Source organism: Epargyreus clarus, unplaced genomic scaffold (assembly GCF_041222505.1).
Source record: "Epargyreus clarus isolate Ecla_fem2 unplaced genomic scaffold, WU_Ecla_fem_2.2 ptg000012l, whole genome shotgun sequence".
Taxonomy (NCBI): Eukaryota; Metazoa; Arthropoda; class Insecta; order Lepidoptera; family Hesperiidae; genus Epargyreus; species Epargyreus clarus.
Window position 1 is genome coordinate 6673679 of NW_027332220.1, and position 576716 is coordinate 7250394.

Consider the following 576716-nt stretch of genomic DNA (forward strand, 5'->3'; position numbering starts at 1 on the left):
CAATTTTAAAATCTCTCGGAATTTTAAATTTACAGGAATATTGATATAAATCTTTTTATTATTAATTTTGTATTTACTTGTACGTAGGAATTCAAACTATAGGTAACACACCTCATTCAACTCTCATTATATTTTCAATGTACAAAAGCTTTCAAATACATAAAGGGATTATTAGAAGTTTCAAAAAAATATTATACACAAAAACAAAATTACTTGCATTTTTTCAATGCAAAGGCAGTTTTGGAGCCATGTTTTGTAGTATTTTTTGCATTTTTCTACAATGCATTTTAATATAAAATCCTTAGAAAAAAATATTTAGCCATGATAATGAGATCAATTCGATTATAAAATTGACATAGTACACAACATAATGAGACATAGTTACATTTGATAATAACATAATTATTAACAAACTGAAGTGACAACTGATAATAAAGTAATAAAAAAATCATAGCACCCATTTTAATTTCCCTAATTTTCAGATTTGTAAAACAAAAAGGAATCTTTTTTTGTCTTTTTTACACAATGACATAAAAAATGGTTTTAAATTCCCATTACTTACATAAAATACACCAGGAAGTAAAAAATAATGTAAATAACAGTAACATGATTGAAAGTTAACAGTTATAGGCATATGATATTTTACCCTACACACAAACATTCCAAAATTTCCAGCATAGCTCTGAAGTCTTCCATGAAAAGCGCTGTGCAAATGTTATCTTAGCAACAGATATCGGAATTTCTAAATTCTAGACGCAATGTAACTCATAATAATAATTAAAGGTAGTGTTTTCCAACGGCTTGAGTTACAATTCTTAAGTGTGATGTCAAAAACGTTAAAATGTTTAGTCTAATCGAACTCTTACTTAGTAACGTTGGTCGTCTTACATGGACTCCAAATTTTATCAATCCAAAACAATTAATTCGGATAGAATATGACAACCATAGATTAGTAAAGTTTACTCACTCCTAACAAGAAAATGTACCCAGTTTTGAGAATTGAAATAGTTGCGTAAAAAAGTTTTGCCACATCTCCGTGCTAAAATGTCCCTAAATTATTTGAAACAATTATTTATTTATTACGTAAATTACGCAGTATTAGTTATTTATTCGTAATTTTTCTCTAAAAATGTTTTTATTTGTCAAGAATTCAAAAAAAGAACTTACTAAATTAAGCCGTTTGTGGCTTCATTCAATTTCAAGGCGGCGAAGTATCTTTACTATGAATGTATGATGACAACAGACCTTTTAATTTGATCACACCTTAAATATATCAACCAGGCTTATCAATAACAATGGCACAATTTGATTTGTGCGCCAAGTTCATAGCTACATCCAACCAGATTTCTGGTATAAAACGTGTTATCTACACTAGTGGCGTATGATGGCAAGACTGGAAATGCCACGGGCCGCGGCCTGACGGGACCCCCGACACGAGAGGCTCCTAACTCAAAAGTGACAAAAAATGTGTAGAGATCAGCGAAAAATAAATTCCTTAGTAATGTTTTTAGGCATGTACATGAAAAAAAGATCGCCAGGATCAAACAATCACTAAAGTACATATTCGTTAGCGAAAATTTCTTAGGGCTCCGTGCAATGAATTTGCCACGGGCCTCATATGTTATAGATACGCCACTGTCCTACACAAGCGTCTAGCTTCTTCAGACCACATTTCAAAGGCCAGGTCCAGTCCAATCCAGTCCCATTTAAAATGTAAATAGGCTATGGCAAAACAGTTATAACATTTTGCTATTTAGTAATTGTCAAGTTTAAGTTTAATAAAAAACGGAAATTTAATATTATCGTCAAATTTCAACTAATGGAGGAACATAAACAGGAAAATCAAACCATTAAACCTTTTTATCCGTTATTTGTCAAAAATATACGAGTTATATTTTTAATTACTTTTAACGAGCATCCTGAAATTGTATATAATGATCATGTTCTAATTTAACTTATAATAATAAATACCCATTAACAATATTACCTTTGATATAATTCACTCATTTTACCCATTTATTGCTCATGCTGTTACGAATCTACTACTTGTAAGATTTTGTATTCAAATTAAATAAATTCAATGAAAAGCGGTTCATGTGTAAATAAATGGAAGGAATTTATAAATGTATTTTTTTTATAGTTTAACCTAACGAATAGGCAGACGTGCTGCCTGATGGAAAGTAGTCAACGCCGCCTATGGACATTTGCAACACCAGAGGAGTCGCCAATGCATCGCCGGCTTTGTATGAGAGCTCTTTTTGCACCTTTTCTGAAGAGCCCCATGTCATAGCGCTCCGGGAATACCTCAGGAGGAAACTCATTCCACATCTTACACGTCCGCGGCAAGGACGTCCGTGCAAACCGAACCGTGGAGGACCGCCACGAGTCCAGATGGTGTGGATGGAACTTCATCCTTCGGCGAACAACCTAAATATAACCTAAATGCTTTCTGAAATACTCAAATTTCAAAATTAGGAATGATCTAAATATTAATACTTAATTGAAAAGGAATTTTGTTAATTTTATAACTTATATAATCATAATAATTTACTTATTGAAGTTTTTGTCGTGAATTTCTACAGCTCGACAAGAGATGTCGCGACCAGTATTCTGAATCACGCTATCGAAGTTTCCTAAACATCTTGAACATATATCAGCGCCGAATTGAGACTAATACGGTATGGTCACTATCCAAGTGATCTCTAGCTTGGTCAGATATCTCCCTTTACCAAACAATACGTATTAATATACAATTGCATACAAGAATATTTTAAAACATAGATTGGACTAGACGCACCTTTAATTAAATCATACAATGATTAACACTTTTAATTTCTATCATAACCATTCTTTATTTCTATCATTTAATTTATTCATCTCTTATCAATTACCAATGATGTATCAATTTGTACTTTTGGGCTAGTAACTATACTGATTTGACTTGAGGAAATAAGAATAAAATTATTAGTGTCATTTTTTAGTTACAAATTGCATTGCGTGGGTGAATGAATGCATGTAAAATGGAATGAATCAATCATCAACTTCAAGCTCCAACTCAATGTCTGCAAGATTGATTTTCCGGAGGGTATTAATGACTATATACCTAGAAAACATTACATACAAATGTCTGAACCATACCATCTGCGATTTATGTCGTTTCATACCCCGTGCGACACGGCGACTTTCCGTCCATCGGAGGAAATATCTGAAAGTGTTGTTTCTATATTAGAGAATAACAAATAGACAACAGGTATGTAACAAGTGCCCAGGTATGTAACAGTGGACATCTATAATCAACCTCAGATATGGTAAGCATCTTATTTGGCACAATGCTTTGCTACTCCTTCAACATAAGGTGGTAGAACCCTTTGTGGTTCGACTCCGGCGGCACCACCACCACACCTATTTCTACATTATTATAATAACAGCAGTGTTAGGCGCTGCTGTGTTCCGGTTTGAAGGGTGTGGTAAGGGAGACAGACTTCCGAGGCGTTCCAGCTTAGTCCTCAGGGGTAGCGGCGCATCTGTGGCTGACTTCAGGTAGGAATATCTAATCCTATCTGGGGTGGATTACAGATGTCCATGGGCGGCAGTAGCCACTTACCATCAGGTGGACTGCATGCTTGTCTGCTACTCTTATATTATAAAAAAAATACACTTTAAACCAGAATACTTAGACCAGACTTAGGCCTTTTATAAACTACTTACTGTTACATAGCTAAAAAAGTGTGGCAGGGGCGCGTCTGGGGTCAAACTAAGCAAGGTTTGCTACTGACAATGTTTATTTACAAATTCATTCAGTCACTGGGCTTTAAATTTAAAAGACTACAGTTAAAGTTGTAAAGTGTAATTCACATTACCATACATACCTTTTAGATGATAGTACAAAACTAAGTGGTAGGTCCAAAAATCCGAAATATTTTCTTAATATATTTACAGAGTCCAATGTGTACACCGCACATTCTGGAATATTTAAAAATATGATTGTTCCATTATTTACACAATAAGTATAACTATATGAATAAAGTTGTCAAGAAAATGGAACCACATTGAAAATGATTGGTTTTGGGTAAATTAAGTTTACAGTTTGAGTCTTATAAAAAGCTGAATCTTTTTATTTTTTGAGGAATGACACAAGGCCAAGACGATAAAGGTGGGAACACACTAGCACACGTAACACACACTTAGTGCTCGTACACAAAACTGCGATGCGACGTCGCATCGTAAAAATCTGCGAGCTCCCTCGACGCATCGCAAGAACTTGCGAATTAATTCGCATCGCACATTCCTGCGATCTTTCGTCACACTTGTTGATACCATTTTTAGTTCGTTCTGGGACAGCGTGTGGGGAAGACGTACAGACCTGTATTTGTTGGGTGGGAAGAAGTATACTTTAATGTAAAAAAATTACAAACTATGTCGTTGACTTTTTTATATTACTGATTGAGGAGCGCCCTGTTCTTTGGGAAAGTAAATATAAAATAAATTATATATGAATTAGATAAATGGATGAACCCAAAATTTTCTTTGTTACTATTTCCTGTATCTCTTAAGCATTAACAAAAGTGCACACTTCTTTTTACGATCTATGTCACGACCTAATTTTCAAAATACGTTTCGTACGGTTAACGGTTGTCAAAAGAATGGTCACCCTGGGAGACGCTTCGCCGCACGATATCGCATCGCAGCAATTCGTGTCCCAATTTTCTGCGTTGCGCATTCGCATCGCGTCGCATCGCAGTTTTGTGTAAGAGCCCTTAATGTTGATGTCCACCCTGGATATTACCAGCACACAGTGACACAGCACACACACAATTTCTTATTTAACAGCAGTGCAAGTGTATAATTGTGTGCTATGGTTTTGAAACATCACAAGTGAGGTGACAACTTGCTCTACACCTTGTTTTACTAACATATGCACCACACAAGAGACAATTTCAAAACTGAATCAACTGGAAGCAATACGATAAAGGTGCCAGGAATAAAAATTACCATAAAAAATGTTTCTAATTATACCAGATTTCTTTTGATTGTAAATTTTAATGTGACACTTACTTTTAGGCATGATCTTCTCGACAAACATGTAAGCCACTGCATAGAATACGGCGGAATGATTAGGATGTGACGACACACCTCCCCTATCGAATGTGACTAGGGTGTCTATGTCATAAGCTTCCAGTGTATGGTGTATGAGCTTTGCTATGACGGGCGCCGGCCAATGTGCCTTAGGGTTGTCTTGCAGTCTGGTATCCATGACCAGGCAAATGTTTCTGTCGGGCACTCCGAGCTCATGGCATGCATCCCATAGCTCTTGACGACGGACATTGCCTTTACCTTCAAAATTACCTGCAAAAAACATATGAGATTTAAAGTAAAATAGTTATAGTTTAAAAACTGAAAACCATGCTAAAATCGCACAAGGAAAATTGTTAATCCTGATTCCTGACTATCCTAATGAGGTGAATAGGATAAAATTATTTAAATCGTGTATTGTCATCGGTTCTTGATAATTTTCAAAATTTGAAATTAATCATACCATTCAAAGTGGGTAAAAATCGAGTTCAAAGATTCCGTTACATACATACATACAGGTCAAGCTAATAAAAGTGTGGTAAAAAGAATTACTAGGAAGAAATTAAATTCATGTGAGGTCCATTACAACATTTCAATAGTTCTTGAATAGGAATTTATACATGGAAGAAAAACTGTTAAAAGCTTTATACCCTTTCTATAACTTATCCACACTATACCAACCACATTTAATATTTAAAAAAGCAAATGATAAAATGTTATTGTAAAGTCATTTTATTATAAACGGATATTAAATATTTAACTACATGAATAGACATAAAAATAAAATTAAAATGTGCACAAAATGCCACGATATTAGAAAAACAATTAAAATAGTTAAATTAGATACGTACCATTAGATAAACATAATATATACACTTCAGCGCCTTGTTCGCAAAGTCTGAAGATAGTGGGCCCGAAAAACATGCACTCATCGTCCGGGTGAGCTATCACCAGCAGGACTCTCTTAGCACCCAGCGACCCGCGGGTCCTCGTCGGCAGCTTCCGAGCATACCGCCGGTACACCACACAACACACACACAAATAACCAACCACCCACAAACATATGTACAAAACAAAGTTCCGCAAATACAACAAAATCTCCGCCACGAATTTCAAGTAATAATTATAAATAAATTCAAAGTTGTGTGACGAGTCGCCAAATAACATATTTTCTGACTAGAAAGTAGGTATATTTTGCGTGGAACGGGTACTGAGTATTTCATCTGAGCGATCGCTGGTCAATTATTTACACGCTATACATTTCCAATTCAATTAAATTGGGCTAATAAATATTTTTGTTTAACTTGAAACAGACATTTTAGTAACATTTTATTAGTGACGTTTTAATAAGCAGTGTTGCTGTTACACCCGATCCCGCTCGACTTCACTTAAAAAAATAAGTTAAATATTATACTTTATCTGTGAGTTCCACAGATTTCACATAGCATAGAATATCGAAATACTAGTCTGTAGTAATTGTTAGCAGTCTGTATCTTTATCCCTCCCTTTGTTTGTCAGTATGTCAAACTGTCAGTATATTTACTGTCATACAGAGTAAACTGTCATTTCATCGTAAATTTTTCTCCAGTTTTCTGTTTTGGTGTTGTGCGGGGATTTTTTCCATTATATATTTTTAATTTGATATTTTGATTAAGTACAAAAGTGCCTCGAGAGATTATTTACCTGTACATCGAAGTTTAGCAGTATTTGTAACATTTTAAAATCTTACACAATTCGTATCTTTGTGTTTGTATCGAACGTTAATTGGCGCTGTAAGGATGATTCAACCGGATTACCCTTCAGCGATGGGCCTGCTGGCCCATTTGAATTCCGATGAACTTAAAGAAATGCTTAATGATGACACGAAATTTGATACGATTCTGAAAGATGTGAATCAGGTGTGTATTTATTTTTCTTTGTTATCTATTGTTGTAGAACATGTTTAATTACTATAATTGTAACATAAGGATTCATTGTATGGTGTGAAAGTTATCGCATATATAAAATGCAGTTTGCAGGATATGTTGATCCTAGGTATTAAGTATTTTCTGTGATTTATTTTATATGCGTTATTCTTTACTGTATGATTTTTTAAATATTTATACATTTTGCACCATACAAGTACTGTCATACGAGGTAAATCTTTCTAGGCATTCTTTTTAAATAAAATTAAACATTATTATTAATGTTGATATAAAATTAAACAAAGTGTACTCATTAGTGTAAGGAAAAAAATAAAAATAAAAATACCTAAATTTGGCTAGGTACATTACAAATAGTTACAGATGCCCCTGGATGTGACCACAGTGACCACTTATCACCAGGGATGGCAACATTATTTGAATGGTCTAATAAAAAATTTATTTGGCAGGTCAAAGATTGGGAAACGGAGAAAGATATGATCATAGCACGTAACAGGTCATTGGCAGAGCTGAATCTGAGCATGGAGCCAGAACTGGAGGGGCTGAAGGCACAGGTGCAGGAGAAGTCGGAGAGTGGGGAGCAATTGTGCACTCGCATACAGGAGTTACTAGAGGAGTACAGTAAGCATGTCTCCATCCATTGTGTATTATTTCATCCAAATGCTGATGTAGATATAACTCGTAATGTAATATAACTAATCATGCTTAGTGGATCTTTACTTAGAATCTTGAATTCTGGACGAATTGCCAACCAGTAACCAGTCTTAATTGAGCACAGATGAGTTAAGTTAAGAATCTCAACCATTCTTCAATTTTTTAAAACACATGTATAAGTTGTCACTGACGTTATTAGAATTTTGATATTTGAATTGAGAAAGTAATTTCAATAATTAGTAATGGGATTCCAGCTATGAATAAAATCATACTATTTGTTTTTTAATAAACTTTTCATAGTTATTTTAGAGGTTAAGCAAATGAAACTCTTTCTACAATATCTGGAAGTACATATGTGCTTAGTATATTGAAGTATATTATATCAAAGCTTTATTCAATTTCAGAGACCAAATCAGCTGGAATCTCACCTGACACAACGCACGCGCTACTCCAGACTGCTGCAGCGGAAACAGAAGAGCAATCAGAGAATATAGCTCAAGATTTTCTGTCGGGCAAGATTGATGTAGACAAGTTTCTCGAAGACTTCGAATCAATCCGCAAGAAAATGCACTTGCGCAAGTTTAAAGCAGAGAAAATGGGTGAGCTATTGAGAAGTGGTAATCAGGGTCCCTACGGAAATGGTTTCACAAAGCCTTACTTACCATACCCTAGCTATGGACCACCCCAAGGAGTACCTAACGTTCCGTACCCCATCGGACCTTTAAATATGCCAATGCCCGGAATGTACGGTAACCACTTTTGATTCCCAAAAATATATAGCATAAAATTTTTTTTTGTCAAATTTGCTCTAATAGTAGAAAATGAATTTATGCTAGAACAAAGTAAATGGTGAAACCAATAGCTGTTATAACATTAACACAATTTAAAACAGATAGATTAAAAATAATATAACATACGTCTACAAATGTTGTTGCAACTACTTTGTGGAACACTGCTTGTGATGAAGAATGAAGTACAGCTTCCAATTTTCGAAGCTAGAGCGTCATCAGTTATGTGCCATGCGTGTGGTAAATTTAAAGTCAAGTAATATCAATGTGATATATGAATTATTTTGTCGAACATAGATGGTAATAATAAATACAAAATACATATGTTAACTACACAAGCTTTGAGCTGCTGATAATAGTTGTCGCTATTAACAGATAGGTTGATATCTATAGCAAAGGCGTCATGACTGTTTTTGAACTAAAATTAATATAATTTATCTATATACAACATTTTCACATATTAAGTTAGTGTAGTCAATACACTGAGTCAAAATGTAATTTATCTATGTACAACATTTTCACATATTAAGTTAGTGCACTGTAGTCAAAAGGAATGATTTAAGTGCAAAAAGTCTAAAAGGATGACATTCTTTGTGCCTAATTTTTTAACCAATCCCATATTTAACATTGAAAATGTAAATTGTAACTCGTAACAGTTTTATAACATACAATATGGAATTTAATGCTGCCAGAGAAATGGAAAGAAAGATGAGTAAACAATCCAAATTCTACATTGTATTTAAAAAGATCCTGTTATATTCAAAGGATAGTGTATAAATGTAAAATCTATAAAAAATATGCACCTAGGAATGAATGATGCAGATGAATGATGGTTATAACAAATGTATGTCCAATGACTTTTTATGAAAAATGTATAAGTAAATCAATGTTATATATTAATGTTACAGAATCTTTTGATTTTCTGCCAAATGTCACCAGCAAGTTTGCGTTTTATCGCAGTAGCATCACTTGTGTTTTTGCCTATAGAGTGCTGTAAGGAGAATTAAAAGTAATAAAATCCTTCATAGTTTGACTGCCACGACACCACCACTCATTCATTCAGCCTATTAACACACAGTTCTTGTTTGAGGTAAGGTGAAGGATCTTGATTTTTACAATCTAAACCAGAAATGAAAAACTTTATCCTCAGAGCAGCTATGTCTTTGATTGACCTCAGGTGCGATTCTATTTGAAGTTGATCTTGGAAGGCTATGACCGTTATAATCAAGAGAATGGATTGTTCATTGAAATTTTGCAAAAAAAGGCATTCTAACTTTTCCCTTAAAGGTAGTGACACAACTTTGGATAAGGTAAGTTAGAGTAATCACAGATTTATAATTAAAACCATAAATGAAATTGCAGACCGTATATTTTTGGTAATTGATAATTGGTAACATTAAATTTTCAAAGCAATTAAAAAATATAATCAAATTAGCTGATATTACCCCAACTTATTTTTACAAAATGTATTATATTTGGCCTCGTAATATATAGTTGTATAAAAACGATATCAATGTCGTAAATATATGTCAATTTTATTGTTCTAATGTGTTATATGCAATGTTATATGTATATGTTTTCATATCGATTTTTTTCATATATTTCGCCATTTGAAGTGGATTATATTTTCAATCCCATTTGGATTAATTTTAATAGTAAAACTCAATTGTCAAATTTTAGGGTAAACTCTATTATTTAATCCTTTTGTAATTAAAAAAATGAAATAAAAAGTAATACTGCTACAATTCTTAGAAAAATAACCGTGTCAGTGTATCGAGATGTAACGTAACGTAGGAAAAAGGAAGGTTTAGTTCGCGTAAAACTGCTAGTCCGCTCTGAATATAGAAATAAATCTCGTCGCCATAGCAAGTTGTATGACTACACCTGCTCGCAACAACTTCAGAGCGGACTAGCAGTTTGGCGCGGACTATAGGTATACATTGCAAATATTTGTCGGTGTCTTAAAAGCTAATATCAATGTAAGAACTATTGCCCAATAAATTCCATGAATGAAACGAGATATATAATTCAATTGTGATCGAATCATGGCAAGTTTTACATTAATTAGCATTGGTAGAACCGACTATGACGTCATAAGTATTTCAACTGTCCGCTTGATGTTGGTGCTTGTAGATAAAATGTGATTTACGTAAAAAATAAAAGAACCTTAATAATATAAATGTAAATCGTAGATTTAAATCGATAGGGCCTCTGATTTAAAATTATGATATCATAAGCTGAATTGAAGGTGGTAGACTTTCTTGGTTCGACTCCGTAAGTACCGCCACCATAATTATTTCTGCCTAATATAGCAATACTGCATTCACCAGTGTTTTGGTTTGAAAGAAAGAAAGTGAGTAAGGGATACTTGCAGATATTGCTTTGCTACGAATATGTCGTTTGGTTCGACTCCGGCGGCACCACCGCCACACCTATTTCTGCCTAATAACAGCAGTGTTAGGCGCTGCTGTGTTCCGGTTTGAAGTGTGTGGTAAGGGAGACATACTTTTCCGAGGCGTTCCAGCTTAGTCCTCAGAGGTAGCGGCGCACCTGTAGCCGACCTCAGGTAGGAATATCTTATCCTGTCTGGCGTTGATTACAGATGTCCATGGGCGGCTGTAGCCACTTACCATCAGGTGGACTGCATGCTCGTCTGCTACTCCTATATTATAAAAAAAACTGGCCGACTTCAGGTAGGACGGCAAGCCTATCAATTTAAATATATGATAAAAATGTCTCTAGAAATATTGTAAACTATACTTAGACATTTTATGGAATAGATAGTGACATTGGATTGAAAACACATGAGCCTTGTCTAATAACAAAAAGGCTAAGTCAGTTCTATGATAATGTAAGTAGGTATCTACAATGTACATTGAATTGAATTTTTAGACTATCTGCAGTTGTAAGGTTATAGATAATTCATACATAAATGTTATTTATCATTCAAATAATATTTCTTTTAAGTAAATAAACGTATATCGTCATTTTTAACAACTATTGTTTTATTTAGTACTCCAGTATAATTATGGAGTAGGTATCATTTCCAAACAATTTTGTTATGCCTTCGTCTTTGGGTTAAGGAAAGACATATGAGTATAGCTCGCGTAAAACTGCTAGTCCGCTCTGAATATAGAAATGAATCGCATCGCCATAGCAAATTCTATGACTACACCTGCTCGTGACTACTTCAGAGTGGACTAGCAGTTTGGCGATAACCATACTAAATTTCAACTCATTTGGTCCGGTAGTTTCAGGACAAAGTGGCTGTGACAGACGGACGGACACACGCACGAGTAAGATTATAAGGGTCCCGTTTTACGATTTTTCGTACGGAACCCTAAAAAATATGATTTTAGTTGGAACATAAAAAGAGATGTGAGATTAACATAAAAAATCAGCTTCCAACAAAAATATAATATATTCATTGAACATAATTTATCTATCCTACTACAGTACTATGTTATATACATTTTTACAATGCCTTCTAAAGTGATACTACCAAGTGAATATAATATCTGGCCTAAATATTGTGAATATTTACTACAGTTAAAAAAATAATAATTTAGAAATGAATTATGTATGTAGAATTTTCAAATTCAATATTTTAAGATTTCTTTTGTGCTGATTTAGCTGTCAAATATTATCACTATGTTGTTACATTCCACTAAGCAATTTGGATATTTAACACTTTTATCGGCGTATTAACAGAGGGGTTTAGGGGTCCACACAAAATTCAAAAAGAGGGCTTTTCTTTGCCGGCATACAGACTAACACCTTAACATTACTCTTGAACTATTCCCCTGTACCTTCCCGCGAAGTGGGTGAACCTTCGCTACGCCGCGGCTTTGACCCCTCCCCCCTAACGAGCTACAAAGCTGTAGCCACGCCCATAAGCACTTAGGGAATGTAGCATAAAGCTTTTAGATTTAGATCCTTATATTTCTGGAATTATTTATAATCTATTGTACAATAAATAAGTTGTATGGGACAACTTTAATGTGCTTGAAGCTACATACTAAATTCAACATCACATTTTGGTATCTCACCATTGTTTTTATTCAATATTTGTATTAATGTAACATTAATAATGAATTTAGGCTACATAAAACAAAACTATATTTTTAATAAATAATGATTCACATGTATAATTGTTTCACAAGCCTATAATATTTTATATCACGGCGTGCGTAAATTGACGTTTTACGCACGCTTCGCGTGCGCAAAACCCCCATTTCCGACCCCGTAATATAAAATTTTATACAACACGCGGACGAAAAATGTTTTTCTGACTCGTGTGATTGCAGTCCTCGCCTGCGGCTCGGCCTGCAAACTCACACTTGTCAGAAAAAAATTTTTCGTCCTCGTATTGTAATGTACTAATGTTTAAAAGTCTAAAGTCAACTTTTCGTTTATGAGAACTGTCAATTTGCTATTCTAGATGAGTTAAAACCAGAAATTTCTATAAATTTCAACTTGTCTTTACATTCTTTGTATGTGAGGCTGACTGGGGGTTTTCCTTCTTCGTAGTGTCCGTATCATATTCACTTTTACCATATGATGCAAGTGCTATAAAGCAGAAACATATAAATGCTGATATGTAAATTATAAATTCTTGTTGAACCGAATCTCTATGATCCATCTCTTTCATCCTTTTGTGTCTTATGAACTCCTTGTCACTTTTTGATTTTCTGAGTAATTCTCCATAGTGATTTTTTGCCCTGAAAATCCAAAATACAATATTATCACGTAATTCATTTTAAAGGTGGTGGAACCCTCTGTAGTTAGTCTTTGGCGGCATCACCGCCCGCATAAAACAGTAAGCAGCAAAAATGTATCTTTCAGTTTCTGTCTAAGTCTGTAGTTTTAGCCTACCGAAGATCAAAATGAGACAATTTCTGCTTACTAAAAATCTTTGGTATTCAAAATGGCATAGAGTGGTTATTAATAACCCACATTGCACCAATCAATATTATAAACTGACCGCCTCTAATTAGGTGCAATTAAAGATACATTGATAATTTCTTGCCACTAATCGATTATTGACAGCCTTTTGCATACAAGTATTAAAAATTATTATAAAATGACAAACCATTCATCAAAATCATATATAGGAGTTCGTCCATCCATGGTGGGTACAACATTCCGATGTGCACGAGACTTGTAGAACCTAAGCGTGGGATCCGTTGGTTCGGGATCTGGTCTGTATTCACCCCCCATTCGAGTTTTGCTCTCACTGCCTACTAGAAGACCTAAAAAAATAAAAAGAAGTTTTACAGGTGTAGTTGTGTTATTAAACTGTTTGTGGTTCTTATAGCAGCAGAGTTAAGTGTAGTTCAGATTCAAAAGATATGGTAACGGAAACAGTTATTCCAGGCATTCCGACTTAGTTCTCAGGGGTAGTAGTAGCATTGTAATGCATTTTGTGTTATCACGTAGGAATCCAATTTTATCTACGGTTGGTGACAGATGTCTGTGAGTGGCAGTAGCCACTTATCAGATGCATGGTAATTTGGTACTTCAATATTATAAAGGAAATCTTGAAGGAGGTCACTTAATATGCTTCAACTTAGACTGTTTATTTTTAGCTCAATGAGCAGTAGCCTGCAAGATACTGATACAAGAACTGCAAACATAGTTCACACACATGTCTCATAATATATAGGATTTAATATTTTCAACAGAAATGTTCCAATGATAACTTCCATATCCCAGTTTGAGGATATGGTCATGTTATGATGTTACTGTTATATTAATATAAATAAAATCTGTATATAGTTGTTAAAGTAACAATATGTTGCAAAACTTTATTTGGACAATGAATGACACTCACTATCTAATTATATTATGTAGTATGCATGTTAAACTTATATAATCATCTTTGTCATACCTCTGTCATACATCTTTTTTAATTGGACATTTCCTAGCACTTCGTACGCCTCCTTTATAGCTCGGAACTTTTTAGCTGATTCTTCATCCTACAAATAAAAAAAAAAAAAAAAATATCAACTTCGATAAATATGTGAAATTATGAGAACAATTCAACAATGTATTAATTTCTAGTTACCAGGAAATGATTTTATATGTCACATTTTGTAGAATGACTATTAAAGCAAGTTAAAAACGTACGCTCGACTTGTCAGGATGGTATAACTTGGATAATTTATAGTATGCGCTCTTTATATCGGCTTGCGTTGCTTTCGGAGTCACCCCGAGGACGTCGTAATGGCTCGCGCAGATCTTCGGCGTCGTACCAAATGTACGCACCATTCCGGACAACCTTGATTTTGTACGATTTAACATCTCATTGAAAATGATCATCATAACTTTTGTGTTGAATTTGTAATGGCACTAAAAATAGAGCTTCATTAGTCGAATAAACCTAACTCGTAAACTAATTATTATACTAGCTAGAATTTAAATTACAATTTATCCTAAAATTTATTTTTACTACTAATATTACATGTTACATTACATGTTTTTAATTCATTTCGCATTGGAAAAGAAAAGTCAAAAAAGAAAGACATTGACAGTTAAAGATAGGATGACAGTTGACGTAAAGTTCAAAAGTTCCACTTAACTATCAAGCCTATTTCGAGAATGTGACCTATCATTAAATCGAATATGCTATTGAAAAGGTTTTATATATTCGCGATAAAAATACATTCGTTTGTTTCTTTGGAAGTGTAGAAACACTTAATAACTTAAACAATAGTTATTACAAAAATGTATGATAACATACACACTCAGAGCCTAAAAAATGTTAGTCTATGGAAACGTCTATATTTATAAATATTATTAACCAGAAATTAAATGTTTAGTTCAATAATAATATTTATACTTAGCAAAAATATTGAAAAAAGTTCTAAATAGATATAATTTTATTGATCTTTCAATAAATGATTTGGATTTTTATAATCTGTAATGTAATATATATATTTAGCATATATTAGTATATTGTCTGTGCACAGATTGTTGCGGTCGTTGTACCGGATAAACTACTACTTCTTCTGCTATCTCTGTCTTGTTCGTAAAGATTGAGCGAGGTTTCCAAATGAGTGTTATGTATGTGTGAGAACGTAAGTCAAATTCTTCAACAGAACCGTCACATAAATACCAAACGGGTGAAGAATTTTTAACTTTACTGGATTTTATTAGTCATCTTTGGAAACTTCTCATTCGGGTCATCTTAATTTAACTTTTTAGTCACCGTTCATTTAGTTTTCGTGAAGTTTGAAAGAAATTGTAAGTATTCGTTGTTTAATTATAGTGGAATACTTGGTACAAAGACGAGTTCTTTGCCAGGTGTGCCATTATATTTTACTCATTATGGTTTATCCTTGAGTAGACCGAGTTTGGTGTGTTGAAAACTCTGACCATATAAGGAATTCTTTATATTAAGTGATAGTGACTTGTATGTAACGTGTGCCCTACATAATTGTGAGTTTTGAAAATAGAATATAACTTATTCGTGGTGAGTCATCGTAAAATAAACGATTCTTATTTATCGCTGTAGTGCTCGTACGTGGAATAATTTGTACGATCGTAATTCGTTTTTAATTAACAGTCAGGTGATTAGTTATCTATTTTGTGTGTCTTCATTTACTGTAATATACTCTTTGTTGAATCGAAATAAGTGTATGACTAATTGGTAACTAAGTATTGTGGTTGTAAGCTGATAGAACTTTAAAATTCAATTGCGGTATGACCACCACACCTATTTGTATCAATATCTTTGTTGCACAACTGTGACTGACCTCAGGTAGGACTTTCATTCTATTTGGGGTCCAATAAGAAATACACCTTGTATTTCTTAAATATAAGTGTTTTACTATCACTGTATGGAGGGTGTGGTTCAACATACTTAACAGACGTTTTGACATAGCCCACAGGGGTCGCAACACACCTGTTTAAAAGTATGGCTACTGTTTTATTTGTAGTTATTTGGACATATTCATCGACATAATGGGTGGCAGTAACCGCTCAAAATCAGTTGGGGTGCATTTTATATTAAAAAAAAAAACAAGTGTATTGGACAATAAATAATTTAAAAGATTAAACATGCACACATAAAAGGTTTCTTGTGCTGCTTCTTTTGTAACAAAATACTTTCCAAGAAGGATGTAGATTGTTGATGTTACTAAACAGTTCTATGTGAATAAATTTTGAATAAGTGAGATTTGATTTTGGAGTAAGACTTTTCACTTTTCATACTACTTACAAATTCTGAAGTTCTAGTGATTAAAGCAAATAAATATTTTATTTAAGAATGCTCTTGTAATTGCACCATTGTATTTTAACATCTTGTATTGTATTGTTTCAGACCATGTCTTCCCGCAAAACCGCAGGCCGCCGCGGCACCAACAAGAAGCGTGCCCAGCGCGCCACCTCCAATGTGTTTGCTATGTTCGACCAGGCCCAGATAGCCGAGTTCAAGGAGGCCTTCAACATGATTGACCAGAACCGAGATGGCTTTGTGGACAAAGATGATCTCCACGACATGTTGGCATCCCTGGGTAAGTAGCAATAACAAGATAAAAAATGTTCAACAAGCTAATTCTAATCAAAAAGATAAGCCAATCCCAAAAGCGAATAATTGTTCTTACCACAAACATGCAAGATTTGTGATTAACTTCCTCATGAGGTATTCTCGGACTGCTATAATATGGGGCTCTTAAAAAAAGGTACAAAAAGAGCTCTCATCCATAACTGGCGATGCATTGGTGACTGCTATGGTATTGCAGATGTCCATAAGGGATGGTGACTTATTTCTATCAGGCCATCAGGTAGCCTGTCTCATCTCACCTCATTGTTTACATATATGTAACTATAATAAAAATATATTATGAGAAAAATGTCCATAATCTGACATTCATTATTTTGTTTTTTAGTCTATCAATGTGTCGTTTTTCAAAGATTTTATAAATCATTGGTCTATTTTATGGCCATATGGCGGGCAACATCTGGCACTGGCACTGTTAGTGTACAACCAGTCAATCATGGCCTGATCTTTTTTACATACATACACGTGTGACTGACACACAGTGACACATATTCAGTCATATATGATTTCAAAATTGTCAATTATTTAACCATAGACAGACATAGATGTTTATCTTCATAAATTTCTATTCATTTGAATCCTGTATTTCTATTTAATATGACCTAATGGATATCTATTTCTAGACTTTTAAAGAAATTTATAAGAATCTTGTATATTACTGTTTTTCATCCCTTTATACAATAGCAGCTTTTATCCAAGGCTTCGCTCAGGATCAAAAGTCAAAGGTGACATTTGTTTTTATCTATAAAAAATACCCCATGTCCCTTTGTGGACCCCTGGGAATGTGTATATTAAATTAATTAACAATCAGTTTTGTAACTAAGGTGTGAAACATGCAAACAAACAAACAAACACATTTTCCCACTCTAATCATATTAGTTAGGACGTTATAATTGTACACGGACAATCTTAAAGCAATTATTTCCTTTGTAAACAGGTAAGAATCCAACTGAAGATTATCTGGAGGGCATGATGAATGAGGCCCCGGGTCCTATCAACTTTACTATGTTCTTGACTCTGTTTGGTGAGAGACTGCAAGGCACAGATCCGGAAGATGTTATCAAGAATGCATTTGGGTAAGTGCCTCGTAAATTAATCATTTGTACTATTATATGGCTACTATATGGTATAATTGTTTGTGATTGTGTACCACCAAGTGCAAGGTATCATTGTCATGTTTATTTCAGCCTTTTAACATCAAGTTATAAATGCTGTATTTCGGTTTGATGTGGTGAATAAGTTAATAATGATTGAGTTCCATAGTCCTTAATGATAGCAATACATATGTAACTGACTTCAGGTAACAGTAGTCTGATTCTATTTGGAGTTGACAGATGTTCATGGGCTTCAGTTGCCATTTACATAATATTTGGTTATTATTATAGTAGAGAACAAAAGATGCCTTCTGATTGTCTGCTTATCAACTGACCCATATCCTTCGTAATAGAACAGTTCTCTATTTTATTGTTATAAAACTGTGCGATGATTGCGCGTTCGGAAATTTTGTAACAGGAAGCATTGATGGATGATATCTTTAAATTTCGTATTTGTCTTAAAAAATCCACCCGTCTCCAATCAGATGCTTCGACGAAGAGAACACAGGCGTGATCGCGGAGGAGCGCCTACGCGAGCTGCTCACCACGATGGGCGATCGCTTCACGGACGACGACGTCGACGAAATGCTTCGCGAGGCTCCCATCCGCGACGGGATCTTCGACTATGTCGAGTTCACGCGCATCTTGAAGCACGGCGCCAAGGACAAGGACGAGCAGTAGACCGACGAAGTATTCGCAAAGATGTTATAATGTCAGATGTGTGACAGAAATATGGTGGATTTGTTTTCGGTTTTTCCCAAATTCAGCATTCTACACATTTATAATATCTTTGTAGCTAGTTGAGTGATGTACGAAGTTGTTGATTGAGTACAATTTGTTAAGCTCATCAAATAAAATTGAATGATTGAGTGAACAACACAGTAAGTAAAGGAAACATAAGACGTACCTAAATGGTATTATTTTCTGTGTAAGTGCTTGATCATTAGTATTATACACATCAATATACATGATTTATATTGACGATGCATATTGAGACTTTATTTACATAAAAATAAAGGTTAATATTGGATCTTAATTATATGAGACCTGTAAGTTTTGAGGGAGAATTTCTTTATTTGATGGGAAAACAAAATCTGTTATTAAAATTTTATTTTCTACGGAATGAACAGTAATGAAATACGGATTTGAAAACAAATATATGAAACATGAAATTTACTTCAAGTACATTCACTCAACTTGCTTATTGTAACGCCATTTATATGATTATGTAGTTTTATATATCATTATATGCCAAACTAATACATGTGTATAAGATTAATCTTTAGTTGTTAAGTTAGTATGTTATGGATTTCAATATATATAATCTCGAACTACACCGAGGTGCTAAATATAGATGTAAGAATATTTGCATTTTAATTTAATGAACATGCATTTCATTGAAACATACTATTCCACTTGAGACTGTCATCTGAATAAGCCTAATTTAAATTTTATGTAACATACCCGGTTGAAATTTCTGAGTGTTTTTGAATCTTTGTATACATATTGGTGTAATCACGTCGAAACTTGAATTACTAGGTAATATAAGTTCTTACTTCTATCTTTTTACACAAAAATATAATAGTGTTTCAATATAATTCATTGTTACGGCCAGATAAATCCACACGCAAGTTTAATACGAGTAAAATATTTTTCAGAACCACTCATTTTTGACTACTTACTGAAATTGTAGTCGATAATATTATTATGTAAAATGTCTTAGTAAAAAGTGAAATACATTAAATAAAAACTAATAAAGTATAATTTGTAATATTTTTTCTTTCGTATTTTGCGACGCAGTTGTCAGAAACTTATTCAAAGTTCCTCAATTCTATTACGTGTCACAGATATTTCAACTGGGTAACATGGTATGATCGTATGATTTAAATGAAAATCTTAATTTATGTTTAAATTATTATAACCATTCCCAAAATTGCGTGTTGAAAGGTTACAAAATTGTTTGATTTATGAAATGTCTTTTAAAATGTGTTTTGTTTTGTTTTTAGTTATGAATTAGTGTAGGGGCCACGTATTACTTATTATTTTAGCACTACTAATCACATTTATCATTTGTTTATTTATGTAACAATCATAATTATTATGTATTTATCCAAATAAAAATGTTTTAAAAAGTTATTTGCTTTTACTTTTTTAGATGCCTATAAGCCTTTTGATGTTAAATGGTCTTTGTTATATGGCATATGAACAAAATTTTAAGCGAAAATTGTATAGGAAAATATGATTTCTGCCGTATAACAGCAGTGTTATGTGCTGCTATGTTCTGGTTTGAAGGGTGTGGTAAGGGAGACATACTTTTCTGAGGCGAATACCTAACCCTATCTGGGATTGATTACAGATGTCCATGGGCAGCAGTAGCCACTTACCATCAGGTGGACTGCATGCTCGTCTGGTACCTCTATATTACAAAAAAAATGATTGTGCCCGTCATGGCTTCATATAAATAAATACTGCATTTTGGATGAATGCTACGCTCCATGTTAAAATGTAACCTGTCACACAGGGTTTCTTTCCTGTCGTGCAGTTTTCGCACGCACTCTAGATACATTTTTTATTATAAGTGCTAGTGCCACAGGCATGCGGTTCGTAGTTGATCAATTCACGCGTGCGAGCATACACAACGTGGCAGGAAAACTCCCAAGTATTAATATTCCGTTTTCATTTACAATGTAAACCTGTGGTCCGCGGACCCCTGGGGGTTGGTAACCACAGATTGGGAAACGCGGATTTACATAGTTGTAGAAACAATAAAACACAAATCGTTACGCACGCAGTTTAGTCACACGCACTTAAAAATGCGGTTTATAAAAAAGTAACAGGTACATGTACAATGACTTCAGAAATAATTTTGGGAAGTAATTTGTTGAAAGTTAATTAAAAATGTAATTATGAGACTGTGTTGAAAGATAGATGGCAAGATAACAACATGTCCAATTATTTTTAGCTTTAAAATGCGGCCATGTAAAAATGTCGTAAGTCACCACATAAATGTATTTAAAAAGAAAACCTAACTACTGATAGATCTGTTGACCTGTTTTCTTCTTAGGTGCTACCAGTGGCGGATTTACCAATAGGCTGAGTAGGCTTCAGCCTAGGGCGGCATATTTTTTGGGGCGGCATGTTTTATATTTTTGTGGCGGCAAATTTGGGGACCCAATCGTTCTTGCCTTAAACGTGCCATGTCACGAGCGGGCGTGAGGAGCAAAAAAAAAAGACAATTGTAGAAGCAGGGGCGGCAAAAACTGTACAGCCTACACCTTATTTTTTTTTAAATCAGCCACTGGGTGCTACTAACTATTTGTTACTTCAACTAACAGCGATTTATTACTAACAGCTGTAAGCTGCGCAGACCTTGTATTTGGTTCATTGATGTTATTTGATTGTTGTTACACAATAAAATAATTAAAATATAGTTCAAAAAACTAAAAAACACGCTTTTATGATAAAATCAACTAAATCAGCTTTCGGTATTCTATTTCATTCTTTCATACATGCAGGGTAAAATAAGGATGTATGTTGATCTCTTGCTACTGAAAAACGGAGTTACTCACTAACATAAAGCGTGTAATAAAATAGTTGTGACGTCATTAGTGTTATATATTTTTATAACCAATAGTTAAATGTTTACTAAGTAATTAAATTAGTAGGAAATAAAGACGTACGAACTAGGAAGGAATACGTTTACGTACTAAACGTTTCATAAATAATAAAAATCTTGCTCGCAAACTATTCAATAATATAATTAATAAGTTAAATACGTGTAATCATTTTTGGGTGCTTTAGTCGATATGGTTTCTAAGATGACCAATCTTTCTTGATAAAATCTGCGCCTCGCTCTGCCACCATCATAATAGCCCCCTGTGGATTGCCAGTAGGCGCTGTCGGCATTGATGAGGCGTCGATTACACGTAGATCTGTAAATTAAGCAGGTATAATGTACAGGTACCTATCATAATAAAAAAAAGGCTTTAAAATAATATTTAAATATTATTTGCAATATTCAATTTAAAATTCTACTTCACAAGTTTCATCTTTGGGCGTACCGTAAGAGCGCAGTAACGTAACGGAAATTACAGATTGCATGTGATCAGTAATTATTTTAGTGAGATACCGAATCGTCGTAAAATTTAAAATACATATTTCCTCATAGTGATTAAATGCCCCATCAATTCGTTCGATAAAAACTGAACTTTTCGGAGTTCCGAAACTACTAGAAAAATAAAAGCGTATTAAAAAATTGAGGAAATCGTTTACCTATATCTAAAAGCTTAGCTTATTATGTTAGGTGGTGTAGTCTTTACTTTCTGGTCAACAAGCAATATAATTATACTTGTACAGTTGTATTTTTCCTAAGTTGAAGTCACCATCTGTCATTTAGCGAAGCCACTTGAGAAATTCTCGATATGCTAGGATCACGGCTGTAAAAATTAAAAAAACACTTACTGTTAACGCCGTAGACTCTCAGCTGTGGGTCTAGGACGAGTCCGATGGCGGCGGTGCCGAGCTGGTGGTTCTGCGGGTCGGTGTGCTCGCGCGCCATGCACTGCAGCCACGCGTCCGACCACGCTGAGCTGGTGTCGCACTTAGCCGTCGATGACGGGTCCAGCTTCACTCCATACTTGTTTTTCATTACCTAGAGAACCCAATGGGATGATTTTTGTACGTTACATTTAGATTATTTGTTAGGATACATTATCAACATCTCGGAACAATAAAAACTTTCTTGTTCCGTGAGCGACACATTACCGTTCCACTACTGTGCACGGGTAGGAGACCCTCAGAATGAAAATGATTAGATACCATAGTCCACCGTGCTGGCAAAGAATGTTCTTACAATGTTTCCTTCAACGTTAAATGAAGTGATAATTAATTTGTACTAAGTCCATAACCTTTGAAAATCTGAGGAGGGACGCTGTAGGAGATACCTTGATGCCTTTATTTTCTTGTTGTCGATTTGAGAATGCCTTGTTGTTGTTGATTCGAGAATGCTCTTTAATGTGTTAGCAATATATTCAAATTATTTAATTATAGTATTGTTTTAATTAATTATTTTGTGTCATACTCATGATGTGTTATTTTTACAATAATAATTGCCCATTTATATAATCATTGGCTGTATGGGTTATATGCATTAGCATAAAACAAGAAAAAGAACGCGCTTGGCGCGAGATTTGTATTTTACGCGGGAATGATAAAAAAGTTGTAAATTGGATCAAGAAAATAGTTTGTGTTATTAATTGGAATGATGGATTGTTGATTTATGTACATTCAATACTTACATCGGTGTCAAAGATCCCTTGCAGATATCTAGCAGCATCCTTAATCATGACCATGTCATCAGGATGGTCAAAATAATTCGGGTAAAATAGAGGAGGGTCGAATGGATTGGCAGAGTTCAAGGTAAGATAGCCGACGCTTCGAGGGAGAAGGGCTACTCCGTTTGCCCTGAAAATAGGGATTACATATATCTATATCTAACATTAGATATTTACATTCCTTTTGCAATCGTGATCAACATAAATAGGTACTTTAAATGAAAATAAAAATAACAAAAACGCTGAAAAAATAATCAAGGTTTCAAATTATATTATTAAACTAGATAACGATAATTGTGCTATAATTAATAATTTTATTAACCTTCAAACCAGGGTTTTATATAATAAATTATTCATGTGTTTATGACTCCGTCTTGACGTCATGCATAAAATAGAATTTCAAAATAATGACTTAGATATAGGTACTCGTATTTATTTTAACTTTGTTTAAATTTAACCCTTACCTGCGGCTTCGCTTGTGTTCAGAGGTTTTAACTATCCCTTGGGAACGTACATTTTTCGGGATAAAGTATACGCTATGTCCTTTTCTGAACCCTGGGCAACGTGTGTACAAACTATGTACTTAGTTAAGGCTTGCAAGTGCAACAAACAAACTCCCTTTTAGCCCTTTTTCAGTTGCTACGGCAGACTTACCATTCTTGCCATATGTTACCGATCTAACAGAATAATGACTTACGATATAGTTCTTCCGCTGGCAGAATTGTTGCCAATTTTTTCCCCAACTTGTCCAGTCTCGGAGCATTCAGCATAAAACCCGTTGAAGAAGAACTGCAGGTCTGTCTGGTTGCGCTCTCTATCGGCTAAACTCGAGTACAGGAGACCGGTGACCTGAGCACATCGATATCAGCTCATTATATTTATGTATAGCATCTTAATATGTAATTAAAAATACCAAATCATATCATAAATCTTCTAGAACAAAAAATATTATTTTAAATAAATGGTGAGTAAAAAAGTATGACTAAGTAATTATTTAAACGAACAAAATATATCTGATTTAAATAGGTTTAGCTCGACTTGACTAAGTATATTTATTTTAACAGAAAATTAAAAGGACTGCACTGCGTAATAAGTCATACAAGGTATTTTCTTGTTGCAATATACCTGTAGAAAACATTTTCTATTTAAAGTTGATAAAGTACATTTATGTCGAAAAAAAGTAATTTAGTTTGTATCAAGGGCCTTTTTCCTGTCACGAGAGTGGTTATGCCCGCACGCGCGTGTAATAAAAATTCAGATTTATTTTTCTACCCCCTTGATCACCTACAATATCATTGTTTCCACATACTCACATAATAATATAATGTTTCTCACTTAATAAATGGCTACATTTATAATACATATAATATGTTTTCAATTGTTACTTAGTAACTAAGTGATGTGTATTGTAATGTATTTGCACTACCATAATTTACATGCGAATAATGTGAATGGCGATATAATAGGTAAGTCTGATATGTAGGTAATATGCATTTCCTGTTTGTTAATAAGAATGAAATATAACATCTGCTCGACATTGCATCTTATTAAATACTCGTAAGTTACGATGGCTTTCGGATACAATTTTTTTACGAAAATGTCAAAAGAACAATAAGTATTTAAAAGTTGCAATTTTATTACATAATTACGATCACAACACAATGTGTAGAATTGAGTGTTCCCTGTGATATTTATGTGAAAGTTCCTTCCAAAGAAGTAGAATAGTTGGAAAATATATTAGATAAAGGTGTATCTAGTAAAAGCGGGCCTGATAGCGGCTGCCAGGGGGTCATATTTGAGGGGGTGCATTTTACTGAACCAGATAAGAAAAATAAACTTTTATGAATCAGCAAATATAAATAACAGATAACTAAATTATTTCTAGGAAACCTTGGAGGGCGCAATCTTTAAATCTTGGCAGGATCCAGTATTATAGTTACGATGCTGTCCAGGGGCTTGAGGTCATTAGAACAGATCAGTCGCAGCATATTCATCCTTTAATAATATGGAACAAACCTGTGTAATACCAGTTGAACTCATAGGTCCATCTCTCGTCAGCAAATACTGAGTCAGGGCGCTCCAATCTAACACCCTTGTGTTGTCCACCGCCGTCATGATAAAGCTTAACGTAATACCATAATGGTTCCGTAAATTCTGACCAACGGGCAAATCTTTGACCACGGGGATACCAAAATTTTGTAAAGTCTGGTTCGGTCCTATTCCAGATAGCATCAGTATTTGAGGACTGTTTAAGGCTCCAGCGGATAGAATAACCTGCAATGATATTTGGATATTTATTATGTTATATTTCTGTTTCATCCAATAGATGGCCGCAAAATACTGAAATGATCCAGTCTATTATTCAAGGCACAAGTACTTTTAACTGCACCTCTTTTTCTCCACTAAGAGGTCGCCATCAGATGAAGGATTTGGAGTCCCCGAGGACTAAAGCCAGAAAGGGTGTTTAGTGAGTGGGCATCCCTTAAGGATGTTCCATACTACCACGCAACCGTCGCGGCGTTGGTGTGAGTGCATGTGCATTCACCCCCTCCCTGTTTGCAGGGTAGCCCTTTTATTGTCTGGGCGCAAAAAGAAAACTTTTAACTTTTAATAGACATCAGAGTTATCCAAGTGATTATTATTACTTTCTCAAACGGCGCAGTGATATTATTAGCAAAACGAAAACTGCGGGCATGCATTGTGTATGCATTAATATACACAATTTAATATATATATGTACATTTGCATAATACTCAATGTCGTGTCAAAACTACTGACACACGCTTGGTTTGAATAGGGAACCGTGACTCTCAGATGTTCCCACTCAATAAAGAAACGTGGGTACACGAGTCGGAAATAGGGCTCATTTAAGTACATGGACAATCGTAGAGCGTGACAGACAAGTGCCTTAGCAGACAAAAAAACAAGACTTGCCTGTCAAGATATTTTACAGAAAAATATGTTTTTGTGCGCCATGGCCCTCGTTCAAGCGCTCATTTTTGTACTGTTAATTTCCGCAAAATTACAATTTTAGAAAAAAAAACGTTGAAATACCTCTTTAGAAGCGTAAACAGTATTCAGCAGCCCTGATTTGTTGTAGAACTGTACACCGATGGCTCGAGTCTCGCCGTCAACCGTGCTCGTCAAAACCTTGCTGACGTGAGCGTTGAGAGTGACATGCAGATTGGATTTCTGTGACAAATATGCTCTCGCTGTTGTGTAACGTTGTCCATCTCTAAAATATACACCTTGATAATAAACCTCTACTGGTTAAAAACCATTTAACTTAGTACTCAAACCTGATAGAATAATTTGTATCAACTATGTTAAGTACAAATTATATATACAAAAAATAGAACTTTGAAAATAACGCACAAACTGAGTAACAAATCGATTAAAAAGTAACACGTAAAAATAATTCCATTACATTATTTTGGATATCGGAGAAATAATCAACATTTTACACGGTGCAAGGAAAAAACTTGAGTAGACATGTGTTTAACAATTTCAGTTATTTTTAAGTCTTCAAATTATCAATATGATCAAAAGTATCATAAGTCGCAGTTAGTCAGCTGTATTTCCTCATTCTGAGAGGGAACACAACGCAAAGGGACAGTTATAGGTCCAATTTTTTTTTTATAATATTGGAGTAGCAGACGAGCATGTAGTCTACCTGATGGCAAACGGCTATGCCCGCCCATGGACATTTGCGATCAACCCCCAGATAAGATTAGTTTCCTTCCTAAGGTCGCTTGCAAATGCGCCGCTACCCCCTGAAGACTATGCTGCAACGCCTCGGAAAATTATGTCTCCTTTACCCTTTAATTTACTTCAATTACACAGCAGCGTTCTGCTGTTATTAGGCAGAAATAGGTGTGGCGGTTGGGCCGCCGGAGTCGAACAACAGAGGCTTCTACCTTCAGTAATAAAGTTTATGATGACTGACAAGTACTCACAAATTAAACGTTTGTGCGATGTTAAATCCGTCAGAAGTTGCGGGGTTAGTCATATCCTGAATAACGGGTAGACCTGCTTCATTGATTGCATCAAACAGATCGTATACAAATGGTGGTTGGTGGTTGAACTGCAAGTGGTCAAATTGATATGTTTAGAGTAGTAATAAACCGTTAATGAAATTTTGAAACAATGTCTCAAGGTGTACTCTTTATATTCTTGCTACAAAGAATCTGCTGATCATCTCATGTAATATTAAGTAAGTCAGATAAAGCATGTAGGTAATTCTTCATACTTAGCTAAGGTATTTAACGTCGGTGCCCGACTTTTGGTTGTTTTTTTTTACAATTTAACGCTTTTAAACTTGCCTTTGCTAGTTAAAATACAACATCTTGAAACCTTTAATGAAAATGCTGAAAATCGTAGAAACTGGTGTCGGTATCGGAGTGTACTTATTAATCATATAATTAAACCTTAATCTCCCATTCTAAATAAAGAAAAACGAGATTACTATTGCAAACCAAAATATTTCATTAGTTTAAAAAACCGCACCCGTTTAACTGGCAATGGTCCTTGATCTGAATGGTAACTGCCATTAACAACGGTACCAATTTCCTTGTTGCCTTCCGTCATATCAAAGTACGGTAGATTCTCTTCCCAGGACCAGCCCTCAGCGCCTGCATTCACCCAATCTTCATAATCAGCCTTATGGCCGCGATGATACATCATACCATTCAGTAGAGCTGTTCCACCTATAGATATGAATACAAAATAAAAATTCTTTATTGTACATCAAATAAAAAATATAAGTAACAAAATAACTGATACATAATTTTAGGTACCATAGGCGACTTTATTACAAAAAGTAGCAATTTTGGATATACGAGAAAAAAAGACATACAAAACGATATTTATATTGAATTGCGATATAAATACCTATGCATCAAGAGTGGAAGAGAAAGTACTTGGTGGAAAAGGACAAAACTTAGAAAAGTCAAGATGGGAACAAATAAAAAAAATGTGGATAAATACAGCAACCTACAGTATTAGGTTAGGTTAGGTTAGAGAAGTCTTTTTGGTTTCAAAAGTTGTTACCAAGTGCTTTTCCTCTTGGCCACTGGCATCCTTGTCCCTCTTGGTCCAGGCAGTAGTTGGCAGGCACTGTGCGATACTTCCAGTCAACGTCCTGTTGCGACCAGAAATTACGGTAGAATGATGGTGGCCGAACTCCAATAGGTTCTGGACCGCCCGCTTCTAGCAGCAAGACCTAGATGATAGGACAAGAAAATTGACTACTTGACACATTTATCTTTTTTGAAACCCCCTCTAACAATTTTAATGAATTTCGCTGATTTTGGACCAAAACCAAGAAATGCACTGTAAATATTGAAAATGTTATGTGTTATAATAGACGTTGGTTTGTCATATTTGTTTATGTATTTATGCAAGCTTTTATTGTTATACGAAATTGTTATTATATTTTTGATGTTAGTAAGAAAGTCACCTTATTGTTACCATCTTCACTCAATCGACCAGCCACAATCGAGCCCGCAGTACCTGCGCCGACTACAATGAAGTCGTACTGCTCGTCAACACTTGAAACAGGTTCGATCCTCTTGCAAGGGGTCGAGATAGAGCAACGCCCTTTCAGGAAGCCCTCCAGGAGAGCCATGAACAATATCACACCGCTGCATACTGGCGTGTTCACTAGCGACGCTCCTTCATCTACTAACGGACAGCTACAAGCCTAGAAAATCAATCTATCTATGTTTTGTCTGACAAAGATAATAATTTGACAATTTTAGAAGGCAAATTTTCAAGGCAAGATTTTCAAATTTGAGCGTAAGTGTATCAAGAGCAAAACGTAAGCGTATCCAAAATTAACATAAAACAAATTATTTACAATTCAAAAACAGTAAAAAATAGAACCATGTAGACGAACTTAGAATCACAATTGGTTTCCGCTATTACTATGTTTCATTAGTACATAAGTAAGTAAAATAATAAGTACGCTAGCTAGTGTACGATATCATAGTACTTAGAATAATTATAATAATTCACATACTTATGAATGTAGAGTTCTTACCTCTGGTGACAAAATCATGTTTTGGCCAGATTACTCTAGAAAAGAGAAAATATTATTGATATGATAATATTTTTGGTGTGATATCTAAAGTTTGTCATCTATGACTAAGAGTTTTATTTAAATTTCTTATGTACTCGTAGGTACCTACATACTATGGAAAATCCATTATAAGAACACTGAAACACTGATAAATTTATACTTAAACAAATAACTTGAATAATTCTGAGTCAGATTTTTTTTTATATAGTCGTAGTCACTGTAGCCCAGCCTGCCTGTAGACAGCTGTAACCCACTTCATGTAGGCCAAGGGCTGTACCTGAAGTCGATCACAGATGATATTGCTACATCTGAACACTACATGGTCTCCAATTTAAGATCTCTCTTGAAAACAGCTAAACTTATTTGTACAATTCTCTTCACTTCTGCGGATATCTTGAACAACGCGGTGTGATTCGTTAAATCGTTACATTTTACGAGTATAATTAAAAAGATGTTTACTAACGTTATTTTCTATTCCGACCTACCTTGAGTGAAAGCCTCAATTGATTTAAAGGCAAATGTAGTATATTATACACTTATATATTATTCATATTATAATTTCAAAGTAATCTGCAATACTATGTCCTATTGATATTGATAACATTAGATCATGCAAATGAAACGATGAATAAACGTTAATGAAAGGACTTATAGTCTTCCTTGTAAGTTATAGACTAGCTTTTACCCGGGACTTGCGCCCGTGCTTATTAATTAAATCGATCGGTTTATTAAATCGATCTATCCTAGTTTTGCCTACTACATTGGAAAAATTGATTATCCAATAACACAAATAAAACTCAGAATAACATTTAAACCACAATATAATTAAATATATTATTTATAATTTTAAATTATTATAAATAATTATTATTTAAAATAATAATAAAATATTATGTGATATGGATTTAATATAACGATATTTTTTTATTATTAGGAGTAGCAGACGAGCATACAGTTCACCTGATGGTAAGTGGCTACTGCCGCCCGCTGCTGCTAGTGGTAAAAACAGAGCGCTAAAAAGAATGAAACAAGAAAATATTATTCTTTAACATTATTATGTACGAAATATGCAGTATTTATCATTGAATAATTAGATGACTTACATACCTACCTACATTTCAATTTAATGAACACAGTGATGTTTACAGGACAACCGAGGTCCGAGGACATTGTTTATTGACACAATAGGCAAGTCAATAATAATATTTAAATAGGAAACCACCAAATTAACATAATTATAAATAATAAAAACAAATTTTGCTCAACAAACTTTATTAGGGAATCATTATCTAACAGTTGCATCGGCATAAAATAATGTACCTATGTAGGGGAAGGTTGCTTTAGTCGTACCACCGCCTAAATCTTACCACAGCAATATCTAGTCTCCTATGTACAAAAAGCGATCTCTGGTGCTTCAAATGTATGCTAGTTAGTTGTGCGACTAAACAAAAATAACAGGGCACCATGTCAGCACCACTTATTTAAAAATATTAAAAAAAAAACAAGTCTTTTCACATACACACAAGTATTTTCAAGTTCATTCGTAAGCAATTTCAAGGAAAGTGCAATTTTTAAGTTAATTTTTGTGATTATTTTATATTTTGACATATTCTACTATTAATTTTGTCACTTAAAATGGTAAAAAAATTAAAGGTTATGTCAGTAATATTATTTTCAAAGTTTGATGTGTTGTTGCTTAAGTCGTACCAATAAGGAATTCGACGTATCTTGTACCGCTTAGACATTGTTAGACATTATTCACATTTTTGTCTTTGAGCTAAACATTTTACATTTTCTCAAAATAATACTATGTTGCAAGCAGGAGGTTAGGAATAAAGAAAAGCTTTATTGAAACTTAGAAATGTGAAATTGGGATTTGATATGTTATCATCGTTAATACGAAGCTTGAATATTAACGATATCGCATTTTTATATTAGTACTTTAAAATAATAAGTCACTCATTTGATTACTACAGTTCAAACATAGATGCAGTGGGGATGTCAAGTGGGGATGATATCATGGCGACGCTCGAGTTAACAGAGAGCGACATTCTGGTCGGAGACTTCAGCAAGAACAGTTTAATAACGGGAATAGTTATAATACCTCTAATCACTAGTGTGTACCTACTTACGTGTAATTGTAATATCGTTACTCTGTACCGTATATGTGACAATATTTATACATGACTACCTTCAAGAAGACTTCGATCACAGATATACAAGTATGAAGTAAATACATGCATCCGCAAATTTCGGCACCCGTTCAATCAATCCCGATCAAAATAAAATGTAAGCGGTTTACAAATGATTTTGAAATCTTTTAAAGTTATCGCACAAAAAGGAAAACACCAAATGGGTGTAATAACCAGTGTATTTCTTTATGTACGACTTAGGGTCCGTTCACACAGACCGGCTCGGAGGGCATCGGTCCGCATATTTCTTTTCGCACAAACCGGATAGTGTACGCTTGGAATTGACGGGAGTGATGCTGCCAACTACTTCACATAGACCGGCTGGTAAAGACCTGAAAGCGGATGCACTCGCAATCGGAGCCGATCGGATGCGTGAGGGAGAATGAGCACTCAGTCAAGAGCCGGTCGGCTCCTCTTATTATTTCACACGAAGCGCGTTCAAGCATTCTTAGTGACAATAGAAGTGCACATGCAAAAATAAACCTTAATACAATTAGGTACTCAAAACTGTGTTTCCAACGTGATAAAAACCTGCTCTCCTCTCCGAGCCGGTCTGTGTGAACGGACCCTTAGGCGCCTGGTCGCCTAAGTCGTACTACTTATAGGTGGTAGTGGAAGGTACTTGTTGGAAAAAATATTTTTTATTTGTTTTAAATTCTATATGATACTTTAATAACTAAAGATTAAATTTACGCACAAGATTTTGCTTATTTTAAATTACACAAAATATTGCAGCATTTTTCCCTTAAGGGGTACGACTTACCCAACCTTACCCTACCAACTTATAAGAAATAACCATTACTATAACAACTTACTTATACCTATTTAATTTTGCATACGCATGTAGGTTGAAGGTGGTAGAACCCTTTGTGGTTCGACTCCGGCGGCACCACCGCCACACCTATTTTTGCCTAATAACAGCAGTTTTGAAGGGTGTGGTAAGGGAGACATACTTTTCCGAGGCGTTCCAGCTTAGTCCTCAGGGGTAGCGGCGCATCTGTGGCCGACCTCAGGTAGGAATATCTAATCCTATCTGGGGTTGATTACAGATGTCCATGGGCGGTAGGAGCCACATACCATCAGGTGGACTGCATGCTCGTCTGCTACTCTTATATTATAGAAAAAAAAAAAGGTGGTAGAAATATTAATACTACTGCCACAACTATTTCTGCCGTATAGCTGTGTTCTATTTTGAAGGGTGTGGTACGGGAGGCATACTTTTCCGAGGCGTTCCAGCTTAGTCCTCAGGGGTAGAGAACGTGATTCAGAATTTTGTCGCGCCATCTCTTATTGTTAATTAGAAATATTTAATGGTATCTTTTTCAAATCAATTACCCTTAGGTCAATTCAAGTCCAATATAAATATATTGTATTAAATTGTGGATTATTGTTAACATTTACAAAAACATATACAGTAAATAATTATGTCTAGGATATTCTCGCCACAGACAGCATGAAATAATAATTATACATTTTCTTATTAGTATTTTAATAAAATTTAATAAAGTATTTTAATACGTAAAACATTTAAGAAGATGAAGGTATTATAATCGGTCTCAATAAAAATCCACTGTTTATATTACTATATATTATACAGTTACAAATATGTAAATATAATAAAAAAATAAAGAAAAAAAAACAAAAGCTTAGTAATAAGGTAAATGCGAAATCTTCGTGTCTAAAAAGATTATAAAATGTAGGGTATGACATAATTTTTTTGTGGTATATTTATGCCAAAGTGTTATCGCGCCCTTCTTTGGCACTTTATGCTGACCGACCGTGGGCTGTCGTTTGTCGTTTGATTTACGTACGAACGTCTGTTAATAATAAAATCAACCTATCTTATTATTCCTTACCTAAGATTAGAATTTGAAAATTTCCAGCCTGCAGAAATATTACATAAATTATTTATTTATTAATAATGAGCCATGTACGTGTAGGATATATTGTCTAATCAATAATGCAAATACACGTGTGAAAAGTTGCTCAACGGTTGTTTAGTATTTAAACTCGTATATTTAACTAGATTTGGTAGAATCGACCGATGTGAGATATTTCTAATAAAATAAAACATCTACCACTAATCCGTTTATTAAACAACAAATTGGACGTTCGAGCAGCAGCGGCGTAAGAAACTACTGAGTAGCTTCGTCAACGAAATAGTAGCCTATGGAAGTATCGTTCACGAAGAAGTTGGCAATGGTCGGTCAGGCTTACTTTCAGTAATATTTGATATAGTTATTAAAATATATAAAAGCATTCATGACCAGTCTTTCTTTATAAAATCTGCGCCGCGCTCTGCCACCATCATAATAGCTCCCTGCGGATTGCCTGTGGGTACCCTTGGCATTGACGAGGCGTCGATAACGCGTAGATCTGTAAGTTAAATAAGTATAGTAGGTATTATAAGGATCTTCCATCCATCAGCCCTTTAAGGTTCACTGCTAGACTTGGACCTAATTGTCACCTCTTAGTCGGTAACGTGCATTTAATTCAGCGGTTTTTCGCATTCTTCTTAAAAAACTTACTAACACAATTTTTGACCACATGAAATCGTGGACATCATTTCTAAACAAATACAGGTCTGTGGTCTAATATACCGCACATGCAGATGATAATTTTATTTTGAATGAAATTTTCGGGTCCGCAAACGCGTCATACATTAGAAAAAATACTTCCAATTCTAAATTGTAATAATTTTACATATCAAGGATACAGTAGAGAAAGAATTTTAAGTCAAAATATGGACTGTGAATATATAAGGTGGTATCATATTTTCTAATAAGCAAGAAAAAGTTAGAGATCCTGGTAGAGGTTTTGTATTACTCAAAATCACTTTTTTTATTCAGTATAAAAGTTATTCAAAAACAAAATACGGCGATAAATTTTGCGCCACCCTGTATATAGTTAAAACATTTCGTGTAATGTAGTAGTTTGAGTTTGATGCAATTTCAAACACGTAGACACTGACAGACATAAAATCTTACTTTTGATCCCGTAGACTCTGAGCTGAGGGTCTACGACGAGTCCGATGGCGGCGGTGCCGAGCTGGTGGTTCTGCGGGTCGGTGTGCTCGCGCGCCATGCACTGCAGCCACGCGTCCGACCACGCTGAGCTGGTGTCGCACTTCGCCGTCGATGACGGGTCCAGCCGAACGCCGTATTTATTCTTCATTATCTGCGAATTGGTGCAATAACGGTGTAATTTACTACCTTCTTTTTGGTTTACGTTTAGAGGAAATTAAATTAGAGGAAATTAACCTTTGTAGATTATTTATTCGATCGGTGGTTATATTTTAGCAAGGGATTGTTTTTTACACCTACGAGAATAGAAGGTCAAAAGAGTCTGGAAAAAACGTAAAAGTTTCTAACTCGTCCAAAATTTGGATTTTTTTCTATCTGTATTGTAGGGCTCCCTGGTGATAGACCTGGCGCGCTTAAAATCTGACCCTGTCAATGTTATACACATTAAAAGAAATAAGAAATAAAAGAAGGAAGAATAACCATTAACCCAAACGGTCTTTTCTATACTCTAAGATGCATTTCTGATCGGTCCAAAGTTATCCGTTACAATACCGTCATCAAATAAGAAATCACAGTGCGATGAAAGGAACACTCAAATTAAATTCATTTTTAATATCTTTCACTGAATACTTACATCTGTATCAAAGATTTGTTGAAGATATCTAGCAGCTTCCTTCACCATTTTCATATCATCAGGGTGGTCAAAATAATTGGGGTAAAATAGAGGAGGGTCGAAAGGATTGGCAGAGTGCAAGGTGAGATAGCCGACGCTTTTAGGTAGAAGGGCTATCCCGTTCGCACTGGAAACAAAGGTTATAAATTTACATTTTGCTTGGGGTCCGCTGCACCCTGCGCGATTACCTAGTACTTAAAAGTTATTTAATATTTAATTCGCTATTATTATTACTTAGCTGTTGTATTTGTGGAATATATTGTTTTAATGTGTTGCGTTAATAAAATAATAATGAAGGTGGTTTCTTCGTGGTTCGATCCCGGCGCCACACTTATTTCTACATAATAATAACAGTGTTAAGCGCTACTATGTGCTGGTTTGAAGGGTGTGTTAAGGGAGACATACGTTTCCGCGGCGCACCTCAGGCTGGAATCTAATTCTATCTGGGTTTTATTACAGATGACTGTGGGCGGCAGTAGCCATCGGGTGGACTGCATGCTCGTACACTCACAAAAATAAGTGTTTGAGTTTATGTATATATAGTATAACTGGCTGATGTCGCGTGCATGTGTGAGTATGTTGTATACGTATGCGTTTGTGTGATTGCCTATGTGATACTTACGAGATATTTCGTCCAGTTTCTGAGCATAAGCCATTTGTTTCGCCCACTTGTCCAGTCTTAGAGCAATCGGCGTAGAACCCATTGAAGAAGAACTGCAGATCTGTTTGATTGCGCTCTCTATCGGCTAGACTCGAGTACAGGAAGCCTGTAAGCTGTGCAAGTCAATGTCAGTTCATTACAAGAAGATTAAATTTTGTAGTTAGTATAATTATTTAAAACACGCCTGAATAATGTTTATTATTGAGTGTAACATTCCTCTATAAGAAACAACACGCTCTTCGATGAAGCGCACAGCAACAAAATGGATTTAGATTTTGCTAAATTCACAGAGGCCGAAAATGCAAACACTGTCGAAATAAAACTTTGTTATTATCTGCCCGTAAAAATGAATGATGAAGGAAATGATATTTAGCAGAAGAAGAAGGTAATACTAGAAAGGTGAATAACTACTCAGTTTTTTACAAGTGGATTTTCTTACAAGAGTGTCTAATATGTATGCACAAACCTGTGTAATACCAGTTGAACTCATTGGTCCGTTCCTATTCAGTAAATACTGAGTCAGGGTATTCCAATCCAATGCTTCTCTATTTTCCATCGTCGTTATGATGAAATATAACGTGATCCCAATATGGTTCCTCAAGTTGTATCCAACTGGAAGGTCCTTAACTAAGGAGATATTGAATTTTTGTAATGTTTGCTTCGGTCCTATTCCAGATAACATTAGAATTTGAGGACTGTTCAGAGCACCAGCGGATAGAATTACCTGTAATGATGGATATTCACTTTTTAATTATTTTCAGCTCAAAATACTAGTTCACACTACTTTTTTTCGTTGAAATAATCTTAATTTGCACACGGTTTTACTTTTTATATAACTGTACAGATTTTTGTCCTCCTCACTTCAACATGCAAAAGATTTATTCACACATCAAATGATAAAACTTTCCAAATAATGTAAATAAAATATAGGACTCCCAGAATAAATGTTAATTTGTATATTTGTGCAACTAAAATTAAATTTATCCATTTAGAACGTGCACAATGCGGGCTGATAAAAATCATGTACTTTAAAAAGAGAAAATTTTCTTCGGCAGAACTTTATCGTTTAAGCAACCTACTTTCGGTTAGGAAGCTATATGTGCAACATACTGTAATAAAAAGACATAAAAATATTTTACCGTTCAAAGCTGATAACAAAAACAGGAGAAGGAATAAGGTAGTTCCTATTCCTCAAACCAAAACACTATTTGCAGATATGCAACTAGACAAGAGATCATCTCTCCTTTACAATTTAATTAATGATAGGCTAAAAATACATGATAAAACAAAATATGAATGCAATAAACTTGTTACTAATTGGTTAAAAACCCTTACTTACGAGGAAGTAGAAAATCTGATACAAGGTTTAATTACATAGGAAAAAAAGAAAAAGAAATAAATAAATAAAATAACACACACACACACACACACACACACACACACACACACACACACACACACACACAACTCACACACACATACACTGTGTAATACTTTAAATATTTATTGTATCCAATGTTTTTCTATGTGCAATGTTGGAAGAGCGGGGCTCACCTAACACAAGTAAGTAACATTGCTTATCAGGTGGGCTTCAATAACTTTATATATAAGGAAAACATTGTAGAGAAATAAATAAAAAATTTTGATTTTTTGATTTTGATTTTTGATATTACACATCATGGCGAAAAAACTTAATATGGCATTTTTAAAATCAAAAAATGTTATATTCTTATGTTCATGGAATATGATAGATACAGAAAAGACGAGGACAAAAACAAAATATAATTATTTATTGTGAATTGAAGATGAGGCAGAATATACTATGCACTTATTATAAAATCTATAATTATACTTTTCAAGAAACCAATCTATATACCTACTTCTTTAGAAGCGTATGCGGTCCTTTGTTTCCCCGACTGATCGAAGAACTTTACTCCCACAGCACGTGTCTCTCCATTACACGTGTCCGTCAAAACTTTGCTGACGTGTGCGTTTAGAGCGATGTCGAGATTGGGTCTCTGTGACAAATATGCTCTTGCTGTTGTGTAACGTTGTCCATCCCTAAAAATACAAAGGGGTCTTGAAATTTTCCCATTATTAAATGTTTACAGTGTAGCAACCCTCTGCCTTCGTTCTGAGAAGTAGGTATACTCGGCTTAAGCATACCCGTGGACCTGACAAAGAGTGCCCAAAGGCACACCGTGAGGTTTTAGCTAGTAAGAGTCCAGCATATCCTCTTCCCTGTTCCGCAGCTGGGAGGAACCCATGAAGAGTTTCCCCACGAAAAAAAGTACACTCAGCTATGGACTAGTGATGAATCAAAACAAAAGATTTTTTTTATAATTAACGAGTACCATTAGGTAGATGGTAACTGGCAACTGCCGTCCATGGATATCTATAATCAATCCCAGATACGATTAGCAATCACGTGCTACCCTTGACTTCCTTGAGGAGTTAATTGGAACGTGTCGGACAAGTGCGTCTCCTTACCATCATAAAATCGGACCATAGCAGCGCTTAATACTAGTGTTATAACACAGACAGACAGACAGAAATAAGTGTGACCGTGGGTGCCTTTAGAATCGAAACTGAATGAATTCTTACTTGATAGACTTAAAGATGATGAAAATGTAAGAATGAGAACTTACAATGTAAACATTTGTGCGATGTTAAATCCATCAGGCGTCGCTGGATCATTCATATCTTTGATAACGGGTAGACCTGCCTCATCGACTGCTTTGAGCAATTCGAACAGGAACGGTGGTTGATAATTGAACTGTAAGAGATGAAATTAGTTTTTACTTATTATAGTGTAGTGACTTCTCGCAACTTGTTAAGAGATGGCGCTACAGGTTTCTGAATCACGCTATCGAAGTTTTCACAACATCTTGTAGATCCACACAACATCTTGACGCTCCGAACTGAGACTGGAACACGGCTCCTTCCCGGGCATGATTGCCTAGTCCGGCGGGAGAACTCCCTTTATCAAACACGTATGAATCATCAATCTATACTATAAAAAGATCCCGAAATCGCTTATGAGCAGTGGATTTCTATATTTAAGAAGTACGTAGGTCGAAGACAAAAAGTTCCCAAAAATGTCACCTTAACCTATACTATAGTGAGTCAAGTCAATAATAGTAAGAGTAAGAAATACATTTTATTTTCAAAAGAAGGTGGCAACTGGCAACCCTACTCTCGCTCCATTCTTTGGAACATCACCGCATGGCTACGATGACCTTGAGAAAACCTACAATAATATGCCTTGTCGATATCGTGGCACGGTCGGTTGTCAAGTCACGAGAATATTATGACTGTAATCACAGGTAGTCTAGAGAAATGTATACAAACTATAAATCATCATCATCGTCAACCTATTACTGCCGGGCACGGGTCTCCTCTCAGAATTAGAAGGATTAAGCCATAGTCAATCTCGCTAGCCAAATACGAATTGGTAGACTTCACATACCTTTGAAAACTTTGACGATTTTAAGATTTAGATATGCAGATTTCTTCATGATGTTTTCCTTCACCGTTGAAGCAAGTTATAAGCAATTTCTAACTATAGATATGAGATTCTTATTAAACATATAAATACTTCGCCTGTTATTAATAATTAATCTATCTCTACTAAAGATTACAGTAATTACAGACGGCAGAAATTGTAAAATATCGACCGATTGTAGGCAAAAATTGGATAGAACGATTAGTATTAATAATTATTTAGAACGATTAGTATGATATCAACATAAAAAGTCTGGATAACGATAATGCTGATAAGTTGCTAATACCAATCAAAGACTGCCAAAAAGAAGATCGCCCAACCTACCCATTTTTGTACGCCTAAAGTCGTCATTCGTTCCTAAATTACTTTTAGCTACCTGTATTTGGTTATTTCATTTATGTCTCTCTATATTATTTAAAGTCGTTATTTTATAATGACCAAGACGCGAAATTAGCAAGACTAGTTTTAGCAGTAGCTATAAATAAGTCTATGTATTTTTGAACTGACAGACAGACTTTAAAATCAAACAAATTAATTTAATTATACCATCTTGAACGTACAATTGTTACCGTGATTCAGGAAAATGAACAACGCCATCTAGTCACATATCTATACATTAATATTAATACACAGCATTAGTAGTTGTCGTGTCGTATATATAGCGTTCACTTGTAGTTTTTAGATATTATTTCTAAATATTACATTGTAGGTTTCTAACATGTACATTTTATCGCGCAGGTCACAGTCGTTTGAATAAGAAGGTGGTTTTCAATTACGGTTATCAATGAAATAATATTCAATATATATATAATAATTATTATCGACAGCAACAACGCTATTAACTCTTTCTATTTATATTTCTTACCCCGATGTTAAAACAATTCAAATAATTCAGAGTCGTACCCGTTGTATAGGCATTGGTCCAGTGTCTGAGTGGCAACTTTCGCTGACAACAGTTCCGATTTCTCTGTTGCCTTCCGACATGGCGAAATATGGAAGATTCTCTTTCCAAGACCAGCCTACAGCTCCCAATTTTACCCAATCATCATAGTCCGCCTTATGGCCGCGGTGATACATCATACCGTTTAGCAGAGATGATCCACCTGCAAATATAATTCGATAAAGTCTTTACTAAGCAAATATTTTAATGGAAAAGTGACCAAACAGTACGATTTGACCAAAGAGATATCACGTCTATTTCTAGCGTGAAGTATTTTCTACGTTTTGGTAAATAGGTGTGGATGTTGGCTAACTTACTTGAAGCGACCATTTTAGTCCTCAAATATTTATTTTAATCCAGACTGTGACCTACACACCTTTTTTTTATAATATAAGAGTAAGAGACGAGCATGCAGTCCACCTGATGGTAAGTGGTTACTGCCGCCCATGGACATCTGTAATCAACCCCAGATAGGATTAGATATTCCAACCTGAGGTCGGCCACAGATACGCCGCTATCCCTGAGGACTAAGCTGAAACGCCTCGGAAAAGTTTGTCTCCCTTACCACACCTTTCAAACCGAAACACAGCAGTGTCTAACACTGCTGTTATTAGGTAGAAATAGGTGTGGTGGTGGTGCCGCCGGAGTCGAACCACAAAGGGTTCTACCACCTTCAATTATCAATATTGTCGGTCCCTGTTCTATATTATTATGAAGTAATTTGCCCATGGACGGTAGTGATCTTATCATCAGCTGGATTGCAAGCTCGTTTCTTACTTTAATTTTATATGAAACCAAGTTTAACTATTTTAACCCCAGCCGCATTTTTTTGTATTCACACAGGATTGAGAAAGAATGCCATCAGGCTTTAAGTTTGCCTTTTGCACCATAACTTTATCTTAGAGGTGATACAATAAATTTAAAAAAAAAACACATGATTCGTGAAAATTTACAATAAGTATTTATCTTTTGGATGTTTCCAATAAATATTTGTAGTCTCGACTTGCAGACTTACCAAGTCCTTTTCCTCTCGACCATGTGCAGCCTTGTCCCTCTTGGTTCAGACAGTAGTTGTCAGGCACCGTCTGATATGACCAGTCAAGTTCCTTATTTAACCAGAATGTACGGTAGAACGACGGCGGCCGAACACCAATAGGTTCTGGTCCACCAGCTTCTAACAGCAAGACCTGGGTTCCAAGACAAGACCACATCTTGTTTTATTATAATCTCTAATATTTGAACACCCGATTTTAATAACAATTTTTGCAACTTCGATTATTCTAATAGGCAGAAATTGTCAAATCTGTATTTTTCTAATAGTTAGAAATTGTAAATTTCGATTTTGGTAGACAAAACAAAGAACAGATAATAACGGAGTAAATTAATAATGGAGTAATAAATTAATAACTGAGGTTATAATGGTTTAGGATCGTCATCGAGATATATACATAGGTTATGTTTTGAGAATAATATTTCAATTGTTATGTGAACGTTATTTTTCTTCTGTGACGCTGTTTTTGCATTTCAGTAAAAGAGTAGGGATGCCGGCTGGCTTATGATGGCTGGATGAAGATATTGAGTTGCAAAGATTTGTGCTTCCAATATGTACAAAAAATATGATTAAATAAGTAATGTAATTATTGACACATTCCTCAACGTTTGCGTTATAAAAACTATATAGTTAAGATCGCTTTACAATCGTAGATTAGAGTAACGACCTCACATAAGTAGTTTTTTATTTGCATTTAAGTAAGCGCTTATTTGACAGTATAAAACATATCTTAGTGGCGAAGTAAACCGTTATAACTGCTATTTAAGATCAATTAATTGTGGTTCGAAACCCTTCGTATGTGAATCCAACTCACACTAGGTCATTTTATGTATGGACAATTGGACAAGTTAAGTTAGGAAACTTATATATTTATTTTTTTATTTGAGATTTGAGTTCGATCCGCGGCCAAACAGATGTCTGAATTATGAATTTAGATGCTATGGGTCTGGGTGTTTGTGTATTCGTCTGTGTCACTCTCAATACACGAAATAGTGTGGGGCTGTGAGTGTAGAAAGTGATTATTTATTAAAGTTTATCTTACATTATACTTCCCACCTTCACTCAACCGACCAGCTACGATCGAGCCCGCAGTGCCTCCACCGACCACAATAAAGTCGTACTGCTCGCGAATCTTCCTCACAGGCTGTATCCTCTTGCAGGGCGTGGAGATGTTGCATCGGCCTTTCAGGTAGCCCTCTAGGAGAGTCATGAAGAGGATCACACCGCTGCATATTGGCGAGTTCACTAGCGACACTCCTTCATCTATTATCGGACAACCGCACGCCTGGAATGATATTTAATGTTATTTATCTTAGCTTACCTACATTATTAAATCATGGGTAATTGATACGTACCTAGTAATTAATTGTCTGGTATTGAATTTAATATAAATTTGACTCGTGAATGATTCGGTACCGAGTCGCCGAGTTATGTGGGATTTTTACCGCACTAAAACCACCCCGGTGGCCGTCCTCTGCGCTGCGTTGAGGGCTCCGGGATCTCCAAAGGAACGCAACCGGAGTCCTCTTAGCGCGTTGCCCCGTCGGGCTCCGCCCAGGTGAGCTTGACGCTCGCCACACCATCTGGTGTATATGACGGTATGCGACCACACATACCGTCGTCCTTCCCGGGGCCGCTGGCCGGGCGGTTCGAGCTCCCACTGTTGCCGCCCGCAACCCCGGAAGCCCCCTTTTAGTCGCCTCTTACGACAGGCAGGAGATACCGTTGCCCTATTCTAGTCCCGGAACTACAGGGACAACCAACTGATAACCTACTTAACTCTTTCAATAGAAATTAAGCGATTCTTGCTTTTCTCTTCTATGCGCTTTACGCTATTGTTACAAGGCATAAATGTGACGGTAGTTCCCACAGACCTGTATTTGTTTTGTCAGGGGGGTTACTACCATCACTTAAAACAATTTTATTTTAATCATACTTTTACTTTATTTGCAGGAAATTTAACTTTTAAAGCAAAATATGACAACTTCAGTGGTTTAATACAATAGATGCGCGAAAAATTAATAAGGGTTTAAGTTTGTTCAACTGTGTATGACGGAATATTTTACTGTTTTAAGGAGGAAATAAAACTTTCCTGAACTATGATGGTTTTTAAAAGATGGTGGGACGTCCCCAGGTCTGTGGTAATACCTACCGCTACACTCGTAGAGTTCTTATTTTTTTTTTTTGACGAGGGGGAAACCTTCAAAAGGTACCCGATGCCTTGGGAGCGACACAGGGTTATGTGGGACTCTTACCGCACTAAAACCCCCCCGGTGGCCGTCCTCAGCGCTGCGTAGAGGACTCCGGGATCTCCAAAGGAACGCAACCGGAGTCCTCTTAGCGCATTGCCCCGTCGGGCTCCGCCCAGGTGAGCTTATCGCTCACCGCACCGTCTGGTGCGTACGACGGTATGCGACCACACATACCGCCGTCCTTCCCGGGGCCGTTGGCTGGGCGGTTCGAGCTCCCACTCTTGCCACCGACGATCCCAGAAGCCCCCTTTTAGTCGCCTCTTACGACAGGCAGGGGATACCGTAGCCCTATTCTTGTCCCGGAACTACAGGGATATCGTAGAGTTCTACCATACTTACAACACATATGTACGATTATATACACGTGCCACGGTCGCAAAGTGTGGAGGAGGCCTAAATAAACTTTTTACTGTATTTAATGTCCGAATTGTTTGTTGATTTATGTAACGTATCGTAAGGCTATCTGAGCACCAGACACATTATAAGCAATTAAGCAATCATTTAATTACTTACATGTGAATTAATCAGTGCTTAGAAATACGTAAGAAGTTTTTGTTTTTAAACGAATGTTAATAAAACTTCGAACTACATTCACCTAACTGCATTTTTACTGGACAAGTTCATAATTGACACAAGTAATTTGCAAGTGCATTGATACTTCCGACATTATAAATGAATACTAGGAATAATAAGAAAAAAATAAAAAAGATAACTGACAAGTGAAATGAAATGTTATACCTAAATATAAGTAGTTGAATAGCATAGTTTAGCAGGTATTAAAAGATTTCATAAATGTATAAAAAGCGTTTGATACGTTCAATCACCCCCTTTTATGGACTAAAGCAGAAAAACAGGAATAATTTTTAAATCACTTTTAAGGTACAGATAGTAACAGCTGAAAAAATATTTTCAGTTATAATAAAGCATCGGGGTGTCTCAAGGATCCATCCTAAGTCCTAAGCTTTTGACAATACTTATATGGCGGTAGTTGTATTGACTTCAAAAAGTGCTCTGTAAAGAACCTATTTTGAATAAAAAATGTTGATTTGATTTGATTTATACACATGTAGTTATAATATGTATTAATTGCCACATATACCTTTATGCGTTTTAAGTTCCAAGCATAGATTAGTAAAGATACTTCGCCGCCTTGAAATTGAATGAAGCCACAAACGGCTTATTTTCGTAAGTTCTTTTTTTGAATTCTTGACAAATAAAATCATTTTTAGAAAAAATTATAATACTTTAGTTAGTATTATACTAATACTGCGTAATTTACATAATAAATAAATAATTATTTCAAATATTTTAGGGATATTTTAGCACGGAGACGTGGCAAAACTTTTTTACGCAACTATTTTAATTTTCAAAACTGGGTACATTTTCTTGTTAGGAGTGAGTAATCTTTACTAATCTATGATTCCAAGATTAATTTATTATTTTAATTCGCATACATGCGTTAAGGAATAATGAAAGTTCTTACCTCAGGCGCTAAGATCATGGCTGCAAATAAGTGGTTACTCTAAAAAAAGAAAAAGAAAAGAAACGAAATTATACCATTGGCATATTAATTTTAGGTAGACCTTGTCATGTCTCATTTAGGTTTTTTAAATGCAAAAGTCATTATAGGAACCCTGTACCATTAATCTATGGGTAATCTATAGGTAATCATAGAAATAATTAATTTCGTATCAACTACTTACAATTTTTACTCTATTACGATGAAGTAATAAGGAAAGTTTTCAGAGGTATATGTGTGAGAAGACTCTCATGATGGAACAGATGAACTTACGTACACACGTATGTTCATCTGTTCCATCATAACTTCTAAAGTTATACTTATCACACATTTCCCTCCGCAGTCGTACAAAAACTGAAGCCGGAGTACCTATGTATAAATAGCTTTCCAAAGAGTATGAACCAAGAAAATGATTACCTATGTCATGTTCAGAGAATAGGTCGGATGCTATCTTGCCCTACGTAAGAATAAACTCAGGTTTAAGTGATTCGGATACGATTACGACTATACTCTGCATAAGCTTATAATATATTGTTACGATATAAATACATAAAACACAGTTTTTAGGATTCCGTACCCAAAGGGTATAAAAGAAACCCTATGACTAAACCTTTGCTGTCCGTGTCTCTTAAACCGTCTTAGATAGAGGTTTTATTTTTTTACAGAATACATATATATTGGAGTACCCTTACACGAAACTTTTGAACTATAATAGGAAGATATTATAACAAATACATACAATGAAAACTCCGTGTGCGAGTTGGACTCACACTTGGCAAATTATTTAAATTTCTTATTTGTTTCTATCTGTATAAACTAATCTTGGAAATTACTTACTACATAAAAAAGAAACAAAAAATAATAAATGACAATGATTATAGAAAAAAAGACAAACCCACTGAGTTTCTTGCCGGTTCTACTCAGTTGAAGTCGTGTTCCGATCCGATAATATGTAGTAGAAGAAAATATCTAGCTGACAATTTGTAAAAAAAAACAAATCTAAGTGCTTCCGCAGGCCTACATAGAATAAATGTATTTCATTACATTTCACTTGACTTAATTAAACTGGGTTTTAAATACGGTTAATCTAAATATATATAACTCAAACGTGACTGACTGACATAGTGATCTATCAACGCACAGCCCAAACCACTGGACGGATCGGGATGAAATTTGCCATGCAGGTAGATGTTATGATGTAGGCATCCGCTAAGAAAGGATTTTGATCAATTCTACCCCCAAGGGGATAAAATAGGGGATGAAAATATTACTTCGTAAAGCGAGCGAAGCCGCGGGCAAAAGTTCGTAAAGGATAAAATTACAATTTACTGTTGCGACTCGACTCGTTTCTATATTCATACCGGACAAGTAGTTTAGCGGGGATCTACCTGAGCGGCGAAGCTCGTTAAAAGTATAATAATTAACTATCTGCGTACCTTGCGTGCTGGGTCTGAATTAAATAAATAGCGCGTGCATTATCTTATATATTACAATCGTTGCTAGGGAAAACATATTAATCATATTCTAATTTAAAAGTATCTTATAAAAACAATATATACTTAGTCTAATTGCAAATATACAATCTATTGATATAATGTGTTATGTAAATAAGCGGGTTGTATAAAGAAAATAATAGTTTCATTGTTTCAGCAATTCGTACTTCTTCGAACGAGTAAGTAGTTTGATATTCATATTGTGATAAAGCAGTGGTAGCCTAGAGGTGAAGGAACTCGGCCTCTTGATCGAGGAGTCCGAGGTTCAACTCCGCACGCTCCTCTGATTTTAAGTTAAATTTAATTTATATGCATATTAGAAATTAAATATCACACATCGTGAGGAAACCTTTATCTGAGAAATCTTTAAAAAAGTTTTCAAAGGTATGTAAAGTACCAACACTTGGCCAGCGCCGCGGACTATAGCCTAATCCTTCTCATTATGAGAAGAGACCTGTGCCACAGTAGAAATATTTTGTACTGTGCCTGAGCCAAGCAGTGGGTCAGTAATGGGGTGGTGACAACTCGCGACACATTAAAATCATTATTCTTATAAAAAATGTGAGATTGAGAAAAGTAAGGAGTACCTACGAATTGAAAGATTAAGTCTTGCCGGGCAGCTACGAAACGCCGCGTCTCGCATATGGCTATTTTAAATGGTTTATTTTATTTAACATTTCTTCTTTTTTCGTTCTGGGTGGTAGGTAGCTATGGTTAAAAGGTAAATTAGAGATAATTTTTATTATCCCAATTATTTACTTAAAGTAATTGGCTGAATTTATTATTATTATTTTATAATTTATCATATTAGGATTACGTAAAACTAAGTGTTTTTTGTGCCTGTCTATGTTTTGTAATTGTTTATTTCCAAAACGGCTGAATCGATTTTGATGCGACCTTCAATGAAAATTGGCCGATATGTGAAGAGTTTATTTGTTTTAAAAAAATCAGAGTTCCACGCAAAAAAGTTAAAATTCACAAAATCGACGCGAATATTTATATGTACTTTCAAACTTGAGTGAAACCGCGGGGTTAACTCGTCGGTAATATAACTGCAGACCTAAAGAAAAACCTTTGAAAATATTGTCAAAAACTCATAAACTAAAATAAAATATAGGATATATACATACCGTGATAAAAGATGGAAGAGACGTGGATCAAAAAATACCATAGTAAAAAATTCCACAACGGGAAAAAGTTACAAAAACCCCACATAAGAAGGGAAAACAACGTAATTCTCGCTAACTATAAGCAGCACATAATCATGCCGCTAAATCAACTTATAATATAATGGGGATTTACAGAATAATAAAAAGAAAATTTCATTACGTGCTCACTATTTTAGAAATACGCTACAATTACTAAGTAGAAGTAGCAAAACTGCAATTCGTATTTAATTTACGAGAACAAAACTTTTTTAATTACGTACATCATTTCCGTACAAAAATATGCATGAGGTAATGACCTCGCTCTGTCATTCTAGCACAGGAAGGCGGTAATCTTCTAGTGTGGTAATACTGCAACGCATTGTTCTTCCCGTCGCTTGTAATCTACTTAAATCGTAAGTAAATGGTCTACAAAGCCAAGCAACGTTGAGCGCGCACCGGAGTTGGGTTCTTCTTGTGGCTCAATAAGCACAATTCCGCGTTAAACCTTCGGTGCCGTTGGACTTTGGTCGTTTAGGATATTATCATTGATAAGCCTGACTGGAGAACTGATAGCTTGAAAAGACTCGACACGTATAAGTCACTAACAAAGTCCCTGCAGTTCCGTGATCAGAATAGGGCTACGGGATCTCCTGTCTGTCGGCCTGTCGTAAGAGGCGACTAAAGAGGGGGCTCCAGGGTGGCGGGCAGCGAGAGTGAGAGCTTTAACTGCCCAGCGACCCCGGGAAGGACGGCGGTATGTATGGTCGCCGTCGTACATACTGGACTGTGGTGAGCGTCATTCTCACCTGAGCGGACGTCGAAGGTAGCTAGGAGGACTCCGATTGTGTTCCTTTGTAGATCCCGTAGTCCTTTATGCTGAGGACGACCACCGAGGGGTTATTAGTGCGGTAAGACTCCCACAATCCTGTGTCGCTCCCACGGTACCTTTTTAAGGGACCGCCCTCGTTAACGATTGAAAAATGCCACTAACAGAAATTTCACAAATCACGAATACACATTGACCTCTTTAAAACCTCCCCAATGGTGAGGAAAGTTCTGTGTCCATTACCCAGCTGTGGGATATGAAAGGCAAACAAGAAGACACTAGGAATACACGACTTACTGTTGTCCGAGGGAAACTGAACTATTTCTGAACTTAATTTCATCTGATTTAAATAATGAATACATTTTAATACGACATTTAAATGCATACCTATAATTTTTTTTTCTTGATATCGCCTTATTATTCGTAATTGCATTTCTTATAAAAAAAATAATGGTTATAAAAATATCATATTTTATTCGCCGTGAGATTTTGATTACACTATAATTGTTTTCGTGATGCTTAATTAATATCGTAAATTTAAGAATTATGAAAACAAAAACCCGACTGCTAAAAATATAGCCTATGTCACACAATTCAGATGATGATTATGTGACAATATAATTAAATATATTTGATATACAGACATAGTTCTATTCAAGTAGAATTTTTCAAGTAGACAAGAAAACTGGTAGAAATAACGGGTCAGAATGTTTAAAATATTGAATTGTCATCAGTCCTTAATAAGTTTAATAAGCCAAATTTCAAGTTAATCCGACGTTTTGAAGGGGGTTAAAATCATGTTCAAAGATTCCGTTACATACTAACATACCAACATACCAACATACCAACATACATACGTCTGAAGCTAATAAAAGCGTATTAAAAAGGTACCGAAAATGACTTGAAACTTTTTATATTTCTATTTAATAATTTTCTATTAAACCAAAAAAATGATGCAAAAGGAAAAAATATATACTGAAAGAAATTAAAAAATATTTATAACATGATACTTTAGAAAAAAGGCAGTTTTTTAAAGTAAAGTTGATTTTGTTATTGTAATAATATTTTTATATGAAATACATTATTGACAGTAATAGAAATGTGGAAACATGTGAACGGACTGTCCGAAAATGTGAATAGAGTTTCCAGTTGAATAAAAAAAACGGTTCTAAGCATGTTCAAAGTTATCATAATTAAACTTTTTATTATTTACTTTACAATCTAAACTATTCTTCAAGATAGTTGGTAATTTTTTTATAGATGTTTCTCATAATACATATAATAAGAGAGATAGACAAAGTCTAAAAGACAGCGCATAATGCTGTTTCCTTACATGACGAGTTCTATCTTTCATTTCCTCCCAGATTCAATATGAAGTTGTTGCTTGTGGTGCGTTATGAAACTTTAGACCATAAAAATATTAAAAAGGGTCAGTAGCATGAGTGATGTTTTCTATGAACTATAGTTGCCGATTTCCCAAAGAAAAGAGTTTATCTATTCGTCGCGTAAATATATATTTTTAACCCATAGATTAATAAAGATACTTCGCCGCCTTGAAATTGAATGAAGCCACAAACGGCTTATTAGTAAGTTATTTTTTTGAATTCTTGACAAATAAAATCATTTTTAGAGAAAATTTACGAATAAATAACTAATACTGCGTAATTTACATAATAAATATACAATTATTTCAAATATTTTAGGGAAATTTTAGCACGGAGACGTGGCAAAACTTTTTTACGCAACTATTTCAATTCTCAAAACTGGGTACATTTTCTTGTTAGGAGTGAGTAATCTTTACTTATCTATATTTAACCTAATATAGGTATGTACTATTTAAATTTATTCAACTATTCTGCAAACCCTATATCGACACAATTTTAAATGTTAATTAGGTATAAGGTACCTATTTCAAATGAGAAAATTAATAGATAGAGAGTAATTATTCCCACTTACTTTAAAATTGCATTGTTCTATCGGTTTCAAAATGGAACGAAGACGTCACGATATCAACTTCTTTTTTTTAATTGTTCTATTTCAAATTACGAAATTTGCGTAAAGTGCATCAAACAATAAAGTAACATTTAATTTTATCCTCTATATAAGCTTAACGTTATCTGTTTGCCTTGGTTGTTTTATTTCGTTAATAAAATTATACAGTGGGATTAAACATTGAATTGCATACATTATTTATATATTTGTGCAATTACAGTCTACGGTTTTTCTGAAGTTAGGTGGCCAACCTATGTCTGGTTTTTGTAAGCATCGTCCTTTCAGAAACTATGATATTGGAATACATATTATTTACATTTATTTTTTTAATCCGTTTTATATCATTAGACACTTAGTGTCTAATGCTGTCGAGTCTCCTATCAGCAGAATAAGAAGGATTAGGCCATTTATAGTCCAGTAGTACGGTAATCTCCCGCGCTGGCTAAGTGTTAATTGATGGGTACTTTTTTAAACAACTCTCAAGGATTTCATTATAATGTTATCGTTAATAATTATGTGGTGGCTAATACGCGCAAAACTTTTAAAAATAAGAAGCCTTTTGACCATCAGACCCCTCAACGTTACGAAGCCAAGTTGCAACCACTCGGCTATCACGGCTTCTTTTTGTCAGAACGCATTTTTATAATTATCAATAATAATTGTAATTAACAAAATATACGGTAGGTACCTTTCTATTTCGCATGTATTATCCAGTTTAGATATATCATCTATTAGGTAGGTAGGTATAACCAAAATAATGCAAATATTTGTTCAAGTTTGCGCAATTGGTTAATATTAGCTGGTACATAAAGGATATAAAGGATTAGATATTATTTAACAGACTTCTTTTTCGTTACCTTTTCTAAGGAAAAATCTATAAGTTTATTAAACATACCTAATACCTATCATAGAAAGAAAATTGTTTAAAATATAATTAAGTATAGGTAGGTACCTACTCGTATAGTATTACTGAGAGAAAAAATAGCAATTAATTCATGATTTCATTAATGATAATGAAATGTAATGTAACTAAAAGCCCTTAATAAAATTCTAAAGGGATATTATGTAACTTAAACAAACTACCTACTTTAAATTATGAAACAGATACTTAATTTCAACCATGCGGGCGATTTATAGTGTACCAACTTATTTACATAACTAAATGATCTAAATAGCGTCTGTTTGGTAAATTGATGCATAATTTAAAAATATTTAAATTGACAAATATTTTATTAACCGACTTCAAAAAAGGAGGAGGTTTCTCAATTAGACCGTATATATGTTTTTTCTTTCTTTTTATGTTTGTTCGGGAATAACTTCGTCGTTTATGAACCGATTTTGATGACTTTTTTTGTTTGAAAGAAGATATGTTCAAGGTGGTCCCATGAGGAAATCAGGGTCTGATGATGGCGGACCAGAGAAATCGAGAGGAACTTTCCAAAATCGTAGGGGCAACTAGAGCGTTTGTAAGTTTTTTTATAAAGTATTTTTATTTATTGTATATTAATATAAACGTTAGTACATCATCACTAAAAAGGATGAAAAAGAAATTAACAAAAAATACAACCGACTTCTAAGTCATATGTCATGCGCTCATATTGGACACGCTGTTTACGCCGTTATCCAATGAAATATATTGATCGCCGACTTCAGAAATACTAAACAGAATATCCAACAATCCAACATTTATTTCAATTATTTTTTACTTTGTAGTGACATAGAAGTCGTTTGTATTTTTTTTATTATTTTTTATATTTTCATCTGTCCGCGTATTGTGACCAACATATTCCAAAAAATTGCTGAATCAATGTTGACGGTAGTTTCAGCCCAGTACAGAGCTAGAGCTAGAGTAGTTTAGAGTAGAGTAGAGTAGAGCTAGTTTCACGCTATTAATATCTAAGTTTCTATGAAAAATAAATAAATTGCGTAAACCTGAGATATTAAGGTTGTATCTTAATATCACTAAACAGGCCTTGAAAATGACAATTTCTTGTTGTGTCGTATATAAATGGTGATGGCAAATTAAAACAATATGCTATTGTTAGAATGTAACATGTCTAATATTTCTTAATTTATTCATTTTTATAATGGTTGCTCTGAAAATTTTGTAGTTTGTACAAGTATGCAAGATTGAAAATATTTAAGTACTCCGATAAGTACAAATTAAATATTTATATACAAATTTTACAATAGGAATTAATGTGACTTGTGTTGTAGGAATGTAAGATAAATTTAGAAATTAGGACTCCTTCAGACGGACCGCATATTTGAAATTGATATGTTAACTGTTTGCGGTAAGTTGTAGACTGCATGAAGTCGCGACCTCAACTGCACACTGTTGCAGCAAGAACTGCATGAATCCGATCCTTCACGTTGTTCATATACCTACATCTACTCTAAACAGGTTTGAAGGTGGTAGAACCCTTTGTGGTTCGACTCCGGCGGCACCACCGCGACACCTATTTCTACCTAATAACAGCAGTGTAAGGCGCTGCTGTGTTCCGGTTTGAAGGGTCGGAAAAGTCTGTCTTTCCGAAGCGTTCCAGCTTAGTCCTCGGGGGTAGCGGCGCGTCTGTGGCCGAAGAATAAGTAACTATAAGCGCGGACACATGCAATCGGTTTCAACCGCACACAACTGCACACAAATCGAACGTATCCACATTCCACTTCACTCGTGCGGTTCGTTTGTAATGTAACCTACTACAAGGTCTGTCTGAAGAACTCTTAAACAGGTACCTAATTTATCATTACTAATCTATATTCTATTCCAATATTAATATAGAATCGTAAAGAAACATCACCTTCACCTCTGTACTTCGGAAATTTCGCAAATAAGTACCTCCGCCCCTAAATCTACCACCACAAGATTGTTTGCGAAGTTACATCGGACGCTTAAGTTGATATACTCGGAGAGTCACTCACAGAACAATGCAGAGCAACGCGGCTTCTCGGTGAAATATAATAATGAAAACTAACCCCAACTAAATCCTTTATTGTGGATAATTATAACATTAAATATAATGTTTTTGCTCCTATTGTTAGCACTTACTTATTAGCGCCATCCAGTTCAGTGCCAAGTTACCAATTATTTAATGTTTAACTGGTTTAATTTATACAACTCTTTTTTTGTTTACGAGGGCGAAACCTTCAAAAGGTACCTGACGTTGAGGTACCCGACGACGTGGGAGCGATGCCGCGTTATGTGGGATTTTTACCATACTAAAACCCCCCCGGTGGCCATACTCAACGCTTGTTGGAGAACTCCGGGATCTTCGACGGAACACAATCGGAGTCCTCCAAGCGTGATGCTCCGATCGGGCTCTGCCCTGGGGGAGCATTCGCTCCTCCCACAACATCTGGTGTTTACGATGGTATGCGACCACACACAGCGCTGTCCTTCCCGGGGTTGCTTACTGGATGGTTCAAGATCCCATTCTTGCCGCTCGCAGCCCCGAAAGCCCCCTTTTAGTCACCTCTTACGACAGGCAGGGGATACCGTAGCCCTATTCTAGTCCCGGAACTTCAGTGACTAATTTATGAAATCCTAAAAATAGTTTGGAATGCAATAATGTCTCAATACGGACTTTTTCTTCTTGATTTTCATTACTTATTTGTATAAAAAGCTGTATAGGTGTACCTATTTGGATCTTTCGGGTGTTTCTTTTACTTCAATACTTAAATCACATCTCACCGTCGCCTCTATTAGCTTCCGCATTCACTTTCGCTAAGAAGGCCTTTACAACCCCTATTTTGTCGTCAGATTAAAGAAATTAAATGGTAATTTGTCCCAACGTATTTTCATAACTGATCTCACACGAAAATTAACTACTTAAACTACATAAAAATAAAATACTTTAAAAGGAATTGTGTTTTTATTAATCACATAGACTAGGTTTTCCTTCGCTAAGAAGTACAGCCCATTCGAGAATATTATGGATTCGCATGTGTGGGTTTTCGTTTTTAACTGAAACAAATAGAATTATGTATAATCCGAGAAAATAGTATACACCTTAAATCATTACCAACCTTTATAATAATTACAAACCTTTTTTATAAAATAAAACTAAAAAACGAACATGCAGTCGACGTGATGGTAAGTTATTTCCACCCATTAATGTCTGTAATCAATTCCATATAGAACAGAGGTTTCTACTTGAAGCCGATCACCTATCACCTATATGTAAATCAGCCGGTTACCACACCGAAACACGAGAATTGGTTCACGCGAGACATAGATGTGGCAGTGGTACCTCCCAAGTCAAAACATACTAGTCCTACGACCTTTCACCATGCAGTCCACCTGATGGTAAGTGGCTACTGCCGCCCATGGACATCTGTTATCAACCCCAGATAGGATTAGATATTCCTACCTGAGGTCAGCCACAGATGCGCCGCTACCCCTGAGGACTAAGCTGGAACGCCTCGGAAAAGTCTGTCTCCCTTACCACACCCTTCAAAACGGAATACAGCAGCTCCTAACACTGCTGTTATTAGGTAGAAATAGGTGCTGCGGTGGTGCCGCCGGAGTCGAACCACAAAAGGTTCTACCACCTTCAAAGATACCTAACAAATAAAGAAAAAAGTGGTAACAAGGAATATCTCAATGTATAATAGTTGAAACTCTGAATAAAATCTCTCATTTACGTTTCAAGTTCCCCGTTCAAAGGAACAATTTATATGGCCATACATATTACCTACAAGCTTTTGCCCGCGACTTCGCTCGCGTTACGAAGTAATATTTTCATCCCCTATTTTATGGCCTTGGGGGTAGAATTAATCAAAATGCCTACGTCATAACATCTACCTACAAGCCAAATTTCAGCCCGATCCGTCCAGTGGTTTGGGCTGTGCGTTGATAGATCACTATGTCAGTAGTATATACCTATGTAACTGTAATCTACTTATATATCTACTCTTCGAAAAAAAATACCAACCTTGTACTCTAACGAACTGCTTCGTTGGAACATCAGCAATACGCCATTTAGGCCTCCCCAGTTGAAAATGTGTGGTCGATGGAATCCCTTTGTGGAGCTCCTTTAATAAATACATTACATTAACAATATTACTTACTTTTATATATAACTAGCTGACCCGGCAAACGTTGTGTTGCCATATAAATAAAAAAATGTTAAGGGAGAACAACCCTTATCACTTAGGGGTAAGAAAAATAGATAGTAGCCGATTCTCAGATCTAATGAATCTGCATATAAAATTTGGTGAACATCAGTAAAGCCGTTTCGGAGGAGTACAGTAACTAACATTGTAACACGAGAATTTTATATATAAGATACATGCATAAGTAGGTAATTCTGAGGAGTTGAGGACTAAGAAGGCCTCGGATAAGTACGTATGGATGTCCTTTAATTGAGTAATGAAATTTCTACGATGGGAATTGCAATAGTAACTACTTATACCTATGATATCTAATTATAGACAAATTATAGTTACCGTAACTATTAGAAATTATTTGACGAGCTTTTATTTAACTAGCATTGTTAGTTTGTATACCAACAGTATATGATGGTCATCTTACAACTGTATTTGTTCGAACTCGGAGAGAGGTGAGGGGGTGGAGGGGGGTGGAGGGGGGTTGTTACTAACCACACTTGAATGAAAAACACATTTGTATGTTCCACTGAATATATATTAATAAATTTACAAGGGGCCTCTTATAGTATCTAAGAAAGGTTCTCAACAGCGTGATTCAACGGCTGTTTTAGCAGCGCCATCTAGTTTAATATTACGGAACTATCATATACAAATTATTTGGATATTGAACACAAATTTGAATATTGAACAGTATTTAAAAACAGTTAACTCCAACCTTTAGAACTGCAATTATGCATACACGTTCGTTTAGACGACAATACATGATTATAGCTCACTCTCATTTTAATGTGACCGACGCCCTAAATTGCCTAAATAGAGGAGCACTTTTTGCACCTCCATGATATGGGTATAAAAGTAAGGGTTTTATTTATTTATTTATTTACATGCCAACAGCAACACACACAATACATTATATAGTACTTAGAAGTACACTATAGTAGTATTAATAATAATAAGGTTCGTATGTGTGCCAATTATAGGCATGAACAACGTTTATATATTAGTCTGTATTTTTAATTTGTATGGAACAAATCGAACCATACGCAACCATTATAATGCTGACTGAGCATGGTAATAATGAAACAACCGCAACTGTTGCCCACTAGTTTCGATCTGTGCCATTTAACTATGATATAAGTGCTACTGATATAAGCAGTAATGGGTTGCTGATGATGATGATAAGTGCTACTTATGTGCTAATTTTTTTTTTTTTTTTGGTTTTCTGAGAAGAATTCAAAAACACAATAAGTATATTTTTTATTTATTCTTACTTGTTCCCATATATTTCGTCTTATAATCTTTGGTTCTTGGCGGTCAGATCTGGCTGATTTTGGGTTGTAATCAGGGGGATGGTACAACATGTCGTACGCACATAACGGCATATCCTTTGGTTTCCATTTCGTATTAAAGAAAGTTTCTTTGGACACCGGTATCACCATTTGGGTCATTAGCCTATCTTCTAACACCAGCGACATTTTTAGAAGATTTTACTTAAAATTTTGAAGTATATAGTATCATAATAGATTATTTTATGACATTTATAATATTTTGACTTCATAGGTAAAAAATAAAATATAATATAATAGGTAGGTACCTACTTAAATATTTAAAGAATTATGTAAATATTTTTTCAATGACTTCCTTAAATATAATTTTCTTAACTATTAACGACCGGCCCTATCTAACGACCGGCCCTATCTTAATTATATTTGAAATAAATTAAGTGAATAATTACATATTATTGTTACATGTTATTAGTGGACAATAGACGAATAGAGACTAAGAAAATATTAAAAATAAAATGATAAGCATAGAGTATAGATATTTATATCATTTGACAATAATGACGTGCAATTTCAAATGCGTGTTTACATTATAACGAATAAATAAAATCAAAATTAGAGATATGTATAATTACGGTGTGATTTAAGTTCATATATACATACATTTTATTTCTTCCTTGTTTTCTTTTTGTTTTATTTATATTTTTATTTTTGTCTGTAGATACATTGGATTACCTTATTCCACCGGTAAAAAGTAGACACAAAAACATAACAAGTGATTTTCTGAGGAAAATTAGTAAGGAATCTGATGATGATAATGATACACTGCGACTACGGACGAGGAGTTTAAGCAGCAAACTTGCTAAACGTGTCAGAGAAGCATCCTTAGGGTTGAGCGCTGATGTTCGGACATCCTCATCTTTAGTACTAAAGACAATTACGAATAAGGTACCCATATATTTAATTTGTTTAAAGCAGCAACACTCTTTTAATAACCAATTGGGCATGCAATTCTCCCCATACTTGGAGAAGGCATAGAATATTATCATCTAAATAAGCAACACGTATAAAATAGGAAATTTCACACAAATATACAATTTTAATTTTAACTCTTTGGTTTTAGCTCCTTCTTGAACAATTTTCTATATTAAATCAGTCACAGAAGAAAAATCCGTTTCGGACAAAAGTAAAAAATCAGAAGATCCCAAAAAATAATCCTGTAATAAAAATAACCGTGGTGCCAACATCAGCTGAAACTCAGACTTCGAAAGCGTTTCTGAAACGCAAACGAATTGCAAAACAGATACAGGAAACAATTTCAAATACAGACAATTGTAGGCAAGACAACAATATATGTATGATTCGGAATCATCAAGGTATTCACGATATAAGAGAAACTAGCAGCGCAAATTTATTTAAACCTACAAATACTAAAAATACTAAACATGAGAAATCTGTAAGTCATATTACGTACACAAAACGCATATTAAACTCTCTAAACATGGAGCGGAAAAGTAGAAAGGAAAATCTAAATTGGGTTAATAATGGGCAAGTCTCACCAAAGGGTGGTCGAAAAAATAACACTGTAGGACAAGGATGTACGTGTGACAGCACTGTGAATACAGTATTAAATGACATGAATTCTCGAAAAAATCGCGTAACTATTGTTGGTCGTCTTGGTATTGATAATAATGACCAATATATTTTAAACTGCGCAGCAACCGTTAATAATAAACCAAGTAAGTCGTAGCATATAATAAGGAAACTTAATCAAATTAAATAATTATTATAATAGGTACCTAATTTAATTTTCGTTTCAGTCGAAACTCAGTTTAGACGAAAAAGTGTAGCCGCTGCTCCCATTGAACAGTTTGAAAATAATAATGGAAATATGTAAGTGTATATATATGCATATATTTATGTGAAGGGTAGTACAGTTGTATCGGTATCGAAGACAATTAATCGATATTTAAAATACATTCCTATATTTTTTAGATGTTTATTTCTTGAACATAATTTTACTTATAAAAATAAAGTGTTTAAGACACTTAATTTTATCCAAATAGTAAACATATATATTATGATCTATTGTTGTAGCAAATTAACAAAAGCAACCCAAGCAAACTTCACTACGAGTTTAGAGAGAGATGCTGTAAATAACACAACAATCAGTAATAAAACCGTTCAATGCAACTGTAACAACGTTACGGACGCTGCAACTACATTTAGTCGATGTGAAATTGATGAATCAATAGAACGAAAAAATCCTTTAATCGTTATATCTGTTTATCCAACAAAAGATAAAATGGATGATGTAAAGTATTTAGATGACCTCATCCAAATTAAACGAATTGAATCGTCTAAAAATACTAAGCCTGATGCTCGAAATAATATCAGCAAAAAACCATCTAATAGACAGAAAATGGAAACTACAAACGTCAACACGAATACGATTAAGTCCCTCGGAAGTAGATCGCCCTCTCCTGCACGCAAGGTCATTAGCAAAGATAAAAGCGACAATAAATTAATAAACCAAAAAGGTCATAAAACAGCTAAAAAGGAAAGTCCTAACAGTAAAATGTCGCTCAATAAACTAATTCCCCAAAAGGACAAAGCAAATCGAAATTCAATTATTGTAAACGCTGCACACACATCTAAAGTAGATCCATTCAAAATTTGTCAAGAAAGGACTAATACTGATAAAAGAAAAATCAAGAAAGCTATAGTTGACAATTACACGAGAAAATTTCTTTCTCCTGTAACTGGAAAGGATTTAATTAAAAAACTGGGACATAAACCAAGGAATGATGCTTCTAAGGTGACGATTAACATCGACGGTGACACCGAAAGATATCGTGTGTTATTTCTTCAAGATAAATTAAATACTGATTTAAGTGTGCAAAGATTGGTCAAACCACAAACTAAAATGCCATCTGACTTGAAAAGTAAGGAGTACAATTACAATAGTGGAGATTCTGTGGATAATTTTCTCATGTTACCAAAAATTACAAAACCTAGGAAGCAAACAATGTGTAATAACAAAAAGCACGATAAGGTAAACAAAGTCTTAAATTACTTTCGTACTTGTTTATTTGAATAAATATGAGTTATTATCTCAAATGCATAATTATGTTTGCAGCAATTGAATAACTCCGAGGCTCTAGATAAAAAATCATCACGATTAAAAATACGAGACAGTCTGGAAATAAATCATTGGTATATAAATATTTTATAATTATTTATCCTAATATACATATGTATATTCAATACACATAAAACTGAAATATTTTCGTTTATGAAATTTTTTTTAAAGAATAAAAAATATTTTTACATGTTATTATGTAATCCTCGTAGGACAACCTATTTTTTACGCTGACTACGTAAGTATACATACAAATTGCATAGATATTTTTTTTACGTGGTCGTCAAAATGCGCCCCCCTGAACGTCGCAGCACTGGAAGGCACATCTCCGGTCAGTCTCTAGCTAAGACGCTGACAACTTATAATATATCCTATTTTTTGTTTTAAATACTCACCTATTTCATGTATGTAAAATAACGTGTGCTTTAGTAGTTCAAATGGTTTACTTTCAACTAATATTAACCATAAAATTATATCATCATATTGTTATAATCATAACTTAGGTAACGTTTGTTTAATTAAGATAATGGATAATACTCTTAATTACAGGCGAGAAGGAGGTAATTCCCCACGCAAACAAAGTATTCAACCGGCTAATAAAATTATACTTAAATCGAAAAAAGCGGATGGAGACGACAATGATATTTTTGGTGGGTAATATTACCAAAATTAAATTATATAAATATATATGATATATAATAAATAAACGACCCTAATTTAAGTAGATAATGGTTTTCGTAATGTGAACCTCCTCTGTTTTATATTGTACTAGTAAAACATTATCGTGGAGATAAATGCTGCGTTCCAAACCCTGCTGAACGAGACCAACAAATAAGAGAATTGCTTGGCATCGAACATCTTCGAGAGAAAATCACCCAGGTAAAAAGAAATGTACATTGTAACTTACTTACTAACAAAATTTTATTATGAGAATTACTTTGGAGTGCATTTTACTTTCTGCCCATTGAAGAACATTCTTTTATTTTACTTTTTTGTAAATTTGTTTTTTTTTAGGATATTTTCTCCGAATTCATCGACCAAGAACTACGGAGTGACTTTTACCCTAAGAATCGGTTATTTTTTTTATTACTTAAGTGTTATATAATTGCGATATTTCATAATACAATATTTGTGTCTCTTTAAGAAACAGATTAGTCCAACTTTCTATGATGGTAAAAATCACTTACCATGCTTGCAATTAACCCAAATAATTGGTTTAATAGATTCTGGTATTCTAATTACAAATCGATAACGTTATTATTTATTTATAAAACCCACAAAGTAGCTACAAAAATCAATTAATTATTAATGTTTCTAATTCAATATTTATCATAAAAAGTAAACGATACATCAGAAGATTATTTTTACCAATAGAAACAGATATATACATAAACCTATTAAGATTATACGTTAGTAGTTCAAGTTATCTACATCATTATATTTTTTTCTAGCGGAGAAAGTAGAACATCAGTATCACATCAATATAATTACCTAGTTAATGACGCTACAGATAAGAAAAAAATAGCTGAAAAACCAAAATTAGTAACGACATCCACTCAATATGATCAGAGCACTGTGTTTTCGTATCAGCAGATGGTACTTAATCGCAACATCCAGGTGTTCTTGCAAGTAGATCAATTCACAAATCAAAAACCCATTATGTTGTCCCGGAAACAATATGACAAAGTTAAGAAAACTATTCAGAAAAAACTCTCCAACAAAAGCAACCAAGAAAGACGTAAAGTTTATAACTCAAAAAAATGTAGCGTTATATCAATTGGAGAAGTCCGTAAGACGAGGAAACAACAAATCTCTAGCGAAAAGACCCATAAATTTGTACAAGCAAAACATGATTTGCACCATGAAAGTGTGGACAAGGGTGTTGAAAAAGAAAAAGAACCGTTAGTCGTATTATATTCTGTCGAAAAGGACATGAAAGGCGAAGATAATGTGAAGACTTTTGTAAAACCAAGTCCAAGACAGGTAGTATCCTCCACGGAGGTTCGCTACGGCAGTATGGCGCACATGAAACATGTCACGTTTTCATCCAGTAATTTGGGAAGTCGTGCGCCTGAATCCCTTTTATACAGCCCCAGAAAAAAAGATTGTCATTCCATTCATACTATTTTTAAAGGTATTAGATTAATCTTGCTTGTAATTTTAGAATACATCCCATTTTAGTAGTTAGTCTTAACCAATTCTTGTTTACCAAAGTTCTACATTTGACAATTTTTGTCTACATAAAATTGTAAAATTTGAACTTGACTGATGGGTGATGGACCTGATGGATAACTGAATTTATCATAATTCATATTATGACAAAATAATGAAAAAATATCATAGACATCGAGATTTACTCTACTTTGTCCGGTAAACCCTGATTGATTTAGCCATAAACAACCCTTAACATACGTCTTAAGTCTCCTTGTTTCGCACGTTACAACGTCCAATGATACTTATGGTAGCCATAAATTCAACAGTAATAAAACCTTGTAAATACTAATTTGTGAAAATATATGAACGTGCCTATTATAATGTAATATTAGCTTTACGCATCTATGACTGACATCAGGTAGGACTCAAATGTTATCTGACGTTGATTACAGATGTCGGTGAGCGGTATTAGCCACATACATAATGGACTGCTTCCTCGTTTACTACTTCTATATTATCTAACACCCTATTTGAAACATTCCAGGTCATAAAAAATCCCCTACGCCGAATCTAGGCACGTCCGCATTTTCGCTTTACTCTGATGCAGACAACCGTTCAGAAAACAAGTACACTGTATACCCGCATGATGAAAAGCCGAAGAAGCCATTTTTCAGAAGACTCATGTCATGTTTGGTCATGAGGACGGACAAAATATCGGAGGGAATTTTGCCATCCGCCCGCCGCTACGAACCCAGCGTGATGAGTTCATTTGACTCGTACCATATAAGCACATCTCTTGCCGTAAGAAATATTGATCATTCATAAGTATATAACACCTTTAAAATAAAAGTGACAGAATTAAGAATTATAATTTATGTAATAAAATAATGTAATCCTTGATAAAAAAATATGTCTTCTATCACTTGTATTTTAAAGTTGCATTATGGTTTTAGTATTAAACCAATAGATCATTTTGGTGTATTGGATTTCTCTGACAAATATGATAAACGCTAATATGTCTCAAAACAATAATATCACTATTACAAGGTACTAGGTAGAATTAGGTGTAGATATTCTGCAAATAAATAAATTAAGTCCTAAATTATCGGGGGTCATTTTTCAGGCTATAGATATAACATCTTCTCTGTACGATACTTCGGCATCCTTCTATAGCAACCACACCATATACCCAGTTGCAAGAATGAAGAGAGGGTTCTTTAGTTCTGTGAGAGGATTTCTCACGAATTTCAAAGGTCGATAAGAAAAATATCTTTTGTAAAGTGTATGTTTTGTGTATTTACTTAATATGTTTTTATTAAAATTATTGTTTTGATTTAGTTTTTTTTATTTTAAAATAGAATTTTAGTAATATAGTGGTCATTTCTGCTATCATTATAACTTCTTTTATTCGTTTTTTAAGGTTGCATCAAATTATAATTTTTCTTATAAAATCTTATATTTATGTTCGTATGCTCTCAACATGGCAACACAAACAAATTAGTCGCTTAAACCATCTATCAACTGCGTTCGATCCCGCCGCGATTGTCATAAAATTCATAAAAACGATTAGTCCTTAAAAATATGATTTTAAGCGGTAATTATTTCAAAGATCCAAATCACACTTAAATCTATAAATATTGTGTAAAATATAATAAATACAAATAGAGAGTAACGGCTGCATATAAAGATTGTTTTTGATTTCATTAAAAAACTTAATATAACCTCAATTTTTTGACAACTGTCATTTGTCATATGATTGAAAATGTTATGTTTAGTTTTGTGCATTTAATCTATTTTATTAAATAAAATGGCATTTTTCAGACGTTGTGTCCCTATTTTTTCAAAAATTGTTACTAATGTGTCCCTTACTTCACAAAGTATGTATTTCCTTGGATACTTTACTATCCTTAATCAGTACTTAAACTACATTATGAAATGTTTTTTCAGGTCAAAAGATTCACCGATGGGTAGCGCCTACATTAAAGGAATTCAAAAGACGAGAAGACAAACTCGGCGGGAAGAAAACAAACCCAAGGAATACATTTTTAGAATGGAATTTGGAAGCAGAGCTATACGCGTTTGGGATGCGTCTTCACGAAGAGTTTGATTCGGATTTGCTTTTACAAGCATTTACAGATCGATCGTATGTCATCAAAGAGGAGATGAAGCAAAAGGAAATGGAGTTCGATATCAAAATGAAAGATAACAGAGATCTTGCTGTGGAAGGTAGGTCTTTGTTAGTAAAATTTAAAGGAAGTTTTATTTTATTATATAAATGTTACACACAATTAAGCATGCAATCTACATGATTGTAAGTGGCTTCTGACGTTCATGGACATCTGTAGTCAATCCCAAATAAGATCGGATTCCTACCCTCAGTTATGTCAGCCGGCCGCCTTTTGGCCTCAAATGTTTTACTATCCTTGAGAACTATGTTGTGCTTTAGAAAATGACTCTTAGTTTTCTTACCACATCCTGCTACGGAGCGCTTAACTAAAATATACATAATATATATCTACTTTTATATAATTGTGTTTTTTTTTATTTATGTGTGCATGTGGCTACAACCTCTGCGAATAAATGATTTTATTATTTTTATTGTAAAATAGGTGTGAAATCACTCTTATATAAGATTTGTCCAATCATTTTATTATTTACATCATTTTCGGGCAAAATTAGTAAAACATGTAAAACAAACTTTTTTAAACAGGAGAGAAGTTTATGGAAGAATACATACAAAGGTACTTGGAAGCAGTGCTACCAAAGTTCCCACTTGAGGGCATCCGGGGTGTACGAAATCATCTTATGAGTGAAGAAATCTTGAGTCATGTTAGCTTACATCTTGGAACTAAGGATATTATTCTAGCTTCGGTAAGTTCTGGTTTTAACTTATACAAAAAAAAAATACCAAATGTGAGAACTTGCACAAGGTGAGTTCTATACAACCAAAATTCAATATATTTTTTATGTTTTTTAATAGATAACATAACAGGCATAGAAGTAAAGAAATTGTTAAAATTTTTTTTTTTTTTTTTTTTTTTAAACCAGGTGATATTGCAATCTGTCCCTATGGACATTCAGCAATCTTTAGAGCGGGTGGTATTGTGCGAGGCACAGGTCCTGTGACATGCCCTCTTAAATCTCATTTGAGTAGGTCCTGGACTACTCTTTTTTTAAGTCTTCTGGTGCTTGGAAATATGTCATCCATAAGATGGGATGCTAATGTTTTTGGATGGTTTATTATCTTAAGTTTATATGTTGATGTTTTGTCCCTTATTTCTTCCTTAATGGTTCTAATGCCCAGTTCTCGGTGGAGTCTTGCGTTTGTTATGTACCAAGGTGCGTTTACTATCATTCTTAATAGTTTAGATTGAAATCTTTGAAGTATTTCCAAGTTGGAGTTGGCTGCTGTTCCCCACAGCTGAATTCCATAGGTCCATATTGGTTTGATTATGGTTTTGTAAAGGAGCAACTTGTTCTCCATTGAGAGTTGACTATTTTTATTGATCAGCCAATACATTTTTCTGACCTGCTGTCCTAATGCTAGGCGCTTTGTATAGATGTGTTTTCTCCAGGTTAAACGTCTATCGAGATACATGCCAAGATATTTAGCTTCATTAGATTGTGGAATTTGGACACCATTTATAGTTACAGGTGGACAGGTCTCTCTGCGAGTCGTAAATGTAACCTGTACAGATTTGGATTCATTTGCCTTAATGCGCCAGTCCTTGAGCCAACCTGCTATTTTATTTAGGCTGACTTGCAGTTTATTGGATGCGTGATGCGGAGAGACATCTGAGGCCATGATGGCTGTATCGTCAGCAAATGTTCCCATGACAACATTATTAGAAATTGGTAAATCTGCAGTGTACAGGAGGTATAGTGTGGGACCCATTACACTACCCTGTGGCACTCCTGCCTGAATATCTCTAAGTTCAGTAATTGCTTCTCCCTGGCATACAAAGAAATGTCTGTCAGTGAGATACGATCTAATGAAGCCATAAAAGTTGTTTGGCAGAGTCTTTTTGATTTTATACAAAAGTCCTTCATGCCAAACTCTGTCAAACGCTTGTGATATGTCCAAGAAAGCAGATGTGCAGTAACCTTTGTTTTCAAAGGTCAAAGAGATGTTTTCGATAAGTCTGTGGATTTGTTCAATTGTACCGTGACTTTGTCTGAAGCCGAACTGATGGTCTGGTATCAGGTGTGATTCTTGGATGATTGGATTTAGCCTGCTTAAAAACAGGGATTCCATCAATTTGGAAAGGGTAGGAAGTAGACTGATGGGGCGATAGGACTTAGGATCTTCAGGACTTTTACCCGGTTTCGGGATCATAATAATCTTCGCAACTTTCCACTGCAACGGTATGAATTGTTTTCGTAGGATGGCATTGTATAATTTTGTAAGATATGTTAATCCTACATCTGGTAGTTCTCTTAGGATAGTTGGTGTTATCAAATCATATCCTGGTGCTTTCTTTATGGCCATTTTTTTAATGGCAGATCTAATCTCTTGTTTATTATAATTTTGAATTGGTTTTTCTAATTGATGTGTTTGATTTAAAAATTTTGAGACCATGTCAATTACTGTTGAACCATTGTCAGGATTTGGTGTAAAGACTCCATGGAGATGTTCCAGGAACACTTGTGCTTTGTCCTCATCCGTCGTAGCCCAGGTATTATTTGGTCTAAGAAGTGGTGAATGGTGGATGATCGGGTGTTTAAGATTTTTTGTTGCTTTCCATAGCGAATAGTCTGATGAAGGTTTGGCATCTAATTGCTGAAGATATGTGGTAAAACTTTCGTTGCGACTATCACTTAATAGACGCTTTAATTGTGCCGTGAGTTTGTTGTAGGTTGCTTTATCCCGCGGGTATCTTGTAATGTGCCAGCGTTTACGAGCTTTACGCTTCTCGGCTAATAGTTGTCGGCAAGAACGTGAGCATTGTGGTGTATTACGTGTTGTTGGATGAGGAGGAGTGGCTTCCCATGCTGCTTCCTGGATAACATCATTGAAGTGCTCTACTGCGTTTGTAATGTGCTCATCTGATTGCAGAGGAATATTGACATTAATTGAGTTAGCCACTAGTTCACGGAAATAGTCCCAATTTGTCCTACTAGAATGAAGTCTGCAAGGTGGTTGTGTTTGTGAAATTTTTCTGCTTAGTATGATTTCAACTGGTGAGTGGTCAGAAGACAGATCGGCGCTAGATGTACATCTAAAGTTGGTTTTGTTAAAGCCTTTAGTGACGCAGAAGTCAATAAGATCGGGTTTCTTTTTTGTGTCTGTTGGCCAATACGTTGGTTCACCAGTTGAAACGACTCCAAGTTTTAATTTGTTAATAGTGGATAATAATTGACGACCTTTTGGCGTAATTAGTCGAGACCCCCAGAATGTGTGCTTTGCATTGAAATCCCCACCAGCCATGAATCTTTGTCCCAATTTGTTAAAGTAATCTTCGTAATCTACTTGTTTCATGGCGTGTTTCGGGGGGCTATAGACTGCAGACACTGTAATTGGCCCACACCAGTCTTCTATTACAATGTTTGTAGCCTGTAACTTATCTGTACAGAAGTTGTTGATGACATGATGCCTTATATTATTTTTAATTATTACTGCGCTTCCACCATGTGCTTTACCATCTGGGTGTGTGGTATGATAAAATTTATAACCTTGCAAATTAAAGTAGTTCTTATTTGTAAAATGAGTTTCCGAGATCAACATTATATCAATGTGATTTAATTGTAAGTAATTTTTTACCTCTAAGGTATGTTGTGACAGCCCATTAGCATTCCAGAGTACCAGTTTCATGGAGTCCAGATTGGTGCCAGTTTAGACGTTAGGTTTAGGATTAAATTTGTCATAGTCGTTAATTGCTGCATCATCTGTTTTATAATAATTACTAGTTCTCTTAAGTCATTATTGTTATCATTGTTGTTAATGTTTATGGGATTATTTATAGGGTCAGTCCTTGTTGGTGTATCGTTTTGCTCTTTGTTAGTGTGTGTATTATTTGATGTATCGATTTTGTGATTTGTTTGATTTGTTTTTTTGGAAAATTGTGATTGTCTCTTTTCTTTGTCAATGGACTTCGGAAATTTAATCTTTTGTAGTTCTCTATATACTCTGCATCCTTTATAATTAGCTGGGTGGTTGCCTTCACACAGAACGCACTTGACACTATTTGATTTTGTTTTTCGTGGGCAGTCAGCTGATGAATGGTCACCTGCACACTTGATGCATTTTGGGTTTCTCCTGCAGTATGTTTTTGTATGTCCATATTGCTGGCAGTTTCCACATTGGGGAATTTCACGCTTTGGTCTTGGTGGTTCGAATATTATTTTGCAGTGTAGCAGATATTTAATGTCATATATGGTCATGTTATTTTCCTTCTGTTTTAATTCCACTATGAACATTGGTAGAGGTTTTTTAGTTTGTCTTTGTTTGATATTCCAGACGTTTGTGCATTCGTGGTTAAGGTTTTCTAGGGCTTCTTTTATCTCATCTATGTTGGTAGAGGGATGTATATTTTTTAACACAACTTTAAAACTCCTGTCTTGTTTCGGTTTGTATGTATAAAATTCGGTATTTTTGCTTTCTAGCTCTTTTACTATGGTGGTGTAGGTATCAGACGTTTTTGGTTGGATTTTTACTTGATCATCACGGAGCACTTTTAGTTCATAGTTGTTGATTGCACATCTTTCTAATAGGTCCGTTAATGGTTGAATGTTATTCACCTTATCGACGTAAATAGGGGGAGGTTTGTGAGATTTGTCCATAGGTTGAGTAGTGACTGAGTCATTTGGTTCTGTGGTCTGTTCGCTGTCAAGGACTTCAAACCTGTTAGAAATTGGTGTCGGAGAGGGTCGAGATAACCAATATTGGTTGTGTCTACTTTGTTTTTGAGGGCCAAGTGATTCAGGGCTAGATCTCTGTCGTTTATTTGAAATTTGTACCCAGTCTTTGTCCATTTCTGTGTGTTTTGAGGAGTCACTGAGTGATGAGGATCTTGTCCTGTGAAACATACTTGAGTGGAAAACTTGTTGAGTGAGTGATTTCTTTTTCTCCTTCAGCAGTTCATCATGGGACGGCAAAATTTTGCCCCCCCCAGAATCCGTGGGGCAGCCTGAGCAGAGCTCAGGGGGGGATTCTCCAGCACGGCTGGTACCCCCCTGGGGTAGATTCTGTTTTAATTTTGCTTCCATATTAGTTAATTTGTGCATGTATCGGATGCACTGCCTAACCTTTGATGAGCCAACATCTTCGCACAAGGTAGTACGTTGGTTTGATTTCAGAGTTGCCTTCTCTTAGACTGGTTGCCATCCAAGGCTAACGAGGCCAAGTCTCCCCGGGTCCGAGCTTATATTATAGTGGCGGCTCCTGCTCGCCACTGTCATCCCCCAATCATTGGGTTTAGCGCCTTTTTATAGAGGATGCTCCGCCATGAGTATCCCCAGCACCCCTCCTGGAGGACCGCCCTTTGTCCGCGACTGCTCAAGGCAGCTAGTCTACATATCTGTAGACCGTTTCGCTATCCGCAACCTGCGACGCGTGTGGTGGCATAGGGCTTAAAATTTAAACTATGTATGATGTTTATAGAAACCAGGAAAAATGCTAAAAAATTGCATTTTTTTGTACAGTGACTTCCACTTATTTTGAAGATATTTATTTTAGTTTTGTAGTACTTGTTGTTGACTCACCACTGTTATACATACTCTGTAAAAAATTCAAGTGTCTAACTATTACGGTTTAGGAGATGAGCCCTGTGACAGACGGACAGTTTTGGATATAGAACCTTAAAAATAAACAATAGGTAATAACGATATCCCTTATATTTCAGGAATACCCCGTGGATAACTATATTTTAGCAAACACATTCAAAGCAGTAGTAGGATGCCTGATACAATCATCGGGGGAAGAGAGGGCGGCTCATTTCATCAGGGACTTCCTTATAACACAGTTGCAAGGTGAGATATTTTAGATATAGTCAGAAGGTAGCTAATACTTTGTTATATAATTTATAATAATTGATGTTTTACCAAGTACTTGTTGCATATTCATAAAATTGTTGATTAACCTTCAATTCAATAATTTAATTAGTAGGATGTAACTATTTTCATATGTAAGTATAGCATTGTAGTTGCTTACTTAGCTGATAACATAATGGTGGACGTACAAGTAATATTTAAATTGCTTTACACTATGTGAAAACTGAGCTTTTAAATAGCTGAATGGTTGTGAAGGTAGATTCATTAATAAGGGTTCGGAGGTTCAAATCCCAGTTACCTCTGATTTTTCAAAGTTATGTGCATATTAGAAGTTCATTATCACTTGCTTAAACGGTAAAGGAAAAAATTGTGAGGAAAGCTGCCATCATGAAAAATTAAAAAAAAAATTTTTTCAAAGGTATGTCTACCAATTTCACTTGGCCAGCGCGGTGCACTATGGCCTATTCCTTCTCATTCTGAGAGGAGACCTATGCCCAGCAGTGGGACAGTAATGAGTTATGATGTTCATTAATAATATTACATCAGTGCACTATTGGTAATGTTGGGACAAAACTGATATTGTCTTAAATTCTCATAGTTTTTTTTATACTTCCAGGAAAAGACGTAAATGAATACTGGAATATTGAAGACCCATGGACAATGCTGACAGGACTGTTGTCTAAGGACAACACTGTAATAGAGCCCCGGTTGATAGGCGAAGTTGGGAAGAACACAATACTGGCTTGCTACAGGGTTGGCCTGTACATAGACAAGAAAATGTTGTCATCAGGTTACTATTTTTATTAGTAATATATTACCTAATCTTTAACCGTGCAGAAAATATTAATTTTGTTTTTTACTATGCCTCCTGCTTTACTGAATTTGAAAAGATGTGCAGTGCAGTGCAGGAATAGCATACATAATCGTCACACTGAAGTATTTTAATTTTATATACCTACCAAGAAACATAATTTTAGATCTTAGCAGAAAAAATAACAACAACAATTAATGCTAAACAGACGACTTTGAGCTCCCCAATTGGTACTCAGAACACGTGCCGGAAACCCTTTTTTTTATCCCATAACTAGACATATAGATTGGTACATATAACTAGAGGTCTGGAGTAACTCCACAATCCTGTTATAGTTTGCATAAAACTGCTAGTCCACTCTGAATATAGAAATGTATCGCGTCGCCATAGCAAATTGTATGATTAAACCTGCTCACAACAGCTTCAGAACGGACTATATAGATTAATATAAAAACACATTTGAGGCCAACTCACTTTTATATATTAAGCCTCAAAGGAAATAAGCACTTTCTGTACCCAGAACACCTTATTCAATCAATCCAACCCATAATTTAATCACTTTGTTACAGGTTTTGGTGAATCAGTAGCAACTGCTAAGGAAATGGCTGCAAGGGAAGCTCTTAAAAAGATTTTCGGTACTGAAGATCACATGGCTCCTATTAATTTTAAATTACAAGGAATACCAAAGGCTACTTCAGATGCCAGATATCAAATTTCAGCAAGCTGAACATTTATGTAGTAAAATAAGAACCATATTAGTTTGTAATTAACTTTATTAAATAATGATTGAGACATATCTTTTACTTAATTCATATATAATAACAAGACACAATAATAGAACTTATTAAAAATAAAATAATTAATGAAATATACATAATTTTTACAATATTATAAACAAACTGGAAGTATTTTGAATATATAAACTTAACAATAAATAAATCAAAGTAATTTACTTAAAATTTACGTAAAACAAAACAGAGAGGCAAGAAAAGGAAAGTTTATTGTCAATTTACCTGTATAAGAAACTTGTAAAAGTTAACATAGTTTCTTTTAAGTTATAAAGTTTGTTATTTCTTCTCTTTTATTTCTAAAAAAAGGAGAAAAATCTTTAACCTCACAGGCAGTTCCAATATAAAAACTGTTTGTATTGTGTCCTAATATAAACATCGTGTCCTAATATAATTTAATGTTACAAGTAGTAGGAAAAGGTAGGTAAGGCACTTAAATAATCACAGATGGAATACCCACTAATAAATTCATAATTACGATCCTATTTTATCTAACAATAGATCACCATTAGCGTTTTTAATTCGCACTCTACCCGAAGCATATCGTGTCTCTGAGGTACCGTCGTTATAAACTATCTTTACTGTCCCATCTGGAAATTCACGATACTGAAACAAAATAAATCCATTACTCGATCTATTAAATTAAAAATAAAATTATCATAAATATCATATTTTCGATTACAACATAAGTTGAGATCTAACTAATATTCGGTTATATTTTATTTTAGGTATCGATTTTTCGATTTAATGAAATTCAAAATTCGGAATAACTAAAAAGAGTGAGTCATTTATAGTAATTGGACTTTTGAAATCACTTTAAATGAAAAAGAACGGCAGTCCTAACTATAGTCAATTAAATTACTTGCTACTTTTGAGGACTGAGCTGAAATTATTCGCGTAATCAGTGTAATCACTATAAGATAAGATCTATAAGGTAAGGTATGGCTATGACAGTGAAGTCACGAAAAGTTATATTTTTAAGTGCTTATAGGTATCAAGTATATTACCTTGCGGTCCTTAGCATGCACCTCGACCTGTCCGTTACTGAAGGCGATGCGTTGTTCACCGTCCGCGGAGACGGTGAGCACGGCACCGTCGGGGAACCGCCACTCCTCGCGAACGTGCTCGTTCTTCGGGTCGTAGTAACGCACGCTGCCGTTCGGGAGACGAATCTCTGATGAACCGTCCTTGTAACGTTTTTCTACTTGCCCACTACATATAAAAAATAATGATATAATACAAAAAAAGGTAATTGCAGGATATAAATCATCAATGTAATTGTGTGCTATTATTAAACTAATGTATTCTTAAGATAAATTAGGATCTTAAGCGTTATTTTTCCAATTTGTTTCTAATGTTTGTAGAATCTTATGTAGTTTGGCTCCGGAGAAACGGGCGCCATAAATTTTTCTGATAAAACAACAGTGTCGAATCTTGAAAGATGTATGATAAGTGAAATATTTTACTTATCAAATTAATAAGCCAAACACTTACACATTGCTTCTAATAGTCCTTAGGGGTAGCAACATATAATTATGTGATTGAATTCAGGCCACAATTAAACCCTATTTCATTACTGATGTCTATAGGCGTCAATGACTTTACCATCTGTTATATTACATGCTTGTTCAGTTACAAAAAGATAGGCAACTTACTCAGAGAACTCCAATACTTCTAACCCATCTGGATGTGTTGTATGATAAGTCTTTGTTTCAGCATAATAATACTTAATCCTGCCCTCATCATAGAAATTCTCCTTAACATCGCCATTGTAATAAATAAACTTGGTGTATTTTCCATCAGCCGATATGTGTTTAACATTGCCATTCGGGAATCGTAGCTCTCTCGAACCATCGAGTTTCCTAATTTCAGTTGGATTCAACTTTGTTTTTGATATACTACTTCTACTTGAAGATGGCTCTGGACTCGGTATCATCCTTTTATCACAATACAATTCTTTGTTTAGCCCTGTCACTGACCTCTGACTAGTAGAAGACCGATTACTAAGAATCGAAATAGGGGATTTAACTCTATCATTTCCATATGGGTTGTCATTATTATTTACAACATTTTCTTCAGCATCTTTGCCTAAATTTAACGGTGACTTAGAACTATGATGGGATCTGTGACTCAGGATGGAAACAGGAGATTTAGAGGTATTGACGCTTGATTCGCTGGAGTTTGCTTGATAAGGAGATAATGAAATTTTACTTAATGATTTTGAAGATGTGACAGAATTAGATTTTTGAATGAAAAATCCATCATAATGTCTGGGACTGATTTTGGAAGTTTCCTGGTTACCAGTTGTTCTATTTACTGTAGGAACTGACTGAAATCTTTCATTATAAATCTTTTCTAGATTATTTTCATCTTCACTAACATTTTCGTTACTTAAATCAGAACCATTTAGACTTTCATTGTCGTCTTCCTTCTGTAAATTCATATCTTCACTATCAGAATCGACCGTTGCTTCCACATGCTTGAATTTATTGTTATCTTTATCACTAACAGAATCTTTTTGACTGAAATACTTAGCATATCGAGAAGTCACATTTAAGTTGGGTACACTTTTTGCTCTTCGCCTGGTATTAGATAAAGGCTGGATTTTCTTACTTCTACTCTGTCTTTCAATTTCAAAAGCTTTATATTTTACATTACTATCTAAATCAGCTTCTGAATGTACTTCCTTAGAGGATATATGGGCTAGCTTTTTATTTATTTGCTCCAGATATTTTAGATTCGTTAATCTTCGCGTTATATCATTACTATGTTGAATCCTTCTGTTCTCTTTTTTTAGCTTTTCAACTTCCTCCTGTAACGATTTTTTCTCTTTCTCCATCATTTTGAGTTGATTACGAAGTCTTGCAGTTATTGTGGTTGATTTTGCATCTTTGTCTCTTATTTCCTCTTTAAGATCTGATATTTCTTTCTTCAAACTAATAACTTCATCTTTGTCTTTTTTACTAAGTCTTCCTCTCATTTCTCTGACATATCTATCATACACCTGTTTTTGTTTGTTGAGCTTCTCTTTTTCTTCAGCTAAATAATACTCCGATAAGATTTTTTCTTCATTGTATTTTTGTTCAAAAGATGTTTTCTCTTCATAAAATTTCTGTCTCTCTACATCAAGTTCTTCACGCATTTTAGTTAAATTTCCATTCTCTTTTCTGAAAGTTTCTATTTCGTCTTCTAGTTCCCTGAGCCTATCCTTTAAAAGCTCACTTGTAGCAATTAATTTAGCGTTCATTTCTGCCATTTCAGCAGTGTTAACATCACTACATTTGACATTGTCATCTGGACATTTTTCATTTTGTTTTAATTTCTTTTCCTCCATTACTTCAACTGACTTATTTTTAACATTTTGTCCTCCTCCTCTTTTATTATGTAGCCTTTGACTTTCATTTACATGTGATGTCTCATTTCCTTTACATGAACAACAAGTTGAAACAGAAACGCAGGATTCACTGCATTCTGTATAATCACTGCAAGTTTCAGCATCACTGCAAGAATTGTCATTCCTCTTTCTATTAGGACCTTCAGGATGTAAATGTAATAAATCAGGATTATCATATAGACACCTCTGAAATACCAAAGGTGTGCTTTCTCCAGAACATTCCAAATTGTTCTTTTTCAGAAAACGGTTGAAGAATGAATTGTCTAAGCTGAAACTTTGATGTGTTACTTTATTTTCCAGCAATTCAAACATGTTCTGCTCAGCTGCTTCTCGATCCTGTCGCAGTTTAGAAAGTGTTTCATTACAACTAGTGTCAGAAACAGAGCTCTTTGCTGGAGATATAAAATTCTTGTAATATTCTGTCTGTTTGAGTTGTCTAAGAAAATTATCTTGTTCTTTTGTTAGAACAGAGGCCCATGTTTGACCCCTTGTAGCTTTCAAAGGATGTGTTGCTTTTGAAGTACTTTGGGCATTAAAAGTTGGTTTATTAATTGAACCCTTACTGTTACTTAATACTTTATTATTATTTACTTCCGATGAATTGGAGCTAGTTGTTTGATTACAACTATGCTTACTCTGTTCTTGTATTGGTTCGTCTACTTCTTGTGGTTGGGTATTTATATTTTTAGGTTCCTTCTCCCGAGGTGGTGACATTTCTTTAGGTTTAGTTACAACAATTTGTACATCCACTTGTTTATTAATTTTATTTGTATTTACAACAGGATTTTTAACATCCTTTTTTGTTGTTTGTTCTTTTACTGTCTTACAGGATTTTCTCCATGGTAAAGCTTTTGTGTTTTGAATAACTAAATCATTTTTCCGAATACCAAAGCGCATCATGCCTTCACCTCGTTTCAAAAATGGCTTCTTCGTTTTGGAAAGGTTCTGTTGGATTTTAGGAACTTGACTCTTAGTACTTTTATCAGTTTTCAGTTTTTCTATAATGAGCTCTTCAAAGTCTTTTCTGGGTGACAATATCGGCATTTCATCTAAAGATATTTGTTTTTTGACAACAGACAATTTATTTTGTCCATTAGGTACAGAATTATCCGATTTATCTGTCACGGGACCGCTTCTGGTTTGAGTTGAAACAACACTTCTGGACGAGACCGGAGAATTGGTAATAAACTCTGATTCCTGAGACAGGTTCAATACAGACACACCTTCAATGTAGTCTTGAACATGTTTTCGTGTCGAAATATCTCCGTCAAGACATGAATTTTGATCAGTAGCTTGCGAGGACTGGAGCAAGCTACGAAATGTGTTGTAACTGGTGCTATTACTGAAATGGCTCACGATTTCTGTAACACTCGAACTTTCGGGCGAGTCCTGATATTGTAGACGGTGTTTCTGTAGCTTCCCGCGCTGCATTATTTGTAGCTGTCGTAACATTTGTAAGCGTTCGAATATCTTCGACGGAGATAAAGAAACATCACTCTCAGAATACGATTGATCCATTGTCGGTAATTCCACTATTCACATCAACATATTTATATAAATAAAGTAAAATAAAACTATAAAAAACTGCAAAGTAGTAACGAAGTTTACTTGAATGTTTTGAAATTTGAATTTGACACATTGATTGACATAATGCGACGACGGACTTGACACTAGGGATGGATCTAAAATCATTTGATCAGAGATTCGATTTCTTTCACCAAAACATTTTTATCGATATTGTTAGAAAAGAATCGCAGTTTCCTATTATTTTGACACTAGTAAACCTAATAATATTTTGTTTATTAGGTCGAGACTTGAGCGATAAATCTCCGTATAGATAATATTATCTATGTATGTGTGTATTGTATAATTTGTTAATAATCATTGTTACATAGGACAATAATAAGTTAAAAAAAAACACTTATTAAGGCAATGCTACACAAGTAATAATCTTTCAATATTAGATTACATCATAATGTTTTCTTAAACCGATTCGAGAATATGACTACCTATTCGAGAATACTTGACTTTATTTGGTCTGTGTCACCAGACATTTTGCCCATCACCACGGAATTCATGTAAATTATGTTGCCAGCTTCTTATACATTATTATATTCCCAACTTCAAGACAAAAACCGAAACAGTTTATCATATTTTTTAGGTAGTTTAAAAATTTCCACCAACGTTCGTTAAATATATTATTATGAATGAAATACATCATCAAATACATGATATTAACGAGAGGGTCTACGAAATCGTCTTCCTATTACCAAACTTACAATGGGACTTAATGTAATTATTAATTAAACTTTCAAACTATCGAATCATTATATAATAAAAAATATCTGCTGCTTACTAGCTGTTAATAAAATAAACTTAGTACCATTTTAATAGGTACTGATAATACACATACACCACACCTACACCTATTTCTACCTAATAACAGCAGTGTTAGGCGCTGCTGTGTTCCGGTTTGAAGGGTGTGAAGGGAGACAGATTTTTCCGAGGCGTTCCAGCTTAGTCCTCATGGGTAGCGGCGCATCTGTGGCCGACCTCAGGTAGGAATATCTAATCCTATCTGGGGTTGATTACAGATGTCCATGGGCGGCAGTAGCCACTTACCTTCAGGTGGACTTCATTCTCGTCTGCTACTCCTATATTATAAAAAAAATAGTGTCCATTTTTTCACAATCTAAGGATTTTAAATAGGTATTATAAAACATACTGTATAGTGGGAATATTTAATGAAATACTGGCAACCCCAAATACTCCGCATTTATAAATGTCAAAATTTTTGTCCAGCCTTGTTCAAAAAACATCTTTTCCTCTGCAGGTTACAAGCACAAAAGTTATAATGTCTAAGAGAAGTTTTCATAAAGCCCCTAAATTTAAACCAGAGGTGAAAATAGTTAATAAACCCAGGCAGTTAGTATCTGTGGCGAGTAGGAAGGAGAAAGTTGAGGTTTTACCTGAACCTATAAAATCTATATCTGATAAAAAACATTATAAGTAAGTATTCATTATGATTTTCAAGTTGATTTGTGATTAAAAATTAAAAACAAAATATTTAAAGTCAATACCGATAATCTTATTTATAGTTTTTATTCAAATTATAAATTGGCCATTTAAAACTGCATTAAAGCATTGGTGATAGTTTGACTCTTAATTAAAAAATAAAATAAAAGTATTTGCTGAGATAAGAAAGCTTGAAGCTAATAAGTGAATAAACAACATATTTGTTTCTTTTTATTTTATAAGTAAATAATTGTCAGTAAAAAGTGTAATCATTTAAAAAGCCTGTAATACTCAAACACAACCTAATTTTAAATTTCAATATGTACCATATACCAGTGGTTGGCAAACCGCAGTTTGTGAGCGGCAAGTGGTTGTTTGAATCCTTGCCTGCAGCTCTTACATGAATTAATCAATCATGGATTAAATAATAAAAATTGAAAGCTTATACGAAACAAGTAAACTTTTGGAATAGCAAAGTAGCAACATTTTATAGGATGCAACATAATCTCCAATGAATTGCTGAATACTAAAATTTATTTTAACCTTTTGTACTTAAAAAATACTTTTTGGTAGACAACTCTTTTAATAATTATTATTTCCACAAAAACTAAAGCCATTTTTAAGTTCGAAAAACACACTTAATTATTCTTTAAAAATCAATTACCCTATATTCGTACACCTATATACATTTGACTAGCATGGTGGTTGTGGCATAGCCTAAACCTAACCTGTGCGCAGCATCAGTGAGTAAATTGACAAGTAATAATTATAACAATATTTTCTTGAATTTATTTTAGAAGAAATGTTGACAACCACTGGATAACTCTAATATTAATTCTGTCATCCCATATTTCAATACAAGATTATGCATATTATGCATATTTACTTTATGCCTGAGACTTAAATATTTTGATATACTAGTGATTATTGTTAGTGTGAAACAGTTCTTATGTTTATATGGTAAAGGGTAGATGCTAGCTTATTTACATATGAGATGCCCATCACAATTCTCAAGAGTGGTGACCTATCTTTGATTGGATTCAATTAGAATCCCTGTCCTATATATGATTGGTTGAACTTGTCCATAGGTGGCAGTAATCAAGAATGCATGCTTCCATGCTAACTGAATTTATAAAATAAGTATGAAAGCCAAAATGTATTGTTTACAGAACTATAAGACTAGAGAATGGCCTAACGGCTCTATTAATATCAGACCCGAGTCGGATCACATTGCCAGAAGAGGAATCCTCAAGTGAAGAGGAGACAAGTGGCTCTGAAGAGGGCACTGACCCCGAGAGTGAAGGTGGACAGTCTGTGAAGTCGGCTGCTAGTGACCAACATGGGATTAAGAGGCGCAGCGAATTTGATGAGGAGAAACTTGTAAGTCTGATTATATTATTTTATTTCATGTTTCATTACAGTTCTATGAGAGACATTTATATGAGGCACTCCAATTTCAGATTGATTATAGATGTCCATAGGCAGCAGTTGTTACTTACCATCAAGCTATTTTTATTGAGTTATGTGCAGAAGCCACCTTTCCAGTATTCTTAGAAGAGTTCTTGGTTGAACCCCAACTTACAGAAACATCGAAATTCAGTTCGAAAACTGAACTTCTTTTACCCATCTTTATTTAGTGCTAACATACTACATATTTGTATCTATACTGTGTTTCACATTGTAAGTTTTTGTATTTGTTGTGTCTCTCTATTAGACTCTTGAAATATGAGGCAACTGTGCACAATCTATGTCATTACTGTTGTGTGGTCATCGGCCATGAAACAACCTTCACCTAAGACCTTCAATCACTATATTGTTATAATAACAATAACAGTTGCATGTCTCTATTAAACTTTGCCATTTTTCTACCTGTGCCATTGTTAAATGATTATAATATCATACATATATAAGATTACGTAACATTTAAATACTAGTAATCTTATATTTATGTCCATTTGTTTCTGTAATCGGTGATTGGACAAAAGCCACATTACATTTATGACATTAGATTTATGTGGTCAAATTTCTTGAAGGCAGTAAATATTTGATTACGAAAATACTTTTCGTTTGGCGTTTTTCGTAAACGGATATTATTATGTAACCAGGATAATTATATAGGCAGGTTATACAGAAGTACTATGACAATATGTGGAAAAAAATATGTATTTTATTAAAATAGTCTTTTCCTTTAATATATCATAATTATATCATTATTTTCCCAAACTTCATCCTTGTAAGTGGCACTATCAAAATTATATAGTGTCAAAATTAACTTGTTCGATTCCTGGCTAGGGAAACAAAAATTAAAAAAAAAGAAAGATTTAGCTTTTATCAAAATCGGTCTCGTAACTACTTTCAACATTTTTTTCTAATCATTATAGTTTCGGAATTGGCCCTGAAGGACCATTTGAAAAATTCACCCTGTATATACGAATACACATATTTAACGAGCTTCCTAATTGAGTCTGCAGCCAAAATCAATATCGGAAAATGTTTGCATTGTAACAATGGCTGCAAGTTATATAAGTTAGCTATTTCAGGCATAGAAATATAGCTTGGAATAGTAATCCATTTCACCCGTTACTATTCTAGAGACTATATTTACATTATTTGTTTCATATGTAGGTACAATTTTTAAATCAAACATTAGATCATATAACATAAGTTGTTATGTAAATTAGAAAATCGAGTAAGCTATTACTCATTAACACATACATGTGATGCGCCAGAGTAAATATAAGTTATAGTACTTTTATTTTCTATGGCACTTACACCTAATAATTATACTCAACTACGCGTGTCTACTTTTAATAGATCAAACTGTTTCCTATTTTGTTATACTACTGTTATACTGTGACGTTATACTACTTTTGGCGCGTTTGGAAAATAGATGTATTTTTAGTATTCAGACAAAGCTGCCCGCGTAGATGTAACACATAATTTTAGTGTTGGACACATAGATTAGTAAAGATTACTCATTCCTAACAATAAAATGTACCCAGTTTTGACAATGTGAAATAGTTGCGTAAAAAAGTTTTGCCACGTCTCCGTGCTAAAATGTCCCTAAAATATTTGAAATACTATTCATTTATTATGTAAATTACGTAGTATTAGTTATTTATTCGTAAATTTTCTCAAAAAATGTTTTTATTTGTCAAGAATTCAAAAAAAGAACTTACTAATAGGCCATTTGTGGCTTCATTCAATTTCAAGGCAGCGAAGTATCTCTACTAATCTAAGTTTCTGATTTGGCCCTGAAGGCTCGTTTTAAAAATTCACCCTGTATATGTACTCTATTTTTTTTAAACGCTTCTGTGGTTAAAACATCATTTTATAATCGGTTTATGAAGGGAATTGGGATGACTGGTGTGTCGAAAAAAAAAACATTTTTAGGTATTTTGACAATTTTTAACACGCTTTTAATTTTATTTTGAGGCGATTCATTATGATTGATTGATTTATTTTCTATTTTTTAATTCCATTAGCAATAAAAGCGTGTTTTTTTAGTTTTTTTTAAACTATTATTTATATCACCTAAAATCATAGGAAATACTACAAAACTAGACGAAATATTCTTGGGTGGCATTAATTATTGAGGATTAATACGTTCAGGGTTACGAGGGGTACGAGGGGGAAACTCATTTAAATGTTACCCAGAATATCTCCCTGTATGTCTCGATCGACCCTGTCCTTTGTGACATCGAATATAGGTCAACTATTATATGACACGATTGAATCACAGTACAAGTGGCATTGAACTCAACTACATAATAAATCCCCAGATCCCTTTATACAAGTTTTGTTATTTCTCGATATATTTTGGAAGGTTTATGATGTTTATACAATAATGATTAACTAAGTTTTGAGTTTGTGGCACTATATCAGTCTTGCTTAGTAAGAAAAAATCGAATATAACTAATTATAGAACATTAGTAGAACCCCCTGTGGTGCGACTCTCGGGACAATACGGCCATTCCTATTTCTGCCTAATAATAGCAGTGTTGCTGATTTCTGGTTGGAAGAGAGTAGTAATAAAGGGGGACAATATTTTTCCGAGGCACTACAATTCCTTAGGGATAGCGATGCATCTGTGCCCAAACCTCAGGTAGGAATCTGATCTTACCAGGGTGGATTATAGATGACTGCATGCAAGTTTGCTAATTATAAAATTAATATTTATTTTAATTAACATTTCAAGTTTTTTTTTTTTATAATATAAATTATAAAAAAAAACTTGAAATGTTAATTCCTACTAAGTATTATTCTTTACTTAACTCAATCCTTGAAACTATAGATACAGCTTGTTCAATCCGCTGCATTTTGGAAGGTCAATGTCTCTTACCATCTATGATATTCATCTATAATAATTATTCATTACTAAGTCAAACAGTTGATGCCCGAAACGGACATAATACAATAAATTAAGTAAGTCTGTAATTTTTCGTAAGATTTGTTTTTCAAAATGTAAAATCGATATTTTCAACATCCATCATCGGTCATGATATTACAACACACTTGTAATTCGTAAATACGAAATGTTATGCTCGTTGCAAACGTTAAACAGAATGATGTTTTTAGATCGCTAAAGAAATAGACCGAGGTGATTGTTTAATAGCTATTGTGAGTGACGAAATATGAAGTTTTTGCCGCTAACCTAAACAAGAATTGTAGTGGACTATCAAATTGTAAACGGCAATTTTATTTACTATACGAAAATAATCCTTACTAATATTATAAATCCGAAAGTAACTCTGTCTGTCTGTCTGTCTGGTTGTCTCTTCTTCACGCCTAAACCACTGAACCGATTTTAATGAAATTTTGTACAAAGTCTAAAACGCGAGAAAGGACATAGGATAGTTTTTATCCCGGAAATCCCACGGGAACTAGGGAAAATTGATTAATCGGAGAATCGATCTTTTGGACCAAAAAGTCGATTATTTTAATCGATATTATTAAGGATTAAATCGTAAACTATGCATTTGATCAAGTGATGATCTTAGCAAAGTTGTTGTCCATGAGCCCACGAAGGTTTCAAAGTTGGTACGACCAATTTTCGCCAGATGGCGCCACTGTCATTCCAATGAAGATACGAATTTTCAGTTATATGTATGTTAGTATGTCATATTATTTTCTTTTAAACGCGGGCGAAGCCGCTGTCAAAAACTAGTAATAATATATTACATTTTTATCGAAAAGTAAAGAGTTTAGTGTCTGTGAAAAGACTGAAAGATAAATAATGAAAAATATTTTGAAAATCATAGCAGTTGAAAACTTCTTATTTGTATTTATTGAAAAAATTAAAACTGACCAATATTGTTTGAACAGGAAGATCCCCATCCACTATTTCTAGAATAAATCAGTTCTTGCGTTTAGGACGTTTTGGTGGAAGTGTGTGAATGTGGACTGACTTAATATCAAGAAACAGTCGTAGTCCTCAGGAATGGCATCTGTGATCGACTTCAGGTGGAAGCCTGTTCTATATGGAGATTCTTACAGTGTCCATAGGCGGTGGTGACTGTAATGTACTTGTCCCTGTAGTTCCAAGACCAGAATAGGACTACGGTATCCTCTGCCTGTCGTAAGAGGCGACTAAAAGGGGGCTTCCGGGGTTGCGGACGGCAAGGAGAGGCCAGCGACCCCGGGAAGGACGGCGGTATGTGTGGTCGCATACCGTCGTGCACATCAGTCGGTGTGGTGACCGTCAAGCTCACCTGGGCGGAGCCCGACAGGGCACAGCGCTAAGAGGACTCCGGTTACGTTCCGTTGGAGATCCCGGAGTCCTCTACGCAGCGCCAAGGACGGCCACCGGGGGGGTTTTCGTGCGGTAAGAGTCCCACATAACCCTGTGTCGCTCCCTCGGCACCGGGTACCTTTTGAAGGTTTCCCCCTCGTTAACAAAAAAAAATAAAAGGCGGTGGTGACTACTTACTATCAGGCGAGCTGCATGCTCATTTGCTACTTCAATCATACAATAAAGAATCTGAAATCTAAAACGTGTAGTCTAAGAGAACTTCTAAAAATAAAAAGTAATTACGTACGTAGTGTGTAGTAATAAAGTACGGCAATTTACGCTAATGCTAAAAATCCTGTGCGGAAATAATGATGCCAAGCGTATCATTATTACTCTATTAACATGAATGCAATCACGCAATGGCCAAGCATGTGTATAATTTAGATACAGATCAATTCATAAAACACTTGACAAATTAACGTAAAGCGACTGCGCTCTATCGTTCTGTTAGGGTTCCGTACTCAAGGGGTAAAAACGGAAACCTATTACTAAGACTCCGCTGTCTGTCCGTCGGTTACAGGGTTTTACCTCGTGAACCGTATTGAGTTCCACATCCGCCTCTCAGTTCTGACACCAATTTCAGATTGGTGGTGGTTAGGCATTATTAATTGTGTACGATACTGTAGCTTTCTAATTAAAAACGACTCGTAACAATCACTTCAGTTTCCCTTTATAAAATTGCGAGCTTGCAATCCTTATTACAACCCCATTAGGAATTTATTTTCCCGAAACAGAGTAAATCAATCTCTCTCGGTGTCCCTATTTGTAATCAGAAAGTCATATACTTTCTAATTTTCAAATTGTTTTATTCAAAATCAGCTGGTTTTCAAACAAACTCAAGGATTCATTAAATGTCAAAAAATGTGTCTTTACTCTTCAATGACCACGTTTTGGAATGCACCATAAGCGTCATAGGCATCCAAAAGTCGTGTTTTAGCTTAAGTAGCTCTATGATGACAAATTTATTAGTCAGGATAATTTCCTATATAGGCATAGGAGTAGCAGACGAGCATGCAGTGCGATGGTAAGTGACATCTGTAATCAACCCCAGAAAGTATTAGATATTCCAACCTGAGGTCGGCCATAGATGCGCTGTTACCCTGAAGGACTAAGCTGGAACGCCTCGGAAAAGTATGTCTCCCTTACCACACCCCTCGAACCATAACACAGCAGCGATTAACGCTGCTAACGTATAGAAGTATAGATAATGAACATATAATTAATTCCGCATGCCTTCGACAGGTGTTTCGCATCAGACGAAACTTGCTTAGATTTATGAAGAACACGTATGACAGGATATCTAGAAAGCGGTGCAAGATATTATTCGTTAAAGAACTTTCACTTGACACGGTATGAATACAACCAGTTTTTCATGTTTCGAACTCGAAAGATTCGCAAAATAATTTTGTTGAAGACCAAATTGTATGTATTTAGTATGTAGCTGTGTAGTTATTTTGAATCAGTTTATTCGGGTCATTGTCAATGTTATTATACTCTCTTTTACCTTGATCATAACGAAACTAGTATCTGTCAACTAGTTTCGTCGTTTATTTTAAATATAATGAATGTTTTTTTATACAATGGCATAATGAACAGTAAATCTATCTCATGCTCTACCTTTTGCGAAATACCATATGAAGCGATAGTACATAAAACAATAACACAATACTAATACAATAATACATAAAATAGTACTGGGCATTAAGTCTGCCTATTGTACATTTGTACCACAATAGTCGATAAAGAGTTAATAAATAAATTAACGCCATTGTTTCACTATTTCATTGATTTCACTATTGTTTTATTAAAATTTTGTATATCTAGGTTGATAATTTTTTTATCCAGGAGTTATAAAATATGTTCCGAGTTCATAGTAGTCTATGTACCCTCTCTCTCTTTACAAAATAAAAATTACAAATATTTATTTGATCTCTTTAAAATATTGTTAGTTAATAATTTGTTACTATTTGACCGCGTTAGATATAGCGGAGTCCTATACAAATAAGGCAAATGATCTGGAATGATCTCAAAAAAATCTATAAAACAGTGCATGGGCATTGGGCCTATAAAAGGGGGAAGGACATTTTTCAGACCCTCCACTTAGTATAAACGGAAAAAGGAAAAAAAACATCAGGAGAACATTTTTTTGTCTGTAAAGTGTAGAGATTTATTCTGGTCCCCCACTTAACCATAGGATGATGTCGACAAGGAAAAATCTAATCAAATAGGACAACCTTATTTTTCTCCGCCGCCGATTAGGTACGCTAATCCTTCGAACCCTCTTAACAAAGCTGTAGCTACGCTCATCAAAACGTGTGTTACATTTTGATCTTTTGATGATACCTGAGGACTATACTATGGAAGATTATGACCACTTGTCGAAGGCATAGTAACGGTTAACCTCAATTGATATATCCGCGATTCCGCGCCGAACTTATTTACAATGCGGTTCATTGAATATAGAAGCATCTAGATCAATTTATTTTCACACAACTCTTATTTTTTAATTACTATAAAAATAAATAGATCACGTTAGCTGCCTTTGTATAGTCGTAGGTACGCGTTTAACAATAAATACCTATTATTATGTCTCGTATTGTAATCATTGTCGCGATTGATATTTATCTGTTTTGTGGGATCATTTCGCCATGTTTGTTTGCATATTTTACTGATCTTTACATACGATTTTTTTTATTTTATCCACCAAGTCTATCTTTGCTTAAAAATCCATTTGACATTCACTATTTCACGTAATATAGATATAGGTACGCCCGCATGTGCGTCGTATCTAGGGTTGCCACCCGTACTTTATAATAAAGTATTGTACGTTATTTCAGGTAATTGTACTCTATACTTTATGAGAACAATAAAGTACACGAAAATACTTTATTTCGCATGATTTGATTTAAAAGTTTAGTCGTAATATTTTTTTCTTTAAACGAAATTTATCGATTGGTGCTGAATAGATGTCGTCACTCGCCAGCGCGACATCCCATAACTTAAATATATTTACAGAGAAATACACATTATGTACCTTATTTTGATCCTATGTACTTTTTTTTTCTTACCTAAATCAATATACTTTATCTGTAGAAAACAAAGGTGGCATCCCTAGTCGTATCTCCATGTGTGCCACTTCATATGCTATCGTTTTATGCACGTTGCAACGAGTAATGCATGTGTAAGGAAACAGTAAAAGTTTAGCGTATATTATTAAATGTTCTTATATATTGACATTGAAAAGTAATTGTATAAAATATCTATAAGTACCAATTTTCTGATTTTCACTCTTTACCACGCTTTTTTATTAGCTTGACCTGTATTTGTGTATGAATGTAACGGAATCATTGTACTCAATTTTTAACCACTTTGAACAGTCCAATTAATTTAAAACTTTGAACACTTATCAGAAACCAATGACAATACACAATTTTAATAATTTTATCCCATTCTCCTCATCGGGTTCGTCAGGATTAACGGTTTCTGTGTGTGATTTTACTGTGGTTTTTAGTTGTTTAACTATAATTATGTTTTATTTTGTTACAGGCTGCGTGCGCACTGTCCGTCAATGTGGGAAGCTACAGCGATCCCCCCGACATCCAGGGGTTGGCGCACTTCGTCGAGCACATGGTGTTCATGGGTAGCGAGAAGTACCCCAAGGAGAATGAGTTTGACGCGTTCATTAAGGTAATTCTTTTTTTATATTTTTTATAATATAGGAGTACCAGGCGAGCATGCAGTCCACCTAGTAGTAAGTGGCTACTCTCATCCATGGACATCTGTAATCAAACCTGATAGGATTAGATATTCCTACCTGAGGTCGGCCACAGATGCGCCGCTACCTCTGAGGACTAAGGTAGAAGGCCTCGTACAAGTATTCTTACCATAACCTTCAAACCAGAACATAATTGATTAGGATTTCCTGACAACCAAGGAAATAACCGTTTATTAAAACGGCGGAAACTATCAACTGAATCAGTATACCCCTTAAAAAATACCTGAGCAAAGAGAGACACCTCGAAGCTCCCAACCATTTCAGCAGCGGCCTAAGAGCCACGGTACTGGATAACTTTCTTACCTTGTTAATAGATCTATAAGGCAAAGTAAAATCGGCTGAAGTCAAACGTGCGTGCTATCATGCTCCAGTGCGTTTTACAGTCCTCAAATCTTGTCTAAGTCTATTGCTGTATGTAGTCAAATAGTAATCGGTTATAGATGATAATTTTATCGACGGACCGCGTGATGTAGCGGTTATCATACCGATCTGACTCGCAAAATTCCGCATTCCTTTCCCGGTCAAGCAAATAGCATAAATTTAGATTTTAGTTCTAAGTTTGGGTGTTTGGGTATCTATGGGACCTATGACATAGTGAATTATACATTTGTTTTTATAATATAAATTATGATAAGTTTTACACATTATGATAAGTAGTCACAGATGCTTTGTTACCCTACGAAACTAAATTAGAAATAAATCTAATTCATGCCACGCACCTCGAAACTAGTATGCATGACTGACAATGTCAACAATACAGCGGTAGGTAGGTATGACAGTGGTTCAAAGTCGAAACACGAAGGGTTCTTTAAATGTAACTATTGTTTGTTTAGAAAAAAGGCGGATCAGACAACGCATCGACTGACTGCGAGGTGACAACGTTCTACTTCGAGATCCAGGAGCGGTACCTTCCGCACGCGATGGACATGTTCAGCCAGTTCTTCGTCAGCCCGCTCATGCTCAAGGAGGCGATGCAACGGGAGCGGGAGTCTATTGAATCCGGTGAGCATAGACCATGTGGAATATATGTATATTTAGATTAACACTTAGGGTACAATTTGATGTTATTTCAAACAGTCGCAAGGAGGTGCTAAGAAAGTACTCGTACTATAGTTTTACCGGTCGCGTTTCTTAGTTCACAACTCTATATAATTAGATAATTTTAGATAATTATTATATAAACATAAAGCCGACTGCTTAAAAGTATAACCTAGATGTAACTCCCACAATTTAGACGAATCCAACGACACCTCAAATGTTAAATTCCGTCAAGCTTTTTTAACATCGAAAAACATTACCTGCCCTAGTTGGGAAAAAAACTAGCTTACCTGCCGTAGGTAAGTTAAAATCCTATTGTTAAAATAATATTGGTGGATTTGATACACATTCATTGTTAGCAACCTCGCACATCTCTAGTGGAAAGGTGTCTAAGAGCTCTATTAACTTTGTGTTATGGAAATAGCAACTTTCAACTCTACCCGCGTGACGGAGCGGTCGCCATACTGGTCTGAAGGGCAATGGGTTCTGGGTTCAATCCCCGGCCAGACAGAAATCTTAACGCATTCGGATATCTCTTCTGGGTCTAGATGTTTGTGTATGTCCATAGCACCCATGACACAGGGAATCGTAGTTTTGTGAGTGTAGATATGGTATTATTTCTAAACTTAGCATAATTTCAGAGTTCGCCATAGCAGCGCCGTCGGATTCGAACCGCAAGGACCAGTTGCTCTGCAGCCTGTTCCCGGAGGGCCACCCCGCGCGGACCTTCACCTGGGGGAACATCCGCAGCCTCAAGGACGATATACAGGACGACGAGAAGCTTTATAAGGCTGCGCATGAGTTCAGGAAGCGCCACTACAGCGCGAATAGGATGACGCTCGCTGTTCAGGTTTGTTATATAAAATAATGAATTATATCAATGAATAAAAAAGTATTTATATATTAATTAGTGAAGCAAAAACTTTGTACCCCTTTTTACGAAAATTACGCGGACGGACGAGTATGAACTTTGCCACAGTTACAATTTATATAGAGAAGAAGTGCAGAATACTAATATTTTTAAAAATAATTGTTAGAAAGTACAGAAAATCAATAAAAAACACATTACACTTACTACCACGCATTTGACACAAACATACATATATACTCTTTTGTCAATGGCAGTGCTTGCAGATGCACTGTGATTACAGTAGATCAACGGGAAAAGAATTTCCCTCTTTCCTATAAAAGTTGCTTAGAAACCGAGCATGTAGTGTATCTAATCATAGTAACTAGGCCCCTAAAAGTAATTTTCATATAATTACTAGCTGACCCGGCAAACGTTGTGTTGCCATATAAATAAAAAAATGTTAAGAGTGAACAACCCTTATAACTTAGGGGTATGAAAAATAGATAGTAGCCGGTTCTCAGATCTACTGAATATGCATGTAAAATTTGGAGAAACTCGGTAAAACCGTTTCGGAGGAGTACGGTTACTAACTTTGTGACACGAGAATTTTATATATAAGATGCTCGCATTTCGACCACTGGGCGACCACCAGTTTTGTTTGTTGGGTGGCAAATTTAACTAAATCTCGAATACATCGTGTTTATATCCAGGCTCGCATGGAACTGTCAGCTCTAGAACAGCACGTGATAAACACGTTCGGTCAGATCCCTACGAACAAGCTGCCCCCGGACGACTTCAAGCGGTTCTCATTCAAGCCGGACAACGTCACGCCGGAGTTCACCAGCATATACTACGTGAAACCTGTCAGTGATACCACTGAGGTGAGTTTTGTGTTGAGGAAATAAGTTCATCCCCTATTTAGCCTAAGATAATGTCTTGTTATTTTACTTCTGATCCTATATGTATATTTTCCTGTTAAAAAACGAGATCCGCATCCGCGGTTGTGGGCGTTCAAAAGTCCGCATCGTCATATGCAGATATGAAAAAATCTGTATAAGCAACATCCAGAGTTCAGAAATATTTATTGATTATCCAAGTTCTATAATAAATAGGCATCTATTTAAACTGCGTTTATTGCAGTTAGCATAAAAGTAAAATGAGGTAAATTTATATATAATTTATATAATACCGTGTAAGAAGACGAGCCGATTTACACAATAATACAGCCATTTTAACAAAAAAAATTAACCCATCATCAGATATACAATGGAGAATTATTTAGGTATACACTACCAGCTTTACACTGAAATCCCATACAGCTAATCAACGGGTATTACATTTAAAATGATAGAACATTGAAATGGAATTATGTAATTAATTTAGTCATGTAACTATTATCTGCTATGTATTATGCAGTTCATAATACATAGCAGGTAAGTCTATGTCATTATGTACTAATAAAGCGCAGTATATTTTAAATAATCCAAAGCATTTTTTCAGCTGAATCTAAACTGGTGCATGCGATCTCTAATATCGGAATATGAATCTAAACCACATCAATACATATCGTATCTACTGGGCCACGAAGGAAAGGGTAGTCTTCTATCGTATCTTAAGAAAAAGTAAGTATATAGCATATATTACTGGGGTTTTATTACATATGAAAGTGCTTGAGTATGGATGGAAGGATTATTATTGTTACAATTTTATGTAAAAACTACTGATCAGATTTAAATAAAAATCAGATTATGAATAGTTTATGATGAAGCATAAGTCATATGATAGGAAGTAGTCTTAGTTGCTGTCTAGGTAGGTAGCGACCTTGTCCCTGTAGTTCCGGGACCAGAATAGGGCTACGGTATCCCCTGCCTGTCGTAAGAGGCGACTAAAAGGGGGCTTCCGTGGTTGCGGACGGCAAGAGTGGGAGCTCGAACCGCCCGGCCAGCAATCCCGGGATGGACGGTGGTATGTGTGGTCGCATACCGTCGTGAACACCAGATGGTGTGATGAGTTTCAAGCTCATCTGGCCGGAGCCCGACGGGGCAACGCGCCAAGTGGACTCCGGTTGCGTTCCGTTGGAGATCCCGGAGTCTTCTACGCAGCGCCGAGGACGGCCACCGGGGGGGTTTTAGTGCGGTAAAAATCCCACATAACCCCGTGCCGCTCCCACGGCATAGGGTACCTTTTGAAGGTTTCCCCCTCGTCAAAAAAAAAAAAAAGATAGGTAGCGTCCTATCTGAGGTTGGCGATACATGCGTTGCTATCTCAGAAAAGTATGTTGTAAAGACTCATACATTTCTCTGATCACGTGTTAGTAGTAAAAAGCTTGGCTACATTTCTAAATTGAAATGAAATTTTTCAGAGTCTGGGCGCTAGGTATATACACGGGTAACTCGGAAAGTGGTATAGACTATACGTCGATGTACAGTCTCTTCTCCACCCAGGTTATCCTCACTAAGGACGGCTTAGATCATATTGATGAGGTAAATATAATATATTTGATAATATTATTATCAATGTCTTGATCAAATGCCATTTTATTAACGATAATGTTTTTTAACCATTTATTATGTCCTATCGCTGGGGAAAGATATTGTCTCGAATTCATGAGAAAAACTTCCAAAAATTATATGTTTAAAACTTCTATTATGTTTCAATTAAATAATCCTTTTCAGCTAAACCAAAGACATAATTTTATATAATATGATTTTTATTTGCTTTTTAGGTTTTAGAAGCAATATTCTCTTACTTAAATATGTTAAGGAAAATTGGACCTTCTGAAAGGATATATCAGGAGATTAAGGTACGTTAATTCTGTGATATTAATTAAAATAATTAAATTATGACTAATTTTTATACATATGATTATTAAATAGAAAACTAGAAAAGTCCTTCAAGTTTAATTTTGATTCAAAATCATGTAACACATACAAAAAATATGTGTTACATTACATAATAAATTATTATTAAATAGTAAGATTAACATGGCATAATGGTGTCTTAGACGATAGAAGAGACTAGTTTCCGGTACGATGAAGAGTCTCAACCAGCGGAGTACGTGGAGACTCTAGCGGACAATATGCACTACTTCCCGCCAGAGCACTACATCACCGGCGACAAATTGTACTACAAGTATGATCCTGAGGTAATGTTACGAAAACATTATTTATTTCATAGTCTTTTTTGTACAATTATGTATTTTTTTTTTATAATATAAGAGTAGCAGACGAGCATGCAGTCCACCTGATGGTAAGTGGCTACTGCCGCCCATGGACATCTGTAATAAACCCCAGATAGGATTAGATATTCCTACCTGAGGTCGGCCACAGATGTGCCGCTACCCCTGAGGACTAAGCTGGAACGCCTCGGAAAAGTCTTTCTCCCTTACCACACCCTTCAAACCGGAACACAGCAGCACCTAACACTGCAGTTATTAGGTAGAAATGTATATTATTTTTTTATTAATATTACTTTTAATTGTTCGTTTTGTTAACATTTGTGTTAATGATTTTGATATTTAATCCCTTAATAACATTATAAAGTGATTTTAAAGGGAAATGTTGGGAAAAATGTATGGGTGATAATGATTATGGACAATTTTGCAACATGTTTTTTAATAATTTAGGTATGCTTAAGAAAAGCTACATATAAATAATTTGATTCAAAGAGGTGGTATGACTTATGTCAATACTTATTGTAATTCAAAATGGCAGCATTCTATTTACCTCTTGCTCTTCTCAATAATGAGAGAACGAGACACATATACAAAATACTTTTAGATCACATTTTTTATTGAAACAAGTTATATATGTATATTTTATCTTGCCAGGGCATCACAGAGTTATTGAATTGTATGCGTGCGGACACCGTGAACATAATGATACTGTCGAACAAGTACTCCCAGCCGATAGAGTACGACGCTAAGGAGAAGTGGTTCTTCACAGACTACAAGAGAGAAGGTCAGTTTGAATACGTGAGAATTTATTTTTAAAATATAGATATACATAATTTATTACATAAAAAGAAAAAGAAACATCTGCTTAACATAAACCTGTACCACTTCCACAATTTAGACAAATGCAGCGTTTAGAGCGTGGTAAAGAAGGAGCTATACATACATAAGCGAAAATCGTAGATATGTAGTAGGATAGAAAAAAAAACAGTTGAGAGACCTACAAAAGCAGGAATGAATTTCCTTAAAATGAAATGTTTTTTTTTATTTAAATGAAGTTTATTTATTGCAAGAAAAGAGTACACAAAGAAAGTTACAGTAAGATAAACTCGTACAGAAAACCATTAATATGGTATACAATCATGAATAATTGTAAAATTTTGAAATAACAAAAAAAAATATTAAGTCATATTTAATTTTTACATATTATGATTGTTTTTCTGATCCTTGAGGACTTAGCAGGAATGCCTCGAAATAGTATGCCTTCCATACATACCACATGCTTCAAACCAGAACACAGCAGCGATTAACACGGCTGTAATAAGTCATAATTAGGTGTGGCTGGATCCTCGCAAGACTCGAACCATAGCGGGTTCTACCACTTTCAAATAAGAGCCATAATCGCCATAGTATACTAAATAATGTTTCATTACAGCAATCCCTCCAAAATGGCTACAACGATGGCTAACAGTGGAACCATACCAGCAGTTTCACTTGCCGGACAAGAACATCTACATCACAACCAACTTCGACCTGGTACCCCCCGCTCAGCCATACATCGACGAAGCGGACAGACTTGGCGTCGACCTCGCCACCAACTCGGGCAAGGATATACATAGGAAGGTGACTGCTGGAGGTGCCGGCAAACAGTTCCTGAAGGAGGGGGATCTGATGGCTACGATCAACGATTTTAGGTGAGATTTTGGTGGAGACTGAGGATGGAACGACAGCGAAGGTACTGCTACGATACCATGAGTTTTTTTTTTGAGAACCCTAGTACAGAGGATGGAACGACCACGAAGGTACTGCCGCGATAGTGCCGCTTTCATTAGCGTAAAGCGTGTTTTGTGTTTTGGTAGAAGCGCGTCGATTCCGGCTAACTTATGAAGCAACTGTTATCAATAATCATATAATCAATAATAAAATAATAAAATTATTAATGACTGACAAATTTCGATTTTCGGTAGGCTAAACATGGAATATACTGTTATTGTTATATATTTGTTATATATTTGTTAATAACAGACATTAATTCTCAGAGGTGGCAACCCTGTGATCGGCTTTAGGTAGAACGTCTATTATATGTGGATTTGATTACAGATTCTTGTGGGGCTGTATATTTGCTACTTCGATTTAAAAAAGAACATGTACAGTGTAGACAAGTCTGAGCGCTATGGTACTTATTATACCACGTTACTACCACTAGATAAATACAATTCTGTTGCAGACTAGACCAGCCGAACTTACTGCGTAAGAACCGCCACATGGAGCTGTGGTACAAGCCGGACTTCAAGTTCCGCTTCCCCACCGCGCTGCTGTATTTCTACTTCATCACGCCGCTCAGCCTCAAGTCGCCTAGAGAGTGAGTTATCCACATCTGTTCTATAACTTTTTCAAATCAAATCAGGTTTTTTTTATTCAAAATAGGTTCTTTACTGAGCACTTTTTGAATGTCAATACATGTACCGCCAACTTTACAAGTTGTTTCGTTATGGAGAAGAAGTTGATTTATAACATTATTTATAAGAGCTAGTCTCTATCCCCTTTTCAACGTAGCTCTCAGTGTATCTTGACCCGCGTGGCGGCGCGGTCAACATACCGCTCTGACGCGCAGAGGGGGTCCTGGGTTCAATTCCCGGCCAAACAGATATTTTAATGAAAAAATTAGATTAATGTTCTGGGTCTGGATGTTCGTGTACTCGTCTTTGTTTGTGTCTATGACACCCACGACACAGAAAATCCTAGTGTGAGGTTGTGAGTATAGAAAGCGTATATTTATATCGCTCTTTCCTTGTCCCTTCGTCTCTTTCAGTATTTCCCTTTAGCTCTATCCTTCGTATATCTATCTCGCTCTTGCTTTATGTATCTATTACACCTATCTCTTTTGAGTGAAGTTTCATATGATTTAAAGAAACTCCTTAATCGTTTTTTTCATATACTTTCTTCTGTAGCCACAAGTACTAATCACAGCTGTTTCTCCACAGAGCTTGCCTAATAGATCTTTGGACGGATGTGCTGCAACAAGGTCTTAAGGTATGTATATTTGGCGTCATCTAACTCCTATCTTTAATTTAAAATACTAATAAATTTGTATTTATAAACAAAAAATCGCCGTACGATGTATTGTATATTTTAGGCCAAATACAAAAAAAAAATGGTTTTAGTCCAACTGAAAAAGAATGTTCATTTAAACTGTTTTTTTTTTTAATTTTAAATACGTTAATCTCTAATAAAGTTGAAAGTATTAAATGAATTAAGTATTCATATATCATTAGTATTAATCTGTCATCAGTTTTTTATTATATGTTGAGCAATATAATATTTAACTAACCTAACCTAACCAATATCACATCTAAATTAATTTATTTGACATTTTATTATGTAACGGGTACTCACGATATGCGTTTTTTATTGCCGATATTTCGACCCAGTTGCATGGATCGTGGTCACGGCGAAACTGAGGTGGAGGGGAGAAACCGTTGACAAGTACTAGTGGTAGATTAATCTATCTACCCTACGTCTAGTTCGTTTTTCTTTTTCTAGGTTTCATATCACGACACACAACACTGACAATATCCTTACGCTCCGTACTTTGCACTATTTGTGACTTGCATAAACTAACCACTGGATTCCACGTTTGGGCTAACTTAAAACCATCTTCTCTATTGAAGTTCCTAGGATGTTTCTTGATCTCTATTGCTTCTCTTACTAAACGAGGAAAGTAATGACGCTCAGTGGAGATCACCTGAGGTTTGTGTAATTCAATCCAGTGGTTACAACCTGAACTGAGGATGTGTTCGGCTACCGCAGATTTCTTAGGGTCACCACGATCCATGCAACTGGGTCGAAATATCGGCAATAAAAAACGCATATCGTGAGTACCCGTTACATAATAAAATGTCTCAATTCCGCGATAATTTTAGTCTGAAATCATATAATTTATTTGATTTTAATAGGAAGAAATTTATCCGGCGAATATGGCTGATTTGAAACATTCTCTGTACGTTTCCGACAAAGGGATAACGTTGAAAGTGAGCGGGTACAGTCAAAACTTGCACGTGAGTATATCACAGTTACAATTATTCAAGTATTTGGTGAATAAAAACCGTATTTATGTTTTATGTTCGCACGTTAGGAGCTGTTTCTTAGGCGTATTTCATTTTTTTTATATATAATATAGGAGTAGCAGACGAACATGCAGTCCACCTGATGGTAAGTGGCTACGGCCGTTCATGGACTACTGTAATCAACCCCAGATAAGATTGTTTCTTTTTAGGGTCGGCCATAGATGCGTGACTTTTAGGACTAAGGTGGAACACCTGAGAAAAGTGGAACACCTTACCACAACCTTCAAACCGGAACATAGCAGCGCTTAACACTGCTGTTATGAGGTAGAAATAGGTGTGGCGGTGGTGCCGCTGGAATCGAACCAAACAGGTTTCTACCACCTTCAAACCTGAGTGTTTGTGTATGACCATGGCACCTTTTTTATGCCGCCGGGTTATGTGTGTGGCATCGTAAACACCAGGTATACGGGAAGAACGTAAACTGCATCCTTCAGGGCAAAGCCCGAAAGAGGCATCGCGCTCGGAGGACGCCGGTTATGCTCCATCGGAGATCCCGGAGTTTTCCACCAAGCGCTGAGGACGGCCACCGGGGTTTTTTTTAGTTCGGTAAGAATCCCACATAACCCTGTGTCGCTCCCACGGCATCGGATACCTTTTGAAGGTTTCCCCCCTCGTGAACAAAAAAAAGGGTATACCGTAGCCCTATTCTATACCCGGAACTACAGGGACATCCTTTTGCCTAATGTGCTCCTTTTGAACGTTGACGTGTGATCAGCTAACATTGTGTTCGTGCAGTTGCTGGTGGAGCTGGTGTCGCGCGAGATGCGCGCGGCGACGCGTGATCTGCGCGCGGGGCTGTTCGAGGCGGTGCGCGACGTGCGCGTGCGCGGCTACCACAACCTGCTCATCAAGCCGCACAAGCTCGCCAAGTGAGGCGTTGTTGTTTGTTGTTAGGCGCGCGGGGCTGTTCGAGGCGGTGCGCGACGTGCGCGTGCGCGGCTACCACAACCTGCTCATCAAGCCGCACAAGCTCGCCAAGTGAGGCGTTGTTGTTTGTTGTTAGGCGCGCGGGGCTGTTCGAGGCGGTGCGCGACGTGCGCGTGCGCGGCTACCACAACCTGCTCATCAAGCCGCACAAGCTCGCCAAGTGAGGCGTTGTTGTTTGTTGTTAGGCGCGCGGGGCTGTTCGAGGCGGTGCGCGACGTGCGCGTGCGCGGCTACCACAACCTGCTCATCAAGCCGCACAAGCTCGCCAAGTGAGGCGTTGTTGTTTGTTGTTAGGCGCGCGGGGCTGTTCGAGGCGGTGCGCGACGTGCGCGTGCGCGGCTACCACAACCTGCTCATCAAGCCGCACAAGCTCGCCAAGTGAGGCGTTGTTGTTTGTTGTTAGGCGCGCGGGGCTGTTCGAGGCGGTGCGCGACGTGCGCGTGCGCGGCTACCACAACCTGCTCATCAAGCCGCACAAGCTCGCCAAGTGAGGCGTTGTTGTTTGTTGTTAGGCGCGCGGGGCTGTTCGAGGCGGTGCGCGACGTGCGCGTGCGCGGCTACCACAACCTGCTCATCAAGCCGCACAAGCTCGCCAAGTGAGGCGTTGTTGTTTGTTGTTAGGCGCGCGGGGCTGTTCGAGGCGGTGCGCGACGTGCGCGTGCGCGGCTACCACAACCTGCTCATCAAGCCGCACAAGCTCGCCAAGTGAGGCGTTGTTGTTTGTTGTTAGGCGCGCGGGGCTGTTCGAGGCGGTGCGCGACGTGCGCGTGCGCGGCTACCACAACCTGCTCATCAAGCCGCACAAGCTCGCCAAGTGAGGCGTTGTTGTTTGTTGTTAGGCGCGCGGGGCTGTTCGAGGCGGTGCGCGACGTGCGCGTGCGCGGCTACCACAACCTGCTCATCAAGCCGCACAAGCTCGCCAAGTGAGGCGTTGTTGTTTGTTGTTAGGCGCGCGGGGCTGTTCGAGGCGGTGCGCGACGTGCGCGTGCGCGGCTACCACAACCTGCTCATCAAGCCGCACAAGCTCGCCAAGTGAGGCGTTGTTGTTTGTTGTTAGGCGCGCGGGGCTGTTCGAGGCGGTGCGCGACGTGCGCGTGCGCGGCTACCACAACCTGCTCATCAAGCCGCACAAGCTCGCCAAGTGAGGCGTTGTTGTTTGTTGTTAGGCGCGCGGGGCTGTTCGAGGCGGTGCGCGACGTGCGCGTGCGCGGCTACCACAACCTGCTCATCAAGCCGCACAAGCTCGCCAAGTGAGGCGTTGTTGTTTGTTGTTAGGCGCGCGGGGCTGTTCGAGGCGGTGCGCGACGTGCGCGTGCGCGGCTACCACAACCTGCTCATCAAGCCGCACAAGCTCGCCAAGTGAGGCGTTGTTGTTTGTTGTTAGGCGCGCGGGGCTGTTCGAGGCGGTGCGCGACGTGCGCGTGCGCGGCTACCACAACCTGCTCATCAAGCCGCACAAGCTCGCCAAGTGAGGCGTTGTTGTTTGTTGTTAGGCGCGCGGGGCTGTTCGAGGCGGTGCGCGACGTGCGCGTGCGCGGCTACCACAACCTGCTCATCAAGCCGCACAAGCTCGCCAAGTGAGGCGTTGTTGTTTGTTGTTAGGCGCGCGGGGCTGTTCGAGGCGGTGCGCGACGTGCGCGTGCGCGGCTACCACAACCTGCTCATCAAGCCGCACAAGCTCGCCAAGTGAGGCGTTGTTGTTTGTTGTTAGGCGCGCGGGGCTGTTCGAGGCGGTGCGCGACGTGCGCGTGCGCGGCTACCACAACCTGCTCATCAAGCCGCACAAGCTCGCCAAGTGAGGCGTTGTTGTTTGTTGTTAGGCGCGCGGGGCTGTTCGAGGCGGTGCGCGACGTGCGCGTGCGCGGCTACCACAACCTGCTCATCAAGCCGCACAAGCTCGCCAAGTGAGGCGTTGTTGTTTGTTGTTAGGCGCGCGGGGCTGTTCGAGGCGGTGCGCGACGTGCGCGTGCGCGGCTACCACAACCTGCTCATCAAGCCGCACAAGCTCGCCAAGTGAGGCGTTGTTGTTTGTTGTTAGGCGCGCGGGGCTGTTCGAGGCGGTGCGCGACGTGCGCGTGCGCGGCTACCACAACCTGCTCATCAAGCCGCACAAGCTCGCCAAGTGAGGCGTTGTTGTTTGTTGTTAGGCGCGCGGGGCTGTTCGAGGCGGTGCGCGACGTGCGCGTGCGCGGCTACCACAACCTGCTCATCAAGCCGCACAAGCTCGCCAAGTGAGGCGTTGTTGTTTGTTGTTAGGCGCGCGGGGCTGTTCGAGGCGGTGCGCGACGTGCGCGTGCGCGGCTACCACAACCTGCTCATCAAGCCGCACAAGCTCGCCAAGTGAGGCGTTGTTGTTTGTTGTTAGGCGCGCGGGGCTGTTCGAGGCGGTGCGCGACGTGCGCGTGCGCGGCTACCACAACCTGCTCATCAAGCCGCACAAGCTCGCCAAGTGAGGCGTTGTTGTTTGTTGTTAGGCGCGCGGGGCTGTTCGAGGCGGTGCGCGACGTGCGCGTGCGCGGCTACCACAACCTGCTCATCAAGCCGCACAAGCTCGCCAAGTGAGGCGTTGTTGTTTGTTGTTAGGCGCGCGGGGCTGTTCGAGGCGGTGCGCGACGTGCGCGTGCGCGGCTACCACAACCTGCTCATCAAGCCGCACAAGCTCGCCAAGTGAGGCGTTGTTGTTTGTTGTTAGGCGCGCGGGGCTGTTCGAGGCGGTGCGCGACGTGCGCGTGCGCGGCTACCACAACCTGCTCATCAAGCCGCACAAGCTCGCCAAGTGAGGCGTTGTTGTTTGTTGTTAGGCGCGCGGGGCTGTTCGAGGCGGTGCGCGACGTGCGCGTGCGCGGCTACCACAACCTGCTCATCAAGCCGCACAAGCTCGCCAAGTGAGGCGTTGTTGTTTGTTGTTAGGCGCGCGGGGCTGTTCGAGGCGGTGCGCGACGTGCGCGTGCGCGGCTACCACAACCTGCTCATCAAGCCGCACAAGCTCGCCAAGTGAGGCGTTGTTGTTTGTTGTTAGGCGCGCGGGGCTGTTCGAGGCGGTGCGCGACGTGCGCGTGCGCGGCTACCACAACCTGCTCATCAAGCCGCACAAGCTCGCCAAGTGAGGCGTTGTTGTTTGTTGTTAGGCGCGCGGGGCTGTTCGAGGCGGTGCGCGACGTGCGCGTGCGCGGCTACCACAACCTGCTCATCAAGCCGCACAAGCTCGCCAAGTGAGGCGTTGTTGTTTGTTGTTAGGCGCGCGGGGCTGTTCGAGGCGGTGCGCGACGTGCGCGTGCGCGGCTACCACAACCTGCTCATCAAGCCGCACAAGCTCGCCAAGTGAGGCGTTGTTGTTTGTTGTTAGGCGCGCGGGGCTGTTCGAGGCGGTGCGCGACGTGCGCGTGCGCGGCTACCACAACCTGCTCATCAAGCCGCACAAGCTCGCCAAGTGAGGCGTTGTTGTTTGTTGTTAGGCGCGCGGGGCTGTTCGAGGCGGTGCGCGACGTGCGCGTGCGCGGCTACCACAACCTGCTCATCAAGCCGCACAAGCTCGCCAAGTGAGGCGTTGTTGTTTGTTGTTAGGCGCGCGGGGCTGTTCGAGGCGGTGCGCGACGTGCGCGTGCGCGGCTACCACAACCTGCTCATCAAGCCGCACAAGCTCGCCAAGTGAGGCGTTGTTGTTTGTTGTTAGGCGCGCGGGGCTGTTCGAGGCGGTGCGCGACGTGCGCGTGCGCGGCTACCACAACCTGCTCATCAAGCCGCACAAGCTCGCCAAGTGAGGCGTTGTTGTTTGTTGTTAGGCGCGCGGGGCTGTTCGAGGCGGTGCGCGACGTGCGCGTGCGCGGCTACCACAACCTGCTCATCAAGCCGCACAAGCTCGCCAAGTGAGGCGTTGTTGTTTGTTGTTAGGCGCGCGGGGCTGTTCGAGGCGGTGCGCGACGTGCGCGTGCGCGGCTACCACAACCTGCTCATCAAGCCGCACAAGCTCGCCAAGTGAGGCGTTGTTGTTTGTTGTTAGGCGCGCGGGGCTGTTCGAGGCGGTGCGCGACGTGCGCGTGCGCGGCTACCACAACCTGCTCATCAAGCCGCACAAGCTCGCCAAGTGAGGCGTTGTTGTTTGTTGTTAGGCGCGCGGGGCTGTTCGAGGCGGTGCGCGACGTGCGCGTGCGCGGCTACCACAACCTGCTCATCAAGCCGCACAAGCTCGCCAAGTGAGGCGTTGTTGTTTGTTGTTAGGCGCGCGGGGCTGTTCGAGGCGGTGCGCGACGTGCGCGTGCGCGGCTACCACAACCTGCTCATCAAGCCGCACAAGCTCGCCAAGTGAGGCGTTGTTGTTTGTTGTTAGGCGCGCGGGGCTGTTCGAGGCGGTGCGCGACGTGCGCGTGCGCGGCTACCACAACCTGCTCATCAAGCCGCACAAGCTCGCCAAGTGAGGCGTTGTTGTTTGTTGTTAGGCGCGCGGGGCTGTTCGAGGCGGTGCGCGACGTGCGCGTGCGCGGCTACCACAACCTGCTCATCAAGCCGCACAAGCTCGCCAAGTGAGGCGTTGTTGTTTGTTGTTAGGCGCGCGGGGCTGTTCGAGGCGGTGCGCGACGTGCGCGTGCGCGGCTACCACAACCTGCTCATCAAGCCGCACAAGCTCGCCAAGTGAGGCGTTGTTGTTTGTTGTTAGGCGCGCGGGGCTGTTCGAGGCGGTGCGCGACGTGCGCGTGCGCGGCTACCACAACCTGCTCATCAAGCCGCACAAGCTCGCCAAGTGAGGCGTTGTTGTTTGTTGTTAGGCGCGCGGGGCTGTTCGAGGCGGTGCGCGACGTGCGCGTGCGCGGCTACCACAACCTGCTCATCAAGCCGCACAAGCTCGCCAAGTGAGGCGTTGTTGTTTGTTGTTAGGCGCGCGGGGCTGTTCGAGGCGGTGCGCGACGTGCGCGTGCGCGGCTACCACAACCTGCTCATCAAGCCGCACAAGCTCGCCAAGTGAGGCGTTGTTGTTTGTTGTTAGGCGCGCGGGGCTGTTCGAGGCGGTGCGCGACGTGCGCGTGCGCGGCTACCACAACCTGCTCATCAAGCCGCACAAGCTCGCCAAGTGAGGCGTTGTTGTTTGTTGTTAGGCGCGCGGGGCTGTTCGAGGCGGTGCGCGACGTGCGCGTGCGCGGCTACCACAACCTGCTCATCAAGCCGCACAAGCTCGCCAAGTGAGGCGTTGTTGTTTGTTGTTAGGCGCGCGGGGCTGTTCGAGGCGGTGCGCGACGTGCGCGTGCGCGGCTACCACAACCTGCTCATCAAGCCGCACAAGCTCGCCAAGTGAGGCGTTGTTGTTTGTTGTTAGGCGCGCGGGGCTGTTCGAGGCGGTGCGCGACGTGCGCGTGCGCGGCTACCACAACCTGCTCATCAAGCCGCACAAGCTCGCCAAGTGAGGCGTTGTTGTTTGTTGTTAGGCGCGCGGGGCTGTTCGAGGCGGTGCGCGACGTGCGCGTGCGCGGCTACCACAACCTGCTCATCAAGCCGCACAAGCTCGCCAAGTGAGGCGTTGTTGTTTGTTGTTAGGCGCGCGGGGCTGTTCGAGGCGGTGCGCGACGTGCGCGTGCGCGGCTACCACAACCTGCTCATCAAGCCGCACAAGCTCGCCAAGTGAGGCGTTGTTGTTTGTTGTTAGGCGCGCGGGGCTGTTCGAGGCGGTGCGCGACGTGCGCGTGCGCGGCTACCACAACCTGCTCATCAAGCCGCACAAGCTCGCCAAGTGAGGCGTTGTTGTTTGTTGTTAGGCGCGCGGGGCTGTTCGAGGCGGTGCGCGACGTGCGCGTGCGCGGCTACCACAACCTGCTCATCAAGCCGCACAAGCTCGCCAAGTGAGGCGTTGTTGTTTGTTGTTAGGCGCGCGGGGCTGTTCGAGGCGGTGCGCGACGTGCGCGTGCGCGGCTACCACAACCTGCTCATCAAGCCGCACAAGCTCGCCAAGTGAGGCGTTGTTGTTTGTTGTTAGGCGCGCGGGGCTGTTCGAGGCGGTGCGCGACGTGCGCGTGCGCGGCTACCACAACCTGCTCATCAAGCCGCACAAGCTCGCCAAGTGAGGCGTTGTTGTTTGTTGTTAGGCGCGCGGGGCTGTTCGAGGCGGTGCGCGACGTGCGCGTGCGCGGCTACCACAACCTGCTCATCAAGCCGCACAAGCTCGCCAAGTGAGGCGTTGTTGTTTGTTGTTAGGCGCGCGGGGCTGTTCGAGGCGGTGCGCGACGTGCGCGTGCGCGGCTACCACAACCTGCTCATCAAGCCGCACAAGCTCGCCAAGTGAGGCGTTGTTGTTTGTTGTTAGGCGCGCGGGGCTGTTCGAGGCGGTGCGCGACGTGCGCGTGCGCGGCTACCACAACCTGCTCATCAAGCCGCACAAGCTCGCCAAGTGAGGCGTTGTTGTTTGTTGTTAGGCGCGCGGGGCTGTTCGAGGCGGTGCGCGACGTGCGCGTGCGCGGCTACCACAACCTGCTCATCAAGCCGCACAAGCTCGCCAAGTGAGGCGTTGTTGTTTGTTGTTAGGCGCGCGGGGCTGTTCGAGGCGGTGCGCGACGTGCGCGTGCGCGGCTACCACAACCTGCTCATCAAGCCGCACAAGCTCGCCAAGTGAGGCGTTGTTGTTTGTTGTTAGGCGCGCGGGGCTGTTCGAGGCGGTGCGCGACGTGCGCGTGCGCGGCTACCACAACCTGCTCATCAAGCCGCACAAGCTCGCCAAGTGAGGCGTTGTTGTTTGTTGTTAGGCGCGCGGGGCTGTTCGAGGCGGTGCGCGACGTGCGCGTGCGCGGCTACCACAACCTGCTCATCAAGCCGCACAAGCTCGCCAAGTGAGGCGTTGTTGTTTGTTGATGTTTGTTGTTTGATAGGCGCGTGGGGAGTGGAAGGTCGAGTAGTACTGCGAACGTGAGATATGTGGAATGAATTTCCTTTTGCATATTCTCGGAGCGCTATAATAGAATAGGTGCAAAAATAGCGCTCAAAAGCTAGCGATGTGTCAGCTAGTGTTAGCGGTTCCTCTGATTTTGCGAAATGTCCATTAGCAACGGTGCTAACCTAACTGAATAAAAAAAAGATAATTATATACAAGATACATACGTGCCACTTATAGTTTAATTATACGACTTTTATTTAATTATATGACTATGTCATTTCGATAAATGTATAAAAAAATCCAATTTCTTCAAATTTTTTATATGTTTTTTTCTTAAAATGTAATTATAACATAGAATATTTATTTATTTAATATCAAAGCATAAAATACATCATCATATTATATAGTACCAAGGACAAACACTAATGAAATTTAAATTGTTTCCAGAGATATCCGGATGCAAGTACTGTTAGAGCCGTACATATCGCCGCGCGACAAGGCCAAGGAAATCCAAAACATAACCCTGGCCGACTTGGAGCAATTTAGCGAACGATTCCTCGACAAATTATATATGCAGGTGTGTATCATTTCATGAGTACTTTTTTAATGTTCCAAAAAATAACTGGCGTGAGTTGGATGGAGTATTCCATAGCACTGAATTTTTATTATTTTTTAATTTTTAATATTTGATATAACAGTCGTAGATGTGAACGCATGTTTAAATTTGAACTATCTGTGTATTACTATGCAATAGATGCCGGAAAAATTGCGGTTTATACCATACATACATAACATAAGGATAGAGTGGGGTCTTAGTAATGGGATTACATTTTAACCCTCAGTGTACGGAATCTATAGCTTACTACACTTTTTCGATAAAAATACATTAAAGTTATTCTACTACTACGTATACAGTTTATACATAGTAGATAAGTATTGGTTAAAGAGCGATATTAAACATTCATTATATGGAATTAAATGTTGACAGGCAGGCTGCATTAATAAAAATTTACCTACGTACGTATTTAATTTATGTACTATTTACGTAAACATTATTTATTTATATTCGTTCATTTTCAGATGCTTGTGCAGGGTAACTTGGCGTGGTACGACGCCATTAAAATATCGGAGAATGTTCTCAACAATATCAGATGGAATGCACTTTCCGAAGACGAAATGCCTAATGTAAGTTTTTTTTTTGTATATTTTATGGTCATGACAACATTGGCCTTAAAATAGTTAAATGATGCTATGTCCCTTTTTGACGAATGTGATAAGATTTATGTGATACGTTATATGTCACATGTCTATGTGCTACATTAATAAAAATAATCGGCTAAGTGCAAGTCGTAATCGCATATTAATGGTTCCGTACTATTAAAATTTTCATTATTTTTTATTTTAAGTATTTGTTAATTGCCATTGAAGTAAATGCATTATGAACGTTTGAATTCTGTAGTTGTTACGGTTCGAACGTTAGACGTCGAAAAATAGCGGTTTCTTGTATGCGGTGGACCCCCATTTATTTTCAACTCTATTTTAATTGTTGTTATGGGGCCACCCTTATATACTGTGTAATAATTTCAAATGTCTGTCTATTACGGTCCAGGAAATAGACCCTATTGACAGACAGACAGACAGACAGTCTGTACAATTCCGGTAAACAGACGGCAAGCACTCCACGGACTCGAAATGAAACACTTCGATTTGGTTCTTAAGACATTTTATTAATTATTGAGCCGAGGTCTTATAGTTTTACAAAACGTTCTCAACAGCGTGATTCACAATGATTTTTTGTACCGCCATCTAGTTCTATGTTGATGAACTATGTATAAAACATTAACATACCGCCCGCCAAGGGCAAAGTTTAACCTTTGACCCTTCGATCACTAATAAGAACTTTGACCTTATAAAATTACATTTGAATAAACAAACTAAAACACAACAAAATAAAGTTTATCTTTCTAACGGTAAAAAACACAATTTTGAAACAGGTCTTTTTAGAGTTCCAGATTTTGTCTTTAGTGTGACGACTCTTACAATATTGTCGTCACCAGGATGAGTGTCAATAATGCGACCATAGAGCCACCGACATGGGGGCAAATTATCCTCTTTTATAATTACAACATCCCCAATGGAAGGTTCTGAATTTTTATTTGTCCATTTGTACCGGTGTAAGAATTTGTTGAGATATTCCTGCGACCATCGTCGCCAAAAAGATTGCAACATCCTTTGAGTGTGTTGCCACCTCCTCAGATTGTTGACTTTTACATGTTCTATATCGAAGTCCGGAACGGTTAACGGTGCTTCACCTATAAGAAAGTGTCCCGGTGTCAATATGAAATCTGGCTCGTTGCTGAGCACTGACATAGGCCGTGAATTTAGGCATGCCTCTATTTGAGCCAATACAGTTGCCATTTCTTCGAATGTTAGAGTCGAGTTGCCAATGACTTTCTTCAGGTGGTGTTTTACCGATTTTACACCGGCCTCCCATAATCCTCCGAAGTTTGGCGAATGAGGCGGTATAAAATGCCACTCGCAATAGTTGTTGGCTAAAGCTTCAGCTATGTTTTGTATGAGTCTTCGTTCGGCAGCAGAACCCTTTTTCAACTCAGTGGCTGCCCGAACAAAGTTTGTGCCATTGTCACTCCACAAATGTGAACAATGGCCCCGTCTAGCCACAAATCGTTTAAATGCCTGCAAAAAGCCTTCAGCAGTTAGGTCACTGACGATTTCCAAATGTATGGCCCGTGTTGCCATGCAAACAAACAAACAAATGTATCCTTTATAGGACTTGTGACCTCTTCCTTTACTGGTGCGTATTTGAATCGGCCCTGCATAATCGACACCGCTGTGATTAAAAGGACGCATCGGTGTTACTCGAGCGGCTGGCATCTGCCCCATGAAAGGTGTTTTTGTGACAGCCGAGTTTTTCACACAAGTGACGCATTTGTGGCAATATGCTTTGACCAATTGTTTGGCACCTATTACCCAATATTTATTTTGAATATAAGTCAAAGTCAACTGCAGTCCTCCATGAAGCGTTTGTTTGTGTGCTTCTGTTATAATGAGTTCCGTTAAGTGTGAATGTTTTGGAATTAAGATAGGGTGTTTCCTATTATAAGGCAACACTGCGTTTGATAGTCGTCCTCCTACTCTTAATATTCCATCTTCATCAAGAAAAGGATTCAAAGATCTCAATTTATTATTTTTGGGTAAGTTTTTTATATCCTTTATTAGTTTTATTTCAACGTTAAATGAATTTGATTGACAATTTTTTATTAGGGTAATAAGAGCTTGATTTAATTCCGTTGCTGTTAAATATTTTGTAGTTAATTTATTTTCAGATGTTTTGTAACAATTTATGATAAACCGCCTGCAATATGCCATAACTCTTATAGTTTTTGTTAACGATGAATATTTGTCCCATACTGAATCTTCTAAGGTTACACAATGACTTTTTAGTGTTTTAACTGCTTCTATATCAGTATGTACTTCCAGAGGTTTCAGGTAAGTGATAGGATGGCAGGAGATGAATTTTGGCCCATGAAACCATAACTCATTATCTATGAGTTCTGAAGGACGTAATCCTCGGGACGCGCAATCAGCGGGATTCTGCCTGGATGTTACATGGCACCAATTAGTAGGTTCTAAAGTAGTTAAGATCTCCGACACCCGATTCGCTACAAACACGTTCCATCTGCTTGGATGACTATTTAGCCAAGCCAGCACGATGGTTGAATCCGTCCACGCGTGAATGTCATGTTTTTGGACATTCATTACCTGTGACACTTCTAACAACAACTTGCTAAGTAAAACAGCTCCACACAATTCTAGTCTAGGAATTGACACTTGTTTTACAGGTGCTACTTTAGTTCTTGCTGTAACTAAAGATACTGTGACTTGTTCTAAGGAATCAACGACACGCATATATACTACCGCCGCATACGCCGTCTTCGATGCGTCGCAGAAGCCGTGTAGCTCGTAATGAACATCAGTCGCTGTAGTGCCAACCCATCTTGGTATACGTATTTTTTCAAGCATTGGTTGTTCTTCGCGGTAAGTAACCCATTCTTTTAATAAATTATCGGGTACTACATCGTCCCAATCTAGTGCTGCTAACCATAATTTTTGAATTATTGTCTTTGCTACAATCATGCTAGGTCCTATCCACCCCAGTGGATCATATAAACGTGATATGTCTGAAATAATTTTTCGTTTTGTTATAGGTTCCTGCAGAGTTGGAAGATTTACTACGTAGCGGAAGGTGTCATCGGTATGGTTCCAGGTAAGTCCCATTATTTTTGTTAATTCATCTTCTCTTATTTTCAGGTTTGCTTTCAGATCTTCATTTCCATCCCATGCTTTCATTGCTTTTCTTAATTCGTTGCTATTACTATTCCATTTTTGCAACTCAAAACCAGCCTTGCTTAGTAGTTCGGTAAGTTCCTTATAAACAGTTATCCCTTCTTCAATAGTTTGAACTCCTGTCAACAAATCATCAACATAAAAGTGTTTGAGTACTCTTTCAGATGCTGACGGATAATCTGCGCCATGATCGTGTGCTACCTGCTGAAGAGCCTTCACCGCCAAGTATGGAGCAGACGCCGTGCCAAATGTTACTCTGGTATGTCGGTAATGTTTCATTTTCTTATCTGTGTGCTCCCTCCATAGAATTCTTTGAGAATCGGCATCTTGCTGATCAATCTTCACTTGCCTATACATTTTAACAATATCCGCAGATATACATATTGGCGAGCTTCTCCATTGCATGATGATGTGCCGTAACTCGGGTTGCAAGGTAGGTCCTACCAATAACTGGTCATTTAATGAAACATTATTCCCACCCTTGCAGGAAGCATCAAATACGATTCTTACCTTTGTTGTTTCTCTATCTTCCTTGACCACCGCATGATGAGGTAAGTAGATTGCTTTTGGATTTTCAGTTTCACTGGTAGGCACAATTTCCATATGATCTAAATTTAAATATTCGTCTAAACATTGTTGATATTTATACTTCAATGATTCATCTTTGTCTAATCTTTTTTCTAACGATTTGAATCGTTTTTCAGCTATCTCCTTCGAAGCTGTCACTGCAGGGATGCCATTCTTGTAAGGAAGGCGAACAATATATCGCCCATTTATGTCCCTCTTAGTCGTCTCTGCAAAATACTGTTCACACCGCTTCTCTTCATCTGTGAACATCATTCGTTTCGGTTGGGGAACATCGGATTCAATCTCCCAGAATTTTTTCAAATACACATCGCTGTCTGTGCAGCAATGCATTACATTAATGCTCACAGGAGGTTTGTTTAACGAATTAACCACTCCTGACAATATCCAGCCCAAACTGGTTGCTTGCGCTATTGGTGTACCAATCGGACCCTTTACCAAGCCCTCTTGTATTATTTTTCCATATACTTCGGCTCCTAACAAAAGATCAATTCGACTAGGGGCGTAGTATTTTGGGTCGGCCAACACAAGTCTATTTATTCCTGGCCACTGTATTGCCTCAACTCTTCTAGTTGGGAGAAGAGACGTAATACTTTTGAGCACATGTGCTCTTACTTGTATTGCCACACTTGGATCAAACCGGGACCGAATTTCAATGTTTACTACCGCCTTGGAGACAATATTTTTCTCTCCACCCAGACCTGTAATATTGTTTCTTGTCATAACCTTCTCTAGACCCAAATACTGAACTGTGGATTCAGTAACGAAGGACGATTGTGATCCCTGATCTAGGAGTGCCCTAACGTCATATCCTTCTCCGTTTCTGGAGATCGCTTGGACGAGCGCCGTCGCGAGCAAGACTTGTTGGCGCACTTTGTCTGTTGAGAAACACGAAACAACCGGAGTTGGACCAGCCGAAGAAAAAGTTGCACCATCTGAAGGTGCGACAACACTCTCTTCAATTGCATTGTTACTTGTTGTCCCGACCGCCCTACCATTGGGGTGCAATAAAGAATGGTGATCTCGCTTGCAAATCTTACATTTAATTTTAATGCGACAATCTCTGGCCGAATGATTGTAACCCATGCAGACAAAACATACATTATTTTCCAGAACGAATTTACGTCTGCTTTCTACAGATTCCTTGTGAAACCTTTTACAAAATATTAATTTATGAGCTTCCGTACAAAATGGACATGTTATATTTGCAACATGTAATGCTTTGGTATTGTTTCTAACTTGACTAACCCTAGTAGTTTCTTTAGCAGTGAGAAATTCGTTAGCCCTAAATCTAGTAGTTAAAAATTCCTCAAAGTTCTTGTAAGTTGGGAGATCGTCAGTAAGACTTGCCACGTGGAATTCCCACTGACGTCGTGTTTCAGTGTCTAATTTTAAACTTAAAATATGAATAACTAGAATGTCCCAACTTTTGGTGTCTATACCTACGTTATTCAATGACGCTAAACAATCGTTTGTCGTGTCTAATAAATCTTTTAAACCTTGTGCAGACTCAACAGTTAAATTTCGTTGACTCAAAAATCTTTTAATTACCTGATGTGAAATGTACCTTTTATTATTATATCTTTCGGTTAATAGCTCCCAACATCGTTCAAAATTACAGTCTTGTATTGTAATATGCCTTAACAATTGCTCCGCTTCACCGGTCAAAGAACTTTTCAAGTAGTGTAATTTCTGAACGTTGCTTAAAGAACTGTTTGATATTATTAAAGAACTAAATAAATCCTGAAAAGATGACCACTCGGAATAATGGCCAGAAAATTTTGGTAAATCAATTTTAGGTAGTTTTACGTTTAAGATACTGCTACAATGAGATTTAGATAAAACGGATGGAGCATTAAAATGAGATAATTTTTCTTTAATATCTGACTTATACTCTATGAAAACATCCTCCGTTGTATCATAAATATCATCCTTTTTGTAATCAATGGATTTTAGTTCCTTCGTATTATACATACAAATAAGTTTGTTATGACCAGAGGTAAATTCTAACCATAAGGCCTCTAATGCCTCTAGCCTCCCTTCCAAATATTCTTTTGTGAGTCTTTCTTTCGGAGACTTCTTAAAGTTAGTTTGCGCTCGAATGATACGCGCCTTTAAATCTACTTGTAAGTTAACTATTGCCTCCATGACGCCGAAATAATCTAAGTTAATTTACAGCATAAATTTTCCCAAGTCTTTTAGAACAATAAAAATAACTTAAAATCGGGCATGGATTTCCCTGGTTTCAGAGAAAATATTCTAAGTCTTGAATATAAGTAAATTACAATTTCAACATACTACTAGAGTTCCAATATACAACACAATTTTAAAGTTCCTGAGCACCAAGATATACAGTTCAAATTTGCAATTATTTTTAAAGGGTTCCCTGTCTAACAATTCACTTCACTGTGAAGATGTTATTTAGGAATATTTTTCTTACTCACAGTTCGCGCACCAATATCACCTTATCCTCGTGACGTCTAATCACGCATTGCCTCCGTGGATTAATGTTGCTGCAACTTCGCAACGTCCTGTCCGTTTTACCAGACAGCAACTCTCCCGGCTGCTTTTCCGGAGCCTGACGATATCCTCCCACGAGGATCTCGTCGGAAACTCTGCAGTTTCTTCCGAAACCAGCTGGTTTCCCGTACTTGTGGTTGCGGCAGTATTCCACTGCCCACAAGCGTAGAGTTCACAAAAAATCCGCTTGGTTTTGTCTCAAACATAGACAAATCCGAGTTCGAAGGACCATGTACAATTCCGGTAAACAGACGGCAAGCACTCCACGGACTCGAAATGAAACACTTCGATTTGGTTCTTAAGACATTTTATTAATTATTGAGCCGAGGTCTTATAGTTTTACAAAACGTTCTCAACAGCGTGATTCACAATGATTTTTTGTACCGCCATCTAGTTCTATGTTGATGAACTATGTATAAAACATTAACACAGTCAATGGAGGCTTAGTAACAGGATTCCGTTTTTACCCTTTGGGTACGAAACCCTAAAAAGTGGTCTGTAAAGAACCTATTTTGAATAAAGATATTTGATTTGATATTCCAGTTGCGCGTGCACCAGCTGCCGCTGGGCGCGCACACGCTGCGCGTGCGCAACCTCAACCCGCTGTCCAGCAACAGCATCGTCACCAACTACTACCAGGGCGAGCTGCACACGCCGCGAGACACCGCCGCGCTCGAGGTGCTCATGGTGAGACCACTTGCAATACTTGTGTCTTTAAAGGTCGCCTCTTTACACTCACAGCTAGGTGGATACCCGGTGTCGTGGTCGTTATAAAGTTATAAACGAATACATAAACACCGTCACCATAAAAGCAAGTTATAATTGATATCTAAAACGCACATAACTTAGAAAAATCAGAGGTGCGTGCTCCGATCGATAAGGTGGGTTTTTACTACTGGGCAGGCACTGTTTTTAATATAAATTCATCATTTGGATATGTTTCTGGCCGAAGATTAGACTTGGGATCTCCTGCGCGTTAGACCCGTATGGTGAGCGCACCACGCGGGTCATCTTGGATGATATCATATTACATAAGCTGTGACCGTCATATTACATAGAAAGTATTGTCGTCGTAGTACGTAGAAAGAGACAGTCATAGTATTCAAGAGTGGCAATGCATGTGATCTAATTCAGATAGAACCCCTCTTCAAAAATGTAATTAGTTGCAGATTTCCATAGGCGGTAGCGACCACTTACAACCCGGCAGATAGACTGGAAGCCCTTTCCTGAGAAATATTTCAAAAAATATATATGTAATACTTGTGATGCTAAATACAATCTGTTCAAATTTTAAAACATCCATTTTGAACTTTTCTAAAAGCTGTGTCTGTAAGTCTACGTTACAAAATATGAAAGTACAATTATTTTTTGTTGTGTGAAAGCACTTGTTTTAGGGTATTATATTAGCATCAGTAATTTTTAATTTCATTTTCGATCGTTTCGTTACAGATGCTAATGGAGGAGCCGGTGTTCGACGTGCTCCGCACAAAGGAGCAGCTCGGCTACAGCGTGTTCAGCATGATGCGGTACACCTTCGGCGTCCTCGGCTTCTCTGTCACCGTTAACTCGCAGGAGGAGAAGTTCAGGTAACCCTCCTTAACGTATATTGAGTAATTTATGGATGACTAGTTGACGATCTAAATTGTTAGAATAAAAAGTAAAAATGTACTAATTATAATGTCGCAATTGTCATTCGCTTGAGACGTAGGGTGGACATTAAGAATGACGCTTTGTGTGAGAAAATTACGTAAAAATATCTTTACAATATTAAAAGAAATATGGTGCGTAACATAACGATAGAAACATAACCGTAGTCCTGTTAAGAAATCTCCATGTGTAAACACGTAATTTTCTAGTATGTTTTTCATATTTTTTTTTCAAGACTCCGCAATGTATGCAGTTCATTATGAAACGGAAACGATGATTCCAAACTTGTATTCATAAGGATTCACAGTAGCATTTCCATTTACATCTAGTTTATATAGTATTTGCTTTGTAATAGAAAAAACATTTTTTTTTTCTATTACAAAGCAAAATCCCATGGAAACAAGTTGTACGTGACTGTAATGAACTCGTGTAACGTGTACCATGCAGTGTGCGCCACGTGGAGCGCCGCGTGGAGGCGTTCCTGCGTCAGTTCGCGCGCACCGTGCGCCGCCTGCGCGAGCGCGCCCTGGCCGCCGCGCGCGCCGCGCTCGCGCAGCTCAAGCACACCACCGACTACGAGCTGCAGGAGGAGGTGCGCACACACACGCACACACACACACATACCGTGACAGACGCGCGAGCACTCATAAATACTCTGTAACACGAGCACGCACACACGCACACACACACACACACACGCGCGCGCGCGTGCGCCTGCTCACACACACACAATGACAGACGCGAGCTCACTCATGCATACTCTGTCACACAGGCACGCACACACATTCCATCGTATACGCACGCGCGCTTACACTTCCTCACATAATCTCGCGCGCACCAACTCACGCACTACCTCACATACCCGCACGCACACATACACACCCTCTCACATACGCGCGCAGCCACGCACACACACCCCCACACATACGTACTCTTTCGTACACAGACTCTCATACACGGGCACACGTGCCCGCTTACACTCGGTTCAACACACAAACTCTTTCACATATGTACTTTCTCAAAAGGTATTTGAACCCTGGAAGCCCCTTTTTAGACGCCTATTACGACTGGCAGGGGATACCGTAACTCTATTCTGGTCCCGGAACTACAGGGACACTTTCATATACCTCCATATTGATTTACATACGATTACCATACATTAACACTTATATTTTTATCTTTTGCGTAAAATTACACATATTGCTTAGTTAAAAAAACCAACGAATTTCCTTACATTATTTATTTTCAGGTGGAAAGAAACTGGAGGGAAATTGTAAGCACAGAGTATCAATTCCAACGATTGTTCATGGAGGTGAGGAAAACATTGTTATTTAACCACTCCAGTGATACAAGTCTTGAATCAATCCATTGTTATTTAGATAAATGTGTTTGTTTTATTCGGTAGTGTGAGTAAAAATAACAATATCTTATATAATGTACAATATGAGCTTAAATAGAATTTCTAAACTTTTACCTCAGGTATAACACATGACACGTTGATAAATAAATTGTATGTATTTATTCATCTCTGATTTCAGGCTGATGCTATAGAAAAAATTAAGATGAGTGACATAAGAACTTGGGTCGAAAACCACTTCCCCTCAGGGAACAAATCTCAATTCAGGAAACTTTCTATCCAGGTAAGGATTTCGATACATATCATATATCTCAGTACTAAATCTCACATGTAGTACATTTTATCTATCCATTGCTACGTCAATTGAAGATTTTCGTAAAGGCGATTTTGCTAATTTCCTTTATAAACACTCAGGTAATGGGCTATAAGCAGACCGAAGAAAAGGACTTAATAGCCAAGGTGGACCCTAAGAACTACTCGCTGACGTACTTAGACTCGTCGAGCCCCGTCGGCGACTCCGACGAGAACGACGCGGACTTCATAACGGACATAGAGTCCTTCACGAAGGACCTGCCCATCATCCACGTGCCGAAGGTGGAGTTAGGGCAATGCTGACACCACACCGTCCTCTACGCCGGTGTCTTCCTGACCCTCGCGGTTGGCATGGGTTACTCGATACTTCAATAAAACTTAAGGTGTTTGTCCACCGCCACCATCACCGAGCCGATACCAATAATTAATGACGGCGCCGAAGTAGCGTACATACATGTACTATTGCCCCTTGTCCACCGCACGTCCGTTACCCGAGCACCGACATCCCGGCCGCCGATATTTCGAGTACATGGGCGTGACCGCTAGATCCGCACCAATATTTTGACGGGCCGATGTGTCGGCAATATAAAACACATTTGAACTTGTCCATACATTGCCGTCACACGCGTGACAACTGGAACAAAATAAACCGCCGATATCGGTCGCATTGGACAAACTATCGCTGTCATATTAAAATCGACCTGAAATAATCTCGTTCTCGGTATCGGCTCGGTGACGGTGCGGTGGACAAACGACCTTAGACAGTTTATACATTAATCATTGCAATAAATCAGTTTTTCAAATTCTGCGCTACAAGTAGGATTATTTTTAATTTTCAATATGATGATACTCGAGGTCCCAAGTGATGCGGCTATATAAAGGACATTAACAAATTTAAAAGTTTTGCTTTGCTAAGTGTAAAAAAATATTATATAAAAATTGAATAAAGTGCTATTAATCTTAATATACCGAGAACTGCGAAAGTTATACGAAAGACGTTTCGTAAGTTTTCGTTAAGTCGAATTATGAGTTGCGGGTATAATATTATTGTGTATTCAAAATAGCGTAAAATAAATGATTTAAACGTAAAAATAACAACAATGTTTACTTATTTAATTATACATAAAAGTATATTGTAATATTATAATTGTAAATGGTGCATAAGTAATGGAACAATCTACATTATGTTTATTATTACATAAACATTACGTAGTGTTAGACTGTCCACTTTAACTTAATTGTTAAAAAACATAATATACACTGAAAATGAAAACTGAAAATATATGCCTTTTTGCAATGTTATTCTCAACTCTTTAAATTTGCTGTTACAAATTCATAAATACTCGAGTGTTCCTATGTTAATTAGTATGAACGATCTATTAATGGCGCTATGAATTTATATAAATAGTTTTATTATTTTTATAAGGTAACTTTTTATGACGTTAAATTTATTAAAATATAATTATTGTTCCTAATTTTAATATCGGAAGTGCTATGTTCTGGTCTAAAAGTTTAAGTAAGCCGTTTTACTTTGAGGTAGCAACTCGTTTATTTTACAAGGATGTATACATAAAACCTTCCTATGGGTTAAGTTACTATGCTTGGATGCCCATGTGTTAAAATATAACTAAAGTGAATTTATCTATACGCTTTATTATAATTTATATGACAATATGAAACACATGTTGTCAATATTGTAACCTACTGTATTTTATTAACACTGTACATTGTGTACGAAATACTTTATAAATATTTTGCAAAATTATTATATATAATTATAATTTATGCTAAATTATATATTAATATATAATTAGCATACATTATAATTATAACGAGACATTGTAAATATTTATATGATTAAAGAAATGTCTTCACAACTACCTACGAGTGTCATATGCTAATTTTAGCAAAACATAAAACATATAAAGTAAATACGTTTTAATTATTTCTCAAACTTTAATTGGAACTTGACGATGTATATATTATTTAAAATAAATGATAAAGCGTATCGTTGTTATTTTTTCCGTCTTTGAAGGAAACGGATATAATTAAAAAATAATGAATAGATGTAAAAACAATATCTGTTTCCTGTGATTACCTTTTTCCTACCCTTTTTTCCTGTTTATATGGCAAGTATATTTTGTATATCGATGTAAGAAGATTTTGAACATATACTTTTCTTGATTTTAAGTAATTGTGGTTTACTTAACAACGCATTCGTGAGTCATGTCCGCAGAATGTTTTGCCTATAAACTTGTAATTTAGTGAAGTATTAGAAAATTTAAACTGTATAATGCGTACATCTTAGGTATACTATATAGAGAGATATAAAGATAGATAAATATAGAAAATAGAAATGGGTCTCTTTATGCATACTTTAGGAATATATGAGATACACTTTATTGCGCTGTTCCGTCATATTACCATGACAGATAAATTTCAATTAAGAAAATGTTCAAAACTCGGAACAATGTGAGGTTCAAAAGAGCTTATATAGTGTGTTACTTATAGATAACAGAAAAAATATAAATGTAAAATAAATAAGTTTTCTATACATTTATATATATTAAATAAATAAAGTATGTACAGTGTACATATTTAAGTAAAATCAATATACGATTTGTATCCGTCCGTCGAGGCCGTTCACGACGGTGTGTTGCCGTCGCATGTAGCGCTGCAGCATCGTGTAGTCCACCTCCAGGTTTACCAAGTTCTCTCTGTTGTTTGATAACATCTGGAATATATAACACATTTGAGTTTGCACACTTAATTCACTACTTGCCGGAACTCAAAAGATAAGGGGACGCTACACAAACATTTGAAAATATTAGAGAAATCTTGCATGCACATTTTATTACATTGTCAATAATTTTAAATTGATATTTTTCGGAAGTTATTCACGAGTCTATTGGAGAGCTACGAATGGATATAACGTTCAAATAATTTCAACAGATATAATTTCAAACTCCTAAAAGACCAAGATAGATGAGAAAAGACAAGCAGAAATATCTACCTTATCTTTACGTAAATATATTACACCTGCTGGTAAGTGGCTACTGCCGCGCATGTATATCTGTAATCAACCCCAAATAAAATTAGATTGCTACCTGCCCGCTCCACATGTGCCCCCCTGAGGAACTAACTAGCTAATAACCTGGGTTGCCTCTGAAAAGTAGGTTTATTTCCCTTTCACCCTTCAAACCAAAACAGCAATGCTAACACTGCTGTTATTAGGCAGAAATACAAAGAATAGTGGGAGGAGGTTCTCACCGTGTACCCGCCGCCACCGTCCCCGATGTAGTCCTGCGTGACGACACGATACACTGCGTCGGGGTCGAGCGGCGCGAACCGCGGCACGTCGCACGCCACGCAGCGCACCGCCGCCGACACCACGCGCGAGCCCGCCGGCGCTGAGGCATTGTATACTGCGCGCATACCTGCCGCCGTAGGTGTGGCTATGTTAAGCTTTGCTTTGTAAGAGACGGTCGAAAAGGCTACATTGACGTAGCGTGACGTAGTTTGGGGCTCGGAAAAGTTCCTTTTTGAATTTCAGGGGTATGGAATAATGTAAAATTTTCGTTGAAAAATAAAAGTTACTGTATAACTGTGTATATACGGCCATATAGAAAAAAGTGTAAAGACACTTTATATACATATAACATGCTCTTAGGTTGGGTGGTTCGCACTGATGGCATTTTTCCGTTTTTTATAGGTAAGTATTTCCTACAGAAAAAAATATGTTACTGATCATTGCTGCGCAGTAGGGATCACCAAATCTCAAATCTACATATTCTATATAGGTTTGAGACATCGAGTGTTCCTATTTTTTTGCTTACTCACGTTCATATTACTCGAGACTACCTTGAAGTATTGACTATAGGTATGTGTAAAACATTACCTCCTATCTGCAACATGCGACCGCTGTTAAAGGACTGAGGGTTGGTCTGCGCGACGCCCACTGAGAACTCCAGCGCTTCTAGCAAGTACCGCCCCTTCAGGTCATACACCTGCACGTAGTTCTCGAACGGAATAGCCATCAACAGTGCCTCGGTTGTTACTTCTGCAACATCGTGTAACTACATGTTTGTATAAAGCTTCTAAACGTATCTAGTGATATACCTACTTATTTGTCTATATTATATCTAGCACACTAGTCGGCTCTGGCACCGTGTAGCGCAATTTGATAAACTCAATAGGTTTGGAATAAAAAGTATTAAAAAGAGTCTCAAAACTAAAACGTTTTGAATATTTTGAGTTAGTTCATTAGCTACTTTTTAAGTCTTGCGGACATAAAAATACAAAAGTTGAAGTAAGTTGCACCACTTTGTAATCTGGTGGCACGGCAGAGCCTCCGCCAACTCAGCCAAAAAGCGGCACGGCCGTACCATACTTTTCTCGAAGCAATTCAGGCTATTTTTGACGCCTTGTAACTTCGTTGTATTTGTACATCTTAAGTAGCTATCTTTTTTAACAGAAATGTTAGCATAAAGTCTGTACAATTCCAAGCGACATCGACTATCAAAATCGTAAATAAATTAATTTAAACTAAAGCTTATAATGTAATAATTACCTCCTGGATTGATTTGTGCTCGGAGTCCGCCAGCATTTATCAAGCATACCTGCCCGTCATTCCACTGAGTGCTGTTCGCGCGGGGCATTAGCTAAGGCACGGAAAATGTACATTATATTATAATACATAACATCGCCATATCAGTTGAATGTAGCAGTATTTCAGGTCATAGATTTAAACTCAGTCATTCTTGCGTTATTAGGAAATACACATGTGTTTTCTATCAAATGACCTCGTTTATGTAACGCATTAAAAGAATGGCGTAAGTTGCTGATTAACTTTTTTATCCGATTTTATTTTAACGAAGTATCCAACGCACATGGACATCGGTAATCAAACTCAGATATCCCCACGATCAGTCAATACCCAAGATTTCAGGTAGAAATCCAAGGTTAGAAATAAGTTATTACCTCTGAGAAGTAACATAGAACGCCTTATAAGTGTCTCCCTTTACCACACCTTTCAAACTAGAACTTCTTGTAAAAAATATTAATGTTACCTTCAACCACACACATTTCTAATAAGTAGGTACACAGCAGCGCTAAACAGTGTTGTTAACCTTATTGTATATCTATGGCTGTGGTACCTACCTCTAGAGTTAAAACAGTGTGCTATCTTCAAATTTACATTTTGTTTCCTTGTAGTAAAAGCAGTGATAACCTAGCGGTTAAGAAACTCGGCTTTTCGATCGAAGGGTTCGAGGTTCAAATTCCGGGCACTGATTTTTCAAAATCTGACTTTTCAAAAATTATATGCGTATTAGAAATTAATTATCACTTGCTTAAACGGTGAAGGAAAACATCGTGAGGAAATCTGCATACCTGAGAGATTTTATAAAAAAAAAATCTCAAGGGTGTATGAAGTCTACCAATACGCACTTGGCCAGCGCGGTGGACTATAGCCTAAACCTTCGAGAGGAGACCCGTGCCCAGCAGTAGGACAATAATGGGTTGATGATGATGATGTGATAAGTTTATAAAAGTGACTGCGGTGTACTTGCCTCTTCGAGGAAGCCGTCGCAGGCCCAGCTGCCGATGCTGCACTCGCCGCGGTAGCAGCCGCGCGCCAGCGTGACGGCGGAGCGGCCCAGCACCTCCTTGCCGATCGCGTCCACTTGCTCCCGCCATGGCTCCAACTCACGTAACATGCCGGGATCTAAAAGTATTTTGCCGTATGGAAAACTATACATTTACTAGCTGACCCGGCAAACGTTGTGTTGCCATATAAATAAAAAAATGTTAAGGGTGGACAACGCTTATCACTTAGGGGTATGAAAAATAGATAGTAGCCGATTCTCAGACCTACTGAATATGCATGTAAAAATTGGTGAAAATCGGTAAACCCGTTTCGGAGGAGTACGGTAACTAACATTGTGACACGAGAATTTTGTATATAAGATTATGATTGGAAAGCTTGTCATTTACTAGATTGATTTATTCATATCATATTATTCTACGTTTACTCTATAAATTAAATCTACACCTAAACAAAAGTGTCTATATTTGTCTCATCGGTAAGTAGACATTAAAATAAAGGACATTTATAAAATTAACAAAATAGAAATTGGAAGGCATGGTTGGTATTTGAATCTGAATCGCTAACATGGGAAGTTAAAAATAATGCACTTGGTGTTATAACTATGAATAATTTGAATGATTTTGAGTAATGAGTATAAATATATAATATTCACGCTGTATTGCAACTATTGTTTTTGAAAAGTGTTCGTGTATTTTGTTTCGTATCGTTACCTTGGACGATAGAAGTTCCTAGGTAAATGGGTGTACCCTCCCATTTTTCAATTATTCCATCGTCATTTATATACAACTTTATGTCTCCCAAGTATCTTGTGCAACATGAGGCTTGTACCACCAGAATCTGTGCAAAATAAATTAATTAATTATACAACAATATAATTATTATTTTATTATTCATTTTTATATGTAATATATATTTATCAAATCTAATATAGGAGTAACAGACGAGAATGCAGTCCACTTAATGGTAAGTAGGTACTGCCACCAATGGACATCTATAAATCAACCCCAGATAATATTAAGAAGACTAAGCTAGAATGCCTCGCAAAAGTGTCTCTCCTACCACTCTCTTCAAACCAGAATACAGTAGCAATTATTGCTGGTGTTATTAGGCAGAAATATAGAATATTTTATACGAATTTCTTTTTTTTGCTAATTATAAAAAAATATTTTCATCTAACCCTGTGTCCATTAGCCTGTGTAACGACGGTGGGGTAATCACCACCGGGAGTGGAGCCATCTGGTGCTTCGCCGTTGAAAAGCAGAGTGTGGGAGTGGGCGCCCACTATTATGTCCACTTCTGGGGGCATGCGAGCTGCTAGGTTCCTGTGTTAATGTTATTCATTGTTACATTTAGTTTTACACCAAGGTTGTTTTGGTAAATCGTTAAGTTTTGTGTTAAACTACAGGCTACCAAATCAAAACCCAAATAAATGTTGGGTGGGTAGATATGCTTCCTTAAATATTATTTTTTTAATCTATAATATTAAGTAAATCTGCCAAAAAATTATCGACTTTCAAGATAATATTTCGCTCTAATTCGATGACATCATGACTCGTGTGATTGCAGTCCTCGTCTGCGGCTCGGCCTGCAAACTCACACTTGTCAGAAAAAAATTTTTCGTCCTCGTATTGTAATGTACTAATATATTTCTAATAATCGACTCAGCTAATATTATTTAATAAATATTTATTATTTAATGCATATTCACACACCTTACAGCCTAGCAAGCTAATCGACTAAATACAAGTACCTATAGGTACTCACAAATCCGAAGTGTATCCGATGTGCGACAGTACTATTATGATGTCGACCCCCTGTTCAGTGAGGATGGCTGCTTCCCGATGTACCGCCTCCAACTCATCTTCCATTATCACTTCGCCGGTAGGCGCTGAAAACTAAACTTTACACGTGAACTTCAAAATCAAAATCATTTTAATGCGGACATAATTCTGATCCACAATATTATCCATATTATCTACACCCAAGACTTCTTCAACTAAATGATACAGTAGGTACCCACTTTGAGTTTAGACAAAAAGTTGGGTAGGCACAAAAATACCTTGTGGGTAGATAAGTGTTCCATTCTATATTTAATATATTTATTTATTAAATATAGAATAAACGTTTTGGAATATAAATTAGTAAATTATCTTCTTGTACCATTAAAGCAAGTATTAATTCATTTGTAATAATGTCACTTACAACCCGCAACAGAATTCCAATGATTCCAATCTTTCTTCCTTTCTTCTCGACCACAACATGGTTCTTAACATACTGGCCCAACTCCTCTTCGAAAGTTGTGTTCACGTTTGCTCCGAGCATAGGAGACTCCAAATGGTGCAAATATGGGATAAGACCTTCCACTCCATGGTCAAACTCGTGATTTCCTAAAACCTAACGTTAATAAAAATATACTATAGGTTCTGCATACAATATTGTTAAAATCTTTTGTAACACGATTTCAACACTATAGCAATAGATGGCGTAGTTAGCACTTCAATGGCTCTTCAAGCATATTAAATTCGGACAAGAAAATGTGAAATAACTGCTCCATAAAATTTAATTTTAAGAAACCTGAACATACAGTATCACTGTTTTGGACTTTGTTATATTATTTAACTAGAAATATCAAATAGATATTTATATATGTGAAGTTACTGTATAGCTAAATAAATAGTTATTGCACCTTCTACTATATCTTGTAACCAAAACCCTCATAAAATTTAAATCTTGATGCCAATTAGGTATATGCTACTAAAATACTTTAAAACTCACACAAAAACAACGTGTTGTGATAAATGTACGCGTAGAAACCTACATGAGCGTCATGTGGCAACTTGTTCATGAAATACTGGGTAACGTTCCACCTAAGGAAGTTGTACCAGATGGTTCCCTGGAAGGTGTCCCCGCCGTTGAGCAACAAGGAGTCGGGCTCCGCGTCCATGGCTTGTTTGATGGCTGTGTACAGCCGCGCAAAGCCGCCGATGCAAGCCGCCTCCGCTGGGTTGCAAATACCACCCGTTGGGCTGATCTCGTCGAAGCTTTATTTGAAAATTAATAACAATTCTTAATTGCTTAATTATAATTAATATTTAGTTATAATAACTAAATACAAATAAACTTAAATTGTAACTTATTAATATAATAAAATGAACCATGAAAGAATTACATTATATTACGTAAATAAACACTATTATATTTCATACAATTTAAAATTTCAAAAAAGTGGGTACGTACTTTCTTGTTTTATGTAATATAAAAAAAACGTTATAAAGTATTTTATTTATTTTAATCCGTAAATTATGCCGAAGTGACGCTTATCGTAAATACTCATTAAATGCAAAATTGTAATATAGAAAAATATTCTTAATCATAATTAACATACGTTTTTAATTATAAGGAAAAAATAAGCATTTTATATTTGATTACAACCGCTGCGTTTATTAAAAATACTGACCTACTATTATTAGTTAAGAAGTTTGTTATTAAGGAAAAAATACAAATTATACAAAACAACCTGTGAAGGCACATGGCTCTAAATCTTAAACATAAATAAGTAAATGATTAAAAACGGGAATCAAAATAGAATCTAAATTTATATTTATTTTATTATTACTGTTTATGTTTATACCTACCACATGCTATCGCCATCACCCAGGGTCGACTGGCAGAGAATTCCATTAGGCATTAAGTTTACCCTAAACTAAGGGTGTACAAAAAATAAATAAATAAATAAATTCTTATTTTAATTTTTCATCGGAATAACCTCCAGGACCTAGCGTGATTGCCATGCACTATGCATGCATCGGAATTTAAAGTTTACGTAGTTTATAGAAAATAAATTACGCACAAGACTATATGACTCATCCTTCTACGAACTCTTGTTACCCATATGTTTCTATGATAGACTTATAAATGTGATGTACTTACTGTGCATGAAAATCATTGTAATGTATAATGTTCAGTTCAAAAAGTTCCTCTTCACTCGTCACTGTTACTGCTAACCATAAAACAGTTAAGATTACTCCCCTCATCTTAACTGTAATAGATGGGGACCTAGAAATCGTGCCTGGACGGATATATTGATTAAAGAGTCTAACATCAGACTGAGTTCGATAAAATTATTTGAAAGATTTACTTATCTTGAAGCTTTGATCATAAATTGATAGGTATAGGTACATGATTGACATTCTGCTCGTTCGTGGACTGAATTTAAGTAATTAGATTATCAGGTACTTATCAAATTAATATTTTATTAGATTTATATGCAAATGATCTATAACCTGTTCACTCAGAATATTTCTAAAATGGTAATTGAACTATTTAAGAAAAAAAACGAATTCTAGTAATTTTATTTCAACATGCATTTTTCGAATGTGTTCAAAGTAATAATCAATCAAAAGTTGTAATTTTTTTGTATGTATCAGGTCAATCATGACTTAATGTAATAATATTTTAACAAATTCTTTGTAAAATCTGTTATTTTACAAACTACTATTAATTATAATCTTTCAGCAAAATGTAATCTAATCGTGAAACGTAAACTGCATATCATTATCCTAATCTTCTCATATCTAAATTGCGTATAGGATTATTCTAATTCTCGTTGAATTTCCGATTTTGATAGCAATCTTGTATTAAATTATAATTTGATAAAATATAAGTTGAAACTTTTTACAGTCTAACCTTTTCACAAAACAACGGTTTGTTTTGTTAAAAATGCAACTTATTTTAATATTTTATTTAACTATCGAAGATTATAAATTAATTGAGAATTTAGATTAAAAGTAAATATAAGGTTTAAATAATAAAAACACGGATATAACTAAAACATTTATTGCATACAACAACTAACATAATAGAATATTTATTATAATATTAATTAAAAAAGCGAATGATTTATTCAAAAATTTAAATGCATTACATGTCTACTTCAAACGACAACATCAAGAAGCAAATTTCTCTTATTACAATAATTTTAAATACTACACTGTCGAGAAAAGTAAGTACAAAACTTAGTCCACATTTTCGATAAAATTAAAGATGGCAAAAGAAACAATAAATGTATTTTTAAACTGAATCAATCTTGTTTATAGTTATTTTGAAATGGTGCCTAGGCCCTAGAGTAATGTTAAAAAGTCGCTAACCACGAGACAAAGCAACGAGCGAATAGTACGCCACCTGTTATGCTCTCATTAATACTTATTCGGTAATTCATGAATGCCTGTTTAATGCTCCCTACAGTATCCAAACAAACATGGCAGTAAACTGAGTCATGAGTGAAATAAGTAAGTACACTAAAATTTTATTAATACATACGGTCTGCAACTCTTCTGTAACGTCATTTCGAATTGAAATTCCAGCAACTTCAGTAAATTTCGTAGCCTTATAAGATTATTTCATTTATTTTTAACGCTCGACGCTAAAGCTTGCAGAAATTGCCCCGCGGGGGTTGCCTTTTTAACATAACTTTAATAAGACCTCTGCAACACATTATCATTATAAAAAAATCCACGATGACCTTAATAATTAATAATTTAACGACAATAACATAAATTACAGTTACGATAATATGTCTAAAGAAGCAACTATGTATTACTAATTATATCTTACTAGAAGGCACTTTTGATTATTTTAATATGATTAGGATGTACTATTTTCTTACTATACCTAAAATATTTTGTAACAAATTTAAGCATAAAAACACAGAGATATTTAATTTATCCTTAAACCTTAGTATTACTAAGTTTAGCAAGTTTTTTATTTGTATTTTCCAGTACTATTGAAGTACAATAATAACATTTAAACATTAAACGTAAGTAATACTTGACATTGTTGCGAATAATAATTTATTTGAAGTTATACTTTTTCTGGTACGTTTGGTAAAGTAATTAATAGGACATAGGACGAAGTTGCACGCCCCGATATAACACATAATTTACTTTTGTTATCTATCAATGATGTGCTCAATTGAATTTCGTTTTAAAGGGGTAAATCTTATCAATAAGACTTAAGAAGTATAACGTCTTACATGTATATTTATATACTTGTGTATACGGTAATGGTTTAATGTGTATAATTTTATTAATCTAAGTCGATATAGAGGAAATCGACTAATGTGAGTCATTTCAAAATTGTGGCAATTTCCCCATACATAAATTATATATTATTCGCAACAATCACTAAACAACAACAAACAATAATAAATAGAAACACTATCACAATATATTTTTTACTAAACCAACTAATACCTTTTTTTAATAAGTGCTTTAATCCGTTTACTTTGTTTATTCTTTTTCTTTTGAGATAAATCTTGCTCATTGTTATGCCTTCCATTAGTGGTAAATGGCCATTACATCATCAAAAACCCATTACTGTCCCACTGCTGGGCACGGGTCTCCTCCCATAATGAGAAGGATTAGGCCCTAGTCCACCGCGCTGGCCAAGTGCGTATTGGTAGACTTCACATACCTTTGAGATTTTTTTTATAACTCTCTCAGGTATGCAGGTTTCCTAGTTGGTCATTACATGTTAAACTTTATTTTACCTTTAAACTTTTGTGAGAAAATGAATAGGATTCAAAAAAGCTTCTCAATTTGACTATATTTTTACCAGTCAATCTATGTAAATTATAAAACTTGTGGCTAGTGTAAGCTAAACAAACTACGTAAAGCTAATCCAATAGGAGGACTAAAGTAGAATGCCTCGTGTCCTAGTGCCGATTTCTTATGTGCCACAAACTTTAAATTTTTAAAACATTACAATATTAAATTGAACACTTATTTAATAAAATTAAAAAATACCCAGTTGATATTTTTAAGAATTACACACAAACTTATTTACGATTTTCTTTAAAGTTTCAATGTCATTAATAGTTTTTAAAACAAATATTCTTCCATTTAAAATAATCTCACTACAAACGAAACCTTCGTCATCGTTTCTTTAATAATATACAATTATGTTATTACTGTTCTTCTACTAGAGTTATTTCCTTAACGTAAAATGAAAAATGATATAACTAAAATATTGCTATTCATCGAAATTACAAAAACAATATAAAGGTGTTCGCAGCAGGGCAGCAGCAGCCTCCACAAAAGAGGGACAATAGAGACAATAGAGACGTCGGATTTTTTTTTAATTCCGACTAGTAAACACTAGAAAAAATCTTTTCCATTGATATTTTTTTTCACTATTTTACCTTTATCTACAGTACTTTGTACAAACATGAATACTAGAAGAATCTACCTGCGTTTCACAATAAAATATTTATTGAAAAACTCAACTGAAAAAATTGTTCATTTTATTCGGAAAATAATTTGGGGCCAGGGGGCCTCCACTCCTTTGTTGCCCCAAGGCCTCTAGACCTCTAAATCTGGCCCTGGGTGTTCGTAAGTGTTTTAGGAATCAAAAATATAGCCATCAATTGCTATCCTCGCCATTGGCCACTTCAAAAGCATTTAGTAAATGAGCATATGAAATAATTGTAAGATTTGCACCAGTATAACTAAAAAAAAACAGTAATGATTTATTTAGTATAGAGTTAAAAACAAAAGCAGTGAAAGCTAATACCTTTACCCTTAGCATGAGTTTTTACGTTTGCTCGAAAACCATAGATTAATAAAGATACTTCGCCGCCTTGAAATTGAATGAAGCCACAAATGGCTTATTAGTAAGTTCTTTTTTTGAATTCTTGACAAATAAAAACATTTTTAGAGAAAATTTACGAATAAATAACTAATACTGCGTAATTAACATACTAAATAAATAATTATTTCAAATATTTTAGGGACATTCTAGCACGGAGACGTGGCAAAACTTTTTTACGCAACTATTTCAATTCTCAAAACTGGGTACATTTTCTTGTTAGGAGTGAGTAATCATTACTAATCTATGTCGAAAACGTACAACGTTTACGAATTCGCTCACACAGCGTTCCCGTGGACCTTATAGGAACTAAAATTTCGCATTATGAGTCTTAAGAAACTGAATAGTCAATTGTTGACATTTAATTTTACAAATATAAACAGAATGCATTTATTTTTACATTTTTAATTTAATTTTAATAGCGTTGTAATTCCGTTTTATAAACTTTTACTGCGGAATTTTAGTTCCGATACGGGTTATCAGATTATACATAACCATAGCAGAGTCGCCAACGTCATCGAATAGTAAGTAGTAGGCGACAGGGCCTATGATATTGCATGACTTTTCATCATGGTACCTACTTAAGAATAAGGTGTGCGTGGGTTCACGTTGATCATCTCCGTTGTGCTGAAACAAATAAAATTATTATTGCTATTGCATTACACATGTATTTTTTATGTAAATTGTAACGCCCAACTTTAACTAAACGTTATTAAATACTATTTAAGATTTAAACATTTATTCATCAAGGAGAGCAAAACGCTATAAAAAGGCAAAAACTATACAAACTTATTAATAAATCAACCAATCTAACGTTTTACCCCCACAGATCAAATGTTGGAAATATCTTCTATAATTATATAAATAAATTATAAAATTTTAATATTTTCTAGGCATAACTAGCGGGGGTATATTTATTACTATTGTTACGAGTTATATCAGATACAGACATCTACGGGCGTCAGTGACGTCTCGCAAATTACAAATAAATACAATTCTTTACAATTTAAGACCTAACAAAGTATGTTTATATAGTAAGAAGTAGTTAAACTATAGTCTGATTCATAATTAGGTGTCCAAAATGTAAACAAAGAAATGTCATTGTCAAAATTTCATTACAGGTATTGCAAACCTTAACAAATTAACAAGAAACGAAAAATTTCACAAAATTCAACATAAAACAAAAACTTAATAACTGCACAAAATTAAAAAAAAACGCGCTAAAAAAACTAGAAAAAATTCGAGTTCGATCACGATCACGAAAATTAATAATATCAACTACGAAACTTAAAAATGGCGGCACAAAAAATGTTTGGGATGCCGATTGTGTGACCATTATCACAATTTAATTTTCTCTCATAAATCTTGTTTTTTATTATTATTACTGTATGGTATGAAATTGAGTTAATATAAATATTGGAAAATGTGAATTGATTTTAATTTATTTAGATTATTATTTTATTATCGATGTAATAATTTAGTATTGTCAAAAATAAGAAACCGCCATTTGAAACATATTTTCTTGATAGGTTACCTTTGTTTACATTTTGGACACCTAATTATGAATCGGACTATACAATAATTTTAGTAATTAACGATAAAACAACGCCATCCTAAGATCTATATAAAGCTGTTAACACGTATTTAAAACAGAACACACATAATTAATTATTTTTCTATTAATGACACTAGCATTTTTGTAGATTGATTTTTATGATATTTGTAATCTGGATATTACTGTAATTCGTACTGGTTGAGTTAGTAAGAAGGACTGATATACTAATAAAGATAATTTAATCGAAACTTTTCTAAATAGGTTTTTGCGACTCTATGCCTATTCTTTAGTATTTATGATTTTTAAAATGTGTATAATACTAAAAATAGTAGTACACAAACTACTAAAATTGAACGATTATTAAGAAGTTAAAAGTTTCTTTTATATCGAATGTTTTTTTTTTTCAAAATTACTTTTATCAACATTTTGACAAAAATTTTAGCTACAGTGGCATAATATTTTACGATGTAATATAGAAAAACATATTGAGTAATTAATACTTTGAAATGAACTGATACTGAAGTACCTACATACATACTAAACTATAAATAGTTTAGTCAATTTAAAAATGAATTTTCTAACCTAGCGCTACCTATCAGCAAATGGAAATTCCTTTTTCTAAATTTAATACTACTTCAAAAATTATCATTTCATTCTATTAGAATGCGACGTCTACGTACATTATTACATTTTACACATTTTTCAAAAATATACTACAAAACAATAACGTACATACAAATTTTACAATGAAAAGTAATCTAGCATACTTTATTATTCCTGTAAACAAGACAATTACTATACTATGACTTTTCTTACATAAACTACCACTCTCTAAGATGCTACTACGAAAACATACTATGCTCTGTCCACTATATTATTTTCTATTAAACGTTCATGCCATATCAAGACCTGTTTCTTTTAATAGCACGATGTATCAAGAATATAATATTTGTTAGTCTTTCATATTTAATAAATTGGAAAACGAATTACCTTTATAAACCTAGGTACACGAATATTACTAACAAAAAGGTATACGTAAATAATGCTGTAAGATATTTATTATATTAAATGCCATTCTTATAGTAAAATAACGCACCGATTTCTATAAGCGGTAATAGCCCATAATCGATATTATATTGACAACATAAATTCCATACAACTTCTATATTATTAATTTAATTTAACTTTAATTAGACTCTATATTATTACTTGTGACATATTTGCATACCCTTTGGGTTAGGATAGGAGCACAAAAATAATGTATTCCACCTTATCCTGCAATAAATGTATTGAATTGAACATAACCAATCGATTTAACAATCAGCACGTTGATTGGCACATCACTAAAGCTGTCGAATAGAAAATAATATAACGGACAGAGCATATAAACACATAGGCACACACAAAACTAATACAGCAAATGCAAAAGGAACACACCGAGTCACTACCGAACTTACGAAGTCATTGGAGCGTTCTGTGTGGTCGGTTCGTCGTCCACAAAGTAGGATTGGGAGATGGGAGAGGTATATCTATCACAACATTACACATTCATGTACAAATCAAATAGAAATAAATAAAAGATACAATATAAAGACAAATGAAAAGAAGTAAAATAAGTGGGATTAAATAAGCGATTGTAACAACAGCCATCGAAATCAGGAGGTCTACTTCGTATAATATTCGAAAAATTTCTATTCAGGTGCACTTACGAGTGTACCGGATTTTTTTTTATGAAGAAACAATTCATTAATTAAAAATTAAACGTTCCTAAATACAGCATTATGTCCAAATAAAAAAATAATGATGAGATTTGTTTCATAATCGTAAAATAGCGGACAACTGTTGGGCGGATCCGAAAGACCGTTGACGGTGTACAGAGTAGATAGACCTCCTGACATAGTAGACCTGATTCTTATAAAATTTACTTCTTAAAACACCAAAGAAGTACAACTTCTAAAGCACACTTTTATTATATTATCTTGATTCTCTTGGGTGTACACTTATATTGTTATTATAGAAGTACCAAAATACTTTTAACGCCAGAGGTATGCTTTATAAGTCTTCAAACCCACACTTGCCCAGCTTAGTAGATTATTTCATTATTCTCATACAAGAAAAGACAATTTATCGAAAAAATCATCTTATACCGATTACTAATTGAGCACACATACCTCTTAGAGCATCTAACGTGTATAGTAAATTATTTTATTACCGTCATACATAGATTAGTAAAGATTACTCACTGCTAACAAGAAAATGTACCCAGTTTTGAGAATTGAAATAGTTGCGTAAAAAAGTTTTGCCACGTCTCCGTGCTAAAATGTCCCTAAATTATTTTGAAATAATTATTTATTTATTACGTAAATTACGTAAAATAGTTATTTATTCGTAAATTTTCTCTAAAAATGTTTTTATTTGTCAAGGATTCAAAAAAAGAACTTACTAAAATAAGCCGTTTGTGGCTTCATTCAATTTCAAGGCGGCGAAGTATCTTTACTAATCTATGCCGTCATACAAGAAAATAAAATCAGTTTATACTATGCGCAAATGTTTAAAGGGGTCAAATGAAACATCATATTACGGTCTAGGGGTTTCAAAAATCGATCCCACATACCTCTTAGAGCACCTAACGTGTATAGTAAATTATTTTATTACAGTCATACAAGAAAATAAAATCAGTGTATACTATTCGAAAATTAAATGTTTAAAGGGGTCAAATGAAACATCATATTACGGTCTAGGGGTTACAATAATCGATCCCACATACCTCTTGGAGCACCGCACGTGTATGACGAGCAGCACGATGCCGAGCAGCAGGCAGAGCGTGCCGACCACGACGTACGCGACGCCGAGGAAGGGGTTCTTGCCGCCGAGCAGCGACGTCGTCGATATTATGAACGACTTGGTGCCGTCGAAGTCCGTCACCGGATAGTCTGGTGGAACATGTAATAAGTCACACATGTATACATATAAATAAAATTGGAGTGTCTATTTTTAATATTGATTGATGATTGATTGATTGATTGATTGCTACATGCATAAGAATATACATATGGTATATACACCAAAATAACATTTTTTACAATTTTTGTCTGTCTGTCTGTTTGTTCTGGCTAATCTCTGAAATGACTGATCCGATTTTGACGGAACTTTCATTGGCAGGTAGCTGATGTAATAAGGAGCAACTTAGGCTACTTATATTTTAGAACTAGCTGTGACCCGCGGTTTCATCCGCGTTATTTCTTTTTAACGCGGGTGAAACTGCGGGGCACAGTATAAGAGGCGGACGGCATGTCCGTTAAATTTAAAAATCTAAAAAGGATAGGAGTTTTAAATGACATTGATCGTAGATGCTCCCATTGAGACCTTTGGTGGAACGCCATATATAAGTACATCCATATATCTGTAAATACAGGCGCTCGAAATGTCTCAGGAATCGTATAGAATCCAACGAATAGGTCGCTACCGTAAGCCGTATTATATATAACTATATAACATGATTTTTTCGGCTTTACAATGGTGAGTCTTCTAAGGAACTGTTAGATCTGGTGCCTACATCACCCTTCCTTCATCGCCCCACTCGCCGAAGGATGAGGTTCCATCCATATCAACTTGACAAGTGGCGGTCCTCCACGGTTCGGCTTGTACGGTCATTTTTGCCTCGTACGTGCAAAATGTGGAATAAACTTCCTCTCCTGAGGTATTCCCTCAGGACTATGACATAGGGCTCTTCAAGAGTGGTGTAAAAAGAAATCTTCAAATCATCATCATCGAAAGCCGGCGATGCATTGGCGACTCCTCTGGTGTTGCAAATGTCCATAGGCGACGGTGACTGCTTTCCAGTAGGTAGCCAGGCTACCTAATCGTTATTTATACTTTATTGACCATGTTAAAAACAGTGTGGTGCAAAAGGCGGACTTAATGCTAAATAGCATTTTCTCCCTTAACCTTAAGGATGTGTCGTTAGGTTAAATATAAAAATAAAACAAAAAAAACAATGGCTCACTGTAGTTAATATGCAGCAGGTAGGTGCCCTGCAGCAGGCCGCTATTGAAGCCGCTCTGCGAGTGGTCCACGCGCCGGTACAGCTTGCGGAACGTTGGCAGAGCCGCTGTACGCATCCACACTATCAGGTCTTCGTTCTGGACATACATAAAGATTACTCACTCCTAACAAGAAAATGTAACCTTTAAAATCTTAATGTTAGGTAAAGAAAGTTTCGACAATTGAAATTGTCACTGTCATCTATTTTCGTGTTTGAAAAATATAAAAAAAAAGTAGTTTTTAGAGTACGATACAATACAATACAAAAACTCTTTATTGTACACCAAATTTATAGTAACAAATACAAAATATTTACAATAATTAAAGGTACAAGTGGCGGCCTTATCACTAAATAGTGATTTCTTCCAGGCAACCATTTACTTATTGCAAGAAAGAGAGAATTATATCCAGGGTAGGTAGGTGAGATCCAGGGTAGGGGTGTACATGAGAGTCATATTTTAAGTATATCAGCAGCTAGAGTTCTTAAGAATAGAAGAAAAAGGAGAAAAAGAGGAGAATACATAAAGTAGGAAATAATAGAATAGTATAAAAATAAAAGGGTAGCTAGGAAGCAGATTACAATGATAGATAAAATTCTTTTACTTGATTTTTAAAAGAATCCAGTGACTGCGCACGTCGGATAGCAACCGGTAAGGCATTCCTTAGGCGCACAGCCACTGCAGTAAAAGATTTGCTAAAGAATGATGAAGAAGAAGAAGAAGGAGTTAATAGGGAAAGGTTTTTATTGGAGCGCAGTAAATGCGTATCGTGAGACAGATGCAAGTAATGAAAACGCTCTTTTAAATAATTAGGTGTGTTAGGGTTAAACAAGATGCAGTATAAAGCAGAAAGTATATGAGTATTCCGACGAAGACGAATTGGGAGCCACTTGAGTTTTTTACGATACTCAGAGACGTGATCATATTTACGAATTCCAAATATGAATCGGATAAATAAGTTTTGGATACACTCAAGCTTATTTAATTGCTCCTCGGTTAGATCTAGATAGCAAATATCTGCATAGTCAAGGATAGGATGCAGTAGACATAATGAAAGTGAGATTTTGGTCGCAATTGGTAGGAAGTTGCGAAGCCTCCGGAGGGATCCCATGGCCGAAAACACTTTCCTGCTTACCTCGTTGACCTGAGGGACCCATGACAGATAGCAATCCATCTGGATACCTAAGTTTTTTACTTTTTCACTTAGAGGCACATGGACGCCATCAAAGAAAATTAAGGGTAGGTGAGCAAAATCAACCTTATGCACTAATCTTGAGCTACCAATTATAATGGCCTGGGTTTTTTGAGGATTTACTTTTAATCCATGCGACTGGCACCAGTTTGAGATACAAGTCAGATCAGTATTTATAATACCGATGGCTTTTGGTAAGTCCTCAAGTGTGGATTTATAATATATCTGTAAGTCATCGGTATAAAGGTGGTAGAGTGAAGTTAAATTATGAGATATTGAATCGATATAAATAGAAAAAAGAGGAGACAACACGCCACCTTGCGGTACGCCAGCAGCAATGTCTGACCAAATTGAATAAGTGTCATTAACCATTACTCGCTGTCGGCGCCCATACAAGTAACTCTGAAACCAGTCAATCACAGTCGGAGATATGTTAAGGGACCGTAAGGTAGCAAGTAAGATGTCAAAATCAACTGTATTAAATGCATTGCTGAAATCGAGCAATGTTAACACAGTTACCTCCCTCTTGTCCATTCCCAAGCGGATGTCGTCCGTAACTTTTAGCAAAGCAGTCGTCGTACTATGACCAGGTCTGAAGCCGGATTGGTAAGGATTTAAAAGATTATGCAAGGAAAGAAAGGAACTAAGCTGATTGTATACAAGACGCTCAAAAACTTTTGAGAGGAATGGAAGGATGGATATTGGGCGGAAATCGGAAGAACAATCAGGGCTAGTCTTTTTAGGTAAAGGAATAATTTGAGAGTCTTTCCACACTGAGGGAAATGAACTATGGGAAATAGAAAAATTAAGGATAAATGTGTTGACGGGTGCTACAAGATCTAGAATGGGAATGATCATATTACGACTGATGCCATCACAGCCAACGGAATCCGAATGGATTGAGAGGATACATCTCTTAACATCACGACAGTCGAATTGACTAAATGAAAAGGCGAAATAGTCAGGAGTGGGACATGTAGAAAGAGTGTTTAAAGTAGTTTGTTTCAGGCTGCCATCAATGCAAGAAACGGTTGAGAAAAACTTGTTAAGACAGTTAAGGCTAATATTACTAGGGAAAGAATTGTTACGCGGTTTCCCAACTCCTAGCGATCTAAGAAACTTCCAGACTTTTGCCGGTTCTATATCTTGAATAGAATTGTGGATATGGCGTCGTTGTGCAACTCTACACACCTTATTGCAACGGTTCCTGATGATCTTGTATTTTAGGTGATTTTTATTACTGGGATCTGACTTGTACCTCGATTTAGCTAAGTTTTTCTTGGCGATTATTGCTTTAATCTCCTCGGTCAACCAAGGAGCAGGAAGATGACGGACACGAACAGGACGAACAGGGGCATGCAAAACCAGAATTTGCACTAGAAGGGAGTTAAAAATAGCCACCTGTTCGTCAATGTTGTCAACACTATAAATAGAGCTCCAATCAGCTTTGGCAACATCAGAACGAAAAGCATCGATATCCATGTTGTTAAAATTGCGCCGAAGAAGTATCCTTGACTTAGCTTTGGGAGGTTTTAATTTATATGACAGAAAAATGAGATCATGATATACGAAAAAGCGTCAGCAGCACATTGACCATGCTTAGAAACATGGTCAGTGGAGGATACAAATATCAAGTCAAGAAGTGACGGAATAGAATTGGGAAATGTGTGAGTTGCAGAAAGAGGAAGAATGTGTAAGTTGGCTGCATCTGCTAAGGATTTCAAACGAGTAGCTCTTATGTCATTCTTAAGAAGGCATGTATTAAAGTCACCCATTAGTATGGAGTGAGAATAAATAGGACAGAGATCTTCAAAAATTTTTTCCAAAGAGGAGAAGTAGTCTACGTTTAAAGAGGGACTATAAAAAACTCCTAAGAGTAACTTTGCACTTGAGAATAATACTTCGACAAAGAGATACTCCGCTTCACTTCCAGGTTGAGTTAGTGTTGACATCTGTATAATGGAAAAGGGAATGTGTGAACGTAAATAAATAGCAACACCGCCACCGCCCCGGCCAGTGCGATCATTGCGAATCAGATGAAATCCTGGAAGTGAGAAAGATGTAGATGGGAGGCATGGTTTCAACCATGACTCTGAAACGAGAACTACATGAACGTTTTTGCTATCAAAAGTACTAACGAGATCGGGGTAATGTGCCGGAATACTCTGTGCATTAATGTACAAATGTAGAGTATTTACGAATGAAACAATATTTCTGCGCACTTTCTGTTTGATTTCGTGTCTTAACTGCGCATGTCGGCATTGTTCCGCGTAAATTACACCATGACAGCCGTTAAATGGCTAACAAAATTGTCAGCCGTTTAAGCCATTTAATGCCTTCCTTCAATTACAAGGCGGTGAGATATCTATACTTATCTATGACTTATATATATTATTCTGGAATAGTTGCTTTCGTCATATACGAGTAGCAAACGATCGTGCAGTCCAGGGAGTATTCACATTGAGAATTTGCCCGAGCAAAGAGTGTAACCTCGAGGCCCGAATATCCCTACCCACCCCCCACATTGCAAATGCAGACGCGGCATATGAGACAACAGGTGGGTATGAAGTCCCATCGTTAGGTTACATGCTGTCCAACTGACGGTGCTACTAAGATGAATAAGGTACTGCTGCTCTTGGAGATTTAATAAATTTTAGGTATCACATAAGAAATCGATCACAGATTTTGATACAAGATCCGACACCACACCGTTTCATATCAGAACACAATAGCGTTTGATACTGCAGGCAGGATAGATTGGCTTTAGAAACAGTCGAAAATCAAAATTCATTCAATTTTCCTTATTATAAGATATTTTGTTTATACACACTGTACAGAATAATGATTTGGTTTTGCCATGTGTGGGCTGGATCGCAAGCAGAGGTGGACTGGACCTGGCAAGCAAAGCACATACCCAAACCCTCCTCATTCACATTGGAGCGAAACAAATAGGCTAATGCTTATTATACTTTGACATTTATCTCCCCTCAAATTTGGCGCCCGTCATAAATAATTTACAAAAAGACACTATAGAATAACTCACACCTACACCAGGCGCTATTTACGGATATATAAAAAAAATACAACAACGTGAACATTATTATGGAATGTAAACAAACAAACATAATTTTTGTTATTACCTGGAAGCCATTATTTTCCGTGTTGTTCAAGTCCAACATCCACACCGGCACCCGCCAATTGACCGGCTTCGTGAAGTTCGCAAACGCTGCAGATAAAATAAATGAAATTAACATGGTAATTTTCTGACTTTTTTAATAATATATCATAATTGTATTCGTAGACTAAGAGTTATTACGAACTCTACTCTCCATCATCACTAATAAGCTAGAAACTTTACACTAATAAACTAGATACTTTTTTCAATGAGTGTGAGTATGATGAATAAAATCATCATCTGCTGTAATAAACTGTATTATGTATCTGTACGAGTATTATTAGGTTTTTTTACCTACTACCTTTAAAAGTAAATGGAATATATTAATCGAAGTACATTATAGGTACCTACTATCAGTTAAAACGGGTCATTAATCTATCGTCGGATATTTTCGATTTTGAGGTTATGTTACATTTCGGTAAATAACTTCAGAACCCGGGTGCTGATCTAAAAAATAATTATTTGTGGTAGTATTTGGTTAATTATACATCGTCCACAGCAAGTTTCAATTTGATGCAACTCTGGACGGCGGTCCATACTTTCATGGGCATTGTCCTTTAAAATAGGACCTTTCTCGATTTTCACCAACAACATTTATTGACTACTTATTCCTTGGCAATCCCTTAGCATAGTTCTTTTCACAGTACTCGACAACGCCACTTCTTGAGCTATATACACCTACAGCCACATACACATATTCTTCAAGAAAGCAATAAATATATACAATTTCGGAGGAGGACTAAACTACTCACCAGTTTTAAGATCACCAGGGGGATTGCGGAATTTGATTTCTTTATCCGATGTCCAAGCGATGCCCGTTCTCAACACCGGCACCAAAGTATGCATGTCAACTGAGTAAACTGACAACGTGTCTGTAACAAATTTTATGATAATTAGTTTAACAGAAATAAAATCATATACATTATACACTTAAAGGTGGTAGAAACCTCTATGGTTCGATTCCGACGGCATCACCGCCACACGTATTTCTGCCTCATAACATCAGTGTTAAGCGCTGCTGTATTCTGGAGAGAAGGGTGAGGTAAAGGAGACATACTTTTCTGAGGCGTTCCAGCTTGGCCCTCAGAGGTAGCGGCGCATCTGTGGCCGACCTCAAGTACGAATCGGCAGTAGGCACTAAACATCAGGTGGATTGTATGCTCGTCTGCAACTCTTATATTATAAAAAAAAAACTTAGTTTCTACACTCAGCCCCACACTAGGATTCCCTGTGTACTGAGTGCCATGGAGACACACAAAGACGAATACATAAACAGAACCCAGAACAGATGTCCAAATTCATGATACAGATATATCCTGCAAGGGAATCCAACTGGGAACATGTTGCGATTCAGACCGGTATGGCAACCACTCCGCCACGAAAGTAATCTTGTTGTCATTATGGCAGAATTATGAATAAATTATAATTTAAGGTTATTTATTTTTTAGAAAATAAAAAGCGTATCATCATAATAATATTCATCATTTTATTTTCTTTTTTTTATTCAAATTAAAATTTCATTTATTTAAAATAGATTCATATAGAATTCTTTTCGAACATCACAAACTACTACCGCTTTGGAAGGAGGTCTGTTATGGAGAGGAAGTGGCGAACTCCGTATGTGCGCAATTTGAAATCTTTTATAAAGTAAATATGAGTATTATACAATTTTATGGGATGAATAGATTGTTTTATATTGTTTGTACGAGATGATATGCGAAAAAAATCTCACTGGAAATTAAAATAAATAGACAATAAATAATCCATCATTTTCTCATACTCCTCGCCATTGTTAAAAAAATAAGGGAATTATCTTTATGTGATAGACATAACTTTTAAAATTTTTGCTACAATTATACTTACCATTGAAAAGGGAGTTAGCGATCGCTCCACACGGCGCCACGGGCTTCCTGCCGTCCTTGTCCTCAGCATATGCAAACGGCTCGCAATCCGACGACGGTGTTAACGAAAGTTGACCGAGGAGCTGACTATCATCCCTGTTGACATAGCACATTACAAGTATATATTAAAAGCTGCTTGCCTTTCCATAATTTATTTGGTTTTATGTAGAAATTCTCAGGTAAATTTGGTAAAAATTAGCCCACATTACTTCTTGTCTTGCTAGTTTAAGGGCATGGTTCCGATCCGGTAGTAGTTTAAGAAAATATTGTAACTGACAATTTGTAAGTGCCGCCGTTGGCCTATACAAAATAAATATAAAAAAAAAAAAAAAAAAAAAAAAAAAAAAAAAGTCTTTTATGTCATAAAACACATCTGTTATTAAATTATAGTGGGTGTCCTAATCCTTTTGCTCATTTTGTTTCCTATAATTTGTGTTTTAGATGATCACTTGTCAATTTCTTTTAACGGTGAAGGAAAATATTGTGAAGAAACCTGCATAGCTAACTAACTAGATTTTAAAAAGAAAGTTCTCAAGGGTATGTGAAGTCTACAGACACCCACTTGGCCATGGCGGTGGAATATGGCCTTCTTATTCTGAGAGGAGACTAGTCTTGGGCGTAATAGTTCGCGACTGGGATCGCTCAATCTAGTTCCCGGCTCCTAAATGAACTAGTTTGCTCATTTAGTTTGTTAACTTATAACTGCTTACGTAACAGTTGGGAACTGAAGAACAGATGAACTAAAAGAGTGAAAGATCTGCCTTTTTTTAAATCAATTTGTAGATTTGAATTTTGTAGTTTATGTGACAAGATTAAGGAATTCATAAATTAAAATGTTTGAGCGCTCAAAACAGGACATACCTATTGATTCTTGTAAAATATTCATAGATTATAAGGACATTAGTTCGGCTCCTGCCATTTTTTCACTAGATCAGTTAGGAGCTAATAAACTACGTAGCGGGAAATAGGGGATCTAGTTCGCGTAGTTCATCAGTGTTCATCATCAGTGTTCATCGTAGTTCATCATCGAACTACACAAGACTAGAGGAGACCCATGGTACAGGTACAGTAATGGGTTCATGACGATGATCATGAAAATCATATTTACCTTGATTTGACATATCTACGATGGTTCTGGTAGTAGTTGCTCAGTCCGTAGTAAAAGTAAACTTCCTTCTTGAAATCCTCCTTAAGGGTAAATTCTATTTCACAAGTGCAAGGTTCCATATTATAATCCTTAATATACTGCGCACATGTCATGTTCTCACCCTCCTTCAAGCAATGTGTGTAATTTATTACATGTTCTTTCACCTGCAATTAAATAGGTAATAAGGTTGACTATATTTTTGTGAAGAAAACTGTAGAATAAAATTTCAATTTACTGAGTCATTTTGATTACATTTTATCAATCTGTTGTTCTGACTTGTTTTTCTTATTAATATGAGGAAACTTATAAATGGCTATTGTATTATTATTTTATGTTGTAGTATGTACTAGCTGTATGTTTTCCTAAATAAAATAAAATAAATTCCTCAGTTGTCCAACCATGGAAGAACCATCACAATACCTAATTTTGTCTAACAAAAAAGTGTTAATTATTGCATTCCTCTGATTTGTACAAAACCCTACTTCTACCATTAAGTTTTCAAAAGTTTGTTTGCATGGTAGATCATCATCATTATATTCATATATTCATGATATTCATCTATATTGACTATAGAAGTAATATTAATTAATATTTATTTGTTTATTTATTTTTATTAATAAATATTAAGTAGTATTAATTAATAATAGACGACCCGCGTGGCAGAGAGGTCACCATACCGGTCTGACGCGCAAAGGGTCCCGGGTTCGAATCCCGGCCAGACAGATATCTAAATGATGAATTTAGCTTTCTGTTTCTTGCTCTGGGTGTTTGTGTATTTGTCTATGTGTGTGTCCATGGCACCCAAGGCACAGGGAATCCTAGTGTGGGGCTGTGAGTGTAGAAAGCGTTTATTTAAGCGTTTCTATTACTTATATAGTCAGAAACAGAATTCCAGAACAAAAATGTCGACATTTTAAAATGATAATCATAATCTTAATTGTAGTTTGTCAAAAAAATAAATTTGCAATAACATTTACTTTGTATGTTCAATGTGATCCATTGAATCATGTAGCTTTTACTCTTCAATTATTTAACAATGACTCAAGTCAATAAGGAAGATGGAATAACAAAATATATTGTTAATGTACCATGTTATTAAGTATAATTGATTGATGGCGTTGATCATTATAAGTACTAAAAAACTAAAAAAATCTAAACTTGATAAAAACGAAAGATTACTTTCCGCAAGAATTCAGCCAGAAGCACCTTTAATAACGATACAAGCCATCAATCCAGAGTCCAGACTACCATATTGTAAACAAATAAATGCTTCTTTTTAATCCAGAAATACTTACATTTAAGTTTACATAAAATATATTGTTTACATCATTATATTTTGATCGTCAAATCAATCTATTTACGATGCTTACCTCATCAGAGAAGTAGAGTAACCCAACTCCAACGGGAATGAACGCGATGCCTATGACGAAGAAGGTTGGGAGAACCGTTCCCGCGGTAAGGATCGGTTGCCAGGCTGGCAAACGCTGCTGTTTGAACGCTGACTCTGAGGGAACATCGAGGGACATAAGACATTTAAACAGACAATCGATATTACAAGGCCATTACCGTACTAATATCCTCAACACATTCTTACCAGCAGGACGCCTAGATTTCACATTCTGATCGGATGTATCACTAGAAGTCGCCATTTGTATGTTATAACAGTTTATTCTTGGAACAAAACTAAATTACTTTTATTGATCGATAAAATCTGCAAACTTACATACTATGACAAACAAGTAGCCAAGTAGGTACATTGTCAAATTGATGAATGAAGTTATTAAACGTCATTATGACAGCGATAAGGCACAGACTATAATATAAGATGTTGCTTATGACGGTTTATGGTCATGATTACAAATTATAGTCTGTGAGGAAACAAACACGAATGTAGAAAAGGAAATAGTTCAGGTGATCTTCAGAACGAGTATTTTCGTTTGATCAATGTATAAATCTTCGATATAGCGTTCTCCTTAGTATCTCCATTCGAATCGAAGCGATTAGAATGATCGATTTAAAACCTATACTTATCGAAGCGATTGGAATGATCGATTTAAAACCTACTAAAGGTTGAGATGGTATAGTAGGTGTCGTAGGTGAGCTCACAGAACACCTATCCTAACGGAAAATGAGCTGAGAACCACTTCTTAGGGGTTGAGTAAGCCTTGCTACTCACCTAGTTCTCAGCTTGCCTCAAATACCTACCGAAAAAATTGTGCCAGTTCTCGGACCAATAGACAGTAAGTTAAAAAAAACGCAAATAATATTAAACTCTTTAATGCAATATGTAAATTATGTTACATAAGCAATGTATTAAAAAATACAAAAATAACATTTACCACTCCTAAAACTCACTTACGAAGCTTATTAATTATATAAACTGTTTTAATAAAAAATGTAATACATAATGGCAGTCATTTTACGTAAAACAAATACACCATTCTTCTAAAGTTCTGGTGCAAGTATCTATTGCGGAAAATACCTTTAAATAACTGAGTTGTTTAGAATAATTATTTGTGACACGGCGATACTAATTTACAGAGTATTATTATTATAAATGCATCAATAAGGGGCAGCTTCTAGATTAAAAAAAAAAAACGTTTTACACATTGGATTTACAGCGTTTGCCTGAGAGACTTCGCAACCGCCAACCAAGAAATGCAAATACCGTCGTTTCATGCACCAATTGCCCTGGATGATCAGCTTGCTGACACCAGTCAGTTATATTATAACTTATAAGCAATATAAAGTGTTTTTACCCACAATCGATCAGCTCAGAAAACAGTTTTTACCTCAGGCTTGGTTTTTCTTTGAGATTTCTACCCATTGACACTGACTTATTATAACAGCACAACTTTATTTACTTATTTTGATTACAACAAAGCATTAAGCTATAAAAACACTTACATTTAAAGCATTACATACAAAATATATTTTTATACGAAAAGCATGTGTGTACTTATTTAAATACGTAAGAAGTTTCACTTCTTTAGCATAATTAATAAAAATAGTTTTCGCCTGGCAGCCAATTTCAACCATTTTATTTATAGAAAATTTTAAGATTTAAACGAATTTAAATTTAACGATTTTTAAATAGACTAAACTACATATCGTCCATTGAAATTACATATTTTGGTGTTTAGCGTACAAGTCAGAGGACACACAAGTTAAAAAAAACTTATTCTATGTCACAAATGTCACGTTATCAGAGTCCGCGCCAAAATTCTAGTCCGCCCTGAATATAGAAACGAGTCGCGTCATTTTATTTTATAGTCTCGGTAATCAGCATTACAATAAAACAGTAGTATGTAAATACATGTCTATAAAAAGAGTTTTCTAATGTCTATTTCTATTACAACTAGGTGTATATAAGTATATTGTTTTCAAATGCGTGTGAGGTAGATATTACTTATAACATGTATATTTTATTAAATGGCGTACAAAAATATAAGATATACAGAATATATATACAGGGGTTCTCTCTCACATTCTAACAAATTGATTTAATCTACAAACTTTTAACACTTTTTAAGGGGACTTGTAAACATTTGGAGACCCCCGCACCAGTGGCACCAGTTCTACTATTTATTCGTCTGTCCCTATCATGATACTAATAGTATAACATTAACAATTTTTTAAATAATATATCATGAAGAACAAAAATACTGTGCATAAATATTTTCTTATAATATACAATGACATGTAACAAACAAATTGGCAATACACCAAATGGTAGTGGCATCTGTGATTAACCCCAGATAGGATTGAAATCCTGAGGTAGCTGAGGTCGACCCTTGATTAAGGCAGTTGACCCTGTAAGTCAGAAACAAGCATGGCAGTGGTGCCTTAAAAAGTCGACCTAAGAAGGGTTTAACCATATTCACATAATATGTACAGAATACAATAATTATGTATGTAGTTTCTTTTGCTTAACTCAGAAAAAACATGCATTAAAAAAATCAATAATAATTTCTTAATGTTCCAAATATTGTTATTGTAACTTAATATATGTTTTATATATTTAAATTTATGTAAAATATTATTAATGAATATCTGACAGTATCATAGTGATACTGTGTCATAGGTCACAACAACAAAAATATTAGGAAAATTGATGATTGATAAATACAGTCTTGCACTGGCTACTCTGTGAACACTTAATATTTAGGTATCCGTACCCAAAGGCTAAATACGGAACCCTATTATAAACCCTCTGCTGTTTGTCCATGTCACGTGACTTTACCGCTTAAACCCTAGTAGACACAAAACCGGTTGGAGTGGCGCAGATTAGGGGAGGCCTATGTCCAGTAGTGGGCTCTTAAAGGATGCTGGATGGATGGTATATAGTACTTAAACGGCCGAGTCTTTGTTTGCATCGGTTGTCGCACGAGCAGTGGTTAAGAGGCGCGATGCTGATGGTTCGCTGGGCTTCGGCTGACTCGGGTTCGCAACCGCTCCATTCGCGCGAGACGCCTTTATATCTGTGAAAATAACGAACTAAATGATTCAAAAAGTAACCGAGTTATGTATGGAAAAATGCGTAGCAGGTTTTTTGACCTTGTAGTTCCCGGACATGAATAGGGCTACGGTATGCCCTGCCTATCGTAGAGGCGATTAAAAGGGGGCTTCTGGGGTCGCGGGAGGCAAGAGTGGGAACGAACTGCCCGGCTAACGGTCCCGGGAAGGACGGCGGTATGTGTGGTTGCATACCGTACCGGGAGATCCCGGAGTCCTCTACGCAGCGTCGAGGACGGCCACAGGGGAAGGGTTTTAGTGCGGTAAGAGTCCCACATAACCCTGTGTCGCTCCCAGGGCATCGGGTAGCTTTTGAAAGTTTCCCCCTCGTGAGCAAAAAAAAACAAAGCTTGTTTATTTAAGGTCGCAAAGGAACATGCAATCCTCCAATGGCAAGTGGTCTCTGAATACTGCATACATAGTAAGAATATGGACGTCTGACTTCATCCTTTAAAGCGACTAACGCTGCTGTTATTAGGCAAAAAAAGGAGTGGTGGTGGTGCCGCCGGAGCTGGACCACAAAAGGTTCTACCATCTAAATAATATTTGGTGGCCTTTGAAGGTGGTAGAACCCTTTGTGGTTCGACTCTGGCGGCACCACCGCCACACCTATTTCTACCTCATAACAGCAGTGTTAAGCACTGCTCTGTTCTGGTTGTTTGCTGTTCTGGTTTAAAGGGTGTGGTAAGGGAGACATACTTTTCCGAGGCGTTCCAGCTTACTTCTCAAGGGTAGCGGCGCATCTGTGGCCGACCTCAGATATGAATATCTAATTCTATATGTAGTTGCTTACGGTGGGTCATGGGCGGCAGTAGCCACTTACCATCAGGTGGACTGCATGCTTGTCTGCTACCCCTATATTATAAAAAAAACTCACCATCATATTTTTTATGCAGGGCTTCTAAAATCCTCGTGCCGTATACCAATGCGCCTACAACGATGATCAACAACCAGCCTATGGGCACCAATACCGCCCCCGATACGAACGGCCCGGGCACCACTGTTGTTTGAGTTGCCACAAAGATAATTTTCCGTGGTCCTTTGTAATGGTTGTATTTTTCTGGAACAAATTTATTACATGATATACATTTAGGTATAAAATCTTAGATTTTTTTTAAAAAAATTTTTTCAGATATGCAGGTTTCCTCACGATGTTTCCCTTCACCGTTTTAAACAAGTGATAATTAATTTCTAATATGCACATAACTTTGCAAAATCAGAAGTCTATCGTGCCTAGGATTTGAACCTCGGACCCCTCGTTCGAGAGACCGAGTTTCTAAACTATAAGGCTATATATATATATAACAAAGGTTACTTACTGTAATTAACAGACAATGAGTAATTTCCCGCCGGCAGTCCATTTTTATATGTACCGTGATTGCTAAATCGGCCGTAAGGTTTGCGCTTCCAATCTGTCCTCATCCAGGCTATAAAACGTTCGTTCTGTAAGAACCAAAAAATATATAATATATAACGGCGCGAGCTATTATTTTCAATTAATTTTAGTTAATTTTGAGTTGAAGCTATTTAATCTTATTTTATGGTTTCCATTCAAATTACTTCATTAACAATTATTTTAGTAGACTATATTTTTGGAGCGGGTAACTCCGGATGGGGTTGCAAGTGTCGCCTTTTTGCTATAAGAACTATGATTATTGTTTCGTTCTTGAGAGTCGGTTGACAATTGACGTTGATGGCGTGTGGACTTGTAAATCCATCGGCTCCGAATTTATTATTTTCTTGTGTGCTTCTTTGTTGGAACCGAAAGCAGTCGGTGCGCTATGAAGGAACGCCATCTGGCATTTCCATATCGGTCAGACGCGAGGCTCGGCGATCTGACATTTATATTGAACTATCTATCTATTCCGATTCAATAGATACAGCAAAAACGTCGAAAAATAGCAGTTTCTTGCATGGCGACCACTTATTTTTAATATTTTTATAATTTGTTGTTATAGCGACCACTCTTATGCATACTCTGTGAAAATTTCGACTTTATATCTTTTACGGTTCACGAGATTAAGCCGCCTGACAGACGGACAGACAGCGGAGGCTTAGTAATAGAGTTCCGTTGGAACCGAAGGGTTAAGGGTTTTTTAAGAAGCCAATGTCAATATTTTTGATAATATAGTCCACGGCAATGCCACAGCACAGGAGCGCACCCTAGCGCGGTGCGTGCGGTGTGAGCGCATCGGACCCTTTCATAAGTGGAGCTTGAATGGCTACTTAACTTATATATTAATGGTGTAACTTAAAAAAGGTCAGAGAGAAGTTCTGATAATAAATAATAGTAGAAGATCCGAAGCTAAATCGAACTGGACCGAGCTGATAATAGAATGAAAGTCATTTTATAACGAAATTAGTACATTGGGTAATACATTAAAAATGGGTTTGCTAAAAAAATCCTGGACAGGATAATTTTAATTATTTTTTGAAAAATTAATTTTCATTTTGCAGACAACCCTATATCAACGTGTTCACAATAAAACAGCGCTTCTACTGATATAAAATTTTATCTATTATCATCATGAGTGAAAGTAGTTGCCAGCGAAATACCTGTTTATACCTGACAACCCAGTAGTTCGTCCACGTAAATAATAGGCAACCCAAAGCCTGCACATTCTGTATGTTTTTAACATTCACTCAGAATAGAATTTTCTTATTATCTTGATGTTGCAAAATTTAATTTTCAATTTAATTTTAATTTTTCAAAAAATACTTAAAATTATCCTGTCCAGGATTTTTTTTAGCAAACCCATTTTTAATGTATTACCCAATGTACTAATTTCATTATAAAATGAGTTTCATTCTATTATCAGCTCGGTCCAGTTCGATTTAGCTTCGGATCTTAGACTATAATAGTTTAAAAAAAAACATGCTCTTAATGCTAATCGAACAAAAACTAAAAAATAATTTAAGTTATTAAGATAATAATTCAATTTAGAGTAAAAAGCATGGGGTGCTTGATATTTTAAATGTTACAAACATTCTATTGGCAATTATCTATGACAGTATGAACAGTTATGAACCGCAGTAAAATGCACGCTTTTCACTCTGGATTGAATTATTATCTTATTAACTTAAATTATTTTTTAGTTTTTAGTTCGATTAGCAATAAAAGCGTGTTTTGTTTAGTTTTTTAAACTATTATTTATTTTTATATTTTTAGTCTGTGACAAACTCATAAATTGGGGAATTAATTAATCTATTAAGGATAATGGGAAACTGTTATCAAATTATTGCATCGTCATCGGTCCTTGATACGTGTGCAAAGTTTAAAATTAATCTGAGTATGAAGTTGATAAAAATTGAGGTTAAAGATTCCGTTACATACATAGATACAACCCAAGCTAATAAAAGCGTGGTAATAAGGTCCGAGAAAAGTCCTGCATAACAAGAAGTCGCCAGGACCAGGGCGCTAACATTACATGACGCACCGCAAAATTTTTGCTACGGCCGCCGCTGCTACAGCATAATAGCGCTAACTACGTTTAAGCCATTATAATCCGCGTAAAACTGCTAGTCCGCTCTGAATATAGAAATGAATCGAGTCGCCATAGCAAATTGTATAACTACACCTACTCGCAACAACTTCACAGCGGACTAGCAGCTTGGCGCAAAGTATACCTGTAAGCCATTATTATCTGGATGTGTCGTGTCCAACTCGTCTAGGGATTTTGTCCAACTTGCTGGCCTACTGAATGATATTAGGGAATCTGTGAAAAAATAAAAAATGTGAGCCGTCACGGGACGCCTGGCAGACGTGAAACATCGACATTATTTTGTAAAAGTAATATGCAGAAAAGAACATATTGTGATAGGAACTAAATATGTCATAATGATAAAATAAAATATTACGATTTTTTTCCAGATAACGATGACTATTTATTGAATAAACATTTATTTTCATTAAATACAAAAAATAACGAATTTATTTCAAATCGTGACTACTTAATTATCGCACAGTCGATTGCGCATAGCGACGCGTCGCCACACCGTACACACTACTGCATATAGACTGTATATATATACCATCGTATAGCGTGGCCATCGTATAGCGCCACGGCATGCGTCGCCACGCCAGAAATCGGTTTTACGTGCGGCTATAGATGTTTCACATCAATAAAATCCCTTATAATGCGCATCAAAACTTATTATTTTATTACTTTGGGCAAAATTACTTAGGTAATCCAACAGCGATATGTAGAATACTTTCACAATATATACAATACGTTGTAAATTATACCAAAACAGAAAATTAACGATGTGTGTTTGTGTGTTCGTTCGTGGACATGACTGTGTGTTTGGGTGACTTGCCTTTGTTTGAAGAGCATATATTCTTGTAAGTGTAATTAATTATCATACACAACATAAAAATAATGGAAATTATTATAACACTTTTAAAGTGTCACAACCCTTAGTGATTGGATTCCGAAGGCACCACCGCCTCTAGCGGCTTAGTTGGGGTTGCGCCCCGGGCCTCCAATCTTGGGGTCTCCAAACACTTGCTAAAAAAGGGTCGTCAGAACCAAACACACTGTGAAATGTGTATCAGTCAGCGAAAAAAAAGGTCACCGAATCACAGGCGAATAATTCTATGACACATTTGTAATTTTGTGGGGGCTTCCGACGAAAGGTAGTGGTCGCGGACTAAGGAGTCCGCCACTGACCACCGCCACACCTATTTATCATATAACAGTAGCGTTGCTGTTTTCTGGTTTGAAGAGCGTGGTAAAGGAGAGATCTAGTCTTCAGGGGTAGCAACTACAGCCAATCTCAGATATGATGCCAATCTTATTATAGATATTATACTTAGTAGTAGTATTGTTGTATGGGATTAATTGTGTGTGTTTTAGTAAAATGTGTATTACTAACATTAGTCTTTTAAGTACAAATTGTTACTAAGCAAAATATGGATGTCCGAAATAAATTATTATTATTATTATTATACTTACTTCAAAGGACTGCATTAAATACTAACTTTAACAGTAATAAAAAATAATCACCGAAGGTTTCCGGATTTTGAAATCCAATTTTATCACTATCTGATAACATGCCATATGCAAATATGGGCACCCGTGTAAATTTTGCAGAACGCGTTATATTAATATCATCTGAAAATTTAAATAAAATCAGTCACACCCACACTATAACATTAATAGCAAACAAACTCAAGACCAGATGTAAAGATTGTGTACAAATAATTATTGAAATAACAATTAACATGTCATTTCTATCTATCATTTTCACAATTATTCTCTATTTCTATCACTGAACTACGTATTTGCGAATTCTATGAGACATTTGTAATTTTGTAAAATCAAATCAACTTTTTACACTGGGGACCTCATTCAACTTTCCGCCCCGAGCCTCCGACGACCTTAGTCCACTACTAAGAAGGACCGCTGACAAAAAAAATATTTATTCCAGACGCACCTTGGCAAAGGCAAGTAAAAATATATATAGGAGGACCTTTTTTCGCCAAAGAATACACCTACGCCCATGTTCTTACAATTAGATGTCGATGACGCGAACCCACAAAATTTTTACTCTACGAAAAAGTCTAACGCGCCTATATTAATTTCATTTCAAAAACATAGATAAGTTTAGATATATCACCGCCTTGTAATTGAAGTAAGCCATTATATGGCTTAAACGGCTGACAATTCTGTCAGCCATTTAATGGCTGTCATGCGCGGAACAATGCCGATATGTGCAGTGAAGTGGTGCAAAAACACGAAATCGAAGAAATAGTGCGAAGAAATATCGTTTCATTCGTAAATGATCTAAAAACTACATTTTTTAAATATTTTTCAAACACGAATTTTCCTTGTTAGGAGTAATCTTTACTAATCTGTGTTCAAAAATAGAATACCGTTAAACATGGTGTTTGCTATTGACCCGCACGGCAGTATTGGTTTCGATGCAGCATCGTATCGGAACGGCGCGCAATTCTCTGAGGGTACTTCGGTCCAGTTTCCCTTCAGTTGATTATCATCCCTGAAAATAGTCATGAAAATGTACTCACTTATGATTTAATAAAAACAAATAAGTTTTAATGAAATTTTACGAATTACTGTAAGTACCATGGTATAGGTCGGATACCTACAGTAATCAGGTTACCTACAACCACAACCGGCCCCGCACAATGCTTGCTGCTCGCACGCATATATCTATACTTCTATACTAATATTATAAAGAGGAAAACTTTGTTTATTTCTTTGATTGTAATGAATAGGCTCAAAAAGTACTGGACCGATTTTAAAAATTCAACATAGGCTATATTTTATATGAAATATATTTGATAAATAGATTTTGAGGTGGTACAAAGTTTGCCGGGTCAGCTAGTACTCATATATAATAGAAAGAGACAGAAAGAGTGCGCTCGAAAGGTGCATGGATGGGGGTGCGTATCAAAAATTACCTTAAAAATATTTTGCACAGTATTCAGACTTACAGTTTATAAATTTGGTAACGTAGAAACGCAAAAAAATATAAAAAAACACATACAGCCTTACAAATAAACGTGTCATAAAATGTTATGTTAAGCATAAATGGAGAATAAGCGAAATTCCTACAAATAAACTTGTAATAGCTTATACATAGTATATCGTCTATATAACCGTCCATACAAGAGTTATACAATCCCTCACCCTTGTTTAAGTTCCGTATAACATAAAATCTTTGACATTCTATAATATAACATCGCTCCATTTTTTTATAAAAATTGTTTGTTTAATTAAATTGAAAGCATTATGATGGGAGTAAGAGCTGTAGAAGAAGTAGAGGAAGTTTATTATGTAATAAACAATTTACATATTGTAAGAAGGACAAAAACTTATAAAAAAAGAGAAAATCCTTTTGAATTATTCAATGATGCAGAATTTCGTATAAAATATCGATTTTCCAAGGAAGGTGTCATGTTTTTGGACCACTTCTTTTTCTTCTTTTTTTTCTTCTTTTTCCCAGTTGATTGACCTCTCTCTCTTGTTAGCCATTATTTACAATCAACTTTTAAAACTATTATTATGTTTTACAATAAACTTTTCAATATTTATGAAAATATACGATGTGAATAATTTGAATATTTGAACTTGAGAAAATAATAAATATGTTCAAATGACATTAAAAACGTCAACTGTAATCTTTGGTGATACAATTGACATAATATCCATAAACAATTGTCTACTTTTTTTGTGAAATGCGACGTTGCCGTTTCGTGCAGTTATACGTAAATTGGGTATAGTTATGACGATGTTATGCCGAGTTTATTTGTTAGAAAATTAAATTTTCTTATGCATAATTTATGCTAAATATAACTATTCATAGCATAACCATGGTATAAGTATATTTTTATTTGTAAGGCCGATAGTGTATTTATGTATTTAATTAGCGTACTTATATTGTATTGTATTAGTTTATTTAAAATAGCCTTAATAATGTCCCAGCACCTTATAAGCAATGACAAAATATTTTTCAATGTTTTTTTATTTTTCGACTGATTTTAGGTATTGACTAATATTATTATAGTGTGTATGAATTTGCTTACACAAAATTACCTTGAATTGATGTAATCCGGAGAAGTTTGGTCAAAATTGGTTAATTCATAGTAGACGATAACTTTACCAATAAGTGGTTTAGTGACTGTGAATGATGTCACGCATACGCTGCAGTTTGTTGCATCCTTCTCTTCCAAATGTTTCGGACATAATTTACCCCTCACAGTATCGTCTAGAGAGGTACAATCGGTGTAGTCAACTACTAGTTCGTCTGTCGTAGTTGTCTGAAAATGAAAAAATATGCTTTATTTCATAGCACATAAACAATTTAAAAATATATCGATAATAATTCATAGGAGTCGGAGAAATTCACTTTTATTATTTTAATAATATTTAAATGATTATTACTTTTATTATTATTAACGGCACTTTTCGGCATATTTGTGACGACGCACAATGCACAAACAAATAACGTTATTGTCTCACTTTTTACAATATTGCAAAATTTTTCTGTTTCTTTTTTTTTTTCTTCCGATTGAAAATCATTAAAGTTGGATTACCTTTCACTGTGCTACTTGAAAAATATAATTTAGTGAAAATTAGTTAAATAAATAATAAGCGCGCAGTATAAAAGAGATCCTACGTTGCTAATATTTTTTAAGTCTTTGCCAAATCGAAGTTTGGAGTAAGAAAGAAGTTGAATAAGGAAGAAGCCATGAGAGCTATTCTCAGCAATGAGAACTCATGAAAAATATTATAGTAACGTGATCTAAATTATACTCAAATCCGTCGTTCAAAGATGTAGACATGGGGATGCTTTCAATGCTACATTTGGGTTAAAATAAAAATAAAAAATGTACTTAGTTAGGATTTCCATACGTTATAATTTTTTTCTTAATGTTTTACTACTCAAATAACAGTTATCTAAATTTATAAAACATTAAGAAAAAAAATATATTTTATTTTTCTTACGCAAACATTCAATATTTAATATATAATACATATAATAATTTGAATGATGTATTTTTTACAGTGTTAGTATATGTATTAGGTATATATTTTTATCGGTATTTATTTTAGAGGGACATCGGAAAGGAAGGAAGTGTAACGTAACACAAAGTGCTTTAAACATTATTATAATTACCTCGGAATCTGATGACGTCATTAGACAATATCCGATTAATATAAACAATAATCCAACAGCAATTAGAAACCAATGGATAATAGTCTTCTTCATGATTTGTCCTGGAAGTTAAAGAGAACTAATTTTATAAAAATGTTATAATTTTTAACATTCGTTTACTTAATAAATTTGTTATGAATTTTGTACTTGCACTACCGCACCACGTTGCTAGTAACTTCCTTTTAGTAGTTATTGATTAAAGATTGTATTTATAATTACCTACCATTAATTATAAATATATGATAAGAGACCGGATGTGGATACATAAGGGACCGTTCCTTATAAAAATTAAATATACAAAAGACGTTGCTGCAAGTAAATATCATCTTATTTTGGGGAAAGGGGGTCTCAACTCAAATCTCACGACATCTGTCCAGGGGGGGCGGAGGGGTAGAAAAATATTAAAAACGTGTCACGTACAGGACTGCAACCACGCTGCAGGAGCAGTGTTTTCTTCAAAATCGTATCGTAATCGTAATCGTATCGTAAAGTGAAATTGAATAAAAGAACACTACCACTCTCAAATCGAGAAAGGTATACGGCACGAGAAAGTTGCAGCGATAGGCAACAAAGCTGCTTACAACGGCTAATAACCTGAAATAATGTCATTTGCCGTAGTCGCGGGAAAAAGCTAGTATATAATGTAGTATGTAAAAAACATTTTCCTCGTAAAAAAAATACATATCTACAGGAAACAACGATGCATATACTTAATGAATTCGGGAATATTAAATGTTACATGATTAATATTTTTTTAGGTAATTAGTGTTTAAAGCAGCGTTTCTCAGCCTTTTTCAGAACCCAGACCATTAGGAAATCAAGCACAGTTTTCACGGACCCCCTTAATAAAATAAACAGCTTTAATTTAGTTATTACAGATACAAAAGAAACAAATACAGAAGATAATTATAACTGTTTATTATGAAAAATATGAAAAAAAAAACAATATGAAGGTTGGTGTTGCTTTTTTGCAACTAAATCAGGGATATTCGGGTTGATGTTGCTACTAAGCTGTAATCTCAAATCAGATTCTACTTGTATTTTTTTGTTTCTGTATTTGTTTTTTGTATAAGCAAGAGCAGAGAATGCCGTTTCACATAGGTATGTGGTTGAAAAGGCAGTAAAGCGGCCCTTTTGCATTATTGAGCGATTTATGTATGGTCTAGAGATGACACCGCGGACCCCCATACATATACTCGCGGACCCCCAGGGACCGCGGACCACAGGTTGGGAAACGCGGGTTTAAAGTAGGCGTGTGCGTTACAATGTCAGGCACGAAGTCCTACGTTTAATTGCAAAATTACAATAATATGACAATATAATTATATAATTACGTACCAACGATTTGAAACAACAAAATAAATTAGTTTTAACGAAGTTTTTATGGGTTTAATGTTGACAATATACAACCACAGTATAAGGATATACAGTATTTTATCTTCATACAAACGCACGAAACGCAAGCCACGCCTACTCGCCTCGAGGTAAGTAATCACTCGGTACACGCAGTGTCGTGAATGTGCCACGGTGACGAGCGGGTGATGTGACGGTTTTTTTTAGAAGTATATTTTTTTGTTTCATGAATAATATGGCGAAGATAAGTTATAGACTATATTGTGCTGTTTTTAGTTGCTTAAATTCATCAATAACACATCCAGATATAACATTTTTTAAACTGCCTGGAAACTCCGAAAGGTAAGACAATTACAATGATTTTTATGTTAATACTAGATACTTAATCTACTAGGTACTACTACTACTAAATTAGATTAGTTTTTAATTAATATAATTTGATATTTAAAAAAATACGTATTATTGTTGTAATTTTGGTTCAGTAGACAGGTGTTAGTTTGTTATTTGAGGTTATCCCTCTTCTAAATTAATAGAATAAAACTATATCAGACGACCCGCGTGGCGGAGCGGCCACCATACCGGTCTGACGCGCAAAGGGTCCAGGGTTCGATCCCCGGCCAGACAGATGTCTAAATGATGAATTTAGATTTCTGTTTCTGGGTCTGGGTGTTTGTGTATTTGTCTATGTGTGTGTACATGGCACCCACGACACAGGGAATCCTATGAGGGGCTGTGAGTGTAGAAAGCGTTTATTTTGCGTTTATTTCTTCGACCAATTTACAACTTTTATTATTCCCGCGCAAAATAAAACTCGAAACTGTTGATAAACGAAGGGCTTGCTTGCACAACGCACGCGTCGTATTTATTCGTCGTCGCGCGGCGCAACAAAGGCTTAGGGCGTGGCTTAGCAGCCTTTCGGCACCCGTTTGTTCGCGCGATATGCCGCCGAGGGACTATTCTGAATGAGGTAATATAAATATTAGAAAATGAGAATTGATCTTAATTTATTTAGATCAATATTTTATTATTGTTGTATTATTTTAAGATCGTCAAAAATAAGAAACTACCATTTGAAAAGTATTTTCTTGATAGGTCAACACCTTTGTTTACATTTTGGACACCCAATTATGAATCGGAGTATAGATTATATTAAAATTATTATTAAATATTTAAACTAAATTTTGCATAATTTGTGTTAATTTATAAGCTATCATGTCGAACATATTTCATATTTTATTGTTGTAACTGTCAAGTACCCAATTATAAGAATAGTTTTTATTACGTAATATATACATATTAAGAAACATAACATGCATTTTCATTCAACACTTTCTATATAATTAACTATAGCATTCATTTTTTTAAATAAAAAAATACAACATTTACAATCAAAAAATTAAAAAGAAAATCAAGTATGCAGATGTAATTAAAAAACTGTAGGCAGGCAGCCCTAACGCGTTACCGTGCCCAGCGCAACCGTAGGTATCTAATTCAAGGTCAGGGCCGAGTTAAATTACTGTATATCCTTATACTGTGATACAACCGTGCACGATGCTTATCTATTCGTGTCTCAATAGTCGCACATATTATGAGTTATAAATGTTATGACATCTCTATAAAGTTGGTATTTCACTCGTCAAATACCTTTCCTATCCAATTTCAGTGTCCAACATTTGATGAAATTTCTTTAACAGATGCCCATTCCACTCGATTAATTTCTATGTCCAAGATTTCTGTATAATTTGCGTAATTGATAAAATGGAAGAACTTAGACCGACTGTTTTTGGCGATTGCTTTTGGCCTGGAAACGTTATTCTAGCTGGAAAAACCTTTGATTATATATCAGTGTTGCTAGGAAATTGGATGACTTCATCTAATGTATATTGGACAAAAATATTTGATAAATGGAATATCACCCTAACACATTTCTTTGTGTGGCGAATAGTTTGCCTCAAAGTTCGCGAAAAACTTTTATTTTCTCTTTTTTTTCTCAAGATGGCAGCCGAGGAACAAGAGTAGTAACCCCACAAATTATTATTTACTTATTTAGGTTTGCCTGACACCGAAAAAATAAAATAGCGTCCTCTGACAATTGCAACCCAAATGGAACACATCAATGGACTCTATAATTTTAAAGTACTGTAAAATAATTATTATAATACCAATAAACTAAATTGGGTGTTTCTCTAATTAGTCATTTAACTAGTCGCCCATCGCATCGGTCGAAATATTAACGTGACTTGCAATCGCTATTAAAATTATACTCGAGAAATAGACAATCTTTTACCTTCGGTTCTCTGATTTCTTTTATTTCTCGTGGATTGCAGTCCGGTGTGCGTGCGATGCGACGTCGGTACCACTAAGAATATGCATGTATGCAAAACGCTGGACCGACACCCCTGTGAAGCCGCGCCGGTGCCGCATCGCGATATGTGCGTGACCACACATAAGTATCAGTATTACACAATATGTAATAATTTTTCCTTGTTTTCGACAGTGACATGCAAAGTTGCGAATTCAGAAGTATCTACTAATGTCTCTTAAAATTTTCCAACCTGAGTATGTGACCGATGTAAACATCATTTCGGTAAATACGTATATTTTTAGGCAAACAATTTTTTACCTTATTATCCTGTTATTCACTGGCTGCCCATTAATGTTATATGGATGGAATATATGTATTATTATATCGGAGTAGCAGACGAGCATGCAGTCCACCTGATGGTAAGTGGCTACTACCGCCCATGGACATCTGTAATCAACCCCACATAGATATTCCTACTTAGTCGGCCACACATGCGCCGCCTGAGGACTAAAATGGAACGCCTAGGAAAAGTATTTCTCCCTTACCAAAACACATCAGCGGTTAACACTGCTAGTAGGTAGAAATATGTGTGGTAGTGGAATTGTCATATGTTTTTTTAATTTGGTAAATAAAACAAACATAGACTAAATAAAAAGCGTGGATCCAACTATTACTACCAGATAAAACTATAAATATAATAAAACCTATCAAAAGTTGACAAACATTTTTTTAATAATAATATAATGCTTTCTATACTCACAGCCCCATACTAGGATTCCCAAATACCCTTACAACCAGACCCAGAAACAGTAACCTACATTCATCATTTAGATATCTGTCTGGCCGGGAATCAAACACAGCACCCTTTGCGTGTCCAACTAGTATGGTGACCGCTTCTTTAGGAAATCCTCCTTTTGTCATTCATGAGAAGAATCACTACAAACACACACACATAATAACAAATGCGTATCTATATTGTTAATATATGTATGTATCATTATGTATAATATGTATCATTTGATGAAAATAAAGCAATGTACATCAGTTTTTTTTTCCTTGAAATCAATGAAAATTATGACAATAAATGATCCCATAAATATCAAACTTCAGAAACACCGCCACCAAATAGACAAACACTTATGTAGTCAAGCAATTTTATCAAACAACACTTTTTACCCTAGTGGGGTTAAGTATTACTTTATTAAGAATATCTATGGCTCAGTTTGAAATTTCCTTTTCATTTGACGGTACATGTGGAGGAGCGACCACCAAACCGGTCTTCAATTCAATTCAATTCATTTATTTATTGCAGGATAAGGTGAAATACATTATATATGGAATACATTAGTTTTGTGCTCCTATCCTAACCCAAAGGGTATGCAAATATGTCATAGGTTCTAAGGTCAATAAATCTAATTAAAATTACATTAAATTAATAATATTGAATTAGAAAAGGATACAATAATAAAATTAATAGAAATCATCATATTAAATTAATAATTAAACAACAAAATAGCATGTCAGTACAAATAAAAATATTTTATTATAAAATAATGGCTCATACTTAAAACAGACAAGATATAATAGAAAAATAATTGTTTCAGTTAATGTCATTATAAAAATCATTAATGTGGTAGTAGGACTTGTCAATGAGATATTCGTGTAATTTATTTTTAAACTTTTGATTGTCGCTTATATGCCGTATTGTTTTTGGTATTTTATTGTATATCACTGGTGCTTTGGAAAATAAGCTTTGTTTAAATATATGTGTGTTACATTTCACAGTTCTTATGTGCAAAGGGTTCCGAGTTCGATCTCCGGCTAGACAAATATCTAAATGATGTATTTAGGTTTCTGTGTCTGGGTCCGAGCGTTCGTGTATATGTCTGTGTGTCTGTGGGGCTGTGAGTGTAGAAAGCGTATTATTTTATTTTACTCTCCATTACACATTGTATCACTTATGATTTTTGGAAATACAAAAATATGGGCATATTTGTGTTATTATGTTCTATCCACAATCCAGTCTCAGAGAAAACGTAGCAAGAATGTATTTATGATCCCATACAAAGATATGGAATCAACAAATAATTCAACATATTACCAAGATAGCAAAAACAACATACCTTCTTCTGCCATCTTGCTTGATGTATGAACCACAGGGTATTATGATAGACTTAACAGGATTTTTTGATTACACTTCACCAATAACATTTCAGTTCTGAGGACAAACAAATAAATATGACTGATTGTTATTGTTACTTACAGGCCCTTTTCTGTTTAGCTGGAGGCAGGCGCGGTCCCAGGAGGGGGGGGAGGGGTGGTCACAGGAGTCATGACCCCCTCCCCCCTCAAAACCATTGAGTCCGACTCACTTGGTCAGTTTCTTTTGGGGAAACCCTCTCTGCCAATGGGGTAGCGGAGAGGATATGCTGGACGAAGGTGGTAGAACCCTTTGTGGTTCGACTCCGGCGGCACCACCGCCACACCTATTTCTACCTAATAACAGCAGTGTTAAGCGCTGCTGTGTTCCGGTTTGAAGGGTGTGGTAAGGGAGACAGACTTTTCCGAGGCGTTCCAGCTTAGTCCTCAGGGGTAGCGGCGCATCTGTGGCCGACCTCAGGTAGGAATATCTAATCCTATCTGGGGTTGATTACAGATGTCCATGGGCGGCAGTAGCCACTTACCATCAGGTGGACTGCATGCTCGTCTGCTACTCTTATATTATAAAAAAAAAAAAAAACTTCACATTACAATAAATACTAAAATTTTCTAACTTTAGTATTTTTACTAAAGTTTTCTAACTTTAGTATTTTTAATTTTTAGTCTTTAACTAAATTTCCCCTGTGACCCCCCTACCCGAGATCTTAAAGGCTATATGATCAGGGCCAGATTTAAGGGAGGGCAACCGGGGCGGTAGCCCGGGGGCCTCCACAATAGAGACGTTGGATTTTTTTTTTAATTCCGACTAGTAAGCACTAGTAAAAAAATATATATATATAAGTTCTATTATATATTATATTTTGTGTGCATAAATAAAAAATAAAATGAATAAATAAAAATATATATCTTTTCCTTTGATATTTTTCTTTGCTGTTTTACCTTTATCTACAGTACTTTGTACAAACATGAATACTAGAAAAATCTACCTGCATTTCACAAAAAAATATTTATTGAAAAACTCAACTGAAAAAATGAGCATCTTCAGCATTTCTGAATTTAAAGGAATGTGTCACATGGAAATACTTGAATGTGTATACCCCACATATCTCTGATGTTGAATTTTTTAATCTGATGATTTGTATATTGAAAATTGATATCTTTCAGCAATTGTGCTTACATGATGAAGACACTCTACAGAGTGTCCCTCAAATGTTAATATGCCGCGCTCGAGTAACTCCCGAAATTGCCTCTAGCACTCCCTTATTTTTTTTTATAATATAGGAGTAGCAGACGAGCATGCAGTCCACCTGATGGTAAGGGGCTACTGCCGCCCATGGACATCTGTAATCAACCCCAGATAGGATTAGATATTCCTACCTGAGATCGGCCACAGATGCGCCGCTACCCCTGAGGACTAAGCTGGAACGCCTCGAAATAGTCTGTCTCACTTACCACACCCTTCAAAACGGAACACAGCAGCGCCTAACACTGCTGTTATGATGTAAAAATAGGTGTCGCGGTGGTACCGCCTTAGTCAAACCACAAAGGGTTAACCTTCAAAACTATTTACATACAACGTTTCTTTATATACTATTTGAACTTAGGACAGTAGTATAGTAGCGTACATAAAGTTAGCAGAACTTTACCTGCTCGTTTGGTGTCCATCACATTCTATTTGCCACTCCCACTCGCGATTATTTAACTGTTAGTTTACTTTGTAACTTTTTAATAAAAACCCGTACCCTGTGGCGTGGTGCGGGTGATATTTACCCACATATTATAACTGTAAATTGTAATGTAAGATGCACTATTCAGCGATATTAATCCTGTTCACAGAACATTCAACATACTACTCTCTTGATTCTGTTTTCTTATCAAAGTAATACTAAGTATTATAATAATATAAATAATTTAAATTGACACTTGTCAATTTGACACCACTAATAAGCTCAGAGATGACCATAGAGTATTATTATATACATGTTAGAGATGACAGAGAACCCAAAGAATAAATATACTCTCTACCGAGAGCAGGGAACTCCTGCTACTGACTACTACTGAGCAAAAAGTATAGTAACCTGAGTATAGTAACCTATTTAGTCCTAATATCCCATCAAAAAATATGATTATTGAATTGTAACTACAGATTATTTAGAAATGCTATGTTATCTGTACCAAAAACTGTAACTGACATTAAAATATGAACTGACAATTGATATAGCTGACCAAAGATTATAGATAGAAAGCATAAATAAAATAAATGATTTAACCACTTTGTAGTTGTGCTGTGATGATGACGATAGGATTGTAATTTGTAAGTTTAAATTAGTTAGAGAGAGTAGAATTTTGTTAGCCGGCAGCCCGGCACATTACTAAGAGAGTTGAATATTACCAAGCATACTGTAAAACTTTATCTTCATACTTTTGACAAAAACCGTGAATAGAACCGCAACCTGTAAGGAAGTTTGGCTTTGGACAAGAATGTCTAACGAAACGAATAAAAACGTAAGTTTTCTGTAATTACTATCCCTGTTTATTACATTTTAGTGTACACTTTATCTCTTCCTAAACTGTAAACATTGGAATAGCTATAATTAGCGATAAAAATCGTGGAAAGTTTAGTGACTCACTGGGTCATTTGCTTACATACTTACATAGCATACATACTGTGGATCATTGTTACGCATGCCAATGGTGAAATGGATCTCGATACAGTTAACAGCGGATGTGTGTCAATGTGTATGCGTGCTGGAATAAATGAATGTACGCGATTGTGTCTCGTCTATCATTCCAATACGTTTACGTCTCTATAGTAACAGTTCAACGTACTCAAAAGTTTGTTAGACCTTTGTTTATCTGTTCTATAATGAGCTCTGGTTGCTAACGCTTACAAATACATTGATCTACATTAAGTACATACAACTAAAATGTACAGGATGTTTTAATAGGATGTAATATAAAGAAATTATGAGTTTAACATACAAAAGTTTCAAGCTGTTTAATTCAAAATTTTATCTCACTGCTTTAGTAAGTGCAAAAAAACCTGCAATTTAATGTAGTTATATTTAGCTTATTATTTAACCGGCATTAGAAAAGTACATTTGGCTTATGATACGTTAGTAGTTTTTGAATATGGCATATCTAGGGGTCCCTAGCCCGAATCCCATGCATGCAACTCTGGCAAGTTCTTAGATCTATAAAGTTCTGTATAGTCTACCAGTTTGCAACTAGCCAGCCTGGTTGCTTAATGTCTAAACCCTTCTATTCCATTCCATTCTAAAAAAAGATCTATGCCCAGTAGTTAGAGAATATGAGTTGATGGAGACTATTGTAAACTACCTACTGGTAGTATTTAACAAGGAAGGGACCCCTTATGAGCTTATTCTGGCATAGGCATTTAACAACTTCATTAATATGAATCAATATAAAGGCAATATAAAAGGTATAGCTTGAAAATATGTGATTATAAAAAAAAATTCAGGCTATGCAGATAATATTGTACCTATTCCTGTGGGGGGCATGATAACTATTACTCTACATTTCTTGAGTGTATCACAATAAAATAAACATTTAGAGGATGATGATATATTTTAATAAATATTTTATAAATTAATTCAATTTTCTTTCTTAAGGATTAATGTGATATACAGGGTGAATTTTTAAAACGGGCCTTCAGGGCCAAATCCGAAACTATAAGGATTAGCGAAAAATGCTGAAAGGAGTTACGAGGCCGATTTTGATAAAAACTAAAACTGCATCATTACTTTTTTAAAATAACTTTTTCCCTAGCCGGGAATCGAACGAGTTCATTTTGAAAAAAAATGCACCCTCTATATTATTCCACTATCTGATAGTGTTGCTTATAAGGATCAAAATCTGGAAAGTAATGATAAATGACAAACTAAAGGAAAAGCCTCAATTTTAAGAAAATACATATTTTTTCATATTAATTTGGCAGTTAAGTTCCCGCCATTCATCAATTTAAACATTTTGTGTATTAACATTTTTTTTGGCTCAATGTTTCTAATCATTCGAAATGGACGTTTTGTTTCCCAATAATTTATATTTTTACGTCCGACTTAGCTAAGGTTATTTTTAGGACCATTAAAATAGATTTACTTGCTATGGGCGGAGTTTCGTTTAATACAGATGTAAAATTGACAATTAGCGAGAATGTCTTTTTCGAGTCAAATCCGAGTGATAACTAAACAAAGAGATATAGAAAATTATATTTACTGTAGAAACGTAGTTATAAACAACAAACAATAACAATTTACTATTTAATCACTTATCTATTTTCATTAAAAAATAAATCCTAAAAACGGCAGTAACTTATTTGCCAAACTATTACTTTCTCATACTAAGCCGTATGTCATAGTCATAACATCGAATAATTAGTTGATTAACCAATAAATTCTTCAATGGTATGACTTATGTCTGTTTCTAAAGAATTATACATAAATTATTTGTTATGTATAATCCTTAAGGATTAGTATGCCAATGTATGGAAAAATACGTATTTTCTTCAAAATTTTCCTTTTCCTTTAATTTGTCACATAACATTACTTCCCAGAATTTGATCCTTATAAGCGACACTATCAGATAGTGGAATAATATAGAGGTGTAATTTTTTTCAAAATGAACTCGTTCGATTCCCGGCTAAGGAAAAAAATATTTTAAAAAACTAATGATGCAGTTTTAGTTTTTATCAAAATCGGCCTCGTAACTCCTTTCAGCATTTTTCGCTAATCCTTATAGTTTCGGATTTGGCCCTGAAGGCCCGTTTTAAAAATTCACCCTGTATATTAGCATATGCCAGAAAATTGCTCATTAGCACTTTTTTTCTATGAACCAGTTTATCACTATCTCAATCTGTGAACTTATTTTATAACTGTAGGAAAATATAATTCTATTATTATTCTCTCTTCTGAGTTTATTAATAACAAACAAATCTTTCCTGAGGACTATGTTGCAATGGCTAAGGAAAATATGTCTCCAATATAGCTATAAGTTTTATTTAAATGTCATTTAAAACACCAGTTTTACTAAATATATTTGTGATAATCATATAATAAATTATTTATTTATATTATGCATCTTGTTACAGTTTTCCAACTTGGAGACTCCAGGTTATGTGGGTTTCGCAAATTTGCCGAATCAAGTGCACCGGAAATCTGTGAAGAAAGGTTTCGAGTTCACGTTGATGGTGGTAGGGGAGAGTGGCCTTGGGAAGTCCACGCTCGTCAACTCCCTGTTCCTGACTGACCTATACCCTGAACGGGTCATACCTGATGCTACTGGTAACCATGATATGATATTTTTATCATGCTTTTATTAGTTGTATCTTTGTATGTACGTAACGGATTTTTTGAGCTCGATTTTTACTCACATTGAAGGGTCCGATTAATTTAAAAATTTGAACAATTATCAAAAATCGATGACAATACCTGATTTTAATAATTTTATCTCATTCTCCTCGTCAGGAATCAGGATTAACAATTTTAGCGTGGCTTTTAGTTTTTAAACTATAATTATTTTTTCTTTTTTTAACTGACTTTCAAAAGGAAGAGCTTCTATGTTCAACTGTATTTTATTTATTGTTGTATTTAATTATGGTATATTTGTGTATAGTGCAAAATATGATATTTATAAGGAAAAGTAATCAATTTATTTGGTCTCATTTATTGTTTATATATCCTTTTTCCTCGTATAATTTATTGTTAATATGTATCAATACTCATAAATAATTTTAATTTGAGAATTGTAATTTGTATATAGAACCCCAAATATGGTTTGGGTATATTTCATCTATATATACAACAAAGCCTAATATAGGCCCAGCCGGTATTTATTTATTTTGATTTTATCATCACAAAACATCAATTTTGTTTAATTAGATTGAATATAATATGTAAACAGTTCAGGTCTATGTATGATATATATAATGATGCCTTATATTTACTTACTATTGTCACAGCTACTGTAATTACTGTGATTAAAATACACATTTTTTACATACTTGTAGATAACTGTATTAGAATGAGTCAGTCACGATTCATAAATTTAACACATGGTTAATATTATAAAGTTTAAAAGATAAAAAGATCACATTGTATAAGATCCATTTGTTATATCTATGACTAAGACACACAGGAAATGCTATTATAACAGATGTGAATTTATCAACTACAGGATATTTGATATAATGTATTGGCAATAATATAGTAGTCTTATAATAATACTTCATACAAGTAAAATTTATAGTATGTACCATCATAAGTTTTTCTTTGACAGAAAAGACAAATCAAACAGTGAAACTTGATGCATCAACTGTTGAAATTGAGGAGAGGGGTGTGAAGCTGCGTTTGACGGTTGTGGACACCCCTGGATATGGGGATGCTATTGATAACACTGACTGCTTTAAGGTAAGCACCATTTATTTATATTCCAAAATTGGATTATGTGTTTAAAATGATTTTAGTCTCGAATCTTAACTAATATTATAAATGTTAGTCACATCTTAACTATAACTATAACTGATTATCGTGTACATACATACACACATTGTCAATGGTTCAAAAAAGGATGTACAGTATGTTTTATCCAGAAATAGGTCCCACTCCCGAGGGTTAGATAAAAACGTCTGACTGGGCCTAAAAGTTACTAAGCCATTATATTTCTAAGGCCAAAATTACCGTATGTCACTATAAAATCCTGTACCATAAATACAAAATTCCATCTATACATCTATACATAAAACCAAAAATTTTATTTTATTATTTATTAAATTAAATTTTGTATTAGAAGTTGTGAACCCCGAAATTTTAAAACACATCAATATTATTTATTTGCATTCATTTACTTCATATTCCCACTTATTCAATAACATTTGCTTACACTATAGACAAAGTAAATGTTTGCCCAATACTAATTAGGTTGTAATTAATCCCTAATCACAGTAGAAATACTTATCTATTGTAAACAAGGACTTTGGTAGTTACAAATTATTCATGTTCAATAAACTCATATATGGTAGGGGAGCTCATGATGCTATATGTGTAGTAACTCGAGCGTCATTGGGACCTATACGATTGTGTAGATTAGACGTTAGAATGAACTGAATGTTATATGATATTTTTCGATTTAGCGGGGTGTTTTCTTATTCTGATGATTTGAAAAAAAAATAGTATGAGAACCTTCTCATACATATGACAATAATGTATTTTCCTAAGAAATAGCCTTTTCCTTTAGTCATTATTTCCCAGGGATTCATGCTAATAAGTGACACTATCAGATAGCATAATAATACAGGATGTTTTTTTTTCAAAATGACTATTTTTTTTACTACTTCGACTTGTGGTAATCGGCAGATTATGATGTTTCCCGTTTTCTACCCCATATCTCAGTCTGACGCGCTCGAGATACTTCCGAAATCTCCTCTTGGGCACCCCAAGTAATACCTGCAACAATCAGTGATTTGCATTGAACTATTTATTTCATGCTAAACAAATATTAATTATGCATTAACAACTTTAATCAATACTCTCATGTGTTTGTACATTTTTATTTATATTTATTGTTCAATTTATAAACATCCTACATGACTGCATGACTGACCCAAGTGTAATTGTGAATGTTATTATCATACAGCTAAAAATATCCTACCACAGTTAAGCTCTTCCATGCTGAGGACACTTAATTGGTTTGTTATCTTCTAGTCTCGAAATTATAAATGGTACATATGGTCGGGCAATCGTGTTAACCAATTCAGGGTTTAATTCTAGCAGGCATTTCTGATTTATTACCTATATTGTAATAATTACAGCTATATTATCACTACCATAATGAAACTTACTATTGGAGAGAGGCATTATAAAGAAACTTATTGGCACTGCACAATATAATTGATTGTGTTCAAAGTTTAGACTAAAAATTGCAGCTTTATTTGCAAATAATGTTATATTTATACTAGCTGACCCGGAAAATGTTGTGCTGCCATATAAAAAAAAAATGTTAATGGTGAACAACTCTTATCACTTAGGGGTATGAAAATAGATAGTAGCCGATTCTCAGACCTACTGAATATGCATATAAAATTTGGTGAAAATCGGTAAAGCCGTTTAGGAGGAGTACGGTAACTAACATTGTGACACGAAAATTTTATATATAAGATAGTGCTCTAAAGGGTTGATACTAATGATTAGTTTATTTTCAGTCTATAATACAATACATAGACGAGCAATTCGAGCGATTTCTGCGCGACGAGAGCGGCCTCAACCGACGTAACATCGTCGACAACCGGATCCACTGCTGTTTCTACTTCATATCGCCGTTCGGACATGGGTATGTAACTACATGGTTTTTAAGGTTCTGCACCCAAAAGGTTAAAAACCAAACCCTGCTACTAAGCTGTTACTCTTCTGTCTGTCTGTCTGTCACGGGGTTCTATTTCTTGAATCCTTAATAGACAGTTCAAATTTTCCCAATGTATTATTACTTTTATGGCTGCTATGATTACAAATACTGAACATAAAAAATAAATGAAAATTTGGTGGTACGGAACCCTCCGTGAGCGGGTTCGACTTGTACTTTGCCAGTTTCTTTTATTATTTGTGAATAGGAAAAGAGTTGTTGCATTTAAAACTAACCTAATCAGTATGTAACTTTTTGTGATAATTTCTTCATTTCAGATTGAAGCCTCTGGATATAGAGTTCATGAAGCAATTACACAATAAAGTTAACATCGTGCCTGTCATCGCTAAGGCTGATTGTTTGACGAAGAAAGAAGTGCAGAGGCTTAAAACTAGGGTGAGGTGTAGCACAATATTATCTAAGTATATAATATTATTATAATCACTATGTTAATAAAATCGTAATTTTTCTGCCTAGGGGTAGACCATAAGTTACGTCACATGTTCGGGGAGAGGGACGGAGTCGATAAAGTGTGATAAGGGGTGGAGAGGAATCACAAATTTCGTGATGTAATTTCAAAATTACATTCAATATGTAAAATATCTACAATTTTATTATATGTATAGATAATTTAAATGGTAATCATTTGGGAACTGCTGTTAGATTTTTTAATTTCAAAATGTAAAATTGCAAAATATGTGACGTCACAGTACGAGGGAGTCGCGTGAAATGTGACCAACTGTGACAAGGACGGGGATGAAACAAATGTAATGAAACTAAGGTACTATTTTTTGTTAAATGATTTTCAGGTAATGGAGGAGATTGAAAGGGAAGGAATAAAGATATATCCTTTGCCCGACTGCGACAGCGATGAAGACGAGGACTATAAAGAACAGGTAATGAATTCTTCCTGAACAATATTTATTATTTTTCTTCAAAATTAGTCTTTTCATTTAATTTTTCGTAAATCAATACTTCCAAGAATTTAATCCTTGTAAGCTACACTATCCCATAGTGGAACAAGGTAGGGTTCTTATTTTCAGAATTAATTCGTTTAATTCCCGGCTAGGGAAAATCTACAAGGAAATCTACAATTTTCTATTGCGACGCGACTCGTTTCTATATAATAATAACAATAATGTGGTCCTTTAAAAAACAAGTACGCGCGCATTATCTGTCTGACTCCACTAACTAAGCTGTGTTCAATTTTTATAGTAGGTATATGATTTTATATGTACTGTATGCGTATTTTATATGTGTATATATTATGATATTGCTATATTGATTAATATATTAAGATTACATAATATGTGTCAATTTGTTTATGTATATATTTAGTTATATATATGTATTATATTTGTATATATTTCTCGTATATACATAATCATTTGTCTTTGTGTTTTGCATTTGTTTTCTCATTGTTTTTTTAATGTAACATCCACCACAACATTTCTTCATTAACAAGGATTAGCTGGTGGAGAATGCCACTAGGCATTAAGTTCACCCTTTGTAACCACTAGGTGTACAATAAAGTTTAAATAAAATAAATAAAATAAAATAATAAATAATACATGTATGAAAGTATAGGTTTATATAAATACTTACATAATCATAATTACCATTCACTATGGTATTAGCCTTAATAAACATTTCATTCACGCTACGCATACCTACGAATCACTTGCACACTTGACAATTTACTTTTTTACACTCACCCTCTAACTAACAATATCATAATATGTTAATTGGTTTACGAATTTTTATTATTTAATAATTGTAAGTTTCTCAGTAAGCGATTTTTGTAAAATCTTTTGAGAAAATAAATGTCAACTGTTAACCGTTATATTCGGAGCGGACTAGCAGTGTGGCGCGGTCCCTACAAGGTTAATTCATAAGTTTATTGACGATGACGTCCAAGCAAGGTTGTTATATAGCGTCGTGTTGCAGGTGCGTCAGCTGAAGGCGGCGGTGCCGTTCGCGGTGTGCGGCGCGGGGCAGCAGCTGGAGGTGCGCGGGCGGCGCGTGCGCGGCCGCCTCTACCCCTGGGGCGTCGTCGAGGTCGAGAACCCCGACCACTGCGACTTCATCAAGCTGAGGACTATGCTCATGTTAGTATACTCGCGTATCTCTCAAGGAAACTATTGTTTTTAACACGCTCTTATTAGCTTGACCTGTATGTATGTAACGGAATCTTTGAACTATATTTTTACCCTCTTTGAACAGTCCGATTAATTTAAAATTTTGAATACTTATTAAGAACCGATGACGATGATAATTTTGTTCAATTCTCCTCATCAGGATCGTCAGGATTAACGATTTTCCTTGTACTATATATAGAGTAGCACACGAAAATGCAGACATGTAATCAACCCCAGATAGGATTAGATATTCTTACCCGAGGTCGGTCACAGGTGCGCCGCTAACCCTGAGGATTAAGCTGGAACGTATCGGACAAGTATGTGTCCCTTACCACACCCTTCAAACAAGAACACAGCAGCGTTTAACACAACTGTATATAAGTATAGTTTGAACGGTGATATTCCTCCACATTTGAAGGTGGTAGAACCGTCTGTGGTTCGACTAACTGGCACCAATGCCAATGGGGCGTCAGAGATTCAAACCCCAAGCTTGTACCTCTGATTTTCCAAATTAATAGAAATAATTATCACTTGTTATAATAAAGAAAATTGTGGTAAGATGGTCTACTCGCTTGGAAGTTCTTTAAAAAAATCTCAAAGATTTATGAAGTCAATTCGCACTTGGCCAGCGCGGTGGACTAAGGCCTACTTCTAAAAAACCCGCCTAAATATATAACAGACCTAACAGGTCTCCTCGCGCCCCCATACTCATTATTCATTACTGTTACTTATGACAAAACTTTTTGTTTTTTTAGCACGCATATGCAGGACCTGCAGGAGGTCACTCAAGAGGTGCACTATGAGAACTACAGATCGGAGAGACTCGCAAGGAATGGTCAAGTGCCGAAACGACACACGTAAGTGTTTAAGATTTTTTACATACATATAAATATTTTTATTGCTTTTACTACATAGAAATAGTAAACTAGCATGTAGTCCATCTGACTGTATGTAGTAGACATTGCCGGCATAAAGATGCATTGTTAGATATTAGGATTATAAATGTTCTTATACGAGTCCTTAAATATTATTAATACTTTATTATCCTACGGCTAGGCAGAAGTATTGCCAAAGTCCGCGATGATTGCGAAGATCACTCAACTTTACATAGAAGTTATTAAGCAGAAATAAGTATAGCGTTTGAAGCACTACATTCAAACGACATATCTTCTACCATACTACACAATAGGAATATCAAGAAGTTTTTTTTTTATTGTTACTTTACGTGAATGTTACATGTTATTATTTTGTCACATAGATCAACGGAAAGCGGTCTCAGCGAGGCGGACACTAATGGCTTCGCGAATGGTTCCAACGAGGACTCCACTGAACGTGAGCGAGCATTGCGAGAAAAGGTACTAGTTTGATACATAAATTACTGTGTGGCGACTATCAGCAACTCGTCAAGAAATAACTGTAAACACATGAATGACGGTAGATTGAAATGACAAAAAATATCTAAATGATGAAATTAGATTTATTTTCTCGGTTTGGGTGTTTGTGTATTCGTCTTTGTATGTATTTATAGGACTTTTACAACACAGGGAACCCTCGTGTCGGTCTGCGAGTGTAGAAAGGGTCTTTTTTCATTTCTGCTTCCAACTTCTGTTATAATGAGCTACAGAGGGACTTGCAACCTTCTAACCGTCGAAAACATTCACCAGGAGACGGATTCTAACCGATGAAATTGTTCGCATTTGTCCCCAGGAGGCGGAGCTGCGTCGCATGCAGGAGATGCTGGAGCAGATGCAGCGCCAGATGCAGCTGCAGGCCGCCGCCAACACCACCACCGCATAGTGCACGACTCGCCAGCAGGTATAGTCCGCGCCAAACTGATAGTCCGCTCTGAATACATAGATCAGTAAAGATTACTCGCTCCTAACAAGATAATGTAACCAGTTTTGACAATTGAAATTGTCACTCCATCTATTTTCGTGTTTGAAGCATGTCGGCATTGTTTCGCGTAAATTACACCATGACAGCCATTAAATGGCTGACACATTTGACAGCCGTTTAAGCCATTTAAGGGCTTCCTTCAATAACAAGGCGGTGAGATATCTATACTTATCTATGCAGTCAGAGTACAGAAATAGTTACATAAATTATTTTCGTTTCAGTTGGACAGTTTGCCGTCTGTCCAGCTGCCGGGCTGCGGCGTGCTGGGCTCCATCCTGCGCGCCATCCCCTACTGCGACGCCCAGCGCCTTTGAAAACCCACGGCTAAGATCTACAATGAGGGTACCGCATCTCAACATTGTGAGCACTTCACGTAATTGTAATGATACAAAAAATGTTGATGTTTAATGATACAAAAATTATGTCTCAATTGGGATGAAAATTAGTTCTATTACCATTCGGTTTGGGATCATTCTTAAACCATATATATGTCTAGTTGAAATTCAAACTCACCCCCGTGAAATTCTTAATGCCTACAGCACATAAGAACACCAGTGTACTGTGTTATACATTCAGTGTAATATAGAGCTCTAGCGGACTAAGGGGAAGCGGTGGTAGGGGCGGTCCGCCTCGGGCTCTCAAAGAAACGGTCGTCAGAATCAAACAATCTGTAAAATATGAGCAAAAAACAAAGAAAAACGTCGCCGGAATCATACGTATTTGTCTATGACACATTTGTAAAATCAAATCAACTTTTGACAATGAGGGCCTCCGTTCAACTTTCCGCCCCCAGTCCCTTTCCGCCCTTAGTCCGCCACTGCTATAGAGTCGTTATACGAAACGCACGACTGTTTCCCCAGTCGTTGGTTAATAGTCTTCCGCACGTTTGACTCTCAGCGATAAAAGTAATCGAGCTTCGTGTAAGGTTGTAAACAAACGGAACCCCGTGTAAACGAGATGTGCTTTTTGTAAACGTATAGGTTGTAAACGAAATGATTTATATCTTTAAAATATTTCAGGATCGCAAATCACAGAATTTTGCTAATCGTATAAAGCTTATTACAGATATTATGTTAAATAAATATTATTATATTCATTAACTGATTTATGTCTTAAGTTTAAAAAATATTATATCCACCAGATAATTATAGGAACTTTTCTTCTTAATGTTTGAGAGATATATCGCTAAGAGTCTACTCTATTCGCCGTATAAAAATAACTGCTATAACAGTTTCCATATAACAGTTAATATCATAAATAAAAAAAACGTGCTACACTTTTGTACTTTAAATATTAGAAATAGCGATAACGGTAGGTGTCGATGTAGATGTCTAAATTAATATTAATGTTTATAAAACTAGTTTAGTGGAAACTAAACGAATAGGACGAAAAATGTTGAAGAAATAATTAGAAAAGAATAGCTCTCCGACAACCTACAATGTGTCGAAATATGATAGTTTTTTAAAATATTATAACATGATAAAAAATAGAAATCTTTACTTTATTATATATTTGGTAAGTGATATGACTTTAATAGAAATGGGCAGGTGCTCGTTGAGATCTAATCATTTACAATAAACGGCATTATTTATTGTCCGAGATGAAGTCTGACATGAGAAGAAGACCTGCAAACCGCACAAACAAATTTACATACAAAGTTTTCATGTACAAATAAATGTTATTATTTATAGTGTACTGTCTTACAATATTAAACAGGAAATTAAAAATTATGTCCATATTAAAAAGAAAGAAGTAGTGGTAGACATAGTATAATATGTTGTATTGTAGGATGTCGTATTTGTGATGTTTGTTCAATTTCAAAGATTTGAATAACTATTAAATAGATATTTCCTATTTACAGTCAATTTTTCATCATGTTAACACATTTTTAGTTCATAAATTTAACAAATCATATTTTGACATTTTGTAGGTGAATTAGCTTGTATGTGAAGTATCGATAATATTGTTGGTATTAAATAAATTCCTACTCCAATTCATTAGATATAGTAACGCTAGATCGTGTAATGAGGATTACCAATCTCAGTAAACTAATTACATAATTGAATCTGGATTGATTATGTATGACTTTAGATATCACAAAATATATAATAGCTATTGTAATGTGTTACGATAGACGATATATTAGACGATATAGTTCTCTATTAGTGTTAAGGTTATGCAATATAATATCTGCAATAATATGGATGATCATGTTTATTGTAATAATGTGGAGTTACTGTTAATTAAATTATGAGTAGTTTCTATACATCAAAAATCAATACATCTTGTGAAGCAGTTTTTGAATGTCATTACATCTACAACCACTTCACAAGGTGTTTAGTTATGGAGAAGAATCGGCGAAAGTCTAGTCTGTGAATGTCCAATTGGGCTCCCAATACGTTATGTTAACTTTTTTGATTCTATTCCGCTTCAAGAATACAAGCCTTTGAAGGTAGTATGGTATAGAGGTAGGTACGGATGGCGTAGACTTAATAGTAAGATTTTTGTCTATACTGATGCCTAAGAGTAAAGAGACATCACATATATGTATGTGTGATGCGATCAATAATTTAACCGTTACGCCTCCTTCTACCTTTTCTCAAACTATTGTGGAATCAATCTAAAGCCTGTTTTATTTAGTCCTAGCCACGCATTTGCAATTTGTTTTAAACAGCACTCCTCTCTAGGGATAACCATTGTGCATTGATAATTTTGTTTTATTTAATACAATATGACACATTCTCTCACATGGGTCATGTGTGTGTTTGCGCGAAATGAATCCATATAATATTGCAGTAAACATGAAAATATCCAACGTTATAGGTAAAGTATTCCTATCATTAATTTTTGTAGCAATAACAATTTATATTGCGCAAATAACTTACTGTATTAGGGTTCTTGTTGACGTCAATTTCTTCTGAATAAATATGTAATGAAGTCCATTGTATTATAAAATTGAATAATAATGTTATGTAAATGCGATTTTTATAATTAATGTACTGATATCCGATTTACTACGCTAAGGGAAGTCAAAACACTGTCTATGTTTTTTGGCCTGTTTAAAACTACTGTCCAGTTTTAACTGGTTTTACGCGCCACTCAAAGGTGAGACCGAATAATGAATGAAGGGAGGGGTAAGGTACTAGGCTGATATTATAATGAAATATCTAAAATACTCGAATATATTTATAAACTATGTTTTTATATCGTAATACGGTATATAATCAGGCTAAACTTCTGTTTATAAGTGTGGCAGGAATATCAGAATGTTGTTTTATGAAATTAAAGAGTTATAGAGAAGATTTTCGTCGTAGTGACTGTATCCGTTCGCGGTACTACAATGCACACACTCAATGTTAAAAATTCTCCAAGTAATATGCAGTAGTGGCGCCTCTATCGGTCAAAATTGGCATGCTCTCTTCCAGGATTATTCACATTGATATCATAAATGTGTGATATTGAAGACTTTTCGGTATGAAATCATCTAATTAGCATTAAATCCTAAGTGTAGTCGATCTGGACGAAAGCGTAAACGCAGGCAGTACGTCGCCGGCCTAATTTTATCAATCTGATGTGGTAATATGTATTAACTTGTGCCATCTTCAACACTATTACTTTCATGAATCGTCAAGAAGTCACGTTGTTGTGACATTGTAAGGATAAGTAACGTAAATATGATTATTATAATACTGATTATGTAATTGACTAAATATTGTGTACTTTTATATAAATATGTAAAATTTATTATAATTATATTTTAATGGCATTTAATTTTGTCAAGTCAAGTAATGTATGTACTATTGATTTAAGATTATTATTAATGTTTCAATAATGGTATTTTCATTGGTATTTCTTTGTTCGTTCGTTTATTTGTGTCTGTTTTCCAAGTATTAATGAACGTGGGTATGAGATTAACAAAAGAGTATCATGAGATGATGATGAGATGGTGATTGGAGCTGAACTATGGGATAAAGGATTAATGGAATGTATCCTCAAAGGTAGTAACGCGTCTGTTGTTATATTACTTACAACACAATATCTTGTTACAGTATTTATTATGTAAACCAATAACATTTATGCCTGATATCCGATCTAACAGGCTGAAATAAATTTTCAGCCTGTTAGAAGTTTGTTAATAACGTGCGTTAGTGCATCTGATGTCAATTGGACTATATGTGTGCTTGTTAATCCACGTTCATAAATAGTCACATCGAACTTATAATGTGTATTGTTTTTGTAGTCGTTGCCAGTATTGAAAATTATACATATCCAGCGTTCCACTCACTACTAAGTGGCGTTAATAGACCGTTTCAATTGGGACATGTACTAACTATGGGCTATAAAGATGCTTTTCCATTAAGATATGCGAGGTAGACAAGGAATGATTATGTGTCAAATCCACTAATAAATTCTCTTTATCTTCATTGAATTATGTTTCATTACATGAGAGTAAAGCAATTATCAAACAGCATAGCATAGCTCGCCAGTCGACGGTGGAAAGGCACCTTAATAGCAGGTTGAAATTACATCGACAAAGACAATTAATTGCGTGAATAATGTCGTAGTGAGAATAACGTCTATAATACTATCTATATTGTAGTCAGTGGAACGCAGCCATTAAGATGTCACGACGACGTGATAATTATGATTTTTGACGGACCATGCTTTGAGTGTTGTTATAATTGATATGTATAATTTTAAGATAATATAAACATAAATTGATACTCTATATTACCATTGAGTTAATACTCTTGTTAAAATGAATTAATAAAAGTAACGGAGTCTGTAATTTAAGAATGATGCGCACAGATACGGACATTTACTATATTTTATGTAAAAACACACAAACATAAATGTAGCTGGGTAAGATGCTGTTTTAATCATCTTAGTGCCTTCTCCTTTTTCGAAGACCGTTAAAGAGGTAAGAGGAATGAATAAAAGTGAAAATATTAGTGTTCACGTTAAAAGTTTATAAGTAAATTTCGTAACTTCCCCTGCTATTTACAGATACAGTCAGTATAAATTAAAATATATTGGTGTACGCGATTGTGCCAACCATTCAATAACTTCTATATCTATCATAATATGATAATATGTATCTGTGTAATTCAAACAACGCAAACTACATGACTGATTATTTTTCTTCCACAAGTATTTACGAAGTATTTGTACGTCATATTATTTTCTTAGATGTAAGAATTGTAACCATTATGTTTATTACAATATATTATGATTTTATTTCATTTGTGACATGTGTAAAGATGGAGTAATTAGAAGGCTGATAACTCGTGATTGGATATGGTATTGACTGCATTATTAAACAGATAAGAAACTTGTAAACTGTTAATTTTAGTACTTAAAGGCTCTTTAACATGAAGGTTATTCAGAATTTGCGTTTAAATGGGGCAATGTTTATATCTGAAAACATTTATTGTGTCAGGCACGGGCCGTGGTACACATGTATAGGAGAAAGGTTTTTGTCTACCACGACACGTGTCTGACACGCTCTTTGTCTGTAGATGCATAAAGTATCTTATCCGAAAACTCTTCATTGGGTAAATACGTTTTAAAACATATATTATTTTTAATTGTTTCTTTACTCGAAAAAAATTGATTGTATCCAATAACTTGTTTACCGAAAGTAGGTTTATTATTTATATAAATTGTATATGAACATGAATTATACTGTGTAGCTGATTGTTATTTCCTTGGAGGTAAAAAAATAATATAACGATAGTATTTTGACGTATTCTCTGATACGAAATACTAATATTTTTCATATGATACGCAACTTGATGGAAGCATCATCTAAAATTCCTATTTAAATGTTCGAAATATTGAGTTCTCTATATTGCAAGCTTTTATTTTTTTCAATATTGCGTATTCTGATTCTGAATGACTTTCATTATGTTAAAGAGTTTCAAATATATTCCCACATTGGTGCATTTATTATTATAGAGATTTATCGAACCTTATTCTAAAATAATTTAATCGAATGAATTCTAAAACCTATCAAACTTTGGTTAGTATATCATATTGGTAAATTGAGATTTTGTATTGGTGCCAAAGTTATGAATAACATTTTTGGTTTTAAATTAATATGTCAACGAAATATATTATGATTATTTTTATGTTTGTAATTACCAAATAATTAACACGTATTGGAATACTTATGTAATCATATTTTTTATAATAAAATATAAAATTATAAAATCATTTTCGGTGTTTTAATTACAAATATTACTGAAGCATTTAATGAGCTTGCAGTTTTTGTTGACTGGTGTACAAGTGCTACATCAGTCTCTCTTAAGATACCCATTAAAGTAAGAGTATCCGGCTATATAATTAAAATTAAAATTAGAATATAATACAGATTTCCTTTAAATATTTCGGCATGGAATTTGATGGAATTAGATTTTTTTCTGTTTATAGCCCTATTACCCGATTTACTTGAGTTGTTAGCATCCCAATTAAAAAGTATAGTAACTAATCCTTAAGTTATTTGTGGACTAATTGATTACCAAGTTATTTTTGGACCATTAATAATGTGCCACAATATTGGGTTATATATAGGCTAAATTCCTAACAGGTATTCTGTATTGTTAAATAAATGATTCCGATCTTATTTTTTGATATAGGTGGTTACAGTTGGCTGTTTGGCACATATGTTATTATCCTGTTAGGTTCGGCACAACTCTAGTATGTGTAGAGACATGGTCCGTGGTAGAGACTGTATAGAAAAGTCAGAAAACAGCTTCACCACTCGGAACAATATGTTAGTCATCGTTCCGAGCTGCTCTTTATTATTATTGTTCTGAGGAGCTGCATCACTTATTGTTAAAATTAACAAAAAACCAGAATGGTAAAACATATTTTATCACCTGGCAATGTGATTATCATAAACAACAATTTATACTTTTTATCGAGGTGAGGTTTGGGTAAGTTGGTTCAGTGTCTATGATATATGTCACCTACATACTTTTATAATCTATGTTGTAATGATGTGCCGAGTCGGCCATTTTTGGTATTCGAGTACTTTAGTACTCATATAAAAAAGAATCGAGTCAGTACTCGAGTCCAAAGTATTCACAAAGTACTCGAATACTTTGCACAACATACAGTCCAATAGCACGGAAGAGCAAAAAAAAAAAAAAAAACGCCACTCACTACACAAAATTAAACAAGTTTTTACTTGTACGAGTAGTAGTTGTAGTGTACGAGTATCGTCAGTATTCGAGTATTACTGGTACTCGAGTATCACTATTGGTACTCGAGTATGCGAGTTTATGTAAGTACTCGAGTACTGACTCGAGTCGACCTGACTCGGCACATCTCTACTATGTTGACAGTTCCGCCCGCCATAGCGTTTATGTTGTGTGTTATCAAACAGGGGATTTTAATAAAAATTGTAGATTTCTAATTGTGGTATACTATGGCTATCGTGGAAGATGGTGTGCGGCACGAGTCCGAAGAAGAAAATGAAGTAGTGCTTGAAGAAGATCACGAGGAAGACGGAGAACAGGACTCCGACAGCTCGGACGTAAGCTTTTTTAACATTTCATATTTTCAAGGTATTCGCAAATAAATTCGTTAAGCTAATTATACAATTTAAGTGCTGACTGCGCTTTGATTTTTCGACTTTTTTTAATGTAATCATGATTTATTTTAGAGGCGTGGTAAGTTTTTGTTCTCTAATATGACATTACTATAAATTGATCCCTTGGGTTTCCCTTGTATGGATTTGTATGGATTTACATTTTGTAATAATTTTTTATTCGTAATTTATCGTATTTGGTTATTTCTATGTTAAGTTTCTTTGTTTACAGAATAGTTATAATTTTTGATTAAAATATCTTACAAAAAATTGTATTTGCGTGCTAATTGGGAACAATTATCATTATTTATAATTATGTTCCTTATTAGTTACCAATATTATGTGCTTTCGTCTCCGGCGATACCACATAGCAGTACTACTCCGGTCACACCCTTTTCTGCTGTGAAGTTTCTTGCATTTTGATGGTAGGGATGTTGATGCTGACTCTATTTGTGTAGCTCAGGCATCTGAGGTTGTCTTCAGATGAAACCTTTGTTCTATATGGAGTTGGCAGATGTCTATGGGTGGCAGTGGCCATATGCTACATGGTGGACAGCTTTGTTTCCTACTTCAGTCTTTCAACAAATGGTCAATTTCAATCATAATATTGTGTTTACTTCTGCACATTAATCGATTAATAAAACTGACCGATAATACCACATTCAAGTAATCTTAATTTTTACTTTATGACAATAATAGCCTAGCAATGACAGTGTTAATAACTATTTATTGGTATTTAGCTATGCTTAGCAAAATGCTGTAAATGTACAATGTGTCTAAATATACTTTGTAGCCTTTGTGTATTGCATACTACCAAGTAACACTGCCACGCCTATTTATAAATGAAATTGGGTTATATGTTTTATTACTTAAAGTTATTGTCACTATTAATGTCCCATTGCTGGGTAAAGGTCTCCTTGATTCAAAATAAAAAGGATTAACCCAGTCCACTGTGCTAGCCAAGTGTGATTTGGTAGACTTCATATCAGGGCCGGATTTAAGGGAGGGCAACCGGGGCGGACGCTCTGGGGCCTCCACAAAAGAGGGGCCCCCACAGTAGAGACGTCTGATTTTTTTAAAATTCTGACTAGTAAACACTAGTAAAAAAAAGATACCTTTTCCTTTGATATTTTTTTTCACTGTTTTACCTCTATCTACAGTACTTTGTACAAACATGAATACTAGAAGAATCTAATATTATAATATTATAGAAAATATTTATTGAAAAACTCAACTGAAAAAATTGTTAATTTTATTCAGAAAATAATTTGGGGCCAGGGGGCCTCCACTCCTTTGTTGCCCCCAGGCCTCTATACCTCTAAATCCGGCCCTGCTTCATATACCTTTTGAGATTATTTTTTAAAGATCTCTAATATGCAGGTTTCTTCATGATGTTTCCCTTCACTGAAAAGTGTGTGATATTTTTTTTCTAATATGCACATAATTTTAAAAAATTTGAGGGGCATGCTTGGGATAGAACCTCAATCAAGTGACCGAGTTGCATGCACTAGGCTCTCACTGCTAATGTATGACTGTTCAGATATGACCCTCAACTATTATATTAACAAACAAACTACTTGGAAAACCAAATGTGATAATATAGTGTCACATCATCATGCCTTACCACGTAAAAATGTGAGAAAATGGTACTTCCAAATTCTATTCATTTTATTTCCCTTTTTTATAATATAAGAATAGCAGACTAGCATGCAATTCATCCAATGGTAAGTGGCCGATGTCGCCCATGAACAATCAATTTCAGAACCGGAGTACCATAGCACTCAACACTACTGATATTAGGCAAAAGTTGTTGGCGAGGTGTTGCTGGCGACAAACCACAGGGCATTCCCCCATTTCTATTTCCAAACCAACATCTTTGTGTTTATTTGCCAGGATATGGTACTGAACCAGGAATACAGTCACAGATATTCTTATAGGTAGCTTATGCCTCTTGACTTCTGCTTTACATAGTCCTTTAATCACTATTCTGCAAATATTCTAATTAATTGAACTACAACTAATTAGGCACTATCAAAAAAGAGACTGTTCATACGCGCGTGCGCGTCACCTTTACTCGTTAGCTCTCAATTAGGTCTGTATCTGTCGTCCCCATACGACTACTGCACCTAGACTGTGCCGAAGCCCCACCAAGTGCATTAGGTGTTGCTTGTGTTCTTAAGTACCATTTAGATGACGTCAAGGTCTTTTAATATAATTAAATGGCAATATTTTTTATATTCGCAGGACGAAGATGACGATGATGTCTTAGTGGAGACCAAAATATCACTCCTGGAACAACAGATCACCCAGGATCCTTACAGCTATGATGATCACATTGAACTCATTCAAATTTTATGGTAAGATATATGATTATGATGATGATAGATTAATAACAAGCTCCATTTATTTATTACTTGAATGTAAGATTCTTAGATGCAATTTCAATGCAAATAATCGACTATGATGAAATAAAGAAGTTGGAAAGTGACCTTCAAACAACAAAATAGTAATCCGTGGTAGGAAAGTACGAGGAGGGTGATAGTGCAATTATGAATTTTATCTCTCAAGACTTGTATATTTATTTAATACAAAAATAATTGTTAATGCTGAACACATCCAGATACAACATGTATGAGTATAGAATGAAGAGAATTGTTCATCATAGACCATAATTCGGCCATAACTTTGAAAGAGAATGGACCCTTCGATCAAGAGGCTGAATTTCCTAGCCACTAAGCTATCACTGCTTTCATTAAGCATACTTACAAGAAATTACTTAGTATTTATGATAAAATTTACAAAATTTGTGTCGTCCCCAGGTCAGTGTCAGACTTGGAACGTTGGCGCGGCGCGTTCGACCGGCTGCAGCAGGTGTGCCTGCTGCGGCCGGAGCACTGGCTGCTGCGGCTGCAGACCGAGATGACGCTGGCCCACTCCGCGCAGTCCCGCGAGCACATGGCCGAGCTGTTCCAACAGGCCTCGCTTGACTGTTACTGTGAGTTTGTTTATGATAGAAGGAGAGGAAGCAAATTTTAGTGTAGGTGTAGGTATGTAGGTAACATAGACTGTAATCAAAGAAAAGAGGGTAATATATTTCTTATAGCTGTCAGAAGAGCTGGTGTTGCTTTACAAATGTTTGTACTAGTTTTTTTTATATATAATAAGAGTTGCAGATAAGCATGCAGTTCATCTGGATGGTAAGTAGCTACTAACACCTATGGACATCTGTAAAATTAGTCTTCTATCTGAAGTTAGCAACTGATATGTTGCTACTCTTGAGAACTAAGTGGGAACACCTCAGATAAGTATGTCTCTCTTACAACACTCTTCAAACCAGAAAACAGCAGTGCTTACTAATAGGTGTGGCGGTGGTGCTGCCGGAATTGCGAACTACAGAGGTGTCTACTACCTTCATGGTAGTTACTCAAAACCTGTTTTTTTATTATATTTGTCTATGATCTATTGAAACACCACTAGCAGATGCAACGCGACGCGTTTGGCCAAATCAAATCTATTACCAGAGTCACATAATATCACATATACAATACATTATCGACCACCTTCTAGCATTTGAGTCTTTCGATCTTTTATACTTAGCATATTTTTAATCTGTTCTTGTTTTGTATATATTTTATATATATTGTTACTAGTATGTATATATATATATATATGTATATGTATGTGTATATATAATATATTACATTTTATTTTACTTTTATGTAAATGCCTACCACATAATGTCGCCATCGCCCAGGGTTGACTGGCAGAGAATGCCATTAGGCATTAAGTCCTCCCTTGTTACCCTTAGTTTAAGGTGTTTCAAAATAAATAAATAAAAATTATCATCACATCGCATCAAATGTTCATAACATGAGCTTCGATAGTATGGTCCTGTCTGTGTCATTCATGAAGTTATAAATCCATTGAGTCGATCACTCAAGAATCGTTTCCACCCGCAGCGATCCCGATCCTGAGCGAGTGGTGTTCGTGGTCGCTGAGCACGGGCGACCCGGTGCTGGCGCGCGCTCAGCTCAGCGAGGTGGTGCGGCGCGCGGGCGCGGACCCCTTCTCCGGGAAGCTCTTCTGGGACGCGAAGCTCGAGCTGGAGAAGGCGCAGATGGATAGCATGAAGTGAGTGTTTGTTCGTCGCATTTTAGTTCATATGCTGTAGTGTATAAGATGTGTAGTTTGTAGCGTGATGTAGTGTTTTTTTATTTTATTTTTTTATAATATAGGAGTAGCAGCCGAGCATGCAGTCCATGATGGTAAGTGGCTACTGCCGCCCATGGACATCTGTATTCAACCCCAGATACGATTAGATACGCCTACCTAGAGTCTGCCATAGATGCGCTGCGACCCCAGAGGACTAAGCTGGAACGCCTCGGAAAAATATGTCTCTTACCACGCCCTTCAAACCATAACATAACAGCGCTTAACACTGCTGTTATTAGACAGAAATATGTGTGGCGGTGGTGCCGCCGAACTCGAACCATAAAGAGTTCTACCACGTTTAGATGTAACGTTTTTATTTTGTAACACAATGTGGTGAATCTAAGTGTTAGGAGTTTGTCTTGAGTGTACACGATATGGGGTTAGAGCAGTCTGTGAGCTTTCAGTGTTAGAGCATCAATTTGCTTGGCCACGAAATTGCCTTGTAACTGATAATGCAATTCCGACATTAAGTCGGAAACACTGCAGATACGACAGATGGTCTGAATCTTTTTGAGTATTAGTATCTATCCTAAATGTGTGCTGGGCCTTCTAGTTCCAGAAACTTTATGTTTATCACTAGTGCAGAAGTCACTGGTTCAGAAATACTATTCTAGTTTATCATTAGCCTATTTCTATGTCAATACTGGGCAAAGGTCTACGCTTATAGTTAGAAGAGCTTAGTTCATATTATGTCATACTGGTGAGGTGTAAATTGGTAGTCTTTGAAATGTGTGAAACTTTTTGTTTCTATAAAATTCATAAGCATGTCCTTTCTCATGCTATTTAAGTAAATGCTTATTTATTTCTCAGATGCCATAATTTAAACAATATCCTATGTAGTTAAATGACAAAATGAATATAAAAAAATGTAAACAAGTTGTAATCAAATATTATATCCTCCCAACAGTGTTGAGGATCCGCAGTACAAAGAGCAGAGGCAGAGAGTGCTCTGGTGCTTGGAGGAGGCCTTCACCAGGCCTCTGCTGCGCAGCGAGGAGGCCTGGCAGCCGCTGCAAGACCTGGCGCTCATGCTGCACGACCAGGAGTATTTGGATAAGGTATATTTTTTGTTTTTAATTTTCTTCACTCACATTAATTACTTTACAGATTTGAAGGTGGGAATACTGTAAGGATAGATGTAATGGTGTTTAAGATAAATAAATAAATAAATAAATTACAAAGGGGATATATTGTACCTTATTTTTTTATAATAATAGTAAACAAGGGTGTATTCCACATTATGGTAATTGGCTGCTGGAGCCGATGGATGTCTCTAATCAACCTTAGATAAGATAAATTTCCAATTGAGGTTGACCACAGATGTGCTATCTCTGAAGACTAATTTTGAACGGCATGAATTAGTATATCTCTCTTAACATACCCTTCACATCGAAACATAGGAATACTGCTGTTATAATGCAGAAACATGTTTGTCGATTGTGCCTTAAACACAGGTACAAAATCATGGTACAAAGGATTTGTACACATTTACTTGTATTTGTATCTAAGACAGATTTATGGCTGCTGTTACCTTATTTCGGATTTATCATATAGGAACACATTTGTTTCAGATCAAACAGCAACATGAGGTAGCTGTAGAGTATTTACAAAAAATCTCACCATTCGAAGACAAGTTGTTGACTACAGAGTAAGTAAAATTTAAAGTCATGTTGTATAACACTTGATAACATTATTATAATACAATAATAAATTGTAACAATAACAAGAGATTGCAATACTCCTACAACATACATACATATATCAATACCATGTTATAAAGTTTCTACTATTTCTTAAAGATGTTTATGTGATTGTTTTATTTCAGAGATCCCGAGGACAAATGTAAGATCTATCTCGACTACATAGATGTGGTGAAGGAATTGTCTCATGATGAAAAATACGTAGAATGCGACAGTGAAGGTATTCTCAAGGTGAGCCTTAAATTATAAAGAGATTTTTAATTTTTGATAGAAATTCATAGTTTGTTATTTTCGTATAGACTTATAGATCATCAATATTAATTTTTGAAAATTCTAGTACAACCAGGTGTTTAACATTTCATATTTTGGAACCAATAATTATCTTCTACCTTTATTTGGTGACATTAACTTTCGTTAAGTTCTTTTTTTATTTATTTTTATACTAGACAATATTATTTCAATGCATTATAAACTACAGTTAGATGTGCTTGATTCAAGGAGGATCAAGGATAACTTTTACAAGGTGGTGGAACCCTTTGTGGTTCGACTCCGGTGACATTACCGCCACACCTATTACTGATACATGACTGGTGTGTTAAACGCTGCTGTGCTCTGGTTTGAAGGATGTGGTAAGGGAGACATACTTTTCCGAGGTGTTCCAGCTTAGTCCTCAGAGGTAGCGGTAGAGGTAGGTCTATGGCCGACCTCAGGTAGGAATATCTAATCGTATCTGCATGCTTGTCAGCTACTCCTATATAACAAGAAACAAAATCGCCAGTAATTAATCACAGGAGGTCCTATCACCTACGTGTAAATAAAAGCCAGGGTTTTAGGGAGGTTCCGTTTCCAAGGAGGTTGATAAGTATTATATGTTTAGGTCAGTAACAAGTCACAGAGGGTTCTACCACCTACGCGTATAAAAAAGCCAGTTTTCTAGGTTGGTTCGGTTTGCAATTAGTTCATAAGTGTTATTGTGTTCAGGTTAGTAACGAGTCACAGGGGGATCTACCACCTACGCGTATAAAAAAGCCAGTTTTCTAGGTTGGTTCGGTTTGCAATTAGTTCATAAGTGTTATTGTGTTCAGGTTAGTAACGAGTCACAGGGGGATCTACCACCTACGCGTATAAAAAAGCCAGGGTTCTAGGTTGGTTCGGTTTGCAAGTAGTTCATAAGTGTTACGTGTTCAGGTTAGTAACGAGTCACAGGGGATTCTACCACCTATGCGTATAAAAAAACCAGGATTCTAGGTTGGTTCGGTTTGCAATTAGTTCATAAGTGTTATGTTCAGGTTAGTAACGAGTCACAGGGGGCTCTACCACCTACGCGTATAAAAAAGCCAGGGTTCTATAGTCTGATTCATAATTAGGTGTCCAAAATGTAAACAAAGGTGTTGTCCTATCAAGAAAATACGTTTCAAATAAATAATATTAATTTATCTTAATAAATTAAGATAAATTTGTTGAGTTTGTTAAAGTTTTTGTTTCTTGTTAATTTTGACAGTGACATTTGTTTGTTTGTATTTTGGACACCTAATTATGAATCATACTATAGGCAGGTTCGGTTCGGAAGTAGTTCATAAGTGTTACGTTCGCAGGTGTTGTACGACCGCGCGAGCAGCGAGTGCAGCGCGACGACGGCGGCGCACGCGCTGCTGCTGGCGTTCGCGCGCCACGCGCAGGCGACGGCGTCGCGCGCGAGCGTGCAGCGCGTGCTCGACGCGTGCGTGCGCCGCTGCCCGCGCCGCGCCGCCTTCTGGACGCTCAAGATGCAGCAGGCGGAGCACGAGGAGAGGGACTTCGAGGAGGTGATGTAACGCTTGTTGGATATGCGCTCCTAGTACATAGTCGTGCTTCCGGTCATTTGGAACATGAGAAGGACGATATGATGTATTGCTTAACATCTTTGTGATCCTGTTAAGTGGTTGAAACTCTGTACGCTCAAGATACAGCAGGCGGTGCACGAGGAGAGGGACTTCGAGGAGGTGATGTATACTTGCATTGATCATTCTTATTTAGCCCACTCCACATTCTCGAGAAAAGCACGAGAAACGTGTGAGAGTGTGGAGCTGATACGAATCGGGTTTTTCTCGCGTTCTCGCGAGAATGTGGAGCGGGATTTTTACTTTAGTAATGGGCTGAAATTAAGCTTGCGTCCGTCTCGCCGTTACCGAAGCAGAATTGAGGAACCGAAGTAGTGTCGACCCGACCAATAGGATTGTCAAGTACATCGTATTATACAAATGTTGGGTAGTACAACACAGACACAGATCTTCTTATCGAAAGGATCGACCATGCGCTGCTCGTTATCAAGTTATGCTGTTGGTAGGTGGTCGGCTTTCTCGATACCCAAGGTGCAACAGAGTACAAAGAGAAGGAATTCGACAACTTGATGCACCTCTTGTTGTTTATCTGCTCATTATACATAGTTGTGAAAAGGACATTAATGAGCTAACCGTTTCTTGCCTGATACTCTTCTAATAAACTCACTCAATAAGCGAAGTACATGGAGAAGATATTTGATAAAGTGACTCATGGCGTGTGTCTGTGTATTCTTAGTAGGTCTTGCAGTTACTTAAGATGCAACAGATACTAAAATAAGTATTTTGGAGACACACTGCTTCTAATCTAATGTTCTTCAACCATGTTCGCCTGCCGGTCATATCCTATTAAACGAATGTTTACGTACTAACAGCTGTATATTCGTTTTATTGATATAGAAATAGATTTTCCCTAATCATAAATATTCCTTACAGATCAAATCAATCTTCGAGACGGCGCTGACTAAGGGCATGGAGACGTACAAGGACGCCGAGATGCTGTGGCTGAGCTACCTGGAGTACACGCGGCGGCTCACCGTCTTCGATAACCCCAACGACGTGGACCGCCTGCGACGCACCTTCAGGCTCGCTTGGGACTCGCTCGCTGTGGTTAGTGGGGAAGAGAGACTTAGAGAAAGTGAGAGGGAGGGAGAAAGAGAGAGAGCGGGGAGGGAGAAAAAGAGAGAGAGAGCGGGGAGGGAGAAAGAGAGAGGGAGAGATAGAGAAAGAGAGGGAGGAGATAAAGAAAAAGAGAGAAATAAATATCAGAATATTTACAAATACAATATGTTTATTTGTAAATACAGGTTGTTTTTTTTAACTGGGCCTGGATGACCAATTGTTAAAATACAGGAAATAGGTAAAATTCTAAAAGGAATCTCTAGGCAAATTTTGATTGAAATACTATAACTGTTTTGTAAAAAATATTCAAATTATTTAACATAGTTTTTAAGCGAAAGTCAAACGAACTCATTTTGAAAAAAAAATCATCCTGTCTTTCTGAACAAATTATATAAAGAAAGTGATAAATGATAAATCACTGGTGATTTATACTACTACTATGAACTTTACACCCCTTCTGGAAGGGGCTCATATAAAAAAACTTCGTACATTAAATATTTGTTTTTAAACATAACTATTTTTGCCAGGCCTGGGGTGAGGAGGCTAATGACTGTGAAATACCTCTGTACTGGGCGCGGTTGGAGTACAAGCGCATTCAGGACCCGAAACAGGGGAAGGAAATCTTCGAAGAAATATTCAGTAAGTATTTAATAATATACAATATACATGAAAGTACATGTTTAATAATATACAATATACATGTAAATGTATGTGTTTTGTTGACTTTATGATATTACAAAAGTTGTAAGTAAGTTATAGTCATGGACTATGTGAACACTACAGTCTGCGTAATACTGCTAGACCACTCTGAATATAGAAATGAATCGCGTCGCCATAGCAAATTTTATGACTACACCTGCTCGCAACAACTTCAGAGCCTACTAGCAGTTTGGCGCGGACTATACCAGACCTCTGTTTATTAACAGTTTAATTGTAATGGTAAGGGAGATATAGTTATCCAAGGTGTGTCCCAACTTTGTCTTATATTGTAATCATATTTAAGGTTGATAACAGTCAAAACTGATGACTCATCATCAGGAAGACAGCATACTCGTTTGCTACAATATTAAATCTATTATTCATATATCATCATCCACACCCATACATAACTTAAGTATAAGTAAAAAAGTATAACGAAACTTGTGTTAAACAGAATACGGGCAAAACAAAACGCTATCGAAGTACTGGGAGGCGTTGATCCAGCTGGAGCAAGCCCGGGAGCGCGTGGAGAGAGCGGAGCGCGGCGAACGGGGGGAAAAGACAGAGCGCGGGGAGCGCGGGGAGCGGAGGATCCGGGAGCTGTGTCGCCGCGCGTTACGCTGTGTGGCCGACTATCCCCCCGCCGTGGCCAGACTGTGGCTCGACTTCGAACGCGACTACGGCGAGCTGGCACATGTCGTCGAGTGCCGGGATATGTGCGCGGTGAGTTGTGTTGGATATACCCAGATTACGTGAGGATCAGGAGTTTGCAGAGATAGTGGCAGAGGTGATCCAGTTAAACGGGGTAGAGAGCAAGTGGAGCGTGGCGAGTGCGGGGAGTGCGGGGAGCGGAGGATCCGGGAGCTGTGTCGCCGCGCGTTACGCTGTGTGGCCGACTATCCTCCCACTGTGGCCAGACTGTGGCTGGACTTTGAACGCGACTACGGCGAGCTGGCACATGTCGTCGAGTGCCGGGATATGTGTGCGGTGAGTTGTTTTTGGCATTATGCACAGGTTTGTAGGACCGGGAGTTAGGGAGATGGTGGGAGAGGTGATGCAGTTAAACGGTGTAGAGAGCGGGCGGATCGGGGCGAGTGCGGGGAGCGCGGGGAGCTGAGGATCCGGGAGCTGTGTCGCCGGGTGTTACGCTGTGTGGCCGACTATCCAGCGGCTGTGGCCAGATTGTGGCTCGACTTTGAACGCGACTACGGCGAGCTGGCCCATATCGTTGAGTGCCGGGATATGTGTGCGGTGAGTTCGATCGTGATGCTTGGTCTCTTCGCTCGCTCATTACTTAGAGTGAGCGAGTGAAGAGACCGGTGTGTTGAGAGGTGAGGGGGAGCGGGGTTTTATTAAAAAATAAATTGTTTTATTTAAATAAATAATAACTGACTTCCCGTCGGATGTGACACAATTATATCCCAATATGTTTGTGAGCAAACTTCAATATTTGCTGACTAATGAATTAATAAAGATTTACTCAATTAGCAAAGCTTATGTCTAGGTGGTATTTTGTGGTGGTACAACCTGAAGTTTAATTTATTTACTTTATAGACGAAAGTACAGCAATGGCGTGAAAACTATCAAACACTGAAGGAGAAGATGCTTGGACAAAAGACGAAGCTAAAGAACAAGCCAGTTCAGAACAAGAAGAAACCAAACCCTAAAAAGAAGTCGAAAGAAGACAAGTCGAACAAGGTCAAGAGGAAGTCCGACGAGACCGCCGAGACTATTGAGGTGAAGCGGAAAAAGGACAAAGATACGGATGTAGGTGAGAAGGACAAGGACGTCGATACCGGAGGAGGTCAGAAGCGGCCGCATGAGGATACAGAGGATAAGGAGGACGAAGGTATAGTATTTATTGCGTAAGGAGTTAGTAAGCTAAATTTTTAAAATTTGGTGTGGTTTATATTTCAGATGTGCTGAACAATAAGAAGCATGAATCCCTTTATTAATAATTCGATCTTTTTGCCTACCAAAAACCAACACCTGGCAATGTTTGCCTACTATAATGTATTTGACTTTACTTATCTTTGAAAATAACAACAACTATCAGGCTCGAAGGTTTTCTTGTTATTTTAAATGATAATCAATTTATAATTCGCATTCGTATATTACTTTTTCTTCAATAGAGTGCCTGCGATTTTAATCATTATCATATCACAGCGCTGATTAAGTGCAAATTGGTAGTCTTCACAAACCTTTGAGAACATCTTCTTAGACTTCTCTGGCGTGTAGATTTCATCACGTTGTTTTCCTTAATCGTTTCAGCAAATGATAATTAATTTCTAATACGTACATAACTTTGTAAACTCAGAGGTGCGTGCCTGAGATTTAAACCTTGGACCTCCCGAATAAGAGGCCGAGTTTTCAACCACTAGGCTAGTAGTTTCAATGTTAATTTCCAATTTCGCAGCAGCAGAGAACAAACGCCAAAGGACTGATACGGAGTCGAGCGCCACACAGCTGTCGGGCCGAGAGGCGTGCACGCTGTTCGTCAGCAACTTAGCGTATGAGTAAGTATGAGTAGTTTTTAATTATTTAAATTATTTTAACCAGATTTCAAAAAAGGAGGTTCTGTATTTGACCTGTATTTAAAACTGCTAGTCCGATCTGAATATAGAAATGAATCGCGTCGCCATAGCTAATTGTATGACTACACCTGCTCGCAACAACTTCAGAGCGGACTAGCAGTTTGGCGGGCACTACATGTATGTTCGCAAGCTTGTATGACCGCGATTTTCTCGAAACAATGATCCAATTTGCTATCCAAATAGGGTTTTGGTATTTTAAAGCTTAGCTAGCGCTGATGATATTACGGATATTTTCCTATATAATATATTTCAACTGTCTATATCTGTCACTGTAATAAGTCAGTGACAATTTGGTCTATTAAGTAAAATACCATCGCCAACAGCCCTATGACGTAAATAAATTAAATCACTAATATAAGCTTTAAGGTAATTAAATAAAAATCAATAGTGTGTTCAATTGTCCAAATATATTAACTATGAAACATAATTACAGTGTGAATGAAGAGAACTTAAGGGAGAAATTATCCGAGTACGGCGAGATTGTGTCGCTTCGAGTGCGGACCGGCGTTAAGGCGTTCGGCGGCTCCATATGCTACTGCCAGTACAAGACTTCGGTGAGTAGGCCGTATTGATATGTATAACTAAATTAGTAGAAACTAATGTGTTTTGAAATTGGTAGAACTTTTTGTGGTTCGACTCCGGCGGCACCAACACTACACTAATTTCGGCCTAATAACAGCGGTGTTAAGCACTGCTGTTCTAATAATAATAAGGGAGACATACTTTTCCGAGGTTAAGCTTAGTCCTCAGGGGTAGCGGCGTACCTGTGGCCGACCTCAAGTACCAATCTAATCTTATCTGACGTGTAATTATTTTTTTTAATTAAAAATATTAAAGACAAATATTTTAAACACTTATTTCCCCCCCAAATACGACTTTCTTATTGTATCTGATAGTACAATCAAATATTGATCATGGATTCGTTTTCGACTCAATTGGAATTAATATTAGTATCTCGGGATAGGACGGACACTTACCCATTTCTAACCATATAGCAGTTTAATATTACTGCTCTCGTATTATCCCTGCAATCGATTAACGAGAGACTACCACATTCAAGTAACCTTAATCTAATAGGCTTATTTTTAATTACATTTTAACAGGAGTCTGTGGAGGAGGCTCTCAAACACGACAGAGTGCCCCTCGACGGCCGTCCCATGTTCTTGTCGCGGTACTCCGCGTCCAAATCCAAGCAGGCCAACTTCAAATACCCAGTCACCACTGAGAAGAATAAGTTGTTTGTGAAGCAACTGCCGTTCTCCTACTGCAAGAAGGAAAAACTCACGAAGATATTCAAGAAGTATGGCAAGCTGAATGATATTAGGATTGTTACTTTCAAGTGAGTTTGTTTTATCAATAGTAAGTAAACTTTATTATAAGAGCTGATATATAAATTCTTACAGGGTTACTACTCTTACCGGATTTTATTTAACTTGCTTTGTTAGTTGGTATGAATTTGAGGGTATCTGGTAACTTCCACTATTCATATTTCACTTGCCATAATAAGAATTGGTGGATGGATTAAACATGACCAGAATCTATGGCATGGGTCTGTCCAGTCTTAAAAGGTACGGATTTTTGGTAGTTTTAAAGGCAAGCAATCGTTCATGCTTTCCATTTGGTGGGATAGCCAAGTATATGTAAGGTAAAATTGGATTATAGCGAATATCTGGATAAATATTCACTTTAAGTTTATTTTACTATACTGCAACTTTTGAGCTGTATAACATGGATATGTAATTCACATCTGACAGTCGAATGCTTGTCTCCAGGAACGGCAACCCCAAGGGCCTAGCGTACGTGGAGTACGAGGACGAGGCGGCGGCGGCGGCGGCGTTGGAGGCGACCAACGGCATGGAGCTGGCCGGCCGCAAGCTGGACGTGGCTGTTAGCGCTCCACCGCCTCGTGCTCCTGCAGCCACGCCCGCTTCCAGCCTGGGGCAGGGCAAGCGGGACACTGGGGGAGGAACGTGAGTATATCTTTATCTTTAGTGTACCTATAACGGCATGGAGCTGGCCGGCCGCAAGCTGGACGTAGCTGTTAGTGCCCCACCGCCCCGCGCTCCCACAACCACGGCCGCTTCCAGCCTGGGGCAGAGCAATCGGGATACTGGTGGAGGAACGTGAGTTTATCTTTAGTGAACCTATAACGGCATGGAGCTGGCCGGCCGCAAGCTGGATGTAGCTGTTAGTGCCCCACCGCCCCGAGCTCCCACATCCACGGCCGTTTCCAGCCTGGGGCAGGGCAAGCGGGATACTGGTGGGGGAATGTGAGTACCTTCTTATTAAGTAGGACAAGTGCGTTATTCAGGGGAGAACGTGACTTCTGTAATGCAATATTTCGATATTCGTAAACAAATTTGCCCGCTGAATAATGCTAAGTATGTCAATGCTGTGCACGAAAATCGAAGCATAATCTTTTGATACACGCTAAAAATCTACAGTCTAGGTAAACGGACGAGAGTCGTGGTAAGAATATACTCAAGTAGATAATTTACGTACTCGTATTCGTGCAACATTTAGATACTTGTTGAGTATCGTTGAGTAGAAGTATGTTGCACAAGGGACTAGTGTACGTGAAGTACCGGGACAAGGCAGCAGCGTTGGCGGCCCCGCAACCACCTTTGGCCAGGGGAAGCGCAGGGCTTTAATACATTTGTATCTATGGTCGTCGTCAACTCAATGTTGTCCGACTGTTCTCAGGTCTACCCTCGAGAATGAGCTGGTTACGTCATCGTTTACTGCGCTGGCCTAATGGAAATTGATAGATTTCTCATACCACTAAGAGCTTTTTTTAAAGACATCCCAAGTGTGCAGGTTTCTTTACGATATTTTCGCCAACCATCAAGTAATACATGACAAATATTTTTTTTTTTTATATTTTAATACATTTATACATAATGAATGAAAAGTACAAAAACTGTCTTATCACTAAAAATCGATCTCTTCCAAGACAACCATAGAGTTGTTGAAAGAAAACATTTCAGATACAAGAAATAAAAGGTGGTAATTTACTCCACAGACGGCGAACTCAACTGAGCAGCTTCATCCCCAGCGTGCTACAGCTGCCGTCGACCAGCAAGGCCAACGGCGACCACGCCAACGGCGAACAACGGCCGCTCTCCAACAAAGACTTCAGAGACATGCTGCTCAAGAACTAAATAAGACTACTAAACGCCGTGCTATTAAAAGACACTTAATGTCGTGTCGATGACAATTATTGACGACTGTCAAAGTTTATGTGACGTTTTGTATTGTCAAAATTGAGTTTACAGTGACAATAGAGTGATTTGTAAGAATACGCTCTACTACGCGACTACGATTTACTTTCGCTTTTAAAAAGTGATCTATTCAATGTTTTGCTTACTAAAGATTGACATTTGATGATTATTGCATACTAGAAATTATCGTTCGATCTTTGGTAAGTAAAAAAATGGATAGATAGATTATTAATAATGAAAGTTACGGGTGTTGTGTCTCACTATGTTTTAAAAAAATACAAAAAGAGTTTCTCTATTGTGGGGGAAGACCTATGTACAGGGCTTCGAAGGGCTGATAAATGGAAGAACAAAACAAAAATATCTTAAACTCAATTTTGACAATTGTGAAAATATACTTATTACGATAGCAGTGTCACACTATATGCCCGTTATTAATACTTAACCTATCAATCTTACCTATCAGGGATCGAAATTTGACAATTTCAGTATGAAGTAATTGTTACGGCGATCTTTGGTAGGAAAATATTGAAAAGATTGACTATTAATATAGAGCTTAAGTCAATCTTAGTAACTGTGGCTCGTTTAGTTTGGGATTTTGTTATTAAAATTAGTATATAATTTATGAAATACGCGGAGGTTGGGACTCTTTGGCGGTTATTTTTTTTAAACCAATACTTAGTTTATGAAAAATGCTGAAGTGGTTGGGAGTTGGACTCTTTGGAGGTTATTTTTCAAATACTTTTTTAATATTTTATCTTTTACAGTTGAATGAGAAATTATTGTAAGTATGTGGATTGATTTCTTAAAAAAGACTATAACGGTTGTCATAAAAATGCAGATTAATATCACTTCAAGTAATCTGGTTGAAATGGTCATTAATATATAAAAAAATATAACTTAAAGCTAACTTTTCTCATTTACTTTAGCTTACTATTTGTTGAAAATATTCGTATTATAGTATGTTGTAACTACTTAGTATGAACTTACTTAATTATATATTTTATTATTCAATTAAAATTTAAACTAGTAGGAAAAAATGCCTTATAATATTTAAATTAAATCATACAGTTTTGTTGCAATTTAAATATTCACAATATTTTTTCTAACTAAACGAACCATCAGTTATACTTTAACCGATCTCTTACACAGCAAATGTGTGTCTCACACGTTCTTAAAACAATTTGAACACATATTTTACGATAAAAACTATAAAATACATAGACGTACATCTGTTCGATGGTTGTATACTTAATATAAACGAATATATTGGAACCAATGATGTTTCATGATGTGGAGTTGAGGCTTGTGATCTGTCGCCTCGGACGCTCTGAAGCTGGCATTTTGAGCGTGCGAGCGAGACGGGAGATCGACGTATACAAAAACATGCAAAACATAAAAACATCAGGAAGGCGTCTGAATAGAATGAATGAATGAATGAATGTAATGATCACGTGATAGTAATGATTGAGTATTTCGAGGAACATAATGTTTCTATTTCGGAATATTTGGCCTAAAGCTTTCTATTCGGCCAATGGTCTAGTTGTACCATTATCACTAAAAAAAAAAAAAAAACACTAATTGGAAAAGATAACACACAAATAACTCCCTTCCGCGGATGAAGGCAGATTCCGTAAATACATAAATACGCTACGCGTGTGTGAGCACTGACAAGGTGTCATATGAATAGAATGAATGAATGTAATGATCACGTGATCGTAATGATTGAGTTTTTAGTGATATAATGTTTCAATTTCGGAATATATGGTCTAAAGCTTATCATTTGGCCAATGGTCTATGGTTCTGCCATTATATATCAGTTATATCACTAATTGATAACACACAAATAAGTTATATTCCATGGAATGCCTAATAAAGACGGGTCCCCTAAATAATGCACGTTGGCAACTAACACGCATATAGATAGAAGTAGAGCCTAAATGTGGATAAGACTATGTGTGTGTGGCGTGCATGTACATTTAGAAATTTAGAAGAGCATATCGATACCTTAATTCGCAAATCAGCCAACTCCACTTTTTTTCAAAATGTTTTTTTTTTTTAATTTATTTTGATAATAAATGGCGTTGAACGAAATCAAAATAAATAAAAAAAACATTATGAAAAAAAGTGGAGTTGGCTGATTTGCGAATTAAGGTGAGGTGAGGTAATGTATGATTGAAAGAGTTTATGCAATGAGTGCATCCACAAATGCAGTTGAAACTAGATCTCAGTTTTATCTCCGTAATAAATGACTTTAAAAATGTCGGTCTCCCGTCTCGGTCGCCTCGAGGGTAATACGTGATGTCATTTCGCGACATATGAGCTTGGCATGTATATAGAACTTTTATATTTAAATTATAGGATTACGGCTAATATTGAAACTGCTTTAGAGGTTTATGTTATATCGTTTTGTTTGTTTCGTCTTATTAAAATTGTACTTTTAGACGTATTTGATTTTTATAAATTTAAAAAGACCGGGAAATATTTTTTGTTGATTTTTGAATGGAAATTTGAGTGTTAGGTTACGGTTTTATCCCTACATCATAGTAACGGTTGCTATAAAAAACATGTTGCTATTATATAAAATATTTCGACACGTTTGTTCCGTAAACTGCTATTATTTATATATTGTTGCGCGTGTGTATATTCAAAGATTATTGTAGAATATATATCGTAGTGTTGCTATAATTTGCCTTGTAGGTTTATCAGAATCTTGTGGCACGATATAGAGTAAAATACCTGTATTCATTTTGGAAAGGTAATATTAACCATCGTGTACCCGATATTCACGTATTTTTAGCAATTCTTTTACTTGAATGATTTTTGCTCATGCTAATAATCTTATAACATCAGTATTTTTTAGTTAACAATATTTTTTTTATATTTCGTCACATATGTCTTGGTACTACGATGTTGTGACTTGTATTTTTCATGAAGTACTTTCATTATTTTATTATTTTTTCATTTAAATGGTACATTACTTAAAAGTAAAAAAGCAACTATAAAGACGTAGATTTTTTTAGATATATAATATTAAACTTGTTTCCCTTAAGTTACTGCAAACTTTATTTATCATGTGTGCCACGAGATTCTCTTAAACCTCATTAGAATCACATGTATCGGCCTTTGAATCTGAAGCATACTCACTCTCACAGCTTCAGTACTGGCCAAGTTATATTCGATTACTCAATAGCATATATAAAATTTTCAATATACATAGTTACATACTTCTCTGTTGTCATTTGGAAGTTAGCTTGTAGGGAAGCCAAAAGCTGTTTACTGCGCGTATGGTTGTAGATGATAAGTGTTAAGTAAGTTTTGTATAATAATATATGTAAATTATCGTAGTGGACTCATTCGCATAATGTTTTATTATATATAATAATATGGGTCTCAGCGATAATGGAGTCTTGGTATGTTTATTGTCATGTAGTGGAAAATGTATCAGGTTTGATAACGGTGTAAACACAAGGATGTTTGAGCTATTTTGTTTGCCCGTTGTGGTCTTATCTGCAATGGGTAATCGAAATATGTATATAGGCAAGTACGTAGATTCGTTAAAAGTTAAGAAGTAAATATATAACGCAGCTTATATGTCTATCATTCCTATTATTGTGTGAAGTTGCAATTTAATCTTGTTAAAACGATCGTTCTAAAGTTCATTTATATTTAGGCACCATTTATATCTACAAACATTGAACGTTTCAAACATGTATAGGCCACGGCAGATAAAATAATATCGTCACTGGAAAGGCTAAAATTCTTACACAAAAATCGGCTCGTTCGCGGCTTTTAGGCTTTCCAGTGACGATATATAATAATATTAAGAGCAGTGTTAGCCTAGTGGTTAGAAACTTGGCTGTTCATTTGAGGAGTCCCATCAAATCCAAGGCACGCACCTCTGACTTTTCAAAGTTATGTGCGTATTTAAATAAATTATCACTTGCTTAAACGGTGAAGTAAAACATCGTAAGGAAACCTGCACGCTCGAGATATCTAAAAAATATTCTCAAGAGCGTGTGAAGTCTGCCGATTCGCACTTGGCCAGCGCGGTGGACTATGGCCTAAATAACTCTCACTTTTAGAGGAAACCCGTACCCAGCAGTGGGACAGTAATGGGTTGAGGATGATATGTTGTAGCACGGCCGCGTACATATAGGCGGCCTGTCAATAACATATAAAAAAATATTATTTTTTCTGCCGCGGCTCGGGCTTGGTACGCTTAATGTTTGTAGTTATAAATGAATCTTACAATCTGTCCAGGAGATAGAGAGAAGATAGAGAGAGACTTTGCTAAAGTGATAAGACATTTATGTCAAATTCAGATTTGTCAGTGCTGCTGTATTCTGGTGTGAAGGTTTGAATAAATATAAATAATGAATACGCGCGAGGTGTTTCAGCAGAGACCGTGAAGGTAGCAAGGCATTTATAGACCTTTTTGGCGCAAATCTCATTTATTACAGTCACCCCTTATATTTTTCATTATATGAAATATTACTTCCACATAAGGAGCTTGGACGATCAGTATTTAATTGGCAGATATCTAATTTGTTCAAATCCCAGTCATATTTTTCAAAAGGACATGCAGTTTTAGCCAAGACGACTTTGTGTTTAACCTAAGATAATTGTGTAATCTCGTATTAGATGATATGATTCACCGATATTCACTATAGGTATGTGCAATTCTCACATTATGTACATATTGTATACATGGATTGTATGGACAGTTTTATCATTATGTAGTTTTACTGAGAACGAGTATAAAGTACATGCGTATTCATTTTATTGGGAAAGTAAGAATTGTAAGTTTTAAGTATTGCAATATTGAAAAAGGGTTTTTCTGGGTATCGAGTTAAATGTAACGGTTTCTGCAAGATTCAATAAGTATCAATAATCTTCTTAATAAACTAGTTTATTAACAAGATTTTTTAATTATTTAAGATTTTTTAAGTTATATCTATGACTTACCTCATTCTGTTTTATTTCCTTTAACCTAAATTCTGGTATCACCTTTAGTATATTTTTTATCAACCTTAGTAATACTACTGATATATTTTAATAGGATCATTAATGGTTTCTGGATTCAAGTAGGATGTTCCTCTAATTTTATTCCTTCAGTGAGATAGATGGCGCTGTTCATATAATTATTTTATCGTATAGGAGTTTTGTCGAGTTGTCTCGTCTGGGGAAGTAAAAGAAAGTAGGTAAATATTTATATTATTGTACGAATAATTAATACTCATTCTCAGTGACTTAAGGAAATTAGTTTTAAAGTGTTTATAAAGAAGCCGATTTTAATTGTAAAGTGACTTAAATGCAAAATCTAGTCGTAGACGAACAGGAGCTTAGTCGGAGCTGGAAATCGGCTTCCTTATAAAATTATCTTCACATATTGCCGCATTGTTCTTCTTTTCAGAAATACATGTTCTGATTTTTTGCTATTAGAGACTGCCGTGCAAATATGTTTTTGATGAGTCAGAATAAACGTATTTTGTTTTTATATATATGTTTCATATTAATTTCATTCCTTGAAATTAACGTAAAAGTTTTTTTACTCTTAATTTGAGAATTACTGAAACGAAAAAGGGTTAAATAAAAATAACTCTGCAATAGGAAAATATATATATTTATAAAAATATAATTTACACTTCACAATCTCAATAGAGACGATATATATTTATTCTATTTACACAAAACATACAACAACTAGAAGCGTGGAGCTAAAAAAATGATTCCGTAAAGTGAATAAATGAAGTCCTTATAAATGATTTGTACTGGTATATCTTGGGCCTAATTTAAGAAAAAAATGATTTGAAATTTATTTTCATGTTTCTTGATGACTTACAATTCTTTGGTGACGTCATAAAAGCATAATGATCAGTATATAATAAATCTGATTTAGTCAATGCGAAATTTTTACGCGCGGAATATCTGCGTTACCAAGTTATATAGCCCGTGTAATAATATTGCAAATGTAAGGATGTAGCATAGATATTGGTCGCTTGTATAACTTTTATTCTGATCGAATAAGGCAGTTAAATTAAGAACAGTACAGAAAGAGTTTAAAATAGTTTATAGCAATAAGTCAATAAATTTTAATAAATCCACAATTTTAACGAACGCGGCCTATTATTGTGAACTACTCGTATAATGAGACATACCGCGATTGTTGTACATTCACTCAAGTAAGAAATTACAGATACAAATGATGAAAGATGAACAGTTTCTGAATAGCTGCCAAATATTTGCACAACCGTGGCAACGTCGTTAAAGAATTCGCGGTAGTGTTTACCGTTACTTATTACACCATAATTTTAGTTAGTTTTGTCTATATTCTAAGACTCACTTAGACTCTAATCGGAATTTAACGATCAAGTTTTTCGTAAAACTAGGCCCATGTAGGTACTCTGCATAATATGAAGATGATTTGATAGCAAAATGATTAATTAAAACCCACTGTCGCCTATTGAAAACTATTAACATATTTTTGCTGTGTTACACGTTATCTTAAAGGCCAAATTTATAAAGTAAATTTAAACATATGTTAAGATTTTTTTAATATTTGGGTAACTGTATGACAATGACATGTGTTAACTTAACATCCAAATTTCCAATTGAAGGGTCTTCAAAACGGCATTCAAAAAGCAAAATATAATCTAATGTTTCATCGTTCTACGATTATTGCATGCGAAAAGATATAAACTTAAATTCTGCATGAAAAAAGAGCACACGAAATCTGATTAGATTAGGCACGATTACTGAAATTATTTTGCGGTCCTTTGATATATAAAATATTACATTTAATCAGCATCGTAGCTAGGGACATGAGCTTTTCTGGCAAAGTTTGAATTAAGCGTCCTCTGGTGAAAATTATGACGAACTATTTTTGCCAAATCCTTGTTTACAGTTTTCTTATAGTTGGCAAAATGAGACCCCGTGAAGGTTATGCCCCGAGCTACAAAACTGGACATAATATAGATGTACTTAATCGCTCGCTAATATTTTGCCGAGCAGATATTTTAAATACAATTGAAAGTGGAAAGCATTCTATTATATAAAAAGAAATTCTTAATTACAGAAATGTTGATCTGTGTAACAACTATAGCAACTAAAATAATAATTTTTGTGCTACAAAAATAAAATTATGCAACATAAAACGGACATCATTTTAATATAAACTGTATCTTTTATTTTATTTATTAAATAAACAAAAAACATATTTTTGACTGCTATAAATATTAAATACCTACACAGTTCCACACCGATTGAAAATTGATCTCATTTTTAACTCGTAGGTTTAACTTTGAATTTCTTTGATACAGTTTATAGGTTCGTTTAGTAAACTTATTTTTTTTATTAGACTAGAACCCTTACTAGAATTCAATAAATTAACAAAATGACACACTTGGTATATACTCAACAACAACTATACTATAACATTCAAAATACTAACTACTATGATAAAATATCTATCTCTAAGAATTTGTACATAAAGGTAAAAATGATTAAACAAATAACATTTTATTATTGCTTTTGTGTTAAAATTGTTTGAGCTAAGTAAAAACGTGATTATTTTTAGTACTTTGATACAACACTACAATAATAGCGTTTTTTTAAATATAAAATATATAATAATTTCATAATGGACGTAAAAGTCATTTAAAATATCTTTTGAAAATGTCGGGATTTTTGTAAATTTATTGATAGTCCTTAGACCTTTTTGGAACAAATTTTAAATGGATATAGTGAATAAGTTTAAGGGAGGAATGATCCGAATTCCGTTTAGAAATCGGTGGGTGTCACGACCGGCCAAGGTAAACCCTATTTTACAAAATATGAGGAGTTATATTTCCCTTAATCTGATTCGATTATGTTTTGTTATTATGATATTCTACAAGTGAAATAGTTAGCATATTATTATTCGCCTAGCTATATTTATAAAACTATTGCTCGTTATTTAAATTAATTATGCTATTGTCGAGACAATTTGTCAAGCCGCCTATCTCTTTATAAACAGTTCTTTCTGTAATTTTACTATATCTGTCATTTTTAAAATCATAGGTATGTTTATTTGCGCTACGAACTATAAGAACAAACCCGCTTTATTTTTTGTTCGTCTTTCACGCAGTTAAAATCTTATGGCTTTTAACATATTACTTTTGCCCCAAAATACCCATTGTTCTTCCGTAACAATTAAAATCCACACCGGATTTTCTAAGCAATAACTCACAGCACCAAGACATAGGCAAAGTGTTGGTCTCAACACTAACATTTTTGAAGGAACAATATCACGATTACATTTTACAACTACATGTTTGGATATAGTTACATTATTAAACTAATAATAGTGTAAGTAATCGTCAATTGATGTGTTTGCCGTCCTTCCATTTTTTCTTTGATCGTTCGAATGCTTCTTTTATGCACGATCTGAAAAAAGAAAATCATTCACAATTGTTGGTCTGAATAGTTCGTGCCAAACTGCTAGTCCGCTCTGAATTCGTTGCGCGCAGGTGTAGTCAGATAGCGAATGCAATCGAACACAACTACAAACATATACTCCGTAGCAACAGTAAGGGCACACTAACGCAGCTATGTCCCCGAGGGCGAGAGCTGTCGGTGGACGGGTGCCGGGGGGTCCCGCTCTGTCTTCGTCCCGCTAATATCTACAATTTGCTGCTGCGACGCGACTCATTTCTATATTCAGAGCACAATATACAGAACTAAATATGAGTCAACTTGTTTGAAAATCAATTACACACTGTTGTAGGTTTTCAAAATCTCACAAGTTAGGTCTTCTAGGGTGGCAACGCACCTGTAGCCAATTTCAGGTCTATCTATTTTATAATCAATGTTATTCATCAATATCAATGTACCTATCAATGTTATTCATCAATGTCAATGTATCAATAGCCTACGTGGCCGCAGAGATTAGCGACGAATGTTTGTAGTTAGGATCAGATCTCAAGCGTGACCGCGTGCGTGTCATGTGTGCGTGTGTTGTGAGGTGTGTGTGTGTGTGTGTGTGTGTGTGTGTGTGTGCGCGTGCGTGTTGTGTGTGTGCGTGTGCGTGTACCTGAAGACGGACTGGTGCAGGATGTATGCGGACACGTGCCCCGCGTCCACGTAGCGCACCTCCGCGCCGGGCCAGATCTCCTCCAGCGTGCCCACGTCGTCGCGAGGCACGTAGGCGTCGTGCTTGGCACAAACCGCTGGAAATGTTAAAATGGTACGTGTAATAGATTCTACCACGTGATTGGTAAAAAGACTAATAATAGAGTACTGATAAAATTAGGCAATGGAAATTGGTTTACTATTTATTTTTAAGAATATTTTTAACAACAATACATTATGTTTGGCGGTGTTCACGGAATCGAGTCATAAAGTATAAACAATAATAAACATATTATAAAAGGCGATTTTTTTTTATACATAAAATAACATTCTAACATGTACTTAACGAAATCAATTCTATTTGGCCCTGGAAAATTGGCGCAGAGAAAACTACTCGAACAGCATAGAACTTTTGAGAGTCGCGTAAATTATGATTGATTTTGATCTAGCAGAGAACCTTACAGGGCTTGTGATTGTAGTAATAAATAAAATACTAAAACGAGTAAATTTGGAGTTAACTTTAAAAACATACTTACCAATGATTAAAGATGTATCATAAGGGATCGAGAAGTTGCTCAAGTGCGTGCACTCGTCCATTATTCCCCTCATAAACTGCAAAGCCTCTCTGTCCCTCCAATGGATTTTGCCTATGTCTATCTTCTTCCCGCCAGACCTAAGGAATGGTAAATTCGTCCATAAATCTGACGTAATTTCATTCCACGATTTCTTTTCCGGTTTTATAACAATTTCTTTGCTTGTTGGTTCTTTTGCTTCTATTGGCTCTGTTGTTGTTGCCTTTGTCGGCTCTGTTGTTTCTGTTTGCTTTATATTTACTACTTGATTATCATTTTCATCTCTTTCGGGTTCTTGTAAACTACTCTTTACATCTTCTAAAGAAACTGGAATAGGAGTTGGTTCTTTAGTTGTTTCTTGGTCGTGAGTGGCCTCTTTTGTTAGATCAACTGCAACGGAAATAATATTAGAAGCTAAGCTAAATAATTCAATTGTTTTTAGTTTCAAATTAATTAGAGATAATATATTTTACCTCGCTTTACTTATCACACCCAGTCTTAAGCATGTAAGAAAATAATTAAATTTTGAAAAGGTTTTTATTATATTGTTTATGTCAATTGTATTTACTAATTATTCATTAGTCATTGATCAGCAGCCCTCGGATGAGGTCCCTGTGACTTAAGTATCTAACTATACAAAAAAGATACCTTTCTATTTGTTTAGTGCCAATTAAAAAATAAGCTTTAAAAATATGTCTTCTTTATATTCCTTCATATCCAGTTTGCCGAATTGTACATTACTTCAAAATGAAATCAAAATACTCACTAATTTTACATCTAAGTAGGATTTCTTTGACTTTCTCTTCGTTCAGCTTATTTATATCATCGATATCATCAGGCTCCAATTCAAATTTTTGATTCGATGTTAACTTATTGTACAATAATTGGCTAATTTTATTTTCTTCCAATAATATTTGAAGTTGATTCTTTAGACCCCTAATTTGCTCACACACGTCAGACTTATCAGTATCGCTAGGCACTTCTTTATTTACTTCTATATTATTTTTATTAGTATTTACGTTCTCTTGAGCTCCCTTATCATTGGCACTAACAGGTTCTTTATAAGTTATGTCTAAGCGTTTGAACTCACGCTCACATTTTAAAGTATTCTTTAATGATATCTGATTGTCTGTTTGTTTGTCGTTCGGTGTGTTCGTCACTATGTTTTCGGAGTAGGTGCGCGCGAATTTCTTCCCAGCGAGAAAGGCCTCGTCCACTATAGTGACCATTTTCTTTAGTTTTTCTCTATATATACCATCTGATAGATACTGGTCTTCTAAAAGGTCCCAATTTATCGAATGCGCCATCACACCCTGTTCGCAATGAATTTTATTTAAAACTGTTAAAAATGTTCGTTACAAGTTACGATTTATAAAATATTTGTGATATACAGTACAGGCGTCTGTATGAAAGATAAATAACAAAACAAATTTATATATTTAACTTCGATAAAAAAATGAACTGACCTGTAAAAAGACAGCCGATGCAGTTGACCACGACAGACACGGGACCAGGACTAGTGGTTTGGGCCAGTTCGTCGCTGCTAACGATGCCATCTATAACATAAATGTTTTACCTTAAACTACCTTTAAAAAATAATAAAGCGTTTATAATAAACCCTAATATTCAGCCGATTATGATTATTTTTCCAGTAGTTTATTTATTTATGCCATGTATAAAGAGTATATTGACTTTCATTGTGCACATAGATTAAAATTAAAAAAGTAATGTATACCACATGTGTTAATAACGTATTGTATTTAACGCTACACTTTATATGTTTGTAGTGAAAGCAACATAGCTTCGCCAAAGTTTTTTTTTTTTTTTATATAATATAAGAGTAGCAGACGAGCATGCAATCCACCTGATGGTAAGTGGCTACTGCCGCCCATAGACATCTGTAATCAACCCCAGATAGGATTAGATATTCCTACCTGAGGTCGGCCACAGATGCGCCGCTACCCCTGAGGACTAAGCTGGAACACCTCGCACAAGTATGTCTCCCTTACCACACCCTTCAAAGTTCAAACCAGAACACAGCAGCGCTTAACGCTGCTGTTATGAGGCAGAAATAGGCGTGGCGGTGGTGCCGCCGGAGTCGAACCACAAAGGGTTCTTTTATGGTAGGTATATACCTTTAATGGTAGGTACCTGGTACCTGTAGATAGTGGAAAAAATCATAACAAACCACCATACTCACATGCCCACCCATGGAGAGCCCGGTGACGCCGAGCGGGCCCAGCCCGTTGCGCTCGCACCAGTGGAAGAGCACCAGCGACTCGAGGAGCAGGCATCCGCCCATCACGAAAATGTCCGACACGTTGTGTAAGGAGGAACGACTGGGAATTAATAATATATACTTATAAAAATCTTGTTCTGACTTACTGATTCATCATCAATCCTAAAGTACTGAAGAAGTCGCGCTACGGTCTACCGTGCGGTTTACATGTACTTCCGGTGTACCGTATGCTGTTTAGTTCTGTTTGCAATGACATTGATTGAAAACTATGAAGCACCGTACGGTATCACACCAAAAATCTGATTTTTGATCTTTGCTGGTCTCATGCATAGGTTCAAAATCCTGCACAGGTCTACTCCGACACAAAGTATGGTGTACCTGCGCAGGTATACTTACATAGGTAGACTTGTTAGTTGTACTCTAGTGTGTATTGCATTAGGAGTGTATATATGTGCAGTTCCAATATAAAACTCTTTAAGCCGCAAGTACGAGAAAAGCTTAACTGGAACTAAATTGACAATAGTAATAGCCTAACAGTTCTAATTTAGATTTTTGGAAAGAAGTATCAAAAATTTTCTACACCACATGCTTTACATAAATAAATTATAATATATTTGTAGAAGAACTTTTTCCAACACCTCAATGATGATTCTTACAAATACCTAGTTCTACGACGGCGACACCTATTTCTATTTTCGGGTGTCTATTTTGCTCTTGGTCTGTTGGGGGTCTATGAACATATTATACAAATTAAGATACTTAATTTATAAAAGATTTTTTTGCAGTATTCAAATGTAAGGATGATTTCTAAAGACATAACACTTACACTTGGTCAGTGGGTTTTCGGAGACCATAAAATGGATTTTCGAGAATAATACCGCCGATGCCTGCTTCTTTTAAGAGTGGTTTTACCATAAGATTACGCCGTCGCCAAAAAAACTGTGGAGCAAAATGGAAATTTCATATTTTTTTAGTCTCAATCACATCTTTGAAAGTTTTGAAACAGAAATAAAAGTAAATGACAATAGATTTGTATGAAATTGGCTATTTTATAGGAATATGTAATAGTTTTTTTTAAACAGAAATTATAAATTTAAAAAGTTGTATATTGCAAAATAGTATTGCAATGGCTCATATTCATCATATTGTTATACTTCTTGTTTTTGCAATAGTTTCAATTTTTACGCATATACACATGATACTTATATTTTTTTTATTTACCTCCACAACCTTATATGCTTAGATAACACACATTTTTTTAACTTACATGGTCGCCAGTGCCAGCAAGATGCAAGCAAACAGGCTTGCAGGCTGGATCAGGCCAGTGCACTGGGAGTAATGCTTGGAAGTGGGCTTTTTGGGCTATTTCTGGTACTATCCCAGGGAGATGCTTTTCTAAAGGAGTTAGAAAATATCCCTCTAGTAGCCGGCAGTCTGTGAGGTTCTGTTCCTGAAATTTTTAATACATTTCATTTATTATATTTGAAGTAAGAATTCACTTTCTACTATATTATAAAATAGCACAAATTTTTGCAACAACAAAATTATATTTCTTGAAATGCTATCTTGGATGATGAGTGAGTCAGCACATGGACTACTTAGTAATAAATATTGCTATATTGGCAATTCAGTTATGTTGTAAGTATGTTTTAATTGTGCAACAAATCATTTCAATTCACAGAAATATTTAATATTTTTTAGGAGATATTAATTTAAGTTTGTTATAATGACTCATAAATACTGACATACTAACTTACATAATATATATAGATCAATGTTACTGCATAAAAAATTAACTATTATTATTACAGTATAATATCTAAACCAAACACAGGATTTGTTTTGAAGTTTGTATTTTATTTCTTAAAGTGCGGTGAGGCATCAAGGTAACTTCAAGGCTAAACTTTACAAGAACAAATGATAGTTTATACAAAGTACTACAACAGTAACTTTCTGGAAAATTGTTACCTAATAACTCATTAACTGAACATTAAATATTGATATACTTACAAGATTCATTGTTGATATTATCTTATTATAATATTATATGCATTATAATAAAAATACCTTCGTGATAGTGACGGGGTAGTCTCTCTCCACCAATTTTAAACATTCTTCGCGGTTAGAAACTATTTTTCTGAATTCGAATAACCTAGAAAATTTAAATATATAAATAATAAATATGATTATTATTTAATTTTATTTGGAGCACAACATAAAATTTCAAGAATTTATAAGGAAATGCGACTAAAGTATTTTACCTCCTTAAATTTTCTGGCTTTCCCCATCCCTTGGTGAAGAACTTGGTTATGAGAATACTCCGGTAGACGGCATCTAACTTGCTGGCGGACATTTTACGTAAAATGGGCGGAAAATAATATTATTTAATTTATATTATATTGTTTTATATCGTTCATGATACATCAATACATTTTGGTTATAATAAAATAAGGATGCATTTGGTATGTCATGTCAACATGTCAAAGTCAACATTTTTGGCATGGTCAGCTGTTCGCAGCCATGATGGTTCGTTCAGTAACTTATTGCATTATATAACAATAATATTATATCCTATTGTTTATTAATTTATGATTTGTATTATGTATTTCAAATTATAATTATGTTTACAAAAACGCAGTGTGTTAAAAATAGATAATTATTAGTTTATATTTAATAATATTATGTATTTAGTTTTGTCTTTTCTTAATTGATTTTTCGGCATAAAAAATAAACCGATTTACATGAAGTATCGCTTATTGATAGAATCATAGTTTAAAGAGTAAGCTATTTATAGGAATGTACAAAATTATTGTAACAATGAGAGGTTTGCAATACTTACACATTGATACATGTTTTATTTTCGTAAGCCAAAAATCTTAGAGAACAAAAATTCTAATGCATAGAGATTATATAAGCCAACACTATCGTTTCTATAGAATGACTTGATGATAAATGCTTTTGTGTTATTAATCTTTTACCGATCCATGAGGGTATTTTTCTAAATAAAACGGACGTGTTGTTATATCATCTACATAAATAGCATTTGTATCCTTAGGTAATAGAACCTTAATGGCACTGTTTTACTCGTATAACAGCTGTCAATTTAAAGATTACCTATTTGTACTCGTTAAAGGAAATTGCAGTGGCGGAACCCAGAGGACTTCGGGATCTTCTACGGAACAAAACCGGAGTTCTTCGTGCGCAGTGCTCCTATCGGGCTCTGCTGTGGAGTAGGACATAACGCTTCTCCCACACTACGTGATGTTTACTGTTTTCGTAACTTCGTACTAGCAACTTGGTACTAGTCGCACTAGTCGTCGTAGTGTGTGTACTTCATAGTAGCAATGCATGCTCGTTACCTTTTTTTTTTCAAAAAAATTAAAATATTTCAATAATTTTATCAAGCTGTTAATTATTCAAGAGCTTGATTATTAACAAATATATTAAAGCATTTAAAAACTTTACATATGGTCAGAGCCAGTCCAAGCAATGACGAATATGTTATGTTAACAATACTTAATCAATATTAAAATGTCGTGTGGGCTGTGATCTTGTTTATTGTAAAGACGAGTTACTTAATCTGTTTTTTATTCTAAAGTCAACAAATTTATGTCATTCAGCTCTATAGTTTCAGGGTCCTTTTTGTTGAGTAGGCATTGTTTTTTATGTATGTAGAATGTCCAGTGAAACAATCAAGGGCAAAGTATTGCTTAGGTACTGTAATAATTTAATCAGAAACTCTATTGCACTAAATATGAATAAATTGTTTAGAACAGCAAGCAATAATATTACGGAGCAATTATCACTGTACGGTGTAGGTAGTATTTGAAAAGATTTAAACCAATATGGTGCAACCGGGGAGGTACCACCATATCTATTTCTAGCGTGAAGCAGTTCTGCGTTTTGGTGGAAGGGTGAAGATGAGGTTATGCGTCGGTAGAACTCCTGTTTTATATGGAGTTGGTTACAAATGTACGTGCGCTGAAGTGATCATCAAATGACTGCATGCTCGTTTCATTGCCTCTTCAATCTTATGAAAATCATGGAGAGGTAGACCACGGGCGTATTTTGTTGCTTAGTTACGCAGCAAAATTTTCGGCAGTTTATTTATTTAGGTACCATTCTATGAGGTAATACTCAGTAAATAAAATACCCAGTGATAGATTGTTTCAGGTAGTTGTTAACGTACAAAATCCTAAGTAAAGGCCAATCAATACGTGGTGGATATCCTTGCTAAATGCAACTTTCCGTACCTATTCAAACTACGGAGAGTGCATGGCCCTGCTGCCCCTAAAGTACGTTATGACATCACTCATGAAACTAACAATCACCAAATAATTTAAGGATACTTTTGGATAAACCAAAGCGTCGAAAAAGGTACTGAAAATATAATTTGTTTTATGACGCATGCACCAGTGAAGGTTTATAGCTGTAGCGAATTACAAATGACTGTTATGGGTTTTTTGGTGTGTTGTGTTTTGGAAGGCACTTTACGCAATCGATTCTTAGAACATATTACAGGAAATAATGTAGATGACAACTGGTAATGCTAAATAAAAATAGAGATAACGCTGCTGTGTTCCTGTGGTCTAAAGGGTAAGGGAGACATACTTATGCGAAGTATTAGCCCTCACGAGTAGCTGAAGGTGGTAGAACCCTTTGTGGTTCGACTCCGGCGGCACCACCGCCACACCTATTTCTACCTAATAACAGCAGTGTTAGGCGCTGCTGTGTTCCGGTTTGAAGGGTATGGTAAGGGAGACAGACTTTTTCGAGGCGTTCCAGCTTAGTCCAGGGCTAGCGGCGCATCTGTGGCCGACCTCAGGTGGGAATATCTAATCCTATCTGGGGTTGATTACAGATGTCCATGGGCGGCAGTAGCCACTTACCAACAGGTGGACTGCATGCTCGTCTCCTACTCCAATATTATAAAAAAAAAGCAACGAATCTTTGGCAACTTCAGGAAAGACTCTAACCTTGTCTGGGGTTGACTACAAATATCTATGGGTGGCAGTAGCAATTTACCATCAGGTGGAGTGTATGCTCGTATTACTCGTTATGCTGAAGAATCTTAAAACATGCCTATAGGTCTGCCACTTCATTATAATGTTTAATGGTGCTACAAAGCTTACGTAATCATTATGTGGGTCGATTGAGTCAGTTACTAACAGAGAAAAACTAAAGCGATCAAACCCGATAACCAAAAACTTATGCTAAAATTGATATTTAAGCCAGAATCATCAATAATAGCCGGGTCTTCCGATCTTCTTCGAATTTATTTAATCGGATATTTACGCTATTGTGTTTTTTTATGGAGACTATAAATTACGTATACCTACATAAGCAGCTATCTGATATTGTGAATGTTTATCTTTAAATTATCTAATTCTTGATACGATTAGAGTTTTATAATTTAGATGTGACCAAATCAGGTTCACCGACCGAATTTATATGAGGTTTATCTACTAAGTTTTTGTGTTTAAGGTACTTTACTCAATTATATCTTTGGTACTTACAATCGGAATGATTTTACGAGATAAATAAAAAAAACATATGAGTTGTCTGTTTTCATAGTTAGGAACAGGAAATGTCCTTCAATTCACAATTTTTCCGATGTAGCGTTCATTTAAAGATCTTCTACAGATACTTAGATAAAAAATATACTTTCTAATATACTTAAATCTAGACGGTATTGTCAGTCTCCAATCTAATCGCTATGGTGCGTTAGTTTAGGCATTAGGATAATTAACAAATGCGTTAGAGCACCAATTAGCATACAACTCTCTTCAATGTTTTCCTACAACCCTATTTCAATGCAAGCTTACAGATTTATTGCTTCAAAATCATTACTTAATAAGTAATGAGTCAAGCATAGGTATTTCGTTATCCGTAGATAATAAGTTGCACTTGTGCATAGTCTGTTTAATTCCTATAACTCACTGTTCAAAGAAAGATCCAGTTTAAGGTAAACATACGTTCTTACAGATGACATCATTTAGTATGAACGTTAAACCAAATATGGTGCGAAAGTCGAGCGATATAGGTACAATACTCAACTTTTAAAAGATCAAGGAAGAATAAATTCAGAACCACAGCTCTGTTTTTACAGGATTTGTGCAAATAATTTGTATGCTAATTCGCTTAATGACTCGAGAAGAATTGATAAGGAAATGAACACCTACTTAATTAGGTTGAATATGACATAATTCAAAAATATACAATTTATTCAATCCGCAAATTCGCGGGACGCGTAGGCCGTAAGGTAGTATAAGGAGGGAGTACGTCTGTCAGCGTATGTTTTCCTCCGTATCACAGACAGACGAACAGACAGAGTAAGTGTTGTTGGTGCTATTTTTATTTAAAAATAAGTTTCGGTTCAGTGAGTGAAGTACAATTAAATTAAACTTTATCCCGTGTGTCGTAAGTTTTGAAATATTTTTTATTGCTTTAGTGATTGTAAATAATAAATATTTGTTAAATAAGAAACTGACAAGTTACCAATAATTTTAATATTGTCTTTATTATCGAAAATAAATTTTGTTATTTAAGCTTTTTGGGATTATAAAAATAAATTTAGTTGGCGTGAAATTATTAAAAGCATTAATAAAATAAACGGGGTGCTTAAAATTTATATTATAGGTATTTACCAAATTTATTTAATCAATTTCTTTAACTAGAATCCACTTGATTTATTGTATGAGGTAAATTACATAACATATAGGAATAAATTGTTATTAATTTAGTCTACTATAATTAAAGGCTGTTGTAATACTTACGCGCTTTTAAGATTCTAACAGTTATGTAGATGTAACAAATATTTAGACTACATATTTGACTACTTGTATTTGTACTATTAACACATAAGTACAAGTATTTATGAACTCGAATAGACTGAAATATTTATGGTATTCGTAACATAATATGTCGAAAATTTGCAAGTAAGTCAACCTTGACATTGACTTTGACCTACTACTTATATTTAAACATGTTTTAACACATAACGCAGTATGCTGCTGATTCATACATGGTCTGGGTCTGAGAGTCAAAATCCATGATCATTGATTTTTACGCTTACTTTTTTTTAAAGTATTGCTAAGTTTATAAGTATGGTTTAGTAAGGGAGACAGTTATTTGAGGCGTGCATACTTAGTCCAAAGGGACAACAAGGCATCTTTAATCGACTTGACGTAGGAATCTGATTTTATCATGGGTCGATTACAGATTGGGTGCCAGTAAACATTTATCGTCAGGTGCACAACATGAGTATTTCATAAAAAATTAGATAATTTTGTTTATTTGTTTCTAATAAGGATAACAACTTTGTAACTAAATAACAAAAAAGAATTATAGCTAAAATAATTTCTAATTTACAGTATAATTATACAATCAAGTGTAAAAATGAGAAAATCATAAGTAAAATAAACCATCTAAAATTGCCGTGTGAGGCATGGTTCCCAAAAGGCTGGCGTTGCTTTATAATTTAGATAATTTTATATCATAATCCAAGAAAATAAATTTGTGACTGAATTAACGACTGAAAAAACTGAATCTACATCAACCGAACTTTCACATAAAGTCACTATCCACTATAAAAGTATGTTCGATTTCTAGGAAAAAATACTGAAAAATACCAAAAAAGAAGTTGGTAGCTGATATGCCAAGTTTGTATTGAATTATATTTTGTTTTATGTTTCAGATGGAGGGGGGAATTTTATATTTAGCACCCTTGGTGCTCCTCGCTCTTGGTGCCGTTGATGGTAAGTGAATGTAACTTATTAATAACTGATAGTAGAACCCTCAATGGTTAACTTGAACTTGATGATATACTTTTACGAGGCATTCAAGCTTAGTTCTTAGGGGTAGCGACGCATCTGTGGCTGACCTCAAGTAGGAATCGAATTTTATCTCTGGTTGATTATAGATGTCCATATGTATCAGTAGCCACTCAGGTGCATGCTCTTCTGTTACTCGTCTATTTTTAAAGTAAAAAACTTAATCATAGTATTGGCTTTATCTTATTAAATAATCGTGACTATATCATCGTAGCTCATAGATACAGTACTAATGAATAAATAAAGAGTCTTGACTTATAACTATTATCGTACCAAAATAGGAGCACAAAGATTGTTGTTATAAGGCATAAATAAGTATGTCCGCGAATGTCGTAGTGGACCACAGAGTTCGAATGCTCAGAATTTCCAATTGTGATTTTTTCTGTCCTTAATAGACTAACTTTCATTTTGAACACATTCAGAGAATCGAAACTAATCGTCTCATATTTTACGATCTTGCCAAACGATGGTGATACAATATATTATTTTTGGAAGATCTCCATTTTAGAAGCTTGTGGTGTATTAGATAATAAAAGCAAAGACATCTCTTCGATAGAAATGCAGTAATTAACGCAAATAATACTAAACCATTTAACTAAAATGTTCAAGTTCTTAGCAACAGCAACCGCCGAGTTTAAGACAAGGGTCATTTTTTATAGGTATACACTTTTTATTATGATCAAGAGCTTTTTGGTAATTATTATATAGTACCTATAAACAGACCGATTAAGATGTTTTGTTTTTCGTTAGGCTTTTATTGGACCTAGCAGGTTTAGTCTCTCTACCATCGATGGGTACCCATGTGAGCTGCTTTGGTTCAATGTGATTCCGGTTTGCAAATTACAATGATGTATTACGCACATCGCGTAGGTCTACCACGCGGAAACAACCTAGATGTGGTATTAATCAGCGTTCAAGTGTAATTATAAAAACAAATAATACGAGGGCGTTAAGCGATCCACATCAATATGAACAGCTTGGTTGAAGTTGTAAAAACCTTATACTTATTATGATGATGAACACAATTCAGTTTTAATCATGAGTGATTGAAAATTAAACATTAATTTGTGTATTTTTATAGTACGTAGGCCCTGCAGTAAAATTAATTGTCTTATTTCGGGTAATAATTTTGATGGATAAACTTTATGATATTCCTACTTACAAGTGGGACTATATTTCCCATAAAATATACTTATTTAGATACTTATAATTTTTTGATAAATAAATAAGGCTAGAAAGATTTAATAGAAATTTAAATCAAATTCATGAAGCATAATTTACATAGAAACTATTTTATATGTCGTACTTGTATACGTACTTATTATTAATATTACATTAGTAGAAGCTGTTATCATTATAATCATTAATCATTTATAAAGTCATCATTAAAAATGATTACAAATAGATGAAGTCCTTAACTCCTTATAGAATGCGGGAAGTATCGAATAAATTATTCGCATTCTTGTAACTAATTTTTATGCGCGGCGACGGTAGGTCTATCCTTGAAAAGTATATGAGTAAGAATGTTTAAGGAATGATACTTTTGTATATAGTCAGCCTTTCATGCCGTATACAGCTTTCTTATAGGATACATTATCAAAAAAACCCTTCTAAGAGCTAATCTGCTTACTAAGGAATCCTTGTGCAAAGCTTGATGTTTATAGATGAAACTAAAATGTTTATTTACAAATCTCTTTTTTGTCACTTCAAATTTCTCTATCAATTATTACTTAAATGTATTTTGAAACTTAATTGTTAATCTTCAGCGCGACAAAGTTCGCTCAATTCTGTCTCCACCGAATTAAGGGCATCTTTTGAAACCCCTCGATCTTGCGGGATTCAAAAGACGAATATATTTACCTACTTCATAAGAAACAAAGTAAAATAACTCATAGTAGTCGCTTATTTTTTCTTATTGTTTTCCAACGGTGTCTAAATATCTTGTGTGCTCAAATGCATGCTTTAATTCTTTCAAGGCCACCTGTTAACAGATACCATTCAATGACAGATTAGGATTTGTTTACTCAAATTTTCATTTTTTATGTTCTATTTAGCGTAAAGGAACAACTTATCAATTTGGCCGTTGAATGACAGATACAAGGACATAAGGTCTTGTGTGGGTGGGAACTCGTTAACGTCCGTAGAAGGCTGTTGTCAAGGTCTAGTGGTATAGTTATTATGTAGGAGGAGGATTGTGATGTCACGACAGGTGGTTTATGGAGTATGGGTGCCATTTATCAATAAAGATCATAAATTGTATACCGACTAATAGATAACAAACATATTTACGTACATAATGAAAAGTAAAACAGGCAGTCTTATTATTAAAAAGCGATCTCCAGACCAGACAAGCATAGAGTGGTTAAAAGAAAAGTTTTAAGATTCTTACGAGAATTATATTACTTACTGATACTTATATAAGAAATAGATATCATATTCGACTAAAGCATTATTTTCGGCAGAAATAGACTTCAATTTGTAATAAAATCTTAGAAAAAATTGAACATTTAAATTACGATAATTCTAAGACAATGTGTAGGGGGCGACTCTATATGAAATGTTGACTAATTTAAGAATCGCAATTGTGAATGAACGTTGCTACTTGCTAGGCAGGTTAAATATAAATTTAAACTTCTTTTTTTGTAAGCTTTAAAAGGACAAAACGACTTTTTCATTTCAATTAGTTACGTAGGGAGCGTTGTTTAAATTACATTGTCATTTCAATACGTTATGCAGGGAAATGATTCTGTACGAAAATAATTCGTTATATTTCATTCTGCGTGGTGTGTTTTGGTTTGAAGGATGTGGTGTAGCAAACTGAATGACTACAACACAACTGATTTTAAAGATGGTAGAACCCTTTGTGGTTTGATACTCAAGGCACCACTTTCACATTTATTTCTGCCCTATAGCAATGTTCAGCGCTGCTGTGTTCTGGGTGTGATGGGACGTTATTCGAGGAATTCTAGCCTCTGGGTTAACAATGCATCTGTGGCCTTACGCAGGAGTCTAATCTTATCTAGGATTGATCACAGATGATACAAACGACAGTTACCATCAGGTGCACTTGTTTGTTACTATATCATAAAAAATAGTTTCTCCGTGCGCTTAGCAATGGCGTCTCCATTTTAAAGGGCTACTGAATATACAGAGGAATATAATTATACTGTTTCAGTTTTGTAAGTTTACATGTGTTGTCCACAGCCCAACGATACTACAACTACCACCCCCGAGGGTATTACGGGAGGAATTTGTACGAGCATGGACGATCGATCTCCGACGAGCTGGTGACCTGCGGGCCCAACACCTGTGGTGTTGGTGCTCACTGCACCCACGGCAGCGTGCGGCCCGTTTGCGCCTGCCTGCCTGGTTACTCAGGCGACCCCCTCTCCCAGTGTGTTAAGATTGAATGCATTGGTAAGTTACTTTTTAATATAACTAGCTGACCCGGCAAACTTTGTACCGCCTCAAAATCTATTTATCAAATATATTTAATATAAAATATAGCCTATGTTACTCGTGGATAATGTAGCTTTCGAATGGTGAAAGAATTTTTAAAATCGGTCCAGTAGTTTTTGAGCCTATTCATTACAACCAAATAAACAAACAAAGTTTTCCTCTTTATAATATTAGTGTAAATTTAAAAACAACACATATAGCTATGTACCTATATGTACGTTTTTTCAGAAAGGTTCCTGTTTATTATAAAGAAGTTTTAGTTTTATTGTTGTTGAACTTCGATCACTAATAAGAACTAGTGATCGAAGTTGTTGAAGTTTAGTTGTTATTTTAAAGCGTTTATTTTTTTAATTTCTATTATAAATATTTTTTTAATTTCTATTATGAATAAAGATTAAAAAGAAGTTTTTAAAATTAAACTGGACAGCATATTTAAGATGTCGGTCACTACTTGGGTCTAGGTCTAATTATTTCATTTCCTTGTTCTATAGAGTCTATAGAGATGAAATAATTGTTAGGGGTATTAAATATTACTGTCTCTGTTTCTTTACATGAATAGGTTTTAATGTATGTAATGTATGTTTAATGGATGTAAGCATTCATTTGTATGAGACAATTTTATGTTTTCTTCGGAGCCGTGTATGATTAAGTTTTGGGTTCAGTTATATAATCATTGATAATTACATATAACTAATAGTAATTTTGATAATCTATTTAAAAATATCGATAAAGATTGATAGCAATTTAATAATTAGATACATATGAATCGACAGAATCGACTTCAGAAAAGGAAGTTCTGTATTTTACCGAATTATTACCATCCGCGTTTGTCGATTCCAAGATTTTTTGTAAATTTATGTCGCGGAAAATCCATTGTAGAAAAATAAGAAAAATCTGTAAATTTATTCAATTATGTAAATAAAAAACTCTTTTACCATAATTTGGCATTTGTTTCTAGTATTGTATGATAATTCTAACTAAGTTTAGGTACCTATTAATGAAGGTGTCTCGACCGGTAGCCAAGGTGAGGCTAATATGTCAATGTTGCATAAATAAAAGATCCTGCAATATTCTACAGTAGTTTTATATGTAATTTCATATGTAAATTGTACCAATTTTAGGAATAAATGTCTTTAAACAGAAATTTACGAGTACATGAATAATGTCTATGCATATAAAGTACATATAACTATAAAATTACTTCTACGATAAGTAGAGATCTTTGAAAAAAATATTCACCTTTTATGGATTCTTTTAGCTTGACTTGAAAATATGCATAAGCAAAAATATTTATGACGTTGCTTAAAAACGTGGTGTGCATATTTTGGATGCATAAGTACCTAAATAAGAATATTTTGTCTACATAAAATGAGATTTCAAATTCGCCAAAATACCTAAATATATCTAACTTGTTGCAGACAACAGTGAATGTCGTGACCACCAGTCGTGCGTCAACCAGCACTGCATCAATCCTTGCGAAGGAGCCTGCGGAGTGAATGCTAATTGCGATGTGAGTTGAGGTTTCAAGCAATAGTTTGTTGTATGTCCGCATAGACCAGGGGTCATTTCGACGTACTGGGGGTCTACCACCATCTTTTAAAAACCATCATATTTCAGGAAAGTTTTATTTCCACCTTAAAACAGTAAAATATTACGTCATACACAGTTGAACAAACTTAAACCCTTATTAATTTTTCGCTTATCCATTGTATAAAACCAACTGAGATCGTCATATTTTGCTTAAAAAGTTACATTTCCTGCAAGAAAAGTAAAAGTATGATTAAAATAATATTGTTTTAAGAGATGGTAGTAACCCCCCAGGTCCGAGTTCGTAGATAATATGATTATTTGAAACACAATAAATCTATTCACAAATTTATTTTGTTTGAAAATAGGTAGTACGTTAAATTGTAACTTAATAAGCGGCTTTCCAGCCTCATTTGCTTTATATTTTTTCAAGTCAATCCTTATTTACCTTCATATAAGGAACTGCTACAGAAATTGCACTGTCTGAGTGTTGATTTCATTTTATTATGTAGGCGCTGTCCAGCACGTATTTACGTGCGTTAGTTTTAAATTATAGCGTATTTATAGAGCGGGAAGTAGGCCAGTAGAGTATGATATTGAAAAGTTTTTAAAAACTGTTTTTAAAAATTTCTGGTATTCAAAACCGATTCAAAACCCTTTAAAATGTACAGAAAAAAAATGTTAATTGTCAAACGGGTTTTAAGATACGTGACGTGAGATTTTAGAAAAGGCGTACCTATATTTTAAAGTGAAATGCTCATTTTACTTCTTTGCATGGAGTTGTTTGTACGAAATTATTCTGCACTAAAACTTAACTATATGCAATGTTTACCAATTTGTGCTTATAAATACCATCCAATACACAGCGCATTAATAACATCGTTGTCAGCTTGGCACGCCGCGGAACACCTTTATTTAGGCACAAACACCGTACACGTGTTATTATTATTAATACAAGCATATTCATTGCATTGAGATCATAAATTATCTATGATTCTATGTTTTAAATAGCGATCGAAATTACCGAACGTAATCTGAATTTTCATGCAAAATAGTTATGTTCAATTGTCTAAAACTATGCGTTAATAGTTGTTAGTAGTTAAATAAAATAATATACCTACTTAGTTACAATGGTATAGTGCAAACCACGCACCATTTTTCGATTTTTTATATTCTGAGTTGTTTTGGGGTTTGTTTATTGGGGGTACTAAGGAGGAATTGTCAATGAGATCAGAAAATAGCGGCAACTTTAAACTCACACACATAATTTCTTTATGTGTGTTATTTACATGAAGTATACTGACATATCTATATTGGAAGATAAATTACTAAGACTTGTCTATTTTGGGTGTTATTAAGAATTCTATGAATGATATCGTACGAAATGATTTCTGGAATGTTATATTGACTATAAGTATAATAAGAAATTATGTTATTAGCATGAATATGTCATAATATTGTGAAATTCTGTAAAGGTTCGCCAACACGTGCCAGTGTGCTCTTGCCCGTCTGGGTACACCGGAAATCCTTTCTCGTCCTGCAGGATCGCCGACCCAGGTGAGTTATCCAGTTATAACCATAGAGTATTATTATATACATGTTATAGAGAGGAAACTCTACGTATTTTTTGTCTCCCCTAAAGCGCCCCTAGTGGCCTGCCCCAGAACTACTCATGGGTACATATCTATAGATACCTATTATATATTCATTATTCATTATATGTATTAAAATTAGGTAAATTATAAGTTGTATCTCCAAAACACGAACTATAGGAGGCATCAAATATGTACAGTTGTCGCTACGGTGTCTCTCTGAAGTGCAAAAACAACTTTTTAAATTAGAAACGACTAACGAAGTTGCGGACAATTGACAACAGACACATCATTTTGACGGTTAACTGTCACTCCGTCGCCATTTTAATTTGAAGCTTCCGGGGCGAGTCGTTACGTGGCGCTAGTATCTACACAAAAAGTCATTTTGTATGTAAGTGTGCCCCCCCTGGTTATAACGGTGTAGACTTAACGGTTAGCTAAGAATTGTTAAAACCACTAAGGAGTGCGTAAGTCGATTGCGGTGGCAAAGTTTCTGCTTTATAATTGCAGTACAGCGCTGCTATATTTTAGAAGAGTGTGATTAGGTAGATTTATTTATGTGACGCGTTCCAACTTGTCTTCACAGCAACGCAGTTGTAACGCTCATTGCTCTATTTAAATTTACGTTACAATAGGTAACGTCCATAGACAAATTGTACGTACATAGAAATGATTTCTAAATTTACTATGACACGGCTACGACCGAGTTGCGTTGGTCAGCGATACAGAGTATATTCTATTTTGTTGGTCTGATCGACAATCCTGTAAACATTCAGCTTTTTAATAATATATTTGCGCTTCACAATAATTTGAGTTTTGCGCCATCAGTTTTAGCAAGTTATTTTATTTTTTTAACTGAACACTTCTCACAAAACTGAGGAAGTCTTCATATAATTTTGTACTAGTTTTAATATATACCTAATTTACAGAGGAAGCTTGCCACCCATCACCTTGTGGAGTGAACACCAAGTGCCACGTAGCGAACAACCAAGCTATCTGCACATGTCTTCCTGGATACAGGGTACGGTATATATATTCTTGATGACCTTAGAGGAATGTCTTAATGAATACTATAGTTATCTTGGATTGCGTATTGGATTACATCTTAGATTGAATGCATCAATCCTTGCGAAGGAGCCTGCGGAGTGAATGTTAATTACGATGTAAGTTGAGGTTTCATGCCATAGTTTGTTGTATGTCCGCATGTACCAGGGGAAGTAACTGGTGTAACTCTGATTTTCAATCGTGCGGTCTGAGGTTCAAATCGCAGACGTCTAATGTTTCAAAGTTAAATGAATGAAGACATCTTGAGAAAACACTACAGACCTGGAAGTTCCTTAGGAACTCTCTTTTCTTTACGTATTACTTCTACTCTCTTACTTCTTTTCTCTGCTAACTCGTACTTGGCCAGTGTCCCCTCTCAGAGTGCCTAAATCCCTCTCAGTTTGAGAAGAGAGCCGTGTCCATCGGTCACAGTAATACGTCAAACTATTACTGTGACCGACAGATAACTTCACAATTTTTACAACTTTTTTTTTACTATAACAACTTTCTCAATTTTATTGTCTAACAGGGCAGTCCTCTAAACGGTTGTACACACGAGTGCGAATCAGACCACGACTGCGGTGCACAACAGTCTTGCCGCGACTTCAAGTGTGTGAGCCCGTGCAGCGACTGTGGTGTCAACGCTGACTGCGAAACTGTTGCCGCTCACCGCGCAGTGTGCAAGTGCCCTAGGGTGAGTATCTATGTATTAAACTTACGGTAAACTTTATTGCTGTATTTCAAAGGTTTTGAAATTTATTTCATTTACCTACCACTACCTTACCTAAAACTCTCCAAAATGTTCAAACAGAACAATTACTTATAGGCCCATCAACAATGTAAATACTTAGTATTACTTAGTTATTATTTTTTTGATGTGAAACATCTATAGCCGCACGTAAAACCGATTTCTGGCGTGTCGCCATGCTATACGATGGTATATATATACAGTCTATATGCAGTAGTGTGTACGGTGTGGCGACGCGTCGCCATGCGCAAAAATCGTAATATTTTATTTTATCATTATGACATATTTAGTTCCTATCACAATATGTTCTTTTCTGCATGTTACTTTTACAAAATAATGTCGATGTTTCACATCTGCCAGGCGTCCCGCGACGGCTCACATTGTTTTTTTTTTTGTTAAATAATGTATACTACGTAGACTTTAGCTACTAATAAAAGCATTCAAAGCCGTAAATCAATATTTTATTACAAAAATCTTCACTAACATGTACAATCTATTATAACATTTATCCCCTCATCAGGGCTACCATGGCGACCCTTACAAAATCTGCTCCGCCGAGTGTACATCAGACAGCGAGTGCCCCAGCTACAAGCCAGCGTGTGTGTACAATGCGTGCATCAACCCGTGCACGAACGCGTGCGGTGTGAACGCGGACTGCAATCTGCGCGGCTTGACGCCCGTGTGCTCCTGCCCTAAGACCATGACGGGCGATCCCTTCACCTTCTGCCGGCCTTTCGAAGCCCGTGAGTTTTGTTTTAAGTTTGTAGCGATATGCGAAGTAACATAATCCTTTGGTAATAGTTTGGTGAATCTCATTAATATGGTTCAATTTAGTATTGGGAAGTAACAATGTATCGAATAAGGTAGACAACTTTAAAAGTAACTCCAGGGATTATTTCAATAAAAAATACAGTCGAATTGAGAACCTCCTCCTTTCTTTAAAGTCGGTTAAAAAGTAGTAAAAGCTTCCTGTATAGGTATACTCTTTGGTAAAAGCCTGGATTTTGGTAAATGCCCAAAAAAATATGCGGGAGTTCAAAAACGTTTATTTAATGTGCAAAACATTTACAAAATGATTTATTTCCTTTCTAGGTGATCTCTGCGAACCTAACCCTTGCGGTGCTAACGCTAAGTGCACACCAGGACACGACCGTACTGGCGCTGAACGCCCAGTGTGTACTTGCCCTGCTGGTTACAGAGGCAACGCTCTCGTTGCTTGTGAAAAGGTACTTATATTTAACTAGCTGAACCGGCAAACTTTGTACCGCCTCAAAATCTATTTATCAAATATATTTCATATACAATAAAATATAATCTATGTTACTCGTGGATAATGTAGCTTTCGAAAGGTGAAACAATTTTTAAAATCGGTCCAGTAGTTTTTGAGCGTATGCATTACAATCAAACAAACAAATAAAGTTTTCCTCTTTATAATATTAGTGTAGATAATAATGGAAGATTATTTCTCCTTTGATATTGATTTATAAATTTGCATTATATGTTAACAAGACGTGTTCAAACTTAGTCCTCACGGGCAAAAAAGTATCCGTAACGACTTTAGGTAAAATTGTTATCCTTTAGGTAAGATTAATCCTGTCTGGGGTTGTTTACATATGTCAACGGGCGACATGGTCAGTGGCCATAAAAATCAGGTGAAGTGTACGCTCGTTTGCTACCTATACTACCTATACTTCTTTATTACAATAATGTTAATGTACATAAAAATAAATCGACTGCGTAAAAAGAAACGACATATTTATAAATAGTCGTCACTTTAAATTTAGGTTTAAAAGCTTCAGTAAATTATTATATATTTTGCTAACATGCATTTGCGAATAACTTAAACGTAATATTTACATATGATAAGTACTATGTGAATGTTAATGATGATACTATAGTGCTTACGAAATAATGTCAATACATTTACAAAAGTTCATGAATGTAGGCGTCAGACGGTTTTGAATTATTATTGCTTCACTGAATTTAACTAAATGTTAAATTTAAATGATGTACATTCAAACAGTTACTTCATCGATTCGACAATAAGATCACAGGGTCAATTACCGATCAGAATATTTACTTAGTACATAATATGGTATTGAATTGGTTATATATTTTTATAATTAATTCAAAAATATTACTTTCATTTATGTTTTAAGAGTCGAATGTTTTTAAAACATGCTACTCGTACTTACACAATGTGAAATATTATTTGTTAAATTATTTTTTGTAAAATCGCTTTGACAAGCAATTTCATTTTAGAAAAAATATTATTGTAGTAAAAAAGATGATGTGTTATTTAATTATTTGTCCAGGGTGAGTGCGAGCTAGACTCCCAGTGCCCAGACCACCTCGCTTGCGTCGGCTACCAGTGCACGGACCCGTGCCTCGGCAACACGCAGTGTGGCTCCGGCGCCGTGTGCATGGCGCGCAGGCACATCGCAGTGTGCACTTGCTCTAATGGTACGTCTCCTTGCACCAATAACACAGTTTAAGTAACAACTCGATCGTGCCGTTTTGTTTAAGGTTATAAAATTAAATATTTGTTTATACTTATGTATACCCATTTGCATAGACTTATCTTCGAAATTGTCCGTACAAATTGATTTATAAACCACTCTCCCATTTTCTATGCATAATGCAATTTTTGGGATAGAAATAGGCTTTTTATACCAATAAAAAATATTTCTCCATATCTCCCACCATCAACATTACCATTTTCAATAATCCTAGCTCAATATAATAATCTAATTTTTTTAGGTCGTCACGGTGATGCCCTCGTGAACTGCTACCAGACTCCATCTGAGGTAGCTTCTACCAGGTACTACAGGTTCAAACGTAACGGCAACTTCACCGCACTCCCCGAGCCTGAACAACCAGTTCAGATCGCCATCGACGAACTAACGAAAGACGAGAAACAGGAAGTTAAAGAAGTGAAGAAAGAAGATACCAAGGAGAAGAAAGAAGAGAACAAGGAGAAGAAGGAATAACACTGCCAAACTTAACATTAATGATTCAGATAATAAGTTATTAACAATTAAGCAATAAAGATTTGATTCATAAATATGTTTGATTATTCATGCTGTAATAAATTAATTGCAGTATGTGTGTTTAGTATAAATATATAGTTATATTAAATATAGTTTGGAGAGTAGCAATCTTTAATATCTAACGTAAGGAATATATGTAGATTCAAGCTTGAAAAATCCTTGAGACAAGAAAATACTGTTAATGTACTAATAATTGTTATACTCATAAGTTAACTCATTAATCATTATAAATGGACAAGGTTAAATAGTCTGCACCCAATTTGTTCAGAGAAAACCGACTTATAATAACGTTATTAGCTGTTATTATTGTCCTGTTTACTTTACTTGTATTTCTAAATTCGTTTATTTTAATTAAGAATCAATTCTTACCTATTGAGACATACGTACACTGAGACAGTAACAACAGACGCTTATATGGTGATAATATCTGGAGTAAAATTCGAAAGGTTCCAATTGAATTGTCTTACGCTCCTGAAAAAGAAGGTTCCTTTCATAGATATACATTTTTAGTTGATACTAGAATTTATTTATTAATAATATAGTTTTCAATAAAATCATATTCCTATTAATAACAAAAATGTAGTACATTACACGTTTCTGTTTCCGCTTCCGATTTTCCGTGAATCATTATCACCTTATTCCTATTGGATATCTAAAATACTTATTGGAAACATATTACAACAGTAGACATCTAAATACAATTTAAAGATTTGTTAATTATTATACTATACTGTTATCATCGTTAATAAGAAGCTTGGATATTAACGATATCACATTTTTATAACGTTACATTAAAGTAATATGTGACTCATTTGACACTACAGTTTAAAAACAGATGCGGGTAGGAGAAGGAGGGACGACACCTTGGCGGCGCTCGAATTAACAGAGAGCGACATTCTGGTCGGAGACTTCAGCAAGAACAGTCGAATAACGGAGATACTCGTGTAGTTATAATACTTCTAATCACTAGTGTGAACTTACTTACGTATAGTTATTATATCGTTACTCTGTACCTTTTATGTGACTATAAGATTACACGCCTTCAAGACCTTCAAGATGACTATTATTTAACAATACAAATATAAATAGTATAATATTGAGCCTGTGATTTTGTTAACATCAATGATTGAAGAATACAATTACGTTCTACGAAATAAGAGAGTCCAAAATTATAATAAGTAGGTATGTGAATTTTTGTCTATAGTTTATACACACACTATGGAATTTAAAATTTAATATTACAACATTTCTTTGAATTTGAAGTATAAGCCAAACTAGCAACACTAGCAACAACAAAACGTTACTTTGACTTGACATTTCATAGGTTGATTGATACGTCCTGTCGTTCGATTATCGAATGATGAGTGAGACAGTATTTTTAATTTTAAAATAATCGTCGAAATAACTAAATTATATGCGAAACGATGTCAGATATAAACATGGAGAAGTTCGCGGTGCCAGACTTCGGTCCTGACCGATACGTGAAAGAGTTAGCGAAGTCTTGTGTCGGGGGGGAGGAGCTCTATCAGCAAAAAGAGAAAATTCAAACTTTAGCCGACGAGACCGCCAGTGCCCTCAAGAAGAATGTCTACGAAAACCACATGCAGTTTATCGAAACGGCCACAGAAATATCCCACCTAGAAGCTGAAATGTACAAGCTGTCGCATTTGCTTAGCGAGCAGCGAACTGTGCTTACCACTTTATCACAGGCGTCGATTTTAGGTAACGATAACACGATATCGCGGGAATCCTTGGACAACCATGACTTAGAAGCCGAGCGCGCTGAGGAACAGCGAAAGAATAAGTTGACACTTATCACAGAAAAGGTAGAGGGCTGTATGAATCTGTTGGATGTTTCTGAACGAACCTTGTTGCACGAGGGTGATCTTTTAGAAATCGACGCGGAGGAGAACACCGCCTTACAGAGAATGCATGTGTATTTGTTCAGTGACTGCCTGATGCTGACCTCGTGGATATCTAACCGACGGGGTCCCATGAGATATAAGTTTCAAACAAGTTATCCAATTAGTACTATAGCCATTGTTAATGTTCGCGATTTGGGAACTGTGAAGCAAGCATTTAAGGTACTAGCATTCCCTGACACCAGGGTATTTCAGTGCAATAGCTTCGCCATCAAAAAGGATTGGCTAGATAAGTTTGATGTTGCGAAAAAAATGCATATCGAGAAAGAAAATTCTAAACAAAAGAAAAAGGAAATACTAGAGAAACCTAAGCAGGAATCACTGGATTCACCCAGTTTGTCGGTGGACGAGCTTCCTTCTCCACAGATAGCTCCTCTACCTGACTGGCTTCTAGATGTTACTGAGGAGTTAGATGTACTCATTGTTGAGAGGCATTTCCAAAAAACCTATGAGTTGATGGTATCAGCTCAGAAAACATTAGGCACCGATGAATTCAAAAATCATCCTCTGAAGAGTGACATACTGAAGAAAATAGAGCTAAAACAGAAAGCATTGACAGAAATATTGCTAAAGGAACTCGATGTGACACATAATTGGAGTCCAAGAGGTGGATTGCGGTCTTCTAGGCACCCTGTTCTAATTCTCAACAAGTTCAACATGACCAGTCAAGCCTGTGAGCTCTTCTTGGATATCTGCAGCCATACAGTGAAGGCTCATGTTAAAGCGGTGCTCCTGGAAGGATCCATACATAGCTATGTAAATCAAGTGGGCGAAGTTTTCTTCTGCTCACTGAGCGATGCCTTAACTGAATTCATTATGCTGTTCCCTAAGAATAAAATTAGTGCTTTCATAGTGTGGGCTAGCATGCAGCTTAGAATCCTAATGAGTCAAATAATAAAGCAAGTATTCACGCCACAATGTGCATTAGACTCTGTATTAGATTGTGTAAAAAGTTTGAGGTCTCAGTGCACACTTTTCTGTGAATTTGGTTTAGATTTGAGGTTTCAAATGAATAGTTGCCTACGAACGCCAATTATTAAAGCTCTAAGGGAATATAAGGAGAAAATTGTAGATTGTATGAAAGCAAAAGTTTCAGAGGATAAATGGACTCCAGTGAATATGCACACGAAGGCGGGTGTAAATAAGTTTTTAATGCAAATGGAAAATTTGGGCCTTATCTTAGTTAAGTTTGTAATTAACGAAACGTGGGTGGACCTGTCCAGCAGTACTATATGGTTTGCGCAGTCGGTCCTAACTGTGCAAAAAGTCGGCCTAAAAATTGTTACGAAGGATATGATTGATGTTGTCGATGAGTGTATTTATGCTATCTATAATTCCCGTCTCGCACTTTCAGCTGGTAGCGATTCGAGTTATGCACAGACAAACTATAAGTTCTTATTAGAAACTGTCATGCCTCTAATGATTAGATCCTACAAGGAAGATGTTGGGTACGACAACGAAAAACTAGTGAGCCTCGCCAAAAAGTTTGGTGTCAACATCACCCCACCAAAGAAATCCAACATCACAAAATATACGAGTAACGAATATTTATGAGAATAGTCATTGTGAATTTCTTTATATGTATGTATGTTTGTACGAAATTATTTTTATTATGCTAAAGCTTTAATATTGTAATATATAGAGAGTAAGCATGCAGGATTTTTGTAAGTTTATTTAAAACCGATCAAAATGAAATTTATATTTAATGCAAGTTAATTATTATGAAATTTTAATAAGCCGACACCTGGTTTATTTTGTGTTTAATTCAATAGAAATGAAATTAATGTGCTATAAGTGCAAAGAGCAATATTTTAAATTAATCCTCTATAGTGCCTTGGCAGATTATGCCTCGTTTGCACAAGAAGAGTTGACTAACAACAAACATTTGCAAATAGAAATAGTATATATATAGCTGTATGGTCCGCGGCAAACTGCTAGTCCACTCTGAAGTTGTTGCGAGCAGGTATAGTTGTACAATTTGCTATGGCAACGCAATTCATTTCTATATTTAGAGAGGACTAGCAGTTTTACGCGGACTATATTCAACTACGCCATCTAAAATGCTCATAAATTGCATATAAATGTTGCATTTATATTGTTCGACAACATTTCTTGTGTGAACCAGGCCTTAGGGATAAAATATTGTGCGGAAACTATATGTTGTCATTATCCTGTAAGGTGAACCCTTTGATATCTACCTCCCCATAGAAGAGGAAAAATAAAAAGAAATCTGAATTATAATCTGTTTTATTTTAATAGGCTTAATAGATACAATATAACTTTGGTTTATAGATATTCTTAAACTATTTAATTATATTTAATCTCACATAGATATTGAGAAAAGCAGAAGTCTTACAAACTATGCACTTATTAGTAGCAATATGTATCTATGTGGAAATTTCAGCAGTGTTTTTACTTCTTACGCTAATGGAAAGCGTCACAGCGCTTTATATCTTATTTTTTCCATTTGTTAGGCTATATGTCTTTTCTCTATCATTCCGTACTGGAGAGTGTTATGGCATGGTCGTACTTCGCATGACTTAGCATGGATCATTCTTTTTAGGTGAAAAAAAGAACCCTTATATGGCCACTTGTGTGTCTATCCGTTTGCTGTCACAGCCAACTTATTCCTAAATACGGGACCAAATGAGTTGAAAATGGGTTTACATCAATAACAAGTTTATTCAGCTTCTACCAGGGCTTCAATGAATGTATTACCATTAATCAACTTAGTAGTCAGTACAAAGAATTCTACATTCGAGTCTTCTTGCTGGCTGATAGTTCTAAGAGCAGATACTTCGTGGAATGTGCAACCGCCGACGAAGAACACAAGAATGACTCTAGGGTTGTCTATAGATGACGAGTTTTCGCTCGAGATTGAGTTTCGACGAACCATCCGCGGTTGTAAGGTCTGCAGTTCGTCTACTAAGGGTCCTGGCAGAGAACCCAGTACGTCAGTCAATCCTGTAAATAACAAAAAAAAACTTCAATATTGAAATTGACATTCTGCGAATTGGACATCTTGCGAGAATATATTCTGCAAATTGGACGTTTTGCGCAGATAGACGTTTTGCGAATTGGACACTTTGCACTCAAACCTTATCTTAAGGTAGTTATGGCGGCAAAATGTAGCGAAATCCTAAGTCTATGTACAGCTAAACAGGTGAGTACAAAATCATAATGGTGATCTATTAATTTAAATAAAATTGGAAATAATAAAATTGATATTACAATAAAATTCTTTATCAATCACTCAGCTCACGCCGGTATTGATACGTTATCAATGGACGAAAACAACTTTTTTGTATCATTAATTTACCACTGAGATCTATGGAGGATGACGCCCATCCTCGAATTATAAAATGATGCTCAAGTTAAATAATACATTTTAATTTTCTATTTTTTTTCGGAAACTAATTTTTTACTCACTTTACTCATACTATTTTATCTTATAGGGACATATTTTTTATCATAATTTTTAAAAGTCTACCCGGTCCTAGATTCTGTAGAGAAATGTCCTTATTTCGAATAAAAACGAAACAAAAATCACGTAACTTTTACGATTATTAGAGATTATTTCAATAAAAAATAACAATCAGAATTGCGAGTTTTGTATGTGTATTGCTCACAAATTACGGCGATCGAGGGAGAAGAAAATACAAAACCCGTCATTTTCGATCACAATCTTCATTGAACCGGGTTATCATCTACCTACGCTTAACTAGCTGATTGAATGATTCACGACGTACCCAGTATTTATAACAAAGGCCATTTACATGCAGGAATTTAGAACACAACCCACACGCCTATCGGAACTCCCGCTAAACGCTATCAATGTCAGATGGTACTTTGTTTAACATTTAAATAGATAATATGGTGCTCGAATACGGGCTTGTTTTTACTGTCAAAAGCCGATCTAAATATTACACAGCAAAGATTGACATTAGACAATTACCTACTTCATATCATAAATTGTCAGGTTTGGGAAAACATAAGATAGTATAGAATAGATACCTACATTAGATTATTAAAAACGGGTGAAAATATTGATAAACAAAAACACAGCGTGGCGTACAGTTATCTGCGTGGAAGAGCTGTAAGCGTACAGACTATACATAAGGTTGTAAGTTCGATCCCCGCCAGACATCATCTACGTCATAAATTAACGGCTTATGTAATATTGATAACGAAGGGCAATATGTATGCAGTTATATCTTGAAGTTACTTTTTTGTCTACCCACATGAAAAGAATTGTATTTAGGTAATAGTCATCTAATATTAGTCTATTTTACTACATGTATGTTAATGTGTGGATAACTGTAATTGGCGTACGCTGTTGTTATCCCTAAGAAATAAATAAATAAATAAATAAAATAAAAATGTAATATTTAGGGCAATAATTCTATGCACGGGGTGTGTGTAACATTATTATGAACTTAAGCTTGGGCGCCGCTAGGATTATTTTCGGGCGGTGCACAGCCGATTGTTCCGTAGCACGTACTATCGAAATGGTCTTATATGGATTGTTTGGCCCTGACGAATTTTTTTTTAGCTGATACACATTTCAGTTATTTCTTCGCCTACGTACTTTTTTTCCGGCCAGGGGGTACAAATTCATCCCTTTTGCACCTTCCCGCAGGCGCTTATGTTATATGATGATAGGAGTAAGACACAAAGTTGCAGGACTAAGGTCGTCGGAGGCCCGGAGCGGAAAGTTGAATGGAGGCCCCCCCCAGTCTAAAAGCTGATTTGATTAAAAAAAAAAAGCCTCATAGTCTTATTCGCCGACAAATGCGATTTCAGCGACCATTTTTTTCATTAATTGTTCTGACGACCTGTTTTTACTAATAACACTGTAACACGGACCGCCACTTCGCCCCCCCCCCCCCTCTTTAGTCCGCTAGAGAAAAGTTGTTTAAATATTGTATTCTAATCGTCGAATAATAAACTTACCAGTCCATCCTTTATTCTTAGCGATGTGTTCAGCGAGGCGCACTGTGAGCGGGGTGTACTTGCTTTGTAAATAGCAATTGTCTTCCAACTCCGATTCGTCCGCAGTTAGATGTAGAGCCTGAAAGATTATTAAAGTTAATCAACTGTTTTATATCCTGAATAGTTTTTTATACTGTAGAAATAGCAGCATGCAGTCCACCTGATAGTGTATCTGTAAGTGGCTACTGTCGCTTATGGACATCAGCTATCAACTCATGTTAAGATTATAAGCGTTTATTTCTACCTGTGGTCGACTATAGATGCCTTACTACCCCTGAGGGCTAAGCTGGAATATCTATGTAAAGTATGTTTCCCTTACCACACCCTTCAAACCAGGACACAGCAGTGCTTAACACTGCTATAATGAGGCAGAAATAGGGGGGGCGATGCCGCCGGAGTCGAACCACAAATAATTCTATCACCTTTCAACTTTTAGTGCTATCTTTGAGTGTGATAGCTAATCCAAATTTGAGTTATGAATAGAGGATGTAAATATATTTTTTTTACAAAACTTATAATATTTATTAGCCAACTACATGGTGTCTGTTTTTATCTTTCACTCTTCGTACAAAATTATTCTTTCTATCACTATTTTTCTCAAAATAGTACAAAATCACTTTTTATTTTTCTCAAATGTCCGTAAATAATTATTTACAAACCTTTCTCAAAACCGCGTACTGGCGGGCGCCGGACTGCTGTTTCAGTAGACCACACTTCTCCAGGTTGCAGAGCGTGAGCCAATGCTTCAGGCCGTACACCTGGACTATCTCCCTTTTGTAGTATTCCAACACTTTAGGCTTCAGACCAGAGCCGGTGGCGCATTGGAGGCAGATTAGACGGAGGACCTGGAAATTATCGATTGCTATGTACTATGTAGTAATTATCAACCTTTCTATACTACTGATGGTAGGGCCTTCACAGTGTTCCGGGCAAGTGTGCCGGCGGCAAGAGTGGAACCGTCCAGCAAGCAACCCCGGGAAGGACGGCGGCATGTGTGGTCGCATACCGTCGTAAACACCAGGTGTGCTTGGAGCGTAAACTGCTCCTCCAAGGGCAGAGCCCGATAGGGGCATCGCGCTCGGAGGACTCCGGTTGTGTTCTATCGGAGATCCCGGAGTTCTCCGCCAAGCGCTGAGGACGGCCACCGGGGGGTTTTAGTGCGGTAAAAATCCCACAACCCGGCGTCGCTCCCACGTCGTCACAGTGAGGATTTCGAGCATAGGTTGCCTAAGTGCTGTGCTAAGTGATAGATTTTATATATTTTCGACAACATTTCAAATTTTTACGTAAAGGTTGGCTATTTGCTGAAAGATGTTTATCATGTTTTCGACAACTTTTCTTATTTTTACATAATTCTTAGACGTGCAATTTGTCAAACAATTCTTTCACAGTTAACTGATTAACTTTGTTTCATTTATCACTAGCTGATCCGGCAGACGTTGTGTTCCATATAAATAAAAAAATGTTAAGGGTGAACAGCCCTTATCACTTAGGGGTATGAAAAATAGATAGTAGCAGATTCTCAGACCTACTGTATATGCATATAAAATTTGCTGAAAATCGGTGAAGCTGTTTTGGAGGAGAACGGTAACTAACATTGTGACACGAGAATTTTATATATAACATTAATTTATAATATGCACATAACTTCGAAAAGTGCGCGCTTGGAATTTGGGCCTTGAACCCTCCGATTGAGAGGTCAAGTTCTTAATCACCGTGATATTACTGCTAATTAGTATTAAGTGTAGAGTATTAAATATGCACTTAAGTTCAGAATTACTTACAGATTTACTAATTATTCAGAATTACCTTGATGAGAGGTGCTTTCATTGAGATGAGGTCCTCAATGTACGTACAAACTTTCTCGTGGTCCAAGCAGTTCAGGAAGTCATCCTCACAATTAATTGTATCTTGAAACTCGAATGTGTCTGTCACCTGAAATAAATGTATTTAAACATTTTATTATAAAAAAATAATTCTCATGTAAATAATAAAATAATATAATAATATGTAATAATAATGTAATGTAAATTATAAAAAAAATAATTCTCATGTAAATATAGAGTGAGTTATACAATTGTGCTTGACTGGCCAAATCCGTAACGGATAAACGTGACTGAACGTGTCTGTAAGGGAGACACACTTAGTTCGAGGCATTCCAGCTTAGTTTTCAGGTGTAGCCGTGTAGTGTGTGTAAGACTCCTATAAGTTACAATAAGCTTAGTAATAGACAGTAATAATAACTACTATCAAATAAGCAAAACGCTTTTTTGTCACTGCATGACGCATCTGTGGCAAACTTCAGGTCTCAGATGCGTCATGCAGTGACATCCTATAATATCTAATCCTATCTGGGGTTAATTACAGATGTCCGTGGGCGGCAAAGCCACTCAGGTGGACTGCATGCTCGTGTGCTATTCCTATATTACAATATTTAAAAAAAAATACAGGTCGACCACAGAACTGAAACAGACCAAAGGCGGTGGTGCCGCCCGAATCGAACCACAAAGGGTTCTACCACCTTCGCAACTATTTCTATTTAATAAAAAAAAGGTAGAATAATGAGTATTAATACCTCTTTAATACACTCAGCGATCGCGGTATGTGTGGCCAGAGATTGCTTATTGGCGAGCAGCTGTGGCAGCCGCGACACGAACTGCTTGATCTCCTGCACGGTCTTGTCGTTGTGGCGCTCGTTCAGTTGCATCTTGATCACGCGCGCCTTCTTCGATAGTGCTGTGCCCACCTATGGTACAAAATAGTACTATTTTATTTCTATTTTAGAACAGTAAGTACATTTATTTTTGTCTTGTAGGTACATTTCTTTTAGGTAAAACGTGCTTAACACAGTATGGTATAAGATTTAAATGAATATAATGTCGAGCGTATATATTAACTATTATATTATATATTAACTAGTATACTATATTAACTAAGAAAATAAATCTGGAAAAAATTCAAGTTTAAAAAAAATTAAGAGTAGAGAGTAGATACGCGCAAGTAGTAAAACTATTGCTAAACAAAAAAATATCACTGTAATCAACCCCAGATAAGATTAAATTCTTACTTAAGGTCGGCTACAGATGTTGCCCCACTTCTGAGGACTAAGCTGGAATTCCTGTATCCCTCAATAACCCCTAATACTGCTGTTATTAGATAAAAATAGTTGTAGCGGTGGTGGTGTCAGAGTTCTTTTGTAAAGATAAAGATCGATTATCAATAACGGGCAGATATAATCACCCCAGTGAAGCTGCAATCGCGCAACTCTGTGTAGAGCTCCTCCCCGGAGTTGAGCATGATCCGCTTCTTCTCCCGCGCCGTTACCTCTGGAGTCGCATCGTCCGCGCTCACGAACTTCTCCCCCGGGAAAGTTGCTGTCGAGCTCTTTATACCGTAGATCTCGTCTGGAGACAACGTTGTTTTTTTACTCAAAAAAAAAACAATGGAAAAATAACGGGAATGTGGCCGTCGAACTGTTTGTTCCATAGATCTCGTCTGAAAACACAGTTTGAGTAACAAGTAATTAATTAAAAAAATCAAAAACCCGACTGCACCAAAAAGGCTGAAGTAGAATTTCCAAAAGCAGTGAAATAGGCATTTCGTTATTTTTATCCAGAAAGCCACATACAAAGTTTTATAGTAGGTGTCTGCTTCAAAAACAAAAGATGTTCAAACAATATTATCCTATTTTATCCTCGTAGTGCTCATTTACGCTATATAAAGAAATTTATATCACGGCGTGCGTAAATGGACGTTTTACGCACGCGAAATTTCCGACCACGTAATATAAAATTTTATACAACACGCGAACGAAAAATGTTTTTCTGACTAGTGTGATTGCAGTCCTCGCCTGCGGCTCGGCCTGCAAACTCACACTTGTCAGAAAAAAATTTTTCGTCCTCGTATTGTAATGTACTATTTTTTAAAATGTGTAAAATTCCAGCACGCTTAAGTTCAGCGGTTTCCCTTTGCGTCGATCTCTGGTACAGCAACTCATTCATTTAGTCAGACAGTCATCTTGATGTGTATATACGAGTATATATGTACTAGCTGACCCGGCAAACGTTGTGTTGCCAAATAAATAAAAAAAATGTTAAGGGTGAACAACCCTTATCACTTAGGGGTAAAAAAATATAGATAGTGGCCGATCCTCAGACCTACTGAATATGTATATAAAATTAGGTGAAAATCGGTGAAGCCGTTTCGGAGGAGTACGGTAACTAACACGACAATTTTATATATAAGATATATTATATAACGTAAGTGTAACCTCCTCTTAATTTCCTGTATTTTGACACCCTACTCGATAGGTTTGGTTAACTTTTTTTAAAACGTGTTACTACTCCGCGAACCGTGTTACTATTTCGCGAAAAAATCCACCATTTACGGTCTATAAAATATATAACTTCAGTAAATCAGAGTTTCGGTCATTATTTTACCTCTTTAGAGGTAGAATTTCATTATTTTTATCTAAAAAGCTTGATGCAAAATTTCATAGTGTTTGCTTCAAAATTGACGATTGTTCAAATGAACTTTAAACCCTTATTTTACCCTCTACGGGGTTGATTTTTCGGCAGGCGATAAATAAGTGCGTCCTTGTTCCTATCCAGAAAGCCAAATACAAAATTTTATAGTAGTTGCTTCAAAATTAAAGGATTTCAAAAAAACTATTTTACCCTATTTTACCTTCTTTAGGGTAGAATTTCCAAAAGGCCTTTCTTAGTACTTATTCGCGTTATATAGAGAACCTATGTGCAAAATTTCAGAAGTGTAAGGTCGTTGGTTTAGGCAGTACGTTGATTTCTGAAAAATGAAAAACTCTTTTAGTTAGTCAGTCAGTCAGTCACCTTGCTGTTTTATATATATACAAATATGTTTTTATAATCTACGTTTAATTTCCTTTCATTTGATACCCTACTCGATAGGTTCGGTTAACTTTTTTTTTTAAATGTGTTACTATTTCGCGCCAAAAATCCGCCATTTTGTTTTTTTTTACTAACACCTATATAAGGACACTCGGGTTTTTGAGACAAATATAATGACACCTTAACTGTTGAAATTCATCCAGCCGTTTGTTAGATCGGATCAAATAAAGAAAGACAAACATACAAGATACGCGCGAAAAACATAACCCTTCCTTGGCAGTCGGGTAAAAAAAAACAATGAATAAATAAATTTGGTAGGTCGCTCTGAGCGGCAATATTTGGGGAGCAGCAAATAATTAAAATTACATATTTTTAAACTACGATTAAAACGTTCATGAAAAAAAAATATTTCCTTTAGAAAAATCTCTTTTACATTACGCCTCGGGAAGCAAATTCACCCTAGACCTCGGGCGGCATAACTGGCTCTTGGCCAAAGGTTAGAAAATAATTATTTTCTATTCATGTAAGATAAAATAGGTTGTCTCTCTTTGTACTTTGCCTTCTATGATATGGATAAATCAATTATACTTTAGGTAGGAGTGCAATCTTTGTCCCTGTAGTCCCGGGACCAGAATAGGGCTACGGTATCCCCTGTTTGTCGTAAGAGGCGACTAAAAGAGTGCTTCCGGGGTTACGGGCGGCAAGAGTGGGAGCTCGACCCGTCCAGCAAGCAACCCCGGAAAGGACGGCGGTATGTTAAATACCGCCTTCCTTTCCGGCGGCTTTCTTTATGGCGGTGGCCTTAAATGGAACGCCTCAGAGCGAAGTAACGCCGCATGAGTCACGTTTTTTGGTGCGTGCAGCCGGCACCATCGACTTATAAGACGTTGTCACATCAAAAAAAGACCTCAATCCTATTTGGAATTGATTAAAGATTTCTATAGACCATCACTATTTACCATAAGATAGACTGTATACTCCTACAATTTCCTAAAATATCAAAAAATGCGGCTTGGTACATACCAATAAGTCCCTCATAATTGAGCTGTGTAGCCATCACACTCGTGAAGTCGATAGCGCGGTCTAGTATCAGCAGTTGATCGATGCACGACGTGGGGCTTCCTTTCGGCCCTATACCCTGCTCTTCTTTGTTGAGACGACAGAGCAACATCCACACCTGTTGTATGAAATCTTTGTATCAAATCATTAACTTCGTCTAGTTAACAAGTTGAAAAACGTGAAGACAGACTTCAATCGATTCAGAATGGCGTATCTATAGAAAAATGGATCTCAAGGATTTTATAGCACATAAAAAATGCTTTTGTTTCTTTTTTAAAATAACATGTAATAAAAATTAATTTAGTTTTTCATTAATAAATCAAAAAATATTACGAGTTAAGTAATTTCAAAAGGAGATCCGGAAAGAAGAGGAAATCTACAATAAAACTTCCCAAGAACTCTAGCACTATTATTTATAACTTAAATTTTATGCCGCACGTTGGTCTGCGGGCGCCGGGATGACATGGACGGTTTACTTTGATATTTTTAGAAGCTTTAGGAGATTTTCTCTTAGAATGAGAATGATTTAGGCCATAGTGCACCAAACTGCTAACTAGCTTAAAACCAGTAATGTTTCAAATCAAAATTTGCACTTAAAGTTCTCAAAGGCGTGTTGAGATTCCTAATTCGCAACCGGGCACTGGTGGCCATGGTCCACGATTAGCAGGCTATGGTTCAAGCCCTTGCTTTCAGACAACCTGCTTGTCAAACAATAGGCAATATTTTCTTACTTGTTTTGCAGCAGTTCCTTTTCCAAGCACTCTAGGAATTATGCCATATAGCTGTTGGATTGTACGTAAGGCTCTCGCAGCATTGTAGAGGGATGTCGGATCACCTTCCAAGTAATTTTCCCTGCATAAATTGAAAGAAAATATAGTGTATCTATATGTATCTGTGATTTTAAAACACTTCCTATTCTGAAAGTTATCTTTCTTCTGTACAAATTTAAATGAGTAGTAGCAAGATACTCTTTTAGCATTATGCAGCTACATTATGACTGTAGAAATAGCAATGACTATATTTTATGTTAGTAATAATATGTTTTCTACTTGAAATATTGATAACTTTGAAAAGTATGCTAGGCCAGAAGTGCAAACATTTTAATTTTCACAACAGAAAATTATTTTATCATCAGGATAATTATTAGGGATGCGCCGAATATTCGTTTGGTATTCGGTATTCGGCGTATTCGGCATCTTTTTTGCCATTTGTATTCGGCCGAATGATTCGGTTTTATTGCCGAATATATTCGGTTCGAGTATTTCTGTTTTCTTGTATACACGATATGGTACAGGACTAAAACACAAAACTTCTTATAACTCAAGTCCTATGAAGAATATGTTGAATGAAGCTAAAAAATAAAGCAATTAACCTTCAAATCTACATTTTCTTTTGAAACCTCAAGTCAACACATTTATTACTTAATCTATAGTTAGTATAGTCAACATTTATTTTAAACCTAAAATCAGTAATCATTTTTAAAACTCAAATCAACATTTTAAAGTGTGAATGAACACACATAACTGGCAAATTGACAATAAAGAAATGGTTAACCGAATAATTCGGCCGAATATTCGGTTCGGTAAAGGTTAAACCGCATATTATTCGGTATTCGGTTATTCGGTGAAACCACTATTCGGCGTATCTCTAATAATTATATTCAGGTGCACATTTTCAGAACAAAATTAAACGGGCCATTGAAGCAAAAAGCAGGAAAAAGCAAAACAATTACAATTACTTGTTTATTACATCCTTTATTGTTAATTACATTGTTCGTTTAAAGTTGATTCTCACCTGAAATCATTCTGCAGTTCGAGCGACATCAAGTCACTATCGACGGGGAATATGTCGCATTTAAACTCCTGTATTTGTAGATTGGAGAACACACCACGGTTCTTCAAATGCTTCTCGCAGAGTTCACTCCTTCTTGGCACGAAGAACAAGTGGAATTCCACTGGGGTGCTTTGTTTTGTTCTAGAAAAAAGTTATATTTATAAACGTTTTCTACACTCACAGCCCCACACTAGGATTCCCTGTGTCGTGGGTGCCATGAACACACGCATAGATAAATACACAAACACCCAGACCCAGAAACAGAAATCTAAATTCATCATTTAGATATTTGTCTGGCCATTGATCGAACCCGGGACCCTTTGCGCGTCAGACCGGCATGGTGACCGCTCCGCCACGCAGGTCGTCACCATGCCGGTTTATTTGTGATAAGAGGACATCTGTAAATGATGTCACATGAATTTCTGGATTTTTTCACGCCTCGCCTATCCTTGTCACAGTTGGTCACATTTTGTGAGACTCGCCCTCCCCCTCCCTAGTGTGACATCACATATTTTGCAATTTTACATCTCTATCATTCTCTGTATTCTTTTCAAATAATATCAAAATAATCCCTTAAGTAATTGGTGTACAACAAAATCGTTACAAACATGGTTTATACATTTCATTTGTAATCTATATTATAAAACTAAACTAATATTATAAAGAGGAAAACTTTGTTTGTTTGTTTGGTTGTAATGAATAGGCTCAAAAACTACTAAACCGATTTTAAAAATTCTTTCACCATTCAAAAGTTACTTTATCCACAAATAACATAGGTTATATTTTATATGAAATATATTTGATAAATAGATTTTGAGGTGGTACAAAGTTTGCCGGGTCAGCTAGTAACTGATAAAATAATTGATAATTAATTGTGATTTACAATAAGTAACTCTTTTATGAATAATTTCTGGGCATGGGTCAATGAGTTGTATACTCTTACGAAGTATGCATGAGATTTTATCTTTAGCAATTACCAATTGTGTCTGATGTGTCCAACTTTGTAGACCAGTAAAGAGGTCCAAAAAACAGAAGATAGGATGTCCTTGTAAACTATATTACTAGTTAACTTGAATGTATAAAATATTTACAGAAAACTTAAGTATTAAAATATTATGTATTGTGCAACACATGTTTAAGATTTTTTCATTTTAATATTATTTAAATAAAAGGTAATTATTTCATGTAATGTTTAGAAATGAAGGAATTGGAGACATACCTTAAAGAGTTAATGTAATCAGCCACCAAATCCATAAGAGTGAGTTTAGGTCTCGCAATAAATATGATGTGTTTCACAGATATTGTTGGGAGGCTGCCTGGCCGCAGGGGGAACATGTCGGCCACTTCATGCTCCTTGAGTAGGGAGTGCTGGGCCACTAGTCCCACTGGGCCAGCTAGCCACTCATCCCAGATGGTAACCTGAATTGTACATTTAAAAGTAAAAGGCAAATTTTTCATTTTTTTAAAGATTCAAGTAGTGTGAATTTGCAGTTCACATGATGGTAAGTGGTCATTACCGATCATGAACATGTGTAACCAACTTCTCACAGAGATTTTTTTTAAGTAGATTACATATGTGTTGTCCTTTACAAGGACATAAGTTAGAGGGAGCAGAGATCTCCTAACAATTATTCAAGGGATGTCTTTTGTGTCTCTTATTATACTTTTCATAACTGAGCAGCAGTACCTAATATAAGGCAGAAATAGGTCTGGCCGAGGTGTAGGCAAACCACAAAGGATAACTACCAGTTCTAGTAACGAATATACCTTTAAATTAAAGTTCAGCTATGATTTATACAAGCCACGAGGCTGTACATATCTCACAATAAAATAAATTAATTAAATATAACATACTTTAGGTCCCTCGCATTGTTGAAGTAGATTTAGGAAGTCTTTCCTCATAGTTTCTTGTAACAACGACACATTGAGCCTCCCACCGGAGAGATGGCTGCAAATCTTTGCTTCCTTCATGACGATTGTTTAACAAAATAAAAAAAAAATACGTGTTTACTTTGCAATATTTTTAACAAAACTATGAGTAAACAAAATGTATTTTGAGTACACCCAGTTTCGTATTCTTATGAGACTGTCATTGTCAATTTGTTAAAACTATTTCGAAGTCCGTTTAGAAATGAAAATCTATTTGAAAACAAAAATATATGCTACAATTTAATTAAAATTACAAATTTATTACTTCTATTTTATATCCTATGATACGTTATTTCGTGAAAAAGTAATGTAAAACACAAAATATTTCATTTTCTGTGCTGCTGGCAACACAAAACAATTAATGGACATAACATCCGTTTCCTGCGCCAGCAGTGTAGTGCAGAGCCGCAAAATTTTAAACGAGGTAGGTAGATTATTCTAATATTTACTCTCATTAAATTCAATTTATCAAGTAAAAAAAATATAAAAGGGTCACAAAATAATAAGCGTACTAGAGAATCCGCGTATACGTTTTATTAAAACAAAAGCTATTTCAATAAAAAGTGGAAGCATAAATACTAACATGTGAAAATAAGTAGCTCTGAAAAAAATATAAGTTCACTGACACTTTACTTGACACGTATAGAAATAAGTAAGGTTATTTACCTTAGACTAGTTCTGTCTGAAATTATGATAAACGATGCTTTCTTGCGAGCCCGCGCAAACGAAAAGAGAACACCTTGTTATACGGCGCTCGAGTATCTATTTATCATTATTGTGTCCACGTGTTAAGGGTCATTCAAACCTTACGCAGGTGGCCGGTGTACTATGAGTACAAATCTAAGGTAGTTATCCGTATATTTTTATTTTATTTTATTATGAGGAATATATAAGACTTAGAGAATAGTTCTTCAAAGTATTACATATTATGGGAAGGTGGTAGAATCCATTGTGGTTCGAATCTGCCGGCACTAATAATAACTGCAGTGTTAATCGCTACTGTGTTTTGGTTTGAAGTAAGGGAAACATACTTTTCCGAAGCATTCCAATTTGGTCCATAGTCAACATTTTATTATTTTAATAGGCTTCTGCTTACAAAGCTTGGAAGGCATAATATTGGAGATATATTATCAATAACGGGCCTAAATCATTATAATTTATAATAATTTAATTAATTTGTCGGCAAGGATAAGTATGGAACATTTTAACTATACGATATATTGGCGTCCAAAAGTATATTATAAATATACTGATCACATCCTATTTTGAGCTTTACCTATGGGACAAAATTGCACAAAATATTTTACTTCAACCCATTTACAACCCGTTTCACGGGTTTGTCGTAACTTGTAAGTTTACATTCGACACTAGACAAAAGTAGATCTCATAGTCCATTGAAAAGTTACATTTGGTGTAGCAAGTCCGTTTTCGTTTTCTTTTTTGGATGTCAAAAGAACTACTGATAGGTACTGTAAAGCTACATGTAAGTTTGTGTAAAAATAAAATTGCGTCTTCTAACTTTTTCAAGCTAAGGACCAAAAATTGTAACATTTCAAACAACTAACTTTTATGTATGGTTTAAACTTATTAATATTATTTTACCTTATTATAGATAGATAGGTATTCGTAGCATAATAGAGCAGTGTTTGTTTATATAATTTTGTTTACATAGTCGAACGGACAAATAATTATGGATTCATATATTCATCATCACGGTGTAGTGAATATCTAGGTCTTATACCTATAATAGTGATAATTCCCGTCTCGCACTTTCAGCTGGTAACGATTCGAGTTATGCACAGACAAACTATAAGTTCTTATTAGAAACTGTTCTGCCTCTAATGATTAGATCTTACAAGGAAGATGTTGGGTACGACAACGAAAAACTAGTGAGCCTCGCCAAAAAGTTTGGTGTCAACATCACCCCACCAAAGAAATCCAACATCACAAAATATACGAGTAACGAATATTTATGAGAATAGTCATTGTGAATTTCTTTATATGTATGTATGTTTGTACGAAATTATTTTTATTATGCTAAAGCTTTAATATTGTAATATATAGAGAGTAAGCATGCAGGATTTTTGTAAGTTTATTTACAACCGATCAAAATGAAATGTATATTTAATGCAAGTTAATTATTATGAAATTTTAATAAGCCGACACCTGGTTTATTTTGTGTTTAATTCAATAGAAATGAAATTAATGTGCTATAAGTGCAAAGAGCAATATTTTAAATTAATCCTCTATAGTGCCTTGGCAGATTATGCCTCGTTTGCACAAGAAGAGTTGAAATAGTATATATATAGCTGTATGGTCCACGGCAAATTGCTAGTCCAGTCTGAAATTGTTGCGAGCAGGTATAGTTGTACAATTTGCTATGGCAACGCAATTCATTTCTATATTCAGAGCGGACTAGCAGTTTTACGCGGACTATACTTAACTAAGCCATCTAAAATGCTTATAAATTGCATATAAATGTTGCATTTACATTGTTCGACAACATTTCTTGTGTGAACCAGGCCTTAGGGATAAAATATTGTGCGGAAACTATATGTTGTTATCCTGTAAGGTGAACCTTGTGTAAGGTGTTTGTGCCGTGTGGCTCCGGCGGCGAATAGACCACCCCATACCTGCCCGTGGGTGTCGTAGAAGCCGACTAAGGGCATCTACCGGGTAGATGGGCAGCAGCGTCTACTCGGGCATTTAACATCCTACTGCGACGGTCCCACTGGTTGCTGGGTCTGACACCGCCTGGCGTAATTCCCGAAGGTGTCTCGCTTGGTGGTAAGATCTCTTCGTGGGATCTGCCTGGCTAGCTACCACCCTCAGGTCGGAGTCTACCGCTAATAACGACTCGTCGTGTTTCGGTAGTGCGCCTGGGAGCCAGTTCATCCCCTTATCCCTCCCTTCCCATCCCCCTGTGGTGCTTCCGACGGCGTACTTTACGGGTCCGTTGAGTCTCTTTAAGCATCGTTGCCCCCGGGGGCGTGGTGTGTTGGCGCGGGGGCCAGGGAGACCCGGTGAAACGGTTGTCCGCTGGCCGCCCGCCGGTTAGTTGGGGACCCGAACCCGGGCAACACTGTTAACCTCTGGCCCGGGAGGCTGTCCCGCCAACCGGCGAAAAATCCCGTTGCGCGGCTACCTTGCCGGAGTAAGAGACCGGAGTGGAGCCGGGTAGTCGTGCACGGGGGGGACCGGGGGCCCTTCCGTCCCCCGCGCCAGCATCCCACATCACCTCCGTAGGCTCGGTGTCACGAGACTCATACTTTGTCCCGTGAGGCGTCGGCGGAGCATTGCAAATCCTTTCAAATTCCCGCCCTTTTTGGAACAACCACCAACTATGAGAAAGCCAAATAAAAAGAAGAAAAGTTGCACAGCGGCGACCTCTTCCACATTTACTGTGGATATGTGCAATATCAGAGGAGTCCATTCCAATCTGAATGCCGTCCACCACCACCTTGAGACGGTAAAGCCGGCTTTTCAAGAATCAAGAAGTCGAGCGGGCCAGACGAAATCCCCGCAGTGGTGCTCAGGACGTGCGCTCCCGAGTTGGCTCCCGTCTTAACGCGCCTATTCTCGCTTTCCTACACCACAGGACAAGTACCGTCTTCGTGGAAGGTTGCCCTTGTACACCCTATTCCCAAAAAGGGTGACCGCAGCGACCCGGCCAACTATAGGCCTATAGCGATAACCTCCCTGCTCTCAAAAGCTATGGAGCGTGTTGTAAACACGCAGCTCCTTAGGTACCTGGAAGAGCACCGGCTGATCAGCGATCACCAATATGGTTTTCGCAAGGGCCGATCAGCTGGTGATCTTCTTGCGTACCTCACTCACCGTTGGGCGCAGGCTGTTGAGAGCAACGGGGAGGCATTGGCCGTAAGCCTGGACATCGCTAAGGCCTTTGACCGGGTCTGGCATAGGGCCCTTCTCGCGAAGTTACCATCTTACGGTCTTCCCGAGAGGTTGTGCACATGGACTGCCAGCTTTCTGTCTGAGCGGCATATTAAGGTCGTAATTGACGGGTGCTGCTCAGACACGAAGCTCATCAACGCTGGCGTGCCCCAAGGGTCTGTATTATCTCCCACGCTTTTTATTCTGCATATCAATGATATGCTGCTAAAAATCGGTGGCATTCATTGCTATGCAGATGATAGCACGGGAGATGCTGTGTACACAGGCCGTGCGAACACCTCTCGGACATTCGTGGAAGAAAGCAGAATCCGACTTGTGTCTGAAATCGAGAACTCTCTGGAGCGGGTCTCGGAATGGGGTCGTCTTAACCTTGTTGAGTTCAACCCCTCGAAGACACAAGTCTGCGCGTTTACCGCTAAAAAAACCCCATTCGTCATAGCGCCTAAGTTCCAAAGTACCCCGCTCACCATTGGTAAAAGTGTAGGGATCCTGGGAGTCGACATCTCGTGCGACGTGCAGTATCGGAGTCATTTGGAAGTTAAAGCCAAGTTGGCTTCAAAGAAACTGGGCGTCCTAAACAGAGCCAAGCAGTACTTCACTGGGGGGCAACTCCTGCTGCTTTATAAAGCGCAGGTGAGGCCCCACATGGAGTACTGCTCGCATCTCTGGGCAGGGGCACCACAATACCAACTTAACCCACTTGACTCCGTACAGAAACGCGCGGTGCGAATCGTCGATGACCCAGTGATCTCTGATCGGTTAGAACCCTTAAGCCTTCGGAGGGACATAGGTTCCCTCTGCGTGTTCTACCGACTTTACAATGGTGAGTGTTCTGAGGAACTGTTTGATCTGGTGCCTACGTCGCCTTTCCTTCATCGCACCACTCGCCGAAGGATGAAGTTCCATCCACATCAACTGGACCCGTGGCGGTCCTCCACGGTTCGGTTTAATAGATCATTTTTGCCGCGTACGTGCAAAATGTGGAATGAACTTCCTCCTGAGGTATTCCCTCAGGACTATGACATGGGGCTCTTCAAGAGGGGTGTAAAAAGAGCTCTCCTTCAAAGCCGGCGATGCATTGGCGACTCCTCTGGTGTTGCAAATGTCCATAGGCGACGGTGACTGCTTTCCATCAGGCAGCCCGTCTGCCTTATCGTTAGGTTACATATAAAAAAAAAAAAAAAAAAAAAAAAAAAAAAAAAAACCATTTGATATCTACCTCCCCATAGAAGAGGAAAAATAAAAAGAAATGGGAATTATATTCTGTTTTATTTTAATAGGCTTAATAAATACAATATAACTTTGGTTTATAAATATTCTTAAACTATTTAATTTAATTATATTTAATCTCACATAGATATTGAAAAAAGCAGAAGTCTTACAAACTATGCACTTACTAGTAGCAATATGCATCTATGTGGAAATTACAGCAGTGTTTTTACTTCTTACGCTAGGGTAGAGCGACAAAGCGCTTTATATATTATTTTTCCCATTTGTTGGGCAATATGTCTTTTCTCCATCATTACATACTTGAGCAGAGTGGTACAGCATGGTCGTAATTCCCATGACTTAGCATAGATCATTTTTTTTAGGTGAAAAAATATAACCCTTATCACTTAGATATGGGAAATATCACTTGTGTGTCTATCCGTCCGTCTGTCACAGCCAACTTATTCCTAAATATGGGACCAAATGAGTTGAAATTTGGTTTACATCAATGACAAGTTTATTTAGCTTCTACCAGGGCTTCAATGAATGTATTACCATTAATAAGCTTAGTAGTCAGTACAAAGAATTCTACATTCGAGTCTTCTTGCTGGCTGATAGTTCTGAGAGCAGACACTTCATGGAACGTGCAACCGCCGACGAAAAACACAAGAATGACTCTAGGGTTGTCTATAGATGACGAATTTTCGCTCGAGATGGAGTTCCGACGAACCATCCGCGGTTGTAAGGTCTGCAGTTCGTCTACCAAGGGTCCTGGTAGAGAACCCAGTACGTCAGTCAATCCTGTAATAAACAAAAAATAACTTCAATATTAAAATTGACATTCTGCGAATTGGTCATCTTGCGAGAATATATTCTGCAAATTGGACGTTTTTCGCAGCGAGAGATTTTGCGTATTGGACACTGCGTAGTTGTGGCGGCAGAGCGTAGTGAAAAATCCTAAGTCTGTGTACAGAATAAGTGAGTACAAAATCATAATGGTAATTTATTAATATAAATTAAATTGATATAATTAAATTGATATTATAATAAAACTCTTTATCTATTAGTCAGTCAGCTCACGCCGGTATTGATACGTTATCAATACGAATACAAGTTTTTTGTACCGTACATTTACCACTAGTGGCGGATCTAGGGGATGGGGACTCTTCGCGACATTTTGGGGGGCGTACATTTCATAAATAGATAATTAGTTTTCATTGATTTATTTCGGAGACTAAGTACTTATATTTGTTCTTATAGGAAGTTAAATCCTTTGAAAGTATACATTCGACTGGGTCCAATGAACGAAAATCTTAGATCCAGCATTATTTAACACTATTCTTATATCTTTCTATCTATATTGACTACGACTACAGAAAAAAAATGAAGAGTTTATTATTTACAATTACAATTTTTTAACCGTATTCATATATAATTATGTGTCTGGCTCACTAATTATGGATAACGAGAGAGTAGAAAATACAAATCCCGTCATTTTCGATCACAATTTTCATTGAACCGAGTTATCTACCTACGCTTACTAGCTGATTGAATGATTCACGACGTACCCAGTATTTAGAACAAAGGCCATTTACATGCAGGAATTTAGAACACAACCCACACGCCTATCGGAACTCCCGCTAAACGCTATCAATGTCAGATGGTACTTTGTTTGACATTTAAATAGATATAATGGTGGTCGAATACGGGCTTGTTTTTATTGACAAAAGCCACCGTTTTTAATATTCAATCTATCTAAATATTACATAGCAAAGATCGACATTTGATAATTACCTACTTCATACATAGATTAGTAAAGATACTTCGCCGCCTTGAAATTGAATGAAGCCACAAACGGCTTATTAGTAAGTTCTTTTTTTGAATTCTTGACAAATAAAAACATTTTTAGAGAAAATTTACGAATAAATAACTAATACTGCGTAATTTACGTAATAAATAAATTATTATTTCAAATATTTTAGGGACATTTTAGCACGGAGATGTGGCAAAAACTTTTTACGCAACTACTTCAATTCTCAAAACTGGGTACATTTTCTTGTTAGGAGGGAGTAATCTTTACTAATCTATGACTTCATATCATAAATTGTCAAGTTTAGGAAAACATTAGAAGATAGATAGATAGATACATTATTAAAAACGAGTAAAAATGGTGCTAATTATAAATACGGTCTGGCGGATGGGGGTGCAAGAGCGCTCCCTTTGCCCCCTACTGCAGTAGTTATGTAAAAATTGGATTTGTTTTTCAAAATTACAAAAGTCTCATAGACTTATTCGCCTACAAATGCTATTCCAGCTACCATTTTTTTCATTAATTGTTCTGACGACCTGTTTTACTAATAACATTGTAACACGGACCGCCCCTACCGCCCCCCTCTTTAGTCCGCTAGAGCAAAGTTGTTTAAATATTGTATTCTAATCGTCGATATATTAAACTTACCAGTCCATCCTTTATTCTTAGCGATATGTTCAGCGAGGCGCACTGTGAGCGGGGTGTACTTGCTTTGTAAATAGCAATTGTCTTCCAACTCCGATTCGTCCGCAGTTAGATGTAGAGCCTGGAAGATTATTAAAGTTAATCAAGTGTTTTATCTCCTTAATAGTTCTTTTACTGTAGAAATAGCATGCAGTCCACCTGATCGTGTATCTGTTAGTGGCTACTGCCGCTCATGGACATCTGCTATTAACTCATGTTTTGATCATAAGATTAGATTTCTACCTGAAGTCGACCATAGGTGCTTTACTACTACTACCACCCCTGAGGAATAAGCTGAAATGTGTTTGAAAAGTATGTATTCCTTACCACACTCTTTAAACCAGAACACAGCAGTGCTTAACACTGCTATTGTGAGGCAGAAATAGGTGTGGCGGTGGTGCCGCCGGAGTCAAACTACAAAGGGTTCTATAAACTTCAAATTCTATTGCTTTCTTTGAATGTGTTAGCATATCTAAATTTGACTTTTTAATAGGGTATATAGAAATATATTAAAAATATTTTTTCTACAAAACTACTATAATATTTACTAGTTAACTTTACGGTGTCGGTTTTTATACTTCGTTGTTGTACAAAATCTCTCTCTTTGCTTCTCCCAAACGCCCGAAATTAAGTAAAAGTTCAAAATATCACTAACTTTTCTCAAAACCGCGTACTGGCGGGCGCCGGACTGCTGTTTCAGTAGACCACACTTCTCCAGGTTGCAGAGCGTGAGCCAATGCTTCAGGCCGTACACCTGGACTATCTCCCGCTTGTAGTATTCCAACACTTTAGGCTTCAGACCAGAGCCGGTGGCGCATTGGAGGCAGATTAGACGGAGGACCTGGAAATGATCGATTGCTATGTAGGTACTATGTATCAACCTATGTTAAATCATATTAATTACCAACCTTTCTATCCTAATGCTGGGCGCGAATCGACTTTTAAAGTGAGAATGATTTCGGGTACAGTCTACTACGCTAGCAATATCCTGAGTGGCATAGTTCACATACTATTGACTATGTTTCTATAATTCTCAGACATGTTATTTTCCACGAAAAGCTAAGATTGACTTTATTTTCCATTACTTTCTAATGTGCCCAATACACATTTTTTACATGCATATAAAACCGAATCAGTAATGACATAGTAATGATTCTACGCTAACTTAAACTGCTAAATAATTCTTTACTGAAGGCATCCTCTGAAACTGCACTTTCTTGTTTTTGTTTTGCACATAGCTTCGAAAAAGTACGAAACGCGTGCCTGAGATTTGAACCTCGAACCCTCTGTTTGAGTAACGGTTTCTAACCACTTGTATATTAATTACTAATTACCTTGATGAGAGGTGCTTTCATTGAGATGAGGTCCTCAATGTACGTACAAACTTTCTCGTGGTCCAAGCAGTTCAGGAAGTCATCCTCACAATTGATTGTGTCCTGAAACTTGAAGGTGTCTGTCACCTGTAACAAATGTATTTAAACATTTTATCATGAACAAAATAAAAAAGAAATTCTCATGTATATATAGAGTGAATTTTATATGTATAATGTGTATAGTGAGTGAATTTTATATGTATGTATATATAGAGTGAATTATTTTAATGTTTGCTTGAATGGCCAAGTCCGTAACTATACAGGATTTTGAAAAAAACTAAAACTACATAATTTGTAGTTAAGGTCTGAAAATGTAGTAAAGAAACTCACATTCGCATTTGCAATATTAGGTACGAATTTATTATTACAAGTATTAATTATGCTATTGCGACGCGGTTCGTTTCTATATTCAGAGCGGACTAGAAGTTTGGCGTAGCCTCTACCTCTTTAATACACTCAGCGATGGTGGTATGTGTGGCCAGAGATTGCTTATTGGCGAGCAGCTGTGGCAGCCGCGACACGAACTGCTTGATCTCCTGCACGGTCTTGTCGTTGTGGCGCTCGTTCAGTTGCATCTTGATCACGCGGGCCTTCTTCGATAGCGCTGTGCCTACCTGCGGTACAAAGTTGTGTATTTAATTGAAAGTGTCAGAAGTCCATCTGTGGATCGATTCCGGTGGAACTACCGCAACAATAGTTCTGCACAACAACAGTAGTGTTAAGCGGTGCTAAGTTCCGCTATAAAGGGTGTGGCAAGGAGGACATACTTAGCCGAAGTATTCTAAGGTAATCCTCAGGGGCCGCAACGCATCTATTGCCAACCTCAAGTAGGAATTTAATCCTATCTGCGGTTGATTACATGTGTCCATGGGCGGCAGTAGCATACATACAAGTAGTATCATACAATCAGCATACCCCAATATATTTTTCTACTTATGGCGCATCTAAGAAGACTTTAAAATCCTATTTATATGTGGGAAAACATTTCACACGTACTAGGACTGTCGGTAAAGAAAAGTTGTCGAATCTATTAATAATCAATATGATCATAATATTTGGTAAATTAATAATTACTAGAGATGCAACGGATATCCGGTTGCTATCCGGTATCCGGCCTATCCGGCCATTATTTTACTATCCGGCCGAATACCGGATAGTTACACACTATCCGGCCGGATACCGAATAGTGATTCTGTTTGGTATTTAACTTTAAAAAATGGTTAGTATACAAGAAAACAACAACAAATTATCAATATTTGTTTATTACCTTTAACGTACAATTTAAACTTATCAAAACCTCATTTAAAATAGTTAAGATTGTTAAGGAATCCTATGATCAGCATTAGTATCCATTCAACCAATCGTAGCGTATCGTATGTTAATTCTTAATCAAATAAAATAAGTGTTACCAAATAAATAAAAAGAGAGTTTAATATTCATAATTAACTAACGGCAAATTGTGGTGAATAAAAACGAGATTCTCTGCATTTTTGGGTAACAGACGATTCCTCCTATTTTCATAAACAAGTCCTGCCTCTGAAAAAAGTATTTCGCTATAAACACTGCTACATGGTGAGGACAGATATATTTGGGCAAATTTTATCAATATTGGGAATTGATTGGCGTTTGCTGCCCACCATTCATAAGGGTCACTCTGTCGATCAACTCGGACCATTTTTAAGTAAAAGTCAAGCTCGTTGGCTATAGCACTATTTGTCGTATCTTCGGTTTGACTATTATCTTGAGCGACTTCGTTAAAGCAATCCCAAAATGTTTCATGAACAACAGTTGCGCCATTGCCTGCCCTTCTTTTCATTGGAGGCGACTCACTTTCACTACTATTTGAATCCTCTTCGCTACAACTCATTTTTAGGCCCTCCAGAAGCAGCTTTTGTCTAGCTTTTTCTGTTTGTATTATCCCAAAAAAGCTGGTTTTGAATCTGGGATCCAATAAAGTAGCCAGGAAATATAATTATCTTCATCAAGATGTTGAAAACGTTGCTCTATTTCAGTTTTCAGAGACATCAATACATGCAACAAATTCGGTACTTTCCGCGCAGTTTCTTCTTTTTGAAGGTACCTCATGAATGTAGCCACGTGTGGTATAACTTCGGAAATGCATATGACAAACCTGAGCTGGTAATTTTCGTTATTTCCTCGAAAGGTTTAAGAAGGCTGATACATTGCTCCATTAAATTCCACTGATGAGGAGTCAAGTTACTAAGTTTATCGTGGTCGGCAATATATAAAGAAACAGCCCGTTTCTGCTCTAATAAACGCTCCTGTAAATAGTAGGTGGAGTTCCAACGTGTACTGACATCTTGCACCAACTGATGTTCCGGTAAATTCAGCTCCTTTTGATTGGCCTTCAGTTTTTCTTGCGCTAGTCCTGAGTGATTGAAATGGGTTACAATACGCCTAGAAGCAGCTAACATCTCCATTAAATTAGGCTGACATTTAAGTGATACAGTGATGACTCTTTGGAGCGAGTGAATAAAGCAGCGAGCAGAATCATATTCAGCCACCCGAACTCCTTTTACCATATTAGCCCCACTATCGTGCACAACAATGTGTATTTTATTCAGAGGAATGTTCCAGCGCGCGGCAATAACTTGCAGTTCGTTCGCTATATTCTCCCCGGTATGAGACCCTGAAAAGGGTTTGATTGCCAATACGCCATGTTCCAGTTTGAAATCAGGAGATATCCAGTGGGCTGTAAAACTTAAAAAGCTTTCATTATTGTGGTCGCAAGTCCATATATCTGACGTAACAGACACCACGGCAGCTTTTGAAATATTTTCCATATTTTTTTTATTGATTCGGTCATAAATGTCGGGTATTATTTTTTCAGTCATTAATGTACGACTGGGGATCTTGTACCGAGGAACTGCTTTATGCATAAGCCTGTTGAAACCAACTCTGTCCACCATTGATAGTGGTTCATTATCTAACGCAATCATTTCACCAATTAAATAATGATATTTCTTAGATTTTGAGTCATTAATACCCCAATACTGTTTTCTTTCTACTGTCTCTGCCAAAGTTAATTGTTTATGTGAAGCCGGCTGAGCGGGAGCGCTCGTACTTGCAAATGAACTCGTAGAAGGAAAAGTTCTACTTCCGCCGCATAAAGTTGAAGATGGACCACCGTAAATTTCGGAGAATTTGTCGGGATGCTTGCTTTGCAAATGGTTTTTCATAGAGGAAGTCCCTGCCTTCTTCCCTTCGCCACCACGAGATAATTTTAATTTGCAAATTAAACACACTACGTACTATGCATCGTCTTTTTCTATTTCAAAATAGTTCCACAACGGAGATCGTTTATTTTCCATTATTTTAAACAAATAAAATAAACACAGAATGAAGTACGAGTTCACAATTACGTATACACTACTATACACATTAAACACAAAAAAAAAACTTATCTATTCAGCAAAATAGGCGGGAGCACGTGTATGCATACGAAATAGTTCCGTACACTGAACTAATAAAACTCGTTTCTTGCCTCGGTCCGCGCGAACGTAACAGGTTGAAACCTGCACGAAGCGCCCGCCGCCAAACTAAAATGTAGGTATCGTTTGGCCGGCCGAATATTCGGCGGCCGGATACCGGATATTCGGCCGGTGATCAGGCCGAATATCCGGTATCCGGTATCCGGCCAAACAACTATCCGTTGCATCTCTAATAATTACTTATTGATAAGTTTATTATTAATAATATTTTTCCTACCAAAGATGACAATTACATTAGGCAACATTTGGACAGATTGATTATCAATAACGGGTAGAGATAATCACCCCAGTGAAGCTGCAATCCCGCAACTCTGTGTAGAGCTCCTCCCCTGAGTTGAGCATGATCCGCTTCTTCTCCCGCGCCGTCACCTCCGGAGTCGCATCGTCCGCGCTCACGAACTTCTCCCCCGGGAAAGTTGCTGTCGAGCTCTTTATACCGTAGATCTCGTCTGGAGACAACGTTGTTTTTTTACTCAAAAAAAAAACAATGGAAAAATAACGGGAATGTGGCCGTCGAACTGTTTGTTCCGTAGATCTCGTCTGAAAACACAGTTTGAGTAAAAAAAAACAATGAATAAATAACTTTGGTAGGTCGCTCTGAGCGGCAATATTTGGGGAGCAGCAAATAATTAAAATTACATATTTTTAAACTACGATTAAAACGTTCATGAAAAAAATAATATTTCCTTTAGAAAAACCTCTTTTACATTACGTCTCGGGAAGCAAATTCACCCTAGACCTCGGGCGGCATAACTGGCTCTTGGCCAAAGGTTAGAAAATAATTATTTTCTATTCATGTAAGATAAAATAGGTTGTCTCTCTTTGTACTTTGCCTTCTATGATATGGATAAATCAATTATACTTTAGGTAGGAGTGCAATCTTTGTCCCTGTAGTCCCGGGACCAGAATAGGGCTACGGTATCCCCTGTTTGTCGTAAGAGGCGACTAAAAGAGTGCTTCCGGGGTTACGGGCGGCAAGAGTGGGAGCTCGACCCGTCCAGCAAGCAACCCCGGAAAGGACGGCGGTATGTTAAATACCGCCTTCCTTTCCGGCGGCTTTCTTTATGGCGGTGGCCTTAAATGGAACGCCTCAGAGCGAAGTAACGCCGCATGAGTCACGTTTTTTGGTGCGTGCAGCCGGCACCATCGACTTATAAGACGTTGTCACATCAAAAAAAGACCTCAATCCTATTTGGAATTGATTAAAGATTTCTATGGACCATCACTATTTACCATAAGATAGACTGTATACTCCTACAATTTACTAAAATGTCAACAAATGCGGCTTGGTACATACCAATAAGTCCCTCATAATTGAGCTGTGTAGCCATCACACTCGTGAAGTCGATAGCGCGGTCTAGTATCAGCAGCTGATCGATGCACGACGTGGGGCTTCCCTTCGGCCCTATACCCTGCTCTTCTTTGTTGAGACGACAGAGCAACATCCACACCTGTTGTATGAAATCTTTGTATCAAATCATTAACTTCGTCTAGTTAACAAGTTGAAAAACGTGAAGACAGACTTCAATCGATTCAGAATGGCGTACCTATAGAAAAATGGATCTCAAGGATTTTATAGCACATAAAAAATGCTTTTCTTTCTTTTTTAAAATAACATGTAATAAAAATTAATTTAGTTTTTCATTAATAAATCAAAAAATATTACGAGTTAAGTAATTTAAAAAGGAGATCCGGAAAGAAGAGGATATCTACAATAAAACTTCCCAAGAACTCTACCACTATTATTTATAACTTAAATTTTATGCCGCACGTTGGTCTTCGGGCGCCGGGATGACATGGACGGTTTACTTTGATATTTTTAGAAGCTTTAGGAGATTTTCTCTTAGAATGAGAATGATTTAGGCCATAGTGCACCAAACTGCTAAATAGCTTAAAACCAGTAATGATTCAAATCAAAATTTGCACTTAAAGTTCTCAAAGGCGTGTTGAGATTCCTAATTCGCAACCGGGCACTGGTGGCCATGGTCCACAATTAGCAGGCTATGGTTCAAGCCCTTGCTTTCAGACAACCTGCTTGTCAAACAATAGGCAATATTTTCTTACTTGTTTTGCAGCAGTTCCTTTGCCAAGCACTCTAGGAATTATGCCATATAGCTGTTGGATTGTACGTAAGGCTCTCGCAGCATTGTAGAGGGATGTCGGATCACCTTCCAAGTAATTTTCCCTGCATAAATTGAAAGAAAATATAGTGTATCTATATGTATCTGTGATTTTAAAACACTTCCTATTCTGAAAGTTATCTTTCTTCTGTACAAATTTAAATGAGTAGTAAGAAGATATTCTTTTAGCATTATGCAGCTACATTATGACTGTAGAAATAGCAATGACTATATTTTATGTTAGTAATAATATGTTTTCTACTTGAAATATTGATAACTTTGAAAAGTATGCTAGGTTAGAAGTGCAAACATTCTAATTTTCACAACAGAAAATTATTTTATCATCAGGATAATTATATTCAGGTGCACATTTTCAGAACAAAATTAAACGGGCCATTGAAGCAAAAAGCAGGAAAAAGCAAAACAATTACAATTACTTGTTTATTACATCCTTTATTGTTAATTACATTGTTCGTTTAAAGTTGATTCTCACCTGAAATCATTCTGCAGTTCGAGTGACATCAAGTCACTATCGACGGGGAATATGTCGCATTTAAACTCCTGTATTTGCAGATTGGAGAACACACCACGGTTCTTCAAATGCTTCTCGCAGAGTTCACTCCTTCTTGGTACGAAGAACAAGTGGAATTCCACTGGGGTGCTTTGTTTTGTTCTAGAAAAAAGTTATATTTATAAACGTTTTCTACACTCACAGCCCCACACTAGGATTCCCTGTGTCGTGGGTGCCATGAACACACGCATAGATAAATACACAAACACCCAGACCCAGAAACAGAAATCTAAATTCATCATTTAGATATCTGTCTGGCCAGTGATCGAACACGGGACCCTTTGCGCGTCAGGCCGGCATGGTGACCGCTCCGCCACGCAGGTCGTCACTATGCCTGTTTATTTGTGATAAGAGGACATCTGTAAATGATGTCACATGAATTTCTGGATTTTTCACGCCTCGCCTGTCCTTGTCACAGTTGGTCACATTTTGTGAGACTCCCCCTCCCCCTCCCTAGTGTGACATCACATATTTTGCAATTTTACATCTCTATCATTCTCTGTATTCTTTTCAAATAATATCAAAATAATCCCTTAATTGGTGTAAAACAAAATCTTTACAAACATGGTTTATACATTTCATTTGTAATCTATATAGCAACAAGTTCATATATCAGCTAACTAATTAAATTTCATTGTGATAATCAATCATTATTTTTGTTACTATAACTGGTAAAGTAATTGATAATTAAATTTGTTTCACAATAAGTTGGCTGCAACTGTTTTATATACAATTTCTGACATGGGTCAATGGGTTGTATGTTTTTAAGCTGCCCGACTTCCATGGTTGATTATCCTTATAAAGTATGCGTGAGATTTTACCTTCAGCAATTACCAGTCCTCAATACTAAGTCTGCCTGCCATACTCAACTTTCTAGACCAGTAAATATATCTAAAGGACACAAGGTAGCATGTCCTTTGAATTTATATTATAAGTTAACCTCCATGTGATAAATATTTACAGAAAACTTAAGTATTAAAATATTATGTATTGTGCAACAGATGTTAAGGATTTTTTATTTCAATATTATTTAAATAAAAGGTAATTTTTTTTATGTAATGTTTAGAAATAAAGGCATTTGAAACATACCTTAAAGAGTTAATGTAATCAGCGACCAGATCCATAAGAGTGAGTTTAGGTCTCGCGATAAATATAATGTGCTTCACAGATATCGTTGGGAGGCTGCCCGGCGGCAGGGTGAATATTTCGGCCACTTCATGCTCCATGAGTAGGGAGTGCTGGGCCACTAGTCCCACTGGGCCAGCTAGCCACTCATCCCAGATAATAACCTGAGTTGTACATTTGAAAGCAAAAAGTCAAATTTTTCATTTTTTTAAACGTTCACACGATGGTAAGTGGTCACTGCCGACCATGAACATGTCATAAAACTGTCGTAAAACAGAGATTTTTTTTAAAGTAGATTAGATATGTGTTGTCCTTTACAAGGACTAAGTTAGCGGGAGGAGAGATAGTTGCCTCTCCTAACAACTATACAAGGGATGCCTTTTAATAGTAGTATAATAAGGGACATTATACTAAGGGACTCTTCATAACAGAGCACAGCAGTACCTAATATAAAGTAGAAATAGGTTTGGCCGAGGTGTAGGCAAACCACAAATGATATCTACCAGTTCTAGTAACGAATATACGTTTAAATTAAAGTTCAGCTATGATTTATACAAGCCACGAGGCTGTACACACCTCACAAAAAAAAAAAATATAACATACTTTAGGTCCCTCGCATTGTTGAAGTAGATTTAGGAAATCTTTCCTCATAGTTTCTTGTAACAACGACACATTGAGCTTCCCACCGGAGAGATGGCTGCAAATCTTTGCTTCCTTCATGACGGCTGATTTTTTTTACGAAATTAAAACAATTACGTGTTTACTTTACAATATTTTTAACAAAACTATGAGTAAACAAAATATATTTTGAATACACCCACTGTATTCTTATGAGACTGTCAATGTCACTGTCCATTTGTCAAAACTATTTAGAGGCTCGTTTAGAAATTAAAATACATTCGAAAATCAAAAATGTATACTAAAATATGTTCTTTAACAAATTAACTTAAAATTACTAATTTATTACTTCTATTTTATATCTTATGATACATTAAATTGTGAAAAAGTTATGCAAGTCACAAAATATTTCATTTTGTGTGCTGCTGGCAACACAAAACAATTAATGGACATAACATCCGTTTCCTGCGCCAGCAGTGTAGTGCAGAGCCGCAAAATTTTAAACGAGGTAGGTAGATTATTCTAATATTTACTCTCATTAAATTCAATTCATCAAGTAAAAAAAATATAAAAGGGTCACAAAATAATAAGCGTACTAGAGAATCCGCGTATACGTTTTATTAAAACAAAAGCTATTTCAATAAAAAGTGGACGCATAAATACTAACATGTGAAAATAAGTAGCTCTGAAAAAAATATAAGTTCACTGACACTTTACTTGACACGTATAGAAATAAGCAAGGTTATTTACCTTAGACTAGTTCTGTCTGAAATTATGATAAACGATGCTTTCTTGCGAGCCCGCGCAAACGAAAAGAGAACACCTTGTTATACGGCGCTCGAGTATCTATTTATCATTATTGTGTCCACGTGCTAAGGGTCATTCAAACCTTACGCAGGTGGCCGGTGTACTATGAGTACAAATCTAAGGTAGTTATCTGTATATGTTTATTTTATTTTATTATGAGGAATATATAAGACTTAGAGAATAGTTCTTCAAAGTATTACATATTATGGGAAGGTGGTAGAATCCATTGTGGTTCGAATCTGCCGGCACTAATAATAACTGCAGTGTTAATCGCTACCGTGTTTTGGTTTGAAGTAAGGGAGACATACTTTTCCGAAGCATTCCAATTTGGTCCATAGTCAACATTTTATTATTTTAATAGGCTTCTGCTTACAAAGCTTGGAAGGCATAATATTGTAGATATATTATCAATAACGGGCCTAAATCATTATAATTTATAATAATTTAATTAATTTGTCGTCAAGGATAAGTATGGAACATTTTAACTGTACGATATATTGGCGTCCAAAAGTATATTATAAATATACTGATCACATCCTATTTTGAGCTTTACCTATGGGACAAAATTGCACAAAATATTTTACTACAACCCATTTACAACCCGTTTCACGGGTTTGTCGTAACTTGTAAGTTTACATTCGACACTAGACAAAAGTAGATCTCATAGTCCATTGAAAAGTTACATTTGGTGTAGCAAGTCCGTTTTCGTTTTCTTTTTTGGATGTCAAAAGAACTACTGATACTGTAAAGCTACATGTAAGTTTGTGTAAAAATAAAATTGCGTCTTCTAATTTTTTCAAGCTAAGGACCAAAAATTGTAACATTTCAAACAACTAACTTTTATGTATGGTTTAAACTTATTAATATTATATTACCTTATTATAGATATTCGTATATATCCTTAGTATAGGTATTCGTAGCATAATAGAGCAGTGTTTGTTTATATAATATTGTTTACATAGTCGAACGGACAAATAATTATGGATTCATATATTCATCATCACGGTGTAGTGAATATCTAGGTCTTATACCTATAATAGTGATGTTATATTCGAATTAATGCGTCAATTATGGAAAAATATTCCATTTATTCATTTATGGTTAAAACTGTTTTTTATATTGTTGCATTAAAGCTATCGAACAATTTAATTAAGTAGGAAGAGTAGGAATTCAAATTAAGTGATGTTTTTACTTATAATAAATTTCTAAAGTAATTGAAAAAGGGAAATACATTTTCCACGCATATTAAAAACTTACTCTAATTGCATACGTTAAAAAGGTTTTATACATAGGTAAATAATTATATTTAGTATATTTTCTCTCCTAAGTAGTTTCACTTGGATACAGAATGGGCTTAGTGAAATAACAATTCAAACAAACAAGCCAATCTGCCATTTTCCAGCGTAGTACGTGCCGAAATTTTCTAGTAGGCACACATATAGACAGGATATGTATGGGGTCCGCCTTAGCTGGCGCCCTTATCACTTGCGTAGCGCGAGCTGCCGACTGCGCGCGGCGCGACATCGATTTTTCCACGAAACAAGCCATTTTCAACCATCAGTGACATTGTAAACACGTTTTCACAGCTCGTAAACGTTTCCAAAACCTATGCTAGCGAAGTAGTGAGATAAGTAAGTGTTTTCCGGGTGAATAATGCGTCACGCTCGGCAGACAAGACATAGTAATGGCCGCCCAAAATAAAGGTAAGTGTCCGATTGACAGATTTTAAATATTTTTCCCCAGCCCCTTTCCTATATTCCTCTACTATTGTTTTTGTTTTTCGGATAATATATATTTATTTAAATACAATATTGATTAATGTAGTTGATATGTAGTGTTCTAATGGGTGTGCTAATTGTTAAAGTGCACATCGTTTTGACGTTAAGATAACGACGAGCGTGGGCGAAAATCGTCCATGTGATGTTTGGAAACGTTTTATGGCATTGAATGATAAGAGTGCCGCTTTTACTCGACTTTTTGTTTATTTATTTAGTGTTTATTTTGGCGAACACCAGTAATTACTGGCTTTGTCCAAAAAGAAAAACAGTCCTCAATTTGTATGTTTAAATATTTTGATTAAAATGTAATTAGTTAATTCTTAAAATGTGCGGATCTTCAATTTAATAATTAAACACTTGAATTGACGATTTAACTAGGTGGCCCTGACTTAGTACGACGGGAAATAGGCGATAAAACAAGTAGGTATATGTATATCTTATAGTAGGTAGTATATGTAGTATGTACTTACTACCTAAACTATATTATAGTATATGAAATTGGGTTCACGTCGTATAACTAGCCATAATTGATATCCTTGTCAATATTTTACGTAGCCGAAGGTTTCGGGTAACGGTGCGTGGCAGTGGGTCGACCTGATGGTAATCAATCTTGTTTTCAGCGAGATTCAAGGTTACAGAAACATCCTTTGCTTATCGTACCGTTGACAAAAATATTAAGAATCTCGATCTTATCAAAGTCCTTTGATATCTGTAGAGCATTCGTAGCATGCTCTACGTAAACTATAGTACTTCAGCGAAGATTCGTTTGTTCTTTCATTTCATCATAGATTAGTAAAGATACTTCGCCGCCTTGAAATTGAATGAAGCCGCAAATGGCTTATTATAGTAAGTTGTTTTTTTTTAATTCTTGACAAATAAAAACATTTTTAGACAAAATTTACAAATAAATAACTGCGTAATTTACATACTAAATAAATAATTTATAATAATAATTTCAAATATTTTCGGGACATTTTAGCACGGAGACGTGGCAAAACTTTTTACGCAACTATTTCAATTCTCAAAACTGGGTACATTTTCTTTTTAGGAGTGAGTAATCTTTACTAATCTATGCATTTCATTAACAACATCTGAGTTCGCGTATTTGCGTGTATACATTTGTATTATTTCAAATTGTCAAATTGCAAAATTCGAATTGATTGAGAATACTCAATACTCAATAACGGGCATAAATAAATGAAAAACAATTAGATTTCTGTACAGTTAAGAGATCTGTATTTCGATAAATTTAGCGAAATGTAAATGTTAAGCTACGTCAATTAATGTATTTTTCTTAAAGTGGACTATATAATTATATATGTTTGTAATTATAAAAATATGTTTATTATTATAAAAAAAAAATCATTTCGTTGTGTATTTCCCTTATTAATAAAACATTATCAATCATGGGGATTTGCGACTTTGTATTTTTGAATTTACGATTTAATATATTATTTTTATATGAGTTTCCTTTTTACATCTTTTTGCACTCCGAGCAACAATCGTATTATCAATAGATATGGGGCCAACGTTAGTACGAGTATGTCGGTAACGGGAACTTGTAAAATAATTCCCTACAAAAAATTACGCGCTTTAAGAATTATTTACTTAAAAAATCTAACACTTCTAAAAATATTCTTCAAAGTGCTCTTGGCTATTATCACAATGACATAATAATGTTCAAAAGTTATAAAGTTACAAAATATAACAATTAATTAGAAAACAGGGAAAAAGAGCGCTTAAAAACTTTTCAATTCTTTTGCCGTCAAGCACTTGGCCGACTTCGGTGTACGCGGAGCGAATTGCTTTTCTCACTGTTTCTGGGGAAACCTTGAAAAGCCTTGATTGATGCTAAAGTATTTATTAGATTGTTCCTTTAAAAAGTTCCGCTTTGTTAAAGCGATGTTTAGTGGTGGGATTTTTTAGATTTCAGTCTTAGAATAGTTTCTTACTTTAGCAATATATGAATCAGCACCTAAATATGTAGACGATTTATAAAGTACTGAGACTATGTAAACCACAGACCTGTATTTGTTTTTTTAGTACCCTTAGTATGAGTTTTACGTTTTTACAAAAATGTCTGTTTTTGTATTTGTTTACATATTTGCCAATACATTTCTAATCTGCGCCCCCAGCGGACTGTATCAGAATTGATTGGAAATGTATGGGAAATATGTAAACAAATACAAAAACAGTCATTTTTGTAAAAACGTAAATACTCATACTAAGGATAGAGATCTGTGATGTAAACGCTCAATTTTATATAAAACAAACGACTATACTTTGTTTTAAATAAAATTGTTCTTTCATTAATTTTTAGAAATAAGAAAAGATATTAATAACTTATCTTTTCTTAAGGTAAGGACGTATTTATATAAAATGGTAAGTAAAAAAAATACGTAAGCCTCAAAAAGTTTGGTAGAAGTTATTAGCTTATCGTCAATTATTTAAAATTATGATCGAGTTGTGAAAGATAGGAAATTAGACTTGCAAAGAAGTTTAAGAAATGACAAAGGTCGATTTTCTCAGTCAATAAAGATTAGCATAGACCTTAGCGGGATTACGAATTACAATGGCGACCTTGCATTAATCCAAGGAATGGTTTAACTTCGCTACGTTATCTTTGCATAACCGTTACTCGACTACGGAAAGTGTTACAGCGTTCACATCCGATACGATAACGATATTCGCGATATTTCATACCACACGATATCGGTTATGAGAATGTAGAGTCGAGTTAGACGCTTTAAGTGATCTTTTTATGCCAATCACTACACTATGTCTTACATTAGGGATTCCTGAGTTGTAGATACTATAGATACAAACAGAAGTCCCTGAAGTTTCGGGACCAGAATAGGACTACGGTATCCCCTGCCTGTCGTAAGAGGCGACTAAAAGGGGGCTTCCGGGGTTAATCTCAGACTTCTTTCTTTGGGACTACTTGAAGTCACGGGTCAATCGCAGCTGTTAAGAAGAATATTCGACTGGAATGCGAAGTGTTACCGACGAAATCGTAAGGAAAGTCGTCGAAAATCGGGCGCATTTGTGTCATTGCTGGTGAAAGACACTTGACAGATATCATATTTTCTAATTGGCAAAAAAAAGTTACAGGTCCTGGTAAAGATTTCTATTACTCAAAATTGTTTTTTTTTATTTATTACAAAAGTTATTCAAAAACAAAATAGGGTGATTAATTTTGCGCCACCCTATATAAGAAAAAAGAACATCTAAATATATTTTTTTTCAATTCAATGAATAAATACTTATTTCGTACTGATATTTTATTTATAATATATTCGTTTCTATTCCATCTGTGCAGTATTTCTTCATGCACACTATATAAAATAGAAATATCTACACTATCGCGGGTTCCGACGTGTGGGATGTTTCTGATATCGTCGGGAATAAAGTGAGATCACGTAAAGTTTATGAAATGATAAATTGTACGTGACATCGAAGTATAGGGAGATAAGGGTGCTTTTCAACTAGAAGTATAATGTACTAAGGTAAAGATATGATTGTTTGATTTTCATTGTTTAAATTGCTTAATATTGGTGGAAATAGGTTCAATAAAGCTATGTCTTGTTGGAATGTGAGCTAAGGATCCGTGGCTGATGTAACTATGAGTAGAGCTAGCTAGAGAGTTAGAACTCTAGATGACGTACTATGCGCGTTAGTCACCGAGTGTACCTCACAGCACATTTTACCCGTTTTTGTTATGTTCAGAACGAGCTTACTAACGCGCGAGTCTATAAACAATTTGGTTTAAAAAATTTTGATGCTTCATTTCCTTCTTTCTGAAGTTTGTGTAACAAGTGCCTCTAGCATGTCGACACTCGCAATACACGGGAGTTGCCTACGATTCGACAGTCGTATGAAGCGCACGAAATTTACGCGCATATATTGAATTCGCGTGATACTGATGATGTGATATAGGTACCTATGGGCGCCCAATTTCTCATTAGCATAGGTATGAATGCTCGCGAAACGTCCGAAACCATTCGCGGCAAATTCGCCTTTTCTGGACAAGGTTTCTGATTTGGTGGAAACGGTCAAGTTGTTTCGTAGCTTAGTTTCGACCCCACTCCCTATTTAACTATTTACCTCGAGTACCTATGATGGAATAGCACCCTATATTACCCGGCTACACGTGGAAAAGAACAAACGACTGAAAAATCTATTGAATGCGTGTCACTAGAGAAAAATGATTGTGATGCATCTTTTTGTATTGGATATAAGAGACGAACCTACGTTGCCTCTTTTTATTATTTTCATTCGTTATTTGTATAACTATGTATCTGGTTTTTATCTAAAGCTACTTTAACTTGGGATGGACCTTATAACTATTTCTTTCCTTTGATTATGAATTATTTGAAGAAACACAAATTTTACACTTAAAATTAAAATTTAAAACTTGGTGTTAATATGATAGCTTCGCCGTTATGCTTTTAACAGCAACATGGGGAGGACTTGTTTTGATTTGGAGTATGTGGTAAGGGTTATATACCTACTTACATAGGCACGAGGCATTCCAACTTAAGAATTTATCGAGTGTATCAGCGCACATGGGATCAGATTCAGACAGCACACCTGCCCTATTCACCGGTGGTTTCTTGTCTCAGACATATTTAGGTCGTCTACATACCGTCCCTGTAGTTTCGGGAGTAGAATAGGACTACGGTATCTCCTGCCTGTCGTAAGAGGCGACTAAAAGGGGGCTTCCGGGGTTGCGGGTGGCAAGAGTGGGAGCTCGAACCGCCCAGCCAGCGGCCCCGGGAAGGACGGCGGTATGTGTGGTCGCATACCGTCGTACACACCAGACGGTGTGGCGAGCGCCAAGCTCACCTGGGCGGAGCCCGACGGGGCAACGCGCTAAGAGGGCTCCGGTTGCGTTCCTTTGGAGATCCCGGAGCCCTCTACGCAGCGCCGAGGACGGCCACCGGGGGGGTTTTAGTGCGGTAAGAATCCCACATAACCCTACGTCGCTCCCACGACACCGGGTACCTTTTGAAGGTTTCCCCCTCGTAAACAAAAAAAAAAAAAAGGTCGTCTACATATATCGCGAGGTGTTCCCGCACGCACCTCAAAGACACCTCAAGAAGGATGGAGTAGCTAGCTCCATTCCGAATCGAGATGAGCGCGGACGCGGAACAACGCCGTTAAGATCCCGGACAACTACCAGCATACCCGTAAAACGCATAAAGGGCGTCCAGTGAGACACCGTGGGGTTTTAGCCGGTAGGAGTCCGGCATATCCTCTACACTGCTCCACGGCTGGAGGAATCCCTGGGGGGTTTCCCCACTTAATAAAAAGGTCACCTTCCTAGTTACTATGTAAAACAAGAAGATATCGAATAATAAACGTGAAATGATTTAATAAAAGGGGCCGCTCCTATTTACATGATCTGGATTACAATCGCAATATGATATGAAGTTCGATTTGATTACGGGGAGTTTATTGCCTTATCGGTAGATTTTGTTTGAGATATCGTTATATTATTTTATAATATCAAGAGAAAACCGTTGTTCATGTTAAAGATAATTTCGGAAACTTGTAAGCGGATATTGTTTAATTAATTATTTATTAGAATCCATTAATAATAAATAATTAATACAGACTATTTACTTCACCGCCCGACTTTGACTTACCTACTTTGGGGGAGCGGTCATATATCGGTCTGACACGGAAAGAGTTACGTGTTCGATCCAGTTTAGAAGGCTGTTTTTTTCTTCAACAATTTCTTATATAATGTATATGAGCAATAATAAATGGAGAAATGGGAAATGGATAAATGGAGTTTCTTGCGCCGCTTCTTCTCCATAGCGAAATACCTTCCAAAGCGGTGGTAGTTTGTTGACTTTCAAAAAGTATTCTATATGAATCAATTTTGAATAAATGAGATTTGAATTTGAATTTGAAAGGATTTATGGAAATTTATCTCCTAAGCGGACTAAGTCTCGTCCAAAGTCAAGTCCGCTATGCTAAATATTATATCATGTTCATATATTTTTGTTTGGTAAAAAAGTAAACGCGTAGGTGAGAAAATAGGCATATGAGCTTTATACAAATTGGCTATTATTTCGCAGTCACAGACAGACGGTTCACTCTTATTTATCTACGTTATATCATAGATTAGGGTCACGAAATATTTTCTATACTTGCAACATCGTGACGCGTGAAAACTTACTGTCTGTTTTGGGGAGAAACATTATATTTTATTTTACGTATGAAAAAACTTGTCTCTTTATTTACATAAATACGATTAATATTCTTTGCTAGGCAATATCAAAGGAATAACAAACACAGCAGGTTATACACAATATTCAGGAGGCGTTTCTACCATCAAGAAATACACCGTGCGTACACATACAAAAGTTACATTTTGGTTAAAATTTTAAGGGATGTTAGACAATATAGCCAATAAACTATCGTGTAAACAAAGTTTAAAAAATAGTTCAGATTATTTAGGTACCCTTTTTTTCAAAATTTAACTAAGTTTGGGATGTCGATAATCGGTATTAAAATAGCATTTTGTAAAATTACCCCCATCATTTTTCGAAAGAGAAGATTTAGGACAGATTGAATAACGATTGAATGACAGTAATAATGGGCGTTCCAAAAATTAAAACTGGAAAATATAAGATATCAAAATTTAATTATAAATTTTCCAAATTTTAAAAGCTTGTATGCCTGCTTTTTACTATACAATGTCTTATAGTAAGTAAATTACGGTAAAGGTCAGAAGGGTCTTGCTAACAATAAGGGTTATTGCGGTTAAATTCTTGTTTGGATCAATCAAACCTTCCATTAAGTTTTCGAACCCATTCAAAGGGCCCTTCTCAACCCATATAACTTCACAGTTTGCTGGTTAAGAATGGCGCCAAAAACCTTTGTCTATTCTTTTTATTTATATAAATTGTAAATAATTAGTCACACGTATAGTTATAAGCGTATGAAATAGAATTCTATAGCCATGATTGCTCGCAATGCATAAATTTCCGAAGTTTAATCCCCGGCTTAGCAGACATATAAATCAGGTAATAAAACTGTTCGTTGCAGATATGAATGTTATGAGCATAGGCTTAGGTTTTTCTCCTTGGTTATAAGTGTTATAACTTATATCTTCTTTGTATGTACCTACTATAAGTCGAATGACGAATGAAATGATGAATTAATTTCTGCGGCTCGAAGAACGAAGACGTTACGTATATGTGTTAAGATTTCCAGAGTGCGTTGTGCATTAAGTTATCATCATCATTTTATGCAACTTTTGCGAGTTATTAATAATATAATCAATCTATCTTATTTTTGCTTACCAAAGATCGAAATTTGAGTATTTCTAGGAGGCAGTCATTGTCAAATATTGATCTATAGTAGGCAAAAAATAATAAATCATTGTCAGATTAATTATTAATAGCGGACGTTAATCGTAAATAAAGTATGAATGGTATATCCATCCAGAAGCCTTTAAGACTCCAATGCTGGACATAGGCCTCCCCTAGTCTGCGCCACTGCGACCTGTCTTGAGCGGTCTGAATCTAGCGGATACCCGCAGCTCTTCAGGGCATCAGTCCACCTGTTCGGGGGGCGTTCTGTACTTCTTTTGTATATAGATTAATAATAATATCTTCAACAGCTGAAGGTGGATCAGAAGAGATGCCGGCGGCCGGCGCTGACCCCAGCGCCGAACAGAAGGAGAAGCTCATAGCAGCTGTGAAGAAGGAGGTCAAGCAGTTGATGGAAGAGGTAATATAACTCGTCAATATAATACTATAGGAGTAGCAGGCAAGCATGTAGTCACTCCGATAGACCCTATTGCCGCACATGGTATCTGCAATTAGTGGATTATAGGTGGAGTGGGAAGTTCACTTTGAGATAGGGACTGTCTTAAATATCTTTCAAATACTTAACGATATTTTGCTGCTATAAAGTGGATTTTGATGGACACCTTCATACAATTTAAATAGAATATGATTAGCCACAATTGGATTGTTTGCTAATGTCCCAAACCGCCTATGAGTTTTTGCTACATTCGGTCGCTATACAAGAACTTATTACATAAAATTGTTGTAATTTGGCGTATAACTCTACGTTGTAAAATTACAGCTAGCTATGGCGAATTACAACAAACAAAACAACATATAATTACTTTAGATTTAATATTTGTGTAGAGTTTTAAAGGCGTACTTTTTATTTACATATGTACGAGAAATACGACGTAACGTCCACGAAATCGATAGCCATTTGTTACGAAGTCCTAAACCGAAATTGATGGGTATTCCCGACCCTCCAATAAATAGCAGTCCTTTGCTCCGGAGCTCAATTCGGATGGTAGCAATTTGTGCTTTTACGGGCCATATGGTAACCGCAACTGGTGTTTGTTTTTGATGATATTGTAATGTAATGGAAGGTGTGTTATTAAATTGTCTGGAACGACTGATGCTGAAGTGTCGTTAAAACTTTGTTGAACGTAGAATATTTCGTGGTTTAATTGAGACACCATCACAATAAGTTTTTCCGCCTAATAACATCAGTTTTAAGCGCTGATATGTTGTGCCATAAGGTTGCAAACTAATTGGAAGTAGTTTTATCATAACTTTTGTAACATGTATTTCTGAAAACTAACGTTACTATAACTATTAAAACTCAAACTGAACTTGAAATACTCAAAACTTACTATTAACAAACCATCATAAACTACCTACAACAGACTTTGCAATTACAGAAAAACAAAAGAGGATTAAAAACAAATGAATACCTATTAAAAGTAAAATTAAAATAATCCTCTTCTGCGTCTGGGGTTGAAAAGAATCGCAGGATTTTAATTTTGAAGCTTTGAATATGCATGCTCATGCCGAGGATTTAAATTGGATTATACGATTCTCGAACAAAAAGCATTCAGAATAATTGCAGTATCCATTCAACTCGTAAAGCGAGAAGTAATTAAATATGCATCATACGTGACAAGCACAATTATTCTATTTTTATATCGACGCATGTTTATGATATTATTTTTATCCTCCAAAATATCTAAGTTTAATTGACATTTTTTTTATAATATAGGAGTGTAGCAGACGAGCATGCAGTCCACCTGATGGTAAGTGGCTACTGCCGCCCATGGACATCTGTAATCAACCCCAGATAGGATTAGATATTCCTACCTGAGGTCGGGCACAGATGCGCCGCTACTTTTGAGGATTAAGCTGGAACGGCTCGAAAAAGTATGTCTCCCTTACCACATCCTTCAAACCAGAACACAGCAGCGCTTAATTAACACTGCTGTTATAAGGCAGAAATAGGTTTAATAGAAATAGGTGATAATGTTTTTCGGGTGCATTTATTTATATCGATATTATTATCTTTCTTACTTTAAGTATTACTGTGTTGTTAGGACGCTTTTCCTGTCGCTCGTGTACCGTGCCCGCACTCACGTCCCACCCGCGTACAATACATGAATTAACGCACTGTAATTTCTTCGCAATCTACTCGTGTTTGCGTATGACACGTTAGGGTGCAAGTTACGCGCGTGCCGACGGGACGCGTGACAAGAAAAGCGCTCTTACAATTTATTCTTTAAATACAAAAAATCTGCTTCTGTTCGTCCTCAAAACACGAACAATAGTCAATGGATAGACATGAATACTTACATAACGTTTCATTACTATATAAGAGTGTTTTATATACTTTTTTATCCCAAAGGTCTCACGGGAAATATCTGACTGAGTCACAGCGGAATGTGGCCGGATTTTGCTAGTATTTTATAGGACTAGAGTTTATTTAAAAAATGTCACACATCTTCCTACATGTTTGTAGCAAAATTTATAACTTTATTTCTGATAGTTCTATTGAGTACTCGATTTTTTTTGTAGTTATAATTTTTTTATAGACAAAAGACAACAGCTGTGTGTGACGTATGAAAAATAAATGAATATAAATGCCAATATGTCGCGTATCAAAAATAGCCTACGTTAATTTGTCTTTACTGCACGTAGAGTTGGGGCATATACAATATTTTACATTACCCTCTAACCTTTGAATACTTATGGTAGATATTCGCTCTATTTTGTGGTGCTACAGTATTTCTTTCGTAACAGTACTGGTCAAGTTCCTATATTCTGGATGGAAAGAGTGTGCCAGTGTGCCAGATACACTCAGATTTTCTAATTTAGTCTTCAGAGCAATTAAATGATTGGTTTATTCAAATAATGAGTAAATTTTCACAGGTATCATAACTTCTACTACTTCTGCTAATGCGCATTCGGTCAACGTGTTTTGGCTTACAACCACACACAGGGAGCAACAGCTCCCTGTGTGTACTTTCTAGCATTTGGATAGAATTATATTGACGACGATATGCTATAACACTTTACTTAATATGCTCATTTCAACAGGCCGTGACACGCAAATTCGTTCATGAGGAAAGCGGAGGCGTGACGGCGTTGTGCGGTGCAGTGGAGGCGTGCTTGGGACAAGGGCTGCGGCGCCGGGCTCTCGGGCTCTTCAAGACCAGCTCCACTACTGCACTGCTGCATAAGATTGCGAAGGTGAGCTTAGCTTTAATAAGAAGTTTGTTTTGGCTAGTATTGTTTAATCCTTATTGTATGTCAAGCGTTTTTATTGCCTTTGAATTTATGCTCATTATGAAAAATGAATTGGGTATTTGTATAATAATGCCTGTGTTGATAATGACGAGTTAAGGGGGGATTGCGGGATCGCAAAATGTTTTTTTTTAATATAAAATAAAAATAAGCAAGCAATCCATCTGATGGTAAGTAATCATTGCGGACGGTGGACCTCTGTGACCAAGTCCATATGGAACAGGGGCTCTATCTATCTACCCATCACAGATGCCTTATATTATGTTAGTCATTTAATTTGTCCCAAATATTATTTTAACATACGAGTACTGTATTAAAAATATTTTACTTAAGAACACAGGTACGTGAAAGCGCTTTTTATAAAAAAAGTTATATTTTAAACGGTGGTATTTTTATGACTTACGCCTTGTGAATTGGAAAAAGTTGTAAGTTGTCGCTAAAACTACTCTACGAAATTACTCTTAACTTTTCATTTTATCTGACTTACGTTTTTCATATTACAAAGTAACTTTAACAAAAATGAATTTATTTTCATACAAAGTAATACGTACTCGTAAATATATTGTATTCTGTGACCCTAAAGGGTCATAGTTAATAAAATTGTAATTGTAAAATTACTTATCTATAAAAACTTCGAAATGTACGTACTTGCTTTTACTTAATTGTTTTTGGAAAAACTATCTACAGAATTATTTTGTATTTTATTACGTACTAACTGACCCGGCACACTTTGTACCGCCTCAAAATCTATTTATCAAATATATTTCATATAAAATATAGCCTATGTTACTCGTGGATAATGTAGCTTTCGAATGGTGAAAGAATTTTTAAAATTGGTCCAGTAGATTTTGAGCCTATTCATTACAATCAATCAAACAAACAAAGTTTTCCTCTTTAAAATATTAGTATAGATTATAGTAGGTATTATATTCCCAATAGTTATGGTAATACTAATTGATGCATGTATGCGTGCCCGTTTGATTTTGCAATATGGATTTATGAAAGTTAAAAAAAATGTGAAATATCTCAAGTAGAACAGTTGATACATATGTATATTGTACGTATTTTTAATCAAAAATAAATACGTTAGTTGTTTATAACAGTTATTCTGTCGCAGGCGTGAACTTTGAAAGAAAGCTCGTTTTCGTACACACATGTAAACTGATACATTCAAAGTTAAAAGAAGGAATTCCAAAAATCACTCAGATAAGCCAACGTTTACTATGAAAACGCATTAGTCTCAGTAGAATTTGAATACATTGGAATATCTGAATTTTTATCGCTCCTCTTATTGATATAGAGATACGAGGATGAAAGGGGATTTCCACTGATTCAAATATAGGTACTTCAGTCTTCAGATAGGTTACCTATTATGTACAGTTATGTAAAATTGGTCCCTCGGCGGTCCCTTTCAGTTCTCTTAATATTTTCTCTAACAGCGCTCATATTTACTCAACCAATGTTTCATAATCGCCTTAAATTCGTAATTTTCGTCAAATATTTATAAGATTCGTATTTACCGGGTGTGTTATAACGAAACGCAATCTGTTTTTACATATATTATAATGTATAAAACATTTTATGTAAGATTGTTTTCTTATTAAATTGGTAAAGTTATTTGTTCAAGTAATCGTATGGATTCCACGTAATATACTGCGATCAGTATTGATATATAGTGACCAACTTTTTAGAACAAGATAAGTCGTTTAATATGAAAAGCGGCTTAATATGTACTTGAAGTATTTTCCGTCTAAATTGATTTAACCCAGTGTTTTTCAATGTGGGGCTTGCAACCCCCTGGGGTTCGCTAAGCTACATTAAGTAAGTCGCGGGGCGTCTCAGTTTTAAAAAAGAAAATAGCACAATATAAAGTTAAAAAATATTTGTTATATATTTTTACTGAGAAACTGTTAATGTAAGGCACTTAGAGACACTTAATTATGTATTTAACCGGTAATTTGTCAGGAAAATAAAAAAAAAAAATTTTTACGGATAAGTTTTCGGTAAAATAACAAAATACGCGTTAGAAACAGCCGTGATTAGTAGTCGTAAAATATTTTCACATATTAAGAGAAACGTCCTATGAAATCAAAGAAAAAAGAGCTGTTTGTTCGAACTTTGATTTCCAAAACACTAGATGTAAAATGGCAGTGAGTAGCTAAACACAGCCAAATAGAGCCATTTATTTGTATACATATATCGGCGGGTAAGTGCTTCGAGAGCTTGAAATGGCTGAATAAATAGATTGAATTTGAAAAGCAATACAATGCATCGTGTTCCCGAGGGGTTTCACCGTTTCGAATCATACGTTATGCACACGTTAAATTCAAATGTTCTTTTCTTTGTCGGAAGATACGTTCGCGTTAGTCTGTGAGACGTAAGTTATGTAAGTTAGTCTTTAACGGTAATTGTCATGTCGTTTAGGATAGGTAACTTATCTGATCTCATAGGTGATTGATTTTATGTTGTGGTGTACACTGTAGGTTTCTCCAGGTATCCGATTTGAGAGCGGTATGAATGGCAGCTCGAACTGTCCTGCCAGAGATCCATGGAAAGAACGATGTATGTGGCGTTCCGCTGGGGTTCCCGAAGTCCTCGATAGTCCTAGAAGTACTCGAAGTCTGCGGTAAAAGCCCATGTAACCATGTGACTCTAACAAATTATCATGGTAGTTTTTGTTTTGAAGGCCGCCTCTAGTTTTGAGAAGGCTTGCGCTTAAAATTGAGACATGACAAGTTTTTATAGTTATCATGTGTCCAAGTTGTTACTCTCATTAAGAGTTGAAAAGCATCTAAAATCAATTAAACAAATGTAAAGTAAGTGAATTAGATCAGCATGATGATTTACGACTCTTTTCATCACCTTCTGAGGAACCTACTCGTAAACACATCAGCGGAACAGCTATGGGTTATACAACACTATATGACACAACAATAACATTACAAACAGGCTGTTACAAAGTTAGCAACACGTGCACAAGTTGTAATTTCAACATTTCAAGGGCGTTGTTATCTAAGTTTGATACGGAGTTTGCAGACTTGTTCTAACGTATCTATTGTGTTGTCAGTGTAAATGGATACGTTTGGTCGTATTACCTTTTCCTTAAATTAAGGGCTGGTGTAATTTTTACAAGCTTTTATTTAACTAGTTAGTTCGTATGTATGTGAGCCATATTCATATGTATGTGGGCCATGTGAGGGTCAAATATTGCAACTGATTTTTTAATTAGCTTATCCCATACGATTGTACTGAAACTTTGCATACAAGGTTTGGATGACAATGCGTCATCCAATTCAATTAATGACGTCATTCTAAGTATGGAAGACTCTTCAATTTATTATGTTTCATGCACTCTCCAGATATGGGTATTAGATTAATCTATTAGTAGGTTACGTTTATACCTACTATCTGGTTATTGTATGAAAAGTATGATGATATGAAGAAAACTGAGGTTTCGTTTTTTTACTGCGTGTGATACATAATATTCCTACATTTAAGTCTAGCCGATTTTCATGCATATTTTACCTCTAAAGTATGAGGACTCCTGCGTGAATATTAAAAACACTGTGCCTTACGCAGTTTAAGCCTAAACGGAAGTTCGTTAATAAATAAACGGATTATGAACACTGGTAACCCTGGTTGGCATTTTAAAATCCTGAATGAAGAGGCACATCTGCTCAACATGTGCCCGTCCTCAGGGGTCTAATTAGTTCCACTGTAGAGAAGTTATACTACGTGGAACAATCGTAACTCTGTAATGAAGTTGGGTATACCTTTGGGTTCGCTAGCAACTCTAAGTTGATTTGTTTTTATACTCTGATTACGTGGTATACTAACCAAATGCGACCATTCTTCGGTATGGCTCAGTCTGATGTGAATAATTTGGATTTATATTTTTTTACCACGCTTTTATTAGCGTTATATATCTAGGTATGTAACGGATTCTTTGAACTCGATTTTTTCCAACTTTGAACAACCAGATTAATTCAAAATTTGGAACAATTATCAAGAACCGTTTACAATACACGATTTTAATAATTTTGTCCCATTGTCCTCATCGGGATCATCGGGATTAACGATTTTGCCTACCGAGACGCGGCCCAAGAATCGAAGGTCTACTTGCCGACAGCGTAGATAAATCAGTAACTTAATACATATTCAGTACCAGAAGATGGCGTTAAATTAATACATTTTGTCGTAGAAATGTTTTTTTTTGACATCTATGTATGCGGATGTTAAAATAGTTAAGGAATTTTCGCAATTGCGGATGCGGATATCTGCAATATCCTTTTTTTGTATTCATTCTAGTATTGTGTTTTTGCTCATTTTATGTATAAAGTTTAATAAGTAAATAATCATTTTTGGCTTATTTCCTGGACAAGAACCAAACCCGGAACCTTCTTCGGATCAGACTGATACGCTCACCGCTCCGCAACGCGGATCATCAATCTTTCTTGTTTGACGTATTTCGACGACGAGGTCTTTGCGATCTTTAATAAGTCTCATTAGTGAGGAAATACTAATCAGGGAGCTTACTGTCGGGGAGACGGGAAAGAATAATTACGGTCTCAATTCCGGGGAGGAAATTTCTGTCCGCAGGTAATTAGGCGACGCTACTCAGATATCCCGAATTAAGGGTGTATTCTCACAACCGTCTAAGGCTGTCCAACCACTTTTTGCTATCGCATGAGTGATGGTTCCGTGATAGTTCTTTTTAGTGAAAGTCTTATGGTCTCAAATCCGCAGGTAATTAGGCGCCGCTACTCAGATATCCTGGATTAAGGGTGTATTCTCACTACCGTCTGAGGCTGACCACCTACTTTTTGGTATCGCGTGAGTGATGGTTTCGTGAGTGTTCTTTTTAGTGAAAGTCTTATGATCTCAAATCCGCAGGTAATTAGGCACCGTTACTCAGATATCCCGGATTAAGGTTGTATTCTCACTACCGTGTAAGGCTGCCCACCCACTTTTTGCTATCGCATCAGTGATGGTTCCGTGAGAGTTCTTTTTAGTGAAAGTCAAAATTCAAATCCGCAGGTAATTAGGCGCCGCTACTCAGATATCCCGGATTAAGGGTGTATTCTCACTACCGTCTAAGGCTGTCCAACCACTTTTTGCTATCGCATGAGTGATGGTTCCGTGAGAGTTCTTTATGTGAAAGTGCTGTCATTTACGGTTTCAAATCCGAGGAGGAAATGTGAGTTCGCAGGTAATTAGGCGCCGCTACTCAGATATATCAGATTAAGGGTGTATTCTCACTACTGTTCTGTCTAAAGCTGACGAATTATTGGCTACTTTCGCGAGTGAACAGTTGCATCGGCTATTAGTGCAAAGTCGCTATTAATTATATCTAGCTGTTAATGTCACCTTTATCTCACAGTCAGTTTGAATATGGAGGATTGTGATCAAAGATTTTATTGGAGAATGAATGACGAGTGAGAAGACGAAAGGGACAATATGAAACAACCCTTATGAATTAGGATTTATGACAAAGATTTATAAATCCCTAATAGGTCACATTTGTCTAGTTCCAACTTACATTCTCTCATTTTTTATCTTATAAGGTAATGTCGCAGAAAAAATGTAGTTAAAAAGCTTATAAATAAAATCCTAAGCAAGCAAAGTACAAGTTCATGACAATTCAATTTCCCATCGCGATACTACAATTTGACTTTTGGCAAAAAAAAAAAATTGTGACTCTTACCAACATTACTCTCAAACAATTGCAAGCACTGTTTTCCATGAAGTAATAATAACAAACAATTTTATCAGCAATTTTCAATAGAAAATGCTATTCGAGGAAGTAAATTAAATTTTAATCTATTCCGCATCTAGTATTTCCCAGAATCCGTTGCAGAACCAATGTCAATAACGGACCGAAGTTAATCTCCTGCTACCTCTGACGGATTTGAAGCTTTCGCTGTATAAATAGTTGATATGCGACTACTTCACTGTAAACTCAAACATTGACATAATATATGCAATGGATTTGAAAATGATTTTAACTAAACACAATCTATACTTGTCGCTATGGACTGTCTTGAACAGACCGCGGCAAATTTCTAGTCCACTCTGAAGTTGTTGCGCGCAGGTGTAGTCAGAGAGCTAATGCGGTCGAACACAACCATATATAACAAGCATATACTCCGTAGCAGGGTTGTTGCTGATGCAGGTTTTTACTAGATCAGCGGATGCTGATGCTGATGCTGATTTTTTCAGATTAATATCAGCTGATGCTGATGCTGATATTTAAAAATACTAATAATAAATATATTTTATATTGCGGTATTTGTACGTCCCTTACGAGAATAGTCTTTTTTAACCATTCACAAAATGAGGCGGTTTCTCAATTCTACCGTATATATGTCTTTTTTATGTTTGTTCGCGGATAACTTCGGCGTTTATGAACCGAACTGGATGATTTTTATTTTGTTGGAAAAAAAGATATTTCCAAAGTAGTCCCATTATAAGAAAATAAGGGTCTGATGATGGCAGACCAGAGAAATCGAGAGGAACTTTCAAAAATCGTAAGGGCGACTAGTGCATTTGTAAGATTTTTAGTATGTCATCTAAAAACTAAAAAAGGTGAAAAAAAAAAAATTAAAAAATACAATCGACTTCCATGTCACTACAAAGCAAAAATCAACTGAATCAAATTTTGGCTCAGCACATATCTCCGAAGCCGGCGCTCATATTGAACACGCTGTTTACGCCGTTATCCAACGAAATATATTTAGCACCGACTTCAGAACCAAACCAACATCCACTTCAGCTACCCTCCACTCTACAGTGACAAAGAAGTCTGCATTTATTTGTTATTTTTTTTTACAAAAACAACACTGTGTCGTATCTTTGTTCAATAACGAAATATTTGGTCATATTGCACTTTTCACTGGATGTGGCATTATGAATTTAATACATAATTCTGTTATTGATTGATTGAACTATGATCGAAAGTTATTGATGTCTGACCAAATTACGTTGTCAATACAATCGAATGATTGTTTGATGACAACTTGTGTTTATAAACTTCTGTGATTGGCTAAAACTCCACGTGATTTAAGCTCAGTCCCGCCTTCAACGAACACGTTACAATTTCAATATCAGCATTAAATATCAGCATCTTTTGTTGCGGATGCGGATGCTGATGCTGATAGTTAGAAGAAAGCTGATAATCAGCGGATGCTGATGCTGATGCTGATATTCGCAACAACCCTACTCCGTAGCAACAGTAAGGGCACACTGACGCACTACCCGCGGGCGAGAGCGGGCAGCGGACGGGTGCCAGGGGGGGGGGGGGGTCCCACGCTTTCTTCGTCTCGCTGTTACCTACAATTTGTTGCGACACGCCTCGTTTCTATATTCAGAGCGGACTAGATGTTTGGCGCGGACTCTACCTATCAACGTAGATTTAACCTGACTGCGGAGTGTAATGTTTTTCGAGTTAAACGATTTTTACTTGTGACGTGTCGTTGGATTTGTCTAAATCGTGGGAGTAACATCAGCTACAAATTTAAGTAGCCGGGTTTTTGTTTTTATAATAACTACTTTCTGTTTTGAGATAGTAGCAGCTTTATGACTTTTTTTAATTCTAAATACAATGTAAACAAACATGCATTCCAGCTGATAGTAAGTCACTACGGCTTTAAGACATAAAAAATTAGTTTCTATCTGAACACTATCATTGAATTGTTATTACTCCTGAGTATAAAATTTCCTAAAAAAAGCTTCCGCATATGTAAGTCAGACTAAGTAACTACAAACCGAAATGAAGTATTGTTTCATACTATAAGTAATTGAAGCGGTGGTACCTCTGGTCGAACAATATTGGTTCTACCTACCTACCAAAATCAACAGTATTCACACAAAGTCCGTTTGTCGAACCACAAAGGGCTCTACCAAATTCAACTACGCTAAATGCTCTATTGCTATATCAAATTCATGGAAATAAGGCTTAGTTGGAATACCTTATGTATTTGTGGACTGTATTATATAGCAACGGTAAGCTGCTACCGTAAATGCACAACTACACACACAGTCACACACACAGATACACACACACACATACGGCACAATACAATCGATATTTTCCTACATTTAAAGTACCTGTTCACATTTCATATAGGTATATTTTAACCAAGATTTATTTACCAACATTTTAATAACAACATCAATAAAATGAAATCAACAATTTTATTATTACCGCTGGGAATAACGGTCTGTTAAATTATTTTTCGTAGTTGATTTTACTTCAATTGAAACAATAAAGTTTAATTAACGGCGGTTAGGTGTTAGGTTCGACTCCGGCGGTGGTACCGCCGGAGTCGAACCACAAAGGGTTCTACCACCTTCAAAGGTGCATCGGTTGGGACAGGCCTGGGGCGTACTCCACCACGCTGCTCTAATGTATGTTGGTGGAGGAGTTAGTGGCCATCCCGTGTCGGATGACAAACTACCCATTAGGCTTCCAACGAGGTTTAACTACTACTTTCCTATGATAATAAGCGGGAATAACAGCTTAACGGGTCTTCCATAGCATGGAATGGAATGGAAGAGTGTATGACATTTGCTTCATGTAATGCCCGCCATTACATATACCGGTTAAGATCTACACAAGTCGCTAATAGATACGGTCAGTGCAATCAAAATCTTCCCTATAAGTCTATGAAAATACGCTTGTTATTTTGATTACGGGACATACAAGAGTAAAATAATTTTGATATTCCTGCTTGATCCTCAAGCGCCCTTATCTTATTTTAATCCATTAGATAAAACATCAGAGGATTACCTATTAACAAACTCAAACTACAAATAATATTTGTGGGATGAAATGAAAATTTAATTCCTGTAAAGCTGAATATAGTGGTAAGTATAATTATCCCGCGTGAACTAATGTAAGCTTTGCGTTCGAATTAAAGAGAAATTAACATTAAACATGGGAATAAAGCTGATTGCAAAATGAATGTTACTGTAATGTTAATGTAATGAGTCTAAAAGGGGTGTAACATCTAAATATATATAACTCAAAGGTGACTGACTGACATAGTGATCTATCAACGCACAGCCCAAACCACTGGACGGATCGGGCTGAAATTTGCCAGGCAGGTAGATGTTATGAGGTAGGCATCCGCTAAGAAAGGATTTTGATCAATTCTGCCCCCAAGGGGATAAAATAGGGGATGAAAATATTACTTCGTAACGCGAGCGAAGCCGCGGGCAAAAACTCGTTATAAATAAACGCATAAAACGTCACGCAAAAAATATTATTAAGAGTATTATAATATATATCAGTAGCAAAAAGCTGTTGGTAAGTGATCACTGATAACTGCAACTCTATCCCATTATCAAACATGGAGAGAATTTATATTCTACTTGTCTTCAGCTATAGATGAATTGCTCTCTCTGAGGATTAGGTTGGAATGTTTCCTGTAAGTGTATCAGTCTTTCAAATCAGTACGCAGTGGCATTTGGCACTGCTGTTATAAATAGGAATCTCTGAAGAAAATCAGCCATTTAATGCTTTGGTACAAAAATGTATTGTTTATTTTAAAGAAATACCTATCGTTTTTGACGCGTACATAAATACACGCACCGACTACTTTTCCGTTACATTAACCTTATTTTACGAGATATCGAAATAATATATAAGATTACAGATATCTCAGTGGCCCCGTCTAATCTCATTGATATATTGTATAACAATAAGGGTCGGTGTAAGGGTTCTACAAGCTTATGATAACATTATTTACAGGTGAAATGTTTATCTCTATCGTATAATGTCATATCAAATCGGATCATCATCAACCCACTATTGTCCCACTGCTGGGCACGGGTCTCCTCTCAGAATGAGAACGATTGTGTCATAGTCCACCGCGCTGACAACATAATTTAGACAAAATAAGCGCCAAAAATAGAATTAACGTGCCGTTTCTATTTTAAACAATTTTTAATTACTGAAGTTGTTGAGAAGATAATCAATGTTGCGAGTAAGATATCTCTTAGATGAAAAGTTTTTAACTTGGGGGAAGTTCAGTTTCAGAGGAAAAACGAGAGCGTAAGCTCAACTCATACCTACTTTTTTTTGTTCACGAGGGGAAACCTTCAAAAGGTACCCGATGTCGTAGGGAGCGACGCCGGGTTATGTGGGATTTTTACCGCACTAAAACGCCCTCAGAAAAGAGACGCGAGGAGATTGTACATATGTTGCTAAGTTTTCAAAACGATGCCTTTCTATTAAGCCTCTGCTGTCTGTTTGTCACGGATGTTATAAGATAGAAAAAGGAGTGATTCTTGTGCTTCCCGAGTCGGCCATAACTGGCTCTATCACCTTTTTGTTCGCTTCATAATATTTTATTGCATTCCACCATAGATTAGTACATAGATTAGTACTTAGATTAGTACTAAAGATACTTCGCCGCCTTGAAATTGAATGAAGCCACAAACGGCTTATTTTAGTAAGTTCTTTTTTTGAATCCTTGACAAATAAAAACATCTTTAGAGAAAATTTACGAATAAATAACTAATTTACGTAATAATTACGTAATTTACGTAATAAATAAATAATTATTTAAAATATTTTAGGGACATTTTAGCACGGAGACGTGGCAAAACTTTTTTACGCAACTATTTCAATTCTCAAAACTGGGTACATTTTCTTGTTAGGAGTGAGTAATCTTTATTAATCTATGCTTTCCACAGACAATTTTTTTCCAAATTTTCTTACAATGTGGTAGTGGTATGTGTGAGTTAAGCCTCAGAGTTTCTGACTCATTAAGATTCGATCAAAGCCGCAGGCCGGAAAGATAAGGGATGATTTGGGAATCCTTGCTGGCCCTTCGTTTAGATTTCACGCTGAATTTCCATAAATAAGTGGGATTAAATATTCTTATCTTATGATGTATTAAAATGAAAATGTGGATTTCTATATTTAGTTTAATATTTTCTGCTTAATAACAGTAGTGTGGTGTGGTAAGGGAGACATTTATCCGAGGCATTCCAGCTTAGTCCTCAGGTGAAGCGGCGCATTTGTGGCCAACCTCAGGTAGAAATCTGATATTATCTGAGGTCACACAGATATGGGGACACTCATATGGGGTTATACAGAGGTCTATAGAGTTATACTAGAGGTGGGCTTAATGCTCGTTTGCAACTTTAACACTATAAAAATAAAAATAATTATCTCTATCTTAACCTACTTTAACTACAAAATAATGGCCCAATTTCGAACTCTGGAAGCCAAAAATCGCTTAAGATTTTATCAGTGACGGGTAATAATGCTACAGTTAATTCAATTTGTGCAAGACAATTTATTTGTTACTACTTCAGCTACTCACAAAAGATTGTTTGAGACGTAAATACCGTCTGTTGAATGTAACCTTTGCGAACATAAAACTTCAATGCCAATATCAATATTGCATTCGATATCAAGGTAGCGTCGCCTTTAAGTCGCTTTTGTAAACTTTCAAAGGAGCTTATCTACTTATCCGCTGCCTTTATGGGTAAGTGGGTAGAAGGTTGTGTCTATATTGTGAAAATGATTGTATTACGTTATCATCGTAAACGTAATACAATCATATATTGTGAATATTATTATAAATATGATCAGGAATTGGTCGACGACGGAAGTGAACTAAAGGAGGTGGTAGAACCCTTCGGGGTTCGACTCCGACGGCACCACCGCCTCACCTATTTCTGCCTCATAACAGTAGTGTTAAACGCTGCTGTATTCTGGTTTCAAGGGTGTGGTAAGGGAGATATTCCTTTATTATTCCTAGATGCGCCGCTACCCCTGAGGAATAAGCTGGAACGCCTTTGAATATGTACTTTTAAGCTTAATGTATATTCGAAGCCAGTTCAAATTCAATTATAAGACAGATGGACACTGGACAGTCGACAGAAATAAAACTGAATAAAAGCTTGTAAAACAGCATTTAACATTCAAATACGTCTGAAAAAGAGTTTCAACTAAACACCCAGTAAACATTTCTGTTTCTATTTACTCTGCACATTCATTTTCTAGCTGAAACTGGTGGAAGCAAATTAGTAATACACATGCCTTCAAGCGCCCGCTGCGCTTGTCGTTTTCCTTTAGAGCAACTTTGGCTTGGTTTATTTTCTGCGCAAATAGAGTTAGCGTGTAATATTGTGCAAAGAACATGGTACTTTGCTAATTAAATGAGGTTTCTTTATACGAAGGTTGAAGGTGGTAGAACCCTTTGTGGCTCGACTCCGGCGGCACCACCGCCACACCTATTTCTACCTAATAACAGCAGTGTTAGGACCTGCTGTGTTCCGGTTTGAAGGTGTGGTAAGGTAGACAGACTTTTCCGAGGCGTTTCAACTTAGTCCTCAGGGGTAGCGGCGCATCTGTGGCCAACCTTAGGTAGGAATATCTAATACTATCTGGGGTTCATTACAGATGTCCATGGGCGGCAGTAGCCACTTATCATCAGGTGGACTGCATGCTCGTCTGCTACTCCTATATTATAAAAAGAAAGTCGTCTATGCACATCTGTGATCAACTCTATAAAGAACAGGTTCTACCGAAAGGTGATCGATCCACAGAAATGGCTAGATGCCATTTCTGTGGATTGATCATTAGATATTCCTAGCTAAGGCCGGTCACAGATGCGCCGCTACTGCTGAGGACTAAGCTAGAAGGCCTCGGAAACGAATATCTCCCTTACCACACCCTTGAAACCAGAATACAGCAGCGTTTAACACTACTGTTATGAGGCAGAAATAGGTGTGGCGGTGGTGCCGCCGAGTCGAACTATAAACACTTCTACCAAAACGTAATATAATCATATTCACAATATATTATTGTACTACTGTACAATAGTCGTATGTAAGTCAACTGGCATCTACACCCTTCCACCGAAATGCAGAACTGCTTTATGCTAAAAATAGCTGTGGCGGCGGTACTTTTAATTATTTAATGTATCCATCCTAATTAGTTGAAAAGTAACTTCATCCTAACTTTATCTTCATCTTTAAGATGTGATTTTCCCGGATCATGAAAATTAACAGCTAGAATAAGGGAGGGTCGTGCTGAGGGCTCTATTGAACAGAAGATCATGTAGAAATTAATTATGACTTAAATTATTGTCGTTACGCTGTTTATTGTTGTCACACTGATGGGTATGGATCTCCGCTGAAGGTGTCTGAATCCGATGCGCTGGCCAAGTGCGAATTGGTAGAATTCACACCTTCGAGATTTTTTTTATGAACACTTCGGCTTGTATGTTTTCTCATCATAATCCTTTACAGTTAAAGCAAGGGATAATTAATTTGTAATAGGCACATAACTTAGAAAATAGTTGTGCCTAGACTAACCTCGGACGCTTCGATCTAGAGCTGAGTGACCTTATTACTAAATCATAACTTATCACCGTCAAGTAAATAGTTTTATATAATTTGAATCTGTACTCATTCGCAATTCGCACACATCAGCCTACAAAGGCACTCGTGTTAGTGATGTATCGATTTTGTGTAACTAGCGCGCCGCGTGACGTGTGTGCCCGAACAATGTTGATACTTTCCACATTGTTTGCTGTGTATCGGAAAAACGTTTACATTTATACGTTTTGTATGTTAGTGTTGTGTTAGTCATATCAATGGTTCGAATTCAAGGCACGCATCGCTGATTATTCAGTTACGTGTGTAAGAAACTTCTATGTCTGTATGTTTTGGATATGTGCGTGAGGAAATCTACGCGCCTGGGAAATGAGAAAATGTTTTGAAAGGTCTATTAATTTGCATTTGGTTGGTAGATTATGGGATAGCCATTCTTACTTTAAAAGGAGATCTGTGCCCAGGAATGATACATTAATGGATTGACGACGACTTATATCAAAGGATAAGTTTTAATTCTTTAACGCTTAAACGCTTTCTACACTCACAGCCCCACACTAGGATTCCCTGTGTCTCGGGTGCCGTGGACACACACAGAGACAAATACACAAACACCCAGAACCAGAAACAGAAATCTAAATTCATCATTCAGATTTCTGTCTGGCTGGAGATCGAACCCGGGACCCTCTGCGCGTCAGACCGATATGGTGACCGCTCCGCCACGCGGGTCGTCTACTAAAAGTTATTACGAACAAGTCCCCTTTACTTTTAAATGTGATTTATCATAGAGTTCTAACTCTTCGTGGTTTAATTCTGGCAAAACTACGTCTATTCTGCATGATTTAAAATGTTAAAGAAAAACATCGCGAGGAAACCGCTATATTTGAGTCTTAAAAAATAAGTTATCAAAGGTATGTGAAGTCTACACATATGCACTTGACCAGCGCGGTCGACTATAACCGAACCTAACTCAACCAAATCTTTCTCATAGGTCTTTCTTGTATTTCTCTTAACTAGAAACTTGTAGGTAATGTTAATAATTCCTATTGTAGAGAAATAAATCTTAGCAAGGCGGTACATTAGAAAATATTTAGTAAATGGGTAGTACACTCGTAAATCGCGTCAGAGTAATGAAATGTGTTAAACGTAATCGATGGAACGAGAGGATTGATGGCCGACGGCTTTCAACTAGATGAGAACCGTCCGTTTGTAGAAATGAAGGGACTCCTAGATTTAATAGCCTACAGAGTATTAAATGGTTGTAATATATTATGGACCAAGTTGTCTTGTAAAGGAACGAAATGAGAATGTAAAGAAACGAATACCTTTTTTGTTATGAACGTCGCAAATGGATTTGCACCAACCAGTAGACTAAGGACGTCGGAGGCCCTGGGCGGAAAGTTCAATGGAGGCCCCTAGTGTCAAAAGTTGATTTGATTTTGGAAAAATTCAAGTGTCTCATAGACGTACTCGCCGATAAATACGTATTTCAGTGACGATGTGCCTTGCGACCTTTTTTTGCAACTGTTTGGGGCCCCCCAAGACCGGGGGCCTGGGGTGGACCACTCCTTCCGCCCCCCCCTTAGTCCGCTAGAGGTACCAGCTGTTATTAAAACTTCACCGATCGGTTTCAAGTTGTGTTAACATTACAATCGATCCATTAATGTTCCAGTACTATACCTTTAAGAAAAGTTTTTGATGTGAAACATCTATAGCCGCACGTAAAAAAGATTTCTGGCGTGGCGACGCTTACCTTTAACTACATAGACAAATGTTCTATAAGGGACAGAGCTATTAGAACAATGTGATAAAAAAAGACAACTAGTGTTTGACCTTGCGTTTCAAGTGTACGCAAACGTAAATATTGACAATGGAATATAGTGACCAATGATTACTTCAGTCAAAACGGGACATCGATTTTTTTATGTCAAATACTTTTTACTTGAAAAAATATAGTTAAAAATAATAAAAAACACGATTTTATGATAAAATTAACTAAAAAGTAGAAAATAATTTTCAATCTAGGAATCATTTAAGGAAAAGTAAATAGTATAATTGTGCAAAAAATGTGGGGCGCTTTATGAAAACTGATAAATGGAGCACCCCATGTTTTTTTCATAATTATAATATTAACTGTTACTTAATTGACAATGGCAACGGTTCATTTCGGAGACAACGGCACGAAGCATCGAAAAAAGGGACTGTCCCGTTAAAAACGGGACGTATGGTGGTTTTCCCATTGATACGCATGCTTGTCATAGACAATGAAATAATGGAACAGAAGGTAAAAAATGTCCAAAACTGTCGATAATAGTTTTAGTACATCGTTTACGTAGAAATGTTATAGTACAGTTTAACTAAATAAATTATTATTATATAAATATATAATTTGAAAGAATGTATCTATACAGATGTATCGACTGGTTTAAAATATACGATTTAAAAATTGTTTATATTTATTATTATAGATTAGTAAAGATTACTCACTCCTAACAAGAAAATGTACCCAGTTTTGAGAATTGAAATAGTTGCGTAAAAAAGTTTTGCCACGTCTCCGTGCTAAAATGTCCCTAAAATATTTGAAATAATTATTTATTTATTATGTAAATTACGCAGTATTAGTTATTTATTTGTAAATTTTCTCTAAAAATGTTTTTATTTGTCAAGAATTAAAAAAAAGAACTTACTAATAAGCCGTTTGTGGCTTCATTCAATTTCAAGGCGGCGAAGTATCTTTACTAATTTATGTTTATTATTTTCAGTTTTATTTTACACACGACCATTAATTGCAAAGTTGTGTACATTTTATAAATGTTATGTACTAGCTGACCCAGCAAACATTGTGTTGCCATATAAATAAAAAAAATGTTAAGGGCGAACAACCCTTATCACTTAGAGATATGAAAAATTGATAGTAGCCAATTCTCAGACTTACTGAATATGCATATAAATTTTGATGAAAATCAGTAAAGCCGTTTCGCAGGAGTAAAGTAACTAACATCGTGACATGCGAATTTTATATATAAGATTCGAATCTTACCGTGGGCTTTTTGAGGATTAATTTCTGGCTATACAAAGATTGTTTATTAAATTATGTTTAGGTTAATTTATTCAATTAAAGAAATTTTAAAATACCGTATACTATCCTATATAAATTTTATGGTAATATTTTTTATTATTTACCACAGGTATCGAAGAAAATTTAGAGATTAGGATACAGAATTTCCCATATATCGCTTTTATTTTATTAAAATAAACTATAAAAAGTTATATTTTGACTAAAAACACACTAATATAAAAATTAAGCAGTGGGATCTTAAACTATAACATACGACATATGAACATCGTGAGCTTCAATAAAATGTCACTTCTGTTCTGTTGATCTATGACCATGCATTTTGCGTCTTTATCACTTTCATTGACAAAAACATACTTTGTCTCTTTCTGGTTACTCACGTAATCATGGCGGATCGAACACGAAAAATAAACAAAATTTAATAATTTCTCTTTATTTACGTGTGATAGGTGATTCCATGAAGCTTGTTTCTTTTTCGAGCATAATTTTTGCATTTACGCATTGCACAAGAAGGCATTTTGAGGCTTAAAATTCAAAATAATGACGTTTAACGTGTTCAGTGACATTAGTGTGTATTACTACGCCGCGCGAGAGCGACTGGACTTGACTGGAGTCGTTTTAACTCGTTTTACACCACTTGACGTATTTTGTATGTTTCAAGTTTTGCCCGCTTGCGGCGTAACTTCAGGTTATAGATCAATGCTTGAAAACAAATTATTTTTCTAATAATAAAATGTCTGACCGTGATAATTTAGAGAGTGAAAGTGATCAGCCTCCTGCAAAGAAAGCAAAATCACACTATCACACACCATCAAGTCATCAGTAAGTTAATTATTTTTGATGTGAAACATCTATAGCCGCACGTAAAACCGATTTCTGGCGTGGCGACGCATGCCGTGGCGACAGTGTAGTGTATATATACAGTCTATATGCAGTAGTGTGTACGGTGTGGCGACGCGTCGCCATGCGCAATCGTAATATTTTATTTTATCATTATGACATATTTAGTTCCTATCACAATATGTTCTTTTCTGCATATTACTTTTACAAAATAATGTCGATGTTTCACATCTGCCAGGCGTCCCGTGACGGCTCACATTTTTTTTTCTTTTTACAGTAGAATTAAAAGATTTCCTTTCTGGGAAGTGGTGAAGGCTGAAGCTCCCGAAGACTGGCAAAGTGTGCGTAGATGTTACATGCCCGTTATAAAAAGTGAATACAAGTAAAGATAATTTCTAATAACTAGACCCACCTATGTGTATTAACCAACTAAGTAATAAACTTTAGATTTCGCTCAAAAATGCTGGTCAAAATTTAAAATATGCTGTACCTTATCTTTTGTTATTTCCCTGGGACATTAATAAACCCTCAATAGTGCCGCTTCATTCTATAGTAGAATCAATCGTTACTTATAATTCCATTATCGCAGTTACATGTATATTTTCAACTACTAAAAGGTGTAATTGGAACCAATTTCTCACCTGGATTATCACGGCGTTCTATCTATGTTTATGAACAACTAAGTAGAAAAAAATGGGTTTTTGCTTAATAAATTATCGATAAAAAACAACTCAAAATGAAAATGTGCTATACGTATTTAGTTTCATTTGTCTTTTCCCTGGAAAACGAATAAAATCTTAATAATGCCGCTTCATTGTGTAGAAGAATCGCCCTTTGTTGCTTATTATGTAATTAGCACCATTTGATGGACTCAAGAACTTTAATGGTAAAACCCTTTGTGGATCGACTTCGGCGGCACCACCGCCACTCCTATTTCTGCTTAAAAACAGCAGTGTTAAGCAGTTCTTTGTTCTGCTTTGAAGGGTGTGGTAAAGGATACATACTTGTCCTAGGCGTTTCAGCTAAGTCAAGGGTAGCGGTGCATCTGTAAGCAACCTCAGGTAGGAATATCTAATCCGTTGATTGCAGATGTCCATGGGCGGCTGTAGCCATTTACCATCAGATGGACTGCATGCTCTTCTGCTACTCCTATATTACTGGCATAAAAAATCCTCAATCACTAAACCTTGTAAATTGGGACCAATTTCATACCTGGATTATCACGGCGTTGTGTGACAAACGGTTATTAACGATGAAACCATGATAGGCGGACAGCGCGCGATCAATTAGTCGCGTTTGCTCAATCGTTCCATTAGTACGGGCGTGTCACGCACCTTATTATGTGGCTGAGAACTGAAGGTTACTCGATCAATGAAAGAAGATTACATTGGAGGGACTTTCTTATTTAGTCGCATTTCGCTGTTAATGTTCTTTTTGCTTTATTTATCTACATGTATTCTGGGCCGGATTTAGAGGTCTAGAAGCCTTGGGGCAACAAACATGAACAATTTTTTTCAGTTGAGTTTTTCAATAAATATTTTTATTGTGAAACGCAGGTAGATTCTTCTAGTATTCATGTTTGTATCATTAGTACAATTTAGTGTGGACTAGGTACTTATTCTTGGACTAGGTACATATTAAAACTTGGACTAGGTCCGACCTAGTCCGGTAAAATACCTAGTCCCTGAACCTGTTCCAGTATATACGCCTTACCTCTACTATTGTGGGGGCCCCTCTTTTGTGGAGGCCCCGGGGCAGTCCCCCCCTGTTGCCCTCCCTTAAATCCGGCCCTGCATGTATTAGTTAAATGCAGATACTATGGAAAACGTTGCTTGTTTGTTTATTTATAAGTATAATTCAATGTAATTTCGAAGATAGTGACATCTTTGCCGTCTTAATGCCAAAGTTCCATCACCATATCTAGATAGATATTTCTACCTTACGCCAGCAGTGTCTAGCTCAGAAGCTTACCTGAGTCAGTCTTCTCGAAGGTAATCTCAACGAACAAGCAGGATTGCGCATTATACATATGAAGAGTAGATATAAATTTTCCGGATATTGTAACAAAATGTATTGGAAGTGTCAAACGAGGATGTTATAGACCACCTGATGTTTGTTCATGGTCAGACCTATGTAATGAATCCCAGATAGGATTACAATTGAGATTGACATAAGGTGCGTTGCAACCCTTTGTTGTCTCTCTTATACGAGTAATTATGGTGCAAACCAGAATACAATAGCACTTTCCTACGGTTATAAGGCGGAAATAGATTTGCTGTGGGCAAACCTTGAGAAGTTCTACATTAAATCTCAATTATGTACTATCTTATATATAAAATTCTCGTGTCACAATATTAGTTACCGTACTCCTCCGAAACTTTACCGATTTTCACCAAATTTTATATGCATATTCAGTAGGATTGAGAATCGGCTACTATCTATTTTTATACCCCTAAGTGATAAGGGTTGTTCACCCTTAACATTTTTTTTTATTTATATGGTAACACAACGTTTGCCGGGTCAGCTAGTTGTCATATAATAGATTATTTATCATCATAGTATGGTATATACTAGTGGTATAATCCAGATAATTAATATCGACAACGATGATCTCCAACGCGTTAATTGACACACACACATGAATGTTATACAGGTATGACATGTGTAGAGCAAACGTAATTTACTCTGATTGTAATTATGATGTATATGTACTCGTAGCTACATAAGCTGTGACGTCACAGTTTCGTGAATATTATATGGATGGTTGTATCATATGAGAGGCCATGCATGTAAGTGATTGTGGCATTGGATAATTGGCGCAGGCGGCTAAGTCCTCGGTGAAATTATAATACTTACTAGTTATTGACCGCGGCTTCGCCCGCGTTTAAAAGAAAATAATATAACATACTAACATATGTAAAACTGAAAATTCGTACCTTCAACTTTGCAAATGCATAGTTTACTATTCAATCCTTACTAATATCGATTAAAATAATCGATGTTTTAGGTCAAAAAGATCGATTCTCCGATTAATCGATATTATATCGCGATCCCTAGTTCCCGTGCGATTTCCGGGATAAAAACTATCCTATGTCCTTTCTCGGGTCTCAGACTATCTTTGTGCAAAATTTTATTAAAATCGGTTCAGTGGTTTGAGCGTGAAGAAGAGACAACGAGACAGACAGACAGAGTTACTTTCGGATTTATAATATTAGTAAGGATTAGTAAGGATTACAAAATACATAATGAAAGATGAATATATCAAGAACCTTAGTTATCAAAGTAGGCGCGGCGTTGTTTGAAAATAAAGTTATTTAAATATTAATAAAACTTTTTACGTACGAGTGAAAATAGTTTTTATTAATGTAATAAGTATATTACATTCCAATATATTGGTCTCATAAAGGTAAACTTAAATCGCCCAATAATTGCAACCCTTTTATTATCCTGTTAGGCATCTTTGTCCACTACTGGGGGAGGCCTGGATGTTATACTCTTCAATAATTCGCTAATGGGTTGAGTGGTGGAAGCAAGTACAAGTTAATGATGTATCTCTGTGAGTTTAAAATTCTTTACACATCCTTTGTTAAAGTTTACCGAACTATTAAATCCAGAATACTAGTATTTATTGAAGAGTGTTTTATGGTTCCTTGATCATGAGAAACGGGTATTTTATAGTATTTTTTGTTGTTTAAGATACGACGGTACGATAATTAGAAAATCGTTATACAAAAACAAGTATAGCTAGGCAGTGACATGGCTAAATTAAAATTCGTCATTTGTAATACTTAGTTGTAGGTCGTAAAATATATAAAGAATAAGAGAAACAAGTAAATTTGTAGTTATAAAAAATATTTTGAGGGCACAGACACACGCGTCAAATGTAATTTATGTAGAATAGTAGACCTTACTTTTGTACACGTCTCATATTTATTACGTTTCAAAGAATATACGAGTGTATTTAAAATAACCCAAAATATTACATTTGTTTATGTTAATGAGCCTGGGCAAACAGAACTGAGTATTTTCAGGTCTCGATGTAATTGAAGCCACTTATTTTCATTACGTTTGTGATAAATTTAAGCCCCTTTCATCATTAGATTTGAGTGAAGCAAATACGCACGTAATTTTATAATTGAGTTAAAATCACTGCCATAGACGGACACTTGTAATCAAATTTGAAGGGCAACCATCGTACAAGCAACATAATTATTTTATTGACTGAATTAAAATGTCTCATTGAAGTATTTATGCTTTTCCCTCGATTTCAAATGAATTTATTCCCTCTATAAATTTGAAATCTTAAATATTATAAACTCGAAGCACTGAGTGATACATTTAAAAGTATTAAGTCAATTAACTTTACTTTATTTAATCAAATATTTTTGATAAATAAATTATTTTATGAACAAAAATGTAATGTAATGCATATTATGTTATACGTATAATTGTAAAATGTCATTCAGAAGGGGACATTTTTAAAATCCTACTTAGAAATAAATTTAAAAGACCAATCCACTATATTAAGTGTTAAATATATTATAAACAGAGACTATGCTTCTGTCATAGGGGAGTCTGAAATTCATTACTACTATAACTGGATACCGGGCGTGAATACTTTGATAAGTCAACCTATGTATGTATGTATATGTATACAAATACGTACCTATATTTTTAATCATAAAAGCATTAGGATTGCTAAATTTAAAGGGGGAATAAATTGGTAAGTTACCGGGTCTTTTCTTATCGCACACACACATTCTAAATATTTCGACTAACTCTCATCCATCCATCCATCCATCAGCCTTTTGAGGTCCACTGTTGGACATAGGCCTCCCCTAATTGGCGCCACTCCAACCTGTCCCGAGCCAGCGGTTTCCCGCGGTCTTTTTCAGGTCTTCATTCCACCTGGTGGACTTCGAATAACTCTCACACCATTTTAAAAGTACGATAGCTGCAATGAAAAATGTGCTTTTCAACTCGTTAACTTCACGCCTGGTACGGCAATTATTCTAGAAAATGCTGCAATGATATAAAATGAACATAGTTTAGTATCGCAGTTCCGCAAACAATGCTCGAGGTATCACGTAACTTCGCTGTTTAAATATTTGCACTTTAGTTCCGCTAGTGCGCTTGTACTCAAAGGCTTTTGAAACGTTTTCATCATTAAGAGGCACTACTCACAAACGAGAGTACAAAGCTTCTGGAACGGGGAACATAAGCGAAGGGATCTTTTTGTGCTTTAAGGTCACTACTGTACTGAAGCTGAAGGGATAGTCAACAATCGTTTGGTAGTTCACACACAAAGCGTAGTAAATAAGCTTAGAAACGGAAATAATTATTTAGCGTTTTCGACATATTTCTAGGTATAAAATATGTGTAAATATGACATTGTGTGTCCTTGTGTGAAAATATGACATCACAAAGATAATCCACGTCATACAGTAAGTAGGGTAGAGTATCAAAAATATGAAATAGCGTGACAAGGGGAAAGGTCTTAGTTACTGGTTAAAATTAAATAAATAAATTACGTTAAATATGTTAATTAATTTTTACATTACAACAAGGGGTTAACATGTGATAAGGGTGGAATCTTTTAGGGTTGTCCCGGCTAAATTAGCCGGACGAAATAATTTACTCTCAAAAGTTTTACATTTACTGCGTTTTACTGAAATAGGGTCCGTTCACACATACCGGCTCGGAGAGATTGGCCCGCATTTTTCTTTTCACGCAATCCGGATCGTATACGCTTGGAATTTGCCAGAGCGGAGCCGCCAACTATTTCACATAGACGGGCTGGAATGATCTGAAAGCGGATGCGCTTGCAATCGGAACCGATCTTCTGCGCGAGTGACAAAGAGCACGCAATCAGTGCCTGTCGGCTCTTCATATTATTGCATACGAAGCGCGTTAAAAGTTTCTTAAGGACAAAAGAAGTGCACATGCAAAAATAAATCTTAATACTAATAATTACTCAAAACTCTGTTTTCAACGTGATAAAAATCTGCTCTCCTCTCCGAGCCCGTCTATGTGAAGGGACCCTTAAGGGGCCTTCAGTTATCTTTGAAGTAACCTTATAGTATGATCGTAGTAAACTTACGTCACATTAAGTAAAGTACATTATCGCATTATTGGATGAAGCTATTGTTAGCATAGTCTTATTTAATCGCCGATTATGTGTGTATTAAGTAAGCTAATCGTGTTCGGCTGCGGTAAAGTTTCCTTATAATACCTAAGCAAATATTCGAACATGGCTACGTACTTGGTCATGAGAATCTTTATTTGTAAGTATCTAGTCTTTATAGATCAAGTTCTAAGTGCCGTGTTATTTTTTGTTTTTTTTTTTTCATAATATTGAAGTGGCAAACGAGCACGCAGTCCACTTGATGGTAAGTGGACTGCATACTGTTTTTCTCACCTAAAAAAATATATTTGCAAACTTTATATATTACGGGCTGTGCCCGATTTCACTCACGTTGAAGTTTAGCACGGAACCCTAATTATTTTTCTGAATTAAAAAGTCGTTTAAATTACTCCTTATAATTGCGATTAACTGCCAGTGAAAATCCAGGCAGCCATTTCGGAGATGTGCCGCATTAAGGTGAAGGTGAAGGTGGTAGAACCCTTTGTGGTTCGACTCCGGCGGCACCACCGCCACACCTAATAACAGCAGTGTTAGGTGCTGCTGTGTTCCGGTTTGAAGGGTGTGGTAAGGGAGACAGACTTTTCCGAGGCGTTCCATCTTAGTCCTCAGGGGTAGCGGCGCATCTGTGGCCGACCTTAGATGGGAATATCTAATCCTATCTCGGGTTGATTACAAATGTCCATGGGCGGCACTCGGCAGTAGCATAAATATTATAAATAGGCGGCAGTATTATAAAAAAAAAATTAAACAGATTGAAACAGTAAACAGATAGATCAATCAGAAACAAACAGATACATCAATTTATTTATTTAAAAATATATTTGCTTGCAAATATTACATTTTATAAAAGGTTTTGTAGCTAAACGTTATTGATAAGTTTCGTCCTGTTTACATAGAGATCGATTACATCTCTAATAATGCTTTGAAATCTTATCACCTTTAGTTATAACGAAGTTGAAGACTTAAGAGCAAGTTTGGACTTTTGTATTGGACGAGCTGTGTTCTATTCTAGCTGTATTATATTCTATGAGACATCGTGGTGTTCCGAACATTATTACGTTCCAACGTTATTATATCGCTCAAAGGGACGTGACAATGAAATGTGCCTTGTCTCATGCCGTGTCACGGAATAATTGGGTTATTTAGTGCTTTGTAATATGTACAAAATTGCATAGTAACATTTATGAATATTTTAGAATAATAATTTAATGGTTCCTTTGCTACATTTTTCGTAACCTGGTTTAAATATTGCAATAAAATCTAATTTTTAATATTTGAATCTATAAGTGTGCTACATAATTATTACAAGAAATGCAACTTCTAAATACAGTGACTGTTGCATCTTTCAATAAGTTAAAATACTTTTCATAGGAATTAATGGTTCATTATGATTGGCGGATGCGGCATCAATCTTTACGTATTTTTACTTGATACCTACTTCGCCTCAACTTAATAGTAATGTTGGTTTTATCATAATTATACATTATGTTTTTAATTATTCAGAATAGTTAAATAATTATTTTTATTAATATTAGGAAATTCGAGTTGTATTTGCTTCCTTAAAAAAATTACCGGGCAAAGAGGGTATCTTCGAGACTGAAAGCTCTGGCCGCCCTTGCATACAAGGTCGTAGGATATGAAAAGTTCAGAAGGACGTCTCTACGTTACCTTATGACAGCAGTAAGCGCTCTACTGTGTACGTGTGTACTAGTTTAAACTACGTGCATATATGTTTATTAGTATTCTGCCTATCGTTTTACTACTCGTAAAACTCGTCTTTTTTTTTCTTTAATGATCTGTAACAAATTTTGATAATTAAATTTAATATATATTTGTATACCTGAAAAGGTGGAATATAGCGCACTATATGTAACTATTTAATACCTGTGTTTTTAATACCTGTATTCACAAATAAAGAGATTTGATTTGACTCGTATCTTAAGTACTATGAATTCAGTTGAAGAAGTAGAGATGATTATATTTTTTTCTACCTCTGTACACCTATAACTTTGTATATTATGTTTGTTTGTTTGTTTATTATGTTTGTTCTTTGTATATTATGTTTGTTGTTTGTTTGTTTGTTTATATATTATGTTTGGAAAGGTGGTAGAACCCGCAGAACTAAAACCGGCCGGAACGGCTTCGTTTGTTCAGAAATGTACCACCGCCACCACTATTTCTAGCGTGAAACAGTTGTTATGTTTTGGTGGAAGCGTGTGTAGACGGCTTAATTATATATGAGGCGATATTAGTGTTGAGCACTTCTGTTGTATGCTTAGGAATCAGTGGTCCGCTTCAGATAAACCCCTATTGTACATGGAGTAGGTTACAAATATTCATCTTAGAACGACGACCGCGACGACGACCCAGACTACCCGCGTGGCGGAGCGGTCACCATGCCGGTATGACGCGCAGAGGGTCCCGGCTTCGATCCCCGGCCAGACAGATTTCTAAATGATGAATTTAGATTTCTCTTTCTGGGTCTGGGTGTTTGTGTATTTGTCTCTGTGTGTGTCCATAGCATCCACGATACAGGGAATCCTAGTGTGGGGCTGTGAGTGTAGAAAGCGTTTAAAACTTACTATCAGGTGGACTGGACGCTTGTTTAGTACTTTAATTCTATAAAAATGCTCTCCTTTTCGCTAAATTCTCGAGGCGTACCCGATTTCATATATTTCTTCGATAATATACCTAATATGTATAATACTCAATTCCAATACCCGTTCGAGACCCTTTTCAAAGTTAATGGTTCGACAGCTAAACCTCTATAACTATATAATATATAGTATCGGTATATTATACCGATTTCAATATAGCAAGCGTATGTTATAGCTGCAAATATTTAAGGTAAGGTACAAGATATCATGGTCATGATTAATCCCATTTGTAGACACAGATCTTTCGCATCTTAAAAAGGCTATAATCGATCAAAACCTAAGGCGTTAAGTTATGAAGAGTTCTTATGTTCTTCGTTTCATTTACTTATTGGTAACCCTTACTTATTCTAATATATTAAATTATAGAAAGATAAGTTAAGAATTAAGTACCTACTTAAAGATCTAGAAGGTGGTGGAATGCTTCATAGTTTGAATTCGGATACTCCAATGCCTCAACTACATACTTTTCTATTGAAAGCAGTGGTAAGCACTGCTTTGTTCTGGTTTGACGGGTGTGGTAAGAGAGTGATTTTTATGCGAGGCGTTGAAACTCAATTCTTACTTGTAGCGACACATCAGTGGTCGCTCTCAGGTAGGTTTCCAATTGTATCTGACTACAGTGGCTCATTTTTTACTTCTACCTACATTATGAATAAATGTGTGTAGGAATAGACATAATAGAAATGTGAGATCTTTTTTATTGCCAAGCTTTTTCTATAATATAGGAGTAGCAGACGAGCATACAGTCCACCTGATGGTAAGTGGCTATTGCCGCCCATGGACATCTGTAATCAACCCCAGATAGGTTTAGATATTCCCATTTGAGATCGGCCACAGATGCGCCGCTACCCCTGAGGACTAAGTTGGAACGCCTCGGAAAAGTCTGTCTCCCTTACCACACCATTCAAACCAGAACACAGCAGCGCCTAACATTGCTGTTATTAGGTAGAAATAGGTGTGGCGGTGGTGCCGCCGGAGTCGAACCACAAAGGGTTCTACCACCTTCAAAAGTTTTTGATTTAAAGAAGTAATTTGAACTGTAGGCACAAGTTTATTGGAATTTGTAAAAATTGGAAAACTTTCTTGATATATTGAGCTGTAATTCAGCTTAAATTAGGTACTTATTGGTAAGACATCAATTTTTCACCGCTCGGCGAGTTTACAACTTTGCCATTTTCCGAGCGTCAACTTCATGGACAACTTCTGGAAGTTTTCCTTTCTGCGTTCAATATTCCGATCAGTTTGAATTATGCTAAATATCCGTCTGCGAACGTGTTTTTATTTTTTATTTTGTAGATAGAAAAATATTCGCACACACACACCGATTTAAATCTTCGTGTGGTAAGGGAGACAGACTTTTCCGAGGCGTTCCAGCTTAGTCCTCAGGGGTAGCGGCGCATCTGTGGCCGACCTTAGGTAGGAATATCTAATCCTATCTGGGGTTCATTACAGATGTCCATGGGCGGCAGTAGCCACTTACCATCAGGTGGACTGCAGGCTCGTCTGCCACTCCTATATTATAAAAAAAAACTGCTGTTTTGGTTTGAAAAGTGTGGTAAGGTATGGCACTTATGCCAGAAGTTTTAAACTAGTGTTTACGGTTAGATGGGTTTTGAAGGTAGAATCTTCTGTGGTTCAACTCCAGCGGTATCACGGCCACGCCTCCTTCTGACTAATAACAACGGAGTTAAGCGCTGCTGTTGTGTTCTGGTAAGAAGGGTGTTTTCCGAGACCGAAGAGAGACCTAGTTTTCCGAGGCATTTCAGCTAGGTTCTCAGGAGTAGCGCAACTATGCTCGACGTTAGTTAGGTATCGTATCTTATCTGGGATTGATTATAGATGTCCATGGGCGGAAGTAGCCACTTATCATCAAGTGGAGTGTGCGCTCGTTTGCTACTCCTATATCATATAAAAACGTATCTATGACCGACCTCACTTAGGCTTCCAATATTTGAGGTTGCAGCCGTGGCCTTACCATCAGGTGGACTACATTATTGTGTGCTACTTCTATATTATTAAAAAAATCTCAGTACCTATAAAGTGTACCTGTAAACTGTTTGTATATTGATTTTTTATTACATCATGACCTTTTTCATATCTCTTACCTTTAGTATTGTTCGTAGTATGTACGATTTTTTTTATTATATAAGAGTAGCAGACGAGCATGCAGTCCACCTGATGATAAGTTGCTACTGCCGCCCATGGACAACTGTAGTCAACCCCACATAGGATTAGATATTCCTACCTGAGGGCGGCCACAGATGCGCCGCTACCCATGAGGACTAAGCTGGAACGCCTCGGAAAAGTCTGTCTCCCTTACCACACCCTTCAAAACAGAACGTAAAAATAGGTGTGGCGAAAAAATAATATCGCGGTGAAAGTGACAAATGAGATTTTCATGTGAGGGGTGTAGTGAAATAGTGTGATTGATGGATTTCTGAGCTATGAGGCTTATGTTATATCCCGTAAATAGTATACTATATAATACAAATTCATAATGTAGACAATAATAAAATATGCTACAAAGAGGCGTGGGAACAGAAATACTAGTAGAAGACTTTAAGGTTAGTTATTGGAGGTAAATTTAGTACGTTTCGATCGGATAGGTACCTTTACCATAATTGCTTTAAGTGCGGAGTACTTCTTCTATGTAATAAACCCCAGATAAGATCAGATTCTAACTGAGGTCGGCCACATATACGCCGCTACTCCTGAGCTAAGCTACTCGTAGAATGCCTCTGAAAATAATGTCTTCGTTCAAACCAGAACACAGCAGCGCTTAACGTTGTTGTTATTAGGCACAAATAGGTGTGGCGGTGGTGCCGCCGGAGTCGAACTACACAGGTTTCTGTCACTTTTAGTTCAACTTCAATTGCTCATTTCCTACTTCAGTTTAAAAGAATCTGGACCGGAAGCAGGATACACACAAACGTAAGTTAAACATTCAAAAAGCAATTAGATAAGGAATTTTCCCTCTTTACATTTCATAACTTCTGGATAACGATTCACCTTGAACTGATTTAATTTAATATCGAGTTTCAAAGTGCTTATTTGCGATTTCGCAAATAACTAGCGTTCAAAGGATCAGACGAGCTTTGAGCAACTTCTATATAACTTGAACGCGACTTTATTGAGACAAAGCTTTTAGTACGTGACGTCGAATGAATTGAAAACACTGAATGATAGATTCAATTAATACAGTCACACAGTGTCAGGAGTCGAGCCGTTAACCCACTACTGTCCTACTGCTCGGCACGAGTCTTTCAGAATGCCAGGTGGCCATAGTTCACCGCGCTGCCAAAGTGCGTGTTGGTAGACTTTACATACCTTTGAAAACTTTATTTTGAATTTTTAAAGATCTCTCGGGAAACTAGTTTTTTCTAACGATGTTTTTATTCACCGTGGAATCAAATAATCGTTTATTTCTTAGACGCACATAACTTCGGAAAAATCGGAGGTGTGTGCGTGGAATTTGAACCGGTACCCTCGATCCCTCGCGTTTCAACCCTTATTGATTAATTTGAGTATTCCACGCTTTACCTGTTAAACGGGAATTCTCAAATGTAGGTATGTCTATCATTTCAATAGTAAACAGTTTCGTTGCTTTGAGAATTTATTATTCCGTGAGAATTAATTTACAGCATTTATGATAATTAAAACAAAGGCAACAGTACCCTTATCAGGAGTTTTTACGTTTCGACAAATATGACTGTTTTGGTATTTATTTACGTATTGGCCCATACGATTTCCTAGTTCTGACACAATCCCCTAGGGGCGCTGATTGGAATTTGTATGGGCAAATACGTAAACAAATACCAAAACAGTCAAACATATTTGTCGAAACGTAAAAACTCCTGGTAAGGGTACTGTACTTAAGTGAATTATTTATTTCAATCTATATTTACGTAAATCGATATTTTTATTCAACTTCTAAATGTTCGTGGACGTAAAATGAAAAAAAACGGTATTAAGAAACGTTTCAATTGTTTTATTATTGTAATATTTCAATTTATTGTTTTGTGTTTATATAATATCTGGCTGGTAACATTTTGTGAGTTAGCATAAAAAAGAAGAATACGCGATTTGACGTTTGAATTGTATTTTGAGCGGGAATAGAAAAATTGGAATTGTATAGAAGAAATAGTTTTATATATTTTACAGTTATCTTAAAAGTCTTTAAAGTAAAGTATTTGCATTTCTATATAAGGATATTTATATGTATTTTTTCTTCTAGGAATACAAACAGGCATGATAGTTTTATTTATTTGCTACAGAAAAGCGTGGCCGGGTTTAGCAAGTTGAATATAAGTAGCAGTTTTAGTTTTATTATAATATTGTGTAGAACGGCAATGACTTATGAGTAGGTATGAGTATGAGTACCGTAATATGTCAGAAAATGCTGATAAATTCCCATGCTTGGGTCGTCAAGTCATAATAAATTCGGGTCGTGTGTGGCGTGCCTTGCGGACGGTCGTCTTTTCGTATTATCAATATTTAATGTGCCAGTATTTTCGTGTGCTCCCATTATTCTTAAGGAACTGGGTACATAGCCAATTACACTTGAAAGGTTACAATATTATCCCCTCTCCCCTAGAACCCTTTGTGGTTCGACTCCGGCGGCACCACCGCCACACCTAATAACAGCAGTGTTAAGCGCTGCTGTGTTCCGTTTTGAAGGGTGGGGTCAGGGAGACATACTTTTTCCGAGGCGTTCCATCTTAGTCCTCAGGGGTAGCAGCGCATCTGTGGCCGACCTCAGGTAGGAATATCTAACCCTATCTGGGATTGATCACAGATGTCTATGGGCGGCAGTAGCCACTTACCATTAGGTGGACTGCATACTCGTCTGTTACTCCCATATTATAAAAAAAATAAAAAATCTGTTTGGATCTCTTTACAAAAGCGGTCAAATCCAAGGGACGTTTTCCTGTCGCGCGTGGTAACGCTTGCATGCGTGTTCCATCTACACGCGTGGCATATCCATCTTGTTGTTACAAAACACTCGTACACGGGTCGTCCTTTGCGATATAATTTTTGTGTGCGACACGAGTACAAGTGACCACATTCCACACGCGTGGCAGGAATAAGGCTCTAAGGTTTCGCCTCTTGACCTTGACCATTTTATTTACGCTACGTATAAGCTTTAGGGAGACATTTTCGCATATTTGATGTAACATCTTTATCACTTAGCCACTGCTATAAACTTAAATATAATACATAGTGTAAAGTTTAGGTCAGAAAACTGGCTAAAAACAGTCATTTGTGGTTGGCGGCTGTCGCCATAGCTTTTAAGGACTTGTAGAACTAATAGAGTTGTTGGCGAAAACAAAAAGTAGAGCATAATCGCATACGGAGATACTATACTTACTTTTAATATTGACGCACGCAGTTCACCTGATGATAAATGCCGTCCATGAACATCTGTAATCAACACCGGATAAGAAAAATCCTACCTGAGGTTCAAAGCGGAACACATCAGCGATTAACATCGCTGTTAATAATAAGCAGATATACGTGTGGCCGTAATGCCGCCGGAGTCGGACTGCCTTCAAACTAGGTACATGAATTTGTATGAAAGCTACTTAAATAAAAGTACCTACAGTCTACATACATAAAATATTTTCACCTCTCTCGTAAGCCTGACAGTGAAGGCATTGTGTTATTATTCTTAGCTTTGTTACGTTACCGAGAGTAAAATTTCCGCTCATTGTATACAATTTCCAAGCGGTATTTTCCACAGAGCAGTCTGGGAAGTGTCTCCTTGGTTGGAGGTACTCGTAAAATCAATAGTTCTCAACATCACTAGTAAACTTGACATTGCTATCTATGCATGTATAGTGAGGAGGTGTCTATGTGATCATCATGCCATCTAAAGTTAATAGAAGATTTTAAAAAAATTGGAGTATTTTCCGATATAATATAATAGAGACAATATCTGTTATTATAATAAAAATAATTATATAAAAATATAAATTTATTTCAAAATGAGTTGTAACTACCTAAAGGGAACATAATATGGACGAAGTTAGTCATATTCAATCGTGGGTCGACGCCCAATCATGCACCTTTAATTTCTTGAAGTATTTTGTGTATTGAAAATTAATGATCACGTACTTAACGATGAAGGAAAACATCGAACTTACACGTCCTCGTTACCAACCTTTGTTACATACGTACAAAATAAATTATTCTCAAGGTGGTAGAACCCTTTGTGGTTCGAATCCGGCGGCACTACCGCCACACCTATTTCTGCCTAATAACAGCAGTGTTAGGCACTGTTGTGTTTCGGTTTTGAAGGGTGAGGTAAGGGAGACAGACTTTTCCGAGGCGTTCCAGCTTAGTCCTCAGGTAGCGGCGCATCTGTGGTCCACCTCAGGTAGGAATATCTAATCCTATCTAGGGTTGATTACAGATGTCCATGGGCGGCAGTAGCCACTTACCATCAGGTGGATTGCATGCTCGTCTGCTACTCCTATATTATAAAAAAATACAAAACAAAAATAAATTTACCATGTTAAAAGTTTATAAAAATCATTTCATATTAAGCTTTGGAGAATAATTAATGTAGGAAGCAGGAACAGGTGAGAAAGCAAAATAAAATATTAGTATCCGGATATTACAGGGTTTAATTAGCGCCGCCAACCTTATCCCGTGGTGTTTTATTTCCTAGAACCTTTTACGTTAATTAAAATTTCTACCTAGAAAATCCAAATACGTGGAAGTTTCGGTGTTTTGTTTCTTGTATCAATATTTAGCGTAGATTTTCAAGTTGATGTGAGGTAGTGGTGACGTAATTTTTTATAACAATTTTGTTTTATATTTTTTAGGAGTAAATTAGCAACCTACCTCCATATTCACCTATTTTCTCCTTATTTACACTTCAATTTTCTCCTAAGAAAAACAGCCTGCGACCTACGATTTGGTATGACTTCTAAAGTGTACCCTATGACTTATTAATAGTCCGCGCCAAACTGCTAGTCCGCTCTGAAGTTGTTGCAAGCAGGTGTAGTCATACAATTTGCTATGGCGACCCGATTCTTTATTCAGAGCGTACTAGCAGTTTTACGCGGACTATACCGTATACATTATGTCCTTAGTCTGTTATGTCCTTAGTATGTGTTATGTCCTTAGTATGTCTGTTAGTTAATTTGATTAAATAATAACATACCAACATATTATTATAAAGAAAGCTCCAAGAAAGAAATATGTACTTAAAGATTATACAGCAATACGTCATAATAAACATATGATAAAAAAATAGGACCAACAAAAAACATGTTTTTAAATATTAAACTTTTTTCAGCATTGCCCGGAAGCGGCGCTAGTGTCGGCTCGGGTGTTGGCAGCTGAAGGTGCGCCTGCCACTCGCTCGGCCTCAGGAGTGGAGAGGCGACCTTCGGTGCCCCGTCCGCCACTGAACAAGCGGGGCTCTGGCTCTCTGCTGTCACAAGCTCCTCCGCAATCCAGGTATGTTTACTAAATCCATATGACTTTTAATTTTAATGGCCTCTTTCACAATAAAGAAGATGGAAATTATCTTCCATATCAGTATTTTCTAAAAGTCCATTCTTCATCATCATTATCTTTTCTGGAAATCGGCCTTTAGACCAAAATGCGGATCGGCATCGTCTCCTAATTTTCCCCTGTAAAGAAGACATTTTGTAATAGATAATATGCAGCTCATCTCCTAAATATATTTCTTTTACTTACTACCTATAACATTTACATAATACTAACTGTATATATATATAAATCTTAAATATATATAACTCAAAGGTGACTGACGTAGTGATCTATCAACGCACAGCCCAAACCACTGGACGGATTCGGCTGAAATTTGGCATGCAGGTAGATGTTATGACGTAGGCATCCGCTAAGAAAGGATTTTGATCAATTCTACCCCCAAAGGGATAAAATAGGGGATGAAAGTTTGTATAAATCTTCTTAAGTAATTATATTACTTCGTAACGCGAGCGAAGCCGCGGGCAAAAGCTCGTTATAAATAGGCCTTGTCACCACTACACTGCATACTATTATGTGTCTCCTGTGACACCTATGTGTCTGGAAAATGTTATTTAATTAGAACAGACGAAACGTTTTCAAAGTTAACTTTAAAAAAAAAACATAGTAGCAACACGAGATGAACGCGTAAAAACAGCGTCATTTCCACTTTTTACGTGTTAATTAAATTCACCCTTTATCCGGTTGGAAAAAACCGCATCGTGTTGTAGTGCCTTTGGTACAAAGGGCCGCTAACAAATTGCTTCGTGCAGATATTTTTTCAGCTGAAACACGCTGAAATGTTGGTTTAGGAGAAATTTGGTGTTACAGTTGCCTCGCCCTTGGCTGGTAAATGTAGAGTATTTTTTTTAAATGTAAAGTATAGTTATGTATCTCTTGTTTAGGTGTACATAACAAATAGGTCTTTCTGTTAAGTGGGTAAAGAACACGTTTAAATGTCTTCTATCTTTATACTCTACATATGATGATTTTATCTAATTCTCTACATTCCGTTATAATATTTATCCTCTCATTATATTAAATGAAGTTTTACACTTCTTAGAAGATTTTAACGTTAAAGTCTCGTTTATATGACTAAACTGTATCCAAAATAAATACGAATAAGTAGGTATTTGTAACATGAATGACAAAAATTAGAAAACTATTATCTTATGTGTTACAAGAATTTGGAGCTCCAAAGCTGATAGTTATTTTGAAATCACAGATACACTTCCTGTTATCTTTATTCCTGCATGAAAATCGAAAATACCATATCCGCGGAAGAGCGAACTTAGGTGGAAGTGGAAACTCGTTTGTATATACAAATGTTATTTGAACGTAGCGAACATAAAATGTATCTTTACGAAATACGCTTACCAAAACTCCTTCAGAAATATTTTACATTTCGAGCGCTCGAAGATAAGTTTCGTGGGGATTTCCATGAGGAAATTTATCGGAGAAAATTAAATTGTCGTGGCGGCGTGACGGGCTTGGGAATCGCAATTTTAACGCCACGCCGACGTTTGGAACGACGATGGATTTGCCAATTAATACGATTCGTGATGCATGTTGGGTGTTTTAACTGGTCTTAAATAAGCAGGTATTTTAATCTGATAAATATGACAATATTGTCCCAAATGTGTTTTTGTTGATTGTGGCAGCCACCAGCACCAGCACTTTACTGATAGATTTTACACAAGGGTGGTGTGTCCCAGGACTCTGGTCCTGGGGTCTCCAAATGTCTACAAGTTCCCTTAAAGACATTTCAACAAAAGCCTCTTAAAATAAGTGTAAAAGGCCCTTCATAGCCGGCGAACTTTTGGTGACTCCTCTGGCGTTGCAAATACTTTTTCATCGTTATCGTCTCACCTTATTACTGAATAATTCTGATGCCATCAAAAACAATGCTTGTAAAAAGATCCAAGTCTCGCCATTCAATTCTTCTACCGTAAAAAGTCTTGAGATCTATGTAATACCAAGCCGGTAATGTATGCAGTCCCTACTTAAGGGACCTTCTGTCTTAAGGTATTATCTCACTATCTAACCTAACAACATCTCATGGGACCATACCAATATTAAAAATATTTTATGTTCTAAATAAATTAACGTGGCAATCGTACTGCAAGTCACATTGTGTTTTCATCTTATCATATCGCATCACACAAGTAACATTAGTACGATTGCCACGTCAATTTATTTAGAACATAAAATATTTTTAATATTGGTATGGTCCCATGAGATGTTGTTAGGTTAGATAGTGAGATAATACCTTAAGACAGAAGGTCCCTTAAGTAGGGACTGCATACATTACCGGCTTGGTATTACATAGATCTCAAGACTTTTTACGGTAGAAGAATTGAATGGCGAGACTTGGATCTTTTTACAAGCATTGTTTTTGATGGCATCTCATTCCTTTTTGTAGATATTTCTACTCTTTTCCTTTCCGGTACCTTCCACTAGTTGAATCTCAACAACAGATTTTTTAAAGGCAATTAAATTGTTTAGGTAGTCTTTGTAGTTATGTAAATAATCTTGCCATTCATCATCACTTTCATTCGAACATGACAATAAATTAAATCTAAAAAAGTTACTATCTTGACAACTGAAATTATGCCCGTTATCCTCAGGAAAAACATCTTCTAAAAACATCTCTACTGATTGTGATTTATTTATTTATTTATTGGGATTTAACGTGTCTTCGTATTAAATAATCGACATCCCTTACTTTCTTCTGAATATCCGACAAAAGTCATTGGTAATCTTTCACTGACTTCGTCGGACTCCGGTTTTTGATATAAACCACAGTATTTACTGCTCTTGCTCAAATTAGTTTCAATTTATAATAGACTTCTAACTTCTGAAATGAAATGAAATATTTATTTAATAATGATAACATTCGTTTTAGACTTCTCGCATATACAATAATAGTTCTGTTAGATGTTTCAACCACAACAATTTGTTTAGGGGTATATAGTATCGCCTTCTAATGTAGAATTCCATTTGTTGATAAGAAAATATTGAAAGCTCTATTACAAAATGTCGTCCCACCATCTGATCTCATACATTTGTTCGACTTGCTAGTTCCCTTTTCAACACTTTATATTTTTGACATTTCTTAAAGACTCACTCTTATGTTTTAGAAAATAAACATTCATCGTGTCATTCGAGAATAATAGTCGATAAATAATAACATGTACCTTGAACCGTTGAGTGAACTAGCTTCCATGGGACTACATAAATCTGTATGTACGATCTCCAGTATGTCGTTCGTTCGCGTTCAGAGGTTTGGAAATGGTTTCTCACTAGTCGTCATATCCGTCGGTAATGTTCACATTATCAAGACCAGTCATAATATTCTTTAAAATTCGCATATATTCCGGATTAATATGGGCTAGTCTTCTATGCCAATATTTATTTGACATTGTCAAATTACATATCGGTGATTTGACAAATTGTATATATACCATTTACGTTGTGGCCAGTTGCGATGATAATATCTATAGAGTTACTAATAGTGCAACCGTTTTTCAAGAAATTAACAGTAAATCCTTTTTCAGTAAGTTTACTCACCGCTAACAAATTCATACTTAAAATTTTTTATATTAAAAAGGTTTCTTATAATAATTTCCACGTTTTTTCCGGGTAGGTACTACCACAAAATAAAAACTAACAGAAGTCAATCTTCATACAAAGTGGGCTGGAGTAACGCACACGTAGACACCACTTACCGACTCGTTATCTCGGGGGGACTCGAGCGCATACGTGCGCGACTGTCAGTTCATTTCTGACACGCGTTTGTAACTGTTTTGTACAAGCAATGGAGCAAAAAAAATACCCTAATTGTGCAATGGACGGTTGTTTAAATTCAACGTTAAACTGTGGATTTTCGTTTTTTTATAGCTATCAATTATCAAGCCACTAGGAGCTGATATTTTTGGTGATCATGGCAAGAATATGTTATAAAGTGGATATCTAAGCTCGATTTATATAGCAGTTTCCTATTTCGAATCATTTGAAACGAACTTAACTAAATTTTTGTAATATTGCGTTGAAATGTTACGTACCTAATATTACGTAAGTTGAAAACATGATTTTTTGTTCGTATATATATTGGTTTGTCTTTAATGCCATTTGGTAGGTTTATGTCTAAAACGGATAGGGCAAAAGGAATTGTGTAATTAGGGTAATCCGTTTATAAGTTATTAGGAATTTTCTATTGTGAACATTGTAATTTTTTATGTGCTTACATATAAAAATTATTTTCATAGACATTTATTTATGCTCAATAAGGCCGAAATTTGCCTAAACACTTGTTTCCTTGGAAACAAACTTATTATTATTTTATAATGCGGTGACAGTTGCTCAACCTCACGACAGTTATTGTATTTTGTGTATGTTACCGTTAGATTGTAGAATACGTTAGCATACACATTAACTAGGCTTAAGATTAGCTAGAAAATATGCATATTAATTATGTAGTTAAAATTCGAAACATCTTTTCAGACTTGTTCTTAGGGCTAAAACACATGCCTTTTTACGACACGACAACGTATCGTGACATATAGCGACATCGTGCCGCAAAGCGATATTGTTTCGTGAAAATATACAATGTTTGTCGTAAATTCATGACACGACGACGCATCATGGCATGCACGGGTCGACGTCAAGGGGTGAAAATTGATACAATCTTCGTTTTGTACTTTAGGTAGTGGGCAAGCTATCTGCGTTTTAACTGATTTAGGCACATTAGCCGTAACATCTAGTTTTTTTCTCATGACATTTGTCAGAAATTCGGAATGTTTTTGATATTATATAACTTTTTAGGGTTCCATACCCAAAGGGTAAAAACGGAACCCTATTTCTAAGCTGTCCGTTTGTCTGTCTGACATAGAGCTCTATTTCTGGAACCTTAATAGATAGAAATTTAAAAATTTTACGGAATATGTATAATGGTGGCCGCTTTAACAATAAGTACTAAAAATAAAAAGAAAAACTTTCAAATAAAGGAGAGTTGCCATACAAGGACCTTCTTTTTCTTTATGAGGAGGAAATCTTCAAAAGGTACTCGACGACGTGGGAGTGACGCCGGGTTATGTGGGACTTTAGCCGCACTAAAATCCTCCGGTGGCCGTCCTCAACGTTTGTTGGAGAACTCCGGGATCTCCGACTGAACGTAACAGAAGTCCTTTAAGCGCGATGCCCCGATCGAGCTCTGCCCTGGGAGAACAGTTTTCGCTCCTCCTAAACTATCCGGTGTTCACGACGGTATCCGACTACACATACCGCCGTCTTTCCCGGGGACACTTATTGGACGGTTCGAGCTCCCTCTTGCCACTCCCAACTCCGGAAGCCCCCTTGTAGTTGCTTCTTACGACAGGCACGGGATATCGTAACCCTTTTTTAGTCCAGGAACTACAGAGACAAACATATAAGGACCTGCTATTTTTTAGCGTTTTTCATTTGAAATGTTCACAATGCATTATATGGCTGCTATAACATCAATTAGTATAAATAAAAATAAAATAAACAAATATTTTTGTGGTACGGAACCCTCAGTGTACGAGTTCGATTCGCACTTCACCCATTATTTGAATTGAATTTAAATTGAAGTTGGAATTGAAAACGTCTTTTGTCTCGAGGATAAAAACAATTGACGTCACCTATAATAGTAGGGGAGCCCAAGACGGGATTTCGAGAGTGACTCGAACGCGGCAGATTAAGATATGGGAGATACCTTACATCCTATAGAGTATCTTAAACTATCCACTTGAGGGGTTCAACCAGGGAAGTCCATCAGACTATTAATAAAAAATCGTATTATTTATAGTAGCTTAATTACATGCTGAAAACAATAAATTTATAATCTGATGGTTTGAGGGCGGCGTTAGGGAGTAATAAGGTTGCAAAAAATCTATACCTGGACATACTCGAGTGCGGTATTTTTTTTAATACAAAGGAAATAATGCTAGAAAATATGCACTATCTGATAGCGCCATTTATTAGCATGGATCCCTGGAAAGTAATAGTGTACAACAAACTAAAGGAAAAGGCAAATTTTATGGAAAATACATTATTCTTTATATATTCTCATTCTATTTTTTTTTTCAAATCGTCAGTATAAAAAACCCCTCCACTAAATCGTCACATGAAGGGTTATGATAAGTAAAACATCAGCTGGAATTTCCTGTATAATAATATTACGCCCTCGAGTGTGTCAAGATAACTTTTTTTTCCCATTTTCGAAGAGTCACAGTCTTTCGAATCGAATCGTCAGTCTTTCGAATGGGGGACTCATCTGGGGTAACTTCATATCCCCTTTGAAAATCTAATGTGCTGGTTACTTTTTTTTCCATTTTTACCTCTCGTATGGCTGTCCCCCTATGCAAACCAGCAGATAAACATATTTCCGGCATCAGAGATATATACTCTATCACTAACCTGCCGCGCCTTGAGTATGTCTGACTCTGCTTTTTACATTTTTCGAATCATCTAGAAACTATTCCCACGGTAAATCGAAAAATATCACACAACCTTTTCTTCACTCTAACGTGTAATCTACACAATCGTATACGTCCTATTGACGCTCGAGTTTCTACCCATTTAACATCATGGGCTCCCCTACTACTCGTACATTTCGCGGACAGAAACACAGATTCATTAACTGCAAATGTAACTTTGTAATCCTATATAACTTATATAGGATACAAAGTTATTTAATGTAGTTGGTGTATCTAGATAACTGGACAGAAATTGCAAAATATTTTAGTTTTTCCATGAGTTATATACTAAACACTAATTGTATTCTCAATTTCAACCTTCTATGTCTGCTGGAAGTGCCTTAAACTTTTGATGATCGGTCAGTCAGTCAGTGAGTGAGTGACAAAATTACGAACTTTAACTACTTGTAATTCTTAAACTACTGGTTCAAATTGAATGAAATTCGAAATGTACCGTGTCTATACAATGCTTGCTTGGCTCCTGAAAATTCAGGCTTCTAGCTTCATATACAACGAAGTTACAGGGGGTCAAAAATGGGCCGAATCGCTTCGGGAAAAGTATGGTACGGCCGTGCCGCTTCTTTTGGCTCGACTTGGCGGAGGCACTGCCGTGCCTCCAGAAACGTAATATCTTGAAATAAATCGTAAGTAATAAATAAGGAATGTCGAGATTAAGATTTCGTTTGAAAAAACTCCTGTTGAATTCCAAGGGCGAGATTTATTCCAATTATCTCCTTAATCTCGCTAAAATTAATATACATAAATATACTCGTAGATGATTCTTGGGTTATAAATAATGTCGTTATCTATGACACAGTTTCAACAACTTCCAGTCGTTTTTCTCACCTTGATCTAGTTTAAGGTTTTCGTTAATTAATGTAGTAATTTTAGAATTTGAATGTCAAGTTCATGAACATGTCACTGGAAGGTGACGGGTGTTACGCCAGCTAATTGCCAATTTCAGTAGCCAGCTATCTTTATAAATAGCTTGTATACGAAGTTAGCGCCTTCGTATACAATTTTCCGGTATTGCATCCATAATAAGCTTCGGTTGATCGTATTGTGCTGAAAATAGCCTATTTAAGAGTTATATAAGGTTTACTGAGCACAACGCATCTGAGACGTTGAAACGTGGGACGTTAGGCACTGTAATGTTTATTTTGGAACCTTTATTCATGAACGTGTAACCGGATTTTGTTCTGCTATGAAGGGTGTTCAAGTTATTTCCGTTCTAACTTAATCTTTATGCGTAGGAGTGACTACTTAGGGTTCATTTACATCATTAAGCGTGTTATTCGCGTCTTTCTGAACTGGAAAAGTTCTTGGCATCAACAGCAATGTTAAGCGCTGCTGATTTCTGGTTTGAAGGTTGCTCTATGGGAGACTTACTTTTCCGTGGCGTTCGAGCTTAGTCCTTCTATGACCGACCACACGTAGGAATTTAATCTTATTTGGAGTCGATTCCAGATGCCGATTCCGATTCCAGATGGGTGGCACAAGCGACTTAATATTAGGTGGATTGTATGGTTGTCTGCTGCACCTATTATATAAAAAAATCTACTGCAACTCAGCCGCGCAGACACGTGCCTGTCAAAATGGACTGTTGAGAACATAATATTATCTAATGGATTGGCCACTAACCTGTACCCTTACCATGAGTTTTTACGTTTTGACAGTGCCCCTAGCGGATTGTGTCAGAACTTGGAAATTGTATGGGCCAATACGTAAACAAATACCAAAACAGTCATATTTGTCAAAACGTAAAAACTCATGGTAAGGGTACTGCTCCCACTAACCCAAATTGCGTCATCGAGATGGAAACTATTCCAAATTAATTATCGGACACAACAGACACGTGCTCAGGTGTCACATAATATACGGCCCGATGAATAGAATATAAAGGGCTTTGTGATATTGGCGTATGAAGTAATAACAGTTCGTAGCGAAGCGCTGCTCCAATTTAAAGTTATATTACGCTGGCGCACTGCAACTGACTGGACACACAATAAATTGTATGGATTAATAGGTTTCCATTGTCACGCGGACTACGCTTGCAGGTACCTACAGCGATTCAATGTTATATTTTTATTACGTCACTTATTTATATATTTTTTCAAAGCCATAATCATCCATCAATATTTTTTTACTTATGGGCATAGATTAGTAAAGATTACTCACTCCTAACAATAAAATGTGATCAGTTTTGACAATTGAAAGTCACTGTCATCTATGTCTATCACATGTCTAGTTTTGAGATAATTTACCAATGAAAAATGAAACGATATCTCTCCGCACTTTTTCCTCGATTTCGTGTTTTTGCACCACTTAACTGCGCATGTCGGCATTGTTCTGCATAAATTACACCATGACAGCCATTAAATGGCTGACAGAATTGTCAGCCTGTGTTCGTCTTTGTCTGTTTTCATGGCACCCACGACTCAGGGAATCCTAGTGTGGACATGTGACTGTAGAAAATGTTAAATGTTGAGTAAGGAAGGAGAGTTATGTAATTTATTGACTAATAGTAGTACAATACTTATATTTTAATTAATGTTTACTTTGTCCTTTGAAAATGATACCTTTGAAAATTATACTTTATAGGTATAATTATTTAGTAGGGTATCGTTATAACATCGGAGAAAGTTAATTAACTTTTTAGTTGTTGCCTTTATGTTGAATAAATATATATTTTCAATCTCAACAGGACCTTGTGATTTCTTGATCAAATATTATTCGCATGGGACCCGCTCGAGTGTTCGAGAATACAATTTGATTTGTACGCTTGACAAAGTTTCAATCAAACATCATTTTGTCGGGCACTTAATAAATTTATAGAATGTCAAGATTTTATTTCACATCAAACACTCGTACATTGCGTTGGGAGGCAAACGTCGTGTATCTTTTGTAAATGATTTCAAAAAGGAGAAGCTTCTTAATTCGTTGGGAAGAGATGCTTGGTGCGTTTTGGATAATTCTTCTTTGGTTTAAAACGGTTTTTCTTTTGTGTAACTTTACTTTACAAAAGTACTGTTGGTACTTTTGTTTAAATTCCTCTTAATGGACAGATCTATTAGGGCAGGGCCTGATGGGATCTTGGAGAAAAAGAACTCTTCAATTTTATAAGCACATTTTGCTTAATTTGAACTGATGATGAAGACTAGAGATGGCTCCCGTTCTTACTGTCACAGTACGTTTTAATAATAATAGTAATAAAATAATGCTTGAAGTAAATGAAATGACTATAATGCGACGATTTTAGTCTTCAGAAGAGACAACGCAACTATAAACAAATCTCTCAATTTTGTTTGTAAAATGTCCCAATTTGCACTTGACCAGCTTCGCAATATAAAGCCATGGTCCAGGCTTAGCAACATAATCAACTCTTGGATAAATCTTGGAATCTTGGAACTACTAAACTAGTTAATTGTTGTTGTGTATATAGTTTCAACTGAAATTAACTTTTACCAAGTAATTAAACTAAACAATGGAGTGTTAACGCTTCATTAGTCGTCGAATTTTGTGAAGGGGCTGTGGTATTGCTAATAGAGTGGTATTTTTGTTACGTAAGAAGATTATGTAAGCAGATATACCTTTTTTTTCTTTTGTTCTCGAGGGGGAAACCTTCAAATGTTACCCGATGCCGTGGGAACGACACAGGGTTATGTGGGACTCTTACCGCACTAAAACCCCCCCTTCCTCGGCGCTGCGTAAAGGACTCCGGGATCTCCAAAGGAACGCAACCGGAGTCCTCTTAGCGCGTTGCCCCGTCAGATCTAGGTTTTAATCCAAAGCATACCTTCAGAATATTATCCAGTTCTTGTGACTTAAGATTTTATCATATTTTAAAGATGAAAAAAAAACATACTAATTACACTTGATACTGACAAAATTTCCATAATATTGGATTAATGTTATTTTCTAAATCAGAACCTTTTAATCTATGTATCTATTAATCGCTCACTCTAAGAATCACTTATAGCGTGACCAAAATTAAAGAACGATCTCTGAAATAATTCAGCAAAAAAATGTCCTGTTCCTGACTGAGAATTCAGATATGTTTTTTTTTAATATAGGAGTAGCAGACGAGCATGCAGTCCACCTGATGGTAAGTGGCTACTGCCGCCCATGGACATCTGTAAACAACCCCAGATAGGATTAGATATTCCTACCTGAGGTCGGCCATAGGTGCGCCGCTACCGCTGAGGCCTAAGCTGGAACGCCTCGGAAAAGTCTGTCTCCCTTACCACACCCTTCAAACCGGAACACAGCAGCGCCTAACACTGCTGTTATTAGGTAGAAATAGGTGTGGCGGTGGTGCCGCCGGAGTAGAACCACAAAGAGTTCTACCACCTTCAACACATTTGTACCTATAGTCCGATTCATAATAAGGTGTCCAAAATGTAAACAAAGAAATGTCACTGTCAAAATTAACAAGAAACAAAAACTTTAACAAACTCAACAAAAAACTAAAACTTTAACAAATATACACAATTTAACAAACGCGTTATGTAAACGAGAAAACATTCGAGTTCGATCACAATCACGAAAATGAATAATATCAACTACGAAACTTAAAAATGACGGCACAAGAAATGTTTTGGATTCCGATTGTGTTATGGTACAGGATCCCTAGTATAGTTTTCATCATTTATTAATAACAAGCTGATTTTTCGTGAGTAGCTTCGTTTCGACAAGACGCCCAACATTTTTCCTTACAGCAATGTTGGTAAATGGTAGCTTGATGGGGCAGCAAGGATAAAATATGTTGACCGGATGAATTCTAAAAATTTATTACTAACCAAATTTTTCTTAGTTAATTATCAAGATAATTATTTAAATAACGTGAAAAAATATTTGTCCTACAAAATATAAGGTTTTTATTAAGGCGTCCCCCCTCTCCAACATGTATCATAAACAAGGTCATGAAAAATAATTACTAACCAGCTGATTTTTTTTTTATTGGCTGTCTACCATTTACATAGTCTACCATGCACATTGTCCTACAAATTGCATGGTACGTCATCTCGGACCTACGCTGAAAAGATGTTAATTCCGCAGGATTATTTTTTTTATTAGTAACTGTAGGACAAAGGTATCACGTGATAGGATAATATAATTTTTATCTAAATAAAACAATGTCCTACAAAAAAAAGGGTAACTTTTATTAATCCTACAAGATTTGTAATTTAACTATAATATAATATAAATAAACTATAAAACTGGCGGACTGGAATAACGTACTTCGCAATTTGTAGGACAATGTGGGTAGTAAGCTGTGTAAATGTTAGACAGCTAATAAAAAAAAAATCAGCTGGTTAGTAATTATTTTTCATGACCTTGTTTATGATACATGTTGGAGAGGGGGGACGCCTTAAAAAAAACCTTATATTTTGTAGGACAAATATTTTTTCACGTTATTTAGATAATTGTCTCGATAATTAATAAAAAAAAAATTCGGTTAGTAATATTTTTTTTTTGATTCGTCAAATCAACATATTTCATCCCTATTATTTTAGTTATAAACCACAATCGAGAACTTTCGTACGAGAATTTGTTGGGCGTCTCATTGAAACGAAGCTATTCTGGAACACTCAGCTTGATACTAATTATTTTTACATTAAGTATTAGTACTACAACTTTTAAGTGTAGGTCCGAGATGACATACCATGTAATTTGTAGGACAATGTGCATGGTAGACTATGTAAATGGTAGACAGCCAATAAAAAAAAAATCAGCTGGTTAGTAATTATTTTTCATGGCCTTGTTTATGATACATGTTGGAGAGGGGGGACGCCTTAATAAAAACCTAATATTTTGTAGGACAAATATTTTTTCACGTTATTTAAATAATTATCTTGATAATTAACAAAGAAAAATTTGGTTAGTAATAAATTTTTAGAATTCGTCCGGTCAACATATTTTATCCTTGCTGCCCCATCAAGCTACCATTTACCAACATTGCTGTAAGGAAAAATGTTGGGCGTCTTGTCGAAACGAAGCTACTCACGAAAAATCAGCTTGTTATTAATAAATGATGAAAACTATACTAGGGATCCTGTACTATTACCATTATCACATTTTAATTTTCTACCAAAAACTTTGTTTTTTATTATTATTATTACTGTATGTAACGAAATTGAGGTGATATAAATATTAGAAAATGTGAATTAATCTTAATTTATTTAGATTACAATTTTATTATTGTTGTATTATATTAATATCGACAAAAATAAGAAACTACTACTTGAAACATATTTTTTGATAGGTCAACACCTTTGTTTACATTTCGGACACCTAATTATGAATCAGACTACACATTTGTAGTTAAGTAACTAACTTGATTGAGACGTAGCAATCATTAATGTAGTTTATCTGTTATCACGTGGTCATATACACTTCCCAGACTATGCGAAGCATACCTAAATGACCAGAGTAGTGGACAAAATTGGTTTGCACTTCGCATCTGTTATTTGTCATTCAAAGCATCCTATTACCTTTGTAAAAGAATTCCGTCAAATTTAAGTTGACCCGTCGGGGACTCTACACCTAAAGGCTCCTTCAGTGAGTAACTGAAAGGTCTGGGTCAATGTAAATTGGTAGACACTGGCAGGGCCGGATTTAAGGGAAGAGGGCCGGAGGGCAACAGGGGCGGAGGGCCCTGGGGCCTCCACAAAAGAGGGGCCTCCACAATAGAGACGTCGGATTTTTTTTTAATTCCGGCTAGTAAACATTAGTAAAAAAATATATATTTTCCTTTGATATTTTTTTCGCTGTTTTACCTTTATCTACAGTACTTTGTACAAACATGAATACTAGAAGAATCTACCTGCGTATCACAATAAAATATTTATTGAAAAACTCAACTGAAAAAATTGATCATTTTATTCGGAAAATAATTTGGGGCCAGGGGGCCTCCACTCAGACCTCTAAATCCGGCCCTGGACACTGGTAACAGTGGGATGAAAATTGAATTCCACGAGTCTTGTTTCAAGCGAGCACAAGGCGAGGGAGACAAAGGCTCTGGGCATCCGGGCATTTCTGTGGAAATGTATTAATTTAAACAAAGTTTTATTAAACAGACGCATTGTTTGTGCAAATTCATTTATTGTCCGTGTGGACAATACGTTTATAAGTCATTCGAAGTAGACATAGTTTTAGCTGCTAGGTAATTTGAAAAAAAAGTCAGAAATAGTTGTTTATGTTAGCGGAAACCCTATAAGGAATCTAGGTGTTAAAAGAAAACGATAAATCTCTCGATATCGTGAACAAACTTACCTTTCTTCATTTTCAGTTAGTTATTAAATTTTCACTTAGGTACATTACGTGTGAGCGAACATGTTTTTAATTTAAAGTGTTAAACTTGAATGGAAGCTTCCCCACACAAGTTGAACTCGTACTTGTTCGGTTTTTTCATATTACAGAACATTCGTACTAACTGCAGATTACAGTAATGACATAAACAATGACAGATGACAGCCTCAATGAAAACAATTTCAACATTAATGCTATAAACGTTGATAAATTAATTAAACGTTTGTCAGTAAATCCAACATAAGTTCTCGAAACTTAGTATGATGAACAAAGTCACGGATCTAAACTAGATGTAAAGTGTAATATCTCGTGCAACTTGTGAACAGAATCTTTATTGAGTTAAGCCAGCCGTAGAGATTACGCTTGAGGTAAAGCCTGAAGCGTAATCCAATAAGGATGAAATGCAACAGATTGAATCTATTAATTCGAAGTGCATCTATTCTTAGTTTAATTTATTTCATAGTTTATTGTTTATTCCTTTTTCTTATTTTTTAAGGCGGTAGAACACTGTGTGGTTCGACTCCGGCGGCACCACCAAACCTATTTCTGCATCGTAACAGCAGTGTTAAACGCTGCTGTGTTCTGGTTTGAAGGGTGTGGTAAGGGGGACATACATTTCCAAGGCGTTCTCGCTTAGTCTTCAGGGGAAGCGGCGCATCTGTCGATGTCAGGTAGGAATCTAATCTTACCTGGGGTTGATTACAAATGTCCACGGGCGGTAGTAGCCACTTACCATCAGGTGGACTGCATGTGTGGCAGTGGTGTAACTTAGACAGGTTCTACTTTTAACTTTTATAGAATCAGTTTCCTCGAGAATCAGTGAAGGCCTTCGGCTTTTTAACGATTGTTCTTTACGAGATTGTACGGTTTATGTTGTCTATAAGTACAGCCGTGAACTAAGTTATTGCTGAATTGAATCTTATGTTTCTAAGGTAAAGTGGCCTTTCCGCTGTCAATAAATCTGCAAATAATTTTCTTGTGTTGCTTCCTTTATGGCCAGTTTATGACTGGTCGTAACGGAGATTACAACGTAATGTTACGTTTGATTTTTATTTGGCTAGATACAAAAAATCTATAGGCGAGGCAAGGTTTTTGGTACAATAGTACAGTAAGTAAGATTTTATTAGAGGTAGGGTGTTAGGCTTTTATTCATGAAGGAGAAGGCTTTATTCATGTATACAAATAACAAGTACCTGGAGAAGAAATATTACTTATTAAAAAATAATAGGTTACTTGAATTATGTAGGTTTTCCATAATTATTATTTTAGAAAGTAAAAAATAAGAATACGAATAAAATGAGACATATTTATATTTTTACACGAGTGCGGAGGGTCCTCTTAAATTTTTGAGCGTACGTATGTACGTATGTGTGTATGTATGTATGTATGTGTATGTATGTGTGTAGGCGCCGCTGGTTTCGTCTAAACTGTGGGAGTGACATAGAGTACATTACTTACTATAGTCTCATTCATAATTAGGTGTCCAAAATGTAAACAAAGGTGTTGACCTGTCAAGAAAATACGTTAGAAATGGTAGTTTCTTATTTTTGTCGATATTAAAGTAATACAACAATAATAAAATAATAATCTAAATAAATTAAGATTAATTCATATTTTTTAATATTTATATCACCTCAATTTCTTCCCATACAGTAATAATAATAAAAAACAAAGTTTATGGTAGAAAATTAAAATGTGATAATGGTAACACAATCGGAATCCAAGACATTTCTTGTGCTGTCATTTAAGTTTCGTAACTGATATTTTTCATTTTCGTAATTGTGATTGAACTCGAATATTTTCTCGTTTACATAACGCGTTTGTTAAATTGTGTATATTTGTTAAATTTCCGTTTTTTGTTGAGTTTGTTACAGTTATTATTCTTGTTAATTTTGACAGTGACATTTCTTTGTTTACCTTTTGGACACCTAATTATGAATCAGACTATACCTAGTTACATGCATTTTAGATTTTAAATAAAAAAATATAGTGTTTACCTAATAAGAGATTGAAATTGTTCGGGCTCTTTTGTTTAAGCGCAGCATAATACGCAACAGACGAGGTAAAAATCTACCTGCGCTATTCTATTTCGCTAATGTGAAAACACTTTGGGTGAGCACTTAGTAGCTGTAATGTAATTTGCGGTACACCTTTGAGAGATGCTTTTCTCTAATGATAATTACTTATGTTGTTTAATGGAAGGACTGTTGCAATGTTAAGAACGATTTTGAAATCACTTGCATTTTTCCTATTCTTTTCTCTTCTTTCTTAATTTTATTTTTGAACTTCTCAATCCTGATCTCAGCCTGGCTGTAAAAATGTAACGTTGAGGTCACATTTTTTGATTTTTGAATACTGGTTATAAGTGGATTTTTAGATATTGGATTTCAGATTCCATTTTTTCAATCCTGATAGATTGACGTTCTTTTAAAATATATACAATATTGGGTCTACTGCTTTCTTATATAGTCTTTTATATCTTTAGAAATATTAGTAACACTATGTTCGTTTAAATTGACTATAGACGACGTTATTTCTTTTATTCTTTCCTTTGGGAAGTCGGTTCATAAAGTACTTCTATAATACATCCCATTCTAAATTTTGCGCTCCCAAAACTTTCCTCGATTTACGTCATCATCGCCGAAAAACATAACGAAAAAAATTTTATATCGCGAAGGCCGAGGTGGCCGGGAAGAAATATTCGGAAAGTTGGATATCACTTCGTAGATAATACGATTTACTTAATAAATGTAGAAAGGTTGTAGCACTAGTATGGTTCGGGAAAGCACCACTGTTATATCTATTTCTAGCGTAAACTGCTAATTCTATTTGGTAAAAAGCTGTGGATAAATCTGGACTTATAAATAAGGCGACAATCTTAGTACTCAGCAATGTCAATGCATCTGTGATCGGTCTTGATAGAACCCCTGTTTTTTATGGAATTGATTACACATGCAGGCAGGGACATGTACTATCAGATAAGGCGGCAGTGATCATTTACTATCAGATGAACTGCATGCTCGTTTCCTGCTTCAATCTTATTTCGAATATCATACGTATATATTTCATGTTATAAATTTTGAAGATAGTAGAACCCTCTGTGGTTCTCTTCTGGCTGCCTCACCGCCACAACTATTTCTGCCTACTAACAGCAGTGTTAAGCGCTGCTGTGTTCTGGTTTGAAGGGTGTGGTAAGAAAGACATACTTTTCCGAGACATTCCAACTTAGTCCTCAGGGATAGCAGTGCTTCTGTGGCCGCTAATCTAGGAATCTAATATTATCTGGGGTTGATTACATATATCCATGGGCGGCAGTAGTTACTTACCATCAGGTGAACTGCAAGCTTGTTTGTTACTTCAATCTTAAAGCACCAGTTTGAAGTAACTTTTGTAACGTCATTAAGTAATTTGCTTTATCTGAGAGTGCCGTTTTAACTCACTTCGCCTCACCGGGAGTTTCCGTAGTCAAAGGTCAGAGGTCAAACCAAACTGCTTAATTCTATGCGCTTTATGCATATCTAACTACCTATGTGTATTACCCTACTTTGTATTCTGTTAATGTTTTACTGCTGTACTTTGGAGGATAGGAGTACCTATTTTGTTTTAATTTAGGAAGTATGTAACTTTGTGTATTGTTTTATGGTAGGTAGTACTAGGTAGGTTTGCTTCTGCCTTCTAGTATAAGTACTTATGTAATTTTTTCTGTGGTTATCTAGTTATCCTTTACTTCCAATCATATATTTTACTAGTATTGGGAATCTGTTAAAATAGATGTATAGATAAAAAAATCGTCTAAAGTTCGTTCATTCATACTTTACGTGTAACTAAAAATATTTAACGTACTTAAAATTTGATGATAGGTAATAGAATGATAGTTAAATGGTAAATATGTGTTAAGATTATGTATTTATTTGAAAAATGGTGCGAAGTTTAAAGCGGTATAAAATAAAAATATAAAACCCGGTAAGGCGATTAGTATTCCTCACTTTACAGATCTAAAGGTCAACCTGCTCGACTATCCAAGTAGTATTTTATAAGTTTAAGAAACGTAGTAGTAAATTTACTATAGAGATGACAAGAGTGTCTGAAATTAAGTTTACGACCAAAGAAAAATATTAAAAGGAAAAAGCTAGCAGCAATGTGTGAAGGTGGTGTAGCTCTTCTTGTTTGGACTCGGGTGCTAGTGATCCGTAATCAACCCAAGATAGCATTAGATTCCTGCGTCCTGAACTGCGTTGCTACCCCTAACCCTTCAATTTTTCAATCTTCGTACCGTTTTACTATAACCTTCAAACCACATCGGCGCTTAACACTGATGTTATTAGGCAGATATAGATGTGGCGGTGGTGTTACTAGAGTCGAACCACAAAGGACTCTACCACCTTTAATTTATTATAATTTTTTTGTTCTAACCTTCCGGGTATAAAGGTCAAACTGAACTCTTGTCTTTAAGTGTAAATGCCTTTATCCGACCATCGTGTCATAATCCGTAGCGGCACTAGGGCGCTTTCTCGCGTAATGAGGAAAGACATTTCTGTAGATGTAGGACATCGGAAACCTTTTAGTTGTAATATTTACTTTTATTACAACTCCGCTCGCCGATGTTTTTAAATTCTTTTATGATTAAAGTTCTGTTTTATGGACTACACCAGTGTGAAATATTTTTCAAATGTTAAACCAATGTTTATTTTATTATTTCAATTTATATTTAATAGCAGTATTGCGATTTTGTCGCAAATAAATTTAATCATTCATATGAAGAATTGGTTTGAATGCAATAAAATTGTTAAAGCGAGAAGTAGCTTCCTTACTTTGTTAATCATGTAACAACCAATTAGTTAGCACTTTTTGGCAAGAACCCATCATGCTAAAAGTGTATTTTTTTCTTTGGTAAAAAAACTTTCATTGGGAAGTTTTTTTCAAAGATGCTTTCTCCTCCTACTTTTTAACCACTATGCATTGGTCAATTATTAAGAATAAATTTCTTAGGAATTTCACAAATTTTGCCATAGAAGCGTTCTAAGTAAGAAGAGATGGCTTCTAGCACAGAGTCCAAACTAACATAAAATCAAATTAAGAAAAAAATCTAATTTGGATAAGATCATTTCTTAAGCACAAATTTTGATTTCAGATACCTCTGGATCCGCATAGCGCTATTCGAGCGCCAACTCTCGAAGATCATCGAACATTTGGTGAACAACGCAACGAGATACTACGAGCGCGATGCTTTAGTCGCTGATCCTGACTACGGGAGCATCCTCAGTTCTCTGCTAGTTGGACCCTGTGCTCTGGAGTATTCGAAGGCGAAACCCCCGGCTTGCTTTTGGACAGATCCACCTGCTGACGAGCTGGTAAGACTGACAAGCTTATGGTAGCTGGTAGCTCTATGATTTATATTACAAATGCCCTTAACTCTTTGTACCTTCAGTTATACATTTAACTATAAAGCTTCAAACCAGAGATAAGAGGGGAAAAGGGTCAAACAAGTACAAATTGTAACTAAACTAACCATGCTTTGCTTAGACAAAATAAAGAATGGAAGAAGAAAAATAATTTCGAGTTCACTGGTAGTTTATTATCAGTTTTACTTTGCAAATAGGACAACAATATGCTACTGTCGACATCAGGGTTTTTTGGGACAGGATTAATAAAATACGTACGTCGTACGGTGCCAGGGTTTCTATAATATTCTGTTTTTAGTTCAGAACAACAAGTTTAGGAAATATGATCAATATACCTTAGATTTTGTTGACCATGTGCTGGTGGTCAATATCGTAGTGGAAAGGATCTTGTAAAAACTTAGGCACGGTGATAAAATATAAATAGCTCTGCTTGTATTTAATTTTGTATTACAACTAGTCCATTATACTTTCAAACGAGTACATCGACCTAAGTTTCAAACTTTCGACGTAAAGTTTTGTAAGAATCCCTTAAGTTGAGGATCCATTAAGTATGAATTTTGACAGGTTCAACGCCACCGCATGTCTGCTGGGACGACGACACCTCCCTCTGTGAGGAGGCCGATACTCAACTTTAGGAGGAGTCTCAACGCCTCCTCTGATGACAGCGGTTCTGTCAGTACAGGTAATATTTTTTATTAGAATAACTACTTATCTTGAGAAGTACTTAGATTGTCGATGTTATTTTATTGAGTCGTCTATTTATTATATTTTAATAGGAAAACATACAGTGTACAGTTATAGTTATCACTTAAGAAAATCAACACACCATTTAGCTGTTTTTACATATAAATAAACTATACATGTTTGTTTGCCTTGTCGATCAGAGTATAAGATTAATTCGGAGTCTGAAGTCTGAGTCGGAGTATGTTTAAATTTAATGAAGCTAGATACGGTAGATAAGGTAGATAAGGGCTACCTGATGGAAAGTAATCACTGACATCTATGGTCATTTGCAATACCAGGAGAGTCGCTCATGCATCGCCGGCTTTAGAGGAGAGCTCTTTTTTGAAGAGCATCATGGCATAGCGCTCCGGGAATACCACAAGACGGATTCGGACGGATGGAGCTAGTCGATCTACTGCGACTCTTTCCTTTGTTTTTTACATTTGTATCCTTGTTGTGTAGCGATGTTTATAATTGTTTATCAACGCGAATTCAATCAATTCTTAACAAAAAGTTAGAATCGGACTTAATTACTTTTGTGTATATTTTATACGAAGGAATATAACTATTGTTCGAGTACGTCCTCTCAATTATTATTCTCCAAGATTATTGACCAAAATATAATTCTCCATAACTACGATACGACAATTAATTAACACGAGGTCTGTTTTCCCTTTTGTTACAAGTTCCACTCGCCTCAATCCTTACTAATATTATAAATCCGAAAGTAACTCTGTCTGTCTGTCTGTTTGTCTCTTCTTCACGGCTAAACCACTGAACCGATTTTAATGAAATTTTGTACAAAGATAGTCTGAGATCCGAAAAAGGACATAGGATAGTTTTTATCCCGGAAATCCCACGGAATCTAGGGATGGCGATCTAAGATCGATTAATCGGAGAATCGATCTTTTGGACCAGAAAAATCGATAATTTTAATCGATATTTAGTAAAGATTGAATCGTAAACTATGCGTTTGATCAAGTGATGATCTTTAGCAAAGTTGTTGTCCATGAGCCCACGAAGGTTTCAGAGTTGGTACGACCAATTTTCGCCAGATGGTGCTACTGTCATTCCAATGAAGGTACGAATTTACAGTTTTATGTATGTTAGTATGTCATAGAATTATCATTTAACGCGGGCGAAGCCGCGGGCAAAAACTAGTAATTTAATATGTATTACTCTATTACAGTATTATTCCTTTTCTACATGACAAACTTTGAACAATATGACTCCAAACTGTACTAACACGACCACAGTGTCTCGAGTTAGAGACATAATTTGAATTCTGACTAAGTCCTTCGGGTCTCTACTTTGTCTAAATTTATGGCGCTTATCTTCGCGCTAATGTTATTATTATAATTTGATGTCACATAATATCACATTGTTGCTTCATAGTATTATTCTTAAACTTTTAACGTCTATTATATCATTGCTGTATTATTATAATTCCTATATTCCTATATTCCTATATTCCTATATGGGCTTTTTCAGTTACATGGCATTTAATTATTTTCGTGTTCATTAAGATATTTATGAATATACTAGAAAATAATCAAATGAAAACCCTTTGTTTTCAGATAAACATAGTTGATATAACATTTCATTTATTACCTAAAGAGTGGCCGGCAGGTAGCGATTAGATAGACAATTATAATTGATGAGATAAAATGCGTTTGAGTCATAAAGTGTGCACTTTTCTATTCGTAAATAATGTTGTATCATTACAAAAGAAAACTCTAGTGTAAATGTTTTATAAGTATGAAATTTTAAACCTTTTTGAATATACGTTGATTTTTTCCTAGGTACTGGCAGCACAACAGCATCAAGTGCCAAAGATTACGTTGAGAGCTTGCACCAAAACTCACGAGCAGCACTTTTGTACGGCAAAAATAATGTCAAAGTACAGCCGGTAAGAAATAGCCCAATTGCCTAATAAATAGAGATAAATGTATTTTAAAATTAATAATCACTTACATAAAAAATGAAAGAAACCTACATAGTTGAGAAATCTTAAAAAAAGAGTTTTCAAAAGTATGCGCAGTCTATCAATTAGCATTTGCCCAGCACGGTGGACTGTAGCCTAATCCTTCTTATTCTGAGAGAAGACCCGTGCTCAGCAGTGGGACAATAATGGGTTGATGATGACGATGAGATATATTTGGTTCATTTCTAGTAACATATAACGTGTTATTGTAGAAAGACGTAGAAGAAGCGATGCCTGGATACCTAAGTCTGCATCAAACTGCAGCAGGATTGGTAATCAAATGGACTCCTAATCAACTCATGAACGGCTATGCTGAAAGCGAAGGCATCGACAAGAGGTATTTCTTCTATAATTGAAGAATTTACTAATGTATTTGTTGTTAGCTACGTCAATTTATCAATTAGCTACTTTATCATTGCTTTATTATGATTGAGTTTGTTTATTTGTTGATTCTAAAACTTTGTTAATTTGTTGTTCGTCTTTAATAAGCTTATCTTAAGTAGACAGCTTTCTGCTTATCAACATTAAGTTTGTGTTTTCTTTGATAAATTGTATATTGTGGAGTGTTGTTATCTAGTTTATTCAACTTAATGTTCAAAAAGTTTCGTGTAGTTTTATCATCGTCTACATTGCAGACTTTTTGATTCTATTTTATATTGTCTTTGTTAACTACGTGTCGAGAACAAAAAGTTATAAAACTTTTACTTTTTACTTTTACTAAACGATAGTATATATTAGAATCACGTCTATTTTCTTTGTAATAATTTTACGTATCTTTTACATTTTATTTGTTTGGTTTATAAGAAATACATTTTTGATAGTGACCTTTGAAAGCACCTAAATTATCTATATTATTTATTTCATTTGCTTCACATTTTATCGATTTTGTTTCTTGAGTCTAATGCATTTTTGCCTCTTTAGTAGCATTTACTCTTTCTTTATCATTGTCTAGAGCGCATATTAGTGTGTGATATTATGTAGCTTGCTCCGTTGCCACCTAGTGCATGCGTCCGCGTGCCAAAACAAGTGTATTCTGTGCAGCACCAGCCCTTGCACAGTGTATAGACGCCGCTGCTCCGGACCGCTCTGCATTGATTGGTATGTTGCTTCTTGTTTCATTTTTTGCTTTGTTGTCTAACGTATGCAAATTTTTACTTGTTAAATTTTATGTTTTCTTTTTTTAACTGAACTGATTTTTATTTTATTACATATATTTGTTTATTGGTCTGAGATAATGTTGGGAACGCCTAAGTCATTATTTTCATTTTTATGGTCATTTACTTGATTCAGAAGGAGTCACATAGAACATTTTGCATCGAAATTACCTATTATGCTTGTGCCTAGTAAGGAAAAGTGTAGCGTTTCTACCATCATCAGCATAGGCGAAACGTCTGTTAATACAACAATTTTAACGATGAATTATTTTACAATGGAGTAGTTTGCTTGCATTGCGTTTACATTGGCATGGATTTCAGCAGTTAATGTAAACTACACACTGTCGTCTATTGCCTGAGATACATACAATATTTATCCAATACTCTTCTTAATGCAGATTTTTCCAACAAAACTTTAAAAATCAGTTGCGTTTATTTGTCTAATGTATTATTTGCAGTGTTTACTGGGCGATGTCCCTCCAAGTTTGCGTGTGGGAGGTAGTCTACGTTCATGTGCACAGGTCTCAAGCGAGCGACGCACTCATACTGGTTGGTCAAGATGGAGTCCAACGGCCTCCCATACATTTCCCTAAAGGTATTTTTCTATGCTTACGAGAATACTTTATGGACCCATGATTCTATTCGTTTCAGTCATTTTAACTTGGTTAGTTGTTGGGATTGGATTGGTTTTTCTGGCACCTCAATGAAGGTTTAACTTAGTTTACAATAATTTACAGTTAGTCAACTGCATGGGATAAAAATCCATCGAGTACACTATTGTTATTTCAGTTTGTTGCTATCATCACCGTCCACTATAGTTTGTTATGTACTTTGTTATCTAATTATTTACAAGTATATATTGTTTAAACTAAATTTATTATTAATCTTCTTTTTGTATTTTACAGGAGGACATCTATTGTCATTCTTGAGCAACCTTGAAACGGGTTTATTACCTCATGGCCAACTAGATCCTCCACTATGGTCACAGAGAGGAACTGGAAAGGTATTAAATAGTTCATATTAGAACTTGTTTCTGTACTGAATACTTGTATGTATCCTACTATACCCACGGTGCAGTAGAACATCAGATTTTATTCAGCATCGTTCTTGAATGTATTTCATGTCTAATGAATATTTCTGGTGTAATTTTATAGGTGTTTGGTCGTGGGAAAACAAGGCGGCGCCCTATGCCAAGTCTCTGTGAGAGTGGTGAAACGGAGGAACCGGAGTGGGAGGAGGTTGCAGGCGATTATGTATTCCGAATCGTCAACAATGCTATTGGTGATAGAGAAGGTAAGCTGCTCGAACTCTGTTTTTCGTACACATAGTATTTTTTTTTAATAATTACTATTAATTACCATCTTGAAAGCCCTAATCAAATGTTCTGTATTTTTCATATTCTTTTTTCTCTTAAGTATATCGTCTTCTATTTACAATCACATATTTTAATATTTAAAATTTTTCGAAACTCCTAGCGATTTACTAGTCATCCTTGGAATGTGCCGTTCCCGGTTATTCGTCTTAACTCATTATTTATTCTTCCTTTATAGTTTTATGCTGACTTTAATATTTCCACGTTTTAATTCACTTCCTCAGCAATGCGCCACTCGCTCCTGGAGCGCGTGGTGGCATCTCCGCCACGGACGCCGCGGCGCCCATTAGCATCCACATCAACAACCTCCTCGGACTCGTCCACGATGTCGGTGGACTGCCCGCCCTCCGCCGGCTTCAACGGACACCTGCCTACCGTGGTCGCGGCGCATCCTGTTGTTGAGCAGGTAATTAATTATTAATGTTTTTTTTATTATATAGGAGTAGCAGACGAGCATGCAGTTCTCCTGATGGTAAGTGGCTTCTGCCGCCCATGGACATCTGTAATCAACCCCAGATAAGATCTACAGATGCGCCGCTACTCCTGAGGACTAAGCTGGAACGCCTCGGAAAAGAATGTATGTATTTTATGATTTAAGATAAAAGTTAAAAAAAAATCAATTGAATTATTTTTGAATCATTCTAATATTGTTTTGGATTTGAACTTTTACTTTGTTGCCCGTTCTTTTTGATTAATTACACACTTAGGATATTTTTTCATTTATTTCCATTCAAAATAGCTTGAATTAGCCTATTAATCTATTATTACCTTTACTTCCCCAGACGGCGTCAATCGAGCTAGTGTGCAGTACAATGCGGCGTCAGATCATCTCGCGAGCGTTCTACGGCTGGCTCGCGTACTGCCGGCACTTGTCCACTGTGAGAACCCATCTCAGTGGTCTTGTGCACCCTAACATTGTTCCTAGAGGTTTGTGTTTTTATTGTAGTATCTGATTTTACACGTATATGTTCGGATTTGTTATTAACAACATTAGGATTGAATACATCCTTATTGATATTAGAACCATTTGCTTACAAATAATTTAGTATTTGAGTAAATAGTAAACTTTCTATCATTTTGACGAATAATTTGTTGCTTATTGTATAATAATTATTAATATCGTATTGATTTATAATCTTAATTTATTTGTGTTGCTACAAATATTTAAAAATGACGACACGATTTTTTCTTTACAACCCTTAAGGAACTATCTTAAATAGTTATTATATCGGCTTATATAACGAAAAAGTAACCATTTTAGACAATAATGACACCAAAACATTTGTTTCATTAGAAGGTACAGAAGACGGTCTAACGGAGGAAGTGTGGCGAGCGATGACAGACGAGAACGGTGCAGTGAACGATAAAGATGAAGTGTACAGACTGGTGTACTACCGCGGGGTCCAGCAAGAGATCAGGCGGGAGGTGTGGCCGTACCTACTGGGATATTACGAGTAAGTTACTATATTGTTAAAGATATTGATAATGTACTTAAATGTTTCAACATCAAATTGAATATTAATCAAAATAAATACATAATAGAACAAAGTAATTTAAATTGACAAAATAATTGACTTGTTTAAAGAAAACTTTAATACTAAACTCCTTCTAGTTTTAGGAGACACTGAAGTATTTGTTTAATAGAGTTGCATTAATTAGCTTAATCACAAATTGTGTTGAGATATTATACAGGATAAATTGAGCATAAAGCAATAAAAGTATAAAAGATAAATTATAACCCTACAATTAAAGTATTTAATTTCAGATTCGGCTCAACAGCAGAAGAGAGAAGCGAGCAAGATGCAGCGTACAGACGTCAGTATGAAACGACGATGTCTGAGTGGTTATGCGTCGAGGCAATCGTTCGGCAAAAGGATCGTGAAGCCACTGCAGCCTCCATTGCTCGTCTCACTGAGGCTTCTGGGAAACCAAGACCAGAAGCTATGGAACCTGAGGTATGAAATGTGAAATTAATTATGGCAGGGACAGTATAAAATAAGGAAAGAAATAAAATACGCAAAGAATTCTTGGAAAATGAAATTTAGAAATGCATTTTTATTAGTACCCGTAGACAGTTTTTAGTGACCCGATATAAATAGCTGGATATGTTATAAATAACTATTTTTTATTTGTAATTTATAGGTATTCGAAGATGATTGCAGCGTCATATCAGACAACCCACCGATAGTCTCACCGGAACCAAGTGAGAACGAGCAGAAGAGGGATGCCAAACCAGTTCTATCACGAGCGCCGAGTATAGACGAAGTGGATAACATCGAAATGGACTCCGAAGGGAAAACCAAAGACGACACCGAAGTCAACGGAGAGACTGAGACGAGTGATAGTAGGGAACATGTAGATATAGACAGTTTGAAGGATCTTGACGATGACGATGAAGAGGTATATGTTAAAAGTGTTATAGAAAACCCAGATATGAGGAGGGAGAGCATAGCTGAAATTAAGAGGTTGGCTGAAGGAATTGTACAGAAGGGCGAAGGGAGAGGCCTACTATGTAGTATTGATAGTGCTAATGCAAATCTTAATGGCAACGATGTGAAAGCTGAGGAGACCAATGAGAACCATGCTAATCAACACACGTCACACCAGCAACATACGAGCGTGATCATAACGAATCCATCTGTGGATTTAGCGCCGTCTGGATCTCCTGTTTCGGGTGGAACTACAGGTATTTATTTTTTACGAAAAATGTATTCTTTACTTTTCAAAATAAAAAATAAAATACTGATAAAGCCTAATAAATATGTAGCTTTGATATAAATTAAAATTCTTATTGAATAATACAAAAACAAATGGGTAGAAAATCTGTATGCAGTCTACTTCATCAGTCCTAAATAGGATTTCTAATAATGTTTAATAATACGATTCCCAGCGAACGTGAGCCCGGCACGCAGTCCCCTGGGCGTGGTCCGCGAGGAGTCGCAGTCTGCTGGAGCGTCCTTCGACACGCTGGAGCCTAGCGACGCGCGCCCCGACACGCGCTCCACCTGCGTGTCGCCCGCCAGCTCCAACGGCGGCGTCTACTCCGTGAGTGCCGCGCCTTGTAGCCCGCCCCGGGGGCCCCTCGACACGCTGGAGCCCAGCGACGCGCGCCCCGACACGCGCTCCACCTGCGTGTCGCCCGCCAGCTCCAACGGCGGCGTCTACTCCGTGAGTGCCGCGCCTTGTAGCCCGCCCCGGGGGCCCCTCGACACGCTGGGGCCCGGCGACGCGCGCCCCGACACGCGCTCCACCTGCGTGTCGCCCGCCAGCTCCAACGGCGGCGTCTACTCCGTGAGTGCCGCGCCTTGTAGCCCGCCCCGGGGGCCCCTCGACACGCTGGAGCCCAGCGACGCGCGCCCCGACACGCGCTCCACCTGCGTGTCGCCCGCCAGCTCCAACGGCGGCGTCTACTCCGTGAGTGCCGCGCCTTGTAGCCCGCCCCGGGGGCCCCTCGACACGCTGGGGCCCGGCGACGCGCGCCCCGACACGCGCTCCACCTGCGTGTCGCCCGCCAGCTCCAACGGCGGCGTCTACTCCGTGAGTGCCGCGCCTTGTAGCCCGCCCCGGGGGCCCCTCGACACGCTGGAGCCCAGCGACGCGCGCCCCGACACGCGCTCCACCTGCGTGTCGCCCGCCAGCTCCAACGGCGGCGTCTACTCCGTGAGTGCCGCGCCTTGTAGCCCGCCCCGGGGGCCCCTCGACACGCTGGGGCCCGGCGACGCGCGCCCCGACACGCGCTCCACCTGCGTGTCGCCCGCCAGCTCCAACGGCGGCGTCTACTCCGTGAGTGCCGCGCCTTGTAGCCCGCCCCGGGGGCCCCTCGACACGCTGGAGCCCGGCGACGCGCGCCCATAAACAAATAAAATATAGGGTTCTAATAAACTAATTAGGGGAACTAATAATAAGTTCTATTAAAATGATCTATCAAATTAGGTTTCAGACAATATCATTTTTTTTTCAGAATGAACTGGTGGAGAGTTTCGCGCTCAACTTACATCGCATCGAAAAGGACGTACAGAGATGTGACAGAAACTATCCATTCTTTACCGACGAAAATTTGGATAAATTGAGAAACATTATGTGCACGTAAGATTTTTTTAACAATAGCAATTTATAAATGTTTACGTAGAACTTTTTTTTATAAGAGGGTTTCAAGCGATAATTTTGCATTTTTAAGTTATAATTATTCCAACTGATTAATAAATAGATTGACTAGTAAGATATTAAGTTCTACCTAAATTAGACCGGAGAAGTTTTGGCATCCATTGTTATTTAAGGGCCTCTCTTATGTCGGGGTCCCAAGCATGGGCCCCCTGTGCCCTGAGCGTAAATACAGAATGGTTCGTACGTGACCAGCTAAACTCGGAATAGTTGGTTAATTAGGTTAACTTACACGTCTCCGGTTGTGTTCCGTCTGAGATCGCGGAGTTCTCCAATAAGCGTTTAGTGTCCACTGGGGGGGATTTTAGTGCGGTAAAAATACCATATAACCCGCCATTGCTACCACGTCGTTGGTTCCCTTTTGAAGGTTTCCCCCCTCGTAAAAAAAGGTTAACTTTTTTTAGTCGTAGCAGACGAGCATGCAGTACACCTGATGGTAAGTGGCTACTGCCGCCCATGGACGTCTGTAATCAACCCCAGATAGGATTAGGTAGTCTTACCTGAGGTCGGCCACAGATGGGCCGCTACCGCTGAGGACTAATCTGGAACGCCTCGGAAAAGTATGTCTCCATTACCACACCCTTCGAAACGTTATTCCGTTATTATTAGGTAGAAATAGGTGTGGCTGTGGTGCCGCCGGAGTCGAACCACAAAGGGTTCTACCACCTTTCATGCTTCAACTTACAAGTATACTGTCCAAATTTAGTGCGGAAAAAGTGTTTTTGCGCACTGAATTTGTTTTCGTATGAGATTTCTAATCTCAGCTGGAAGAAATTTCATTGTGAAATAAACTGCTTATTCCTTTGTACTTTATTTCTATTATGTTCATTATTTATTACTTTCTCTGTATACAAAAACTTATAAATGAATAAAAATAAATAAACTCCCTGTGCAGCTACGTGTGGGAGCACCTGGAGACGGGCTACATGCAGGGCATGTGCGACCTGGCCGCGCCGCTGCTGGTGACGCTGCGCGACGAGGCGGCCGCGCACGCGCTGTTCGCGCGGCTCATGGCACGCGCCAAGGACAACTTCCCCTCCGGGCAGGCGATGGACGCGCACTTCGCTGACATGAGGTACGACTGCACGAACGCGCACACACACGCAGAACCATATGCACACATATACACACACACGCAGTTAGAACCACACGCACGCACGCATACACACACGCATGCAGAACCATACGCACACATACACACACATACGCATGCAGAAGTCACGCTCCGGGCAGGCGATGGACGCGCACTTCGCTGACATGAGGTACGATTACATACACACATAATGCCGAACCACGCGCTGACACACACACGCATGCAGAACCACACGCCCCCATACTAAATAAAATCTGTATGTGGACAAATTTAAATCTTTTAAAAAGTACATATTATAAAATTTTACGTAGTGGTACATATAACTCATTATTTATAATGGATTGATTATTTTGTAATGTGGTTGTATGAATGATATGTTCGCCTAGCGAAAAAGCCCTTTATAAATTAAAATAAATAAATAATACACACATATGCAACCAGGTTCTACGCGTTTGATACACAAGACAAACACGATTGCATGGTTGATACAATAGATCATTAGATCAAGAAAGGGCTGGCACGGCTAATGCATATTTGATACACAAAATCACACGCTCACACTGTTAACACACAATAATGTTACACGCTTGCAGGTCTTCATACATAAGATCACACGCTCGCACGGTTGATACACAAAAAAGTACACACTGCCAAACATAGTCTGTCTTCCTTTTTCGAATTAACTTATAAGCATACGCCATTAAATATGCAGGTGACCACAGATTCGGTATTACTGAAGAGTTAGATCTATCACTACAGATGTCCCTCTTGTACCTCCTCTATATTTACCAAACTTCCAAACCAGAAACCACCTGTACGAAACCAGAACACACCAGTACTAGTAACTGTATGAATTAAAAAAAGACCCTAAATCCCAGAAATAATATGAAGTTAAATCACTTTTCCCAATTCAGGTCACTTATACAAATCCTCGACTGCGAGTTGTACGAGTTGATGCACGCACACGGCGACTACACGCACTTCTACTTCTGCTACCGATGGTTCCTTCTCGATTTCAAGCGGGAATTACTGTATCAGGATGTAAGTATTTATTTATTTATTATTACTTATTTATTTTATTACTTATGACGTAATCATACAGCGATACATACAATATTTTCACAACATACAGTAAATTGTAGATGAAGCCAAAAGAAGGTTACACAGATAGTATAGGTATACATGTGTTTTTTTATAATATATGAGTAGCAGACGAGCATGCAGTCCACATGTAGGTAAGTGGCTAGCGCCGCCCGTGGAAATCTGCAATCAACCCCAGATAGAATTAGATATTCCTACCTGTGTGTCCATTGGGCCCCACGTACGCCGCTACCCCTGAGGACTAAGCTGGAACGCCTGAGAAAAATAGGTATGCCTCCCTTACCAAACCCTTCAAACCAGAACACAGCAGCGCTTAACACTGCTGTTGAAAGTTTGTAAATTAAGTCAAGACGATTACACAGATAGTATAGGTAGACAATTAACGATGTGCCTACGTTTGTGCTCATGACTGTGTGTGTGGTTGTATGTCTGCATGTATATGGTATGAGTCGACGTTGTATTTTTTTTATAGTATACATGTATTCTCTAGGTAATTTATTAATTCTAATGACGTACCCGTTATTAATTGTGTGGTAATTGAACTCATCTTTACTAAGATTCTGTTGATTAATGATTAATAAAGTATTTTCCTCTTTACCGTTAACTACGAGTATCACGTAACTGAATTCTTAACATCGAATAAAAACCTAGCTATTAGTAGCTTAGTTCCTGTTATGACATTTATATAGGATTTCACATAGTAATTCTTGCGGTTGTTGTTACATAATATTAATCTTCAATTTACTGTTAAAATGTTTTTATTTATTATTTATAGGAAAATCTTATGGTATAGGTACATTTTCTTCATTGGATTTCTAAATAGACGTAATTCTACATTTACACTTAATTATGTAGTTAGTTCCCAACGCGTCAAGAGATGGCGCTACACATATTCTGAATCACACTGTTGAAGTTTTATAAACGTGTTGTATGCTTAAAAGCTCCTAACTGTTGAACAATTTACTCCTAAGCCGTATTTTGCTTACTTTGCCAAATCATTCTATATCTAGTGGCCAAAGAGGGAGGCGGATGGAAGGGGCGAACCGCCCGGGCCTCCTGTCCTGGGGGGCCCAAAGACAGTTGCTATTCCATCGGTCATCAAAACCAAACAATCTGTGAAATGTGTGTAAACAGCGAAAACAAGGTCGTAGGAATCAAACTATCACTTATTTGTCGGCGAATAAGTCTGTGTAATATTGTACAATCAAATAAGTTTTTAGAATGGGAGCCTGTTCTCACTTTGCATCCTGGGGCTCCATTCAACTTTCTATCCCGGGCCTGCGACGACCTTAGTCTGCCACTGCATTCTATCTCTTTTTGTCCAAAGGTATTCTCAGCATGGGAGCTGATATGGGCAGCGAGGTATGTGGCCTCTGAGCACATGGTGCTGTTCATCGCGCTCGCCTTGCTGGAGACGTACCGCGACGTGATCCTCGCCAACACCATGGACTTCACTGATATCATCAAATTCTTCAACGGTGAGTTGCAAATCGTTTTTCGAGACTATTGGTTCTGTTTTAGCTTCATTTATTTTATGATTAGATGTATTATGCTTGGTAGATATATCAGTTGCTTTTATATCCTTTATATAAATTAAACTTTTAACGAGTAACGAATTGTCTTTCGAGTACAATGATTTTGTTTATCATATTATTAGATGCATTATGCTAGGTAGGTATATCAGTTGCTTTTATATCATTTATATACATTAAGTTTTTCAACGGTAGGTTAAGAATTGTCTTTCGAGTTTATTCATTATGTTTCAACATCGCTTATTTTATAATTAGATGCATCATGTTAAGTATGTCAATTACTTTTACAAGTGATCATTTAAACGTCATTAGTACTATTTAATTTAATAACTAAATTTTGCAAAACTATCCGTTTTACTATTCTATCTTCATGAACTATTTGATGTGGTGTATAATTTTATTATATTAGTGTTCACCTTCCCATTTTTATCTCTAAATAATGGACACATTTAGCTTTCTTACTGTTTGGTTTTTACCTATCTATACCTACAATCTAAAATTTTCTGTTCTTCGCAATATTCAGTGATATCGTAATTGGATCTATGTATATCTATATTTTATTTTTACACTTAACTATGCATTCCCCGCTAAAACATTTTGTGGCTAAAATTTATTATTTTATACTTTTTTGATCCTTACTACTTACCGATTTGTTATTTCAGAAATGGCCGAGCGTCACGATGCCGCCGCGGTGTTATCACTCGCTAGGGATTTAGTCCTACAAGTTCAAACCCTTATTGAGAACAAATAAACATCATGACCCTCGTACTATTAACACTATTGACAAATATATCTAGTCGTTTTAAAATTAATAATAGAATTTTAATCTTAGATAACTAGAGAATTTGTGTAAAAAAAAAACCTAAATCGAATATTTTAAAATCATACCTATCGATGGAATTGTGAAGTATTTGTGTAAAATAAAATTATTTATACTATTTCGTACCTCGTGTATATTTAAAGTACAACTACTTATATTAATTACTTGATGTCTATTAATTGTTACTTGCTCTAAAGGTATATGTAATTCTGTATGCTTTAAATGTTCTTTTAAAGAGTATTATTGTGTAAGAATCTAATTTTAATAAAAATGCTTTATGTAGTCGACGCTTTATAATAAATTGTTTATGTCGTTGCGAATTTGTTCAGGGCCTTTTTCCTGTCACGCGGGTTTATGCCCGAGTATATGTCTTACGCATGCGTGATTTATTTCGTTGAAGTCTCTTCGTTATCCATTGCATGTGTTACACTTTATATGATAAGTATTCACTTTGGATGATAAGTATCTATGGAAAGGATATAATGCAACTTTGGTGGTATGTATTAGGTGGAAGGTCTTGGAAATCGGCTACGGTGACCAAAACTATCCCTTCCTTCCAGCACATAGTTTTCTTGTCCTGTTCTTCTAAATTGAAGCTAAAAAGGTCGCTAGTTCCACTAGCAAGTAGCAACTACACGATCCGAAAAAAGTGTGCGTATGGAACGCATGCGGGCCAGATCCGCATACGAACACAAACCCGCGTGACAGGAAAGCGGTCCTTAGTGTCTATAATTTAAGACTTGACGTTTAAATTTTGTTTTTTTTTGACATTATTTACATGTGTCAGCCTTATACTACATTCCGTTGAAGTTTTATTTTAAGGTTTTATTTTATTATTTTACGAGATATTCAAAATAATATAAACTATAAAACAAAAGAGAAAGAATTTCCCATATTCACTATATTGTATGTTACTTTTTTATTACATATTTATATAACAAAATATCACATAAAATATGAACGTATTTATATTTTTGAGATATAACTAATTTAATCAGTAGAAAATCATAGAGTTTTAGATACGTTAAAAGCACAGCTACATCAAGAATAAATATTCATTTGAGTAGTAAAAACTTAGTCGAATCTAAATACTTAGAAATGCGTATGAGATAATAATAATAGTAAATGTAATTATATCTCAGGCAAGTTTCATTATTTTTGTAATACAAAATTTTATTGTTTTAATTTCAGAAGCCTTAGAATGAGTTTTAAATAGGGAAAAATCTGATATTATTCAAAAGAGGACTTTCAATACCAAAAGTTAGGTTTTCTAAATATAAGTAAATTAAAAGTTAAATAAATTGCTGATTCGATTTAGTATAATTTGTTATTTTTTTATCATAAAACTCATCAAAATATTATTTTCAGCTGTCTAATTATTTCGATTTTTTTCCTATCTAAATCTCATACTGAGGCCTGAGTTTACTCTGTAGTACTACAGTTTAAGAGTATTTTTACTCCTATTTCTGCATCTACCTCTGAATTTAGAAAAAAGGTACATAGTTATGTTATTTGTAAACATTCTTTTTTATTATTCAATGCTATTTAAGATTAAATATCAAATACAAATTGCTATAAGCAATTATATCTGCTTCTTTTCTTATATTCACAGTGATAGGAAAAAGCCTGAATTGTACGAACTTACTGAACTATCAATTATTTACTTCATAGCTAATTATCAAAAAATATTTTAATAGTAGTTTACAAAGTTTTAACTTTAAAAACATATTTATACAGATTAGAGAAAATCTAGTAATAAATATCAAGTTATTAGATGAACGTAAATGTCAAATGGTAGGATTTTGTAGAAAATCATGACGTCATAATCTATGAATTAATATTTATCTATTGGCTATTATGTAGTCGATGTGCTGAAATCTATACAATTTGCACGATTTACTTGTTTATTTATATTGTTTTTTTCATAAACCTAGTGCAAGTTTTTATATATTTACGTACTTAGAAAAATAAAAAAAACACTTGAAATAATTGATTTTACGAAATATATATGTGTATCGTTTTGAGCGTATCAATGACATGTTTTGGCATTATTGGCTGCAAAAAATAGTAATTAGGTTTGAATTATTTCAGTTTAGTTACAAACCACAACAGTACCCTTACCATGAGTTTTTACGTTTTGACAAATATGACTGTTTTGGTATTTGTTTACGTATTTGCCTATACAATTTCCAATCAGCGCCCCCAGCGGATTGTGTCAGAACTATAGTGCCAGTAACGTAACAACTATGGAATTATTCAGCCTCTCTTTAATATTACTTGATCATTATTTAACTAAGATCTGTAAAAAAAACGAAATTTTGAGACAAATCTTGATTGATGGATGAAATTGGTATGGCCAGCTTTTCATTTCTTTTGTAAAAATACGTATCAACATCACTATTTAATGACCGAAAATAAATGGAAACTTACACTAATATGTATGGGGTATATAAAATATAAAAATATAATAATACCCAACAGGATGAAGGTATTATTCTTAATTGACAGTGTCTAAGAAACCGGTACAAGGTTCAATCTCCGGGGATTCCTAGTCTTGTAAATAAAGATTAAATTATAGAGTTTAATTAATTATTATTTACCTATTTACATTGTTGCACACATTGTCTACTGTTATCTGCAAAATTATCTGTATCGTATTAGTTTTAGGTTGGTTTTGGTTTGATAATTATGTCAAGTACAAATTTTATAGGTATGCATTCAAATATACCAGTCCATACAAATGTTCTTATAATAACATAATATACGTTTAAAATGCGCTACTTAAAATATTATTGTACATTGAATTACATTCATAACTCATTACTTACAGCGACAGAGCAATAAACCCATTACTTCAATAATTTATGTATGTCTAGCAATTTACATACATTTACAAATCATAAAGGAAAATAAGACATAAAACGTTGTCTCATACATATTGTATTGATTTTCAATATTATCTAATAAGTATAAAGGTTAGTGACACGTGTAGTTACAACTTATTATAATTTAAATTATAGCTAAATGTATTGACCATAAAAAGATATACAAAGCTATACCTTAATATCATATATGTTCAATATAATAAGTATCATTTACACTTGTTTATTCACGTGACTTTAACCGCGAGCAACGGTTTTTTAACCCTTAGAAAAGGATTCTAAGAATATTTTTGGCTTAAATAATTATTTTCTATTATCTGTAAAAGCCCATTCCATCGGCTATGTAATCTTTTATAACATTTATTATTAATATATCTACTATTACCCATACCTACATTTTAGAATTATAAAATATAGTGTTTGGACGGTTATTTCGGATAACATCTTGAAAATAAATATTTACGCGTTAAAACTGTCATAATTTTAAATTAAAAAACAGGATTTACTTTTTTAAAGTAGTTTCTATTCATGTAGTCAATCAAATGTAATATAACATTTTTTGCAATTACATAACTACATGTCATAACTACGCGTGTGACTAACCTCACCTAACCTAATACCTGATGAAAAACGCCATACAAATGCAACATTTATTTACAGTTTCAGTATGTGGTTTTATGTCTATTCTTATATTATATTTACCGAGAATTATATTTATATTATAACTTTATTATAAGGCTTCTCAATGTTTTTGCTTTGTCCGAATATTATGTGATCGATATACGCTTATGTATTGTTACATACAGAGTGATTGTACAAGACAGGCCTACGTCCGTAGTGTTGTAAAGCGAAGCTACGTAGTATTGTGTTTTAAACACGTCATCGTGTCAAATGTAGTCAAAAGTAGGTATATGGTTAGTTGGATGTAATATCGGACTTGGGGTAAAACCGTAACATTGAATTTGCATTTACATCTACCATGTAATATGTTAGACACGGGCCATTTTTTTTATTTGGCGACATCAAACACCACTGCATGATTTTTTTAAAACATTTGTGTACGTGCGTAAGTTTATGTATGAAGTTAAATTAAAAAAGGGAAAGATGAAATTACACCAAATTTCCATCTTACGGTTCGACCTCAGGTCAGGAATTACTCCAACTCACCTTTATATTCCCAATAATATAATTTAAAAATGCCGTTTCTATTACGTTTCTCGCTCACTCAATGTAGAGAAAGAGAATTAAATAGAAATCGATTTTTAATTATATTTTTGGAGCGCAATGTAAAGAAGGAAACATGTTTATGTAGAGTAGATGGGGCGTTCCATTATAGCGTTAATTTACACGTACTTGTGAAAAAAAGTGTGTTAAGTGTAAAATTATTACTGAAAAGTGCAACATGCACTTCCACGTCGCAACTTTGTGTCAGTTTCGGGTTTGCAATGTTTTGTGGATATTGCCGGCAAGATTGTTGCAGGCGGTTTCGATACTTTCAATATATCGACCCCTTCTACGTATAATATCGTAACTACAAAATGACTTTACAGGAGAGCCTCTCAAAGTTTCAAATATGCTAAAATGTGAATAAAATCTGCATTCCTGCATCTCTACAAAATTTGTTATATATGTTTTATTTTATAAGCTTTGTAACGTTACTTGCGTTGATACATTAAAATGAGGCGAATTATACATTAAAATGAGGCAATTTATGCAATAAAGGTACTTTTGTGGGTTACGATATTATACGTAGGAGGGGTCTATATGTGATATTCACAATCTTTCCACTGTCATGGATGGTACGTTTGAATTTAAGCTTGAGGTCGGCAACCAACGACTGATAGAAGTCTTGGTCCGGAGGACAATTATCCAAAAAAAAATAAGAAGACCAGAGATTTTAAAGGACATAAATAAGATACTACGGACTTGTAAAGTAGGTACCAAGTTCTGTCGTGTTTAAGATTTTGGTTTTATTTTCAGTTAATTTTGAAAATTCAAGTTAAGTTTCCAGTTACCATTATCTTTATATTACCATTATCTTATATTAATATTATTTTATAATTTAGCGAAAAATCAGTATGTTGGTTGCCGTGATGTCTAGTGGAACGCAAAAAGTATGATAACATGTTATAAATGTTTGTAACATTGATGTTATGTATTTATCACGTATGTAATAATATCTATTTAATCATTTGTGCTCGATTTATGAAACAAAATAAAACTATTTAATGTTGTACAGTCGTAGCATACATTATTATTAATGTTATATCAGATTTGCTTTTCCAAATTTATCGAAAAATATTTTATTTATATAAAATTACGATTAATTTACGCATTTCTGTTCTTAAAATTTATGAAATCTTACAGAGTCCTAAAATTATAATAGATAAGTGTGAAATAGTTGTACAAAAAGGCCTCCAGAGTTTTTAAATATTTTAAAGAAATATAATTTAGCATAATATAATTATTATATTTTCTTGAAAATTATGACTACTATTAATAATTATAATTTAAAATGATTAATTACAATGATTAAAAATTAATAATAATTATTAATAATTAAAATGATTAATTAATTTTACATACTTGTATCGTAATTTTTTAATGTTATTACATTTGTATTGTATTTACAGTGTCCATGATAAATAACATTATTTGCAACGACATTCCTAACTACTTATACCTACTTATCTCTTCCATTTTAATATAAATAAATACATATTAAAATTTCAAAGAATCTATGTGTTATTGTTATTTACATGTGGTTAACGTATTTCAAGTTATTTATTATTGGTGTAAACGCAATACAAAATGTAACTAACTATACTCGTACTAAATGGTATTCTAAATGGTAACGTCAGTTTTCCGTGATCCTTTTTGCGTAGACAAATAAACCAAACGGATTATAAATAATAGTTTTTCTGGGGGTTTTTTTATTGTAAAATCGCCACCGTTTGTGTCGATATCTCCTTATTTATTGGTACAAACTACGCGCTGATTGGTTCAGTTCAAGTACAAGAAATAAAATCAATGCAAATGCTCTCAGTATTTGGATTAATTTAATATATTGGGCAAAATATGTTTTGTACTAAAAATCTTTTTGTTTACTTGTCTATGTTTTTGTGGTACAATATTAAATACTTCATCAAAAATGAGTAGCATTAGGGGGAACATTAATAAAGTGTCTACAATATGATGGAAATTAATAATTATTTATTGGTATGAAGTTATGAATACAGCCTGACTTGTCTGCGACACTTTAATGTTCCTAGATAAAGTAATAATGAAGCAAGGCTCTTCAAAGTATTTTGCTACCGATCGTCGATTGCCATCGTATCTTACGCGTGTAATGGAAATCTATGAAATAAACGATTATCTTAAGTACTTGGACCTAACAAGGATATTAAATACATGGGGCTATTAGTCCAGGAGGAATTGGCGCATGAGTACCGAAAACTATTCCACCTCAATTTTTTTATGCGATCCTCTTTAAATTGTCCTACTGGTGATATAAATGCATGTTGCCATGGGGCAACCCCGTGCCATATTGTTTAAACTGAAATTGTTTAAACAATTGCAAGGAATTGTTATTTTTCAACCGGACAAATTTTTTTTATATTCTTTATTGAAATACGAATAAAAAAAGTCCTAGAGACGAGAGAGAGACGTCCCGAGAGACGGCGATACTTAAAGGTAAGCGGCGCATACTTGTGAGCGCGTGAAATTAACAATTATAAAACAGGTATAAACAATAAAATTTTTAAAAGTCTCTATTAAGAATATTATTAACTATTGTATAAAGAATTAAAAAAAAAATATTATTTATATTTTTTTTTTTAATATATTTTTCATGGGTCAAAAGTACCCAAATTTGAGATTTTTCGAACCTTTAAAAATTCATATCTCTAAAAATATTAACTTTATCGTGAAAAGTCATAGGACTTTTTTTATTCGTATTTCAATAAAGAATATAAAAAAAATTTGTCCGGTTGAAAAATAACAATTCCTTGCAATTGTTTAAACAATTTCAGTTTAAACAATATGGCACGGGGTTGCCCCATGGCAACATGCATTTATTTCACCAGTAGGACAATTTAAAGAGGATCGCATAAAAAAATTGAGGTGGAATAGTTTTCGGTACTCATGCGCCAATTCCACCTGGACTATATAATAATAGCCCGACTTGTCTGCGACACTGTCGTGCCCCTAAATAAATTAATAATGAGGCAAGGCCCTTCAGAAAATCTTGCTACCGATGGTCTTACGATCATATCTTACGTGTGTAATGGAAATCTATGAAATAAACAATTATCTTAAGTAATTGGACATACAAGAAGATTATACATATAGGGCTAAGCATTGGACATTATCAAGATTTTTTTATACAAAATTTTCCATTCTGCTTTATAGTAACACCATCTAACATCACCACGTTTGACGTCTTCTTAGGATTTATTACCAATTGGCCAAAAGTCCCCATGTCCCGTCTATTGCTACTGTACCTATCCTTGAATGTATTTGTTCGTACCACAAGTAGGACAACGGACAAACTGATTGTAAAGATAAAAATATAGTTATTTCTTTGTGTTGTTATCAGTGTATCGTCATATGAATATAATTATACAATTATAAATGTTATCTACGCTATTAGTTAGTGACGAATTATAAGAAATAACTATTTTTGTGAAATCGTCGTGTCATTAAATATGTTTTCATTTACGTAGTGTTTATCTTTTGATGGGTGATGTCCCTTCGTCAAGATCACATGTGGAGATCGCATGTCATACTTTGATTATTTTATGGTTGTTTTGTTGGATAAAAATGGTTTTATAGAAATCTTAAGGCCGCATTGGCTCATAATTATGAGTTATAGTTGTGTTACTGAGTTGTGGCTTAATTTGCTATTGCTTGGGCCTCCGATTATTGTTTGAGGGACCGACGGGCGACTCTAGTTAATTTTATTCGAAATATTTGTCAACAGTCGTTTGTCTACGACTTTGAATAGTTTCGTAAGCTATTGGAACAAATTTGACATCGCATTAACCCCTCCTAATTGCTAAAACAATTGTCTCAACACTCAGCATTATGTCTTTAAGGCAGAAATAAGTGTGGTGCTGAAGCCCACGGCCCACATCAACATATGACTTACCTGTGACAAGGTCCATAATTATAATCTATTGGTCTGAAATTGAAACTCAATCTGGAGGTCTATATTTTGAATATGTGTTACAGTAACAGTGTTAAGCGCAGCTCTTTTAAAATAATTTACAGGGAATACATTTTTACGAAGCGTTCCGTTCCGTTCAGTCTTCATGGGTAATACATTTATGACCAACCTCAGGTAGTACTCTCATTCTATCTAGAGTTGATTATGAATGTCCATGGTTGGCAGTTGTCACTTAACAGGTGGACTTTATGTTCGTTTGGTACGTCAATAATATATAAAAACGTCATGTGGTTAGCACGTTTATCCCCTTTTAAATTGCATAACAGAGCGATAATAAATATAATTATATCAAATAACGTAGTACGTATGACTCATGAGTTAAAGACAGTAGTAGGTTATTGAACGTTTAACCGTAAATAACGTTGTAAAGACTTGTCGTAGTTTCAACGAGTATAATATTGTATATTTTGAGAAGTAATGCGAATTATATGCTTCACCATCGTAACTCATCATCACATTACATATTTTTGAGGACGTTTTTTAAACGTTTTTCTTAAGCTTAACTCATATTTCCACAATAGGATTTTTCCTTACAAATTCGTGATTCGTGTCATAGATGGCATGAAAATACACAATAGATAAACATACAAACAACCTCACTTTGAATATAAATCTAATATATCATTTAGATAAATCATCATCAACCCATTACTGTCCCATTGCTGGGCACGGTTCTCCTCTCATAATGTAAAGGATTAGGCCATAGTCCACCGTGCTGGCCAAGTGCATACTGGTAGACTACACATACCTTTGATTTTTTTTAAATCTCTCAGGTAAGCAGGTTTCTTCACGATGTTTTCCTTCACTGTTTAGCAAGTGATAATTAATTTCTAATATGCACATAACTTTAAAAAACCAGAGGCGCATGTCTGGGAATTGAATCACGGACCCCTTGATCGAGAGGCTGAGTTTCTTAACCACTAGGCTATCACTGCCTAGTGGTTAAGAAACTACTAGATAAATATTTAGATTTAAACAAACATCTGTCTGACCGGGGGTCGAACCCGGAACTCACTTGAAGCTTAAGCAATTGTTTCATGATAAAGTCTGTAGATTCTTCGACTAAAAATCGCATATCGCTTCTGCAGATATCGTTCGCGGTGCCCCGTACCCCCCGCTAAACAGCGGGGTTGGTATAATTTTAATGTTGTCTCATTATATTATCATATTATTAATAATATTATATTATTATGAAAGAATATTAAAAAATCCGGGGGGTATTCACCCCCTTGAGAATTTGCCCGGGCAAAGAGGGTACCCTCGAGACCCGAATAATCCCTACCCACCCCCATATTGCAAACGCAGACGCGGCATATGAGAGACCGGTGGGTATGAAGTCCCGTCTTGCTTGCTTGTTCGCGGTGCGACCAGTCATCAACGGCCATCTTATAGCGAACTGATTTTCTAGGAAGACTTAAGTAGTTTACTATTTTGTGGGAAATACCTTACACTGAGATAATTAATTACTTATTCTACGTAAAACCAGTATCTATTGTTGTTTTAGCTAATAACAATAAATTAATAGAGTCATAGATCATTGGATATTTTGTTATTATAGTTGTATAGTCAAAAATATATATGAGTAAATAAGTATTGTTATTTCATCTTTACAATGAAACTATAATGATGTAAGTGTAAATACTAGATTCTTGAGAAAATGTTTGAACTGTGTTTTCTTCAGTTCCCTTTCAAGCCGACCGTTATACTACTGCCACTTTGCAGAATTATCTTTCTTTTTCACTTTTAGGGTTCCGTACCCAAAGGGTAAGAACGGGGCCCGAATATTCATGCTCCGCTGTCTGTCCGCTTGTTACATGGATCTAATATCGTATTAGATAGGATTGAATTGATAGGAGACGTGGAAATTTTGAAAAGTATGAATATTAATGTAAATGTATAATAAGAAAAATCTGGTAGTATGGAGCTCTCAGTGAGCGAGTTGGACTCGCTCTTTGTATAAGTAAGTCATTATAACTCTAAAATTATATATTTGAAGGTGGTAGAACCCTTTGTGTTTCGACTCCGGCGGCACCAACGCCACGCCTATTTCTGCCTCATAACAGCAGTGTTAAGCGCTGCTGTGTTCTGGTTTGAAGGGTGTCGTAAGGGAGATATACTTTCCCGAAGCGTTCCAGCTTAGTCCTCAGGGGTAGCGGCGCATCTGTGGCCGGCCTCAGTAGGATTATCTAATCCTATCTGATTACAGATGTCCATGGGCGGCAGTAGCCACTTCCCATCAGGTAACCTGCATGCTCGTCTGCTAGTCCCATATTATAAAAAAAATTAAATCGGCCAAATTATTTTGTCTTTTAACCCAATAAAGCCTCTAGATTAGTAGTAATCTTTATACCTATCTAAGATTATTTTTGGATTATATTTGCTATATTTTATCATACGTATTGGCACGTGTTTTTATTTTTATTACGCATGCGTTTTATTATGCAGTAATAACAATAATAAATAATGATATAATTATTAAATAGTGTTACAATAACAAACAAACGAACGAAAATTAAATGTAATAAAAATACCCTCGTATTATTAATAGTAATTTATTAATCCGCTTACAAATGGTCGGAAAATAATCTCTACAATAATTATAATAAAAAAATTACAAAAAATAACAAGCTTTAATACTGGTTGAAGTTTTGACAAAACATGATTTACTAAACTAAAAATATTAGAGGTAGTCATCATCATCTTAAGTATAAAGGTAAAAATGAATAGCCACTCAGAAGATATAAGAAAGATGCTTTCACTAGGCAGTTTCACTTTTCAGTTTGTCTTTAAAGTCACATATCCGTGATCTGCCAGCTATGACTCATATACGAAAGGACTACCGAACAGTCTTATTTGAGGTTTAGGTATTACAGATGCCCATGGACAACTGCGACAACGCCAGGAAGTCTACAGGCCTGAGAGGTCTTTAAAAGTGTTCCTAAAAATCTGGAAAGGTTTTTTACTTCCTTAGAGAAGATTCGTGCCCAGCAATAGGATATTAGGTAATAGGTTAGCGATAACCTTATTCTTTTGCTTTCTTCAATGCTTTTGAATATCTTGTGCATTTTGAACACTGTCTGTTTCATTAACTTTCATTGCCTTTTTCCTCAGCACTTCCTTGACGGATTTCGAAAGTTCCTTCACTTGCAGGAGGTCTTCATGTGTGCTTGGGAATGGAGAATAGTGAGCCCAGTTCTGGATCTCTTTAAACAGCGCGTTTCCTGGACATTCCGTCTCCCGCACTTGCCTGTGGCCGATGAGCTTGTAGTCCGGGCTCACATACCCAAGAGCTACACCAGCGTCAATCAGCTGTTGAGCTATCAGCAAGTCCTCAGCAGTTGGAAGGGAAACTAGAAAAAACAAATTCAAAAATCATGAAGTGAAAGGTTATAAAAAATTAATAGTAGTACCAGTATGGTTCGATTAGTATGTGGTATGATGAGACTTGTGTGACATTCGCCACAACTATGTAGAGTGTAATAATACTTTCGTTTCGGTGGAAGGATGTATATATCTTCCTTACAAAAATACAGAATTTTTCAGTACAATAGAAAAAAAAATGTGGCGATGGTGTTACAGTAGTGTAAAAGTGCCTAAGTGTAAAGTGGCTAAGCGGTGTGAGCTACGAAGCTAACCTAACCTAACCTAAGCTAAAGAGTGATATGAGAAAACTTACACGGACCGCGATCCATAGCTCGCATTCCTTTATACAAAAACTTTGCTAGCTTAGCTTCCTCGCACATCTCTGGTAGCAAAGTGTCCCAACTCTAATAAATATAGAAGATAAACTCATATTTGAACTTACAACTCCAATCTCCGATGAGGCAAATGCCGATGCTGACAGAATTGAAATGCAGCGCGTGCGCACCAAGATTATTCCAACCGCGACCCTCGTAAGCTTCGTTGCCGCCTATGGCAAAACTTAAATACAACGGCTAATTAATGAGGCAAAAATATTAACTACACTTTTGTATAATTTAACTAAGGAGGGAGACATACTTTTCCGAAGCATTTTAGATTCGTTCTCAGGGGTAGCGGCGAATCTGTGGCCGACCTTAGGTAGGATCTAATCATATCTGGGGTTGATTACAGACGTCCATGGGTGGGAGTAGCCATTTATCATCGGATGGACTGCATGCACGTCTGCTACTCCTATATTATTAAAAAAACATTACGTAGCGTATAAAAGTATTTAAGTATTAACAAGGGTGGTCCATACAAACCTCTACAAGGTATACTAATTTATTAATGATACGATGTATACAAATATTAGTAGGCAAATAAATATGTACCTATATATTTAGTAAAAAGACATTAACTATATTATTATGATTATCTTAGGGAACATATAATAAAAATCTTATCAGAGCACAATAAATGTAATAATTTTTTGGATGATTCCACGACTTCAGACTCTACCCTTACATAAACTCAGAACTAATTTCATCTGTAGTCAAACTTATAGCGACACTTACTTGTATCCAATATCCCACCAGCGCTGGACATCCATGTGGTAGTTTTGCATGCTGCGCATGGCTAAGATGCACTGGTTGGTGTTGTTGCACGCGGGAGGCTGGTACGAGTGGTGGATCACCACGTATGGGACCGGGGTTGAGAGCCTTGTAGTTTCAATCGGTGGTCTCGCGTTCCATTGAGCGCGAGTCAGGAAAGAAAAGTTGTATGACGGTACTTCGAATTCTATGTCATCTGAAATTTTACTTTCACTTGCTATATTGAAAAATGTACTAGATTTGATTCTATTGAATGTTTTATTAAGGTAATGTGATGTTACAATATTTATTAAAAGTTGACATTAAAACTAATGTACAGAAATAATCTAGAGTAAGTAAGACTAGATTCTAGTCTTATATTGTTGCTAAATACTCGTAAAGCTAAATAGTAAGTAGCCTAATAGGCTAGATTAGAAATTTGCGACATCCAAATCCTGAGTCAAAATTTAAATTTACTTCTTCTATAAAATATTTTAGACTTTACCATAGATTAGTAGACTTTACCTTCATTGAATTAGCTTAAAATCTTTTTTAATGTATTTTGTGTAATCGCCAATTTTTAGCACGTGCTATTTTGGGTTCACCTTGCTGAGACTCTGACAGCTTGTCCGTGTATTACTAATATATAAAATAATTTAAAAATTACCTGGAGGGTTAGTTTTTCTCTTAGTGAGAACAGTTATGCACACACACAATGTTATCAAAACTAGCAAAACAATAATAAATCCAGCAGCCCACGTATAATTTGACTGGAACCCCTTCCATTTCTTCTTTTGATTTCTTTCACAATCCGAATAATTTCGACACATTATTACATTCTTATTGCATTATTATCGCGTATACAAGCTTCAATGATGTATGAAGCAGTCATACTAATTGGAAATTACGCAAATTATCGCGGTCCTATGATTGTACCTTATTATCGATCAATGGGCCCCTTATCTGTTAAGATTGGATCAATCTTACCACTTCAAGCCTCTTTTAGATTAAATCTTAATGAATGCAAAGTGGTTGACTAAGGTTCAAGTTTTGTTTTAAATAATACTTACTTTACTTCCAAGGTTTACTAGAAATGCGTGCCTTTATCTGAGAAGACAAATTATTTTCAAATTTAAATCCATGTATTAAAACTGTTATCGGTAAGCTATTGTGGTTTCTTAGAATGTCATCGATATGATTATTCATATTAAAATCGTGTCGTAGTATTTGGACATAAGGGTAGTTATCTTACTCTCATCACGCAGTCTTGGATCCGCATAGGCTTTTGTTAATTTGCGTGGCCTTGCATCTGAACCACAGACCTGTATTTGTTTTGGGTTTGATCCTAACGCTTCATACATACATGCGTCAGAAGACTGTAGTGTGTTTATTCATGCGTGCAGCTGTGACACGCATGCAGACGCCCGCGTGACAAAAAGGCCCTGGTGAGTCACGCGTACAATTGAACCGCACGTGGACGTAAGCCCGTACGAAAACTAAGACCTAAGTGCAAATAGGTTAAGGTATTATTTTAGGAATCAGGATTGAGAACTAATAAAACAACTACATACCATATTAGAACAATATTTTATAGCACAGACTTGGGTCTCTGTGGATTTTGGGTGGCAGTTATCACTTACAATGAAACGGCAAGTTACAGAATTTACTTCACTACTATTACTACCTTTTTCGCATAGTACGAGTAGTAAATAGATATATAATATGTTGTTACATCTTTAATTATTAAGTACATTAATCTATTTAATTGATCGTCAATGCTTCTAGTACTTTAGGATCTTCAAACAAAGTACTTTAAAGTTTCAATTTCTCTTATTACTTTCTTTCTCCACTTCCTTGTCGGATACCGTAAGTTCCTTGGCATTTAGAAGTTCTTCGTGTAAGCTTGGGTATGGGGAAAAGTGAGGCCAGGTCTTGATCTCATTAAACAGCGCATCTCCTGGACAATGGGTTCCCGTCACTTGCCTGTGGCCGACGAGCTTGTAGTTCGGGCTCACAAACCCTAACTCTATACCGGCTTCAATCAGCTGTTTAGTGATCTTCAATTCCTCATCAGTTGGGAGGGTTACTGAAAGAAATTGTAGTTACATTCAATGGCTTCTGTCGTTCAAGAAACATGAAAGGGAAAAACATGCTGAAACCTTGCATGTCGTATACAGTATTGCATGCGTTGACATAATTTGGGAACGTGCTCCTTGCTTTTTGATATAGCGGCTACAAAAGGTCTATTTTCATCAGGTTTATCAGTTGGTCCACTTAGTTCAAACCAACGAGCAAAATACTTGGTTTTATACTTAATGTGCATCACATATACAATAATAATAAGTTCACATACGTAAATCTACCTAAATAATTTATTGTCAATAATACGAGTTCTAACTTACAACTCCAATCTCCGATTAGACAAATGCCGATGCTGATTGCATTGACATTAAACGCGTGCGCACCGATACTACGCCAACCGCGACCTTCGAAGGCCTCATTGCCACCTATGGCAAAACTATAAAAACACAACAAATGAGTAAGGCAAATAAATGAAACAAGTTTAAAATGGTAGACAATTATGATAAAGTTATTTAACATATGTATCAAATTATCTTTGGAGTTTCTTTCGCCGCTTCTCCATAGCGAAACACCTTCCAAAGTGGTGGTAGTTTGTTGACTTTCAAAAAGTATTCTATATGAATCAATTTAGCTAAATGAGAATTGAGTTTGAATTTACCAATAAAAAACTTGTGCTGCATTTCATCTTTATAGCTTAATCAGCATTGGAATCTCCCGTCAACTTTATCCTGTTTATGAGTAATGCGTATATTCCATCTGTTTTTTGATATTTTCTACGGAGGAAATGGGGGGTACATTTTCCTTATCATTTTTACTTGAACAAAAACAAGATGATCCACTCTAAAGGAGATACGCTCTGTGTTTCCTGTCGCACGTGCTTACACCTGCGCACCTGAATTAAATAAAGCGTCGTCAAACGTGTGAGTTAACGTTTAAAATGATAGGATGCAACATACCATGTTGGTCATGTTGTGACCGCATGTTGGCGGAACGCGTGGTGAAACACATACGACAGAAAAGTCGCCCAAACCTCCAGAAGATATTATGTTTTTAAAATAAAGGAGTAGCAGACGAGCATGTAATCCTCCTCGTAAGTGGCTACTGCCGCCCATGGACATCTGTAATCAACCTTAGATAACATTAGATATCCCTACCTGAAGTCGGTCAAAGATGCGCCGCTACCCCTGAGGATTAAGCTGCTACGCCTCGGCAGTATATCTTCCTTACTGCACCCTTCAAACCATAACACAACTGCGCTTAACACTACTGTTATTAGACAGAAATAGGTGTGGCGGTGATGTGGCCGTCCTCGGAGCTGCGTAGAGGACTCCGGGATCTCCAACGGAACGCAACCGGAGTCCACTTGGCGCGTTGCCCCGTCGGGCTCCGCCCAGGTGAGTTTGGAACTCACCACACCATCTGGTGTTCGCGACGGTATGCGACCACACATACCGCCGTCCATCGCGGGGTTGCTGGCCGGTTGGTTCGAGCTCCCACTCTTGCCGTCCGCAACCCCGGAAGCCCCCTTTTAGTCGCCTCTTACGACAGGCAGGGGATACCGTAGCCACAAGGGTTCTACCACCTATAAAATGTCTTACCCATCACTACATAATGCCTGTGAAGTGACACCTACTTGTATCCAATATCCATCCAGCGTTGTATATCCATGTGGTAGTTCTGCATGCTGCGCATGGCCAGGATGCACTGGTTGGTGTTGCTGCAAGCGGGTGGCTGGTACGAATGGTGGATCACCACATACGGCACTGGAGTAGAGAGCCTGGCCGTTTCGATTGGCGGTCTCGCGTACCATCCCGCTCGAGTTATAAACGAAAAGTTGTATGATGGTACCTCGAACTCTATATCATCTGAAAATTTTATTATAAAAAACAATGTGACGAAGATAATAGAGGTTTGCCACTTAATGTATTTCCTACAAAATCAGTGTACAGTGGAACTATTATAAGAAAATCCCAAGTGCACCAAGTGCATATTTAAGTATTTTTGACCAAACACTTTAATATAAACTAAGCCTACCTATATTTCTCTGCTAACACATTCATATTATTCTGACGACTTCTTTTTTCTTCACCGAACCTTTATCAATTTCGGGGCAATTTTAGCATGCTAACATTTTTACATACAACATTAGTGACATTGTGGTATGACATTTGAGCCAATTCTACGCTTATTTCTTCCTGATAACAGTTAGTGTTAGGATAGAAGTTGAGTTCTAGTTATAAGGAAGACATACTTATCCGTAGCGTTCTAATCTAATCGTCAAATTTAGCAATGCATCTGTTGTCGGTACTTCGGGTAGGACTCTCTTATCTTGTCCCTGTAGTTTCGGGATTAGAATAGGGCTACGGTATCCCCTGTCTGTCGTAAGAGGCGATTAAAAGGGGGCTTCCGGGGTTGCGGGCGGCAAGAGTGGGAGCTCAAACCGTCCAGTATGCTACCCCGGGAAGGACGGCGGTATGTGTGGTCGTATACCGTCGTAATCACCAGATGTCTTATCTAGGGTTGATAACAGATGCCCATGAGCGGCAGTAGGCAGTTACCGTGAGATTGATTGCATGCACGTTTGCTACTTCTTTAATATATAAATGGTGTACAATAATTAGGTAGCAGTCTAATTCGAAATTTGCTTTCCTGACTACTATTATGTAGGCAAAAATAAATAAATATTAACAATTTGTAAAACGGCGTTAGTTGTTAAAGTGAGTACCGGCAAATTTTTTGCTAAAGTACTATATTTTGCAATGTTTTGTACAAATAATCTATTCTTCACGGAGTCTAACTACGTATTAATATTTAATATAATGAAAAAATACCTGGAGGGTCACTTTTTTGAACAGTGAGGACAATTATACACGCACACAGTGCCGCCAAAACTACCACTACACTAAAAACACCAGCCCACGTATATTTAGATTGAAATCCCAGCAATTTCTTCTTTTGCTGGTTTTCTTCACTATCAGGAGTATTTCGGCACATTGTTATATTTTTATTACATTGCTATCGTGTGATACAAGCTCTAATGGTCTGTGAAGTAGTCGTACTAAATGGAAACGCAAATTATCATGATCCAATAATACTATCTTGATATATATCGGTCAATGATAACTAAAAAATATCGATCGACATTAACTGTTAAGATTCGATCAATCTTTGCACTTTGAGTCTCTATTAAAATTAAAATATTAATGAATTGTTTGAACGTCCTGGACCGACGACCTTAAGAGGGCTGGTGGTAGTGGCTGGATGAGGGCAGCGGAGGACCGAGTGTTGTGGCACACCTTAGGGGAGGCCTATGTCCAGCAGTGGAATAACAAGGGCAGAAATGATGATGATGATGAATTGTTTGATGAAAGGTTCAAAAAAATGTATTTTAGAAGATCATATTTTACCCTCTTAAGTTTTTCTAGAAAGGCGTTATTTCTCTGGGATAGGTAATTATAAGGAAATATTTAGAATAAACTAGCTGACCCGGCAAACTTTGTATCGCCTCAGAATCTATTTATGAAATATGTTTCATATTTACTCACCTTTTAAACCTTTCCTGGACTTTCACAAATTATTCTAAACGAAAATTAGCCAAATTGTCCAGCCGTTCTCGAGTTTTAGCGAGACTAACGAACAGCAATTGAGTTTTATATATAAAGATTAAAGCAATCTCTTTGACAATAAACCGTTTAATAATATTGAGATAAGTCTGTTATTATTGTGCTGCTTCCTTATAACGTATCGTTTAGTAAAACTGTAGCATATTATTTAGGCCTAAGGAGCTACCACCCTTATCACGTTTTCCTATCACGCGGGTATAAGCCTGGTCCGCATGCGTGCCACATACATTCTATCATCTCATAGAGTATAGACACTTCCGAACCGCAGAAACCGCAGCGAAGTAATTCACGCTTGGTGTTTTGACACGCATGTGGCCATAAACACGCGTGATAAGTAAAAGAAAGTGTATGAGCTCGGTAGTACCGATTTAGGCATGGGGATTTGGGTATTATATAAAAAATACATATAATCTTAAAGCAATATTTTATTCCTAACAATTAAATATTTCTTATTCTATTTTAAATACTTATGTTTATAATTTATTTTCAACAATACTTAAGAGGTTAAAGTAATACCTATATTACATTTATTTATTATTATATATTGTACATCTAAGTACAACATTGGTTTTTATCATTAAAAATCTCATTTTCATGTTTGTCATCCTCGTCAGTACAATTATATGTTACAATTAAAATACTTTCATGAAAAAGTTTTGCCTTAGATTAAGTATAGATAATGTTCCAATTCTAGGCGTCATAGTCTCTGCTAAGGGAGGTAACATACGGGCAACAGTACCTAAGCTAATGTTAATAAAAAAGTGCGACAGCCTGCGCTGACGACCGTCGGCGATGGTTGTCAGCTGTCGCTCGTGTACAAGACCCCTAAGGGGTGCCCAGATCCCTAAGCCCCGCCCCGTACATACCTCAATCATTAAAATTAGGCATAAAACATAAGTAATTTAAGTGTTTAACCAGTGTTATTAAATTACATTAAGACTTAGGAACGTAAATAAATTAACTATATCGTTATTTTATTTCACTTAAAATACGGCATAGGAACTTTGTAACTGCATATTAAACTGACAATCATTCTATAAATATTTAAACTACACTAACGGTTAAATTTCACATAAGTTCGCGCGTTCCGATTTGTTTTTTTGTTATAATATAAGAAAAAAAATTAAAACTGACAATTTGTAGCACTTCAAAAGGCCTCTACAAAATAAATAAATAATTTTAGAATCCTCAATAAAATCTTGATATCCTATCTATAAATAATTCATATTTATCTACGTTACTTGCACAACTTGAACGTTTTCGTCAGTTTTCGTTGCATTTTCCCTCAGTTGTTCTCTTACAGCGATGGGAAGTTCTTTTACATGCACGAGGTCTGCAGCAGAGTGGGGAAATGGGGAGAAATGGCTCCAAGTCTTTATTTCGTTGAACAGCGCGTCCCCAGGACATTCGGTGTCACGAACTTGTCTGTGGCCGATGAGTTTGTAGTCTTTGCGTATATAGCCTAGGGACACCCCGAGCGCGATTAGTTTTTGAGTTGTTTTCAGCTGCTCGGCTGGTGGTAGCGTCACTGAAATGCACAAATTAGTTGTTAAACAAAAATTGTAATGAACTGTTTAGCGTCATATGTCAAATAACTGTTACGGGTAATAGTAGGTATAGTCCGCGCCAAACTGCTAGTCCGCAGGGAAGTTGTTGCGAGCAGGTGTAATCATACAATTTTCTATGGGACGCGATTAAATTCTATATGCAGAGCGGACTAGCAGTTTTACGCGGCCTATAATAGTGTAAAGCTGCAATCGTTTTCGACATATTGTGTAATTTTATATTTAAAATTTTACATTTTTAATATAGAAGTAGCACAGGCATGTCCGGCACCTAATGTTTAGTAGTCACTGTTACTCATCAACATTTGGATACCAATATAACATGAAGACTAAGTAAAAACGTATCATATTAGTGGTTTTTCATTACCACATCTTTCTCTCATCTACCTCTCTGGTGTTACAAATGTCCATAGGCGGCGGTGACTACTTTCCATCACGTAGCACGTCTGCTCAATCGTTAGGCTAAACAATAAAAAAAGCATAACGCTTAAAATTTAACGAAGAAAGAAATAACTTACAACGCCAGTCCCCAATAAGGCAAATGCCAATGCTGACTGTGTTGAAATGCAACGCTTGCGCACCAATCGTTGTCCAACCACGGCCCTCGTACGCCTTACCGTTGCCACCCACACCAAAGCTACAAAAATAAATATTAATAATGTTATTACGATAGCACAAAAGTCATTACGCTATCGGAAGATGCTATATGTTTTGCATATGGGGGTAAGAGTGACATATCTGAAGTATACACAACAATGAGATGTGAATCGCTCATGAACGCGGCATATTTGGCTTGGCGATTTGCACTGGTCGGAAAGTCTGTTAAATCAGACTTTCCGACCAGTGCAAATCGCCAATTCGCCGTTATAGACATCTTCCTCAGGGGTTTCTCAAAGTAAATACAAGCCTAGACATACCTATTTCGATTCATTATGGATGAACAAACAATACGCTAAGTTATGATTCCAACCGTCCACCAAGGACTTTTTGGGAAAGAATTTCAATAAGCAGTCATATAAGTAGGTAATTAATTTATAAATAAAGATTCATATATATTTCTGTACAGAGGCTATTTTATGTACATCTTTGTGAGTGTCAATGACATTTACGAAGGGAATTATAGTATTCGATTAAACTCACATTCAAACCCTTTGCAATTCTAAAGTTTCTCAGACAACGTAATTATGATTCGTAATATATGAATCATATGTTGTAGAGGCGGTACTTACATTACTTAACTGTCCTCTGATTGGAATTGCGTGGTGAGGCTGATTCACTGAGGCGTGGTAATTAAGTCTTTAAATATCCCTCAAATTTAATTTTTAGGATCAAGTGTTCTAATTTATTTTCTGAGTATAAGGTTGTCTATATTCATGTTCAAGTTACTAGTTGCTTTAATTTGTTTAAACTTTTAAAAAATTATCCCGCAGTTAACGTTGCGTGGTTAACCAATAAACACCAATGACATTTTTCTAAGACTTCAAAATGGTTCTCGATCATACCTAATGTTAGGTTAGAGATAGACCTGCTACATGTATACTGTAATGAAATCATTAACAAGACCATGAAATAAAAAAGGTAACAAAATCATATATCTGTCTTGTAACAGTAGTGGCAAACGCTACTGTTCTGTTCTGTTCTGGTTTGAAGGTGTGGTAAGGGAGACATACTTTTCCTAGTCCTCAGGGGTAGCGGCGCATCTGTTGCCGAACTCAGTTAGGAAACGAATCTTACCTGGAGTTTCTTTCTAATGTCCATAGGCGGCAGTAGCTACGTACAATCCGGCGAATTGCATGCTCATCTGTAACGTGTATTTTTTAACAAAGATACTTACTTGTAACCGATATCCCACCATCCTCGCTCATCCATATGATAGTTCTGCATGATACGCATAGCTTGGCTGCACTTCTCATCGTTGTAGCAAGCAGGCGGTTTGAACGAGTGGTGGATCACCACGAATGGCACCGGAGTTGTGAGCCGCTTCACCTCCTTCGGCGGCCTCGCGTGCCACCCCGCACGGTTCACGTATGGTATACATGACGTCATTATCTCGTTTTCTGATTGTTCATCTGGATAAGCGTACACTTCGTATGAGCTCGCTAAGAATTTAAAGTAATAACTATACATTAGTAAGTATATTTGGTACATGAGATATTATAAAGTGTGTATTATAAGCATTATAATCACCTCAAATCATCAAAATTCATCGCGTATATTTTTTTATTTTTTGTATTCATTTATATGGAATGTAAGTAATAACAATCACTGCTATTGATCTAAGTTGTAATGGTAGTTCAAAATATAAGAAATTGGTAATTAAAACTTAATGCGATTAGGAATTAAATTATAATCGGTGACTTTATATTTGAAAAACGAAAAAAAATTCGGATAAAGTATTTATAGAAATTAAAAAATACCTGAAGGTACGGGATTTCCAAAAGTGATGCCTATAATGTACGCACATATTGTTCCCAAAAATATCACCATAATTATATATTGGTACACAAAGATGTTATTAACCTATTTCTGTCTTTTTCTTGATGTATTTTCTGAAAGAAACAAAAAGTCCACATTATTGAAATATTATTATTAAAAAAAATGTAACACATAATTCGTAAAAAGTCAATTATTAGATTTTTGCAGAGCAACTGATTTTATTAATAAAGTAAAAATGTAAATTATATGTTTTTCGCGGGTCATTTTTTAGTTATGGACCATATGACCGCGGTCCACTACTCTTAAGCCGGTACTAAATAAAAAACAATTGGGTGATAAATTATCAAGAGTTTATTCTTGTTTAAAACGTATGATAAGAAATTTGTTATGATTGTTATTACGTGATAATAACAATCACCTTGTTCAAGGCCAAACGTTCTTTTAAAAGTGTTTTTTAATTTTAATACAGGAGTACCAAATGAGCATGCGGTCCACCTGATGGTAAGTGGCTATGGACACCGGTAAGCAACTCTACATAAGATTAGATTCCTACCTGAGGTTGGCAATTGATTAGCTGGTACTCCTGAGAACTAAGTTGGAACGCCCCAGATAAGTATGTCTCCCTAACCACATCCTTCAGACTAGAATACAGCAGCGCTTTACACGGCTGTTATTAGGCAGAAATAGGTGTGGCGTTGTTCCCTCCGGAGTCAAACCACAGAGAGTTCTACAAAGCCCGAAAGGTTGTTGAACCAGTATGGATTGACCGGAGAGGTACTATCCGCTCACCTACGACTCGTACGAGCGTGAAACAGATCTTGTGATTCGGTGGAAGGAAGCAACATACATAGGAGTCAACCATATTAATCCTCAGAGTGTGCAATGCATCTTATCAGGTATTCAGTCTCTTTCTTCTATATGGGGTTTTTAGAGGTGAGGGTAATGACCACATTTCCCCGGGAAGGACAGCGGTTTTGTGTGGTCGCATATCGCTGTAATCACCAGGGGATGTGAGAGGAGCGTAAATTGCTCCCCCAGGGCAGAGCCCGATAGAAGGGCATCGCGTTAGGAGGACTCCGGTTGTGTTCCGTTGGAGATCCCGGAGTTCTCCACGAAACGCTGAGGACGGCCACCGGGGGGGTTTTAGTGCGGTAAAAATCCCACATAACACGGCGTCACTCCCATGGCGTCGGGTACCTTTTGAAGGTTTCCCCCTCGTCAAAAAAAAAAAAGAAAAGGGTAATGACCACATACTATAAGGTGGATTGCAATTTAAATACCTACTAAGGGCCTGATTCACAATTGGTAAAATAAGAAGTAGGTATTATGAACATAAAATTGTTCTCTATACATATATTATTATAATTCTCTGTATTTTAATTTGGTTCAGTAGGTAAAACATGTAGTTTTATAGTAATCACAGTAAAATCATTGCGGAGTCATTGTTGTTAGTTCACGATTGTACATGATAATAATTTCCAGCAATAAGTTGTGCGAAATTATTACAATATTTATATAAGTCAGCAATATTACATATAAAGTTTAAATTGACAAAAAATAAATAAAGTCATAAGAATCTTTGAATATAAAATATTGCTTACTAATATTATAATATACTAATACTAATTTAACTATTACTATTACTCCATTTATTATCACATACGAGTCTGACATTTTACTTTATCTGTTAGTATAAAGATAAAAATTGCTCAAAACTGTTTTTTTATTTTTTTTAATAACAGCAGTATTGAGCAGTGTGCATACTTTAATTGTATACAATTTTACATAGGGTCAATGACATGAGAAAATTATACCTAACTGATTCTTTTCACAAAATTTAATATTCCTCTCGATTTTATAAGACAGAAATTGTTACAACGATAGTACTACTCAAGTACAATCAAAAAGTTAAAAGTTATAAATAAAAATAAAATATTGAATTGATAAATATAAAATATAAAGAAGCCGATATTAAGATATAAATTCAATCAGTTTGTATTAGGTGCCTTATTGTCTAAATTACATTTTTTAAAGGAGATGTCGAGTGTTTTGCACTGTATTGCAAAAAAAACTACTCACGAATAAATACAGCAAATTACATATAATAACCATAGGTGTAAGTAATTATTTCAAAACGTGTTGTGTGTGAACTATGATGTACGTTGAAGTATTTTTAGATCTTACCTACAAACTTGTTAAATTTCACTATAAACAAAACTTTTGGATTAAACAAACGATACTTGTAGTAGCTGCTCTTTCCTCTACGGTCACAGTATTACTATATAGGATTGTATACACGTTTAGTTTTTATACGTACTACTACGGTGAGGTTATTCCCCACGGAGACGAATAAATCGAGGCGAAAACGTTGTAATGACGAGAATATTAAAAAATATAATCATTATAAATAGATTTGTCTGAACGAGAAAAATTCTTTAGACAGTTTACAGTATAGCAGGGTTTTATAATATTTAACCTTATAATTTTCATGAGAATAACGCAGATAAAGTTAATAAAAAGAAGTTAATAAACACAAATATTCGTGTTGATAGTAATGTTATAAAATACCCAATCACATCAGTTTTTTTTAAACTATTGATAAACTATAAATCAATTTAGTTTTTTATAAACGTGCCAAATTGGTAAGTAAGGTCATCTTCGCATTTAAGAGTAACGCGAATGGCGGCTTTGAATAACTTTTTGCGCCTTTTTCATACAATAGGAGTAAACGCGCAATCAGACGGTTGAAATTAAGTGGCCACCCACGTCTAGACATTTAATCAATTCAACATTGATAAGGAATACTACCTGTAGCCTGCTGGATTAGACTTAGTAGGAACCCTTTTTGATGTACGTCTGCTTTACCTCTCCATTCATAATATCAGACCAGAATGCATCCTCGTACAAATGCAAATACTGTTAATGTACATATATACAATTGAAATCAAACTAAAAAATGTTCCTTACAACTACAATCCAGAAACACGAATACATACACTTTTCTTGAAGAAATATATATGATATTGCAATCAAATAAACTTTCTACCACCTTTTAATGAGTCGACGGTGGTAGAGCCCTTTGTGGGTCGATACGGGACCACATCTTTTTACCAAATATTAGTTAAGCGCTGCTGTGCTCCGGTTTGAAAGGTGTGGTAAGGGAGTCATATTTATCCGCAATGCAAAACTAATACTCAATGGTAGCAACCCATCTGTCTGTCTTAGGGAAAAATCTATTTATAACTTATTACACTTGCAATCAAATGGACTGCACGTTCGTTTTTTACTTCTATATTAAGAAAAGTAGTCTTGATTTAGCGTAGTAGGAATTCCGCTGATCGAAAACACATTTTTAAATGCCACATGTATTAAAAACTTGCATTAGAGACCGTGCAAGATCAGCGTAGTATAGTTAACACTTAGACTATTATATGGGTGCCGGTAGTACAATACTAAGCATGTAGGTGCTATCATTCGGAAAGACAATTTATAAATATTTGAAATATCTGTATAAACAAAGGTGAATTATTATACTATTGAAAGAATAGAAACTAGTGATGTACCTTTTCGTATCGATAATAACAAAGTGTCGAATTGAAAATATTTTTTTATTAACGTAGTATATTATCTTTACGATGATCATATTTTATACGTTAAGGCCAAATACCGTAGCAAAAAGTATTAAAGAAATGTTTGGCATTCGTATAATTATAGGCACACATTCAGTTGTACAAGTGACTTGCGCATATTTTACCTATATTAACAAAATAGTCTAGGTGTTCGTAATATTACATATAATTTGATAATGAAATAGGTGTTAATTAATGACTGTTAAATTTTAGGAAATGAACTCCCTTCTGAGGTAGGTATTCCTTCAAAGGTCTATGACATGGGATTCAGAAAAGGTGCAGAAAGAGCTCTCATCCAAAGCCGGCGATGCATTGGCGACTCCTCTGGTGTTGCAAATGTCTATAAGCGGCGATGTCTACTTTCCATCAGGTAGCTCGTCTGCAATCGTTAGGCTAAACAGTAAAACAAAACATTTACCTGCGCCCAAAATATTTTTAAATGTAAATTTTAAAAGGACGGAAGTTTTATTGATTTTTGCAATACTTCCTTAAAAGTGAAAGTAGAGCAGCGTAGTAAATCCCCTAAAAAGAGTCTGCGTAGTTGCGTCATCAATTCAATGAGAAATACTTTTATCTGATATTAACTATAACAACGCAATGACGAAAGAGTCAATCATAGTATTTACGAGTGTTTTTATCATTACTCATCACTTAATCTAGTTTCGGTTCGAATAAAATCATAGTTTGAAGTGTGTCCCTTAGATCTATCACTTATTAATCATTAATTATAATATCATCATCTTGCACAATGTTTAGTATGTTTCTAAGTATTATTTACGGTATGATGTTAAGTTATATGAAAAATACTTTTGCTATAAACTGACTTACAAAAATAAATGAAAATTAATTTTAAAATTTAAAAAATATCTGTACAAAAAAAGAACATTCACTTTCTATATTTTTTACAAAAGAATAATAAATTATAGTTTAATTTACTCAAAACACTTTTTTATTCGGCTTCAAATTTTATTCAATTTTCGTTAACAGTTTTCGTTTCAAGTGTACTTCGTTAAACCAGATTTGTAATGCATGCATTGCACAATACGTTAGAATACAAACATTTAGTTGTTGATCTGATATTGTACAATTGACATGTTTCTTTGCATACTTTGGTACTATTTTCATTAAAATGGAAAATCTTTAAAAACTTAATATGACTCAACATCTTCGTACTCAGAATCGGCTTTAGGTAGTGTTCTATATGGAGTAAGTTATATCGATTTAAAAATAATTTACTTATTACCTTAGTTTTATTATCTTTACGATGATCATATTTTAGTATATACGTTAAGGCCAAATGCCGTAGCAAATAGTATTAAAGAAATGTTTGGCATTCGTATAATTATAGGCACATACGAGTATTAAGTTGTACAAACGATTATTTGTTCTAAACGGTTGTCTGTATGCGCAGCAGTAATCGCATACCATCACCTCAGTCTTTCGTTACTCCAATGATATAAAAAAACATATTTTTAATGAATGTTACATTCTTAAAACAAATATCGTAGTTTCTATTAGTGTGTAATTTGATTTTTTTTAGGAACAGTAAATAGTATAATTGTGGAAAAAGTGTGAGGCGCTTTTCGAACCTGATAAATGGAACGCCCCACGCTTTTTTCACAATTATACTACATATTTACTGTTCCTTAATTGATTCTTAGATAGAACATTATTTTCTTTTTAGAAATGTTTCGGACCAGCCAATAAATTCTGTTAAATCCTAAAAAAATATCTTTGTAGGATTACTTTCGTTTTTCTTTCGCTGTCTATATTCTCCGAACATAATAAAGGAAACAGGACGTCATCTACACAAAACAACAAACTCAGGACCAAAATTTAATATTTATCATTTGAATGTCTATATAATTGATTGAATCAAAAACTTTTTGCGTATCAAACCGGTTTGGTGACCCTTCCGCTAAGCGGGACATCAATATTTTTAAAATTATTTCCTTAAATTATATACCTACTTAGCGCTAATAAGTAATTTCCATTGAGGGGATTAACTTTGGACGGTAATTATTATTGCGATCTTCATTATTAATACCTCTTTGAAATGTTCAGAAGAGACAAGAATTAAAGAGATAAATTGTAGAGGAAGTAATTTCCTGCCACTTACGTGCATTGCTAAACACGGCAGCGATTAAATTCTCTTTGTGTATGGCTTGAGGATTTAACTAGGATTTAAAAATAGATCTAAACTTGTCTAAACTTTGTACGGGATACAGATTCCTTCGTAGTTCGCCTTTGGTGGTACCATCGTTAAACATATTTCTGGTTACTATTGGCAGAGTTAAGCGTTGTTGTGTTCTGGTTAAAGTGAGAAATTTATATGAGGCTTTTGAGGGTAGTACTCAAAGGTAACGACAAGGCTAGCGAACCATCATACAGCAGTACATAAATCATAGATGAGAGTTTAATTGTCTCTCATCAATGATTGGGCCTTCTCTCAGAATGAAAATAAATTACGCAATATTCCATCACGTAAAGTGCGGATTAGTAGACTTCACGTACCTTTGAACACGTTTTTATAAAATATAATTCGACATGTCTTATATTGTGTTACTTCACCATCAATTGATAATTCATTTTTAAATAGATATGATAAAAGGACATATATTTGCCTTACCAAAACATTAAAATAACTCTTTAACTTATATCCATAAAATAAAAATTCATAGGCAAATCAAGTTATATTTTTTTAATTGTATTCAAAATATTAAGTACTAGCTGACCCGGCAAACTTTGTACCGCCTCAAAATCTATTTATCAAATATATTTCATATAAAATATATAGCCTATGTTACTCGTGGATAATGTAGCTTTCGAATGGTGAAAGAATTTTTAAAATCGGTCCAGTAGTTTTTGAGCCTATTCATTACAATCAAACAAACAAACAAAGTTTTCCTCTTTATAATATTAGTATAGATTAATTTTACACACACACTAGGATTCCCTGTGTCGTGGGTGCCACGGATACACACAAAGACGAAAACACAAACATCTAGATCCAGAACAGATAACCAACTTCATTCAGATATCTGTCTGGCCGGGGACCGAACCCGGAACCCTTTGCTCATCAGAACGGTATGGTATATTATAGTGAGGCGAGGTGCTTTTCTTGCTACTCGTATGATTTATGATGTAGACATAACATATAATATATCCTTTTGCGGTTTACATATATTTCCGGTCAAGTAACTTTTAATATAGGATTATGAATCATAGCCATTAGAAGGATAATATTAACCATATTTTTCGGACAATACCTACGTAAATAACAATAATTCTCATAGGTACATCCTTATTAATTCTTCATAAAATTAATCATCTCGATTAAGTTAACAATGAGGAAAGTCCCTAGGATTTTAATTTTATGCCTATGGCCTATATTTATGCCTATTCCGCTGATATAACACTGATTAGTTATCGGAAATAGGTTAACTTGACATCAATACCGATGTAGAACATGTCGTTCAATGTCATTTTCATGACTAGTTTATAATATTTTACCTACAAAAGCGTCATTAATACTCAATTGTATTATATGCTTGGTACTATATAAATAAAAAAAGCAAGGGTCCGAGGTTCAAATCCCAGGCACGCTCTGATTTTTCGAAGTTTTGTGTGTATTAGCAATTCATTATTTGCTTAAACGGTGTAGGAAAACATTGTGAGGAAACCTGCATACCTGGAGGATCTTTAAAAAAAGTTCTCAAAGGTATGTGAACTCTACCAATACGCACGTGGCCAGATATAACGGAGTCATTAAAATTGCAAATAATAATTGTAAGTATCTATTTAGGGTATTATAGAAGAATGATGTAGGCAAGGAGGTGTTGGCTTATAAGAAAGTAAGCTTTATCATTGAAAATATCTATTATGGGTTCTAGATTTTTACACGTGTTTTCCTTAAGATTAAACACTAAATACTCAAGCCCTCTTTCTCTCTAAACGTCACTTATGCCTATACCTATCTTTAGGTTCTTTAAGTATTATTAGTTCAATTTTAGGCCATTGCATTAGGGCATTGCAGCCGATAGTGTTTTATAGTTGAAATGTGTGGTTCGACTCCAGCGGCACCAAGGCAACGCCTATTTCTGCCTAAGGACAGCTGTGTTCTGGATTGAAAGGTATGGTTAGGACGACATACTTTTCCAAGGCTTGGTCCTCAAGGGTAACGGCGCATCTGTGGTCGACCTCAACTGGGAATCTGCTGTCTGGCGTTGATTGCAGATGTCCATGGGCGGTAGTAGCTACTTAACAGGTGGTCTGATACTTCTATATTTTATAAAATAGTTACAGAATCTCCGTGATTATAGGAATTAATCTTTGAAGAATCCAAAATCTTCGTAACAAGCTAACTTATAAATTATAATAGCACTGTTATGTATAAGTACTATTGAAGTTATAGTTACGCATGTGTAAATGCATTAGTCACGACTTATGCCACGTCAATAGTAAGATGGAGTGATAATGCATGATAAATAATGATATCGATGTTACTCGTCAGGGGTAGCAACGTATTTGTAATCAACACTTGTTTTACTTGGTACCTACTTAAAATCATTCACTACACTATTATAAAAAAAAATAATACTCATAAAAAACTAAAAAGTGTAAATAAGTTTAGTGTAAAATAATTTAAATATTTTACTTTTCTATATTTTCAAGATTTTATTATGAGGGTTATATTGACAAAATACTTTACATGGAAATAGGAAAAGAAATAACATATTTTCTTCCTCTATACCGTCTTTATTAGTGGTATATCTATGCTCTATACCAGGGGTTCCCAAAGTGTGCGCCGCGGCGCCCTGGTGCGCCGTAGAAAGTAAAGAGGTGCGCCGTGAGTCGATCCTCTAATTATTGTACACAACAAATCAATATTTCAATATAAAATAAAATCAATGTGAATCAAAACGCCAATGCGTTTTAATTCACATTGATTTGACTGATAAATTATCGTATTTAATTTTTGTTTTTTCTCAAGTATTTCTTGTTGTTTTCCGTTTAAAGTCTTTTATAATAACATAAGTATGGTACAATTTTATATTGTGGTGTTTAAATTTTCGTTTCGATCAACCTAACGTAACTACTATTATTGTGGGTACCTATTTCTTTCGACTGTCTTCTTCTAATAGTTAGCTAGAACAGGGCGCCGTGAGAAAATATCAAACTTGTAACTGCGCCGCGGGTTACAAAAGATTGGGAACCCCTGCTCTATACATTGGGTTTATAATAAAAATAAGTAAGCAATATTTTTAATAATATATGTTTATTTTTACAATGTAATAAATATTTAAAATCGGCACTTCTAATACTAGACACACGATATCATTGTGAAATAATTTATTTTAATATAATAATGATGTTAATTTAAATGAAATAAATTAATGGTGCTCATAAATTAAAGAAATTGATGCACTTAATCACTTATGTATGATAAAATAAAAAAATGCAATACTGATTTGTAATATTATGTCTACAATAGTATTCCTAAGACACATCAAGGGACAATATATAACGGCATATTCATATTGCACATCAAAAGGCAATATGAATATGAACATCATATTGCGCCAACTAAAAGCAATTTAGAGCTATGACAAGAAAATTATTATTCTTAAAGCATAATTTCTAGGATTAGATCATTTTTCTATCACTGAAATTAATACTTATGTAATATTTACTTTTAGACAATTTGGCGAGTAGCAAATATAATATAGCGAAAATCTTATATTAACAATTCCTTATACTGTTGTTTAGTAAAATTACATTTTTGTAACAGTTGAAATTGTACAACAAATTTATATATTTGGGTTCTGCTCAAAATGGTCCCACGTAGATATTTCGTTGAATAAGGCAGTGCCTGGGCATTCCGTGGCCATGACCTGATTGTGACCAATGAGCTTGTATGTAGGGCTAAGGATGCCTTGCTTAACTCCTGCCGCGATGAGCTCCTGGGTCGAAGCCAACATGGCTGCTGGTGGAGTCACAGCTGTGAAACAAAACAACGGTTTTTAAAGGTGATAGAACACTTTATGCTTCGACTTATAACCGCCTTCTCACCTATTTATGTCTATTGATAACAATTTTAGCGTTGTTGTGTTCTGATTTGTTGGTTGTAATAAGGTAGAGATAAATATATTGCGCTTTTTAAGGCAAAGCATTTGTGGCCGACCTCATAATGGACTCCAATCTTATCTGACATTTATTGTTGACAGATATTCATGGACCGCAATGGTTACTTAACATCAAGTGGACTCCGTGCTTGTCAGCTACTTATATAGATGTTGTAATAAAAGAACCCCAAATAGGACTGGATTTTTACTAGCAGTAACGAAAGATCTCCACTCACTCTATTCATTATACCTATACCTACTCTAGAAATGTAAAAAAGAGACGAAAAACACAACTCGAAAGTAGAAGATCTTCATTAACTATTATTATTTACCTCTCCAATCGCCAATAAGGCAGATGCCGATGCTGATGCTATTAACGCGACCCGCATGGATTCCGATATTCCTCCACCCTCTACCTTCGTAAACGCTGCCGTCGCTTCCCAGGCAGAAACTGTAACAATGTATAAATTAGAAACTTTGAAAATTGGGGACCAAGGTCTCCTAATTTCAATTCTAAGAAAGGTACAAATAGAGCTGTTCATCAAAGCCCGCAGGCCAACAGCGTAACCTCTTCTTGTAACAAATGTCCATAGGCGACAGTGTTTGCATTCCATCAGATAGCCCGTCTACCTTACCGCTAGGTTTAATATTAAAAAATATAAAATGTTCGATAGACTTTTATTTAACAAATAAGCAAGCACTGAATAAAGATAGCAAACAAAAAAATCAGAGCTTGTGAAAAGAGGAATTGTAGGAATTTATTCTGTAATGATTTAAGAAAACGTAATAATAAGTATTCTTTCTTTTATCATATGTATATATTATTTTTGTACTTTTTCCTTAGGTTAATATTGTAAATAAAAATATGAATTTTATATATTTTTTGCATGTTAAATAGCATTTTAACAATATCAACATTGATAATGATGTCAAGAAACGGGATATACCGATGCCCGTAATTTAATGTCTATTTCAATGACACAAGACTCGTACAAGGATAACGCGGCCGTTGACAGTTCTTTCCGTATTTTTGCTTGAAATAGCCGTTTGTTTCCCTAAACGCAATCTTCCGATATTAGTCATCACGCTTGACAACAACTCGGATAGTTTAAAAGGTCAAACAGTTTCCGAACTATATTAAGTTATCTTGACATGTAAAATAAATTGGAAAGCTTATGAGTATATGTTCGTTGTGAAACAGTTTTGTTACGAAATGGTGGAAGGTGATATGCACATTTGTATATTACTTGTACAATTATTTGAATTACCTTCCTTGTTTTAATTTTAGAATGCGGTCACTTAACTTTTCTGTTCGTATGTACGAGACAGACTTTTCCGATGCATTCCAGCTTAGTCCTCAGGGGTAGGGGCGCATCTGTGGCGGACCTCAGGTAGGAATATCTAATCCTATCTGGGGTTGATTACAGATGTCCATGGGCGGCAGTAGCCACTTACCATCAGGTGGACTGCATGCTCGTCTGCTACTCTTATAATATATAAAAAAAATGTACGGGGAAAAATGTAATAGTATTATGAACCATGTAAGTGATTTAACTGATATTTTAAAGATGATTAAACTATTATTAGCTTACCGTCATTCTAAATCTAATGTGGCAGCCCAAAAACGGAAGTTATGTAAATTATTTTTATACACCCCCATGATACCTATATCATAGATTAGTATAATATTAAAGAGTTTTCTGTGAGAAATACGAAACACCAAATAACTTTACTAAAACTATTTTAATACTTCATAATAATTTGGACAATTTACGAAAATGTAGATTTTCATATTGATCATAGACATTCTAAATGTGTAGAAAAATGCAAAACTACTACTTCACACGAAATAATGCAGGATATTAATTTATATTAAAAATCATTAAAGATTATGTAACGCAGATGGTGTAGACACTGGTTCGGTGACATTAGAAGCGCTCATTTGAGTTAGAGGTCAAGATACTCTTTTTTATGATAGTTTTTTGGTCCATTAATCTAATTGCCATTTAAGAAATCTGGTAGAATTCCATTCACAGACTCTGTGGTACTTCCCCATAATGCACGTGACGTTTGAACCAGTTTGTGTGTGCCTGACCTGTGTTATGAAGTATTTTTTTTTTACTTTAACACGAGTAATAGGTCATCTGACGGTAAGTAGCTGCTACACTAGGTACTAGATATTTGCAATTTACCACAGAAAGTATTGGAGTCTTACTTGATCGCTCACGATGCGTTTTTATCTCTAAGGATTAAGTTGGAACGTCTCGTACAACATGTTACTAACTTAACATTACTAATTATGCAATAGAATTATGCATTAGAAATATGGGTGGCGGTAGCCCCACCGTAGCCGAACTACGACGGGCTCTATCACCTTCAAAATATAATAATCCTTATCCTCACTTCCTTACTAATATTATAAATCCGAAAGTAACTCTGTCTGTCTGTCTTTCTGGTTGTCTCTTGTTCACGCCTAAGCCACTGAACCGATTTTAATAAAATTGTGTACAAAGATAGTCAGAGACCCGAGAAAGGACATAGGATAGTTTTTATCCCGGAAATCCCACGGGAACTAGGGATGGCGATCTAAGATCCATTAATCGATCTTAGATCGCCATCCCTGAGAATCGATCTTTTGGACCCAAAACATCGATTATTTTAATCGATATTAGTAAGGATTGAGTCGTAAACTATGTATTTGATCAAGTGATGATCTTTAGCAAAGATGAAGGTACGAAGTTTCAGTTTTATGTATGTACGTTATATTTTTTTCTTTTAAACGCGGACGAAGCCGCGGGCAAAAACTAGTATGATATAGTACTATCATTATGATTCTCACCAAAGAAACGAAGTATTTTTTACATTAACGTATGAAAAAATATTTACAAAGAATTTTAAATCGCTTGTTTTTTACCCGACTGCCAATGAAGCGTATTTGTTATTATTTCTGATTGAGGTATAGATTCTACGCGTAATCTACATGTTAAGTGCAGTCTATGTGCAATATTGCGTCACAAAGCTGAGCAGGAACAGTAGCGCATATGCCTACTGCATCACGGCAGAAATAGACGACGTGTCTGGCGCCATCACGCTCGGCTCGTCACGAGACGGTGTCGTCGACGAAGCGAAAAAATGTCCTCGGAATATGAAATAACTGTAGAAAACGCCTAGGCTTAGAAATAGGGAATCGTAATAGTTGATTTGTTGGCTAAATTCGATTTTAACCTATGAGGTGTCGTTGGAACTAAGTTGCAGGATTAACCATCGGACATATTTTAAAGCAGACAGCTGAAATTTTTGACAGCTGACAGATTTGTTTCATAAAAGTTGCTAGTAGAAATCACTAAAGTGCATACATTGCATTTTTGTATCACACACAGCTGAAAAGAAACACAGTAGCCCATACATCTACTGCATTATGACAGAAAAAAGACGCGACGTGACTGGCGCCATCATGCTCAGTTCGTCACTAGATTTTCATTTGTGTCGTCGACGAAGCGAAAAATGCTCTCCGAATATGAAATATAAATCATCTAAGCTTAGAAATAGATAGATCTTCTAACATTTTTTTTTGTAATTTCTAGTTTCATTTATTTATTTATTTTATTTGTTCTGTCTCTTTGTACTATAAGTAATATATCCTACATTTCATATCCCTGGGAGGAGGATAACTCCATATTCGAGTAAAAGCAAGATTTAAAAACTGTTCTTGTTAACCTCTCAGTCCTTTTTTATTTTATTTATTTAAAAAAATCTCTAAAGTTAATATCTAAATCTTTAAAGTAAACTCACTGGTATCCAATGTCTCCCCAGTCCATGCTCTGGTGGAAGGCTTGCATGGACCGCATGGACAGCATACACTCTGCGGTGGTGTTGCAGGCTCCAGGGATGTAGGTATGGTGGATGACCACGTACGGCACCGGCACGCTTATTGGCCGCAAGTCCGTCGATGGTCGAGCGCCCCAGTCCTCTCGTGTGTAGAAGGGGAAGTTGTCGGATCCTTGGAAACATATATAAATTGGTTGAGACAAAGCAATTATGAATATTTTTCTTTTCTTTTCTTTTATTTGTGAAACAATTTTCTTTTCATTTTATGTGATAACTATCAATTTTGTGCGACAAAATATCCTCAATTTCATAAAATAAGGTCTTTTATTGCAAATTGAAAAGATTTTTTTTTTATTCTTAGTGAATTTTAAGGGATTTTTTTAGATATATGTTATTTTAAGATAGTAAATCGCTCGTTGATATATTTTATATATCAGATTTTTATATATATATATATATCAGAATCGGTTTTGTAGAATTTCGTGTTAGCTCTTATATACAAACGATTGGAGGGTGTGGTACGGATACTTATATCCGTTCCAACTTAGTCCTCAGAAACAGATTTATTTTTTAATCTTAGTGAATTTTAAGGGATTTTTTTAGATATATGTTATTTTAAGATAGTAAATCGCTCGTTGATATATTTTATATATCAGATTTTTATATATATATATATATCAGAATCGGTTTTGTAGAATTTCGTGTTAGCTCTTATATACAAACGATTGGAGGGTGTGGTACGGATACTTATATCCGTTCCAACTTAGTCCTCAGAAACAGCAGCGTATCTGGGGCTGACCTCAGGATACGAATCTTACTATGATTGATTATGAATATCCATGGCCGGCAGTAGCTACTTAACATCAGATGGATGGATTGTTTTTTTTAGTAAAATAATTAAAAAATAAATGAATTACTTACACTTCATTATTGATGATTTTAGCAAAGAGGTCATAACACTAGTCTGAAATGTTAATAATCTATTCTGGCTGCATATTTTATGATAAATTTGATTATTTATTCTGGTATTCTATCTTTTATGTTATTGTATTTGGGTGACAATGGTACCCACATTTTCGTTAATCCCTAACAATCGTAATAATCGTGTGTAATGTATTATTATTAAATCATTAATACACTTTATTATTAAATCTACGAGAATAATATTTTTTTTTTTAAATAATAAAGTTTTTTTTACGATATTTTTATAATTTACTAGCTGACCTGGCAAACGTTGTGCTGCCATATAAATAAAAATAAAAAATGTTAAGGGTGAAACCTTATCACTAAGGGGTATGAAAAATAGATAGTAGCCGATCCTCAGACCTACTGAACATGCATATAAAATTTGGTGAAAATCGGTAAAGCCGTTTCGTAGGAGTACGGTTACTAACACTGTGACACGAGAATTTTAAATATAAGATTAATAGAGCAACACTATTTAATTTTATTATTACCGGTTCTAATTGATTAGCATTGACTTTGCTTACAACTATTATGTAAATTAATAAACATCATTTCTTATCGTTGTTTTATATATTTTAGATAATTCTAACGTTTATTATCAATTATAATTATTATAGAAATTGACCCTGTTGGATATGTTTACTCACTTTTACTCAACTCTCTTTTTGAATATTTTCTTAATTTTTTTTATCATAATTTCGATACTTTTACTCATAACTAAAATGCGGCATAGGTACATATAAATATGCTAATTTCAATATTTAAGAATATGTAATTAATATTTTTATTTTTATTATATCAATACATGACATGGACATTTTCATTATGTATAGGACAAAAGTTGAAATGCTATATACATTAGTATTATATATACAAATCAAAATATATCAACGAGCGATTTACTATCTTAAAATAACATATATCTAAAAAAATCCCTTAAAATTCACTAAGATTAAAAAATAAATCTGTTTCTGAGGACTAAGTTGGAACGGATATAAGTATCCGTACCACACCCTCCAATCGTTTGTATATAAGAGCTAACACGAAATTCTACAAAACCGATTCTGATATATATATATATATATATATATATATATATATATATATATTTTTTTTTAAAATCGAAAATCAATCAAAGTAGATACACTTCTTTACAGAAAAAATAGTGATGCTAAATATATTTTACAGTTATACAATTGTATTTTTTTAATTGCAGTTTTTAATGCTTACCATAGTTTCTTGGTAATCCATGTACGAGGAATACATTGATAATAATTGCAAAAGCGACACGTGCACTATGTCCAATCATTTTAATTATTTTGAATTTTCTTTTAGTACTAATATTCAATAAGGTTGTGTTACGAAAGTATTCGCACGAATAGCGAATGGAACTGAAGAGTCTGTGGAGAGTTTTCCTTTATATTTACAATTCGATCCCTCGGTACTTCCCTAGAGGTACTGATAAATAATTAAATCGAGTTAGTGTTATGTTATCCGTCTTAATGTCAAAATACTCGTAATCACAGGACAAGGGATTATGACGTACTTAAGATCTATTCGACGATTGGATCAAATTGTTTTTTACCTTAATACGTGTGATTAATAATGTAATCAGTTTTTTTATAATATACCTAAGAGTAGCAGACGAGCATGCAGTCCACCTGATGGTTTGTGGCTACTGCCGTCCATGGTCACCTGAGATCTTCCCCACATAAGATTACATTCCTACCTGAGGCCGGCCACAGATGGCCGCTACCCCTGAGGGCTAAGCTGGAATACCCGGGAAAAGTAAGTCTCCCTTATCACACTCTTCAAACCAGATCTCAGCAGCGCTTAACACTGCTGTTATCCAGAAATAGATGTGGCGGTGGTGCTGCGGAAGTCGAACCATAGAGGATTCTACCACTTTAAAATTATTCATTTTCCGTTATTAAAATTATTAAAAGATTTATTTTAGGCAAGTCCATAAAATAAGCTGTGTTTATAGCCGCCCTTACGACACATAAGACCGTGATTTTATCGATGTCACCAACTTTAGAGACGCTTTGGGAAGAACCTAATTACGTACTCGAATCATTTGTTTCTTCCTTACAGATTCCAGGAAGTTAATTGTTATTGATATATTCGTCAAATTTTTATTAAATTTAATAATTATTATTAAGTACGCTCATTAATACTCAATATATCCAATTTTGCCAATTTAACAATTTCTAGTAGGTATTATATGAAATGTAATCGACATTTGACAATTACGGCATTTGGTACGTAAAATTTTAAATAGACTGATTATTACTAAGGGGGGCAACACAATGAAATCAATTACCTAATGTATAAACGGTCAAGCACCTGATTTGTATCATCATCGACCCATTATTGGGTCTGCGCTCAGGATGAGTATGATTAGGCCATAGTCTACCGCGCTAAACAATCTCGAATTTGTAGACTTCACATACCTTTGAAAACTTTTTCAAGCTTACAAAGGTATGTTGTGAAGGTTTCCTCACGATGTTTTCATTCACCGTTTAAGCAATTGATAATTAATTTCTAATGCGCACATAACTTTGAAGAATCAGAGGGTTGGGATTCGGACCTCGGACCCCTCATGAAGAGGCCGAGTTTCCTAACCTTTGCTTTGTAGCTACTTAACAGTAGCTACTTCGTAATTACCGTTTAGTTAACTTCAAGTTGCAAATATTTAAACTGTGCCTCTACATAGTCAAAATTTTGAATTATTTATTTATATTTTTCATTATATTTACTGTCAACAAGTTTTAGCCCTAAATAATAATAAACGTTATCTTTATCGGTAGCAATTTGCCAAAGTAGTTTGCGCAGCCCCTCAATTTTTTCCGGGAACTATCGCTATATAATTGCGACTTGCAACATGGAATTCAGGACATGTTATCCGGACTGAGCATTTAGATAAAATAGAACTGCTATTTCTTTATTATTGCAGCATACCAATAACCATTAAAAACTTAGGCGAATATAAGTATCTACCTACGTTGTCCCTGTAGTCGCGGGAATAGAATAGGGCTACGGTATCCCCTGCCTGTCGTATGAGGCGACTAAAAGGGGGCTTCCGGGGTTGCGGGCGGCAAGAGTGGGAGCTCGAACTGTCCAGCAAGTAACCCCGGGAAGGACGACAGTAAGTGTGGTCGCATACCGTCGTAAACATCAGATGGTGTGGGAGGAGCCAAAAGTGCTCCACCAGAGCAGAGCCCTATCGGGGCATCGCGCTTGGAGGACTACGGTTGTGTTCCCTCGGAACAACAAAAAAAAGGTATATCTAGTTCTTTGGAATTATACATTTTAGAAACTAAATTTTCTTGAGATTGCATTTCAAATTTACATCATAAACTATTTTTGTATAGTTAGGTTAGTAACTTAAAAGGGTTATGCCGGAGGAGTTGGATTTCAAAACGCTCTATTTCAATGAAAGCTTTTTTAAATTGGTAATTACGTAATTTAGATGTGACGATGAAGGTGATAGTATCCTTGTATTTTTTTATATGTAACCTCACGATAAGGCAGACGGGCTACCTGATGGAAAGCAGTCACCGTCGCCTATGGACATTTGCAACACCAGAGGAGTCGCCAATGCATCGCCGGCTTTGAAGGAGAGCTTTTTTTACACTCCTCTTGAAGAACCCCATGTCATAGTCCTGAGGGAATACCTCAGGAGGAAGTTCATTCCACATTTTGCACGTACGCGTTGTATCAAGATTGAATTTGATTTTTTAAAGGTGGTAGAACCCTTAGTGGTTTGACTCTGGCAGCAACACCGCCACACCTACTTCTGCCTAGTAACAACAGTTTTAAGCGCTGCTGTGTTCTGGTTTGAAGGGTGTGGTAAGTGAAACATACTTTTCCGAAGCCTACTAGTCCTCAGGGGTGGCAGCGTACCTATGGCCAACCTCAGGTAGAAATCTAATTTTATCTGGGGTAGATCACAGATGTCCATGGGCGGCAATAGTCACTTACCATCAGGTGGACTGCATGCTCGTCTGCTACTTCTACATTATAAAAAAAGGATTATTAAAATCGGTTCACTAACGGCGGAGTAATTCGTGTACATGCATAAAAAAAAGATACCGGCCGAATTGATAACCACCTCCTTTTTGAAGTCGGTTAAAAAAGATGTAAAGTTAAATAATATATCCGCCTATCGAGCTAAATTGATTGTTTTAAAATAGACAACTCTTCAGTTATTATGTTTTAGGCGGGCAGTAGGTACATTTGTCGCATAAAGTTGAGGAACTGAAGGTCAAAATTACAAAGATATCTCATAAAGACACATAGATATTTTTTATGATTAATCAATTCTGTAAAGTACCGAATTCATTGAGACGGGACTTTAAAAAAAGCTGGCAATAAAGATAAGAACGTCACTGTACTTTTGTTTATTTGTAAGTTTTATGCCGGAATTTGGGAATACACTTGGTGTTTCTTGATAAAAGATACGTGATTTTTTTATTTGCTTTATTTTGGACACAGCATGTCACGGCAGTCATGCATTACATAGTGAAATCTTAAGGTATCTTAATAGGTATATTTTATCTAGACTTACAATTAATAACGTAGTAATAACATACAATTTAACGTAATATAATATAAATTAGGCATTTTTGTACTGGATAATAATATTTATATAAGCAGAAATAGGTGTGGCGGTGGTGCCGCCGGAGTCGTACCACAAAGGGTTCTACCACCTTTGAAATAATTCCATAATTGCGACCAATTAATCTTAGACTATAATTAACTTAGTTTTGAATAAAATCAATAATATATGACTCAATCCAATTATGTAATCTCAGTTGACCATCCAGTGTCAAGTATTATAGCGTCTCAATTACAATCTACGTCTATTTACGTCATCAGAGATAATTCTATTCATTATTAATTCTACAAGTAGTGATTATTAGTTTATTCTATGTGTTTCTACGACATGCGAAGTTCCGCGCAGTTTATCCCGGGTTCGATCCCCGGCCAGACAGATGTCTAAATGATTAATATAGGTTTCTGTTTCTGGGTCTGGGTGTTTGTGTGTTTGTATGTGCGTGTGTCCATATCATCCACGACACAGGAAATACTATTGTGGGGCTGTGAGTGTAGAAAGCATCTATGGTAAAATATAAAATATTTTCTACACTTTTTTATTTTTATTTACTAGTACCTAACTATCCTACTTAATATAGATAAAACATCTTTTCAAGAATTTAGTATTTGATGTTATAGCAGTTATTAAAATAATTTACAATGAACATATAAAGTATCTTCAAATTAAGGTTCCGTAAATAAAACGAGAGACGCTAAAAATACCGATTTCGTGTAAGCGGGATTTTGATTATTTCTTTTTACTTTTTAATTGTTAGTCTTTGTAAATTTTTAATCTGTAGCGATTAAAAAAACGAGCCCTGCGCCAAACGGACATACGGCGAAAGCTCTGTAATTAGGTTTTTATCTCGTTAGTAAGGACCCTTCAAAAATGACCAAATTAGCCTGCAATTTCAATTTTACAGTTTTTCCTCAGCGCCAACATGACTCTAAATTATGTTATTAAACGCAGCAATAAATTATTTATTGAAACATGACAGGTCACAGGTACGGCCTTGTTTACGGTGCAGTACCGAATTCATGGCAAAATTAATGTTGTCACCGTTTCGCCTGAATTGTGATGAATCTCCTATGATTCATTATTTTGGCAGGCCCCTCCCGTGTAAAGCCTTTAAAATATTCTTATGTATAAATATCTGTTTTTCCCATATCAATGCAATAAAAGCTACTTGGTATTTGGTATCGGTATGGTTTATAAACACGGAAACTCATAGCAAGAAGGTACAGATTTCTGAAGCAAAATATTGCGACATTCAAATTCTGCTGATTCGTCATTTGCGAAAATCTCGAATGACGCACAAGTATTACCTGGTTGTAAGTGGTCTATGCTATATATGAACATCCATGACATACTCTATATACAATGGTTTTTTTGTAATATAGGATTAGCAGGCGAGGATGCAGTTCATCTGATTGTAAGTGACTAATGCCGCCCAAGGACATCTGTAATTAACCCTAGACACGGTTATATATTCCTACTAGAGGTCGGCCATAGATGCGCCGCCACGCTTGAGGACTAAGCTGAAACGCCTCGGAAAAGTATGTCACCCTTACCACACTCTTCAAACCAGAATACAGCGACTCTCAACACTCTTGTTCAACCAAAAAGGGTTCGACCAGCTTCAAACCTAAACCACGAATGGTTTGCTAGGGTTCCTGATAACTAAGGTGTGCCAGCATCCACACCTTTTCATCGACGCGCAAGAACGGTTTCCCACTAGAAATAGGTGTGGCGGTGGTACTCCCCGGGCGAATCACTCCGATCAAACCGTTTATATCATATCAATTTTTATACGTAATCATTAAAAATTAATTACACAATTAAGTTATTCCCTTACACACTGTATGACGTCAGAAATTAATTATATTAAAAAATAATCCTTGGATTTACGTAACGTTACACTTCAGATTGTATAATCTGATATAAGACTTTGGGATAGGTTATAATCAGTTTAATCTATTAATCTGGTATTGTTGTGATTAAAGATAACAGTATACACAATAATATTGAGTTTTATCTGCTTTTTTGGTTGAATTCGTCATCGATACACGTAGACAGGGGAAGTACCTTATTCGGTCGGATTATTTTATTTTCTTAATCACGGTGTTATAAATTTATCACAATATCGATTTTTTGTTGTATTGCTTACATCTTATCGGTTATAATGAGACTTTGGAGTATGTAGGGTACGTATCGTTGTTACTTAAGGTGATTATTGATGTGAAACATCTATAGCCGCACGTAAAACCGATTTCTGGCGTGGCGACGCATACCGCTATACGATGGTATATATATACAGTCTATATGCAGTAGTGTGTACGGTGTGGCGACGCGTCGCCATGCGCAATCGACTGTGCGATTCATTAAACGAATTAAGTAGTCACGATTTGAAATAAATTCGTAATTTTTTGTATTTAATGAAAATAAATGTTTATTCAATAAGTAGTCATCGTTATCTGGAAAAAAATCGTAATATTTTATTTTATCATTATGACATATTTAGTTCCTATCACAATATGTTCTTTTCTGCATATTACTTTTACAAAATAATGTCGATGTTTCACATCTGCCAGGCGTCCCGTGACGGCTCACATTTTTTTTTTATTATAACGAGCTTTTATATAATTTTAGCTTGCTTTGTAGTAGGGTCTAATCTTTCAAGTTACCTTTGAACCACTACCCGGTATCGTCGAAGATCATCCCTAATTTAGATGTCATCATCATCATCATCAACCCATTACTGTCCCACTGCTGGGCACGGGTCTCCTCTCAGAATGAGAAAGATTAGGCCATAGTTCACCGCGCTGGCCAAGTGCGTATTGGTAGACTTCACATACCTTTAAGATTTTTTATAAATCTCTCAGGTATGCAGGTTTCCTCACGATGTTTTCCTTCACTGTTTAAGCAAGTGATAATTAATTTCTAATACGCACATAAATTTGAAAATCAGAGGTGCGTGCCTGGGATTTGAACCTCGGACCCCTCGATCGAGAGGCCGCGTTTCTTAACCACTAGGCTATCTATCACTGCTGCAATTTAGATGTATTACTATACATTTTCAGTTGGTATACATCATTATTTTTACATACGCTACGTATGGGAGTAAGTACATGTTTTTCATTAACAGTGTTTAAATGTACCTACGGAACCTTCTCCACGCGTGTTTACTCGTAACTCGCAATTGTCTGGTATTGTTGAAAAAAGCGTGGGGTGCTCCACTTATCAGTTTTCGAAAAGCACCCCACACTTTTTCCACAATTATACTATTTACTGTTCCTTACTTGATTCCTAGATTGAAAATTATTTTCTACTTTTTAGTTAAGTTTATTATAAAAGCGTGTTTTTTAGTTTTTGAATTATATTTATTTTAAATGAAATTTCTTAGTATTCACTGAATTACTTATGAAAAGGTATCACTTTTGATGCCCCCAGTGAACATGAGTACATATGTAAGTTGTGTACATAATTCAGGTAAGTTTCAAACTATCAGTAATGTTTCAACTGTCGCCCCTCCTAAATGTGCCCCCTCATACATTGAAAGTGGTAGAACCCTTTGTGGTTCGACTCCGGCGGCACTACCGTCACACCTATTTCTGCCTCATAACAGCAGTGTTAAGCGCTGCTGTGTTCTGGTTTGAAGGATGTGGTAAGGGAGACATACTTTTCCGAGGCGTTCCAGTTTAGCCCTCAGGGGTAGCGACGCCTCTGTGGCCGACCTTAGGTAGGAATATCTAATCCTATGTGGGGTAGATTACAGATGTCCATGGGCGGCAGTAGCCACTTACCATCAGGTGGACTGCATGCTCGTCTGCTACTCCTATATAAAAAAAAAATATGCGCCCTCACATATGATGTATGGCTAAATATTTTTTTTGTAATATATTGGTTATTTTACAGATTCTCATTTTCAGTTCTGATGCTGTATTTGCAAAAATACACGAGATCTAACCCACATAATAAAATATTATAATTTCAAATTTTATAGCACCTATTCAATTAATTCTTTACAAAATACATGTCCTTATCACTTTTGATTTTTAAAATAGATACAGTCTGTCTGTAGCATAGATTATTAGTCTGTAGTAATACTGAATAATTTGTACAAATCGCTTAAAAGTAATAAAACAATATAGTTATATTTTTGTAATAGTCGATGAAAGTAGTGAATACAAAAATAAATATTGTTACATGTTAAAAAACAATTATGTTTCAATAAAAAACCTTAAAGGTTACTTCGTGTCTTACGAGTATAAAGCAAAAGAAATTGCCTCCAGTACCTAATATAACACTTAGCTTCGTGATAAAATTTTATATTTTAACTATCAATATATATTAGATATATTGAAATTTAAGAAAAAACAAGTTATCCCGCAGTCTGTTATTGATTTTAAATTTATGAGACTATCAACGACATCTAGCGGGAAAATGTTGAACAATAAATATTTTTCTTTGAATGCTATGTAAGTAGGTAAATAGATGTAAGCACTAACATAGGAATTGCAACTTTTAGGAACTCTCATGTTTTCTCACGACGATTTTCCTTCATCTGTAAAGCAGGCTTACTGACAAATCAGATCTGACCTGACTTTGTATCTCAGACCACCACCTCATCGACAGGCCGAATTAATTAATATCTTTACAATCAATCATATACCCTATTATTTAATTTTATAATCTTCTCAATCAACTGTAAATCATCTGTCATGCAAAGTTTATTGTTTAAGGTGTGGCGGTGGTGCCGCCGGAGTCGAACCACAAAGGGTTCTACCACCTTCATACTACTGTTATGATTCTGTTATGGATACTACTGTTAATGAAAATTGAGGAAGATGCAAAATCGTGTCATTTCACAAATGTGTTACAAATATACTATAAAATCAGTCTTACTTCTAACAAAAACAAAGAACGTAAAACAATAAAAACACAATTTACTTAAACAATATTTATTCTATCAATAAATTAAATCAGTCAGTTAGTTAAACGGTGGGTTGGAAGCGGTCCCAGGTTGTGATCTCCTCGAAGAGCGCCTGCCCGGGGCACTCGGTGGCGCTGACCTGCCGGTGCCCAATCAGGTCGTACTCTGGGCTGATATACCCGAGCCTCACACCTTCGTTTATCAGGTTCTTCACGGTTACCAGCTGTTTTAGACGTGGGACTTCAGCTGTAATAGAGGAATTAGCTTTAGTTAGTAGTTTTATGGACAGCTTCATTTGTCTATAGCCTAGTAGATTGAAATTCTGTCACTCAATCTGGCAGTACAAGGTTTGACACTCAGGCACTCTCCCTCTCATTTTCAGACCTCTGATTTTTTGAAGTCTTTTTATTTATTTATTATGATTTGCTTTAAAGACGTAAGGAAATATTTTAAGGACTCAACTCAAACGTAGGTTACGTTTGAGTTGAGTTTAATTATGTTGAGTTGAATATCTCAAGGGCGTGTGAAATCTACCAATGCACACTTGGCCAGCATGTCGGACTTAAAAGTTCTCTCACTCTGAGAAGAGACTCATGCCCACCAATAATGGATAAACGAGTTTAAGCAGCAATGACTCTGTCTTGATCCGTAATACAGAATAAAGACACTTGAAATTACAGAGTGTGTATTTGTGACTTGATTGTAATTGTTCTTTGTTATGATTAAAGATCTGTTCAGCCGTTTGAAACATCAACTTTCTTCTATGGCTTGTAATCGTAAATATTAGTTCTCTACTTACAAACCCAGTCGCCTATTAAAACGATTCCTATGCTCCTAACGTTGTAGCCGACAGCGTGAGCACCGACCCTGTCCCAGCCACGACCTTCGTATACCGCGCCATCGCTGCCCACTGCGAAACTGAAACAGCATTAAACAGTTTTTTAAGTTCTATAAATAAATTCTTAAATATTTGTAAGATCAATCAAATCACAGTTTGCTAGCGTGGACTATGCAACGTCTATGCTTAGCAATGGGACTATAATGGGTTAATATTGATAACTTTGCAAGATCTTTGAATTATAGAAAAATAATTAAAAATATACTCAAAAATATATTTATTAATAATCCCTGTTTTCTGCTGCGAATACTTTTTTTTATATTACTTTTCTGAATTTTGGGTAGGTACCACGATACGCATATTGAATAGTTTTAGTGTGGGGCTGCACATAAGCAGTCCACAAACAGTAAATGACTACTACCTCTTATGAAAATCTGTTACCACATCCTTCAGACCAGAAGACAGATCGCTTAACACTGTTGTCATATGACAAAACAGGTGTGTTGGTCGAACCACAATAGGTTCCACCTTCAAATCTTTACACGTATTATGTTAACTAGGCAGTGATAGCCTAGTGGTTAAGAAACTCGGCCTCTCGATCGAGGGGTCCGAGGTTCAAATCCCAGGCACCTCTGGTTTTTCGAAATTATGTGCGTATTAGAAATTAATTATCACTTGCTAAAACGGCAAAGGAAAACATCGTGAGGAAACCTGCATACCTGAGAGACTTATAAAAAAAATCTCAAAGGTATGTGAAGTCTACCAATATGCACTTGGCCAGCGCGGTGGGCTATAGCCTAATCCTTCTCATTTTGATGATGATGATTATGTTATCTTACTTGTAACCAATATCTGTCCATCCCTGATGTATCTGATGAAAGTTCTGCATGGACCGCATAGCAGCCGTACACTCCTCGAACGAGAAGCAAGCACCGGGTTCATAGCTGTGGTGGATGACCACGTATGGCACTGGCGTCACCATTTCCGTGACACCAGTCGCTTCCCGGCCTCCCCATTGTTCCCGATTGTAGAAGACGAATGTGTCATATTCTGTAACATTATGTATTTATGAAGTAGAATCAAGTGATAGCATAGTGGTTAAGAAACTCGGCCTCTTGATCGAGGAGTCCGAGGTTGAAATCCCATGCATCTACCTCTGATTTTTTAAAGTTATGTGCGTATTAGGAATTAATCACTTGTTTAGACGGTGCTTAATCGTGAGGAAACCGGCATACGTGAGTAAACTAAAACAAAAAGTTTTCAAAGGTATGTGAAGTCTACCGATTCGCACCTACCATTCGATTAGCGGGACATACAAGAGTAAAAAAAAGTTCAAACACGAAAATAGTGTTTATGGCCGTAATAGGTTAGCGATCGTGCCTACTGAATCAAACTACAAAAAGTGTTACTGCTGTAAAATTTGCATTAAAAAAAAGAAAATATATATTGAAGGTTTTTACCGTAATTTCTGGGGTGTGGTAAGTTCATTACACTTGGTGTTAAACAGCAGAGCACAACCAACGTAACACCTGCTTGTTTAGTACTTAATGCCATTGTTTCTGAAAATAAACAATTATTGAATGAGAGAGTTATATAATGCGTCGGGATGCAGCAGCCAGGATACAGAAAGAATTACTTATATAAACGTATTTAATCAAAACAAAATGTTACATGTTTTGGATTAAATCTAACCTAATTCCGAATTCCCATGTTCGGGACTGTACGGTGGAAACGGAGCGGTGGTGCGGAGTCAGCGTTCCTACGGCACGGCGGCGGTGCAGGATCGGATGTCTTTCTAGTAATTTTGTTTAAGGCGAATTTCTAACTATGGTGATTAAGGCCAATATATAACAAGAGCATACATAATAACACTTCCTAGCAAGGCTTCGGTGAATAACTAGTATCTGTCCGGGGTTATTCTATTATTTATATGTACTTCATTTATTTTAAAATATATTGTTCATTGGCGGAGGCGTTCGCTATACTAAATCGAGGGAATATAGAATAATGCATGTAATGTGGTGTAGGAGTGTGAATTACCTTTTTTATTACAGCGATAAATTTAAAATAACAAATGCTTTTTAAACGACTTCAAAAAAGAGGCTCTGTATTCCACCGCTATATTTGTATGTTGGTTAATTTGTACGTCCGCGATTTTCTCAAAAACTCCTCATTACTTGATTCTTTGTTTTACATGTTATATATTTTTTATATAGTTAAGAGTAGAAGGGCCTTAAAATAGAGGCACTTAAGGTGAAATTTATTTTTCCTACGTTTTTCCCCAATCGTTAAATAAAATTCCTAATTTAGACTATCTAATCAGTGCATTATTTCTATTTTTACGTAAAAAACTACTTCTTTGTAGTGATTATTTTAAAGAAAATGAATCATGTTAACAAAAAATACTATAATCAACTATCGACTAGAAATCTAATTCCAATTTGTTGATTTGTTAATTTAGTCTAATTTTCGAGAATATACCTTATCCACTTGAGATTTTAATCAAAATGAAGTATAGGTATAATTTACGATTTGTGACGATAAGATTATAATAAGTAGTTATTTACAATAATATTTTTTATCTAAAGTAGGTACAGTTTTTACCTGTTGCTCCGCCCACACAAAAATTGAACATTTATCTTTTTTAAAAGAAAAGGTACAAATGCATGCAGGCTACTTGAATGTAAGCTGCCCATGGACATCTACAATGAACTCCAGATATTTTTATAATATAAGAGTAGCAGACGAGCATGCAGTCCACCTGATGGTAAGTGGCTACTGCCGCCCATAGACATCTATAATCAACCCCAGATAGGATTAGATATTCCTACATGAGGTCGGCCACAGATGCGCCGCTGCCCCTGAGGACTACGCTGGAACGCTTCGGAAAAGTATGTCTACCACACTGCTTTCATTATGCAGATATTTGTATTGTGACGTGTCTCAAATTTTAATCTTGAGTTATCAATTGGCCAAGTACGAATCGTACGTCCGAAATTTTCTTATTTTTTAGTGTTCGTAAACAAATCTACACTAATATTATAAAGAGGAAAACTTTGTTTGTTTGGTTGTAATGAATAGGCTCAAAAACTACTGGACCGATTTTAAAAATTCTTTCACCATTCGAAAGCTACATTATCCACGAGTAACATAGGCTATATTTTATATTATATGAGATATATTTGCTCAATAGATTTTGAGACAGTACAAAGTTTGCCGGGTCAGCTAGTATTTTATATAATTGTTTTATAGATATTTGTTTATATTATCGTTTAGGTTCTCTAGGTAGGTATATTATCGCTTGTTATATTATCGCTTAGGTTAAGTTAGGTTCAAATCCCAGGCCAATCCCTCTGATTTTCAAAGTTATGTGCGTATTAGAAATTAATTATCACTTGCTAAACGGTGAAGGAAAACATCGTGAGGAAACCTGCATACCTGAGAGATTTATAAAAAAAAATCTCAAAGGCATGTGAAGTCTACCAATACGCACTTGGCCAGCGCGGTGGACTATGGCTTAAACCTTCTCATTCTGAGAGGAGACCCGTGCCCAGCAGTGGGACAGTAATGGGTTGTTGATGATGATGATGTTTATATTATTATTTATCTCGTTCTGTAAGATAGAGTAAGGACAAGGCAAGAGAGAATTCTCGAATGCTAGTATTTTGTAAAACAAAATTGAATATTCAAGATTTAAGAATTTGGCATTTGTATATAATAACGCATACATTATAACTTTATAACCTTTTCGTCTTTGTCATTCAAGCACGTGGTTTCGGGTTAATCACGTTTTGAGTACACGTGACTATAACATGTACTTGATGTAAGGACTTTATACTGAAATACTTGGCCAAGTGCAAGTTGAACACGGGCACGAAGGGATCCGTACCACCAAATTTTCAATATTAATTTTTGTTTTAATTAATTTTTATTTTTTGTATTTGTTATTATAGCAGCTATTGAAGTACATGCATTGTTAAAATTTGAACAATCTTCCTGCTGCGGTTTAATAAATAAAGCGAAAATCGCCGAAAAATAGCGGTTTCTTGTATGGCGACACCCATTTATATAACTTATTTTTTATTCTTAGTAGGTTTTGTTATAGCAACCATCCTAATACACACTCTTTCAAAATTTCAAGTGTCTATCTATTACGGTTTAGGAGATAGAGGCCAGTGACAGATGTACTGACGGACCGACGGAGGCTTAGTAATAGGGTTTCGTTTTCACCCTTGGGTTACGGAACCCTAAAAAGTCTTACGTCACAATTTAGAAGCATTCATTGATTGATATGATAACAATTGCAAATGCGATATTATTAAAGCTACTCGTACCTATAAGTACATCACTATCCTAGTATACTAATAGTAATGTATCTCGAGTAGGAAGTACACGTGTCGTAAGATGTAAAGCGTAAATAAAGCATTTAATTATGGCAACGTTCTAGTATTTTTTTTTTATAATATAATAGTAGCAGACGAGCATGCAGTCCACCTGATGGTAAGTGGCTACTGCCGCCCATAGACATCTATAATCAACCCCAGAATTAGATATTCCTACCTGAGGTCGGCCACAGATGCGCCGCTACCCCTGAGGACTAAGCTGAAACGCCTCGGAAAAGTCTGTCTCCCTTACCACACCCTTTAAACCGGAACACAGCAGCGCCTAACACTGCTGTTATTAGGCAGAAATAGGTGTGGCGGTGGTGCCGCCGGAGTCGAACCACAAAGGGTGCTACCACCTTCATTGAAAGCTTACTTATTACAATTTTAAACATAACTAGCTGACCCGGCAAACGTTGTGTTGCCATATAAATAAAAAAATGTTAAGGGTGAACCCTTATCACTTGGGGTATGAAAAATAGATAGTAGCCGATTCTCAGACCTACTGAATATGAATATAAAATTTGGTGAAAATCGGTAGAGCCGTTTCGGAGGAGTAAAACTAGATACATATGATTTATATTAATAAAAATAAAATATATATCATTTTAACTAAGAATATTCACAGATTTGTAATTATTGAAATTACCATTTATAAGTAAGTGGCATAGAATAACAATAATTTATTTATTTAGTCAATTAGTACGGATTACTCCAATTACACTAATGAACAATGATTGATAAAAATTACAATTTGAATAATTAACATAAATACATAAGTAAATATAATACATAAATAATTAACATAAATAAATATTAATAGCAATCAAAAGTTATAAAAATGAACATATTGAATAACACAATCGTATAGACCAATTTTTTGTAATTAATACTTATATTTTAATATCTAATCACCAATCATCTATTTCTTAAGATAACAATAATAAATAGAAACTATGAAATTAGAAGAAATTATAGACTTACCTAAATAAGAGGTAGATTGGTTTAAATACTTGCAGAGGTAGATTTCGTATTAATTATACTTAGGCTAAATAAACTAAACTCGCGACCGTATTACGTTGTATCTTACGATCAGTGCTAAGAATCGCAGATTTTTCCTATATATAAGGAGTGAAACGATGTGATAAGGCTATCGGTTCTTTACTAGAGATTTGGGGGCCAGATATTCTACGTATTACGATTGATGATCGGTTACGTCACTGTTGCGTATAGGGTCCACATTGCCGGGTAATTACCTTTACCTGAACTCGTTTGTTTTAGTAATTTGATGGGTGTTGTTGTATTTTGTGTAATCTTGTCATACACACTCACATACATACTTTGATATTTATATATCAGAGAAATGTAATACAGCCGGACTTAGTACATCCTCCTTTTTCGAAGTCACTAAAGAGAAGGGTCAGTGACTGCGTTCTAAAAACATATGTGTGTATGTATTCTCGCGCAAAAGTTGCAGTAAAATATTTGTTGATTATTATGTTTTTTTTTACAGATACACACTTTATAGATAGACAATTACAAAAATAAAAGACATATAATAAATTAAGATCTGCGAGTCTCTTGTTTAAGGCGGTAGAAACCTTTGTGGTTCAACTCCAGGGGCAGCACACCTATTTCTACCTAATAACAACAGTGTTAAGCGCTGCTGCGTTCTGGTTTGAAGGGTGTGGTAAGGAAGACATACTTTTCCGAAGCGTTCTAGCTTAGTCCTCAGGGGAAGCAGCGCATCTTTGGCTGATCTCAGTTAGGAATATCTAATCGTATCTGAGGTTGATTACAGATGTCTATGGGCGGCAGTAGCCACGTACCATCAGGTGGACTGCATGTTCGTCTGCTGTTCTATATTTTAAAAAATGGTTCATCATTACGGTCCCCATCTGTGTTTAATTATGTAATTTGATTTAAACGTACTCCCTCTTATTCTAAAAAAGTTTTTTTACTATTCATTTTATTCAGTATAATTTAATGATAAGAGTTAATAAATACCAATACGCAAGCTAATTATTTTGTATTGGGTTCTAATGATTAGATATGATAATATATTAGTTGATGGATAACATGAAATAAATAAGTAAAATTAGCATTTTGAACGTCATAAACATTCTTCATCCTGTTCTATTTGTTCTCAGATTCAGCCGTGACAGCGTAGTGGTTACGAACACGACCTGTCAATTGAGGGGTCCGAGGACAGGCGCGGTGCCAGAGAGGGTGGGTAACAGGGGTCATGACCCTCCAAAACCGTCGCACTTGGTTAATTTTTTAGTAGGCTAATCCTGCATAGATTTCTCTCCGCCGCGGGGGTAGCGAAGTGTATATACCGGACTTTACAATAATTCATTAAGTTTGTAACTTTCTAACTGTGGTCAAATTTCCCCTGTGAAGGTAAATCCCCTGGGAAGTTAAAAGGTGAAGGAAAATACTGATAAATAGTTAAAAAATCTTAAGGATAGTTTAAGTCTACTAATTCGTACTTAGCCAGCGCGGTGGATTATAACCTAAATGTTCACTCTGAGAGACCCGTGCCCAATGAGACAGAGACATTATGAGTTGACAATGATTGTCCTTGTAACAACAATATGATCGATTAAGCGCAACCATTGTCTTCGTAGTGAACTATAATATAATTTAAAATAATTAATACGTCTCCCAGTAATGGAGTCGCAGATTGCGGCGCCGTTCTTCCGGCCGCGCCTGCATTTTCGTTGCGACCACAGATTGAAAATTGCAGATGGTGCCTTTCTTCTGTTCAAGAAAGGAAAACCTTTAAAATGTACTCGACGCAATAGGATTCGACGCCGGGTTATGTGGGATTTTTAGCACACTTAAACCCCACGGTAGCCGTCCTTAGCGCTTGGTGGAGAACTGCGGAATCTCCGATGGAACAACCGGAGTCCTCCAAGCGCGATGCCCCTATGGGACTCTGCCCTGGGAGAATCAATTTACATTCCTCCCACATCATCTGGTGTTTACGACGATATACGACCGCACATACCGTCGTCCTTCCAGAGGTCGCTTGTTGGACGGTTCGAGCTTCCACTCTTGCGACCCGGAACCCCCGAAGGCGAAGGCCGCTTTTAGTCGCCTCTTACGACAGGCAAGGGATACCGTAGCCCTACTATAGTCCCAGGACTACAGGAACTAAGAGATAGAGCCCTGTGACAGACGAAAAGACGGACTGACAGCGGAGTCTTAGTATTAGGGTTCCGTTCTTACCCTTTGGGTAGGGATCTCTAAGAAAGACTAATAACTCATAACAAGTGACCTACCATGACCCAGAGGAGGGCCTATGTAAATTCAAATAAACTAAAATATATAAAAAAAAATCAAAATAGTTAACAAATCGGCTTCTATTACGAAGGGGGATCTGTGCGTTTTATAAATCTATGTCTACATCATGTTGCCGCGCCTATGTGGCCTAATGCTCGATAGAGCGTTACTAGCTGAGATTTATTGTCTCGAATGTTCTAATAATATATCCTACGAAATGTTAAGTAGGTTTCGAATGCAGATGTGCATGTCGCGGGCAAAATGTGCAATACGCAGGATTCTAGAGCGTCTAGAAGTTTTGTAACATATGGATGTCCTATAAATACGATTGCATTGCGTTTTTTTCCATTTTTAATGGTTTTAAATAGTTAATTTTTCAACTAGTGATTATTACATGTTAGTTTACTTGGTAGTGATAATGAAAAGTTAAATAAACTTAGAGTATGCTTTACGGAGAAAAAAAAATATGGAATAACTTTTTACCATCAAAGGATTTACTAAAATAATTTAAATTCAGAATAGATATTTAGAGTACAAAAATATTAATTATTAATTATTTTTTAGAAGAATTCTGGTTTTTTGAAGGATTCTGATTTATTTAACTGAAAGTTTTAAACAAAAAGTGCAAAGGTGAAGGCTAGAAAAAATGAAAAAATATATATATATTTACAATTCTTATTTATTACGTGACTTAGATCGTTTCTTAGTAGGTAACTTAGAAATAGGAGCCTCATGAGTTAAACGTTAGGTTGGAAGCGGTCCCAGGTTGTGATCTCCTCGAACAGAGCTTGTCCGGGGCAGTCCGTGTTTCTGACCTGTCTGTGACCAATAAGGTCATAGTTCTCACTGATGTAACCCAGTCTTAAGCCTTCTTCGATCAACCGCTTGGTGGTCTCCATTTGAATTGCTGGAGGGAGGACAGCTGTGAAACAAATTTGGGTATGAAAAATTTTTCTTCTTTCTTAAACTATTACTTTTATATAATATAGGGGTAGAAGACGGGCATGTAGTCCACCTGACAGTAAGTGGCTACTGCCGCCCATGGTCATCTATGCCTAAGAAATTCCTATCGTATAATTACTGTCAAAAATTAAATTTAGTAGTAGAAGGGTGACAAATTATAAAGACTCGAGTACATGGCACATTACTGCTAAATCTTTTAAAAGATCCTTTTGCCAAAACTATATACTACTACTATAACATTTGACAAATTGAAATAAGTACTCGTACATACATTTAATGTGTGTTACATAATGACTGTTATTTTTAATTACTATACACAACTTTCTATCTTCAAGATCGAAAAAAGCAAGGTTATTTATAGCCCAAAATTTGGATTTTATCACATTTAATAACATAATCAATTATTGTCGTATCATCTTTGCAATCAATCAGATAATAAGCTGGAAGCGCATACCTATCTTATTAATCGATAATAATTGTAAATATAGCGATAATTTTAATTTTAAGTAGGTACCTAAGATTATCTGATTTTATACGTGAAAGCACTATCGTATGTTATGTATGAGTCAATTATAAATTAAATTATTGTTGATAATAATCTTCCTAAAAGTACCCCTCATCGCCAATTTATGATCGTATGGCTGCGCACAGGTTTTCTCGTAGAGAGAGAGAAGTTCAGGCCTCAGACGACGGCGCTAGTCAAGTATTGGTAGACTTCACATATCTTTGAGATTATTTTTAAAGAACTCACAAATATCAGCTAATTTTGCTCAATAAATCCCAAAAAATACCGATAAAGATACAGTGGAACGAGGTGGAACTATAACGTGTAAGAATGTGTTTTAATATTGAAGTAAAACTAAATTGGAACGCCGTCGAACAGAACGGAGCTTAACATTGCTGTTATTAGATAGAAATAGGTATGCCTCCACAATTAAACCACAGAGGCATACAGTTCAAAGTGAACTGCATGATAGATTAAGTACGGAATTCCATCCAAATTTTGGGATTTTAAGGATTTCGTATATATGTAAACTTAAAAAGATACAAATGGCTCGTGCCCCAATATTTACAATTTAACGTAGTTGTAGCATTCCTAACTACAAAATATTTTCGGCAACCGTTTCGAAAATAATATATTGATAATGTAATAAATGGAGTAATACTTACAAACCCAGTCGCCAATAAGAGCGATGCCAATGCTTCTGCTGTTGTATCCAAAAGCATGTGCTCCGACAGCCTCCCAGCCTCGTCCTTCATACACGACACCATCACTGCCCACCGCGAAACTGAAATGATAAACATAATTAGGTATATTATGTTTACTCAATAATTATGTGTTAAATGTAGACAAGATTTAAGTTTTTTGTTTTATACTGTCTATCAACTGTTCCACTTCTGGGCACGGGTCTACGTGCCAGAATGACAAGGTTAAGGCCATAGTCAACCCCGCAGGCCATGTGTGCATTTGTAGACTTTTTGATGTGAAACATCTATAGCCGCACGTAAAACCGATTTCTGGCGTGGCGACGCATGCCGTGCGCAAAAATCGTAATATTTTATTTTATCATTATGACATATTTAGTTCCTATCACAATATGTTCTTTTCTGCATATTACTTTTACAAAATAATGTCGATGTTTCACATCTGCCAGGCGTCCCGTGACGGCTCACATGTTTTTTTAGAACTGTCAGTACCCTCGGGGTCGGGTAAAAAGTTTAAGATAGTAATTTAAACGAAGGTGGCAGAACCCCCTGTGGTTCGACTCCGGCGGTACCACTGTCAGAGCTATTTCTGCCCAATAAAAGCAGTGTTAGGCACTGCTGTATTCTGGTTTCCATGGCGTAGTAACGGAGACATAGTTATTCGAGGCTTTCCAACTTAGTCCTCAGGGGTAGCAACGCATCTGTTGCCAACTTCGGGTAGGAATCTAATCTTATCGGTCGTTGTTTACAGATGTCTATGGATGGCCGTAGCGACTTATCATAAGGTGGACTGCATGATCGTAAAAACCTAATGAAGATTGCTTCAGACAAAATAACCGCATAAAACTCACTTGTAACCAATATCTTCCCACTGTTGCGTCAGTTGGTGGTTATTCTGCATAGCCCTCATAGAGGCAGAGCATTGTTCGACAGAGAAACATGCGCCAGGGATGTAGGTGTGGTGGATGATCACGTAAGGCACCGGGAGATTCAGGTTTATGACGCTGGTCGGCGGTCTTGCCCCCCACTCCTCTCGGGACACGAATGGGAAATTGTCGTACACTGAAATAAAATGAAGATTTTTTGATTTTTATGGATATACCTAGGAGTTTTACGCTCAGGTTTTCTGCCAGAATGAGAAGGGTTTTGGAACTCCATCACGCTGGCCGAGAGCGGTAGGTTTCATACAGGTGAAAAAATTATGTTTTTAGAGATTTCTCAAAAACAGATTTCTTTACTATGTAACGTAAGTTAAAAAAAATAAGTGAGATTACGTACATTAAGAAAAATATAAGTGAGATTTGTTTCCTGGGTGGTTCCATGATTTGTACTTTTAAATGTAAAATGATAATCAGCCAAGTATGAGTGGAACTTAATATTTCAACTGTCTATTTACGTCGGTTCAAGAGATAGAACCCTATGACAGGCGGACAGCTTAGGCTTAAATAGGTTCCGTTTTTACCCTTAGCTATAAAAGTTATATTTATCAAAAAGTTCTTACCGTAGCTTTTTGGAGCTGGAAAACTGAAGATGCTTGGAATTAAGCATACTATGGAAAATAATACCAGTTTCGTCATTGTACTGAAATAATATAGAAATAATTTAATACAAGCATGGCAGGCTATTTGTAAAGGATAACAATTCAAAGAAGTTTGTTTTTGTAATTTTTCTTCACTAGAAAGGTATGTGTATGTGTATTAAAATCATAGTATAAACAGAAATGGATTTATAACGAAAATAAAATTACTAAAAGCTCTAGGAGACTTGAAATCGGCGACCGTTTTGGCGAATGCATTGAAGCTGCATCACATTTTGGTAAACTGCGTTCAGTCGGTATCGAAAATACGAGTTTTAGTTGTTACAGATTGGTATATCACGTTTTTCGTATTCAGTTGCTACCATAGATATATAGCGTAGCGAAAAATTTCTAAGTCTATGGTTGCTACATCATCTTCAACCCATTACTGTACCACAGCTGGGCACGGGTCGCCTCTCATAATGAGAAGGATTAGGCCACAGTCCACCGCGCTGGCCAAGTGCGTATTGGTAGACTTCACATACCTTTGAGATTTTTTTTTTATAAATCTCTCAGGCATGCAGATTTCCTCAAGATGTTTTCCTTCGCCGTTTAGCAAGTGACAATTAATTTCTAATACGCACATAACTTTGAAAAATCAGAGGTGAGGCCTGGGATTTGAACCTCGGACCCCTCGATCGAGAGGTCGAGTTTCTTAACCACTAGGCTATCACTGCTAATTTAACCACTACTGTATCACTACTCATGTACTGTATATAATTAATATTCAATCTATCACATTTTGGCCTACCAAAGATTGGAATTTAACCATTTTTAGTACTCAGCAATTGTCAAATTCAAAACTTTGTTAGGAAAAATATCAGATAGATCGAGTATTAATCACGAGAATAGTAAGTTTATTCCGTCCTCTATACTAAATTTTTAAGTAGCTGGATTGTTATATAAAAATATTTGGTAAATATCTTATTTCGTGCGTACAGATAACATCAAATCAATGCAAAATTTTGATTGAAGTATACACGCATTGATAAGATTAATCGTTATTATCCTTAATTATTTATTTTTATTGATTTCGTTATGTATGATTTTAAACAAAGAATTTATTTATTACTATTAATACAATAATTTATGTACGAGGCTTTATTTAAAATGTATTTTTTAAAGTCATTTAGGGTATTGTGCCCTTCTGTGATTGTGTGATTTCTGTTCTTAAGGGATTTTGCCTTTTAAGGTTTTAAGTTACATGTTTTTTTTTTTGTTTTAATATATGAAAAATGTATAAAAAGCTATGTTGAATAGTAAAATTTAAATCGTAAATATTTTATCGCAGTATAATAATAGTCATAGTCATAATAATAGTCAAATACATTTAAAAATTATAAATTATTAATTAATAAAATTTAAAATTAAAGCATGTGAAGTACTTTTTAAAATTAAATATAATTTTAAAATAAAATTACACTGAAATGGTTGAGGATAATTAATATCATCATTAATCATCAAATAATAAATAATGGACTTACCTTTTCAATGTTTTTAATTAAAATGTTATAAAAACGCGTCCGCCTTTTCTCCAATCTGCTACCTAATTAATAAGGATGGCATAGACAAGTGTTTTATATATGCAAATGTATTACGATAAGTGAATCGGTGGTGGAAGATTATTTGCAGATATTTAATTCGATAACGAACGTTGTGTGTGACGCAATATTACGCGGGTATAAGGGTTTAATGGGAATTACCTTCTTTGATTTAAACGTTTTTCATTGAATAATGAAATTAATCAAAGGTTTTCGCTGCGCAACAGGAACCAATTAATATTAATCTTTGGTTGTAGCGTAAACGGTTTTTATATTAGAAATATTACCTTATTACGTCATTGTTGATCATTTTAATGGATTCAGTAGCTTCCCCACCTTAATATATTAATTTATTCTTTTATTATTACATTCTTATTTCTTATATATTATTCTTATATATATTTATTATATAATGGGCCAAATCAAAACAAAATTCGCAGAGATTTTTTTAATTTTACTGCATATAAGAGAGTAGATAACACAGTTGGTTACAGTAATGGAAGCTTTTAAGGCTTTAAGCACCCACTCGGACGTCCGGATTTGCTTCCAACTCCTGTATGTATCCCAAATATACATCATTACCATTATAAGCAATGCTCAGGATAAACTAAATCAAAGCTTGTGCAAATTTATTACCACCCTAAAGCATCTAAAAAATTGGAAAGCAGTTGAATGCAATGATCATTATAATGGGCGTAACAATAACTTTGTTAAGGGCGATTCCAAATCAGCGGCGAAGCTGCTTTAGTAAAGCTAAATTAGCGACTTCGTTGCTAGAAATAACTAATCAAAGTAGTATATAGCCTTAGCGACGATAAAAAATATTTGTCGCCATAAAGAAGGCGACAAGGGTAATCTCTAGTTTACTTTGGCGGTAAGCGGTTCACTCTAGGCAATATGAATCCATAATTACGTTCCCGTCAAGTTTCCGTGTTCCGGTACTCGGCAACACTGATGGTAGTATAATATAATCAGTTATAGCTACTTTTGTAGTTGAAGTTGCTTTTATTTTCAAGGGGTATGGTAGAAATATAATGTTTTTCTTTATATAGTATTACTAGCTGACCCGGCAATCGTTGTTTTGCCATATAAATAAAAAAATGTTAATGGTGAACAACCCTTATCACATAGGGTTATGAAAAATAGATAGTAGCCGATTCTCAGACCTACTGAATATGCATATAAAATTTGGTGAAAATCGGTAAAGCTGTTTCGGAGGAGTATGGTAACTAACATTGTGACACGAGAATTTTATATATAAGATAATAATATTAAGTAGCAAACATAGATGCATGATGATAAGTGACATTTTTTAATGTTATAGAACCAGTAGGTACAAGGCGACCGGGGAGGTACTACCGACACACCTATTTCTAGATTTTCTAGCGTAAAGTAGTTCTGCGTTTTGATTCTAGAAGAGTGTGAATACCGCTTGACTTATATATAAGGAGACCACCGTAGTCCTCAGGAGTGTCAACGCATTTGTAATCAGCTTCAGAACCACTGGTTTAAGTTTTTGAGATTGTTGATTTGTTAATATGAAGTTTGCTACTTCGATATAAAATAATAATACAAATTCCTATCTCGTAATTTCTACTTATAAATAGTATAAAGGAGTACGTTTATAACTACCAATTTATGGTTAAAATTGTAACAGTTTGCAAAGTAAAAGCAGTGATAGCCTACTGGTTAAAACTCGGCCTTTTAATCGTGGGGTCCGAGGTTCAAATCCCAGGCACGCACATCTGATTTTTCAGAATTATGTACGTATTAGAAATTATTATCACTTGCTTAAATGGTGAAAGAAAACATCGTGAGGAAACCTGCATATCTGAGAAATCTTAGAAAATTCAAGGGAATATGAAGTCTACAAATTCGCACTTGGCCAGCGCGGTGGAATATGGCCTAATCCTTCTCATTCTGAGAGGAGACCCGTGTCCAGCAGTGGGACAGTAATGAATTGAAGATGATGGTAATGACAAAGAAAAAAGACAAATCAGTTATTTTCCACGCCTACGTAAAAGCTCTTATGTATGTACTCGTAATCAATACCGATATACACAGCTTGATAATGTCATAGATAGTATCGGAGGTAAATAATATTATAATTGATGAAGTACCTACAAGATTTACGAATTACGTTCAGTAAATCCCGTAGAATTGTATAAAAATACCGATCTACGTATGTAAAGGTAACAAAAATGTATTTATTGCGTAATCTTTTTTTTTTATAATATAGGAGTAGCAGACGAGCATGCAGTCCACCTGATGGTAAGTGGCTCCTGCCGCCCATGGACATCTGTAATCAACCCCAGATTGGATAGATATTCCTACCTGAGGTCGGCCACAGATGCGCCGCTACCCCTGAGGACTAAGCTGGAACGCCTCGGAAAAGTATGTCTCCCTTACCACACCCTTCAAACCGGAACAAAGCAGCGCGTAACACTGCTGTTATTAGGCAAAAGTAGGTGTGGCGGTGGTGCCACCGGAGTCGAACCACAAAGGGTTCTACCACCTTCAAATCTTTTTATACGATTGGAGTAGCAGATGAACATGCAATTCACCTACCGATATAAAGAGAACTACTTTACCGAGTGGGTATGTAAATAATATACATACTCAAGGTGGTAGAATCCTCTGTGGTGCAACTCCGGCCACCGCCACATCAATTTCTGTCTACAAACAGCAGTGTTAAGCGCTGGTGTATTTTGGTTTGAAGGGTAATAGAGACATATTTTCTGAGATAAGGTTCATACCTGCAGTCGGTCAGCGATAAGTTGCCAGTTGATAATATAAAGTTGGAATGCCTCGTATAAGTGTCTCACCCTTACCAAACCCCTTATCCGGAACACAGCAACGTTTTACAGTGTTGTTATCAGGCAGAAATACGTCAGGCGTAACGCAGTCACAGTATAAGATATAGATATTTGCACTGTGACGCAGTTCTACCACCGTCGAAAGACGTGAGGTCCTACCACCATCATCTATTAACAATATTACAATATTACGTAGTTTTTTTTATAATATAGGAGTAGCAGACGAGCATACAGTCCACCTGATGGTAAGTGGCTACTGCCGCCCATGGACATCTGTAATCAACCCCAGATAAGATTGGATATTCCTACCTGAGGTCGGCCACAGATGCGCCGCTACCCCTGAGGGCTAAGCTGGAACGCCTCAGAAAAGTCTGTCTCCCTTACCACACCCTTCAAACCGAAACACAGCAGTGCCTAACACTGCTGTTATTAGATAGAAAAAAAAGGATTCTACCACCTTCAAGCTTAATTTCGGATTAAATTATTCCGGATTATTTTTAGCAAAGATAAGTGAATCCCCTTGCAGTAAAAATTTATTGATAGATTCATTAATTCGTCGTATTAAAGACTTATTAAGAACTTTTGCATACCTAAACCTATATTTTACACGCAGATAAGTGTCTATACCTATCTAAAATTGATTATCTTTAACAATAACAAAAGTACCTAATTGAAAACAATGTTATTGTTGTCGCCTGTAGAAAATTCCCCGTTTTATAATAGGTATTAGGTACCATTTCAACTACAGTTAGAGCGATATTTATGTTTGTGCTAATTTAACTTCGCAATAAAGATTACTCATATTGACTAAATTGAGTTATATAACTAATAAGCCACTCATAACGTGTAAATTGTTTATTTAAAAAGCTGACACGCGTCGGAAGGAAGAGCATGTTTATATTTTGAAGAATTTAGAACCTGGATGACCGAGCTTTGCTCGATGTTGTAATAATTAAACAAAAATACCGATTATTTGAAATAATAAGTCGCGTGTGCAATTATTTTTCTCACAAAAAGATGGAACTCGAAAAAAAGAGATAAAATAAAAGAAACAATCGGATCGAGATATAAACCCGGGTTTCCTGCGTTTTAAGGCGCTTGATTTCCCGACCGAGCTATTTTAACTTGGAAAATGATGGCGAAATTAGCTTCGTATTCAATGATATTGTAGGAGGTTTTTATTCAATGAAAATACGGTTACAACGACATTTTCTGAAAATAAAACCTAGATAGATACATTTATCGCCCCCGAAATCCCCCAAATACAACATTTAAAAAAAAACATACAAGCATGCATACAAGAATTGCTCGTTTAAAGGTATTAGATAGATTAAAAACACTGTGATGTCTATCATACTACTATAATACTTGTTTATATGGTAGCTTAATGCTAAATAGTGTGTAATTGATGATTCTTTGTGTTTCAATCGACATAAGATTTTACCACCCCCTATTTTTACAAGCTCTGGTTTAACTTGCCTTATTTGTTCATTTGTTAGTGCGGATTAAATCTTGCAACAGAATTTAAAACCAATTAATCCAAAAATAAAATGACTGTGACATAATTGTTTAATAGGACGAAGTTATTCACTGTCCCTGTAGTTCCGGGACCAGAATAGGGCTACAGTATCTCCTGCTTGTCGTAAGAGGCGACTAAAAGGTTGCGGGCGGTAAGAGTGCAAAAAAAGGACGACGTTATTCAAATAAAAAAGACACAGTCCCTAGTGTTACAGGCACATCGCATTGATCCATTTATATTGCTGGTTGTTAATACTTTACGTCACTTATTAAATACTTTTCTATTATATTTTTTAGAATGTGGAGTCTTGCTTTGAGTCATGAAATGTCAGCTGATATTTGCAATGTCTTTTATAATGGAGATATGATAAAATAATAGTGGATAAAGATGTATTAATGTAAATGTTGATGATTATGGAAGAATATATTGTATTTCTGGAATTCCTTCTGAGCGTTTTAATAGCTCAGAAGTGGGATTACTGCAAAAATATACTGTTTTTGCAACGCCCACGGATGATGGATGCTCAAAGGTCATGTTATTTTTGCTATTTTTTGTAAACGATTTAAAGAAATAATGTAGAATACACGATAATTGAAATTATAGTCGAATGAATTTATGAAGTAAATTAATACTGAAAGAATGTTGAAATATATGAATATGTTAAGATGGTGAATATTCTGTTTTAAAATGTTCGATACAAGTTTAATCGTTTTTTCGCTTCAACTGATTTTTATTTTGTTTTGAATTACGTGATGTATTTTTTGCATTTTTCATAAAAATCGAGGCGTCATAATTTCGCAAATTTCACATTTCACATGTAAATAAACATTTAAAGACAGCGAAATTGGAAGTATGTTTACCAACAATCGTTGCTTAGCAACTGATAAGGGGAATATAACAAAAGCCTTTTTTCGTCGGTCCAATGTATTTAGAAATAATATTGTAAAATTTTATTTGTTTTATATCAATATTGCTTCTTCTATTCGGCACATTATGTCTGTTTTGAATTAAATATTGTGAATAGATATTTGAACTTGACTTTACTTTTAGTTCTCGCGATTAATCTTACAAATTTTAATTTTTAATTCGTATTCAAACGTATATTAAGTAAATTCATACGTCTTGTACTTAAAATGCTGTGTGAAATTCTATTTTGATGATATAAATGCATACCAGTCTCATATTACAATGAATTTTAAATTGAAGATACTCACATCGTTATACAAGCCAGCTGGTGCGGTGTGCATTATTGAATAGTTTCATAAATTAATTGAAATTGTATTTAAAACACCATAACAAAATCAGACCAAATGTTCTAACAACCTGACATTCCTATGGCATGGCTTATTCTTAGGGTTATTACTACTAAACTTATTTGGATATTTTTTTTGTCTTTGTCTGAGCGCAATAATATCAATGTTGTAAAAGTGCGTCGTATGTAATGAGGTTTAGAAATAGTGGTCATGGCGAAATAAAATATCATCCTTGACTTATTACCACCAATTCGAAATGGTGTCAGTATGAACCAGGATGATCGTTTTTATGAAAATACTGATAAGGCCCTATCTACAGCCTTATATATTTAACTTCTTTGAAATAAACCCCATAAACGATAAATAATGTAAAATTAATTAAACGAACAATTACATAGGATTCATGTGTAAGTTTCAGATAAAGGAAGACAAACAAAGTGAAGTTATCCATAAATGCACTTTAGATGGTCTTCGTAGCCAACTGCAGAAGTTAAAAAAAGCCAGCGATGATGAACAACCAAGCCGAAGTATTTCCAGATGTAGTCCGAGAGCTTGTTATGACCAGCAACGCAGCCGAGCACTGCAACCGAAGTACCAGATATAGTCCGAGAGCTTGTTATGATCAGCACTGCAGCCGAAGTATTTCCACACATAGTCCGAGAACTTGTTATGATCAGCATCGCGGCCGAAGTCTCTTTAGAAAAGATCGCAAGCCATTAATTACGGGAAATGTGTTAAGTCCCAACGTATTTACGTGATAATAAAAGAAGAGGGAAATCGACAGACTACTCATTATTATAATTTAAGGTCGAATAATAACGAAAATCCTAATCAAGATTGCTTTTGTTAAAGAAAATCTGTTAAAGCAAAATGAACAACTCGTGTCTACGTTACTGCACTTGAATAATCACCTGAAACGAAAAGTATTCGCTCCTTACAGAAGTGATACTAAAAGTACAGTGCTTTATAAATCAAAATACCTACTCTTTTTCTACTGATTATTTTTGGAAGATTTTGCAAAAGTCCTTAAGAGATTATGGTTTCCTATTCCGCACAAAATAATGTTTCTGAAGAGTTTTATGAACGTGAAAATAAGAAGATAAAGAGATAGATAAGAGAATATAGAGAAGAGATAAACACAGCAGCACGTTATCAAAAATAGACTAAAGGACAATTAGACTAACGAAGTAATATATAATAGATTAGATATATGAAATATGAAATATGTAGATTTATATGATATAAAATATGTAAGTAGTGAAAACATTTTAAGTTACAATTTTGTCAACGTGATCACAATAGTAAATCAGGAAAATCAAAATATAACCTAAGTTTGGAGTTGATACTGAATTCAAAGTGTACTTTATAACAAAGAATACCCCATACTTGGTACTTCACTTGCTCGAAATGGTATAACGTACAGAATTATAGTATGTGTAATTAAACCTTTCCTGATCCTGTTTTCTCTTTTAAGTGATAATTAACATTTAAAGACAATAGATAGTTTATATGTTTTTATTATTTCAAATAACATATTGTACTAAATGTTATATGAATGATGAGGTAGTAATGTTTTATTTGAATGGAGCATATAATTACATTTTACTTTTATAAGATGAGTACAAATAATTATTATAATGATATATACGATACGTGTATATAACATACGTATATATTCATGCAATTATTTTAATGAAATTTATGATATTGAATAATGAGAAGTAACAGTGTAAGGATATCTATACTGTCTACATATCACATGAGCTTGGTCCATGAGAGAGCATGTTCCATGCATGAGTGTTATGTGACAAATTTAGTTATCTCTTAACTGAGTAATTAAAAGTAGATATCTTATTACAAAGCCACAGGGATAGAATAGTGGTAACGATATATAATTTCATAGCATAATAAAATACGTATGTTTATGTATGTTTTCATTTTTTTGATGTGAAATTGAAATGAAATTTAAGTTCAGACAAAAATGTAATTGTATGATCCTCTTTATTCATAAATATTGAAATAGTGATTTAACTTTAAATAATTGGAAGACCATATTTATACGAGTATAAAATAAGTGATGTAAACAGTTAACACGTTAAATTAATTGACACAAATTACCTATATACCTTGACACAAATATCATGCGATATTAGTTAACTTATTCCAAGACTAAATAGACGAATCAAACCCCAGGCCATATTACAAAGTCTACGGATATTGGGCTAATTAACATATAGTAGGGTTTTAGATATATTTAACTGTACAAAATATTCATCATAGGCTTATGGAATATTTATTTTTAGAAGCAAGTGTTTTTATGACACAACTAATACGAATTAACAACGGATTAATTGAAAAAAAAAAATAAGATTTGATACCGACATCAGTCTGTTTGGGGAACGAAAGGAATAGTATTTATGTTACAGTTCTATGATAAAGATTGCGATTGTGATTTATGAACAAAATTATCAATAATTGAATCATACGCATCACAGTCTCATTATGAATAGACCATAGAAAGTTATTGTAAATATTTTCTATAAATAATGTGCTTAAGACAAAATTACTGACATGCACGTAAAACCCATTGAAATTCCCTGAGCAAATCGGAACTTACTTGCAATAATAAAAATTAATTCCAGCTAAATTATATTTTATCTGAAACATAAGAAGACTTAATGTGAAAATCAGTGCTAATGATGAAATAATTAAGAGAACAGTTTTCGAGGTATTTCAAGAAGGCGTTGATGGATATAAGGAGCCAGGACACAAGTTTAAAAAAAGTTGAAGACATAGATTTTATGTTCAAGGCGGAAATAATGATTCTAGTGGAATATTAGAAATGAACTTTACCCCTTAAGATAGGGAAGAAAGATGGGGGTTTCCACGGATCTGTTTCCTTCGAAGAGTCAATCCATTGATAGAGGTACATCATACTCAACATCGATAGAGGCTGTTGTGACGTCAAGTAGACATTCTATACCTATTATAATAAAAATGAAGCAAACATACGATTAAGTAAAGGTTGATAATGAAACTGCAGAATGATGAACACAAATAGAATTGTTTAATTTTAATCGATTTTTGAAGGAGGTGGTTTTATGTTTGGCTATATATATTTTTGGAGTTCATGCTGGACCGGCAAAACCTCAGAGGTTCATGTCAACTGTATATTTTAACGAGTCAGAGACGCCAATAAGTTAACACACAGTAGATACTTCGTGAAAGTGTGTATTCCAGACGGCGTTATAAAGCTGACTGACGTTGGGAACGGGGAGGAATCGAGCGAATGCGTCTTACGGAAATTGTTAGTAAGATACGAGCGAACCGATCCAATAAGATAATTTGCTGGAAAGGAATATGTGTCATATAAATTAAATGTGATTGCTAATACTTATTCTAATACTGTGGAAAATCAAAAACAATACCAACGGCTAAGATTTGGATTGAATGTAAAGATGCTGAAGGCTTGTATCTTCATCGAAAATAAAGTAAATTCAAGATAAGTCACCAACGAAGAATCAACAAAATACTTTGAAAAAATTGTTGGGGCTCGAAATTGTTTATATGAGCAAGAGAAGAAGCGGCATTTAAGAACTTTAAAAATAGATTTATAGGATTTAAGACTTCTTTGGATATGGAACTATTCTTTGGATATGAACTAAACTGGGAGATTTTATTTTTTTCAGGACCTATCAGAGTATAAGTTAGGTGTAATAATTACATATGCCATGAAGGACCGTTCTGAACAACACTAATTATGGCTTCACGCACTCTAGAGAATAATAATGTATGAATAAATTGACAAAGAAGCTTTAACCTTTGGATTAAAGTAATCAGTATTAAGCAAGGATATTAATAGTTAATGCCGATTTTCACAAATAGATGGACAATTCTTGCAACATCGATGGGTACCTTAGTGAGTGTTTTGAGGACATTAAAAGAACGAACAGCCGACAACAATTCGCTGGAAAATAGATTTATTAAAAAATATCGATGGAAATAGTAAAGATGAAAAATTAATAGCTGAATTCTATATTACGGAAAGTCATGTAGGTCAAAGTCATTAAGATAGAGCAATTTCTAAGTGAATGTAAGCTGCATCGAGTGATGAGAAACAATCATCCGAAAAATTTAGAAAACATTAATCGTACTGGACAGACTTTGAAATATATTGATTTTGCGAAATTTTATATGAAGAACCATTTTTTTGTACTGGTTGATAGCTACAACAAAAATAATCTCAGAGGGAATCACCTATTTGTGGTAACATATTTTTTTTAATTATTTGCCTTGGTCTTTCAATAAGTTTTAGTTTCAGAGAATGAACTACTTCTAACCCCAATGTTACTTTCCGAAAGATGACAAAGGTAGGCAATGTAGGGAACAGCGTTCCTGTACTAAAATGCAGATAGGCTGGGCATCTTAAGCCGTCTACCGAGCCACAGAAAAGTGGGCACACAACCATGCAGATGGACGGACGACATCGTACGATTGGCTTGAAGAGATTGGATGAGAACAGTGCGAGATCGGGACTTGTGTAAGACCAATGGAAAAGCTGACATCCAGCAGTGGATGGCGACGGGCTGAAGAGAAAAATAAACGAGCATTTGTTTTGGAAGAATCTATTAAACAGGAATAATAATATTTCACAATCTTACGAGTACTGAGTCAAGCGGAGATTACCATTAATATTCTTCTACAAAAAAAAAAAACAGCGGTTGAGATGCTGAATGGTCGAAAGTATTGCACTGCGATCTCAGATAGGTATACTTCGAGATGCACAATCAAATAACGCTGACCAGCAGTCAGAAGTTTGATGTATTGAATAACGAGGGGACTCGTTACTTTGTCGGATGGCCGAATGTTACAGGCACATCGCATTGATCCATTTATATTGCTGGTTGTTAATACTTTACGTCACTTATTAAATACTTTTCTATTATATTTTTTAGAATGTGGAGTCTTGCTTTGAGTCATGAAATGTCAGCTGATATTTGCAATGTCTTTTATAATGGAGATATGATAAAATAATAGTGGATAAAGATGTATTAATGTAAATGTTGATGATTATGGAAGAATATATTGTATTTCTGGAATTCCTTCTGAGCGTTTTAATACTAGATTACAGAATTCTAAAAACGCTCTCCTCTTACGAGTAGACTATGTCACGTAATTTTTCTTAACAGCTAGTACTAAGTTATTCTTTTAAAATAAAGATCAATGTCATTTATTACAACTTTTATTAAACAATTTACTCGTAGGTACGCTACGCTACCCCAAATCTGCTTTCCTACAAGTAATTAAATCCATAAAGTATCTAATTTAAAAAATAACCATCAGTTCATACTTTTCCAACTACGGACGGACCGGACCTACGGAATACAACTACGTTATCCCCTGACTGTTGGAAGAGTCGACTAACACAGGGAGCTTTCAGGGTTGTGGGCGACAAGAGTGCGAACTCGATCCGCCCAGCCTCGTGAAGGTCAACGGTACGAGTGGCCACCCGTAAATACCCGAAGGTATATAACCATATAATGCGATGTCTATACTAATATTATAAAGAGGAAAACTTTGTTTGTTTGTTTGTTTGATTGTAATGAATAGGCGCAAAAACTACTGGACCGATTTTAAAAATTCTTTCACCATTCGAAAGCTACATTATCCACGAGTAACATAGGCTATAATTTATATGAAATATATTTGATAAATAGATTTTGGGGCGGTACAAAGTTTGCCGGGTCATCTAGTCTACTTATAAATGAAATACATATCCATACATATCCGACTTCTCCTTCATACCTCAAGCAGCGATTTCAGTTTCTCCATCTGTCGCATGACCGATCCCTTCGCTCCACCGAAAACCATGCTCTCCTTACTCCATTCCACTCAACATCCTACTACAAGAAATCCTTCACAGTTTCAGCTATCCGTCTATGGAACTCTCTTCCTGTATCTATTCGCAATGCTCAATCCCTATGCTCCTTCAAAAATCTAGTAAAATGTCATTATCGCCAGCTCTAACTCTATCTCTGTTTCGTTTCTCTCCCATATGCTCTTGCTATGTGTAATTTTATTTCTTTGTTTGTTTTATCTGTCACAACTCTGTTAAATCTAGCTCCTTTCTTTTAAATACGTATGTCTTTCATTAATTTGTTCCAAAATTTGTATTTTATTCCTTACAACTGTTATTTGCACCCTACCTCTTATTCTATTTCTTGTTACTTTAACTCCGCATTATTATTATTACATATGCTTTCAAAATTATCGAATACCAAATACATTTGAGAATGTATTAAATTAAAATTATTATGAAGCTTTTAATGCGGCTTAGTGTACCTACTTATATACATTTTATCGTAGCATTGCATCATTATTTTCTAGGATAATAAGGCACTGAACAGTGATGATAAAGTAACATAAATCAAGTAGATCGGACGATACTGGGAATTACATGACATCTATATCAGTAATAACAACATTCATGTGATTGAAAGGGAGGCAGTAATTATCAGTGGAGGCGGTAATTAATGTTATCGCCTTTAGGAAAATTTTAGCATGACAGAAAACTTTGATATAAGCACGTAGTTACATTATAGGTATAGTTACGTAAGTTTTCAGAATTGAATTGTTATTGCTTATCAATGTGAAGAATGTGAAGAAGATGAAGGTGGTAGAACCCTTTGTGGTTCGACTCCGCCGGCACCACCGCCACACCTATTTCTGCCTAATAATAGCAGTGTTAGGCGCTGTTGTGTTCCGTTTTGAAGGGTGTGGTAAGGGAGACATACTTTTTCGAGGCGTTCCAGCTTAGTCCTCAGGGGTAGCAGCGCATCTGTGGCCGACCTCAGGTAGGAATATCTATTGCTATCTGGGGTTGATTACAGATGTCCATGGGCGGCAGTAGCCACTTATCAGGTGGACTGCATGCTCGTCTGCTACTCCTATATTATAAAAAAAATGTTGTTCGGCTTCTGAGAAGGTTGCACTGCTGAGTTAAATCTGCTTAATTTAAGTTTTTAGTGTAATAGTAAAACCGTGGTTATTTAACACACGCCATTATTCATAATTAATGTATCCACTTTATACCTGTCGAAGATCATTTAATGTGTAGTAGTTAACATCTGTTTATGTTAACTCTGGGTTTTGGATGTTAACTTCAGGTTTATTTTACAGTAGCCGTTTCGAGTTGTACTGAAAATTATATGACCTACACTTTATGAGGTATATTTCATAATATATTGCAAAATATTTCATTTTTATTGATGTAATTTTTTTATAATATTTAAGTGGCAAACGAGCTGTGACTCGTAGCTTTATGACAGAAAGTGGCTACTGCCCATAGTCATCTGTAATCAATCCCCGATAAGATTAGACTCCTACCTGAGATTGGCTACAGATGCGTTGCTAGTTGCTACCCTTGAGGATTAAGTTGGAATGCATTCCCTTGTAACCAGAACACAGTAGGGATTAACACTGCTCTTATTAGGCAGAAAAAGATGTGGCGGTGGTGCAGCCGAAGTCGAACCACAGAGGGTTCTTCCTTTCGTAGTAATAGGTAATGTATAAATAAAGTTTTAGTAAACTTCTATTATCAGTTTATAAGTTCTTAATTCGAATGTGAAACTCCCAAACTACTTTAATAAGATTTTAACGCAATAAACAAATTTGCGAAAAAAAAACTAATATGCCCAAAAAGTAATGTTTAAAAATTAAAAGCAATTGGGGTGCACTTGGGTGGAGCTGATGCGGAAGCTCGATTGTATGAATAAAGTCGATGTCATAGACTTGTTACGTCTTTAGAGACGGGAAGCTTCCAAAATAGATGTGTGACGTCGAGATTTATTTAAAACGCGCCCGGCCGTCTAAATGTTGATAAAACGCTTAATGTAATAATATTGCATTTTAAATATTTAAGTTTACTTATTTAAGTTTAAGTTTACTTATTTAAGTTTTAAGATTATATTTAGGTAATTGTTTATAGATTATATTATTATTTAAAAGATTATTGTTATCTTGGGCATGAAAAATGGGACTTAGGTATATTACTGTAATCTTGAAAAAGTTATAGGGAAAAATAGCAACAATTTATTTCAGAAGTATTTTTACTTATTTTTAAAGGTCACTGGAACACCTCTTAGAGGTAATATAACGACATTAGCTTTATATTTGTTTTTGTATTATAATGTGCAGTATTTACATTTTTATAATGAATATTTATGCAACGCCAGTTGAGTTGCCAATGAATATAAGAGCTTTTTTTCTACCTATCAAATAATGAAAAGTGGCAAAAAGAACACTGCCGTGTTCTAGTTTGAAAGGTGGGGTTTAACAAAAGTGTTGGTGTTTAGCATTAAATAAAATGGAAAGAAACTCCAAAAGAGACTATCATTTAACTTCTGGGGTTGCAACGCTTCTGGGGTTCATACCTGACCTGATTCAAATCCTACTTGGAGGTGATTACAAATTACCAATGCCGATCAGGCGATCTTCATAACGGTTTACTATTTCTAAAAAAATATTTTAGCAAATGATCAAAAGTTCTGAATTTAAAAAACTCTGTTGTCGAAAATATAGATGGATTATGTTTATAATGTAATAAAACAAATTAAAAAAATAAATAAATGAATGTGCAATTAACACATAAAAACCTTAAATCTAACCTTGTCTAAGCCCTTAACGCGATACAAAAAAATAAACCGAATTTTATTTTGTTTTTTTGAACGAATACGTGCGAGATAATAATCTAACAGAGGGAACAGCTCCCGAATTATTCGTGGTACATGTCTTGACGCACCTATTTATAAGTTCCAGAGAATTGTCAGAACATGAAATTCCGCCGCTAGTCGTAAGCAACGCGCGCCCGGCGACGCGTCTACCCAAATTCCTTGGATAATACAAATTTAATTCTCGTTAAGCAGACGTTCGACACATTTCTATAGAAAATAATGATCAGTTGATTTCTCAGTGCTGTGATCGGTGTTCTGTTGAAGTGCGTAATATTTGTGCTTACAGATAACATACACTTAAACGAAGCAGAGCTGTAAGAAAGCGCTTAGAAACGTTTATGCAACTTGTAAACTAACAGTAAAATGGAATAGATGTTTCTGATAACTAAGTATCTGAATTAAAAATAAATTTATAGAGTAAATGTTCGAGCCAACAGATTGCTTTAATGATAATCACTTGTTAAAGTACTAAAATGCTTCTTAATTTAAAAAAAATGCAAATAAGAAGGCGAAACGTTTATTTGCATTACTTGAAAATATGTTTAACGATGTTATAACTATTATTTTTTGTCAATTATCACTATAAAGTTATGAATTAGTAAAAGCGATTAAAGTATCATACATAGGTACATAATTACATTTTAGACTATTTTCGTAGACTTTTAAAAAATATTTCTCCAATTTCGTTTCTTTTGGAGTTTTTCTCCATTTTATTTAATGCTAAACCCCAAAACTTTTGTTAAATCTTTTAGAAACCTTTGATAAATAATCCGTCATGTACCCTTTTTGGTACTAAGACCTCGTAAGATGAATATAAATCAATAAATTTTATTAAAACTATGTGTAATAGCATATTCATCATATAGTAAGGATAACCGTGCCAACTATTTGCCTAGTCACTACCACGGATAATCTAGCACATATAAAATAAATTGAAGATAATTATATTAACATCGTGTTAAAGACGTGGGAAGTGTTTTGTGACCCTCCAACGCACTTGTAAACCGAGGACACACGTGATATGTGAAAAGTAAAAGTTTTCATAACTTTGCAATGACCCATTTCAACTAATGAGCCGACACCACAGCTCACTTCACAGCAAACCCTTGTCAAAAATTTCAGTAATTAATTTCATACAAGTGTCAAGCTCATAACTCATTTTTTTATGTATTATATTCGTATAATGGTAAACCCATTCATATACACACATCTGAAGATATAAATGATCCAAATACAGCACAACTTTCGAAGTATTTGAACGAGGCGTGTGTTTACGATAAAATAATAACAGTGGCGATTTTTGTTTGCACGTGCTGAAAATAACGTACCAAAGGTTTATGACGGCTGTTGGCTCGTATTAAAGCTTATTGAATGAATGAACGTTATAGTGGATTTTAAAAGATGACCATCGAAATCTTATTCGATGTACACTCGCACGGTACTGGCTTATTTATGTCTCTCTAGTACGTGTGATATCTAGAATCTAGGTCTCGTTATAATTCCAGCAGTATTTCGGTTACAATTGCGAAAGTAAAAGTAAACACAGAAATTATAGTTAGTGAAATCATTTTCGCATATTCTACTCAATTATATTTACACTCTTCCATGAACCCTTTGATAATCGGCTTTCAAAGTTACGAAAATTCATAAGCATTAGAATTTAAAACTAAATTTCTTCACAGACTCCACAATGCCTATCGGCAACGTAAGTAGGGATACTTCAGCCCCTAAACGGGAGACGTTTAGGCCTCCATGGGTGAAAGAAAAGGACACAGAGGCGCCACCTCCCTGGACCCAGAGGAAACTGAAGCCAGTAGAAAGTGTATCGAAACCTGCTGAAGCAGCTGAAGCACCGGTTGCAAAGCCCTTGAAACGTAAGGCTTTTCAAATTCTTTATGGTTTTAATGTTCGTACTCTCTTTCTGTATCTGTCTTTACATTATCATTCGCATGTTTTTCTTCTTCTTGACTTCTAAACTTTTTTTAGTGATCAAAGTATGTAAATTCAGGGTGTTGTATATATAATAAAAATGTGTATAAGTAGTGCTAATGTCTAATTTGTCAACACACGATGATGTATTTTCATAAGTAACCTTGAATGTTTTGTGATAACATAAATCACGGAAATAAATAATAACTAGAATTTGTGTACACAATTCTTAATACAATTATACAATAAATGAGCTTTCGTATTCAAATTTTGACTTATACGTTCATATAAATCCTGCTTATAAGGATATAAGTAAATAGGCTTTCAGTATTTCTAGTATATTTCGAAACTTCATCAACATTTTCGTATTTCACCGTCTTTTTTCTTAATTATTAAAGATTAGTTTGAAGCATTGCTTCTTCACATTATTAATTAGTATACTGCTCTTCAGTCGGTCCATCATTGCTGACGATCATGACTCAGCTTAAAAGCTTCGATGACCTCCTGTCACCAACACCCACTCCTCAGGGTCCAGACGATGGATCACATTTATTGGCATCTCCAGCTTTTCCAAAACGCGGTGAGAACTACTGGGATTCATCCCAAGGGTAGTTTGACGTGGATGTGTGCATGGTACTGTGATTCTTCGTAGTTTCTTGATAATTGGGAAATGAGATATAGCTATGACATAATAAGAGACAAAACATAGTTGATACAGGAACTTGAAAACCTCTATAGTTGTCTTTTTTTTTAGTTCCATGACCTTGTTTACAATATCACATTTTCGAGTACGTTCCAAAATATTCCAATAATAAACTCTCGAATCATTTTTTTTCAGAATATTTTTATTTAGTACTTTATATTTGAATGTGATTGTGTTATAAGGCCTACGTAGTAGATATACCTGTAAGTGTAAGACTATGTATTTGTGCTTCATGAATGACTCTACTCTAGTCTTTTGTAGATCGTCCGTTTTCATAACTTCTTCTACAATCTTTATGATTATTAAACTTTATTAATTTTTCAGCTATTTTTTATTTTAGCTCTGTTGACTGTGCTTCTTTACTGGTAACAATCTAGCTTGGAATTTAGCATTATTTTAAATCTTCTTCTATACATTTCCCTTATTTCAAATGGCATTCACTTCTGTGCTTATTGGGTTAAATAACCAACACCTATCGCTATTTTATTTGTACTTATATTTCTCTAAATTTTAGTTATGTACGTGACCTTAGTTGGGAGATTAAGGAGTTATTTTAGAAAAAAATAGGTAATTGATCATGGTGTACTATTAAATTTTAATACCTACAAAAATTTCGGTTATTAGACTTTGCTTCGCACATAGTGCTTGCAAACAGATCGTCACTATATACACTATATACATACGAGTATTTGCATAACATTTATACTCTTTGATCGAGACACTGAAAAGTGAAATAAAGTAATATACTGGGCTGTATATTACATTAATAATATATTGTGTGATGGTTGATATATTTGCCTACATAGTGACGTCAGCATCTTCGAAACTTTGGCAGGGAGACGTGTTCTAACACTTCGGCTCTCCCAAAGTGTTCACAAGTTTACTAGTCTGGAGATTCGAAGCGCGTGATGCGTTGTGTGTTGGTCTTTGAAAATTATATTGTGAGACTTCTTACAGTTTGTTTTGTGGTTGATTGATACTGGTTGCTTTGTGTTTTACTGTGTGCTGCACAAGTGTTACTGTGACGTCCTTTGTGCAAAGGTACTGAAACTGTTGGATAACAGAACTGTGGTGTAATAAGGTCTTGTTGGAATATTCAAATTGTTCGTATTACAACTGTATGTAAGGAATAATACCAATTATATAAGCAATATCGTCAAAAGCTGTTATAAACTGATTATAGTCTAACAAATACAGCGAGTAGTAAAAACCTTATAAATCGCTATTTTAATTCGCAGCGTTACAGCGTCCAGGAAGTTATCACTCATTTCCTCCGGTTGTTAAATTGATACAAGTCTGTAAACGAAGTCGTAAATTTTTTAATAGATTTTTTTCGATACATTATTAATTTCTGGCCGTGAAATCTTTGATATCTATTACAATAAACCTAACCTATGACGATGCTAATTCATATAAATTTAAATTCAGATATAAAATTATTACGTAGACAATAAGTAACTATATCGCGGCATATTCTACGTATAAACGAATTGGAAACATGTTACCTAATCATTTAGTATATTAGGATATCGGTTGATTTAAAATGCAAAGGAAACTATATTTTATTTCGGTTAAATTTCCCAAATTCTGCTGAATAATGGTAGCGATATTTAGTGGCACAATTTGGTTGCGTGATTCAATAAACGTTGGAGTTGTTAAGAGATATTCCAAGCCAGTCGACGCCAACGAATCGCGATATTTTTAGAGAGGACGGACATTTTACAAAATAAACGGAGATGTTGGGGTTACGCTATGATTTATAAGAGATCCCACTCTAACATCCTACGGAGAATGTTCTCCAGATTTACGTCGTCATTAGCTCTGAATTATTTCAAAATGTTAAGCTTAAAGGATATAAAAATATTGGGAGTGATATGGGAAGTAATCAGAGGCAGATTATAGTATTCATTCTAATCCATTGTAAAGTATTGTTAACAGTGATGTTCTTCAAGTATGTTCAATGCTAAGCTTATAAAAATAACGTTTCTTAAACACTTATAACATGTTTCAAACGATATATAAATTACAGAGCTAAGAGATATATATTGATTTATATAAAAAACATTGGAGGCCCTTGTAAAGATATTTCTTTAATGAATATTTAACGTTATAATCAATTAAATGATTGAAACTATAACACTTGTCAGCAACAACATGAAAATAGCGAAGGTCGGCCATCTTGGCAGCAGCCATGTTTATTTACGAACGCGAATGCCATCAAAATGCATAGAGACGTACGACGGGGCGCACGTGTTTCCATCAATTCCTAAACTCCTCGTAAAATAACCAATGAACTATTATTTTTATTCCATGACCAAGGACTAGCTTATAATTCATATACGAAAGACTGAAAATAGGTAACTAATTTTACGACTGAACAAAGCGTGTACCGAATGTTTACATAATGAATTGCAGACATGTTGCTCTGAGTATAAATTATACCTATTTCGTGTTTTTCAACGAATTTTCAAATAGAGATTAGAATAATTTGTAGATCGTGCTTTACAGCGAAATCTGACATACAAAACAATAGAAAAGTAGTCATAAATAAAAACAATAAGCAAAGATGTAGAGACGATTTTAAAATAAATAACAAAAATATAAAATTAGTAGAATAATATGGTTATAGTGTTTTGACTGATGTATTAAGGCGTAATTTACATTGTGTCACTAAAGTTTTGATAATCGTAGTATCTTTGTATAATATAATAATTTTATCGTTATAGCCGCTTTGAAAAAACAAGCTACAATAAAAGAAAAATCTGAAAATGGTGTATCGGAACCTGTAGAAGAAAAGCTTGTAAAACCCTCAGCAGCGAAGCTTGCTGATAAAGCTTCCAAACCAGCTGATGAAAAACCTAGATTCCTTAAAACAGTAAAAACAATTGATAAAGCTAATGATAAAGGAAAGCCAGAAGATAAACCTGTAAACGATAAATTACCCGAAAGACCTATCCTTAAAAGTGTGAGAACAATTGATGATAAATCTAAAGACAAATCAGTAACGATTGTAGACAGAAAACAAGATAAAAATGACGTAGCAAAGAATGATAAGACTCCAAATGGTAAGGTTTCTACAAATTCGTTAACGAAGCCAGCAACAAAGGCAGAGGAAAAGACACCACACAAATCTAAAGTTGAAGACAAAGTTGTAGCTAAGCCTAAAGTAGAGGAAAAAAGTAAGGCTAAGCCGGAAGAAAAGTCGAAACCTGATAGTAAGACTACAATAAAGCCTAAAGTTGAAGAAAAGGTCGTAGAAAAATCTAAAGCAGATTCTAAGTCTACATTGGAAGAAAAATCCAAAATGGCTACTAAACCACCGACTCCGTTGGATAAATCGCCCTCAAAGGTAAGTTATGTAGATATGAAGATGCATATTTATTACAAGGTCCAAGGATCAAATATTTATATAACGTGTATATTTGAAACGATTGTAGAGTTGCAGTATTGGTAGAACCCCTGTTTTATATCGCTCATAGATCTACGGGCGACAGTGACCACTTATCATCAAGTGTACTGTATCCTTACAATGAGTTTTTACGTTTTGACAAATATGACTGTTTTGGTATTTGTTTACGTATTTGCCCATACATTTCCAATCAGTGTCCCTAGCGGAGTGTATTAGAACTATAGTGTCAGTAACGTAACATTAAATGTCTAAATTAACAAAATGGCACTTTATGTTTTGTCTCACTTTTTTTGCGAATATGGGAGGGAGACAAAAAGTGATGAACTTTTTGTCTCCCTCCCACGTCACTTGAGCACTTACTTATTATTAGGTTTACTCAGTGGTGCGCTTTTGACAACTCATTCTACGGAAGCAAACGGAACAAAATAATGGATTGAGTAAACGTAACGTAAAAAAGTGGGATGTTTTGAAAACTCATGGAAAGGGTACTGCACTAGTTTGCTATTTCAATATTATAAAAAAAACTATGTATAAACCCGCATCTTTAGGCACTGGTATTTAGAATACCGAAAATCGTGACTATATTGGTGTAAATATTAACGTTAGATTATAAAACATATCAATGTTACGTAGGTAATAAAATGGAAAAAATATTTTATCCAATTTTATCATAAAAATTAGGCACATTTTCAGCCAAGATCTATAATTGTACTAACATGAGTACCTACTCTATTCTACATCTACATTTGGTATTATAAGTATTTATTAAGATTTTAAATAACCTAGGATGACATATTTATAATATTATATTAACACTTTCTACACGCGTAATTTTCCAATAGATTTTATAGATGATAAGTGACATGCATACATACAAAGATTCGTCACTTAAAGATCTATTTTTTTCATATCTTCAGTTCTGCTTAGGAGCATATTTCATTGTTGAAATTATGTAATATTGACTTGTTTATCTAAAAGACAAAAATGTAACAAATTATACCTTATGATTTCATTTTTAAATATTTTTAGATCGTGTTTGTGCGTGGAACTTCCATTAAACTTCTATTTTTTACAGCTCCCACCACGAAAACCACCTCTACAAAAAGCCCCGTCGAAAGACGATGTCGGTTTGAAGAAATGGAGGGACCCACTCCACGAGCGTGTTAAAGAAAATATAGACAAAACACTAGCAAATGAGATTCCTAAAGGCCATACTCTCACTAAAAATGAAAGCTTAAGAAGTAAGTTTATATATAATTTTTCTTCTTCCAGATGGGAATAAATTATTATTCAAAATTCATTCATCATCCAAAAGTAACGCTTTTCAAAATGACTACATATTTTAATACAAGGCTGAATATGATATCATGGAAAACATTAACGAAAGGTAGAGTTAGGCGACAACTCGTCATGTTTTATAATATATTGAGCGATTTAACGAATCTCTAAAATCTAATAGGTATATAGTTTGTATATAGAACTTATGATCCTTTTAGTGAACTATAATAAAAACAATAGAATAAAAAATAAATGACTTCATCAGAAATCAGAAATCCTAATTAATAGTTCTGCTTCAAGTCAGGAAGTTTGACAGATTATTAACGTCCTAGCTTATACATTAATGTTTGTGTACATTAAGAAATAGATTGGTTTATTCGTTTATTTATATCAAGAGTGCGTACTCTAGAAGTGTAATCATACATCAGGTCCATCCAATATATTTAAAGAACTAGATTCAGTAGGTGTGGGTGTTGGAACAAAAGAATCTCTTACCCATTTGATAACACGTGACACAAACATTGACACACTAGCATTTGTTTTGACTATAATTAGAACACAATACTCGTATGATGCATGCAAATAAATTACGTGTGCTTTAATCAATCAATTCGAATTTGGCAAACATTTCAATGTCCGGTTCACATGATATTACGAAATCTCCGTGATTAGCGAGCAATCTTAAGATTTTAGGGAATATTTCATTTTTTCACGACAATTTTTTAAATTATTGTTGAAATTCAAGAATACGAAATTCCGTATTCTTTTTTTTAAACCGCTTAAAAATTTTGTATCTTAGATAAGATTGTTATTAAGCCTATAAAACTTTTTCTGAAAAATGGACAGCAAACACATGTTGAATTAATCTAAAATAACTGAAAAATGTATGACCACCTATATATTATATTGATTTCATATCACAAAACGTCAAGAAAACTGTCGGTAGTCGTTACATAATTGTGGATTCTTGTATTGAGAGTCTTCAAACACTATATGAAAGTCTATGTTTAACCAGAGGAATGTGTCTTGAAATCTCATTAGAGCTGCGCGAATCCTTTCCTTTTGATCTCTTGTATGCTAGACAAGTTTGTGGTCTAGTCTGAAATAGTCTCGGGTAGTTCCGCATACGACGCGAACGCATCAGGTGCAAATGCACATACCTCGCGAAAAATCATAACATGTTCAAAAATCCAATTTAATACCTATTGTTTTTAGATTTTGGGATCATTGTGAAAAATTACGTTTCTGTGTTTGATTATACAATGTATCAAGGGATCAAGATAATAATTGTGTGGTTCTAATGTTTGAGACTTTGGTAGTGTCGAACTATTTTCTTCGTAACACAATGGATGGGATTAAAGAAAACGGAAACCTATTTAAAGGTCTCGTAATATATCGATTGTTCTATTGATTAAATGCTACTTTTTGAAATTAACTCTCCCTGACAAATTAGCATACTGCTATTTTCATTCTCATAATTTGTAATTACTATAATTTCAGGCTTACTAAAGCCCACCCCACCACCAATGCCTCCTCCTTTGCCGCCTAAAATGCCACCACCACCTGAATTTAAAAAGGAACCATTGGACCCGACAAAGTTGAAGAAAATAGAACAGCTCCGCAGTAGGCCCCGAAGGAGGCCGGACTGGAGTGACATGATGAAGGAGGTAGAACAAGGCAAGAAACTGAAACATGTGGTTTGTAATGACAGGTATGTTTTAAAAAATGTGTTAACACATTAGTCCACATTAAAATTATCCTAAAACCTAGTATACAACAATTGAAAGCCAGAACCAATATCTAAATTTTAATGAAACATTTAGATTTCGTCCTAGCGGCTAAAGGGCCATAACAGTCTGCACAGTAAACCATTGCTGTGCTTTACAATAAAATGATGATATAATAATTTATGTGTATATTTTTGTAGATCAAGTCCTATTATAGCAAAATCGACTGTTGTGAAAAACAAAGATCAATTTATCTTCGAATCAGAAAAACCTAATTCACATAATGAGCTTTTGAAAGAAATCTCCAAAGGTGTAAAGCTAAAGAAAACGAAGACTAACGACAGAAGTAAGCCTAATTTGGAGGGCTTGAGGAAGTTCAGAAGACAAATGACAATTGAGGAGCAAGTCCAAAAATCAATGTCACAGGCCAATTTAGCCGCATCTCCTTCTGGTGTCTCAATACCAGAGGTAATCTAAAGTTTTCTGCAGTTTTATTCTGTTGTGCTAATTAATGAAAAATTGATACTCAAACTGGTATTTGTTAAAACATTATTCCAAACAATTTTATTAAGAACTTTACAGTCACAAATGTTTAAGCCATTTGAATTAGTACTATGAAGCTGATCTAAAACGTTAAGGAGATTTTCTATATTAACGAGTAACATATGACTGCATGGGTAAAACCTTCTTTCAAGTAATAAATAATTTTATAGGCAGTTGCACAAGAAGAAGAGGAGATTGATGAAATGGATGACATTGACAAAGTGAGAGACGACCTTCAGTCCACTAAGCAGCTCCTAGCCATTGAATTGAGGTAAGTTGAAATATTTATTCTTAAAAAGTAATAGAAAAATATTAAAAATATGCTGTGTTGATATTTTCATTTGTTTTAATACATTTCAATTTTTATCTCACAGAAACAAAGAAGCCCAAGAAAGAGAAAATAAGCGACTCCTGACCAGAATACAGAACTTAGAAGCAGAGTTAGCTAGAGAACGTGCTATTATCAAACAGGAGCAACACAAAACCGTCATATCAGTAACTGATGCTTACGACGAAAGACTAGTAAACAATCTAAAAATGGAAGTAGAAAAGGCTAAGGAAACGGCAGATAATTTAGAAAAGAAATATCTAGAAGCAGCTGAGGAAAGAGATGACGCATTAACAGAATTGGAAGAAGTGAAACGAAAAAACGCAGAGCTAGAAAAGAAATTGGAACAAGCTATGTCGGTTAGTATTACTTTCTTTCAAATGACTTGAATTACTTAACTTAAGCTTACATAAGCTTATTAATGCGCATTAACTTAAAATTGCTTATAAGCTAACAGTATTGTTTCTTACTTGCCAATTTACAGAATAAACTAGAGGAACTTTATTCATCAGAAGAGCCTTTATCTTTCTACCAAAAGAGGCAACTTGACTTTGAGAAACAGTGTAGGTTATTGAATATTGATATAAATTCCCCGGAGGCGCAAGAGCTAAAAAACAAGGCTAATGACGCTAACAATAATAACGCTGCTTTTACTAATAATATTGACGACGAGGTAAATGCTTTATAAAATAATTAATTATATGCAAATAATAAACTGTATAATCATTAAGTCTATTTATGAACTTATTACTATTTTTTTATAATTTAATCAAAATAACTTGAAAAGATGTATTCAATATTGTATATCCTAATTAAAACATGTGAAATTAAATATCCACACTAATAAATATGTTGAAATTAAAAGGTAAAATTGCAAATTTCAGGGAATTATGCCTACAACCGCTGGTTCAAGACGGTCCAGTCATGCGATCAAACAGTTATCTGTTACCAAAGATGACAGCTTTGAAGAAGAAGAGGAATCAGAGGAAGAAGAGGTAAGATCTTTATGAAAAAAACAACATATTTATTATTTATTGCTAGCAAAAACACAGACTCAATGCCGTTTTCGTCGATAATCTATTATTTTCCCACTGTCGAGCACGAGCATCTATCAGAATGGGAACGATTAGTCGTTTGTGCCCTGTGCCGCTACACCAAATACACCCAGTATTGGGTCTTGTGGTCTTGATTGGTAGAAATCAATGATAACTTCCGTCGTCTGCAATATAATTTATATAATATAATATAATGTTGATTCTCTAAGAGCTTATAGGTATGAACAGAAAAGGTTAGCATTATTTAGCTATATTTTATGAATAAACAAAATATTCCCATTTCTTTAGAGCAATAAGTATGTTAAGTCTTGTGAGTAATGTAATGTAATATGTAGTACATTTGTGTTCTAAAATATATTTTGATCTTACAGGAAGAGACCGAAGAAAAGAAGCAAAAGCGAATGGAGAAAGAAATTCGAAACATGAGAAACAAGATTAGACATCTGAAAGAGAAACAAGACAATATGAAAAGAGAACGCATGGGCTATAAAATGGCTCTTAAAAATCAACAAGCAGCACTTAAGTAAGAATAATTATTTTTAACATATTTACAGAGCTTTCAATTTAATCAAAGATAGCATTCATTTTATACGAGTAGATTTTTATGTAATAATTAAATCCTCAGTATATTAATAGTAGCTTATTATTACACAGTAAAACAGTAATTACTAATTATGTATTCATTCAATTAACCCTTTTGTACCTATGTAAAGGTATTTTCCAAACCACTAAGTACCTTAAATTTTATTTATAATATTTCAGGGATGCAAAGAAAAAATACAAGGAGCTGAAACGCGAAGTTGACAAGATGGCAGCGATGATGAAGGAAGTCGGTTCAGATGAAGAAGACGAGGAAGAAGAGGAAGAAGACTCCGAGGCTACCAAGAAGAGTGAAACTGAAGAAGAAGAATCTGAAACAGAAACAGAACAAGACACTGAGAGCGAAACTGAGAGTGAAAGTGAACCAGAAGTGAGTACATTTATTATAAATTTAACCATGCTTCTATTGTAGTTTGCGAATTCGGTTTTGAAATTGAAGAGCTACTTGAGAGCCTTCCTGCACCGCCGGGACGATCCTACAGAAGATTATTTATGTGTCAAATGAAATTATAAAAATTTTACAGTATAAAAATAAAATAGACTATTTGGCGAAAATTACACAAAGGTCATGTTTTTTTATAAAAGAGTATGCGGACTCTATGCACACTGTCGCGTAGTATCAGACGATATTTAACTAATACAAATCGATAATCTCTTCATTTCAATTTTTTGTGATAGTATGCAGAACTATGTCTTCACAATAATGACTAATCTTGTGTGTTTGATCAGTTTTCTAAATTTTAAAATATTTTATCCTCCTCTTACAGGACGCACCACTGCCAGATAAAAAGGACAATCTTACGAAGAGACTTAAGCGCCACGAGACCAGAGTCAACGCATTGAAGAAAGGCAACGCCCTTCTCATGGCTAATGTCGACAGACTGAAAGATGACGTCCTCAAGCAGAGAGAGGAATCGATGACACTACAAAAGGAACTGGACTCTTTGATTGAAGATCTTGAATAATTGATTTGATATAAACTAATTTATTATATAAGAGAAATTGTCGACGCAAAACTATAAGTGCGAATGTATCTAGGTTATATTGTTGCTCTATTTATGGGGCAGGGTAATTAATATACATTATATTAATTTAAAAATCATGCTTTCTAGCGCATAAGATTCCCAGAAATCGTTATGGATTCATGTAAAACACTTATTAATACGATTTTTTCCACGCCTCATTTAGTTAATAAATAGTGTACCTACCTACTTACTAAATAATTTAAATAAATAAAATCAAATCTACTTGTATCCCTTTTAAGATAAATTTTAATAAGTACCTTCATCATATTAAATTACTACGCTTTCGTTGGTCATAGAATTAAAATTATTGTTATAAATTCCTTAATATTTAAACGTACCGCATTCACTCGAAACCCATAGGTATTTAAAAATAATAATTATATGACATTTTTTATAAAGAAGAAAGGTTTTTACATAATCCATAAATTTATTTTAAATATAATAAGTATGTAAGTGTACTTTTCTAAAATTAGTGTCATTTTAACTTATAAGTTCAATTTATAGAAAAATAAAGTAAATGGAGCATATCGACGGTCCCTACGTATAAAGCGACATGTCAAAAATTGCAATTTTTTTTATTGCATATACGGCTTTGGATTGTCCAATGTCCATACGCGTATGCCTATATAAGATTTTTCTTTAAATATGATGTATTTTACTAGTTTTACCATTCGTATAAGAGAACAAGTATAACATTTATAGGAAATAGGTGTCGTAAATGCGGATATCTATACTTATCGCTTTGTACGATGTCTTAAAAAGCGCGCCACTCGGATTGAACACGGTCATGTCTAATTTAGCATCACGTCTAAAAATCATATTTTCCGCTATAAATAATAAGTAAGAACACAAAAAAAATGTTATTGTTTTTCTAACCTACAAAAGTAAGAAAATCTGAGTAAGATATCAATACCGTTTTCATGTTGCCTACGTATAAAGTTGTATCTCAGACTTGCCTGGCATACTTTTATTTGCCTTTTCACGTAGAAACAGTCACCTCTCAGTTTTTCTGGTAAATATAAAAAAAATATATATATTTAAATATACTAGTACAAACTTTCGAAAGCTATAACAACATTATAAAAAAAATATCTTAGAATTGTATAGAGAATTATTTCTAGAGTGGTTTGAACATTAATTACGCTCTCCTGTAAACCTTCGTTTTTGACATGTCGCTTTATACGTAGGGACCGTCGATATACATAATATAATTATGGAATTCCAGATACAGACATAGATTAAGTAAAGATTACTCACTCCTAACAAGAAAATGTACCCAGTTTTGTGAATTGAAATAGTTGCGTAAAAAAGTTTTGCCACGTCTCCGTGCTAAAATGTTCCTAAAATATTTGAAATAATTATTTATTTATTATGTAAATTACGCAGTATTAGTTATTTATTCGTAAATTTTCTCTAAAAATGTTTTTATTTGTCAAGAATTCAAAAAAAGAACTTATTAATAAGCCGTTTGTGGCTTCATTCAATTTCAAGGCGGCGAAGTATCTTTACTAATCTATGGATACAGATATTACATTACATAATATATAGAATTTATATTATACCCCCGCGGCAGGGAGGAATCCAGTCATGGATCCCCCGAGGAAAAAAAACTGATCAAATGCAAGTCGGACTCGACGGTTTTTTTTGGGTCATGACCTTTGCGACTATCGCTCTAGAAAGAGCACACTTAGAATGTAATGGATGAATAGAATAGATATTGCGTATTCGTCAATTCGTATCATTTTGTGTGAAAGTCGAGAGCTAGTTCAGCTTGTATTATTGCCGACAACATTTATTATAGTTGTCAACATTTTTATACATATTTTTATGAATATCCTTTTTAACTTATTTTTTTTAAATACTGTACGCATAGATAGGAAGTAAAATACCTAAGTACTGTTTATATTCGCTAAACATATCATTAACTACACAATTTATTAACAAATAAATTATGCTTCCACAATTAAATTTTGCAGACATTTCATGACACTATTTTATGTAAATATTTCGAAACATAATTGTCTCAACTACTAATGAATAAAATTATTCTATAATAATATAAGTAATATTGATAAAGGCACAATAAAAAACTTTTACACGAAATTTGTTTCTTTTTTTCAAAAACTTGAACGAGGATTCTAAAACGTATATTTTTTATTTATGTAAATATTTTAGTTTACTATTTTACTTTCCAAGTCACCATTAACACAGCTAGAGAAGAACTTTGTATAATAAACAAAAGTATTAAAAACATGGTCTTGGGAAGTATCTTTATATATTTTTTGAAATTCTTTATTTCTGAAGCAAATGAAAAGTAATCCTTAACCTAAGGTAGGTTTCAGCGTAATATATGTTACATTTCAAAATTTGCTTAGTTCCTGCTAGAGAATTATTCAAAGTCAATTAAATTATGGATTAAAAGATAATTTCAAATCTAAATGGCGCCATTGTGTAGGTGAGCGGCATCTGTTGCCAGTCCCACCGAATTAATAAACAATGTAGAATTTCCGCTTACTATTTACCACAGACCTATGTGCTATTTACATTGTATTTTATCTTTTTATTTACTCAGAGATATAATCTACCAATGCAAAATATTAGGCAAATCTATAGCTTGCTTGGCCAATAAATTACAATTTTTGGCAGCACAAAATAATATTCTGAGCCCGTCAATGATAACAATTAAAACATAAAAGTGACGCTGTCAAGCTGTCAGAATGACATTACCGCTTACGCGGCCGGACGAGGGACAACGTAATTTGAATTGAAAACATTGAAACGGTCGCTTTTTGTAATTCAATAATACAATTTATGCTTATTTTATAGTGTTTGTTATTAAAATAAATTACAAATATGCCTGCGATTGACGCCGAAGTTCCACAAGTGGCACCAAAGCCGAATCCAAGGAATAATCCTGTTATGTTCAAGATATTTCAGAATGTACAATTTAATGTTGTTCAACATAAGAAATATATTAAGGAGATGATTAAACTTTATAGGAAGGTACGTAAAAGTTTTTGATGGACATATATACTTTATATAACTATGTGAAATGTTGTTTAATGCTGCTAATTAGTAGTTTTTGTCTAGAGTTCTGAAGAAAAATTATAAGATTGCTTATTCAATGTTAATACAGACGTTAATACTCTCCTACAGAGTAAGATATTCCTTAGTGACTCTTTTGGTGTTGTATATGCCTACAGGACTACTTTTGGCACGATTACGATTCTTACGGCGCCAAAATTTGAATGCGGATCCTTATAGATCTCGACGAGACAAGACGAAAAGTAAGAATAAAATTTTTTGATATCTCGCTTAGTTTTCGAGATATCGATATTTAAAAATCGAAAAAAAAAAATATAAAAATTCTTTTAATGATGTATTTTGATAGATTTTTGGAAAAGAAAACGAAAACAAAGAATATTTTTTTTCGATATCTTGCTTAGTTTTCAAGATATTAATAAATACATTATTAAAAATGTTGGAATTTTATTGAAAAATTTTTTTGAAGGTATATTTTATCCTTTATTATGATTATCACTATTATTATGATAATAATACTAATAATAAAAAAAAACCTAACCTAACCTAACCTAAACCTAACCTAACCTAACCAATACCTACTCAAATTTCAATCACCTCTAACTTCGTTGTCCCTTGTCCGATTTCTAATTATTTTATACCATCGTACTCGTCTCAACGATACTTTTTCGCACATACTACTTCCGTTTCTCTCCGTTTTCTAAATTTTTAAATATAATTTTCTCCGTTTTTCAAAAATCAATTTTTGGTTTTTCTCATTTTCCTCCGCCGTTTCTTAACGAATCTTCATTTTTCTTCTACCGTATTTTGCACGTCCTCCCCTATCCGGAGATACCAGTCGCACCCGTTTCCACCGCGCCGTTCCTCGGCAATTTCACTTTAAAAACGCAAAAAATCGAAATTTTCGAATAATTTTTGAGTATCGATATCTCGAAAACTAAGCGAGATATCAAAAAAATTTATTCTTACTTTTCGTCTTGTCTCATCGAAATCTATACGGATCCGCATTCAAATCTTGGCGCCGTAAGAACCGTAATCCCCCCCTACTTTTGATCAGTTAGCCTGACTGCATCGTCTCAATGTGTACATTCTTAATTATATCTTCGGCATACAAAAATAACTTAAGAGTAACATTATTATCAGCTTGATGAAGACGTCTTCCGGGAGAGCTTCAAGAACGCTATCCTGTACCTCTTCACGTTTGGTGACACCAGTGCCAATGTGGACCGAGTGGTGCAGTTTGTGGCCTCCTTCTGCACATCTCTTGATGATGAGGAGGAGTTCCTGATGTTCATATTCAATGTTATTTTTGAGGTACAGTATTATTGGTCATACTAGTTTTATAGCAAAAACAAAATACTAATAAAAAATCTTAATTATTTAAACATTCTATAGTTTGGCCCTTGGACAGCAGAGCATGTCGGGTCAACCTACTTTGGATTTATCGCTGTCCAGGGTTTACCAATATCTATGGTTGCAAATGATCACTTAGCATCAGGCAGACTGCATACACATTTTATATTTCTATTCTAAAACATAAGTTTTATCAACAAAAAAAAAATGTATATAGCTGCTTTGTAAGAATAATGGCACAAGTAAAAAAGGCAATTTTCCAGGAGAGCCAGTATAGAATTAAATAATGTTTTTGTTTCGAAATCTTTTATTTAAATGAGAACTAAAATAATGATAAATACAATTGTAATTAGTTGTGTATATAACCACAGTACTGTTAGGACAAATTAATATAGGAAATATTTGGGATTAAATTGTATCTTTAACAGAGAAATGAATTTTGAGTTGTGCCATTATTCTTGCAAAGCAGCAATATGTTTTATACATAATATAATTTGTAATGTAATATAATTTGTAATTGTATAAATTACACAATGTTATTACATGGCAGATGCATATAGTAATAGTATAGTAATATGGCAGATAAGTATAGTAATAGTCTTGCCTTGTTATTACAAGGTAAGACTATTAGTGCATCTGCCTAATAACAGCAATGTTAAGCGCTGCTGTGTTGTGCTTTGAAGAGGGGGGCAAGGGAGGCATACTTTTCCGAGGTATTCCAGCATAGTCGTCAGGGGTAGTAGCACGTATATGGCCAACCTCACATAGGAATCTAATTTTATCTGGGGTTGATTAGATGTCCATAGGAGACAGTAGTAACTTACCATGCAACCTTTAAGCATATCTATATCATAGTGTAATTATGTATAATGAAGAACAAATTTCTCCATCCAGTGTCAATGTGTCTCTGGGCAGTCAGTGAGGTACAGAGCGAGCCAGTTGCTGGCAGCGGTGCTGTCTGCTCTCGGTGATGATGCATCTCTCGATGATGACCTCTGTGATAAGCTGCTTGCATCACAGGTATTTTAATTTAAGAATTTCCGTCTGAACACTATTGATAAGGCATTTTGTATCAGAAATAGGGCAAACAATTAACTAAGTACACTTCTTTATCGTTATAATTTCAGTAAATATTATTAAAAGGCATATTTACAAGTGGTTTACTATTTATGTATTTCTCAATGATAATAAAAAAATAACATTATACTCTTGTGAACTTTATTGAACTTTATTAAAAATGCAGACAAACTATCCTATAAACCCACATCCCTGGATTCAATAAAATGCATTAAAATCAAGAGAAGCAATACCAAATAATGAGAAAATATTAGAGAAGAAAGAGTATAAGTAAAATCATTGAAAAATATTTTTTTAGTCTGAGATTTTTGACAAGTTTTTATATTTCGTTTTTATTATATCATACAGATGCAACGTCTCCAAGATACCCGTGGTGCTGTCCGCTGTCGAGCTGCTTTGGCATTGCAGAGATTGCAGAATCCCTTGGATTCTGGTGATGAGGTCACTAGGGCTTATCGCTTCCATATGAGCTGTGACCCTAGTTCATCAGTAAGAAGGTGTGTGTTTTATTTATTTAAAAGTATTGTGTAATATGTTATTGTTACAATTAGCATTTAGTCTAAGTCAGGGGCTCCCAATCTTTTGTAACCCGCAGCGCAGTTACAAGTTTAATTTTTATTTTCACGGCGCCCTGTCATTTGGATATTCATGGATTCATGTTAAATTTGAATATTCATTTTTGAATCGATTACCAAAACGCCAGTATTTGTGGTAATAATTACAGGATCGACTCACAGCGCCCCTCTTTACTTTCTACAACGCACCAGGGCGCCGCGGCGCACACTTTGGGAACCCCTGGTCTAAGTAATGCAACAAATCTGAAAATATGTTTCCAAATTAAATAACACTTACAATATTGCACTATCTAAATATATATAACTCAAAGGTGACTGACTGACATAGTGATCTATCAACGCACAGCCCAAACCACTAGACGGATTGGGCTGAAATTTGGCATGCAGGTAGATGTTGACGTAGGGATCCAATAAGAAAGGATTTTGATCAATTATACCCCCAAGGGGATAAAATAGGGGATGAAAATATTACTTCGTAGCGCGAGCTAAGCCGCGGGCAAAAGCTCGTATATTACTACATATTATTTACATATATTACACACACATTATATGTGTTTATGACATTTGTATATTGCTTTACATTATGCTTGTGCATTGACTAATCTCGTTTTGAAATACATACTTGATTTAATTTAAAAAAAAACCCTTTGTATAAATTTAATTGATTCTGCTCAGAATCTGGTATGTAACACATTTTCATTGTAGTTTTTCAAATGATCCTAATAATAATAATATGACGACCCGCGTGGCGGAGCGGCCACCATACCCGTCTAACGCGCAAAGGGTCCCGGGTTCAATCCCCGGCCAGACAGATATCTAAATGATGAATTTAGATTTCTGTTTCTGGGTCTGGGTGTTTGTGTATTTGTCTATGTGTGTGTCCATGGCACCCACGACACAGGGAATCCTAGTGTGGGGCTGTGAGTGTAGAAAGCGTTTATTATTATTATTATTAATAATTACAGGGCAGTGTTAATGGTGATAGCGAAGTGTACCCGTAATGTTCCGTTCGTGCTCGAGAGGCTCTGTGACGTGGATGAGGCGGTGCGCCGTGCGGCCTTCCTATACATATCGGCTATCAATGTCACCCAATTGAGGGTTAGGCAGAGGGTGTTGACACTGAAGGTAGGTTCTGTTAAATATGGAAAAACAGATATTATTCTATACTACTATACATAGGATATGTAGGCTTAAGTACATTAGTAAATTTTCACATTACATGAGTTTATATTAACTGATTAATCTTTTAGTACTTTTCTGGTATATCTGTCTTGTACACTTTGTGATATGGACATATTGGTCCAAAGCAATTATCTAACTAAGCAACAATTTGAGTCTTTGATCTGGGAATAACAGCATAGCAAATACCTTTTAGTGCTTCCAGCTGTTGTTCACACTGACATTACGCCACGCTATGTGTGTCTTATATGCTATGCGTAGTATTGTTTAGCACATATTTTCACATTGCCATTGTAGCTCACAGTAAGCATGCTTAAAGTTCAATGCTGCAAGCTCCTTTCTTTGGGAAGTTTAAATTCATTTGACTTGAAATTAATATTGTCCAATACTATTTTCAGGTGGGCTTAACAGAACGCAGTCCACGTGTGAAGCGTGTAGTGGAAGAAATACTGATACCAGGCTGGTTGAGTACATTCCAAGGCAATATCATTCAGTTACTCAAGGCTATACGGTTGGACAATGCACACGATGCTAAGGATTCGCAGTATGTTGCTGGGAAACTGCTGGAATCTTTGTTCAAGTAAGAATTTTATGTACTTAATGATCTAATGAGGGCCACTTTACAGTGGTATATCTTTCACTTAAAAAAAAAATGAAAAAAAAAACAAAACCTGGTATTATTTACATAAATTACATTTATTTATTCGCATTGAATATTAAAAAAATAGCAGTAAATATTGTAGTATATTTAAACGCATGAAATAGTACCATTTAGTATAAATAATTACTTCATCAATCTTTTAGACGTCTCCCAATTTCTGAGCTTCTGGAATGGCTGCCAACCGATAAATCTTTAAGATTAATACCGGCTGAAAAGTTAAATAAAGAAACCGCTTGGTACTGGCGCCACCTGGCGGAACATTTGCAGAAGATTGAGGATGATGAAACTCTGGAATCAGTGCTACCAGACTTGGTGGTACTTACTGGGTATATAAGAGCGTAAGTATTGTTTTTTTTTTATTGTGTAATTTGTAGTAACAGTATGGCCTCTCTACCGCGATCTTACCTGATTGTAAGCAATAGTGTGGTCCACGAGGTCCACAGACAGCATATGGCCTTGAAGATTTACTAGTTTAGACTAAGCTAGAGCTAGACATTTCTTGGTAGCACTATACGGTTCCTAACCAGACTAGCATTAAACTTAAGGCATTCTTCTGTTTTCAGACTCCACCTTAATAGGTATAAGGTTTATATGTATAATATGTTTGAGACCGTAGTAGATGAAAAATATTTGTAGGGTTTTCGGCCTATCTTTTTAAGTCATAAAACTAATAAGAAATTTACTCGAAATCCTTATGAAATTCACGGTAAGAGCTGAAATTGTGCTATATAGAGACCACTTACTATATGAGTGGAGTAAATCCAGGTATTTCTATCATTACAGTATAGTGGAATCGCCCTGTCCCTCCGAAATAGAAGACCCCGTTGGATTTAGCACGCGTCAATACGTGCTTCACGAGTTGGGGAGCATGTTGAAGGTATACGACGCGACCGACCCCACTTCGAGGAATGCGTTACAAACTCTCATTACTGATACGCTTACTGGTAAGATTTAACTTAATAAACATTGTAATTTTATATTACATTTATAATATTACATTCAGTTGAAACAGACCATTTAAATACGACATGTATGTATATTACTTGTTATTGCGTCTTGTTGTAACAATCAACACAAAACACAATAGCATACTCAGTATTTGGTTTAGTGTAATCATGATTCTAGTCTCAATATTTAATTTTGCATAGAAATTGGATCATTGAATTATTGAAATTAGTATTTTATAAAGTTTATAGAGCCTTTCTTAACAATATTTATTCCATGCAATTGCCTATCAATTTTCGTAATTAAATAAAGAGCCTTAGGAAATAAAGAAAATTAGGTTCCATGTCACAAGCTTATTTGGAACTCTTTAAATATATGATCCTTAAATTTTAAAATCGTCACCATTTCTTTCGTTACATTCTACACTTCGACATTCTCAGTCTCGTTAAAACAGATAAAAGATAGATGAAGGTGGTAGAACCCTTTGTGGTTCGACTCCGGCGGCACCACCGCCACACCTATTTTTACCTAATAACAGCAGTGTTAGGCGCTGCTATGTTCCGGTTTGAGGGGTGTGGTAGGGGAGACAGACTTTTCCTAGGCGTTCCAGCTTGGTCCTCAGGGGTAGCGGCGCATCTGTGGCCGACCTCAGGTAGGATTATCTAATCTTATCTGGGGTTGATTACAGATGTCAATGGGCGGCAGTAGCCACTTACCATCAGGTACCATGCATGCTCGTCTGCTACACTTATATTATAAAAAAAAAAAACATCATAAGTATTCTATCAACAGGTGAATACGGCCCGCTAACCGCGGACGTGATACGCGCGTTCGTAGCGGCGTTGGAGCTGGTCGTGCCCGACGTGTCGCCGCGTATAGAGCTGGTGGGGCACATAGTATCGGCGCTCCGAGACACACCCGAAGCGCCCGATGAACCCGCCCCGACACCAACGCCCTCTGTCGACAGCACTGAAGTTAAACTGCATGTATGAGTAAAATTTACTTTGATACAGGGTGTTTTTTTTTAAATGAGTCTTCAGGGCCAAACCTGGAACTATAAGGATAAGCAAAAAATGTTGTCAGGAGTTGCAAGGCCTGTTTTGACAAATAAACTAAATTTGCATCATTTTATTTTTTTTAAATCTTATTTATTTAGTCGGGTATCGAACAAAAAAAAACTACCCCATGATTCCATCGTCGGATAGTGTCGCTTAAAAATATCGAAATCTGGGAAGTAATGATAAATGACAAACAAAGGAAAGGCCTCATTTTTTAATACATTGAATATTGATGTTATGTTCTTAAGTATTTTGAAGTAACAATTTTTTTCAGAGGGCACGTCTGCGAGTTTCCTTAAATGTCGCGATAGAGGCTCAAGAGGAAGCTGTAAGAGACCAGAACTATGCTCTTGCTGCTGAATGCAAAGCTAAGGTATGTGTTAACATTATCCATATTTATAGTAATTAATAATAAAATAATAATAACAATTATACATAGTTTAAAAACTAAATAAAAACCACGCTAAAATCGCTGAAGGAAAATCGTTAATCCTTATTCCTGACGATCCTGATGAGGAGAATGGGATAAAATGATTAAAATCGTGTATTGTCATCGGTTCTTGATAATTGTTCAAAATTTTAAATTAATCGGACTGTTCAAAGTGGGTAAAAATCGAGTTCAAAGATTCCGTTACATAGATACATACATACATACAACCCAAGCTAATAAAAGCGTGGTAAAAAAAGTCCCCATACTAAAAATATACAACATTTCTTTAATTAACATGTCTCCCTATTAGTATGAAGAAATCTTAAAATACTAGAGTATGTACAATATTGTATGTACTATAACGTGAAGTACTTTTTGGTGAAATTACTGTAGTTTCTAGAGAACAAAATACAGTTTATGAAAATATATTTGTTTTATTTATTTTTATAGGTAGAAGAAATCCAAAAGAAGTTAGAAGATTTGAACACTCAGCCAGCGCCGCCGCCACAACCTATGCCTGTAAGTAAACGTTAACAAAAACAAATAACCTCCTCCTTTTTCGAAGTCGGTTAAAAAGAAATTAATTAACGATCTTTGATAAGAAAATCGTTACGAGATAGGTAGATTGATTATTAATAATGGACTTTAAGTCCACTGCTAACAACACATCCTTCGTCAATTTCAAATAAGCGCTTATATCATAACAAGATTGATTATAGATGCCATTATAGTGCCAAAGAAAATAATAATTTGAATAATTATTTGATTGTTTGACCTATTATTCTATTAAAAATAACTATTCAAGCATTGTCCCTACAAACTTTTTTAAATTAACATCTCAATTAATTACGTTATACGTGCAAGCGCGTGTGTACGCACGTGCGTACGTACAAACGTGAATGCTTGTGTGCGTGTATACGTCATAGAATTCGTGTTTGTACGTGTGTGTGTGTGTGTGTGCATACGTCATTGATTTTTCTGCTATTGTTACTACACTGTCTTAATTTGCAGACCATTAAAGAAAAGCCGGCCGATTCGGCGACTCTTATCAAATGTCTGACGATACTAAACTGCGCATTGGATACGCCACAGCTCAAAGCGATCACACCGATGCTGCAAATGATATTTAGTGAATTGGAGGTAAGATAAATTTTAATATCGATATAAATATATGTAGCGTAACTTGTCGACTTCGCGATATTCGATAAAATACTATACACAAGACAGTTACATGTCTTGTGTATAGTATTTTATCAAGATTTGATGTCTACGTTGTCTACCAACGTAATCTTAAAAGGTGGTAGAACCCTTTATATATTAGATTGCTCGACGTCCGTATTTTGGTAGAAAGAGTGTGGAAAGACATGATATTATTTCATAAGAAGTTTTAACATAGTTTTCCAGGGCATCAATACATATAATCAAATGAAAGAGTATTCCTTCTCTGTTTGTATATATTTATAGACTAGCTGACCCGGCTAACTTTGTATCGCCTCTAAATCTATTTATCAAATATATTTCATATAAAATATAGTCTATGTTACTCGTAGATAATGTAGCTTTCGAATAGTGAAAGAATTTTTAAAATCGGTCCAGTAGTTTTTGAGCCTATTCATTACAAACAAACAAACAAAGTTTTCCTCTTTATAATATTAGTATAGATTACAATGTGCTATTAATATATTGCTATGTTTATTTTAATATTTTAATGTTATGTTACTTAGGTGGATATATTTCAAAATCCTGAAATATTACCGACGGCGTTAGAAACAGTGGCGTTGTACGGAATGCTAGATAAAAACTTCACGCGAGAAAATAAGGCTTTCTTTTTCGCTAATGTGAGTAAATAGTTTTTTTTACATGACAATAATTAAACTTTTGATGGTTCAAAATATTAGTAAATTTAATAAAAAGTCCGAAATTATTATTGATTTGATAATTTTTTATTCAATATTTTGTTTTTTTTTTTACAAAATATTGATTAAAAAAATAATGAATACATTGAAACATAATATTATATCGAAATCTAACCTATCTTGTGAATATAAGAATGGTTAAAACAACATTACAATAAAATCCTAACTAATATAATAAATCAAATGTCATTGTTTGTTTGCAACACTATCACGGCTTAACTATAACGAGCGTGGGATTTGAACCTCCGACCCTGAACTTCAGAGGCCGAATTTACATCCACTAGTCTATTGAACCTTTATATTCAATATCTATTACAGCTTAATTATATGTAAAAATAATGGCATTTAAAAAAAATGAAAAGGAATAATTATTTTTAAAATTAAAAAAGACAAACCCACTGAGTTTCATACCGGATCTTCTCAGTAGAGGTCGCGTTCCGATCCGGTAGTAGTTTAAGAAAATATTGTAACTGACAATTTGTAAGTGCCGCCGTTGGCCTATACAAATAAATATATTTCATTTCAGCTAATAGACACAGCGAACGAGCCGATAGTATCGACGGTGCTCAAGTGCATCATAGATTTGTTGTGCGTCCACGGCGCGCGGGTGTTCGAAGATGACGCGGACACAGTGGTAGACAAGGATGATACTAAGAAACGGTCTACGCGACACTCTGAGGCTGTGGATGATGATGGTATGTTATGATGATGTATTTTTTTTGTATGACTAGCAGTTAATCACGACTTCGTTAGCGTAGACTGTAATATTGTAAGACAAATATTAAACCCTTATTTATCTGTAGGTAAATATTTTTTGGCTACCTCGCTTCGACCATTGTAGAACCCCTCTCTTACCCTTTGCTTGAGACTTCGAACTTCAGGGAGGTTTTTTATATTAATACCAAATTCACTAAGTGAAATTAAAGAGAAACGACGGAAATGTATAAAGTACTTTGGTGTGATGTGCGTACAAGGCAAACTTAAATCATTTTGGTTATATGCTAAGAAGTTATTAGAAAAAAACCTGTATTATAGGAAATGTTATTTTAAGAATTCATTAAAACTTTTAATATTAATATTGTAATAAGGCGGAATTATTTTTGTTTCAGTTTCTGTAGCCGAATCGGCGATATCGTTGACTCCAGCACACAGCACTGTGATCGAATTACTTTTGAAAATAATGGATAGCGAGGTAAGTTAACGGACAATAATTTCACATATCTAAATATATATAACTCAAAGGTGACTGACTGACATAGTGATCTATCAACGCACAGCCCAAACCACTGGACGGATCGGGCTGAAATTTGGCATGCAGGTAGATGTTATGACGTAGGCATCCGCTAAGAAAGGATTTTGATCAATTCTACCCCCAAGGTGATAAAATAGGGATTGAAAATATTACTTCGTGACGCGAGCAAAGCCGCGGGCAAAAGCTCGTTACTTCATATAATTTGTAATAAATAAAATTAGTTAGAAAATTTATTTATTTCTATGTATTATTGTTAGTTTGCGTTACCATTATTCTGATCAACGGATTTAGTCCAGAACTTAAGTGAGATATTTTCAAAATGGATTTTTGTTTATATAAATGGAATGAGATATAATTTTAATTGAAATGATTGTTGTAAACGAGTGATATAATTTTAAAAAGTTACTAAAATATATTGTTTGTGTTATTTCAGTGCGTCACATACAGATTAATCATAGTAGAGGGGTTGTGTCGTCTTCTACATCTGGGCCATCTGGAATCTCCATCTATACTGAGCAGGCTACTATTATTGTGGTTTAATCCCGCTACAGGTATTAAATATGTTATTTTATCACTCTTCTATTCTATACAATGGGCATGATGACAAACTTTGAACTCCCCTTCTATAATGTAGGTACATGTCTACTGATTCCAAAAATCGTATTTTTTCGGAAATAAATTCAGTATTAACGGAAATATTAGCATTTTTAAAACAAATTTTGAATTAAGCGCGATAACGCTCACGGGTGTCATGGCGTCCGCGAGTGACGTCACGCTTCAATATCCAATAGAAAAGTTCAAGCAATACGGTGATACGCCAAAAAAATGACGTCATTTAGCCCCGATTAGCGTTTTAGACAAGATGGCCGACTGCATTATTTTATGCTTTTTTTAATATTGAAAATATAACGAATCTTAAAGTTTTTATTAAAACTGGGCTATTTTTGAGAACGCTTTCAACATAATGTTTTCAAGAAAACCATTTATTCTTTGATTTTTTAATACTGTCATCATGCCCATTACTATTACTATGACATTACAATGGTACATGAACTCAATCACAGATGTGCTACCACTTTTGAGGACTAAAATGGCGTTATGTGATCAGCTAGCATTCACACGCTTACTATAGTAAGAACTAATTCAACTAGAAGTAACAGGTGTGGCGGTGGTACCTACCTGGTAAAACACTGGTATTACCACATTTTTTCTTTTTTAAACAAATGATTAATGTATTATATTCTCGATCATATAATTTTATTCACACTGTACTACAGTAGTGTGTACTGTACTGTGTAGTGTATACATTCTAACAAAAAAATAATGTTTTTTTATAGTGGAAGAAGACAACCTCCGACAAATAATTGGAGTTTTCTTTCAAACATTCCCTGTGAGTGTGGACGGTGCTCAAGAACAAATTCAGGTATATATTTGTCGTATTTAAAGTGAATTCTCAATATCGTAAGCTAACCTAGACCACGAGATTCATTTTTGTAATAATATATTTTGGTACTTAAGTATGTTACAAGGACTTACTATACAAAATTTCTCATTTCTATACTAATCGGCTCTATGTAACTTTTGTCTGACAATGTTGACAGTTTTATTATGTACTTACAAACGGTTTGTATTGTGTGCTAGAAGGTTAATTTAGAGTTTTGATAAATATGGCTTTTGCTTTATTTTAATAAAATGTAACGTTGTTTTAATAAACTTTTTTATTTTTAATTGAAACGATTTTCGCAGAAAGCAACATTGCCAACGCTACGAGCGCTTGCGAATGCGCCTTCAAGTTCTCCGCTCGCCGAAATTGACCAAGAGGCTGTGGTCCGCTTTTTGGTTTCCCTCACAAAAGTTAATTATGAGGTATATTTTATTCATTTCATGATGTATGAACTATTAGAATATTAAGTATAGGCTCAGGAAAATAATGTATTTTCGATTTTTTGGACATTACTTTCAATTTTATTAAAAATAAAATTCAATTTTATTTATAACTAAAAATAATAAATAACTATTTTTTTATTTGGACAGTGTACAGAATTATATTGAATATAACAAAAATTGTCCGCATTATTTATTTATTGGACTCGACAAGCGGCACAAATAAATAAATGTCTAAAATTCAGACAGTGGGTTATGATCGTATATAACAGGCTGGTTTACATAATTATAATGTGACTGTTTTAACTCTCAGGATCTCTGTTCGGCTTCCAATAGAATCTGTTATACATAAAGCTGGTTTCATTTGCCATGGTCGATAGTGGCCACTTATTAGGCGAATGTGTGCTCACTTGCCATTCCAACCTTGTAACAAAAACCTTTTTCAGTTGATAGACAGCCAAGGCGCAATGGCGACGGCGCTGTGTACGTACTTAGTGCGTCGTCCGCGCGCGCCCGAAGCGGCGCTAGCGTGCCGCGCGCTCGCGCTGCTGGCGCCGCCACGACATGCGGCACAAGCGCGCAACTTAGCTGCTATGCTGCGGGACCTGTGCCTTGTGAGTGGCTTAAAGTGATACTACTATTGTGAAAATGCAGTGGTAGGAATATTACTTTGTCAACGGTGCAGTTGAGCTACCTGGTTTGCATCTGTTATGGTGAAGGGATTTCCTTCACAATATCTAGTTAAAACTGGGTACGTACCGGGCACATAACTAAGGTAAGGACAAGAGGTGCCTTTGCGATGTCTAGCTGGCGCTGTGCAGCTAATTTGATTGCATCTGTAGTAGTGAGGGTAAGGAAGACTTTTGCTATATAAAAATAACGCTGCGTAGCTGCTATATGTGGCAAATTTTATATTATGAATGATACATGGATATGACATTGAATTAGTGGTAGGGGGCAGGGAGTTCAAAATTATGACGGCACTGTATATGGGGTGGCGGTTTTGATGCCTACAACTTGTGCACACTGGAACTAGGTAGGCGAAATAGAGAAAGCGCGGAGAAAGAAGAATTGGGTAGCTTTCCCTATGGAATAACGCACGTACCTGTGGTCTTGTAGTTGCAGCTCGGCAGGTCCTCTAGATTCTGTGCACTAATTCTAGGCGGGTATGCGGTTTGCGGTGCGCGATGTGAAAAGCGGAAAAATGCGGAAAAATAGGGCCACGTGGTCGCGAAAAGAGAGTACGCAATTGCGGCGCGGTGCGTAAGGTCACGTAGCTCAAGGCCCTCTCAACCGTCCTTGGGACTAGTGGCCAATGTGCATACAGTACGTCATCGTAGACGTCACCGGAGTACGTGCGTCGGGATTGGATGATTGCGGATGGGACTGTATGCACAAGCGAATAAGCGTTGCGGCGTAACCAGTATATGTACTTAGTGCGTCGTCATTTACCCACATATTTTATTATTTGAGTTTTAAAACTTATTAAACTTAACGAAAATCTTAGTCTTAAAATATTCTCATGTAACTAACATGATGACATGTTTTATTACAGAAATTGCCAGACAAGCAGTCCTGTCGAAACCTAACGCGGTATTTGGGTGCTTTAGAAGCATTGGAGCGTGCCAGTCTTAACAAAATGTCACACACGGGTACGATATTTCATATAATTAACAATACAGACAGACAGAATCCTAATTAAATTAAGTTGATTTTCTTCCGGATTTTTAATATTTCCGATATAATTTGCGAAAAAAAGACTAACTATTTCCCTATAAATATTGTAGGGGTCGTAGTGTTGGGTGCAGTTTTGAATAATATTATTAATTTATAATAACTATTTCAATAATAGCTGCTTGAAACTTGAAATGTTTTATGCTAAATAGGCAGCCAGGATATGGTTGTGTTAATTCGTATTCAACTTACTTATTATTTCTAGGTACTATTGATGGGACAATGGAAGATTCAATGGCACCCATCGGTAGGTCGACGGGGTCTCTAAGTAAGTATTTACAATGTATTTGATACAGATTTTGCTAAGATTAATTTTATAGTAAATAATTATTAGAGCTCTTACACAAAACTGCGAAGCGACGCGATGCGAATTCGCAACGCAGAAAATTGCGACACGAATTGCTGCGATGCGATATCGTGCGGCATAGCGTCTCCCAGGGTGACCAACAACAACAACAACTGGGACGAAAAATCGCAGGAATGCGCGATGCGAATCAATTCGCAAGTTCTTGCGATGCGTTGAGGGAGCTCGCAATTTTTTACGATGCGACGACGCATCGCAGTTTTGTGTACAAGCTCTTAATTCGTAATCGCCATTTGGGATCACAAACATTAATCCATTCACTCACTATCGAATGATTACTTTATGTTAATACATAAATGTATTTGCCAAACAATAGTAACCATAGCACAGGCAATATAGCCTTAGCTGTTTTTCAAAAATTGTATTTACAACTTTTAAAAATAATTATTCGTTCGTTCACTCGGTATTAAATGCTAATACTTCTATTAAAATGATTAATGTTTCCAGTCCAACCAATAGCGCGAAGTACCCACGTGGTAGTGAATGAAACTGTTGAAGAGGAGCCCGAAATCGACGAAACATCGCCCACTGAGATAGCTTCTAGAATATCTGAAGGTATGTCATCTCTTACACACATTTTTTCATACATCGCCGCACACATCAGCACATCCATCCACACACACAAACACACACACGCGCGCACACGCATTTACGCACGCAAATATACATGGACACATATTTGGACACATACAATAACACTTCTGTTATCACGACCAGTTCTTATCTATACAAATACTAAAGCCTTATCTATACAAAGCACCGGTAATTGCATTGCTGTGATCTGCTTTAATAGATGTGAATATAATCTCATAATTCAAATTCAAATTATTTATTTGCTAGAACACACTTATTATACATATATTATGTACCTACATCCTACGCATTGTTTTGTACCTGCATAAGGTTTACAAAATACATAATTTTATCAATTAAAATGTATACTTATATAGTATACTTACGTATTACACAAAAAGTACCTACAAACTAGATGTCATTAAGTCTCACTTCGTAACTAATGCACAGAAAACACCAATAAAATCATCGGACAATTAATTGTCATACCCCTCATACATTATATCATTTACAGATTTACCACAAGCCGAATCTACGCAAGAACCTCAAGACACCTCGAAAACTGAAAATGCAGATAAATCTACCAATTCGGATTCAGTTCCAACGGCGGAGTTATCAGACTCACCCTCGGATAGCAGTGGCGTGTCGCCCGTTAAGAAGGCCAAAGTGACTAAAGGTTTATTATTTTTTTAATTTTATTAAAGACTAGTTTTTACCCGCGGCTTCGTCCGCGTTTAAAAGAAAATAATATAACATACATAAAACTGAAAATTCGTACCTTCAACTTTGCTAGAGATCATCACTTGATCAAATGCATAGTTTACGATTCAATTCTTACTAATATCGATTAAAATAATCGATGTTTTGAGTCGAAAAGATGGACTCTCCGATTAATCGATCTTAGATCGCCATCCCTAGTTCCCGTGGGATTTCCGGGATAAAATCTATCCTATGTCCGTTCTCGGGTCTCAGACTATCTTTGTACAAAATTTCATTAAAATCGGTTCAGTGGTTTAGGCGTGAAGAAGAGACGACCAGACAGACAGACAGACAGACAGATATCTGTATTTTTATGTATCTTGATAAATACACAGTTAATCAAGATACACAAAAATACAGTTACAGTAAAGTAAGTAGGTTTACAGTCTTACTAAAATTATTCATAGGTAAGTTTAGTTACAATATTACATCCTTTTATTAGCTGTACGTTTTTTAATATACTATATTAAATATTATACTAAATGTATGTTATGTTACCCGGCATTGTGAAAAATAGCATAATGTTTTTCAGGCGTATGTGTCTTTTACACTTTGGCAAACACTATTTTAAAATATGAGATGTCGTTGGATTCATCTCTATTGTACGACTAACATAGGATATATATTATATTATTTATTATTAAATTTTTAATATGACACCTACGAATAATAAAAAAAAACCAATTTCCACGTCGAAACTTAAATTGTTTAACATGTAAATATGGGTATCAAATTAAGGCTATTTAGTAAATAGTACATTCCAAAATTTTCATAGCATTTCTGTTTATACATTCTTAGGTAAAAAGAAAAAGTTGTCACTCAATAGAAAGGCTTCGAATACTGGTGCAAATCCCGGTGTAAATAAAGATAAAGATAGCAAAGAAAAAGATAAAATAGAAAATGCAGAAAAAGATAAATCAGATGGTTCAGATAAAAAGAAGACTGAAGCCACTGAAAAAGGCGTTAAAAGAAGTCGATCACAGCGCTCTCTCGTAGATGTTGATAGAGGTAAGATGACTTAATTTAATAACATGACTAGGAATATGAACTTCCTCCTGAGGTATTCCCGGAGCGCTATGACATGGGGCTTTTCAAAAAAGGTGCAAAAAGAGCTCTCATACAAAGCCGGCGATGCATTGGCGACGCCTCTGGTGTTGCAAATGTCCATAGGCGGCGTTGACTACTTTCCATCAGGTAGCACATCTGCCTAATCGTTAGGTTATACGATAAAAAAAATATAGTTACTTTTTGTATAAAAAGTAAGCGCAACGCACCATATTACAATTTTAAAAACTTACTTTTAACGTAATTGATTTATATAGTCCGCGTAAAACTGCTAGTCCGCTCTGAATGTAGAAATGAATTGTGTCGTCATCGGAAATTGTTAACTAAACCTGCTTGCAATAACTTTAAAGCGGACTAGCAGTTTGGCACGGACTATACTAGAATCATAATCTGTTGTAATAATATTTTATAACGCTGCAAGGGACTGTAGCAAACTTAATATGTATTTGCTACGACAATAATACGACAACGTCACGTAATCAAGTCGTGTCGCATAGATTAAAATTCACATAAGCAAAGCGTGCACTGAAGAATGAAATTATTACTATGTAGTATTACTAATTAACTGAAAAGTATATTATAATATAGGAGTAGCAGACGACCATGCAGTCCAGCTGATGGTAAGTGGCTACTGCCGCCCATGGACATATGTAATCAACCCCAGATAGGATTACGTATTCCAACCTGAGGTCGGCCACAGATGCGCCGCTACCCCTGAGGACTAAGCTGGAACGCCTCGGAAAAGTATGTCTTCCTTACTACACCCTTCAAACCAGAACACAGCAGCACTTAACGCTGCTGTTATGAGGCAGAAATAGATGTGGCGGTGGTGCCGCCGAAGTCGAACTACATAGGGTTCTACCACCTTCAAATTATATTCAATAAAACCCTTACTTTCCAGCTAAATCCCAAGCAGGGAAATCCAAAAATACGTCACCACCTCCACAAGAACCACCAACAACCCAATCACCACCAGACGACTTAGACATATCTAATATAACAGTGCGTAAGTCTACGAGAGGTCTACAGTCTAGCTCTAGCACGGACTCTGGGTCTAGCAGGAGTGACGACACTAAAACTAAGAAGAAAACCACTAAAGCGCAAGAGAAGAAAGATGCCAAGGCACAGAATAAGAAAGAATCTAAAACACAAGATAAGAAAGCCGCAAAAGAACAGGAGAAGAAAGTTACTAAGGCACAGACTAAAAAAGGCGCTAAGGCACAAGATAAAAAAGGTACGCATTCTTCTTTCAAAGATTTCCTTTTTCTTTCGAGAAGTCAATAGTTTAGTTTCTGTGTACTGCATTTCTATTGGATGTTATCACTGCCCCACACTATGATGCCCTGTGTCTTGGGTACCATGGACCTACACAAATACGCACACAAACACCCAGACCCATAACAGATATCCAAATTCAACATTCAGATAATTCAGTCTGTCTGGCTATAGTCATCCAAATTTTTTTTCGACCATGCGCTTAATTCTGCTAAGTTGATTTCATTTCTTTTGCTTCACAAGCTTAAGACACTTTTAACTGATATTCCATATGAGACGGTTCTCTTTACATCTACCCCCAACCAACCTCTACATAAGGGTCCGTTCACACAGACCGGATCGTATACGCTTGGAATTGGCCGGATCGGAGCCGCCAACTATTTCACATAGACCAGCTGGTAAAGATCTGAAAGCGGATGCGCTCGCAATAGGAGCCGCTCGGCTGCGTGAGGGAATGAGCACGCAGTCATAGCCGGTCGGTTCCTCTTATTATTTCACTCGAAGCGCGTTCAAGGGTTCTTAATGACAAAAGAAGGGCACATGCAAAAATAAACCCTAATACAATTAGTCAAAAATCTGTTTCCAACGTGATAAAAATCTGCTCTCCTCTCCGAGCCGGTCTGTGTGAACGCGATTCGCTTTCGTCTTGTACTTTTGCAAATGATACAAGTAAGGCAGCTTAATTTATTGTGTATTTTTTCTAGTAACCAAACCCACTCGAGTGACTCGGTCTTCGGTGAGTTCGCGAAGCAGCACAGGTAGTGCGTATAACGCATTCGATGATTCTACTGATGAAACGCAACTACACACTATCGTTTATGAGAAGGATTTTGTAAGCATCTCACATTTTTTTTTATAATATAAGAGTAGCAGACGAGCATGCAGTCCACCTGATGGTAAGTGGCTACTGCCGCCTATGAACATCTGTAACCAACCCCAGATAGGCTTAGATATTCCTACCTGAGGTCGGCCACAGATGCGCCGCTACCCCTGAGGACTAAGCTGGAACGCCTCGGAAAAGTATGTTTCCCTTACCACACCCTTCAAACCGGAACACAGCAGCGACTAACACTGCCGTTATTACGTAGAAATAGGTGTGGCGGTGGTGCCACCGGAGTCGAACGACAAAGGGTTCTACCACCTATGTATTTCTAAGAGCTATACGATGGGAATCATACATGAAAAAATATTTCGTGTGTGTTAAGTACAAGTCATTAAGTTAGTTATTGGTTATATTAATAAAGTCAGTCGGATGATATTTATTGTAATCTAAAACATTATCCGAAAGGGCTCTAAGATATAAGGGCTATTGCTATTTGTCCACTACAATCGCAAAATTGTGCGTTTTTTATTCTGCGATTGGACTCACATCTGCACCATCAATACAATAGCATAACAGGAATTACGGGTACTAAAAGGGCCGAAACGGATAATATTTTTATACACATTACTTTTTAGATACCACTGCGGGGCACGGGTCTCTCGCCACTATTAGGAAAGGTGATCTTTAAAGCACATCATCTTTATGACCACATGGTTTCAATGCAGATTGGTCACTATATACGAAAGATTTTGAATTAATTGAACCTTTGATTGTATCTTCTCTTGTTGGATATAAATTTTTAATTTATGATTTTAGGAACAAGATGTTTTGAATGATTCAAGCGAACTTCATGAAAGCAAAGACGCGTCAAAAGCAAATGTCACCATTCCCGAAACGCCAGATGCTAGCGAAGAGTGAGTAAAAAATTACGGCCTATTTATAAAGCCAACATAACATGTCCCTGTACAAATAATGTACAAATGAAACAAAGTATTATTCAGTAAAAAAAAAAACAGCCTTGAATTAAGATGTAATGAGAAAACTTGGAATAATTGTACTCATTAACTTATTTGTTTTAAATAAAGTCCCAAGTTTTCAAGCACTTAATTCTTTGCTATGAAATATAATATTTAATACCAGTATTATGAATATTGTTATTATTTTTGGTTACTGACTTATTTATTAAAATAATGTCTTCAAAATCATTAAATGAATTACAATTTTTACAACCAAATCACTAATTACTTACAGATCAGAGCCTGAATCAGAACCAATACCTCAAAAAACGAAAAGAAAAGGGAATAAAGGAAAGAAATAACATAAAATACCATAATAAATAAGTTTATTTCCAAACTATGTTTTATTTAATACTTGCATCTCACGATATATCTATGATATTTCTTAAAACTATAACAACATGAATGAATTACAGTATAAATAACAAAAATCAACAGTTTTGAATAAAACATTATATTATTACTTTTGTTGGCGACTGTACTGATCAGAAATAAATGCGTCGTTTTTTAATACTGTTCTGTCTCTATGAATCTGTTAATATATGTTGATACTGATAAAATAATTAAAGTAAAATTAAACTGGCAATGTGGAAATAGAATCAAACACTACTTTTTAACCTAATGTTCGCCCAAATTTAAAAGCTATTTAGAACTTATGTATTTACAGATTCGATTATATATCATAATTCAAATACCAACGAATTCAGATGGATTTAAATTGTCTCAATAAAAATTGTAAACCAAAATTGAAGCATTGTTCGCTTCTCGCTCGTTCTAAATGTAAGTGAGACATTAATATAAAAGCCGCCATTTAATGTTACATTATTTATTGGGACCACTTACATACAATTTGGCGCCACTAGCGGCAAAAATTGGCAACTGTCTCGTATAAGTTAAATATTACCGCGAAGCAGACGCATGTTTAACATTGTTCTTAGCGAACCATGGTTCTTGTGAGTCGTCCTTGTCCCAATGGGCGTGCCAGTTCTTAGCCCAGGGCTTCCAGTGTGTGTCCCTCCTGTTATAATCTTGGTCTTTGTTCCAGTGGGTGTAGCTTGACCTGGACAGGTAATAATTTATTATTTCGAATAATATACGTTGTAAGAAACGAATGAAATCCCCCAATACTAAGAATCAACCCTTATTTTTCGTATTTTATATATATGTATATATATATCACAACACATTTTTGTATTAAACATACGAACATAGGAGCATACATTTACACCTGATGGTAAGTGACAACTGCCGACCTGCTAATAGTCATTTATAGTCAAACCCCAAGTAAGTATTTAATCTAAGGTCGGCCACAGATGCAATGCTATCCCTGGCTTTATTGCATATGTTTGTACGCATGTTGGTATAAGCTCTTACCATGCCCTTCAAGTCATAAAACAGACTAACATTTATGAGACAGAAATAGGTCTGGCGGTGGTGCCTTCGGATTCGAGCCACTAAAAGTTCTACAACCTCACCAACCAATATATATCCAAAGGCATTCTACAACTACTACGTTAATTATTTTTAACTTAAAATGGTACATTGTCAACTCACTCATCGGTATTCCCCGCGCCAGCTTTGTTGTTCAATCCCGAACCGTGCTGATTCTTGAAGAGCTGATGACGTGTCAAGATGAACTCTGATCCGCGCTCCGCAATCATCACAGTTGGGGCTGCTGTATTAGCTATAAAATAAAAAGACGTTACCTTATATACGTTCACGCTGTGTTGGCGTGTACGTATGTACGTATACCTGCACACACATCTGTACATCACATAATTGTTTGATATTGCTAAGGGAATGTATGATTTATCTGTTATCAACATTTAAAATTAAATTCTATTGGCACCTACCAGTAGGAACCGTAGGCATGATTGAAGCATCAACAACACGAAGACCTAAAAATAAAAAAAAATGAAGTAAAAGTATGAATGAAATAAATATATTTGATAATAAAACATGATGTCATTATCTACAATATTATAGTTTAATTTAATTCTTGGAAAATTGATGTATATTTAAATAGGTCTTTTCCAACTGCAATAGAAACGAAGCGCATGTGACTTTTTAAATTTAACTTTAAGAAACTGACTACAGCGGAATCTCTAACACCCATTTTTTACCATAGAGTTCTAAAAGATATTGTAACTAAAATAATACCTGACTACTTCTACTATAAAGTAATAAACACCATCAAGAACATACCATCGATTCCATAGACTTTAAGCTGGGGGTCGACCACCGCCATGGGATCGTCAGCCGCGCCCATCTTGCAGGTCCCCACTTGGTGGTTCTCTGGCGCGGTGTGCTGCATCGCCAGGCATCTGAAGAACTCGTCCGTGGGGTTCGGTCCGCCACCCGGACACTCTGATCCATAGGTGTCGCTTGGTACCATGCCGTATTTCTCGCGTAGTATCTAGTGACAGGTAAAATCAAAATCAAATTTACGAAAAAAAATAAAGTTTGATTCTTGAGTTCTATTAACGAATATTTCTTATTATTGTAGGTATATTATGCTTTTAATTGCACGAAATTCGCTGCAAAAATATGCGGAAGGTCGACATAGCAAATATCTGTATTTGTATGATGTGTGTTTGCTTGCTATAAATTTAAGTTTACGTGCTTATTTAACGTAAAATGCCATTTTTTCTCATTTATACCAGTAAACTGGTAAAAAAAGTGTGTGTGTGTCAGCTACGACGCACGATTGGAGTTTACTCCTTACGAATGATAATTATGATATATATCGAATAGAAAAAAGGGTAGGTAAATGAACGCATCTGCTAAAATGATAAGAGAAACAAACATATATCTGTAATTATTCGGATTATTTATATTACTTCAATAATGCGTATTACATAAAGTATGTTACAAAATAATATAAAATAGCGCCATCTAGTGGCAAGTTTTATAAATTGTAAGTTTGCAAGTTTATCAATCTATGTATTTTGGTTCCAAATATTATAATGGTAACTTAATATAATTGTTTATATTAAAGTAAATTTTAATATAATATAATTATTTATTTTTAAAACAATGTTAAACGTTTTATAACTTAAAACTTAATAATTATAATTTCTTTGCCATCTATAAAATATCCTTGTTGCAATTTACGGATGAAATTTATATGAGACTCAATAAACATGTTATTATATGTAATTTGGATTGTTTCTGAATGTTTTATAATTCTAGAATTCATTTAAAACGTATTGCTAATTTTATATAACTTATTTTGAACATAATTCATTAGCAATAATTCTGTAATAAATATTAAATAATACTGTTTTGATTTTGCCCGTTTATCGTTGATAGATGGTGCTGATCAATAATGCATCCATTTTTATAAGTTAAATTAATATATCAGTAACTTACAAAAGCCTCTTTATGTTAAAAACTTATTTTGCTAATATTATATCTTATTCAATTGCTTACTGATTTTATATGTTACTCTTCTTTAAAAACGTTCATAAAAGATTGTTAATCATATTATGGCGCCAATGTTCATATTTTTCACAGTGTTTATAAATGATCAAACCTATAACTTAATTTATGCAAAAATGTAAACAAATTAGTTAATGACGTTTTAATGTTTTATATATTGCTAATTATTTTTATTGTAATAATTACTTTCATATGGGATTTGAACTTACTGTATTTTAAATTAATAAAAGCACTCTTGATTCATATTTTGGTTACCGTTACGCCTCAACTTTTCGTGTTACACTTGATTTTACTCCTCATAAAATTTCCGTACCGGGCCTTATAACTCAAATCGTTTCTTAAGGAGTAAACTCCAAAAATAAAATTCGGTATAAATACTGAATAATTATGCAAATGTCTTCAGCAATTTTATAGGTCTTTCAAGTAAAGAGTCCTATAGAAGGGAAAATAGATCCATACCTACATACTTGCACTGATAAAAGGTTAATGTGTAGGTAAAAACAAAATCTTAAAACTTACCGTAGAGTTAGCAAGTCTGTACGCAATTTTAGCGGCTTCAACAACAACATTAAGCTCGTGCTCATTGTCGAAGTAGTTTGGCTCCATGAAGGGCGGGTACTGAGGATCCTGCGACTGCAGCGTGAGGTAGCCTCTGCTACGAGGCTGCAGGCATACTGCGTATATCCTGAATAATATTTAAAAAGTTGCTAATTACGAACTAACAAGGCAAGTTAAATAAAATCTTTTAGTAATAAATGTAAAAGTTTAAGTTACAACTTTTTGAACATCAGCAATCTATCTTTGGTATGGAGAAACATCAGTACAAAAAACTCCTTACATGTCAGCTACATAGGTAATTTTGCGTTGTAAAAAATCGAAATGTGCAACAAAACAATATAAATTCAACAGTAAAATTGATAACATTTTCTCTTGGTGATCATCATTTTCTTGATTTTGTCATATTTTGTAAGTCTTTAACCTTAACGTTTCCTAATAATAAATAAAATGTGATCTATGATGTGATATGCTTGCCTAAAACATTTAACGTTCCCTATAAACTATAATAAGGATCTTACGTAACACTCCTCCTCTCGACGTTATCCAGATTGTCAGAGTCTACCACATTGCCATTGGCGCAAGATGCGTAGTATCCCCCGAAGAAGAACTGCACGTCCGGATGTCGACCGCCTGCTGGCGCATATCGAGAGTTTACGATGCCTGTTAGCTGTAAAAGTCATAATTTTTATTATACATAACAAGAACAAGTAATTGGGTGTAAGGTGATATGTATTATTAAGGTTAAAGAATCTTTGAAGCTCCCAGGCACACAATAATAGTAAGTGCATAATGTACCTACGTAAAACAGACAGGAAGCGAGAATGATATCGCCCATAAAAATACTTCAGTTTCTAAAATTAGGGACATAATCTTTTGTAACATAATACCTATCATAATAAAGCTTAGTGTATAGAATATTTCGATGAAGTTAACTTTGGGATTTCATGTAAAAATTTCTATAGGCAATTTTCTCTATAGATAAATATATACAATTAATATTAGATTTTTAATGGATTATATAGTGCAAAATATAGTTACAGATGGATTATGTAGTGCAATATATAGATACAATACCTGTGACATGCCCGTTCCTGCCAGAGGTCCCTCTCGATTAAGCATGTACTCCATGGCACTCTCCCAAGATAACTCAGGGATCTCTGGTTCTTTAGTCAGTTTAAATTGAAGCTGCACTCCGACGTGATTGTGTAGGTTCTGGCCTACTCCCGGAAGATCCTTGATTACAGGAATGTTAAACCTCTCCAGAGTCTCCTTAGGTCCGACACCAGAAAGCATCAGTATTTGGGGAGAGTTCAACGTACCAGCAGAAAGGATAGCCTGTGTAAGAAAATATTTGTCACTGAAAATCTTGATTAATAAATTGTAACTATTTATTATTATTCGTGTGATAGTAACGAAATTTCTACACCATAAAGATTTAAGCTACGCAGGGAATTAACACCTTGCATCTAACAAAGCAAATCGCAGGGAAATATTTAATTGGATTTAAAGTAATTAAAAAATCCAATAAAAGTTAAAAACGGCGGTGTGGAAACAGAAAAAAATATATACAATCACAAAAGTTTTCCAATAATTTCATACGCGTTGAAATAGGCACAGCTCAGAATCAGTATAATTTGACAAAATTTAATCATCATCATCATCAACCCATTAGTGTCCCACTGCTGGGCACGGGTCTCCTCTCAGAATGAGAAGGATTAGGCCATAGGCCATCGCGGTGGCCAAATGCGTATTGGTAGACTTCACACACCTTTGAGATTTTTTTTTATAAATCTCAGGCATACAGGTTTCCACACGATGTTTTCCTTCACCGTTTAAGCAAGTGATAATTTTTAATACGCATATAATTTCGAAAAATCAGAGGTGAGGCGTGCCTGGGATTTGAACCTCGGACCACTCGATCGAGAGGCCCAGTTTCTGCCAAAATTTAATATTAAGATAAAATTACAAATTTCTAGTTCTCGTCAAATAAATCCTACTAATTACTTGAAGCTTTTAAACAAACTATAAACCCACCTCTTTATTTACTCCAACGGTTCTCGTCGTGCCGTTTTTGATGTATTCCACGCCCGTAACTTTCTTCGTGGTCGGGTCAATGATGACACGGGAGACGTGTGAATTCAACAATACGTGGAGGTTCTCCCGTTTCGCTGCTGGACGGAGGAAGCCACGCGCGGTGCTGTAACGGCTGCCATTACTAAAGAAACATGAGATAATAAATTTTTATTCAACATTTTTTTAAGGTTTTCTGTCTGTCAGTCAGGTTTACATTTTTATAGTAGAAAGTAATATAAAAATGTAGACATCTATACTAAGTGACCTAGACTCTCTCTAAGAGGAGAACTGCATACAGATTACAGAAACTGTAGTGTTTTTATAAAAGGTGTATGAAATATTTCTGAGGATGCTTTTAAGAAATCACTGAGGCAATTACATTGCAATTACAAGATGTTTATGCCAACTGTCCGGCACTATTATAACTGACATCAGGTAAAACTCTAATTAATTCTGACAGATATAATACTCAGGAGTTCAAGGGTTCCCGTATACAATACATGCCAAGCGAACTGTAAAAGATAGCTCAAAAACTGCTGCTATTTGCTACACAAAATAGATCTATCATCGGTGGTCGGCGACGGACTCCTAAAATTTTTTATCATTAAATTCTACCATCTTACTCGTTAAAAGTCTGTGCAACAGTAAAACCGGTGATAGAGTCGCCGTTGAGGTCGCTAGTGGGCGGGTAGCCGAGCTCGATACCCGCTGAAACCACGTCGTGAGCAAAGCGCGGTGTATACCGAAACTGGAATAAAAAGCCAAGTAAGCAATCTAAAAAGTATGTATTTAATAATGATTTAATAGTTAAGCATTTAGCTGATTGGCTTATCATACGAGTGTAATAATAATATTTATCCACACACTAGTATTTTAGATACAGTACCCTCAGTATGAGTTTTTACGTTTGCTCGAAAACGGTCAACGTTTTCGAATTCGCTCATACAGCTAAAGATACTTATGTGTATTTTTTTTGTATTATCAACTTTATTGAAATGAAACAAAAAATACGAGTTGACGTGATATTTTCTATGTCGGGTAAAAAAAACCATTGAGTATGAGATATCTATTAATTCATACAATAAGTACCTACCTATTACTTACTTAAGTATAAAAAATAAATATAAAGAAATCTTTCACGGTTTAACTTTAATGTGATTGAATATGTTTACTTTTAGCTTATATGTTGATTAATGTAGGCATCTGGTATAGCGGAGTGAATAAATCAAATGTTATTTGGGGTAGTCGCGAATAAAATATTGGCACTTATACAAGAGTTTCGATATTTAACGATATACCGGTTCCGATCAACTTTCGTCGGACATTGTAAGCATGCTTTTACTTGCAATAAACCCCAAAACACAGATTGGTACGACTTCTGAATAAAGGACATGATTACGGACCGCTTCTTTAAATAATAAGTTTTTGTAATACTTTGATTCGATTAAGGATTTTTTATTGTGTTTTTTATAATTTTTATGAGTAGCAGACGAGCATGCAGTCCAACTGATGGTAACCACTACCTGGTACACTGTAACTGTACTGTACTACCGCCCATGGACATCTATATTCGACCCCAGATAGGATTAGATATTCCTACCAGAAGGCCACAGATGCGCCGCTACCCCTAAGGACTAAGCTGGAACGCCTCAGAAACGTATGTCTCCCTCAGTTAGGCAGAAATAGGTGTGGCTATGGTGCCGCCGGAGTTGAACCACAAAGGGTTCTACAACCTTCAGTCAACGGTCGATGCGCTTAAAACAGTGTTGCTCAAAGTGTGTGATCACGCCTATGTGCGCTGAAGGCTTACGAGGGGCACGAGGGGTACAAAGAAAGTCAGAGGCGTTTATGCATTTTAGGAAGTAATGGTTGATTTGTATAACTTATTATATATAACTAGCTGATCCGGCAAACGTTGTGTTGCCATATAAATAAAAAAATGTTAAGGCTGACCAACCCTTATTTAGGGACATGAAAAATAGATAGTAGCCGATTCTCAGACCTACTAAATATGCATATAAAAATTGGTGAAAATCGGTAAAGTCGTTTCGGAGGAGTACGTAACAAACATTGTGACACGAGAATTTTATATATAAGACTAGCTGACCCGGCAAACTTTGTACCGCCTCAAAATCTATTTATCAAATATATTTCATATAAAATATAGCCTATGTTACTCGTGGATAATGTAGCTTTCGAATGGTGAAAGAATTTTAAAAATCGGTCCAGTAGTTTTTGAGCCTATTCATTACAATCAAACAAACAAACAAAGTTTTCCTCTTTATTATATTAGTATAGATAGATTATGAACTTGGACCAAATCTAGATATTGGCAATTTTATTTCTCAGACGGACTTAAAAGGGCCTTTATCTCTGACTTATTTCCCAGACTGATATAATTATTGTTATACGATCATATTAATCGCCAGTTATTATTCTGTTAATTAATATGATTAATAGCTTTCATTAGTGTGTATACACACTATGTATTATGTTTTTTCCTAATTGTTATTTAATTCGAATATAATTTTTAAAATATTAGTATAATAAAATAAGATGGAGTTCCGCTAATTTACTTATCTTTAATAATAAAAGTGTTTCCCTACAACTAACACGGACCATGTATAATTATTCGCTGATACGGATTGTTTTCTGATTTTGATGGTTGTATAATAATTCCCGTAATAAATCAACCGTTACAAAACATACATAGTGGTAATACATAGAGAGAAAAGCTCCGAGGCCAAACAAAATAATATCGTTCTATACAATGTATGTATGTAATGTATGAACATCCACGGAGTTACTACCATCTCTTAAAACAATAATATTTTAATTATACTTTTATTTTTTCTGCAGGAAATTTAACTTTTTAAGCAAATAATGACATTTCAGTTGGTTTTATACAAAAAAATTACCGAAAAATTAATAAGAGTTTAAGTTTGTTCAACTGTGTATGACGAAATATTTTACTGATTTAAGGAGGAAATAAAACTTTCCTGAACTATGGTGGTTTTTAAAAGATGGTGTAGGCCCCCAGGACGTCACTGGCAAAAAGGAAGTAGCGGCAGCATTACAGAATATAATTCAGCATTTAACAGAATTTCATTTATATTACAAAAGTAGCAAATGCGCATTCAGTCCATCTTAATCCATGATAGTAACTTTAACTTTGAACTTGTATGTTCTTAATGCCTTGATGCTCTTAAAACCAATAGGTACAACACAACTACTTACTATTGTATTATAAGACTTACGCTTGCTCAAAGAAAACGCAGAATTTAAACAGTTTTCTTGGGTCTTAAAACGTAAAATTTTTTATCGGAGTTTTTTATATTTTTATATTGGTACCTAATGAATATGAATCTTAAATGACTTAAAACTCCCTCGGTAGAAATAAATAGGGGTTTGAATAAATACTCGTTCAAAAATAATTAAACACTCACCCGTTGCACAGGCATAGGTCCGCCCGTATTATGGTACTGCCCGGACACGCTGTGACCTATCTCCTTGTTGTCCTCGCTTCTCAGGAAGTAGGGAAGCACCTCGAACCACGACCACCCAGCGGCGCCGTTCACCGCCCACCCATCGTAGTCCGCTGCGTGACCTCGCATGTACATCATTCCGTTGATGACTGTACAACCACCTGGAAAGAACAATAATCTTATCATCATTAACACATTACTGTCCCACTGCTGAGCACGGGTCTCCTCTCCGAATGAGAAGGATTAGATCATAGTCCACCGCGCTGGCCAAATGCGAATTGGAAGACTTCACATAGGTACCTACCATAAACTTATTTATAAAGATTTTTCAGGTATGCAAGCAAATGATAATTCATTTCTTATAAGCATATAAACGTGACAAATCAGCTATAGGAGCGACAAATCTGTCAAAGCTATACCTCATTGCCGCTAACTTGGCTTACTTATTTTGGACAATGCATCTCTAGCCGCCCTCAGGTAGGACTCTTATCTTGGATTTTTTATAAATGTTCATGGACAGCACTGGTCACTTACCATAAGATGAACTACATGCTCAAAGCAATAATCCCTACAAATATTTATGAACTAATAATGACAAAAATTTACGCCTAATATTCAGAATATTATCGAAAGAACAATAAAACAATAAAGAAATATTTCGTAGTCATTTTTTACCCACCAAGCATCTTCCCTCTTGGCCACGAACATTTCCCTCCTTTGGATAAACAGGCTTTTTTCTGCGGTTCCGTATAATATGACCAATCGGTTTCTTCTCTACCCCAGTACGCAGTCACCCACGCTGGCACCGATGATTGTGTCGGCTCATCACCACCCGCTTCTATAAGTAACACCTGAAATAATAATCGAAATAATAGGTAATGTGTGTTAAAAATGAAATGAGGCAACGTTTACATATTACATGGCAATCCATATGGTATTACTTTATTTGCTAGATTTAATTCTTTTTGCTCTGAAAAAGCTTAACAAAATAAGTAGCTGTGATATAAAACGTACTTAACGTTCTCTATAGATAAGTTGGTAGAACTCTCCGTGGTTCGATTCCGGCGGCACCACCGCCACACCTATTTCCTAATAACAGCTGTGTTTAACGTTGCTGTGTTGCGATTTGAAAAGTACATAGTTTTTTTAAGGCAATCCAGCATAATCCTCAGGGGTAGCGGTGCATCTGTGGTCTACCTCGGTAAGGAATCTAATCTTATCTGGCATTGATTGTAGATGGCCATGGGCGGCAGTAGCCACTTACCATCAAGAGAAACGCATACTCGTCTGGTACTCTAATATTATTTTTCAAAATATGAGTGAAAATGATCATACCTTCCACTGCGGGTTTTCTGACAACCTTGACGCAACCACAGCGCCAGCGGTACCTCCTCCGGCCACGACGAAGTCATAGCTGACCAACAGTTCCTCTCTATCTGTAACTCGGCTGCACGGGTCCGCCAGGTCACATCTGCCGTTGATGAAGGACTCCAATATGCTCATAAACAGCAGGAACTGGCCGGAACAAGCTGGTGCCATGGACGGGCCCACCTCTCGTATCGGGCACGCACATTGCTGTAATTGGGATTAGATAAACGTATAAGTAGTCTTCATAGTCAATCTATTACTGTTGCATTGATGGACATGGGTCTCATGACAGAGGTTTTAGTTATAGTCCACCGTGCTGGGCACATATTTATGATGCATACCTATACCTATAGTAATGGCTAGGCAAACGTTGTCCAGTGTCATGTCATAAAAAAATTAGTCTCTACATCGCCACCTATTGGGTTTAAAAGACACCTATTTTTCATGGAGTAGATTAGGCGGTTATTTTTCTATAACCAAATGATTTACCCTATTATATACAAATAACTACGCTTAAGTACTAAATCCGCAGAAATTCTAAAATCATTTCAAACATTGCCAAATAGGTACCTATATACAAAATAAAAACTTAATCTCTATAACATACACTTCCACATTAAACGATACATCAGGGTTTTTATTGTTGGAAAAACCACAACATTAATTTTTTGTCTTCATTAGAGTTGAGCAAAAAAAGTTATAATTGTCTTTATGTTTATGGATTAACTAATTACTAACTACCACAAAGATATGACGTAGTAAGGCATAACTTTACTTGTATGTACTAGGTACCAACCAACAGTGTAAATTTGTAAGTCATTGAATATAAAGTTAAAAAGTTCTCAATGTTTTTATTATTGACGACCCGCGTGGCGGAGCGGTCACCGGTCCCACGCACAAAGGGTCTCGGATTCGACCTCCGGCCAGACAGACATCTGAATGATGAATTTAGACTTTATAAGGTGTTTTTTCTATGACATTTTTAATATAGTTAAATCATGCATGAAACAGTTAAAACTCAATTTAATTAGCATTTGTACGTCTATGCAGAAAAAAATGTAATTTATATAATTATTTTACTTCCAAATGGAAAATAATAAATATAAATAATTACAAATTGCAAATACATGACCTATTTAATAATACCTACAAGCTAACTTATTTAAAAATATATTATTTCCAGGTTATAAATATAAAACACAATGACAAGGCAAGACTTCGGTTAATTTTAGCTACGATAAGGAAATATCCGTTTCAGATGAGTTTCCACTACAATCAATCATCACAATGCACTTATTGCAACGTTGATTATAATTATACAACTATCCACAATCTGATAAAATACTGAGAAGTGTTCATAGAAAAATGTCATTACGCAAGCCGTAATTGAAGAAGCTATTTCTATTGTCGTGATATAAATCGATTGAAATATTTCATTTACTGTAATCGTTTGATAATTATTTCCATCCTGATGAAACATAACTTTTTATCATATTTATTGATTTATGTACACATAAACAATGAATACAAAACGCTTATAAATAAAATTTCGTGCAAAGGTACTGCTTATTTCTGACGAAATAATAATTCTCTGTTTGAAACGTGGAATATCAATCGGGGAATCCAAGGTTCAATCCCCAGGCACACAGGCACAGGCCTCTGATTTTTCAAAATAATGTGCGTTCATATTAAAAATTAATAGTCACTTGTTCAAACGGCGAATCGTGAGGAAACCAGCAGCCTGAGAGTCGTTTAAAAATTCTTAAAGGTGTGTAAAGTCTACAAATTCGCACTTGGCCAGCACGATGGACTATGGCCTAAACCCCTTTTACTTAGAGAGGAGACACGTGCCCAACGATAGACGGTAATGGGTTGACAAGAGATTTATACAAAACTAGCCGACCCGGCAAACTTTGTACCGCCTCAAAATCTATTTATCAAATATATTCCATATAAAATATAGCCTATGTTACTCGTGGATAATGTAGTTTTCGAATGGTGAAAGAATTTTTAAAATCAGTCTAGTAGTTTTTGAGCCTATTCAATACAACCAAACAAATAAACAAAGTTTTCCTCTTTATAATATTATTAGTGTACATGTAATTGCATAAGCGCTTATTAAAGAAGAAATCTATTTCTATTGTCTTTATGAATCTGTTTCATTTTCAAACGCTTCAAATGTTTTATTTATTATAATTGTTTGATAATTAGTTCCATCCTGATGAAACAGAAGTTTTTATCATGATTAGTGTTTCCTTTACTATATGATACGATGCTAAGTACTATTCTTATTACCATAATGCATAAAAAGATGTTACATAGGATTTTTCCATATGGCTAAGTGGATTAGTTTGATGCTTATATTATTTATTATTCATTAATGACTGTGTGATATCCGGCTATCTTCATATATGGCATTTTGTACTCCATAAAACTTTTTTATTTAGCATACGAGCATGTTATATGTTGTAAATAATCCCACAAGTGGGCATATCCGTTATATTACAAATACTTATTGCCTTTGATATCTAAGGCATCTAATCTAACGTGCCTAACTTGTAGAGCATATCATCAGCTGATCTGTATCTTAGGTAGCCACTTAATGTAAAACAAATCATGTTAAAATATAATCACTCTTTTTACTAACGTTCTATAGTGTCAAACTTTTTACGTAATTTTAACCATAAAACATTATGACTTAGTTAAAAAAGCTAATTGAATAAACCACGAGTCATGAAATAATTGTTAATAGCAAAATTTAAATGATGGCTTAATGTCTCGTAATCATCATTTGTTCCAACAAGTGTTGAAGATCTCACAAAAAGCCCGAGGTCACACACAAAACGCTGGCAAAAACTTTGAGTTGTTTGTATACGTTCACAAAAAATATATGTTGTCAACCGGAAATAGGACAATTAGTGACGTGTTATATGTTTGAGATGTATAGTCTTAATATATAAATCACGCGTATCAGTTTATGTATTGTATGTATATATTATCTTCGTGTCTGTATTCGAGCACGCATCGAAATTATTTGAATAAAATTTCGTGACTGTTTGCTTAGTTCCTGGATAATAAATAGGATACTTTTGCAGCTAATAGGCAGCGCTGTTCTGGGATCTAATTTTTTGTGACAAGACAACGTCTTCCCGATCCGACTAGATTCAAAAATAATAAATTACACGCTAATTTTTACACCATTTACATTTTATTTACCACATACCGTGTAATAAATATAAGAGTAGGTACCTAATACATTACAATTACTTCTTGGTAAAGTACCTATCATTATGTAACGTAGCACATATTATAATATTTTAATATTCGTATTTCAATGTAGAGGTTATATATAATATTAATTTATAAACTTATTCTAAATATTTTGTAAAGACCTTAAAAGTTAGTTTTAAAGATCAATAGATAAAAACATTAACATATTTACCTCGGCTGCCCTTATCATTTTAACGCCTTATAAAGTACCTGAAAATATAACATTTTATTATATTATTCAAAACATTAACATGACTTTTAGAACGAAATACCCGTGGTGCAACAAAAGCCACACGCGCAAGTAGAGGCGCAGTTCGGTGCGTCACTTATCGATAAACGATTATTATCAATTTGAATATGACATAATATTTATATGACAGAATTATATAATATATAAAGATGGTAGAACTCCCTGTGATTTGAATCCAGCAGCACCACCGCCACACCTATTTTTGCCTAAAGACAGCAATGCTAAGCGCTGCCGTGTTCTGGTTTGAAGCGTGTGGTAAAGGAGAAATTCTTTTCCGAGGCGTTCCAGTTTAGTCCTCAGGGGTAGCAGCGCAACTGTGGCCGACCTCGGGTAGGAATATCTAATCCTATCTGGAGTTAATTACAGGTGTCCATGGGCGGCAGTGACCACTTACCATCAGCTGGACTGCATGCTCGTCTGCTATTCCTATATTGTGAAAAAAGAAAAGTGCAAGCGAAGATTTAATTTTATAATTTATTCAGTCTCACATTTCAATCATTTTGTCAAAGAATAATTATAATAGAACTACATAATATGTAAATAATTTACCCGCATACTTTTATTAAGGATGGATAAGCCATTTTTTTATTAGGTGAACTTAAACCTCACGTCCTCGTAAGTGTTAGAAATGTTTAACAGTCACCACAATGGGAACACACGTCCAATTCATCGGTAAGCAGTAAGGTAAGGAAAGCGTAATATTTCTATAGGCATATTAGCATAAAATGTAAATACGATTGTTGGAACACATAAAATTGGTTTCGTTCGTTCAAAGGCTGCTAAGACCCTTGTCTCATCTTTGACGAAATAAGTATAACATATTTTTTTTTTATAATATACGAGTAGCAGACGAGCATGCAGTCCACCTGATGGTAAGTGGCTACTGCCGCCCGTGAACATCTGTAATCAACCCCAGATAGGATTAAATATTCCTATCTGAGGTCGGCCACTGATGCACCGCTACCCCTGAGGACTAAGCTGGAACGCCTCAGAAAAGTCTGTCTCCCTTACCATACCCTTCAAACCGGAACACAGCAGCGCTTAACACTGCTGTTATTAGGTAGAAATAGGTGTAGCGGTGGTGCCGCCGGAGTCGAACCACAAAGGGTTCTACCACCTTCGAATAACATAATAATACCGTTGTAAAACAATAGTGAAATTAAGTACGAATAGTTCGATCGATCCAAAATACATTTTCTTAAGGTAAATCCTTTGTGTCTAATCCAGGAGCACTTCTTCTATTTATGCCTAATAACAGCAGTGTTAAGCGCTGCTGTGTACTGATTTAAAGGGTGTGGCAAGGGAGGCATAATTTTCAGAAGGTTCCAAATTAGTCGTAAGGGGTAACAACGCATCTGTGGCCGACCTCAGATAGGAATCTCATCTGGGATTGATTACAGATGTCCATGGGCATTTTTTATTTCGTCCACTAATATTTTATTCCTACGATTTGGTAACTTTTTAACATTTGATTTAATCTTAACATTTTATTCCATCTTTTTTTCGCTGGAAATAAAACACAATCCTTAGGTAACGGTCGTAAAGACACGTATAAAGTGACGACTGAGAAATAGCGATACAATCCGTTACGTCCGTGAACTTGAAGCCTAAGATGTGACTGCATTTCTATATCTGATGGGTATTTTTGTCTATGACATAGATAAGTACAGATATCTCACCGCCTTGTAATTGAAGGAAGCCATTACAAGGCTTGAACGGCTGACAATTCTGTCAGCCGTTTAATGGCTGTCATGGTGTAATTTATGAGGAACAATACATGCGCAGTTAAGTAGTGCAAATAAAAAAAAATGTGCGGAGGAATATCGTTTCATTCGTAAATGATCCAAAAACTATTTTTTTTAATATTCTTCAAATACGAAAATAGATGACAGTGACAATTTCAATTGTCAAAACTGGTTACATTTTCTTGTTAGGAGTGAGTAATCTTTACTAATCTATGGTCTATGATAATATATTTGACCAAATACCAAGTAATATTTTATTATCATATTTATTTTTGTTGATATTTATAACTAAAATAAGTAAGTAAGTATGACAATATTATATCATTGAAAATATGTATAATTTGTCTCCAAACCTTATTTATTTAAATAAATGTATGATATTTACTTATTAAAGTAGAAAAAAATAGAAATGTTGTATTTCCAAATTTTTTTATATTTAAAACTGGCACAAAACTGTTTTAATATATAACACTGGCACAAAACTATTTTCGTAATAATGTTCATAAAAAGAAACATCGTAAAAAGAATGTTAGAAAAAACAAATGAAGAAGTCACCTAAATGTTTTTCGGCGTATAAAACTGTTTCAATTTAATATGCAATTATTCAAATTTTAATATGCAATTATTTGTTATTTTATTACAAATAGCAAATCAGTAAATATTTTATGCATTCGATAAAAAGCTTTTTCTGATAAAAAAGTGGATTGATGTAGAGATCACACTCACCGTACTTTTAAACTCTAGTGAAATAAGTAAATATAAATTATAAAAAATATTTTTTTAAAAGTTAGGTACTTTTATTTTTTTTTTAAACAGATAAAAAGATCGATTACACAAGGTAAGACTTTTCAATGCGAATAATATCACGAAAGATGCAATGAAAATGCAAGTATGACTCCTATCTTATTTGGATTTTATGATAGATTGTCGTGGACTGCTTTTATAATATAAAAAAACTAGTATACCTAATGTGTCTTATAAATACTACTCTTGTTTTGTATGGAGTTTCAAATGACTGCTATAACCACTTACATTAGTTGGACACCATTTATTTTCAACTTTTTTATTACGGTTCACGAGATAGAGCCCTGTAACAGACGGACAGACAACGGAGGCTTAGTAATAGGGTTCCGTTTTTACACTTTGAATACGGAAACCTAAAAATACTAAATTATACTGAACTATGACTTTATTTGATACTAGCTGACCCGGCAAACTTTGTAACGCCTCAAAATCTATTTATCAAACATACATACTTCATATAAAATATAGCCTATGTTACTCGTGGATAATGTAGCTTTCGAATAGTGAAAGAATTTTTAAAATCGGTCCAGTAGTTTTTGAGCCTATTCATTACACTCAAACAAACCAGGTTTTCCTCTTTATAATATTAGTATAGATAAGAATTTTGTATGCATGTTGCACTGTCGCTAACTGGACATGGTATGGTACACCCAATTCAATCACGATTGTAAACCAGATACAAAATACAGCGTATTGATCGCTGATTGGAAAAAATAAGTCACAAGTCTTCTATAAGAATACTAAATACCATGAGTATCATGCAGGCTAAAAGAAGATTTGCATAGTTTGGTAATAAGTAAAACCTACTAGGTATTTAAAACTTTTTGACAACTTACGAACATAAGTATTTGTTGAATATTTTTTTCCGTGGTGTTTTGCTTCGCCATTTAAATATTGGATATGTTATATTTTTTAATTCCTCGAAAATAAGAGGCGCATTGTTTTATCTCATATGACGTGAGTCTGTTGAATAATTAAGTTAGATTTTTATATTGTGTTCTTTATTTTCAAATATTTTAGGAAGTACTTGCCACGAACAAGGAGTTGTTCATCTTTTGCGTTATCTACTACAGACGTTACTGCAATTGCAATATTTGTACATTACTCATTCTTCATACATCCTTTTCGATATTGTCACAAGGTGCGTTTTGTTGATGTTATGTTGGTGATAATGCAAATTATGACAAGATCACGATTTTTTGCACTGATTTAAAATAAATCGTTAATAATTTACTAACATTTCTTTATAAATTAGCTAGCCAATTACTAGAAATTTATATAAGTGAGCAATTTTCTTTAGCTATAAACTAATTATATTTTATACTCGTAAATCGTTTAAAGACTGGTTTTAAGTTTCATAATAATTACGAATGTGATTAATAAAAATATTTTAAATATAATTGGTTAATTAGTATGGTAGTAATTACCAACCCATGCTTAAATGAATAAAAGTAAGAACTAAAATACACCACTTGTTCCAATCCCTGATTTTTCAATTTGTTACATAATAATATATTTTTTAATAAATTGATTATTTTATATTTTTTTGCAATTCAAATTTGTCACGCATTAAAAAATAATTAAAGAATTCGACATACCCGACAAACGATAAACTATCACAGCAATATCACAAGCACGAAATTAAAATTTAAAAAATTATAAATACATTAAAATTTAAATTAAAATAAAATATTTTTATTTTTGTGTAGCGCGGAAACGATGCGCGCTCGCGGGGACGCGCGGCCGAACGCGATATGCGCACACGCGACTTTTGTTTATAAGGAAGATGGGTCAGCGGTATAGCGTCAGCGTAACAATCCATGTAATTCCTAAAACTACTGAACCGATTCTAAAAACTTACGTAATTGGAAATCTTATTGAGTTTTTGTAAAGTTATCCCTTTTGATTTTTTAAAATTTTGATAACCGTTGGGTATTAATAGGGATTATATTAGTAGACCTACTTACGCTATAAAGTAAAATTAAAAAAATAAAGTCGCCATAATTAAGCTTCTCAAAAATATTGACATTGTGATATCATAAACACCAGAACACTAGTTAGACACTATTAAATAAGATAATTACAAAATAAATTGAGATCTGATTGCCCGTTCCTATATTTTCAATATTTTATCCGTTTCAATATTTTTCAAGCTTTTTCGATCATTTACATGTAAGTTAACATTAAGTCAACATTTTTTAAGCAATTTATACATTAAGCTACCAATACAAAAATCCTTTTCAACCCACAATTGATGTAAACTGTATTTGTTAAATATAAAATAATCCCAACGGCATCTACGAGTACCTATACGTTGCTGATTCACTGACCCGCATAGTTCTAACTCTGTTGCATAATAAATGTTTTCATTTTCAACAATAAGGTTTTTTTCAACAATACACTTTTCCTTATTTAAATTTTCAATGAAATATCATCAGATGCCTCTAGATAATCAGTCGCTATGATGTTCAGTGCTCGACAAATGACAGAGATGTACAAAAATATCTGGATAAGATAATTCCCAAAAGTTGTCCAAAGTGTTTTTTTAAACAAACGAAACGAAACAGAAGCATAAAAATAAATACTCACCTCTCGCTGTTTTCAAAAATATGTCATAAATAACCGAGTGAAAGTTAATGCAAGTGGACTTTTTTAAAAAGTATCTTTAGAATTGAAGGCGCACTGTCAAAACTTTTACTCATAATAAATAAGGGTTTCAAGATAATCAAAATAAATTGATAACAAGTTTCTTCCGTGGTTATGCCTATATGCGGTTGTTCGAGCTGTATATTATGTGATGAAAACTTTACATTTTTTCGAAGTAATAAACATAATGATTATAAGCACAAAACCCGACTGTTTAACAATTATTATGCGTCACTCACATAATTTAGACGAAACCAAACACTTAATACATATATGTCAAGTGTGGAATGTGTGGAGGGACTTAAATAAATATGCTCGAAAAACATTACCCTCCGCAGCCAGGTAAATAGCAGTATTTTTCCCTGTTTACCCATATTCTTATGTGCAAATTCTGTGAAATATATTTTCAGTCATTCCCTTAAACTCTGTCCAAAACGTTAAAATTGATTCGTTACGAAATGGACCGACAAACATTGCAATTTTATTTATATACAATATAAATACGTCGGCAGCTACATACGAAATGCAACTATCAATGCCAATATCGCGTTTTTGACTCATAATTCTTATGAGATAAAGTTGAAAGTAAACCATTTATTTGTTTTCACGGAAATTATATACTTGTATTCTTTAGTGAGTGCATGACAAGATAACGTTTTAAGTGATCGTATAAAATTTGACCCAATTTCTTCTCAAAATATTTTATTTTATGCCAAGCTCTCGATTCGCTTGGCTACCTTGGCAGTGACTGTAGCCGTGAACTTACGAGATGCATTGAGGTCGACACAACGACGAACACAACCAACATACCAAATTATTCATGATAATTGTAATCCTCAGTAAAACATGGTAATTGTTTAAGTATTTTTTATAACAAGGAAACAAACGAGCCTGCAGTCCATCTGATGGTAGTGCCACTTAGATACTTGTAGTCATCTCCCATAGATTAGTAAGGATTACTCACTCCTAACAAGAAAATGTACCCAGTTTTGAGAATTGAAATAGTTGCGTAAAAAGTTTTGCCACGTCTCCGTGCAAAAATGTCCCCAAAATATTTGAAATAATTATTTATTTCTTATGTAAATTACGCAGTATTAGTTATTTATTCGTAAATTTTCTCTAAAAATGTTTTTATTTGTCAAGAATTCAAAAAAAGAACTTACTAATAAGCCGCTTGTGGCTTTATACGGTTTCAAGGCGGCGAAGTATCTTTACTAATCTATGTCATCCCCTGACAAATTTAAAGTATTATTCTGCGTCTGCGTTGCTTTCCTTAAAGACTGAGTTGTAACGCTTCGGATAAGTACTCGTGTGTCTCCCGTGCCACTTCAAAACAAAACAGAAGCGTTTGACACTGTTGTTTTAGTCAGATACCGGTGTGGCGGTTCTTCCAAACTCGAACTACAGATTTCTACCACCATCATAATTTAATATAGGTATAACAGTATAACAGAAATATTGTTTATGTATTTAATGAATGCTGTCGTTCACGGACAAATAAGTTAGCGTAACAATCCACCAATATATCAACCATCCAGGTCGACCGTTCTCGATGTCAACTTAAGGTCCTTTATTTCCAAGGTCCATCGATTCTCTTAGTGATGGTCCATTGTCAACTTAGCATGTTAATATATTCTGAATGCTATGATGATAGTTCATCTACTGATACGACTTTTTAAAAATGCTTGACAACGAGTATTTTTTTACAAATAAATTCGTTTTAGTAATCGAATATGTATACGGGAAATTGTTTAAAAAGTGAAAACTGGAAAGTTACTGTTTTACCGACTTTCCAATGGTAAGTAGGTACATAAGTGCTCTCAGTGGAATAGTGGGTGATCGACCTGCCTATCCTTCCTCTATCACACGAATCGCTGATTTAATCGCTAGTTTCGTGGATTTTTGTCTTCTGTAATTTTTCAAAATTAACCCAAGGCCGTAGTTACATGTATTCGGGATTTCATTTCGTAAATCTGTCTTATTTATGCCTATAATATTATCTTTCGATTCTATCATTTCAAAAAATATTAAGTATATAGCTACATTAAGATTTAACACGGTTTAAATGTGAATTGAAATAATAAATTCCTTATTAGATAATTAGACTTCCATAAATTATTTTACAATAATCACATTATCATGTCAACGATAATAGTTCACACTCATCTCCTCAAGTCATCCAAAACTCAGTACCATCATCGATGCAGTAAACATTACTACATTAGAGATGGATAATTTGAGTTGATAGCAGTGATAGCCTAGTGGTTAAGAAACTCGGCCTCTTGATCGAGGGATCCGAGGTTCAAATACCAGGCACGCATTTCTGATTTTTCAAAAGTTATGTGCGTATTGCAAATTAATTATCACTTGCTTAAACGGTGAAAGAAAACATCATCAGGAAACCTACATACATGAGAACTCAAAAGAATCTTGTCAAAGGTATCTGAAGTCTACCAATTTGCACTTGGCCAGCGCGGTGGACGATAGCCTACTCCTTCTCATTCTGAGAGGAGACCCATGCCAGCAGTAGGAGTAATGGTTGTTGTTGATGATGATGATATTGATAATATGCACACGTTTATTCCATTCAATGTCAAGTTAATTTAAATATATTATTTTTCTTAAATCATAAAACGTAACATTTTATATGTGCCCCATTTATTTTATTTTTATACGTTTGATAATAAAGTGATTTACTTTTTGTGGAATTGATTACTACAATAAAAACCCATATAAACATTCCTTTTAATTCTACAACCAAAGCTAACTAATACTGTAGTGTATTATTTTGATGTTTCCATAACAATATAACAATAATTGTTTTAAGGGTTCCATACCCAAAAGGGTAAAAACGCTACCCTATTACTAAGCTTCCGCTGTCTGGCCGTCCGTCACAGGACCGGGATCTCTAGAACCGTAATAGATGGACACTTAAAAATTTCACAGAATGTACATAATGTTACTGTTTACTGTTAATGTACAAGCATTAGAAATAAAAATATCTTCAAGATAAACGGGGGTCGCCATAGAAGATACAGCTTTTTTTCGGCATTTTTCGCTTTATCTTTATCTAATAAGTAGATAAACAATTCAAAATTTCACAATGCATTTATTTTGACCAATTATTCCCTACTAGTTTTTGCCCGCGCCTTCGCCAGCGTTAATAAATATAACATACTAACATACATAAAACTAAAAATTCGTACCTTCAACTTTGCTAAAGATCATCACATCGTAAACTATGCATTTGATCAAGTGATCAAATGCATAGTTTACGATTCAATCCTTACTAATATCGATTTAAATAATCGATGTTTTTGGTTCAAAAGATCGATTCTCCGATTAATCGATCTTACATCGCCATCCCTAGTTCCCGTGGGATTTCCGGAATAAAAACTATCCTATGTCCTTTCTCGGGTCTCAGACTATCTTTGTACAAAATTTCATTAAAATCGGTTCAGTGGTTTAGGCGGGAAGAAGAGACGACCAGACAGACAGACAGAGTTACTTTCGGATTTATAATATTAGTAAGGATAAGGATTTCAGTAGAGAAAGTAAAGTAAAGTTTATTCCGTATTTAATAATATAAGACCTTAAGGGCCGATTTTTCAATTCTGAAATTACTCTCCAGATACTTAACTGAACTGTAAAATTAACTGGCTGTTTAACAATGGAGGATTAAATATTTTCAATTTTTCCATCATTTTTTATCCGAGCAGTAGCTATCTATCTGTTGTCTATGCATTTCTGTTGCTAATTTCACTCTAAATGTACGCTAGCGAGATGCACATATACAATCACTGCAATGTTAGACTGAAACAAGGCAGAAAATGATGTTTTACTTTGACAGTGACATACATATCAAAAGGGACATCAATTGTGTTTGTTGGTGGATATTCACGACTTGGTATTCGTTTCTTTATTTGTGTATCGTGGTTAAAACGAAACAAAAATGAATATGAAAAACGTGAACGATCTTGCGGTGAAAAGCAAAATGACCCCAGAACTAAAACCAACCAAAGCCAGCGTTACAGAAAGACTTGATGATTAAGGGCTCGAACACAAAACTGCGATGCGACGCGATGCGAATTCGCAACGCAGAAAATTGCGATGCGAATTGCTGCGATGCGATATCGTGCGGCGTAGCGTCTCTCAGGGTGACCAACAACAACAACCACTGTGCGATGCGAATCAATTCGCAAGTTCTTGCGATGCGTCGAGGGAGCTCGCAGATTTTTGCGATGCGACGTCGCATCGCAGTTTTGTGTACGAACCCTAGGTGCTGCAAGGCCTGAACTAGTGCATCTTCAACAAGAAATTTCTAAAAAAGAACATTTATTTGTTGTTGAAGAGCATGTGTTGAATATACTATACATAAATGTATTTGTTTTTACTTTATAAATAAAAAAACATAAAATAATCAATAGGTATTTATTTTTAAAGTATTACACCAATTAAAAACAATCAATAAGTAGACAATAAATCTCTTCACCTTATTAGTAATTCAAAATATTCAAGTACACGGTACCTTGTGTTAGAAGTACTGTTTGTTCCCTCATTGTCAGCATATTCTGCTGAAAATACTGGTTGTGGTGGTATCATTACCTCGGGGTCTCTAGAAGGCTCTCCCTCATTTTGACTGCGTGCCATATGCAATATTGCTACAGTCACAATTATAATTATCTTGCGCTAGAGGTAGGTTACATGTAAGTCCAATTTAAAACTTAGAATAGGGAATCTCCACTTCTATACACCAAAGCTATAAAATCTCTGCTCTGTATATTTATAGTATACAATTGTTCAACTCGAGTACGGGGATTGCTGAGTAGGCTCAATAAGTAATTATTTAAGAAATAACCACTATCTCCGAGCACAATTCCATCATCAAAGTCACCATTATCACCGCAATATTACATTAACAACATCAAATGACACATCACATAACCACAAAATGTCATTTAAAACTGATAGATAAATCTTAACTGGCCCTCCAAGCAACAGATAACTTTATTCTTCAGTTAGCGGTTTTATTCGACTGATAACCTCTATCTGATTATTGAAAAATTAAAAATCGTATTATCTATCAAATAATTTTTATTCGATAGATAAAGTCCACAAACTGAGGATTGAAAAATCGGCCCTAAGTATAGTATATTTATAAATGGATATTAAAATTTCATTTAATGTATCCATAAATGTAAGGACGTTAACCCCTTTTAACAGCTGTTATCGACTTGATCATCGAGTAGTAAATTAATAATATGGGGTCTGGCTATAAATTAACATCCTAAATGCTGTTAGATTGATGATTTGTACATATTTATAATAATAATAATGCCATAAATTAAATCTTTTGTTTCTTTTTAAAGCAGTTTGCAAATTTATGAAACCCCAGATTAAGATTAATTGTATCTTACTCGTAGGTGCTATGAACACTGTCCCTGTAGTTCCGGGACTAGAATAGGGCTACGGTATCCCCTGCCTGTCGTAGGAGGCGACTAAAAGGGGGCTTCCGGGGTTGCGGACGGCAAGAGTGGGAGCTCGAACCGTCCAGCAAGCGACCCCGGGAAGGACGGCGGTATGTGTGGTCGCATACCGTCGTAAACACTACGTAGTGTGGGAGGAGCGAAAACTGCTCCCCCAGGGTAGAGCCCGTTGGGCATCGCGCTTGGAGGGCTCCGGTTGTGTTCCGTTGGAGATCCCGGAGTTCTCCAACAAGCGTTGAGGACGGCCACCGGGGGGGTTTAGTGCGGTAAAAATCCCACATAACCCGGCATCGCTCCCACGTCGTCGGGTACCTTTTGAAGGTTTCCCCCTCGAGAAGAAAAAAAAATGGTGCTATGAACACACATAATGACGTCAGAGCCAAAAAAACTAAATTTTATAATTTTTTTACTAAGTTTGTCTAATCTCCAATGTACGACTGTGCAATTTTATTTAATAATATATTAATTGTAATACTTTGTCTTCAATTTTATTTTTCATATAAATAATAGGAACCTGACGCTTTAAACATTTTTTTATATTTATTCCTAATATACTCGTATATACGTAAATATACAGAAATAAAGTATTATTCTATCTTTACAATTGATTAGTACTACATAATAGGCATATTGTGAAAGAAACTTGAACTGCAGCAGCTTTTTCCCGGAATTTCACAAATAGCATGGAAAAACCAATGCATGAGTTACGAATAAATTATATATGCATGCTTTTCACGATGAACGCGGTATTATGGGTGAGTCATACACATAAAAAGTATGGGAATGTCTGCGGTCGTCATGAATGTCTAGTGGAACACGGTTATGACATAACGACCTATGACGTAGATGTAAAATCGTAAAACACTTTGTCATTGTGATACAAACTTTACGCTGCAATACTACGAAGTTGTAAGAATTTATTGCTAATGTGTAAAGGAGATGTTTCAAAATGTATGGGCTCCCGGCCACCTTTTGTACACTATACTAAAAACTAAGAAAACATGCAAAGAACAATTCGTTTATGTGTGGGGTACACATAGGTTCCCTGACCGACATCGACAGTTTTGAAAACTTGACATTGACAGTATTCCGCCATATTATTTAATATTTCAATGAGGAATGCTTATTTTAAATATTTTTAAACAGGAATACTTTAGGTTATCAAAATATATGTGTATTTTTCTTCAATTATACAAATTATTCGTGTTTTTTAGATATAGTGTACATGAGATGGCCGAAAATGAAACATCTCCTTTGTAAATATGAAGTCAATGTATGTTAAAAAGATGTAAATACCTGGTTAATATTTGTCAGTGTGACTTTAAGTACGAAAGTAAGGAAAAGTCTGTTTGTACCTATAACACGACTCAAAATAAAAATAAGTTTTAATGTGTTTTCAAACCAAACTTTTACGATTTAAGAAGCTTTTATTGTACACAGATAACATTTTGTCAAATGATTTTGATTGAAAAGAAACTTGTCTTATTCGCAATAAAACAAATATAAAAACAAGTTGTTCGATAAAAAATCAAGTAGCCAATGATGATTTTCGAGCACTCAGCGACAGATAACAAGGTAAGCATGACAATGACATAATCGATTAGTATTCAACGATTTTGCATGGGAATCGCTTGCCGATGTCAAATATCAGTGTCGATACCCTTAACACGTGTTCTCGATTATGAATAACTCGTTTTCGAGATCTAGATCTACTACATATTAATTGGAGAAAATTAGATTTTTATGTATACAAAAGGAATAAATATATTAAACTGATTTGTCTTAAATATATTAAACATAGATTAGTAAAGATACTTCGCCGCCTTGAAATTGAATGAAGCCACAAACGGCTTATCAGTAAGTTGTTTTTTAGAATTCTTGACAAATAAAAACATTTAAAAAAAATACGAATAAATAATTAATACTTAAGGACATTTTAGCACGGAGATGTGGCAAAACTTTTTTACGCAACTATTTCAATTCTCAAAACTGGGTACATTTTCTTGTTAGGAGTGAGTTATCTTTACTAATCTATGATATAAAACTATTTTATAATTATGCTCAAATTATTATTACATAGTGTAGTATTAAATAGCAATAGTAAATATTTCTGCTTTTTTAGGTTTTCTTCGCACTAGAAAATTAATAATAATAATGGTATCGTGTATGAGTGATCCTTCTATGTATACAGGACACACAGTCAATTAGTAGTTTTTTGTTGAATTTAAGTTCTTATAACCAGATAAAAATATTGTTGTGAAAAGACACCCATACCCCGCAGTCCCTAAAATGGGCAGCAGCCACATTTTAACATCTACACAGAAGAACAACAGTTTAATGGTATCTTATTGAGAGATTACGAGAATAAATCGACAATATGTCGTAGGGGCATACAAGGTAGGTCAACGACTTTCACAACCGCAAATAATTCTGATCATTCTGATGCACACCTCACCTCGTACTTGCTTTTGTAAAAATGTCACAATTTCGCTATTGTCGATATGTATAAGTACTGCTGTACTTGTAGTATATTTATTTGTCCTACTTTATATATTAAGTATATGTAGGTGGTGAATTTCTTCCATAGATTTTATTAATAAAAATACTAAGTATAGAAATCTCAAGTGTACTTTAAGGTGACGAAGACTAGCTTAAGCGACATTAATTTTTATTGCTTACAAAGTTATGATGAATCATCTTAAACTTTAGATCTAATTCAATGTGGGCACGTTTGAAGTGGTAGAACCCTTCGATTTCAATTCGAGAAAACTGTTACCTATTACTCTCCTTTACTCGTAATAGCTGATTTTAAGGTAAAGATAAACACCACGGATTCTATCTTATTTTCCAACTGTTGCTATAATGAGGTGGAAATTCAATTCTATCTATGATTGAAAATTGATGTAGAAGATGGTACAACCCTTTGTGATTCGACTCCCGGTGCACCACTACCATACCTAATTCTACCTAATAACAGTGTTAAGCACTACTGTATTTTAGTTTGAGGGGTAAGGAAATACTTATAGACAGCGTACCAACTTAGTCCTCAGGGGTAGCAGCGCATCCGTAGCCGACCTAAGGTAAAAGTTTATTTTTTTCTGGAGATGTCCACGGACGGCAGTAACCATTTACTAACAGCTTACTTCAAGTTTTTAAAAATACCTTTGTGAGTTACAATATGGTTTATTTACTATAATATAAGAATATTAATAAACAATAACGATGAATCATTTTCAAACTTAATTCCTGTGTATATTAGCTATGCATTTTAAATTAACGGGCTTTCCCGTAGTGACGTCATGATGAGTAGGTACATAAGTCTAGTCATTATTAGGTGATAATATTTTCTATTTACGAGTCATGATGAGTACATAAGTCAAGTCATTATTAGGTGATAATACATACCTATTTTCTATTTGTTACTTATAATACAGCCTATTATGAGGAACTAACAGAAAGTCAATTTTGGTGCACTAATATCCTTAAGTACTATTAAACGATCGAATCATACATTTTTATTTTTTTACTTACAATATACAGTGTATGAAAGTACAATGAACCAAGTAAACAGTAAAAGATTTAAAGAAATATATTTTATGATAAAGTAATTATAAATTAATTATGCCGGTGAAATGATAATAAGTATTTTTAAATAATGTATGTATGATAATTCGAATGTTCTTGGTTAATGCCTTGAAATTAAAAATGAGGTTAGGTAGGTACTTATTTCTTTTTTATTTGTTTAGAAACCTTTAGAATCATATTCTGCTATCACAATTGTGTGGTTATTCATAATGCACAAATAATTATAATGCATAAACACTATACATTGTCTGAAATCCTTACTAATATTACAAATCCGAAAGTAACTCTGTCTGTCTGTCTGTCTGGTTGTCTCTTCTTCACGCACAAACCACTAAACCGATTTTAATGGAATTTTGTACAAAGATAGTCTGAGACCCGAGAAAGGACATAGGATAGTTTTTATCCCGGAAATCCCACGGGAACTAGGGATGGCGATCTAAGATCGATTAATCGGATAATCGATCTTTTGGACCAAAAAATCGATTATTTTAATCGATATTAGTAAGGATTGAATCGTAAACAATGCATTTGATCAAGTGATGATCTTTAGCAAAGTTGTTGTCCATGAGACCACGAAGATTCCAGAGTTGGTACGACCAATTTTCGCCAGTTGGCGCCACTGTCATTCCAATGAAGGTACGATTTTTCAGTTTTATGTATGTTATGTATGTTATGTATATATTATTTTCTTTTAAACGCAGGTGGAGCCACGGGCAAAAACTAGTATATTAAAAAATATAAATTTGCATGAATCATGCTTTATTTAAATGAAGTTCCTCTTTAACTCGGTTTTTACATCATCGTTTTCCTCGTGACCGAAAATCGTGAGGTTTGAACTGCGGTGTTATATACAGGTAATTACATTCAATTACTATTACATAGGTAAACCTAATCTAAAATAATCTATATACCTATATAAAATTGAATGTTTGTCTGTATGTCCTTTATAGAATCGTAAACTACGCATTTGATCATTTGATGATCTTTAGCAAAGTTGTGCTGAGCTGTAGCACTACCATGAGTTGGCATAGAAACGCCACTATAGAAATTGTAAATAGAAAACTATTGTCATTTTGCTAGTGAATAACATAACTACTATCGTTACGGCATTTCTTGACAACGTCTGTCAAATTAATGACTCATTGGACCGAATTTGTATGGCAATAGATCATAATGACATTCGCTAGCGATTTGATTTCGATAGGTTTTATACGTTACGAGTGGCTCACACTACGGAATTTAGTTCTACGAGTAACCACCAGAGGCGCTGTACAATTTTTCATACATTTATTTTACGCAGTCGCTAGCGAGTAATACTTTTGTAAACTCATGGTAGTGCTACTGGTAACATTTTTGACAGGTGACGCCAATGTCATTCCAAAGAAGGTACAAATTTTCAGTTATATGTAGGTATATCATAATCAATTGAAACGTTTTATCTATTGTTATTTTCTAAGAATAATCTCCAAAAACATCTTCTTTTGCGTCGGTTGAAATACTTTGTAATTTTTTTCATAAGTTTGAGCTAAGAAAAGATAGTAAGGAACAATATCCTTTTAACAAAATAAGGTCACATTAGAAATATTACTAGAAATCTCTACAACAGCAATTATAAGATTTCATGGTCTGTTTCGACACATACACATGTGATTTCATTTCGATTCAACATACGGGCGACCTAGGGATGGCAAAACTCGTATGATCGAGTTTTTCATACTTATGTGTCTCGCTTGGCTTTTGTTACAAATTAAAATTAAAATAATGTCAACACTTAGCGATATGGATATATATTTTTTTTATAATTACAAATTTTCTTAATTTAAGCGTCATTTTTATTTTAGTGCCAGTAGTAACTGGGCTTGTTACGGTTAAGTGGCCATTGGTACCCATGCCATACCAGAAAATGGTCTACGAGAAGGAAATACCTATGTAAGATTGATTTAAGTAGTTGTAAGGATGTGTACCTAATAATTACCTTCAAATAGGTACGTAAAAGTACTTTTTTTTTGTTCTAAAGGTATCCCGTGCCGTGGGAGCGACGTAGAGTTATGTGGGATTCTTACCGCACTAAAACCCCCCGGTGGCCGTCCTTGGCGCTGCGTAGAGGGCTCCAGGATCTCCAAAGGAACGCAACCGGAGTCCTCTTAGCGCGTTGCCCCTTCGGGCTCCGTCCAGGTGAGCTTGACACTCGCCACTCCGTCACGACAGTTCCTGGCAGGCGTCGGTGGCGTCGTCAGCATGGGCTGTCGCCAATGTTTTAGGTTCCTAAAGTGTTATATAAAAAAACACTTTTATAATTAATTTAATCGCTAGAGAATTGTGCGACACCCCTACTTAGCTCGCTTTCACGCCCCGTACTTATAGCGGCATAAATGATAGGTATATGTTTGTACTGTTATAACTTATGTTACCTAATCCAAGGTTTTCCCAATCGCCTCTATGTTATCTACCAGGAATGTGCCCTAGATATCTCAAAATGACTTACGTGAATGACAAAAATATTTTAGAATGAGGGCTCAAGTATGGAATTTCTAGCAAAACGCTAATAAAACAAGTATTCATAAACAATTTTCTTCTTGCGACTTCATTCACGTGTCCTCAATTATCATCAAATATTGCCAAATAAAATCCTCGTACAATGAGAAGACTTGGAACAACCTGGTAAACACACATTTCCGGACTTTGAAGGACTTATGGAGGTGGTAGAACCCTTTGTGGTTCGACTCCAGCGGCACCACCGCCACGCCTATTTCTACCTAATAACAGCAGTGGTAGGCGCTGCTGTGTTCCGGTTTGAAGGGTGTGGTAAGGGAGACAGACTTTTCCGAGGCGTTCCAGCTTAGTCCTCAGGGGTAGCGGCGCATCTGTGGCCGGCCTCAGGTTGGAATATCTAATCCTATCTGGGATTGATTACAGATGTCCATGGGCGGCAGTAGCCACTTACCATCAGGTGGACTGCATGCTCGTCTGCTACTCTTATATTATAATAAAAAAAAAATCTTCATGTACACACGATGTTTTCTTAACCTTCACAGAAAGTTATTAGTAACTTCTATGTATATTTTTATACTTAAACCTAGCGATACTGTAGATGCGTCACACCAAAGGTTATCCAAATTTGAAAGAAGAAAGGCCACCAGGGCACCATCGCATTCAACGTTCTTAAAGTCATTAGTCCAGGGAATCGTAGGGCGTCCTAAACTTCAAATGCACACATTATTTTGATTAATCGCAAAATATCGTGAACTATTGGCCTTCGATTTGCATCGAGAGTCAGAGATTGAAGTTCATGTCACTGAGCTATCATTGCGTAAGTTGCCAAAAAAGTAGTTGATTATAAGTTCGATACTACGAGTACTAGCTAACTTCTGCCAGTAGCTCGGCAATCAAATATTTACTTTATTTATTTGCACACACAATACAGACAAGAAAATATACACCAAGAAATAGTATGTATAAAGGCACTGCTTATTTCTTATAGGCGGTGCAGATTGTTAGTGTCAGCATGTACTTACGTGAGCTGACGACTAAAAACGAATATTATTAAAAAAATTAAAAACCCATCGATCCACTTACGCAAAGGCTATAAATAAAATAAAAAAATCGAAGGCCCTCGTATCATGCTCATCTTTATACATTTACAAATATATACTGAAGGATGTGGTCGGGTAATTAGTAACATTAAAAAACCTCGTAGACTTTGTACGGCTTTGGAATACAAATGTGCTACGAAAAATAAAAACTCACTTTTTTTGATATTAACAAAACTCTGAATTACTGTGACGTCATTGTGGTTTCGCCCACGTTGGTATAACATATCATCAAACTATTTTTGTCCGACCACAATTATATTAGTAGTAGCTACTAAGATTGTAATGGTAAAGGTTTTGAAGGTTTTGAAGGTGGTAGAACCCTTTGTGGTTCAACTCCGGCAGCACCACCGCCACACTTATTTCTACCTAATAACAGCAGTCTTAGGCGCTGCTTTGTTCCGGTTTGAAGGGTGTGGTAAGGGAGACAGACTTTTCCGAGGCGTTCCAGCTTAGTCCTTAGGGGTAGCGGCGCATCTGTGGCCGACCTTGGGTAGGAATATCTAATCCTATCTGAGGTTGATTACAGATGTCCATGGGCGCCAGTAGCCACTTACCATCAGGTGGACTGCATGCTCGTCTGCTACTCTTATATTATAAATAAATAAATAAAATATAGGTTAAGGGCCACTACGCCAGCCTTAAGATTCATACACTTTACAAAAAATTAAAATAGTTTATTTTAATTACAGTGGTGATAGCCTACTGGTTAAGAAACGCGGTCTCTTGATCAAGCACTCACCTCTGATTTAGAGGATGAATTTGAAGTTATGTGCGTATTACAAATTAATTACTAATAACTTGCTTAAATGATGGAGGAAAACATCGTAAGGAAACCTGCATACCTTAGGAATCTAAAAATAAAGTTTTCAAAGGTACGTGAAGTCTACCAACTTGCACTTGGCCAGCGCGGTGGACTGTGGCCTTATCTTTTAATTTTTTAAAAGGAGACATGTGCCCAGCAGTGGGACAGTAATGGGTTGTTGATGAGATTTAAATTACGGAAACTCCCTAAGCCTTCCGGTGCTAAGCCTATAGGTAATAATTACTATTGAAATATAACCACGTTTTCATAACATGGTTTTTCGGTCAAAATTATAATGTACAAGAGCAAAGATATTTTTAACATCCTTTATTTTGACATTGCTACTTTTAGTTAAGTAGGCGCCAGTTAACCAAAACCTTTGTGTACATTTTACAGTAAAAATAAGATATAAATAACAATAAATTGAAGATTCACAATATTTTAACATTTTTATAAGCTCAAAAACTTAAATAAACTTTGTTCTCCTACTGTATCAACTAATATGAACTCTACCTTTCAGCTACACGAAATCGCTCATGTGAATTTGATATTGTTGATGCGCAGGCGCATTTCTTTTATAAATGCGCTGCGACACTTTTTAATCTTCTATGCAAGGAGACATAAGTTTAAAGTCTTTGTACCATCCTAACATAAATAGAATCTTAAGTATATCCGGTGTGCAAAATTGAATATTAAAAAAAACATAAGTTTTGTTAAAAACATGGATAAGGATTTGTAATTATTATTTTACAAAGTCGGAGACAATGCATTTCGTTACATGCAAGATATTCGCTATAACTTGCCAAATATCATATATTAATATGATTACGGATATCTCTAGCCTTTATTTACCTACCATAAATATGTACTTATCCGTAATAATAAATAAATGTGTGTCTTCTATTTTTTTGCAAATATATTTCTTTAGGCGTAATAACTATAGGTGTTAGTTTTTTTACGTATAAGGATAGTAATCGATTATGTTATTCATATAGAATTCTGAAAGCTAGTGGAACGATTATGATTCGGAAGATAGCAGCGCCACATCTATTTCTAGTGTGAAGCAATTCTTCCATATATATAGAAGGCCATGAATGCTATCTGTCTTACATATCAGGCGAATATCTGGAGGCACGGCAGTGCCTCCGCCAAGTCGAGCCAAAAGAAGCGGCACGGCCGTACTATCCTTTTCCCGAAGCAATTCGGCCCATTTTTGACCCCCTGTAACTTCGTTGCTCATAGTTTCCAGAAATAACAACAAACCCTTAGTATGAGTTTTTACGTTTTTACCATTTATTTGTCAAAACGTAAAAACTCATGGTAAGGGTACTGGAGTCGGCTATAAATGCGTTGCTGTGCATGACCGTGCACAACATAAGAGCATAACAAAACAGCAGAAAAACACTAATTGAATTCTTTGCATTAGAAAAAAAAATATGAGCCGTCACGGGACGCCTGTCAGATGTGAAACATCGACATTATTTTGTAAAAGTAATATGTAGAAAAGAACATATTGTGATAGGAACTGAATATGTCATAATGATAAAATAAAATATTACGATTTTTTTCCAGATAACGATGACTATTTATTGAATTCGATTGCGCATGGCGACGCGTCGCCACACCGTACACACTACTGCATATAAACTGTATATATATACCATCGTATAGCGTGGCGACGCCACGGCATGGCATGCGTCGCCACGCCAGAAATCGGTTTTACGTGCGGCTACAGATGTTTCACATCAAAAACCTTTAAACGTGAACGTAATAGCGCTAAACACTGTTGTTATACGGAGGAAATAGCTGTGGCGGTGGTGCTTCCGTAGTCGAACTAAAAAGGATTCCACCACAATCAAATCTCACTATAACCACACTACCTATGTTGACGCTTGCAACTGGTAAAAGTGGAGCAACATCAAAAACAATTATTACTGAAAATAAGAAGGCCAGTTTCTAGTACAAAAAGGTTAGCCTTAAAAAGGAGTGAAACCGAATGTAGAGTCGCCTAGAATTGAGATCTTAATATTTTTTTACCTATTAATGGTTGCTATAATTATCTCTATTTTATTACTTATTGCAATGCTACGTTACAATAAATTACTAAACTTTTCTAAGTAGAGCATTGATTAAAAATCGATCGGTGATCGACTTATTTATTTTTTGAATATCCAATTAATTAAACTTTTAGATTGCGGGAGGGTCACCTGATGAACGATTGCACTTAAACTTGGTTTTGTTTGAAGACATTTCCATAGTAGTTGTGAACAATCATGACATTAACTTATTTCTGGTTTATAGCTGCTAGTAGTGTTAAGCGATGTGATACACTTACACGAGGCAAGTCAACGTAACCCTGGGGAGAATCCCATCCTACAAGTCCAACTGTGGCTGGCATCTTTGAGGTTGATTATAGATGTCCATGAACGGCAATAACCACTTTTTAGCGACTGTACGTTCATTTGTTACTTCAATTTAATAAAAAATCTAATCTATTCGGCGACTACAGTTAAGTTCTAGCCAAATATTTTGGTACCTTGTCGTCAACCCATTACTGTCCCAGTGCATAGTTTTGCTCTCAGAATAAGAAGGAAGAGAAGGTAGTAAATCCATTTGTGATTCCACTCCGGCGGCACCACCGCCATACCTATTTCTGCCCAATAACAGCAGCGGCGCATCTGTGGCCGACATCAGGTAGGAATATCTAATCCTATCTGGGGTTGATTACAGATGTCCATGGGCGGCTGTAGCCACTTAACATCACGTGGACTGCATGCTCCTCTGCTACTCCTATATTATAAAAAAAAATGAGAAAGATTAAGCCACCGCGCTGGCCAAGTGTGTTGGCAGACTTTACATACCTTTAAGAACTATTTTAAAGACCCCTCCAGTATGGAAGTAACCTCACGATATTACACTTCATTGTTAAAGAAAGATAATTTATTTTTAATACGCACATAACTTTCAAAAGTCAGAGGGCTTTCCTAGGCTTTCAACCTAGATACCATGGTATTGTTAAAATAATTGCTCAAGTGAGTAACATTATAATACTGTATATAGATTAGTAAAGATTACTCACTCCTAACAAGAAAATGTAACCAGTTTTGAGAATTGAAATAGTTGCGTAAAAAAGTTTTGCCACGTCTCCGTGCTAAAATGTCCCTAAAATATTTGAAATAATTATTTATTTATTAGGTATGTAAATTACGCAGTATTAGTTATTTATTCGTAAATTTTCTCTAAAAATGTTTTTATTTGTCAAGAATTCAAAAAAAGAAATTCATTCAATTTCAAGGCGGCGAAGTATCTTTACTAATCTATGCACTGTATATACCAAGTATATTGTTACAGTTTTCGTATAAACTGTAGTTTCACAACAAGCAACCGCCGATTGACAACAGCTATCGACATAACACGCAACACGGGGGCAATACGCATGGAAATAGAGCAAGGCACCCATTTTGTTGCAATGCCAAATTGCACGATATCCAATGTTTTTGAAATTCTGTATGTCGTGTCTAGTATTCAATGTGGACGGTACTGATCGAAGTAATTTGTAATGATTCGACTGATTTGTCTACATGCATGTAAGTGGTGAAGTCCTATAATTTTTGCGCTTTTAAGTTATAAATAACGTTGGAATTCATCTGATTGCATTTTTAATACTTTACCAACTTTTAACTTTTACATAAAGTTTACTGAGTGATGAAACAATAGAGCCTTATAGAAAGTTGTTAAATTTTTCAATGTTTTACGTAGGAGTTGTTATATTTGGAACACTATTATTTTTAACGAACGGCTTTTTATGAAAGTTCATTATCGATTTAGATATTTAAAAATCTCAAATCAGTCGATAAGTATATGTAGTTAAAAAGAGTTTTGAAATTCTAGTATCCGTGTCGGTCGAGTTACTAAGCCCTAATAAAATATTTTTGTCCCATAATATTAATGTAAGTAAAATAATACCCTGCGTTGATAATCGTAAAAATATAAAGTGCACATCTTATAATCAAGGGTTTTGCTAGTTCTAACGAATTTAGAACATCTTATTAATTTGCTTTGTAATAAAAGGAATGAAACAAAGAGCAAGTAACATTATTAGATTTTTTTATTGGTATATTTTTCGCTCTACAAGAGTCGCATTGCTATACACATCAGGTCACGTTCAACTTTATACAGCATAACATTTTTTTTTAGTTTTTTGTCGAGTTTTGTATAAAAATAGTATCAGGCAGTGCGGAAGCCGAGGTCAGAGGTAGAATTTAGTGCCAGCCGTGACCACCGTGGCCCCAGGGTTCTTCGGGAGCGGCGGCGGCGGCGTGGGCGGCGGCGGCGTACTGGGCGAGGTGGGAGGCACGCGCGTGTTGGACCTCAGGCGTGTCGACGACGAACTGTCCGTCGTGGGTGAGTTGGATGTGAGCCTGAGGGCCGGTCCACTTGCCGTAGCCGGCGGCGTATCCCGCGCCGTGAGCGAGGGCACCGGCGTAGCCGAGAGGAGCGACGGCGCCGTGGGCGTACGCTCCGTGCGCGGCGTTAGCGTGAGCGTTGGCGTGCGCGGCGATGTGAGCGGCCTTCAGGTGGGCCACCTCGGGCGTGTCGACCACGCGGCCGTCGTGAGCGAGAGGCGCGGGACCGTACTTGATGAGACCTGTGGGAAAATATGCGGACCATTAACGGAAATTAAATGTCATACAGCGACTACTTAATGGAGTCATTAGATATTTAACTAAATAGCTTGAGATCAATTTTATTGACCTGAATGTAAACGGAACTACATGGCATTTTATTTTACTATGAACCAGTGTATTAAATTAAATAGACATGTTTTCGTAACTATTAGGACACTTACTTTACTCTACAAAATATTTACTTTGATGAAATTTAAGACACTTTCTTGTGTAAAATGCTACCTACTTATTATTTAACCACCAGCACACTCACAAAATTTAATTTTTCATTTATACTAAATGAAAAAGCACTCACCAGCGGCAGGGGCACCGTAGTGCGCGCCAGCGGCGTACCCGGGTCCGGCGAGGTAAGCGCCGGCCGCGGGCGCCCAGGCACCGTGCGCGGTGGAGGCCTGCGCGTGCGCAGCGTAGTGGGCGGCCTTAGCGTGCGCTACCTCGGGCGTGTCCAGAACATATTTGCCGTCGGGGCTCAGCTGGATGTGCGCTGGGGGACCCGGGTAGAAGGAGGCCTGCGCGAAGCAGAGGGAAGCGGCGAGGACAATCTGTGGACAATGATACACTTATGTTATGACTGTGGAACCGCTGTTATTGTAGTGAAGCTGTTATACTATACATATGAATTAATGCGTTTAATACGTATACTTCTTTGATTAATGGATAAAAATAGCTAATGGTCAAGAGAGCTTTAGCATTTCTATCATATTTTCGATTTGAAAATATAATTATAATAAAGAATTACCACTGCTAACAACACTATTTCTCAATGAGGCCAATATTCAAAATGCAAATAATTCATATCAAAATATCGTATGATTGATACAGATTTATACCTAAATCAAAATCTTTAAACCTTGGAATGAAATCTTTTGAACTTTTTAATTTTTATGTTACGATACAAACCGTTAATAAATACAGAACTAGACTATATATAAAAACAACAATGAAATATTTTAAGGTGACGACGAAGACTGACAGGCTTAATAGGTCAATGACAGTATCTTATGCGGAAATCTAATAAATTCGTTCCAGTATTCGCATGTCATGATGATATTATATGAATGAAAATGAACACGTTTATGATATGATTAAAATATATTTTTAAAATATAAAAAAGCTTAAAATTCAATATTTTTATAAGTCCTGAATTGTTGCTCATAGATACCATTATGAGCTTAATATACCGATAAATAAAACATTTTTGGATTTTAAGTAGAATGTTTAAAAATTATTAACAGTTATACTTTTTCACTCAAACCACTTTTTAATACTTGCCTACCTAAAAATAAATACGTAAAATCGTTAATTTTTCTTCTTCCTTAGGATTGAAGGCGGAACCTTCATGATAGAACACTATGACTATCGTAGCGTACACATGGTCGCCGACTTAGATTTTAGCAATAAAAACCAGATCTCAAGTTTCATAAAATTCCATTACAGTTTTTAGCATCGGCACCAAACCATAAGTTGTAAGCTTAACAAAAACTGTTGAGTAAAATTACGTGAATGACTAGGCGTTGTCATATGGAATCAAATCTAATTACACAGTTCGGTGGTGGTCAGAAATGCCATAGAAAAGAACCTCGATACGCCACAGTAGCTACCCATTTGTCACGGTTATATGATGTGATTTACAAGGACGTCAGATTACATTTCGTGTAAATGAACTGTTGATATGTTATAATCGATTCACCACTCACGAATACAATAGGGAACATTTTTTTTATTTACGAAGCAAACGAAGATGCAATCTACCTATTAGTCAGCGGCCTATTGACATCTGTTATCAATCCCTGATAAAAGTAGATTCAATCTGGGGTTAACCACAGATGCATTGCTAACACTGACGACTAAATTGGAAGACTTCGTATAACAATGCCACCCTTACCACACCCTCCAAAGCGGGACAGTACCAGTTAACACTTTTGATAGTAGGCAGAAAAAAAGCTGCGGTGGTGGCACCAGAGGCAAACCACAAAGGTTTCACCTATCAATATAATGTCAATTGATACAAAATTTAGAAATTTTGTAGGAATAACAAAGAAGCTTTAAATCTATGCTTGTAGATCTTAAGCCAAGCCAACTGATATAATTTTATAGCACTATTCACACAATTATTGCACTTTGTTGTACACGGTTATTTCATCTTATTTGAAACATTTCACATAATAGATAATAAAGTTCGTGTGAACATAATCCACATAAAAATAAGAGCAATGATGCAATTTTAACAACATAAGGAAATGCTACTAAAATATTAACATTTGCTAACATATTCTCGTTTTGTACAGATTTAAAGATATGCCTATTGTTTTCTTACAATTGTGAAATTCAATTAACACGGTGTGCATTGAAGTTTGATACTTGGTTTGTGGGTTAATGTAAACCAGTGGTTTTTAAACTGTATATTACAAACGCCTGCGAGATTGCAAAGCACTATAGTGGACCAAAAAATCATAAAAGTTTTTTTATGCCGTGGTCAGATGGAGAAAAGTCAGAAAAAGGTTTGATATATATATTTTAATTTTTAGTAAGTTTGTAGGAATTTAAATTTATTAACTGTTGTGTGGAATAATGAAAATGAATAATGTTTTACGGATTGCATATTTTTAACAAGTACGGGGCCACAAAATATTTTTAATAGGAGTTCGTGCCTTAAAAAGTTTGAAAAACACTGTCTTATATTACACTATTATACTAACTAATTATTTTAAGCAGTAGCGAGAATATAAATCTTACTTAAAACTGTTATTTATAATGGAGATTGTGTCACGGAAATTGGGTCTATTCAAATGAAACGGCTAGGAGCTCCAGTAGTGTCGTTATAAATCACACGCATTGTCGACTTGCTTATTCTCGAAGAAGTAGGCGCTACAATGATTATAATGACGAAATTAAGCCAGCCAGGGCGTCTACTTTATACAACTTTCGTGGATAACACATTACTGTCCCATTGCTGGACCGTAGATCACCTCTCAGAGTGAGCTAGGGGGTTAGGTCTGCCTAGTGCGGATTGTTTACTTCCAACACCTTCCAGAAAATTTATTAAATTCTCAGATAGATAGAAAGTGATCAATAAACTCAACCTCACTGACTTAGTAATAGCCAAGTAAAAATAAATAGTGAGTAGAGGGACGCAATACGTTATCTCATAAACTATTTATAAATATGCTTCCTTTAAACAGAATTATAAACGAAGTTATAACAGAGTTATAAACGAAGCATTCTAATGCTAATATTCTATTAGTAAACTTATATAACGGTGCCAGGCGCCGAACATTGGCTTAGAAGGCGTGGCATAGCTGCACGCACTAGTAAGCCGATGACAGATAAAGCCAGCGCAATAAGAAAACTTCCAACAAGTAGCCGATTAATCTAGATAAACGCAATAATTTATATGTTTAAAGCTATCTCAACGAAAGTGGATAGACAAGAATCTATATGGAGTTGTTCTAACATTAATAAAAGAAAGCCGCAGTACTAGACAAAGATCTGTATAGAGCTGTTGTTTTGGAATATTTGTAAAGCATACGCAAAGTGCTTAAACAGATTCGTATCGATAAAGAATTAAAAGTAAATCGAGAAGTATAAATGTTGCATGGCTGCCCAGATATAAATCGATTAAAATATTATTTTATTAACAAAAGAAAGCCGCTGGTGCCAAATACCTCACTAGATCTTTAAATCTGATTAAGTTTTTATTTCAAAAGCAAATATCGTAAACTAAGAAAATATAAAGGTATCTACCATCTAGACATTTTTATAATAAAGGAAAGCCACAAGCTAAACGATTAATTAGATCTCTAAAACTGATTAAGATTGCAATTAAAAAGCAAACAGCACAGTAATAACAATTAGTTAGTAATAAAAACATGGCCTAAGTAGTTTAAGGTCTTATCTAATGAAAGATTTATAAAATTATGAATCGGAAATATCAAACAGCGTAAATAAAACATGATAATGAACATATATAGAGTTTATAAGTAGGTCTTAATTAAGAACGTGGTCTATGATTTTATTTTTAATTAAATAACGATTACTATGAAACGGGAACACTTGAAGTGGATGAAGGTTTGACGAAGCCGTGAAATATTAGTCTTAGCAAAAGGCAATAATGAGAACAGAACTATCATTAATGTATGTGGAACACTACAAATAATATGCACTTAATTTAATTTTGAATCAAATTACCAGTTTATCTATAATTGCATTGTCAAATAAACGTGTTAAGAGTTCGAAATTTTGTTAATAAAAAATAATAAGACATTTTATATGTCACTAATTGTTACATTAAAGTCAAGAAGGCCGTAGTGGCATATAAAACGCAACAAGGTCGTCTTGGCATGCGGATTCTATAGTTTTTATGATCCAAGACAAATTAAGGTCCAAGGAGACTCAGAATGCAGCTGACCACGTATTTCACAAATACTGCCTCGGGTACAACACTAACGCCTCGTTAACAACACTATTAAGTTCAAAGTATTTAATCTTGTATTTAATCAGAAGTCATAGTAATTAATGACTCGTAGTACTTCACCGATTTCCAATCAGTGGTCTAGTTGGTAGGCCTGTTTTATGATATGTCTAAGATATATTTCCATTATGAGAACCTAACTAATTGATTTGAAAATCACGATTTTAGTTATGAAAATTTGTGGTTTTAGTTTGTTACTTTAGGTAGAGGCTGTGTTGTTCTTAATAGAATTAGTAGAGAAGTTAAATTTTTAAATCTTTCTAATTTTATTCACAACAATGACTTTTGACTATATTTTTATAATAAAATATATGATAATGCATAATATGATACGTACAAGATACGTAAAAAGTAAATGTATTAAATTTTAAATGTATCTAATTTTAGAGAACTTATTTTTCCTTACTTTTCCAAATAATAATTTAATTAATCTTCTCAATGTCTTCCGTAGTAGACTCCTATTACTTCCACACATACAACATACAACCACACATTCATACATAAACACTTATTACATAACAGCTACTAATACTTCACACGTCGACTAAACGTACTAGTATTACACTGTGGTTTGCTCTACTTAGATTTCTGTATCAGGTTACAGAAGTACCATAAGTAATCGTAACACCTGATACACCTAGTTCGCGAATTCTGCACTATCGAAAACCACGAGAGTTGATTTACGTTGTAAATTAATTTTGAATAATAAATTGATATCTGGGTAACAGTTATGACATAGGTATGAAGGATAGCTACCAAGCCTATTATTCTGCTGAATAATACTGTCGATTTTGGTAATAAACTTTAGATAAATGATCAGTTCCTATTTTATATGTCAAACTTTAATAACTAAAAACATGACGTTAGGACTAATAAATGTGTTGTAGTTTCAGAGGAGTTACATATTGTAACATTACATTCAAGATCATAATTATTCTTAACATCTGCATGGTGATCAATTTTAAGTATCTATTAAATAAAAATGACGACTAATGTTACGTATTTTTGTTATAACGAAGTATATAACGAAGTGAAAGCTAAAACTAAAACTATTATAAAGTCAAATTGGTATAGACTTTGTAAGGATTTGTAACGGCTTGTTACGCGTTAATTGTGAAATATTATAATAAGAAATGCTATTAATGACTTTTACTAAACATTTGGTCGTCGTCAACCCATTATTGTCTTTCAGCTGGACTGGTCTCTTCTCAGTGTTAAAAAGGTATAGGCCATATAGACCACAACGATGTTCAAGTGCGGATTGGTAGAATTCACACATTGAAAACTTTTTAAAAACTACAAGTCGTATGTGATTCCTCGTGAAGTGTTCCTTCGCCGTTAAAGTGATGATTCGTTGTTCTAATCAAGCCGGGGATTCGAACCTCGGACCTTCCGATAGAGAAGCCAAGTTTCAGTTTCATTTTATGATTACCAAACCTTTAATAACTTTAATGTTACTTACACACGCTTAGTTTTCTGTAACGTATTGCATTTGCATAATTAATTATCTACTTCAACCATTAAAAATGTAAATAACAAAAACTAGAGCATTCTTGAACTAATAAATAATGTATGAGTAACTTTTTAAATTGTTCAAGCCAAAAATAGCAGAATTACGTGTTGTTAATTTTCACTTTTATCTAAAACAAACTTCGACATAGTTTTGTTTGTAAAACACAAATACATTAAAAACAAACTTAGAAACATTTCTGTTTGTTCTTTTGTTTTACGTTAAGATTAATTGTAGCTAAAATGTATTACCAATCGAAAAAACGCAAGTTAGAAACTGACGTAAAAAGGAAAATTGGGTGTTTGATTCTGCAACCGGTTATTTATGTGAAAATTGACCAATTATTCCAGTACAATAAGTAACAGTTTACCGTACACGTCGCGAGTGATCGGACTGTGAGGCAGGTGTCGGCAAGTTCCGTTCGTTTCATAAACAATCGATTTCACAATTGACGATAGCCAATGCCCTTAATGTGACTGGCACAATTCTCAACGCCAATTGTAGACACGGCTTAAATATCAAAGTTCCGTAGAACGGAAACAGGCTGTCATTTCTAGTACTTCACTATACACTCGTAGATTATACATACTTGATAGAAACGATATAGGCTTATTTAAGATAGGTTTAAGAGAAACTTATGTGTTTATAAGTGATGTTAATTGTAAAGAAAAGTTTAAAAAGCAACAAATTATAAAGTCTATGTTTATTTGTAAATAAAAACGTCACATTTTAATGACTATATAAAAGAAAGAAAAGTAAATATTTCGATTTATTTTTAAAAGATTAAAAAGGTAATTTTGTTTTAGGCACTTTAGTTAAAACCAGAAATATATTAAAATTTAATTTTTCACAGTTCTTACTCAAAAGGCCAATTTAAGTTTAGTTTGCAATCAAAAATATCCACGTTAGTAAATAGAACTTTGGCAATTGCAGGCACAATCTCGGCCGAGCCCTCGAGTTACGAAGAAAATGACTCAAAGGGATCTAAGACAAAGCAAGTGTACTGTAATTTGAAGGCGTGGACCTCATATCGACTAGCCTTTGCATTCAGTTGCAACAGCGTGTTGCAATAGTTCGGAATTATCATTCAACGAACTGGTGCACAAACAGCCGGCCAGCGATGTTGCAAAAGGAAGCGGTGGGCGTAGGAAGTGCTATGGTTTTGCGAAGGTCATAAGAAAATTTCGCACAGATTTTACGTTGCGTTGCCGTCACGCTCTAGTCTGTCAAATGCCTTGTTTGGTGTTCCAGAACTTCAATTCGAAAACATTATTACCAATAATTTTTCTGACAGGACACAATCGTGACTGTACTTAGGTACTGTAAAGTGAATATACTTAGGAATCCTTGAATTCTAACAATAAGATTTTGGTTATAGTATGAAAATTTTATATCGCGGTTTTTTATTTATATTTTAATAAACAAAATGTATCAATCAATTAACAATATCGAAACACACTTACTTTTACAAGAAAAAATGTAATTCCACTTTCGAACAATGGTAACAAGTTTTCGATTTATACAACATATACAAACAAATTCTCCCCAATATCTATATAGTATAAGTGAGGCTCAATGGTTTCCACCATAGGAAATTCACAACAATGATTATTGCGCTGACTTAGACATGTAAATTAATGTTATATCGCGCCAATCGAGGTAATACATGCAATCTAGAGCGCGTAGGGCTAATAGCTTTATAATTTTACACTCCTTATCTCACAAAGGCCTAATTGATCTCCACTTTATACACTACATTTTGTTACAAATCTGACAATAAATCGTAAATGAATTGTATTATTATAAACCTTATCAATCTGATTTCAAGCGCATTGAGATTTGAGATTTACATTGTCTACGAGATTTAAATCGAGATGCTACGAAGATGCGCCCTAAGTGTCGCCCGCCCACCGCGCAAATCTAATACAGTAACAATTGTTATCATTGGAACCGACTGCAGATATGGAATTGTAAATCTATTTACGATTTTACAATTTAATCTTTTTACTTACAAAAAATAGTGCTTACATTTTACAATTCTACGTTTATAGTTTTGTAACAAATATATTCAATAATCAAAGAAAGGCAATTTACATAAATTTATTAACATAACAGTGACTAACTAAGAAGTACCGACGGTTTCGTAGGCGACCAATAAACCGGATGCTTGTATTAATCATCAAAATATATTGTTCTCTGTCAATATAAACCTTGACATAGTATTTGACGAATTTTACGCACGCTAGTACAATGACTTATTGATTTCACGATACTTGTGTATCTCCCGTGTAAGGTAAATTAACTTCCTTCTATTGTCATTTTTTCTTACTGTTGGCTGATTTTTTCTTTAAGAAAGCAAGTCACAATTTTACATTATTTACTCAATTTTTACTTCAATTCCTTACTTTTATTTTACTTTTCGCTGTCTAATGTTAAATATATTTTTCTATTTCTGATGCCTAATACAAAAACAGAGCTACTATGATATTTCGAATAACTGAATGTTATGACCAGAATGCAATAGATAAATTATACTGTACAATGATCTGATCTGTTGACCCCTTGGACTTTATAGGTCAAATGTCATTAAGTAGGTGCTCTATTCTCTTTGTCCAATGTTTCCTCTATAATAGAATTGGTTCTCATAACCTTCAAATTGCAGGAAAAGGTATATAATTTTGTATCGACGCAAAAATAATTTATTGAACAAACTGTGCTACGATGATTAATAATATTAGGCTAAAGCTAGTATTAATAAAAGAGTTCTGTAATGGTGCAATGCAAATGTATATGAATAATATTATGAATAACGATATATACATTTTTCAATAGAATGACTTTTGCGGAGATATTAACCATCAATATATTAGATATTAGGCAGATTTACAAATGCTTACGAGTATTTTTCAAAAACATGGTCTTTATCCCCAATATTGTTATGTACAAAAATGATTGCTGCTTTTTAGCAGCTATTTTTGGCAGGAATCATCGTTAGCATTTTAGCAGCAAATATTGTAAAATTCAGTCAATAGGTGAAAATGTAATATAAACTATTTTCGTTTACATTTTCTGCTGAAACGCCAATTTAATCATATGTGCACGATTGATATTAATAATACCATTTATTATGCTGTTTTCTTATTAATACCCAAACACGGTCAATTCACTTTAATTGTGGCATGGTCTCATAAACGGTAGTTACCTAGACGGATCTTGGCACCCGCCTACTATCAGTAGACCAGTGTAATAATTTAGTGACACTTAGTTGAAATAGTGGCTGAGCGATTTATATGGCGTGAACAAATTATAGGCAGGTCGTGGCTATGAACCGAATTACATACATATTCATATTTCCTAATGCCTACCAATTCTGATAGGCGCTATTGATTCTAATATCAATCTAATCTTAAACGTTTGAATTATGTAAATAGGGGAATTAAACTAAATTTGTCAATTTTATCCCGAAATTTACATACATTTTTAGACTTTATCACCAGGACTAGTAACTTATTATTTATGTACTATTTTGCTTTTATCAAAATATTTTTGGTGTGTTTTATATACCTAGAAGTAGTGTAGAGTATTTTAAAGCAGGTATCGTACTTCGTGTAAATAAAGATGAAATTAATTGAAAGGTTTCGTGATAAGAAACACTTTCGCTCGTTTAGCGAATAACTCAGAAAGTTAGCTACGTAACAGCTGTACTGCAGAGTGGCGATGGAAATGTATACAAAAATATATTTAATTATTTTTATTTATTATTTAAGTAATTTATCTGGTGCGTTATAATCTTGGAATCGTTTTCTTTTTTTCTTTTGAAATTAACCAGTCAGTTACTCTATATTTAATTTTAAAATTTTAAACATGGAACAAGAATTTATACATATATAAATCTAAATAGATATATAATATTACATACGTTTATATATAAGGTATAAATAGATACATAGTGACTATACTATATCTAAAAATGTGTAGTATGTAAAACAATACAGAATGCAACTTACCAAAGACTGCATGATTACGGGATGTATACTAAAGTTATTGGAGATCTCAAACGAACTAACTTAGGCGCTGCTGGGTAGCCAGTACTCGCCTAGAGAATTTCGCCTAAGCGACGTGTGTTCACAACCACCTCCAAAGTCGGAATGTCGATTGGGTACAGCCAGCCCCTTTATATATGTAACACCCCGCTTTGAACGGTTGTAATTGGAAACAATTAACTAGGCGGCAAGTGCAATGCCGTAATTTTAATTGTGAGATGCGCATGCGTGTACTAGGGCAGAGGGATGATTTCAGGGTCGTTTCCGATTACGTTAAAACACTTTTTTGTATAGAAAATTCCGGACCAATACGTCCAAGGTCATACTATCGATCGCGTTTTCCGTAACAATTTCTTTAATTAAAGCTCGTAACTCGAAAGTTCGAGACGTTCTCGCATATTCCGGTATTGTTTTTAAAATGTAGGTATGACCTATACGTTAATTAAAAGATAGTAGGTACATATAGTACAACGATTGTTTCGTACAAAAACTTGTAGTAAGGAAGGGACGACGTTGATGTCTTTCTTATGAACAAGTTCCGGAGTATTGTATCGGTCGCCTCGAGCTAAATTCAAACCTAATTAAAAATGTACACCAATGGTAATTTTCTTAAGCCTTAATGAGTATATGTTATTGCTAGTATTTTTTGTCTTATTACATATAATACATTCATGTATTAGACTTGACAACCCCAGCAGAACGCACACCATAAGAGTCAGATACAGAGGATTTCAGGTTCGATTCCCAGTCAGATAGATATTTAAATAATGCATTAAGATTTCTTTTCTCTGTCTGGGTGTATTCGTCTTTGTGTGTGTCCATGACATGACACACACAAAGACGCAGGAAAAATATCTTAATGTGGTGATATGGTGAGTGCAGAAAACGTTATTTATTTAGATTATAATTTCTTCACGTATGTTATAATGAAATGGATCGAATTATTTAATGATATATTTACACTTACGGTAAATATATATTTTTTATTAATTATAAATAAAGAAGAATAAAAGTATCTTATTTCAAAATTAATTAATAAAATTAAAAATATATGGTATTAAATATATTGCAATATGCATAATTTACACATCAATAAATTATGTATTTTGCAATTAAGAATAAGGAAAATGTATGAAATTTTGAAGTAAGTAAAGATAATTTGATTATACTGGCAAAAAATGAATAACTAAAAATAGTTTAGTATAAACTCGGCTTCTCAATCAGGGGGTCCAAGGTTCCAATCCCGGGTAGACACATCTGCTTTCTCCAAGTTGTGTGCGTATTAGAAATTAACTATTGCTGAATTTAAAGGTTAAGGAAAGCATCATAATGAAACCTACACCTTTGAGACTTCTTTAAGATAATTTTCAAAGGTTTTTTTGCTTGTTCAACCTAACGATTAGGCAAACGTACTACCTGATGGAAAGTTGGCAACGCCGCCTATGGATATTTGCAACACCAGAGGAGTTGCCAATGCATCGCCGGTTTTGTATGAGAGCTCTTTTTTGAAGAGCCCCATGTCATAGCGCTCCGGTTTTCTCAAAGGTTTTTACCAATCATGCCACACTACGGCCTAAACTTTTACTCTGAGAGAAGTACCGTGTCCAGCAGTGGGACAGTAATAGATTACTACTACCATTAGACAAATATACTATTTTACCTATTTTAGGTTCTGGCGATCTAGTATACAATGAAAAACAAGAGTAGCTTTATGTAACACTACCTGCAAAACCAGACTACGCCCGAGTAAAATTACACTCGGCCTTAAATTTAATCAGGTAAGTAGATAGTCGATTCTGTTATATTTACCTTAAACTGTATATTATTAATATTTATTGTTGCGGTTTTAAAAGTAGGAAAATTAAATTATAAATATGAATAGTATTATTGAGGTTTTTAAAGTAGGAAATTATTATAAGGCTTTAAATTCAATGTCTGTTTTTTAATAAGTAAATGACAAGTTAAACGATTGGTACATATACACACGATTGTACATATATATCACTGCATATTAGCAGCTATCTTGTCATTATCAGCAAATTCAAATAAGGCGCTCCATTGACAAATGCAATGGCAGAAATAAGACTAAAGAAATATATCATAGAACAAAAGCGTCAGTATTCTAGGTCAAAATTTCACTAAATGAAAATAGTCCATGATGTCATCTCATATCCATAGCATTTAACCCACTACTATCGCATTGGCAGACACACTGCCAGACACGGGTCATCTCTTAGGAACACGGGCATCTGGGAATTGCAATCCAATCTGCGAATGAGATGAGATCCGCGTCAAACAGTGAGCAATGACGATTATTTGCGTGGCATAATGTGGGTCTTTAAAAAAACAGACATGTTAGCGACCTCTCTTCTTTTTGAAATATCTGACACCGATAATATTTGATTCTTATTGCCATCGAACTAGTAGTGTTCATACTTACTCATTTTATTACTTATTTCAGTTACTTTGTAATCAAGTTCATATTATGTGTGAAAATAATGTGTTAATCGCTAAAGTTATGTTTATTCCGATGTACAATAGATACCGAAGTCCTTCACATAGCTAAGGACGCCCACGAGGGTTTAAGTGGGCAAGAATCCAATATAATTAGGTGGGTACCTTTTCAAATCTTAGTTAACAAAAAAAACAAAAGATACTTAAGTATGTAGTTAATTCAAATCGCCGCTAAATGTCAGAAAAGGAATCGTGACGTCTCTATGACTAAATGATTATCAGATAGCGATAAAACCGCAAAGTAACTCTACTTGTTCTGATTTACCTTGCTCTATAATTTCTACACTGTTATGTAAACGCCTCTATCAAAAACCTGTATATTTGATTAATTATTTTATTCTATCTGTATACAATTAGGAAATAAACATAAAGTAAAGGTAATTTAAACTATAGGCTTTAAGTGATGTTGATAGAATCTAGCACCGAAACTCATTTATTTGTTTTCATAAAAAGTCTAAATGGAATTGTATCTATTGCTTGCGAAGCGTTTAATTGTTAAAAATTGCTAATTATTTTGTTTTAAGTGTCGCTAAGGGAGGTTTCACACGAACGACAATCATTTGTTTTAGAACACTGTCGTTCATATGATGCCTCCTCACCTCTTATTTCACCTTCTTATTTGGCTAACGTGAGTCTTATTAATTTTACATATTGTTAATGGCAAAATGGTGGCTGGTGAACTTCAAGTAGATCTTACGTGAAGAATATTGTTGAAGGTACATTAGGTCCTCTACAAAACAAGCCAGCCGCGTTGAAGATCTGGTGTAGGTAAATAAGTATCAGTGAAATTACCATCCTTAGTTTATAAGTGATTATTATATAATATGTTTTATGGTGCAAAATATTATTTTGAAACCTACGAGTCTGGATATCATCATGATTATACAAATAGGCTAGGCAAATATTTCTCTGTAATTTGTCAATCAATATATTTTTTTTTTTAGTTCGTAGTCATCAATAAATGTTAGTCTCGTCAAAAAAACATCTCAAATTTTCTATAACTGCGATCGTTACGCGAAAAGTGTCCTTAAGTGTGTGTATAAAGTGTATCAACCGCACTTGGTTAGTATGGCTATAACCACCCATCCTATAATCATACCCGGACTCAGGATCAGATACCTCAAACATTCGCTACTTATATAAAAAAATATATTTAACATAGCTGTCTATTGAAACGGATATCAATAACTCACATACTTTAATAATAAATTGAAAAATGTTGATTTAAAACACATACATTTACGGAACAATTCCTTAAGTTAACATACTCGTCTATCGTTGAGGCCGTAGGCAAAAACTATTATTAAACCGAGCGAAGTTGATCTCCGGTTACATGCATACAGCTAATTATAAAATTTATAAGTCAACTCTCCATTTTAATGAGTCATTTAACAACACTTCTGAGAACAAACTGCTACCTGTAGTATTTAAACTGGAATATGCTTACTTAATTTAATTGATTTTATTACAGAAATTCTGTAAGATATGCTGTTAAGATTTAAGCTTTAACAAACTCATATAGGAAATTAGGGACACAGAGATAAATAGAAATTAGTTGTAACTTGACTACGTTGGTAGTCAGGCACTTAATTCTAAGACTTTTAAGTCATCCCCACTTTAACTCCTCGTCCTAAGGTTGTCTGGAAGAGATCGATGTTTTAGCGATAAGACCGCCTTTTGTATCATCCAAAATCAAAATCCAAAATCATTTTGTATATTTCATTTTGTGTTCTTCTTTTGAGTACAATAAAGAATATTATTAATATTGTTAATTGCTATTATTGACACTTGACCAGCGTGGCAGACTACAGCCTGAATCAGTTCATCGGTTTTTCAAACTTTTTTAAGGGACGGCCCATAGTAAATGCAATTTTTTTGCGACATACCCATGTTGTGTGCAAAGTGTATTTTACTATGTCATTTAATAACACTTCCTTTAATTAACATTTTAATTTTTTTTAACTTTATATTATCTTATTTACTGGTTTCGCAACTCTCCAAGAGGTTGCGATACACACTTTGAAAAGCACTGAACCTAAGTTGGGATAAAAATGGTTGTATCATAATACACACATAATAAAACACGACGTTATATAGATATGTATTGGTAGATCTTTTGGGCTATTTTACCTCGGATTGCAACTTTTAGCTGGAATGGAGTCTTAATTAGTTAGTACAAGTCGATATACCGATTTGAGACGTCCTTGACTTCCGACATAGTTTATCGATTGCCTAATAACTGAAACTGGCACTGCCCTCCGAAGCACGGAAACGCCCATAACGATTTGACACTAGTTATATATCTCAGAACCGCTATTGCTTCACCTGACATATGTAACGTGTAACAATAGTACGATTGTGCCTGCGGGTGGTATAAATAAAGCTTTAAGTATGACATCCTATCAATTGGTCAATATCTTATATTTAATATTGGATCATTATTTTGGTCAATATTGGATCATTCTTTTTTATTAAAAGTAGTAGTAAATGAGCGTGTAGTCAACCTGATGGTAAGTTTGAAGGTGGTAGAACACTTTGTGGTTCGACTTCTGCGGCACCACCACCACACTTATTTCCGCCTAATAACAGCAGTGTTAAGCGCTGCTGTGTTGTGGTTTGAAGGAAGTGGTAAGTGAGACATACTTATCCGAGGCATTCTAGCTTAGTCCTCAGGGGTAACGGCGCATCTGTGGCCGACCTCAGGTAGGAATATCTAACTCTATCTAGGGTTGATTACAGATGTCCATGGACGGCAGGCAAGCGACTACTTTCCATCGGGTGGACTGCATGCTCGTCTGCTACTCCTATATTAAAAAAAAATGTGAGCCGTCACGGGACGCCTGGCAGATGTGAAACATCGACATTATTTTTTAAAAGTAATATGCAGAAAAGAACATATTGTGATAGGAACTAAATATGTCATAATGAAATAAAATGGCAATAAATGGCGTCGCATGGCGACGCGTCGCCACATCGTACACACTACTGCATATAGACTGTATATATATACCATCGTATAGCGTGGCGGCGCCACGGCATGCGTCGCCACGCCAGAAATCGGTTTTACGTGCGGCTATAGATGTTTCACATCAATAATTAACTTACTGATGACTTGATGGTGTGTCATAGTGTGATTTTGCTTTCTTTGCAGGAGGCTGATCACTTTCACTCTCTAAATTATCACGGTCAGACATTTTATTATTAGAAAAATAATTTGTTTTCAAGCATTGATCTATAACCTGAAGTTACGCCGCAAGCGGGCAAAACTTGAAACATACAAAATACGTCAAGTGGTGTAAAACGAGTTAAAACGACTCCAGTCGCTCTCGCGCGGCGTAGTAATACACACTAATGTCATTGAACACGTTAAACGTCATTATTTTGAATTTTAAGCCTCAAAATGCCTTCTTGTGCAATGCGTAAATGCAAAAATTATGCTCGAAAAAGAAACAAGTTTCATGGAATCACCTATCACACGTAAATAAAGAGAAATTATTAAATTTTGTTTATTTTTCGTGTTCGATCCGCCATGATTACGTGAGTAACCAGAAAGAGACAAAGTATGTTTTTGTCAATGAAAGTGATAAAGACGCAAAATGCATGGTCATAGATCAACAGAACAGAAGTGACATTTTATTGAAGCTCACGATGTTCATATGTCGTATGTTATAGTTTAAGATCCCACTGCTTAATTTTTATATTAGTGTGTTTTTAGTCAAAATATAACTTTTTATAGTTTATTTTAATAAAATAAAAGCGATATATGGGAAATTCTGTATCCTAATCTCTAAATTTTCTTCGATACCTGTGGTAAATAATAAAATATATTACCATAAAATTTATATAGGATAGTATACGGTATTTTAAAATTTCTTTAATCGAATAAATTAACCTAAACATAATTTAATAAACAATCTTTGTATAGCCAGAAATTAATCCTCAAAAAGACCACGGTAAGATTCGAATCTTATATATAAAATTCGCATGTCACGATGTTAGTTACTTTACTCCTGCGAAACGGCTTTACTGATTTTCATCAAAATTTATATGCATATTCAGTAAGTCTGAGAATTGGCTACTATCTATTTTTCATATCTCTTAAGTGATAAGGGTTGTTCACCCTTAACATTTTTTTTATTTATATGGCAACACAATGTTTGCTGGGTCAGCTAGTACATAACATTTATAAAATGTACACAACTTTGCAATTAATGGTCGTGTGTAAAATAAAACTGAAAATAATAAACATAAATTAGTAAAGATACTTCGCCGCCTTGAAATTGAATGAAGCCACAAACGGCTTATTAGTAAGTTCTTTTTTTTAATTCTTGACAAATAAAAACATTTTTAGAGAAAATTTACAAATAAATAACTAATACTGCGTAATTTATTATGTATAAATAAATAATTATTTCAAATATTTTAGGGACATTTTAGCACGGAGACGTGGCAAAACTTTTTTACGCAACTATTTCAATTCTCAAAACTGGGTACATTTTCTTGTTAGGAGTGAGTAATCTTTACTAATCTATGATAATAAATATAAACAATTTTTAAATCGTATATTTTAAACCAGTCGATACATCTGTATAGATACATTCTTTCAAATTATATATTTATATAATAATAATTTATTTAGTTAAACTGTACTATAACATTTCTACGTAAACGATGTACTAAAACTATTATCGACAGTTTTGGACATTTTTTACCTTCTGTTCCATTATTTCATTGTCTTTGACAAGCATGCGTATCAATGGGAAAACCACCATACGTCCCGTTTTTAACGGGACAGTCCCTTTTTTCGATGCTTCGTGCCGTTGTCTCCGAAATGAACCGTTGCCATTGTCAATTAAGTAACAGTAAATATTATAATTATGAAAAAAACATGGGGTGCTCCATTTATCAGTTTTCATAAAGCGCCCCACATTTTTTGCACAATTATACTATTTACTTTTCCTTAAATGATTCCTAGATTGAAAATTATTTTCTACTTTTTAGTTAATTTTATCATAAAATCGTGTTTTTCATTATTTTTAACTATATTTTTTCAAGTAAAAAGTATTTGACATAAAAAAATCGATGTCCCGTTTTGACTGAAGTAATCATTGGTCACTATATTCCATTGTCAATATTTACGTTTGCGTACACTTGAAACGCAAGGTCAAACACTAGTTGTCTTTTTTTATCACATTGTTCTAATAGCTCTGTCCCTTATAGAACATTTGTCTATGTAGTTAAAGGTAAGCGTCGCCACGCCAGAAATCTTTTTTACGTGCGGCTATAGATGTTTCACATCAAAAAAGCGGTCACTGCTGATGGGAATCTGTAATCAACCCCTGATAGGCACAAAGCCTTGCCTAGGTTAGCAACAAATTCATTGCTAAGGACTAAGTTGGGACGCCTTAAACATACAAGTAATGTACATGTCTTTCCTTTTCAAACACCTTTCAAATTAAAACAGGGAGCGCGTAATACTGTGCTATTAGTCGAAAATAGGTATATAAACAGTAAATGATCGAAAATTCAGAATTGTTCACAAGATGAACAGCAGAGTTTTATTCATCTGCTACGGCAGACACTCCGCTCTGGCTCTATATCCGGCAGCAATACGTATGACAGTTAAACAGAAATATGAATTATTATAATACATCGTTATAAACTACTACCCAACGTTTATATCTAGTGCAAACAGCACTTATCTTGTCAAGCCGTGTCGGACAAATACACAAGACATCGCGACATTCTCCTATACACTTTACACAAGTTATTGAGTCTGTCTATACGTTTAAATTGTTCGCTTAAACAACGGGTAATAATGACGTGAATGAAATGTTTAATGAGAAGTTTTGTATATATGAATATTTGCATGTATTTTACTGAAGGTGGTTGAAACCTTTGTCAGTCTGCGGAGATACCACGACCTATTTGTACCACCTATTTCTGTCTAATAATAGTAGTGTTACACGCTGCTGTATTCTGGTTTGAAAGGTGTAACGGAGACGTACTTATCCGAGGCGTTGCACCTTAGTGTTCAGAGGTGGCAATGCATCTGTGGTTTCTCAATTCATCTTGAGATTACGGATGTCCATGGCCGCAATGGCCACTTCAATCATTTCAAACACCCTTGTTATAACAAAGCACGCATTTTTTTTATAAATATCCACAGATCTATTAATACTACGAATAATACGACAGAACCTTCGAAACTTAATGAACGCGGACAAAGCCGTAGACAAAAAGTAGTACATCTTGTAAAATATATAAATAACATGAATAAATAGTGTTCGTGGGAATAAAACTTATTGGAATGCTTAAACAATGAAATAATTGGAATTTTCTTAGAGAAACTTAATTTTGAAAAACTATGTTATTTTTTCGTTTATATCTTTATACGTCAGAAGGTGGTAGAACCCTTTGTGTTTCGACTCCGGCGGCACCACCGCCACACCTATTTCTACCTAATAACAGCAGTGTTAGGCGCTGCTGTGTTCCGGTTTGAAGGGTGTGGTACTCGTAAGGGAGAAAGACTTTTCCGAGGCGTTCCAGTTCTTATTCCTCAGGGGTAGCGGCGCATTTGTGGCCGACCTCAGGTAAGAATATATAATCCTATCTAATCCTACCTGGGGTTGACTGTATGCTCGTCTCCTACTCCTATATTTTAAAAAAAAATCACGATGACTATGTTACTAGTAAATAATAATTACACTTACAATGTAAGTATTGCCATAACTTATATTGTTTTCCTCGAAAAATAAATTAATGATCGAACCAAATATTCCATGTATAATTTTATTCTTATTTATATCCTTTTGAGAAAATTAAAGCACTCGAATAACTTCCTTGCATACATTAACTCTGTAGTTCATTATTTAAAGAATTTTAATTGAAGTATCTGCTTAAAAAAGTGTAATTTCATTGTTAACTGGTTTACCTCGATGACGTTAATCTGTAGTGAGTCTTTATAGAATATCCAGGGTCGGATTTGGGGAATGGAAAACGAGGCTCCTATCCCTGGGCCACAAAAAAAATGAAAAAAGTCGTTCGAATTTCCAGGGCTCAGCAACTTTACCTTTTTACCAATATTACACTTAACTAATTTGGTACTACATTGTTTAAATATTTTTATTTTTTTGTCAACATTTTCTTAAAACCTTGACAGAAAAAAGATCCTATTCGGAAAATAATTAGAAGCCTCCGTCCCCCCAGACCTCCAAATCCGGCCCTGTGTAGTGAACGAGTATACCATCATATTATTAAATTCAGAAATAAACAACGACTATAATAACGAAAATAAACAACCTCTTAACAAAAAATATAACGACTTCTTTATAACTACAAAGTAAAAAATACATAGTTTTAGTGAAAAATCGATTAATTACATTGTTGTAAGTAGAAAATACTGTCGGTATACAACTGCGATGGCACCAGCGGTGGCACCGCTTAATTCTATCTTTGTCAGGAGTATTAAGTGTTGTTGTGTTGACATTTGAAAGGAAAGAGACTCATGGCTGCTACTGTTTTATAAGATCGGAGTATCGGACGTGCTTACAATACGCGTGACGCTAAGTTCTCATCTGTAACCAACTCCACATAGAAGTGGTTCTATCTATGGCTAATTATCTATGGCTATGGCACACACACACACACACGCACGCACGCACGCGCGCACACACACACACACACACACACACACACACACACACACACACACACACCATACTTATTATATAAACATATAGATATATATTTTATAATATTTATAGCATAGATAATTTGTTACTTGATACAGTTTGTTTTTATTTCTTATAACTATATATGATGTCTAGTTATAGAAGAGCGGAGCCGCCTAACGCAGACATTTGTTTACTAGGCGGCTCCAAACAACTTATTATGTAAACCAATTAATTGTTAAAGAAATAAATATTTTTGATTTTGATTTTGATTTTGATTTTTAATTGGTTGCACATCCTCACACGTAAGTCAGCCGGTACCTTATACCCTTCCATCGAAATCCAATGCTACTTCACGTTAGAAATGGGTGAAGGTGGTTCCTCGATTGCACAGTACTGTCTATACCACTTTTCGAAGTTACTCCTCAATTTCCTTCAGCAAATCATATACATCAGAGGTAGAGGTTTGTAATAATTTGACATAAACTTGTAATAATTGTTGTAATTTTAATTAGATTAGAAATTTTGTTATCATTTGTACGCCAATAATTGGTACAGTAAGCGTAGTTCCCAAAGTGCAAAGATCCGATATTGTAATCCGTACTGACAAATGAATAAATGATTATGACTATGAGACTTTTCTGTATTTCGACTGTTATGGTATCAACGACACAATTATTAAGTCTACATCTATACTATTTTGTGTTCTGATTAGAATAATATAGTATAGTTTACTCATAAAGGGCGTGCCAGCTTAATTAACTTTCAACATATTTCCATAAAAAAAACACAATATGACTCAACTTGAAGTCGAATTAAAGGACAAATGCAAATTGCTAGAAGGTTGATTCATCACTATACCTACATACACATTATGCATTGTGATGTAATATTGCAATTCAAACATTCTTTGGAATTTTATATGAGTAGGTACTCCATCGGAAATTTGTTTTCGTAAGAGTATTATAGTTTGTATTGTTCACGCATAACACATCAGTTCTAATTTGAAGGACTTAAGCTAAGCATACCTACAGATGAGGCTTTCTAACGCCTTTTACGAGTAAGTAGCAAAATATTTTTTTTGGTTCGATACGAATAATAAAAACGAAATAAAAAATAATTAAAAAAAAACAATCAAAATTTTTTTTTATTCAAATAAACGAAATAAATGAATTGTTTTAATAGTGTTGTGTAAGAATCTTACATCTTTTTGTAACGGAAATATACCATTAGGTATATGACATGAATATGCCTTTATCTTACAGTGAATGTTTCATTGAAATAGGATAATTAGTTTTCTAGATTAGCCCGTTTAAACATAGGTACAAATAACAGTTCTGATACAATCCACTAGGTACGCTGATTGGAAATGTATGGGCAAATAGGTAAACAGTCATTTTTGTAAAAACTCATACTAAGGATACAGTAGACTTTAAAACGCTGATTGATAGAGACGTATATTAATAATAATAAGTAATATTTCCTTGCACTCGTCATTTAGAAGGTGTCTCAAAACATTTCTTTTTATCTTATTGTTTGGATATATATATTGTTTGGATATAGATATGTCAATTATTTTTAGGTATTTGTCTATAAGCCAAAAAACTTTTTTAACACCTTGTACCCACAAATCACTATTAAATATTCCAGTGCTAATTCTGCAATAGTAGTTTGTCTCTAATATAATTATTTCGCTTGGAATTTAGTCTCCAACGTGTAATAGTTTGTCAGGTTAGGTGGGTGGTACACCAGTAACCTACGGCACAATGTTCGATAAATCTAGACGTCTTATATTTATTAATATTGGCCGACTGTCTGTCGTAATCAATAATGCTCACAATAAAAGTGTTTTGTGGACAATTCAGTGCTTAGACCAACATTAGCTTTGAATTAAACAGTTACAACAACAGTTCTAATGAACGACCTGAGTGTCAAAAGGAATTTATTTGTTTCGGAATTTATTCAACGCAATTTGACACTTGAAAAGTAGTGTTCTATTCGTGGGCGCTGGGTCGTGTATATGCAAATGTTTCGCGCATTTTTTATAAAACAGTTTATTGATAAACAGCTTTATATTACGGTGTGTTAAATTTTATCTTGATTTAAGTCGTGAATTTTAATAAACCAGTCCATACAACGCAGTAAGTAATTGAAAAAACAATAATAAAAATTTGTAGTATAATTACATACCGCCCACATTACAAAATTAGTTAATACTTTCTAATTAATTAGTAATACATTACAATCTTGTTGTTTTAGATATAGTAGGAGTAAGATATTATTATGTGCGCTGATGACATGTGGTTAGTGAAGCACATAGACATCGACAATAAATCCAGGGCAATAGAATATCAGACGAGCTGCAACATCCGGAAAAATTTAGAACGCCTCAACTAAGTTTGTATGCTTAACCACATCATTCAATCTTTTTTCATAATATAGGAGTAATAAATGGGCACGCAGTGACTCTAATAAGTGGCCACTGTCGTCCAGGGATATCTATAATCAACCCCAGATAAGATTTGTTTTACCTGAAGTCTACCACAGACCCGCTGCTACCCTTGAAAACTTTGAACGCCTCTGATAAGTTCGTCAGTCTTACCAAATCCTTCAAACCAGAACACAGTAGGTGCGGCGAGTATGCCTTCACAGTCGAACCACAAAGGATTGTATAAATTCCAGCCTAACACTACACAGGCGAACACTCATATATCTATTCTCAAATTAAATATGAGAATAGATATATGAGTATAGAGAGAATAGATATATGATAAAATAGTATAAGAAGTTCTTTCGTCATCTCTTACACAGATTAGTCATGGCAGTCAAACTTCTGAAAGGTCTAATATCTTAATGAAACTATCAATCAGGATTATCACTTAAATCCCTCAATTTGCATTTGATACCAGTAATGTAATGTAAATCATAATGTGCGTACTCCATCCTTTGTCCAAAATCGTGATCTGGTAATTTCGTATAGTGGGAAAAATTTGTTCATATAAGTCAGCCGACTCAGTTGGGTGACTTATACGGGAGTCACACGATTTTACCGGATTAACTGGGATTCAATAGTCATGTTCGTAACTATCTTTACAAACTATAACTAAAGCATATGTTAATTTGAATATCAGAATATATTGGCTTATATTCTACCTACTTAAAAAACTGCCCTAAGAGTTGCAAACAATTTTTTTGAGTTTCTAACATTTGTCAACGACAATCAACGTTTCTCACAATATTATTTCTACATAGAATATTTATTGTTAAATAAATCCGTCCCACTTTAAGTTTATACTATAAATATTATTATATAAATTTCAAAGCCTGTCCACAGAGTATGGCTATGCCGATCGTAACTTTATTAGTCAATTCACTTGCAAATTAATATTATTGGCAAATTTCATATGATTTGCTCGTTAAAATATTATATCAATATTAATTTGCATCATAAAAACTGTAAGTGAATCAGGTGCTTAATGAAATTTATGTTGAGTTACGAACGGTTTAGATAATACGCTAAAGACTCATAACATTTACGATTCCGTGGTGAAAAGGGCCGTATATAAGGGTGTTAATATACGTGCGACAGCCCCCGACTTTTGGCGACGGTCGTCGGCGGTTGCTTACACGCGACGTATGTAACCTCCCTAAAAAGATTAAAACTCAAAATTAACCATTCATTTTTAAAGAAGAACACACAACAGTAGAAAATTAATAACTTAATGACCATATGTAAAACACTACTATCTTTTTGCATTTATGTTCCATCTTCTTAATACATATTTAAATCTAATTAGAGCTAAGTAAAAGGTAGTTTTTGTTTCCGTCTTAACTTTAAACATATGAATAATTGAATATGAAACAGATACTAGACATTCTAATTTAAGTAAGTAAGAATTAATGTAAATAGGTATAATAATGTTACTGTTAATCTGCTGAAGCCGGAAGTTAGTGGTGAAGACAGGTTTAATGAAATTATACACTTGATACAATTCATGCACTACATCCGCGTTTCCCAACCTGTGGTCCGCGGACCCCTGGGGGTCCGCGAGTATATGTATGGGAGTCCGCGGTGTCATCTCTGGACCATACATAAATCACTCATTAAACGCAAAAGGGCCGCTTTACTGCTTTTTTCAACCACATACCTATGTGAAAAGGCATTCTCTACTCTTGTTTGTACAAAAAACAAATACACCAAAAAAGCAACAGCAACCTTCACAATTCTTCTCTCATATTTTTCATAATAAACAGTTATAATTACCTACTGTATTTGTTTTTTTTTTTTAACTGTAATAACTAAAATAAATACTCCGTAATAATCCGTTTTTTTTTTTTGCTGTTCATTTTATTAAGGGGGTCCGTGAAAACTGTGCTTGATTTCCTAAGGGTGCGTGGACTGAAAAAGTTTGGGAATCACTGCACTAGATTAATGAATATGAAGGCGATAGAGCCCTTTGTGGTTCGATTCAGAGGGCACCGCCGCGACACGTAAGTACTTCTAACGTTTGTGCCTTATAACAGCAGTGTTTAGGGCTGATGTGTTCCGGTTTGAAGGATGTGAGATATATGATGCGTTTAAACTTAATTCTCAGAGGTGGCAAAGAAACTGTGGCCAATCGCAGGAAGGACTAGATTAGAAATTGATTACAGACGTCCGGCAACTGTTGCCATTTACCATCAGCTGGACTTCGAGCTAATTTGTTACTCCATTCTTCCAAAAAAAGATAGACAATTAAAAATGCAGTTGTTCCAAATCACTTATTATGTAAACCATATATGTTAAAGAAATTAATATTTTTGATTTTACGTTACACGTTGTATTTATATAGTACAATATTGTTTCAATTCATTTGGTTCAGTAATTTCAAAGCAAATTGACTGTGACAGTTGCAGAGATAGACACGCGAATAATCCTATAAGGGTACATTTTTTTGTTTTTTCGTAAGGAACCCAAACAAATAATTAACGGATATCACCATCAGCCGTTGATGCCTACGTGTGAAGGGTGGTATAGACATGCGTAGTACAGATACTTATATGAGCCATTTTTTTTTATAATATAGGAGTAGCAGACGAGCATGCAGTCCACCTGATGGTAAGTGGCTACTGCCGCCCATGGACATCTATATTCAACCCTAGATAGGATTAGATATTCCTACCTAACGTCGGCCACAGATGCGCCGCTACCCCTGAGGACTAAGCTGGAACGCTTCGGAGAAGTCTGTCTCCCTTAACACACCCTTCAAACCGGAACACAACAGCGCCTAACACTGCTTTTATTAGGTAGAAATAGGTGTGTATAGCCAAATGCACTATTTTCAACTTTTAATTGCCATAAGTACCGCGAAATATAGTTTTTACGGTAAAGTGGCTTGCATAACATCATGTTTTTGTCCTAGTTCAGTATTTCACAATACCGTAGCCTCTAAATCTGAGATAATAGAAAAAAGTATTAGACATACAAAAAATGTTGCTGTAAGCCTTAACGAGATTATATCTAACACCTAAATAGTACCTGTTATCGCTGACTCACGTTTTTATGTAAGTCAGCACATTTTTGCTAACAAAAAAATGAAAATTGAGTAGTTAATAATTGTTATAAATCTTAGATGAGTAATGCCTTTAATGAAGGTCGTAATATACACAAATGTTATAGGAAATTTTGTTAAGTGGTTCATTCTAAGACTATATTCATATCACAAGAGTAGAGCGCACGTTAAATTTCGAATAGTGGAATTATTAGCGTTTTCGGATTTTAAGTGCCTTTTTCGTAAGATTTATTGCATTAGTCCCTACTCGTCATGGCTCTAATTTACGCAGTACGGATTTTAGATTAATGTATGAATAAATTCGTATTAAAATATTTATTCTAAAAATGACCTCAACCTAAAGAACACGTCTCTACGCTGTGAAAGCACGCGCTCAACTGAACGGTAATTTGAAAAATCCACTCAGATCACGCATAGATGCGCTAGTCCATTGAAAAGTTACGTTCAATAGTCACAGAAATTTATTTTTTGGATGTCAAGGAGGGGTTAATGTAAAGCTAAATTCTAATTTATGAAGTCACAACTCTTATTCCTCGACCGCCATTGAATGTCAAGGGTAAAGCTAAGTTCTAATTTATGGGGTAGCATCTCTTATTCCTCGGCCGCCATCTAGAAAAACAGGTACAAATCGTTTTCATGCTTTATCAGGAGAAGTATTCGTCACACAATATTTGTAAGAACAATTATGATCAGATCCCCTTTGAAACCCAAAAACTAAAATTGCGTCCTCTGACTTTTGTACTTTAAGGACCAAAAGCTGTAATTTCAATGCACTACACGTTATTGACGAGTACAAGACATCAGCACAAACGTAAACACACGTTTACTCAAAATACCCGTTAGCTCAAAACACATACAACTAATTACAACTAAAGTCGTGTACCTACTTGTCCTCTGTCCATCATCCGAACATGCCCTTAAGCTATCCGCGCACGATTTGTAAACGGTGTGGCTCTATTACCAAAACTACTTACAATTGTATTTTGCGCACGAATACATAATTGCTGGCGGCAATCGGTTAGCATAATGTCATCATTAACATCATCATCAACCCATTATTGTCCCACTGCTGGGCACGGGTCTCCTCTCAAAATGAGAAGGATTAGGCCATAGTCCACCGCGCTGGCCAAGTGCGTATTGGTAGACTTCACATACCTTTGCGTTTTTTTTTCAGCTTTCAGGTTGCAGGTTTCCTCACGATGTTTTCCTTCACCGTTTAGCAAGTGATAATTAATTTCTAATACGCACATAACTTTGAAAAATCAGAGGTGCGTGGGATTTGAACCTAGGACCCCTCGATTGAGAGGCCGAGTTTCTTAACCACTAGGCTATCAGTGCCTTCATCAACAATCCTATTATAATTATTGATTTTGATGATGCAAGAACTCTTCGTGGTTAGGCTCGAAATATATAACTGCCACACCTTTAACAAAATCGTTTCACATTATTAATATTTTTTGAAATATTATATTGAAATAAATTATGTTTATTTCAATTTTCGGTAACATAAAGGTATAGTCCTTGAATATGACATAAGAATTTCAAGAGCATTTTCCATAATTAAAAAGTTGATCTATAAATCTTAGCGCAATTTCGTTAACTATTTTAAGACATATACATTTAATAAGGTAGTCAAAGTAATCCAGCGTAACTAGTAAGTAAGGTCAGCCGGTTGTAAAAATGGCTAATTTGTACCTCTTGAGAAATTTTCGCGACGTTTTTGATCGGCATCAATAATTGAGGGAGGTGATCAATTTGTCACTTATGCGTTACAAATATGGTATTGTTACATAAATGGGTAGCTTTTAAGTAGTGATCGCCTAGTAGTTGAAACTCGGTGACTCAATGACGTCGGGACAGTAATGGTTTGACAACAATGACATACCTTTTAAGAAGTAACGAAGTACCTTAAACATACCTTAAAAGTAGTACCGTCAAAGTAGGTAGTAGGTACCTACTTTTTAAAAGTGTGTCTCATGTTTGATTTGATGATACTCTAATAATTTTAATCAAATTTACAAATTTGATTGAAGTAGCCATTCACCTATTTACAGGATTAAGGCTTACTAGTAAAGGATTACTGGCACCCATGGACATCTCAAACAGATCACATAACGTACAAAACAAAGTAGAAATCAGACATGTTGCTCCCGAGGCCTAAGATAGTCGCTTCACGTGTAAGTCAGCCGGCATGCATGTCCTTACACTGAAACAGAAGAACTGCTTCGGCAGAACTTTGTGGTTCGACTCCGGCGGCATCACTACTATGCCTATTTCTGCCTCAAAACAGTAGTGGTAAGTGTTGCTGTGTTCTGGTTTTAAGGGTGTGGTTGAGGAATCATACTTTTCCGAGGCGTTCCAGCTTAGTCCTCAAAGGTAGCGACACATCTGTGTTCGACCTCAGGGAGGAATATCTAATCCTATGTGGGGTTGATTACACGTACCATCAGGTGGACTGCATGCTCGTCTACTACTCTTATACTTAAGTGTTGTAAAAAAAGAAATAGATGAAGCTGGGGTCTGTGGTCGAACCGTATTATCATATTTTAGACTATAGATAATGAACATAATACTCGTTCTTAAATAACACCTAATAATCTACCGATTGGTTATTACGTAGCTGTAATTAAAAATAAGCACCTACAATTCATTTCTTTATAACCACAATTTTGTATAATTAATGATTGAGCGTAATTCTAGAATTTTGATACCAATTTTTTTGGCCAATACTTAAATTGCTGAGTTATAGATTATTGTTCGTAAGTACCCTGAAATGAAAACAACTATTACTAAAATTAAGTGAAAAATGTAATTTATGCAAAGAATAATGGCAACGAACCTCCCCGGAGAACCTAATCTATACAAAGTTGGTTGAAAAGTCTAACCGCAAGCATTCCACAGACTCCTTTAACTATGTACCCCTGATATTTTGTCAATTTATTGACATTTTTTGACAATAGTAGTCTATAGTTGCGCTACTCTACGAGTATAATATCATTTCGAGATATTTTTCACGTCACTGGGGGTGTTGTTTCTCTAAATCTAGCTACTGATGTTGAAGTCATGTTATATTCTGGCAAAGCGCACGCAAGCTACACATTCCTATGCTACAAGCAAAAAATATATACGACACAAATAGAGTAAATAACTTAATATTATGACAAACATAAATCTCCGTTCGAAATAACTTGGGCATTGAGTGACTTGATTGACATGTTCAACGATCAGAAAAAAAAGGAAGGTTGTACTCATATTTTGTAGTGGGCATTAAATATAGCAAATGTTTTTATCAACCAACATTATCAATGCAGTTGGCGCGAAGTTATTGGTTCCGACACGCATTAATCAACCGTTTGAAATGCTCTGTTCCACTTATGCCCGTTATTAATAAATCTATCTGTTTTTCTTACCAAAGAAAGAAATTGACAGTAGGAAAAATCGTCCACTGACGATAATTTCTTGAAAAGGCATTGAATAGATTGAAATTTAATAACAGACGTTACCTCTAGTTAGGTACCAACGGATTGGTGAAAATTAAGCAAACGTTAGATACACTACATCCTCCTTTTCGAAGTCGATTAATTATATTACTAAAAATGTTGGGCATGGAATAATAGCATGAAAATTACGAATGCTGGCCTTAGAATTTATAAATCAAACAGTAAAATACATTTAATATTAAATATGTATTAAAATGTGGCAATAAAATAGATATTATAGCCTCTCCAAATAACAACATTGGTTTTGCTGGTCATATATCTATGTTTCTTTCATATTATGTTTTTATCAATATAATTCATATAATATTATTTAATTTCAGTGTTCTTATCTTACTAATTTTAACAAAAGGATCATAGTGGAACATATCTTAAGAATTATATTGTTCATCAAACTCGTTCTTAAAACGCAACACTCGTTCAGGCGGGTATTTCGCACTGCTAGTCTATTTCTGTTCTAATTAACCTTTACATACTTTTGCGACATTGTGACTTTCATCGTTTTAGTGGCCCGTGAAAATATTTTTTTTGGAAAATATAAGTTTACACACATAGGTATTTCTTATTCCATTTTGTCAAACTGACTTCAACTAAAGCTACAAAATCACTACTAAAATATATAATAAAAAATAACAAACATAATATTCCATGATATGTGGCACCTCAAATGATATGAGGTGTCGTTGGATTCGTCTAAATTGTAGAATTGTAGGTGGTCGATCCTTTGTGGTTCGACTCCGGCGGCACCATGGCCACAAATATTTCTGCCTCATAAGAGCAGTGTTAGACGCTGCTGTATTCTGGTTTGAAGAGTGTGGTAAGGGTATACTTTTCCGAGGCGTTCCAGCTTAGTCCTCAGGGGCAGCGACGCATCTGTGGCCGTCCTCAGGTAGGAATATCTAATCCTATCTGAGGTAGATTACAGATTTCCATGGGCGACAGTAGCCACTTACCATCACTGAACTGCATGCTCGTCTGCTACTCCTAGAGTATAAGAAATGACTTTACTAGAACTTAAATATTTAAAAAGCTTACAATTTTTCGTTTTTCCTCTGATTTCCAGTCCAGTAACTCTTTTTCAATAAAGCGGCTAAGATATATTTAAATATTATGAATGCAAATTATATTTCCCACAATATGTTAAAACATCAAACACAAAGGTTGTAACAGGAACAAATGATTCGTCGTGTTGAAAAACTGTTGTAACAACTAAAATTGATTAATGGTTGTACAGGAAATAGAGCGGAAAATCAAAGAGTCTGTGTGATACACGCGTGCTACTAGGAAAGTAATTGCTGCTCGGTACATTGAGGAATGATATTGAAAATGGAAATTAAATTATTACTTTACAACCTTTCCTTGACTCTTACACCACCTTATTGTATGATTTTTAATAATACTATTATTATATTGACGGTACATATGGAATTATTATACAAAAATGCTTGATTCTAGACCCACGATTTCCCTATGCGTTACCTATACCAATCAATCCAAAAGCCTTAGTTTTATTAAATAGATTACAACAGGAGTAATAATTGGTTATGCGGATACCCGAAAACAAACATGAGTTCTACTTGAAATTAATAGCTAACCACTATGCGTTGCTAAAGATAGCTAAAGCTAAGAATAAATTAGAGTATACGGATACCCTTACACAACCTTCAAATCAACCTAGTAGATATAAGGCAGCTTGCAGGCATACTCATATGTGTAACAGTATACTGTACTGGTGTGCTCTTCGTATCCACACAAAAAACACATGAAAATGTGCACTAAATGTAACGTTTATTAGAAGTATTTTTACTTTATCTACTTCGAAACTTAAACAACCACTTTAAATTATCCATCAAGGAATATAAATAAAATAACAAGGAAATTCACGAATCCAAAATTACTCTTTTGAAATTTATTTCTCATTTTCAAATTCATTCTTTTAACACCAGGCGACTTCAACATACAGTTTTCGTTCCAATCACTTAAAACCTTATTTCTCTGTGTCAAGGGTGGTAATTAATTAAATAGCAAACTCGAAGTTTAGGTATATTTTGATGTTCTTATGACGTTGCGACGGAGCGGCAGTAATGCATGAAATAAGCAACAATTAAGAATTAATGGCGTCTAATGCAAATAAATTGCGAGTGTTTTGTAAATATTGCAATATAAAACAGTAATGTAACAATTACGCCGAGGACTATTTAAATTGTGATGGCGAAACCGCTTGGACTATGTGGCAAAGTCTTGCAATGTGGTGGTAGAATATTTCATGATAGCATATGTAGATGTGACCATGTTTCAAATTCCGATGGGGTGGATAACCTAACAAATATTTTTGGAAAGTACATAATGTATGTTGCCAAAATCAGGCAAATCAAATCTGGGTTCAGCTCGATTCCTATATTTAGTTTGCATAATGGTTTACTACGTGTACCTATTAAAAACATACAAAATACGCGCGAAAAACATAGCTCTTCCTTGGCAATTGTTTAATAAATAGCTGCATGCTGCATTCCACATATTTACATCAATTTTCAAGTAATTTTTGAAAGAATGTTGTTTGAAAATAAAAACATTCGAACTTCAAAGATAAACAATTACATATTGGCGGTTAAACCATATCAAATATCCCGTAACATCCCAGATGCGTTTGCCACTGACCCGAGGTAGGGCGAAGGTTCTATCAATCTACATTCAATCAGTTTGCTTTAGATGACCTGTACGTTGAGTACCAGTTTGGCAAATACCCAAAACACCAAAAAAGGACGCAAACGAGAGGAAACGTATGAAGAAAATATTTTAATAGGTACGTTACAATATTTATTTGTTTGGAAGGGAGCACAGATCTATACTTAGACCGCTGGCTCTACACCTTCCCGAATTGTGGTAAGAGACCCCTGCCTTAAAATACAATTTACAGCTGTTTACTTGTTACATATACCAGTCATAGTATGTCGTCTTATTCTCATTTAGTACTTGAGTATCACTCACAATGAGTGTTTTTATGTCATTATGTCATTGATTTTGTTCTAAGTATGGCAACATCGTATGTTACATAGATTACATGCAACATTGTTCAGCCGACGTGAATTGATCAGTATTTATATTTATTTAAATTATTCATATATTCAGATATTTATTAATTTAAATATTTTATTACGTCTGTGAGCTACAGAGCTCTCTTACGAGTAGTGTAACAGGTGAACTACTTATTCCTTCGCTAGACATTAAAAACAGTTCAACTAAAACCAAATTCCAATTTCCTTTTCCGTCGATGTAATATAAATAAAACAAAAGTAAACGAGCAATATGCGAGCCAATTTATTTGAAAATGGTCTTTACGCATGGCTAAATCGGAGTCAGTTTTTTGATACTCAGTACTACATATTTTTATATTCTGCAAAGAACAAGCCATTTCGAATTATACTCAATTAAATGAATGTTACGTCTTTGCAACGCTTGGTTGATTCCGGAAGTAAATACGGTGCAACGACCCAGCACATAAGATTATTTAAAATATTTCCCTTGCAAATATTTCACTCTAAAAACCGTTATACGAGTATGTTTACTTTTAATCATGCCTTAAGACAACTAAGTACCAATATTTACACATTTAAATTAGCGTAACTTGGGAGTGTATTCATGGTGGGTTAAGTCACTTAATTTAATTTGAGTAACTTAATTTAATATAAAGTAAGTGAATTTCGAGCTTTAATCTAAACATATATAACGCAAAGGTGACTGCCTGACGTAGGATCTATCAACGCACAGCTCAAACCACTGGCCGGATCGGGCTGAAATTTGGCATGCAGGTAAATGTTATGACGTTGGTCCGCTAAGAAAAGATTTTTATCAATTCTACCCCCAAGGAGATAAAATAGGGAATGAAACTGTTACTTAATACGCGAGCGAAGCCGCGGGCAAAAGTTCGTAGGAGTATAAAATAATAAAGATGATTAAAAACCTATTTGGGTTTCTTGCTATTATGTGCTATGAAATAAGACATTATATATTTAACATTCAGGTTCATGTCGCTAATCTAAACTCGGTTCTACTACGATCCTTTTACGTTAGACATTATTGTGTTCAATTTAAAAAATAATCCCTCTCGAGAAAAATATACCATAAGTTTTCATTTCTCGGACATTCATTGGCAAATCTGTTTTAAGCAATATTTAACTAGTAATAGTCACAAGACAATTAATTTACAAAAACAGATAAGATACATAACTAAAATGCCTTAAATTTTAATGAATACAGAAGCTTAAAGAGCTATAATATTAAGTTATTAAGCTCATGATATAGTGGCCCATAACAACTGTATTGATTAATACAGGAACTATTAACATAAAAGCCTTATACTATTCAATACTATTTTGCAATTCATTGGCACATGCCACAATTAATTTCAATGATTATTTAAGATTCCAACATTTTATACCTTGTCAAAATTAGATTAAAGATATTTACAACGTACGATTATTATAAAAAAATATCTATGTAGTAGTCGTATCCGTGAAGCCTCAATGAAGATCATAGACCTATGTTCACTAATAGAGATTTCGTAATAATAAGTAAGGCAAGGTATTTGGCAAGAACACGAGATTTACTATATTAGGTATCTACGCAATTAACACATTTATACTACATGTAACACATATAAACTGTAACACATTTACTAAAAATATGAAACAATTCCGAATGTAATATATTTAAAATAATGTCTATGTGAATACGAAACGCTAATTGAAGCAAACGAAAATTAAATTCAAAGGTTGTAGAGCCTTGCGAGGTACGACTCTGAAGGTACCACCGTCAGATATATTTCAGCTTACTCTTTGAAGGTGGTTGAACCCTCTGTGGTTGGACTCCGGCGGCACCACCGCTGCACCTATTTGCCTAATAATAGCAGTGTTAAACGCTGCGGTGTTCTGGTTTGAAGTGTTTGGTGAAGAAGAGACTTATACGAGGCAATTTATACTTCAGCTTTAACAACTAACAACGCATCTATGGCCTTCCGAAAAAGTACTAGAGCTGACAATACTCGTTAAATCAGAAACTACTGACACTATAAACACTTACTTAGCGTAATAATATACAGCAGCTATAAAGAGCTGGTATCTAATATTAATTCCGATCGCATTTACTATTAGGTACTTAAGATAACGTGTATTAAAACCAACGTTAATTTTAAAACCGACGTTTCAACCTTGAATATATTTGCACTAGTATTCAATTGAATTAATAGAAATGAATAAAATAATGAATACAAAAAACTAACATTCGATTTGGAATCGACATGATTAAATAATAGCAAATAAGTATGTCTAGTTGTCTACTCAGTCACTTTACGAGGTGTAGAAGTATTTTAAATATAAGTATTAATTATTAAGAAGTTATTGGGCAGTTTCAATATTTTATTAATAAATAATTAGTGTTAATTAATTTTATAAAAGGTTAAGTACGAATTATTTCTACACCTATATAGTAATTTTAAAACAGTTTTCGTTTCCTACTACCTGATAAGTAATTATTATTTGATAATCAATACGTATATGTACTTTCGGTATTCGGTATATTTAATGTAAATATTTATTCGGAAGATGAACTGTGTACTAAAATAATGTTACACTAATAACAATATTACGAAGTACCTAAATTACACATCTTTGTAATCTTATTTTTTCTATTTGATGAGCATAAGTCAATACTACTTTATACTACACTATGCTATTGTAATATAATAGAATCAACAAGATTTATTAATTAGGTTTATATGATATCAGTATTATTTCCATTATATAATTAATACGACAATTACTGTGTATTTTACCGTCATATTGCAAAAAACCCTAAGTCCTTAAAGTCGTGTCCCTTATGATTATGGTGGCTCATATTTATGTAGTTTTTAAAGTATTAATATTTAAGATCGTGCCGTTTACGCAACGTGTACTTAGGGAGGTAACACATGAGCGACAGTGAGCTCATACACAAACAAGAGCTTGAAGGTGGTAGAACCCTTTGTGGTTCGACTCCGGCGACACCACCGCCACACCTATTTCTTCCTCATAACAGCAGTGTTAAGCGCTGCTGTGTTCCGGTTTGAAGGGTGTGGTAAGGGAGACAGACTTTTCCGAGGCGTTCCAGCTTAGTCCTCAGGGATAGCGCCGCATCTGTGGCCGACCTCAGGTAGGAATATCTAATCCTATCTGAGGTTGATTACAGATGTCCATGGGCGGCAGTAGCCACTTACCATCAGGTGGATTGCATGCTCGTCCGCTGCTCCTATTTTATAAAAAAAAGAGCCCACGCCAACGAATACTACTGATATATACCGAAGACAGGCGAAGACAGTCGCCAGCGGCTGGTTGCAACTACCGCCAACCATCACCGCCTGTCGTCAGCGATCGACGACCGACCTCAGTCACCAACGTGAAGTGCTGACAGCCGACGATTTTACCGACAGCCGACGATCGTCCACGAATTGTAGCACGCATCAGCTCAATGCCGCTCGTGTGTTACCTCCCTTATTTCAAAAGACAACTAACCCGTACGCGGTGTTAAGGCACTTAGCTGATGTTTATCTAGCCCGGCTAGAATACTATTGCCTAAACGGGTTGTAAACCGAAGGAATGCCATGGGCTATCAAGAAACCTTAACTATTTGTATCGGTTACAATGTTCTTAATAAATAAAATATATTATTATGGACACAAAGGTTACACATTTTTTACGCGGTAATTACATGTTGCTTATAATAACTAGAGCGGTGTTTTTAATTACTTAGTTCGCGTCTGAGGTTGCGAACGCTACAGCGTCGCGTGGCTCTAATGGCTAATTATATTGCTTGTGAAATATTATTTTGCTTCAGAAAATTCCTAATAACGGGAATGCTGCGAAATTTAAAAAACGTTCTTGAATAAAATTATGATGTAATATGAAGATTGTATCTTAGTAAGACCATGGAAACGGATTATCCAAATATTAATTTTAGGATCTCAATTTTTTTTAACTTGAATGTAAATTCTTGATTGTGGGTCATTGCCATGCAAAAAAGCATAATATTTATTTAAAGCATGCTATAGGTGGTAAAACCCTTTTTTGGTTTGACTACAGAAGCACCACCACCACATCTACGTCTGCTTAATAACAGCAGTGTTAAGTGCTTTCTTCCCATTGTAAAAACACACCTTTTAAACACACTTTTAGCACACTTTTTTACCAGCTGTAAGGGAAATATACTTTATTTATTTTTATTTTTTTACCGAAGCGACTTATCCGAAGCGTTCGGACTTAGTGCTCAGGCATAGCAACGCACCTTCGACCGACATCACGTAGGTCTCCAATCTCATCTGGGGTTGATTATAGATGTGTATGTCAAATCAAATCAAATCAAATCATTTTTTTTTATTCAAAATAGGTTTTTTACAGAGCATTTTTTTAATGTCAATACAATTACCACCACTTCACAAGGTGTTTCGTTATGGAGAAGAAGCGGCGAAAGAAACTCCATAACACACATCTTTTAAAAAATGGGCGGCAATAGCCACTTACTATTAGGTGGACTGCATGCTCGCTTGCTACTTCAATATTAAAATAGAGTTTTAAAAATAGTCAATTACTTCTTTTAAAAAAAAATAAGACATTCTTTTCATTGCGATTTCAAAAGACGATATACATAAGTGATACAACTATTTTATTGAATAGTGATTAGTGGCCAATATATAGGTGGTATAATGTCTAAACAAATCTTCTATAATAGTTTAGTTGACAGCCGATTGACACGGCGATATCAAAACATTCTTCGCCAGAGGGCTTATGTTAGATCAGGGGTTCTCAACCAGTGGTACGTGTACCACCAGTGGTACGCAGCAGCCAAATTATGGTCCGCGCACAAATTTAAATTTAACGTGCCGTTTATTAATTTTTCTTTTGAAAGTAAGTGATGATTTGCGTGTAACTTTAAGTAACAATGTTAGGCCTAGGATAGCTAAAGATGATGCAGGTACCTACAGAAATTACATTAATACAAAACTTCTAAAGTTTATCCTATAATATTATTATTTCTTTTGAGATTTTCATCAAAAATTAAAATTAAAGTTTCAGTTTTATTATTACAGATTATTTTTATTGTACCTATATAGTGGTCCCTTCTAACAAGAATATCATAAAAGCGGTGTCTGACCAAGGAAAGGTTGAGAACCACTGTATTAGATCTACGATTTAATATAAGTAACAACAATACTTAACAGACTCACTTTTACCGAGCTATAATTGTTGCATGCAAAAAATATTCGCATTTAAAATTTGCATTTACTTTCTAATGATTTTAAGTATTGATAAGATAGATGACGAATCGCAATGCTGTTTGCTTTCTAGCTTTGTCCACAGGGCAACGCGCTAAGAGGGCTCCGGTTGCGTTCCTTTGGAGATCCCGGAGCCCTCTACGCAGCGCCGAGGACGGCCACCGGGGGGGTTTTAGTGCGGTAAGAATCCCACATAACCCTACGTCGCTCCCACGACACCGGGTACCTTTTGAAGGTTTCCCCCTCGTAAACAAAAAAAAAGCTTTGTCCATAGGGATAGTATCTGTAGTCTATTTTATTAGTACTCTTTGAAGGTGGTTGAACCCTCTGGGGTTGGACTCCGGCGGCACCAGCGCTGCACCTATTTCTGCCTGATAACAGTGTTAAGCGCTGCTGCGTTCTTGTTTGAAAGGTGTGGTATGAGAGACATACTTTTCCAAGGCTTAGTCCACAGGATAGCGGCACGTCTGTGGTCGACCTCAGGTTGGAATCTAATCTTATGTGAGACTGAGTACAGATGGCTATGGGGGCCACTTACGATCAAGTGGACTGCATGCTCGTCTGCTACTCCTGTATTATAAAGAATAATTTCTGCGTTTCGGTGGATGTGAATGCTAATTGACTTATATATTTTAAAGGTGGTAGAACCCTTTGCGGTTCGACTTCGGCGGCAACACCGCCACACCTATTTCTACCTAATAACAGCAGTGTTAGGCGCTGCTGTGTTCCGGTTTGAAGGGTGTGGTAAGGGAGACAGACTTTTCGGAGGCGTTCCAGCTTAGTCCTCAGGGGTAGCGGCGCATCTGTGGCCGACCTCAGGTAGGAATATCTAATCCTATCTGGGGTTGATTACAAATGTCCACGGGCGGCAGGAGCCACTTACCATCAGGTGGACTGCATGGTCGTCTGCTACTCCTATATTATAAAAAATATATATATATATAAGAGGACCATGTTAGACCTCAGGATTTGGTCCGCGATCGGCTTTAAGTGGGGCCCATGTTCTCTATGGAATTAGTTACAAATGTTCCTTATTCGACAACGACCACTTACCAATTTGGCTGTACTCATGAACGATCTAATTCTTTAATATTATTCTAAATAGGGTACTACCTGACATTTAAAAAGTGAGACTATTTAGAACATTCGGCACCACACCCCGCTGGCTGCCGTTCTCCGAGGTCTTAGGACCAATAAAATTATATTATAGTTCAATCCTGAATTGAAATTTATGGCGAATGTCCAGATTCCTGATAGTAACTACATTGTAACTGTTCGTTTTGTTTTAATTGTTTACTGTTGTTTTTTGTTTTAAATTGATGAAGAAAAACAATACTATACAATAAATATACTGTGTATACTAAAAAAAATGTTATGTTTGACGTTCAAAAAGTGCTCTGTAAAGAACCTATTTTGAATAAAAAATATTGATTTGATTTGATTTGTCGGTTCTAGACATGGAACATAGACATATGTAACATAGAGGTGGCAAATGAGCATTCGTTTCACGTAATAGAAATTGGCGAGTTCTACCCATGGATACCCATAATCAACCCCAGAGGGGTTACTACCATCTCTTAACACAATATTATTTTAATCATACTTTTACTTTTTTGCAGGAAATTTAACTTTATAAGCAAAATATTACAATTTCAGTTACTAATAAGCGAAAAATTCATAATGGTTTAAGTTTATTCAACTGTGTATGACGGAATATTTTACTGTTTTAAGGAGGAAATAAAACTTTCCTGAACTATGATGGTTTTTAAAAGATGGTGGTAGGCTCCCAGATAAGGTTAGAGTGAAGTCGCCCATGGATGGGTTGCTACTCCTGAAGATAAGTTGGAACGTGTCGTATAAGTATTACCACCTCATTTACAACGGAAATACAGTAGCGTTTGATATTGCTGTTATTAATCAGAAATAAGTGTGACGATACCGTCTTTAACAACTTCAGACAAAGTTTTCATATTTATACTAGCTGACCCGGCAAACATTGTGCTGCCCTATAATTAAAAAAATGTTAAGAGTGAACAACCCTTATCACTTAGGGGTATGAAAAATAGATAGTAGCCGATTCTCAGACCTACTGAATATGATATATAAAATTTAGTGAAAATCGGTAAAGCCGTTTCGGAGGAGTACGGTAACTAACATTGTGACGCGAGAATTTTATATATAAGTTAATTAAATAAGTATTTTAACCACACTTAAGATGATGGGTGATTTAACTACAGTGTAAGTAGGCTTCGTATATATATAGTAGGTATATAAAAGGTAACCAAATTGGGCCCATTTTAACCTTCGACCATCAGGCCTGAAAACTAGTTACTTTATCAAAATTTATGTTAAGGCTTTGTTCTATCAGATTGCAAAGTTATTCGAACATAGAATTACTAATGGCAGAACTCAATCGCTAGATCTTGCACATTTTATCTGCACAATAATCGACACGTAGCTACTCTATTTCCTTCGACCTCCATATATTACAGAAATAGCGTTACACCACCAGACTGCCAGTCGTAGTGTGTAAATATATTCTATTCGGAAATCATACCCGGAACTGTTGGCACAGAACAAGTGTAGTGCCAACAGTTGAGCCATACAGTTGTCAATGTTCGCCGGTGAAAGTAATATCTTAACCATGATACAAATGTATAAAAAGTACTTTATGTGATTGACTTAGCAAATAGGCATAGAATCCTAGATGTTAAACGGTAACTAACCAACGTATACTTACTAATAGAATAATTAGGCTACTTGAACTCATTTACAATTGCAACGTTTAAATATTTAGTTTTGCGATTTATCTCTATGCTCTCTCTATCTCTATGCTCATAGTAGATAAAATGAAATTAAAATTTGAACCTAAAGGGTTCGACGCAAATTCTGCTGTTGAAATCTTAAAACAGAAGGCGCTGAAGGTTTTTAAATTCAGGCTACCCGATTATTCACAAAATAATAACTCTTGAAATGACATGAAATGACTTTGAAATCCACAGGAATATCTATCCACTGTAGAGCAGTAGCCGATAGGATTCGACTGATTCATTATAATAATGTTTGCATAATAATTTCCCACGTTTTCCACGAGATCCGGCTTCGAATCCAATGCACCTTTAATTTTTAAGCCATGCGAGTATGAGGAAGTAAGGAACAATTGGTCATCGTAAATATCGCGAAGAGAACTACATACTTGATAATAATAATATTTGCATACTTGTAGTGTACTCAAAAGTATACAATACGCATTCATCCAGAGTAGGTAGCGGACTTTGCCTATCTGTGCCTATTTGTATCTACTTAATTTTATATAATTATAATAGGTATGACCTGTTTTCGGTCTAGGTTTACCGATGCTCACTAACTCTACCCACAAATTATTTTACGCAAGAACAAAAACCAAAATTTTTTTTTGTAGACTTTAACCATCAAGACTCCATTTCATTTTGTTTCCGAATCTCGACTAAACTCTTATCTTTCTGAAATCCATCAACATCAATGAGACGTGACAATTATTATTGTTTTTAATTATTAGATTAAAAGCGAGCATGCAGTCCACTGTCCAACCGATAGTAAGTGATAACTGCTGCCCATAATGAAGCTCTGATAGGTGGTTCTCATATATATTTCTTCCTCTGAGGACTTAGTTGAAGGCCTCGCATCTCTATATATCATTAAGTATGTCCCTTACCATTATCAAACCAAGACACAGCAGCACTTAAACTTTCTTGTTATAAGACAAAAATAAACTGTGGCTGTGGTGAAGACATCTACATTTTAAAGACATGAAGGTATCGTAATCCAGGTGGTCATGACAGGTATACATAAATTAAGATGAAGTTCTTATAACCCACGTTAATATTCTCATTATCTTTTTCAAATAAAGCCTATATTTACTTTCATTAACTCTAATGATATCGAAAGCAGCCGACAAGTTTTTGTCAGGCGATAATGCATACAATTATTTTATAATCTTTTGTTAATTGCACACTAATCGATATGCTAATGGACGTGTGATACAGATTGTAGAATATTCTTATCGATTTCAATAATAATTTAAAGCCTTATACTTTTAAATGAAGTATGATTCATATAGGAAATGTAAACACACTTCCTAATTTAAAATCTACATAAATCCGGTGAAATTTCGTATATAACACCGTCCATTGCCAGTCGCGTGGGCGATTGTTGCATCGGCTAGCATCTTGTCGCTTAAGATACTGATCAGTTGCTTAAGCGATTGACTAGCCGCATTTATTTCAATCAGATACTGTCAACAGTCAACTGTCTCTATGTAAGTTTTAATGCATAAGCTATTAAATAGACGCCGGACAACTTTTGACAGTCGCGTAAACCACTTCATCACCCGTGAACCACATTGAATCGCTAAAGTTACCATGCGCTCAATTCATCATCATCATCATCATCAACCCATTACTCCCACTGCTGGGCACGGGTCTCCTCTCAGAATGAGAAGGATTAGGCCATAGTCCACCGCGCTGGCCAAGTGCGTATTGGTAGACTTCAAATACCTTTGAGATTTTTATTTTTTTATAAATCTCTCAGGTATGCAGGTTTCCTCACGATGTTTTCCTTCACCGTTTAAGCAAGTGTAATTAATTTCTAATACGCACATAAATTTGAAAATCAGAGGTGCGTGCCTGGGATTTGAACCTCGGACCCCTCGATTGAGAAGCCGCGTTTCTTAACCACTGCTAAGCTCTCAATTGATAGTAGCCAAATGGGTAGTCAGTTTATAGAAAAGTAGAAGCTGAGGTAAAAAAAGGTGCCAGTCTATCTTTTTTATCACAGCTTCTACTTTTCTATGAGATATAATTTTGAAAGGTTTATCCAACTTCACCTTTGTACTACAGAAGATAGTTCCGATGTGGGCCATAGCTCTAACTTATACGCACAAAATGCATAGTGTCGCTCGAAGTTCTAATAAGTATACATCGCTCCTTTGCAAGAATAATGACACAACTATCATTTCTCTGTTAAAGATACAATTTAATCCCAAATATTTCCTATTTTAATGTGTCCCAACAGTACTGTCTTATATAAATAACTACTTATAATTGTAGTTATCATTATTTTAATTCTCATTTAAATAAAAGATTTCGAAACAAAAATAACTTAATTTTAAACTGTCTCTCCTGGAAAATTACCTTTTTTACTTGTGCCATTATTCTTGCAAAGAAGCGACAGGGTCCTCAGTAACTACTTAAAATCATGTGGCATTTCGTTCTAGTACTTCTGTTACATAAAAACTATCTATTGGGTACAGACAAAATATAACTACAGAATATTGTAGTATAAGTATACGTAATAGACCTATAGCAATTATTCCACGAAATTGTCACTTACGAAATATGTAATAGTAACATTGACCCAAACAAATTATAGATAACAGTTACCTAAACAAACAAACAAACAAACAGTTAAAAAAATTATAACCTTTGTAATGTGAATATTCTAAATGTAAAAAAAATGTAAGTAAAATTCGTTCAAAAATTACCAATTTGGTCTAAATTTAAATGCAAAAGTGTATATGTTTACGATAGAAGGCATCATCCAAGGGTGTACTGTGAAAGGAAACATAAACCATCCGCAGAAAAGGAAGATTTTGCTAAAATGATCACACTTATGCATGTTGATGTAGTAAGTAGGTAAATAAAACCCTTTACAGGAAGAGCGCTATTCTCGATCTCCCAGTTTAAATACCCAAATCTTAATCGCAATCAGAAACTTAAAAAAAAAGAAATTCAGAAAAATACGAATCCTACGCCATACATTCATTAATGCCCGTTATTAATAATCAATCCATCCAATTGCCTATCAAAGATCGAAATTTGATAATTTCTGTCTTTATGCCCACACAGAAAATGAATTAACACAGAATAAAGTGTAATAGAGGAGTGGCACATTGTAAAAAATAAAAAATAAAAAATATTAAATGGAATTGCGTAGTCATCCGAAGCAGGTAGTTATACGTTAACAATACATTCGACATACCACAAAAACGATGTAATGTATCCAGTATAAATGTTAAGGTCTATAATCTACATATGAAACAACCTACGCCTCAGAATCTAGATCTTAATACCGCAATAGTCAATATTTATAGACATACAAGGTTTACACTTTGGTTTTATCCGTTGGCAAAGATAAATGATATGAAGAAATCTTTGAAAATAATACGAGTACACAAAACATTTGTTTTATGCATTTACTAACTATATATTGAACACTAACTATATACAGGGTGAATTTTTAAAACGGGCCTTCAGGGCCAAATCCGAAACTATAAGGATTAGCGAAAAATGCTGAAAGGAGTTACGAGGCCGAATTTGATAAAAACTAAAACTGCATCATAACTTTTTTAAAATAACTTTTTCCCTAGCCGGGAATCGAACGAGTTCATTTTGAAAAAAAATACACCCTGTATATTATTCCACTATCTGATAGTGTTGCTTATAACATCACCAGAATTTATCTAAGCCAGAATAGCCAATTTATAAAAAAAGATCGTCGAAAATTCCTTTCCTCTTCTTGAACGCGAAATTTCCTATTAAAAACTTCTTCAGTATTTACAAAGTTATATTTCAAGCTTCTTTAGCAGCAATGCTTGAGCTTTTTCTTGTCTAAACCAACATCGTTCAGAAACTCCACTTAACTTCAAAACTAACTTTGATAACCGAAGTGATGTATGGAATCATGTAAATTCTTTTTCAAATTAACTACAAATATCTTTTAACTGCAACTAATTTTACACTGAATGCCTACAAATATACATGCTGAATAATTTACTTTCAGCTATGCTATATTCTATTATCTACCTAACCTTCCTGTATTGCTTCCAAATCCAAATACTTACTTCAATTTAATAAAATAACCTTACACATAAAATTTTGTCATTTACTAAACATTGCACTTATTATTTCCGGATGAGTGGACGAAATTATTGTCAGTGAGCCTAAGTTTCTGAGCGAGATGTATACCTGTGTTGTCTATAATTAATGTAAATGGTATGAACTTGTTATAGTAAAATAAATAAGTAGATTAACAAAAAGACATTTCGATTATGCACCTATGCATGCACACCGCATCGTAGATACAACCTTGTGCTTCACCCTTTCACCTGACGCTCTGGAAACTTCGCGCCGATTCGTTTCGCGCGCAGATTTGACAGCTGACAATCCGTGCCGAATTGACCAAGGAAAGATCATATCTTATGCCAATAAAATTATTTTTACACTAGTTCAAATAAACAATAAAAACTGGTGAATCAAAACATTGGTTTGGACGTAATGTTGTTATGTAAATAAAATGGTTAATGGTTGACGATTAAGTCATTTGTCAGGGGTTTATTAAATGCAATTTATGAATACTTCGCACCATTTACTAGTTATTTCTTTAGGAATTTACATAATTAAAAAGACGGTGTGGGAACTCTTGGAGATCGTATATACCTTGCAAGAATAAATGTATAACTTTGTATCTACGAAAGCAAAGTCAATCCTACGTTAAGTGGTCACACTTTTCTTTGAACGACTGCCACTGGGCCCTACGTCATGGTAAGATATGGTCAAACAGTCCTTAAGGAGTTAATAATTATGAAATGATTCAAGTAAAGTGCATTAGGTATTTTCATATTTTACATCAGAATTAACAACGAATTATGAACAAACGTGAATCAACTCTGCAGAGAGAATAGAGTAAAACAATAGTAGGACCTTCGTCATATTATGCTGACGCCCTAAGATGCTTACGTCATTCGTAGAACATCGACATCGCCACCATACGTCATGTGGCGTAGTGGTCGCTCACCAATTCATAAAAGTCGTGAGTCTATCTCTTCTATCTCGTCAATTCTCGTTACAATTAAAGCTACAAGCACTAGACTTTACAGGTTCATTAATAAGTTTGTAAAACAGCGTTTCTCACTTAATAACCAAGTAACTGAGCCACGATTGATTTATTGTCCACGAGGTGTTAAATATCCCGTAGAACTTAATTTCATAATAGGTAAAGATTTTATAAAAGCAGCCATAATTGTTTGATAAAGTTGTGGCCGCCTAGATACATATCATAAAACTACTAGTACACTATAGCGGCTGCAGACTCACGCCGAGAGCCCCCAAAACACCCGAGAAGCGTGAATGTTGTTTTTTCTTTTTTTTTTTATAATATAGGAGAAACAGACGAGCATGCAGTCCACCTGATCGTAAGTGCCACCCATAGACATCTGTAATCAACCCCATATAGGGTTAGATATTCCTACCTGAGGTCGGGCACAGATGCGCCGCTACCCCTGAGGACTAAGCTGGAACGCCTCGGAAAAGTCTGTCTCCCTTACCACACCCTTCAAACCAGAACACAGCAGCGCATTATTAGGCAGAAATAGGTGTGGCGGTGGTGCCACCGGAGTCAAACCACAAAAGGTTCTACCACCTTCAATTGATACCACTTTCTTCATGTGATCGCTTTCTTGCCTTCTCGTTCTCGCTCTCGCCTGTTCTCCGATCGGTGTCGGTATTTTGCCCGCGTCAAAGGGTTCCTCGGGCGAGAAAATAAAACGGTATAGTATAGGTAGAGAGTGTAGCCTTCTCGGTTCTCGCGCAATTTCTCGGCGAGTCTCGCGTGAGTCTGTAGCCGGCTTTACGGTTCGATCAATCACTTTAATTAATCAACAAAGGTCCTCGGATAAGTACGGGCACGTAGTATTTAATGGTATAATCAATTTGTTTATCGCGCCTTGACATCTACTACTATTTACCCATTCGTTTAACGCCATCGATAAAACTAACTCGATAAAATTTTGTTATTTATTAGTTGCAGCGACATGTAATTTTTCTGTGTCGCTCTAGTCAAATAATTCGCTGCGATTATTTACTTACACAATTTTGGAAAATATTATATAATTTTAAGGTATCATAATAGGTAAACATGTCGACTGTAAGCTATATGCTATATTTATTTATGTTAGAGATATTTTTTTTTATAATGTAGGAGAGCATACAGTCCACCTGATGGTAAGTGGCTACTGCCGCCCATAGACATCTGTAATCAACCCCAGATAGGATTAGATATTCCTACCTGAGGTCGGCCACAGATGCGCCGCTGCCCCTGAGGACTAAGTTGGAACGCGTCGGAAAAGTCTCCCTTACCACACCCTTCAAACCGGAACACAGCAGTGCCTAACACTGCTGTTATTAGGTAGGGGGTATTATTAATTAGGGGTGGCGGTGGTACCGCCGGAGTCGAACCACAAAGGGTTCTACCACCTTCAATAGTAGAACTTCAAGAAACTCATTCAAGAGAGATTTTTCAAGTTGGTAGAATTCAGTAATCAGCCTAAACAACTAAATATTGTTAATTTTGTTCAAAATTCATAAACAGATATACCGGAAAATATATGAGTAATTGGTATTTTAACTACCGGATGAAAACCTTTTTGTCACAACCGGCTGTACAGGATGCAGGACTCAATTTGACACATTCATTTCTTCCTACTTGGTTTTTTATATGTTCTATACAATTTTTTGTTTTAATATTTAATGTAAGAAGCGGTTTAGTTGTTCATTACGTCGTTAAGGCTATATTTACCAAATATAATGAATTTGATGTTAAAAATTAATTAAAATGCAACTTTTACAATAAGTTTAAATTAGTCAATAAGTTTATAAATTATTTATTAAAACCACATGTTATTGACTCTTTTAATAGATATATCATCATCATCAACAACCCATTACTGTCCCACTGCTGGGCACGGGTCTCCTCTCATAATGAGAAGGATTAGGCCATAGTCCACCGCGCTGGTCAAGTGCGTATTGGTAGAATTCACATAACTTTAAGAATTTTTTTTATAAATCTCTCAGGTATGCAGGTTTTCTCACGATGTTTTCCTTCACCGTTTAGCAAGTGATAATTAATTTCTAATATGCACGTAACTTTGAAAAATCAGAGGTTTGAAATGAAGAGGCCTGGGATTTGAACCTCGTACCCTCGATCGAGAGGCCGAGTTTCTTAACCACTAGGCTATCACTGCTATATAATTTATTTCAATGTATGTGCACGTAACTACACTCAATGCGCGCACTTAATGCACTAGCCTAAAAAAGGCTTATGGTCTATCCTGTGACAATGACAATGCAATAATTCCATAGAAATGTGCCATTAAAACGTTTCTTTGTCTGATAAGGCTGCGGCTCACTTGGCTCGATCAGCAATTAAGCAATTATCAGGCAGCAATTGATTTACGACAAACCAGATTCTTGTTCTCATAACTTTACAACATAATTCTGAAATGCGAAGTAGTTAAAAAGCTCTTACGCATTGTATCGAACTATTTGATTCCAAATGATGAATAAAATAAACATAAAATTTATCTTAGATTAGATCTACACATTTTTCGACTAAATTAGGAGAACCTCTGGGTTCTACTAATTGTTCAACCTTTAATAAGAGTTAATAAAATGGTTCAACATGTAGGTACTAGAAAATATGTCAATATCAAATATATTGTTACTTTAACGTCCTGTACGTGAAATCTAAACAAAGAATAGATATTTGAGTCATCCGATGACTAAACCTAGATCCTAGGTCACAGGCGTGACCTAATATAGGACCTGTTACAATAGATATGGTTAGGTCAATGCGAGAGATTGTGTAGCCCCAGGCACCAGTTTTAAACGCGCTACATAGGTAACCTAGATTACGGGAATTATCAAAATTACTAACTAGATTTCTTTATAAATATGGATTCGACCACCCGTGAGGCAGAGCGGTTAACGTAACGGTCTAACGCGCAAAGTGTTCGGGGTTCGATCTCTGGCCAAACAGTACCCTTACCATGAGTTTTCAAAACATCCCACAATTTTACGTTACGTTTACTCAATCCATTATTCTGTTCCGTTTGCTTCAGTAGACTGAGTAAACGTAACAATAAGTAAGTGCTCAAGTCTTTTTGTCTGCCTCACATGTCCGCAAAAAACAGAGATAAAACATAAAGCGCCATTTTGTCAATTTAGACATTCAATGTTACATTACTGACACTATAGATTTGACACAATCCGCTAGGGGCGCTGATTGGAAATTGTATGGGCAAATACGTAAACAAATACCGAAACAGTCATATTTGTCGAAACGTAAAAACTCATGGTAAGGGTACAGATATCTGTACCCTTACCATGAGTTTTTACGTTTTGACAAATATGACTGTTTTGGTATTTGTTTACGTATTGGCCCATACTATTTCCAAGTTCTGACACAATCCGCTAGGGGCGCTGATTGTAATTTGTATGGGCAAATACGTAAAAAAATACCAAAACAGTCATATTTGTCAAAATGTACAAACTCCTGGTAAGGGAACTGTATAATGATTTTAGATATCAACTCTGAGTTGTTTGTGTATTTGTCTTAGCGTGTGTTTATGGCACCCATGACGCTAATCCTAATGCGGGGTTGTGTGTGTACAAAGCGTTTATTAAGTCAACCCAATACTGTCATACTGGACTGTAAAGTGAGAAGGGTTTGTCCATTATCCACCGTGCTGGTCAATTGTGAATTGGTAGACTTCACACACCCTTGAGTTTTTTTTAACAACTCTCGGATGCCGTGCGGGTAGGATGGTAATGGACCGATTTGCATTATATTTGTACTAGCCGAACCAGTACAATGTCATAATAATTGCCATAAGATATAATGATGTAGAGTTTCACCAAACCCTTTGTGGTTTAACTTGCCTGATCGTTCTTTTAACCCACAGCTAAAACTATCTCCACCAAACCAAATGCGTAAAAATAGTATTTACCATAATTCATTCTAATCGACTCTGATAGGCGTTTTAAAGTTGGTAGAATCCTCTGTGATTCGACACGAGCAGCACCACCGCCACACCTATTTCTGCTTAATAACAGCATTGTTAAGAAGTGTTCTGGTTTGAAGGATGTGCTATATGTGACCACATGTAGTAATCTAATCTTGTTTAGGATTGATTACAGATGTCCAAGGGCGGCAGTAGCCACTTACCATCAGGTGGGTTGCATGCTCATCTGCTAGTATTAAAAAGATTCCTAATCCCCTGCATATGTCCTTGTACATATTCTAGAAAGTTATTCTGTGTAAAATGAGCTTTAGGACCTTATAATTATTCATGCAACCGAATCCATAACCATTACTTTTTATTTTGCACGCAGAACCGTGTTATATTCTGTAATAACATTCTAGTTAAATTCGGTAAACCTTAACATAATATTTGATGGCGTATTTTAATTACATTAAGGATATTTCACTTCATTTATAATTGGAGTAATAAAGTTATCCCTTTCAAAAATAGTTTAAAAATTGTTGGAGCTTTATGACTGACAACTTTTCGTAAAAACTCTTGAAATGATCTTATTACGTAATGGCGATATCAATTTAATTCGGTTTTGCCAAAAAGCATACAAAAAGATAATAAACGCACTATCAGATACAGACTCCTGTACCCTTTGTAAGAGGTTTTACGTTTTTACAAATATGAATGTTTTTGTATTTGTTTACGTATTTGCCATACATTTCCAATCAGTTCTGATACAGTCCGCTGGGGGCGCCGATTGGAAATGTATGGACAAATACTTAAATAAATACAAAAACAGTCATATTTGTAAAAACTCATACTAAGGGTACTGTTTTGCCTAACCGAAAATCAAAGCTCTCTTCATAGGGGATCATAGTTATATTTACACCACGCAAAGTTACGAAGGTTTTCAATTGCAAACGAGTGTTACTGTGATGTGGCAGCTGCACGTTGTCATCGTCAAATGATTACCGTCTCACTGCTAGAAACGCATCTCTCAGAGTGAAAGGGTTTAGACCATAGTCCACCGCGCTAATAAAGTGCAATTTGGTAGACTTCACCTTAAAATAATTTGGATACTCTTAAAACCCCAAGGTTACCTTACTCTAGTCTAGTCAGATATTTACCAAACCTTTTCGTAATCAATATAATAATTGGGATCGGTTGAAACGAATTACGGCAATGTCCCACTGCTGAGCAAAAATAAAAAAAAAATTACTGCTCTGCTGAAAAAAAATTTGGTAAGGGAAACATACTTTTCCGAGGCGTTCCAGCTTAGTCCTCAGGGGTAGCGGCGCATTTGTGGACGACCTCAGGTAGGAATATCTAATCCTATCTGGGGTTGATTACAGATGTCCATGGGCGGCAGTAGCCACTTACAATCAGGTGGACTGCATGCTCGTCTGCTACCCTTGTATTATAAAAAAAAAAACTCTCACGGGAAAATACCTTGGACTAAGTAGTATTAGTCATGATTCAATATTAATATGACTATCTACGATTAAGATCAATTTACCTTCAGTTGCATTCATGGTAATGAATTTTATTTCCTCTACTCACAGACCCTGCACAATACCTACTCCATCTGTCTTTGTTCTAAAATTAATAGAACGCTATCGAAATAAATGGCTCAGCTGCTAATGTAGCTACTATATCAATCTTTTCTGTCACGAACATTAACATTACAGATACGAGATATTAATCATGTGTGAAACGGATATGAAGCGAACGTAATACACGCGGACAGCAGACAACGCTTAGTCTATATATTTGACATAACAATGGCTTATTATTAGTGCAACATTAAGTATGTGTGTAAAGTTCATTACATTTTGTCAAATTAATATATTTTATCTTTTTTATACCTTTATATAATATTAGAATAGCAGACGAGCATACCTACAGTCTATTTGGTAACTACTGCCGTCTATGGAGTTTTGTAATCAACCCCTTTAAAGTTAGTAGAACCCTTTGTGGTTCGACTCCGGCGGCACCACCGGCACACCTATTTCTGCCTAATAACAGCAGTGCTAGGCGCTGCTGTGTTCCGTTTTGAAGGGTGTGGTAAGGGAGACATACCTTTCCGAGGCGTTCCAACTTAGTCCTCAGGGGTAGCGGCGCGTCTGTAGCCGACCTCAGGTAGGAATATCTAATTCTTTCTGGGGTTGATTACAGATGCCCATGGGCGGCAGTAGCCACTTACCATCAGGTGGACTGCATGCTCGTCTATTACTCCAATATTAAAAAAAAAACAGATAAGATTAGATTCCTTCCGGAGGTCGGCCACAGATGCACCGTTACCCCTAACCTTAAGGAAAAAGCTAGAGTATCACCGAGAAGTATTTATTTATTTATTTATTTTATTGATCTAATTAGAACGCCCGAGGCCACTTACACTAACTAGACAGATCTAACATACAGACAACTCACAGAAATCCAAGCATACAGACATGATCAGCTTCCAGTCATCAGCAAGCACATCACAGTTCGGATAATGATCCATGAGCGCGTTTAGTGTCGCTAGTGTGCGCGGAACAGGTGATTTAGCGCGCGACACAGTGCGAGAAGGCGGAACCACAAATAACTTGTGCTTTCGGCTTCGTTGATAATTGTCTGGGACAAATATTCGGCAAAGCTGATTGTGAAGTTCCTGCGCCTCAACAGCATTATGTAAAATCTTGCACATAATTTCAATTTGGTTGAGGTTTCTACGGACCTCTAAAGAATTAAAAAAATAATTAATTAATTAAGTATGTCTCCCTTACCACTTTATCTCCCTTGCCCTTTATCCTAAATAGAGTAATATCCTAAATAGAATAATATCTAGAGTATCACAATACAAATCCGAAATCACTATCTTACCTGTTAAAAATAATTCACGTTACTCTTAATCGATGTTTTGATATATTACACCACCATACTATTTCCGACTTCAATAAACCTATTTAAAATCTCGCTTACCTTCTTAACAACACATAACATATTAGAATATGTAACACGTAACGCTGAAGACATTTAGTTTCGCCCGCGGCGTGGACAATTAAATTTGATTATGATTCAAGTGCAAGCAATTACTTGAATGTCGACATGTTTTTACGCCCCGAACCGCGTATTAAGTCTTCAATGTTATTTAAATGGTTTCGCAAAATAAATCCAGTTTAATTAATTTTGAGACGTACTTGATAGACTGAACGTGTTTGAAGTTAGCTCTATGAAACATCAGAATAAGTACCCTTACCAGGAGTTTATGCGTTTCGACAAATATGACTGTTTTGGTATTTGTTTACGTATTTGCCCATACAAATTCCAATCAGCACCCCTAGCGGACTGTGTCCGAACTAGAAAATCGTATGCTAACTAAAAAATACGTAAACAAATACCAAAACAGTCATATTTGTCGAAACGTAAAAACACATGGTAAGGGTACAGAATGGTCCCGAAGAAACATTTTAAGTAAGGTTTCTTTCTTTTTACAGATAATTTTTATAAAAAATACTCCTATTCTATTTTCTATTTGTTCTTATCTAATTTCTTTAAAATTGACGAAGTTACATAATAGCTTTGCTTCGTAATCCTAGGTCACCTCAAAATAAGAACAGAGAAATAGAAAGAGGAAACGTAAACAATATATGTATCTATGTATGGATTTACATTAAATTTCACAGTCTATCTCACTGAACATATGTAGAATGATATTAGAAGATACACAGCAGTGGAAAGAAGATACTAAAACATATCTGTAGCTTTAATTACCTCCCTCACTTATTATCCAATTTAAATATTATAGGTTCCATTAGATCATACGTAAATCATTAAAAATATTAAAATCGTTTGTTTGATTTTTTTCTCAAATAATATAGCTGGGTATTAATTGTAATCAGGGTGATTAATAAAAAGGTTCTACGAATTAAACGAAATTTCGAAAGCAAAACATGACGTTCCCCTGATAGTAAGTACTGTTGCCCATGGACATCTGTTATAAACCCCAGATAAGATTACATTCTTAACTGAGGTTGACCATTGATACTGTGCTACTCCTGAGGACTAATTTGGGACACTACAGTTCACTCTCCCTTTTAAGTGTAACACAGCAACACACACACTTAAAACAGCTGACACACACACTGGAGTAGAACCCTCAGAGTGAACGTAAAGTTTTAGCATTGTATTTTACTTGAAATATACACTGTAAAAGAAATAACTCACAATTTGTTACAAAATGTGCGTATCCGGTAGTGTAACAGGATGATTCATAGATAACAAATAACAAATACCTATTTCAAGATCCGTACTTTACATAAAAGTAACGATTAATTGGTGCGATAAGCTAAGGAAGGATTGAGACACATAATGTTGCCCGAACTGATAATCGCAACTCTACATTATAGAAAATTATAATTTAAATATGAACCACTTTTTATTCTAATGTGTTCATTTAAATATGGACTACAATTCTTTTAGATATAATGATTAAGTAGTATTTTAGTAGGATAGTAGAAGTGCATGTAGAAAAGTAATACATATATGCATGATAATAAGTAGTTTGAACTATAATGAAGAAACATAGACGCTCTTAATTCGAATTAAAACTCACGAAGAAATTTAGGTCTTTGCGAATTTCCTATATTTTTTGGGAAAAAAGAGAGTGGCCATATTGTCAACTAATTACTGTCCCACTGCTGGGCACATGTTCCTCAGAGTGAAAGAGATTTAGGTCTTAGTACACCACCAAGTGCGAATAGATTAACTTCACACCTTTGAAAATATTTTTTCAAATAACTCTCAGGCGCATATTTTCAAAACGTTTTCACCGTTATAGCAAGTTTATATATATATATATATATATATATATATATATATATATAATTTTATATATATAAGGCAGACGGGCTGCCTGATGGAAAGCAGTCACCGTCGCCTATGGACATTTGCAACACCAGAGGAGTCGCCAATGCATCGCCGGCTTTGAAGGAGAGCTCTTTTTACACCCCTCTTGAAGAGCCCCATGTCATAGTCCTGAGGGAATACCTCAGGAGGAAGTTCATTCCACATTTTGCACGTACGCGGCAAAAATGATCGACCAAACCGGACCGTGGAGGACCGCCACAGATCCAGTTGATGTGGATGGAACTTCATCCTTCGGCGAGTGGTGCGATGAAGGAAAGGCGACGTAGGCACCGGATCAAACAGTTCCTCAGAACACTCACCATTGTAAAGTCGAAAACGATTAGATTAGACGAAGTCACGATTAATTTGTAATATGTGCTTATTACTAACTTTTGCAAAGTCAGAGGTACATGCCTGTGATCTCGAACCTCGAACTCCTGATTAAGAGGCAGTTTCACCCTAAGTTATCATTGCTACATTTTTATCTATAAACTTCCCGTATGAAAGTTTTTTGACTGACCACAACTTCTTGTAGCGAAGATAATGTATTACAAAAACTGTTTCTTTTCCTTATCTGTAACTATTAGCAACGTTTCGTTTTATCAATTTGCCGCAAACTATCCAGTAATTACTGAGCAGCGTCAGACAGTGAGTGACAACCCGCCCGACAAGTGGGCGAACGTATGGAATTCGGAACTACTTTAATGCGAAATTGATTACTAAAATAAAGTTAAAATCTAGACATAAGTATATTTTACGTTACCGTTTCTTAATACATACCTACATATTAATATGCTAGGTTTGATATATTTGTACAAGTCGCCTTACTACATTACATACTTATCAAATACAAATTATAAAATGTTTTTATAGTATCAATCGGCCTTTCCATAAACCCGACATTATCTATACTAATAATAATATTATACAAAGGAAAACTTTGTTTGTTTGTTTGATTGTAATGAATAGGCTCAAAAATTACTGAACGGTTTTAAAAATTCTTTCACCATTCGAAAGCTACATTATCCACGAGTAACGATTATCCACCCACGAGATGTGGGCGTATAGACGGATGCTTCGCATGGGTTGGACTCAAAGAGTGACCAATGAAGGTTCTTCGACGGGTGACCCAAAAACGCGAACTTTTGCAAACCATCAAGCGCAGAAAAGTTGCGTACTTAGGCCACATCATGAGACATGATAGATACCAGTTGCTTCAACTAATTATGATGGGAAAAGTAGCTGGCAAAAGGAAAGTGGGTCGCTGAAAGAAATCTTGGTTGCGCAATATTAGAGAGTGGACAGGGATAGCGAGTGCTGCCCAACTATTTCGCCTCGCTAAAGATCGAAGGAAGTTTGCAGAATTGACGGCCAACCTACGCTAGTCGGAGAGGCTCTTTAAGAAGAAAAAGAAGAAGACATTTAAACTAATAACGTTTTAAGGATTAAGTTTTGATTTTCTTTTATTTATTGGACTCAGCTACTTACACCTATAGGTAATACATATTTTTATGTTAAAAACAATTTCAAACATACAAAAATATCAAGTTGTATAAAAAACACATTGTTTACTTTGTATATCTTATATCTTATCTACGAATATGTACCGATTAATAAAAGTATTGCCCTTGCGCAATCTTTTTAATATATTATGGTAGTTTTTATTTGACTTGTATGAGTTTAACAAAATATTCTTAGTTGATACTTTTTTTAAAGTTGCACCTTCCCTCACATTGCTTTGTTATTGTTGGTTACATAGATATGATGAAGAATTTTCGGTTGAAAACTCTCATATTTTTTCTAATGACAATAAATTATACTAAAGTTTGTCAATAACTATCAAACGAAAAAACAGAATATCGGTTAACAAAGAAGAGAAAAATATTCTTAATTGTTTTTCTTAGCCTATTTTCGAGATTAAAGATGTATTATGAAGGTAAAGGAATATTATGGTCACCATAATATTACTTACTATTAAATATTTTTACTTAATACGTTAGTATTGCGTTTAGTTTAAGTCGCATTAAACGTTAATCGTTACTCGTTACATTAAACGTTAATATGTATATTTTCCGTTGATTATTTCATTGTTGATAAAATTTGGTAATATTTATAAATAACAAATGTTATCACTCCATATTATTGTCATAAATAAGTAGACGATAATAACCTATTCGTCGACGGAGAAGTAATAGTCTATTATTATAATTTTTCAATGAGACCCAAATCTAAATAAGTTACGTTCATTACAAATTTTGAACCCTTATATATCATAGTTTATAAGCAAATTATCCTTATATTCTTATCCTTGTACTCGGAGTTTATAAGCAAATGATCCTTATATTTTTATTTAGTGTATGTAGGCGTAAAACAAAACTACTAATTGCGCAATGTTTCCAAACGACGAGAGCATCGCCGGGCCTGTTGGGTATTTGTAGCAAATCGGGGATATTGAGTCCTGCATCATTTTTGAAAATGACTATAAAATAGGTCATTGTCAATGTTGCCGATTTCCGATTGCTTTCGCAACCTGTCTCTCAATAGCTATTGTATTTGTTATAATGATAATAATACTTACATTTAAATATACATAATTCGAGTATATAGGGAATAAAGGTTTATAACTTTCATTTGAGTGACTTGGCGTAGTTTTTAGCTTTTACTTCTAAATATTTGAAAAAAAAGGAAGTCTACAGATATTATACCTACTGAAGTTACGGAGTGCACACACGAGGCGTCTCACAGGGAAGCTTATTATTTTTTAGTTTATTTCCTTAACACTATCCTTATCAGTACTTTGCTCTATTTTTAATTTAATGTTTGTAAGTTAGAGTATTTAAATACTTAATTATCTTCCAATTGTGTTTAATTAAAAGCTTAATAATCTTAAAATCCCACAGACTTATATCTAAAAAAACAAATACAGGTCTGTGTAAAATACCTTATATAATAGAACATTTAAAATCCTTGTCCGAAGTAAAGATAAGTAAATAACCCTTACCAGATTTCTAACTCCACACTAAGATTCCCTTTTTTTTTGTTGAGGAGGGGGAAACCTTCAAAAGGTACCCAGTGTCGTGGGAGCGACACGACGTTATGTAGAATTTTTACCGCACTAAAACCCCCCCGGTGGCCATCCATTCACTATCTCTTATCTACTACGACTACTTAATCGTAGAACAAAATTCATAATTCGTCATTAAGATATCTGAAACGAATTTGCCTACAGTTTTGAATGTGGTTATATAGGTATTTAATATGATATATATTCATGACATACATATCTACAATTCGTTGTTTTCTGGTTTGTATTTCTGATTACGAATAAGAGGTAGCTAGGTATGTATATAGACGAAAAGTTAAGTTATGAAATATTTTTGGATACAGTATTAATTATGCTTATTTCCAGCAAACAACTATGGCACCGGAGATACTTGAAGGTGATACTTTGGGAGAAAAAAAAAACGATATTACATTAAATTTATAAAACACAATCATACATGTCTTCAAAAGATGGATCGCAGGAAATAAACAAAATCAACTACAATGAACCTGATCTATACAACTTGTACAAAATAAATATAGCTGCCAAGAAAAAAAACGTTGAATACATCATGAAAATTCTAAAATGTGAAGATATGTTATATGTTTCAAGAGCCCTTAAACAATCGTTGTGGCTTATCACTGATAAAGAGTACGCACACATTATTAACTCTGATTATTTGTACTCCCAACTACTGCCGCAAATGACTTCAAAGGCTGGGAATAAACTAAGTTTAAACATACGCTTAAACTTAAGGGACGAAGAACGAGTTGAAAAATTTTACAATTATTACGAAGACAAGAAAGAATTAGAAACGGTTCTAAAATGGTTACCAAATTATTCTACGTCATTCATAGAAAATTCCGTGGAAAAACACGCTAAGAAAATGCCACATGGCTTAATACGAAAACTTTGCGAAAAATCATTTACCATTTTAGAAATATGTGTTCGAAACATAGACGGATACGAGAGGCGGCAGTTACTTTCAAATGCTACATTTTTATTAAATTTTTACGCTGAGCAATATGTCGATATTGTAAATGCTCAACATCCATACTGCATACCACTTTTTAGTCCTAAATACACTCAGATAATTATGAAGAAGTGCCCTAACATTATAATCAATAATTTCGAAAACTTCGTTGGAAAAATTAACATACCTACATTTACAAAGTCTTTGAAGAAGGAAGACGTAAAGGATTTTGTCCTAAAACAACCTAACCTAACCTAACCTAACCTAACATTATAATCAATAATTTCGAAAACTTCGTTGGAAAAATTAACATACCTACATTTACAAAGTCTTTGAAGAAGGAAGACGTAAAGGATTTTGTCCTAAAACAAGCTGAAAACAAAAACTTAAAGTCATGGTTTACCTTTGAAAATGTAAAACATTTTATTGCTCGCATGCCAACTGAGGGTCGTTTTGATCTAATAAAACGTACATGTATCGAGGCAACTCGTGAAACAGATCATGTTTACGATTTCAATGCTTTAGAAGACGGATTTCGTAGTTGTACAGATTTGCGCCATTTGCCACAGCCTTCACTGACTTAAAAAAAAATCGCATGGAATCAAATGCTAGTGAAAGAAATGCTATGTTTGCAGTGTTGATGATTTGCGCCGGTAAAAAAAAAATTTAACAAAAAAATAAAACCGACTTCTATGTCACTACAAAGTAAAAAATAATGGAAATAAATGTTGGTTTAGTACATATTTCTGAAGTCGGCGCTCAATATATTTCGTTTGATAACGGCGTAAACAGCGTGTCCAATATGAGCACCGACTTCAGAAATATGTACTAAACCAACATTTATTTCAATTATTTTTTACTTTGTAGTGACATAGAAGTCGGTTTTATTTTTTTGTTAAATTTTTTTTTTTCACCCTTTTTAGTGATGATATGCTAACGTTTGTATTAATATTATGTAAAATTGTATAAAGGTGATCATGAATAAAGGTAAGGTCTGAATTCATACGGATTGGACCCACCCGCTCGCAGGGCGCTACCGCGCCCTTCTCGCTTAGTTTTACATTGTCTTATATGTTCCAACCTAACCTAACCAATTCAGTACAAAACACTATAGGCGAGGCTATATGAGATACTATACACTACTATATTATTGGCTAGATTAGGTTGGAACAGAAAAGTAAATAAATCAAACTAGGTGGTAAAACTCTGCGAGTGAGTCGGTCCAATTTACCTTAAATTAATAGTTAAAAAAACTACAACGTATTCATTACTCATATTTTATATTTGTAAGAAGTAATCCCCCTCGGCGGTGCCGGACCAGTCCACAACGTGGGCAGCAGCGACGAGCAGGTCTCGATTGAGCCGCTTCAATGCCCATCGACGTGGCCGGTCTTCTGCACTGCGGGCATCTGCAGCCGGGAGCCGTAACACTACGTCCACCAATATGTGGCGATGGTCAGACAACGTGACTAGTTCGTCGGCCACCCTCCAGCCCGTGATCAAGCGCTCAGCAGAGAGAGTCGCCCACGAGAGGTCTACGACCGACCGGCTTTTTTCTGCCTCACCTCGGCTATACCTAAATCCTCCAGCTTAATTTGGCTCTTAGCGGTCTTCATTACCTCCGCGTATGTAATGTTTGACCCCTCGGGCACCGTCACAGTAACGGCCGCCGACTTCGGCACACGCGGAAGCTTCTGTTTCGCTGTCTTCCTCTTACCGGCCCGGCTCTTTTTGGGCCCCTGGGTCGCCGGTGCCGGTACAGCTTTGACCGCAGGTCGCCGCTTGGAGGCACTCTTTCTGCGCCCGCAACTCGGAGATTCGGGTCGGGTCTGGAGGCCGTTCTTTCGCCCTGGCTTTGCGCCCCACTACAGTCACCCACGTCTCCGCTTGCGCGGCTGGTGACGACGCGACCGGACGCTGCAGCGGCGCCTGGGCCGCTGGTGGACGCGCAGGTGTGGCCTTCCGTCCTAGGGGGGGCCGGATCGCTCTGCTGGGGAAGAGCTCGTTCTTAAAGGACGCCAGCTTTTTATCTATAATGGACCCGATACGCTCCATTAAGGCGTCCTCTCCATTTCCGACCCTCCTTTTTTCAACACGGGGCAGCTCAGGTCTAACCGTAGTATTCTCACGGCATAACTCATTCAGTTCCGCCGTGAGAGCCTCCATCTTCCCGTGCAGGTCAGCAAGCTGGGAACGCAGTGTGGCATTTTCTTTTTCCAGGTGTGCAGTGGTCGCCCGCTGCACAACCTCCGTCGCTGCTGCCTGCACGTGGCGCACTGCCAGTCGGATGGCGCGCACCATATCGCCCTTCAAATTTCGGGACTTGTCCGCGACCTTTTCAATAATCTCTAGGTTCTTAATTATGTGAGAACCTAGGTCGCCAGTCGGCTGCTCGGTCAACTCCCGGCTCAGTTCTTCGGCACTCGGGAGAGAAGCCTTCGCCCTCGTTTTGGCTACTGGAGCCAAGGGGACTGGAAAGTTGTCATCCCTGCCGGCCTGAGGCTTCACCGACCTCTTTTTGGGCCGTTAGCCTTCACTGACATTTGTCGGCAGCGCTCTCTTGCGGGCACCAGCCGACGTGACTGCGGACCGAGTCGACACGGCCGACATCAAGGAGCAGTCCGAAAGTTCGTCTGCGTCCGATGAGACGGTCGGTGTAGGCGAGCCAATTCTTCTACTTCTACGACTCGACCGCAACTTTCTCGTCGCCGCTTGTACAGCAGGCGTCAGTCCAGTCTCATTTTGCATCTCGGAGTCCGTTGTGGGATTGCGATTGTCGTGTTTACGGAGGCCGGCGGATTGCCGACCTACGAGGCAGTTGTTGCCCCCTCCAGAGTACGTGGGGCAGCCCTCCGCCGTAGCAGAGGGGTGGGATTCTCCCTTTCGGGTACCCACCTGGAGACCGTTTTCGCAACTAGCCTGTTCCATGTTTGCGTCTTTTTTTAAGGGGTGAGCTCCCCTGGGCCGCTCTTAGTCTGGTCCTTCACCCTTCGCCTTCCGGTATGAGTAACTCTGCCGTATAGCCTCGGGGATCATTAGGACACGCAAGCCCCCCCACCACGACAAGGTGGCAAGGTACCTCCAGCCTACACCACCTACTTCTGAAGGTCATATTGGATACGCTGTTTACGCCGTTATAAAACTAAATATATTGAGCGCCAACTTCAGAAACATGTACTAAACCAACGTTTATTTCAATATTTTTTTACTTTGTAGTGACATAGAAGTCGGTTTTTTTTTTTTTGTTTTTTTTTTCTTATGTCAATAAATTACACTAAAGTTTGTCAATAACTATCAAACAATAAAACAGATAGACAAATAAGAGAAAAATATTCTAAATATTTTTCTTAGCCTATTTTCGAGTAAAGGTGTAAGTATTATGAAAAACAACAACAACAACAAATAGGTACTCTTTATTTGCACACCACAATACTAGGAACACATAAAATAATATTACAAACGGTATACAAAAAGGCGGTCTTATCGCTAATGAGCGATTTCTTCCAGACTATGAAGGTAAGGGAATATTATGATCATCATAATATTACTTACTATTAAATATTTTTACTAAATACGATTAGTATTGCGTTTAGTTTAAGTTACATTAAACGTTAATCATTACGTTAAGCGTTAATATTTACATTTTGCGTTATTGATCATTTCATTGTTGATAAAATTTGGTAATATTTATAAATAAAAAATAGCAACCCTAATCTGATGACGCATACACAGTACACGCAGTATATATACCGGTTCCCTAATACACAGAGTACTTTATTATCCCTAATAGATCGGTCTATCTCTGCTCTGGCTGTGTTTACTTGATAGACTGTAATAATATTGTAATATAACGCCGTACTTGTTTCGCACCGGTGAGTTTAATTTATGTATTTATACAATTATTAATCCAAATTATATTAGTAAACGAAATTTTAGTAATTATTTCATATGTATTTAAGATAAACGTATCGTCCATGAAGTTCTAACAGTGTGTAAGTCAAAAATGTCTACTTTTCAGGAGAGCAAAAAAAACTGTCTAAAATTTTAATAAGCTACATTTGAGGTAATTTTTTTTGGAAAAAGTATTTAAAATCAAGTTATTGAGACCATCTAAAATAGTCACACGGCTATTTTAGATGGTTTGTTTTATTTATAATGATTTTTGTTTTTATTCCCCATTTTTTTTGTATATATGTACATAAATATTGTTTTGATATATGTATGTAAATATACTTTCTTATGAATAATGTAATATAGATTCATAAAACCATGTAACATAAGTTAATAAAATGTTATATTTAGAATCGCAAAAAAAATAGACCTAAATCTAAATAATGTTATTTGTAGTTATTACGTTAATTAAATTTGAAGCTTAATATAAAACTCAGTGTTTATCCTTATATTTTATTTAGGATAAGTTGGAGGAAAACCACTTATTGCGCAATGTTTCCAAGCGATGAGATCATCGCCGGGCCTGTTGGATATTTTTAGCAAATCGGGGATATTGAATCCTGCATTATTTTTGAAAATTACTGTATAATGGGTCAATGTCAATGTTGCTGATTTCTAATTGCAACATGTCCCTAAATAGATATTGTATTTGTTATAATGATAATAATGCTTACTTCAATTTTTAAACATATTTCGAGTATATTAGGAAGAAAGGTTTATAACTTTCAACCGAGTAACTTGGTGACGTTGTTTTTAACTTTTTATTTCTAAATATGTAGTTGAAATTGAATAAAAAGGAAGTCGGTAGATAGGTCCCTACTGAAGTTACGGAGAAGTTTAGTTTATTTCCTTAACTACTCAGTAATTTGCTCTATTTTTAATTTAATGCTTGTGAGTATTTAAATACTTACTTATCTTCCAATTGTGTTTAATTAAAATCTTAATCTTAAAATACCTTATATAATATAACATTTAAAATCCTTGTCCGAAGTACCAGATATCTAACCCTATACTAAGATTCCCTATCTCTTGTCTACTACGAGTACTTAATCGCCGAACAGAATTCGTAATTCGTCATTAAGATATCTGAAACGTTTTTACCTACAGTTTTGAATGTGGTTATATAGATATTTAAAAGGCAGTGATAGCCTGGTGGTTAAGAAACTCGGCCTCTCGATCGAGGGGTCCGAGGTTCAAATCCCAGGCACGCAACTCTTAGTTTTCGAAGTTATGTGCGTATTAGAAATTAATTATCACTTGCTAAATGGTGAAGGAAAACACCGTGAGGAAACCTGCATACCTGAGAGCATATAAAAAAAACATCTCAAAGGTATGTGAAGTCTTCCAACACGCACTTGGCCAGCGCGGTGGACTATGGCCTATTCCTTCTCATTATGAGAGGAGACCCGTGCCCAGCAGTGGGACAATAATGGTTTGCTGATGATGATGACGATAAGATATTTAATATGATATATATTCATGACATACATACAATTCGTTGTTTTCTGGTTTGTATTTCTGACTAGGAATAAGAGGTAGGTAGGAATGTGGACGAAAAGTTTAGTTATGAAATATTTTTTGATAAAGAATTAATTATATGTTTATTTCCAGACAACTATGGCACCGGAAATACTTGAAGGTGATACTCTGGGAGAAAAACATCGATATTACAATAAATTTATAAAACATTTGTCGTCAAAAGATGGATCCCAGGAAATGCAAAAAATAAACTACGATGAACCTGATTTAAACAACTTATATAAAATAGATATAGCTGCCAACAAAAGAAACGTTGAATACATCATGGAAATTCTAAAATGTGAAGATATGTTATACGTTTCAAGAGCCCTTAAACAATCGTTGTGGCTTATCACTGATAAAGAGTACGCACACATTATTAACCCTGGTTATTTGTACTCCCAACTACTGCCGCAAATGACTTCTAAGGCTGGGAATAAACTAATACTAAACATACGCTTAAATTTAAGGGACGAAGAACGAGTTGAAGAATTTTTCAATTATTACGAAAACAAGAAAGAATTAGAAACGGCTCTAAAATGGTTACCAAATTGTTCTACGTCATTCATAGAAAATTCCGTGGAGAAACACGCTAAGAAAATGCCACATGGCTTAATACGAAAACTTTGCGAAAGATCATTTACCATTTTAGAAATATGTGTTCGGAACATAGACGGGTACGCGAAGCGGCAGTTACTTTCAAATGCTACATTTTTATTAAATAATTACGCTGAGCAATATATCGATATTGTAAATGCCCAGGATCCATACTGCATACCACTTTTTAGTCCTAAATATACTCAGATAATTATGAAGAAGTGCCCTAACGTTATAATCAATAATTTTGAAAACTTCGTTGGAAAAATTAACATACCTACATTTGCAAAGTATTTGAGGAAGGAAGACGTAAAGTATTTTCTCCTAAAACAAGCTGAAAACGAAAACTTAGAGTCATGGTTCACGTTTGAAAATTTAAAACATTTTATTGCTCGCATGCCAACTGAGGGTCGTTTTGATTTTATAAAACGTACATGTATCGAGGCAACTCGCGAAAATACCGACGCAGAACATGCGAACGATTTCGTTGATGTGGAATATGGGTTTCGTGAGTGCGTAAAATTATGTGCTGCATCATCAAACGTTCCAAAATCGAGCAATGAAAATATATACAGGTGGTACAGATTTGCACCATTTGCCACAGCCTTCACTGACGTAAAAAAATTAATTCGCATAGAATCAAATGCTAGTGAAAGAAATGCTATGTTTGCAGTGTTGATGATTTGTGCTGGTCAAGATTTGCAAAATGTCCAAACAGTCCTGCAATATTATCGGGTTAGACACATTAATGAGCCATTTAAGTTTAAAAGCCATTTTGTAAACATTATATTAACTCATTCAAACTCGCATAGATTTGACGACAAAACATGGGGTATTCTCAACGATATTTTCTGTAGCATGGAGGTATATAGCGAAAGCGAAAACAACGTTCAATCGTGCATAAAACATATTATAGTGTACAAAGTCGTAAATGGTCTAAAAGTTCCTGATATAGTGGAAAAGAAATTTGAATTTGATAGCCTCAAGTCATTACAAAGTAAATTAAATGAAGGAGAAAAAGATAAAGTATTCAATTACTTGTATCAATATATGATTACCAAAATTCAAAATAATCCGGTTACAACAGAGACAAATTTCAAACAATTTAAAAAATACATCAGAGATATTTTAAACTTCCTCGTAGATTGGAACAAAGATCTTTTAGATTATGGTTTAGTTTTAGAAAAAATCAGGGAGTTAATACAAATTAAAGTTGATAATACTTGGAATGAAGACTTATCTGACATATACAATGTTAAAAAGTCTTGGCGCAAACATATGTTTAAAGAGTGTCTGCTATTGCAACCTAACGAAGAAACTCTTATTAATGCGCTTAAACACGACCCAAAAATATTGGATTTATCTACAATATTCCAAAATGACTCTACATCATTTAAAAAAATATTTTACAAATTACGAATTTATTGGCCTCTATCTCTCGCCAAAACTTTCGAAGACGTTTTTCTCAATCAACTTGACGATCAAACTAAACGTAAAATCTCAGTACAAGGACTATGTGTTTTACTACATCAAAACCATTTAAATGAAATAATAACAAAATATAGACCAGAAAATACTAAGATTAACTGGGGCGAAACAGACGAATTAACTCTCAGTATACAAAAATATTTAGCTAAATATATGTATTTAGCTAGGCCGCAACCACCTGTAGAACTTTTACTGTTATATGCAAAAGGAGATTACTTACAATATGCTCTGCCATCAGTTCATTCAATTCTAAGTAATATGAGTGTCGTTCAGAGCATAGAACATGTACCAAAGTTTCTTGATGCGCCGGTTTCGTTGCAAAAACATGGCCTTCAGTTTGCTTTTACCAAACTAGAAACTGAGGAGCTTTTAAAAATATGTCTCACTACGTGGAAATGTAATAAAAATGCTTCAATACGCGCTACTATTTTCAAACTCATTTTTGACTTATTATGTGAAGAACAAAATGAAACGATGATTAAAGAAATTTGGTCCGTACTTAGTACGTTTATTGATACATTGACATTCGATGAAAATAAAATTATTTATGTCACCTTAGGAAATGCAATAAAAGTGCCACTTTTAGTTAGAGAAGCTTATTGCATAAAAACTTATAATTACCTTAAATCCGTACCATCCATAGCAAACTGTGATGAAATTATTGAATCGGTAATGAATGGTACATTAGATATAATGGAATCCATAGATACAAATTTTATCGCAGAAGTAATTAACGCCTTATTAGATGATGCATTCAAAAAAGGTTATTTTACATTAACCTATATAATATCAGCTTGCCTACTATCCGCAAAATCGGAAACCATCCAAACGCAAAGATATGAATTAATTTGGAAGCCATTGTTTTTAAAATATATTGCTCTTTTAGAAGATCACTTGTGCATAAGGTATTTAAAAAATGGCTTTAACAATATCCTAGAAGCCTTACATAAAAATGTACAAAACATAGTTTTCAAAAAAGATATGATAACACCTACAAAACTTTTTGAGGATATTTATTGTAATTTAATGGAATACTATTCGATAGCCGATTACTACGAGATGATAACAACATGGAAACTTGCAGCGGAATACATGAAAATTTTTGAGAAACACAGAAGGGAAGATATTGAGACTGAAGGAGATGATGATATGAAGTGGAATATCGTATGCTTAAAGACAGCGCCTGAGTTTGGTAAATTGTGTATGGAACAATTGAAGGAAGATATGGTTATATTTTTTCCGTCTATTTACAGGCTCTTCGCAAGAGCTCTGAAAGTAATATTTCAAAGATTGAATTTTAATTATGAAACCAAATTTACAATAATGAAAGCAATTCAAATACACGCTGACATTGTTCAAGGCCATTTATTGGTGATTAAAATGCTACCCACATACCTACACCTGGATAAAGATAAGGAGGAAAGATCCAAAATATGTGAAATATATTGGTCTTGTCCATCAGCTGAAGTCGGAATGTATTTTCAACAGTTTCTACGAATGATTGAGTAAACTGTGATGTGAGATATGAAAGATATGAGTAAACTATATTTTGCTAAAAAGATAATTAATACTTGTGTTTTGTCATTGTCATTTTTAATATTATTTAATGTACGCATTTAACTCTTAATGTTTATGATGATGTTTAAATTTACTTATTGCTATGTGTTTAAACTAATCATGTGTTTAGAGTTAAAATATAAATTATAATATATTTTGATAAAGTATTGGATTATTTTATTACCGTTTTATTATTGACAAATCGTTAATAACAATTTATTTTAACTATAAAGTTGTTATATTAAATAAAACAAAACAAGATGTAATCACATGTAATGTTCTAACATTATTATAATTGTTAAATGTCTACAATGATAGGATAGGCATTTAAGGAAAGATGTAGGTAATAGTTACACTCGTAGGTATGTTTTGTTTAATATAAAAATATTGGCGGTTCGAGGAACATATTTCTGCCTTGTAACTAGGTTACAGACCGCTGTACCTATTCTGTTGTAACTTTTACGGGTGTGGTAAGATGGGTGTCATTCCCACATAGGCGGGGATATTGCTCATATTAAAGAATATCCCCGCCGACGCCGACGGTCGGCAGCAGTCGCCATAGACCGTCGGCGAAGATAAAAAGTTAAAATAAAAACGAACAAATACTTAAAATACATTATTAGTGGCCCAGACTTAAGTCAATCAAGATAAATACAAAAAGATACTTCATAGATATAACTTATAAATAGAGACGAATTAGCAAATGAGCATGTAATTCACCTCATAGCTAGTCATAGATTGACGTAGCTTGGGTGGCAACCCTATTTTTTTGGTTTTCGAGGGGGAAACCTTCAAAAGGTACCCGGTGCCGTGGGAGCGAGACGGAGTTATGTGGGATTCTTACTGCACTAAAACCCCTCCGGTGGCCGTCCTCGGCGCTATATAGAGGGCTCCGGGATCTCCAAAGTAACGCAATTGGAGTCCTCTTAGCGCATTGCCCCGTCTAGCTCCGCCCAGGTGAGCTTGACGCTCGCCACACCGTCTGGTGCGTACGACGGTATGCGACCACACATACCGCCGTCGTTCCCGGGGCCGCTGGCCGGGCGGTTCGAGCTTCCACTCTTGCCATCCGCGACCCTAGAAGCCTCCTTTTAGTCGCCTCTTACGACAAGCATACAGACAGCAGACAAGGTCCCATAAGTACAGGGACAATTACGTGATTTCACCTAGTATATTTGTATTGCTTTTGTTTACACATATGTCGATGCAGGGCGGTGTCGTTATAATATAAATTACACCAATTTAATCGACATATGGTGTTCTTCCGCATTGTATCTGACGAGTCTAATGTTTTTAACATTTACGAAATAATTAATAAAGTAAGAACAAGGACACACAAGAACACTTTAATTTAAGATTAATTACGCACAATATGTCGTACTAAGGTACCTGAATGAATTACTTATTAGGTAAAGCAAGTGTATGTAAATGTACGAGTAGCTGAATATTGTTTTAATAATAAGTTTTTTTTTTATAATATAGGAGTAGCAGACGAGCATGCAGTCTACCTGATGGGATGTAGCTACTACCGCCCATGGACATCTGTAATCAACCCCAGATAGGATTAGATATTCCTACCTAAAGTCGGCCACAGATGCGCTGTTACCCTGAGGACTAGGCTGGAATGGCTCCGAAAAGTCTGTCTCTTTACCACACCTTTCAAAACGGAACACAGCAGCGCCTAACACTGCTGTTATTAGGTAGAAATAGGTGTGGCGGTGGTGCCGCCGGAGTCGAACCACAAAGGGTTCTACCACCATCAAAAAAGTGTGCAAGGATGTATAGTGAGAGTTATTATTATATTATTAGTATTTGCGATCCAACTTTGCCATCAGGGGTAGCAAGGTTTTTGCCGACCTCAGTTAGGACTCTTATCTTATTTAGAGTTGATTATAGATGTCTACGTGCAGCAGTAGCCACTTACCACCTAGACTGCATGCCCGTTTGCTACTCCTAAATTATTTGACCGGGAATCGAACCTGGAACAAAGTGTATCAGACCGGTGTAGAGAACACTCACCCTCGCGGTTCAAAGGATTACAGGCTCGCTTGTTATATTTAAAAATTAAAATACTTCCAAATCAGTGATTATATAAAGGTACAATAAAATCCCTGAAGACTAATAGAAAGTCTAACAGCGCCAACCACACCCACGTCGCTACATAGCTCAACTACATCGACATTTAACACGTGCTCAGTAATTTACAAAATTACATACTTGGCCCAGCTTTACATAACCTTTCGTCACTCTAAAATTAACAGCATTCATTCACACCACACGGCTAAGATACTGGCACAGATAACCCGTAAACGCTACTCTACTGGCCACCGATTAGAGCCAATAGAGCAAACTAATTACCCTTAAGATGGCCACTGACCATAGGAATTCGGTAGTAACGACAAACGGGTTTCAATCAAGTCGAGCGTCAAGTGAAACAGAGCTTCGGTAGTCATGCAGTTAGGAATGCAAATTAGTTATCGATAATTATATGAATGTCGATATTTTTATTGAATGCCTATCTTATCGATATATACATATAAATGGAAAATTAAAATACATTCACAAAATATTCAAATAGGTCGTTTTTCGTTGAACTATTTCATTTAAAAATGGTTTTAATTCATTTTCGATAAGATAATAACCACTGTGTGTACACTGAGGTGTACCACCTACGGGTGAATGCATTAAAACATCGATATTTTAGTTATTATCGATAGTGTCAAACTCTCGATATATTATTGCATCGCTAATACCCTGCAGTAGTGCAGTATTGTTGGGTTAAAACAGGTATAAAATGCATTGCCCGTAACAGCATGTCATGTTCGTGGTGGGCACTTAAATCAAAGACCACAAAATATAAATATGATCAGACACTTACAAGAACGAATGTTCCGCCGATCAGTTCTTTGATAAATGTTGCAAGTCAGCACTCATCATTATATTGCAAGTGGATTTGGTATGTATGACCTGAATTTTATAGTCAAGCGTTGATTGATATCACAAGTCCGAAATTTTTTGATATTCTGCACTGCATTCTGATTATGTATTATACCAGATTCTTATTTTTCTAAAATTATCCAAATAAAATATACTCTATATTTTACTCTAAATATACTCCGTAAACTTCACATCTTTGTCATCCAAATATTCCATATATGTTGTTAAAGTCTTCCTTAGAAGTTAAGTAAATCAATAAAAATAGTCATTTATAGATCTCGAAAATATTAACTGATCCAACAATTTTCAAAATTCAAAATCTTCATGCAGTTCTACAACAAACCCACCTAATGAATTTGTTTCGGGCTTTTACCAATATCTTTATCTTTCGGAGTCTAAACGTGGTAAAACCTTTTATGTTTCGAATCGACTAGAACCCTTTGTTGTGGAAGGACCACCGCCATACCTATTTCTGTCTAATAACAGCAGTGTGAAGCGCTGCTGGTTTCCGATTTGAAGTGTGGTAAGGGAGACATACATATCCGATTTTATTCTTACACTTTATTTGTTCGCACACAAACACAGTAAAATATATGACCGAAGTAAATAATATAGATATGACAATGAAAATATTATATACAGGGTGTCCCGTAAGTACCACGACAAACTTAGGGAGAACATAGGTGAGGGTCTGACCTCTCTGGGAAAAAAAATACCCTAGTAATAGTGTCACCGTTTTTGCACTATCAATTGTTTTAGATTTTTTGAGAAATTCAGCCCTCTCCATCTTCTTTCGTTAACTGCGTGTACAAATTAGGACACCCTGTATATGTTGTGTTGTGTATCGTCATCAACCTATTACTGTCCCAGTACTAGGCCACGGGTCACATCTCAGAATGAGAAGAATTAGGCCATAGTACACCGCGCTGGCCAAGTATTGGTAGTATTGGTATTGGCGTATTGGTAGACTTCATATACCTTGAGAACATATTTTAACTATCTCTTAGATATGCAGGGTTCCTCACGATCTTTTCCTTCACCTTTAAAGCAAGCAATAGTTAATTTGTAACAACTTCGAAAGATTAGAAGTGCGTGCCTGGGATTCGAACCTCGGACCCCTCGATCGAGAGGCTGAGTTTCAACCACTCGTCTGTCACTGCATATTGTCTATACGTCATATTAAGACTGCTCGCCTTTGCCTCAAGTTGACAGCATAATATATCCCACTCGTAACTTTAATTGAAATACCTTGAGAGCCTTAGAAATAAATTGACGTCTACTTAGCGATGCTAATGTAATAAAGATAAAATAGTTACCCTCCATCTACGGCACCTAATAAAAATAACTTTAGTTAATAAATGCTTTGAGTAGCTATAAAAATCCTCAATATAATTATAGGTACGTACGGTAATTAGTTCGACATACATCGTCGCGTGGGCCGCGCTCCACTGCGCTTCGCATTGCAATAATTGGATTAAATTATTATCAAACTTGGCGCAAATTAGAAGTAACTTCCTCTTTACGTCTTTGTTTAGTCACTTTAACACGAGTACTTTTTACCACGCTTTTATTAGTTTGACCTGTATGTAATGGAACGGAATCTTTGAACTCTATTTTTACCCACTTTGAACGATCCGATTAATTTAAAATTTTGAAAACTTATCTGGAACCAATTACAATATATGAATTTAATCATTTTGTTCAATTCTAATTTTGTCTCATTAGGATCGTGAGGATTAATGAATTTCCTTGTACGATTTTAGCGTGGTTTTTAGTTTTCAAACTATAATTTATTTTAGTGAATAAATCGTCTCATAGTATGTCGATAGTCCCCCTTGATAGATTTTACCGACCAAAATCGGATCACGCTGTTATTGAATGTCAATCTTGTTAATGTTTTGTCCAAGAATCATCATCAGCAACCCCTTACTGTCCCACTGCTGGGCACGGGTCTCCTCTCATAATGAGAAGGATTAGGCCATAGTCCGCCGCGTTGGCCAAGTGCGTATTAGTAGACTTCACATACTTTTGAGATTTTTTTTATAAATCTCTCAGGTATGCAGGTTCCTCACGATGGTTTCCTTCACCCTTTAGCAAGTGATAATTAATTTCTAATACGCACATAACTTTAAAAAAATCAGAGGTGCGTGCCTGGGATTTGAACCTCGGACCCCTCGATCGAGAGGCCGAGTTTCTTAGCCACTAGGCTATCACTGCTATCTGCTATCTGCTATGGTAAAACCCTTAGTGGTTCGACTCCAGGCGCTCCACCGCCACACCTACATATTTCTGCCTATTAAAAGCAATGTTAAGCGCTGTTGTGTTCTGGTTTGAAGGATGTGGTAAGGGAGACATGCTTTTCCGAGGCGTTCCAGCTTAGTCCTCAGGAGTAGCGGTGCGTCTGTGGGACCTCAGGTAGGAATGTCTAATCCTGTCTGGAATTGATTACAGATGTCCATAGGCGGCAGTAGCCACTTTCCATCAGGTGGACTGTATACTCGTCAGTTACACCTATATTATAAAAATCTGATTAATGTTTGCCTAACAAAGATCAAGGGGTGTAAGGGGACATAACATCTCAAGTCTCAAAAGTCAACCTCACCTGCACGCGGTACACCCTGCTGAACAACGAACGAGGCAAATGACGACCGAAATGATGGCGGGATAACCATCACATTTACACTAGACCCCAAATGACAGTGCCAATGACGGGCAGCAGCGTCAATGGTGTAGAAAGGTCTAGTGTCTGCGATCGCCAACCCGCTTACCCAGCGTGGCGATTAGGGCAAAACCTCCCATATGGATAGTGCAACACACAAAGGGCCCCTAGTTCCCGGCCGCTCCACCAGGCCAGGCCACGGTAGCGGTCATGGTATCGGTGGGGCAGGGGGTGCGAAGAATCCCCGGGCTACGGTAGGCTACCACAAAAAACTGACCCTGGCGACGTACAATGGACGAAGTTTGAGGCTTGACGAAAGCATTGCTGAACTCGAGGTAGAGTTGGAGAAAGTGAATTGGCAGATTTTAGGGCTATGCGAGGTCCGAAGACAGGGGGAGGACAGAATAACCTTAAAATCAGGCCATCTCCTTTACTTCCGAGAAGGCGATCGCCTCTCCCAAGGCGGAGTCGGATTCCTCGTCAATAAGGTCCTCACTGACAATGTTGTAGAAGTATCCAGCGTGTCGACCCGAGTTGCATACCTTGTGCTGAGATTGACCAACAGGTATTCTCTTAAGGTCATTCAGGTGTATGCGCCCACTTCGTCACACTTGGATGAAGAAGTTGAAGGTGTATATGAAGATATCGCAAAAGCCTTGCATAACACCACAAAGGCCCACTACAACATTGTCATGGGGGACTTTAACGCTAAGGTGGGTATCCAGACTGGCGTCGAATCGTCTATCGGCGATCACGGTTTTGGCAGGAGAAACCACAGGGGACAAATGTTGGTTAATTTTCTTGAGAGCGAGGGGTTGTTCTTGATGAACTCCTTCTTTAAGAAAAAACCTCAAAGGAAATGGACCTGGAGAAGCCCTGATGGTAAGTCAAAAAACGAGATTGACTTCATCATATCGGACTGTAAGCGCATATTTAGAGATGTCTCCGTGGTCAATAGGTTTAACACCGGAAGTGACCACCGACTTGTACGAGGCTCTCTAAGTATCAATATCAAGCTTGAAAGAAGTCATATGGTGAAGTCTGCGCTCCGACCAACTCTCCAGCAAATCGAAATGTGCTCCGACAAATTTCAGTTGGAGCTGAAAAACCGATTCGATGCCCTGGAACCCACTGTGGACATAGACGAGGATTTCGAAAGAGTGGTGAATACAATTAGGGCTGAGGGCAACAGGTTCTGTCGAACGAGACATAAGGGCAAGAGGTCCAAATTCTCAGACGAGACTCTGGAGCTTATGAAGAAAAGACGAGAGCAAATTAATCCCACACCGTCAGAACTTCAACGCCTTACAAGGGATGTGCGAAAATCGATACGTAAAGATCTTCGGCGCTCAAATGTTGAAGTCATACAAGAGGCAATTGAGCGTCACCGGGGGTCTAAAGTATTCGCACATCACCTTGGAAGGAGTAGTTTGACGAGGCTGAAGACCCAGGATGGTAGAACCGTCGCTTCTAAGCCCGAGTTACTCGCTGAAGTCGAAAATTTCTATGGCCGGTTATATGCCTCACGCACTCCACGACCAGAACCTCAAGCCACGGATCCTAGAGCCACCTTGACACGCCACTACACCGACGAGCTTCCTGAAGTCAGTCTTGGGGAGATCGTACTAGCCCTCGGGCAACTTAAAAACGGAAAAGCCCCTGGTGAGGACGGCATCACTTCCGAGCTGTTGAAGGCTGGAGGGAAGCCAGTCCTTGAACAGTTAGTTAGGATATTTAACTCCGTCCTACAAACAGGGAGAACTCCGACGGCGTGGAACAGGAGCATCGTAGTTTTGTTCCATAAAAAGGGGGACAAAACAATGCTAAAGAACTATCGTCCCATCTCGCTCCTGAGCCACGTCTACAAGTTGTTCTCGAGGGTTATTACGAATCGACTCGCACGAAGACTTGACGAATTCCAGCCACCAGAACAGGCCGGGTTTCGTAGAGACTTTGCTACCATAGACCACATCCACACAGTGAGGCAGATTATACAGAAGACTGCAGAATATAATCAGCCCCTGTGTTTGGCGTTTGTGGACTATGAGAAAGCATTTGACTCGATCGAAACCTGGGCTGTTATGGAGTCCCTGCAGCGATGTCAGGTCGACTGGCGATACATCGAAGTGCTGAGATGTCTCTACAACGCCGCCACTATGTCCGTCCAAATCCAGAACGTCCAAACAAGACCCATCCAATTAAGCAGAGGCGTGAGACAGGGGGATATACTGTCCCCGAAACTGTTCACTGCTGCATTGGAGGATGTCTTCAAGGTATTGGAATGGCATGGACGGGGCATACGCTTAGACGGAGAATACATCTCGCACTTGCGGTTTGCCGATGATATTGTCATTATGGCAGAGTCGCTGCAGGAGCTGCAGGAAATGCTGAACAGCCTAAATGGTGCCTCCCGACGGGTGGGTCTGGGAATGAACTTGGACAAAACGAAAGTTATGTTCAATGAGCATGTTGTTCCTAGCCCTGTTACCGTTGAGGGCATGACTCTCGAAGTTGTTCAGGAATATGTTTACCTCGGGCAGATCATGCAATTAGGTAAAAACAACTTTGAGAGGGAAGCCGATAGGAGGATCCAGTTGGGCTGGGCAGCATTCGGGAAGCTTCGTCACATCTTCTCGTCGCCTATACCGCAAAGCCTGAAGACCAAGGTCTTTGACCAGTGCGTCCTACCGGTGATGACCTACGGAGCCGAGACGTGGACACTTACAGTAGGGCTAGTCCATAAGTTAAAAGTCGCTCAACGCGCTATGGAGAGAGCTATGCTCGGTGTATCTTTGAGAGACAAGATCCGTAACGATGAAATTCGCATGAGGACCAAAGTCACCGACGTAGCTCTGAAGGCTAGCAAGTTGAAGTGGCAATGGGCTGGCCACATCTGTCGAAGAGCCGACAACCGCTGGAGTAGACGGCTCTTGGAGTGGAGACCGCGTCTAGGCAAACGTAGTGTGGGACGCCCTCCTGCAAGGTGGCGCGACGATTTGCGCCGGGCGGCGGGAGCTAGTTGGATGAGAAGAGCCGAAGACCGGGCTCAGTGGCGTACCTTGGGAGAGGCCTATGTCCAGCAGTGGACTAACGTGGGCTGAAGATGATGATGAAGATGATGATGAACAAAGATCAACATTTGATATGAAATAATTCATATTAAAAGATGTACAATTTTAGTCGGTAGGTATATTTGCATAGATTGAGTATTAATTGACAGGAAAAGTTATCAATTTTAAGAAGTTTATTTAATCTAAGATATCACTGTTTCTGACTAAAAGACTAGTTTTAGTATTACAAGTCAGTGTTATGAGTCAATAGAATTCCAACCAACCGCCTCCCAACGAGCCTCCCGTTTTAGCAATATCCACATTAAAGTGCCATCAAGTATGTACTATTGTCTATAAATTTGATTTATGTCCAAGAATCTTGTTTAATTTTAGTGCACTTTCAACGAGGTTGCAGAAATGATACTACTTACTTTGCATAAGTATGTTGTAAAGCGTAGTTCAAATTTAACTAAGTTCATAATATTCTATAATGTTTTCTGTGTCGTGGAGATACAAAATTAGTACTTACTTAGGTAGTTACATAATAAATATGTAGTATTATCATGTCCCCGTAATCTCGAGACCAGGATAGAGTTACAGTTATCCCTGACCGTCGTAACAGCGACTAAAGAAGAGAGCATCCCGGTTTGCTGCCGGCAAGAGTGGGAGATTGAACCCATTGGGTCATTGAACCCGGTAAGTGTGACCGCATATCGTCGGAAACATCATAGATGAACACGACCACCCACCTGAGGAGCGGCCGCTTCTGCGAAAACTCCCTGGAATGGCGACCTCTGACCACCGGGACGCCGACTCGATTGCGTCGCATAAGTACCAAATCACCCACTTAACACTGGGATGATATGTTTTTTCATTGTACTATAATGTTTAAATAACATTATATTATTATGAATAAATATCAAGAATCCAGGGGTATTTACCAGCCAAGAATCTGTCCGGGCAAAGAGGGAACCCTCGAGACCCGAAATTCCATACCTACAGCCTTCGCATATCCGACCCGAAGGGTCCTGGAAACCCGAACGGTATGCCGTCGTGTATATAGTATGGGGAGGTTTGCATGGACAAAAATTGGTGTCGCTTCCACTACCTTTTGAAGGTTTCCCTCTCGACAACAACAAAATGTAGGTAGACACATATCTCAAAATTTAGGAATTTTTTTTAATCCGATTTTTTAATGGTTAACGATGGTGGTTAACGACATAGTACAGTGTTTGTAATTGTTATTCAAATGTAATTTTTGTTGTTTACTATTTGTTAACCTAAATAAATTGAAAAAAAAATAAAGGAATATAATAATATAAGATAGAATTCTTTACATTATTTTCAGATTCTGTGTATTTTCTTCATAACAGCAATATTTAACTGCTAGTAGCAGAATACTAAAAAATTGAAGTTATACCTAAGCAGTTCTTAATTGATTTTTTCGCAGACATACGATCAAATATTTAAAATCCCCTATAACAAAGGTGTAAAGTGACAAGAAATGTTACAAATACTGGCTTGTTTAGTAACAGAGTGCGCTACGCAATAAGATTGATCGTATAAGCACATTCGAATTAGTCTTTCGTTTTCAAACGGCAATTTTCATCCCTGTTGCCTCACGTAAAACGTCCTTCTGTTCTTAGACTAATATACTTGTAACTAGGTGTATAGGGTTGCCGGGCTGCCGCCTTTTTATTTAAGTAAAAAGTATTTATTATTGTTGCCTCACGTAACACGTCCTTCTGTTCTTAGACTAATATACTTGTAACTAGGCGTATAGGGTTGCCGGGCTGCCGCCTTTTTATTGAAGAAAAAAGTATTTATTATTATTGCCTCACGTAAAACGTCCTTCTGTTCTTAGACTAATATACTTGTAACTAGGTGTATAGGGTTGCCGGGCTGCCGCCTTTTTATTGAAGTAAAAAGTATTTATTATTGTTGCCTCACGTAACACGTCCTTCTGTTCTTAGACTAATATACTTGTAACTAGTTGTATAGGGTTGGCAGGTTGCCGCTTTTTTATTGAAGAAAAAAGTATTTACTATAAAAGCATTGCAAAAATTTAAGGACCTTTAGGAAACAAATATTGTACGTACATTTCTGTGAAGACCTTTTATCTCTGCCTCGATTCTTTGTAATTATAGGTGGCGATAAATTTTCCGTGACTTATATCGAGTTAATTTATTTAAATTCATTATTAATTACTAAATTTATTTGTAGACCTAGTTAATTTATTTCTCTCACGGCTAGAAAAAAACACCTCATATGAATAAATTTTATGAAAAATGTATTTATTTTAAATTTCTTTTATAATGATTCACGTATTCGTAATAAAAATGTATAATGTTTTAACTTTCTTTCAATATTTTTGAAAACAAAAGAGCCGAAACGTGTAAATTGGATAAAAAGAACAAAATAATGCAATTTTACATTTTATGCTAAGCCTAAAGGAGTGTTTATTTGGAAAGGCTTTCAGGAGAAACCATTTTGAAAGAATATAATTAATTAACTTTATTTTGTTATTTCTCCTTTTTATTAAGCTTAGATTGCTTGATATAACATGAAATGATATCCTATTTTTCTAATCTTATCTCAGTATTTTGCGGTTACCGACAAGTATGTACAAACAATTAGAAATCAAGTATTCTAAGTACTTCAAGTATGTTACGCTTTGTTCTCGAATGATATGTCTATTAAATGTTCAATCCACTCCCAATCATTGGGCTATATCAAACCGGAGCCATTTATGTAATTATTATGTCCCTATTTGTAGACAGTAAAATAAAAAGGTATGTCTACGCAATAATGACAATGCGTTTACCGTAATTGTGGTATTACAATCAAATATCTATAGTAAGTAATGTGAATTGTGGCATTCTAAAGGCCTGTCCCCACTATCGACTGGTGGCGACCCGCGTGGCGGAGCGGTCACTATACCGGTCTAACGCGCACACAGTCCCGGGTTCGATCCTCGGCTAGACAGATATCTTAATTATGAAATTAGGTTTCTGTTTCAGGGTCTGGGTGTTTGTGTCTTTTTCTCTGTGTGTGCCCATAGCACCCACGGTACAAGAAATCCTAGTGTGGAGATGTGAGTGTAGAAAGCGTTTTATTTTTTTATATTACATGAAACACTTAGGCATCATTTACTAAAGGTAAAGTGGTGGCACTCTGCTGAAATGTGATTGAAGAAAGTTGCAACTAGGTGACCAACTTGTCTAGCATGTTCAAGTCGCTCATAAGGTTCCCAACAAGTATAGACAGCTGTCAAATGATAACAGCTATACCATCAGCTAAACGCTTTCCGATGTGCAGAACTGCAATCTGCAGACTTCGCACATGCTTAGCCACCAACGATCACTCCTTTAGCTCTCAACCACGTTCGACGACCCTTTTTGTATATGAGTTACGACCTACGTATTGTAGCTATACACCCTTCAATATTTATTGAATGTTTATTGTCTCAGTTTCTACCTTCTAGCGCCTACTTATTCCCAGGTAGATAGTAAGTTGCACAAGAATTTACCGCAACTATAAAACAGCGTGGATCTATCCTAATAAATAAATGTAAGTACTTATTACGAATATATCTATAATTCTATAACAAATATAAAAGCCATTACTAGCCATAGGCCCAGTTTATAAGCATTAGAAGTACAATCACGTTGAAAAATACATCTCATTATTAAACTTTACCGCGTTAGTAATAACTTGTTCACAGCACTGTACACTCAATAAATAACCGAAATGTTGTGTCTTAATTACTTAATTATAATAGAACGTAAAGTAAACAAGTGGGTCGGTAATTGATATTACCTAGATTTATTTGAATACCTACTGTCGCTAATAGAAAACCGCCCACTAACATTTCGTGTACCTGGCGTGGTGTCTTAATAGTATGCATTACACATAACAATTTGCTCTCATTTAAATTTTTGAACTAGTGACTTACGACCCATACATGTGCTTTGAATATTTGTACATGACTTATAATATAAACTGCTCTAATACTGTATTCCTGTAATATCCGAGTTTATTGTCTCCGAATCTTTTACCACTAGGCTCATCGCTTTCGTTTTTTAGGGTTCCGCACCCAAAGGGTAAAAACGGAACCCTATTACTAAGACTTCGCTGTCTGTCCGTCTGTCACAGGGCTATATCTCCGGAACCGTAATAGAGGCATAACGGTGGCAGCTATAACAACAAATACTAAAATATAAAATAAAGTTGAATATTAAAGGGGGTCTCCATACAACAAACCGGATTTTTTCGGCATTTTTCGATTACGTACGCAAATTACGTATCATTCATCATCACCCCAACGCCATCTATTATTGTTTCATATAACTAAGTATTGTTGAAAATAATAAAATGCATAAAAACAAGTAAAAAAATAAGGAGCATTTGGTGGTACGGAAGCCTCCATGTGCGAGTTCGACTCGTACTTAGCGAATTATTATGTCAGGTGAGGTGTGAGGTGAAAACGACTAACTTCTACTTAATTCTTTCTTAAATCATCCGAACTTATCTAATTACTTAATACTATACTATTATTTATAATTTAACTTTACTTATTTTTAGTTTAACTTTAGCTTACTTATATTATTTTTGTGTTTATAAATACTATTGTAAAATAAACTAATTTCTGTTTGCAGAATGAATTAGGGTTGTTGCGAATATCAGCATCAGCATCAGCATCCGCTGATTATCAGCTTTCTTTTAAATATCAGCATCAGCATCCGCATCCGCAACAAAAGATGCTGATATTTAATGCTGATATTGAAATTGTAACGTGTTCGTTGAAGGCGGGACCGAGCTTAAATCACGTGGAGTTTTAGCCAATCACAGAAGTTTATAAACACAAGTTGTCATCAAACAATCATTCGATTGTATTGACAACGTAATTTGGTCAGACATCAATAACTTTCGATCATAGTTCAATCAATCAATAACAGAATTATGTATTCAATTCATAATGCCACATCCAGTGAAAAGTGCAATATGACCAAATATTTCGTTTTTGAACAAAGATACGACACAGTGTAGTATTTGTAAAAAAAATAACAAATAAATGCCGACTTCTGTGTCATTGCAGAGTGGAGGGTAGCTGAAATGGATGTTGGTTTGGTACATGGTTCTGAAGTTGGTGCTAAATATATTTCGTTGGATAACGGCGTAAACAGCGTGTTCAATATGAGCGCCGGCTTCGGAGATATGTGCTGAGCCAAAATTTGTTTCAATTGATTTTTGCTTTGTAGCGACATGGAAGTTCATTTGAATTTTTTTTTTTTTTCACCTTTTTTAGTGATGACATACTAAAAATCTTACAAATGCACTAGTCGCCCTTACGATTTTTGAAAGTTCCCCTCGATTTCTCTGGTGATCAGACCCTTATTTTCTTATAATGGAACTACTTTGGAAATATCTTTTTTTCCAACAAAATAAAAATCATCCAGTTCGGTTCATAAACGACGAAGTTATCCGCGAACAAACATAAAAAAGACATATGGTAGAATTGAGAAACCTCCTCATTTTGTGAAGTTGGTTAAAATGACTATCCTCGTAAGGGACGTACAAATACCTCAGTATAAAATATATTTATTATTTAGTATTTTTAAATATCAGCATCAGCATCAGCTGATATTAATCTGAAAAAATCAGCATCAGCATCAGCATCAGCTGATCTAGTAAAAACCTGCATCAGCAACAACCCTGGAATGAATAAATGGCGTTACTTAATACGAAGAAACAAAAAGCTTAAATCGTATAAATTAAATCAAATATTTTTTATCCAAACTTAATATACCAAGATATATTTTTGTGAAGAACATAATTTTGTGCTCGACATTACCAGACTCGCTATCAAACATAGCATTGTTATAGTTATTGGGTCGAGAGAGATAACAGACGTTACGTAACAAACAGACACTTTCATTCAATACACACTGCAGGTGCTTACATAAATTTTATGTTATAAATTACATTATCCTAGATTTCTTATTTTCAAAACAATCTACTTGAGCCTACTTCGCGTAATATGAAGCAAGTGCTCTAGTTAGAAGTCAAAGTGTATTTTTACATAAGGTGACCAATGACCATGTTACATTTGTCCTGAATTACTCGGATTTAAGAACTGCCCTGTTTTACACTATTTTGTCTCAATATTTCGTATAACGTAATTAAATTTTAAAGGTAAACCATTTGTGCTTCGGCTTCAGAAACACTTATAAGAGGCATTCCAAGTTAGTCCTAAGTAGTAGGAATACATAAGCCTCCCTACGTTAGGGTGATAACACATGAATATAGGCAGTAGTACACACCAACTTATGGACTGCACCTAAAAAAACAGATGGTAAAATTGCTATGATTAATTGAATAATGATTGAAAGTTACTAATTGGATAGCGCGGTCACATAAGAGAGGTCACATACACAAGCAGCAGTGAGCGACAGCGCCGGCGACCTCTGGCGACGGGCAGCGACAGTTGGCGTCGACGGCTCGGCCTGTCATTCCTATATTACTTAACTCTTTCTTATATTTATACCTGAACTATGAGGCAAACGGGCTACCTGATGGAAAGCAATCACCGCCGCCTATGGACATTTGCAACACCAGAGGAGTCGCCAATGCATCGCCGGCTTTGGAGGAGAGCTCTTTTACACCTTTTTTGAAGAGCTCTATGTCGTAGCGTTACCCTGGTATCTTAATTAAACTTAATAAATGTCATACGAGCATTTTAAAATCAGTTCTCGGGTATAGCAACCCTGTTCTCCCTTTCTAGTATCAAGCACGATTGCATAAAGTTACAAAACAGCCCCTTGTCCGAGTAATGTTTGAGAATATCCGATAGATTGCAACAACCACGCAGCGCTGGGTGTGGCAGCCTATTATGAACGCCCAACGATAAAGTGCATTATTCGAATTTCTATCAACGCTCATTATGAAACGTTTGGTATGAAACCGTTATGTGGCAGGTTCAAATACGCAAACTTGCCCGCAATATTGCATCTAACAAAGATGGTGAACTTCCTACATTGCACGTAAGTGGAGTAATAGTAAATAATATTTTAATACTAGTTTTTGCCCGCGGCTTCGCCCGCGAAAAGAAAATAATATGACATACTAACATACATAAAACTGAAAATTCGTACCTTCATTGGAATGGCAGTGGCGCCATCTGGCCAAAATTGGTCAAAACCTTCGTGGCCTCATGGACAACAACTTTGCTAAAGTCATCACTTGATCAAATGCATAGTTTACGATTCAATCCTTACTAATATCGATTAAAATAATCGATTTGTTTGGTCCAAAAGATCGATTCTCCGATAAATCGATCTTAGATCGCCATCCCTAGTTCCCGTGGGAATTCCGGGATAAAAACTATCCTATGTCCTTTCTCGGGTATCAGACTATCTTTGTACAAAATTTCATTAAAATTGCTTCAGTGGTTTAGGCGTGAAGAAGAGACAACCAGACAGACAGACAGACAGTCAGAGTTACTTTCGGATTTATAATATTAGTAAGGATTCAACATTTATTTGTCTAATACCGGTAACTTTAATGACAAAAGAATGCATAAAATGATCGCCTAAAATGGCTAGGGTGAATTCAAATATCACTTAAATCGTTACATATGAATTAGCACAAAATCCACAAGTTCCAAAAAGCATGAATATGAGCTGTCACACGTGTTGCTACGTCTAGGTATATATACAATACATAGTACATACATATATGTACCAATATCACAATAACAACAAGAACCTAACACTTTTTTGCAAAATTTACCACAATAATGCAAGCGTTGCTTCTTTTATAATTCAGAAAAAAAAATGTGAGCCGTCACGGGACGCCTGGCAGATGTGAACCATCGACATTATTTTGTAAAAGTAATATGCAGAAAAGAACATATTGTGATAGGAACTAAATATGTCATAATGATAAAATAAAATATTACGATTGCGCATGGCGACGCGTCGCCACACCGTACACACTACTGCATATAGACTGTATATATATACCATCGTATAGCGTATATATATACCACAGCATGCGTCGCCACGCCAGAAATCGGTTTTACGTGCGGCTATAGATGTTTCACATCAAAAAGACAGTATAGAATGGTGTAGGAAGAGAGACATACGAGTACTTATCCGAGGCGTTTCAACTTAATCCTCAGGGCTATCAAAGGATGTGTTGCCAACTTCAGGTAGGAATCTGATCTTATAGGGGGTTAAATTACACTTGTCCATGGGCAGCAGTAGCCACATATCATCAGGTGGACTACATTCTCGTTAGCTAGCTTGATATTTAAAAAATAGAAAATTTCTTACATAAGTAGCTACAACAAACTATTACAGAGCTAAGATTAATGTTACAATTATACTACTTTCGTGCTTAAGAAATATTACTCCAGTTACCTTTAAGCAGTAATGGACGTCACTTAAAGATATTCAATGGTTCATTGTCATATTTCACAACAGCAAAGATACAGGTACAAAGATAAGTTCAGGGTATTTTGTCGCGATATGCACGACTGTACATAATCTAAACTATTCTAGGCTAAAATTACCCCTATAGTAGATTAACTATAATTATCACTTGAACTATCATGTAGTCCAGCTGATTAGTGGCTACTCCGCCCTTAAACATCTGGAATCAGATCCAGATTAGATTTCTACCTCAGGTCGGTCCAGATAATGAAATGTCTGGGAAAAGAATGCCTCCCTTACTACGCCATTCTAAACAGAAAACGAGAGCGCTTAACACTGCTTTTATAAAGCAGAAATAGGTGTGGCAATGGTGCCCTCCGGAGTCGACAACAACAGTGACTTCTAACATCATGTACTTGTCTTATATTGCATCATTGTAAGGGACGCAAAAAACATTTTACCCAGAACGGCAAAATGTATCGACAAGTGTTTGCCGCTCTAACTAAATTGTAACGCTTCATGTGTCTGCGCTATAAGAATGTAAAACCATTCACCAATAACACAGATACTGTGTGTGCGGCTATAAGGCAAAAATACTTAGGCGTTAAACTTCCTTCAAAGCAACTTTGCCGACGCCTTTAGCAACTATACAATTCCTTTATCCTTAATACTCAAATACAATTTGACCTTTTACAGTGAACCACATTTTAACCTTCACACCACACCCAAGTCCATTCCCCATTTGTAACACGGCCACAAATTTCTCATCGTCCATTATTCGTAATGTTGTAATTTGATAATGATTTCAATAAGCGCCATGAAACATTAGAAAAGCATAACAGTTAGAATTTATCCAACCGCAAATCAGTTATTTCGGTTAAGGTCTTATTGTTTCTGTGTCGTGTAACTATATCTTTTACCTGTATATGCCAGAAAATGAAAGTGGAGCATCTAATACAGTGAGCATAATATATAGTGAATACATAGATAAGTATAGATATCTCACCGCCTTGTAATTGAAGGAAGCCATTAAGGCTTAAACGGCTGACTATTCTGTCAGCCATTTAATGGCTGTCATGGTGTAATTTACGCGGAACAATGCCGACATGCGCTAACTGCGCAGCACAGTGGTGCAAAATTACGAAATCGAAGAAAAGTGCGGAGAAATATCGTTTCATTCGTAAATGATCTAAAAGCTACATTTTTTTTATATTTTTCAAACACGAAAATAGACGACAGTGACAAGTTCAATTGTCAAAACTGGTTACATTTTCTTGTTCGGAGTCAGTAATCTTTACTAATCTATGAGTGAATATATAATCCTAGTAGGTACTAACTCCCGCCCGCGAATTCATTCGTGTGGTCTTTCGGTTAAATGTGGTTAGTAGGCGGTCACGTGTTGGATATTGTGGAATTTTTCTTTTTGTTGACACGGAGTAAAACCTTCAGAGGTTACCCAGCGCGCTAGGAGCGACACCCGGTTATGTGGGAATTTTACGTTTAGTTTACTCCAAGCGCGATGCCCTTGTCGAGCTCTGCTCTGGAGGAGGACTTTACGCTCCTTCCATACCGTCTGATGTTTACGACGGTATGCGGCCACATATACCGACGTCCTTCCCGGGGTAGCTGGCTGGACGGTTCGAACTCCCGCCCCTACCGCCCACAACCTCGAAAGTCCCCTTATCCTCGCCTCTTACGGTAGGTAAGGAATGCCGTAGCCCTATATTGATCCCAAGACTACAGGGACCATAGTTTGTGTTCACCTAATGATTTTTTCCATACAAACTTTGCAACAATATTTCACCCCCATAGAGATGTAATCTAAAAAAACAGAATTACGTGTTACATTATTTTAACTGTGTTAAGGAAAGTTTTTAAATGATTTTTTTAGATGACATGTTTTCTCCACACAATGTTTACGCTTAGGTACAGAACTACAGTATATAATCAACACAGACTCCTTATTTTTTTTTTATCAATTTCGATGATTTTGTTTGTGTGTAGTTGGTGCCACTCACGTGCCAACTTGAATAATACTTATGAACCAGATAGGTGGCGCTGTTCTCAATATCAAAATAAAAATTCGTAGGCAGGAGAACATTATTTGCCCGGGTTCACTACATGTTTCGAATTGTTCCTGCAAACTTTTGTATGCCATGATTTAAGCTGTAAAATGGCTATGAAAATTACAACCGGCGCACACTTTTTAACACGCTTTTATTAGCTTGGGTTGTATGTATGTATGTATTTAGGTATGTATGTAACTACGTAACGGAATCTTTGAACCCGATTTCTATCCACTTTGAACGTTCAGCTCAATTCAAAATTTTGAAGAATTATCAAAAACCGATGACAATGCACGATTTTAATAATTTTGTACCATTGTCCTTATCAACATCCTCAGGATTAACGATTTTCGAGGCGAGATTGTTCGAGCGCCTTAGAGAAAGTTCATCGCAAGGTTACTAGATTGCAAACAATTATTGCTTTTTAGTTTCAATAACTGTTATAGCGTGATTTTTAGTTTTGAAAATAATATTTTTTTTTGTTTATTATTATAATCAACGACAAACGTCAAAAATTTCTGAGTGTTGATGCCGGGTTGTCATATCTTTTTTGTGCTGTTTCTCGTGCCCCCAAAACGTGATGCCATAAGAAAATGCTTAATTTGGTTAAGGGCTAATCCAGCCCTGGTGAACCCTTTGTAGTCGAAACACAAAGAGTGTTACAAACCTTCAAAGTCTTCAAATGTTTATTACATACTTATTATTTACTCTGAGACTGAGAATACATTCTAAATACAAATGTTGCAGCCACACACTCGACGAGTGGTGAAAGAAATAGCAAAGGATGTGGGCAGGGACGTCGTGTATCTACTACACAGGGGCGCTACTTGTCAGACCGCTCGTCATACCCGGCTATTCATATTTTCCCGGTTCTTAGCGAAAGTTACTCAATGTTGCCCTAGCTTAGCTTCTTAAAGATATGGTAGCTTTTATTAGACTTTTATGAATTTAGATACAATTATTTATTTTGTTAAAATATTTTTGAATATGCCTCGAAAAGAAGTAGAACCCTTTGTGGTTAGAATCCGGTGGAACCACCGCAACACTTAGTTCTGACTGCAGTATTAAGCGCTGCTGTGTTCAACTTTGAATTGTGTGGTAAAGAAGACAAAGTTATCATTATTAGACGTTCTCACTTGATCCTCTGGGATTTGATTGATATCTAGTAAAAGTGAGTAATATTTATAA

General features: G+C 35.8%; 29 protein-coding genes across 38 annotated transcripts; 12 read left to right on the forward strand and 17 right to left on the reverse strand.

Annotated features, from left to right (window-relative positions):
• Positions 1-2282: 2282 nt before the first annotated feature.
• On the reverse strand, positions 2283-6443 carry PIG-L (phosphatidylinositol glycan anchor biosynthesis class L). Its single transcript, XM_073078280.1, has 4 exons — positions 5925-6443; positions 5056-5346; positions 3870-3963; positions 2283-3205 (listed from the first exon to the last, which is right to left on the reverse strand). Exons 1-4 carry the CDS (start codon positions 6238-6240, stop codon positions 3031-3033), a joined length of 876 nt encoding a protein of 291 aa, XP_072934381.1. The 5' UTR covers positions 6241-6443; the 3' UTR covers positions 2283-3030.
• A 166-nt stretch (positions 6444-6609) lies between these two features.
• Vps37B (vacuolar protein sorting 37B) lies at positions 6610-9457 on the forward strand. Its single transcript, XM_073078287.1, has 4 exons — positions 6610-6971; positions 7445-7616; positions 8054-8931; positions 8989-9457. Exons 1-3 carry the CDS (start codon positions 6852-6854, stop codon positions 8410-8412), a joined length of 651 nt encoding a protein of 216 aa, XP_072934388.1. The 5' UTR covers positions 6610-6851; the 3' UTR covers positions 8413-8931; positions 8989-9457.
• Positions 9458-11839: 2382 nt separating this feature from the next.
• DnaJ-11 (DnaJ (Hsp40) homolog 11) lies at positions 11840-14988 on the reverse strand. Its single transcript, XM_073078285.1, has 6 exons — positions 14864-14988; positions 14567-14788; positions 14328-14415; positions 13530-13689; positions 12820-13158; positions 11840-12611 (listed from the first exon to the last, which is right to left on the reverse strand). Exons 2-5 carry the CDS (start codon positions 14759-14761, stop codon positions 12909-12911), a joined length of 693 nt encoding a protein of 230 aa, XP_072934386.1. The 5' UTR covers positions 14762-14788; positions 14864-14988; the 3' UTR covers positions 11840-12611; positions 12820-12908.
• A 526-nt stretch (positions 14989-15514) lies between these two features.
• Positions 15515-19044, forward strand: sqh (Myosin regulatory light chain sqh). Of its 2 annotated transcripts, none has more exons than XM_073078281.1 (4): positions 15515-15682; positions 16761-16953; positions 17938-18076; positions 18580-19044. In XM_073078281.1, exons 2-4 carry the CDS (start codon positions 16764-16766, stop codon positions 18773-18775), a joined length of 525 nt encoding a protein of 174 aa, XP_072934382.1. In that variant the 5' UTR covers positions 15515-15682; positions 16761-16763; the 3' UTR covers positions 18776-19044. The 2 variants fall into 2 exon arrangements, with proteins under 2 accessions (XP_072934382.1, XP_072934383.1); XM_073078282.1 differs by lacking the exon at positions 15515-15682 and adding an exon at positions 15756-15911.
• Positions 19045-21849: 2805 nt separating this feature from the next.
• On the reverse strand, positions 21850-29708 carry LOC140746535 (glucose dehydrogenase [FAD, quinone]). Its single transcript, XM_073078688.1, has 12 exons — positions 29616-29708; positions 29468-29502; positions 28886-29128; positions 28477-28648; positions 27934-28133; positions 27384-27511; positions 26482-26662; positions 25444-25701; positions 24125-24276; positions 23392-23557; positions 22556-22745; positions 21850-22026 (listed from the first exon to the last, which is right to left on the reverse strand). The coding sequence occupies exons 2-12, from the start codon at positions 29483-29485 to the stop codon at positions 21908-21910; spliced, it is 1827 nt and encodes a 608-aa protein (XP_072934789.1). The 5' UTR covers positions 29486-29502; positions 29616-29708; the 3' UTR covers positions 21850-21907.
• A 3639-nt stretch (positions 29709-33347) lies between these two features.
• On the reverse strand, positions 33348-57427 carry LOC140746481 (glucose dehydrogenase [FAD, quinone]-like). The gene is made up of 13 exons (XM_073078634.1): positions 57162-57427; positions 55716-55815; positions 54665-54745; positions 42594-42847; positions 41516-41687; positions 40464-40663; positions 38704-38831; positions 37936-38116; positions 36522-36779; positions 36017-36168; positions 35356-35521; positions 34686-34875; positions 33348-34074 (listed from the first exon to the last, which is right to left on the reverse strand). The coding sequence occupies exons 1-13, from the start codon at positions 57363-57365 to the stop codon at positions 33959-33961; spliced, it is 2202 nt and encodes a 733-aa protein (XP_072934735.1). The 5' UTR covers positions 57366-57427; the 3' UTR covers positions 33348-33958.
• A 295-nt stretch (positions 57428-57722) lies between these two features.
• mRpL44 (mitochondrial ribosomal protein L44) lies at positions 57723-72061 on the forward strand. 2 transcript variants are annotated; one of them, XM_073078289.1, is made up of 17 exons: positions 57723-57809; positions 57895-58121; positions 58297-58912; positions 58994-59066; positions 59271-60228; positions 60313-60389; positions 60865-60965; positions 61088-61194; positions 61330-61388; positions 61767-62449; positions 63014-63270; positions 63702-63711; positions 64408-64695; positions 65180-65340; positions 70311-70437; positions 71075-71248; positions 71839-72061. In XM_073078289.1, exons 1-17 carry the CDS (start codon positions 57797-57799, stop codon positions 71994-71996), a joined length of 4089 nt encoding a protein of 1362 aa, XP_072934390.1. In that variant the 5' UTR covers positions 57723-57796; the 3' UTR covers positions 71997-72061. The 2 variants fall into 2 exon arrangements, with proteins under 2 accessions (XP_072934390.1, XP_072934389.1); XM_073078288.1 differs by lacking the exons at positions 64408-64695; positions 65180-65340; positions 70311-70437; positions 71075-71248; positions 71839-72061 and having other exon boundaries at positions 63593-63802.
• A 391-nt stretch (positions 72062-72452) lies between these two features.
• On the reverse strand, positions 72453-77072 carry Sas-4 (spindle assembly abnormal 4). The gene is made up of 3 exons (XM_073078290.1): positions 73713-77072; positions 73065-73269; positions 72453-72663 (listed from the first exon to the last, which is right to left on the reverse strand). The coding sequence occupies exons 1-3, from the start codon at positions 76967-76969 to the stop codon at positions 72532-72534; spliced, it is 3594 nt and encodes a 1197-aa protein (XP_072934391.1). The 5' UTR covers positions 76970-77072; the 3' UTR covers positions 72453-72531.
• A 1126-nt stretch (positions 77073-78198) lies between these two features.
• Positions 78199-117552, forward strand: LOC140746232 (nardilysin). The gene is made up of 24 exons (XM_073078291.1): positions 78199-78460; positions 79636-79846; positions 87804-87944; positions 88866-89034; positions 89712-89920; positions 90631-90801; positions 91421-91542; positions 92283-92403; positions 92646-92723; positions 92925-93065; positions 93750-93879; positions 94528-94786; positions 95320-95454; positions 96077-96125; positions 97049-97150; positions 97955-98088; positions 105447-105576; positions 106080-106184; positions 113016-113159; positions 113922-114058; positions 114567-114711; positions 115369-115431; positions 115658-115759; positions 115891-117552. The coding sequence occupies exons 1-24, from the start codon at positions 78234-78236 to the stop codon at positions 116089-116091; spliced, it is 3426 nt and encodes a 1141-aa protein (XP_072934392.1). The 5' UTR covers positions 78199-78233; the 3' UTR covers positions 116092-117552.
• Positions 117553-117626: 74 nt separating this feature from the next.
• LOC140746233 (cell cycle control protein 50A-like) lies at positions 117627-144105 on the reverse strand. Of its 3 annotated transcripts, XM_073078295.1 has the most exons (19): positions 143648-144105; positions 143424-143557; positions 142015-142217; positions 140869-141002; positions 139758-139877; positions 138971-139056; positions 134602-134737; positions 133363-133528; positions 132053-132124; positions 124215-124437; positions 123599-123790; positions 123161-123291; positions 122574-122718; positions 122107-122233; positions 121359-121513; positions 120359-120449; positions 119687-119848; positions 119059-119225; positions 117627-118522 (listed from the first exon to the last, which is right to left on the reverse strand). In XM_073078295.1, exons 1-19 carry the CDS (start codon positions 143700-143702, stop codon positions 118397-118399), a joined length of 2625 nt encoding a protein of 874 aa, XP_072934396.1. In that variant the 5' UTR covers positions 143703-144105; the 3' UTR covers positions 117627-118396. The 3 variants fall into 3 exon arrangements, with proteins under 3 accessions (XP_072934396.1, XP_072934393.1, XP_072934394.1); XM_073078292.1 differs by lacking the exons at positions 117627-118522; positions 119059-119225; positions 119687-119848; ... (5 more) ...; positions 123599-123790; positions 124215-124437 and adding an exon at positions 128367-129667 and having other exon boundaries at positions 143648-143835; XM_073078293.1 differs by lacking the exons at positions 117627-118522; positions 119059-119225; positions 119687-119848; ... (6 more) ...; positions 124215-124437; positions 132053-132124 and adding an exon at positions 128367-129667 and having other exon boundaries at positions 143648-143834.
• A 209-nt stretch (positions 144106-144314) lies between these two features.
• LOC140746234 (cell cycle control protein 50A-like) lies at positions 144315-163016 on the reverse strand. Of its 3 annotated transcripts, none has more exons than XM_073078296.1 (10): positions 162715-163016; positions 161032-161126; positions 155212-155312; positions 154128-154351; positions 152444-152568; positions 151575-151682; positions 150196-150284; positions 147888-148011; positions 147446-147628; positions 144315-146534 (listed from the first exon to the last, which is right to left on the reverse strand). In XM_073078296.1, exons 2-10 carry the CDS (start codon positions 161042-161044, stop codon positions 146404-146406), a joined length of 1098 nt encoding a protein of 365 aa, XP_072934397.1. In that variant the 5' UTR covers positions 161045-161126; positions 162715-163016; the 3' UTR covers positions 144315-146403. The 3 variants fall into 3 exon arrangements, with proteins under 3 accessions (XP_072934397.1, XP_072934398.1, XP_072934399.1); XM_073078297.1 differs by lacking the exon at positions 162715-163016 and adding an exon at positions 158891-159002; XM_073078298.1 differs by lacking the exon at positions 162715-163016 and adding an exon at positions 159669-159844.
• A 293-nt stretch (positions 163017-163309) lies between these two features.
• Positions 163310-179730, forward strand: Septin1 (Septin 1). Its single transcript, XM_073078299.1, has 11 exons — positions 163310-163573; positions 166176-166368; positions 167363-167493; positions 169284-169411; positions 169759-169876; positions 170290-170376; positions 171428-171588; positions 172374-172475; positions 172877-172973; positions 173326-173433; positions 173736-179730. The coding sequence occupies exons 1-10, from the start codon at positions 163550-163552 to the stop codon at positions 173413-173415; spliced, it is 1131 nt and encodes a 376-aa protein (XP_072934400.1). The 5' UTR covers positions 163310-163549; the 3' UTR covers positions 173416-173433; positions 173736-179730.
• Positions 179731-180863: 1133 nt separating this feature from the next.
• Positions 180864-198444, forward strand: Rnp4F (RNA-binding protein 4F). 2 transcript variants are annotated; one of them, XM_073078300.1, is made up of 17 exons: positions 180864-181054; positions 183353-183465; positions 183928-184103; positions 185068-185239; positions 186228-186378; positions 186892-186968; positions 187146-187251; positions 188616-188825; positions 189774-189947; positions 190487-190598; positions 191113-191381; positions 192213-192507; positions 193075-193174; positions 193686-193806; positions 194356-194591; positions 195025-195222; positions 196275-198444. In XM_073078300.1, exons 1-17 carry the CDS (start codon positions 180947-180949, stop codon positions 196411-196413), a joined length of 2757 nt encoding a protein of 918 aa, XP_072934401.1. In that variant the 5' UTR covers positions 180864-180946; the 3' UTR covers positions 196414-198444. The 2 variants fall into 2 exon arrangements, with proteins under 2 accessions (XP_072934401.1, XP_072934402.1); XM_073078301.1 differs by having other exon boundaries at positions 193078-193174.
• A 3631-nt stretch (positions 198445-202075) lies between these two features.
• LOC140746237 (protein ABHD18) lies at positions 202076-210886 on the reverse strand. The gene is made up of 10 exons (XM_073078302.1): positions 210654-210886; positions 210460-210544; positions 209660-209842; positions 209219-209331; positions 208354-208492; positions 207620-207709; positions 206920-207466; positions 206118-206543; positions 205544-205679; positions 202076-204897 (listed from the first exon to the last, which is right to left on the reverse strand). The coding sequence occupies exons 1-10, from the start codon at positions 210743-210745 to the stop codon at positions 204831-204833; spliced, it is 1878 nt and encodes a 625-aa protein (XP_072934403.1). The 5' UTR covers positions 210746-210886; the 3' UTR covers positions 202076-204830.
• A 3742-nt stretch (positions 210887-214628) lies between these two features.
• Positions 214629-227658, forward strand: aspr (asperous). Of its 2 annotated transcripts, none has more exons than XM_073078303.1 (11): positions 214629-214724; positions 216089-216149; positions 219429-219641; positions 221102-221193; positions 222686-222767; positions 223732-223823; positions 224376-224540; positions 225115-225337; positions 225687-225820; positions 226910-227057; positions 227355-227658. In XM_073078303.1, the coding sequence occupies exons 2-11, from the start codon at positions 216089-216091 to the stop codon at positions 227582-227584; spliced, it is 1440 nt and encodes a 479-aa protein (XP_072934404.1). In that variant the 5' UTR covers positions 214629-214724; the 3' UTR covers positions 227585-227658. The 2 variants fall into 2 exon arrangements, with proteins under 2 accessions (XP_072934404.1, XP_072934405.1); XM_073078304.1 differs by having other exon boundaries at positions 214687-214812.
• Positions 227659-228935: 1277 nt separating this feature from the next.
• Exo84 (exocyst complex component Exo84) lies at positions 228936-231807 on the forward strand. Its single transcript, XM_073078305.1, has one exon. The coding sequence runs from the start codon at positions 229069-229071 to the stop codon at positions 231118-231120; it is 2052 nt and encodes a 683-aa protein (XP_072934406.1). The 5' UTR covers positions 228936-229068; the 3' UTR covers positions 231121-231807.
• A 351-nt stretch (positions 231808-232158) lies between these two features.
• Positions 232159-244410, reverse strand: car (vacuolar protein sorting-associated protein 33A). The gene is made up of 11 exons (XM_073078308.1): positions 244170-244410; positions 243535-243734; positions 242277-242456; positions 241214-241334; positions 240447-240600; positions 237799-237962; positions 237134-237304; positions 236368-236493; positions 235218-235403; positions 234520-234637; positions 232159-232530 (listed from the first exon to the last, which is right to left on the reverse strand). Exons 1-11 carry the CDS (start codon positions 244284-244286, stop codon positions 232247-232249), a joined length of 1821 nt encoding a protein of 606 aa, XP_072934409.1. The 5' UTR covers positions 244287-244410; the 3' UTR covers positions 232159-232246.
• Positions 244411-249796: 5386 nt separating this feature from the next.
• Positions 249797-261406, reverse strand: LOC140746241 (vacuolar protein sorting-associated protein 33A-like). Its single transcript, XM_073078306.1, has 11 exons — positions 261167-261406; positions 260528-260727; positions 259361-259540; positions 258812-258932; positions 258045-258198; positions 257033-257196; positions 253679-253849; positions 253197-253322; positions 252518-252703; positions 251827-251944; positions 249797-250169 (listed from the first exon to the last, which is right to left on the reverse strand). The coding sequence occupies exons 1-11, from the start codon at positions 261281-261283 to the stop codon at positions 249886-249888; spliced, it is 1821 nt and encodes a 606-aa protein (XP_072934407.1). The 5' UTR covers positions 261284-261406; the 3' UTR covers positions 249797-249885.
• Positions 261407-263503: 2097 nt separating this feature from the next.
• LOC140746243 (small G protein signaling modulator 2) lies at positions 263504-342391 on the forward strand. Its single transcript, XM_073078309.1, has 23 exons — positions 263504-263691; positions 271403-271512; positions 274158-274310; positions 307739-307902; positions 326875-327094; positions 327710-327827; positions 329671-329777; positions 330065-330189; positions 330894-330950; positions 331465-331601; positions 331912-332009; positions 332161-332299; positions 332603-332784; positions 333161-333305; positions 333673-333832; positions 334144-334333; positions 334521-335064; positions 335269-335423; positions 336340-336464; positions 337435-337614; positions 338547-338673; positions 340061-340211; positions 340928-342391. Exons 1-23 carry the CDS (start codon positions 263673-263675, stop codon positions 341014-341016), a joined length of 3495 nt encoding a protein of 1164 aa, XP_072934410.1. The 5' UTR covers positions 263504-263672; the 3' UTR covers positions 341017-342391.
• A 9842-nt stretch (positions 342392-352233) lies between these two features.
• LOC140746482 (peptidoglycan-recognition protein LB-like) lies at positions 352234-354514 on the reverse strand. The gene is made up of 4 exons (XM_073078635.1): positions 354352-354514; positions 353670-353901; positions 353000-353115; positions 352234-352544 (listed from the first exon to the last, which is right to left on the reverse strand). The coding sequence occupies exons 1-4, from the start codon at positions 354512-354514 to the stop codon at positions 352234-352236; spliced, it is 822 nt and encodes a 273-aa protein (XP_072934736.1).
• A 990-nt stretch (positions 354515-355504) lies between these two features.
• On the reverse strand, positions 355505-358760 carry LOC140746483 (peptidoglycan-recognition protein SB1-like). The gene is made up of 4 exons (XM_073078636.1): positions 358598-358760; positions 357400-357631; positions 356087-356202; positions 355505-355770 (listed from the first exon to the last, which is right to left on the reverse strand). The coding sequence occupies exons 1-4, from the start codon at positions 358758-358760 to the stop codon at positions 355505-355507; spliced, it is 777 nt and encodes a 258-aa protein (XP_072934737.1).
• Positions 358761-360415: 1655 nt separating this feature from the next.
• On the reverse strand, positions 360416-383906 carry PGRP-S5 (peptidoglycan recognition protein S6). Its single transcript, XM_073078637.1, has 7 exons — positions 383864-383906; positions 376937-377144; positions 373477-373595; positions 372838-373020; positions 362789-363053; positions 361473-361591; positions 360416-360917 (listed from the first exon to the last, which is right to left on the reverse strand). The coding sequence occupies exons 1-7, from the start codon at positions 383904-383906 to the stop codon at positions 360622-360624; spliced, it is 1233 nt and encodes a 410-aa protein (XP_072934738.1). The 3' UTR covers positions 360416-360621.
• A 3626-nt stretch (positions 383907-387532) lies between these two features.
• Positions 387533-393773, reverse strand: LOC140746246 (peptidoglycan-recognition protein LB-like). Its single transcript, XM_073078313.1, has 5 exons — positions 393676-393773; positions 389770-389868; positions 389149-389359; positions 388271-388389; positions 387533-387717 (listed from the first exon to the last, which is right to left on the reverse strand). Exons 2-5 carry the CDS (start codon positions 389861-389863, stop codon positions 387533-387535), a joined length of 609 nt encoding a protein of 202 aa, XP_072934414.1. The 5' UTR covers positions 389864-389868; positions 393676-393773.
• A 2910-nt stretch (positions 393774-396683) lies between these two features.
• LOC140746249 (peptidoglycan-recognition protein LB-like) lies at positions 396684-399725 on the reverse strand. Its single transcript, XM_073078315.1, has 4 exons — positions 399650-399725; positions 399000-399210; positions 398113-398231; positions 396684-396901 (listed from the first exon to the last, which is right to left on the reverse strand). The coding sequence occupies exons 1-4, from the start codon at positions 399723-399725 to the stop codon at positions 396717-396719; spliced, it is 591 nt and encodes a 196-aa protein (XP_072934416.1). The 3' UTR covers positions 396684-396716.
• Positions 399726-415703: 15978 nt separating this feature from the next.
• Positions 415704-430010, forward strand: LOC140746244 (uncharacterized). Of its 2 annotated transcripts, XM_073078310.1 has the most exons (13): positions 415704-415848; positions 417268-417459; positions 420944-421566; positions 422702-422867; positions 424405-424615; positions 424832-425099; positions 425345-425445; positions 425549-425861; positions 425987-426175; positions 426387-426497; positions 426929-427080; positions 427320-427527; positions 427925-430010. In XM_073078310.1, the coding sequence occupies exons 2-13, from the start codon at positions 417276-417278 to the stop codon at positions 428120-428122; spliced, it is 2724 nt and encodes a 907-aa protein (XP_072934411.1). In that variant the 5' UTR covers positions 415704-415848; positions 417268-417275; the 3' UTR covers positions 428123-430010. The 2 variants fall into 2 exon arrangements, with proteins under 2 accessions (XP_072934411.1, XP_072934412.1); XM_073078311.1 differs by lacking the exon at positions 425987-426175.
• Positions 430011-430916: 906 nt separating this feature from the next.
• Cap-G (Chromosome associated protein G) lies at positions 430917-451500 on the forward strand. Its single transcript, XM_073078312.1, has 28 exons — positions 430917-431185; positions 432368-432538; positions 433472-433597; positions 434003-434151; positions 435195-435354; positions 435807-435988; positions 436213-436407; positions 436853-437013; positions 437807-438000; positions 438347-438445; positions 438953-439021; positions 439514-439642; positions 440227-440340; positions 440945-441113; positions 441528-441610; positions 442104-442221; positions 443008-443093; positions 443417-443536; positions 444001-444168; positions 445110-445206; positions 445494-445556; positions 446100-446207; positions 446740-446901; positions 447783-447992; positions 448951-449283; positions 450029-450156; positions 450964-451061; positions 451399-451500. Exons 1-28 carry the CDS (start codon positions 431036-431038, stop codon positions 451463-451465), a joined length of 3909 nt encoding a protein of 1302 aa, XP_072934413.1. The 5' UTR covers positions 430917-431035; the 3' UTR covers positions 451466-451500.
• On the reverse strand, positions 451475-469909 carry LOC140746247 (glucose dehydrogenase [FAD, quinone]). The gene is made up of 14 exons (XM_073078314.1): positions 469756-469909; positions 465531-465568; positions 462056-462295; positions 461400-461571; positions 460682-460881; positions 457859-457983; positions 457197-457377; positions 456237-456497; positions 455681-455829; positions 455124-455289; positions 453369-453579; positions 453017-453061; positions 452718-452847; positions 451475-452223 (listed from the first exon to the last, which is right to left on the reverse strand). The coding sequence occupies exons 2-14, from the start codon at positions 465546-465548 to the stop codon at positions 452064-452066; spliced, it is 2058 nt and encodes a 685-aa protein (XP_072934415.1). The 5' UTR covers positions 465549-465568; positions 469756-469909; the 3' UTR covers positions 451475-452063.
• An 18450-nt stretch (positions 469910-488359) lies between these two features.
• Positions 488360-499104, reverse strand: CPH30 (cuticular protein hypothetical 30). Its single transcript, XM_073078316.1, has 3 exons — positions 498946-499104; positions 489253-489499; positions 488360-488917 (listed from the first exon to the last, which is right to left on the reverse strand). The coding sequence occupies exons 1-3, from the start codon at positions 498955-498957 to the stop codon at positions 488532-488534; spliced, it is 645 nt and encodes a 214-aa protein (XP_072934417.1). The 5' UTR covers positions 498958-499104; the 3' UTR covers positions 488360-488531.
• A 51952-nt stretch (positions 499105-551056) lies between these two features.
• LOC140746251 (uncharacterized) lies at positions 551057-556553 on the forward strand. The gene is made up of 2 exons (XM_073078317.1): positions 551057-551142; positions 552833-556553. The coding sequence occupies exon 2, from the start codon at positions 552839-552841 to the stop codon at positions 556331-556333; it is 3495 nt and encodes a 1164-aa protein (XP_072934418.1). The 5' UTR covers positions 551057-551142; positions 552833-552838; the 3' UTR covers positions 556334-556553.
• The last annotated feature ends 20163 nt before the right edge of the window (positions 556554-576716 follow it).

What these genes read in the sequence shown, in the direction of transcription:
- LOC140746482 (XM_073078635.1), bottom strand. Translation starts at nt 354,514, where the DNA reads ATGTGTCGAAATTATTCGGATTGTGAAAGAAATCAAAAGAAGAAATGG. An exon ending in GAGAAAAACTAACCCTCCAG is followed by an intron (nt 353,902 to 354,351) that starts GTAATTTTTAAA and finishes GTAAAATTTCAG; the next exon opens with ATGACATAGAATTCGAAGTA. An exon ending in TGGTGGGATATTGGATACAA is followed by an intron (nt 353,116 to 353,669) that starts GTAAGTGTCGCT and finishes GTTGTATTTAAG; the next exon opens with TTTTGCCATAGGCGGCAACG.
- LOC140746535 (XM_073078688.1), bottom strand. An exon ending in CTGTTTACGCTTCTAAAGAG is followed by an intron (nt 25,702 to 26,481) that starts GTATTTCAACGT and finishes ATATCATTGCAG; the next exon opens with GTTATTCTATCCGCTGGAGC. An exon ending in GAGAGTCTACGGCGTTAACA is followed by an intron (nt 22,027 to 22,555) that starts GTAAGTGTTTTT and finishes CTTAATTTACAG; the next exon opens with ATCTACGTGTAATCGACGCC.
- LOC140746249 (XM_073078315.1), bottom strand. Translation starts at nt 399,725, where the DNA reads ATGACGAAACTGGTATTATTTTCCATAGTATGCTTAATTCCAAGCATC. An exon ending in TCCAGCTCCAAAAAGCTACG is followed by an intron (nt 399,211 to 399,649) that starts GTAAGAACTTTT and finishes ATTTTATTTCAG; the next exon opens with TGTACGACAATTTCCCATTC. An exon ending in TCTTATTGGCGACTGGGTTT is followed by an intron (nt 396,902 to 398,112) that starts GTAAGTATTACT and finishes TTTGTTTCACAG; the next exon opens with CTGTCCTCCCTCCAGCAATT.
- car (XM_073078308.1), bottom strand. Translation starts at nt 244,286, where the DNA reads ATGAAGGAAGCAAAGATTTGCAGCCATCTCTCCGGTGGGAGGCTCAAT. An exon ending in GAACTGCAGAATGATTTCAG is followed by an intron (nt 241,335 to 242,276) that starts GTGAGAATCAAC and finishes CAATTTATGCAG; the next exon opens with GGAAAATTACTTGGAAGGTG. An exon ending in CAATTATGAGGGACTTATTG is followed by an intron (nt 237,963 to 240,446) that starts GTATGTACCAAG and finishes CGTTGTCTCCAG; the next exon opens with ACGAGATCTACGGTATAAAG.
- Exo84 (XM_073078305.1), top strand. Translation starts at nt 229,069, where the DNA reads ATGTCAGATATAAACATGGAGAAGTTCGCGGTGCCAGACTTCGGTCCT.
- LOC140746483 (XM_073078636.1), bottom strand. Translation starts at nt 358,760, where the DNA reads ATGTGCCGAAATACTCCTGATAGTGAAGAAAACCAGCAAAAGAAGAAA. An exon ending in TCAAAAAAGTGACCCTCCAG is followed by an intron (nt 357,632 to 358,597) that starts GTATTTTTTCAT and finishes TAAAATTTTCAG; the next exon opens with ATGATATAGAGTTCGAGGTA. An exon ending in TCTAATCGGAGATTGGAGTT is followed by an intron (nt 355,771 to 356,086) that starts GTAAGTTAGAAC and finishes AATTTCTTTCAG; the next exon opens with TAACCCTCCCAACTGATGAG.
- Vps37B (XM_073078287.1), top strand. Translation starts at nt 6,852, where the DNA reads ATGATTCAACCGGATTACCCTTCAGCGATGGGCCTGCTGGCCCATTTG. An exon ending in TTCTGAAAGATGTGAATCAG is followed by an intron (nt 6,972 to 7,444) that starts GTGTGTATTTAT and finishes TTTATTTGGCAG; the next exon opens with GTCAAAGATTGGGAAACGGA. An exon ending in GGAGTTACTAGAGGAGTACA is followed by an intron (nt 7,617 to 8,053) that starts GTAAGCATGTCT and finishes ATTCAATTTCAG; the next exon opens with AGACCAAATCAGCTGGAATC.
- PGRP-S5 (XM_073078637.1), bottom strand. Translation starts at nt 383,906, where the DNA reads ATGTCATGGATGTTCATATATAGCATAGACCACTTACAACCAG. An exon ending in CATAGACCACTTACAACCAG is followed by an intron (nt 377,145 to 383,863) that starts GTAATACTTGTG and finishes TATGTTTCCAAG; the next exon opens with GATCCGACAACTTCCCCTTC. An exon ending in CCTTATTGGCGATTGGAGAG is followed by an intron (nt 373,021 to 373,476) that starts GTAAATAATAAT and finishes TTTGTTTCACAG; the next exon opens with CTGTGACTCCACCAGCAGCC.
- LOC140746481 (XM_073078634.1), bottom strand. Translation starts at nt 57,365, where the DNA reads ATGTCGCTGGTGTTAGAAGATAGGCTAATGACCCAAATGGTGATACCG. An exon ending in GAAACTGGACGAAATATCTC is followed by an intron (nt 35,522 to 36,016) that starts GTAAGTATCACA and finishes CTTTGTTTCCAG; the next exon opens with TGCGAACGGGATAGCCCTTC. An exon ending in AACAAATCTTTGATACAGAT is followed by an intron (nt 34,876 to 35,355) that starts GTAAGTATTCAG and finishes ACCAATTCGCAG; the next exon opens with ATAATGAAGAATAAATACGG.
- Cap-G (XM_073078312.1), top strand. Translation starts at nt 431,036, where the DNA reads ATGCCTGCGATTGACGCCGAAGTTCCACAAGTGGCACCAAAGCCGAAT. An exon ending in TGAAAATAATGGATAGCGAG is followed by an intron (nt 441,611 to 442,103) that starts GTAAGTTAACGG and finishes GTGTTATTTCAG; the next exon opens with TGCGTCACATACAGATTAAT. An exon ending in GTGGTTTAATCCCGCTACAG is followed by an intron (nt 442,222 to 443,007) that starts GTATTAAATATG and finishes GTTTTTTTATAG; the next exon opens with TGGAAGAAGACAACCTCCGA.
- Sas-4 (XM_073078290.1), bottom strand. Translation starts at nt 76,969, where the DNA reads ATGGATCAATCGTATTCTGAGAGTGATGTTTCTTTATCTCCGTCGAAG. An exon ending in GAAGTATTGGAGTTCTCTGA is followed by an intron (nt 73,270 to 73,712) that starts GTAAGTTGCCTA and finishes TTTTATATGTAG; the next exon opens with TGGGCAAGTAGAAAAACGTT. An exon ending in TGCATGCTAAGGACCGCAAG is followed by an intron (nt 72,664 to 73,064) that starts GTAATATACTTG and finishes ATTTTGTTTCAG; the next exon opens with TATCGTGAATTTCCAGATGG.
- aspr (XM_073078303.1), top strand. Translation starts at nt 216,089, where the DNA reads ATGGAGGGGGGAATTTTATATTTAGCACCCTTGGTGCTCCTCGCTCTT. An exon ending in CGCTCTTGGTGCCGTTGATG is followed by an intron (nt 216,150 to 219,428) that starts GTAAGTGAATGT and finishes TGTTGTCCACAG; the next exon opens with CCCAACGATACTACAACTAC. An exon ending in AGTGTGCACTTGCTCTAATG is followed by an intron (nt 227,058 to 227,354) that starts GTACGTCTCCTT and finishes TAATTTTTTTAG; the next exon opens with GTCGTCACGGTGATGCCCTC.
- LOC140746246 (XM_073078313.1), bottom strand. Translation starts at nt 389,863, where the DNA reads ATGGCATTAAGTACTAAACAAGCAGGTGTTACGTTGGTTGTGCTCTGC. An exon ending in ACCACACCCCAGAAATTACG is followed by an intron (nt 389,360 to 389,769) that starts GTAAAAACCTTC and finishes ATAATGTTACAG; the next exon opens with AATATGACACATTCGTCTTC. An exon ending in TTTAATAGGCGACTGGGTTT is followed by an intron (nt 387,718 to 388,270) that starts GTAAGTAGAGAA and finishes CCTCTATTACAG; the next exon opens with CTGAAGTCCCACGTCTAAAA.
- PIG-L (XM_073078280.1), bottom strand. Translation starts at nt 6,240, where the DNA reads ATGTTATTTGGCGACTCGTCACACAACTTTGAATTTATTTATAATTAT. An exon ending in CGAGAAGATCATGCCTAAAA is followed by an intron (nt 3,964 to 5,055) that starts GTAAGTGTCACA and finishes TAAATATTCCAG; the next exon opens with AATGTGCGGTGTACACATTG. An exon ending in TTTGTACTATCATCTAAAAG is followed by an intron (nt 3,206 to 3,869) that starts GTATGTATGGTA and finishes CAACACTTTCAG; the next exon opens with ATATTTCCTCCGATGGACGG.
- LOC140746243 (XM_073078309.1), top strand. An exon ending in TCAAGCAGTTGATGGAAGAG is followed by an intron (nt 271,513 to 274,157) that starts GTAATATAACTC and finishes TCATTTCAACAG; the next exon opens with GCCGTGACACGCAAATTCGT. An exon ending in ATCCACCTGCTGACGAGCTG is followed by an intron (nt 327,095 to 327,709) that starts GTAAGACTGACA and finishes GAATTTTGACAG; the next exon opens with GTTCAACGCCACCGCATGTC.
- DnaJ-11 (XM_073078285.1), bottom strand. Translation starts at nt 14,761, where the DNA reads ATGATGATCATTTTCAATGAGATGTTAAATCGTACAAAATCAAGGTTG. An exon ending in AAAAAAGATGTATGACAGAG is followed by an intron (nt 13,690 to 14,327) that starts GTATGACAAAGA and finishes TTATTTTTTTAG; the next exon opens with GTCTTCTAGTAGGCAGTGAG. An exon ending in ATATATGATTTTGATGAATG is followed by an intron (nt 13,159 to 13,529) that starts GTTTGTCATTTT and finishes TTGGATTTTCAG; the next exon opens with GGCAAAAAATCACTATGGAG.
- LOC140746232 (XM_073078291.1), top strand. Translation starts at nt 78,234, where the DNA reads ATGTCAAAATTTTTGTCCAGCCTTGTTCAAAAAACATCTTTTCCTCTG. An exon ending in AGCCTCAAGTCGCCTAGAGA is followed by an intron (nt 95,455 to 96,076) that starts GTGAGTTATCCA and finishes GTTTCTCCACAG; the next exon opens with AGCTTGCCTAATAGATCTTT. An exon ending in TGCTGCAACAAGGTCTTAAG is followed by an intron (nt 96,126 to 97,048) that starts GTATGTATATTT and finishes TGATTTTAATAG; the next exon opens with GAAGAAATTTATCCGGCGAA.
- LOC140746233 (XM_073078295.1), bottom strand. Translation starts at nt 143,702, where the DNA reads ATGGCGACTTCTAGTGATACATCCGATCAGAATGTGAAATCTAGGCGT. An exon ending in CCTGCTGCATATTAACTACA is followed by an intron (nt 133,529 to 134,601) that starts GTGAGCCATTGT and finishes ATGTTCCACCAG; the next exon opens with ACTATCCGGTGACGGACTTC. An exon ending in CACGTGCGGTGCTCCAAGAG is followed by an intron (nt 132,125 to 133,362) that starts GTATGTGGGATC and finishes ATGTTGTGATAG; the next exon opens with ATATACCTCTCCCATCTCCC.
- Rnp4F (XM_073078300.1), top strand. Translation starts at nt 180,947, where the DNA reads ATGGCTATCGTGGAAGATGGTGTGCGGCACGAGTCCGAAGAAGAAAAT. An exon ending in AGGAGAGGGACTTCGAGGAG is followed by an intron (nt 188,826 to 189,773) that starts GTGATGTAACGC and finishes TATTCCTTACAG; the next exon opens with ATCAAATCAATCTTCGAGAC. An exon ending in AGAGGATAAGGAGGACGAAG is followed by an intron (nt 192,508 to 193,074) that starts GTATAGTATTTA and finishes CCAATTTCGCAG; the next exon opens with CAGCAGAGAACAAACGCCAA.
- LOC140746244 (XM_073078310.1), top strand. Translation starts at nt 417,276, where the DNA reads ATGCCTATCGGCAACGTAAGTAGGGATACTTCAGCCCCTAAACGGGAG. An exon ending in AATTGGAACAAGCTATGTCG is followed by an intron (nt 425,862 to 425,986) that starts GTTAGTATTACT and finishes GCCAATTTACAG; the next exon opens with AATAAACTAGAGGAACTTTA. An exon ending in AGGAATCAGAGGAAGAAGAG is followed by an intron (nt 426,498 to 426,928) that starts GTAAGATCTTTA and finishes TTGATCTTACAG; the next exon opens with GAAGAGACCGAAGAAAAGAA.
- LOC140746237 (XM_073078302.1), bottom strand. Translation starts at nt 210,745, where the DNA reads ATGTCCGCCAGCAAGTTAGATGCCGTCTACCGGAGTATTCTCATAACC. An exon ending in GGCTCTCCATGGGTGGGCAT is followed by an intron (nt 207,710 to 208,353) that starts GTGAGTATGGTG and finishes TTTATGTTATAG; the next exon opens with ATGGCATCGTTAGCAGCGAC. An exon ending in CTGCACCAGTCCGTCTTCAG is followed by an intron (nt 204,898 to 205,543) that starts GTACACGCACAC and finishes TTCTTTTTTCAG; the next exon opens with ATCGTGCATAAAAGAAGCAT.
- LOC140746247 (XM_073078314.1), bottom strand. An exon ending in GACCTATGCCTGTGCAACGG is followed by an intron (nt 457,984 to 460,681) that starts GTGAGTGTTTAA and finishes TTTTTATTCCAG; the next exon opens with TTTCGGTATACACCGCGCTT. An exon ending in CAGGAACGGGCATGTCACAG is followed by an intron (nt 455,830 to 456,236) that starts GTATTGTATCTA and finishes TGACTTTTACAG; the next exon opens with CTAACAGGCATCGTAAACTC.
- Septin1 (XM_073078299.1), top strand. Translation starts at nt 163,550, where the DNA reads ATGTCTAACGAAACGAATAAAAAC. An exon ending in CAAGTGCCGAAACGACACAC is followed by an intron (nt 172,476 to 172,876) that starts GTAAGTGTTTAA and finishes TTTGTCACATAG; the next exon opens with ATCAACGGAAAGCGGTCTCA. An exon ending in AGCGAGCATTGCGAGAAAAG is followed by an intron (nt 172,974 to 173,325) that starts GTACTAGTTTGA and finishes ATTTGTCCCCAG; the next exon opens with GAGGCGGAGCTGCGTCGCAT.
- sqh (XM_073078281.1), top strand. Translation starts at nt 16,764, where the DNA reads ATGTCTTCCCGCAAAACCGCAGGCCGCCGCGGCACCAACAAGAAGCGT. An exon ending in CGACATGTTGGCATCCCTGG is followed by an intron (nt 16,954 to 17,937) that starts GTAAGTAGCAAT and finishes CTTTGTAAACAG; the next exon opens with GTAAGAATCCAACTGAAGAT. An exon ending in GTTATCAAGAATGCATTTGG is followed by an intron (nt 18,077 to 18,579) that starts GTAAGTGCCTCG and finishes GTCTCCAATCAG; the next exon opens with ATGCTTCGACGAAGAGAACA.
- mRpL44 (XM_073078289.1), top strand. An exon ending in AGACGACAATGATATTTTTG is followed by an intron (nt 60,966 to 61,087) that starts GTGGGTAATATT and finishes ATATTGTACTAG; the next exon opens with TAAAACATTATCGTGGAGAT. An exon ending in CAGAGATCTTGCTGTGGAAG is followed by an intron (nt 64,696 to 65,179) that starts GTAGGTCTTTGT and finishes TTTTTTAAACAG; the next exon opens with GAGAGAAGTTTATGGAAGAA.
- LOC140746251 (XM_073078317.1), top strand. Translation starts at nt 552,839, where the DNA reads ATGGCACCGGAAATACTTGAAGGTGATACTCTGGGAGAAAAACATCGA.
- CPH30 (XM_073078316.1), bottom strand. An exon ending in CTACGGTGCCCCTGCCGCTG is followed by an intron (nt 488,918 to 489,252) that starts GTGAGTGCTTTT and finishes ATTTTCCCACAG; the next exon opens with GTCTCATCAAGTACGGTCCC.
- LOC140746234 (XM_073078296.1), bottom strand. An exon ending in TCAAAATCCGGAAACCTTCG is followed by an intron (nt 150,285 to 151,574) that starts GTGATTATTTTT and finishes ATTTTTTCACAG; the next exon opens with ATTCCCTAATATCATTCAGT. An exon ending in CAGATAATAATGGCTTACAG is followed by an intron (nt 148,012 to 150,195) that starts GTATACTTTGCG and finishes TGGTTCTTACAG; the next exon opens with AACGAACGTTTTATAGCCTG.
- LOC140746241 (XM_073078306.1), bottom strand. Translation starts at nt 261,283, where the DNA reads ATGAAGGAAGCAAAGATTTGCAGCCATCTCTCCGGTGGGAAGCTCAAT. An exon ending in CAATTATGAGGGACTTATTG is followed by an intron (nt 257,197 to 258,044) that starts GTATGTACCAAG and finishes CGTTGTCTCCAG; the next exon opens with ACGAGATCTACGGTATAAAG. An exon ending in AGTACGCGGTTTTGAGAAAA is followed by an intron (nt 251,945 to 252,517) that starts GTTAGTGATATT and finishes ATAATCTTCCAG; the next exon opens with GCTCTACATCTAACTGCGGA.